A 576,716-nucleotide genomic window follows, 5' to 3' on the forward strand; every position below is an offset into this window, starting at 1 on the left:
AAAAAAAAAAAAAAAAAAAATTGACCCATTCGCACGTGTATCGCACGTTTTACAGTACATATGACCCTTTAAATTTTTGACATATACACGGATAGTGCTTATACCCGCACTAGTGTAGGAAAGTACTGTAAAATAACTTTTTCATACTTACCGAACCACTCGTCAGTCATTTTATTGTATGTATGTGCACCTTGTTTTAAGTATATCTCTTATTGCGGAATGCTAGTAATGCTACTCATACTGACAGTGAATTACATTATTGATGTTATGTACACATGCTATTAATTATTATATTGACTTATGTACTTACGTATTGCATTGCATTAAACCAATAAGGCAGGTAACGGTGGTGCAGACTCTGCATGGAGACAGAGGAGACGCCTTTGCACATCCTCGCAGAGTGCCCTTGCCTAATGCGCACTCGTGACTCAATCCTGGGCAGACACATATTACGTCCGGAGGAGTTAAGGTCTCTCGAGATCAAGAAGATCCTGCACCTGTTTGAAGTTGCAGGTTTGGATCGAGAATTGTAGTAGGTGGCGATCACAATAGATCAGGAATGCTCGCAGTGATATATATAGGCTGTATAGCCCTTGACAAAGAAGAAGAAGAATAAGTAAGTAAAAATCAGCTTCTTTGGAAATCCCACGTGTACCATCCAGGGTGAGACTCGAGGTTAACCGATTAAACCCGTCGTTACCAGTACAATCTGACTCTGTGTTAACGGTTAACTACCAGTTAGTGGCTAATCCTGGATCGTGCAAGTGGCCCTAAGTCTAATAAGTACACCTCGAACTCTTCCTGGCAAAAACGAGTGCTTGACAAAATGAAACATGTCAATGTTTATAACCTGTTATCGATAAGCAAAGCCAGTCAACGATATCTATTTAATTAAATGAAAATTATAATGTGGCCTAACTCACCGAAACATTACAAGAATATAAATCAAATCCAAATCGACAAGTACTTAAAGTACCTGAATATAAAAACAAAAACTATTAAGTATAGGGTAAATTTTCAACCCTTCGCGATAATATTCTGCGAGGTAAATATAAAAATGACCTACCTACTGAACAACCGTTACTATGGAACCTAACTCGAAATCGCGAAATTAAAATTGACTGTTTTATACATTCTGGCTGATCGGATTTAGATGTGTTCTATAGGAGAACCAATTTTAGTACTTTAAGTCGCACAGTATAACATACTATATTAGTCTTTGCAAAATTTGGCTAAGGGTTGAAATATCACCCCGTAAAATCATAAAAAAATTACCAATATAATAAATAAGATAGGCTACGTGTACAGTACTTCGCAATAGCTATCACCTTTAACAGTTATGTCGATAATTTATTTTGTAAATTTTTCTAGCGAATAATAGGGGTACTTGCTAGAAAAAGTGGTAGGTAATAAGAAAAATCTTAAAAAATTCTTTTAACTTGCATTACACGGGGTTGCCGCGTTCTAGCACAGTATCCTATTCCAACTTACCGATTGGTGAAATTATAAATACGCCGCCTGGGAGCAACCCGAAAGACTAAACCACGTATACCAAAGTAACGAAACAAAAGTGACTTTACGTCGATAAAGCCAGAATAAAACTTGAAGTATATGACATTTTAGTATAAATTAGTATTATGAATACTTATATCGTATACTTATATCGTTTAACTTCGGGCTCTTCCCGATTATGGTGCAAGACTACTAGAATCGTGGCGTGGCGTGAGTCTTGCTCGGTTTTATGCAATGAGTACCTTGAACGCATGTGTTTTTTGATTTTCACATATAGTAAAATGAAAGCATAATTATACTAATGTCATGACATATTCATACGTTTTCAAAACTTCGCCTAGTGCCATGGATGATACTGTCCGTTCATATAATGCTGCATGTGCACACATAAGGTTGTATGAACGCTGGATTCCAGAAAAACACATCTTGTAGTTTTAAGATTTGAAACTAAATTATTGGTTTGTTTGGTTGTATCAAGTTTTTTTTTGTTATTTTTCTGCCCCGTGAGCCAGGGGACAATATTAATACAATTTGTTAGAATAACTATCATACCAGGGTTTACTAATATGCAAGGTAAATGACCCATTAAATAAAGGACCTATTACTACCACTACAATATTTTCACAATTCATTTAAGAGCCATACACCCAGGATTTAAAGAGTGACCCAGGAGAACGTAGAGTTACATCAGACCAAGATAAGTTGGCAGCGATATTGATAGCCCAGACGATGTAAGTGTGAAGTAAACGTCATAATTTCATAGAAGTTTGACGTTTAAAATAACCGGTGCACCGTCTGGGCTATCCAAATCGCTGCCAACTAGAGATTGCAAATATTCGAAACTTTCAGGTATTCGAATACCTGAAAGTTTCGAATATTCGATTTTTTTCTGACGAGATATTCGAATAAAATTCGAATATTTTTCAAAAATAAGAATGTGAACGAGAATTTTTTTTTTATCGTTTTATTCAAAAACGATTTGCACATATTGCAAAAATTAATGATATTTTGCAGAAATCCACTTAATTGACTAGATTTTATCTACTGATATGCCCACATTTATAAAAAGCCGCCAAGTGCGAGTCGGACTCGCCCATGAAGGATTCCGTACCATTTATGACGTATTAAAAAAAAACTACTTACTATCTCGTTCAAACCAATATTCGGTGGAAGTTTGCATGGTAATGTACATCATATATTTTTTTTAGATTTTACAAATTCGAATATTCGAATTGCAAGCCCTACTACCAACATTATTTTACAACTTATTTTTCAAAAATAAGAATGTGAACGAGAATTTTTTTATTTTATCGTTTTATTCAAAAACTATTTGCACATATTGCAAAAATTAATTATATTTTGCAGAAATACACTTAATTGACTAGATTTTATCATCCTACCGATATGCCCACATTTATAAAAAGCGGCCAAGTGCGAGTCGGACTCGCCCATGAAGGGTTCCGTACCATTTATGACGTATTAAAAAAAAACTACTTACTATCTCGTTCAAACCAATATTCGGTGGAAGTTTGCATGGTAATGTATATCATATATTTTTTTTAGATTTTACAAATTCGAATTTTCGAATTGCAAGCCCTACTGCCAACATATATTGGTTTGACTCTACCTTACTATGAAAACGAGTGACAAGAAAAAGTTGATTCACCCATTTAGGAATCGCGATTATACGAACGTGTGCCACCTAATGCGCAATTTAATCTCGGAGGAGGTAAACTCATCAAAGGATCGCAATATTGATTCGTAAAAGGAATTCACCATTCATTCAGTAGAAAAAGGTTAAATAATAACAAAATGATAGTTGGTGGTTAAATGTTTAGTTAGTGGCCCCAAGCAGTGATCGGTCGCGTCGGCTAAGCCTTCTGCTGCTGCTGCGCCAGCTCGAGCTGCGCGGTGGCGACGCTCTTCATGGAGTCGTGCGCGGCGTGCACGTTGGCGCGCCAGGCGGCCAGCACGGCGCGCAGCTGCTGCCACTGCGCCGGCCCGAACGTGCGGTGCATGGTGGCCGACACGCGCACCGAGCGCGCCGCCTGGTCCATGCGCGCGCGCACCAGCTTCGTCTTCAGCACTGTGCACAACACCGGCTTTACTCATATGGCTAACTACTCGAGCAGATTTGTCGATTAAAAAAGAGCCACGATTTTCTTTTATTAATGATACAACCCTTTGTCATCTTTACTGCTGAACCGTGGACCAATAAAACAAGCAGATCGACAATGTCTATACAGAATCGTATTCCTTCAATAATTAGGCTATGCCAAATGGCGACAGTAACGCCTCATTTTCATTAATTTTGTTATGCGTTTCAACCTCTGGTTTAGGATTAGGGTTCTGTTCCGCAGCACCATCTATTGAACGAAAGTTAAATTATTTTGAAGCAAATACTTACTTTACTCTTTGAAGTGAACCATTGTGTCGCTTAGACTTCTCTGGGTAAAATAAGTCAACTACCGTCCAATAGATGGCGCTAAATACTCGAGTATTGTTTCATTCATACATAGACAAATAATTTTTTCATCGGATAGTTTCTAATCTCGGATTTTCCATACTGACACATTGTTTGCAATTGTATATGTATGAATACGAAGGATTAGGGGGATCTTAAATTACATATGAATTGATCACAGTTAAGGATGGCAAAACTATAGACTCACCTCTCACGTCGAATGATGGTGCCTAGGACAGTTCATTTTATATGGAGTAACTGTCAAGTAAAAAAATTTAGACTTTTTGATAGTTAAGCACATTAATTCATTTAGAAATGTAATATGTAAGTACTTAATAAAAACATGGTAAAATCATATTTGTTCAATTAATTATATTTAAAGTTAGATCAAAAAAAGACTTGAAAAAATTGACATATGGACCATCAGTTGACGCGAAAGGTATAGATAGAATTTTCAAAATTGAAAAATAATTAAAAAATGCTCAGCTACAGATCTCCAAATAAGACCTACCCTGAATGATGAACGCCTCCACATCTTTCTCTTCAATCTGAAGCTCCGAGACGATCTCATCAAACGTGATCACGGGGTTGGTCTCTGCCATCTGCATGAAGGACAATATCCGCATCTTCCTGATGTTTTGCTCATGGTTGAGACCTGAAAGAAAATGGTTACATTATATTTGTCATACTAGGTAACAATAAAAAGTGGCGGTGACATAATCGGACAGACAGACGGACATGACGAATCTATAAGGGTTCCGTTTTTTGCCATTTGGCTACGGAACCCTGAAACATTGATTAAGATGCGTGAATTCTTAGACCATGTCGTGCTTCGACGAAGACGCGCAAAATTGACGTTTGACAATTCAGTGACCGCAAAACATGGCGCAGTACAGCGCCATCTATTTTAGATGTCACTAAGGGGCACGTTTTTTCTTAAACTTTACCTCTCTATTACAATTACTATTCTCTTTGCTAGGTAATAATTTCTAAATTGATAATATCATTTGTATTTTTATTCACTTATTGAAACTTTATAGCACAAAATAAAAATAAAATAGAAATGGCGGACTCGCTGCCTAAAGGCAATAGGCCTAATACTGTGCAATAATTATCCCACACTCAGCAGATCGTAACAAACTTTTAGAACAATTTGCCATGAACTTGCTTGCTTGCTTTACTCTGCCTTTCGATCCATGTTGCATTTTTAATTAACTTAACTCAAAATTCATCATTGGCCTTTAGCATGAATATGATGGAATTAAACAGCGTCCATAAGGTTGCGACACTTATATATACTGAATAAAAATGTAGGTAGATATGTTTTTATATCAACAAAAATAATGCCTATTATTGTTTAATCCGTGACATGCATATATGTACCTAGGTGAAACGAAGTTCACCGGGTTAACTAGTGTAAAAATATAATTCTAGACTTCTAGATATTTCTAACATACATATTAATATGTATATAACGATGGATACTACTCAAGATCTTGTTTCAACAAATGCTTATGTAGCAATCTCATGTAAGCTGATTAGCTTGGAGCTTGTCTTATGTTGGGAGGGAGCGAATTCCAGAGACGACTCGCCTGGACAGCAAAGGAGTTAGTCATGAATCCAGTATGGTAAGCAGGAACTGCAAGTTTAAAAATACGGGAGGTACGCAGCTCACAGTCTGGGCGAGGGGCGTCAAACAAAGATACCCAGGAGCAAAAAAGCTCAAACAAAATAGAAAATAGGGTACAGAATCTAAGGCATCTACGGCGACGGATACAGCCAATTGAGCTGGCGACGGTAAGAAGAAATACGATCATCGTATTTACGCAGGCCAAAGATAAATAAATTGTATAGTATTTTTGTGTCATTTAACTGCTTTTACGTTTTGAGGTTACTTGAAAATAGGTGTGATATGTTAATAAAAATAATTAATAATGTGCATGTGCATTCACATGAAGGCAAACGTCACAGTACCCACTTATTAGGCAGAATAATATATCTCAATAATCTATATAAATAAAAATGAATCGCTAAAATGTATGTGATCGCATAACTTTCGAAAGACTGGACCGATTTGGCTAATTTTGGTATTGAAATATTCGTGGAAGTCCAGAGGTTTAGACGGTGAAAATAAAATGAAGAGAAAATATTGAAAACTTGCGAGAAAAATGGTAAAAACAACGATATTCTTTTCTCATACAAACGTTCCTGCCTATCAAACATTTGATTCGTTCCGTCGGTGCCGTAGACTCGAGTCCCCGCAAATTGAATAACGTATTAAAATAAGGGTTTCGAATCGACAACATATATCCACAATATTTGGATTATCGCGTATTTCGATTTTAAATACAATAACAATAAAAAGTGCCACTGTCACAAAGGATTATCATTGTTGGTTGTCGAACTTTATGGGTGCTAAATTATGACATTTACTCAACACTTGCACCATCTGGGCTATCAAAATCGCTGCCAACTTATCTTAGTCTGACTCTAGGAATCAGAGGTTAAATTGAAAAGTACAGCCGCCATCTTGAATTTCTTCTTTTTTTGCTTTAAACAAGATGAAAATCGATCTCTGAAGATCCGAGAAGCCCTTTATTATTAATTTGAGGCCAAAATGGATAAAAGACCGCCATCTTGGATATCTGCATTTTTGCTCTGATCAAGATAAAAATCGATATCTGAGGATCCGAAAGACCCTTTCGTATGAATCTGAGGCCAAAATTGCAAAAATCGGCCGGCATTTTTGTTCTGATGAAGATGAAAAAAAAAACTGCCATCTTGAATTTCTGCTTTTCTGCTCTGATCAAATGCCACAACCGCTCCGAAAAAAAAAATGTACATAGGGTACTCATTTGACAAGTCAGTAACATCTGTAAAAGAATGATTGGATAATCCGTGAAATGCTAAAAGGGGCTATACATTTATATAATACGAATACGATAGGTGATACGAAGTTCACCGGGTCAGCTAGTAAGATATAAAACACAATATATCGCCATTAATTACTTTCTTATCTCTTTTGTCAAACTGTACAATTGAATATTAGGAGCAAATCTACAAAACTGTGCATCCAGCAGCATGATATGTATACTCAAGAAAAGATCAGTGTTAAGTGTTAGCTAACCCTGTGAGTGCACAAATTCCTTATGGTTGTTATAAAACTCCTGGTATTTGGCGAGCTTCTCCGAAACGAAGATGGTGAGCAGGTCATGGATGGGGTCGTTCTCGAGGAAGCGCACGGGCTTGAGCGCGAGCAGCGGGTCCAGCAGGAAGGTGTTGGGGTCGGCCAGCGCCGTCACGATGCACTTGATGGCGTCGTCGCGCGCCGACGACGCGTTCTCGTCCGTGTATGTGCCGAGCAACTCGATCATCACTTTTGAAGCCAGTTCACTGAAATTATTATGTTTATGTACTTCTGTGTGTTCACTCTGTTATTATGTTAGTGAACTAGTTATGTTAAATAAATATGTATATTAACTCTAATTTACATCCTTCAGATCAAGTCAGTAGAAGCACAGATTATTTAAATATTTATACTTAATCCAACGAAATAAATATATCAAAATATTTTTAGTCTAAATCTTAATTTCCTTTCACTAAAGGCATGCAAAAATCATCGTTATAAATCTATACACACTTCCATTTGAGTCTTCTAATTTTTGTGGCAATGTCTTGGACTTTTGTCCTATTCCTAATTAAGGTGTTTTGTAGCCAGTCAGTCTTACGTACACCTATCATGCCCCTTTCCATGGCGCGCTGGCCGCATTAATACGGCGGTTAAGCCTTCTAATAATGATTGTACGTACATATAGCAACTAACTACACTAACACACTACACTACACTAGTTATTAAGTCAAAATTGTTACTAACAGCCTATGGATCATTGATCTGCAATAAATGATTTTTATTTTATTTTTATTGCATAAATAAATAAATAAGCTGATGCTAATGGGGTAATTTACAGCATATTGGAATATTTATTAGAGAAAGGGGATAGCACTTACCACATACATATTACATAAGAGCTTTGAAGGCAAGTTATGTGGCTTTGATGGGTAGGTTTGGCAAGTTAAGCCTTATGCATAACCTGTACAGTCCCTTCCCTCTCTTATGAATTAGGTAAAGAGGGGGCTGGAGACCAAAGTTTAAAATAATTTTAGCAGCATATGTGTATTCAACACATGTGTTCTTCCTGTCCTAATGTATGGTAGTCAAACCTGGGCCCTGACAAAGCTACTACATTTCATCTAGCATGCGGCCAGCGCGCCATGGAAAGGGGCATGATAGGTGTACGTAAGACTGACTGGCTACAAAACACCTTAATTAGGAATAGGACAAAAGTCCAAGACATTGCCACAAAAATTAGAAGACTCAAATGGAAGTGGGCTGTCCATATTATCCGAGGCACAGACAAATGGAGCAAGCGAGTCACCCAATGGTACCCAAGAGAGGGAGAGGAAGGAGCAAAGAGACCTCTAATGCGATGGGACGGTGACATAGTGCAGGTAGCTGGCCGTACCTGCAGCAGAGTGGCGATAGATTGGAGAGAGTGGAGAAGGTTGGAGGAGGCCTTTGCCGAAGGGCAAGCAGACAAAGAATACAAAAGATGGGAGATAATGGAGAGATAATGTGCAACTGTTCTATGTTCTGTAAATAAAGGCTATTTTATTTTAGCATAATGCTATTGATACTTGTGTCTCCACATACCTGTTACTGTCCTTAAGCACAGAGTGCAGCAACCGATACAGCTTCTGCATCTGCTCGTTAGAGGGTGGGCAGGTTGCGAACTCTTTGCGAAGCTGCTCCACGCCTGTGAACACTTCCTGCACAGAGCCCACGCGCGCTGCCAGCTCAATCACATGGTAGTAAACATGGTAGCGCAGGGGGGAGTTGGCTTCTAGGTTGTTGTATAACCGCCAGAGGCTGAAAATTGCATTCACATGGTTATACTCATTTCTATACACTAGACTATAAATATTTTTTATTAATTAGGCGGGTCCACACAGAGTGAGCATACGCGCGAGATAATTTCCTCACGCACAAATGGCCAGTGTAGACATGCCTCGGCTGAGGCGGCGCGCGTTTTCGTCGGCCGAGCGCACCTCCTCATTACAAATACTAGAAAAGTATTATTGCAGTTTTGTTTGCTTATCAAATGGTGTACCTTAGAAAAATAGAATAACTTTCTATTCTTACTTAAATTTCAGAAAGTACCCCCAAAATAACCCCACTTATAAATATAGCAACCATGAGCTAAAAACTACATAGTGCAAGTTTTGAGTACAAAGTTAATGCAGTCAGTAAAAGTGTAAAAACAATTTTTGGCTGTCAAAGTTTATGGGAAATTTAAGTGGACTAATGCTTGTTCATAACAAATTAATAAACTTACGATTGTAGAGCAACCATTCCCAGTTTCGGACCAGGTGCCTTTGTAAGTCTTTGACTGAATGCCAGAATGAGGTTTTCACCCCTCTCCAATGGGATCTGTAAATAGGAATTCATATTGTGGTTTGGTTTTGAATAGTGTGGTTGCATTTACAGATATGAAAGTTGCTGGAAATATCCAAAAAGTTTGAAATGTTTTTAGATATATCTGTAAAATTTTAACAATAGTTCTATTTTGGAATGGCAAGTTTAAATCTCCATACAAAACTATGAGAGGTTTCCAAAATGTTCCTCCTTTTTAAACGACACTTTTTCTTAAACCTTCCAGCAGTACAGTAGTTACATCATTTTTGTTTGACATGTTAAGGCAAGAGATCCAACACAAAGGTTTAGGCTAATCCCAATAACAAACCACAAAGTGCCTTGGTACATCTGATGATGTTCAACAATATTTTCACATTATTATATATTCATTTATCCACTTAGGTACACAAATTGAAAGCTATATTAGAACAATAAGCAGTGGCTTGCAATAAAAACATAATATATAGGAATGTTTTTTGATATACATGTTAATAATTCCGGTAATATGTCTGTGACGTACAGACAGGCGGACAAGAAAATATGAAGAATTTTTGTGCCATTTTTCACAAGAAACCCACATACAAAAACAAACCTAAACAATCTTACACCGTTTTTGATTTTAAGCAAGACAAATTATTTCATTTTAGAAGAAAAATCAAATACTAACCGACACCATAATAGAAACAATACTGTTTAGAATAGCTTCAATATCAGCTTCATTGGGTTCCTTGAAACAAACATCACATACTCCTACAATTTTGTGTAAATCATCTTCTATGCCCTTAGGGGACTTCTCTTCGGAGATCTCAGCGCCGAGACTCTTGAAGTATTTACGAAGTTCTTGAGCCTGCAATAAAACAGAATGTAATAACTGCTATATTCACAGTTTTACTAATAAGCTGAGTTGGCTTAGGTTATGTTACAACAAACCTGATCTTCCAATGATATTTCCATAAACACTGCAGGCCCCTGCATCTTGAGTTAATTTAGATTCAGCGTTAATTATAAAACAAAAACCTTGATTATTCACACAATTTATGTGGAGATACATGTGCTTCAAGGAGATACAAACGGTACGTCAAAAATCGAGTACCGTAAAAGAGATGAAAAACGTCATCTCAAAACTTAAGGGGAAGTACTCGTCCTATGCTTTACAGCGGTAATACCACTACCTCAAACAAACATAGGAATGAAATTATATTTTGAGGAAAGTTTAATTAATGATATTCCTGGGAGGAAAATACATCTGTCTACTGTCAATAGTCAAAACTTATGATATAACCTCAACCCTCAATTTTGGGACGAAAAAAATAAACTCAACCTTGTTTGTTTTGGTCGCATTAGATATGAATTAATAATTCATAATCAAAAGCTATTTGCTTGACATAACTTGCAGCGATGTCTAGTTTTTACAAAGCAGTCGAATCCCGCTCCAGTATAAATGGAACAAAGTTAAAAAATAATGTACCATATGTATCATCGGGAATTCCATCTCTGGACCATGTTATAGGTATTTTTTATTACACTAGACTTCATTCTGACCCGAAACTGTCAGAGTTTCTGTTTTCATATTTTTTATTTGTTTATTTGCAGGTGGTGGTTTACCAACCGGAGCAATTTTTGTTGTTGGTATGTATGAGATAGACATCCAAGTTAGGCCGGTTGATTTTATACGAAGGCATGATTATTATTTGAAATTTACTTTCAGAGGAAGATGTGCTAAGTAATTACAGCAGAGTACTGAGCAAGTATTTCCTATCTGAAGGTGTTGTATGCAAACATGATCTGTTTATTGCATCTGCAGATGATGACCCCCGACAATTTGTGAGTACATATTTTATTTCATATATGACAACGGCATCTGCACTGTAAGATTGAAATCAAACTGCAAGAGAAACCATCTTGTGACATAGAATAGATACCTACCTAACATTTTAATTTCCATCCATGTAATGCCTTTTAGAACTGCATATCTAAAAACATTCTCTACCAGTATACCATATATTCCACATTTTTGTTTTATGACCCATTTTTATTAATATAACTTTTGTCTATTGGTATGCTAAAATAAAACTAACATAATATCTATTGTCCATTGACTCAGGTCAAGGAATTGCCACAGCCATGCGCAGCTCCTCCTGAGGATGAAGGAAGTGTAGCAGCATGTGATGTCAATAAAATGAAGATAGCCTGGAGGTACGAGGGTCTCAAAGAGGTTGAATCATCTTTTGGCGACAAAACTAACTTTGGACATCACTTTGATCTGAGTCGACACCTGGATGCTGAAACTATTAAGAATAGTAATATAACTTATTGGAATATCAGGGACAGTAGCGCTGACATAAAAGGCATGTGTATCTCTAAATATTTTAATCATTATTTATTGTAATGTATAAGTAATTCAGTTTTGTGGTATAATAAGATAAGATAATAAAAATATTATGCAATATATTTCAGGTTTCAAGAATGATATCTACTTCAAACTTCTAACCAATATAAAAGACGTTTTATCAAGAGTCACATACAAAGTATCAAACAAAGAGAACAGCAATATTTTAAGAATCAACATCCAGTCTCTGGGCTCGCCTCCATGGATGTGTCGGGATTGTGAAGAGGAGGAAGATGCACATATGTTTGGGCAGGATCTCCTGAAGTTTGTCTACTGCCTCAAAGTGTTGCTTAGAGGTACTACTGCTGTTGCCTTCATCACTATTCCAGCACATTTGTTTGATGTAAGTTTGTTGTCAGTATCTTATTTATAGAACAGGAAGTTCTTATGTATTATACCTATGATTTAATTTAAAGTTGGCAAAATTGTGACTAGATCTATTTAGCTAATAAAATTAAAATAATTGTTTCCAGAGTGAATCTCTAACAAAAAGGCTGCTGTATTCAGTCGATAATGCAGTAAGAATTGAATCATTTGCTGGTTCCTCCAAAGAGACCAATCCTGTTTATAAAGATTACCAAGGCTTGTTCCACTTGACGAAACTGAGTACAGTCCATTCCATTACACCATATGTGCCGCCAAGCCTTGACTTGGCATTCAAATTAAGAAGGAAAAAGTTTAACATTGAGAAACTGCACTTGCCACCAGGTATGTTATAAAAATTGTATAGCATTATAAAGAACACAAATAAGTTGTTGAATAAGTTATATAATATGTAGGAATGAATTAAAATATAAAATATATTTGTTTACAGAATTAGAAGAAACCAGTGAAAGAGAACAGGACGACATTACTGCTAATCCTCAAATAGCGTGTGGAGGATTCAAGAAAAAAGATATAGAGTTTTAAATACATATAAGAATTTATTATGATGCTTTAAATATATTTTTAATAATACATTATACATTTATTTACAAGGGATCATGTAAAACTTAATTAGACAGTATATAGTTTAATGAAATAATGAACCCTAAAAATGTGCTATAAAGTTCACATTGCGATTTAAGTTTTTAAGTGTTAACTAAATAGCTACAACTGCTACAAGTAATTGCAATACCTACGCGTTGCCATTGTAATACGAAATGGAATAGAAATGGAGCCGCCACATTCACACATTGGAGAGGAACTCATGCATTAACTTTAAACAAAACTGCCTTAATTATTAGTCACCCCACCTGCCCAGCAGAGCGTATCTCCCTAAAACCGACGAATCTATTCACTGTATTATTGTTTGCTCGCATGTTCGCCGGCCTATACGCTTTTTCCTCGTCGTTACTAACGTTGTCTTTTGCATGGATTATAAATTTTACATATCAAAACGAAAATGAAGTGCAAAAAAGTGGCGAGTGCTAAAGTTCTCTTCGGGTGCTTCAACACCATATTCTTCGTAAGTATGATTTCCAAATTACGTCACGTGACGTGACTAAAACAAGTATTTAATTAATTAAGCGTAGCGTTACATCATTACATCAACAATTAAGAAGCTATGCCAAGTTTTATTTTTGCGGGGATTCTAAAATATGACCCTTAGTAAGCCGTTCTCATGATATTAATCAAATATTGCGAGAAAAAAGTTATTGAACAAAATGTTTGCATTCCTATAACCGAGATAGGTAATCAGAGTCATGCAGATGATGTAGATATATATACAATGACGCTCACTTGGTCCATGTGCGAGCGAATAAACAATTGTATCTATTTACTGTTGGAATGCAGTGATTGTTTGGCTATTATTACGACACTCATTGTTTACCTGGTGGGCGGCTGGTGATAGCGCCCATCAGTATCAGATAATCATCTTCTATCCTTCCTATTACACCAAAACATGATCAAACGATTAAGTTTTACATAGATACCTAGAGTATCTACGCAACTGAAGAAATTCTAAATTATGTTTTGACGACCGGTTTGGCCTAGTGCGTAGTGACCCTGCCTACGAAGCTGATGGTCCCGGGTTCAAATCCTGGTAAGGGCATTTATTTGTGTGATGAGCATGGATATTTGTTCCTGAGTCATGGGTGTTTTCTATGTATTTAAGTATTTATAAATATTTATATATTATATACATCATTGTCTAAGTACCCTCAACACAAGCCTTATTGAGCTTACTGTGGGACTTAGTCAATTTGTGTAATAATGTCCTATAATATTTATTTATTTAAATCAATAGTTAGCAAACACGATACACCTATCTTATAATTTACAAGGGAAGAATTAAGGGTTTTATATATGAGCTATTTATTCTAAACCATATTTCACACCCGCACAAATTTTTGTATTCGTTGCCTAATTGCTTTAAAAAATATTTTATCGAGTCAGCAATCCGTAGGTATGGTCAAACAACAATTTTTAAGATAGGTTTTAGGTAGTCTTACTCAGTCCGACCTAAATTCCGTTAGTTTTCCAATGGGTTTGCATTGGAAAACTCATTCATGAAATTGCAGGTTGTTCTAAACCAGTCTATATATATGTACTAAAATGCCTATATCTAGTTACCTACGCCCTTTTCTATAACTAGGGGGTTCTCAAAGTGTGGTAGGTACGCGAATACCCAGGGATTCGTTAGCGGTCGTTAAGGGTTTCACCAAATGCGACAAGTACTTATAATCTGGTACCAGAATCTTAAATCTGGGGGCACGGCAGTGCCCCCGCCAAGTCGAGCGCGAAGCAAACACTGCCGTAATACTATCCTTTACTGGAACCATTTCGCCTCATTTTCAGGCCCCTATTTGAGAACCTCTGGATAAGACCAGAACGCAGAAATTTTCGTCATCCAATAAGCTATAATCACATACTTAAAATCCAAAATTTTAAGTCTGTAGGTCATTTAGTTCCGAAGTTAAGAGAAAGCAAAGTTTCGCATTTATGACACTCGCTCACTCATGATCATCAAAATATAACTAGTATCTACTTCCCATAAACTCAGAGAACTGAAATTGGGTACAGAGTTAGGGTTTAATGGCCACATAAAGGGAAAACTATAAAAACTAGGATAATCGAAGATCTGGAATACCTGGTGACCCTGATTAGAAAACAAAATTTGTTCAAAATATAATGCATAGGACTAAGAGTGGCGGTGATACCCGCACTCGTTCTTCATGGGGTGCACCTCATAAATGTTGACTTCAAGAGTATAAAAGCTCAAGCTTCAGCGATCACCGAATACAACCGGCTTAGGCGTAAATACCGCGCCGATCTTTCAGAAATTAAACCGTCTAAAAGAATAAATAATGATCGTGAATGGGCAATACGAAAAACTGTTGCTACTGTACAAGAATCAGAACCGGAAAAAAATAAAAGAAAGGTTTGTAATAATAAAAAAAAACTACTCCTAAAAAGAAAGAAAAACTAAATAAGAAAAATCTAGTAAAATAAATCAATAAGCCCACGTTTCTACAAAAAGAAGTGAAATCCCACCAAACTAGCCAAGTCTCGATGGAGCTGCTTGTTTATCTCTAAAAAGTAATTAAATCTGTACAAAGTCGTGCCAACTCTAAGGTTCCTTACTGCGATTTCTTTATTATTATAGTTAATGTTGTGTGACTTGGCCGTTGAAGGGTACACAAGGGTACAAGACCAGGTGCTCCATGACACCATTGCACCAATCTGTCGCCAGAACCGCTGCCCATTGACGATGGAAAATTGCCACTTGGTAAACGTTGATTCAATAACCAGTCAATTATAGGCTTGATAAAGCTGCGTATTTCAATAATACTTATGTATAGTCGAACCTGAAACAAATAGTATAAAAAATTATTTCCAGTACAGACGGACTTCTAATCATTAATAGAAGTACTGTACTGTATCTGTACTGTACTGGAAGCGGTTCTGGCGACAGATTGATGCAATGGTGTCATGGAGCACCTGGTTTTGTACCCTTGTCTCCCTTCAACGGCCAAGTCACACAACATTAACTATAATAATAAAGAAAGGAACCTTAGACTTGGCACGACTTTGTCTAGATTTCATTACTTTTTAAAGATAAACAAGCAGCTCCATCGAGACTTGGCTAGTTTTTTACAGAATGTTTTTGGTGGGATACAGATTACAGAGTGTTTTTTTTTTGTCACGAGTTTCGCAGTCTTCCGGGAAATTAATTAGGGGTACGCGGGATAAAATGTTTGAGTTATAGTATAACAAAATGTTCAGGCGTGCGGATTCGTGGAAGTAGTATGCGGGTTCCTGCTGCTAGCGGACTCGCGGCGCGTGCTGCTGTCGCGGCTGCTGGCGGCACCGGACGGGCCGCTGGCGGAGGCGCCGCTGCACTACGCCGCGCTGGCGCTGCTCGCCGCCGGGCTGGCCGTGTGCGCCGCCGCCGCGCTTGGCTGCTGGGCCACCTACATGCCGTCATATGTCATACTCACATTTGTAAGTGACTTTATTGCTGTATGTATTAGGACTGTACATTGGTATCTAACTACCTACTTATCGTTGATAAGTTATCAATTATACCATCTTCTCTTGACGACCGGTCTAGCCTAGTGGGTAGTGACCCTGCCTATGAAGCCGATGGTCCCGGGTTCAAATCCTGGTAAGGGCATTTATTCGTGTGATGAGCACTGATATTTGTTCCTGAGTATTATATGTATCGTTGGCTAAGTACCTACCCACAACATAAGCCTTATTGAGGTTACTGTGGGACTTAATCAATTTGTGCAATAATGTCACATAATATTTATTTATTTATTCTCCTTAAACATACATCATTAGAAAAGCTCTTAAGCGTATATAGTGGAAGCCTAAATATTAATTAATTTTAAGCTCAGTAGACGAGCACAATTTCAAAGAAAAACCGCAAATCGATGTACAGTTTAGCCATTTAGAGCTAGATGTCAAAACAAAAATTTTGACCCGCAGTTCCTAAAAAAAAATCCCTTAGGAGGGGAATGTAGAATCATATTTTTTTTTGGATGGTTGTTTTTTTAAGAAACCTATCGTGTGTGGTATCATATGAAAGGGCTTTTTGAGGAAATTCTTAAAATATACCATTACATTTCAGCCATTTTTTTTTAATTAAACAGAAATAATTTTCAAAATATACGAAGTTTGGGCTCCCTCCAGATACGACATGGTAATTTTTTTTGTACAATATACCACAAATGATACGAGATATCCTCATACCTATCTAACCCCAAAAAAGACAGAAAATAATTTCATTTTATTTTTCCATATTACAAAGTGACACAGTTCTACTTCAATAAGTACCTATTTTATGATAGCCCAAGAAAAGAAGCAAAATTAGGGGACATGGAAGGTCCCTTCTTAGGTTTTTTTAAACAACTCGTAAACGGTGACTCCTAGCAAAAAAGTTCCTTGTAGTCGAGTAATCTACATAATATTCTCTACAAAAAAGGTTCTATACTTACACTTTTTCGCTGGAATCAATATTTAAGGAGATGTGAAGGTTACATAAATGATCAATTTTCGCGTAATAGTTGGGAGTGTATTGCTGTCAACCTTACCATTTTTAGAAGACGCCACTTGCCACGATTGTTGTATGGGTCAATCTTAGCCGATTTAGTCCGGTTGCGACGCGGAATCCCCCCACTGGTGGGCAGGGGAGGGAGGGGAATGTTACAGGTGCCGTTTTGTCTTCAATGCTTAATTTCGGCCCACATGTAATGTGGCCCATAATGAATAAGTATCTTAACGATATAGATATTTTTGTTCAAAGTTTGTCCGTGTTCAAGAACAAAGTTCGGCAAATTTTGTTTTCTAGAAATTGATCAATTTGGTTCCAGTCATATTTTTCATAGTTTTGTATGTTTTTGTTACTTTACTTGCATGTAGTACACAACTAAACCGGTAATTTATATTGTAGCTACAAAGGCAAGCTTGGTGTCGTTTTCGTATAATTCGAGGACGGGGAATTCATGTCTGGGACAAAACATCTACCTTTTCATACGAAAAAATGAAAATATTTAAGGGAAACTGGCGACTTTCCTGTGGACGTGAAGTTTTTGATCCTATTACAGTATTTCCTGGTGGTGCTAGCACTGCTGGTGTGCTCGTGTCTGGGCGGTGTGACGGCGGCGGCGTGGCCGCGCTGCGCCGGGCTGCAGAACGCGCGCGGCGGCGCCGTCGGCGCGCTGCAGACGTACTACGCCGTGCCCGACTACGAGGACTTCACTGCGGCGCTTGACCTCGCTCAAACAGAGGTAGTCTTTCTTATCATATTGTTTAGAAAGGTGGTGACTAGGTGAGTATGACAACCAAACAAGTTGTAAACATTTGTATCTCACTATATTTTCCGGGCCCTATTTCTCGGATAGGGTGATGTAATAAGAGCTAGAGTACGTAATACTTATAGAGTACGAGCACGTTATGTTATGGCTCCTCTACACGATGGCTCAGCGCAGGCCAGTCCAAGGGACGCATTTTTGCGTTAGAGGGAGTAAGTTATATTGCTATCTCATTCCACCGCATAGCTGCGTCCCTTAGACTGGCCTACGCTGGGCCAACGTGTAGAGGAGCCCTTATATTATGATATGATATATATTATGTATGAGAAATAGTGTAGGTATGTATAGGTACCTGCTCTAAAAGGCGTTTAAAACTTGCTAGGGGGTCGATCAATCATGTAGCATAATGTAAACCATTAATTTTCGCTTAATGTACATGGGGATCAAATCGATAGCTCTTATGGTACACTATCATTGACCTTCGTTTCTTCCATTCCTAATAAATAAATATTGGAGGACAATGTTACACAAATCAACCTAGTCAAACTGACCAAAGCTTGTAAGAGAAGATGGGAGAAATGCGGACGCAGGGTAAAACCGGACAAGCGAATATTTACTAAATCCTTTCATCCTGCGCGCTCCCACGTGTTACTATCCGCCATACTTAGTACCGAGCAAACATTCACGAGCACGACGGACGGCTGCGCACGGTTTTCATTGCAAAAAAAAAAAAAAACAATTTATTTCATGAATTTTCATCTATTTTCGGGTGTTTACTAATTTGAGTGACATGTCTATATAGTAAGCGATTATATAAGAAAAAACCGACCAAGAGCATGTCGGGCCACGCTCAGTGTAGGGTTCCGTAGTTACTCTTCCGTCACAATAAGCTAAACTGGAGCTTAAAGTATAGTAAATTGTTAACCAAGGGATGAAACGGTACCTTTCACCCAAGTTAAACAAATAGGCAAATTTGCATAATCAGTACCTAATTGAAGTAAGTAAGTCTTTTTACTATGAAGGGGAAACTTTTTGCTATAACTCAAAAACAGCTAAACTAATCATGTCCGCTATAGTTTTCATTTAATGTATTTCTTAAGCTCTACTTCCACGATTTTTTCATATTTTTTGGACCTATGGTTAAAAAGTTAGAGGGGGGGGGGACACATTTTTTTTTTCTTTCGGAGCGATTATCTCTGAATATATTCACTTTATCAAAAAATGTTTGTTGAAGACCTCGTTTTGAGAGACCTTTCCAAAGATACCCCACACTGTAGGGTTGAAGCAAAAAAATTCACCCCCAATTTACGTGTAGGGGAGGTTCCCTAAAAAAAATTAAATTTTTAGATTTTATTGTACGACTTTGTCGGCTTTATTGATTTATATATCCATGTCAAATTTCAGCTTTCTAGCACTAACGACCACGGAGCAAAGCCTCGGACAGACAGACAGACAGACAGACAGACAGACAGACAGACGGACATGGCGAAACTATAAGGGTTCCTAGTTGACTACGGAACCCTAAAAAAGAGCAAGTGTACACCATAGACATCTTACAAAAAGCCGTGCAAGAAATAAATAAATACCCCACGCTGTCCGTAAGTAACCCAGCTTCTGTCCGTGTTTAAGTAACCCAAGAGCTACTATGAGTAATTACGGACAGACAAGATTTTATTTATGACTTAATACTTATAATTGTTGATCTCGTATAGTAATTAATGTTGATTTTGTTGAGCCGAAGTTTAATAGTTAATAAAGTCATATTGATTATTGCTAATAGTATAAAAGTTAAACGTTTCTTTCAGCGTCCGCAATTCGCCCATCCTCCCTTACTATGGGTACTAGACGAAGATAAACATCGCGTATATAGATAAATACATACTTATATACATAGAAAACGCCCATGACTAAGGAACAAATATCTGTGTTTCACACAGATAAATGCTCTTATCGGGATTCGAACCCGGGATCATCGATGACCCACAAGGCCAGACCGGTCGTTATACCAATGTGACAGTATATCGAGTAAGTGCATGTTTAGTATGGACATACCTACATATTGGTATTACAGGCAAGTTTGTGTCTCCAGCTGCAGTGTTGCGGCATGACGGATGCGCGGAACTACGACCTGTCGGCGTGGCAGCTGCGGCGGCTGGGCCCGCGCGGCATGGCCGTGCCGCCGAGCTGCTGCGTGCAGGCGCCGCCCGCGTCCCACCTCAACCCCGCGCCGCGCGACGCCTCGCGCTGCCAGGAGGTCACGCCCAGCGCCGAGTTCAGACACGTGGTGGTACTGTATCCTGTACTGTGACTGTAGTGCGAGCGCTGCACTGGGCCCGCGCGGCATGGCCGTGCCGCCGAGCTGCTGCGTGCAGGCGCCGCCCGCGTCCCACCTCAACCCCGCGCCGCGCGACGCCTCGCGCTGCCAGGAGGTCACGCCCAGCGCCGAGTTCAGACACGTGGTGGTACTGTATCCTGTACTGTGACTGTAGTGCGAGCGCTGCACTGGGCCCGCGCGGCATGGCCGTGCCGCCGAGCTGCTGCGTGCAGGCGCCGCCCGCGTCCCACCTCAACCCCGCGCCGCGCGACGCCTCGCGCTGCCAGGAGGTCACGCCCAGCGCCGAGTTCAGACACGTGGTGGTACTGTATCCTGTACTGTGACTGTAGTGCGAGCGCTGCACTGGGCCCGCGCGGCATGGCCGTGCCGCCGAGCTGCTGCGTGCAGGCGCCGCCCGCGTCCCACCTCAACCCCGCGCCGCGCGACGCCTCGCGCTGCCAGGAGGTCACGCCCAGCGCCGAGTTCAGACACGTGGTGGTACTGTATCCTGTACTGTGACTGTAGTGCGAGCGCTGCACTGGGCCCGCGCGGCATGGCCGTGCCGCCGAGCTGCTGCGTGCAGGCGCCGCCCGCGTCCCACCTCAACCCCGCGCCGCGCGACGCCTCGCGCTGCCAGGAGGTCACGCCCAGCGCCGAGTTCAGACACGTGGTGGTACTGTATCCTGTACTGTGACTGTAGTGCGAGCGCTGCACTGGGCCCGCGCGGCATGGCCGTGCCGCCGAGCTGCTGCGTGCAGGCGCCGCCCGCGTCCCACCTCAACCCCGCGCCGCGCGACGCCTCGCGCTGCCAGGAGGTCACGCCCAGCGCCGAGTTCAGACACGTGGTGGTACTGTATCCTGTACTGTGACTGTAGTGCGAGCGCTGCACTGGGCCCGCGCGGCATGGCCGTGCCGCCGAGCTGCTGCGTGCAGGCGCCGCCCGCGTCCCACCTCAACCCCGCGCCGCGCGACGCCTCGCGCTGCCAGGAGGTCACGCCCAGCGCCGAGTTCAGACACGTGGTGGTACTGTATCCTGTACTGTGACTGTAGTGCGAGCGCTGCACTGGGCCCGCGCGGCATGGCCGTGCCGCCGAGCTGCTGCGTGCAGGCGCCGCCCGCGTCCCACCTCAACCCCGCGCCGCGCGACGCCTCGCGCTGCCAGGAGGTCACGCCCAGCGCCGAGTTCAGACACGTGGTGGTACTGTATCCTGTACTGTGACTGTAGTGCGAGCGCTGCACTGGGCCCGCGCGGCATGGCCGTGCCGCCGAGCTGCTGCGTGCAGGCGCCGCCCGCGTCCCACCTCAACCCCGCGCCGCGCGACGCCTCGCGCTGCCAGGAGGTCACGCCCAGCGCCGAGTTCAGACACGTGGTGGTACTGTATCCTGTACTGTGGCTGTGACTGTTGGTTGATGCGCTTCACTGCGGCCCCGCTCAAACGGTATCACCTCGCTAGGGGTCAAGGGGTTGGATAACGGCCGGTAACGAAAAACTGGCAGACAACAGGACACCAGCACTTCGTCCCAAAAATGATGACTGATATATATGACCGCCCCGCAGAACGAAATAAAAGAGGGTATTTTGCCATCAATTTATGTTTATAACGCTAAGAATTAGACGGCTCTGCAGTAACTTTAGCCTTCAAGCTCGGGATGCGAATTTCAGTATTTTAGCAGTGCGTGGAACGCGCCCTTTGATTTCCTAGGGCTTCAAAGCTCGCTCCTCATCACGCTTGCGCTCCTTTGGCTCATACAAAATCGCGCCTCGCCGAGACGCTCTGCGCCTTCGGCTTTATGAGGAACTCGCCTTTTATTTTTTGCGGAGCCTAAAAAATGCCTTCAAGTCTTTGCGGCGTCGGATAGACACCCTTTGCGGCGTGGACGAGGACAATTTGGTTTGTCAATTGTACACGGTGGCGTTGTGGTGCAACTTTCCAGTTCATCTTTGACATAACTAACCATTAGGCGGGTCCACACAGAGCGTGCACACGCGCGAGGCAATTTCCTAGCGCACAAAACGGCCAATGTAGACATATCTCGGCTGACGCGGCGTGCACGTTTTCTTCGCCTGAACACACCGCCTCGGCCGAGGCACGTCTACACTGGCCGGTTTGTGCGCGAGGAAATTGCCTCGCGCGTGTGCTCGCTCTGTGTGGACCCGCCTATTATAGTAATTGACCGAATTCTTATCTCCTGCAAGTCTGTTGGGATTGTACCGTGGTCTATATGGATTTTCGTTAGCTGAAATTACTCCCGCCCCGCCATTTCGGGCGTTTTTAGGCGCCCGCGCCACTTCGAACTATTTTTTTCTAGTTTTTTTTTCACATTTGCTATTTTATACGGCCCTGGGTGTTACGTTACTAGGTTACTAGGTTCTCGTCCCGTAACTAATGTATCTCATTATGTCATTAGACATTTAATAGTACATTTTGTATTAAAGGCGGTAAACAAGTGTTAATTTTAAGCCCGAAGCTGAAGGCTTATTAACACGAGTTCGTAATTATTGTACCGCCCGTGGCACACACAATGTTTTTCATTACACTTGTGAAGAAAAAAGTAAATAAGTAAAATCATTTTTCACATTCGTCCGCCATATTGTCATGTTTGACAGGTTAGACATTGAAGGCACAGACCTATTCCATATAGCCACGATTGAAAATTGGGTAAAATATTTTAAAATTAAAAAAATTTCGGCTATTAAATTAATCAGTCGAAGTCATCTGGAAAATAAGGCCAAACTGGCCTCCAAGAAGCTTGGGGTGCTTAACAGAGCCAAACAGTACTTCACACCGGTCACCGTCTTTTGTTATATAAAACGCAGGTTCGACCTCATATGGAGTACTGCTCTCACCTCTGGTCTGGCGCTCCACAATACCAGCTCCTTCCTCTAGACTCCAATCCAACGGCGGGCAGTTCGTATTGTCGGCGATCCCGAACTTACTGACGACTTAGAACCTCTTAGCCTTCGGAGAGACGTTGGCTCTCTTTGAACTTTTTGAATTGGTGCCATCGTCACGTTTTTACCACCGCACCTCCCGCCAAAGGAGTAAAGTTCATCCTCACTTCTTAGATACATGGCACACCAAGAATAATGAAATGAAAGCATTTATTTCGGACAAAAACATCCATATTATGTTAGTAATGACTTACGGCTAAGTTAAGCGGGCATCTCGCTCGTTTCTTCCTAGAACGAGCAGAATGTGGAATGAGTTGCCTCCTAAGGCATTTCCTTTGCGTTACGACATGGGATTCTTCAAGAAACGGGTATTTAGGGTTCTCAAGGGTCGGCAACGTTTAAGTGGCTCCTATGATGTTGCTTATGTCCATGGGCGACGAGGACCGCTTCCCATCAGGCGGCACGTCTGCTCGTTTGCTGACTATACTATAACATTAAAATATATAAATATATATTTTTTATAAACATACCCAAAAAAAATTGTAAACCGTCAGTATTTTAAAAGTAAAAATCAGTTATACCTATAGTCTGTATCTTTAGGTATTTAAAAAAAGGTAAACAAACAATTTGTAAATTTTCGGGTAGTTTTAATATTTATTGGTTAACCAACCAAATACATAACCGCCTGGATCTGTCACTGAACGACCTGACTTTAAACCTAGATTATTTGATCATGTAATGTTTTCATCTACCCTCAGCTGCCTTAAGGAGCCATTTGAGGGTAGATTTTGTTTACCTTTTTTCAAATACCTAAAGATACAGACTATACTTGAAAAAGACATTATGCCTAATAAGCCCGTGGACGTAATAAAACGAAAAATAAAATCGATTACGCCCGTGGGCATAATATAGCTCATTCAATCTCAATATGCTGATTGCTGGCATACAATAACACCGTTTACGACTAAGTGTGATGAAAAAAATGTAATGCGATAGGACGATAACGCCAGGATGGGATCACTCAACCTAATACAACCCTATGCAGTCATACGAAATCAGGCGAAATACCTCGCCGCTATTGACTTTACATGGTAACACTTTTAATTACAGGGATGCTTGGGAAAAATAGAAGACTGGTATCAGCAGCAGTTCATCATATTTATGCTGAGTCTGTTCGTCGTCGCTCTCCTCAAGCTCGCTATCCTGCTCATCACCATATTCTCCTGCATCCGGCTCCGCAAGCACAGGCAGGAGATGCACTCGTTTATAATGAAGCCCATCGACAACAAGACTAATGAGAACATTTACGACACGAAGATGGGCTCGATGCGCGACGAACCAATAATGGCGAAGTACATCCAACCCAATAACTTCTACAGCCCCCGCGTGCGAAACCCGAGGATTTTCCACAGCAAGCCCAACGAGATGGTATGAGAATTAGCCGCGGAGATAAATGCTTTAGAGAGGAAACTGGAGAAGTTCTCGGACTACTTGTACAAGCACGAAGCCGATTCAATTATGTGGTGACTTGGGGCCTGCCCTTCAAGTACTATTTTAGTAGTATTTTTTTGTACAAGAAAGGCTTCGAATTTTGTCGATAAATCTTAAAACCTGTGTCTCACGCCTCACTAATACGCTATCTCGGTCAACAGCCACATCACCAATAGGATTTGTAAACTAATTTTTATATTAATGAAGACTGTTTTTTTTTCCTCGTAATTTTGATTTAGTTGTAAGCCATTTTGTATTTATATGGATACCGACAAACACAATGTGCCATAAACTGTATTGGTATTGTCTCCCTTCTTAAAGCATTTTCTCCGTGCTCATAATTATTGTTAATTTAAGAGTTTTACTTTTTATGAGAGATTTAGACGTTTAAGTAAGTGGGTTCATTTGTTCTTGGAGAGAAATAAAAGTCTTGTATCAATATGCAATATTATTTCAAAAGAACATTCAAAAATTGGTCCTAAAGTTAAAACATTGTTAACATTGGCTCTGGAATGTTGTCATTCACAATTGGTTCTATACATTGATGTACGTAATAGGGGTAGATGAGGTACCAGGCGCTCGATCGTGAGCCACAAAATATAGGTTCCGGGACCTATATTGAATTAGTCGTACGGGTGACGCTGAAGTGTCAACATTGTCATCAAATTCGATAAAATATTGCCAAAGAATGCCGTGTTGCGCCTTTTTCCAGTGCTTCAATAGCTCCAAGCACAAAAACAAAGCTCACGGTATCACTTTTCATTCGTAAGTACTGTTATAACATTTGAAAACATAATTTTTTCTAAATAAAATTAAAAATTTCCTTGTTATTGAGTGAGCGCGACAGCTAAATAATGCATTACCCATGTGAGTAACACGTTTATCCGAGTGTCAAGTAGGCCTGCCCACTTCATGCATTGTAGAGTCAGCAATTTTTTTTATAAATAATGCAACTTTTTAAATCATGTGCTCCTATTCCTTGAAACTATAGAATGTAACCGGTTTTTATTTTAATATACGAATAACCGGTTGTTAACCAAAAATTCAGTTTTTCTGAGAGTATTGTTAAAACAATATCTGGCATTAACTTGAAATCCAAATATCGGGAATAGTCCATCAAAAATTACTAAATAGTACTTGTACAACAATAGGAAAACTATGGACAACATTTTTAACGAGAGCTCGATTTACAATTTTAATATGCGAGTTATAGTGTAGTTTTAAGATGTATTTATGTATGTTGAAAACTGTGTAAAAATATTTAGAACAGATATTAGATCAATCAAATTTAACCTTTTATCATAAACAAAAGAAATAAATAATAATCATCTCTATTTGTCAAGTAAAATGTATGATGACTGGTCTGGCCTAGTGGGCAGTGACCCTGCCTATAAAGCCGATGGTCCCGTCCCGGGTTCAAAGTTCTAATGATGGAATCCATGAAGAATTGAGGGAACACTTAAAGTCTTATAGGTACACATATAGTGATTTTTGTGGTTTTTGTTTACAAATTAAGCATTTTCATCCAAAAACTGGCAATTAGTGTAGTGGAACTGCTGATGATGAACAGAACGAAACTCCCTAACTACGTATTTACCGTTTGACTATTTGTTTTAATTTGTCCTCTTTGTAGAGCAACTAAGGTGATGAAAATGAAAATGATGAAAATCAGAACGAATACTTTAAATTGAACATTCTAATGTAAGGGCACGCTGCCGTCTCAAATCGAGAAAAGTGGGACTTTGCTAATTTCGCCTTCGATAGGGAATGATTTAAAAAAATATAACTTTTTGCAATTTTTTTAACTAAAAATGAGTATGAACGTTAAAAAAATTAAAACTATTATGTTTAGAGAAAAAACTTTAACTTGTTTCTATTTTAAAACGAGCTGCAGCAGTGGAAATGCCTAGCGTTGAATTGTGAAAATTAAAAATGATGTTCGGTTTCGTTTTTGATACAATTTTTTTCTCTCCATACATTATAATTTTCCTTTTTATACCGCCCTCTACGCATATTTTTTTTAATTGTATAGATAAACTATCGGTTTTACATATAAAATACATACGATTTTACATATTTTATTTAGTGTGTTAGCGAAAAAATAATTGTTTTCCATAAAATAAATAAAGTGCCTATTTATTTTAATTTCGTATATATTCTATAAATATTTGTTTCCTGACGCTACCTAATAAAGACCGACGTTGAAGGCGCTTATTCCCATGACTTACAACTTGTCCAATATAAGTGAATCCGTATACGTATCGTAGCTATGAATAAACAAGGTTCACACTTTTATATTGGTTCTCTTGAGTCGTGCGCTCGGTGAACGATTGGAATATATAAATACCAGGAGTAACTACGAATTACCAGTGATTACAATATTGGCTCTTGTCAAGCGTACCTGTCTTTTCCGAAAAACCATCAGAAGTGAAACCCTGAAACCTCGAGATCCCTATCAACTGAGATCATATCGTTATACTGGTTTTCTCGAGGCGACACGTTAGTTGAACATAGTGAATAGTCGACCAGGGTTTCAGAAGTAAAAAACGAGGGTCAATTTCATGCTTTAAAAATATGATAGTCAATAATTTGATATTAATCTCAGTGTAACTCGCTCGCTCAGATATTTGCTTGAGAGAGACGGTCTAAGATTAGGTAATATCAAATCATTGATATTTTTTAAAAATCGAAATGACTTAATATCACTTTAAGACGACAATGTAAGAAGTATGTACGTCTCGCCTACACATTTGTATAATGTTATTAGTTTTTCTCTGTTGCACCTCGAGGAATACGCAAAATATAGGGGTCTCGCTTGCGCAGCACTGTTAACTATATTTGGTTATCCTTGTTGCTCGTTGTGCACATGTACATTATAATGGTGTGTAGTATTTGCAAATGTATGGGTGCTGGACCAGATTTTAGTTTTGTCAACTATTAACGTCACATATCTACCCCTTTTACTTATATCAATGGTTCTATAGCTGTATTTCATTTGTCGAGTTGCAGAGAGCAGACGTCCCACTCCCTATGAAAGTGGAATTGTTATTTAACTATTATTTAACTTATACTGATACTTGGTGTCTCATGATATTAACATGTTATGATAGTTTCACGAGTGTCAAAATCGTATAAATAAAAATATATGGAATAATAAGAATGTCATGAGGTCATTAAATTATTATAAAAACCAACATTTTGTAAATTCCAGATTTCCACAAAACCATCCTAAATAATACATGAGATCCTTAACAATAACGATTCTAGACCTGACAATACTTAAGTCAACAGTATCTATCTATCTATAATAATTGATACTATAATGTTTACCTATTGACCATTGAGACCGTCATCACAGTATAATCTACTAAATAATTATCTTAGGTACAGGAATGATCTTACTTTAGCCGTAATTACATACATTTACATTTGCACTATGATATAAAGTAGGTGGGGTTGCTTTCCCCCAGGCGGACTGCGGGTTCGGGACTACACAATCACTACGGAAGGTAAACTCATTCTATTACGGATATAATGTCTTTTGTGCTTCTTTTCATATCTACAACACATTGCAAATAAATATAACATCTATAAAGTTTAATTTACCTACTCTAAGTGTAGGAGGGAACCTGCTATTTTACAAGAGAACTGGAACACCACGCCATCGGCGGTAACGTCATGGTGCCGTCTGACGCGGATCGGAATATTTACTACGCATCCTGGAAGTTTCATAAAATATTTACAAAAGAAGTATTAACAACCGTAAACACTATAAAATACTATGAAATCGATATCTTTGAATATAAATAGTCTAAAACAACGCTGAAAGTTCATATAAAAGTACGGGAGAATCTTCGAACACACCGTTATTCGCGACAAAGAACATTCTAAATATCACTTTAGCCGCTGGAAATTGTTTTAAAATTCCTGTTTAAAACTTTGGTCATCATCGCTCCGCACCACCGGCGGGGTTACGATACAACAAAATGTCTCTACGTCATCTTCCTACTCCACGCCTTTAGAATTTTTCGCTACGCTCCAAATTCCATTATAGCACTCTTTCCTCCGCGTTCGACTTCTTCATTGAATTCCTTGGCACAACACAGTATTTCATCGAACGTGACGTGACCGACCCGCCCGCCGACGAGCCTAGAGGATGTCGTTGAAGAGGGAGTTGTCGAGCGAGTTGAGCAGCTCCTGCGCGGTGAGGGAGCCGGCGTCGCCGGCGGGCAGGTTGTCGAGGAAGTCCAGGCTGAAGTCGGCCGCGGCGCCCGCGAACGAGCCGGCGCCGTGCAGCGCGGGGAACTGCTGCAGCACGCCGTGCCCGCCGTGCCCGCCGTGCGCGCCGTGCCCGCCGTGCGCGCCCATGCCGGCCATGCCGCCGCTCTGCATCGACATACTCTGACTCTGGTTCATGTGAATATTCGACATCTGAAATTAACGTAAAACTTTAGTTCGCATTGTCTAAGATATGACTTCGTGATGACGTCGCTCTAATCGACGTGCGTTTGCTTTAATAGCATTAAGTTTTATTCATATGTATCATAAATAAGTAGGAGAGTTTTTAACTTGGTCGAAATTGAAACTTGCCTGTCCTTGCACGTTCATCATCTGATTCTGCTGCATGATGAGATGTGACATAGGGGACTGCTGATTCGACGTTCTGTAAATAAAAAATTAATCAAAAAACCAGAAATATAAGTAGTGTCCGACCGAAGTTTCGGTTTCGGTTAAGATCTTTCGGCCGCGCCGTAACTTACAACATCATAATTTCGGATCACGTTCGTCTAGTTTTCTATAATATAATGATAAGTGAACTTATTCTAATTAGTCTTTGTTAATTTAAATAGGCGTGGTCCGACCGACGACACTAGACCGGTTTTTTATACCACTTGCACGAATTATAGGTATTAAATGAATAATGAAACAAAATGCCACCGACATTTTTTACAACGAGTTTAACACGTCTACGTATATGCATTTACAGAAAAATATTACCATTTACTTTTATTTAAAAAATTAATAACTCTTAGGTTATTTCTACTCAGAATCACGAGAAATATAGATGTAAAAAGAAAAAACATGTCCGATAATTTTGTATGGAACGTCACAATACTGACAGATAAATTTTGTATGAAAAAACTTGGGATATTTTTTTAATCATATGCTTCGTGATTCTGAGTCGAAATAATCCAGTTAGTTAAAAAAAAATTACACTTATCTATACATATAAGTACTGTCATAAGAGGGTTAAAAGTGTGCATGTAAAGTACCTCTGCTGCTGCTGTTGCTGCAGGAGTTGCTGTTGTATGCGCGAGTGCTGCAGTTGCATCTGCTGCTGCGCGGCGCTACCCGCGCCCGCGGCGCCGCCCATGCCGCCCATGCCGCCCACGCCGCCCATGCCACCCAAGCCGAATGCTCCGCCTGGACATGACAACAATAACATGATACAATAAACTACAAACACTTGTAACCCATTCGATGCAAGGACATTATCACGGGCGTGTCGAACTCCTAATTTTTTGACATATTTGAACATAGTGTCTCTATATTTTGATGATATTTCTGGTGGTTTGGTAGGGTCAGGGTTACCAGACAGCAAAAACTCAAACAAATACCTATGCGTCCAAAGATGCCGCTACTGCCGCTAAGCGGTTTGCTGTGCCCAAGTCTAAACAGCGGCCAAAGAAAGGTGTGCAGAGCCTTCGTGAACCTATTCACAAGGATCAACAACAACCGGCTCTAAAGGAATCGCGATACGACAAGGATGGCTTCAAGGAGATGGAGAAAAGAAAGAAGCCAGCTCGTCGGAACCAGTGCCGTACTACACCGACTGGACCCAACCATTTGCTGCATCCTGCAACACCGACGACGTTGCTGTATGTCTACATTATTACCTTACAATAACATCGAAAAGTATATACGAGTGAAGTTCGGATACGTTCCGAGAGTCGCGAAGTTGGAATCTCGACACAATGTAAAATTTAATTATTTTTGGTGTCCGTTCTGATTGAAGGTCTAGCGACCGAAGTTTTGGCCGAAGTGAGCAGTAGCGGCGGTTCCACGGTTAATGACATGACGCAAACATGTCGTGTTTTTGCAGTTTTTTTTTAAATATATTTTTTTCTCTATTCGTTTTAAGATATATCTATGGGCTATTTATGTTATGGGTATTTATCTAGTTGCCTGAAGTAAAGATATTTTATTTAATTTTATAATACAACTTTACAAGCCTAACTAACACACTAACAAGGAAGGGTACCCAACTGTCCGACTCAGATTTTATTCATTTTGATATATGTTATAGAGTAGTCTAAAATAACGGACACGTATTTTTTTAGCTGCCCAAACTCAACCTATTGGGAGAAATTGTCCTCCAAAGTACTAAAAAGTTACTAAATCTTCTAACTCACGTGTTTTGTTATATCTGCTTAAACTCAAGTTTTCCTAAAAACACAACGTCCAACACAACGTGAACAGGCGCCCTGTATGTGTAAGAGCTCGCAAATCTTACAATGTAAAAAACACCCCTCAGGCGGCCTGTAAGTCAGAATGCGCAAAGCTTACGGTGTAAAGAGTAAAGCTGTATGGCAGAGCTCGCAAAGCTTACAGTGTAAATGTAAAGGGTACGGCAGCCGCCCTGTATGTTAGATTGCGCAAACCTTGCAGTGTAAAGGGCACCGCAGGCGCGCTGTATATAAGATTGCGCAAAGCTCACAGGGTAAAGGACATCGCAGGCACCTTGTATGTAAGATCCAACACCAGATGTGTTGTAAGTGCGTTGCCGGTCTTTAAGGTTGAAGTCCAAAGCGTACTTTAAGGTTCGAAGGCCCAGATATACCGCAGGTTACTGTTCATTCCCCAGTAAAGCCGTGTGAAGCAGGAAGCTTCGGAAGAAACGCACGCAGGACTACTAACCACCTTAGAGGTGGGGAAAGAAGCGGCAGGGATTAATCCTAACAATTCCTTGGAGCACTAATCGGGAAATGCTGAGAAAGCGATATTCGGTCCGGTAATGATTGACGAGTCGGCGGTGGCGGGCGCACGGCACTGACCTTGGTGGTGGAGCTGTTGGCGCGCCTGCTGCTGCAGCATGGCGTGGCGCCAGTCGGGCGAGTACTGGCGCGGCAAGTGCGTCGGGAAGGCGCGCGGCGGCACTGACCTTGGTGGTGGAGCTGCTGGCGCGCCTGCTGCTGCAGCATGGCGTGGCGCCAGTCGGGCGAGTACTGGCGCGGCAAGTGCGTCGGGAAGGCGCGCGGCGGCACTGACCTTGGTGGTGGAGCTGCTGGTGCGCCTGCTGCTGCAGCATGGCGTGGCGCCAGTCGGGCGAGTACTGGCGCGGCAAGTGCGTCGGGAAGGCGCGCGGCGGCACTGACCTTGGTGGTGGAGCTGCTGGCGCGCCTGCTGCTGCAGCATGGCGTGGCGCCAGTCGGGCGAGTACTGGCGCGGCAAGTGCGTCGGGAAGGCGCGCGGCGGCACTGACCTTGGTGGTGGAGCTGCTGGTGCGCCTGCTGCTGCAGCATGGCGTGGCGCCAGTCGGGCGAGTACTGGCGCGGCAAGTGCGGCGGGAAGGCGCGCGGCGGCACTGACCTTGGGGGTGGAGCTGCTGGCGCGCCTGCTGCTGCAGCATGGCGTGGCGCCAGTCGGGCGAGTACTGGCGCGGCAAGTGCGGCGGGAAGGCGCGCGGCGGCACTGACCTTGGTGGTGGAGCTGTTGGCGCGCCTGCTGCTGCAGCATGGCGTGGCGCCAGTCGGGCGAGTACTGGCGCGGCAAGTGCGGCGGGAAGGCGCGCGGCGGCACTGACCTTGGGGGTGGAGCTGCTGGCGCGCCTGCTGCTACAGCATGGCGTGGCGCCAGTCGGGCGAGTACTGGCGCGGCAAGTGCGGCGGGAAGGCGCGCGGCGGCACTGACCTTGGTGGTGGAGCTGTTGGCGCGCCTGCTGCTGCAGCATGGCGTGGCGCCAGTCGGGCGAGTACTGGCGCGGCAAGTGCGGCGGGAAGGCGCGCGGCGGCGCGGGCCGGCGCGCGGCGGCCGCGCCCCCGCCCCCGCCCGGCGCGGCGGGCCCGGGAGCCGCGAAGCGCGCCTTGTACTCGGGCGGCGGCGGCCGCATCTGCTGCGGCTGCTGCTGCTGCTGCTGCTGCTGCTGCTGCTGCTGCTGGTGGTGCTGTGCGCGCAGCATGTGCTGCTGCTGTTGCTGCAACATTTTCGCTTGCTGCTCGCGAGAGATACCCGCCGCGGCTACGCCTGCAATCAAACCGTAGTGACAATGTTACGAAAGTTATTATGTACATTCATTATATAGTCAACGATATTAGTTTCAATAATTTATCCAAATTTTAAACTCGTCTTTTCAACGGCTAAGGCTGTGCGTTATTTTGTTGTAGTAAAAGTAACGAAATGTTATATAAATGTATATACTATACAGAAATAAACGCATAGCATACTAACTGCCGGAAATAAGAACCTTTTTGGGGTTCCGTAGCCAAATGGCAAAAAACGGAACCCTTATAGATTCGTCATGTCCGTCTGTCTGTCCGATTAAGTCACAGCTACTTTTTTCCGAAACTATAAGAACTAAACTGAACTGAAACTGTTCAAACTTGGTAATTAGATGTATTCTATGAACCGCATTAAGATTTTTACACAAAAATAGAAAAAAAAAACAATAAATTTTGGAGGTTCCCCATACTTAGAACTGCAACCCAAAAAAAAAATTCTTCAAACCCATACGTGTGGGGTATCTAAGGATAGGTCTTCAAAAATGATATTGAGGTTTCTAATATCATTTTTTTCTAAACTGAATAGTTTGCGCGAGAGACACCTTCAAAGTGGTAAAATGTGTGTGTATTTTGGTATCGTACGGTAAATTAATATGTATATTATGTATTATCGCTCCGTCTGTTTAGATATAATGTGGCTTAGTTTATCTTATCCAGTGGTTAGAGCAATATATGTAATTATAGTAGTCGCGTACTGACCCATAGGCGCCTGCTGCCCTTGCTGCGGTTGCGCGGCGGACTGCGCGGGGTGCGCGGGGTGCGCGGGCCGCGGCCGCATCGCCTGCGAGAAGTTCATGCTCTGCGACTGCGACATCGAGTATGAGTCGTTTCCACCGCCTGCAATCAACAACGATATCACACTTCAGATCTTAACCACAGAGTAGAAATATTGCTCTAATGCATCGTTTACATGAAGTTAAATAACCAAGACAAACCACTGGACTGACTTGATCAGTAGGATTGTCATCTAGGAATAGATTGATAAAAAAATATATAAGCATTTAGCCAATGGCAGGGACCATATTATGTTAGAACAGGTTACAAGTCTTTTATAACATAAGACCCCGGTGACGTTGTTTAAATTAAGCAGGAGTTATAGTTACTTATTTTACTAAAACTAACAAACGAACCAAACTCTAAAAGCAAAGCAATAAGGAAAACCCGAGATGTATAGGACTTAAGAAAAATTCCACATATTTCCCCAGGGAATTCTATGCACAGTCACTATCAATAAAGCTTGAACACAGTAAAACATGGGCACATAAAGTAACAAAAATAAAAATGTAATGGAACATATTTTAAGGAAATTTTTATTGCATTTATTTACTAGAATAATAACCATTTTTACAAATATACACAATTATTAAATTTGCTTTCTATATGCCATACTGCGTGCTTTGCGTTGAATCCGGCTCATTAAGTCTTGCACAGCACTGTCAGAATATGTTTTGCAAGCCCATTTCCATTTTTTTTGCAATTCAGCTGCCGAATTAACTTCTCCGGTCCTTTTTTTAGAATTCCTTTCATAATTGCCCAATATTCTTCAATTGGCCTCAGTTCAGGACAATTTGGAGGATTGCACTCTTTAGGTACCACTGCGACATCGTTATGTTTATACCACTCAACTACTGCTTTAGAGTAGTGACAGCTCGCAAGGTCTGGCCAAAATAATGGCTGTGAGCTATGACTGCGTAAAAAGGGCAGTAGACGCTTTTGCAAACATTCTTTTTTGTAGATTTCACCGTTTACTGTGCCTGTTGTTACGAATGAACGACTTCTTTTACCACAACTACAAATAGCTTGCCATAAAAGGATTTCTTTTGGAAACTTCGATCTCTTTTTTATCTTGCAATCTTCTGGGGCATCCTTACGATTCTTAGAAATATAAAATACTTGCCCCGGTATCTGCTTGAAGTCTGCTTTGATGTATGTTTCATCATCCAATACAACGCATCCAAATTTTGTCAAGTAATTGTCGTACAACTTCCGTGATCTCTGTTTTGCAAACAGATTTTGCTTAGCGTCGCGATTGGGTGCAGCTTGTGCTTTGAACGACTTTAATCCAGCTCTAGACTTAGTTTTCTGTACATATGACTGCGACATTTTGACCTTTTTTGCGACATCACGGGACGATAACTTCGGATTCGCTATAAAAAGCCGCAAGACATGGGCTTCTTTTTTTTTATCCTTTGCGCCTTGCTTACCTGCACTTCCCGACTTGCGATCTACTGTAAATCGTTCTCGGGGTGTACCGGGATGATGGAGGGGGCAGTTGGTGTTTGTAGTTCAGGGTTGTCAATGTACATGAGTAGTCAAAAGTGCCTTACATTTTGATAAAATGGTAAATATTATTCTAAAAATATTGAAGTGTCGCAGGAGTTGAAGAAATTGCAAATGAAATAAACATTGTGCCTTTTATTTATTTCATACAGTAATACAGGCTATTACTGAGTGTTTAGCCAACTTTTATCCTGTACTTTTATAACAACTCGTGAGTTTACATATAATATTTGAAAAGCCACAACTTCAGAAAACATTAAATCATACATCAAAGTCAATCATTACATAAAAATGTAGGAGCATAAATAAAACATACTTTTTCACGTCAGCAGCTAGAACAAGGGTAATTTGCTGCTTAAAAACAGTGAGCAAAATCGCATTTTGCTCACCGAGTGAGACAAAATAACATTCAAGTTACCTTTAGATTCGAATGTCATTTCAACGTGCGGGGCCTAATACAAGTTCGAAATATTTGGATTCTATTGTCTTTATCCCTTTCACGTCATTAGCAAAAAGAAAGAGACAAAAAAAGTGCATACGTAATTCAACGGTATATTGACGGTTTATAATAGACCCCCGAAATAAGTCAGTCCGCATCGTTCCAAAACACCCTACGAGTCTTCATTCGTAATAATTAATTAATGAAATAAAAGTTTAAAATTTAATAAAAACACCATATTTTACGTATTTTATTATACAATCAAAACAATGAACTTATACAAATTTACGCAATTGTTACGCAGTAAATAATTCTACTTAACTACTTTTAACGATCTCTACTATAGTTGACAAATAGTAGTATCCGCAATTCGGACCGGATCTTAGTTTTTTTTTTTTACAAAAAAAAGTTGTCGATTGAACTGTCAATTGATGTTCGTTAATTCATTATTTTCGTATTATTTTATTGAAATTTCTTTCGTTTTGTTTTATTACGGTAATTAAATTTAATTGTTAGAATACCTTCAGAAAACATGAGTGAAATAGTGATCCGTCCGTCTGGATTACATTTTTTCAGGTTGTATTTTTTGATGGCTGACTGACGTGAAAATTTTTGTGTACTACACGAGATCAAAGTTATTTACATCTCGTGCGCTTTTGAGTCCCGTGCAAGCGAAAGATTCTATAATAGATTCACGAGCGTAGCGAGTACGCGTAACAAGCACTCGAAGAAATATCAAACTTTGCTCTCTTGTTGTACAAATAACTATTGCTACATAAAAATATATATTCTCTTGACAAGTCAAGCTATTGTCATAATCCGACAGTGTCAACCTGAGCAATTTTCCTATCTCACCCCCATTGCCATCCCTTCTAACCCCAACTACGGGGTGAGCTGGGATCGCCTACTATTACGTGTTTATAGTTGAAACTAAGAAATGAAACAACAAATTATCATTGGCAAACTAAAATTCATACATCCTGAACACTTTTTTGTATATAAATCAATGTGCCACATATAAAAATGAACTTTTATCCAGTTTTGAACTTCGATTTTGTCCCTACTTAGCCCATTTTACGGTATATATGTTGGTCTGTAAGGTAGTTGTAATATGGGCCTTGTTTTAAATTTTAAATAATAAATACATACTTTTATTTAATTAAATACTAAATAACATAAGATTATCTGGGTTACTATTGTTGACGTTTAGATACTCTTTTGTTTTGTTTTTTTTTTTTTGTTACTGTTCGAGACTTTTTGTTTACAATGATTATTTGAAATAGGTATTGTACATTCCATCATTCCGTGCGCAGGGTGACGCAAAATGCGCGTGCCTTGACAAGTTACCCCCTTACAGACCAAGTCGAACGTACACTGACATTAGAATGATATCTAAATGGCATCATTTGGAATTGGCCTGTAATTCATAAAACTTTACAAGCCTCAATTAGTTATGTTTTATCCCTTTCTTACAAATACATACATCAAAAGACATATTAAGACAAACATCTTACAAATACATACATCAAAAAGACATTAAGGCAGTGTGTTAGTCGCAGTTAATAGTCACACATTGTTTCGTTCATCTTAACCTAAACGTTCAGTTACAATCATATACTCAAGCTACGGTTTGGTCCTTCTCAATCTGAAGTGGTTTTATCGAATGCAGCAGATGCGTCAATCTACATCACTGCTCGCTTGGTGCTATGCGACGGTTGGCGCATTCTCGCAGATCGTCAACCTCGGGCGCTGCACACTCTGCACTGTACACTTACGTATAAGCTGCGCTAAACGTCTCCTGTAACACCCATTGCTAAGCGTGCCCCAGCCGCATGCGAACCATTATTAAAATAACATTTCTATGCCGTTGTTAAAGATCTCGAGTTTTGAGTCTACAATGAGAAGTTTTTGGTTAACGATGATAATTATGTTACACGTGCTCGCCCTTACATCGTCGTCTCTAAGGCCCGTACTCGAACACTCTAACAACAGACGCATCTAGCAATATCCGCGCTACCGTACTGACAAAGCGTGAGTTATAAAAAACAAACCGACCACACAATGTTTTTGTTTTGAATTTTACAAGAAAGATGAGACGATTACAAAATGGGTGGATGAGTTCTCTCGCGACCTAACTATTGCTAGGTAGGTGTGTAAGCGTACATTCCATTCGTCGGTCCGGAATTGAGTCATCAGTTTAGCATTTCATTTAAATGAATATTACTTTTATTACTAACCTAACAACGCCGCAATGACGGCGAGATGGCCGCGCAAAGTGCAAATACGGTGACTTTAAAAGGCATTTTTCATCACACTTGCTCGATAAAGATCTAATTTCATGCAGGTGTACTGAAGGACAAAGGCCTATATTGTTCTCTCGGGAGTTACGGATTGTGAAAAAGCTATAACTCCCTAGGGAGTTATAGGTTTTTTTAATGATGTCACTTATTCATACAAACCAAGTAGCAAAAATGAATTTTACTTTTAAAATACTTATGTTTAAAATTATTTAACGCTATTCATTTAACAACCGTTTAAAATATTTTTACATAATTTTCAGTCGTGGCTGAATGCCGAATAGGTCTGTGCCTTCGATGCCTAACCTGCCAAGAAATTACAAAATGGCGGACGAAAGTTTGATATGTCACCGTAGTATTTAAGAATTATTTCGCTTAAAATTTAGTTTTTTATTCGCAAGTATGATGAAAAACATTGTGTGTAACTCCGGGGGTAAGAATATTGCAAACTCGGGCCTTTAATTCCCACCATACCACATGAATACCTTCGTATCCGAAATTTCACTTACTCCCCTCGTTGCACAATGTACTATTGTGTGTTTTACATAACGATATTAATTATTTACCTACCTACTCTTTGTACCTAAGATGGAATACTTACCTACCTAACATTTATACCTATGAACTGCTGTAAAAACTAATGAAATAAACGTATTTGTATTCAATATCACGAGCTTAGCCAACGTGCCAATCGTTTACGCTCCGTAGTTAACGAAACGCAACTGTCTCTGTCGCACTAATGTGGAAGAGTGATAGAGAGAGATGACCAACTACGCAACGAAGCGTAAACGATTGGCACGTTAGCTAGGCACCCTGATCTTGGATCTTGTGACGTTTACACAATACTCCGTTGGGAAGCGTCATGGCGAGCAGATTGGCTGACCTGATAATCTGTATTTTATTTACCACCTTGTCATACAACGGAGTCAAGACGTCACAGATCTTCTTATACAGAAGTATGTGCTTACACTGCTTACCTTGGTGGTGCTGCGAGTTCGGCTGCTGGTGTTGGAAGTTGGCGTACATGCCCTGCTGCGCCGCCACGGACACGTGCCCGCTGCCCACGCCGCTCACCTGCATGTGCTGAGCCGCGGACACCTGACACAAAAAAACGTTATTAAATGGGCAATCAGGAACTTATACCCTCAACTGCTCACGGCAAAAGTCGGCCTACCGTGACACTGAAACGCTAACAGCTTTCATTATGATAAATATTTTTTACACAGAATTAGCTTCATAAGTTCCTGGAAATGAAGTGGTACTAAAATTGAATAGAATGAAAAGATGATCCTATCACATAATGTAGAGAAAGACTGATCCATGGGATTAAAGGATGTTGCGCGTATTTAAAAACATTAAATTCAGACAACATTCACAGCACTCACTACACAATACTCTCAAAACAAAATTAACAATGTCAATCAGCAACCACATTTTAATTAAGAGAAAACGCGCAAGCAAATTACCAATTGCGTAAGATACGTAAAGTAAGTATTGGAAAATTGGTGTTTTTAAAATGTGTGTGTGTGTGTAATAATATAATTCAATTGATTATAAAAGGACTTGATGTGGCTCACGACCGATTATTCTGATGAGACGAATAAATCCACAGTTCTTATCAATATATTGGATTGTATAACTAAGGTGAACAGTTTCAAGTTTATATTAAAATGCATATACAATAATTGTACAGTGAGCTGCGATATTGCTTGGAGAAATTATGAATGAATTCATTGATAAAGTTCCCCATGCACTTTCCCGGCTGATGGTACAAGCTGAGGGGTGGGGATATTTGTTTTCATATCATAATTATTAGATTGATTAAGATATATACAGTCGCAATGGAGAGGCATCCGAACTAAAAATGTAACTAAAATGAAACTACTTCGCGCTTCATTTAAATTTTTAACAAAAGCCGGGTTTCGTCAATGACCATTCGTGGTCGTGGATGAGTGTATAGTAAATAATACTAATTGCTGTGAGGGTTTACTCTAGTTTGTAGTTTATATATTTCTTTACTAGCTTTTGCCCGCAGCTTCGCCCGCGTACTAAGCAAAAAAAAAAAGGTTCTCAGTTTGACCCGTATGTTTGTATGAACGCATGTAGGTATGTATGTTTTCCGCAATTATTAGATTTATGTTCTGAAAAATGCATGAAGTGTTCAACAACTTTGGACTTGTTAAAGTGCTTCCTTATGAACAACATTTTTTGCCATGTTTGAAGGTGATAGCAATAGAACCAAACTTTGAGGTGAACTTACACGGGAGCACGCCACATAGAACTGACCGTGGGAGAAACAGTCCTGTCATATCTATTAGGATAACGCGGGTCTCGTTCCATACCTCAAAAGCTAAAATAGAACCCTTATAGGATCACGTGCAAGGCTGTCCGTCAATCTATCTGTTACAACTGATTTGCTCCGAAACTAATGGACCGATTGAATCGCAATTTGGGAAAAATACTTTCAACATTTTTAATGTTTACAATATTCAATTTTAAAATCATTCAATGCCATTTTCGTAAATAACGTCCCAAAAACCATAAAACGACACCCATATTGATATTTAGTCATTTCAACCCCATCGCACCCCAACAGGGGATTTGTATTTCATGTCCACTTCCTTAATTTTACAATCGTTGTTATTCTCGTAATCAGCGACCCGATAAACCATAGAAATTACCCATGTTAATTTTTAGACTTTGTCGCCATATTTCCCCCTTTTAGGGGTTGAATTCCCAAAAACCTGAAACACGTGTTTACTCATTTATCGTTAGGAATACTCTTGTAAAGTTTCGAATAAAATAGTCTAACTAATCTTGTTTCCCCATACAAACCTTGGACCCCCATTCCACCCCCTTAGAGGGTGAATTTTGAAAAATCCTGTCTTAGTCCACCCCTAAACCTTCTAAAGAATCTACGTGCCAAATTTGGAATCTCTAGAACCAGCGGTTTAGGCTGTGCGTTGATGTCATTCAGTCAGTCAGTTTCTTCTTTTTAGGGTTCCGTAGTCAACTAGGAACCCTTATAGTTTCGCCATGTCCGTCTGTCTGTCTGTCTGTCTGTCTGTTTGTCCGAGGCTTTGCTCCGTGGTCGTTAGTGCTAGAAAGCTGAAATTTGGCATGGATATATAAATCAATAAAGCCGACAAAGTCGTACAATAAAATCTAAAAATTTAATTTTTTTTAGGGAACCTCCCCTACACGTAAAGTGGGGGTGAAATTTTTATTTTGCTTCAACCCTAGAGTGTGGGGTATCGTTGGAAAGGTCTTTCAAAACTAATAGGGGTTTTCAAGAAACATTTTTTGATAAAGTGAATATATTCGGAGATAATCGCTCCGAAAGAAAAAAAAATGTGTCCCCCCCCTCTAACTTTTGAACCATAGGTCCAAAAAATATGAAAAAAATCGTGGAAGTAGAGCTTAAGAAAGACATTCAATGAAAATTATAGCGGATATGATCAGTTTAGCTGTTTTTGAGTTATCGCAAAAAGTTTTCCCTTGATAGTAAAAAGACTTACTTTAATTAGGTACTGATTATGCACATTTGCCTATTTGTTTAACTCGGGTGAAAGGTACCGTGTCATCCCTTGGTTAACATTTTACTATACTTTAAGCTCCAGTTTAGCTTATTGTGACGGAAGAGTAACTACGGAACCCTACACTGAGCGTGGCCCGACATGCACTTGGCCGGTTATATATATTTAGAAGTGGTTTCTTTTTACCAGTCAGAAGAAGGGTAATTTTTTTCTATGACGAGCTTGTGTATGTATGCATGTCCACTTAAACAATATAGTACCTGGGCGACCGAGCTTTGCTCGGTTATAACTATTTATTATAATATGGTGGTCTATAGGTGATAATCTTAACTACATTTTTTTACTAAATTAAACTTGTATAAAACAATAAAAATTAAAAAAATATATATAAACTTGAACATATAAAAAAGTTAGTCACCGGGCGAGATTCGAACCCGTACCACTCGTTTAGCAGTCCGCGTCTTAACCCGCTGGACCAGACGGACAGTGGCCGTCAATACGAAATTAGCGACCATATTCTGCGTCGAAAGAAAAACGCATGAAAACTCGAAAACACGCGTTTTCCCAAACATAAGACTAATCTAGATCGATTGTATACCCCCAAAAACCCCCATATACCAAATTTCAGCGAAATCGTTAGAGCAGTTTCCGAGATCACAGAAATATATATACATATATATATATACAAGAATTGCTCGTTTAAAGGTATAAGATAATATAATATATGAGAGGTCGTTGAATTCGTTAGAATTGTGGTGGTGACATAGGCTATATAATTTTAAAAAATGGCGCCCGCAATTGAAAAAAAAGGTGGCGGAGGGCGTGTTTTTTTCTTATCATAGCAATATGGGTATCAAATGAAAGCTTGGGAAATGAACATTTCAAACTAAAAAGTGTTTTTAAGCAGTCGGGTCTTATTTTTTATAATTACAGCTTGTTAACAATCCTCTAGAAAATATGACGCTACATAATGCTTCTACATAGACTTAAAAAAATAACGATATTTGTCAAATTCCCTATCATAATTTTATCATTCATCCTACAAACTTTGAAGACCTAACCGGGTAAAAAATTCCAATGTTTACCATTATCTTTACCACGTATAGCTAGATAGCGTAGTGATAGCAAAGTTTACCACTATCTTTACCTCGTAGATTGCGATGAATAGGCAAATTCCGCCATAGCGTCGTATAATAAATACGTAGTATACCTATTCGGCTTCTTACATTATACAGAAAATGTTTTTGTGAATAAATTGAGTAATTTAATTAGGCGTCAAAATATAGATGAATTGTGGATTGTAGATCACAGGTGTGACAGATTGGCTCGCCGTCGACAGGCGGTGAAGCGCCCAGCGACACGAGAAACCTGTTCCGGCGCTCCGCCCCGCTCCCGCGGCACCCGCGATTTTTGTGACTCGCGCTCTATGTTGAGGCGATTGGTACAAGCTGAGCATTGTGAAGCCAGACAACCTAACGGCACCTTATCTGATCACTCATCGCTTCAAATGACCCGAGGATTGCAATCACTCGGCAGGTAAGGATCGCTCCCGTGTGAAACGAAAGCGACCGGTCCGCTTCCAAAAATACATACGTTTATTCTACGACACAGGGCCATCAAATGTATACTATGTTCATTGCTATTCGGAAGTAAAAGTGAATGTATATTAAGGATATTTGGCATTATATTTGAATGTTTGAATGTAAGTAAACATGTTTTGCAATAAGTCTACTAATACGTATCCAAGCCACATAGTGTCCTTCAAGAACCGGTAGGACAAATACTTCGATATATTATAAGAATTGAAAATGTTGGTACGGATGTCTGGAGACTTAAAATGGCTGACGTAAAAACACACGGCCGTGTGCTCTGACGCCCTATCCGATTTTGGTCATTAAGAGTCCGCAGCAAGCTCAGTTCTCCATACAAAAATAGTTACTATCTCATTTTAAAACGACTAGCTAGATTGCTCCAAAACTTTGTACTTACAATAGAATAAGGTATATCTACGCCTGTAATTAGTTTATATAGCTTTAGGTACCATAGTTAAAAAATACAGCGAATATAAATTTTTCATACAAAACTTGATTTCGCTCTATTTGGTTTGTTCAAAAAGCTGGAGCTATATAAACTAATTACAGGACTATTTATATCTTATGTCATTGTACGTGCAGTTTAATGACAATCCAACTTATCCAACACGTAGTTTTTAAATGAGAACGAAAAACCGTTTGTATGGGAAAGTGAAATTCGGTCGAGTAGTCAGAGAACAGAGTTTTTGAACGCAATCTTGAGGCCTTTGTCTAGAAACTTCATCGAGTCGAACCCTGATTTGATATCGCCCTATAGAAAAAAAACCGGTCAAGTGCGAGGTCGTTTACCTCGCGCACCGAGGGTTCCGTACAAACTTTCAATTTTCTCATGAAAGACTTGAGCAGAAGTATACTATTTGTATAATTATGTACAGCGCCATCTATGGGCGAATTGGTTAACTAATTTGTGCGATCTGTATGTATGTTGGTTTTTTAGGGATAATTCTTTATCATGTGAACCGATTTCAATAATTTTTATTTTATTTGAAAGATGATGCCTTTAGTGTAATCTCATAGGAATTTCAACTATAATAAACACCCGCAAACGGGATTAAATTACAAAATGTTTTTTGTTAATTAAAAAAAAAGTTATCAAGCTAGAGGTCTGATTTTATTTTTCCTGTAATCTTTATGACAATGTTATTATTATGTAAAAAAAATTTAATTTTTCATTCGTAAACTTCGGAGATAAGAGGGGGAGGATGGTATTTTTTTTCACATTTTCCTTCAGTCAATTTTTTTCCACTATGAAAAAAAAATTGTTTTGTAATGTTCAATTTGAGCTCTTTCAAATGATACCCCACTTGACTAGTAACTAGACTTTGAAATTTTGCCCCCTCTTTATATTGGGAATTTTCCATAATTAATACAAATAAAATAGGTAACAAAATTACACATCCAATATGTTTGGGTTAGCGTTATTCATTACTATTCCAAATTTCAAATCGATAGCTTACTTCTCGAGATATTTAGCAATGTGACAGACGGACGGACGGACGGACAGAGTCGCACCATAAGGGTTCCTTTTGTACCTTTTTGGTACGGAACCCTAAAAATGACGACCATATAAATTTAACGCACTTTAAAAATTTGTAACAATTTTGCACAAAAACTTAAAAATACGAAACTAGCTTCTAAAATGAGCAATATTATGTTTGATAGAACTCATCTATTACTATTTTGTTAAAACTTACAAAATATTAAAATTCTAAACATGATATCCGCGATCCCGGTCACGCACAGCCATCTTGCTCAGGGTTACGGGATATTAACAGGATTGTGCAGTAACTTGAGGGATAACTTTAACGTTGTAGTTTTCTCTTTTTATGGTTCCGTACCCAAAGGGGCTCTATTATTAAGATTCCGCTGTCCGTCCCTCCGCCCGTCTGTTCGTCTGTCACCAGGCTGTATCTCACGAACCGTAATAGTTACAGCTAAAATTTTCAGAGATGATGTATTTCTGTTGCCGCTATAACAACAAATACTAAAAAGTACGGAACTCTCGATAGGCGAGTCCGACGTCCGAGTTTAGATAAGTTCTCATTTAGATATCGTTTACATGTCGTATAATTGACAGAAGCAGCTCGATTCGGGCAACCAACGTCACTTTGACGTTAGAAATATCGTAAATAGATCATATTGGGATCACAGCGGAATCTACATAAACGTCAATCTTGACATGTCGTTCAGTTATCGATCTTTTAAAGATCTTTCCAATATCTTAAACGTGTCTTAATCATTCTTCGAATCGGGCTGGACGTGTAACATGTTAATAACCCTGTAAAAATGTTAAGCGACGAGTTAAAGCAGAGCTCCGGCGGTGAGACAGCCCCTGATGACACTCAAATAGGAGAGGCGAGCTGGAACAAAAAGTGAGTACTCCCGGCCCAATTGCTTCCTGCATTGCACACGTGTTCTCTACACACATGCCGAGGCGAGAGGAACAGACAGACCGAAACATTATTCCGATTCGATGCTATAAGTCTAACGTCGAAGCTGCGTTGTGTAGCAACTATGTACCTATTGGGACCGTGCGAAGTGCACGGTGGGGGTAAGTAAAGCGATCCCAGCGCATAAGGTGGTAAAAATTTGAACTAACTGCGGATAGCGTCTTTAACATTTCGTGCAATTATATGGCTCGAATGAAACTTTGATTTACGATTACTCCTGAAATATTCATTTAAATTGAATGGTGTAAGGGACCATTGTAATCTGTACGAAATGCTTAATATAAATAACGTATTTATTTTGATAATTGTTAATAATGTATCCATGTAAATAGCTTTGCAAATGCCACATATTACGTGATCTTTTTCTAGAAGTTAAGAATGGATATAGTAAGTTATCCTTAAAAGATAGACATTTAACATCGCGGACTTTTTTGTAGACCTATGAATGAGAAACAACCCTACCATACCTTGTGTTGTTATAGCTCAAACGGATTCGGCAGCGTTTTCGATTAAAGCTCCTAGCCAGCGTGATTTTTTCCGACAACATCGTTATATTTCAAACAATTTACACAAAACCTTAACAAGTTATATACTTAAGCCTTCCTCAAGAATCACTCTATTGATAGATGAAAGTCGTATGAAAATCCGTTCATTAGTTTTTAGTTTTGGAGTAGTTTTATAAGATGTAGTGAATTGACGTTTTCCCCTAGACTTGCGGACACTAGGTTGCGTGACAGTCGTGCACGCTCCCAATTATCAAAGTTATACTTTAAAAGTTACAATAGACATGACGCTTGACGCATCAAACTTAAAATTAGCTTTACCTACATTTTTACCAGACTTCAAAATTTCAAAGAAAGACTTTCAATTCAACGGGATCTTTGTTTTTATATGCCTATGTTCTCCGATTTTTCGAAGTCGGTTGGACCAATTTGGAAAATTATTTTTTGTTTGAAATGGTATGCCAATACTTTACAGTTGGTCCCGTTATTATCATAATATCAGAATTTGAGGTTGAGATCCTAAAGATTCTTTAAATATTATAAGCACACTCAGCATTTGCTCTCGAGAATCGACTTTTATTTAGGCCGTAAATTAATTAATAGAACTCCGAGTCCGTAATGAAAAACTGTAAGGTAATCTATAACCTTCTTTATTAGGCTCATTGTCTTTAGTTGTACTATAGATAGCAATAAATGTCTTTTATAGGCTTTTAAAGTTAGTTTGTACTTTTCACTTTCTAAGCTGATAAAAAAATATTGTTTTATATAAATATAAATTGTTATATGATGCACTCTGGTAAAATTCTTGTTACTATAAGCCAGGGATCGGAAACCGGTATTTTTTGTATGGGAACGAAAACGGTATTTTTTCGTTCTTTGTTAATTATTTCATTTCTAATTGGGCAATCTAATAATACGAAGTCGTTATCTAAAAACACAACGGAGTCCTATATTTGGAGTATAAAATAAACCGAAATATATGTTTATTTCAAAGTTTTTCCAAAAAAACCGGTTCCGATCCCTGCTATAAGCTGTTTTCTCAAGTCATATTGGTCGTAAATAGGGCAATGGTAATGGAACTTGAACTTAGGTCGGAAGGGGCTCGAAAGACAAACATGTGGGCACCACGCATCTGCGCGCCCACAAACATAACATCGCACGCAACTGTACAATAACAATTACACCTGTTGATGTTTTATTGTGCGCGAATCACTATTCAACGACAATGTTATAAATTAAAAAAAAAAGAGATAATATTTGCCCGAGGAAATACCTACTTCCTCAAGACAAATATTTGTGAGACGTTATTTACCTGTCTTATCCGAAAATAAAGTAAATACTAAAATAAAATACATTAGGACGTATATACCTACTCGAATGATATGTTTATCGTATTACACCCGCTTGTGTTAACGCGAATGTTTACAAAGTGGTTATTAATTTTCTAACGATTGTACGATCAAACGACGCGATTTAGTCTCATGACGACTACGCCGAGATGCAATACATTAGTCTCCGTAGTGCCTTAATTAAAAGCGAAGTATACCACGTACTCGTCCATACAAAAAGAAAAAATGTTTTTCCACTTCTAAATATTTTCCATTCTCCATGACTTTTTTAATATGTTATTGACACAATGAAAAACTAGGTTAAACCTAGTTTTTCATTGTCAAACCGGAAAATTTCCGATTTAAAAAAAATATACAATACAAAAAAAACTGAAGCAATCGACATCAAATTTATTACGTTTTAGTTAGTGGAAACCGTTTTCTTCCGAAATATATAGAAATTTCTTAGAAAAAGCACCGTTCGAAATAACGGTTCGAACTAATAAATTAAGATCTCAAAGCTATTCTTCCCTCTTAATGCACGCGAATCCCCGAGAAAATGCATATGTGTAGTATAACATATGCGTGCATACGCGACTATAATTACATTGTACTTGTACAGTCATCGTCGCGTGATGGAATCGGAAGATCGCGTAGGATTGTTAGTCGTAGTGTTAATTAGACAATGTCTAAAAAGAGCGCGATGCACTGGCAAACAAATTGATTTATAATTAAATTGGTTGTAGCTGAATGCGGCCCGCATAGCTTAGTTTACGTGCTAAGATTAATTTGCTTCTTATTGCGTTACAGTTAGTGTCCAATTTAGATTAAATCCAAATATTATGTGCCAATTGGAATGCTACAGATGTTATTAATGCAAAGGTGCGACTAATTAACTTCTGTATTAGTAAAAAAAAACTACGATTACAAAATGTAGTATATAATAAACAATTAAAGATATATTATCCTTAGGTTCGTCGTATCAGAGAAAAACGGTGGCTAGGGCGGCGGCGGCGGCACGGCGGGAGACTGCCTCGCGCGTTGCGCCGCGTGGCGCGCGCACCGCCTGCCCGGTCGATACCACACCAGACTCCCATGTTTTTTATGTCTTTTAACGTCACAAAATAACTAATAAAGAAGACTTCCAATTACTTTAACTACCTAGGGACCATGGTCCATATAAAAGTAGTACATTATTGCAGAGGCCGGGAAAGGGCAATTCGTGGGTGAGTTTCGATTTTATGGGACGACGCGAAGCGGAGTCCGACAAAGAAGACGAATCCACGAATTGCTGTTCCTGCCAAGGCATATATAGTGCGAGGCATAAATCGAAACTCATCCACGAATTGCCCTTTCCCGGCCTCTGCAATAATGTACTATTATTGGCCGTTTTATAATACATTAACAACGTCCAACCAAATTACTACCGCAAAATGGGATAAAAATTTTGCACGCTTTTGAAACGTTTTCCGGTGTATTTTAAACAATCGTGAATTCTCTTGTCTCGCACACAACATCATGAGCTCATAATACTGGAATGCTATACAGTTCGATAATATTATCGAACCGAGTGATTTGGCTTCAATTGGCCGCTCTCGCCGGTTACTCCTCGGTCATTGTGCATATTGCTAATCTGCATTTCAAATTGAAACGAAAGCCATTGTGTTTGTCTGTAGAAACTATATATTTTTTCTTGGTTAGCCTGCCCAAAAACACCGCCTGAGTAGAAAATAGCAGTATATCCCGTCCCATAATCTTGTAATAATAGGGACCTCGTGAATTGTATTAGTGACACTTTTACGTAGCCGAGGTACTGGGAGCTCACAACCGGAATGTCTGAAGAAATAATAGTTAGTTTTACTTTCCCGATTACAATATAGAAATAAGGAAAGTACCACCTACTGCCATTTTTGATAGCGCTTTGAATATGACGAGGTAATATAGGTACCTGAAGATTATGATGAGGTTGCGAGAGATGCAGCTGCTGATGCTGCGACATGTGTAGGTGGTCGAGCGAAGGCCGCGGGCGGTAGCTGCCAGCGCCGGGGCCGGGGCCGGCGCTCGGGCCGCCGCCTGCGCTGTACCCGCGGTAGCGCCAGTCACCGCCCGCCGCCTGCTGGTGCTGCTCCGCCATGTGCTTTAGCGTCTGCGCAGCGGGCGACATTTCACCGCTCGTGCCACCGTACCGCGGCGCGGGCTCGCCTTCCGGAGGCTCCATGCTGCCTAGACCGTTGTATCTGCTTCCGTCCAGGTCAAAATCTTTCATAAACTCTGGATACTCGGCAATTTCAGTAATTAGATCTTCGAAAGTATCGTCGCCGTCGTCTTCACCGATGAGCTCGGCCAGCCCGGGGAACGCGGAGGCGGCATCGCGCTCTAAGGCTGCAGCGCATTCGTCTAGGCCGACGAATTCGTCCTCGGCGACTTCTGATTTGCACTCGGCCTTGCACTCGCGGTCGCAGTCAAGCGGCGTGGGCACGCGCGGCGGTGCCTGCGGGGGCGGCGAGTTGGACGTCTTGACGGCGTTGGCGAGGGCCTTGACAGTCACGTTGGTGGAGATCTGCTGCGGCTGCGAGTCGGCGGCGGAGGTGGTGAACTCGAGCTGCTGCACGATCTCCACCGAGAACTTGGTGAGCGCCTCACCGGCGCCGCCGATACCACTGCATTGCAGTTTTGCCGGCGGTTCGTAATCGCCGCACCCGAATTTTTGTTGCTGTAACAAAAGACAAGTGTTAATAATAAGCACTTTTTATCAAGACATACCTTCTATCACCACATATATCGCTATTTTTTAATAATAATAAAAAATACACCTACAGAATACATAACATCGATATCACAATATTTAACACTAAATCATCAGACCAGCAGTCGTTGCGAATGGGATGGGTAAAGAACAGATTTTCTCGGAATTGTCCTAATCACTGGACAATAATAAAGTGTGCTATATCGTTGTTTTAAAAATGGTTTGACATAATGGGTTCTGTAGGTAACTAAAGCAAATGCTAGAATTTTATCCAGTGAACATAATTGCATGATTTATTAGATTTGTGTCGTCACTATCAAACTTAACGCTTTCAGACTACGAATGTTGGATTTCACAGTGTCGTTGTAACTAGTAGTACATTGATGCGTGAGAAACGATTTCCACAAGAGAAAACTAGATAATTTATTTAACAGTAGATATGGTGCTACTTTCCCGCACGCGTGCGGGAATGAGCACTTTCCGTGCATATGTCGAAACTTTAAAGAGCCATATGAAATGTAAAACGTTGTACGATACACGTGCGAATAGGTTTCTGCACTTGTATCGTAATAGTAAGTACATTGTGATACAAGTGTGCTAAGTTGGTCATTACACACGAGGCGATATTGTGCGCGCGAGCTAATAATAGCCTATAAATAAGTTATGTTTAGATTTACCCGCTCTCTATATACTTGTAAACCAAGAATACAACACATCTTCGGCAATGTTTGAGTTTACTTAATCTCCATTCGACCCTCCAACTATCAACCTATTCGACCGCTCTTACACTCATCCATTTTATACATATATGAATTCATATAAGTTATATACTCTAGAATATAGAGTATATAACTTATATTAATTCATATCTAGAGTCTAGATAAGTCATCATTAGAAAGATAGGATGGTAAATATACCACGCACAAGGTATGTTGCTGTTTCTTTAGCGGAATTCGGAATACACATTAAAATAAATAATAATAATTTGAATTGTAACTTAGTTTACAACATATGCAACTACTTAACCCCTTAACGCATGTGATAAAAAATATTTTGTTTATATTTGAAGTATAATACCTGTCAATAGAGTTGAATATTATAAGATTATAACTGCCATATATGGTTGCATATGGGGTAAAGGGTTAAGTAGAAGTAGGTACAGACAACCAATTTGAATCCTAGGCCACTATAGAACCTTGTCGCTTTAACTACTCTATACATGATATGCATCACTCAATAAGCACTGTCGTAGAAGTCATTATGACATGGTTCTATGTATAGTGGCCTAGGAATCAAATTGGTTGACCGTACATAACGAAAAAGAGTTACGTAGAGAGTTGTTGTGCTGGAATGTACTCTCAACCTCCGCGCTACATGTGGGCCTATGGAACCGCAAACAATACTGTGCAGCGGGACCTTGGCGGATCACGTGCGCACACATTGTAAGTGAATTCTAAACGCAAAACAACATATAATAAGGAATCTAACTAACTATATTGTTATGACAAGTACTCGTCAGTTGTCAAATACTCCTGCAGAAGTTTCTAATTAACCTAAACGCTATACACATGAGGAAAGCGAAAGATTTTAACAGTGTTTTCCTGATTACATTTAGTGAATAAAATGACATATAAACTTCTGGATTTCGCCTAGTTTCAGAGTTAATACCAATTAAAAAAAATCGTCTTATTGTAACTTACTGCAAAACGCCTTTTTGTTGGCGATGATGCCATAGTCTAAATAACCTTGATCCTTATTGATAAATGTCAAAAACGTAAATATTTATTTTCAGTGTCAGTTTTACCATAACATTTACTTTTAATGTACAAATAGATACATTAATAAAAAAACCGGCCAAGAGCATGTCGGGCCACGCTCAGTGTAGGGTTCCGTAGTTACTCTTCCGTCACAATAAGCTAAACTGGAGCTTTAAGTATAGTAAATTGTTAACCAAGGGATGAAACGCTACCTTTCACCTGAGTTAAACAAATAGGCAAATTTGCATAATCAGTACCTAATTAAAATAAGGCTTTTTACTATGAAGGGAAAACTTTTTGCGATAACTCAAAAACAGCTAAACTGATCATGTCCGCTATAGTTTTCATTTAATGTCTTTCTTAAGTTCTACTTCCACGATTTTTTTCATATTTTTTGGACCTATGGTTCAAAAGTTAGAGGGGGGGGGGGGACACATTTTTTTTTTCTTTCGGAGCGATTATCTCCGAATATATTCACTTTATCAAAAAATGTTTCTTAAAAACCCCTATTAGTTTTGAAAGACCTTTCCAACGATATCCAACACTCTAGGGTTGACGCGAAAAAAAAATTTCACCCCCACTTTAGGTGTAGGGGAGGTACCCTAAAAAAAATTAAATTTTTAGTTTTTATTGTACGACTTTGTCGGCTTTATTGATTTATATATCCATGCCAAATTTCAGCATTCTAGCACTAACGACCACGGAGCAAAGCCTCGGACAGACAGACAGACAGACAGACAGACGGACATGGCGAAACTATAAGGGTTCCGTTTTATGCCATTTGGCTACGGAACCCTAAAAAAGATGAAAAAAAAAGAAAAAAAAATAGTTTTTCGGCGAAATTTTATATATTAAATTTTTTCATTCGAAAAAGGCATGTATTGTTCCCGCAGGAATTATGGATTGTGAAAAAAAAACTATAACTCCCGAGAGAGTTATAGCTTTTTTTTATTGTGTCACTAATTCATACGAACCCAGTAGGTATAAATGAGTTTTACTTTTAAAATACTGACTCTTATAATTTATTTTTATTCTTTATTTTAATATTTAATTTGATTAATTTCATAGCTGTTTAAAATATTTTTACATAATTTTCATTAGTGGCTGAATGCCGGATAGGCCTTCGATGCCTAACCTGTCAAAGAATGACAATATGGCGGTCGAATGTTTGAAATGTCACCGTATTTAAGAATTATTTCGCTTAAAATGTAGTTTTTTCTTCGCAAGTGTGATAAAAATATTGTGTACAACTCCGGGGGTAATTTTGCCTGAGGCTGTCGTGCATCTAAAAACCTCGCTTACAAAATGTTACTAGCCCCCCCCCCCCCCCCCCCTCGTTGCACAATGTACTATTCCTTCTTTTGGCCTCAGAATGCGTGGTTAAAATCTTTCAGGTTCCTCGTGTTAAGTCGTGTTACACCGTGTGTATGATATGATGTGGCTGCATTTTGTCGCCGTCTAGTTCGCCCTATGCACCAACGACTGCGTCATTATAACCGCATGGAGATGATGACGATGAATGATACCAAATGTAGGTACAGCTCAATCAGACACAGACACCCTACAGCACGAGCAACTCGCCCTTAAAGGAGCGCTTGTGCAGTGCACTCCCATTAATAATCATAATGAAATGATAGTACCTAATTAATATAATACTACATATTCATAATTAATATATTTATCATAAACAAGTCAATAATACTTAAAAAAGGAATTATTATTATTGTAGTTCATATAAGTTCAAAGACAGCCTATGACTACTCGCCTACTGCTATAATTTCATACGTAACGCGCGAAGCGGAGCGCTTTGGATTGCACTCTATGAAAAAAGATTTAGTACATTGAATCATTCCATAAGAGCGAAAGAGAAGTTTCGCCACAGTTCCGCACATGAAACATAAGATGTTCTATGAAGAAAGACGTCAAATTGGAGCGGCGCACTGTGGGCTGAAATTCGGCTCTCATTGACATATAAACTGAAGTTGCTATTTTTATGGTTTTTTTTTTTATTCAAATAGGTTTTGCACAGCATTGTTATGGTAACCTATGAATTTTAGACGATTTGGAATGAAAAATGTCGATTACGAATTTTTATAAAAAAAAATGTCTGGTGCAGGAACAAGAAATCATTATTACCCAAAAACCGCTAAACAAACCGTAATATCCTCGCAGGTGGTTATACAACGAATTATTTGTGATTTTTTGGCATAATGTATATATCCGTCGCGGGTGCGGTTTTTTTTTAAATCATTAATTCTTTCTATGGAAAAAGCACAAAAACCAAAGTCAACAATTTACGATTTTTTTATTTGAAATCGGTTTTTCCCGGTGTGTTTATGCAAAGTTATAAGTTTCAGACAATTTGAGTTGAAAATAGTAGTTATGATATTTTTTTTAATGTATGGAGTCGGAACTAAATATCAAAATACCTAAAGAACCGCAACAAATACGGTAATATCCTCGCAGATGGTCATACTACGAATTATTTGTGATTTTTTGGCATAAGGTCAATATGGGTAAGTGTGACATACTTTTGTAAAAGTTAACTTTGAACACATAAATCAAGATCATAAAGTTAGATTTCGAACTGTGCCCTAAGGAACAATATTATAAGGTTCACGTTAGCTGAAAACAATGTGTTTTATGTTAGTTTGATGATTTATAGATGGTATTTAAGATCTTTAATGAAAGTAGAGTCAGAGTCACACTTTGCCAGCAAAATGAGGTAAGTGTGACTACATTGTTAGTGCACGCTAGATAAGATTTTTTTTATATTAAACCGCAATAACCATGATAGGAAACGATGATAATTTATTAATTTTGATCTAAACTACATACTAAGATATCATCATTTATGATAGAATATAATCATCAAACTAACATAAAACACGTTCTTTAGGTATTTTGAAATTTAGTTCCGACTCCATACATTTAATATATATATATATATATATATATATATATATATATATAACTCTACTATTTTCAACTAAAATTGTCTGAAACTTATAACTTAGCATAAACACACTACGCAAAACCCATTTCAATCAAAAAAATCTTAAAATGTAGACTTTTTCCATAGAAACAATTAATGATTAAGGTCCTTTAGACAGTGTCGTTGTCAAGTCTGAGCACGTTATTCCTCATCTCACGATTTACCGCTTCGCTTTCATCCTAAGTGTTCAATGTCATCAGCTCTTGGCAAGAATTGGCGTAGCAGTGGTTTTACGTTAGCGACCCATCTCACCCACCCCTTTCGACAGATTCAAATAAAAGCGGCCAAGTGCGAGTCGGACTCGCTCATGAAGGGTTCCGTACCATTTATGACGTATTAAAAAAAACTACTGACTAGATCTGGTTCAAAACAATTTTCGGTGGAAGTTTGCATGGTAATGTATATCATATATTTTTTTAGATTTTTCATTCTGTTATTTTAGAAGTTACAGGGGGGGGGGGGACACATTTTTTCACTTTGGAAGTGTCTCTCGCGCAAACTATTCAGTTTAGAGAAAAATGATATTAGAAACCTAAATATCATTTTTGAAGACCTATCCCTAGATACCCCACACGTATGGGTTTGATGAAAAAAAAAAAATTTTTTTAAATTTTTATGACGTATTAAAAAAAAACTACTGACTAGATCTGGATCAAACCAATTTTCGGTGGAAGTTTGCATGGGAATGTATATCATATATTTTTTTTTAGATTTTTCATTCTGTTATTTTAGAAATTACGGGGGGGGGACACACTTTTTACCACTTTGGAAGTGTCTCTCACGCAAACTATTCAGTTTAGAAAAAAATGATATTAGAAACATCAATATCATTTTTAAAGACCTATCCATAGATACCCCACACGTATGGGTTTGATGAAAAAAGATTTTTTGAGTTTTAGTTCTAAGTATGGGGAACCCCCAAAATTTATTGTTTTTTTTTCTATTTTTGTGTAAACATCATAATGCGGTTCATAGAATACATCTACTTACCAAGTTTGAACAGTATAGCTTTTATAGTTTCGGAAAAAAGTGGCTGTGACAGAATCGGACAGACAGACGGACATGACGAATCTATAAGGGTTCCGTTTTTTGCCATTTGGCTACGGAACCCTAAAAACAGCAGGCAAAGCGGTGTTTGTTTGAGCTACTAGCGCGTACTCGCGTATGCAATTTTGTAGCCGACCGTACAAACTTACAGTTTATAGTCTGCCTTAGATCACATCACGTAATTGGGCTAGGGACGTTACGGAGGTACCGCTCCGATAACAATTATGTTTACGTTACGTTACCGGACATTGTTATCATGTACCTATACTTATATTAAATTTAGTAATAAAATTAATGCAAGATGTAGTTAGTTTGCTGCCAATGTCATTTGTTATGGGTATTCATAAAGATATGTAGATGTACTAGCGGATAGATGAAATAAGATAAGTTGTTATCGTTATCGAATACGCTATTCATTCACTTCATATATTTATCAAAGCATTAAGTATGTGTGCTAATGACAAAGTTCAACTGACGATAAACAGTTTGGAACAGACTAAGAAAGAGGATTAGAAAAAGCAGGTAATTGTTGATTCTAGACCGGGCGGGCATGCTCAGCTCTTAATACCTATTAGTGTAAGGCCTGAGTGGACGCTCGGAGCGGAGCGTTCGGCGGGGCGTGCAGCAGGGCCGGCGAGCGTGAGATAGAGCGTCCAGCGAGTGGCCTCAGTGCACGCTCACCGCTTGTGTGAATCGGTCACATTCACCATGGCATCGACGTCGGACGACATTCTTGATTTCTTTTTAGAAGAGACTTCATGGCTCAAAATGTGTCGTTTTTCTACAAAGCAAGGTCCTAGTGTCGAAGTGAAGCAAAGAAGACGGTTTGGAGAATTTCCCACTTTATACGAAACCTTAAGAAGCAATGGATTAAAAGTGAAAATAAATACTTTAATTTACCTTCCATTTATTTAAACAGTCTATTTTTGTAATGATAGCCAAAATGCTGGTTTATATTGTATTTCAATAATTATTTGTTTGCACGACATGACTGCACGCTCTTATCGCCGCTGCAAATCACAAACAGGTTTGAACCTCTCCGCGACGCCCCGCTCGACGCCGCATTGCCCGCAAACTTGCCCGCTCGGCATTCGCTTTGAGCAGCGTCGACTCAGGACACCAGTATGAGTTTCATTTGTTTAACATGCACGCCGCACGCCCCGCCCCGCTGCACGCCCGACTCGAGCGTCCACTCAGGCCTTACACTTAGGATTCAGAGAGTATGCCGGCTATTGTCTTTAACCAACCATCAGGCATAATATGTGGCATTATCTAGGAAAAGAGACCTAATTGTCGATGGCGCTTACGCCGCACTGCGTCGCGCAGCGTTGTATTTGTATCGGAGTCGGAGCATCGTTTATTACGGCGGAAGCGCTATCGACAATAAGGTCCCTTTTCATAGATAACGTCACATAAATATGTACCTTTTTCTGTCAATCATCGGGTTTGTAAGACCTGTTTTTAGGATTCCGTACCTCAAAAATAAAACGGAACCATTCGTCCGTCTGTCTGTCAAGACCCTTTATCTCGGGAACGCTGGAGGCACCGTGTTGATTCAAATTAAAACCATATACTCATTACTCATGTCCACAGTCTGTTGAAGCTGTAAAAAAATTAACTTAAAAAAGATACGGCCGTTTAGGCCGCAAAAAATGTAAATTTTGATAATCTCAAGGGAATCAAAACGTATAGGGTACTTCCCTAGAACAATGAAATTTGGCAAATAATATCAACTTACATTACAATAACAGAAAAAAATCTGAAAACTACACTTGCCGGTTTTTTGTTGACGTTAAACTATTAATCTGGACAGTGGCATATGTGTGAAGAGTAATGTAAGCCGAAACAACGGCTATGGGCTACGGCTATTAGTTCGACTAGGCTACGGGTGTGTGTTGTGAATGCTTTAAGGATAAGCATCTTAAAATTAAAAGCTAGACATACTAAGGGAGCTTCGCCGCTGGTAGATCGAGCCATTAAGTATATGGAGCGCACGCTACGTGAAAGCTAGTTTAAATGCTAATAGTTACGAGGACGGTTACGCTAATAATTTTCAAAATCGGTTCAGAGATGACGGCGTTATGGAGTTAAAAAAAATAAAATAAAAAAAAAAACAAGATACAACCGAATTGATAACCTCTTTAGAAATCTTGAAGTCGGTTAAAAACTTAGTGGTACTGGGCCGGTCTCAATTCCTAAAACACTTTCAGCGTGTATTCACTACAAATCACTTGCGTATAATATACCGACATTACCGACACGATAACAGGCTGTATATTTACAACGTGCTTTATATCTTGATTTCTAAACATATGTATAAACCTTATTTAATTATTTAACTAAATTAAAGTGTTTACATATTTATTTATTAAGGAAAAATAGTTATCGTGATACTGATATGATATTGATGGTTACATTTTTTCCGATCCAGATCCTAGAGGAATGTAAATAGAAGCATAACACAAATGCCAGATATGTATGTACAAGGATACAGCCATATAGGTAAAATAGATACCTGGAGCAAACATAGAAATAGGATTTATAAAATTGTGTCAGAGAGCAAATACAGAAAACGGCACGGAGGTCGTCGCGGTGAGCGGCGCGAGACAATGCGAGGCGTTCGGTTGTGAAACTCGCGCAGCTCACGTTTGCATAACCCGCGGACCGGCCCTAAGTACGCAGACAACTACCACTACTGCCAGTCTGTCTATTGGCAAAACTCATCAGTCTCAAATGTGAACTCGTTCGTAGTAAATTTGCAGTGCATCTCACACGTGGATACTAATATATTTTTACAAGTGGGATGCACTTGTGATAGCGAAAACGATCATGGTAAACTGGTGGTAAGGGTACAAGGCAACTTACAGTTAAGCTGATACGTACTTTGCATTTAGGCGGTATTTCCATTCAGCAACACTCTACACGACTAAAATTGTAATCCGATAATAGATAATAATATATAATAATTCAGCCTATATACGTCCCACTGCTGGGCACAGGCCTCCTCTCATGCGCGAGAGGGCTCGGGCTATAGTCCCCACGCTAGCCCAATGCGGATTGGGGACTTGACATACACCTTTGAATATCTTCGCAGATGTATGCAGGTTTCCTCACGATGTTTTCCTTCACCGAAAAGCTAGTGGTAAATATCAAATGATATTTCGTACATAAGTTCCGAAAAACTCATTGGTACGAGCCAGGATTTGAACCCACGACCTCCGGATTGAAAGTCGGACGTCATATCCACTCGGCCACCACCGCTTCCCTGTTGTAGAAATGGGAAGAAGCTACATCATGACTAGGATTTTTGCTCAAGACGAGGAAATCTCGAGAAATTTGTCCTTCGTAGAGAGGCGGGGAAAAAAACTCAATGCCTCGAGAACTCAAATAAATCTCCAGTGATAAGGAAAAATAAAACACGCGTATAACACGTGATGTGTCTGTAGTGTATTTCAATAGGCAGTTAAATCAATGTTTTTTTAACTTTTCAGGTACTTAAAACATTTATTAGTCAACCGGCCAAATAAAAAACTTACTTGATCCTTCCACTCTCGTTCTGGCTTCAACCGATTTTCATGTTTGAAACTTTTGAACTACTGCCTTCAAATGTCTAGAGAATTCGCCCAGATTTAGATTCATTAGTCACGAACGAAAAACGAAGTATAGTAATACTTCGTTTTTAGCATTAGAAAAAAGGTTACTTGATCCTTCCACTCTCGTTCTGGCTTCAACCGATTTTCATGTTTGAAACTTTTGAACTACTGCCTTCAAATGTCTAGAGAATTCGCCCAGATTTAGATTCATTAGTCACTAACGAAAAACGAAGTATAGTAATACTTCGTTTTTAGCATTAGAAAAAAGGTAAACAATATTGACGTGTCTTTTTTTGAAAAACCCTTTTTTAAAATAATTAAGTAACTATTACTATGAAAGCAAACTAATGTAAATGATCTTATATGATTTTGATTTATAATTGTTACATTTTTGCCACGACATGTTTTTCAAAATAAAGACACGTCAAGATGGCATATCTTCTTTCTAATACTAAAAAACGAATTATTTTATAATATGAAAAAAAAAACATGGTGTTTTGTGCAACTTTCAAAATTTCTAGAGATAATCCTGGTCGAGAATTCCCGTGCCTCGTAAAATAAAAAAGGTCGAGAAACCAGAAATCCTAAAAACACGACTGCGTGTCGGTAGTCCAGAGCAAAAATATAAATAAATGAAATAAATATTATAGGGACATTCTTACACAAATTGACTAAGTCCCACGGTAAGCCAAGAAAGAAGGATTGTGTTGTGAAATAACGACTTCAGTGAGGGAGACCGGTGAAAGAAAGATTATTGTTGATTTTGGATTTCATACAATAATACATTGTTTTATAACGGTGTATCTCTGAGCATTGTGTGGTCTAGATGATCAGTTGCATTGCGCCTTTATTAAAAATTGTTTAAGTAGGTGTTGCGCGTAAGTAAGAAAATTAAGGTCATTAAATGGTACTAATTAGAATCCAACTGCCTGGTTTTGAGATAAACACAACTGCCTGATTTTTAGATGAAATATACTCTTAAGGCCCGCCATACAAATGAAAAATCCAAAATTTGCTACTGAAATTTGTAGCTATAGTGCACGGAATACAGTTAATTTTATTTTGTTAAAAGTTTAATGACACAAAACAAATGCAACTCTATTCCAATCGAATATGATTTAAATTTCATCGAACTAAATAAGGACCGTGGGGACCTTGGGCCTTACGAGGATATAATAATAATAATGGCTAAAAATATGCTTAAAAGAGTTGAGAAATACCCTCAATTCCTCATGGAATCCATATCCATCATCAGAACTCAAGCTTGACATAAATGTGTGATATTTTCCATTGGTGTGAAAGAGATAGAATAGGGTTATATATTGGTAGTAACAATAATTCGCAAAGGATAATACCACATCTGTTGATTTGGAGTCATGGAAAAAACAAAACAGTCATTATTTACTAGTCGCTGGTTATACTTATGTATATTATCGTAACACATACACTTTAATTAATTACTACCACTGTGCATATTAACACTTTCACGAAACGCTCTAAGGAATAAGGGCCTTCTAAGATAGAAACAATTGTAAATATGTATTAGTATTGTTATTTTCGATTATTTGCGTATCGTATATTTAAATTGTATAAAAACAATATCCAATGTTGCCTTAGGAAACTTAAAACATGCTTGCAGAGCAAACCACTAAAACTCGCCCGATACTCGCCTGGAAAAGAAAGAAACCATCTAAGAGATCTCTTCTCGATTTCGGAATTAGATGCAAGTATCCAAAAGCTTAAAGCAGATATAAGAGTGGAACAAATAAAATACTTCGGGCCTGCAACTAAAATGTGGCTACTGAAACTGTTCAATGCTTGTGTGGAGACTACATCTTTCCCGAAGATATGGAGGAAATCTCACGTGACTGCAATTCTTAAACCTGGTAAAGACCCCGCCGACGTGAAAAGTTACAGACCGATCTCACTTCTTTGCCATACCTTCAAACTCTTTAAACGCCTCATACATGAACGCATGACAAGAACCCTGGAGAATGCGTTCATAGACCAGCAGGCAGGTTTCAGGGCAGGTAAATCCTGTACTTCGCAAGTTCTCAACCTGTCACAGTACATTGAGGATGGGTTCGAGGGGGGAATGGTGACAGGTGCAGTCTTCGTCGACCTCACGGCTGCATATGATACAATAAACCACAGGAGACTAGTATCTAAACTATATCAAATTACAAAAGATTATAAACTCACGCAGGTTATATCTGAACTACTCTCCAACAGAAGGTTCTATGTGTCGTTCCAAGGGAAAAAAAGTAGGTGGAGGTCCCCAAAAAATGGTCTTCCCCAGGGTAGCGTACTGGCACCAGCACTTTTCAATATCTATACGAACGACCACCGATCTTAGATAACCTACAACATTTCCTTTTTGCCGATGACCTTGCACTCACATCGCAAGAAATCAGAGGCAGTGGAGAATCGTCTTGTGGAGGGTTTGGCGAGCTTGTCACTGTATTATAAAGAAAATCAGCTTAAACCGAACCCATTTAAAACACAGGTTTGTGCCTTCCACCTAAGAAACAGCCAGGCCACCAGACAGCTGAATATCGTTTGGGAAGGCAGCCGGCTAGAACACACTGCCGCCCCTAAATACCTAGGGGTGACGCTGGACCGGTCACTGACCTACAAAGCTCACTGCCTCAACACCAAACAGAAAGTGGCGGCGGGGAACAACATCTTGCTTCGTATCACCGGTACCACATGGGGGGCAACCCCACATATCCTACGCACAACGGCTCTCGCTCTCAGCTTCTCCGCTGCAGAATATGCATGCCCAGTCTGGAAAAATTCTTCACACGCGGCCCAGGTTGACATAGCTCTCAACGAGTCCTGCCGCCTAGTAACCGGTTGTCTAAAACCCACTAAACTTGACCACCTATACCAACTGAGTGGAATTGCACCGCCGGACATACGCAGAGACGTAGCCGGAGCTGTCGAGCGCGAAAAACAACTGCGCGACCCGCGTCACCCCCTGCACAACCACAAACCAGCTACTGCAAGTTATTATATATATAACTGCATTAAAGCATAGTTCATATAGAATTGGTACGCACTAGAAGATCGATATTTCTTTAAGTAAATAAAATAATAAAGTTATGAATGGTGAATTTTAAATAGTAATGTATTTAGCTTTCAAATGTGTTGCAGGTGTCCATGGGCGGCGGTAATCGCTTACCATCAGGTGATCCGTCTGCTCGTTTGCCTCCTCTACCATAAAATAAATAAATTAAATAAATTTAAAAAAAATCTCTGTTATGTAAATAATTACGCACTGTTTTCATAATGGACCCCCCTCATCTTCTGCACTACACTTGTCGACATTTTTGTTGTGTTGATTTCTTGTAGATCCCAATGAATTGATACCCTGGACAATTTGACTAGTCTTGTTTAATTATTTTTTTTCATGATTGGCCAGTAGTTTTTGATAGATTGAAATTGGGGACAATTCGCAGGATTCATCTCGCGGGGTATGTAATTGCTTGATTATTAGCATACCATACCAAAACTTTTTTTGAGTCACTACTCACCACTGCCACTGCAGCTGGCTAAATCTGGCCAACATTTCACAGGACCGTTATGGGGTTCTATTCTAATAAATGGCAATACTAATTTCTCTGAGCACTCTTAAATATAAAGGGCCGACTTCATTGTTGACTATGTTATAAAACTTTTCGTCTTACAGCCGCAATTATAAATTCCTTGCCATATCATATGTTTTTTTGCGAACTTGTCAAGTTTCACGAACTTATATTTTTCGGGTACATTACCTCTATTATTGGCCATATAAAACTTCGAACCGAGTAGTTGATTAAAATCGAGTTTTACATACGTCTTGTCGTCCAACAACAAGCAACCTTCGAGTTTTGTCAATACTGGGTCGTACAGTAGTCGAGCTAGTGTTTTAGCTTGTCGGATCTGTTTAACAGTCCGATTTGGCTGTTTTATTGCTCGATAGCTCTTAAAGCCACCTCTGAGGTGAATCATCTGTATCGTTCTAGAAATTTCTTTGAATTTTTGGGACAAATCGTAAATAGCCCGCCCTGATTTTTGTTTGAGTGACCTTGGGACTTTTTTCCCAAAATCTTGTTATTTGTCCCAGACCTCCAATTAGTGTGTATTTTCCTGTCGGCTGATAGAGTCTCCTTGTAACGTTTTATGACCCTACAAATACTAGCTTTTAGCATCTTAAGCGACTTAGCTGTCTTCGTCCGGGATCGATAAGAATTTTCGAAGTATTTGTGCACGATCAATCTCCTTTTCTCAATTTTCATGGTCGAAAACTTTAAAATGCATAAAGCTAGAAAAATAATATTTTCACCATTAATACTTTGAAGGTTGGTGATTGAACTGTAACTGTAATTTTTTTTCCCGCCATGGAATTATTATTTTTTAAACATTGCTAATTATGTGCCAATTCTATATTAACTAAGCTTTAATTATTTTCAATAAAAAATTAAAAAATCACAGTTTTCTCTTATATTTTTTAAAATGGCACAATACGGAATGAACGAAAGCACGAACTTTTCGCAACGGATGAAACCATCATCGTCACATCACTATTCATTTACGTGAAAGGGATAGCACATTGCATTTTCAAGTTGACGAAAAGGGTCGGGTGTACTCGTTCCCGCTCAGTACAAGTAGTACAGCCATATTGACCAGTTTAAAATAAACCCCGCGGACAAGGAACAATTTTCAACAAAATAATTTATTTGACTTACTTATGGAATGTTATTCCATCTATTTTGTATTTAGAAGACTGAGATGACTTACCAGACCATTTTACGCTGCAATATACCATTATTAGGGAACGAATTCAGATTTACGATTTATTTTCGTACAGACGGGTACACTGCTAACAGGTTGTAAATTTGGGCGCAACTAATCGGAGCGGCGCGCGTGCTATCTTATATGTGCTCTGTACCCCATACGGGCGGTGACCGCGAGTCGTCCTATAAGCTCAGTCTATAGGGGTTGGTCTGTGGGGCCAGATAACCATCAGTTTGACGTAGTTAACACCGCTACGTCAACTGACACAAGACGACTGACAGAAATTCCCCTCGGCAGCTTTGGCAAGCGACCAGAACGACTCCCAGTAGGGTAGCCCGCTAGTTTCTCACCAAATCTGCCGACGAATTCGTATTAAGCCCTGGCAATGGCATTTTACTGCATTTCGAGGCAGCGTTTAACCCAACGCACCCCACTACAAAGTATGAGTACAGTATTTTTATTTTCAAAAACAGGTAGGATTGACTACCTGTGCAATACCTAATGGGATTAGATGTATGTAGGTATTTAATGAGATACCTCTATAATACGTTATGGTATAAATCTTTCACTTTCATGAGTTAAACAAATAACTTCAATCACAATGAACTTGTATCGACTTGACGCAAATGTAATTACATTAGCACTACGTATTGCATGCGAACAGGACGGCTGGCCTCATGGGGTCAAGTCAATTGACGTTGTCGCATCCGGGCGGGACCCCGGTCGCGCCCGCTGCTGCGCGGCACGCGGCACGTGCTGCGCCATTGTTAATTACTAAGGTAGCCCGCGCACGTGACGCGCGTGAACTCAAACAATACAAACAACAAAACACTTAACTCGCCATTGATAGACCTTATCTCGTTGACGCAAGGTTCACGAAGGGTCATTTAAATGTGTCAACAGCGTGGTTTAACTGCTCAACCAAAAGAACGCTCATAAGCCTTTTCAATAACGCTACGCGATGTTGTTTACGAGGAAAGATTCTGAGATAATGACATAGCCAGGTAGAGCAGGGTTAAGCTTACAATTATTTGTACAATGCAAAACAAGAATCACGTCAGACAAAAATACATTCATAGGAAATTATGTCCGGGAACAAAGATCGAGAACTATAACTGCTGCGCCTTCACACTGGCGCTATTTCTGTCAATTTCCTTGATAACATTCATGACGGATTTTTATGTCATAATCGAGGCAGTAATGCGGCGACGAACGTCACCAATTTTACAGCGCCTGCGTCAAGGCTGCAGCAGTAATGGACGCACCAGTAATGCAGGCAATGCAGCTGCAGTTGCCATCCGAACATCACCTTTATACTGGCATTTGAAAACCATTGTGATGCTTTAAGCTGCCGCTCTCCAACGGTTCAATAATGAAATACCTGCCAAAGTGCTTTTGCAAAGCCTTTTTCATCACACATGCTCGAAAAATATCTTATTTAATTAAGGTGTTCTGAAGGACATAGGCCTATATCGTTCCCGTGGGAGTTATGGATTGTGAAAAATAAATACGCAAATGAATATAACATCTCCTGAGGATGTTAAATTTATTTGCGTATTTATTTTTGCGGTGGGAGGATGGGATCATTAATTGCATGTAAAAATACGCAAGTAAGTATAACGGGTTAGCACTGATTAACTAATACAATGTCCCGGGTGTCTATTAAGACTACTGGTTACGATGTGGTTAGTTTTTTCCCGATAGAGAATATCTAATGATATATTTTAAATAATAATAAAGGAATTTCAAAATCTACAATAGTAATGCATATGTATATATTTACGTATATATTCTGTCACGTGGCTAGCTCGGCGTTAAGCGCTCGCTAGATGGTCGCTGACAAGCCTCAGACTGTATTTGGGTCGTCGTGAGTTGTCTGGCTAGATGGCTGCCAGACCGCAGTTTTTTTTTAAATGGAGGATAGGCAGACGTTTGACCACGATCTCACCTGATGGTAAGTGATGATCCGGTCTACGGTGGAGCACGCTTACCTACAAGATACCTATTTACTCTTGCCTTGAAGAGATCCAGATTGTACTCATGCGGAAATACAGACTCGAGCAGGGCATTCCACTCCTTGGCAGTTTGCATAAGGAATGTTGAAGCAAAACGCTTCGTGCGTATTTGTTGAATACCTACCATGAAGCGATGCCGGGGTGCCGATTGTCTGGTAGTCCGATGGTGAAATGGGGACGGAGGAATAAGGTTGTGCAGTGTGTGTTCAGAACTCGCGGACAGACAACACGTATTGCAAGTGCACAAAATGGCCCCTAGTCCATCGAAATTTAAAAATTAGGCTTAAAATTGACGCTTAAGTATAAGTGCAATTGACATATGAAAAAAAAAAACGGTCAAGTGCGAGTTCGTTTTACTCGCGCACCGAGGGTTCGATACAAACTTTGAATTATCTCGTGTAAATATAAAGGCGAAAGACTATTGAACAGAAGCACCTATTGGGAGCGTGCACGACTGTCACGCAACCTAGTGTCCGCAATTCTAGGGGAAAACGTCAATTCACTACATCTTATAAAACTACTCCAAAACTAAAAACTACTGAACGGATTTTCATACGACTTTTATCTATCAATAGAGTGATTCTTGAGGAAGGCTTAAGTATGTAACTTGTTAAGGTTTTGTGTAAATTGTTTGAAATATAACGATGTTGTCGGAAAAAATCATGCTGGCTAGGAGCTTTAATCGAAAACGCTGCCTAATCCGTTTTGAGCTATAACAACACAATGTATGGTGGAGTTGTTTCTCATTCATAGGTCTACAAAAAAGTCCGCGATGTGAAATGTCTATCTTTTAAGGATAACTTACTATATCCATTCTTAACTTCTAGAAAAAGATCACGTAATATGTGGCATTTGCAAAGCTATTTACATGGATAAGTACATTATTAACAATTATCAAAATAAATACGTTAGTTATATTAAGCATTTCATACTGATTACAATGGTCCCTTACACCATACAATTTATATGAATATTTCAGGAGTTATCGTAAATCAAAGTTTCATTTCGAGCCATATAATTGTACGAAATGTTAAAGACGCTATCCGCAGTTAGTTCACATTTTTACCACCTTATGCGCTGGGATCGCTTTATTTACCCCCACCACGCACTTCGCACGGTCTCAATACTAAGTATATTTGTGTACAACGCTATCTAACGGCAAAGTGTCTAACTAATTTGTAATGCACGTATGTTGGTTTTTCGAGGATAATTCTCTATCATGTGAACCGATTTTAAAAATTGATCTTATATTTGAAAAAAGCTGTATTCAATGTAATCTCATAGAAATTTCAGGTGTAATAAACACACGTAAATTTGGTTAAATTGCAAATTGAATTCGGAACAGTTTTTTGTTAATTAAAAAAAGTTACCAAAATAGACGTCTGATATTTTTCCTGTAAAATTTATAGATATTTTAAGATTATGTAAAAATGTCATAATTTTTCTTCGGTAAACTTCGGAGATAATGGGGGGGGGCGGTATTTTTTTTTACATTTTCCTTCATATTTTTTTTTGGAATGCAATTTGAGCTAAGTATTTCAAATGATACCCCACTTGACCTAGTCACTAGACTTTGAAAATTTGCCCATAATTAATAACATAATAATAATACTTTCAGGTTAGCGTTGTTCATAACTATTTCAAATCGATAGCTTAAGTGTTTCTCGAGATATTTAGCGATGTGACAGACAGACAGACGGGCAGAGTCGCACCATTCCTTTTGTACCTCTTTGGTATGGAACCCTAAAAAAGAGTGTGTATGAAACGCTGACTTAAATAAGCTTAAAAAAAACAACTTCAATGAGGGAGACCGGTGAAAGAAAGATTATTATATTATATTAAAAAATGTCTTGAAAATCTAATTTACTTAACAAACAGCGAAGAGGACAAATCGCCAATCGTGAACTATGCGTCGTTGAAGAGTTCTATTCTGATCATCATCAGCAGTTCCACTTCATCAAATGTCACTTTTTAAAATGTAAATGCTTGATTTGTTAAAGTAAATACAAAAATCACTATATTTATGCGTTTCATATTTGAAGAGTTCACTCTATTCCTCATGGACCCCATCGTTAGAACTCGAACCTGACAAAAATTTGTCTTGAAAATCTAATTTACTTAACAAACACAGCGAAGAGGAGAAATCGCCAAACGTGTACTATGCGTCGTTGAAGAGTTCCATTCTGATCATCATCAGCAGTTCCACTTCATCAAATGTCACTTTTTTAAATGTAAATGCTTAATTTGTTACAGAAAATACAAAAATCACTATATGTATGCCTTTTACAATTGAAGAGTTCCCTCGATTCCTCATGGATCCCATCATCAGAACTGAGTTTTGACACAAACGGGAAAACAAACAAAAAAATAATTTTCAAAATCGGTTCAGAAATGACGGAGTTATGGAGTAACAAACATAAAAAAAAAACATACCTCCTTTTTTTTTTAATCTTGAAGTCAGTTAAAAATGGTGCAAGGAAAAAGAAAGAAGAACTATTGAAAACAACTGAAAAACATAATAAAATACACAACTAAAAACACTTTCGTCGCGGACTATAGTTATCTTCCAACAGGCAACTAGTATTCCACGAGACAATTCTAACAAAACCAAACACAAAAAGGTTGCATTATTTTATCACCCAGTACCTATGGCCACCTCCAGTCTCCACGTGGGTCAAATTTAGATTGCAAGATTTGACCCGAACAAATTTACAGTACCTAAACAAACAAACATTGGAAGTTAAATAAAAGATTATGAAAACGGCATTTTTGAGTAATTTAACCCTAATTATTCATGTCATTGTCATTGTCATTACTACGACACGTGTGCATACGGTGCGTGTTTTTTTTTCTATCGAGCCAACTTCAACATTTTTAAGGTTTTGTTTCTAGGATAAACTCTTGCAAATATAGTCTAGTTTAGTTTACGTGTGATTTTATTCATAGCATTTGCCCATGATTAAAGTCATTAAAGCGTGTAAAAACTACATTTTTGCGTTAGCCCCTTTTAAATATAGGGACTTCAATTACACATAGTTAACTGTTACGGGTCTCGAGAATCTTGAGGTATCACGCAACCAACGTCAGGCCAGGACTAATAATTTTATTTTAACTATACATTGCAATCCACTTACCACATGCACGCTACTATGCAGGTTCCCGCTGATAGCGGGCAGATCTGGCTTGCGGTCGCTCTTCTTGGCCTGCCTCTTGGCCTTGCCCTCGAGGAAACGCTTCTGGAGCGCGCTCGTCTCGAGGTTTTGCTGCTCGCAGGCGCCCGTGAATGATTGGTCAAAGCGAGGGACGCACTCGTTCTGTCGCCGACGATATGCGTCGATTCTTCGTCTGTAAAAAAAATAACCACATTAGAACATTTTTGAGAATGTACGATGCACATTAATAATTCGTTATAGGGCTCTGTACCTAAACTGAAAAAAACGCAACTCTATAAGATCACTCGTGTCCGTATGTCAAAATGTATGTATGTTTACGTATGTTTTCTGTGAAAATTTTGGACCGATTAATTTAGCTAAAGGTAAAGACGAACGTGTAATTTAAATAAATGAACTTTATATGGCCACTTTACATAACAAAATTACAAAAAACATATTGCGTGTAACATATATCAATTCAAAGGACTCGTGAATTAATGACTAAATATGACACTCCTATTTTTTTAATAACTTTAAAATAGTTTTGAAGTATTTTAAGAAAATAGGCGATACATATATGACAACTCTTCCTCCGAACAGTCCGAACGTACAGGGACTAAAATAAAATAAAAACATGATACAGAAAATAATACTTAGTACCTATAAATAACTAGAAAACTTAGAAAAGCGTGAGTCGAGAGAGAAAGAAAAATTAAAACTTTGTGAAAAATTGTGTAATGTACGTAACCCTTGCTTTTATTTAAAGATTACTTTAAGATTATGTTTTTAAATTCCGTACATATATAAAGAATTAAGAGGAATTCCTAGTTGCGATTTTTCCATACAAACGCTCTCGACTGATTCCTCCCTGGATTTTCAACCTAGAGCAGTGATTTTTTCAAATAAGATCAATATCATCAATATCTGTGCCGCTATGTTTTGCTTTTTTGGATTATTTTATTTTAAAGAAAGATACAGCGCCTCGAAAATCGCAAAAACGGCTCAATTGAATTGGCTGTAAAAAAAGGCACAGTATACAAATATGACAAAAAATATCCAAAAAATCAAAACATAGCGGCATAGATTATTTATTCCTCTTACAGTTTCCAAAATTTCATAAAGATTGATTGCGTTTTGGAGGAGGAAACAGTCGAGAGCGAAACCTCGATTTTTGAGTTTTTTGCGTGTGAATTTTAGTCCGAGCTGCAGTTGTCCTTATCGCACGAATTAGAGGCGGAAACAGTTTCTAAATATACGTACACAGAAGGAATAGTGATGGGCATAACATGTTAATGGTTAAAATGAGAAAAAAGCGGCCAAGTGCGAGTCGGACTCGCCCATGAAGGGTTCCGTACCATTTATGACGTATTAAAAAAAACTACTGACTAGATCTGGTTCAAACCCATTTTCGGTGGAAGTTTGCATGGTAATGTATATCATATATTTTTTTTAGATTTTTCATTCTGTTATTTTAGAAGTTACGGGGGGGGGACACACTTTTTACCACTTTGGAAGTGTCTCTCGCACAAACTATTCAGTTTAGAAAAAAATGATATTAGAAACCTCAATATCATTTTTACAGACCTATCCATAGATACCCCACACGTATGGGTTTGACGAAAAAAGATTTTTTTGAGTTTCAGTTCTAAGTATGGGGAACCCCCAAAATTTATTGTTTTTTTTCTATTTTTGTGTAAACATCATAATGCGGTTCATAGAATACATCTACTTACCAAGTTTGAACAGTATAGCTTTTATAGTTTCTGAAAAAAGTGGCTGTTACAGAATCGGACAGACAGACGGACATGACGAATCTATAAGGGTTCCGTTTTTTGCCATTTGGCTACGGAACCCTAAAAATACACCAACAACCAACAGTCGATCGCCGTAATATAACCAAAATACCACGTAGTTCTAAGAAAAGGGTGCCATGTGTTTTCACACTCTTTAATGTAACAACTATTATGTACCATAGTTTCGTAATAAATATTTATATTCTATTCTATTCTAAAATGTACCCGTAATGGCCTGTCACGTCAAACCGTATTTTTGTATTTTTTTACATTGCAGGTCATGTAGTGCTTATGTTTAGTTATGTTTACTATTAAAGGCCTGTAAACAAAGCTAAGTAAGATAATAGGTACAACCTGCTTATTTTGATTAAAACATCATAAATACCCATTAACAATTTGATTGTACGCATTGCTCACACTTGTGCGTCACAAGTAAACCACTAGATAGCAAATTTACATTACGGCTAGCCGATATCAAAATAAGGGCCATTTTGAAATGCGGCGGTTCAACGATTAACGTATGTTGGGGTAATACCGGATGTGGGCGAAGAACGTAGCAAATTCATTTCTCCCTAATTTGGCTTTATTTTTTAATGTTGGCAACATTGTGTAAGTCGCCATTTCATTGCCTCGACTGCCAGTGTCCCAGCGCCACTCAGGGATATCGGGCTTGTGCTATGCGCAATCACATAGAGCAAGGTAAATTTCGTGTATCCGATCTTCGCCCTGTAATTTATTTTGTGTATTGTGATGAAAATGTGTTTGTTTTTGTAATTGTTTTAATGTATAATTTCGTTTTAGATGTATATTTATAAAACAATCCAATCAAAAACAGACCTAGGATTGCTGTAGACCAATATCCGATTTTGACCCTTCCAGGTAAAGATCGGAAAGAAACAATACGATCTTTACACATTTAAAAAAACAGCAGTATATGTCAAATTTTAAATTTTCTTCAATTTACTTACTTAATTATCACATTTATTGTTTTCTTGATCACACTTTCGTACCGTTATTATTATCCAGTACCAACGCGACTGTAAATCAAAAGGAAAAGATTTAGGTAGTCTATTTTGTATGTATGTGTATGTACACCTACTTACTGACAATATCATTTTTTTAATTTCCGCTGCCCAAAGGTTGCCTGGAGATTGTGTTTTAGCGATTAGACCGCATGTTGTTAACCTGTGCTTATGTTTCTGTTTTCTTTTGTATTGTTTTCTTTTATTGAGGTGTGTAATAAAGAGTATTTGTATTGTATAGGGATGATTCTACATGTTGAATTTTATAACAAAATCTAGTAAAAGAGGTAGCAAATAAGCAATTTTTCGCAATAAAATGAATATTTAAATACTATATGGAAATGAGAAAAAATACAGGACCTAAAAGTTTCAAAATTTAATTTTTTTTTCAACTTTCAAAAAGGAATTAAGTAATAGTAACATACGATAAGGGGGGCAACACTTAGAAATGTAGTTAACATTAGTAAAGATGGCGGCGATTTCTATGTATTTATTAGGTCTACTTGGGTGGCTTACAATTTAGTATTTTGTTTAATATCTTGTAAACAGAAAAACTATGAAAGTTACAAGAAATCAAACATAAAACTAACATGTATACCGCCGAAGTAGACCTAATATTATGTAGTACGAAAGTACCTACACATACGGATGCATATGTAGATGTTAACGCACACATATATAGTTAGTTTTGGATACAAAATAGAGATAGCACTTCGAAATTAGTTTCCTTAAAATGCTTCAAGAGGGCTCTCTTTTCCTATATATTTTATTCTATTACTTTACTCTTTGCATACGATCCTTACATTTTATCCAAAATAAAGATTGTATATCAACTATATATATAATTGCAATATTTTACCGTCAAAATCTCAATTGTTAACACATTGTTTACTTATTAAATTGCCTTATGATATAAGTATCAAAGTTTGAGAGCCACAATTTTACCAAATTTTTGTATCAGGGTTAAGATCGGATACAAAAATACGAAAAATAGAATATTCGATGACAACTTTTAGATTTGTATTGTTGGCTGCAATTTATATACGTAGGAGAAGGCTAAACACCGGACCTATTCTTTGTGATAACTTATTCTCTTTCCATTTAAACCAACTTTTATTCACCATCCGATGTTATCCCTTGATGGCAAAACACTCGTTACCCTAAAAAAAGTATGTTTCATCGTTACACGTGTACAAAACTAAAACCTTTATATATTGAAGATTACCAAAATTCAGGCTGAATCTACGGTTATTATAAATTTAACGATTTGCTCCGTACTTCAAGAATCTGACACGATCTAGAAAAAAAAATCGCGAGTTCTCTCAATTGGTCCCAAAATTGTCCGGCATTATCCCAACATACCTTACCCAGATTGTCATTGCGATACGTTCTTCAATAAGACGGCACAAGTTTAGCCCCATTGTACTACTACTACTAGATAGTAGGTTAACCATACCTACTTACAAAATTTCACAACACACCATGATCACACCCAACTTATTGTCACGGATAGGTACGACGACCGAAGCAAGGACATCATTCTTTTTTGTAGTCTTTATCTGAATTAATTAATAGACACAGTATAATATAATAAATAAATAATCAATATAAATAAATATTATAGGACATTATTACTCAAATTGACAAGTACCACAGTAAGCTCAATAAGGCTTGTGTTGTAAGGTACTTAGACAACGATATATATAATATATAAATATTTATAAATACTTAAATACACAAAATCAACCATGACTCGGGAACAAATATCCATGCTCATCACACGAATATATACCCTTACCAGGATTTGAACCCGGGACCATCAGCTTCGTAGGCAGGGTCACTACCCACTAGGCCAAACTGGTCGTCAAAATAATAATTAAAAACAATATTATGTGATAACATCAATAACCGGCCAAGAGCATGTCGGGCCACGCTCAGTGTAGGGTTCCGTAGTTACTCTTCCGTCACAATAAGCTAAACTGGAGCTTAAAGTATAGTAAATTGTTAACCAAGGAATGAAACGGTACCTTTCACCTGAGTTAATCAAATAGGCAAATTTGCATAATCAGTACCTAATTAAAATAAGTCTTTTTACTATGAAGGGAAAACTTTTTGCGATAGCTCAAAAACAGCTAAACTGATCATGTCCGCTATAGTTTTCATTTAATGTCTTTCTTAAGCTCTACTTCCACGATTTTTTTCATATTTTTTGGACCTATGGTTCAAAAGTTAGAGGGGGGGGACACATTTTTTTTTTCTTTCGGAGCGATTATCTCCGAATATATTCACTTTATCAAAAAATGTTTCTTGAAAACCCCCATTAGTTTTGAAAGACCTTTCCAACGATACCCCACACTCTAGGCTTGAAGCGAAAAAAAAAATTTCACCCCCACTTTACGTGTAGGGGAGGTACCCTAAAAAAATTAAATTTTTAGATTTTATTGTCCGACTTTGTCGGATTTATTGATTTATATATCCATGCCAAATTTCATCTTTCTAGCTCTAACGACCACGGAGCAAAGCCTCGGACAGACAGACAGACAGACAGACAGACGGACATGGCGAAACTATAAGGGTTCCGTAGCCAAATGGCATAAAACGGAACCCTTATAGTTTCGCCAAAAACAACTTATGTCGGGCAGCGCAGGAGGATTGCAGGCGCGAGCCGGCAATGTCAACGGAACGGCGCGCAATGAGCGGGCGCTCGCGTCTCGCATCTGTGTGCGCGCACTCACACTTAGATAGCTCCTGCTCCCGCCCACCGCAGCGCGACAGAAACATAGCTTCAAAAATTCGAGATTTGAAAAGTTGCTCAGCTAGGAATTGCTCTTAATATTATTGTAAATGCTTGCTAGCGTTATGTAATTACAAGCGACGGCAACGCACAGCGTAGATAAAATGTTTTCCTACTCCTCTACTGTTATCTGTCATTTATGCATTCATTAACACGAATATAAGAACATACATAAAAGATTTCAAGAAAAGTCTATATTGTCTATTCCTCATAACAGCACTTGTGCTTTTAATCGCTATAACGATACTGCGATTAATGACTACCAACCTAACAAAATCAAAACGAATGCAGTTTTAAACTAAGTGCATTGCTGCCAACTTACAAAATATTCATTTGGTTGCATAGTAAAAACAATGTGACACCCGTAATATAGCAACACCCATAGACTACGAAGACCGCTTAGCGTTAGTCTCCGTAGGCTACGGTGGCCAAAATCGAGAAAAAACTGTCCAAAATTTAATTTAGCAAGTACCAGGGCCTCATGAGTTACGAGGTGTCGCTGACCGGCTGGCCGCGGCCCGGGGCGGGCCGGGCGCGGAACAAGGTATGCTCGCGCGTCTTGGCTATATACTTTTGCTTTGTTTACCTAAATTAAGATTTATTTTTGTTGACTCGTAGGAAAACTATTGTAAATTTTAGAATTAAAGTGTTATTTTAAATTTAAAAATAAAAAATATCAAAGATGAGCACTGAAAGCCTCAACCTTAACATGGAGGACTTCGATCAGCTCTACACCTCACCGCTGGGCGCTCATGCTCAGCGAGCACGTTCATCGTCGCCGGAGCGTGACAGTAACATCCATCCGGTACTTGAGCTGATCGATGAGCTCGCTGGTGATTTGGAGCAAGAATCACAAATAATCCTCGAAAACCTAGAAACCACACACAATCATCGCAGTGTTACAGTCGAAAATAAACGACAAATAAAGATCGCGGCGAAAAACGTCACATCAATCTTTGCGAGCTACGCGAGACAAATGCGAGCTCAAATTAGGACCATATTAAATGCGTCACCCACCCCCACAGACCAGTCGTCAAAGGGGATTCAGACAGATCCCGACGACGGACTACAGGACAGAGCTCGGGACGTCGTCGAGTCAGTCCAACAACAACTTGACCAGATTCGTGAGGAGCAAAAGACTCTTAGCGAACTGGTCAAGAATACCATCGTCAGAACAGAGTGGGGCTGTTCTGCCGAACAAAGTCGCCCTTCCTATAGTGAACAGCTAAAAAAGCCTGCTCCCAGTAAACCTAAAAACCACCCTGCTCTGGTAGCAACGGTGGAAAACGCAAACACAACAGCTGAGGCATTGGGCACTCTCAGAGACAAAATCTCATTCAAGAACAAACCATTTGCTCCATCAAAAATAAAACCTGTCACAAAATCAAAAATACGAATCGAATTCGATAACGAACAGCAGCGTGACGAAACACTGCATAGGCTGACCACCTCGAACATCAAGGCCGAGCCAGCTAGGACACTTTCGCCGATGGTAATTCTGAAGGGGATTTACAAGGATACCCTTAAGGATGAACTTGTCACCATTATATCCTCCCAGAACCCATCGGTGAAAGAAACCCTCAGCGATGACGCAAAGCTCGAGCTGTGTTTCGTCACCAGTAACCGCAACGGGAACTTATATAATGCGGTATTTAAGTGCCCGCCAGCGACATGGGGAGCCATTATGGCACTGGGCAGGGTCAATGTCGAACACCAGCGGATCAACGCTACAGAGCACTCCCCATTCAAGCAGTGCCTCGCCTGTCTGCAGTATGGGCACACTCGCGTCCACTGCAGATCAACTATCAAGCCTTGCTCCCATTGTGCTGATATCACTCACTCATACAAAAATTTCCCACACAAAAACCTAATTCCTAAATGCTACAACTGTCACAACAACAACACGAAATACAATTCCAAGCACGAAACCAATCACACAGCCGTAGACCATAAATGCCCATTAATTACAGCAGCAAAATCTAACATTGAAAGCCGGATAAAGTATGAGTAACAAATATAATTTTATGACGATCCTTAAATTAATTTCAATTCATTTTAACTCATTTTGTAAATTCTTCTTTAAATTATATGTCTGAAAATAGCAGAAATACTTCTTTGTCATAACACATTTTATGTAAATTTCCGACTAAAAATTTCCTGATAAAACAAATAACTTACTAAATTCAAATAAATTTTGACATAAAGTCGCCCGTATCTATGCGGGGACTTTATTTCACTAGCCCAGCCATATCTCAAAATCAGATTTTCATAACGTGCATCTACTACCTCAGGTAATAGATGTCAAATCTGATATCAAATATCATAAAAGAAATTCGCATATGTCACCACCGGACACAGGGTCGCCCGTATCATTAGCGAGGGCCCTGTGTCTTCAATTGACACAGCTAACCTTTAAAAAATATATATATATATATATAATACTAGAATACAGTATTCTATTATTTCTAGAATACTATATTCATTTGATGGAACGATATTTTCGTACAATTTTTTTCAGCAGTCAACTGTCAGAATAACAGACATGTGATCTATTGGACATATAGTTGTCGCCAGGGCGGCGCTACAGCCATTCATACACAGAGCGTATACTTTACGTGCAGAATGGAAATGATAACTCCCAACTCGTGACTTGGTTACACTCGGGTTTTACAATCGCGACACCGTGTGGAATTACTTACTTTCTTCACTTGTATCGCAACAAAATATTTTTTCTACTCGTCGCCTGTAATGGTTGAATTAAGATTTCGTATACCAAACTATAATCGCGTACTTTTCATTTACGGGCTCCCAACTCAACAAAAGACCCTGTAGTAGTCAACTATAAAGAATTTGACCAATCACGTGCGCCGCGCTCCCATTGAATAGACTATTTCATGAGCATATTCATTCAATACGCGTTTATGTCTTTTGTACTAAATTTTTGTCTACTGAGATACTTACCAATTTTCATTAATTATTTAGGTTTTTATAGTAAAACAAAAACATATATATTATGGTAGTGATATTATCAAACTCTATCTATATCACAATTGTATAAAATACTATTTAAATACATATTATGTCTTTTTCTTTTCATTACCCTCTGAAATACCACCTATACCAGGACCTAGTTTTAAAATGCGAGAAAAGGTAGGTAATTATCAAATAAATACTTTTTTGATATTATATTTGATAAGTATCTCAATCTATAGAGTTCATATTTTTTTGTTTAAGGGACGTATAATCAAGGCAATTCGCCATTATGAGCCATGTAATTTTTCGTTATATTACTAGTGTCTAATGGTTTAATTTGCGACAAAGTGGCCCGTATTTTTAACTTCCATTACCATGTACAGTAGCATCAATAGTAGCGGATGAAACAGCTTTTCCAAGTAGACATATCTCCACGGTTCGCGTTCAAAAGTACCTGTCGCAAACTAATTGTACTACTTACAGGAACATAACTGTTTTAGAGTTCAACTAAGGAACCCTTATTTATAGTTTCTGTCATGTCTGTCTGTTTCTCTATCCCTGCGAGGCCTTGCTCCATTATCATTATCTTAAAAAAATTGTTTCGGGTTTACACTTAAAGTGGGTATTATTATTATTATCATAGAGAATTTGAAATAGATGTGTATTGTCAAAGAAAACTTTGTAGCGACGTAAATTTACTGCCATATTTCGTCACATAATTAAAACTTTTTGAACGCCATTTGAATTTGATCCTTATTATTTCACTGATATGTGTTAAATTTGTTAAACATCAAAAAGTGGCACCATCTTACCGGGCACTACCTAAAGATTACGTACGGCGCCATCGTTCGAAACGATGATGCTATACCTTTGGCCTTTGATCTATTAGATGGCGCCACTTTTTGATATTTAACAAATTGAACACATATCAGTGAAAGAATAAGGTCAAATGGTGTTCTAAAAGTTTTATCTACACACATATCATAAACCCTCTATGATGCCTTCAAAATCCGTAAATAATGGCCAACATTACGATAAACTGTTTTGTTACAACAAATTTCTTATCTGTGATAATGTTGTAATTGGTTCATAGAGTCATACCAAGGTAAGTTGGCAGTTTGACAGCCCCGACAATGCGAGTGTAATTTTAAACGTCACACTTCTATGAAATGATGACGTTCACTTAACACTTGCACAGGCTGGACTATCAAAATCGCTGCAAACTTATCTTGGTCTGACTCTAACTACATCAAAATCGATTTGGTTATGACATTCAAATTTGGAACATCTCTGAAAAAAAAGCAATACGATTTGGCCTCTATTCTAATATCAGTCGAGATGTCTTTCTGTTCGAAATGAAATGTCATTTGCATACAATGTTGATAAATCTCGCATGTTAGTTTGTATCGAATGATACGGAAATAGGCCCCGACTTTAGTTTGTCTCTGAATTAAAAAAAAACTACGGATGCGTGACATGCTTGAAATAAGTTTTCATTTACCGCCATTTGACGTACAGTTTATCTTTTAATTGAAGGCATGTTTACAAAAACAACATAACTAACATTTTTGGCGGATTTGAGTTATTGGTATCTTAGCGTTTGTCTAAGCCGGATGTACAAGTAGAGCAAAAGATAGTGTCCAAAAATGACCCCATTCTCCAAAATGAGTCCTAAACTATAACCATTTTACAAAAACTACATATCTATATTATTTTTTACAAAAAGAACATAACTGTATGAGTTCACGTAAAAAAACCTAATTTTAAATATAATATACTTGAATTTCAAACGTGCTTATGAGTCTTCACTTCCCCTAAATTCTCACAAAGTACGCGACTTGAGGAAAATGATGCAGTTTTTGGTCAAACCATCGAGCCATCAATTCTACCAATCCATTTTGTATCCAACGTCTCAATAATCGTCGTCTCTGGAGGTAGATAGCGATGACTACAGCAGCGGATGTGAGGATTAAACTAAATCCACATACTTACTTACTTACTTACTTACTCCGTTGGCTCAGCGACCCAAAATGAGACTTGGCCTCCGACACAAGACAGCGCCACTTTTCTCGGTCCTGTGCGACCTCTCGCCAATTGTCGACTCGAAGCTCGCGCAGATCCGCCTCCACCATGTCGCTCCAGCGATACCTAGGGCGTCCGATAGGACGTCCTCCTGCTAGGCGACCCAGGTACGCTCTTTTTATGTTCCGATCTTCGTCCATTCTCTCAAGGTGGCCCAACGAACGGAGTCTGTGGGCTTTACTTTCTCCCATGATGTTAGGTTCAGCCACTAGGTCTTCAATCTCACGGTTCTTAAGGACTGTCCAACTTCCATCCGGTCTTCGTTTGGGGCCCAATATTTTACGGAGGATTTTCCTCTCGGCAACTAGCAGCATGTTTTCTTCCTTGAGTGTTAGTGTCCATACTTCGCATCCGTAGGTTAGGATTGGGCGAATCACGGTCTTATAGATTCGGATCTTGGTGCGTCTGCTTAGAAGCTTGGACACTAACACCTTGTGAAAGGCTGCACTGCATCGCAATGTATTCTGGATCCTAATCTTTATGTCCTCGTCACGATTGTTGGTATCAGTAACGGTGCAGCCTAAGTATTTAAATTTGGACACGCCTTTGTACACTATATCTCCTACATTTAGGTTTTGGGGTGGAACACGGGTATTTTTATAGCGTAGCATGTGGAGATACTCAGTCTTTTCGTGTGATATACTTAGGCCGACCTTTTTAGCTTCCATTGTCAGAACACTGACGCACTGCCGCACCTCGTCTACAGAGGCTCCAAGTAGGGCTATGTCATCCGCGTAGCCTATCACCTTATAGTCCCCCTTCCAGTAACAAAACTTTTTTTAGGACGTACTCCAGAACCAAATTAAAAAGCATGGGTGACAGTGCGTCGCCCTGTTTCAGCCCCGTAATCACTGCGAATTCCTCTGTCAATTCTCCATCAACTTTGACCAACATTTTACTGTCCTTCGTGGCGACTTCAATCATGCTTACCAGTTTTTGGGGAATCCTAAAGTATCTTAAAATGTTAAAAAGACTGTTCCGGTCAATACTGTCGTACGCTATAGAAAAATCCACGAACACTGAGTGAATACTCTGAGCATACTCCCACTTTTTCTCCATCAACTCAGGAGCCTCTCAGGAAGGACTTCGTGCTACTCAGGAGATTGGAACCGTATGCGGAGAAAATCTTAGGAGACTACCAGTGCGGCTTTCGACGAAACCGTAGCACCGTTGACCAAATCTTTCTTCTGAAAATAAATCCACATAGTTAAGTAAAATAAGCATGTACCTCTCTCATAGAATAAGAAGATAAGTTTCTATGGAAAGTTGTTTTATTTTCTTATAAAAAGAACATAACTAACAAAATTTTACGAAAACATAACTAACAAAATTTTACGAAAACTGCGTAAGTGACGAACCTATTTTTCATTTTTTTTCCAAAAATACTGGTCTTTGAAATATGTATTAGTATATTTCTGAACTATTGGCCACTTACTAAAATCACCTATACAATATTTATCTCTACAAAGTAATATATCAGAAGAAATTTAGTTTTTTTCGTTTCCTGTAAAATCATGTCTAGTGTAGTTATGTTGTTTTTGTAAACATGCCTTCAATTAGTTTTAAGTATAAAATTAATTTGTTTTGTTGTTTTTAATGTAACTATAGCAAAAGTTTCGTGTAAAATGAGCGATAAAAATATTTCGGCGACGCCATTACATATCCGCGAGTTCCGCCAAGAGAGCAACGATGCCCCAACGTTGGCTGTAATTTGGGTTAGTGAATATATCATAGAAAGTTTATAATATGTGTGTAGATAAATTAGTGTATGTAACTGTACATAATTAGGCATTAAAACACTCGTGTGATCCTATTAAGAAACTCACTTCGTTCGTTTCTTAAACCCACACTCGTGTATTTTAATGCATTTTATTATGTAGCAGTCACATAAACAACTATTAATTATGTATCGAAACATGGCAGTAAATTTACAAAGTTTTCTTTAACAATACACCTCTATTTCAAATTCTCTTTTCTGGCTTCAACCCTATGATGTCGGGTGTTGTTGGATAGGTCTTTCCAAACGAATAGGGGTCTTTAAGAAAAAAATTATAAAGTGAATATTTTCGTAGATAATCGCTCAGAAATAATAGTACACTGTGCAACGAGGGGGGTCAGTGAAATTTTGGATACGAGGGTGGTAATTCCCGTCAGCCAGAGGCTGGAGGGAATTAAAGACCCGCGTTTAAATATTCTTACCCCCGGAGTTACATTTAGATTTAGATTTATTTATTTTCATAACGATAAATTACAGTATAAATTATTCTTATGTTAATCTATATGAATTTACATTGTGATCGTCAATGATTTCGCATGCAAACATATAATTATAAAACTTCAATAATAATTATCAAAAAAAAAAACAAATTCGAAATTACCGTCAAATTAAAAACTACGAAACAAAGGAAACTGGAAACTAAAAAGAAATAATGGAATACATGTCAAACTAAATATTTAGTAGATATCACATAATGATCGTCATTAAAACTAAGAGCAGTAATAATTAATAAATTTAATAATACTTACTCTTAGTCTAGAACAAATGTCATCTAAAATCAATTTTACATAAACTATAATGTTTTTTTTTTTTTATATTATAGGACATTATTACACAAATTGACTAAGTCCCACAGTAAGCTCAATAAGGCTTGTGTTGAGGGTACTTAGACAACGATATATATAATATATAAATATTTATAAATACTTAAATACATAGAAAACATCCATGACTCAGGAACAAATATCCATGCTCATCACACAAATAATTGCCCTTACCAGGATTTGAACCCGGGACCATCGGCTTCATTGGCAGGGTCACTACCCACTAGGCCAGACAGGTCGTCCAATGTTAAACAGTTACATTGGCGACTGTACATGATACTTACTAATAGCACCGTTCACGGTCCATTGTGACGGACGGGTAACTACGGAACCCTACACTGAGCATGGCCCGACATGCTCTTGGCCGGTTTTGTGAAGTTATTCGAGAATATTTTGACTAAGGTCACTAAGGTTTAGATTTTGTGAAGGTGAAAGGGCTTGTAGGAAGCTTGGCTCTACATGGACTACATGTGATCTGATAATTTTAAACTACGTCGGTGGCAAACAAGCGTACGGCCCGCCTGATGGTAAGTATTTATTTGCAAAAAATAAATACCCTATGTACGCCTATGTATGTATGTACATAGTAGTAAGCCTATGTACGCCTGCAACTCCAGACATTTCTTACAAAGAGATGTTTTGACAGTGCGAGCCATATGGTCTCGTCCTGGCAATATTTAAAATGAAAATGTAATTTATAGTTTTGAAATTTTTCCCTGTACTTGTAGTGTAAGAAAATATTCCTTACAAAATTTCACAGTTCTAGCTTCTAGGTCAACGGGAAATATCTTATACATTTTGATTCCCTTGAGAGTGTCGAAGTAAACGTTTTTTGCGACATAAACCCCCGTTTCTTTTTTTCATTAATTTAGAAGATTGATGTTTTCACAGCTTCAAGGGACTGTCAGTCTGTCGGGCCAGAGGTTATAATTTCAACTCGATACATCCCCGCGCGTTCTTGGTCTTGACGGATGGACGGACGGACAGACGGACAACAAAGTGATCCTAAGGGTTCCATTTTTTCCTTATGAGGTACGAAACCCTAAAAACGACGAAGCACTTGGAGAAAAGGTAGTTAGTGCCCTTGCGCTCCGCTACTTTAGATGCTGGCTGTATAATTCGATGCTCTGTAATAAAAATATAATGTGTACTCGATGAATACCTTATGGTGAAAATATTTCACATTTACAAAGTCAAGTCTACTGTCTCGAAGACAGTAGACTTGTAAAGGTAAACTTAGTTTACTTACAGCAGTTTATAGTAATATACTTACCTATATGCAAATGGTGTTGATGTAAGAGTAGCTAGAGTAAAGTAAAATACACATCCAAAACGCCAGTATGTCGCTAGTTGTTAGTAACATAAATGTCTGTAATTTGTATAACCGATGCTCAGTCAGCCACGACGGCCAAGCGGTCACCTTGAGCAAATGTTAGTGCGAACTACGCCCGCTTCGTAAAACTCATTACCTATGAACTAATCCATTTATTCGCTCATCGTATTTCAAACTAACAATTCAATCGTTTATAAGGAGTGGTTCAGAAAAAAAAGTAGCAGCACATTATGTGGATTTTTCATTTTATTTGGTGATAATTTTTAAGTAGCGCATTTTTGCAGTAATCCGTACATACTATTCTATACAATTAAATACAATCGTATTTAAAATAAAAGAGCGAATTGAAGTGTTCGCCTTTTATATTACATGCCTCCTAAGACTTTTTGAACAGCGTCTTCTGAGATAACTTATGAGGTGTTTCTCATAAACATCGTTTTTTCTTTAAGTTTGATAAGCTAATTAATACATTATTAAATTGTCTTATGTTCGATATTGCACTTTTTTTATTTGACTTCACTTTGAGGTAGTTACATTGAATTTCCATTTTTGTGTATTTGCGATTTTTACAGAAATTTGTCTCCCATGAAAAACCTCTGTCAGAGGTTACATTGGAATTGGAGAGAGTTCCTGACTACCGAAGATGAACTCCAGTTTATTGGTATAATTTACTCGTAAGATGATATTCCTAAAAGCATACAACTACTTAGTTGTGAAAATTGAAATTCAAGCGTGGCATTGTGGAAAACGGCAGGTAAAGATTGTCAAATTGTGTTGTAAATACATAAAGTTACGAAGTACATTGCAATAAAAATGAGAAAACTCAAACAATCTGATATTTCTCAATATGAGTTTATTGTTATTATATAGTATTTTATCTACAAATCACTGAAAAAAATAAACTGCTTCATAATTAGTAATAAATAAAAAAATATACTAGATAATTCACTGCCACTTTTTACTGAACCACTCCTTATATTATAAGTTAAATAGGTATGCTACCTACAGTGGTAAACAATTGTAACTCCATCCAAAATCCTTACAATACCAACATTTTAGCTTATTAGAAGTTTCGCTTTCAGTGGCTTTACAAAAAATGCGTATTGCGTACCGACTGATCCATAACATTTAAAAACAAACAAGCAAGTAAAAGTGATTGTGTAAAGGATACCAGAATAGTCTCGACTTCGCCTCGTTTTGTAACTTCGGCCCTTGTATTTTAAGGACCCTTATTACCTACGTACCTGTTGCACAATAGTAATTTGTTTTACAAGTTGTTGTTTAACTTCCTTTGTGTCCATAATGATCTCGAGCGAGCGAAAGAATACCAATTTAATTACGAGCGTAGCGAGGGTTTCAAAAAGTGAAATCATGAGCGTTGCGAGGGTTATACAAACTTTGCTCCCGAGTGAAACACAGCGAGTAATGCAAGATCTCAATCGAATTTTCGAGATTTAAATTCGTCCGTTGGTAGGAAATCTCGTATTTTGCAAAATACTTATATCATGGTCGAGATCACGATTAATATTTTCGAGATCTAGAACGAGATTGAAAGATTGACGCGTGTGTTGTTTTGAGTAATATTTTTGAGCTTACAAGGAAAGGTACCCAACTGTCCGGTTCCGATTTGATTCATATTTATATATGTTATAGAGTAGTCTAAAATAACGGACACGTATTTTTTTTAGCTGCCCAAACTCAACCTATTGGGAGAAATTGTCCTCCAAAGTACTAAAAAGTTACTAAATCTTCCAACTCCTATAGAAAGTGATGCTCCAGCAACTTACTAATTAATGGCTGGTTTGAGTATATGTTTGAAAGCAGCAAAAAATAATGTGCACGTGTTTTGTTATATCTGCTTAAACTCATTTTTTCCTAAAAAGAGTAGGCTCGAGCCTAGGGCGGCAGATTTTGGGGGCGGCAAATTTGGGGAACGATTTTTTTTTTTTTTACCGCATAGAAATCAAAAAGATTTTTCTATGACGGTTTTCTGATGTCTTACAGATAGAAGTCTGCAACAAATTTTGTCGATGACTTTTCTCTCTCACTTGTCATTGCACATTCCGAGAGTAGCAAACTTCCATATTCTAGAGTAAAACAGCTAGTTCGCCGCCCCTCAAGCAGTAATCGGCCTCTCGCCTCTGCGCCCTTTGCCCACACTTCTTATGAGTGAAAAGAGCGCAATTGTAAAAAATATGCCCCTCTTCCCACTAACAACCCATACATGCCAGTCTTACTACTGAACATTTTCATATTAACTATACATAGTATTTTAAAAGATTGCTCATGGCTATATTGTGATTTTGTCTTTTTCAATTAAGCAAACATTAAAAAATAGGAATAATAATTAAGAATAAACAATTCATCGGAAACTGTGCAAAGGTCTGATTTTTTCGTGATAGCATAGAAAAAAATTACGTTTTTCCGACTTGACGGAGTCGATTATTTTTAACTGTTTATATTTATTAACGTTTACCAAATGTTCATTATTGTGTAAATAGCATACGCTTTTTTTTAATACTTGGCGTGAGCCGCTGCCGCGTCTCTTGATACATTACCCAGCCCATACATTATTGAGCTTCGATTAGCTCAAAAATATACCGAAAAATTATTTTACGTGCAATTTCAACGAAATTGTTGCATTGTAAAAATAATGTATGATATGGCAATTGTTGAGGCAAGGGCGGCAAAAACTATTCAGCCTATACCTTGAAAATTTATAAATCCACCACTGTACCTCTCTGACGCGAGGGCCAGTGAAGGTGACACCAAGATCCTCAGGGAGACCATGGTGGAACGTTTGAATCTGTCCTTGAACGCCGTGGCCGAATGGGGCGAAGCCAACTTGGTCGGATTCAACGCCACCAAAACACAGGCGTGTCTTTTCACCGCAAAACGGAGCCAGTTCACCTTGGCTCCCACTTTCCGAAATGTGTCCCTTCCCGTGACTAACACTTTAGAGCTTCTTGGTCTAAGTTTAAAATCGAACTTAAACTTCGGGTTGACTATTGAGTCCAGGGCTACAACTGCTGCCAAAAAACTTGGTGTCCTATTTAAGGTGAGGCGGTATTTCACGCCGAATCAGCTTCTCTCCCTATACCAAGCACAGGTCCGCTCGAGCATGGAATACTGCTGCCACCTATGGGACGGTTCCGCCAAATATCAGCTGGCGGCCCTGGACTCGATAGAGCGCCGGGCTCATAGACTTTTTGGCGATGACCCATCTATCAAGTCAAAATTACAGAGCCTTGAGCATCGCCGTCGAGGCGCTAGCCTATCGGTGTTCTATCGGATACATTTCGGAGAGTGCGTACAGGAACTGCACGATCTGATCCCACCTTCCCCTTTCCATCATCGGACATCCAGGCGTGGGGAGCGAATGCACCCGTTCGTGGTAAACATTCCATTTGTTCGCACTAAACGGTTTGCCTCCTCTTTTTTGTTGCGGACGGCTAAAGAATGGAATGCGCTCCCGCCATCTGTATTCCCTGATAAATATGACCTCGGTCTCTTTAAAGCAAGAGTGAATAGGCTACTACTGAACCGGTGAGCTCCATCTTAGGCCCTGTCTTCACTTTCCATCAGGTGTGACTAGAGCCAATCGCCAGTCAGTTTTTAATTTAAAAAAAAAAGAATGCAGCCCAACAAGCAATTCATCTCAAAAAAATTCGAAATGCCAAAAACGTGTGCAAGACTTCATGGAGCATAATAAAAAAACATGTAGCTCCACCGCAGAACCATTTGAAATAAAAGAAATTAGTCAGAATAATATTACATACAATAAACTCTTAGAAATTGCAAAACAATTTAACCAATACTTAATAAAATTAACAAACAAAAGTATTAAACACACCCCTAATGTAACATCATTAATTAATCAAAACACGCACACTATATTTTTCTTACTTAATGAACAATATAAGATTGTTAAATTTTTTATGCTATAAGGAACCTTAAAAATACTCCGTCTACGGGCTACGACGGTATTAATGCGAAAATCCTGAAAGTAACTGCGAATATTACCTCATTACCGTTACATCATATTATAAATTTGTCATACACAGAAGGGATATTTCCGGATAGGCTCAAGATTTCGGTAGTGAAACCGCTTTTTAAAAAAGGCGATAAATGTGACATGTCAAACTCTCGTCCTATCAGAGATCAAAGTTGTACTAGTTCACCCGTATCGAATATAAGTAGGTACTAGGTACATAGTTCATTAGCACACATCGCACTCGAGGGGGCATTTTGCGGGCACATCAGTTAGTAAAGTTTGCTTATAAATCAATAAATTTTCGAGTTGTCAGAATAAGGTTTTTGTACTCAGCTTAGTATTTGTAACCTGGTATTTAATTCTATAGTCTATACATACGTAATGAAAGCGATTCATTGTTGACCGGTTTTTTTGGATAAAAAAAGATTCCGTCGTCCGTGAACTGTTCCATCTACGCTCTACGCGCGGGGACCTGCCAGTGGCTCCGTGATTGACGTGACGTGACGTATGATTTTGTTTCATGCAGTTTATGACGAGATAAAACATCCGTCACTCTCACACTCCCGGCGGGCTAGCGTAGGGCCCTCGGCACTCGATACACTAAAAACTTGTCGTCAGTGTTTTTGTTTGGTTCATTGACCAGCCGCCGGCCGCGCTTGTCGCGCTTAGCAAACATGCATTCGATAACACCCGCCCGTTACACTATGTTTCTGACGTTAAAAAAAGGTAAGCCACGCGTTATTTTAAATAGATATATCTTACATACATACATATATGTTTTAACTCTGAAATACTGTGAATCAATATTGCAACTGTTTTTACTCCAATTTTGAATACGAGTGAAAATTATTTGAACAACATGTCCAATTCCATATGTAAACAGCAATAGCATTAGTAGTATTAACAGGGGTCACCAAATGGCGGACCTTTACATTTGCTCATTTGTGACGCAAAAGGACGCTTAAGCAAAAGGTACCACATTGTCGCTTGCCATAAGGACGCACTGACAAGTTATTCGTATAAAGATACGAGTAAATTACGTTTTTAATACAGTTGCTCAAAAAGTGCTACTTTACGTAGCTGTTTAGCGTGCGGAAAGTTGGTTTTCGCGAACTAGTGCTTTTCAGTTTTCCAATTTTTTTAAATTACACTTATTCCAATTCATGACTACTTATTGATGAGTGTTAATGTAAGTTTCCTTTAAAAATCGTAATGAACGTAAAAACCTAATGTTAAAGAATAATAAGAATAATCAAAATATACATATTTTATATTTTATTAATTACCTCGTAATCATAATAACACGTTTATTTTTTAATATTGAATATTGAAAAACCGTTCTTAATAAGTTGTCTGAATGGAACGGAATAGCTGCCGAAACGCCTGTGAAAGAAGAGGCGTTATTTCTTACTGCAAGAATGTTTTAAGCTTCCAAAGGCAACATTCGATATTGTTTTTATACAATTTAAATATACTATATTTGACATTGTTTTTACTACTACGATACACAAATAATCGTAAATAGCGATACTTAGGTAATAATAGTACAATATTTTATATTAACAATTGTTTCTATCTAAAAATTACTTGTTGTTTTTCTTATTTTTTCGCAACTGTATAAAAAAACGGCGTTCGGTACACGTGCGGAAATGTCATACTTTCCGCACTAGCATCGAAATGTACTATTTTAATACAGTTGCTCAAAAAGTGCCACTTTACGTAGCTGTTTAGCGTGCGGAAAGTTGGATTTCGCGAACTAGTGCCTTTTACTTTTCCACTTGTCCTATTCATGACTTCTTATTGATGAGTGTTAATGTTAGTTTCCTTTAAAAGTCGTAATCAACATAAAAACCTACTGTAAAAATAACAAATATAAGCATATTTCATATTTTATTACTTACATCTTAATCATTATAACACGTTTATTTTTTAATATTGAATATTGAAAAACCGTTCTTAATAAGTTGTCTAAATGGAACGGAATAGCTGCCGAAACGCCTGTCAAAGCAGAGGCGTTTTTTCTTACCGCAAGAATGTTTCAAGTTTCCAAAGGCAACATTCGATATTGTTTTCATACAATTTAAATAAACGATACTCAGGTAATAATTGTATAATATTTTATATTTACAATTGTTTCTGTCTTAATAGAACATTCATAAAAAAAGTACTTGTTGTTTTTCTTATTTTTTCGCAACTGTTTTAAAAAACTTCGTTCGCTACACGTGCGGAAATGTCATTCTTCACTCGTCCCGAGTGTTGCCACTTGCCTACGGCTCGTGGCAAGATATCTCGTTACTCGTGAAGTAATGATATATATACTTTCCGCGCTAGCATCGAAATGTACTATTTTATGTTAAGCGACAATGTGGTACCTTACCCCTTAACCCCACACAAGCTTACTACAAGACCGAGATTTATAGGCCCGTGCAATCCATGGAGAAACAAATTAAAAATAATATAAACGTATTCAAAAATATTGTAATTACAAAGTTTTGTTATGAACAAACTGGACAACGGAACTAGACTTTATCAAGATCGTTATCATGTTTCGATGAGGTGACGCGACAAGTGCATCCACAGATATCCAACGTAGCAGTTACGCAATATTATGGTCGTCAACTCCGCCATAAAATGCCTTATCACAAAAACGGTCGAAATAAACATCATCGTGTTACATTAGGCAGGTTGCTGGAGTCAGTATTTTAAATACGTATTACACGTACACATTTTGTAATACCAGCAGGCAGCAATTCGCTTTGCTGTACCATAAATCTGTGCTAAAATCGCTGTATTATTTTAAATAAATACATATTATAGGACATTATTACACAAATTGACTAAGTCCCACAGTAAGCTCAATAAGGCTTGTGTTGAGGGTACTTAGACAACGATATATATAATATATAAATATTGATAAATACTTAAATACATAGAAAACACCCATGACTCAGGAACAAATATCCATGCTCATCACACAAATAAATGCCCTTACCAGGATTTGAACCCGGGACCATCAGACTACTATATATTATTTTGAAATGTATACAGGGCGTCCCAAGACTATGGGACATCAAGGGAAAGGACCTTAAATATGTAGTATATTAAACCCATTTTTGATCCCATAGCAAATCTGTGTCTGTGTCTCTGTATATGGCTACAGTCCTACAGTGTAGATGTATCTTACAAGGAAGGGTACCCAACTGTCCGACTCCGATTTGATTCATTTTGATTTATGTTATAGAGTAGTCTAAAATAACGGACACGCATTTTTTTTTTATACTTGAGAAAACTTGAGTTTAAGCAGATATAACAAAACACGTGCTCATTATTTTTTGCTACTTTCAAACATATACTCAAACCAGCCATTAACTAGCAAGTTGCTTGAGCATCACTTTCTATAGGAGTTAGAAGATTTAGTAACTTTTTAGTACTTTGAAGGCCATTTTCTCCTAACAGGTTGAGTTTGGGCAGCTAAAAAAAAATACGTGTCCGTTATTTTAGACTACTCTATAACATATATCAAAATGAATCAAATCGGAGTCGGACAGTTGGGTACCCGTCCTTGTTAGTTTTTTATTATTAACAGCATCGCACTGATGTATTAATGTCCCTCTTTCTCTTTTACTTAAATATGTATACTTCGTTGAAGTAGTAAGTATGTACTTAGCGATAACAAGATTGTCGATATTTTTATTGTGGTAAGCACTAAGCAAATTCTGTTCCTACTAGAAAAATATCTAGGTATACACAGTGCCGGATTAACCATTAAGCAAAATAAGCACTTGCTTAGGGCACCACTTGTAGGGGGGCACCAAAATCGTAGGAAAAAAAACGCGCAGGCTGCATCAGCATCGCAGTCGTAGTGTAGTACTTATGTACACGAAACTTTTTGATACGTGTGCAAGTACCCATCCAATAACGAAGTCGTAAGAGAGTGAGGACACGTAAGCACATCCCCAACCTTACGCGGAGGCCATCAAAGCTCATGGCCAAAAAATCTTACCGTCGTGCTTGTGGCCAACCGATTTTCTCCGTAGATTACCGATTTTGTAGCGTATTTTGCTCTCTTGCACACCAGATGTGTCGGCCAGGCCGAGTTGCTGCAGATCCGCGATCCTGCGACCTAATTGTCAAAGTTTAATAAAGGGCCCTGCGAAGTCCGAAAAACAAAAGCATCATATCAAGTTGCGCTTTCGAGTTAAGCCAAAGGCCGAGCAGTAGGAGGACAGTGATTACATAGGTTCGATCTCAAGCCACTCTTTTGCAGTTCGGCGTTAGGTCTTATGCGACGCCAGGCCTTTTACTTTATTGCAAACTGCCTCACTTTCGCTTGGCCATGGATCCAAATCCATGCTGTCCTCTTTCGCAGCTGGGCTGCCTTGCTCACACTTCGCCATTGGTTGTATTATATGATAACGCGCCGCGATCGGACCCTGCGGACGTCCAGCTATTCATACCTCCCCATTGGTCAAATTCAAGCCTTGCTTTCTTCCAGCTCGACCTTTGGCCTCATCCGTAAGCGCCGATCGAACGCTCCGCGCATTCAGCCTTAGACTTTGCCTTTAAAAACACTGATTTAAACCTTCACGATTTAGGCCAATCAAATTAGATCCAAAAATAGCGTTTTGGGGAATTAATTCCCAGCAAGCTGGAAATTGTTTTAATACATTTATTTGGTCCTAAATGCATATAATCCGAGTTTGCTCCATCCCAGGAGGTGTGCATACATTTTGGGATCCTTAGGAGTTAATTTTTTCCGTTGGATTGCCAAACCACTCCATGTAGAAGGAACCCCCTATCAATTATAATAGCACTTGGTGGATTCGACACTGGTAAGAAAGCGTTTTCGGATTATTAACATGATTTTACCAAAAATAAAAAGATTGACCTTTTTTTACAATTTACTACGAATACATATTCAGGTACCTTAAATCAATCAATCAATCAATATAATATTTTATTGTAAGAACATAGTTAAATTACATTTCGGATCCTCAGATTATGAATTTTAATAATACTCGTAATTAGAACAAATTTTCCGACAGCCGTAGCGTTGGATTTACAAGCAAAAAAACTGAAAATGAGGAAACATTTATGCACACCTCCTGGAATGGAGCAAACTCGGATTACACGTATTTTTAGGTCGAAAAAATCTAATTGTATTGGCCTAATTGTGACACATTATTATTTAAGAAAACGGTACTTAATCGCATTTTATTAAGTTCTAAAATTACCTCCAACGTCAAAATAATGATGTCGACTTTACAGTCTTCTCCGAGACCATGGGGACAACGCCGTCCTTGAAACGTCGGGTCAAAGGTAAATTTAAAACTTACCCTATTAAGTCCCGTTTTCGTAAACAATAATTTGCTATTTAAGACTTTTGTGGCCATTGGTACTTGGTCTGACAAGAACCAATCGCCAATGGTTAAGCCCCTTCTGAAGCTCGGCCTTTACCCTCACATGAATGAGCTTCGCAGGAAAGCTCTAGAGGTTGCAAAACCCTGTGCGGAGTACGGCCTATGTCTTACGTCTTCGCTTACACTTGGACAATGGTTTGCTTGGCCTCCGGACTTATGCGAAGCACGGTCTTCGAATTTGCTTACACTTCACCTTACCTAATCCTTGAACATTACTGCTGCAGTGCTGTCAATTTCCGTGATAAAATTATGTGACGGATTGAAAATTCTATTCTCAGCAGTAATGCGACAATAAACGTCACTCAATTTACCAAGAAAATTCAATGTAATCTTGATGAGGGGGCACCATGGTCTAGAAATGCTTAGGGCACCAAAATGTCTTAATCCGGCACTGGGTATACAAATAACATATTATTATCATATTTTTTTAACTTTAAATATACACATTGTAATATTTATATTTCATCTAAATATTAGGTAGCGGTAAAAATGTCTACTCAAACGTGTCTCTAAACGTATAGAAAAAAAAAGGTTTGGCGGGAAACTTGATAATTTTTCGCTGTAATTCTGTTTTATCGGATTTAATTTTGTTGTTTGTAATCTTGTTTTGTTATAAATAATTCAATATGAGTTCAGACGTAACTACCGACGAAGAAAAAATTATTGATTGCACCCCACCTGAATTAAGAGCGGAAGCAGAATTGGCTATACAGAACTTACTCAAAATCAAAGGCGAAATATATGGTTACTTATGACAATTTTATAAATTGGTAAACAAAAAAAATGCCCAGTTTCTCAGAACACGTGTTTTTGGCATATTTTAAAGAACTGGCAGAAACTAAAAAGTCATCTACATTGTGGGCATTGTACTCCATGCTTAATGTTTTGTTTACTAAGCATCTTTTAACCCGAAATGCATTGTGTTTTAGTATTTTAAACTGTAACACGACAGTTTAGACTACAACGCTTAATATATTATAAGTTTAGTTTATCTACATATCTAGCGACAAGTACCTATTGCTATTGAGTTCTGATTGATTATTGAGATTGAGAAGAGTTTATAATTTAATTTTGGTTGCATTAAAATTCACAACAATGACCAGTGTCAATTCTAAAGGTTCGATCAGAAACGTGCTTTCGTATTTTTTTGAAGTAACTTGATTAATTGATAATAAATGTATGTAGTATCTGTTTTCTATTAAAACCGAGATAAAATATAGCGAAATAGTAATATACACACGTTAGTTTGATTTTTTGTCTTGTTTACTTATAATTTCTTTGTTTTTTGTTGTTTATTTCATCACCTCGACGGAAAATATGGGATTGCCCGCCTCAGGCCTATCCGGTCTCGCTTCGCTCGGCCGTCTATATTTCTTCGGCCGGCAACCCCTTTCGTCCTCTGTAGTAATGCACTATGATCGATTTAATGAGGTTTCTAAGTCCTTGTTATTCTTGAAGTAATTCTGTTTGCATAAAATACGCTTTCCAATTTTGCAAATGCATGTACACTTAGGAGCAAAAATCTGTGTTGGATTTAAAAACGAAATATCTCCGAAACTAATTCGCGTATTCTTAAAGTAATAGTACCATTAAAAAGCTGCTAAATTTACCTTTTAAAAAAACACAAAATTCCTGAAGCATTATTTCAGATACTGAAATCTGAGCGATTTTAGCAAATGGGGTAAAATCACGTTCAATTAACAACAATTAACGCATGACATGGAACCCCTCCTCATAAAATCCTGCATAGGGGACGACATGATCTTGCAGGATATCTGTGATGTAACGATCTGCGTTCAAACCACCTCCGCGGCCCCCACCAGGAATGAAAACCAGCTCGGTCCTCCCCTCCATGGATATCCCCGCCCACATCATGACGGATCCCCCTCCATAGGCGACCGTCTCGTAGATGCAGCACTGCGCAAATCGTTCTCCAGGTCTTCGGTACACCCGTCTTTTTCTGTCACTGCCATGGAGACACACCCTGCACTCATCGCTGAAGAGTACGCGGCTCCATTGTTCGTACGTCCAATTTTCGTAAGTGGTTACGAAATCCATACGAGCGTCCCGGTGCCTCCCTGTCAGTTTGGGCCCTGTGGCAGGCCTTTTTGGGGTAAGGTTGGCTTCCTTAAGTCTTCGACGAACTGCTGGATGTCAACGCCGGTACGCTGTCGATCACGAAGACTGGCCGTAACGATGAAGTGGTCCTCTCTCCTCGATGCGCACCTGGGCCTGGGACGGCCAGATCCAGGTTTGCGAGCAAGGTTTCCAGTCCGAATGAACTTTTGGTTGACTCTGGAAACAGCAGACTGACTTAAATTCAGCTGTTCAGCAACTGCACGCTGCGTAAGGCCTTGATTGAGCAAGACGATAACTTGGCCGGCTTCAGGTTCTGTCGTGTCCATTTTCTTGCAGGTAATTCCAGGGAATGATTGCGGGAGATGTGCACAGGTCAACTTCTGATAAGAGACTGATAAGAAATACAGCAGCAGTGGACGTCTTCTCAATTCCCCCTCAGGGGATTGGGGATGCTGTTCGGGGCGTTGGCCCCCTGCAGCGGTATCAAACCGCCAGCCATGAATATGGCTGGGTCGTCGGGGTGGGGCCTCGGGTGAGGCCCCAGTGGTCGTGTCCGGGTCTTCTCACACCGGCGAGATCAAGCCAGCCAGGTGGGACCCCGTTGGGGGAGGCCCAGCCAGCGATCGTCAACCGGTGTCAGGGTGGTGTCGGTCTGTGGTGTGGTCAATCCGGTGTGGCAGGGGTTGCAGGCGCGAGCTCGCGCGGCAGACCCCTGTGGTCGGGCGGGCGCGCGTGGTACGGCGCTATGCCACGGAGGTGGCTCCAGCGCGACTGGTCCGCGCGCTCGAACATCCGACCCGCCAGGCGAGCTACGAAATCACGTAGCGGTTCTGCTCTCAGGTCCCGGGCTATAACGTCGTTCCTCACATAGCGAGGGGCTTCGACGATGGTGCGTAGAGAGAGCGACTGCTGAGCGTCCAGTCGCTTCCTGTTGCACTCTCCCACTAGCGCGTACCACGCGGGGGCTGCATATGTTAGGCGTGTTCGGACGTAAGTCTTGTACACGCCTAGCTTCACGCGTAGCGATAGCCGGGACTTCAGAACCGGGGCAAGTAAGATGCGAGCGGCACGCGTCTGGGCGATCACGTTCTTGACGTGAGGGGCCATGGTGAGGTGGCGGTCTATGGTCACCCCCAGGTATTTCACCATCGGGGACCACTCGATGGCCTGCCCCAGGAGTGTGAGACGCGGCGGCATCAGCACCTTACGGGATATAGCAATCGCCTGGGTCTTCGACACGTTGACTGATAGTCTCCACTTCTTCAGCCATGGAGGGAGAGCCTCTAGGGCGCACTGGGCTTTGTGCGCTGCGTGTGATAGGCGGATGGATGACGTGATGTAGGCAGCGTCGTCGGCATATAGCGCGAGCGTAACGCCCTCGCTGACCGGGATGTCATCGGTGTAGCGCCCATAACACACGGGCGAGAGGCAGCTCCCTTGGGGCACTCCGGCAAGGATGGTGCGGTCGGATGATACGGCGTCTTCTACCGCCACGTGGAAGCGGCGGTCTTCCAGGAAGGTGGCCACAGTCTTGACTACTCGACGCGGAGTAGTAGACGTGGACAGCTTGTAGAGGAGGCCGGGGTGCCATACGCGATCGAACGCCTTCTCCATGTCCAGAAGAACAGCGACCGTGTGCTCCCTCTTGTTGTAAGCTGCTGCAGCAAGGTGCAGCACGCGGGCAAGCTGGAGCGTCGTCGAGTGTTCCGGGCGGAAGCCGAACTGTTCGTCGCGTGGCTGAATGTGGGGCGTCAGGTGAGGCAGAAGCAGCTTCTCGAAAACTTTCGAGATAGTAGGCAGCAGCGTGATGGGTCGATACAAATACAAAATACAAATACAAATAATTTATTTATAACGCCAACATTGGATAGCTCTCAGGACGAAGAATATTCTTCCCGGGCTTGGGAATCATGATGACGCGACCCTGCTTCCAGGGGCGCGGGAAGTGGCCGGTCCGCAGGACTCCGGTGAAGAGCCGCGCCAACGTCGCGATGGCTCGCGGGGGCAGGTGGCGCAGCGCCTCGTTCGGTATGCGGTCGGGGCCGGGTGCCTTCTTCAGCGGGGTGCGTCTTATCATCCTCTGGACTTGGCCCGGTGTGAGGATGATGGGATCTTCGTCAGGAGCTATGGACGTGGCGAAGTAGTCCGCCAGGTGCTGCTTTACAGCTGCTTCGTGCTCGGTGTCGTCGGACGGATTCGGTCTGAACTGCGTCTCCAGGTGGTCAGCGAAAATCTCCGCTCGATCTTCTGCGCGGTAACGTGGGGTACCGTCACTGGCGAAAAGAGGGCGGATGGGTGCTGGTCTTCCTGTTACTCTGCGGCACAGACGATGGATGTCGTTCCAGTCCTCACCAGCTGACTCGATGTACTCGAGCCAAGAGTCCTCGGTGTAAGCCGCGAGGCTTTGCGAGATCTTCTCGGCGAGAGAGTTCAGCTGGGACTTCATGGTGGGACATCGTGTGCGCTGGAATTGTCGACGCAGTTTCCTCTTCCTCTCGATGAGGGTCAGGATAAAGGCGGGGATGCTTTGCTTACGGCGCGACTGACTGGCGCCGGTCTCGGCGGAAGAGTCTGTCAGGGCGGCAGTGGCGCATGAGGCGAACTCCTCAGCGAGTCGGTCGACTTCCTCCGCTGTAGTCACGGGGAAGGATGGAGTGTGTTCGCTCATGTAGGTCGCAAAACGATCCCAATCCTGTCGTCGGCGAGGTGAGGGCGGAGCCGTCCGAGTCGGCGTCAAGTCCAGTGTTGCCAAGACGGGCTGGTGGTCAGAAAGGAGATGGTCATCCAGGACGTCCTGCGCGGGCCAGGAAGTCAGGCCGCGTACTACCATAAGGTCGATGACGTCCGGTGTGTGGGCTGCCGTGTACGGGAAGTGCGTGGGGACCTCTGGTCCTAGCACCTCGTATCCTTGGGCTTCTGCATCGGCAAGGAGTCGCTGCCCATCTGGGCAGGTCTTCACGGAGTTCCATGCAGTGTGTTTGCAGTTGAAGTCACCGGCTACAATCGAGGGCAGCGGCGAGTCCAGCAGGTCGTGGACATCAGCCACTGCAAGGCGAGAGCTGGGTGGCTTGTAGAACGCAAACACACGCAGAGGGTGGCGGTCGACGCAGATTTCCACGCCTAGGGCGTATGACGACCGGAGAGTTGTCGGCACTGGCAGCGGCTGGTGGATGACCTGACGCTTCACAAGGACGGCCAGTCCCCGATAGGCGCGTCCGAGTGAAGATGTTTCCTCCTTTCTGTAGGCGACGTAGCCTGGTATTTTAAGGCGGTCGCCCGCCTTAAGATGGGTTTCCGAGATCAGGGCTACGTCGATCTTCTTCTCGGCCAGAAGATGTCGCAGCAGGGTGACTTTGGCTGCAGAGAGCCCGTCGGCATTCCAGTGTAGAATCCTCAGTTGGCTAGCGAACGCTATAGAGGTCTGCCAGCCTTCTGAGGATAATCGGAACAGGACTCTGTCCCGACTGGATGGCAACGAGGAGCTCCTGCAGGATCTCCACGAGCATGGTGATGGCCTCGGCTCGGCCATCGCTGGGTCCCGCTCCTGGCTTCGCCTTCTTCCCCTGGAGAGGGGCGGCCGTCGTGGGGAACGGGGCTGATCGGGGTCGCAGCTGCAACGCTGTAGCCGGGGCGGTCGTGGGTTGCTGCTGCTGCGGGGCAGAGGAGGGTTCCGGGCCCGTCTTGGTCTTCTTCCCTCCACGTTTGCGTCTTCTTGTGGGCGGGCGTCTCCCGTCGTTGGCGTTCGCCATGAGGGAGTTCGCGGCGTTGCCCGTGTCAACGGCTGGCTGCGAGGTGGTTGGCAGTGCTGCACCAGTGCGCGCTGCGACTCCGGCCTTCTTGTTGCGCGCCTCCCGCTTGTAGACCGGGCACTGCGCGCTGTTAGCGGGGTGCGCACCGTTGCAGTTGGTGCACGTCGCTGGCTCCTCGCGTGGGCGTGGGCATTCGTTTGCGGGGTGAGGCTCGCCGCAACGAACGCAGGCGAGAGGGCGGTGGCAGTTCACCGACGAGTGCCGAAAACCCTGGCACCTGTGGCACTGCGCGGGGCCCTTTCGTCCTCGCCAGGCTTCGACCTTTACTCCTGGCATACCCAGGAGCTCGGTGAGGGCGTAGATCCCCGGCGTCGTGTCCGCGGTGCGCTGCAGTTGGGCGTGGAATATGCATCCAGGCCGGCCGCTGCGCGCGCGGATTTGGCGGACGAATTCGGGTAAGAAGCCCTTCTCCCTCAGGTCTTCTTCTATTTCTGCCGGGTCGGTGTTCGCCGGCAGGCCGCGGATGGCGATCTTGAGGCTGCGTTCTGCTGGGAGGCCGTAGCAGAACCAGTGTAGCCCCGTGGTCTGAAGGTACTGCTGGATCGCCCGGTACTCATCCTCGTCCCTCGGGGTGAAGATAGTGCCTTTCCCCAGGGGGCGTGCGTTGACCTGGTGGCCCAGCACCTTCCGCAGCTCGCGGAAATGCATTGGCCAATCAGGCATCACCTCCACGATGAGGGGTGGGTATCGCTTCCCCTTCGCGGTAGGGGCGGCGGGGGGCGCTGGTCCGGCGGTGGATGAGGCGGGCGGAGTTGGTGACTTCGCCGGCGCCGGGTCCGTGTCCATGGGGGACAGGTCGAGCCGGGGAAGTGAGTGCGGCGGTGGCGTTGCGCCACCCTGCCGCTTCTGAGCAGGGCTGGCTACGGTAATAATGGCTACGGCGATAAGAAATAACCGGTTACACCGGTTTTTATGGCCCTCAAAGGTGCGCAACTCGTGCATAATCAAAGCAGGTAAAATGTTGTTTTCTACAAAAATAACAATAACCTGAAATTTACCAAACCGATTTCAACGGTTTTTAATGTTTTTGATAGCTTAATTAATAAACAATAATACTGCAATTTCATTTTCACTGAAATATTCAACGTTTTCAGAAAAATTTAAAAAGATTTTTTTGCTCCCGTTGTATACATAGAAGGTGGCCAAAAAATATGTGCATTCCCGTTGCCAGGGAGAAACATTTACTATGGGACCAACCCCGAAATCGTGAAAAAAATTTAACACCCCCCCCCCCCCTCCATATAAAATGGACTAGCTGAAATGTATGTAACAGCACTAACAGCCAAGAATTTTTTTTTGATTTCGGGACTGGTCCCATAGTACAGTTGTTAAGTATAAGCCCAAAACCTCCCTGGCAACGGCAATGCACATATTTTTTGGCCACCTTGTATATTACAAGAATTGCTCGTTTAAAGGTACATACTTCAAAATACTATCAGACAATCAATATGGCTTCAGAAAAGGACTATCTACAGAAGATGCAGTAACAGCTCTCACGTCTCTGATCGTAGACAAAATAGATAAAAAAAAAAAATGCTTAGCAGTATTTTTAGATTTAAAAAAAGCGTTTGATACTGTTCCCACCTTAGTTTCAGTTTTAGAAATCGTAGGTATTAGAGGCGCCCCACTACAACTTTTTAAAGACTATCTGCAAAACCGTACGCAAAAAGTAAAAATAGGAACCTACGTAAGCGAAGAATCAAATATATCTTTTGGTGTGCCACAGGGGAGCGTCCTTGGGCCTACCTCATTCTTAATATATATAAACCAGCTTTGTAATATGCACGTAAACAGAGGACACATTTTTACCTATGCCGATGATACTGCCATTGTCTTCACTGGAGACACTTGGGAAGACGTGAAACACTTTGCAGAGATAGGTTTATCAGAAGTTGCCTGCTGGCTCCGCTCTCGTCTCCTTACATTAAACACAACAAAAACAAACTACATTTGCTTCACAAACTACAATAGTTCACAACCTGGCCCTAATTATAATATAAAAATCCACACATGTAATAACAATATACAAAACTGTGCCTGCTCTATCATCAATAAAGCGTTAAGTATTTAGGGATATTAGTCGACCAACGATTAACATGGCACTTGCAAATAGAGCTGCTCATGAGCCGTGTCAGGAAGCTTATATGGGTCTTTAAAAATTTAAGACATATCGCTACTTCACAACTTCTTAAACAAATATACTTAACCCTAGTTCAATCAATAATTAGTTACTGCATACCGGTCTGGGGAGGCGCCACTAAAACCAAATTTTTAGAGCTCGAAAGAACCCAGAGATCACTATTAAAAGTTATGCATTTTAAACCATTTAGATTTCCAACCATAGACCTATATAAGCTTTCTGATGTATTAACAGTAAGACAACTCTACATATTATTTGCAACTTTAAAAATACACAAATCTAAACCATATTATACACCTATCACACGAAATACTAGGAGAAACGGTAACATACTTCCAACCACTTCAATAAATACCACATACGCTAGTAGACAGTTTGTCTTTAAATCCGGCAAATTATACAATTTCTTAAATAAGCACTTAAATATACATCATGTACCATTTTCTGAATGTAAAATAATTATAACAGAGTGGCTTAAATGTAAGAGTTATTAATTCAAAATATTTTAGGACTTTATAAACACACACACACACGCACACGCACACGCACACGCACACGCACACGCACACGCACACGCACACGCACGCGCACACGCACATTTTCATTTTTTTTCAAAGGTATAAGATGTTGATTAGCTATGAATCATTTATACTATATGTATATCCGGTAATATCCCAAATCACAACATTAGTACAAATTTCAATAGTAACTAACTAGCACCCGAACAAAGTATGTACATAAGTAAGTGTTATATAAAGAAATTCTAACACTGCATTGCAATGCAAATAGGAAATGTAGAGCCAGGCGAACGCTAATGCAACGCCTATGGCCGTTTAGAGTACCGTTAGCGCTGCAACTGAGACTCGTCCGACGTAATTTCGCTCGGTGCGAAAACCACCATGCCCTCACATTGATCCATTATTTTTTTAAATATTCTATAGGGAATTTCCGGGTTGTTTGCATAGTATAAATTACTCAGTATGACCTTTAATATGTATATTAACCCTGAATAGAAAACAAACAGCCTGTAATTTTGCCTTATAAATTTTCGGTGGAAGTCTGCATGGTAATGTACATCATATATATTTTTTAGTTTTATCATTATCTTATTTTAGAAGTTACAGGGGAGGGGGGGGGGGGGCACATATTACCACTTTGGAAGTGTCTCTCGCGCAAACTGTTCAGTTTAGAAAAAAAAAATGATATTAGAAACCTCAATATCATTTTTGAAGACCTATCCATAGATACCCCACACGTATGGGTTTGACGTAAAAAAAAAAATTTCAGGTCTAACCCCCCATAATTTTTTTATTTTTTTAAACTAATTACTAGATCTCGTTCAAACCAATTTTCGGTAGAAGTTTGCATGGTAATTACATCATATATATTTTTTTAGTTTTATCATTCTCTTATTTTAGAAGATACAGGGGGGGGGGACACACATACGAGTATTAGCACTTTGGAAGTGTCTCTCTGTGTCTCGCGCTAACTATTCAGTTTAGAAAAAAATTATATTAGAAACCTCAATATCATTTTTGAAGACCTATCCAGAAATACTCCACACGTATGGGTTTGATGAAAAAAATTTTTTGAGTTTCAGTTCTAAGTATGGGGAACCCCCAAAATTTATTGTTTTTTTTTCTATTTTTGTGTGAAAATCTTAATGCGGTTCACAGAATACATCTACTTACCAAGTTTCAACAGTATAGTTTTTATAGTTTCGGAAAAAAGTGGCTGTGACATAAACGGACAGACAGACGAACATGACGAATCTATAAGGGGTCCGTTTTTTGCCATTTGGCTACGGAACCCTAAAAAGAAGGTAAAAAACACGATTTCTTTTTTTCAAATAAACTGATGCACAATGGACGTGTTGAGCAAATAAAGTCATAATGTCATATAACGTTTTTGAGAAATTCGTGTTTTGGTAAAAAAAAGGGGAGAGTTGGCTAGTTTCACGGTATCTGAAGCTACATAAACTAATTACAGGCATAGATATACCTAATACTATTGTAAGTACAGAGTTTCAGAGCAATCTATCTAGCTAGCTGTTTTAAAATGAGAGCGTAACTACGTTTGTATGGAGAATTAACCGACCTTACTGCGGACTCTTAACTAAAATAAAAAACAGGGAATAAGTAAGCGCTTAGTGACGGTAATGAACTAACGAGTTATTATATAATATATGTATAACTGAAGAATATAGCGGGATTAGCGGGCCCGCCACTGCGAACTGCGAGCGCGCCACGTGACCCCGCGAGGGCGCGAGCGCAAATGGCGTACGCACCTGTGTGCGCGCACTACACACACAGGGATAGTCTCTCGCCACCCCCGTCAGCGCGATGGCGATACTCACCTAAAAATCTCAAATCTGTGTACGGGCTCAGCTCCTGTTTCGTCTTAACATTGAACTTGGCTCTCATTTCACATTAAGTTTTTGTTGGGATATCATTTCTTTTTGTACTTTATAATTTCATTACTATATTATTCATCCTGAAAGTAGTTTAGCCCAAGATAGAAAGGAGACCCACGCGCAGTCTGTTAAATATTTTCAGTTTTCAGATTTTTTCCTTTGCATACGCCTAATAGTCTACCTTCATGCCAATTATCAAGTTTCTAAGGTCTGTTTTTTTATTCCGTAGACTAAAATGACGTTTCATATGTAAGACATGACATTTCTTACTACCACATGAAAAGTCATTTTAGTCTACGGAATAAAAAAACAGAATATAGGTCATCTAAAAGTGGAGAGTAGGTTTTTGGTCTATAAGTCTTAATTAATCTAATAATTATCAATAGGTATAGGTAGATTTCAGATTCTAGGTTTTTGATCTTTATCAATATACGACTTTTTTTTTCAATAAATTTCTGTTTTCAGATTTTCTCCCCTATGTTCACATAATAGCCTACCTTGGTGCCAAATTTCAAGTTTCTAGGTCATCTGGAAGTGGGTTAGGTTTTTGATCTATATCAATATATCACGTTTTTTTTCAATCGAATTTTCTCTTTTCAGATATTTCCCCTATGTTAACATAATAGCCTACCTTGGTGCCAAAGTTTCTAGGTCATCTGGAAGTGGGTTAGGTTTTTGATCTATAAGTCAGTCAGTCACAAAGTTTTAAACGTTAATTTATCAATAACTGTTTGAGCTACGTTTATGAAATTTTGTATTTTAGACAAGCTAAGGGGCATGAATAAATGTGCCAAATTTCATGTGATGTGTAGGTTAAATAGGTTTCAAGTTGTGAAGGGGTCAAAAGTAGCTCGAAATGGTTCGTGTAATATTATATATACGGTTGCTGCGTCACCAGTTCCTTTTTCTTTGAACTTGGCTTGGCTGAACAAGTTGTACTAAATAGAAAAGATATTGAAACCCATCGCCATTATAGCAGTATCAGTAGGGATTTAAGGAGCGTCCTAATGCCAAAAGGGGCCATAGCCCGGGGCGCCGGGCTGCCAGAATCGGTACAAGTCGAATTTTCAGGTTTGCGTAGACCGTTCTCTGTGATTTTGGGCAACTATGGGGCGCCCAACCTTTAAAGGCCCAGGCCGGCAAATATATACGCCACTGAGTGCTTCGCAAATTTGCTTAAAAGGACTCGCATCCAGGCCATAATTGTTAAAAACAGGTGTGTAAAAATTATAGTCGTAACCCAGCGCTGTTAACGATTTTAATGTAGGTTGTTACTAAAGGTTGCGCAACGACCATACAACAATGGTTCTCATTACAATAGGTAAGTTACATAAACCGCCGTTACAATGGGGTACAGTATGGAACGGGTAAAAGCAATAGCGCCAGACCAACCAACCAACGGTCAATGTCGAAGTGTGCCCACTTACGGTTGGCAGCGGCACGTGCGCCAGGCTGCTTGATACCTATCTATGAGTACCAACATCATTTTTACAAATTGTACCTATATACAATGTCATAGCCTCTAAGCGCCACTTGCTGCACCATCCCACTAATAGTGTAAGTTTAGCCGTTTAGCACACGCATAATAGAGGTAAAAACTATTTTTTTGACCCGCAGTTCCTAAAAAGATTTCCCTTAGGAGGAGACTGCCGAGTCATTTTTTTTGTATGATTTTTTTTCAGAAACCTATCGTGTACTGGTATCATATGAAAGGGCTTTTTGAGGCGATTCTAAAAATATACCACATCATTAAATTTCAGCATTTTTTTTTTAATTAAAACAAAAATAATGTTCCAGGTCTAACCGGTTAACCCCGAGTTAGTGGTATGGTGCATGTCGCGCTAAGAATCCAATCTAGATCCAGAATCTTCAAAAAATTGTTGTACCGTATAAAAACTCGAGTTTAATTTTAATTGCGAGTTTGTTATATATATTTATTTACTTAGGTATTCTGAGATGTTTGGCGCCGATCTATCAACCCTAGTTATTATCCGCTGGTAATTCGTTTTTCAGGGTTCTGTAGGTAACTCAAAATAAAAGATAACATTAATACGATCACTACATGGACCATTCTACTTTTCGTTGTACAGTTTATGACACTTTATAGGGTTCCGTAGCCAAATGGCAAAACACGGAACCCTTATAGATTCGTCATGTCTGTCTGTCTGTCCGTTTTTTGTAAAATGCATATTCGAGAACACTTGGCCATTACTTTCATTTTCTGTTTTGTGATGGAGAAAGAGGCTCAATTAGGCTATCAATCCCAAGAGCTTTGTTCAATAAATAACTACTTACTATAAATATTCTTAATCACAGACCACTGAGGTCATTGATTTTCTCCTGATTTTAATGAAAATAATGCATTTACCACTGCGCTACCATCTTTTTACATTGATTAATTCCTATTATTTGGTTCAGGTCTCAAGATCTCTTCAAGGCAAGAGTAAATAGGCATCTCATAGGTAAGCGATAAGTGTGCTCCACCATAGACCGCATTATCACTTACCATCAGGTGAGATCGTGGACAAACGCCTGCCTATCCAGCATAAAAAAGGTACAATTTGGGAATACAATTTTTATACACGTATACAATACCTATCATACTTTTTTCTGGCAATATATTAATGGTCATGAAAAAGTAGATTGACCCATCTATCTGTCCTTCTGTCACAGTGAATTTGCCTCGAAACTAATCGACCGATTGTTATCATAATCATAATTTATTAATAACATAAAAATACATGTCAAATAGTTACTAGGTTATAGGTTAAAATTTGGTACACATACGTAAGCCGGTTACGGCGGTGACCCAAAGACACTTTTGGTGGTTAAACTAATAAATCAATCGCAAAAACACGGTTGTGCAACGGACTAAGAAAAAAACATTGTTAAAAATGCAAAGTACGCAATCCTTAACGCGTGAGTCCAACTGTTAGTAGCTCATTCTTGGTTTTATGTGAATGAACGGCCTACTTAGTCTCACGAAGCCACATATGAATTTCGACCGGATATGAAAACCCGTTAAGTTAGGTCTCTGCGACTCGTTCCGCTAGAGGAACCCTTTTTTTAAGCACATATTTATTTATTTTAAACTTTATTGCACATCAAAAAAGGTACAAATGGCGGATTTAATACTTCATGGCATGGCATTCTCCACCAGTCAACTACATATAGGGCCAAAATGAAAAATGTCAAGGTGGCTGCAGTGAGAAGTGTTTAGAATCAATCAAGTAATACAGAATACTATATCTTATCTAGATATTTCGTAACATATAAATATGGTGACTATATAGATATATACATATATATAGATATATACATATATACACCGGAACCAAAAGTTGATATTTTCAAAAAAGGCCCATACTACACATCCATACAAATTTACAACAATATCCCTAGTTTAATTAAATTAGAGGAAAATTACCATTTATTTGAAACAAAGTTGAATCATCATTTAATAAAAAAAGCATACTATTCAATAGCAGAATTCATAGAAGAGAAAAAATCGTAACTTTCAGACCCATATGGCACACTGTCACGTAATGCACATACATATATAATACTCATACCTACTATCTCGTTAAGTATAATCTAATGTTATTAGTTTAAGCTGTTTAAAGATTGTACTATTTAATAATAATATTACGTATCTTCAGATATTTAAGAGAGTTAGAATATCTGATATTTGCTATACCTTATTCAGGGTCCCATGTGATACCATATGATATGTATAAGAACTAAATATGTACCATGGTTTGCAAGAAATAAATACTGAATACACCATGGGCCAAGTAAACCTGACAGATTTTAAAGGTGTATTCTTGACCGCATTTCGAGACTAAAATGACATACAAAGTTCTCTGAAATCGGTCTTGTTTTAGAGATAATGATAATTTTTGTGAAAATTTGTTTCTGTTATAACTTATAACATAGTGAAAAACGCATTTTTAGCTGTGACGCTGCCACTATGTGACATGCCTACTAACAGACGGTGAAGTTTTAAAGTAGACTCGCAATTTTTATCTGTCAATAAAAATAAAAACTTTACTTAATCATTATAATGTTTTTTTGTCAATCAAAAGAATAATGTGGTAACTATGTATGGGATGCATACAGTACAGAGTTACTGTGTTTCGAACAGGGCAAGTTAAATAAAAGCTTGTAATAATAAGACGTTAGTACATGAATACACACAATTATGTCCATGATGTAATAAAAGTGGAAAAACATGTATGATATTACTTATCAGTGCATTTTCATAGATAGATACATTTGGCTGTAGGCAAATTCTACCCAGCACCAAATTTATAGGGTGAAACTATATGGAAAATTTTATATAGAGAATGTTGCAAAGACTAGCTAGAACATTGCAACATATGCACATTACAAATCATAAAAGATGTAGCTGGAGTTTGTAATTATTACACATGCTTCAATAAGTAATTCATCACACATACCTCAACCTATCCACTACAGCTTGGCGTTTGGGTGGCAGGATCATGTCCTCCATGGGCTGAAGCATGTTGGGCGGGTGCTGGGGCGAGGCGCCGGGCAGCAGCCCGCCGGCGCCGCCGCCGCCCACCAGGTGCTCCACGGTGATGGCGGCTCGCGCTTCACCTCTGCTCCATTCTCACCGCCCGCAACTTCCTCCTTCTTACGATACTCAACGCTCAAGTACTACAACGCAAATGCGCTAACACTATCAAAAAGTAACTATAGTTCGTCCTTAAATCCCTGAACACGTCTTTCATGATGACACAAACAATCCGAAAACACTTCCACCTTTCTTGATTTTCACAATTCCAACGACATAAAATCGAGAGGCTCACTCGTTGCACTTGTTTTAAACGGTATTGCATATAACACAATAAAGAAACATGTCAAAATGATAAAATGTTTTGAAACAATTTACGAAGTCGACGTAATCACAGTTTTGTTATAATGGAGTTTACAAGCGCCAACAATGATTAAGAATTCATTAGCTAGCTAAAAATTTGTCTATATTTTATATTTAGTAAAAAAATATATATTGAAAACATCAGAATTTCACAATTTATAGAGATTCAATAGTGTTTGCGTCCGCTTCAACGACCCTTTTGCCAAACATCAACTGAACTGAATTGAAATGACTGAACTAAATGAACTAATTGAACTGACGCTTGGAGAAGCCATATTTGAAATTATATTCATTGCATTCATAATTCATTCAATTTGTTTGAGTTACATGTTAAAACTCCGTATAATTCGGAACTAAATAAATTAAATAATACACAGTCCATTTTGGTCCATATACTTACTTTACTCTTTGCGGTCCATGATCAATCTATTGTTTCCGTCAGTAGAAAAAAGCGGCAAATTTAAAAAATGTAGGCGCAAAAGTTATCGTAAGTAAACTCGTGCCTTTTTCTACTGACAAACTTGTTTGACCGGCTATAAATTTCTAATTCAACTCGTACCAAAATAACGGTTTTGTCTCATTTATATTGTCTACATTTTAAACCAAGTAATCTGTGTCGTTATAATATTTGCAAGAATAGAACTGTATTTAAAAATAGTTTTTTTTTTTCATTATTTAGTGATATACATTTTGAAAACATTATATATTTATCGTGGACGATAGTTTAGCCACTTTTTTCGTTCAAAAAAGTTTTTGATCGGTTACTTAAACACTTTTCCCTTGATCTTGATCATATTATAATTTGATTGCTTTAATTTAATTTATTTCATTGTGTCAATTTTGATTTATTTATTCTAATGAACTCACATTTTTTTATTGTGATGTAATTATTTTATTTTAATGAATAATGTGTATTCATTTATTTATCCATTGCTGACATTGTTTATTTCTTTATTTTTGTTTCTTAATATATTATGTCTTAGATATAAATAACGTATAAAAAAAACTCTCATGTAAACGTTTTGGTGTTGCACTGTAAGAGAGCTATGGGCATTGTGAATGTCATCTCGCTTTGTGTGGTAGGGCACAGCACAGCGGATGTCATTCCAGATCTAGAGCAGAGCCCAACTGGGGAACTACCTCCACCTTACAGAAAACCGCAGCCAAATAACACTAGACCCTACTCTTAGTGTTGTGTTCCTGCCGGTGAGTAAGGTTGCCAGAGCTCAACGAGGGGTGGGAGGGGGTTAGGGTTGACAACGCGCATGTAACTCCTCTGGAGTTGCAGGCGTACATAGGCTACGAATACTGCTTACCATCAGGCGGGCCGTATGCTTGTTTGCCACCGACGTAGTATAAAAAAAAAGTTTATGTTGAAATAAATAAATGAAATGAAATACTTGTAGCAGTGTTTTCCTACCAATAAAACTCTTTTAAGTGAAATACTCGTACCGTTATTGCAATTATTCAGCAGCCGTAGCCGTAACACATTTTTATGCACGATTAACAATGAGAAACCAGACGATGTGGCCATGTCGATAAAGTCGTATCGATTAATTATCGGCATTTTTTACAATTTTAATTTTACTCGACCTTTCAAACTATCTAAAATGAACAGTTAAGGGGCTCCCCGCGGTTTTCATCGATTTTTGGCAAGTTTTGAGTCGTTACTCCTACATTTGCACTATAGATAAAATTATAAGACAAACGGCTATCGGTTCTTCAATCTTTTATCTCCATTCTGGTCTACCAGACTTTACAAGTAATGAAAACTTATTTATTTATAATTTATAATTGCTGTGAAGGAATTGACATGTACGAAATCTAAATACGAGTATTTAGGTTCGTATTTAACGTCTCTTAAATCTGGTCTGTTTTAACTTTAAACAAATTAACACAAAAGTTATGCCCTAATTAACAGAAAAGTTTTTTGCCTGAAATTGTTCAATTATTTGATGCCAATTATCTCAAGACAGTGAACTTTGAAGTAAATATGGGACACTATATTGCTTAAAGTCGTTGCTGTTAAAATTATAAGCTACAAAAAACATTAGAAAACTAAGGGATTCAGATCGAAGGTCATTTGCTTTAGGGAGCTCCTTAACCATTATAACACAACTTTGTACATTCTTATCAACCAGTATGATTTTTTGTGAGTTCGATATTACTATAATCAACGGCAAAAAATCAATGGTACACCGGCCAAAACCAACTAAAATATGTTTTCCGCAATAATTGAGTTATTTTATTATCCCATCAAAAACATAAATGTGAAATGAGAGCCAAGTTCAATATAAAAGTAAAATAATGCGTCGTTGTTGTCTTCGCCTACAAAAGAATTGAGATCTATATGCCAAGTTCTGTGTTGAAATCCTGAATTTTTAGTTACAAGAATATGCAACGTTCTAAAATAAATTTATATAACAATTTCTTGTTTCTTGATATGACCACATATGTTTGCTGCTTAATAGGAAATATATATTTAATCTTTAATTTAAACAGACAATTATTTACACAATGCATTTATTTCACTTGGGACGTTATTCAATTTCAAAATTTGGCTAGTTTTTATTTTACGTAGAGGCTATATATTGTATTATATTTGGCTATTTTACTTTTTTTAAATTCATTATCTTAATTTTATATTGAACTTGGCTCTCATTTCACATTTATGTTTTTGATGGGATATCATTACTTTTTGTACAAAAATTATGTTAGTGTTAATAATGTTTTGTTTTTTTTTTCTTTTGTAAAATTACTGTAGGTATTTTCTACGTTTACGCTGTCTAGTTTTCTTTTTTCTGTTATTTTCTATATTTTATTGTACCTTCGAAATACTAGGATGAATTGACCATTCATTATCTGCAATTTTTCTTACACGTTTTCGGTTTATATTTAATTTGGCCGAGTCGGGCCGGTACAATCTACGTAGGCGGTTCTATTCTATTATAGAATTCTTGTGCCTTGATTTGACTTGGATCTAGATTAATAAGATGTACTCCATCTAAGGTTTTACATCTAGAGAGTACAACGTAAGCCTGCCTTTTGCTAAATATTGAGGAGCCTATATTAAGAAGAGCGCTGTCAAGACTAAGGCCTTGTGATTTGTGGATAGTAATAGCATATGTTAAGCAAACAGGGAATTGTTCCCAATGAACATATGTATTACTTTAATATCTGAAACATAGTCTTGACACGTTCTAATTCGTACATTAAATTATGATTAAAGTTGATTTTAATTTTTCCGATGGATTCGTTTACCAGCCTCTTAATAACATCTATGTTTCTTCGCAACATTACTCGTGCACCTATTTTTATTGTGATAACATTTTCTAAGCCAGCGATTAATGATGAATCATCCTCGTTCAGTACTTCCTTTTCTCGTGTTTTTAAATACCGTCGACAGGCTATTTCGTCTGTAGAATTTAATTAAATTTCTAATTGTTCCATACTTGCAAACATTGTATTATTAAACTGATTACACATATTTTTAGTGGGACATAAGCATACTGTATCAACGGGCAACAGTTTAAAATAAGTTATAATTTCCTTAAGCAGGTCGTTGTGGTTTTTAGCGTTGCGGTTTAATTTAAGGAGTCGATTAGACAAAGCAAACCTGTTTTGACTAGTTATCACACCGATTATAATCCGAGCCAACATTTCGCCGAAAAGTTAATCGTTTTTTGCCTCATGTTTATTGTCAATCCGTTATAAGAAAATAGTTCTTTCCATAAATTTGGAACGCTATAAGGAAACCTAAACATTTAAGTACATCAGTCGACTCCATGTTTTCGAATGGCGAGAGTTTTCTCACTGGAGGCAGTTGGAGTAGATCGCCAAATAATACTCAATGAATTCAATTTTTTTTCAATCGAATTTTTAATATTTTTTTATTTTTAATTTTTTTCCCCTATGTACACCTAATAGTAGGCTATTAGGTGCCAAATTTAATATCAAGTTTCTAGGTCATCTTGAAATGGGTTAGGTTTTTATTCCATAACAATGTAAAAAAAAATCAATCGAATTTTCAATAATTTTAGGTTTTCAAATAGTTTCCCCTATGTACACCAAATAGCCTACCTTGTTGCCAAATATCAAGTTTCTAGGTCATCTAGAAGTGGGTTAGGTTTTTGACCTATATCAATATATATATTTTTTTTAAATCTAATTTTCAATGGTCTGTTTTCAGATTTTGTCCCCTATATGTATACCTAATAACCTACCTTGGTCCGCCGTGTGGTGCCGGCGTTTAGAATAGCACCACCCCATCTCGTCCCGTGGGTGTCGTAAAAGGCGACTAAGGGAAAACCGGCGGACGGGCAGCAGCGTCCGTTGAGTGCCTTTATCTTTCTATTTTTACTGCGGTCCCTCCAACCACAACCAATATCAACAATCTAAAAATCAAAAACCAAACCAAACCATAAATTCCAAGCAAACCAAACCAAACTAAAATCAACTACAAACCATACTTCAAACCAATTATAAACAACTATTCTCTAATCTCAAACAATGCTATTCTCTAATCTCAAACATATTGCATCAAATCTCAACCTGGGCCCATGGCCGCCCGTACCCAATGCGGGGACCATGGGTCCATATTAGCTCAACCAAACAACAACGCCAGGTCTTCAATTCGTGCATCAGCATTGCTCTCTGCCTGATGATGATGCCAGACCCGGCATCGCATAAACAAACATAACTTTCGCATATGTCACCTCGGACACAGGGTCGCCCGTATCCCTAGCGAGGGCCCTGTGTCTTCAAATGACGCAACAAACCTCTCAAAAAAAAAAAAAAAAACCTACCTTGGTGCCAAATTTCAACTTTCTTTCTAGGTCACCTGGAAGTGGGTTAGGTTTTTGATCTATATCCATATGATTGTTTTTCAATCGAATTTTCACAAACTTTCTGTTTTTAGATTTTTTCCCTTATGTACACCGAATAGCCTACCTTGTTGCCTAATATCAAGTTTCTAGGTCATCTGGAAGTGGGTTAGGTTTTTGACCTATATCAATATATGTTTTTTTTTCACTCGAATTTTCAATAATTTTCTGTTTTCAGATTTTTTTCCCGTATGTACATTTAATAGCCTATCTTGTTGCCAATTTTCAAGTTTCTAGGTCATCTGGAAGTGGGTTAGGTTTTTGACCTATATCAATATATGTTCTTTTTTTCAATCGAATTTTAAATAATTTTCAATTTTTAGATTTTTCTCTTTATGTATACGTAATAGCCTACTATTTTGCCAATTATCAAGTTTCTAGGTCATCTGGAAGTGGGTTAGGTTGTTGACCTATATCGATATATGATTTTTTTTCAATCGAATTTTCAATAACTTTCAGTTTTCAGATTTTTCCCCCTATTTACACCTAATAGCCTACCTTGCTGCCAAATATCAAGTTTCTAGGTCATCTGGAAGTGGGTTAGGTTCTTGAACTGCATCGATATATGATTTTTTTTCAACCGAATTTTCAATAATTTTCAGTTTTTAGACTTTTTCCCCTATGCACACCTAATAGCCTACCTTGGTGCCAAATTTCAACATTCTAGGTCACCTGGAAGTGGGTTAGATTTTTGATCTATAAGTCAGTCAGTCACAAAAATGCCAGTTTTTAAACATTAATATATCAATAACTGATTGAGCTACGTCTATGAAATTTTGTATTTTAGATCAGCGAAGGGGTTTGAATAACTGTGCCAAATTTCATGTGTGTAGGTTAAATAGGTTTCAAGTTGTGAAGGGGTCAAAAGTAGCTCGAAATGGTTCGTGTAATATTACACACGGTTGCGTTGCCCGTTCTTTTTCTTTGAACTTGGCTGGACACGCTACCGCGTGTCAAGATAACAAAAAGTATTCATTATCCACACAGAGCGAGCTTATGCGCGAGGCCATTTTCTCCCGCACAAAACAGCCAGTGCAGGGGGCCTACCGGGAAAATCGAAATTCGCAAATTGCGGGGATCTTTCTCTTTTACTCTTACTAAGGCGTAATTAGAGTGACAGAGAAAAATGCCCGCAATTCACGAACTTCGATTTTCGCGGTAAGCCTCCAGACGTGCCACGGCCGCGGCAGAGCGTATGTTTTCCTCAAGTCAGACGAGCGCGACTTTGACCGAGCCGCTCAGTGTCGGTTTTTCGGCATGCTCAAAGGCACCCCAGTCGTTTGCCACGCGTTGGTCGATACGTGTTTGTTTAGTACGTGTGGTTATTTTGTTCCGTACATCAAAATGGAAAAAAATAATAAAGACTAATCTTGCAAATTAATATCCTTATACGTAGCAAATTCATGATGTGGGATGCTAGAGTTCCCAACTATACGAATAGGGGAATTAGAGAGGATTGATGTTTAATTTGATTATAAATTTAATAAATAGACGGAGACTGGTGTATTGCTGCGTGTGCGTGGGAAGCATCATCTCCTTGAAAGTGATACTCTTCAATTTGTGTCTTGCCATTTAAGTTTTACGTGTAATTGTGAATATAACAAGTCGAATCACCCCTTTTTTTCAAATGCGTTTAAAATTCGTCTTGATGCCATTTTCTAACCTCAAAAGAGCCGATTTCGATGTGTAGAGATATCGATATATAACATGATTAAAATCGACAAGTCCACATCCCTAAAACGCATACACAGCTTGCCTACCACCTTAATGGCTACGGCTTGAGTATCAAATTTTGTACTGAGAACTGACAAGTCAGGTAGGGCTGCCAGATCGATACGAATTCGATACGAATTTCGTATAATCGGACCGATTATCGTATCTATTATGTATAGGTAGTCGTTCGGTATAATTGGATTCGAAAAAACACAAATAGTTATTTCGCATTTCTATTTCAACACGGAATTAACAGGGACCGATTGCCAACTTGTTAATACGATACGGTGACGGTTGAGTGGTTTTTCTTCTCTTTATACTCACCATTTGATCGGTTTTGTGTTCTATATGATGGGTGTTTGTTAATACACTCGGCGTCACGGAAATCGCACACCCACGGGTTTTTGATTCAAGCCGTTATAGACCTTATGTTGTTGAAGGTAAAGTATGAGTGTGTGGGTTCATTTTAAAGATAATTTAACCCTTCATTTAAAAAAAAATCAAAAGTTACTAAAGAGTTAAAAAAAAAACTTTTTAATCAGAAACAAAAATCGTATATTCATGCAAAAAAATCAACAAATTAAAACACAATAAAATCAACAAATATTGGAACACAAATGGCTAAAACTAAACTTAAAACCTAGTGTTCCCTCCTTTGGCCTTAATTACTGCCACCATGCAAGCCCTCATGGACTTCACGAGCGTTACGATGTGCTCTTGAGGAATAGCTTCCCACTCCTCAATGACGGCATCTCGAAGCTGTTCCAGGGTCGCCGGCGCAGGATCACGTGACCGCACCTTCCGGTTTAGCTGATCCCAAAGGTGTTCGATGGGATTCAGGTCCGGACTCCTTGCTGGCCACTGCATAACGGTGATCCCAACCTGATCAAGGTAGTCCCGAACAATCAACGCTGTGTGGGAGCGGGCGTTATCCTGCATGAATGTGAAGCCGGGACCGACAAATTCGGCGTATGGAACCACATGGTCCTCCAGGATCTCCGTGATGTACCGATGAGCAGTCATGGATCCCTGGCCTCGACCACCACCAGTGCGGGAGACACAGACGAGCTCGGTTTTGCCGGCGAGGGAAATGCCACCCCCGAACATGCAGGATCCTCCTCCGTATCCGACGGTTTCTTCAAGACATGCCCGTGAATAACGTTCCCCTTGCCTCCTGTACGCTCTTCTGCACCTATCGTTGCAGAAAAGACACACCCTGGTCTCATCGGAGAAGAGGACAGCCTTCCACTGGTCGACCGTCCAATCCTTGTGTTCGCGAGCAAACTCACGTCTGATTCGCCGATGCTCTGCTGTCAATTTGGCACCCATAGCCGCTCTATGGGGCATGATCTTCTTCTCCCGCAACCTTCTTCTTACTGTAGAGACGCTCACAACGGTTCTCCGATCTGCTCGTAGCTGCTGCTGCAGCTGAACAGCGTTGGTGAAACGGTTCCGCAAAGAAGACGACACAATAAAGCGGTCGTCTCTCTCGGAAGTGCAGCGCTGTCCTCCGGATCCGGGCTTCCTGGTGAAGTTTCCAGTTCTCTGGAATCGATGAACTGCTCGGAGAACTCGGAAACGGCTTATGTTGAGCTGCCGAGCAACCGCAGACTTCGTCATTCCTGATTCCACCAGGGCTACTGTTTGAGCTGCTACTGCTTCCGTGGTATCCATTTCTTGGGGTGTTTTCTTTCTCCAGTTGTTCCGGTGTGACCTGTGTCAACTTCGGATACCGAATGACCCATATTTCACTTTTACCCCCCTTTTATACCTACCCAAGGTAACCCAACTAGCGACCCTTACAACGCGTATTCTAGGTGTTCTTTCAGAACGCCATAATTTCGTGATTATTATAATTTTTTCAGAAAATGCTTTATTCATGATTTAAAGCTTATTAATTGTGCTTTTAAATGATATTAATATTGATACAGTATAATACATATTATAAGAGCTATATTCGCTTGAAACAAAAATCGGTGGGTGTGCGATTTCCGTGACGCCGAGTGTATGTGAGACGTGTTTTACTTTTTTGTGCTGTGTTTCGGCGCTACTTAGTAAGAGATTTTAGTTACTAGTTACTAAATATGTCTGTTTTTGAAGTAAGTAATAAAAAATTGGGTATAATCGTTTTCGTATAATGTACTCGAATTTCCTATAATTTTTGACGTTGGGCTGTATAATCAAGATTTATGTACTGGCAGCCCTGAGACAAGTGGGGGGGGGGGGGGGGGGGGGGGCTTGACATTACATGACAAACAGTAAGTTCATTCTTTCGTTCAATTCAATTCATTCATTCAATTTTAAAACAATTGCGGAGTTGTATAAATTTAGGTTAATTTGTAGAACATATTATTATACTCATTGAATAAATATGTCAGCTTTGCGAGCCAGACTCGGATCCTCAACATTATGTGCACAAAAATTTCTTCTACAGTCTGCAAACAACACAAAACATTTCGCGGCAAGGGTCATAAGTTCTAAAATACAAAACGGTATGTTTTTTGAAGATAAGGTAATATATAATTTAGTAAAATATCGATAGTCTGGCAAACAAGTTTTGTCAGTAACAGTACAATAAAAAAACTACCTATACATATCTTATTCTCAGATTCTTATATCCTTCGGCCATATTCGCAAAGACCATACAGCACAGCAACAGAAAGTAAAACTGAAAAAGAGGTATTGAAAGGATCTTCAGAAAAAAAAGAATTCCAAGCGGAAACACGAATGCTTTTGGATATTGTCGCCAGATCACTTTATTCTGATAAGGAAGTAAGAACAGTATTACATAGTTTTAATTTCTCTTATTTTTTTATACTAAATCTATCACTGTAAGTGCCACCCCACACTAGCGTCTTTTGAACGTCGGTGTCTAGTCAGCGCTATGGAAAATGGCGTCACTGCACAGTTGCGCCACTGTTGCGTCAAGCAGCTGCCAAAGAGTTGGCTAAATGCAGATGTTCGGGAGATGCTAGTGTTGGGTGGCCCTAAATGCGATTTTCTCCACTAAATAACTATCTATCTAATAAAATGCTATTATATGCAATTAGCAAGAGGCCAGATCGACATGCTGACTGCACTGCTACGTAATTTTTTTTATTTTTGTATCAATAATTTTTAAATGCTTTTTTTACAGGTATTCATTAGAGAACTCATTTCAAATGCAAGTGATGCATTGGAAAAATTTAGATACCTGACTGTGAGTGCTGTGCCAGAGAGCAAGCAATTGGAACATGTTGACAGGCCACTCGAAATCAAACTTACCACAGACAAGCAGAATAGGACCATCACTTTCCAGGTCAGGGCAAATTTCAAACATTTATTTCATTGAAATTGTTGATATACAGTTTGGCTAACACCTCAATACATAATAACACGTCCTTTAAATAAAGTCTTGCAAAACTCATGTGAGATTTACCTAGTATTGCAAAACACCTTATTCTTCAATTATTAGGATTCTGGTATTGGAATGACCAAAGAAGAACTCGCACAGAATTTGGGTACTATAGCCCGCTCTGGCTCCAAATCCTTCATTGAAGAAATCAAGAAGCAAGGGGCTGATCAAGCTAGCTCAATTATTGGCCAGTTTGGAGTTGGCTTCTACTCAGCATTCATGGTTGCTGACAAAATTGAAGTGTTCACTAGAAGCAGCATTACAGGCTCACCGGGATTCAAATGGAGTTCTGATGGGTAAGTTGGTCTGTAATCAGGAAGTTATAATTTATATTTAAATTGTAACACAAATATGCCACAAAGCTACTAGATGCCGCTAGTAGTAGTTAGTTAAATTAAGTTTCATTTGTCCACTACCTATCTTTGTCTGGAAGAGATCGCTCTGTAGCGATAAGGGTGCCTGTTGTTTACCTTTATCTTCATGTATGATATGTTTTCCAAGTACATTTTTTTTCTGAGGTTGTGCAATAAAGAGGATTTGTATTGTATTGTAGTCTCGCCCGCGCCATAGTAAATGCATAACGTTGGCCCAGCTTACGCCAGCCACCCAGATATGGCGCAGTTGGCGAGATAGATCGCTTTAACGTTTGTCTTCCCTCGAATCTAGAATCACGACCCGAGGTGTTGTTAACCGTATTGATTTGAACTGCTAGGGAATGAATATTGCGCCTTCTAAAAGCCTTCTAAAGGGGCGGCCTTAGCCTCTGCGAGGCTCCGGGCGGAAAACCTTTGCGAGGCCCGAATTACGAATACTATATTAAAAAAATGGTAGGTCGTACCAGGGAAACGTCTTGTAGACAGTCCAAAGGATCGTTCAAGAGAATGGGGCTAGGTCGTGAACCAAGTACCTATGTGTTATAAAGCGAGAAGCGAGGTAGAAAGCCGAGCTCCATCTAGGACAGAAGATCCGGGGCATCAAATCACGATAGCTTCACGTGCGAAGCTGAAGACTGAGCTGCAGGAAAGCAGAGCTTTGAATCGAACTCGCAGAGTGAGCGAGGCCGACGGCTAAGTTCCGCAAAGATAAGGCCGGCAGTCTCGAATGTGTAGTTTCCTGCGAGTCTGAAGTCGAGCTGCAGAAGAACATAACTTGGAATTGAACCAGTGGCCAAGTGTAAGGAAGACCGAAAGCCAAGCTTGGGTTAGTGTTCCAGTAAGACCTATAACTTTCCTGCAGGGCATTTAGGCGTAGCCAAATACGAAGTTACACACAAAAACCAATGGCCAAGTATTCTAAAACGCAAGGCCTAAGGCCGACCTCCACGAAGGACCGAAGGACTTCCGCGTGAGGCCAAAGGTCGAGTTACGAGAGATCAGAGCTTGAAATCGGACAAACGGCCGAAGGCCCAATCGTCCGATCGAGGAACGTTTCCATGCAAGGCCAAGCTGCTGGAGAGCATAGCCTGGACATGAATCAATATGATCTCGATTCTATTGCTACTCAACCTTTAGCATCGCTAGGGCCTTGAAGCTTATTCTTGCGATTCGCCAATCCCATCATCTTTTGTTTGTGTCCGAGCTCTGTTGTCCTGCATACCGCCCTTCGGCCTTTCGGTTCATTACTATTAATTATTAATTACAATTAACCATTGTCATTTCCGAATTCAACCCTTCTGTAGCTCTGCCTAGGGCCTCGCACTCTGGTAGTGAGTTCTCAAGGGCTGGAATATCGGACAGCGAGAGGGACTCGCTGTCCGATTTTGGCATGCCGGTTTCATATCAGATATACCAAATTGCATACGGCGGCGCAGCAAAACTAAATTTTAACTTCATTCAAAATGATTGCAAAAATATAATAAAAGCGATCGTGCCATGACACTTTTTTACAACCAACTGTTTTTTTTTGCAATCAAGCCCTCATAGATATTTTTACAAACGTTTAAGAGTCCGTCTTAGATAACTTCTTAAATAAAATTACTCAGCCTGTTGCGCGAGGACCTCCGCAAGCGCGAGGCCCCCTCGAGCGCGAGGCCCCGGGCGGTTGCCCCGTTTGCCATCCCCAAAGGCCGCCCCTGGCTTCTAAGTGCCTCGGTACTGGTAGTAATTAACCATTGCTGTGTTTTGGGTGCTTCAACCTAGTTTGGATATTCTGGCACAGCAACGGTGGTCTATATTTGTAACACTAGACTTAGGCGTAAAGTAATAAAACCAATATTCGCGTAAACCTCCGGCGTAAATCTCGTCCCCCCGCTTCCCGCCTTACAAGTGGCGCCTGCAAGTGAGGCCAGTCTACGTGACGTCATCGCTGTACTACGTGACGTCACTGCCGTGCTATTACGCGTCTCGTGACGTAATCTGCTATGAGCTACGGTACGCTACGAGCAACGCAACTTAGATGAGTCGAGGAGGCTGCAGGACTTAGAAGTCCAAGATTTCATCCTACGTTACGCGCTCCAGACGTGTTACCAGCTTTAAAAGCACACGCGCCAAGATACTGCCGCCGGAATAATTTGCGCATCAGCTGCTAGATAGAATGCCTATGGCAGCGCAACATAGCAGGGGTTCCTTCATCACCTGTAAGTATTCGTTTAACGGTGAAAAGGATGACGAGGTAGTGGAGCATTCCTGTCGGCCATCTGCATTTTTAAACGCTCGGCAGATATCGGCCATGTGACTGCATTAAGCGAACTCCCTATTATACTAAAAGGGGAAGCAGGAGTTAGGTGTGAAGAATGACTTAACTACATGGTCCGATTTAGAAGCTCGACTTCGAGAATACTTTGCGCCTGCCCGCGAACCCTACCAAATATACCTGGATATAACGCAGGAAAAGCAAGCTAAAGGAACCACTACTGATGATTTACCACGGTATGCTGTTCTCCCAGCTCCCTAGCCCAGGGCACAGTGAGATCAAGCAACGAAATCTGATCTACGGCTTGCTGTGCCTAGACATCCGAGATAAGGTTCCACGTGCAGGCATAAAGGATTTCAAGGAACTGGCAAAAGCGGCCAAAGCGGCTGAGCTCGCGCTTCAGGCAATATCCAAAAAGTTTTGTTGACGATGATCCCTCCCTTCCCAACCCTCCCAAGAAGAGGCTTCACCTCGAGTGTCCAGCAAATTATTCTCCTATGTTGGATGCTCTGTACGAAGATGCGAAAGCCAGTCTTCTAAATTATGACAGTGTGAGCTGGATGACCATGACGGCGCGCTCTTTCCGTCAACTTCAATTTCAACGGTCGATCTCACGGTGCTAAGCGATTTCTTAAGGAAGAATCAAGACGAACCAGTAAAGGGCTCCGAGGGGACCCCTCGAAAATTTCACCCCTGTACGAGTAACCAGAACCCATGGAAGGCCAAGCACTTACAAATGTATGTCCCACTTGTCGGGTCGACTGCGTGGACATAGGGGGAGAGTTGTAACACGAATATGCCACAAAGCTACTAGATGCCGCTAGTAGTTCGCCCGCACCATAGTAAATGCATAACGTCGGCCCCGCTTACGCCAGCCACCCAGAGATGGCGTCTTCGGCGAAATAGATCGCGTTAATGTTTGTCTTCCCTAGAATCATGACCCGTGGTATTGTTAACCGTATGGATTTGAACTCAAAGCGTTCACCTTGTTGCGCCTTCTAACTACTTCTAAGCGTCTCGGTACTGGTAATTAACTTAGGTAATTAACATTGCTGTGTTTTGGGTACTTCAATCTAGTTTGGATATTCTGGCACAGCATCGTTCAATCTCCGTCTACGTGACAGGCGCGGATACAAGGGGGGGGGGCCATAGGGGCAATGCCCCCCCCCCCTAAAACCCTGGCTCTCACATTACTAAATTAAGTAACATTTTTTTTACCTCATTTTCTGTGCAAAAATATATGATTTTCTCAAAATGGCCCCCCCCCTAAGCCAAATCTTGTATCCGCGCCTGCTACGTGATCATGTCAATCATCAGGATGTTCTTACATTATTTCAGCTCTGGGATGTATGAGATTCAAGAAGCTGATGGAGTTCCAATTGGAACTAAGATTGTAGTCTATCTAAAGACGGACTGCAGAGAGTTTTCGGATAATGATACAGTTAAAGGTAAGTGTCACACGCCAGAGAGTAAAATAAGTACCTAATGTGTATAATGCAGTAAAGGCTCCACAACAAAAAGTGGTACATAACCTGGTATATCTTTTTAAGTAACGCACATTTTTCAAGCAGTTTTTTATTATTAATAATCAGAATATATAACACTAAAGTGTTTTTATAGTATTTATTTTTATTGTATACACCGTGTTTTTTAGGGTTCCGTAGCCAAATGGCAAAAAAGGGAACCCTTATAATAGATTCGTCATGTCCGAAAATATATGATATACATTCCCATGCAAACTTCCACCGAAAATTGGTTTGAACGAGATCTAGTAAGTAGTTTTTTTTTAATACGTAATAAAAATAACAATATTTTTTTTTTCATCAAACCCATACGTGTGGGGTATCTATGGATAGGTCTTCAAAAATGATATTTAGGTTCCTAATATCATTTTTTTTCTAATCTGAATAGTTTGCGCGAGAGACACTTCCAAAGTGAAAAAATGTGTGTCCCCCCCCTGTAACTTCTAAAAAAACAATGAAAAATCAAAAAAAAATATATGATATACATTACCATGCAAACTTCCACCGAAAATTGGTTTGAACGAGATCTAGTAAGTAGTTTTTTTAATACGTCATAAAATTAAAAAAAAAAATTTCATCAAACCCATACGTGTGGGGTATCGATGGATAGGTCTTCAAAAATGATATTTAGGTTCCTAATATCATTTTTTTTCTAAACTGAATAGTTTGCGCGAGAGATACTTCCAAAGTGAAAAAATGTGTCCCCCCCCCCCCCCCCTGTAACTTCTAAAAAAACAATGAAAAATCTAAAAAAAATATATGATATACATTACCATGCAAACTTCCAATTGGTTTGAACGAGATCTAGTAAGTAGTTTTTTTTAATACGTCATAAATGGTACGGAACCCTTCATGGGCGAGTCCGACTCGCACTTGGCCGCTTTTTTTTAACTTCCGTTAATTTCAATGGTGCATTCCTGAGCATAAATTAAGTAACTTTCTCAGACACCGGTATTCTACGAGGGTTGATTGAAAAATTCGCGGCCTGGCCAATTAAAAAAAAAACTTTTTTTTCTGCCGCCATTTTGAACTGTCATTATTCTATATTTAAAAGCAATTGTACGGCATATTTAAAGTTACGTGTCGGTAGATATCGTGAAAATGGAGATATTAAAGCAGCGTGCTGTGATTAAATACCTCCATAAAAAAGGATTGACACCGAAGCAAATTTATGATGATATGCAAAGTACATTAGGGCAATCCTGTCCATCATATACGATGGTGAAAAAATTGGCAGCTGAATTCAAGCGTGGACGAGATAGTATCGCAGATGACCCTCGTCCCGGGAGGCCAACAACGGTGACTAACACGGACAATGTGGCAATTATATGCAAAATGATAATGAAAGACCGGCGATTAAAGGTGCGGGAAATAGCTGACATCGTAGGCATCTCTTATGAAAGAACTCGAAATATTATAGTCAACGAATTAGGTTTTTTCCAAGGTGTCGGTGAGATAGGTCCCGAGGCTTCTTTCAGTGGAACAAAAAATCGCTCGCCGTACTAATTCACGTGAATGTCTGACCTGTGAGACCTGTATGAAGCCGATACACAAGACTTTTTGGACAGATTTGTAACTATGGACGAGACGTGGGTCCACCACTATACACCAGAGACCAAACAGCAATCGAAGCAGTGGGTTCGTCCTGGATCTCCGCCTCCCAAAAAAGCCAAAGCAATTTTGTCGGCCTTTAAAGAGATGGCATCTGTTTTCTGGGATGCAAAGGGAATAATAATGGTTGACTATCTCCAGAGAGGTAAAACTATAAATTCTGACTATTATTGCGAGTTATTACGCGGATTACGCGAGGCTCTGAAGATAAAAAGACCTGGAATGTTGACAAAGAAAGTTATCTTCCACCAGGACAATGCACGTGTTCACACGTCACTAAAATCGATGGCGGAGATTGCCAAATGTGGGTTTGAATTATTGCCCCACCCACCCTATTCACCCGATTTAGCACCATCGGACTTCCATCTGTTCCCCAATTAAAAAAAAACATATGGGTGGTATGAAATTTTCAAGCAACGCCGAGGTCCAAGCTGAGGTGGATGCCTATTTTGAAGGTCTCGAGGAAAGCTTCTTCAAAAGTGGTGTAATGGCTCTGGAATCCAGATGGAACAAGTGCATTCAACTCGACGGGGACTATGTAGAAAAATAAAAATAAATTAAAAAACCTCTGTTTTGTTTTTAATATTCAGGCCGCGAATTTTTCAATCCACCCTCGTAATTAACTCCATTACGGAGATAATCAACAAATTATTTTTATCTTAAAAGGCCCTTACGAGCGTATACACTTGCCTTAGGGCCTGTTTACATATTGATTAGTGTTTAGTACGAGTGTATACATTTGCTACTAAACGTAAGCAGGCCTATGGAACTCTCCGCCCGAGCTCGAATTTATGCCTACGAAACTCGTCCCGTCTACGGAACAAAAGTGTCAGCCAGTTGGTTGCCACGCTCGCTCACGGACGCACGTCACCACGCCACAGAATAACTAATATTACCACGCGCTCTTATTGTGCGAAGGAAATGTCTTCGTCACGAACAAATAACACGGCTTGTGTGGATGGATGCAGAAACATCAAAATAAATAAAAAATATCGATTTAGATCTTCCGCAAGAGGAGGAAAAAAATTCTAGGTTAACATTAATTGAGAAATACTTTCTTACACCTACTGTTATTATTTATTGAATTTCTTTACTTAGATGTTATGTTTGTACGACACAATCATGTATAGTAAGATTTGAAATATTTGTATAGGTATAACTAACTTTTACAGTACATATGGGGCTACTTTATAGCACTAGTGCGAGAAGTAGCATATTACGTTACTGTGTCGAACATTTAAAGGGCCATATGTACTGTAAAACGTTGTACGATACATGTGCGAATAGGTAATTCGCAACTCGTGTCGATTTAAAACACTCCCTTCGGTCGTGTTTTAATTTATCGCCACTCGTTTCGAATTTCCTATTTTTCGCACTTGTATCGTAATGTACTATTTAGGCTTTTTGGTATATGTATGTTTATTTTAATAAGATCCGAGTAAGCGTTGTGCCGCTGCGTGCGATGCGGGGAGCGGCGCGTTGAAGGTCATTCTATTGTATTTTTGTGTAGGTACCAAAACGGTAGGTATTTGCGTTTTCTTTGAGGGATAAGTATCTGTTCGTAAGAACTAAGTATTATATAATCTGTGACGTAAGTACTATCTCGGACGATCGATGTTCGAAATGACATTGATATGTCACACTTTTCATTTGTTTGGTTGAATTAAATGTAATACCTATGTTCCAACAACGCTATATGCAACATTAGATTACTTTTTATATAAAAAAAGTATTTTTGTGTAGGTATCAAAACGGTAGGTATTTGCGTTTTCTTTGAGGGATAAGTATCTATTCGTAAGAACTATTATATAATCTGTGACGTAAGTATTATCTCGGACGATCTATGTTCGAAATGACATTGATATGTTACAGTTTTCAATTGTTTGGTTGAATTAAATGTAATGTCCATGTTCCAACAACGCTATATGCAACATTAGATTACTTTTTATAAAAATAGAAATAAATTGTTTTTTTTTTATGCCATTTAGTTTCCTTAAACGTACTTAACCATACCCCGGAGTTATCGGAATTCAATAAAAACACGGTGTATAAAAAAATCCAAATACGCAAGCAGTTTACAGTGCAAAGTTGTGTGTGGTGTATCTTTGATTTTAATTTCAATGGTTCAAGACTTTGTGTCACTCATCATATCATGTCATGACCAAATTCTCTTTTTACAGGCATCATCAAAAAATACAGTAATTTTATCAGCAGCCCCATTCTATTGAACAATGAGCAAGTCAATTCTATTAAGGTTTGTATTTTTGTTGAAATATTTACAATTTTTTATAGGAAGTAAGTACGTGCTATTAGTTCAATCTCCTAGAGCTCAGGCAACCTAGTTTACGTACGTAACGTTTAAAGCATAGGAGTATACGTACGTACTTTGGACCCGGGTACGTCCTTAAACTACGTCCAAAAGAGAGGTATGGGCATTGTGAATGTCATCTCGCTTTGTGTGGTAGGGTACAGCTAGCCAGTGGATGTCATTCCAGTTCTAGAGCAGAGCCCAACTGGGGAAGTACCTCCACCTTACAGAAAACAGCAGCCAAATAACACTAGACCCTACTCATAGTGTTGTGTTCCTGCCGGTGAGTAAGGTTGCCAAAGCTCAACTAGGGGGGGCGGGTTTAGGATCGGCAACGCGTATGTAACTCCTCTGGAGTTGCAGGCGTACATAGGCTACGGAGACTGCTTCCCATCAGGCGGGCCGTATGCTTGTTTGCCACTGACGTAGTATAAAAAAAAAACGTTTTTGTTAATATATTTGTCTTTGTAATTTTGCAGCCTCTTTGGTTAATGGAGCCTAAGGAAGTGACACAGGAGCAACATATAGAGTTCTACAGATTTATTGGTAACACATATGACAAACCGCGCTTCACTCTCCACTACAAGACTGATGTACCCGTCAGCATACGGTCCATTCTTTATGTTCCGGAGGGCAAACCGGGTCTCTTTGAACTGTCCCGAGACTCAGATGTTGGTGTGGCTTTGTATTGCAGAAAAATTTTGATTAAGAACAAAGCAGAAAATATATTACCCAAGTGGATGAGATTTGTTAAAGGTAGGTAGTGTAAATCTTGGGACAATCATTCTATGATTATACTTATAAGTGTTTTTTTAAAACAGAATTTTATTAATCATGATTATTTCTTAGGTGTGGTGGATTCAGAAGACATTCCTTTAAATTTAAGTAGGGAATTACTTCAAAACAGCAGTTTGATTGTGTAAGTGCCTTAAAATAGTTCTTAGTTAGACATGGGTAGTGAGTTAATACCTAGTAAAAATACTCAGTATTTACTCAATACCTATACCCGTATTTACTCGTTTATACCCAAATAACATTCCAACCAAAGTAAAAAAAAAATAGAAAAAATATCGGGAGATTAGCAGTAGAATAAAAAAAAATACTTTGAACATGATCGGTTGAGCCATTTTCAGTTTTATTTAAAAAAATCCTTAACAAGAGGTCGTAAGTGCAGTGTAAACACGCACTTTTGCGCGACATGCAGATATCTAAAATATCGATAGAACGAAAGTTCCATATTTTTAAAGTAAATACCTTCTTATTTAAAACATATTTGTTAACTGTGTATACGTCGAAAATTCTTAAATCTTACTTTTTAAATATTTTATTAGTAATCGTTTTTACCCACCTAAATGAGTAAATAAGGGTATTTATCGGGTGCTTTGAGTGAATAATCAGTATTTACTCACCCTTACCTTTATTTATTACCCATCTCTATCTTTAAAAAAAAATCCATACCTGCTTAACATAGTACAAAATGAATTGGTAATTATACATTCTCCACCAGTCAACATTAGAGCAAAACGGAACAGAATGAATGGTTCATTTGGAAACCAGAAGGGAATTATAAATAAAAGAACTCTTCAAATAGAAGAATCAGAGTTTTGAACTTTTGTTATTAATAAATATTCGAATACTTACCTACATATAATCTACATATAAGATTTCATTGTTATATGGAAAAATGTTTCTTTTCCAGCAAACTTCGAACAGTCCTGACAAACAGGTTCATTAAATTCATGTGTGATAGTGCCCAAAAGGATCCGGTTGGGTATGATACGTTTTACAAAGATTATGCTATATTCCTAAAGGAAGGAATTGTTACTAGTCAGAGTTCGATGGAGAAGGTAGGTTCATGATATGGTTAACTTAGACACTACAACCTTGTAAGACTATGTCAAGTTTTAGGCCGAATGGTGTCAATAATAAACCCATATGTATCTAAATTTTTTTTAGACAGGCTGTTTATTTAGTCACCTGCAATAATTTACGAGCTGTATATTCAGCTCAGCATAGGTCATAATGAGCAACTTTTGCTGTGGGACCAACCCCGAAATCGCGAAAAAAAATTTTACTCTCATAGAAAATGTCAAGGTCAGAGAGCCTAAATGTATGAAATAGCCTTTTTTGCGATTTCGTGGTTGCACCCATAGTAAAAGTTGCTCAGTATGACCTATATATTCACCCCGTAAATTATTGCAGGTGACTAAATAAACACGCTGGATAGGTAAGTTGAATTGAAACTTAATTTGTGTCATTCTTTATCAAAAGGAACCACATTGCCGTTTATGGATTCCGAGTTATCAATGATTTTATAAATCAAGTCGAAATTGACGAAATTTTGTTTTGTTCAGAAACAGTCTATAGATAGACACTTAAAATAATCATGTGTATTGTACGAAAGTTGCAATATCCAGCGATAACTTGGAAAAAAACACGCTTAAAGCTTAATGACTAGGGTACCTTATTGTTGGTCGTCCTTACGATCGACAATCAAGTACCTACCCTAGCCGTTAAACTTCTTAGATAAATGTGACGATTAGTGCCAACTGCATTGCTGCCGCAAATGTCAAAAACTCGATTTGTAAGTTATAACATTAATTTCTACTATACTATAGTAATGCAGTCGGCAGTAATGTCACGCTGCAATACTGCGGTAGTCGTTTGCATTACTGCAGTAAATGTATAAAAAAACAATTTATCGAGTAATTTATATTAAATTTGATGTTTCTTGAGGTAATGTCGCGCTACAATACTGCTATTATTAAGATACCTACCTAAAGTGAGTATGGAGTTAGGTAAACGTGATGGTAAGGGCATTATATTTTTTAAGTCCTATCAGCAGGATCCATGATCCATCAAGGGGTTATGAAGCTAGAAGGCCCAAAAGTTATTTGTAAGGGGGTCTTGCTATACTGGTCAATTCGTTTGCAAGAAACTGTGCGTGGACAAAGTGTAGGTACATAAGTAGGGTAAGGGGTAGTAGTTCAGCAAACGAAGCTCAATACTTGCCATTCAGGGAAAATAATTCGCGTATATGCGAAATTTGGCAAATTGTAGGTAATGGTGTTATAATCAACATACTAAAAGTACTGATGGATGAGGGTAGAGGTAAAAGGAAGAGGAGGAATTTAAACTGACCTAAAACTACTATGAGTTAGTAGCGACACATACGATAGCAACACACAGAAAAAGAACAGACAAAAAAGTAAAATAAAAAAAAATAAAGACAACTGAACCAATCACACTTAAATAATAACAAACTTAGAATAAAATGTAACCTAAAATTAAAACCAATATACAGGATGAAACCTAAGCCGTAAACAGAAATTGTTGTTTCTATCACAGTATTTTAAGGCAAATTCATTGCATTATCTCTACAAGCAAACAATTAAACTTTATTGATAATAATTTTAAATAGCAAAAACACCAACCTTATGCCTTATACCAACCTTTGCAAATAAAAGCATCTGAAGTCAGAAGTTTTTGTATTTTTTTTTTCAAATCTTGTTACATTTTAAGGCATAACTAAAAAAAAAGTAATAACATTTCGCGTACAAATTCCAGAATTTATTTCCTCAGTTCATAAGCTGTCTAAAAACGTACAATTTATGACATTTTATGCTTATTTTTTACAATTCATAATAATAATACCAAAGCAGGTACAGGACTTAGCGTACTTGACTTTACTTGTTTGTGTCGTTTTAAACTCGCCGAAGGCATACTTTGTCTACAGTTTCTTATCTTATCTTATTCCTTGAGGTAGTAGGCACTGCAGATTGCCTTTGGTGAAACAAACAAACTGATTAAGGGTCATTAGCTAATGAGCTAATGAAGTTAAATTACTTTAATTAGTTTGTTTGTGTCACTTTAATTCTTACGGTGGGTTTTTCGCCTTCTGTTCCTTATCTTATCTTAATTTTATTGGGTGGCGATGCTTCTCATGGGGTGGGGGTGAGACTAACCAGGTTTAAATAGGTCATGTAGTAATTAATCAGTTACTTTCAACTTTCTTTCCAATTCGGAAGATATTGATAACTAAGTTTTTTCTCAAATGGCTACTTACGAATTTGAAGAATACGCAGATATCATTTATTGTTACGGACTCTGTGATGGTGACGCCGCTGCAGCTAGAAGGGAGTACCAAGCTACTCTAACCGCCGTTTACCTCACGTAAGCGTGTTTGGTTCATCGTACCGTCTTATTCGGGAAACAGGATCAGTTAAACGCCGTCAAGCTGATGCTGGAAGACCTCAACAATACGATCCTGCTGAAGAAGAAGAAATCTTGCACTTTTTCCGGGCAGACGGTACTACTTCGACGAGAATTATGGCTAACCGGCTCGGTATGTCTCAGTGGAAGGTGTGGTTTACCCTGCATTCAGCTCGACAGTATCCGTATCATTACAGTCCAGTACACGCTATTGAAGAGGGAGACCCAGCAAGAAGGATGGATTTCTGCAGATTTTTAATTAATGCTGATATCGAAGATCCCGAATACCTAAAGAGAATTTTGTGGACGGACGAATCTAATTTCGACCGTGACGGGATAACAAATTACCACAATCTGCACTTTTGGGCTCCCAAAGGTCAAAACCCAAAGAAATCAAACGAAGGAGCTCACCAACAAAGATTTTCTTTGAACGTGTGGATGGGAATCGTACACGATAATTTAATCGGACCTTTTTTTCTGCCAGCTCGATTAACCGGCATCGCGTATGAAACTTTTTTGAGGGATGAGCTACCGACGCTACTGGAAGATGTGCCGCTTGCGACAAGAATTAACATGATTTATCAGCACGATGGCTGCCCTGCTCACTTTTACCGGGGTGTGCGGCAGTGGATGGATGAAAACTACCCAAGAAGATGGATTGGTCGAGGTGGCCCAACCCCTTGGCCAGCCAGGAGCCCAGATTTAACTCCGTGTGATTTCTACATCTGGGGTCACATGAAGGCGTTGGTCTACGACAGACCGATACGTGACGTAGAAGACCTACGGCAAAAAATCCTAGCAGCTGCACAGACGATGAAAGAGGGGCTTTCGAGGCGAGTGACAATCACTGAAGTACGAAGAAGGCTTCGTTCTTGCATACGCAGGCAGGGCAAACAGTTCGAGCAAGATTTATAATTTTTCCTTTTTAACATTAAATTTTATTTAATAATGAAACTGTATTTTTCCTATTTTTCTTATTCCTCTACTTAATTACTTACCAAAGTATCACCCCGGGCAACTTAGTCTCAGAAGATAAGAAACTGGAGACAAAGTATGCCTTCGGCGAGTTTAAAACGACACAAACAAGTAAAGTCAAGTACGCTTAGTCCTGTACCTGCTCTGGTATTATTATTATTAATTGTAAAAAATGAGCATAAAATGTCATAACTTGTACCTTTTTAGAAAGCTTATGAACTGAGGAAATAAATTCTGTAATTTGTACGCAAAGTGTTATTACTTTTTTTTTAGTTATGCCTTAAAATGTAACAATATTTAAAAAAAAATACAAAACCTTCTGACTTCAGATGCTTTTATTTGCAAAATTTTGATATGTTTTGTACTTTTTTTATTATTTTACGTAATTAGTAATTCATTGGCTATTCGGAAAATCTTTTTTTTATTTGAAAAATACGTAGTTTAAAAAAAAATACTAGTTTTAGGTCAAAAAGCGGGTATTTATTAAAAAAATCTAAAATCTTGAATAACTTGAAAACCAATGAGTTTTGACCCCTGGTTGACTGGACTTAAATCACTCCAAATAAGCTGTAGAATAACCCCCTTGAAGGAATACGACGAATTACCAGTCACCCTTCTCTTTTACCAAATAACGTCATAATTTTACGAAGTATAAGTTTTTTCTTTCAAATACCGATTTTTTTATCACTTTTAAGGCATTTTACTAAAACAGTAATCGACTTATAATGAAACGAATAACTATACTTCGAAGCCACTTTTTTAATACAAAACAATATTATTTTGTATTCCGTTTACACTTTTTGGTAAATTTTATGCATAAAATAACGTGTACAATGCTTGTTGACAACTTATTACGTTGATTTTATATAAGATTTAAAATAACGAAGTAAGCGTTTGTTTTGTTTAAAAAAAGTTTATTTAACATTGTAGCTATGTTACGTTTTTAGTTTTTAGGGTTCCGTAACAAAAGGTACAAAAGGAACCCTTATGGTGCGACTCTGTCCGTCCGTCGACAGACATGATGATACACATGTCACAACGCTAAATATCTCGAGAACCACTTAAGCTATCGTTTTGAAATTTGGAATAATTATGAAAATCGCTAACAGACACATTGAAAGTATTATAATTTTTATTTATTTATTAGGTAACTAATATGGACAATGCCCAATACGAAGAGGGGACAAAATTTGTGGGGTATCATATGAAAGAGCTCAACTTGTACATTCCAAAACATTTCTTTTTTTTCGTAGTGCAAAAAATTGAATTATTAAGGAAATTTGTTTAAAAAAATACCTTTTTAGGGTTCCGTAGCCAAATGGCATAAAACGGAACCCTTATAGTTTCGCCATGTCCGTCTGTCTGTCTGTCTGTCTGTCCGAGGCTTTGCTCCGTGGTCGTTAGTGCTAGAAAGCTGAAATTTGGCATGGATATATAAATCAATAAAGCCGACAAAGTCGTACAATAAAATCTAAAAATTTAATTTTTTTTAGGGTACCTCCCCTACACGTAAAGTGGGGGTGAATTTTTTTTTTTCGCTTCAACCCTAGAGTGTGGGGTATCGTTGGAAAGGTCTTTCAAGAAACATTTTTTGATAAAGTGAATATATTCGGAGATAATCGGTCCGAAAGAAAAAAAAATGTGTCCCCCCCCCCTCTAACTTTTGAACCATAGGTCCAAAAAATATGAAAAAAATCGTGGAAGTAGAGCTTAAGAAAGACATTAAATGAAAACTATAGCGGACATGATCTTTAGCTGTTTTTGAGTTATCGCAAAAAGTTTTCCCTTCATAGTAAAAAGACTTACTTTAATTAGGTACTGATTATGTAAATTTGCCTATTTGTTTAACTCGGGTGAAAGGTACCGTTACCGTTTCATCCCTTGGTTAACAATTTACTATACTTTAAGCTCCAGTTTAGCTTATTGTGACGGAAGAGTAACTACGGAACCCTACACTGAGCGTGGCCCGACATGCTCTTGGCCGGTTTTTTTAAATTTACAATAAACATATCCGAATTCAGTTTGCAATATAACCAACTTTACGTGTGTTTGTGTTTATTATACTTGAAGCTTCTATGACATTACATTAGAGACCGTTTTTTGAAATAAAAGAACAATTGTTGAAATCGGTTTACATGATAGAGAATTATCCTCGAAAAACCAACTTACGCAATCAGTCAAGCAAATTAGTTAGACAATTTGTCGAGAGATGGCGCTGTACACAATTATACTTATATAGTATAGTTACTTCTGACTAAAAGTCTTTATACTTTACACTACACGAGATAATTCAAAGTTTTTACGGAACCCTCGGTGCGCGAGCAAAACGAACTCGCACTTGACCGTTTTTTTTTATTATTATCCCTACATTATAGACGTCCAAGCAATTATATGTTAAATATTAGTCTTTTGTTTAGGAATATAATGATTAATAGTTATTTACGATACAAGTGCGATAAGTTAAAACACGACCGAAGTGAGTGTTTTAAATCGACACGAGTTTTACAGTACATATGTAAATTTTCGATATAGTTGGGAGAATCAACTTTTTAGCGTCACTCGTTGCCATGGTTACGATTAGTTGTCCAGGGGACAAAAGTTCATTGAAATACTGATTTTATGGTACTTAAATGTATTAAACTTGCGTTTTTGTGGTCGTTATAACCAATGTCCATAATGGGCCCCCTACTAAGCATGTTAATAGAACGGCATACAACGTTTCTTCAAACAAACTGTGCCACTGTTGTCCCTTGGACAACGGGACAGGATAACAAAACAAAAAAAGTTGATTCACCCAGTTACATAATCTGCGGAAAAATAGCACGATATGATGTACCGTAAAGAATATTTTATAACCGCTATCTCCATAACTTCGCATTAGAACTTGGTCTTTTAAACGTTTCAACTTTAAAATAGAATATCTCAAAACTGTACATTTTCTTGGTACATTCTCAAAAAATCATAGAAATATAAGTACGAAACTTAGAGGCCTGATTCTTTTTGCATATAAAAGAGCATGTCTTGAACTACATGCTGGTAGCTATTACTCAATGCCGACAATAAGTTACCTTTTGAATCTTTTGATTGAGAATTGCCACTGTAAGCTACTATGGGGCATAAACTATGACCACCAGTGTGGTATCTATATAATTATAATGCTTAAATTTTCTTTTTATAGGAAGAAGTAGCAAAGCTGCTTCGATTTGAATCGTCCAAGCTAGAGAAAGGAATAAGAACATCAATGACAGAATATAACGCACGTCAGAAGAATGAATCTAGAACTATCTACTATTTAGCCGCTCCTAGGTAAATACACAACATTCTGAAAATACATTATATATAGTCTTGGATATCATAAAACTATTCTAGTCAATTGGCACACAAAAGTCACTTTCAGCGAGCTCTTTGTATAGGTAGACCATCACTCTACTTAGTCTTGGGACCTGACGGACGTCCCTAAATAGTCGACGTCAGACATGTTTTCACTTTTACTCCTCATAATAAGGCAAAAATATTTATGAACATGTCTTTGACGTCAACAGTACCGGACATGTACCTGCATCCCGCATATTTCATTAAAAAAAATTTAAATGCCTAATAATGCATGTATTCCGCAAGCAACATTTTTAATTTTGCCGGGAAATCAATAAGATTTCTGGAAAACTAAATACCTAAGTACAATACTACATTTGTGTTTTGCATTTTCGTTAATGTTTTGTACAGTCAGCGGTGGAAGTGCATGGCCATTTTATGAATGAATTCCATTCCTATTATGTCTATGCAGTTTTGCAGCTTGCTTTACACACTAACCTTGGCTTGTGCTGTAGGTAGGTACTTGTGTGTGAAACCAATGTAACTGAATTGTAACTATATTAATTGATCTTTGTTATATTTAATTTTTACAAGTGAGAACTTATACGTAGCTTATAGAAATGTTAAAAGTAATAAAATAACAACGTTACAGCCGTGAGTTAGCTGAATCATCGCCATACTTCGAATCTCTGAAGAAACGTGACATCGAAGTGCTTTTCTGCTACGACACATACGATGAGTTGGTATTGCTGGAGCTCAAGGAGTTCGGCAGCCGGCAGCTCGTGTCCGTCGAGAGCGACATGCAGAAGGAGCCCGACACTAAGCAAGACTCGGTCATAGGTATTCACACTCACTAATGTATAACATGCTGCTCAAAATATCCATATACGAGGGTGGATTGAAAAATTCGCGGCCTGAATATTAAAAACAAAACAGAGGTTTTTAAATTTATTTTTATTTTTCTACATGGTCCCCGTCGAGTTGAATGCACTTGTTCCATCTGGATTCCAGAGCCATTACACCAGTTTTGAAGAAGCTTTCCTCGAGACCTTCAAAATAGGCATCCACCTTAGCTTGGACCTCGGCGTTGCATGAAAATTTTATACCACCCATATGTTTTTTTAAATTGGGGAACAGATGAAAGTCCGATGGTGCTAAATCGGGTGAATAGGGTGGGTGGGGCAATAATTCAACCCCACATTTAGCAATCTCCGCCATCGATTTTAATGACGTGTGAACACGTGCATTGTCCTGGTGGAAGATAACTTTCTTTGTCAACATTCAACTTCAACATTTCTTCAGCAAATAGGCCACAAGGGCACTTTTACACGTCAACATGGAATTTACATACAAACAAAAACAAGCACATCAACAATTGAGGATAAGATACAATTACAAAAAAATAACTAAAATAATAATAAAAAAACCGGCCAAGAGCATGTCGGGCCACGCTCAGTGTAGGGTTCCGTAGTTACTCTTCCGTCATAATAAGCTAAACTGGAGCTTAAAGTATAGTAAATTGTTAACCAATGTTTGTTGAAGACCCCTATTAGTTTTCAAAGACCTTTCCAACGATACCCCACACTGTAGGGTTGAAGCAAAAAAAAAAAATCACCCCCACTTTACGTGTAGGGGAGATACCCTCAAAAAAAATTTAGGTTTTATTGTACGACTTTGTCGGCTTTATTGTTTTATTTATCCATGCCGATTTCAGCTTTCTAGCACTAACGACCACGGAGCAAAGCCTCTGACAGACAGACGGACATGGCGAAACTATAAGGGTTTCTAGTTGACTACGGAACCCTAAAAAACAAACAGATACAAAAAAAATCTAAAATTATTTAGAGGTGTAAATGTAAATATCTCTAAATGTCAGAACAGGTCTTTTTATCTTCAGAGCCTCGCGTAATCTGCGTAATAACTCGCAATAATAGTCGGAATTTATAGTTTTACCTCTCTGGAGATAGTCAACCATTATTATTCCCTTTGCATCCCAGAAAACGGATGCCATGACTTTATTGGCCGACAAAATTGCTTTGGCTTTTTTGGGAGGCAGAGATCCAGGACGAACCCACTGCTTCGATTGCTGTTTGGTCTCTGGTGTATAGTGGTGGACCCACGTCTCGTCCATAGTTACAAATCTGTCCAAAAAGTCTTGAGTATCGGCTTCATACAGGTCTAGACATTCACGTGAATTAGTACGGTGAGCGATTTTTTATTCCACTGAAAGAAGCCTCGAGATGACCCATCTCGCCGACACCTTGGAAAAACATAATTCGGTAACTATAATATTTTGAGTTCTTTCATAAGAGATGTCTACGATGTCAGCTATTTCCCGCACCTTTAATCGCCGGTCTTTCATTAGCATTTCGCATATAATTGCCACATTGTCCGTGTTAGTCACCGTTGTTGGCCTCCCGGGACGAGGGTCATCTGCGATACTATCTCGTCCACGCTTGAATTCAGCTGCCCATTTTTTCACCATCGTATATGATGGACAGGATTGCCCTAATGTACTTTGCATATCATCATAAATTTGCTTCGGTGTCAATCCTTTTTTATGCAAGTATTTAATCACAGCACGCTGCTTTAATATCTCCATTTTCACGATATCTACCGACACGTAACTTTAAATATGCCGTAAAATTGCTTTTAAATATAGACGCCAATTGAAATTTTGCGGAAAGACAGTTGAATAATGACAGTTCAAAATGGCGGCAGAAAAAAGAAATATTTTTTTTTTTAATTGGCCAGGCCGCGAATTTTTCAATCAACCCTCGTATTATACCTTATTGTACCCTAACGTCTTAACAATAGAGACTGGTTTTACCCTGATATATCTATTCTGGTGGCTATAAAAATGGTCGAATATAAACTGTACGACAACCTGCCCGTGCCCACCCTTCTAATTTTATTTCATAATAGGTAATTGTAGTGGCCGTTAGGTTGGCTGAAGTCAGGACAGTTTACCCTCCGTATGACAAATTGGACATTGTAGGTAATCTACAGGATTACCCTAAGTTTTTTTTTTATTACACTGGCCTAAAATTTTAAATGTTTCTGTACCGACAGACCGGCACGACCCGAAACATGTAAAATTTTGTGTGTCAAGTAAAATTACACCGGGGCGTTCGCCGCATGAAAACACTGTCGGTTGTCTGCTTATCTTATGCTTTAATTGGCGTTGGCGACTGCATTAGCTGAAGGCGGTCATTCGGGCGGAAACGGCATGGTTCTGAATATTTTTCATATGAAACTATCTTGTTTGTAACAATTGAAAGAAAAATACCACTGTGTTTCATATTGATTACTTTCGAAATAGATACCACACCACATTTTCACCACACCAAATGGTAAAGGTCCTCTTGATTAAAAAAAAAAACGAATGAGAAAGTTGCATTTTATCCACATGTGTGGCAAAGTAATCAAATGCAAATGTTGTCTCCTTATTTTAGCTGGGGTAGAATTGACTTTTAAATGATACATTTTATATTCCGTTCATTTGGATTTGATTTCGTTTGAGTTGTTTGGTATTTCATAGTTAGTATTTTCGTCACATTGGTATGGTGAAATTTTATTGTGTTTCACTCGGAGGCAAAGTTTGTTTAACCCTCGTGCCTTGAAACCCCCGCAACGCTCAATATTCCACTTCTCGAACCACTCCCTACGCTCGTGTTTCGATTTTGGAATCTTTCTCTTGTAAACAAAATAACTATTTCATATCATCCCCAGGATCACAAGGGCTCCAGCAAGCACAAGTCGATGAGCTTATTAAATTCCTAAAATCCAAATTAGATGGGAAAGTATTCGACGTGAGAACTACACAAAAACTGGATTCGCATCCCTGCGTGATCATCGTACAAGAAATGGCGGCGGCTCGCCATTTCATCAGGACTCAGGCACAGAGTCTAAGTGAAGAAAACAGATACGCTTTGCTGAGGCCCCAACTTGAAATTAATGCTAAGTAAGTTCTATATGAATGCTGATCTGATCTTTGCACACAATTCTTTCAAAGTAGTACACTACTTCAAATGATGGATTTGTATTTTATCTTTTTTGAAGTCGTTTTTTCTTAACTTTAACTGTGTGGACAAAGTTGGTTTGTTAGACTGTAGTTCGTCAATTTTTAATTAACCTTGGTACACAGTAAAATGATATTTACTACAATATGTTAGTTTATGTTTGAAAGTAAAACATTTTCCAATAATGTATTTATTTGCAGGCATCCTATAATCGAGAAGTTGCACAAGCTTCTTTCAACTGATAAGGAGCTAGCTGAGATGGTAGCAAATCAGCTATTTTCTAATGCCATGGTCACTGCGGGCCTCATTATGGACCCAAGAAATTTGATCACGCACATCAACGAGCTCCTGGTTAAAGCTTTAGAGAAACATTAATTACGTTATTATTCTATACTTGAAACCGAAATTCAATACCAAAAAACTACGACAATGTTGCCACTACAATAAAATGTTTGTATAATAGTATATTCCTTTTTTTTTAAAAAACACGCTAAAATGTTTTATTTATTGGTTCATGATTATATCAATTCTATGATTTAAAGATGTACATACCTAATTTTATTTTTTCCAAGATTCTCGAAAATGTTCACCTTATAGTATAGTATAGGGAAGTTCTACATTATAGTCAAACTCAAATTAAAAAAAATCAAACCATTATTATCGTGTTTTAGCGGACGGGAAGTTATTACTGTATTGTTTTTTTACTTTTTAATGTGTCCATTAAGACAAACGCAAACAGCCAATTAATATAGCCGCGGGCTGCGTCTAGTCTACACGACCCGGTCACGTTGACGTTAAAGTTTATACACTTATCACTAAGTAATTAATACAGAATGGTAGGATTGCCCAAAAACGTTTTGTGATCCTTAGACATCATCATCATATGACCTGTATTTGAGCACCAAATTGACGTGGGTAATCTAGGCGAAAACTCTGGATATCTCTGCCCCCTCTCTAAAACGTCAAAAAGTAAGTAAAAACACGATTTCATTATTTTTTCTTCGAATAAACTGATGGATGCATAATGGACGTGCTGAGCAAAAAAAAATCATAATAAGTCATATAACTTGTTTGAGAAATTCGTGTTTTCTCAAAAAAGCGGGGAAAGCTGGCTAGTTCTACGATATCTGTAGCTACATAATTTTTTTTTAATTTTTTTTCTTGTATATTTTTACTGAGGTGTGCCAATAAAGAGTATTTTATCTATCTATCTGGGGGCACGGCAGTGCCCCCACCAAGTCGAGCAAAAAAGTCACGGCCGTACCATCCTTTTCTCGAAGCAATTCAGACCATTTTCGACTTTCGACCCCAGGGGGTCGAAAATGGTAACAGGTAACTTCGTTGTGGATAAAACTAGAAGACTGAAATTTTCAGTAACCATGCAGGCATTGTAAAGACACGGTATATTTCAAATTTCATTCAATTTGAACCAGTATTTTAAGAATTATAACGGGTCAAATTTCTTAATTTTGTCACTCACTGACTCACCGATCATCAAAATTCTAAGGCACTTCTAGCAGACCTAGAAGCTTCAAATTTGGAATATAAGTAGTGTTTGGTGTATGAATCAAGGAAAAACTAAAAAATCTAGAAAAGACCGCAAAGAAAATTAAGCCCATACAGCCAAGTCTTCAGTTTTATTATGTTTTACGGCAGTTATTATTATTGCGTGCGAAGCCGCGGGTTTAAGCTAGTCCCATATAAATATAGGCGCATGGTAGTGCCCCCTGCCAAATCGAGCAAAAAATGGGTATTCCCGTCATGAAAACACGTGTAAATTTAATTATTTAATGCGAAAAACGTACCTACGTGCGTATTCGTACTTATTACGAGTGCGTAAGGTTGTAAATAGTTCATAAGTCAGAGAGAGGGCTTTAAGAAAATTCGTTGCTGGTAGATATACATATATACAATAAGTAGAAGGTACCGAAAAGTATTGTTTTTGATGGGATCTATCTATCAAATTGCCATAAGCCATAAATGATTTTTAATATTGATATGGTTACTATAAGATGTTGTTAGGTTAGCTAACTACGTTAAGACAGCAGGTCCGTTAAGTAGGGACTGAAAATAAATTAACCGACTTGGTATTACATGGATCTCACAACTTTTCACGGTAGAACTGAGTTGCGAGACATGGTTTTTTTTAAAGTTATGTTTTTGATGGGATACATTATTACTATTGGTATATTAGTACAAAGTTTCAGAGCAATCTATATGGCTAGTCGTTTTAAAATGGGAGCGTAACTACGTTTGTATGGAGAACAGAGCCTACCTACTGTGGACTCTAAAACTAAAATCAAGAACAAGGAATAAGTAACCGCTTATAGTGACCATTGATTGTAAGGTCAACAAAAGTGATGTTAGCGATATTTAATTTACAGAGTTCGTTATAAAAACTCCGCTCACAAAAATGCACCTATTGTAGTTGAGACCAACTCCACCTTCTTGAAAAACGATTTCCTTAAAATGGCAAAGTCATATACCTAATGTAAGGAATAAATCCAAACTCTGTGCTAAGCCTCGAAGGCAGCTCGCCTGCATTTCTTGGCTCGTGACTTGTCCAGGTCAAAGAACTATAAATATTGCTGGACATCGTACGGTAAAGTATATGTCCCGAAAAGTGATCAATCGCCAATCATCCTGATAAAACATGAGGATCAAGTACATCACTTACTACAAGGAGATTGACAATTAGTGTACATAATAATTCATTCATTTTTTGTTTACTTAAATAGCAGCATGTTTCTAAAGCTATTACTCTTAATTCTAGTATTGAACTTGCACATATTGTTAACACAGCACACACAAACAACACACACTTCTACATTTAATTATACACAATATGATTCTGGCGCTATTTCATTACCATATTACGCTATACATATTTCACATCACCAATTTACATATAGAAAAAATATAATTATTGTTAAGCATTGTTTTGGGTTTATATCTCATCTCATTTTTTATTACACATTATGCATAAAAAACGTACATAATACGGAACTAATAATGAAGTGTTTTTACCATACCACATACTCCCACTATGGCTGATACATTACAAACAATTAATGAAATTGATAGACTAGAGATAGCTATAAACCGATTTTCAAAATGTTAATGAAATTTTATAGTTTATTAATGTAGCATTTATATCTTAATACAATGTTTTACTGTAAAGTTACTAGTAAAGGTGATAAAAACAAAAAAACTGATTTTTGTTTGGGAAAGTTTAAATAAAACTTACAATTTCTCGCAAACTATGGTATTTACAAGGTCAAATGTTTGAACAATATTGTAGCGCATTTAATTTTGCGTTTTATGACACCCCACACAAGCTTACATGTGACATACTTTCTGTGGTATACGCAATATTCTGAACGCGGCAGCGGCCATTTTGATGACGTCATAACTGGTGACTTAACCACTTTAGAAACTGTCTCCCGGTGGTTTTTTAGTCAGAATAACATGCTTAATAACATACTAAAATATGGTGCTGGTTTCATCAAAGGCACCTTTTGGGCTCTATATGATGGGAGCGTGCACGACTGTCACGCAACCTAGTGTCCGCAATTCTAGGGGAAAACGTCAATTCACTACATCTTATAAAACTACTCCAAAACTAAAAACTACTGAACGGATTTTCATACGACTTTCATATCATTTATTTCGTTGTAAAATCATGTACATAAAATCTAAAAGGTGTTAAATAAGTAATAATGTCAGTCCATGACGCCCTGCTAGGGCACACAACATACTTATAACTAATTAAATTAGGCCAAAACAAAACAAAAATATTAAAATTAAAATAATTAAAACAAAATAATTTAAATTAAAGTAGAAATAACACAAAAATCAATAAATGTATAAAATAAATCAGATCAATCATTAATTAAAACAAATTCAGTCAAAGTAAATTTAGTAACTATTGCAGTCCAATTACTTAAAATAAGATTCAATTACGTTTATAATAAATTATTATCATTTAGGAAATCTTTTACAGAGTAATAACATTTTTCTATTAATAATGTTTCTAGCTTGTTTTTAAATACGGCGTGTCGAGGTTCTTGATTAATGGAATTTGGGATCTTATTAGTAATTAAGATACAATTGTAGTGTGGGCTATTTTTATACATTTGTAAATTGCATTTTGGGATCAAGAGTTTATTTCTGTACTGCTCTCTAGTTCTCTGCTTATCTTGCTTCACTTCGAATAAGTGGGGGTTTTCACGAACAAAGATGGCACATTGTAGTATATAAATAGAGGGCAATGTCAATAATCCATACTGAATAAAATATTGGCTACAACTGTTTGGAAAACGCACATTTGCAAGGACGCGGACACACTTTTTTTGCATTACAAACAGTTGTTTCGCTTCGGTGCTACCCCCCCATAGCACAACACCATATCTGAGCCATGCGCATGCGTTTGCGTAGTACGCAGATAATGCACATTCAAAATTAGTATTTGATTTTAGTATATAAAGGGCATATATAAATATTGACATTTTACTTTTAACTTGTTGAATATGTGCTTTCCAATTTACTCCGGAGTCTATTGTTATACCTAAAAGATTAATTTCCTGAACTTCCTGACTTTCATCTATCAATAGAGTGATTCTTGAGGAAGGCTTAAGTATATAACTTGTTAAGGTTTTGTGTAAATTGTTTGAAATATAACGATGTTGTCGGAAAAAATCACGCTGGCTAGGAGCTTTAATCGAGAACGCTGCCTAATCCGTTTGAGCTATAACAACACAATGTATGGTGGAGTTGTTTCTCATTCATAGGTCTACAAAAAAGTCCGCGATGTGAAATGTCTATCTTTTAAGGGTAACTTACTATATCCATTCTTAACTTCTAGAAAAAGATCACGTAATATGTGGCATTTGCAAAGCTATTTACATGGATACATTATTAACAATTATCAAAATAAATACGTTAGTTATATTAAGAATTTCATTCAAATTACAATGGTCTCTTACATCATACAATTTAAATGAATATTTCAGGAGTAATCGTAAACCAAAGTTTCATTTCGAGCCATATAATCGTACGAAATGTTAAAGACGCTATCCGCAGTTAGTTCAAATTTTTACCACCTTATGCGCTGGGATCGCTTTATTTACCCCCACCACGCACTTCGCACGGTCCCAATTAGGCGACTTCTTAATAGCAGCAGGATGAAGACAAGTCTGGTGCGGTCCATGGCTCTTGATCAACTGCGGCATAAAATTTCGACGGCAACGTATCGACGGCCTGCGACACGACGTCGTGACGTCGCACGTTGCGGCAACGTGCCACGGCACAATGCCGTGACGTGATTTTTTACGTTACACGCCGTAGATTTGGACGTCACGACGCCGCAACGTGCCACGGCACGTCGTCGTAACGTCTAATTGTGTGTAGGCCCGAACGCCGAAGTTCGCAAATTGAGAGCATCTTTCTCTGTCACTCTTAAGTTTTAACCCATTCAGGGCCAGCGACTCAGCGTATGGGTCATGCTCAAACAGTTCCGCAAGGCCAGTGACTCACATGTGAGTCATGAAGAGATTCTGATTTAAACATAAACGAAACATAATTTGACGTAATAAGTTAATAACGTACGTATCCACCAAGTTAACAACCATTTCTATAAGGTATATTACGATTAAAAATTATATACAAGTTTTTTTTAATGAAAATAGAGCCTAGAATATTCAATTTTGGTTTACTATTAGTGCAATACGCGTTGCAAGCAAACAAAAAAATCCGAATTTCAAAGATACCAAAAATATGTTTATTTTAGAAGTTATTGACATGACTCAGGGTATGGGTCACCGTGGCCTGGCGCTACTTGTAAAAACGACAAATGTTTCCGTAGCAGGCCAAAATAAACTTTTACAGTACATATGGGGCTACTTTATAGCACTAGTGCGAGAAGTAGCATATTACGTTACTGTGTCGAACATTTAAAGGGCCATATGTACTGTAAAACGTTGTACGATACATGTGCGAATAGGTAATTCGCAACTCGTGTCGATTTAAAACACTCCCTTCGGTCGTGTTTTAATTTATCGCCACTCGTTTCGAATTTCCTATTTTTCGCACTTGTATCGTAATGTACTAAATTGGCTGGTTTTAAAGCTTATTACATGTTGAAGCTGTTTGATGTTCTACCATATTACAACCGATTAGTGTTTAGACGATGGCAAGCAACATTTACCAAGCCGTAGTATAATAATATTTTCTTTTGTGTGAAGGGTAAGGCAACGAGGACTGTACTTTTATGTCATAACATTCGGTGATCGTTGTATTGGGTAGGCAATTACCTACTTACAATGATGTTAATATTCATTTAAAAAATTCGTTACAATATAAAACAAGGCAGTTGAAACAGTCACCACCTCACCATTAACTAATAATGTATAATAGCGTGTGACAAATATTTACAAGTTTTTTAAAACGCCTTCATAACGCCTTCGTGGTCGCCGCCTTAGTACGGTCGCCAAGCCGCTCCGAGGCCAGATTTAATTGACTCAGCTCGGCCTTACCCACAACCGGTATCAATGTATTCGGACAGTTCTCCTGATCACCGTACATGCGGTAGTAAAGCGGAAAAATGGTGGAGGGGATAGTAATGACGTCACAAAGATGGCGGCCGGACCTATTCTTTTTGGCGGTGTATCTCGAAAACCACTTAACCGATTTTAATCATCGAGGTGTCAAATAATAGCTTATATTATGGAGATTATTTCCTTTTCTACAAACATTTACGTGAAACCTATAGGAAAAAAAATAATCACAAAAAACAGTTTTTTTATAAAATTATTATTTTTTATTTTGTAAAAATCTCCGTAAATATTAGCATTTCGCAAATTTTGTTTAATATAAAACATATTGCTTCATTATCAAGGAATATAATGAGCCTTAAAACATACAGATCGAGTAATAAACAATGAAGCTACACTCATTTATTTGCGCATGGGTAACGATAACTGGCTTTTACCGGTCGAAACTGTGGTGACTGTTACGATACGTATTGAATGGAATTTATAGAGTATCGGTTTTAATTACTGAAATTATAATTAAAATTATACCAGACACAATAATGTTACCTTACTTCGACGTTTAGTCTCTTTTTCGTCTTAATCATAGGTAGGTACATATTTCTTTTTACTTAAAAATTTTAATCAGGGTGAACTTTTAACCACCAGTCATACTCTGCGCAGCGACTTTATAGGTCATACTTAACAACTTTTACTATGGGACCAATTCCGAAATCGCGAAAAAAAATTTGACTGTCCCATATAAAGGTGCGACCAACTTTACCAGACCAACACTTTTCCAAACTGAGCTACAGCTGTCCGATGAAGTTAAGTACTTAGGACTAACTCTCGACAATATACTCAATTGGAACAACCACATCAACAAACGGATAGACAAGGCGGGAGTTGTCTTCTGGCAGTGCAGAAGGATGATTGGTAAGAGGTGGGGACTCAACCCGAAAATTACCCTCTGGCTCTATAAGACGATAATCCGCCCCTTACTCTGTTACGGTGCTCTGGTTTGGTGGCCAAGAACAAACCTAGGCAACGTACGAGACAAACTACAAAGACTTCAAAGGCTCGCATGCGCGGCCACCACTGGCTGCACGAGGTCTACCCCGACTGCAGCCATGGAGGTCATGCTAAACCTTCCACCGCTGCACCTACACATACAGCAAGAGGCCAGTCTCTCAGCGGTAAGGTTGCGAACCCTCAAGATATGGTTCGAACATCACAGGAGCTCTTCACACAAAATGCCTGGAAAAGGTGTATGACGAATTTCCAGTGCTTAGGTCAGGCACGGACCGGATTCACAAATAAGCTATCTTCGATAAAAGGTACAAAATACAGTTATATGAGGACGAGGACGACAATCATGAAGGACTCAATCCCCGGGAGCTGAGAATCTTCACTGATGGGTCCAAAACAGACAGCGGATCGGGCTCTGGAACCTTCTCAGAAGACCTGAACATGTCGATCACCACTCCGCTAGGAGCCCATAACTCTGTATTCCAAGCTGAGTGCATGGGCATCATAAACGCGGCGGCTGCCATCACTGCAAGGAAGGTAGTAGGATCCTCCATCCGCATACTCTCCGACAGTAGAGCAGTCTTAATGGCTCTAAATAGCCATATAGTTACATCCAAACTTATACACGAATACCACGAACGACTAATGGAGGTATGTCATAATAACAAGATCACCCTACAATGGATCAAGGGACACAGTGGATCCCGAGGTAACGATGCTGCGGACGAGCTTGCCAGGCAAGGATCGAATGCGGGGGCGATTGGTCCGGAACCGATTCTTCCGATACCATTTAGCAAAGTACGCTCAATGCTGCTGGCACGTACAGGGAAACTACACACAGAACACTGGCTGAACCAGACAGGCAAATGAAGCCATGCCTGGCATCAACGGAAAACTCACAAGGGCGCTCCTGCAACTAGGGAAGGTCCGACTGAGTATGGTAACCAGTGTCATAACAGGTCATGGACTGTTTAACAAACATCTTTTCACAACAGGTGTCACAGACAGTCCCCTGTGCCGAGGTTGCATGGAGACAGAAGAAACAGCCTCTCACGTGGTGCTGGAATGCAGCGGAGTGACTCCATACAGGGCTAAACATCTCGGATCTCCGAGAGACCTCCCCGAGGTCCTACTCAACATCAAAGGTTTGATAGGATTCCTCGAGGAGCTGGGCTGGCAGGACTAGCCCACCCCCAACATATCACGCAAAATAGGCGCAAGTCGTCGAGTTGCGGAAAAATCGCCCGAATACAATACAATACAAGGTGCGACCAGACCGCAGCTTAAAAAACGGTCACGATACGGAATCGCAGTGACGCGTCGTATGCGTACCGTTTTTGACGCATGCTCCCCACACCGCTGTTTAAAAAACGGTGACGGTACGGAATCGCAGTGACGTGCTTCACGCGAATCTTTTTTGTTCGCAAAACAGTTGCGTCTTTTACGTCACCGGTACGTTGTCTGCCATAAGATCTCCGTGTAATATTTTTTGCGATTTTTACGCAGTTCAATTTACGGTGCGTCAGCTTATTTTAAGCAGCGGTGTGGCGAGCATGCGTCATGGACCCGGGTACGTCCTTAAACTACGTCCAAAAGAGAGGTATGGGCATTGTGAATGTCATCTCGCTTTGTGTGGTAGGGCACAGCCAGTGGGTGTCATTCCAGATCCAAATTTTCTTGCGTGATTCGGCATTGGTCCCATAATAAAAGTTGTTCAGTATGACCTGTAAAGTCACTGCGCAGAGTATGGCTGGTGGTTAAAATTTCATCTTATACCTATATTCGACACAAGTAGTAAGTACTTACAGATATGATACACATTTTGCCTGTATAGTGATACATAGTGAATAAATTAATACCTGATTTAAAAAATAAAACAAAAATAACAAATAGCATGTTATTTAATTCAGTAATCACTAATCAGTCTTAAACAATGAACATCATACTTTTAGATTAGACAACAAAATGTATATTTATACTGTGTTTCGACTTGAAAGATTTTACTGCTTTAAAACATAAGACAAACCTACCAACCAAATGTATACAAAAAAATGTTTTTTGTGATTATTATTTTCCTATAGGTTTCACGTAAATGTTTGTAAAAAGGAAATAATCTCCATAATATAAGCTATTAGTTGACACCTCGATGAATACAATCGGTTAAGTGGTTTTCGAGATACACCGCCAAAAAGAATAGGTCCGGACGCCATCTTTGTGACGTCATTACTAACCCCTCCCACCATTTTTCCGCTTTACTACCGCATGTACGGTGATCAGGAGAAACGCCCGAACACATTGATACCGGTTGTGGGTAAGGCCGAGCTGAGTCAATTAAATCTGGCCTCGGAGCGGCTTGGGGACTACTAATTAAAAGTTGTTCAGTATGACCTATAAAGTCGCTGCGCAGAGTATGACTGGTGGTTAAAAGTTCACCCTGTATAAAATTTTTAAGTAAAAAGAAATATGTACCTACCTATGATTAAGACGAAAAAAGAGACTAAACGTCGAAGTAAGGTAACATTATTGTGTCTGGTTTTTATAATTGTCATTATAATTTCAGTAATTAAAACCGATACTCTATAAATTCCATTCAATACGTATCGTAACAGTCACCACAGTTTCGACCGGTAAAAGCCAGTTATCGTTACCCATGCGCAAATGAGTGTAGCTTCATTGTTTATTACTCGATCTGTATGTTTTAAGGCTCATTATATTCCTTGATAATGAAGCAATATGTTTTATATTAAACAAAATTTGCGAAATGCTAATATTTACGGAGATTTTTACAAAATAAAAAATAATAATTTTATAAAAAAACTGTTTTTTGTGATTATTTTTTTTCCTATAGGTTTCACGTAAATGTTTGTAGAAAAGGAAATAATCTCCATAATATAAGCTATTATTTGACACCTCGATGATTAAAATCGGTTAAGTGGTTTTCGAGATACACCGCCAAAAAGAATAGGTCCGGCCGCCATCTTTGTGACGTCATTACTATCCCCTCCACCATTTTTCCGCTTTACTACCGCATGTACGGTGATCAGGAGAACTGTCCGAACACATTGATACCGGTTGTGGGTAAGGCCGAGCCGAGTCAATTAAATCGTGTTTCTAGAGGGCTTTTGAGATTTGGCGACCGTACTACCTCGACGGGTCTTGGGTTGGCCATGAATGGGTTAACTCCTTTATATCTCCATGTATAGAATATGGTACCTGTAAAACAATACGACACTATTTTGATTTGGCTACAATAATACGTTTTAAATAATTTATTTCCCGCTTGATTAATATTTTCTAATTTAAAAATAAAGAGTGGGTGTTACGATGCCGGACATGTGTTTGAAAATAAACAAATGGCGGCCACTGTCGAACTCAACAATGGTCACGTTTTTTATTTCTAGTCTGCCTCTTTCGCATTCATGGTATGTTCGTATACGTGATGGCTTCCGTTTTGCACATTTTAATCATCGACTCATCGTAGATCTGTGATTGCAACTAAAGTTTTCAAATTTGCCGAATTTTTAACACGCTTTTATTAATTCGACCTGTATGTAACTAACAACTATGTAATAGAATCCAAGGTTGCATTGTATCGAAAACCGCAAGCCATTTGTTGACAGGTCTGTAGAGCGCATAGGTTATCTGTTGCAGTTCGTTTCGTTCATCCATTCAGTCGCAGGCACATAGATGGTAGTATCCTATAGATGAGCTATACGCGTGCGCCCGTGAGGGACAGAACATACGTAATGCGTAATGCGACAAAATTAAAAACACGTTTTAATATTCCTAACTACAGATCTAAAACAACGTACGTAATTTGGTCGGGTTATTTCAGTTATTTGTCGCCCACCATAAACTTAACTCAATTTTACGGTGGAGATTTAAAAAAATGAGACTGTGACGAGAATAAACAATAATAACGCTTTCTCTGCTACTCCTACTGAAAGTTGTATAAGAGCATCTCGTTCGGTCATCTGCCGGCTCTGCCATTTCATCTCTATGCTATTGCATCTCTATGCGCACGCACCTTGTTTTTTTTTTCGCTCGCCGCGCAAAGTGAAGTGCAAACAGCGCAACGCGAAACGACATCGACATCGACCGGCCTAAGTGACATGGCGTTACATTAGCGCAATTTAATTACGGATTTCTTTTTATAAATCCCAAAGAAATACGCTGTTTTTATATCAAGTATAGCCATTATAGGAACGCAGTGAGTATTCATGAATTCCAGTTTCTTATTGTGAGTCTGTCGTTAAGCGCTGTTTCCTAGTTCAGTGGGTTTAAATAGCAAAGCTTTGTACCGTAACGATGTTTTGTGATAAGTATTTCGTTAGAATTTTCTTGTATTTCGGAGTACGAACGATTTTAATTTATGAAAATGAGATTTTATAGGAGTCTGCGTGTATGGTTTCATTTAGTATTATTTACATTGTTGAGTTATAAAAAAATAATTTCATTTGATTGCAAGCATTGTTGACTTTTAAATCATATACTGAATTCTCGCAAATATTATTTTTATTAGTCCTTAAGTGCGGAAATCGTGTTTAATGGTATTAATTTAACCTACTTTCAGTAATGAGTACATTGGATATAAATAAAATGGAGGGCGAAGAAGAAAATAAGACGCCCGATAAGAAACAAATCGAGGCGGAAGAAAAGGAGGTGATGTTGAAGACTGAGAGCGAAAATAATGAAATTAATGCTGAAATAAAGGCAGACGGCGAGGGACTGGTGAAGGCGGCGCTGTCCCAGGAGGTGATTGAGCAGGGGAGGGAGGTGAAACCCAAGTTTATTCCCATAGGTGCCATTAAAATGCCCGGTTTTTTCACCAGAAACTCTGACAAACCTAAGGTTTGTATGTTTCATACTTTAATTCATAAACTTAAGGTACCTACTAAGGTAATAAGCATAATATCTACTTTTTTCTATGTTTAAAAGTAAAAAAAATTAAGTTATTGTTCATACATTTTGACCATGTTTCATCATAATTTCTTTGTCTAGATTCTTTCTATTTTAAATAAGTTTTAACACTTTTAACTAACAACTAAATTTACAACCCCACTTTTTTCAAATTGCTGAAAGATGAGTGAGATCTTTTTTTTAATTGAGACATTTGGACCTAATCCTAATCTTCAAACTTTTTCGAAAATGCCATTTGTTTGTAACAGGATGATGAAGTCATTGAAAAGGATCCAGAGAACGAAAAGACAGAGGAGAGCAAGCCCAAACGTAACCACTTCCAATTTCTGCACACATGCCCCTTCACCAAGTTTCTGCACCACCCCACGCAGAATGATAAAGGTTAGTAATTATATTTGACATAAAAGAAATAGGCCTTTGTAGAAAAGGACAGCCAAATTAATTCCAGCTTGCCTTCAAATATTTTTAACATGGCCATAGGTGTATCTTCTTGGATTTCACGAGCCTATAAATCCCAGTGTTTTGATAGGCTTGTGTGGGTATATATCGACAATAGACACCAATGAACCAGTTGCAGCAGGCATTGGGATTATTGTAGAAAAAGTGAACTATATAACAATGGTCTATGGATTGAAGTTTGGGTGGACAATGAGACTGGGTAATTGCAAATGTTACAAATGTGTCTCAGCACCTGCCATAACAATGTTGCCACTAGCTATCGAGGCAGGCGGTGACTTGCTGCCCACAAGATGGACCCCTAAAACTGCCATTGTGAAGACAACCAGGAGCAACACTGGTGTGAGCGGCTAAGGGGTGTCCAGAAATGTATGCCGATTTCTACCCCATAGTTGTTATTATTAAGTTAAGATTTGTTAAAACTGCCTTTATGGGTAGTAGATACCTGTCGAAAGATAAGAACAGGTGATGAAAGTACCAAAATAACTTAATAATGTATGTTAAAATAGGGTTATTCCCACTAGTTACCACCAAGTTGTTACCAGTGGTAACTACTAGGATTTTTTTTCCCACCTTTTAACACTGATAACTACTGGGAAAAAAAATCTCACTAGTTACCACATGTTCATATTAAACATGCATTATTGGGGTAGTACCACTATTGGGAATGCTCTTATCATATGTATGTTGTGACTGTAACACAAAATGAAATAGATATCAACCAATTTTTAACTAATTCTAATATGTCGAATATGACATACATATATTACATATAAAAAAAATCGCAGTAGTTACCACCAAATCAAATTGGTGGTAACTAGTGGGATTTTTTTCCCAATAGTTACCAGTGGTAAAAGGTGGAAAAAAAATCCCAGTAGTTACCACTGGTAACAACTTGGTGGTAACTAGTGGGAATAACCTTTCAAATATGTATGTCATATTTGACATATTAGGGTTAGTTAAAAGTTGGTTGATATCTATTTCATTTTGTGTTACAGTCACAACATACATATGATAAGAGCATTCCCAATAGTGGTACTACCCCAATAATGCATGTTTAATATGAAGTACCGTAAAGCAGGGTCAAGAGAAATCGCAGGGTGAATAGAGAAATTTTGAACTTTTTCTTTCCAAGTTGTTATATTTAAATACTCTTCTCTATCCAATATTATTCTCTAAATTTGGAGTTTTTGGTATATATTTTACACATTGATATCAAAAGAAGTTAATAAAGCTGTCCCAAAGTTAGATTATTTACTGTAAAGTAAGCCCTCGCTGCGGTTAGAAATAAAGCCTGCCTGAACTTTGTTCTAGCAGTAAATGTAGTGATTTTAACCAAGTACAAGTTAGATAATATGGTATCTGTACGAGTAGTAGGTACCGAAATAATAAGTAATATTACCAATTTTCTCTATAATTAAGCTTTTTTTTGGGAATAATCAATTAGCAATTTTACGTGATAAAGGGGTCACCAGACTCGCATATGGGGTGAGTAGTTACGCCATAGAAGGTTATTAGATACAGCAAAGGGGTGAAAAAAGACTTCTAGGGGGATAAAACACACGAAGAATCATTTTCCGTCAAATAACTGTTAAACAGATATACATACTATTTGCCAATATAGTATGAACATCATAATAACCAAATTCGATGTCTATGATAATTAAAACTGAATATTTCTATTCATCCCTTTTTTGCGTCTATCGACCACATTTTAAGGATATAGAGAAATCTGTTTTCTCTGATATTCTCTGAATTAGGAGGGTAAAAATTGATTTCTCTAATGCAAAATTGAAGAACTAACCAAGACTCAAATAATTATGTCAAATTTATTACTTTTATCATGTGGATTCTTGGTGAAAATCGTGTCTTTACACCCTGGTTTACATTAACAGATGAGAACAACCGGAATGCTAATATGTAATACATTCTTATTTAAACTAAGGTGCTCAAGTTCAAAATCAATGACACAATCCATCAGGTGTAAAAGAATACATTCACATCACTCTCCTCTGTGAACTGTTCATAATGTGTCTTTCTTAGATTTCCATGTCTGTAGTTCTGAATGTGGCAGTTCTGTACCTGGTTGGTTCTACCATCTTTCTGGCTTATGGCTTGCTGTCGGTGTCGTTTCAGCTTCCCACCATTTGTATTACTTATACATATAAATGACATAAGCATAATAAGTAGTATCTCAAATAAATGATTTATCGATCTATCTATCCATCTTAATTTCAATAAAACAAATTGTTTAGCTTGAGGATGACACATTTTTCTTAACACATTTAGTGCCAGCGCACGGGAAAAACCGTATGTAGCCAAAAGCGCCTACGAACAGATAATCCGCCTAGCGGGTCGCTGGCAGCGAATGTGTTAATTGTTAAACAATAAGTAAAAATTACACATACGGTACTATCAGTTTCTTCAAAACAATAGGCTATCATATCACAAATTCTCTCGGTTTTTTTTTTCATAAAATAAAAACAATTAAGTATTTAGGGTTTTGGCATAACTATAATATAATATAGATTGATTGAGCAGATTGAGATTTTGAGCTGTACTAATAGTAGTACTAGATACAAGTCTACTGAAACCAAAAAAGTTTTGAGAAACTAACAGTATTGTGAAAATGCTTTATTTTATATGCATCTCATTAGATATTATGTATTTATATACTTAAACACTTTCGTGTAAAAGTATTTCGGGTGGCCTTATCCACCAAGGCGCACTACGCTCAGGGGAACACTAAATAAATCCTATATTTAAAATCGCATTTCAGATGGTACCATTGTGGAAGAAAAAAAAGGTATTCACTTACCAAAAATTAACGTGGATTACCAAATATTCTTCCAAAAGAGGTCCAACAAAGACCCTGAAGCAACCCTTGCTTCCATGGAGACATTGGAAGACAAGCTGGACACACCCAATGATGGAATGGAAAATGTTAAATTAGATCCAGAAGTAAGTAAATATTTCTATAAATGCGTTTTCACCAATTTCACCACACCAGCTTGTGAGAAATTTGCACTTTTGGCATTTTTCACTTACTCGTGATAATGATTAGCATGAGAAGAGAAGTGAAACAATAACTTTGCCCCCTTGTAACAAATAACTACTTGTTTTAATTTTGCTATCAATAACTGGTTATTAAAAAACAATTTCCATTTTAGGAAGCTGTTGATGGTAAAGTGGCCACGAAACTGCCTTTCAAAGAAAGAATTCGACAGAAGAAATTTATAATTGGCAAGTATTTGATTCAAAATGTGGATGTTTGATATTGGATACAGCTTTGAGCGCAGTGCGCCCTATAAATAACCATCACATTCATTTACATAGCTATACGTAGTTTAATTCATTATGTTTTATTACTACACTAAGGCTCCTGAAAAACATTAAAATCATTCCTTACGGAAAAATGGGTCAATTGACATTTTTAGTATTTTTACATTGGATGCGCCCTTCGGCCGCGTACGCAACCAGAGCTTCGTAACCAGATGCGACCGAAAACTATTTTTGCCTTGTACGAAACCGGTTGCGATCAAAAACTAATTTCGTCTTACCCGTAACCAGTTACGATCGAACACTTCTCGTTCTTATACGAAACCAATGTCTGGGCCATCTAGCTATAGGTTTTTTTTTTCAAATATTTTGTCATGATACTCATGATAATTTCTTATCCTGAATGTCAGTGCTCCACGTCTCTTAAGCCAGTGCCTTTTAAGGAACAAGGTTACATTGTATTTGCCAACAAAGTATTTGAATATTATCAACTTATTACTAAATTATTTTAAGAGAGGTATGGGCAATGTGAATATCATCTCGCCTTGTGTGGTAGGGCACAGCACAGCAGATTTCATTCCAGATCTAGAGCAGAGCCCAACTGGGGAAGTACCTCCACCTTACAGAAAACCGCAGCCAAATAACACTTGACCCTACTCATAGTGTTGTATTCCTGCCGGTGAGTAAGGTTGCCAGAGCTCAACGAGGGGGGTGGGGATAGGGTCGGCAACGCGCATGTAACTCCTCTGGAGTTGCAGGTGTACATAGGCTACGGAGACTGCTTACCATCAGGCAGGCCGTATGCTTGTTTGCCACCGACGTAGTATAAAAAAAAAAAAACTGGTACAATTTTTGTGTTCTGATTTTTGACTAGATATATAACGTGTACAGTACTTATACTGTATAACAAGGTGTATAAATATAATCTTAGCTGACTTTATCAACGGTCGAAAGGTATCGTACAACAAAGAAAAGTGTTCGATCGTAACTGATAACTAGTAAGACGGAATTAGTTTTTGATCGCAACCGGTTTCGTACAAGGCAGAAATAGTTTTCGATCGCATCTGGTTACGAAGCTCTGGTTGCGTACGCGGCCGAAGGGTGGATGCGGGTTAGCACGCGGGTTTAAACGTTCGGGGAAACCGGCGTCTTTTCTGTGGATATTACTAAAGTTAAAGTTAGATTTCGAGACATTTTTCTAAGGACTTCAATCATACAAATTTTAAGAAGTAGAAGATTTTAAATTGTAATATGCTTCTAAGGATAAGTGCGAAAATTTTACTTTAAAGTCCGAATATTGCGGGGCCTGGGCCTATAATAAGTGTTGGCCGAACGTTAATTAGAATCTGCAATCAACCATTACAGATTGAACCGTAAACCGTAACGGACGGTTACCGTTTACGGTTCAATTTGTAATGGTCATTTCTAAGAAACGTTTGGTTAACACTGCCTATAAATACTAACTAACTAAATGTTGGAGGCCTAGGGTCTTAAGCAGTGCGTCTGTACCGCGTGACACTTGAGTTGGGAGAGCGAGGGGCCGGCTAAAGGTCGATGAAATTATAACTCACATTGATGATCTTGAAGCGTTGAAGCACACTTTTTATTACTCAGAATAAAGAGTATAGCTTACATTTGTCATATAATTAAAATATAAAATATAAAGACATGTTATCGCTGTGGCTGACAGCTAAAGAAGAGAGGGAATCAAACACAACATTCATAGAGTAAAATACAGCATTGTGTTGCTATAGTCAAACGTACTTAAGGGCTCTACACATGATGCAACTATAGCTAAAGAGGACAATACATTCTAACACTAAAACTAACTATTGTGATGCATAAAATCATCCCCATATGAAACCTGTTTTGATCAAGAGAAATCAAAATAATATGATCCTACACTATACGTGAAAGGTAATCCCATATTTTTTCCAGTGTTTGTTGGAACGACTAGTACATCATTTATCCGCACAATAAGGCATATTTCTTTTATTTAAGATATAATTTTAATACTTCTTACTATGACTGTGACAACTGGCCGCCATTTGCTAACTAAATAGCTCCGCTGCACAATGTTGACGCCCCGCCCGCTTCGGCACAATGTGTGTGGGGTTATTTTGCAGAGCTAGTTCGTCATCTATGTTTATTATCAATCGCTGCTTTTCGCACGTGGATTATACAACGTTTTACAGTAAATATGGCCCTTGAAATTTTTGACATAGTTACGTTACGTAATGTGCTAATTATCGCACTAGGTCGGTAAAGTAGCACCATATGTACTGAAATAGTACATTACAGTATTATCAACGAGTGGTGATACATTTTAAATCGACATGAGTTACCTTATCACACGTGTATTGTACAACGTTTTACAGTACATATGGCCCTTGACATTTTTGACATAGTTATTTATTGCACATCGACTTAGTTACATAATTTGCTACTTTACCGCCCTAGTGCGGTAACTAGCACGTGCATTTATCGAAAATGTATAGGGCCATATATACTGTAAAACGTTGTCCAATGCATGTACGAAAAAGTAATTTAAACTTGACAACTTCCTACTTTTGGTATACAAGTACGAATGTACGTAATGTACTATTACAGTACATATGGTTCTACTTTACCGCACTAGTGCGAAAATTAGCATATTACGTTACTATGTCGAACATTTAAAGGGCCATATGTACTGTAAAACGTTGTACGATACATGTGCGAATAGGTAATTCGCAACTCGTGTCGATTTAATTTATCGCCACTCGTTTCGAAATTCCTATTTTTCGCACTTGTATCGTAATGTACTATTGAAATGACCTAACATTCTATAGGTACTAAATTAATATTGTATGAATAAATGAATTTGAATAATATAAAATTATAATACATTTGCACTGGTTTTAGTATATTCGTACAAAATCACATTTGGGACCCGGGTAATTTAAACTACGTCCAAAAGAGAGGCATGGGCATTGTGAATGTCATCTCGCTTTATGTGGTAGGGCACAACCAGTGGATGTCATTCCAGATCTAGAGCAGAACCCAACTGGAGAAGTACTTCCACCTTACAGAAAGCAGCAGCCAAATAACACTAGACCCTACTCATAGAGTGTTGTGTTCCTGCCGGTGAGTAAGGTTGCCAGAGCTCAACGAGCGGGGGCGGGTTTGGGGTCGGCAACGCGCATGTAACTCCTCTGGAGTTATAGGCCTACAGAGACTGCTTACCATCAGGCGGGCCGTATGCTTGTTTGCCACCGACGTAGTATAAAAAAAAAAGAAAACATTTATTAGGACTTTAAAAGATTGCAAATAGTTTTGTCATGGTTGTTTTCAAATTGCGTCACGAAGGATCAAGATTGTTTTATCCGTAATTGTAGTGCGAGCGAGAGGGAAAATGTGGCAGAAGGGATCGGCATACAGCTCGCACAGCCTGCCGCAGCGCGTAATAGTAGTTTATGTGACTGCTACATAATAAAAGGCTTTAAAATACACGAGTGTGGGTTTATTCGTTCGTTTCTTAATAGGATCACACGAGTCGAGTGTTTTAATGCCTAATTATGTACAGTAACATACACTATTTTATCTACACACATATTATAAACTTTCTATGAAATATTCACTAACCCGAATTACAGCCTCCGTGTTGGGTTGGGGCATCGTTGCCAAATCGTTGCTCTCTTGGCGGAACTCGCGGATATGTGGTGGCGTCACCGAAATATTTTTATGAAACTTTTGCTATAGTTACCTTAAAAACAACAAAACATATTCATTTTATACTTATAATATAACTCTCTTCTTCCTCGCGTTGTCCCGGCATTAGCTCATGGGAGCCTGGGGTCCTCTTGACAACTAATCCCAAGATTTGGCGTAGTACTTATAACTAAAAATCAAATCAAAAACAATTTATTTCGAACAGTGTCCATATTGTGTTAGTAAAATACAAATACTTAAAAGATAAACTGTACGTCAAATGGCGGTAAATAAAAACTTTTTTCACGCATGAGTCGGGGGCCTATTTCCGTATCATTCGATACTAACTAACATGCGAGATATGTCAAAATTGTATGTAATTGACATTTCATTTCGAACAAAAAGGCATCTCGACTGATTTTAGAATAGAGGTCAAATCGAGTTTTTTTTTTTCAGAGATGTTCCAAATTTGAATGCATAACCAAATCGATTTTGATGTAGTTATGAAGCAATAACAAAATTATCATAGATAAGAAAGGGTGTAGCAGGATAGCCTAGGAAAAATTGCCCCCAGCGATTTTGGGCCGAAACTGTAATCAAACGATGCCTTTTGGGGAGGTTATACTCTGCACAAAGTTTCATCCCTCTGTTACCCCCTGGGGGTGAAAAAGACCCGATTAACCCCAAAACTGTTTTAATTATTTTTTCCTAAACTATGAAAGTGACGAATTTCAAATTTTGTACAAATATTGATAAGACTAAAATCTATGTGCAAAAAAAATATTAACCCCCTAACCATTGAAATTCTTGTAAAAAAAAACAAAAATAAAAAAAGAATCACCTGTACACACACCATTTTTTTTTCAAAAATGAACCAGTTTATATTCTACATTATACAAAAGTTTCATGGACCTACTCCAGAAGGAACATGATATATTTTTTCAAAAATGAACCAGTTTATATTCTACATTATACAAAAGTTTCATGGACCTACTCCAGAAGGAACATGATATACAGGATGATTCTTTTTTTATTTTTGTTTTTTTTACAAGAATTTCAATGGTTAGGGGGTTAATATTTTTTTTGCACATAGCTTTTAGTCTTATTAATATTTGTACAAAATTTGAAATTCGTCACTTTCATAGTTTAGGAAAAAATAATTAAAACAGTTTTGGGGTTAATCGGGTATTTTTCACCCCCAGAGGGTAACAGAGGGATGAAACTTTGTGCAGAGTATAACCTCCTCAAAAGGCATCGTTTGATTACAGTTTCGGCCCAAAATCGCTGGGGGCAATTTTTCCTAGGCTATCCTGCTACACCCTTTGTTGTAACAAAACAGTTTACCGTAATGTTGGCCATTATTTACGGATTTTGAAGGCATCATAGAGGGTTTATGATATGTGTGTAGATAAAATACCTAAACTCGCTCAACGCCCAAACGTAATAGCGCTCTTAAAAGCTTTGTATTAAATTTTATCAGCCAAAACCTTTGTGACAGAACTTATGACCCAACTAAGTATTACAGTTTAACAAAAAAAGATGTCTCTATATGCCGAACAATTAAACTTGTAACATATTCTTTTAAACGCGAACTATACCTGTTTACCTCGAATTGGACAAGTATCCCAGGGCGGCGGACACTGACGTGTTGTTTCATCTGCTAGTATTGACTCTGACCCTACCGTTGACTCTACCGGGTACTGATTGAGTATTTTTCTGTTTCAAGTACAGTCAGTCAATATCAAGTAGATAATTATTAATTACGGCCAATGTGGCCAAATATTACGGAACAAATCTTTATTTGTATGTGTCGTAGGTGTGTTAGGATATACTTATTCGGTGAGTCTGACTCGACGGTAACAGTGGTATTGGTGTTGCTGTCCAGATGACCTGATCGTGGGCGCAGTAGTGGTGCTGGTGCTGCTGGCCGTGCTGGTGGGCGTGCTGCTGGGCGCGCGCGCCGGGCCGGCTACCGAGCGCCCGCTGCGGCTGGGCCGCTACATGACCACGCTCTCCTCCTGCGGGCCCGTCGAGGGGTTAGTGCCGTCGGTTTACCTTACTGTGCCGCTGGAATATACTTGTAATATTATAATAACCCTTCAGCTGACATACTGACTTACTGGCATTTTAACTTTATGTCAATGTATTCAATTTCTATTTTGGCGACCGGTTTAGCCTAGTGGGTAGTGACCCTGCCTACGAAGCTGATGGTCCCGGATTCAAATCCTGGTAAGGGCATTTATTCGTGTGATGAGCATGGATATTTGTTCCCGAGTCATGGGTGTTTTCTATGTATTTAAGTATTTATGTATTATATATATCGTTGTCTAAGTACCCTCAACACAAGCCTTATTGAGCTTACTGTGGGACTTAGTCAATTTGTGTAATAATGTCCTATAATATTTAATAATGTCCTATAATAATATTTAATTTCGCATCCCCGCTGCGGGAGTTTGCTAGACGAAGGGATAATTCAGCCTACATGCCCTACATATGTCCCACTGCTGGGTAAAGGCCTCGTGTACGATAGGTTTAGCTATAGTCCCCGCGCTGGCCCAAAGCGGGTTGGAAGCTGTACATACACGTTCTTCGACGGATGTATGCAGGTTTCCTAACGACATTTTATCACATTTTTCTACATCGAATGCGATTTCTAAACATCAAATGATAGTTAATTCATAGGTACATAAATTCAGAGAAACCAACTCCGATTGAAGATTGAAAGTCGCACGACTTACCCTTACCGCTACTAGGCCACTATAATAATATATCCATAAATAGGAATATTTATGACTTTTTCTTAGTGTTCATCTGTAAAGATGTCTGCAGAAGTCTTAATTGATATTTTAAGCCAAACGATAGGATTGAAATGCCAACTAAAACTTAAGTACAAAAGTAAAACTTAAGATGTTTTTGTATTTACAGTATCTTGGAAGAAGGCGTATACAAGTTCTATAGCATTCCTTACGCCGTGCCGCCCATCGGAGACTTGAGGTTCACGTATGCTCAGCCACTTAACAACATATCACTGTGCTGGAACGGCACTCTTCAAAACCACAAGCCTGGGCCGCTCTGCATGCAGTTTAAAGAAAACGAACGGACTATTATAGGCGAAGAAGATTGCTTAACGCTGGATGTGGTCACTCCTCACGTCAGGTACGATTCTCGCCTGCCGGTGGTCGTTCTGATAGGGGCCGGCACCCTGGCCGGCGGCATCAGTCCCGCTCAACCGTCCGCTCTTTACGCCCGCACCAAGGAGGTAGTGTTCGTGCGACCCAATTTCAGACTCGGACCCTTCGGGTTTTTGGCTCTCGACATTCTTTCCAAAACCATTTATCCGGAGACCTCGGGCAATTACGGTCTGAGTGATCTGCTAGTCGCTTTACGGTGGGTGAAGTTGAATATTCAACATTTCGGCGGCGACCCCGACTCCGTCACGCTGCTCGGGCACCGCGCCGGTGCCACGCTCGCTGCCTTGCTTACCACCGTCCCCAAGGCTCAGAAGTTATACTCTAGAGCTTTCCTCTCGTCCGGCTCCGTCATATTCCCCGGCAAACACCTGAAAGATTCATACCCACTAAATGAGGAATTCAAACAGAACAGCAAATGTAACGACGCCGCCTGTTTACGCCGCATGAAGCCGGAGGCGGTGATGACGGCCGTGCCGGCCACATGGCTCGGGTCCGACGTCGGCTCCCTTCCGAAGACGAATGAGATGAAACACTCCTGGCTGGTCCTGGACGGCGTATACGTGACGCGCCACGCTTTCGAGGCCTGGGACGTCCAGAAGGAGTCGAAAGAGACCGGAAAGGAGCGAGCTTTCAAGCCGATGGTGTTCGGAACGACCGCGCACTCGGGCCACTCGGACCTCCTCCGTATGAAACACCTGAACTGGACAGCCGAGCACGTGGAGAGCGTCGTCAACGACAGCGTGATCGGCGATAAGAACCTGACCGCCTCGGTGTACGGGCACGTGAACAGGACGTACTCTGGGCTGGTGGAGCTGGTGTCGGCGGTGCGCACGCTGTGCCCGCTGGTGAGCCTGGCGCGACTGCGGCTGGGCGCGCCGCTTTACGTGGTGGCGGGCGCGGGCGCGGGCGCGGCGGGCTCGCGCCTGGCCGGCGTGGACGCCGACCTGGAGGCCATCCTGGGCACCTTCGACTCGGAGGTGGTGGAGCAGCGGCGCTTCATGGCCGCCATGCAGCAGCTGTTCTACTACTTCGTGTGGAACGGCCGTCTGCCCGGACCCGAGACGGGTATCGCGGAGGTCGGCCAGGACGTGCTGCCGCTGCACGGGCTGCCCCTCTGCGACCTGCTCATCCGAGAGGATATAGTGCCGAGGTATGCACACGTTGATTAGTCTCCCGTCTAGCGTTAATCAGGGCTTCACAATCTTTTGAAAAATATTTTGAAGTTTCTCAGTTTCTCATCCTCGTCTTGTCAAAAAGGTAAGAGACCCTGCCGGATAATAATTGTATTATCCTTATGTTTGTTGTGTTGGCTTAGCTAGAAATCAGGGATCGCTTTAGTTTTCATTTTTTTTGTACACACATGAAAATAAGCATCTAAAATGTGGATTTTTGCTACCTAACTTCTCTATAGTCTTTATCAAACGCGAAGGGTAGGTTAGGCTGACACATGTCTATGTAAAGGACCCTAAAATATTCAATTATAGGGCTGTGACAATGCAAATAAGAAACGATTTTTTATTATTCTCGATTAAATCTGCAAAGGCCATATAATCGATTCTATTGGTGATCATTTATATTTTAAGTAAACATCCCTTCACGATTGAATGCGACTGAAACGATTTGATACGAGCCGAATCGATTCGGTCGATAAGTAGAGTTAAACTCTATTGCAATTGAGTTCCGTTTTACATAATGAAAATCAGCGATAATAAAATGTATCTTTTTATTTTTTTAACATTAATTAACATTTGTGTCTATTGATGAGATATTCTAAGCTACGAAGATATGCATTTTTGTCCTATTGGGACTCAAGTTATTTTCGTTAAAAAGGATTGGTTCGAAACATCAATGGCATGGAATGAAAAAGATTCAAATGTCACCCTACCATTCTTGCGTTTGAAAAAGGCTGTAGAAATGTGATAGCAGGCAGGATCTACACTGTATTGTACTGTACTCTATACTAATATGATAACTGATAATGGCCATACGCTATGGACCAGTAGGTAACAGTTAGCAGTATTAGGATAAATAGTTACAAGAAAAATTTAATACAAAATGAAAGTCCAAACCCCAATGAGACTGATACAGGATTTTCATCATAATACTCAAAACAAAATGTTGATCTCCATAATTTACCATTTATTAAGTATGTGATTTGTACTTTTTTACCATTGTTTATGATTAAGTATTAAGTATGACTTTCGCATAATTATTAAAAAATCTTAACGAATCTACATGTAATGTAATTAGATCTAAGATTACTTTGTAAGCTCCGAGGACGCCCTTATATTCCATTTTTTTCCATTATTTTTATAAATGTTCGTATAGCTTCGATAACCAATTGGTATTTTTATCCCACGAATAATAAGCAAAATAAAATCAAAAGAAAAATTATTCAAATTCAATTTCCATATGCAAAGAAAAATTGTTTAAACAATAAATGTTTGCGCCAATAAGGCGGCCGCCACTATCGTGGCGTCATAATAGCAGTAACAAAGAAACAAGGGAAAGAAATGTCAAATGCGCAGTGCAAACTTTTCGCCGTTTTTACAAATTTAAAACTTGTTAAAGTAGAAGCTATAGGCGGTTATAACACTGCCGCCGCATTACTTTGCGAAGTGGAATACCCTGCGGCCCGCACCGCATCTTCATCCGAAAGCGCGAACTGTCATGCGATTCGCACCTTCGCACGGAACGGCAGAGCTAGTGTGTTATACCATGCTGCTTTTGCATACAAATCAAGATTCTACAGTACAAAGTCAAAAACCGCAGCATCCAACGCCGTTCCGAACTTCCGAAAAAAAATTGCGGTCGGCATTCGATAAATAAAAATTCGATTTTAATTTTGATATTAAAATGTTTTCATAACAAGGTATTCGATTAGTATTTTTTATGGTAATGGGTATGGTGGCGGTTTCATAATATAAATTTGATAGATGAAACTACCCTATTCTGTATGAAAAGAAATGAGTATCTAAAATAAGTTGTTACGTAAGATCTATTTATTAAAGTAATTTTAGCTTTTTTGGTTTTTGTGGTTGATTTGTGATCAAAAAGTACAATAGCACCTAGTCACGTGTTGTCATAGTTAGCAACAGTAATAGTTCTGCAGAAGTTAGTTTAATTTAACTACTCTAGTAGTATTTTAGTTGGCAAGTAGCGAATTAGCCAACTAATAATTGAACGAGCAAATAACTAGTCAATTTTGTGGGCAACTTGTCACCATAATAAATTATGCACTTAATTGACTGTTTATGTATACGGTAAATTTTGGTCATTACTTACCAACAAAGATCATACAAATCGAGCATTGGAGCTTGTTTTGAAGGGTGTCCTTGGGTATACATGCATGCTTGTATGTCTGTGTCCATATCTGCAGTATCTACACATAATGAATGTGATTTGATTTTAAGTCTGATAATTCCAAAGAGCGTTTTTTTTGTACACTATAGGTAATTTATGTTTTAGTTCATGCTTAGATAGACTAATTGTAAGAATTTGTACTCGTGTAAAGAGCCATGATGACTTAAATGCGTCGTTGTGCTCGCAAATACTGCAGTGAGCATGTTTCTGGAAGTTTGAAGGAATGCACCGATGACCCAACATTAAGGATTATTTCGTAGGTACATACTTTGCTAGCACAACGACACGATGTCTGTTACTCTCATTCTCTTGCCAAATAATTTGGTTGCACTAGGCAGCTTGTTGACAGCTTTCGTAATTTTGTAAAGTAATAAATGAAATCTTAAGACTGACATGTTTTTTATTTTTAGTCATTAAAATACAGTTCACCATTTCTTTTCCCGGTCAAATTTTTCCAAACAGATTAGAGCGATTCCACTAAACCCGAAGAATTTCGTTCGTTGACAGGCCATTTCCTGTCTCTTTCGTACGCGCCTAAATATATTGCTTGTCCGCCGATGATGCAACTGTGCAAGTTACTTTAAGAGTCCCCGGCAAGCTCGGCCGAATTTCACCTTCCCATACAAACGGAGTTTCGCTCTCATTTTGTGTTGGATTGTAATGAAATTTTGCACATACATGAGTTATATCTAGTTATGTAATTAATTTATATAGCTCCAGTTTATAAAACAAACGAAATACAGCAAAAACAAGCTTTGTAATTGACTGTATTTTTTTAACTATGGCGTCTGTAGCTACATAAACCAATTACAGGACTAGATAAACCTTATCCTATGTAAGTACTAAGTTTTCGAACAATCTAGCTAGTTGTTTTAAAATGAAAGCGTAACAACGTTTGTATGGAGAACCGAGCTAGCTGTGGACTCTTTTGAGTAGGTACCGCACATTCTCTTTCCTTACTGGGAAAATTGCAGGCAAAATGGAAGACTGGCTCTATCCTTACGTCATACTCTCAATTTGGCTCTTCATTCTTTTGCTTTCTGTCATTATTTCTTCTCCGTCATCGGAAATAAACTCAAAATTAATACCATGGTTATTTAGTCTATCAATTAATTTAGTTTGGTAATATGCTGCACCAGTAGTAAGGACACCACCTCTGTAATCAAAGGAAATAACTTATCTTATTCAGGTTAGGTTGTATCGTCACGAATTTAATTAAACAATGTACTGTTTTATCGAAATCGGTCTTTATAATCTTCTGTTGCAGCGAAAAAGTCGATAATTCTAATATTGGCAGAACTGTTGGAAATACTTACTTTGGCATATATGAGTAATCTCTTAATATAGTAATTGCCGAAATCGTAAAGGCTATCGCTGTGGCTTCGTACGGGTGCGTCCCAAAAACCTGTAAAAATATAAAGATGTCATGATTGTCCGTCGTAGTCGATAATTCGGTGCAGTGCACGCAAATACTAAAACCATCGTACCTTTAAATGCTTTGTCTTATTTTTCTTATTTACCCTGGCGTTCCCCGATAGTATAAAGCTATATTTTGTATCGTGCATATTTTCTTCACTTGGCCCTTCATGGCTCATAAATCCCGCCGTAAAGAATCTAGGATACCTCCGTAACATTGTTCTGAAGCACTTGAAATAAGACAGCCAGTAATAACAATAGAAAATCGGTATTATCAAAAATAAATGTATCAGTAGTGGCATTGTTGTGTACATCTTAAAATGAACCGGCTGTATCCCTTCTTTTTCGTATAAGTAGCGTTGTGTCATATCTATAATGTTACTATCAGGGCCTGGATAAGGAAACCAAATGTTTGCGTTCTTTCGGTGAAAAAATGATCTGGAATTTTTAGAAGAGCTTTTATTAGTGCAAGGTATGTCGGTCGGCGCAACCTAGGGTCAGATATTTGATAGGGTGTATCCCCATTTGTCCCCGCCAGGCACAAATGGAATAGGCGTTTTCGTTTAAATCATTTGCATTTGTCCGCATCTCATGTATGGCCGGTAACGTGGTACGGTTACAAATGGGAATACACCTTTGACAGGGTTGATTCGACCCTTATATATATATGACATGACGCTTTGAAGAAAAAGAGAAATAAAAAAAGAAAAGGAAACAAATAAAAGAAAAGAGGGAAAAAGAAAGAAGAAGAGAGGGAAGAATAGCTTTTTGAATCTAACGAAGTAACGGTAATTTTTCTATAAAATTCCATTCCGGAAGAAAACGGTTTCCACTAACTAAATCTTAACAACTCACTTTGATTTTGATGTCGATAATTTCAGCATAATATTAGGGTTCCGTACCCAAAGGGTAAAACGGGACCCTAAGACTCGACTGTCCATCCGTCCGTCTGTCTGTTACCAGGCTGTATCTCATGAACCTTGATAGCTAGACAGTTGAAATTTTCACACATGATGTATTTCTGTTGCCGCTATAACAACAAATACTAAAAAGTACGGAACCCTCGGTGGGCGAGTCCGACTCTCACTTGTCCGGTTTTTCTAGGTTTATAGGTTTCACTCCTTTGCGCGCCCCAGGTACCGCTGGTGTGATGTCGTGAAGGCGGACCTGCGTCGGATGAATGCCAATTCATGGCAGGAAACCGCGCTGGATCGGGACAGGCGGCGTTCTCTCGTTTCGGAGGCCAAGATTGTTTTTGGATCGCTGAGCCGAAGCAGTTAAGTATTTTTGAAAAAAGGAACACCTATAAACCTAGTTTTTTATTGTGTCAATAATATACAGAGATCGGACAAATTTGCGTCATTGCTCGCAATAATGTGGACATGACTCCAAAATTAATCAAATATGTAATCATTTAATTAATTTCTTACTTGACTTAAATTTTAATTCCTAGTCAATAAATACAAAAGTTTGTTAAAGTATAGATTTATTAAAGATAATAATCAGTATTTTTTCCAAATTTTCTGCAGTCTGTCTATTTCTTTTTACATCAAAAATATACTTAAGTGCTGAAAAACTCCGCTCGCACTCCACTGATGTTAATGGGGCAAACTTAAGTAGTTTTATAGGAATATTATTATTCCAGTATAATTCAGAGTTTATTTTCTGTTCTTTGTTTAGTTTATCCCGATTTTGAGGTTATCGCCCACAACTTAGAACAGAAAATAAAATCTGAATTATACTGGAATAATATTTCTATAAAACCACTTAAGTTTGCCCCATTAACATCAGTGGAGTGCGAGCGGAGTTTTTCAGCACTTAAGTATATTTTTGATGTAAAAAGAAATAGACTGACTGCAGAAAATTTGGAAAAAATACTGATTATTTTCTTTAATAAATCTATACTTTAACAAACTTTTGTATTTATTGACTAGGAATTAAAATTTAAGTCAAGTAAGAAATTAATTAAATGATTACATATTTGATTAATTTTGGAGTCATGTCCACATTATTGCGAGCAATGACGCAAATTTGTCCGATCTCTGATAATATAGTAAAAAACCGGGCAAGTGCGAGTCGGACTCGCGCACGAAGGGTTCCGTACCATTATTTATAAAAACGGCAAAAAAAATATGTTTGTTGTATGGGAGCCCCCTTAAATATTTATTTTATTCTGTTTCTAGTATTTGTTGTTATAGCTGCAACAGAAATACATCATCTGTGAAAATTTCAACTGTCTAGCTATCACGGTTCATGAGATACAGCCTGGTGACAGACGGACGGACGGACGGACAGCGAAGTCTCAGTAATAGGGTCCCGTTTGACCCTTTGGGTACGGAACACTAATATAATAAAAGTATTTTTTTTTAACAAAAGCTTTTATTTAAATGGTCTAAAAAGAAGAAAATAAAATTTTCCTTTAAAATTTTAATCATCAACTTATAACCTCATATTATACACAATGTATATGTTCATAAAAGCTTGTTGTTGAAATGGCGATTTCTCCTCTTCGCTGTGTTTGTTAAGCAAATTAGATTTTCAAGACAAATTTTTGTCATGTTCGAGTTCTGACGATGGGGACGATGGGGTCCATGAGGACTCGAGGGAACTCCTCAAATGTTAAATCATAAATCTTTATTTGCAATAGATATAGTACTAACAGATCTTAGGCTAATATATACAGGTCCATATATCTAGACTTAAAATAAGTCATGCAAATTTTACATTTTTAGCTTACTTGCTAATAACCTATTAAATACTTCCATTAGCAAAATATTCAGTGGTACTATAAAAACATTTGTTAACCAGCCAAGTAAAAAGTTTGTGCCTTAATTTTTTGAGGGGTAGTTCCCTTAATTGCTCTGGCAAATGATTGAATATCTTAATACACATGGCATAACAGTTTCTACCCCTCATTGCAGTGTGCATTTTTGGAAGCACAAGTCTATCCGGATATTGCGTATTAATGTTTGTTATATCTTTTTTTTGAACATTTCATTGTGCATCTTAACAAATATACACACTTCATAAATGTACATTGAGTGTACTGTTAGTAATTGTAAGCTAATAAAATATTCCTTGCAGGATGTTGGTATGTGAATGTTAGCTATTGCTCTCACACATTGCTTTTGCGCTACAAAAGTACGATGAATGTGTACAGAATTTCCCCATATTAATATCCCATATCGCAAGTTGGACGCTACAAAACCGTGGTATGCTCTTAAGGCGGTTTTTTTATCCGCTACTCTTGTGAGTCGCCATAGGACATACGCAAACCGATTAATTTTAGAGCAAACCTTATCAACATGCAGTTTCCAACTACAATGGTCATCCAGCACGAAACTAAGAAAAGTAGTGCTATCGCATTCTTTTAAACTGTGATCATTATATGAAACAGTGAGATTCTTTTTTTCCCCCTTTGGTTGATAAATTGAATATACTTGGTTTTTTCCAGGTTGACTTATCCACAATGGTATTATTTATTGAGTCATTGTAGTTGTGACTATTATTAGCAGGGATAACTACTGATATATCGTCTGCAAATAGTGTGCAATCATAGGAAGTAATTAATGGCAAATCATTCACATAAAGTAAAAAAAGAAGAGGCCCTAATATAGTCCCTTGTGGTACTCCTACTCTATTAAATTTTGTTTCCGATTGGAATTTCTCTTCTGTTTTATCGCAATTAACATTTATAATTTCCACCATTTGACGTCGATTGGGGAGATAGCTTTCGATCCATAAAATAAATTAAAGGCATATATATATATATATAGTGATCTTAGTATTTTCATTAACAAATCAAGTATTTACATTTGTAGAAGTGACATTTGATGAAGTGGAACTGCTGATGATGAACAGAACGGAACTCTTCAATGATGATGTTTGTCACGTTTGGCAATTTGGTCTCTGCCAAGCAGTTAGGTTTAACTCATAACATCTTTATTGCTCATATATTACATTGAATACAGACCCTGTAAGGGCACAGCAATTTATTCTTATACTATAAGTACTTATACTTAAAACTAATCTTATTAATTACATTGCACAGCTATGTAGGTAAAAATAAACCTTCGAAAAAAAAAACTAGCATTCTATTTTGTCGGAAAGGTATCTTCAAAAAACTCCTGCAAAGAATAATAACTTTTATCTAATAAATAATTATTTAAGGCGGTTTCAAATGATTTAGGTTTTGCTATTGATTTAATTGCTTGTGGAATTTTGTTATATATTTAATTAGTTTTCAAGGCACATTTTTATATTTCTATTCTATTTAGTTTTTTTAATAATTATCTGGTGCTTTAATTCATGCATGGTTTGAAATAATTTATCTTGAATACAGTCGAATACCCTATTGCGGGTAGGTATCTTACCAGTCAACCATAGAGCTAATCTGAAATGTGTCAAGGTGGGTGCAGTGGCAAAAAAAAAACATGTTACCTCCTTTTCTACATAATTAGGCGTAGGACGCTGTCTTTTAAATTTCATTGTATGAAATTTCAAATCAACAATAATCGTTCTTTCACCGGTCTCCCTCAATGAAGTCGGTTTTTTTTTCTTAAAAATTATATTGGGTAAGTACGCATATAAAATAGAGCGGATTATTTGATCTGATTACATTTTTGAGTATTATTGTTGTTTTTGGCTATCCCGCTTTGAAAAAAAATTACACATGATATCTTGCCTCTCTCATGTTGGAATTATGTTGAGTGAGCCATTGTACCCGGCTATTTTTTCCGAGTCACTTCCAACCCTTGACCCTACATATAAATCACACTGATGTATTTTGACTTGTTATCGGAGACCAGTAAATATAAAAAACTGACAACCACTGGACAACCATCATATAATTACACAATTAGGGCTTGTAATGTTTGCTATTCGAAATATTCGACCTGTTTTGATATTTGCCCGCTCAGTACTGTGTGTTTAGCCGGGTATTTGCCGTAAATGAGGAACGGTAGGTACCTAAATAGGAAGAAAATAATATGTGTCGTTCCATGGACAAAGGTACCTATTATGGCGGCTGGCGCTTAAGCTGTTATTCACTACGTTTCTACACGAATACGTTGCTAAGCGACGTAAGCGCCAATCGCCATAAGGTACCTTTACCCATGGGATGTCACATATATTTACTGCATTAAAGATAATGAAATCAAAAAGTATGGTATTTTTATGATGGGGCTGCTTTTTATATGACTGATTTGTAAGCAAGTTTTAAGTCTAACTAGTCTAAGGATCATTCTGGTTAATCAATTCAGTACAAGCGTACCTTAAGCGAATATTCGAAGGCTTAACCTAGCCCCTAATCGCAATACGCAAATTTTATCATACCCAACCTGTCCAACTAATTTAACCATGCACCTTTAGCTGACGAATAATATACCCAATAGGTAGTTGGCGAACTTTTTCCCTTTAATATTGCAATATTATAATAGCCGACCAACGAGAATCAAAACGTGCCAAGAAGACAAATGCAATTTGGTTTGTCAATAAAGATTTAAAATAAAATGAATGGAAGGCCTTTTTATAGGCCGCTGAGCGACTAGAAATGGATAATAATTACAAAAAAAAAATTGTTTTACGTGTTTGTCTCAATCTCTCATTTTTTAAGCGAAACGTCTTAGTGAGAGTAAAAGAGAAAGATCCCCGCAATTTACGAATTTCAGTTTTCGCGGTAGTCAACATGCAAATCGCTTACGCTCCGAAGCGATCGAAACGCAACGGTCACTGTCACACTTAAGTGCCAATTACATCCACACTTTATCAAGCACACACTACACTTTATCAGACCCGATTTTTGGCCCGAGAAATAATATTTTTCCGTTTCACCAAATATCAGCACATCGTTTACAATATTTGAAATGTAAAAAATGGTTCATATGAAAAAAATATCAAATATTGAACGTTTTTGGTAGTCAGAGGCAAAGTATTTTTTACATTTCAAATATTGTAGGTAACGATGTGCTGATTTTCCGTGAAATGGAAAACGATTATCAGGCCCAAAATCGAAACTGATTTCGGGCCCGAAATCGGGGAGGGTGGATGTAATTATTTATTTATTATTTTGGCGCTTAATGTGGAAGAGTGATAGAGAGACACAAAGGGTTTCGTTGTCGTAGCGATAGCGATTGTCGCCTTCGCTAGGCCGGTAGTTCTATGCAAAAATAACAAGCACCAGATGGTGACACCAATGACAAGTCAGACAGATCTGTATCCGCTTGATTAAATCTAATACTCTTCAATGTTACCTACTTTTTAATATCGTCTGGCTCTGGCCCATATATAGCATCAGGAAATATTTCTTGCTTCATCCGAAAGTACTGTGGAAAGTTTCCCAATTCGTGCACTAGGGAGTCCCATGTCCCGAAGTGTACGAGACAATTGTCCCCGCCACATAGTATATTTCCCAAACTATATACCCTTTTTGGCATTTCTATTTCTGTGTAGCATTCAACTGTTTGCAATGTGCCTGAAAAATAATACCTTTATACAGAGTGTCGCCCGTAATAGGCCTTAAAATGCAGGGCTCGATTCTACCGACTACACTCAGCTAGGTACTTTTATTTTGGGAGCAACCCCGAAATCGCGACAAATTATTTAGCTTTTTCATATATTTTGGATGATCAGATGTCGATGTTTTCTATGGAAAAGCCAATAGTAGATTGCTAACCAAGGGATGAAAGGCACTCATTTCTGTCGAGGTAGATTGGCGCTCGGAACGCAGTGAGCAGTGATTTTCAATAGGCATTACTGCAATGTTCTGCCGCCAGAGTGCAGCACTAGCACGTATCTTAATAGTACATTACGATACAAGTGCGAAAAATAGGAAATTCGAAACGAGTGGCGATAAATTAAAACACGACCGAAGGGAGTGTTTTAAATCGACACGAGTTACGAATTACCTATTCGCACATGTATCGTACAACGTTTTACAGTACATATGGCCTTTTTAAATGTTCGACACAGTAACATAATATCCTAATTTTCGCACTAGTGCGGTAAAGTAGCACCATATGTACTGTAAACTATCTTATACTGTGCCTAACTGTATTCTGACAAGTTGTCATAGATAATAAAATATGACATCGATGCATCAAGGGGGTTTGTTTACAAATAAGTGCCTACCGGGAAACGCGAAAATCGAAATTTTCTTTTCTGATTTTTTTTATCGCTCAAATATGCAAGAGTGAGAGATGTTAGATAACGAAATTTCGATTTTCTTGTTTGGCGGTAGAACCTCAGATTGTGATGGATTGTAATACAGTCGAGTTCATAAATATGTGTACATTTCTTCACCTTAATCCATTGCAATAAGGTGAAAAAATTTATACATATTTATGAACTCGACTGTACTTAGTGGCGCCCCATACGCAGAGTTTCGCGTAATATTTCCTATTCTAATTAACCAACAGTGATTTATCGAATGGAGAGTTAAAATATCAGAATGTAAATTGTACGATTCACTTAAGAGGCCGGTATCGATTTTAGTCGCAAAAATGTCAAATTGATTTAGTACATGAAATCGTACACCTTTTGTTAACTTTTAGAAATAACAAGTACTGGTTCGTTTTAGCACGTCTTTCATTTTAATTAATTATTTTTTTGAATACAGACTTACTTAATTAGTAATGATTTTTTTTCTGATCGTCGTTTAGGTAAACGCGCCTAAAGCACTGATCTTGTCGATCTTATTTGTAAATTTCGACAAGTTTGGACTGTTAAAAATGGTAATTTTGTATTACACATATCCTGTACTTCAACTTTAGTAAACTACATTTTTGTTATTATTAATTTGAAGTAGTGTAAATGAAAGTTAGACGAAATCAATTTTCTCCAGAAATTACTTCAAAACAATTTCTCTGAAAATAGATTTAAATTCAACCTAATTTATATACTAATACAATTTACAACATTTGCTGAAACTGTTCTTATACATCATTTTGTATAAATGACCACTATATTTTTTTGATGAATTTTTAAAAACTGCCTCTTCTCGTCATATAACTTTTTTAATACAGTTGCTCAAACTAGTGCTTTTTACTTTTCCACTTGTTCCTATCGATGAGTGTTAATGTTAGTTTCCTTTAAAAGTCGTAATCAACATAAAAACCTACTGTTAATGTAAAAATAAAAAATATAAGCATATTTCATATTTTATTTTTCATCATTATAACACGTTTATTTTTTAATATTGAAAAATCGTTCTTAATAAGTTGTCTGAATGGAACGGAACAGCTGCCGAAATGCCTGTCAAAGCAAAGGCATTTTTTCTAACTGCAAGAATGATTTAAGTTTCCAAAGGCAACATTCCACAGTCTTTTAAAACACCCCAAAAAGTGAACCAGTCTTTTTATTCCACATTATGATAGATTATGTGGATTAAAACACTAGACTGAAACTCCCGCGTCGCTAGAGCACATAGATTATGAAATAATAATTTTCAAAATTAGCGAAATTCCGATACCGGAAAATAAAAAACCACGAATAATTCGTTATAAAACTGGTTTTTTTTTGTGTTTTAATTATAATTAGACCCTTATACAATACACAATTCTGCCAAGTTTCAGCACTGTACACCCAACAGTAATTGAGATAGAGCAATTGAAAGAATAGTACATTACGATACAAGTGCGAAAAATAGGAAATTCGAAAAGAGTAGCGATATATTAAAATACGACCGAAGGGAGTGTTTTAAATCGACACGACGCACATGTATCGTACAACGTTTTACAGTACATATGGCCCTTTAAATGTTCGACATAGTAACGTAGTATGCTAATTTTCGCACTAGTGCGGTAAAGTAGCACCATGTGTACTGTAAAAACAGTTTTTTTTTTTTTCTCAATCATAACAGCGTATTGGGGTCCAACTCTTACACCAAAATATAGCTAATAATAACGCGTATGTACCATATTTTTTTCATATCCCAATACCTTGTTATTCAAAAGTTACAGAAAAATAAAATTTCAGTCAGGGTTGTCACTGTCGTAATGCATTTCCGTATATGGTCTCTCGTTTTTATTTTATACATAGTGTTAAGAACGCGTTTTTAACACATTTCAATTGTTACACAATGATGACTATACTACTTTTATTAAAATCATCATCGTCATATCAGCCCTTTATCGCCCACGGCTGAGCATAGGCCTCTCTTCCAGTACGCCACTTGTTCCGGTCCTGAGCTAATCTCATCTAGAAGTGACCCGCAATCTTCCGAATGTCGTCCACCCAACGAGCCAAAGGGACGCCAGGGGCTTCTTCCATCCGAAAGCGGCCACCATTCCGTGAACATTTTAGTCCACCTGCTTTCACTCTGCCTAGCAACATGTCCCGCCTAACTCCATTTTAGTTTGGTAATGACGCAACCCACCTTTGTGCGGCGACGGATCTCGACATTCCTTACTCGATCTTGGTACCGAGCATGGCGCGCTCCAATGCTCTCTGTGGTACACGAATTTTATGCACAGCCTCCTTGGTGAGCGTCCATGTCTTGGCACCGTAAATCATGGCGGGCAGGACACATTGGTTGAAAGGCGCGTTTTCTGGCATTGTGGAATGTTAGCAGGTCTCAGGATGTCCGCTAATTTATTAAATAAATGCCGCCCAACCCAGCTGGATTCTCCTGGAGATTTCCTTCTGCTGGTGTGTTTTGTCAAATGATAGAATATGTCCCAGATAGAAGTACTGCTCGACCACCTCTAGTATTTCTTTACCAACCTTAATGATTGGAATCGATTTACCGGGGATGTTCGTTATAATCTTAGTCTTAGACATATTCATCTTGAGACCTACCATCAAAGAAGCGTGTGTGTGTGTGTGTGTAGTGTTTATTAAAATACAATGTGTAAAAGACGTTGAACCGTTTTTTTTCGTAAATTATACACATAACATGCTAAACTTATGGTTAATGAACGGAACACTAAGGACGGGTCAGTCCCTGCAGAGGCAAAGTGACATCATGAGCCTGGAACGGCTCCATGATGCCTCACCCCCGGTCCTCCATGATACATGTATTGACATGGGGTTTTAGTCGAAACTTAACGAGGGTGGTTTCCATGTTATATGTATCATTGCATCGAACTTAGATTAGAGCCCGATATGGAGCAAAATTATGTTAACACAAATAATTTTTGAATAAAATGGTATTTGGAATCGGCAAACATTTCTAAGAGTCCGGAAGTGATAACCCTAGTGCCGGAAATGGAGCAAAGTTATATAAACAGAAATAACTTTTGCATAACAAGGCATTGGGATACGAAAAAAATATGGTACATACGCGTATATTAGCTATATTTTGGTGTAAGAGTTGGACCCCAATACGTTGTTATGGTTGAGAAAAAAAATAAAAACAAATTTTCTTTAAATTGCTCTATCTCAATTACTGTTGGGTTTACAGAGCTGAAACTCGGCAGAATTGTGTATTGTATAAGGGTCTAATCATAATTAAAACCCAAAAAAAATATTGTAGATTTATAACGAATTATTCGTGTTTTTTTATTTTCCGGTATCGGAATTTCGCTAACTTTGAAAATTATTATTTCATAATCTATGTGCACTAGAAACGCGGGAGTTTCAGTCTAGTGTTTAAATCCACATAATCTATCTTTACAGTACATATGGGGCTACTTTATAGCACTAGTGCGAGAAGTAGCATATTATGTTACTGTGTCGAACATTTAAAGGGCCATATGTACTGTAAAACGTTGTACGATACATGTGCGAATAGGTAATTCGCAACTCGTGTCGATTTAAAACACTCCCTTCGGTCGTGTTTTAATTTATCGCCACTCGTTTCGAATTTCCTATTTTTCGCACTTGTATCGTAATGTACTATTATGTGGAATAAAAAGACCGGTTCACTTTTTGGGGTGTTTTAAAAGACTGTGCATTCGATATTGTTTTCATACGATTTAAATATACGATACACAACACAAATAATCGTAAATAACGATACTCAGGTAATAATAGTAATAATATTTTATATTTACAATTTTCCCGTCTAATAGCTCAAGCTTAAGAAGTACTTGTTGTTTTTCTTATTTTTTCGCAACTATTAAAAAACGTCGTTCGATACACGTGCGGCAGTCATTCTTCACTCGTCCCGAGTCTTGCCACTCGCCTATGGCTCGTGGCAAGATATCTCGGTACTCGTGAGGTAATGACATACTTTCCGCACTAGCATTGAAATGTACTATTTCGCTATTTCGGAGTTGGTCCCATAGTAGAAGTAGGTCAAAATTCGAATTCAATATTCAATTAGGGCTCTTCCAGACTAAGTAAACCTTATTTAAATGACAGGGGCCAGGGTCCACCGTTGGTCAGTATTTTAAGAATGTTACTATTAGAATTAGAACCTAACCTACATAATAAACATACATAAAGGGGCCCACTGAATACCAGTTCGCCGGACAATATCGCCCTGTCAGTTATTCGCGAATAACTGAGGCCGGTTATCGTCCGGCGAACTGGTAATCAAAGGATCCCTTAAGATGTTTAAGTCTGTGTATTTTCTATATTTACTACTAGTTTTAAGAATAATGTTGGGCTTATCTTATTGCAATAAAATTAACTGTTTTTTACGATGGTTCAAACACAAAATTATTCAAGACACATATGTAAGTATGTGTATTTTCTATAGTTACTACTAGTTTTAAGAATAATGTTGAGCTTATCTTATTGCAATAAAATCAACTGCTTTTACGATGGTTCAAACACAAAATTATTCATGACACACGAGTTTCTATCTCATTCAAAACCTTGGCCCCTCTGACCATACAGTGATACAATACATTATGTACTTACCTTTAAAATGTTTTTGCAGGTGGACGAAGCCCATTACCCCTGGTATGGAGCCATATCCGCAAGCAGCAATAATTAGCACATTGGCGGCTTCTGCAGCTTTATTGTAACCTCTGTATATACTGAGCATTTGCTGAAACAGTACTTAAGTAGGTATGTCGCGCACAGCAATATCTATAGTTTTTCAAACACGATGGGTACATGTCATCTAAATACAATTTTGCGAGATTTGCGGTTAAGGTTACTTATAAATTGTATTGAGATGAGAGATGACATTTGTCATCTATCGTGTTTGAAAAATACTAAGTAAGTAATTGCTATTAGTGCTTATGGGGAGACGAAGAGTCGGGGACCAATCGGGGACTTCATAGCTAATAGTTATTTTGTGCAACAAAAGAGCAGTTCAAGTTCTGCTTCGTGTTCGAGTGCTTATTTTGAGTCGAGCAAATGACCGTTTTTTAGGGTTCCGTAGCCAAATGGCAAAAAAAGGAACCCTTATAGATTCGTCATGTCCGTCTGTCTGTCCGATTATGTCACAGCACAGCCACTTTTTCCGAAACTATAAGAGCTATACTGTTCAAACTTGGTAAGTATGTATTCTATGAACCGCATTAAGATTTTTATACAAAAATAGAAAAAACTAGACGTAGTACGTAGAACTGAAACTCAAAAAATCTTTTTTCATCAAACCCATACGTGTGGGGTATCTATGGATAGGTCTTTAAAAATGATATTGAGGTTTCTAATATCATTTTTTTCTAAACTGAATAGTTTGCACGAGAGACACTTCCAAAGTGGTAAAATGTGTCCCCCCCGTAACTTCTAAAATAACAGAATGAAAAATCATAAAAAAAATATATGATATACATTGCCATGCAAACTTCCACCGAAAATTGGTTTGAACGAGATCTAGTAAGTAGTTTTTTTTAATACGTTATAAAATTAAAAAAATAATAATAATCAAACCCATACGTGTGGGGTATCTATGGATAGGTCTTCAAAAATGATATTTAGGTTTCTAATATAATTTTTTTTCTAAACTGAATAGTTTGCGCGAGAGACACTTCCAAAGTGAAAAAATGTGTGTCCCCCCCCCGTGTAACTTCTAAAATAACAGAATGAAAAAATCTAAAAATAATATATGATATACATTATCATGCAAACTTCCACCGAAAATTGGTTTGAACGAGATCTAGTAAGTAGTTTTTTTAATACGTCATAAATGGTACGGAACCCTTCATGGGCGAGTCCGACTCGCACTTGGCCGCTTTATTTTATTTTATTTGTGCATAGCAAGGTACAGGGTATTTGACATAGATATCTATTTGACTACTAGTCAAATCAGTTTCTTTTTTCGAACTGTCAAAACAATTTGCCATGAAATTTATATGAAATATGTACTAGCAAATGACGTCACGGTCAAGTTATCTACTCTTTATAGTTCTATTCGATTTCTAAAGCTGTCTACGTTTTTCTAATCTTTTTCTTGTGCTTTATTTCATGCATGGTGTGAAATAATTTATTTTAAAATGAGAGCAAAAGGTGCATAACTTTAGGTACCTACTTAAATAATTATTGTGTTGCACTTACAACTTTAGAACCCCAACAGGGAACACCATGAAAGGTTCATACCTTTACATAGATACATCAACGATAAAATAAATTACGCGATATTTAAAAGTTTAGGGTCGGCAACGCAGGCGTCCATAGGCTACGGTGATTGCTTACTATCAGTCAGACGGCCGTATCCGTATGCTTGTTTGCCACCGATTTGGTATATATATATATATATATATATATATATATATATATATATATAACATATAATAACGTAATATATATATAAAAGTTTCTTATTAATTTTACGATAATTCTTAGGAACAAATGAAACGACTACATCACGTACCTACAGTAGAGTTGGGATCCTCAAGTCGGTATATGCATATTTACATAGCTTTGCTTTGCTATACTTACATTATCGATATACGGGACAGATACAAATACGGTATATATGTACGGGACGTCTGGCAACCCTAAACATACGCAATGCGACAAAATTAAAAACACGTGGAACAGATTTCCATGACAATCGCCTCCCGGGCGAAAACTCGTATAGTGATTAAAGGCTATGTATGATGAACCCTCATGGACGTCAGTAGGGACAAACTATTATCTTATCCACACTTTTTAGGGTTTTTCCGAAACTGTAAGAACTAATACTGTTGAAACTTGGTAAGTAGATTGTTCTGTGAACCGCATTAAGATTTTCACACAAAAATAGAAAAAAAAAACAATAAATTTTGGGGGTTCCCCATACTTAGAACTGAAACTCAAATTTTTTTTTTTCATAAAACCCATAAGTACGTGTGGGGTATCTATGGATACGTCTACAAATACGTCATAAATGGTATGGAACCCTTCATGGGCGAGTCAGACTCGCACTTGGCCGCTTTTATAGATTTGACACACGTTTATGAGTAACGCTATAGAGGACTAGGTATTTTATTAAATAACAGCGCCTATACTTAGGTATTTGTTAGGCGAATGGTACCTAATAGTAATTTAGTCAATAATTATTTAGTAAACGTCGTAATTGTTTGTTGTTTATTTTACTTTGCACGTATCGACTACGTGTAGGTTTAGGTACTTACGTGTAACTCAGCAGAAATATCAACGTAATGCGTTTTAGTTTGTATGCAGGTCTTGATTACCAGCTCGCTTAAGGTAGTGTATGGCCCAGTTGAGTTCACTACTACTTTTGTTCGACGACACACTTCGTACACCATAGCTTCGTTTGCTATATCGCATTCTATTACTGGAATATTCTTTACGTTGACACCTATAATAATACATAACTAATATTAAAATAAACCTTTTGGACCCCCTACGCTGTGTCTATATGCCAACAAAATCCATTTAATACCGAAAATGCCTTTGGTATCTACATCATTTTGGAAAAGAGCTGATACTCTTCTCTTCAAACTCGTGGATCGATTTCTATGAAGTGAAACATAGCTAAGAACCACTGCAAGAAAACTAGCTTTAACATAAAAAAACCGCATCGAAATCGGCCCATCCGTTGAAAAGCTACGATGCCACAGACAGACATTGACGTCAAACATATTAATAACACCTCTCCGTTGGGGGCAAGGACGATATACAGACTATACAGTGTATATATCGTCCTAGGGCGAAGGGTTAAAACATTAGGTAATTATAATTACGGGATTTTTTTCTCAGTAATTTACCACTGGTAAAAGGTGGGAAAAAATCCCAGTAGTTAACAACTGTAACAACTTGGTGGTAATTAGTGGGAATAACCCTAAAAATGTGAATAAAAAAAATAACAACTTTGGTTTCTGTGTCAATGAGAGCCGAATTGCAGCTCACACTGCGTATTAGTTACTCCTGTTTCTACCTGCAAAGCCTTTTTTAATATAGAGTTAGAAAATTTTTGAGATTAACCCAGAACAATAAATTTGAAAAACACAGAGTCTTCGTTGTTTTGTTTTCACATCACGATTCACGATTAAGTGAAAATAAAATAACCATACCTTTATCAACCAGATCCACCAACAAATTATTTAGCTTTTCTTTCGAGCGTCCTGCTATACCCCAAGTCAAATCAGAGTAATCCGTTTCGTTGTTAATTGAAGCTAAATGTTTAACAACGTATCGTCCTGTGAAACCTGTGGCACCCAACACAACTAAATCAACTCGTTCGTTCATTATTTTGATTATTTTTTTCAACTTCGCAAGAAACTAAATTATTAAATAAGTTGGTTGTTAATGTCGATGTCGTCCGACTGGTAGCAAAACAAATATGTTACTATTTCATATCAACATAGACAGTTAGTCGTCATAAGGCTAATCTGCCAAAAGTGAAGCCGAAACTCGATCGATGTGTGCGTGCGACGCTCGTGTCTTACGCTCAGCGACACACGCATATATACAAAAATGGGTTGCCAGAGTTCATTTATTCCCCTTAAAGTAGATGGATTTTAACCACATCCTTATACTTGGCTATCAATCATTTGGGAGTGTGTATGTAGATATTAAATTTGTAGCAAAAGCTTTCAAGGTTTCTTTTAAGGACTTTGCATTTCTGTACTTTGTGAAATAATGTTTAAATAAAAAAAAACGTTTATTTTTTTGTTTTACAAATGTGCACAGATAATAGCTGGTAGAATTGACGTTGGAATAATGATTTTAAATGATAAATATTTAATGACGATCATTTGGATTTGATTTGGTTTGATTTTATTTGACTAATATTTTCTTCGGGTTGGTGTGGTGAAAAGTTTTGTGTTTCACTTGGGGCAAAATTTGTTTAACTCTCGTAACTTGAAACCCTCGCAACGCTCAAGATTCCATTTTTCGACATTTTGGATCTTTATTTAGCTCGAGTAGCAATATTAGCACGAGCGGTTAAACAACAACTTTTCCACTTGTAAAACAAATAACTATTTATCGTCAGTACTAGTAATTGTACCTGCAGGCTTAGGTGGCAAGCGCTATTGCTGCGAACAACGAAACGCTTTGTGTCTCTCTATCAGTCTTCCATATAAGTGCGACAGTGACAGTTGCGTTTCGTTTTTACAGACCTTAACTGTAACACCTGTGTTCCACAAATAAAATTTACTTTACTTGCTCATCAAAATGGCGAGAGCATATTCGACTATGTTTAGTCGGTTTCCATATTGCATCGTTCCTGTTTAATTTAATTTTTTCCGTCCATCTCGCAGACAGAAGCGGATCAGTCGGAAATCTAAAACGAATATCACACAAAATAAAAATATGAATTTAAACTGTAATTTTATAAAAGACAAAACATAATTTGAAATAAAAGAATGAAAAACTAAAAAAGAATATTTTCTATAGTCATACAAGGAACTTAAAGTAAGCATATTAATTTTATCAATGTAATCGTCATGCCTCATTTGGAGGAAAAAAGATTCATATCACCTGGCAACATTTATAAGTAATGGCGGCTGACGAAAATTTGGATTTTTGTATTTACAATTACGTAAAAATATCACATTAAACTGGATACTTACGCGTGAAATGTTATATCAGGCGGTTTGTTTTTATTCACTGATGTGTTGTAACACCAATTCACCGCACAAACAACCATCTTTCTTGTATTTTTTAATTTATAACCGGGAGGTGTACACAAACCAACTCGACCTTGAGTACTGCGAGGGCCGTTTGGATACGATGACACGAGGGCGACATAATTTCGTACTCGAAATGGCTTCACTAGGGATGTACAGACTAGGCATCTAGGCTAGTTATAAATCTATGCCAACAATTATACTTCGTTCGCTTCTCTAGTCTAAGCTGTCAGGTCAGGGTCATCCACATTATACATAGTTGAGATTACCACATACGTGTGAAAGCGATTTATCAGTGTATGTCTATACATACACACGTATATAAGTACATAAGTATAGCGTACGCAATTGGGCCATAAAAACTAGCGTACGTATAAGGCAATAACCGGTCACGCGAAACTTTGTGAGAATGGAATAGTGTAGATTTGTTCATCCTGCAAAAAAGGTGTATTAGAATATTAAGTAACATAAAAAATCAAGAAAACTACAGACCTTACTTTAAAAAATTAAATATTTTAACTATTCCCATCCCTTTACATCTTAGAAACATGCAAATTTTTACGAAAATATCCCGATCCATACATGAAAGCTAATAACAAATACCAAAAATAGGCATATACTATAAACTATTTATATTTTCTGTGTATTCTGTAATTTGTATGATATATTTGCTTTATGTGTTAGTATATATAATAATAATTCAACCCATATACGTTCCACTGCTGGGCTTATACGTACATATACGTTCTCATGCGCGAGAGGGCTTGGGCTAGTCCCCACGCTAGCCCGATGCGGATTGGGAACTTCACATACACCTTTGAATTTCTTCGCAGATGTATGCAGGTTTCCACACGATGATTTCCTTCACCGAAAAGCTAGTGTATATCAAATGATATTTCGTACCTAGATAAGTTCCTAAAACTCATTGGTACGAACCAGGATTTGAACCCACGACCTCCGGATTGAAAGTCGGATGTCATATCCACTCGGCCACCACCGATTTAGATAAAATTGCAATACCCTGGGTGTCATATTGTGAAACATTATTCGTTAAGAACATCTGTATGAACACCAATGGGAAAGCAATAAACGTTATTATTATTATTATATTATAATAAGATTTGTTTTACAAGGGGGCAATGTTGTTATTTAACCGCTCGGGCTAATATTGATGCACGAGCAAGCGAAATATTCCAAAATTGAACCACGAGCGTAGCGAATAGTTTGAGAAGTGGAATCTAGAGCGTTGCGAGGGTTAAACAAACTTTGCCTCCGAGTGAAACAATTCACCACACCAACGCGAGGAAACTACTAACTATGAAATACAAAAAAAAAAACAAATGAACGCAATAAAAAAATATCATTCAAAATCATAATTTAACAGTAAATTCTACTAGCTAACGTAAGGAAACAACTCAAATTTACTATACATATGGAAAAAATGCAACTTTCTCATTCGTTTTTGCTATATAAATTTGTTTTTCACCTCAGCAGCTCGAACAAGTTTACTTTCATCACTCCAGGGAATGAGACAAAGTAGCTTTTTAATTTAGTGAAGGCCCTGAATACAGGAATATTTCCAGAAGCTTTCGTCATAATGATGATGCCTTTCATTCATGAATGTAAATAAATGTGGCTAAATTTACTTGATGTTGAATTTTTTAAACCTTTAATATGTTCTCACTACTGAGGTAAAAAGTTGTATGTGACACGAGAGCAAAGTTATTTTACATCTCGTGTTTTTGAGTCCCTCGCTACGCTCCAGATTCTAATTTATCAACAACAAGAAAAACCAACTTTCCTCTCTTGTTGCACAAATAACTATTGCACGTCTGCTAAAAAATCCACTATGTTAGAAATGAAGGAAAAAATCACTGCCTCAACTGAGAGGGTCATCAAACTCGCGACTCCAGCCTACCTCTCGGCCAGCCAGTCAGTCAGTTTAGCCAGCCTTCTCTGAGACCACGGGGACAACGCCGTCCTCGAAACGTCGGAGGTAAACTTTTTAAGCGATTAAGTCCCGTTTGTATTAGTTAATAATGTGTAAGAATCGCGAAAGTTTAAATCAGTGTAATGTAAACATTTCCTTAGGACTGCTGGCAGTGGACATTATCGTCACATTCACATTCTGACTTTTGGACATCACGTGAAGGATTCAGTGAAATACCTTTCAAATCAAACAACGAGGAGGATTGCGTTAAGGTGATAGAGACTACAGATGGAGCCTTAAAAATCAACAGCCATTACGATTTCTCATAAATTTATTTTGCACACGCAAATTTTATGAGTACGAGACATAAGAATATTTAAATTTTGTTTTGTAATAAATTAACATACATACGAATCCCAACTCAACAATCATAGGAATATGATAATAATGGATTAGATTTTCAGATTTGTTAACAAACATTCTATTTAAATACAGATTTTTGGTATTTATATGACTATTAGGCAAACTTAATGTTTCCAAATATTATAACAACACACTATTTAATTTAACAGTCTTTACAAAATCCAAAACAAACACTAACGGAAATAACACAGGTGGATCTTATACTGAAAGCTGCCACAATCGGTTACAAAGAATCTCAGTGAAGGGACGTCAGTCGGGCAAAAAATACGCGTTTTTGCCATGGTTCCCCAGTCACATCAAAAGGCTTATTAAATAGTACCTTTTTTAGTATGAAGTTTATCATTTTTCTTAGAAGTACCTAGCATAGCATGAAACCTGCATACTATAGTCATCACCTGTATTCATATAGTCATCACGGTACTCCGGCAACTTAGTACAAAATTCAAATTACAATCATGCATGTTTCTCGATTGAGGATAGAATGGTACTTATGGTATCTAATAGTTTATACGGTACGACCGTTTGGCGAAGTTACAGAGATCGTACTGTATACGACATAAGTCAGTGGTTGCGTTCCCTAAGGGGGCTTATAACAGCGGGCAAGTTTTCTTTGCCAATTTTATGTGTTTTGCGCATGACAGAGGGGGATTTGGGTGCGACGTGGGCTTCGGCGTCCTTCTTCAGCTTGTCGATGAGCGAGGACTGTTTCGCCGCGGTCATGGTCAACTCCTCGTTCTCCTGGCGCAGCAGGGAGAGCTCCACTACAAGCGACTGTTGGTCTTGTATCTGTGTACAAAAATACCGTTAGTGGAATTTTTAAAAATGTAGATATTGTAGCTATAAATTTGTCTTGTGTAACTATATCCTAGCGAGCGATAAGCGTCTCAGTTTTAGCTTGGGGAAAAATGCTTCGTATGTTCGGCCGTTCTTGTCTACTGGTCAGATTTTTCAACCAATTCTCGTGACAGTTCGGGAGGTCTACAGCTAAGTGTCATTAGTGCTCGGCGGCCGCGGCGGCCAGCAGCGCGCGCCGCCTGCTCCGTGGCCAGCGTGCACAGCGCGCGCTCCACCTGCGAGTGACATACCTGCGCCTGCAGCCGGCGGTTGTCGGCGTCCAGCCGCGCCAGCTCGGCGGCCGCGGCGGCCAGCAGCGCGCGCCGCCTGCTCCGTGGCCAGCGTGCACAGCGCGCGCTCCACCTGCGAGTGACATACCTGCGCCTGCAGCCGGCGGTTGTCGGCGTCCAGCCGCGCCAGCTCGGCGGCCGCGGCGGCCAGCAGCGCGCGCCGCCTGCTCCGTGGCCAGCGTGCACAGCGCGCGCTCCACCTGCGAGTGACATACCTGCGCCTGCAGCCGGCGGTTGTCGGCGTCCAGCCGCGCCAGCTCGGCGGCCGCGGCGGCCAGCAGCGCGCGCCGCCTGCTCCGTGGCCAGCGTGCACAGCGCGCGCTCCACCTGCGAGTGACATACCTGCGCCTGCAGCCGCCGGTTGTCGGCGTCCAGCCGCGCCAGCTCGGCGGCCGCGGCGGCCAGCAGCGCGCGCCGCCTGCTCCGTGGCCAGCGTGCACAGCGCGCGCTCCACCTGCGAGTGACATACCTGCGCCTGCAGCCGGCGGTTGTCGGCGTCCAGCCGCGCCAGCTCGGCGGCCGCGGCGGCCAGCAGCGCGCGCCGCCTGCTCCGTGGCCAGCGTGCACAGCGCGCGCTCCACCTGCGAGTGACATACCTGCGCCTGCAGCCGGCGGTTGTCGGCGTCCAGCCGCGCCAGCTCGGCGGCCGCGGCGGCCAGCAGCGCGCGCCGCCTGCTCCGTGGCCAGCGTGCACAGCGCGCGCTCCACCTGCGAGTGACATACCTGCGCCTGCAGCCGGCGGTTGTCGGCGTCCAGCCGCGCCAGCTCGGCGGCCGCGGCGGCCAGCAGCGCGCGCCGCCTGCTCCGTGGCCAGCGTGCACAGCGCGCGCTCCACCTGCGAGTGACATACCTGCGCCTGCAGCCGGCGGTTGTCGGCGTCCAGCCGCGCCAGCTCGGCGGCCGCGGCGGCCAGCAGCGCGCGCCGCCTGCTCCGTGGCCAGCGTGCACAGCGCGCGCTCCACCTGCGAGTGACATACCTGCGCCTGCAGCCGGCGGTTGTCGGCGTCCAGCCGCGCCAGCTCGGCGGCCGCGGCGGCCAGCAGCGCGCGCCGCCTGCTCCGTGGCCAGCGTGCACAGCGCGCGCTCCACCTGCGAGTGACATACCTGCGCCTGCAGCCGCCGGTTGTCGGCGTCCAGCCGCGCCAGCTCGGCGGCCGCGGCGGCCAGCAGCGCGCGCCGCCTGCTCCGTGGCCAGCGTGCACAGCGCGCGCTCCACCTGCGAGTGACATACCTGCGCCTGCAGCCGGCGGTTGTCGGCGTCCAGCCGCGCCAGCTCGGCGGCCGCGGCGGCCAGCAGCGCGCGCCGCCTGCTCCGTGGCCAGCGTGCACAGCGCGCGCTCCACCTGCGAGTGACATACCTGCGCCTGCAGCCGGCGGTTGTCGGCGTCCAGCCGCGCCAGCTCGGCGGCCGCGGCGGCCAGCAGCGCGCGCCGCCTGCTCCGTGGCCAGCGTGCACAGCGCGCGCTCCACCTGCGAGTGACATACCTGCGCCTGCAGCCGCCGGTTGTCGGCGTCCAGCCGCGCCAGCTCGGCGGCCGCGGCGGCCAGCAGCGCGCGCCGCCTGCTCCGTGGCCAGCGTGCACAGCGCGCGCTCCACCTGCGAGTGACATACCTGCGCCTGCAGCCGGCGGTTGTCGGCGTCCAGCCGCGCCAGCTCGGCGGCCGCGGCGGCCAGCAGCGCGCGCCGCCTGCTCCGTGGCCAGCGTGCACAGCGCGCGCTCCACCTGCGAGTGACATACCTGCGCCTGCAGCCGGCGGTTGTCGGCGTCCAGCCGCGCCAGCTCGGCGGCCGCGGCGGCCAGCAGCGCGCGCCGCCTGCTCCGTGGCCAGCGTGCACAGCGCGCGCTCCACCTGCGAGTGACATACCTGCGCCTGCAGCCGGCGGTTGTCGGCGTCCAGCCGCGCCAGCTCGGCGGCCGCGGCGGCCAGCAGCGCGCGCCGCCTGCTCCGTGGCCAGCGTGCACAGCGCGCGCTCCACCTGCGAGTGACATACCTGCGCCTGCAGCCGGCGGTTGTCGGCGTCCAGCCGCGCCAGCTCGGCGGCCGCGGCGGCCAGCAGCGCGCGCCGCCTGCTCCGTGGCCAGCGTGCACAGCGCGCGCTCCACCTGCGAGTGACATACCTGCGCCTGCAGCCGGCGGTTGTCGGCGTCCAGCCGCGCCAGCTCGGCGGCCGCGGCGGCCAGCAGCGCGCGCGCCGCCTCGGCGCCGGCCGCCGCGGCCGCTGCCTGCTCCGTGGCCAGCGTGCACAGAGCGTGCTTCTTCTCCACCTGCGAGTACGACCACGATACGTTACTCTCATGAATACTTCGTTATGTAAGTTTGACCTTGATTCTTCAAAAACAATGAGAAAATCGCATTTTATCCACATGGGCAAAGTAATCAGATGCAGATTTTGAGTTGTTTCCTTGTGTTAGCTGGTAGAACTGACTTTTATAATGATGATTACATTTTTATTACGTTCATTTGGATTTGATTTGGATAGTTTCTTTTTGTATTTCATAGTTAGTATTTTCCTTGCGTTGGTGCTGTGAAACATTTTGTGTTTCACTCGGAGGCAAAGTCCGTTTCATCCTCGTGCCTTGAAACCCTCGCAACGCTCAAGATTCCACGTCTCTAACCGTCACGATTATACTATCCTCAAACCAAATAGACGACTGGGATCGTAAAACCATTAGCATCGTATTGTCTCTTTCGCACCCGCACGCCCTTATGCAGCGTGCCTGTTATCAGCCGGGCCGCATAGTGAAGGTAGAAAGCACACGGTACAAGGCATGTCGATAAGATAATATGCAAAAATGAAAACAAAGTAAGTAATGCATACAATATTTTATATTACGAAATAAATACTTTTAAGACTACAATTAGGTACTTTAGAACTAAAACATAGTAAGATTTAATATAAGTAAGATATAAGTGGACGGATATAGTATAATTGATACTATAGTAGATAATATAGTAGATAATAGAACACATTGATAATATAGTAGGTAAAGCTTCCAGGTCACTTGGTTTTATAATGCGTAGTTCAGTTTGTTTTACCCATCCTAAAACTCTTGAAAACCTTGTATTGCGCTTACGTGAGAAGCAAACTAGAATACGCATCTCAAATATGGAATCCTCAGTATCAAATTTATGTTGATAGGGTTGAGAGATTACAGTCAAAATTTATAAAATTTCTTTGTTATAAAATGCGAGTCAACTATAGTTCTATCGACTATCTCAAGCTGTGTAAGAAACATCATTTGATCCTACTTGTTAAGCGCCGTGAAATTGCAGATATAGTGTACTTAGGGTCGGTTGCACCAAACCGTCTGTCACCGTTAAAGCGTTCGCTAAATTTTATTGTATGGGAAGTTTCATAGATCTCTGTTACGTGACGTTGATCAGTCTGTTAACTGTGTTTGGTGCAACTGGCACTTAGTCAATATTATTAAAGGTAATGTAGATTGTCCAAATTTGCTTAATAAGATCTCTTTTAATATTCTAGGAAGCTAAGGCATTTTCGTCCCATTAGTAATTACCAAGCTACTACTAGGTATAGGAAAAACAGTTTCATATGCAGGGCAGGCATGAGTTTAAATAAAGTTTCTATAAATTGTGATATCGACATATATAATGATAGCATAGCAGTAATAAAAAATAAATTAATTAGACACTTCTTGGGTGACAATAATTCTGGCGCAGGTCAAGGCTCGGTGCATTATTGAATATGTACATGTACTCACAGGATTTAACTACTTTTTCTTTTTTTAATTTATTTTTTGTAATAATGAATCATATATATAGACCTGTTCTTATGCTGTAGGAACTTGTATGTGTAAATTAAGATGGGCAAAAACTTTTTATAATTTATTGTATTTCTATAAGTGAGAACCTGTAATTGGCTCTGTAATTCTATTGGAAGTTCTAGATATATATAGCGCTGTTGGTTTTCCATATACTAAAATAAAATAAAATAAAAAATAAAATACTAAAATCGGCGTACCCTAATGACTGTGTCATTGTGTTATTATATGTAAAATAATAAGTGTGATAGTCTAATGACCTACGGTATCAGCACGATACTGAGAATAACTTAAACTAATAAAAACATATAAATAAATTACACTATTATGCAATGAAAATATAATCAATCTTATCGACATTTAATTAAATCCAGTATTGACATGCCGCCATCCCTACGGCCGCCGGCGTTTATTGGCTCAGTCGTCCGTTTGGTTTGAGGATACTATAATTTAACGGCAAGTTCTAATGTTAATTTAAGTAGTATTTGTAAAATCATTTCTAAGCGTAGGCAACCCTAGCGACGGCTAGCGTTGTGACGCTGCGCGCGGCAGCGAACGTAAAAAACATGGAAGACTAACGTCAAACAAAATATCAGCGTAAAAGTGGCCCCACTATTAAAACACGCAGTACTCATAACGGACCAATTGCAACTCGGGTCTTGTTTTCTTCGACGTAACTTCGTTTGACCATTATTAGTCAATTTAAACCACCCAAACTACGATTGGTGCATTATAAAATAAGGCGCTGTGATTGGCTGTAGCGTTGACACTTGAAAATACATGACAATGGAAACCAACTCGAAGTAGACGGTTTCATGCGATATAGAACGTTTTAAATGCAATATTTTTGTATGATAATTTATTATTTTATTTTAAAGTGTATTAATATACAGGCTTGTTATTTGTTCGTTTGTCGCACGTGTTTAAAGGCATTTAGGCCTCCGAACCAATTAATACATTGTATCGTTCATCTTATAGGGCACCTGTGATATTTAGTTTATAAGTGGCACAGAAATATGTCTGATAGAAATTAATGTAAATTTGATAGGTCAAAATCGGAAAAAAACAGCTGGCATTTGGGATTTTTAAATTTTGCTCTGATCAAGATGAAAACCGATATCTGAGGATCCGAGAGGACCTTTATAACGAATTTTAGATCAAACATGAGAAAAAAAACGCCCGCCATCTTGGATTTGAATTTTAATCTTGATCAGAGCAAACATGCAGAAATCGTATTGAAAACGTCGTAGGAACAGTTTGTATGGGAAAATATCATTATTGTTTTTACTATTTTCCTCGCATTCTTTCCATATTTTTTCACCGTTCAAACCGTCCCTGGACCTAGAAATATTCTAATATCAAAATTAGCCAAATCGGTCCAGCCGTTCGCGAATATAACGAAAAGTTATAAATAGCAGCGAGATACCAGGACTTAGTAAAAATGTACACATAAAAAGCGCCACCTACAACGACGTTTCGTATTTACTATCACGAATCTAAATTATCAAAACTACAACCTGCACAAATTTAAAATGAAAGTTTCTTAATATCAACGATTGCTTAAAATGCATTACATCATCCCCATAGAAAATCTGTTTTGATCAAGAGAAATGAAAATAATATTATCCTAGCTAAACTATACGTGAATGGTAATCCCATATTTTTTCCAGTGTTTGTTGGAACGACTAGCACATCATTTATCCGCACAATAAGGCATATGTCTTTTATTAAAGATATAATTTTAATACTTCTTACTACGACTGTGACAATGGGCCGCCATTTGCGAACTAAATAGCTCATCGGCACAAAGTTGACGCCCCGCCCGCTTCGGCACAATATGTGTGGGGTCATTTTGCAGAGCTAGTTCGTCATCTATGTTTATTATCAATCGCTGGCGCGCGGTGCGGCACGTTGAAGGTCATTCCATTGTATTTTTATTAAAACGGTAGGTATTGGCGTTTTCTTTGAGAGATAAGTATCTGTTCGTAAGAACTATTATACGTATAATCTATGCTACAGTTAAAAGGTATTAATAAATGAACCAGATTTCATGTGTTAATGTTAAAAGATTTGAGTTTTGAAAGGGTCTTTCTTATATGACTCCAAACTGGAAATATAGGTTACCTAACAGACAGCTGCTGCGTCGTTAGTTCCCTTTTCTTGAACTTAACTTGTCTAGATTACTCACCTCATCTTGCAAAACTTTAATTTGAGATTTTGACTCCTTCTTTATCATCTCCACATCTTCAATAAGTTCACTCTGAATAGTGCCGAGTTCACGATATGCCTCCTTTTCGACGTTTTGCAAACTCTCGATAAGCGTAACGTTGTGCTCCATTATACGCGTGTGTTCCTTTGCTAACGCCGCTTTCGACTTGAGAATATTTACCAAAGCTTCCTTGTATTCGTTGCATTCTAGGAGAGCGTTATTTAAAGAGTTTTTGTACGTACTAAGTTCATTTTCAAGAGCCTCTTTGTCATTAGTTAAGGATTTTACTTTCTCCTCCAAATGTTCCAGTTCATTATCTGATTCTCGCAGCCGCATTGTGAGAACTTGGACAATATCTCTAGTTACAGATAGAGACATTTCAAACTGACGTTTCTCCTTGCTCGTCTTATCCACCTCTACTGTGAGTTTATTGATTTCATTTTCAAAATCTATGATTTTCTTCTTTGTTTCATCTTTCAATTCATTAGTCTCTTCAAAAATGCTTCCTTTTTCAGATTTTAAAATTTCAATTTCTCTGTGTAGGGCATCAAAGTCTCTTTGTAAACACTGATTTTTCTGTTCTGCTATGGTAATGCTATATTTGAGATCCTTGGTTTCTTTTTCTAGAGAGAATATTTTTTCTTGTTGATGAGTCCAGTGTTCTTGAATTGAGCGACTACGCTCTTCAAACTGAATTTCGCAAAGCCTAAGCTTTTCATGAGTAGCCTCATCAATCTGTTCAAGTTTAGCTTTCATCTCATTGTCCTTATGTGCCAGTTGTTGTTGTAAATCATTTAACAACTCATCCTTTTCTTTAGTCAACTGATTCTTAATGGACTCAATGATAATGTTGTAATGTTCTCTAATGCTATCCTGTTCGGTTTTCGATCTACTTACAATAGCCTGCTTTTCTTCTTCAAATTTAGACTTTAGACTTTCAAGCTCAGCCTTGTACTCTCGCCGAATGCTTTCATTGGCTTCTAGAGCTAAGGCATGATGCCCCTTAACCATTTCCAGTCTACACCTAGTTTCTTCTAATACAGATTCCATATTACTCAGTTTCTCTTGAAGGTCCTGACACAAACTATCTCTGATTGTTATAACTTCTTCAAGAGAAGTCAATTCTACTTGTTTACTGCTCACTTCTAGTTCCAGTTTTTCACACAGAAGTTCAATTTCAGCAATTTTAAGTTCATATTTAGCAATCATTTCTAAGTCATCTTGAGCACTATTTTTACTAGCATTGTCTTTGGTTTCAGATCTTTCTCCAGTATCTTTCAAAGACATCTCTGATAGCTGTTGATTTAAACTGCCAGTAGCGTTAACATTATTGGTAGTTTCCTTCATTTGTTTTTGTAAATTAGCAATTTCATTTTTGAGTTCTTCAATTTGCTTGTTATATTCATTAATAGTATAGTCCTTGTTCCTGAAATTACACTAACAATTAATTAAGTCAAACTACATGGTGGTTTATTAAATCACTAATCATTATCAATAAACCAATACATTACATATACCTAAATCAGTACCTTATTTCAGCATCCTGGGCTTTGATAATATCTTCAGTGGCTACCTTACAGCTTTGAATTTTGTTGCCACTTTGTTTTTGGCCTGTTTGCGCTGGTTTTTTGAGGCTAGACGGGGCCTTGATTATTTTCTTATTTGTAACTGGTTTGGGCTGTAAGAAATTTATTTATTTTATTGTATCATTTAACTGAGGTGTGCCAATAAAGAGTATTCTATCTATCAATTATTAAGAGTATTTAATTACAAATCAACTACTGTACATATATTCTCATCCCACTACTAGCCAGAGCTGGGCACCGATAATCAAAAAGTTAACTTCGTTAATCCGTTAAATAAAAAGTTAACTTCGTTGAACATTACTTATCAAAAGTTTTAACGGAAGTTAATCGTTTACTCGAAATCGTAAATATACGCAATGGGAAATAAAACTAGTAGAAATAATCATAAATTTTGATTTTTATTGAAGTCTAATCTACTAATTAACATGGTAATCAATGACGATTACCGGACTTACGGAAAGTCAACAAGTCCATTACAGGTTTTAAAAGTTAATCTGTTACTCGAAAACTTAACTTCGTAAATTAACGGATTAACGGACTTCTGCCCAGCTATGCTACTAGCACAGGAATCAAAATAATCTCTAGATTCATTTCAATGATAAAAGTATTAATTTGTATTTTTATAACAAAATTTTACAAAAAAAATATATTATGTAATTTAAAGAAATACATACATAAATACTTACATACTTTTTTTTTAATACTATCACACTAAAAAAAATAGTAGCTACAGGGATATTTTTTTTCACCTTTCACCAGTGGTAACCGAGAGGAGAAATCCCAGTTGTTATCACCAAAGTGATTTGATGGCATAGTATGAATTTTCTGAAATCATTTTTACGCTTCACACCCTAATCTGTTAAACAAAAGACTTTATTTCTTTTATGGAGAGGCGTCTTAGGCGCGCACAAAGCAACCATGTATTTAAAAAGCAACTATCATGATAGTATTAAGGTTCAAATTTATGTAGTTCATTCTGAGATAACGAGTTTGGGTAATATAGGAGGATCGATCGCTTGTGTGTGGCCTGTCCAATAACAGAATGAGCTGTTACATGAATATGAATTTGAACTAAGTAAATTAGGATGGTAAAATTTCTTTTTAAACTAATTTGTTCCCTTTCAGTCAGTAGCGGTAGCATTGGTAACTGCTGCACGAAAGAAACAAAGGCTGCCCTAGCCAAAAAAAAACAATTCATATAATTTGTACTATAATTACTGGGTTTTTGTCTAAGTTCCCAGTGGTAAAAGGTTAAAAATAATTCTCAGCTGTTACCAACTAACAATAGCCTGAAATCTATTATTATTAACTTACAGTAAGAAAAGATTTGATGCTGGGAATCGAGCTGCACTGGGACTGCACATCGCTGCTGGTTGTTGCCTTTGCTGGTGTTACAAACTTCAACTTGCTCACAACTGCTGGTGCCTTCACAGTTGGCTTCAGTTTCTCAGACTCTGTCTGTTTTATTGGCTTTACTTTCGCAGGCTCAGGCTGTTTTTTTAGCTTTAATTTCTCAAGGTCTAATTGATTTGTTGGCTTCACTTTCTCAGACTCTGGGTGATTTGTTGGTTTTACTTTCTCTGCCTCTGGCGGATTTGTTGGCTTCACTTTTTCGGACTCTGGCTGTTTCATTGGCTTTAATTTCTCCAGCTCTAGCTGCTTCGTTTCTTTTGTTTGATTTTTGAGAGCTGGATAAGAATGGGAAGTATTAAGCAGTGAATATACCTCTAGTTTATTTATTTATTAGTTTACCTACCATACTTGTACTCTCATTTGTTCCTATCCCATCAGACTGAGCCAAGAACTGATTGGAAAAATTATATAGTGTTCCTGCTAAGCACAGGGGGACACTGGAAGAAGAGCCAGTTAGGAACAAATGGGAATGAACAGATTCCCAGTTGTTCTCACTGAGACAAGTGGGAATGAGTTCAGACTCACTTTATTCGAGCATGGAACAATGAAAATAGACTTGACCATATCATTATCATTTTGATAAAACAATCTTTTTAGCTAATTGAGGTAAATATTATTAATTTGGAGTGCCCAATAAAGATTTATACTTGTATGAAATTAATGATTGTGTGTATCTGGTGCGATTTTCACCCCAGGAGGCTGAAATTTTTTAATGTGTTAGAATAAAAGAATGTCAATATGAAGATTACATCTTTACAGTACATATGGTGCTACTTTAGCGCACTAGTGTGCAAATAAGCATATTACGTTAATGTGTCAAACATTTAAAGGGCCATATGTACAGTAAAACGTTGTACGATACATGTGCGAATAGATAATTTGCAACTCGTGTCGATTTAAAACACTCCCTTCGGTCGTGTTTTAATTTATCGCCACTCGTTTCGAATTTCCTATTTTTCGCACTTTTATCGTAATGTACTATTGTGACATTGAAATAAAATATATGTATCAAAATCATTACAACATAAACATAATGTAGAAAACGAAATACAAGCGAAAATCTCTGTTACCTCTTTGAAAAATAGAGATTGAACTTGAAATTGACAACTATTTATGCTTAATCCTCATGCCAATTCAGTTATAAATGAACTAGATCAATTAAACTCCTTAGCTAAGTGAATAATGTAAGTAATTAATGTGGAAATTCAAATATGTAATGTACCGGTTTGTTCCTAATGTACCTATCCGAAAACTTCACAATTGGAAACAAGAGAAGTATTAATTAACTTATCATCTTAACATGAAATACTATATATAAAATTATAAATAACAAGAAATATTACATTTAACTTATTGAGATAAAGCGATAAGTACATACAAAAAAATTATAGGCTACTATATTTTTTTTGTATGTATCGCTAGAGCGTTAATAGTAATGCAAAATAATACGTATTATTTTTAATAAAGGGATGAGCACAATAATACAATACAATTTAATTTTTACTTCAATTAGATGGATTGATTGAAAAGGTACTTAATTGAATTCATGAAACGCTTTGATGAAAGAAACAATGTAAACATTTTTCTTTAAAAAAAGTAACTATTTTATATATAATATAAAATTATAAATGATACTTACACAATGGTTCAAATCTTTTGGCTTTGGAGAACATTATTGTTAATATAAATCCACTCAAATAAATAAAAAATAGCTCTATGAAATGTAATAACAAGTCTCAAAAGTACACAATTCAATACTCAACGGCTTGCAATGCAACGCTCCGTCCGTCCGTTGAGCGAACGCGCGCCAAATAATTACAGTACAGCAGGACAGTAAGAACACCGATTATTATTATTCTCGCAGAAACCGTTAAATCACGTTCCGTTACATGGTTGCTACGCTCCGTATTGCGTTTCGTTTTTTTTTTTATAATTTCAGTATAACCAAATTCAATAGTAGTATAAGTTATAAACGTGAAAAAGTGTTACATTTATTCCTTAGAGGACTAATTCACTAACATATCATAAATATCTGTGTATGTATATGTAGTTTGATACTATACTCTGGCAAACATAACTCGACGGTCAGTAAGCACCAAGAAAACTATACTCATCTCTTTCTTTTGGGTGCTTTGGTGATTTTCTCTATGTATGAAATGAAACAGTCCAGGGGCCAAACTATATATGTATATATATTATAGTCAGCTGCAGAGAAAAATTATCCCCCCTGCATAGAAGTTTGTATCCAAAGATACTAAGCGAATAGTATTGCTGACTGTACGTGTAACAAGCTCTTTAGCCAGTCTGAGCCCAGGCATTTATATTCAATATCTTATACCAGCGATATAAAAATCAAATGGTACTGACATCATATGATGTCACGGATGAGACATGTTTGGAGATATTTCTTAAAGTCAATCAAGGTAAACAGGGATAAAAATCGGGAATGACAGGAACCTGATAATATCTTAAAAACTACTTACACAAATATTGCATAATAATATTTGATATAGTAATTTTTCAGAAATCATCAAGAAAGAAAATTGTCTTTTCCTGTTTTTTATCCCCATTTACCCTGTTGACGATAGTTCCTACATATGTGACGGATTTGCAATAGTTTGTTGTATTTATAATTTTTTTAATGTTCATGTGAAATAAATAAGTTCTTAATATGATATTCAAAATATTTATTGCAAGCAGAATATACGTATTTTACATGGAAGGTGGTGGTGGTGGTACCGGTAATAGCGGTGGAGGCGGAGGCACTCCCATCATTGGTGCTCCCGGTGGAGGGGGCAGACGCATCCCATGACTCTCCCACATCTTAGGAGGAGGTGGTGGCATGCGTAAAGCTTCCATCTTGAATGCAAATTGCAAAAAGAATTGCTTGGTGTCTTTGTTCCAGTGGGTCCAGAACTTGGAGTCATGCTTTTCCACTTCTCGGCTGGGAACCTTGAAAGCGATGGTCTCATAGGGCTCAGCTGCAAACAGTAAGTATTGCCACCTGCGGTCTGGAGGTTCAATTTTTTGCTCATAGGCTGACATGAAGCGATGTCTAGGTTGAACACCTTCAGCAATCTCTGGAATAGAAATATAAGGTTTAATTAGCAGGGTGTTAGTTATTTAATTTTTGCAAACTCTATTCATATCTTTCTAATCTATATATCTAATTATGTGTTGATTGAACACTTCCTATAAATTCAATGCACTTAAAATACTAAAATAGACCTATTCAAGCAGAAAACATTAATATATGAATAAAATTAGTTCAAAACATTTCACTGATAGTTTTATACATACCAGGGTAATCCACTTGGAACAACAAGCTCTGCTGGCCATTTTCTGGATCTTTCTGCTTGGTCACCCTGTAGCCAGGCCGCCCAATCTTCACAAACTTTTTTGGTTCAATCCTGGGCTTCTCCGGTGCCAGCTGCTGAGGCGCTTCTTTGGCCTCTTTGGCTGCTCTCCGGGCTAAATTTGCCTGATGCTTTTTGCCTTGCGTATGAGCTAAATAACTCCCCTCATTGTTGTGCAGGGTCAGACAAAGTTTGCATTCATATGATCCTGTATACAAAAGTAAAATAAATTTACTTATTCAAGTGGACTACGTTGACTATGACTAACTAGTTAAATTTCAGTGGGCCTAGAATAAAATTAATCTTCTGAAGCATATTTACAACCGGTACTTCATGATGAGACAGTTTTATTGCTCGGTTAAATGTAATAGAAAGATATAACAGTTGATAGCAAAAATAATTGTCATTTGTTACCTAAGTGATTTTTCATAAAATAGGGATCTTTATTTAAATCGATAGTCTCTAAGGCAAGCTGCCTGAGTCTCTCGCGTCGGTCCCTGTTGCTTTCGGACCATGATGCTACGCCTCCACCACCAGTTTTTCCGCCAGGTCTATTTTGGAAATCCATTTTGGCTTCAGACTAAACTCGCTAGTTGTATTGTATACGCACTACGATATTATCTTTAATACTTCGTAGATAAAATTAATAAGCGAACAGAGCTACGCGATACGCAATGCAGATTGACTTGACAATGACACTGACACTTGAGTTGACAGCTCAAACAGTGCCATAGACAACAAGAGGATTGAGGTACATAAAATGTGGCTGGGTGTGTGAGGCTCACGGACTTAGGTGAGCCTACGGCAGGGGGGCGACACTTAGAAATGTAGTTAACATTAGTAAAGATGGCGGCGATTTCTATTAATGGGATCCGACAACCTAATTTTGAGTAAAGTTGCCTTCCGATTGTACAAACTACATCACTAGATGTCACTATAAAATTAAGAAGGTTGCATATACCTCGTATGTCAAGACCTATCTTTATTCATAATGTTGTTTATTTATTTATTTATATCATATCAGAAATACATTTTTATACTGTATCTATAGTTTTCCCTGATATACGATAACCGATTCTGTGTGCCTTTGGGCAAAGGCCTCTCCCAATCTTCTCCACTCTTCCTTATTTTGCACTAATCTGGTCCATGTTTTAGTCCTTCCAGCCATGTCTTCTATTTCATCGGACCATCTTTTAAATTGCCTACCTCTGTTTCTTTTATGTCCTCTAGGATGCCATAGTGTTACAATTTTACTCCATTTATCTCCTCTTCTAATAGTATGTCCAGCCCACTTCCATTTCAGTTGTTTTGTTTTATATGTCACATCAGTAAATCCTGTTTTGTCTCTTAAATCCTTGTTACTTATTTTGTCAATTCTTCTTCTCTTTAAGATGCTTGTTTCCATGGCTCTCTGAGTTATGCTCAACCTTTTACATTGTGCTTTGGTGAGTACCCATGTTTGGCAGCCGTATGTGAAGATTGGTAGAATGCATGTATTGAAGAGTTTTCGTTTGATGTGCATACTTATTTGACTATTTTTCATGACCTCTTTAAGATACCAGTATCTCTTCCACACGTTTCCAATTCTTCTGTCTATTTTCTTTGTTGTTGAGTCATGGTTGGATTTTAGTTGACCTAAATATATATATTCTGTTACATACTCAATTGTGTTGTCATCTATTTTTATCTCTTTGGCCTTCATACTGTTAGTAGTCATTGCTTTGGTCTTCTGGAGATTCATAGAGAATCCGACTGCTTTACTAGCTGTATTTAGTTCTAGGAGCATTTGCTGTAACTCTCCTGCTGAACTCGCGAAGACCACTATATCGTCCGCGAATCTCAAATAGGTTAGTTTCTCGCCGTTTATATTTAAGCCATTATTTGACCAGTCAAATTTCCGAATTACTTCCTCTAAAACTGCTGTGAATAATTTGGGTGATAAAGGGTCGCCCTGTCTTACTCCTCTTTGTATATTTATGTCACATACTTCCTTTTCCAATATGATTCTTGCTATGATGCCAGTGTAGATATTCTTAATTATCCTTATGTACTTGTGCTCGACACCCTGATTTAGCAAAGCTTTCCAGATTTTTGAGTGGTCGAGTGAATCAAACGCCTTGCAATAGTCTACGAAGCAACAGCGATAATGAATGTTATATTCTTTGCATTTTTCTGCTATCTGTCTAGCTACGTGTATGTGATCCACTGTAGAGTAGTTGTTTCTAAAGCCTGCCTATTCTATCGGTTGATTTTCGTCTAAAGTTTTGGTAATACGGTTTAGAATAATTTTCGAAAATACTTTATACATATATGACATTAAGCTTATAGGCCTATAATTTCCTATGTCATTTCTGTTACCCTTTTTGTGTAATAGTTTAATTGAGGATACTGTCCATGATTTTGGTATCTTTTCTGTTTCCAGGATAATGTTGAAGATTTTAGTCAGGAGTGGTGTAATGATCTCTTTCTTCTAATGCTTTGTCTCTCTTTTGAGTGCTGATTGATTTTTCGACTTCGCTTTGCATAATCTACTACATGGATACTATCATGAAACTACTACAAGGAAAGGAGCAATGGATACCCAAACTAAAATTCTTTCGGCAAAGACAAAACTAAAAGACCAGACATTATAAGTACTGCCACAGATTACTATAGCGACTTATACTCAAAAAAAAATCATCAACTGAACAAATTGAATTACCTGACTCGGACAAAGTACCATCGATTATGGAAAGCGAAATCATAATGTTTGTTACCTAGGAACTATGGAAGGTGGAGGTAATTAATTTTAATTTAATTCCACACTCCATACTAGGAACTGTTGCTTACTGTCAAAAGAAAATGTAAACAGAGATATGATTGATATGAAATTAGAGTGCAGAGCAGAGCAGAGTAAAATCGGAGCAAGCATTAAACACGCACGAGTCAAATTCAAATAAGGAAATTAGAATCCCAATGGTTTCAATGTTACAAAACCTAGAGGTTTAAAATTTTAACAGTGTTCAAGGCAATGCCAGGAGGTTTAGATATTTTCGGAGGTGAGAAGAAAAAGGATGTTTCCTAAGCGTTCATGCAGCGAGGGAAATAAACGATTATACGGTATTTAATTTTGTTTACGACAAACATGTCCGATGACACTCTTGCAAGATTTGTGCAATTTGATTTCGCTAAGTAAGACGAGATAGAGTGCATCTATGGAGGTACGTGCGGAGACAAGACATACGCCCCACCGATGCCTGATATTCATTAGTACAAGAAGGACCCAAACCACGACATAATTACTCACGTGTTTATTTTAAAGAATATCTGGAGCGGATTGTTTACGGACCTAAGAGCGAGACGAAATTACCAGGAATTCTCCTAATGTGCACTTTACCTGTCCTTACTTAACCTCAGGAATATCTTGAATTCAAGTCCAGTTCGATGGTAAGGTCAAAGAAGAAACGCTCAGTTGAGAACTAGGCAAGTCAGTTATGCGCACATGAAAGAGTTCTAAGTCAGACTGAGCCACGAGTCACAGAAGACGAAGCTAATGCAACTTAGTACTCACAGATGAACATAGGTAAAAAAAAGAAGAACAATTCCAAACAGACTCAGAAGCTACAAACTTTCAACACCTAGTCTATTACTATCTTGTACACAAAATTGAACGCAATAAACATATACTTGCTTTACTATAAAGTATGTATTTTATTGTTTCCACTGTTAAAACTTTTCTACATAATATTAGGACTACTTGGGCGGCTAAAAGTTAATATTTTGTTTGATATCTTGTAAACAAAAAACTATCATAGTTACAAGATATCAAACAAAACCGAAACCGCCCAAGTAGATCTAATATTATGTAGTACGAAAGTACCTACAAATGCGGATGCATATGACGGTGTGCACACACACACATATACATAACTAGTTTCGGATACAAAATAGAGATAGCGCTTCGAAATTAGTTTCCTTAAAATGCTTCAAGTGGGCTCTCTTTTCCTATATACTTTACTCTTTGCTGCTAGCCTAGACTCCATCTTTAGGAATATTATATCTATGGCACACTTATAATGTTTACGAGTATAGCTAATTAGGATAATGTACATTTATACTTCCAAATTTATAATAATATCTTCTAAATTATTCATCAGTACCAAAGTAATTTACACCAAATATTGTTTTTTATATGCGCTGGATCCTATTGGAACAATATACTGCGTATCTATATTTCTTTTTGTTTTGGTAGAAGCATGCTTTATAAATCAATTTTCTAATGTCATCCAGATTGTATTTTTTCGATTATCTGTGAACTCTTTTCTGTTTGTCAAAGTTGGCGAAAGGTACAATTCCGGAATATAAATCCGATTTTATTTATTTAATCGATTAATAGTAATGAGTTGTATATTGTGAAACGAAATTTGATCCCCCTAATTGTGATGCTGCTCAGTGATTTTGTTATAAAACTGTAATATCCGTGAACCTGTTATCCGTGTTATAACCTCTAAATCCTGTCACCCTTGTTTTACAGGTAGGCCGTCAAGATGTTGATGCCAAAAACAAACCGTGTCGCGATCTATGAATATTTATTCAAAGAGGGTGTTATGGTAGCCAAGAAGGACTACCATGCCCCTAAACACCCTGATCTGGAGAAAATCCCTAATCTGCAAGTAATCAAGGCAATGCAGTCCCTCAAATCCAGAGGTTATGTGAAGGAACAGTTTGCGTGGAGGCACTTCTATTGGTAAGAAAGTAATACTAATCAAAATTATTGTTTTGAGGAAGCCTCCGTTTGTCTTCTTCTTTTTCTTTGTCGTATCCTCATGGCTGAGGGATGTGACGACTGTGGACACTCTTCACCAGTGCTCTTCAAGCCGCTCTATCTAGCTATCTATGGAGCACTCCGTGAAATTACTCTCCGGAAACCATTCCCGTTCAAACACAAGATGAAGATGTTATAAAGCCCATGCTAGGATAAGCTAAGTGAATCTTCCCCCAGTGAGTTTTGGCTTGTAATTTTTTTCGATGATGTGGCTTCAGTGAACGGAAATAAAACATGGAAGCATTCTGACCGCTCAATTATAGCCCGACGTAAACTACTCTAAGGTGGGCAGGGCTTAAAAATGACTCGATTGGCAACTTCAGTTCGACCAATATGACAGTCAGTGATAGATGGCTTAATTGGTTTATAAAAACAATGTTTTTATATAATTAAAAATATCTTCATGTGTTGTGAAGTGGTGCAGAATTTATTCTGATCATTCCAAGGATAGTAGGATCACATTTCACGTGTAAGTAAACTGATAACTTTAGTAAAATTTGGAATAAATATGATGACATTTTTTCAATATCGTTTTTATTCAATACCGTGCTAATTTAAAACCTAACTGCATACGACTTTCATACGTCTTTTTAGATTACGAGGATAGTAGGGATTATGTTATGTCAAATGAAGTAGACTATTTTATTAACTTATGTTTGCTTTAGATATTTTCCATATTGTAATAAATTCCTTCTTACAGATTTGTATTTTCCTTTTATCTTTCATGGGATAGAGCTATAAAAAACTACCTAGTAATTTAAAATTAATAATCAATTGTCATTTTGCATTGTAGTATTTGTTATACTTTTCAATCCGATTTGCACAAGATGGTATTCGCAGTGAACTATGAAAAAAAGCTGTCCAATTAGAGAGACATGAATTGATTGGATGCCTGGCAAGAGATCTAGAATATGTTTTATTGATTTCTAAGATGAATATTTCAACTTGTCAGATAAGGCCGGGTTTACACAACTTAATTAAGCCGCTGTTCGTTCAGTTTGTTATGGCCGCTCTGTGACAACCAATCCGTGAGATAACTATACCCGGTCTCCTATAGGTATGTAGTATATGTAGATATTTTTTCTTTAATTTAATTAATTGAAAGAGTGCAATTAATTTGTTTAACAAATACACACAATATCTAAAAATTTGGATCATTTGAATCCACCCTCTGCTGTCATTTAAATTTGGCTAAGAGTTTTTGTCAAATCTTTCTCCCGTTGTACATTTTCACTTGCAGTTGCCCAGAAATCTTTCCTCCGTCTTGCATTTAGACAATGCATGCAGATGTCACCATTTCTTAATTCGGAATATGTTAACATAACAATGAATTTACTTATGTTGGCTTAGTGTCTCATTTCATAACAACATTTTAACTAGTTATCTTTTAATCTGCGCAAAATTATTATACGTGGATTATTTGACTGGTTCCTCAAACTATTATGGCATAAAGTTATCCCTGTCCACGTCATATTCTAATCAAAATATGAACCGGGAACTCTTAGCTGCCAGTACGTAGAGCAAGAAGGTTATTAGCGGATTAATGTCGCTGATTGGTAGTTATTGACATTATATGCATTTCATTTACACTTAGTTATGTACATAAGTGTAATAGAGATGACTATTACTTCGTTTATCAGTTTTGATTACAGGTTCTGTAAACGTATCGTCTTATTTAAATGTAGGCGTTATTGTGTATGTGTGCTAATTGTCCCGAGAATTTGAACACTACCGTTCTCAAATGCGGGTTCCATGTTTTTCCATTCACTGACACGGGGGCTGATATTTTGCATACTTGCAACTAATATAAAGCCACATTATCAAAAAAAATTACAAGCCAAAACTTGCTGGGGGCTTCATTCAATTCACTTAGCTTATCCTGGCATGGCCTTTAGGAGTTCCTGTTTCTGTTACAAAAAAACATGCAATAAATTGCTTTTATACGGGACAGCAGTCGCGTGATTTACTAAACAAAATGCTCACTAGATGAATTTTGCCATGGTACAAACTTCTCAAAATATTAAAATGTAATTTCTAGGTACCTCACAAATGAGGGTATTGAGTACCTGCGGATATTCCTGCACCTGCCCCCTGAGATCGTGCCCGCCACGCTGAAGCGCTCGGTTCGCACGGAGACGGTGCGGCGCGGCGCCGTCGGGCGGCCAGACGCGCCGGCGCGTGCCGCCGAGGACCGCTCGGCCTACCGCCGCGCGCCGCCCGCAGCCGGCGCCGCCCACGACAAAAAAGCTGACGTGGGCCCTGGCTCCGCTGATGTCGAATTCGTAAGTTCCTTTTTAGGGTTCCGTAGCCAAATGGCAAAAAACAGAGCCCTTATAGATTCGTCATGTCCGTCTGTCTGTCCGTTTTTTACAGTTTTATAACCATTTGTGTGCCAGACACCACATTGCAGATACCTAGATATATGCTGTTCTCCCACTGCTGCTAGGAAGGAATATCGGTGCGTCTGCTAGTGTTCTGGTGCTTTAGGTACTCTCTCTTGATGGAACATTTTGTCTAAATTGGCTCTGCACTGCTCTAACATCTAACAAGGTGAGATCATTAGACAAGGATATGCTACAGTTGATCAGTATCGTCAACAAACATTTAGGCTCATAGAAAACATTCATTATTCCATTTTTAATTGGGCAATGCTGTGTCTTGGACTTTTGGATGCTTGCTGTGGTTCTAGAATCCACGGAGTCGCCATTATGTTATAATATTTTTTTTCAAAGTCAAAGTGTAAAAATAAAATACCATATGTCATGATTTATGCTGTTATATCGTTAATAAACACGTTATTTTGACTGCAATTAATTCCCTTCGGCCGCGTATGTAACCGGAGTTTTGTAACCAGTTACATAAAAAAAAAATGATCCTCATAGGATACTGGTATCCAAGTAATAGGATTTTTACCTTTACTTGATACCTGTATGATTGTTCGTAACTAGTATCCAGTAAGGAATAAATAATACTCTTATGAAACCATGAGTGATCCAGACCCATGCTTTACCTAGGACCTATACCATATTATTTTTTTTATAATTGAAGACATGGTGTGGAATAAGTGACGAATTTCGTGGTGAGAAAAGAGTGAAAAGTACCAGGGCAACGGAAAGTATTAGGAGTTAGTCTACTAATATAATGAACTAATCATTATATTTGAGTTGCAAAGTTATGCCAGTTTCACACGAGGGCAGAGCAGTGGGGCAGAATACACTCGCGTGCAAAAGTATTGCATCACTTTGCATTTTTTCAACTGCACCCAATATCTTTGTAATTCTAGAGCCGATTCTGAAAATTTTGGTATCAACTGAAAGCTTATAATCTAACGCATTAGAAAATTGGGAAATTTAATGAAATTTCAAATCTGAAGACTGAAAAAAATCAGAAACTGAAAGTAGCGACATAATGATCGAGAAATAAATTTAGGAAAGTTAAGAATAAAAGTCATTTATTTAATACAAAATAAATTATTATTATGAAATTAATACCTGGTGTTGCCACCCCTAGCCCTCCTCACACAAATCAAGCGGTTTTTCATAGACCTAATTAATTTTCTAATGAAATCTTGTGGAATAGCGTCCCACTCCTCCAGCAAGGCTCCCTTCAGCTCCTCAACATTGGCCGGGGCAGGATTCCGCTTCCGAATCCTCCTTTTCAGGTAGTCCCACACGTGTTCAATGGGGTTAAGGTCCGGGCTCATCGCTGGCCAGTCCATGGTGTCGATGCCCACTTCGAGAAGGTAGGCTGCGGTGGCCCTAGCGGTATGACACGGGGCATTATCCTGCATTAGGATGAACCCCTCATCAAAAATACAGGAACAACATGTTCCTCCAGGATGTCAGTAATGTATTTTGCAGCGGTCAATCCACCGCCACGGCCCCCGCCAGGCACGAAAACCAGCTCTGTTCGCGCGTCGTAGGAAACGCCGCCCCAGAACATCACGGATCCACCGTTCTTCTGGCCTTCTGTAGACTCTTCCTCTTCGGTCACATCCATTCAAACATATTCTGCACTCGTCCGAGAAGAGAACGGGGGTCCATTGCTCAATGGTCCAGTCCATATGATTTTCTGCAAACTCTCTTCGGGCTGTACGGTGTCGCGCCAGCAATCTGGGCCCCGTTTCAGGCCTCCTGGGTGTCAAGTTCGCTTTCTTGAGTCTTCTTCTTATTGTCCACTCACTGGCAGCCACTCCTCGTATCTCACGCAGACGCTGCTGGATGGCAGCGCTTGTCAGGTGTCGATCTCGGAGAGATGTTGTGACAATGAAGCGGTCGTCCCTCTCTGATGTACACTTTTTGCGGCCGCTTCTTGGTCTTGAAGTAAAGGATCCAGTCCGTTGGAACCTCTGGTAAACTCTGCAAACTGTAGATTGACTTAAATTCAGGTCTTCTTCACGGGAAAATATGCGGAGATGTGTACCGGTCAACTTTTGATAAGTGACTGATAAGAACCGTGTGAGTGATCTGTCGATACCCCCCGTCAGGGGGGTATGAGGGGCCGCTACCGCCTCACGGCTGCGGCGGCTGTCGCGGGTCGCTTCCCCACCGACTGGTGGGGTGGTCGAATGGCCGTCATTTTGGGGACGGTGTGGGTAGCTGGTGTCTGATAAGAACCCCTCCCCTACCCCCCGTTTAATAGGGGTCAAGGGTAGCGCAACTCGTGCGCGTGATAACGCGAAACCGCTCACAAATGGGAAAATGCCGCTAATTTGAAAAATACTGGGCCGTTTTCCATGTTTTTTAACTTTTCGTAAAGCTAAAACTTCAAGGGACATGATCCCATTAAAATAATTAATCGAAAATAACCGGTTTACAAAATTATTGGGTGCAGTTGAAAAAATGCAAAGTGATGCAATACTTTTGCACGCGAGTGTAGTAGGCAGCACAAGCTGCGACAGAACAGTACTATACTATTCTGTCTCAGTTTGTACGTTCAGGTTGTAGCAGTACCGTGCTGCCTACTGTTCTGCCCCACTGCTCTGCCCTCGTGTGAAACTGGCATTACTTGTAATAAAATATTATATTCTTCGATATTGCGTCTTCAAGAACCTCAACTTAATGCCGCAGACACGATATCACGTCCTCAGGAACTCGAACGTAATGCCGCGGACGCGATATCTCTACCTCAAGAGGTTGAACGTAATGCCTCGGTCGCGGATTCGCGTCTTACCTATTACGATTTATGAGCGGTTCTACAACTGTATACTATTCCTAAGTATTTTTTTAAATAAATAGATCTTTTTCACCTAGGTGTTTGAAAACGTCAGTTATATATAGAATGTTGAGTGCCATGATATCAAAAGAGGTTGATCATACCATACCTATCTATCTTTCAAGCAGTTACCTACGAGGAATATAAAGTACTTTCTCGTAATCATTAGTAAGTTTCCCTAGGTTGTAACTCGGTTACGTAAAAGGAAAAAAATATATCACTTGGATACCAGTATCCTATGAGGATAATTTTTTCTTCTTAGGTAACTGGTTACAAAACTCCGGTTACATACGCGGCCGAAGGGTATTAAATTTATCATAAATCTATACTATTATAATGCACACAAGTCACTGTCATACAGTAGCGGAAAAAATCTATTATTTTCTTTGGCGAAATCAAATCGCATGAATCTTTGCGGGTGGTATTTTCTTTTTACCTCCTCCACTCATCTAAACCTTCGGGCATTGGCATTGCCTTGAGCACTATTACAATTTTGAACCTCCAAGTTTTGTAATGTTACTATTTGAAACTACCTGAGTTTAATGCTTGCTCCATTTTTACTCTGCTACTACTTTAAAATTAATATAGGACAAATAAGCTCATATATCTGTTTACGACATTTATTTATTTCTGACTAACTGTAAACAACAGTTTCTTGGTAACAACATTATATATAAAGGTGTTGACAAACGAGGTATATGCAACCTTATTAATGTTGTATTCATGCCTTAAAATTATATCCATTTGTAGTTACATCTAGTGATGTAGTTTACATAATCGGAAGTCAACTTTGCGCTAAAGTAGGTTGTCTGGAATGGAATTATAGAAATCGCCACCATCTTTACTAACACGAGTTGCGAATTACCTATTCGCACGTGTATTATACAGCGTTTTACAGTGCATATGGGCCTTACAATTTTCTACATAGGCATGGAAAGTCCTTGTTCCCGCATAATATATTTACCAGAGAGGTGCTTAGTTACGAACGTATATTGCTACTTTCACGACCAGGGCAACTAAAGAACGTGCCATGTGTTGGAGCTTCCGTAGGCGCGCGGACTGCCGACAATGCCTACAGTAAACATAGATAAAAACCACATCAGCACATACAACCTTAGTAGAGAAAGTGTGTCGTAACATCTTAAGGATTTATAGAAATGACAACCGCTGGACTACACTGTACTTATGCATATAATAGTTAAATGCCTGGTAATGGATCAATCAACCGTCACTTATACAATAACAAAATGTTTGTGTGGCCAATGTTATCGTCGATATATATATAAGCACTAACTAACGTACTGACGTTAGTTAGTGCTTCTGGTCATTTTCCGCAAATCGACAACCATTAACTCTACCCACCCCAGCTCCTCCACGAAGCCTAACAATGTTTTCAGGTTGCTAACTGCCTCCTTTAGTGTGCACGGAGTCCCTAGCTTTCCGGTGCATGCGACACTAAACTCAAAATACACCAATCCTCAATAACTACCAATATTATAAACTATTCTCATAACGAATGAAACTCAAATGAGCTTGTTACCAAAATGAATCTTTCTCGATGTGCACTTTCTTCAATATGGGCCAATTCCAAATAGAGTGAAGCTTAGAAAAACCGGTACACAGAAGGCTCTTTTCCCAAAATACTCTAAATTTCAATCACAGAACACCCGTTTTCCATAATGATTGATACACAAAACGGCCTTTTCCCAAAATACACTAAAGCCGCCTGAGGATGTCTTTGTTTCTCACTTTAGAAGCAATTATTTCCGAAGAAATAATGTAGAAAAAATAATGTAGTTAGTTTTTGTAAAATGGGTATATTTTTACGGAACGAGTTTTGGACATTATCTTTTGCACAACTTGTAGCTCCATCTTATTTTTAGATGAACACTATGAAACCAATAATCCGCCAAAAATGTTGTTTTTGTAAACATCCCTTCAATTAAAAAACAGTTATTCTTAGTAGTAGTAGGGAGAGAACCTAAAAATACAAAGTAATTACCTTACCTTTGTTCTAATCAATTTTACCTTTTGTTACAGCGAGGAGGATTTGGCAGAGGCAGGCCTGCACCTTAAATAAGTTTAAATAAAAAAAATCCAATTTATTAAGTTATTTTTAATGAACTAACCTTTGCCTTAACTTGGTCGCTAACCCTTTAAACGCCTCGCATATTATATTATTTATATTATACAGTGTTTTTTAAACTCGTTAACTTTGGGGTAGAGATGAGTGTTGGAGGGTCTGCCATCTCGTGACCTGAATCGAAAGCGAAAACAATTGACGCTTCTAAGCAGGTGCAGGTGCTGCCGCCTACACTAAACGCTGGCTCTATTTCGCTAGCGGCCATGCGCGGCGGCGATGCAGCTGTCCCAATATACCTCCGTAAGGGCCCCTACTTGCAGGACCTTGGTATAATATTACAGATTGCCACGTATACCTATACGCTATGCGTACATTATTTTAGAGGCCGCGAAAGGGCAATTCTTGGATTAGTTTCAATTGAAGTAAATATGGGATAGTATTATTGGTATATTGCTGAAAACAGTTGCTGTTAAGAGGGAAGTATAGCACGTGACCGTCAAATACAAAAAAAGAAAACGTTTTTCCACTTCTAAATATTTTCCTTTCTCCATGAATTTTAGAAGTGAAACCTAGAATATATTATGCTGAAGCTATCGACATCAAAATCAAAAGTGATTTGTTAGTAGGATTTAGTTAGTGGAAAACATTTTCTCCCGAAATGGAATTTCATAGAAAAATTACCGTTATTTCGTTAGATTCATAAGGCTATTCTTCCCTCTTAATATGATAAGCTACAGAAAACTAAGGGATTCAGATAGAAGGTCATTGGCGCCGCCGGGGAGCCCCCTTAATAATGATTCGAGCTATGTAAGGTCGTTTATGATAAACCTATCTTACTATCTCACTTTATCCTATACCTTGAAATGATGTTGACCTGGTCGTGTAGACGCAGCCGGCGGCTATATTAATTGGCTGTTTGCGTTTTTCTGAGTTAAAGAGGGCTTCTCGAGCGCACATTTTACCCCTTCGGCCGCGTACGCAACCAGAGCTTCGTAACCAGATGCGATCGAAAACTATTTCTGCCTTGTACGAAACTACAGCATCGACGAATTTTTTAAAGCTTAAATTATGAGAATACAATTATAATTAATTATATTAGTGATTATTATATTTATTTGTAAATAATTAGCCGGGTCCACACAGAGCGAGCATACGCGCGAGGCAACTTCCTCACGCACTTTACGGCCAGTGTAGTCATGCCTCGGCGCACTCGGGCAAGGAAAACGCGCGCGCCGCCTCGGCCCAGGCACCACTACACTGGCCGTATTGTGCGTGAGGAAGTTACCTCGCGCGTATGCGCGCTCTGTGTGAACCCGGCTATTGACATGTAATTTTAAAATTATGCAATAAATGATTGTAATTAGGGTCTGCCATCTAGTGGCTAAATCTAAAAATGGAAACTTGACATATGCTTCGCGCCAATGAATAGGCGGCTTCTGTGCTGTCGTCTACAGTTCATGCACGCTCCCTATACGTAAGTAGGAAACTAAAATGAAAATGTGACATAAGTCATTTCGAAATCGATCGTCCGAGATAGTATTTGCGTTTTGTAGCAAATGTTAAACTCATACCAAATCGAATAAATTGTGTAAACATGCTCTAAGCAAGACGGAGTTAAAAAAAAAACAGTGTATGCAACGCGCCATTGTAATCCTCGTCGGAATGCACGTAGGGAAGGTTGATATTACACTAATTGATCGGGCAGCCCGCGTAGCCAACGTGCATATAGTTCACGCTCCGTGGCGAACGAAACGCAACTGTCACAGTCGCACTAATATGGAAGAGTGATAGAGAGAGATGACTACGCTACGGAGCGTTAAGTATTGTAACGTTGGCTATGCGGGCAGGTAACGTCTTTGGCGGTTAAAGGATTAAATTGCCCCCTGTCACCGGTTACCACCGGTAACAAGTCATAACAAAGGAAAAAAAAACTCGTTAGTCACCAAAGGCATTCCCGGCTCCTACCAGTGCGTGGTAACAACAGGTAGTTACAGTCATGAAAATCGTTACTGTTATTTTGACACTTAGAACGACTTATAGGTCTCGTCATTAATTAGACGTAACGACCAATTTGATTATAAATACCTGACATAACATAACTAAAGGTTATCTAGTTTATTTTACTGGCGTAATAAAACCCGAATAAAAACAAACATAATTTATTAAATGTTGAACATATAACTACAAAGAATATGACGTTTTCGACTTGATGTATTTATTTATTCTATTTGGAATTACCTAACATTGTTGTACTTTCGGGTTCTCCGGTTTAGCGAACTCTCCAATCTTGTCGTTATAGTACTGGTAGGCGCGGAAGGGCTTGAGTTCCCAGGGGGCTTGGTTTTCCATCTCGGTCAGGTTCACTCCTAGGTCCAGCAGCGTTGGGAGCCTCGGGTCGACAACGTCGGTGGTGGATTCCTGTTATTTCAGTAAATTAAACAGTCAGATTTGATGGTAAAAAGTTTATTCGTTAGCGCAATTATATTAAACGTATGAAGGTAAATCGCAATTGTTAGGTATGAAATAATTGCAGCTTTTTGCCACATACATTCGATTAAACTGAGGGCCTAGCCATGATGACAATCGTTCGCGCCGTAGCGAATGAGTCTCTATCACTCGTCCATATTAGTGCGATAGGATAGAGAGAGGCGTTGGTTCGCTACAAAAAATTGACATTTTGGCTAGGTGTTCAAATAAATAAATCTTCATCGTGCGTGTGTGCCGACTGCCGGATTTTAATCGCTATTCCTTTGCCTATTCGTGAGCACGTGACCATTTGTGAAAGGAACTCAATGATTTGCTTTGCGCTTCGTAGATCTGGACACATCACATCGTGCACGAATAAAACAAGAAATCGACAATATTAAGGTGGCGTCACTAAGGCAGCGGGTCTCAGTATTCTCAGTTCTATCCTTTTTAGGGTTCCGTAGCCAAATGGCAAAAAACGGAACCCTTATAGATTCGTCATGTCCGTCTGTCTGTCCGATTCTGTCACAGCCACTTTTTTCCGAAACTATAAGAGCTGTACTGTTCAAACTTAGTAAGTGGATGTATTCTATGAACCGCATTAAGATTTTCACACAAAAATAGAAAAAAAACAATAAATTTTGGGGGTTCCCCATACTTAGAACTGAAACTCAAAAAATCTTTTTTCATCAAACCCATACGTGTGGGGTATCTATGGATAGGTCTTCAAAAATGATATTGAGGTTTCAAATATCATTTTTTTCTAAAATGAATAGTTTGCGCGAGAGACACTTCCAAAGTGGTAAAATGTGTGTCCCCCCCCCCCCCCCCCCCGTAACTTCTAAAATAACAGAATGAAAAATCTAGAAAAAATATATGATATACATTGCCATATAAACTTCCACCGAAAATTGGTTTGAACCAGATCTAGTAAGTAGTTTTTTTTTAATACGTCATAAAATTAAAAAAAAAAATTTTTTTCATCTAACCCGTACGTGTGGGGTATCTATGAATAGGTCTTCAAAAATGATATTGAGGTTTCTAATATCATTTTTTTCTAACCTGAATAGTTTGCGCGAGAGAACCTTCCAAAGTGAAAAAAAGTGTGTCCCCCCCCCTGTAACTTCTAAAATAACAGAATTAAAAATCTAAAAAAAAAGTATGATATACATTACGATGCAAACTTCCACCGAAAATTGGTTTGAACGAGATCTAGTGAGTATTTTTTTTTAATATGTCATTAAATTAAAAAAAAAAAATTTCTTTAAACCCATACGTGTGGGGTATCTACGGATAGGTCTTCAAAAATGATATTGAGGTTTCTAATATCATTTTTTTCTAAACTGAATAGTTTGCGCGAGAGACACTTCCAAGGTGCTAAAAAGTGAGTCCAAAGTGGTAAAATGTTTAACAAGATCTAGTAAGTAGATTTTTTTTAATACGTCATAAATGGTACGGAACCCTTCATGCGCGAGTCCGACTCGCACTTGGCCGCTTTTTGTCAAACTAACTCAATTTACGTTCAAAAGATGGCGCTGAATATTGGAGGAATGCGATTTAAACGAGTGTTGTATAGAAATTTAGTGTTGTTGAGTTGTCGTTTTATTCGTCGTCACTCACCTTCTCGATGGCCTCCCAGGTAACGTTGCCGAAGGGGTAGCCGGGCGACAGCAGGTTGATGAGCGCGACCTTGATCCCCAGCACGGGGTCGAACTTCATGTCCAGGCGCCGGTAGCCCCACTTCTCATCCTTGCGCATCAGCGCGTAGAACCAGTCCACGAGGTCCGCTAGTAGGTAGCGTTTTGGTCTGAAACGTTATGTCATAATAATAATAATAATAATAAACCCCCAGGGCAGCTTGTGGCGAGCTGAATGGGAAGTGACGTCCCTTGGGTCCCATGCCCCCGAGAGTCGGTCAGGCCCCTCTCTCCGGCTTGCCTTGATTGGCCGGCTGGAGTGAACACTGAGCAGGGGCCGCAGGACTCTCACCTCTGGCTTGCCTTTACCGGCCGTCCAGAGTGGGGTGTCAGAGCTATATGCTCGCAGGGTGGAAGTGAAATATGCATAAGACGCGAGTTGGCACAGTGGCTGCTGACAGCCACTGGGTAGAAAGCGGCGCACACCTCTCCACACCCTGAGCCGCTCACGCAATGTTGTCCCCTTGTCGCTCTGTGCGAGCGGCCGTTTTCGGGGACCCATATTGTGAGTTGGCGAGTCACCACCTGTCCATTTTTTCGTGTTTTTTAACATATGATCAGGGCAGGTGCCATAGTCACCTCCATAGTCTCGGTTACCAGTCCACTAGCAACTCAACCCAATAGCCCGGTTTCTTTTTGTACCTTTTTCTTACAATAGTCCTACACTAACCGGGGCTTGTCCTTGGGTGCACTGCTATAGTGTGAACAGGGATAATCGTCGGTTGGTGTCACATTACTTTTAGAGTAAATTGTCTTATTACAAGGGGCCTCTACGTGTTGGCTTCGGCCCCACGCACGCCTTCAAAATGCCCGGGACCCCATTGGTCCCGAGAATTTGTAAGAGACATACAAATAATAATAATAATTTAAATAATAATTCAGCCTATATACGTCCCACTGCTGGGCACAGGCCTCCTCTCATGTGCAAGAGGGCTCGGGCTATAGTCCCCACACTAGCCCAATGCGGATTGGGGACTTCACATACACCTTTGAATTTCTTCGCAGATGTGTGCAGGTTTCCTCACGATGTTTTCCTTCACCGAAAAGCTAGTGGTAAATATCAAATGACATTTCGTACATAAGTTCCGAAAAACTCATTGGTACGAGCCAGGATTTGAACCCACGACCTCCGGATTGAAAGTCGGACGTCATATCCACTCGGCTACCACCGCTTCATGTCATAGTGTATTTTTTTATTTTCGCTGATCAAAATTTTTATTGGTCAACAATATGACGACTGCTTAGCCGGGTCAATTATATTCGAACAAACAAACAAATAGTTGTAAACAAAGGTGCAAAGGTTTGCACGCATGAAACGGGTGGGTTATGAGCGCAAATGACTTCGCGAACTTCGCTCATGTGTTTTGACAGTTGTTGTATGGAAGCACGATACAAAGTCCTTATGATGGCGTTAAGACCCGACATTACTAGGAAAATCACTGGACTGTTACTTGTTAATACTTGGTTTTGTTTATTTGCTTGAGGCTTTAAATGATAGGCCGCCCATGACAAACCAAGTAGTCGGTCAAAAATCAACAACAAAGTCCGAATGATGGACCACTTGTACACTCCGCGACGAAGATCGTCTTATAGAAAAGTTTACTTTTTTCTGGATGACATGGGTTTAGACGTAAAGCTTTGTTTGGAAATAATAGGCCAGATACTAAATTAATTTAAAGTATATACAACTGTACTTCTTTAATAGGGTTCTACATTTTTTATAAGTATGAATTTCCGCGTGTTAGTAAAAAAGCTGGTTTTCATGTTTTTTTTTTTTTCATTATATTAATTTTGATGGCCCACTTCATGATCCTCTTCCTGGGGATACGTATGATGCTTTCAAGTATAAAAGTTTTGCCCTTCTTCACAGGTTTTAATCAACTCATTTTATGTTAAAACATGTATTCTTTCGCTTAGCACAACGTTTGTTGTGACAGACGACAGACAACTATTCGTGCCAAAAGTATGTTTTATGGAAGGTAGAGTTATGGAACGCAATCTCCATAGGCAGAACTTATGCAAAAGTGTCCAGTGGTCAGCTATAAATAATAGTTCCAAATCTCTCCAGAGTAGCGCTAGAGTAGCTAAGAACCTAGGCGTTATTGACGGAGTGAAGTGCGCTGTCTATGATTTGTTTTTTTTTCAAGCCATTCCTTATCTCCACCTTCCGTAGTATGTTTCTGACGGGCTTTCAGTAACTGTCATTATAACTAATTTAATATTACAATTACCTAATGTTGGTACACTGCATTAACCATACTATTTTATTAATATCCAAGCAAAACTCTGCGTTGACATAGACTAGATAAAATATTTAGCCGTTACGTAAGTGTTTAGTATTTAGCCTAGAATAATACTATATGATATAAAACCCTAATTTCTAGCTCGATGTTGGAAATATATAAAGTTTACTATTACTGTTTTGTCCAATATTATTGCAGTTTACCATTTGTCAGCTATCGTGACCTATTTTTATCGTAAATATGATTTTTATGCAAAAAACGTGAACAAAATAACGGAATAGTATGGGAATTGACAGAAACACACGTAGCATTTGTGCCATATTTGGCCACATCAAGCACTGTGATCGTTCCGGCTTCCCCCACCACTCGCTTTGCACGCTTCCAATAGAAAGTAAATTACGTTCTCGATAGCGTATATGTCAGTTTTCACACTTTCAGTGAGTTATGGTCAAATACCCTATTTATACCCTACATAATAAGGGTTCTTAAAATTTTAGGGCCGAAGTTACAAAACGCGAAAACCTCGAGTTTTTTAAAAAGTCCTGAGAATTTTAGACTTAATTATATACCGTTGCACACAATATTATTTCTTAGGCAGGAACAAACATGACACACCTAATATGATAAATAAAATCGAAGGAAGTCCCTATACAAGAGTAAATCAATAATTGATTACTCAATAACAAATTATTTGTTTGTAGATCCTTGCATGGAAGCCTAACTTAAAAAAAAATACAATAAATAGGTATGTATTAAAATTTAGATTTAGTGACGGACATCCCCCATTAAAGGTGGTTCGTTTTTCATACTAATGTATTTATCCAATTATGGGCGAATGGAGCATGGTTTTACAATGAAACCACTTCCATTAATATTCAATTTGATATTTGTTTGCGGGAAATTATGTTTTTGTAATAAAAATATTTGAATAATAGCTTAACTGAGAACGATATTTTAGTTAAAATTTGTCAATGTGTGAGTGAACGGTGACAGCGTCGTACACTAAGCGTATGTTCAGTGTGTGCGTTGAAAGGCTACGTTGCGAGCTGGCCGAAAATGCGACGATGCCGCTCTTCCCTCCGCACGGCTCAAGCGCGCAACGAGGCGTTGGTGTCAATTGATAAATTTCTATATTTCTATTAAATTTCATTTTACCAAACGTCACTGTCATTTTGATTGACCGGCACTATTATTGTAAATATAATTAATTGACTGTGAAACTGTATTTGCATGCTATTTATTGCTAGACATGTATATTGTTTAGCATGTCATTTTACATGAATAAATATTTCAGGTGTAAAAAAAAAATGTATTGCTACTTAACAAGAATATACCCACCATCTTATGTATACCATGTTTATTGCAATAAAGTATTTAATTAATTAATTCAACAGTTGTACTATAGTCTGTCAAGCCATTTCCATCAGTAGAAGTTTAAAACTTGTCCGCGCGAAGGGTTATCGTCCCATAGAAAATTTGAAATTCGCACCTTTTTCTACTGACAAAGTTGTTCGACCGGCTATGTATACGATGAATATCCATAAGATGACTGCTAAGCGGTTGTCTTATGATCCAATAGACAATTACGCCGCGCTTTAAATGAAGTTGATTCAGAAATTTGGATATCACTGACAATCATTTAAATGCTGAAGTAGAAAAAAGACATGACAATGCTCACCCGACGGCCTGGTAGACTTGGCACCTGGTGTCGGGGTCGCGCGCCGCGTTGACGATGCCCTGCGCCACGTCCGACACGAACACGGGCGCCTTCACCGTCTCCAGCCCTGCGCGGTACAGCGTCAGGTACGTGCCGTGGATGCGCCAAGGGCCCCCGAAGTACCTGCGACCCACTCAGGTTAGTCCCTCTCCCTCTCCCGAGTGTGACACACTTCTGGAACTCGAATATAGCTCTTTCGTGTTACTGATGTACAATAGTTGTTTGTGCAACAAGAGAGGAAAGTTACTTTTTCTTGCGAGTGTTGAGTTTGAGAGAGAGACTCAAAAACACGAGATGTAAAATAACTTTGCTCTCGTATGACACATACAACTTTTCACCTCGGTAGTGAGAACATATAAAAGGTATTTTTTTTTTAACATCAAGTAAAGTTTTTATTCCTGTATTCATGGCCTTCACTACATTAAAAAGCTACTTTGTCTCACTCCCTGGAGTGAGGAAAGTAGGCTTGTTCGAGCTGCTGAGGTGAAAATTATAAACTGATGTTTGTATATGAAAGAAAAAGTGACCGAGGCCTTCAGTGCGTAGGTAATACTTTTATACCGTTCCCTATCTGAATGACCTCGCGCGTTCCAACTCACTTGACCCCCCTTCCTCGTTCGTCTCCTTTTCAACTTGAATTTGCACAAGCAAAGAAATTATTGCGTCCGGTCGTTCAATCAAAACTTAAATAAACACTGTCCTACCATTCAAAACTCAAAATCGTACGATCAATTCACAGAGAATAATTGCGCGCGCGTCGCGTCGAGCAACACAGGTTCCCCGTCCGACGGCCGAGCGGCGACTGCCCCCTAGTCGCCCACACAGACACCTGCGCGCCGAAGTAACGCACCAAATTGAATAGTATCGATTTCTCAAAAACTATTTATATAATTGAAAAATCGGTAGACGTAATTGAAGTGTTCATCATTATTCACTATTGGTTAAAGATTCATGTCTAAGCGTTACATAATAAGGGACCTTATACGGATTTTAACTCGAGAAAAGGGTTCACGGAAAAAATATTTAATTGTGATACGGTTTTTTTAAATATCAGTAGACCTAATTATATAACAATTATCAACATAAAATATTGTGTAGAGAATTTTATTGTTTATGATGCGAATATTAGTATATACGAATAAATAAATAAATATTATAGGGACATTCTTACACAAATTGTCTAAGTCCCACGGTAAGCCAAGAAGGCTTGTGTTGTGGGTACTCAATAGTACTCAGACAACAATATATATAATATACATATACTTATATACATAGAAAAAAATCCATGACTCAGGAACAAATATCTGTGCTCATCACACAAAGAAATGCCCTTACCGGGATTCAAACCTAGGACCATCGGCTTAATAGGCAGGGTCACTACCCACTAGACCGGTCGTTGAGACAACGTTCAAGCATGCTAAAAAAAGCGAATTTGGCCTGGTAAAAATCCATGACTCAGGAACAAATATCTGTGCTCATCACACAAAGAAATGCCCTTACCGGGATTCAAACCTAGGACCATCGGCTTAATAGGCAGGGTCACTACCCACTAGACCGGTCGTTGAGACAACGTTCAAGCATGCTAAAAAAAGCGAATTTGGCCTGGTAGCCCCTTAATAAAATAAATTTGATTTGTTTCCTACTTCACTGGTGTATTCTGATCAATTATGAATATATTTCGTATTTGTTACCCAAAGAGGCTACACAACGCGTCGAGTGCGTGAGCGTGGCCACCGTAAGCATCGCGCAGCTCGTGTGGCCTAGCTTTTATACGACAGCGGCATTTGGAAATATCGATTTTGCTTAGTCGTCAACGCCATTCGGACTAATTGCGGTGCGCGAGAATTCTTCGAAATTTATTCAAAATAGACATTTATATCTATAAAAACGTTTTTGAAATTGATGTCGATTATTTGCGTATAGCCTCAGTTTTAATTTACTAATTTAATATCTGTCGCAGTCGCCGAAATTAAGACGTAACTATTTGATTGATAAAAATAGGGCACATTGCATTATTTTTAAAGAAAAAACAATCGTACCTAATGAACCTGTCCTCGGAGCCGTAGATGTCAGAGGCGCGGATGATGGTGGCGGTGGGGAACTCCTCGCGCACCGCACACTCGCCCAGGAACTTGCTGACCTTGTACATGGACGGCTTGCGCAGCACCAGCGGCTTCGGGTGCTCCTCAGCGTTCAAGTAGTTCAGGTGGATGAAACGCTCCACTCCCATCTCTCGGGAGATTCTAGAATGTAGGAATGACGAGCTTAAAGTGTATGGCGCTGCAATCGTTTAAAAAAATCATGTATTTAGACTTTAGATAACCAAAGAAACAAACCATACACTACAGACTGGTTCCAAAAAAAAATGTTTCTTTTTAAAAATAAATGTTTCTTTTTAAAAATAAAATAATGTTTCCTTTCATAGGTAGGTAGGTATAAATACCTATTAGGGGTCAGTACGTGCCGCCTTTGCGTTTGGAATTAGCGTCATGCATGTTTGTTTTGAAATCATTATTTATATTGGTTGAATAGCGGAAATAACAAAAATACCTACTAATGGTGCGAGTCGCACGCACGCAAATGAGATTCTCGAGTCTGCGGATCTATGTTAAATAAATAAAACATAGATCCGCAGACTCGAGAATCTCATCGGTCAATTCGATTTCTTATTGATCACGTTACAAAAAAACTAAGCGCCCTTAAATCTTTAGGCCGCCCGACTGATTCATGGGATGCCGTAATCGTCTACTTAGTCGCAAGTAAACTAGATCCTACTACGTCAAGAAAGTGGGAAGAATATAATGCTGACTTAACAGACTTTCCTGCATTATCCGAGTTCTTGAAATTCTTGCGCAGTCGGGCCGGTGTACTTGAAACAATGGTAGCTTGCAGGAGCGATAAACCAGCCGAAAATAAATACCTACAGCCTAAGGCTACTAAGGCGTTTGTCGCTGCTGCAACTGCATCCCGCAAACAACAAACACACTCTAGTCTAGTAAGGCGCCGCCGCCAAAGTCCGAGATCCTATGTGTGCCACGGCGCGCATAGGATCTCGGAGTGTGTCAAGTACGAAGAACTAGGTCACTTGAGTAAAATTGATAAACCTGATTTCGGTTATTACGCCCCCCACCACGCAATTATTCGTGACAGTGAAACTACAAAATTGCGGGTAGTTTTTGACTGTAGTGCTAAATCTAGCTCACAAAAGTCACTTAATGTCATTCAATATATAGGACCCGTTATACAGGATGAATTATTTGACATGTGGCAAAGAAGAAGAAGGAAATGCATTTGTACATGACATAAGGTGAGAGTCAGAATGGCGGGTGTACCTAAATAAAATCAAATGAAAAGCATACCATATTTTTGTACCTAATTTGTACTATTTAGTACCTCGTTTAAAAAAAATTTTTACCTCACGGTACTTAAAGTTATCACCAAAAAACAGGTCACCCGCCATCCTGACAGTCAGAATGGCGGGTGTACTTTATTACGCTATGTTCCCGTGGTTATTGATAAATTCTATAAAAGCCAAATTTTTGTACCCGTTTGGTACCTTCATATTCAATTATAATACGAGTCATTTTATTTTTGGTTTCCAAGTTTTACTCATTTTATATTTTGCTTGCTATTACAATTTTGCAGGCGTTATAATTTTTCAAATTATCGATTTCATTTTTAAGAAAAAACGCTAAGGTACAATTATTTTTATTACGCCAGGTTTTCATTTAATTTTATTTAGGTACACCCGCCATTCTGACTCTCACGACATAAGGATAACAATCATCCGAATAAAAAATATTTGGTTTAAATTCAAACTTCATGCATGAGGCTAATTGCCGGGCGGCGCAGCTCGGTCGATGGAGGCGTGCCTTGTCCGAGGCAATGCGGCCGAGGCACATTTACACAGACCAAGCTGCTTTACGCGGCAATTTCCTTGCGAGGCGGCACGTTCTGTGTGGACCCGCCATTTTAATGTGGAGTCTTAAAACGCTGACACATAATCACACTGTGGAATTTCGCCTCATTTGCGGACACCTGTACTTTATGCCTTCACCTATAGATCCAGCGAATACTTAAAACTTCTAAGAAGAAACCATATTTTTTTATGTCTAGTTTTGGAGTTATTTCAAAACTCGAGAAAACTCCATAGAAACATCGAAATGCATCATTTGTTTCTAATTTATGGGGATCATAAAAGGACTGTGAAATCTACTAATAAGTCGATAAAAAAATAAAAACAATCATAAATAGAAGGAAAAGTTACGTTTTTTTACAAAAAATAATAATATTTTTTTAGTGGTAACTCCCATTGAATCCGCATTTTTTTTTAACAAAAATAGTTTTATGCTATAATCAGCTATATTACCTATAAAAAAAATCAAGTGTGCATGATGCGGGTGCGGGACTTCTGAGATATAGAATTTTTATTTTCGAGGTTAGGGCTGTCACCTACTTTACTATAGAAATTCTTGGATAACTTTGACTGCTAAATTACTAATCCAAGCTGAAATTTATGCCAAAATGTCTTTAGCAGTAGCTGTTGTACATTCAAATTCTGGTACATCCAACGACGGCAACACAGCCCGCACTGCACTATTGGACTTACATCAAAAAACATTTGGGAACATTCTCGGCGTGGAAGAATGACTTGTAGATGATTTATATATTATATTAGTAGCGTTGTCAAGTAGTTTCGAGGTCGATCCTGAAGTTTCACGAATTTTGTGCGAATTTAGCTGAAAAATACGTAGAAAAGTACGCGTGGTGTTACATGTCCGTTACGCTAACTGCAGATTTAGACTTAAAACTTGACGTTTGTATTTAATAATTTAATATTGAACGTTTGCATTTGATAATATTTTAGTAAATGACATCTATGTAACGTATTTTACTTTGACATGCATGAACTGTGTCAATACAAATAATTTTCACATGCTCTAAAGCCGAGCATATCAAGGGTCAATAATGTATACTTAATGATATCTAATGTACTCGTACCATATGTTCTTGTGAATAAACTTTCATTTCATTTCGCTTCACAAAATACTACTCACTACTACAGCCGCTAGCTCATGGTAGTCAAATAACAAAATCTAGTCCGTTGCCTCTTGATATGAAGCAAGCTTCAGAATCCCGTAGCAAATTCTGGCGTAATGATAGGAAACACCATACGCGAAAATATAACCGCAAAACAACTGTGCTTGCCCTACTTCACCGCGCCTTAGAATCGTCAGATCCATTCTTGTCTATGATGACAATCAGCAGTAGCCAAAAACAAAACGAGCAAACACACAGCGACTAAACAGTTATTCCTGAAAAACTTCTCTAGCTTTTGAAACCATCAACTGAAAATATTTTATATCACGGGGGCTTAGCAGAAATCAAAGATGATGAAAATATTATTTTAGCATCTGAAGAAATTTTAATATCTTGATCACCCTGCATGATCCTTATAGTCAGTATCCAGCCGAATTTACCGTCGGAACACAAAAACAATTTTAATTTCTCCATAAAAATTGCCTCTGTCAGCTTATCATTTAGTATGGAGGTTATTTTTTTACTTTCCGGCGGAAAATTCCACTTGATACTTTCATATATATTACATAATATAATACGGCCTACAAGTCTTCGTTACGGTGCTACTTATCAGCCTGTATAAAAAAAGTCATTGAATAAAATTAATAGTTGAAATCTGACAACCCTATATGGAAACTTTAGAAATGCCATAGTTTTTAAGTCCTACTGTTTACTTATTTGCTTTTTATTGTATGTTATTAGTAACTACAATAAGCATGCTCGGAATCAAAATCAAAATGCGGAATCGACAGGAATATGGAGAAAACAGCAATTTTGTGAAAATATTAAAATAAACGATTTCTCGGTGAATATCGTAGGTACAATGTCTAAACTTTGTAGATAGGTATTATTATTTAAAACATATATATATATATATTGATTTGAAATTTACAAATAAAAAACGTTTTTTGTGACGTCAGCTTAACTTCAGAACCAAAAATAATAAAATCATAGTTCCTTTACAGAAGATTTAGTTTTTCACTGGATCTATAGGTTGAAGGCATAACGTACAGGTGTCCGCAAATGAGGCGAAATTCCACAGTGTGATAATGGTGTAAAAAACCATTTCAATAAAAAGTTTTAAACCGACCTTGCCAGACGTCGTGCTCCATCTACGTGCACATCCTTAAATTTGAAGTTTTTAGTTTCATAGTCCCGGCCCACTAAGTTGATGACCACATTCGAATGTCTCACTGCCTTAGCAATGGACTCCTCGTCGCGAAGGTCGTAGGGGGTGAATAGCACTTGTCCCAAGTCACCAGCAACTTTTAGACGTTGAGCATCATAGAAGTCGCTGCGGTAGGGTAGAATCATCTGAAATTTTAAAAATGAAGAATTAGGGAGTGACCTACTGAAGGCATCGTTTGATTACAGTTTTGGCCCAAAATCGCTGGGGGCAATTTTTCCTCGGCTATCCTGCAAGCCATTGTTTATTAATAATGCAAGGCTCTTAGTGGGAGTTCAATGAATAGTACGCACCAAAAAGCCAATACATATTAATTTCGCAATGTTCCTTCTGGAGTAGGTCCATGAAACTTTTGTATAATGTAGAATATAAACTGGTTCATTTTTGAAAAAAAAATGGTGTGTGTACCATGAGTGTAACTTGATATACAGGGTGATTCTTTTTTTATTTTTGTTTTTTTTTACAAGAATTTAAATGGTTAGGGGGGTAATATTTTTTTAGCACATAGCTTTTAGTCTTATTAATATTTGTACAAAATTTGAAATTCGTTACTTTCATAGTTTAGGAAAAAATAATTAAAACTTTTTTGGGGTTAATCGGGTGTTTTTCACCCCCAGGGGGTAACAGAGGGATGAAACTTTGTGCAGAGTATAACCTCCCCAAAAGGCATCGTTTGATTACAGTTTCGGCCCAAAATCGCTGGGGGCAATTTTTCCTAGGCTATCCTGCTACATCCTTTGGTATATGGGGGTTTTTGGGGGTATACAATCTATCTAGATCTATAGTCTTATGTTTGGGAAAACGCGTGTTTTCGAGTTTTCATGCGTTTTTCTTTCGACGCAGAATATGGTCGCTAATTTTGTGTTGCCGGTCACTGTCCGTCTGGTCCAGCGGGTTAAGACGCGGACTGCTAAACGAGTGTTACGGGTTCGAATCTCGCCCGGTGACTAACTTTTGTTTTTTTTTATATGTTCAAGTTTATATATAATTTTTTAATTTTTATTGTTTTAGACAAGTTTAATTTAGTAAAAAAATGTAGTTTATCACCTATAGACCACCATATTACAATAAATAGTTATAACCGAGCAAAGCTCGGTCGCCCAGGTACTGAATATTATCAGCAAAACTAGAACTTAATAGACATCATATTAACTGAGTACTAAGTGAAAGGATGAAGAATCACAAACTAGAGTAAAGTGGCCCAATGCTGCTCTAAATTAAAGTCTATCTTTAGGTATTTAAAAGAATGTAAATTAATTTAACTCGATGTGCTAAAAATAATTAAAATAACAGAAGTTTAATACGATATTCTAACTTACTTAACGTAACAACGAAGCTGCTGTAATTGTGCTATTTTGATAATAGGAATATATAGGGATGATTTGATTAATCAACAGTAATTTAATTTTGTAATATTTGCTATTACTTCGCCCTAGTAAAGAACCGAAAACGAGATCGAATATTTAGCCATTTGAGGGTAGATGAAGACATTACAAGATTAAATGAAATAGGTTAAAGCTAGAACGATGAAGAACAGTTCCAGGCACTTTTCTATTTGGTTTGTTAACTGATAAATGTTTCAAGTACCCGAAATGTAAAAACACATTGTTTACATTTATTTAACTTTAGGTAGTTAAATAAATGTATATACATACTATAAAATATACAATGAGAGTACTTATACAGAGTGGACCAATGCATTAAAAAAATGAAATAATAGACGCGTTTTACCTACCAATAAAACGCATATTAATTTACTTACCTTATTCGAAGCTTATTAATTGAGAGAGGCACGTCGTTACCCGCCATTGTATTTCTATCTCTTTTCTACGTATGGCTATATTTCGCTCTTTTCCCCCACCATTAGTGGACCACCACTAGGGCTTGCAATTAGATTATTCGAATTTGTCAAATATTCGACCTGTTTTGATATTCCAATATTCGGCCGTTTATTTTTCGAATATTTTTTATTACTCGAAAAATCTATTTCATCCGCTATAGTTACAGTTTCTCTGTGTTTTGTCGGGTATTTTTTACAGTGAATGAGGAACGGTAGGTATCCAAATACGAAGGAAATAATATTTTTATTGTTTTCCTCTCGAGAGGAAAACAATAATTTCCTTAAATATTAACTCGATTTCAAAGAAAACAAAATCAAAAATTATCAGGATTTCTCCGGTTTGATCAGACAAAGTCCGCCGAGGTCTACTCCTTCCAGCTCCGCCTTCTACTTCCACCTTATACACTCTCTTTATTAGCCTTCTTTCACTTGCCGAAACCACCTCAAGTACCTCAACATACCTTTTTAAATGATTGTCACTACATGTTCGTTCAGTTCACACGTTTCCTTTATCACCTCTTTATCACACTGTTCCTCATTCTATCTTGTAATTTCACACCACACACACTTCTCTAAACTCTCATTTCCACTGCAACTTGGCTCTGATGCCTCTTCTGCCAACCTACCCAACTTTCGCTACTATTGGCTTGGCTAATACCCCTCTATGCACAGCCAACAGTCCTTTTTGTGACACCTTCTGGCTGCTCATAAAAGCGTTAAGTGCCCCATTCACACGATTTCCAGCATTTACTCTCCTTTCAATGTCTTTATCATGCTAACCGTCCCTTGTGAACAAGGTTCCCAGATACACAAACTCTTTCACTTGTTCCACTCTTTCTTGACCAATCAAAATTTCACAGTTTGTCAAAATTTTCTCCCTTCCCAAATACCATTGCTTTCATCGTGCTTACATTTATTTTCATTCCTTTCCTTTCAAAAGACCCATGCATTCTAGTTACCATCTACTGCAACTCTTCACCCGATGACGCTTGCAATACCAGGACATCTTAAAAAGACATTTATCGAGTACCCCACTCATTTTCAGCCCACATTCATCATTTCTAAAATGATGCAATGCGAAGTACTGTCCATGAGTAGAAGTAGAAGTCCAAGGAACAGCCACGCTGCCTAACACTCTTTTCGATGCTAAGCCACTGAACTGTCCGTTTACTCTCACACAACCACTGGAATAGAGGGGTTCAAAATACAATGGAATCAGAAAATAATCTACAATACAAGACAACAATAAGAATCGAACGGCAAAAACCGTTTAAATAATTATAATTTTTCAACAAATTTGAAGGGTAGATTCGAAACTCTTTGCGCAATGGAGTAGAAACAAAGTAATAGCTACTCGAAGATTATTTACGTGAATAAGTTGTCACAAATAGGTAACATTTTATTAGATACTTGCAGCTAATGAGCACGTAACTATAAACTTAGATATTATGCTTGTACTTGGAGCTATAATTTTAAATAACAAATTTAACCAAAGTCGTACTTTTTGTTAGCACGACCTATCGCGGCGGGAAACGAGACGCCAATGACGAGCCATTCTGGGATTTTATTTAAGTAAAACTCATTCCCACTGCCAGGTGGTGGTCCACTAATGGTGGGGGAAAAGAGCGAAATATAGCCATACGTTGAAAAGAGATAGCAATACAATGGCGGGAAACGACGTGCCTCTCTCAATTAATAAGCTTCGAATAACGGTCAAGTCAAATTAATACAATTTTGTGTTTTTAATCAAAAAGTATATTTGTAAGGCTAGTTTTTGTAAGGCTGTAGCCGATCAAGCCGTAAACTGCGTCGTAAAGTTCTTCTGGACAACCCCAAAGCCGTAACTAGTTTACGCATTGAGTTCCCTGCACCCCCGCTCTTAGCCTCTCACCCGTTCGATGTTTTCATTGTTTCACCATGCACGTCCTTGATGTCGAGATTTTATTTTCCATACAGTAGCCTCAAATCACCATCCATTGTTTGATTAAGGCGCTACACGCCGTTTTTGACGAAAGACTGTTACTTTCTAGAGGCTATTTCTCCTAAATGGGTCAACAAAATATCATGGAAAAAATATATATGAATGTCCATTTTATGTACAACAATCGCAACATTTGACTTTTTTCTTAAAATCTATAGTTTCATCGTAAAAAAAAATAATACGGCAGTCCATTTTGCGGCTAACTTTGCTTATCTTCTAAATATATAAAAGAAGAAACTGACTGACTCACAGACATATCAACGCACAGCCTAAACCGCTGGTTCTAGAGATTCCAAATTTGGCACGCAGGTTCTTTAGAAGGTCTAGGGGTGAAATGGGCATGAAAAATGTTGAAAGTATTTTTGCCTAGTTGCAATTCAATTGGTCCAGTAGTTTTGGAGCAAATCAGTGGTAACAGATGGATTGACAGACAGCCACACGTGATCCTATAAGGGTTCTTTTGTATTCGGTTGTGGCGATTTTTTTTTAATGTATGTATGCTGATTACTCCGACACCTGTGGTCCGATTTGAGTGATTCTTTTTTGTTTGAAAGGAGTTGCCTCTAAGGTTGCAAATAAATAAATTGAAATTGAACTCAAGCATTTCCTCTCGTAAACTACCAATTTGATGTAGTGCAACTGTAGCCTTACCACTAGTTTGACTCTACATATTAACTGACGTGTTCGTAACTTACTTTCTATACATCTCGCTCGCCGGATCCCTTTGTTTGACATAATTATTGAAAGTCATAATGTAATAATAGTCATATTATCATTAGTCATAACTCTGAAACCGTTAACTTTTCAGGAATTTCCTTAGATTATCCTATAGATTGGTTAGGTTAGGTTAGGTTTGTTTTATGGCAATCCTGAAAAGTTACGCGTTTCTGAGAAAAACCAAATTATGACTAACGAAAATGCGGACAAACAATACATTATGACTTAAAACTTTATGGGAAACAATAGAGACCCCTCGCTCGCACTAATAGGATGCCAGTACGAGCGAGATGCATAGAAAATAAGTTACGCTATAGCAAAGATGTCAGTGTCAAACTATTGGTAAATCTACTGACCACGGGCGATATGTGGAACTTAATACTTCTAATAATAGTGATTTATATAAGTTTTTTTTTGGAATAACTTTTGTTATTGTTTAAGTTGTATATGATAGCTCCTCTACACTATGGCCCAGCGTAGGCCAGTCCAAGGGACGCATTTATGCGTAAGAGGGAGCAAATGATATTGCTATCTCATTCCACTGCATAGCTGCGTCCTTTAGACTGGCGTACGATGGGCCATCTTGTAGAGGAGCCCTGATAATATAAATAAATGTAATGGGTGTATTATGACTTTTGATGTAGGCAGTGTTGGAAATAAGAGGGGAGGGGTAGGTGTGAGATGTATGTGAGGTAGACGGTGGTGGTGAAGGTAGACGGGGGTCTGAAGCTGGGGTTTGAGGGGTTTGGGCTTGACGAGTCAGGCTTTGAGAGGTTAAGGGGTCAAGGGGGTGGTGAATTGATGGGTCGGAGACTAAGGGGTTGGGAGTTGAGGAATCGTGAGGTAGGAGTTGAGTGGTCGGGGGTTGGAAGTTGAGGAAGTGGGGGTTAGGATTAGGATTTAAAGGGTCTGGGGTTGAGGGGTCGGGGAATAGCGGTTGAAGGTTTGGTGTTGGTGGTTCAGGGTCAAGGGTTTCAGTGATCAGGGGTTGATGTACTGTGAGGTTGAGTGCTCACAAGGTTGAGGGATTGGGCCAAGTGGCAGGGCGGAGGATAGATTTAGAGTAGTGGCAGGAATGATTTCCCAGACACACTCAAGGAAAATCCTGATTATTTATTAAAGTTAACGAATTTAGTGTTAAACATAATTATGTTTTTCATTGATGCATCACATGTTACTCGTAAGCTCTTAACAATGCCTTATAAAAAAATGGAAAAATAAAATCTTTATACAAAGAAAGTAATCCGACTTCAAATTTTATCCTTTTTGAAGTATATGCATTACCAACTGATACATTTGATGTTGGTGTTTGAATACTGCTCAATGGTTAACAGTGTTCATAAATAACTTTTCAACATTTGAGTACAATTTAAGAGTCATTCCTCTGAATAGGGCAACCCACTGTTGCCACAATAACCCTAATACTATATTATAATTGAAATGGTAGTTAACTAAGCTTTTGATGTTTTAAATGACTTGTGATTCCATAGGTAGTTTTTAGAGTACCTGTGTGCCGATTTTTCCTAATTTATTGACGACATAGCGGCCCACAAATCCCGTGGCACCGAAGACAGTGGCGACGATGCCATTAAAGCTGCTGCGGCCGCCCGTGCCGCGCTTGTAAGCCGCTAGGTTAGGCCTCCCGTCTGTGCTGTATGCTGATGACTTGATGTAAACAACACTTAGGGACCCATTTTTGGCTGAAAATTTTAAATTTTACATTGAAAGTTTGTAAATAAGGCTAGCAGATATTACTTGTTTGTTGTATGTTTCAATTGATTACATCCATAAAAAAGCTGGAATTATGTAAGAGTTAAGCAGCTTGTTTTGATGGTTTTTAATTATATAAAATAAACTTACGTATGAGCTTATTTGCAAAGTGGCCTCTCAAAGCTACAGAAGCCATTATTAGGCCCCAATTTGTTTATTAATTACTAATTTCGTCAATTTTCATTAAAAGCAGCCCCTCTCTTCAAATGACAACCACAATGACAGCAGCTGTTGAGTTGATGTAAAATTGTTCCAGGTTAATTTTTAATCGTCAGTGTGTGTAAAGTTTTAAGTGTCCATGGATAAACGGCTTCTTGGTATTGTGATTCATACGCGATTAAATTATATTATATACTAGACGAAAACCCGGCTTTGCTCGGGTAAAATAATAACTCTGGCACACTCAGTTAGTCAGTAGAAAAATGCGGCTATATAATTTTTAAGAAAAAAAAAAACCGACTTCAATGAGGGAGACCGATAAAAGAACGATTATTGTTGATTTTAGATTTCGTACAATGAAATTAAAAAGACAGCGTCCTACGCCTAATTATGTAGAAAAGGAGGTAACATGTTTTTTTTTGCCACTGCACTTGCACTGCACCCACCCTGACACATTTCAGATTTGCCCTACTTATAGTTAACTGGTAAGATACCCGCAATAGGGTATTCGACTGTATTTATGATAAATTATTTCACACCATGCATGAAATAAAGCACCAGATAATTATTAAAAATATTAAATAGGATAGAAATATAAAAATGTGCCTTGAAAACCTAACTGCTTGGCAAAGAGAACAAATTGCCAAACGTGAACTATGCATCATTGAAGAGTTCCATTCTGATCATAATCAGCAGTTCCACTTCATCAAATGTCACTTTTTTAAATGTAAATGCTTGATTTGTTAAATAAAATACAAAAATCACTATATGTATGCCTTTCATATTTGAAGAGTTCACTCGATTCCTCATGGACCCTATCGTCAGAACTCGAACTTGACAAAAATTTGTTTTGAAAATTTAATTTACTTAACAAACACAGCGAACAGGAGAAATCGCCAAACGTGTACTATGCGTCGATGAAGAGTTCCATTCTGAACATCATCAGCAGTTCCACTTCATCAAATGTCACTTTTTAAAATGTAAATGCGAACTTGACAAAAATTTGTTTTGAAAATTTAATTTACTTAACAAACACAGCGAACAGGAGAAATCGCCAAACGTGTACTATGCGTCGTTGAAGAGTTCCATTCTGATCATTATCAGCAGTTCCACTTCATTAAATGTCGTTTTTTTAAATGTAAATGCTCGATTTGTTACAGAAAATACAAAAATCACTATATGTATGCCTTTCACATTTGAAGAGTGCCCTGGATTCCTCATGGATCCTATCATCAGAACTGAGTTTGGACAAAAACGGGACCAATCTGTATATATATAAATTCAAACAAAAAAATAATTTTCAAAATCGGTTCAGAAATGACGGAGTTATGGAGTAACAAACATTTAAAAAAAATATATACAACCAAGTGAAGAGCATACATGTAGTGGTTTTGTATTTTATTATTATCTTATACCTTTAAACGAGCAATTCTTGTATACATATATATATATATTTCCGGGATCTCGGAAACGGCTCTAACGATTTTGCTGAAATTTGGTATATGGGGGTTTTTGGGGGTAAACAATCGATCTAGATTAGTCTTATGTTTGGGAAAACGCGTGTTTTCGAGTTTTCATGCGTTTTTCTTTCGACGCAAAATATGTTTGCTAATAACTATTAACTTTGCTATAACTAATTTCGTGTTAAGACGCGGACGGCAAGAAACAACCAGTGTTACGGGTTCGAATCCCGCCCGGTGAATAACTTTTGTTTTTTTTTATATCTTCAAGTTTATATACGACCGATTTGGCCTAGTGGGTAGTGACCCTGCTTACGAAGCTGATGGTCCCGGGTTCAAATCCTGGTAAGGGCACTTATTCGTGTGATGAGCATGGATATTTGTTCCTGAGTCATGGGTGTTTTCTATGTATTTAAGTATTTATAAATATTTATATATTATATATATCGTTGTCTAAGTACCCTCAACACAAGCCTTATTGAGCTTACTGTGGGACTTAGTCAATTTGTGTAATAATGTCCTATAATATTTATTTATTTATTTATTTTATTTATTTATATATATTTTTTTAATTTTTATTGTTTTTAGACAAGTTTAAAAAAATGTAGTTAATGTTTGAGATAACAATATATACTCCTCAAAAGAAAATAAGGGCCACTGAGTTTTTTGGTTGTAACTTAAAACATATTTATTTTATGTGATATATTTTTTTACAATAAAAAATGGCATTCTTTTTTTTTACAATTTAAGTGTATTTCTGTAACCATTAACGAATAAAAAAAAAGAAATTAAAGTTATATGAAAATTTACTTCTCTATTAAAAAAACTTAAAACTTAGAAATCACTGAAAATTAAACAAAATGACTTTAAATCACTAAGTTTTTTTTTATATGAGTTCTTTATTTAACATAATTTAGTACAATGTAATTACTTAATCTAGTGTACATTTCCATCCTAGACAGTAATAACAGTAAATTAATACAGATTAGTGAGCTATAGGCGCTCATTATAAACTTTTTAACAACTTAGTGTTTATAACATTGTCATGGGTAAAATCATACTTACACTAAAGCTTAGAACAGCAGCATAACTATTATTACGTTCGCTCAGATATAGCTTACGTTTGTTGCATACATAAGTATCACTAAGTAACACTTTTGTTAGTAAGTAGTATGTTTGAGTTCTGACGATGGGGTCCATGAGGCATCGAGGGAACTCCTCAAATGTTAAAGGCATATATATAGTGATCTTAGTCTTTTCATCATCAAATCAAGCATTTATATTTGTAGAAGTGACATTTGATGAAGCGGTACTGCTGATAATGAACAGTACCCCTAGTGTAACTTTGATCGACATCATAACGTGACGAACGCGTTTGCGTTAAGTCTCAATTTGTATAGGATTTTGAGTTTCCAAAACGTCCCGCTTGGCACGCTCTTTCGAAATCCAATACAAAATGAGACTTAACGCAAACGCGTTCGTCACGTTATGATGTCGATCACAGTTACACTAGGGGTACTGAATGGAACTCTTCAAAGCCGCATAGTTCAAGTTTGGCAATTTGTTCTCTTCGCATGTTTGTGAAGCAGTTAGGTTTTCAAGGTAAGTACATTTTTGTCAAGCTTGAGTTTTGATGATGGATTCCATGAGGAATTAAAGGTACTTAGCAACTCTTTTAAGCAAACCTATAGCCAATATATATAATATTATTTCAAGCATGGTGTGAAATAATTTATTTTAAATATAGTCGAATACTTTATTGCGGGTATTTTACCAGTGTTTTTAATTTCATCGTATGAAATCCAAAATCAACAATAATCTTTCTTTCACCAGTCTTCCTCATTGAAGTCAGTTTTTTTTCTTAAAAATTATTTTATATTTCAAATTTTGTAAACGATGTGCTGATGTTTTGTGAAACGGAAAAATATTCTTTCTCGGGCCGGAAATCGGGTCTGATATGGGGCCTGATCAATTGTAGATGTAATTGGCGCTTGACTCTCTATTAAGCAAAATGTGAAATGAAAATACCATGAAGGTTTACATAAAGTGGAGAGTGCAATGACTTTTTTTGCCATACTAAATTGAATCTTATCACAGAGCCATAAAGCTCTTCGTAGCAGACTAGAGCAAACGGTCCATTTGAGATGGCAAAACCAGAGCCCTGTGCCTCACTCGCACATGTTGCCAATGGTAAAAAGATACCATTGTGGTAGTAATTATATCAATTTACTCAGTAGTAATAGTACAAGAAGGTAATTAATTTCAGTAAATTAATTACCTTCTTGTACTATTTTAGTGCTATATTCAAATTACGGTTCGGATATCTTTTAAGTCATTTGTAAATAATTATGACGTAATATTATTAAATAATTAAAACAAGCATGCGCGCGACAACTCTGTTAAAATTGTAAACCTCAAGGTTTTGTAACACTGGAACTATTGGGATTCTAATTTCCCTATTTGAATTTGACTCTTGTTTAATGCTTGCTCCGATTTTACTCTGACTTGCTTTGAGCTTTAAAATTAATAGAGAAATAATAAGATCATATCAATCCTTTTTTCTGTTTAGATTTTTTTGACAGTTAACAACAGTTGCTAGGTAACAACATTATGAATAAAGATAGGTCTTGACATACGAGGTGTATGCAACCTTCTTAATGTTGTATTCATGCCTTTAAATTGTACCAATTTTATAGTGACATCTGGTGATGTAATTTGCCGCATCTTTACTAATGTTAACTACATTTCTAAGTGTCGCCCCCCTAACGAACACCCTTCGTGCCTATTTTTTTTTATTTGCCTTGTTTTCCTACTGACGGAAGTGGCTTGACAGACTATAAAACCTTTTTCGAACTTTATTACTCTAACTACTTATTTAAGTTCCTACTGTACCTCATGTGTGTGAAGAACAAATACTTTAGCATGTCAGTTAAACGTAAGGTATTTAACATCTACATACTTCCATGTCTAACGTATGGATGTGAGATATGGGCTCTTATAGAAGCATACAGAGCGAAATTTACGTCATGTCAGCATGGAATGGAGATGATCGTTTTAGGACTTAGAAGAAGGGACAGAGTAAGAAATATTGACAAAAGAGAAAATACCTAATTTACAGATATTTTACATAGAATAAACCAATTAAAATGGAAACTAACGGGACATATGATGCCCTCCAACGAAGGAAAGTGGAGCAAAGAAATAACAAACTGGTACCCTAGAGGATATAGTCGAAAGAAATGCCCGCAGTTCTGCAGGTGGGAAGACGACATTACGCTAACAGCGGGACTGTTTTGGAGAAGAGCGGCTATGGACAGGAACCACTGGAGAGATTTAGAGGAGGCCTTTGCCAGAAATAGGCTAAAATGTGCTAATTTTGGGTATTCGGCTCCTTGGTAAAACTCAAAATTGTCTGTTAACCGTTCGGAACTATTACAAGAATACACAAATATAAAACTTATTTTTGCGCAATTGAGACATAAATTGTGTTTTCTTTGACTATATATTGAAAATATAAGCTAAGATCTAGCTATCTGCTATATTGATGACAGGCGGCCTTGTAGGCTTGTATTTAATTTGTGCAGGAAACTGCATAGAGGAAATTACTTATGTGTCATAAAATAACGAAAGAGATTATACACAAGTGTGTTACGGTGACTTTGGTATACAGATACGGTTATTCTGATTGAAGTGAGATTGTTTCAGTACTAGTGACATAAATAAACAATATCATGGAAGATGATGAGATCGAACTAATTAGCAGCGGTGATAAGCTGCAAGAGGTAGCACAAGTCTTACAGGACTTCATCACAAATGTAAATGTTTTGTATTTCTTACCTTTTACATTAATTTAATAATTCTTCAGTTATTAAACTAACATTTATTTTTCAGAACGAGAGTACATTTTTATTTCCAAATTTAGCTGAAAATAACAAACGAGTGATTTTGTGGGCTGCATTGTTCCAGCATCTCCAAAATAAAACGTCGACGCCGATTCATACTCTTTGCTTAGCTGCTATTCGAGTGCTGAGGTTTGAACTATTACCTATTTAGTAAGCTAGTATCTAACGATTTTGAGGTAATTTCATTTAAATTAATATTTAATCAAGATCTTTTAAGTTAAGTATTTTTGCTGATCTGCTTATACAGGGTGGACAAATAAGAATGATACACTTTGTTTTTAAATTTTAATTACATTAAGTGGAAATTTTATTAAATATTTTTTAATAAATATATTATTCAGGGTTGGCAATTGTATACGGAAGATAATTTCTGCCAAATGTATACCACTAGCAGCAAGCAATTTTATCTCAAATGTTTCTGTTGTTTAAAACACGTTGATTGCTCGATTAATTTTGAAAAAAAGTGACAGTGATTGGCACCCAAATTCTCCAAATTTTGTAGCTCTTGACTTATTTCTGTGGGGCTATCTAAAATTACGTGTCTATGCTAACGAGCTGATGAAATTTAAACAGTTAAAACCGACTATTCGACACAAATGTACTAAGATATTGCCAAAAATGTGCGAATAGATGCTGAACATTGGGATGATAAGGGCTTACATTTGCCTGCTGTTAGAGGTGGACATATGTCAGACATTATGTTTCGCATGAATATGCCAATTTTTGAACTTAATACAGTTAATATTTAAAAACAAAATGTATACTTCTTATTTGGCCTCCCTGTACAAATGTCTGTAACAATCTTACTGTATAGTTCTGTTTAATGTACACATAAAAATCAGTTTTTTATATTTTTGTAGCCGAGACAAATCGGAACTCGAAAATTTGATTTGTGAAAAATGGATAACAACCTTAGTAGAGCATGGGGGATTGTACAATATCATTGGTATCAATGAAGAAAACATGGCCCCTTTGGAGTTGCCACAGAAGGACACAGCCATTGAGGCTTTGAAGTGTTTGTGCAACATTGCTTACAATAGTGAAGTGGCACGGGCGCTCTGCGCCCATACCAGCATTGCTCAAGGTCTGGTGGCAAGACTCAGAATTTACAAAGAAATTCCCTTCAAAGATGAAATCATTCTGTTTGACATTAAGTTGCTGTTTATCTTGACTGCGCTAAGGTCAGATATAAAGACTAAGATAAGAGATGAGCTGCATGGGTTGGACTATTTGGTCTGCTGTCTTAACGAGTTGCTCAGGGAAGCCTCACCTAGTACCGAAGGAGTTATGGAGCAGGATCAAAACATTTTCTTTACTGTAAGTCGTTAATGCATTATTAATTTGAATCTTTGTAAAAAAAACTCCTTCAAACTGATGTTTATTATCTGTTTATTTATCTCTCTTCTTAATTTAGGCTTTTTATAATATGTATTTATTTATTTATTTAGCCTAGTAATACAAAGGTATTACAAAGAATCCCATTGTTGGGCAAAGGCCTCCCCCATCTTATTCCAATTCCGTTTGTCAGTAGCCTGTCTGTTCCATGTTAATCCTGCGAAGTCAGCCAGCTCGTCACACGTCACTACGTAAATTTACTGCCATCTTTTGACACATGATTAAGAGTCCTTATTCCTACAGACGAGCGTATTTTGTAAAATGCTTCCTTTTTCATTCAAGATTACGACGTAACTATTAGTATTTATTAAAAAACTGATAACGTACTTAAATAATCGTTTCCTAAACTAGGGGCTCCAACAGTTCTAATTTTCATTTTCTCTTTTAAACCTCTTTTTTAATGAGGTTTTTTGGGAGTCTTTTCCAAATTTTGCAGTGAGATGTGGCGTTTCGGTTCTCAATTTTGCTATAAACAAGAATCATTTGGTACATGAATGACTACAATTTGATTCAACATATCTCGTACGAGGGGCTGGAATGATTAACAATCGAAGATTCATTTGAAAAAACTGATAAAATACCTTCCGAGTTTTCTTCATTTTTTTGGCGAAAACAGGGTTTTATTATATTTTATTTCCGCAATTTGTACGCATATTTTGCTTTAAAAATAATATTATAGCAAACTATAACTTTATGTTAACCTATAAAAAAAAAATCGTAACTATGGGACCTACATTGCTGTAAATTTATATTTTTTTAAAACACGTATAAATCACGCAGCAGCGACGCCCCGCTCTCAGTCCGCGCGGAGCGCGCTTAGAGGACGGACCTGTGCTCGATTGTCAGGCATTCGTTGAGTTCGTAATCAGCTACGGAGTTCCGAGAAGTGCTATATACTGCGATTAGAAAATCTTAATATAAGTTCATTGTATGCCTAACAACAGACTCGCTTATTGATGGATTTTCAGTGTTACTTTTTTTTTATACTACGTCGGTGGCAAACAAGCATACGGCCCGCATATGTACGCCTGCAACTCCAGAGGAGTTACATGCGCGTTGCCGACCCTAACCCCCTCCCGCCTCTCGTTGAGCTCTGGCAACCTTACTCACCGGCAGGAACACAACACTATGAGTAAGGTCTAGTGTTATTTGGCTGCGATTTTCTGAAAAACGCATTTTCACTTGAAATTACGTTAGGGTTTGCGTTATTATTTTTGACCCGGATGAAGTCCAAGTTCTCATGATGGAGTCAGGAGTTGGTCACCAGAACTCCTAATCTACTAATTATAATCCCATCGTGTTTGGGTTCAAAAGATTTGCCCTGACGAACACCATCGATCTAGATGAGGTCCAGGGTCTCATGATGGAGTCAGGAGTTGGTTACCAGAACTCCTACTCTACTCATCATAACTCCATCGTGTTTGGGCTCAATAGAGTTGCCCTGACGAGCACCATCAATCTAGATGAGGTCCAGGGTCTCATGATGGAGTCAGGAGCTGGGCACCAGAACTCCTAATCTACTCATCGTAACTCCATCGTGTTTGGGCTCAATAGAGTTGCCCTGACGAGCACCGTCAATCTAGATGAGGTCCAGGGTCTCATGATGGAGTCAGGAGCTGGTCACCAGAACTCCTAATCTACTCATCATAACTCCATCGTTTTTGGGCTCATTAGATTTGCCCTGACCAGCACCATCGATCTAAATGAGGTTCAGGGTCTCATGATGGAGTCAGGAGTTGGTCACCAGAATTCCTAATCTACTCATCATAACTCCATCGTGTTTGGGCTCAATAGATTTGCCCTGATGAACACCATCGATCTAGATGAGGTCCAGGGTCTCATGATGGAGTCAGGAGTTGGTCATCAGAACTCCTAAACTACTCATCATATCCTCATCGTGTTTGGGCTCAATAGAGTTGCCCTGACGAGCACCATCAATCTAGATGAGGTCCAGGGTCTCATGATGGAGTCAGGAGCTGGTCACCAGAACTCCTAATCTACTCATCATAACTCCATCGTGTTTGGGCTCAATAGAGTTGCCCTGACGAGCCCTGCTTGTCGGGGTAAATCTATTGAGCCCAAACACGATGGAGTTATGATAAATAGATTACGAGTTCTGGTGACCAACTCCTGACTCCATCATGAGACCCTGGACTTCATCTAGATCGATGGTACTCGTCAGGACAAATCTTTTGAGCCCAAACACGATGGAATTATAATGAGTAGATTAGGAGTTCTAGTGACCAACTCCTGACTTCATCATGAGACCCTGAACATCATCTAGATTGATGGTGCTCGTGAGGGCAAATCTATTGAGCCCAAACACGATGGAGTTATGATGAGTAGATTAGGAATTATGGTAACCAACTCCTGACTCCATCATGAGACCCTGGACTTCATCTAGATCGATGGTACTCGTCAGGGCAAATCTTTTGAGCCCAAACACGATGGAATTATAATGAGTAGATTAGGAGTTCTGGTGACCAACTCCTGACTCCATCATGAGACCCTGGATTTCATTTAGATCGATGGGACTCGTCAGGGAAAATCTTTTGAGCCCAAATACGATGGAATTATAATGAGTAGATTAGGAGTTCTGGTGACCAACTCCTGACTCCGTCATGAGACCCTGGACCTCATCTAGATCGATGGTGTTCGTCAGGGCAAGTCTTTTGAGCCCAAGCACGATGGAATTATAATGAGTAGATTAGGAGTTCTGGTGACCAACTCCTGACTCCATCATAAGAACCTGGATGTACTTCATTCGAGTCAAAAATAATAATACAAACCCTTACGTGATTTCAAATAACACTGAAACTCTATAGCACTAATGTGCGCAAACGATTGGCATCTTGACTAGGCAGCATGGGTGCGTAGCCACCATGAAATGAAATGAAATTGAAATGAAATTATTTATTTTGCCAGAGACATGGTTACATAAGGTGTTGTAAGGTTTTACACAAGGTAATAAGGTACACACATCTCGCCAACATTAAGGGCATGCAAAGCAATTTCTTACGCTAATTATTTACACAACATAACAACATAACATAGGATATTATTTAAATCATAAAACATATATTCCTACAGTTAACTATTACAACAATATTTACACAGAATACCTACTTTTTAGTTAGTTTAGTACCGTATGCCAATCGACCATGCCAATCGATACGACAACGAAACACTATCTGTCTCTCTCTCGTACTAATATGCACAAACGATTGGCATCTTGGCTGGGCAGCATGGGTGCGTAGCCAACATGCCAAACATTTACGATATGACAAGGAAACACTATCTGTCTCTCTATCGTACTAATATGCGCAATCGATTGGCTTCTTGGCTAGGTATCATGGGTGCGTAGCCAACATGCCAATCGTTTACGATACGACAACGAAACACTACTCTCTCTCTATCGCACTAATATACGCAAACGATTGGTATTTTGCCTAGGCACCAAGCAAGTGTGTGGCCAACATGCCAATCGTTTACGATACGACAACGAAACGCTATCTGTCTCTCTATCGCACTAATATACTTTATTTATACCTGCAGTCATTTACTAACTTCTTCATTTTCCATTGGTGTGAAAGAGACAGAATAAAGAGCAAGGGTTATAGTACACTCTCTAGTCTGTACACTTAGTAGTAGTGTACATAAAAAAAAACTACTGTGCATATACAATAAAATAAAGAGTGCCCATATGATATCATATGACACTAAAATTAATGTTCCTTGAAATTATATTGAAAACTATCAAGATTATTCTAGTCTGCATTGAAACGCGCGTCGCGTTGCCGGCGCTCGCGTACCGAGCGCCAACGCCATCTATCGAGCGTTATTTCGTGAAATCGGAGAACGCTCCAAGGATTAAACGTTATGGTGCCATCGCTCGAAACGATGCTGTCAAACCTTTGGCCTTTAATCTATTAGATGGCGCCACTTTAGGTCTTTATCAATTATAACATATATTAGTAAACGAATAAGGATCAAAAAGATCATCAAGGAAAGGAAAGTCAAATGGCGTTCTACAAATTTTTATCATGTGTCGAAAGATATAGCAGCAATTTTACAGTAGCAACAAAATTTTGTTTGACAATCCACCTCCATTTCAAATTCTCTTTGCCAACGCCTACAAAATGGGAAGAAAAGACTCCCTTTCCCGTTTCCAAACGCCCACAGTTAGTCGGTCATCCCCTGAATGGTAAAAGTAGAACCATCTCCATCTTCGTCGGCAGAAGAAGGGCCATCAGAGCTTCACTCTGTAGTGTTTTATCTCTATAGGATTTGGCAATTTAATCCACTAAAACATCATTTTGCTACATCGAATACCTTGACTAAAATATCAACAGAAGATATATAATGTGTTCCTGCAAATTTGTGCCCTGAATTTTTGTAGACAAGATTATAGCAAGCATCGCTGGCTCTTAGTAATCTATATGCACCTAAATTTTCTAAAAGAATGCCACGAACCGTACCGAAACTTTCTGCGGCGACTGCACGCAGGAAATATGTTAGAAAACCGTTTCCCTCTTTTAGCTATGATATATTTTTTTATTTATTAAAGCAATATAACATACATTTACGTTTAAACTTCTATTCCTAATATAATATCAATATTCCAATCTACAACTACGTCTCTATAGCAAAGCCAAAGTTGATAAATTAATCCAAATGCAAAAACTGCTCAGATTTTTTTAAAACATGAACCCGTTTTCGCCTGCGCAACTGTCCGTCTCCTTGAACTTTAACGGCTGTAAAAAAAGTTCAGACAATAAAACTGAAACGAAATTGCTCGCTTGATCAACAATACGAAATTTAAATACAAAAAAAATAACAAAATGTTACAATTCAGGGAAAAGATCCAGGGTCCTCTTCTCTCTCCCTGTTACAAAGCTTAGTCAATAAAAAATAGGAAATTAAAGTGCAAAAAAAAAAACAAAAAAGATTTCATTGTTTGGGTTTTGAGCCCGGAACCTCATGATTGTAAAGCTAGTGTATTCCAATTGAGCCACGAATGGATATATGTGACACAGTGAAATTAGGCTACTTATTCTCGAGTAAAATCTAAATATCTAAATACCCCCTAAACCAGCGTTCTAAAATATCTGATTTTTTCGCAAATCACTCTGTAACCATGTCTCACAAGGAGGAAACTCTTATGATATCGATACGGCTATTTGTTTAGGCGCGACGTACCATGACTCCGCCATTTTGAAAAAATTCCAAAAACTGGATCGACAAAAAAATTCTATTTGATCATAGAATATGGTCGCAAAATTTCACGCGAATCGGTTGAGAATTGCGACCTGTAGAGGAGAACATCCGGACATACGAAAGCAGATTGCGCGAGTCAAAACGTAGACCTACGCTACGCTTCGGTCAAAAAACGTAGACCTACGCTACGCTTCGGTCAATAATGTATATTCTCATTTCTTTATTAATTTTATTTTTCTTTACCTTTTGTAAGAATTCGATATGTTTTCTGTATTTGTATGGTTTGATATGACATATATAATTTTTTATCAAATTTCTATAAAGAAAAGTAGCTACTGTATGTAATTGCATGATTTCTATACTAATTTAAATTGTATATTTTTTCTTATTTAATGCATGTTAATTATAAGATGTAATGTTTTGAAAAGATGTGTCCCGCCGGGTTTCTTGCCGGTCCATATTGGGATACCCTCCTCCAATTGAGGGGGGATTTAAATCTTCTCGGGTCAGAGGTGTAGGGTTAGAGCCGGTGTAGCCTTATTTGACGTTCAGGTATAATAACGGTTACCTTATTTGACGTTCAGGTATAATAAGGTAAGGTAGGTATATACCTGAAAAAAAAAACACCGGTACCGTTATTTTAATACGGTAGCATTACCTTTATATCCGAGCCGCGCGCCCTACCGGTATAATGTATCGGTATCGAAATTTTATACTGCTACCATACCGTTAGGTATACCGTAACCGAAATCAGTCCCTGACGTGTAGGCGGCTAGTACGCTGCTAGTAAACTTGAACGCACGCTGTCACACACGTTTCATTAAACTTGCGCAAACGAACATTTACACAACTTGAGAATCGAAAATTGAATTTTTTTCAAAACTTGTACAGGTCCAAAATTTGCGCAAGTATCTTCCAACACACGACAGTATACTTGAGCAAGTAAATTGCTTTTGTGTGTAGCCACATTAGGTTTTATATGTGTTACAAATTACATACATCTTAAGACACATACATAAAGTGTGAACCGAATTTACAACTTGGGATTTTTATCATTGTCAGATTAAAACTAGAGATCTGCTATTGACTACTAAATATGTATTGAATCAGGATATTCAGCAAGCCATAGCCTGTGAGATCCTAAAGTCCATGTTCAATCTCATCGTTCGGCCTGGCGGTGAAGACAGTGACACTGAGGCAGATGAGGCGATGTACCTAAAGTTGATGCCTGTGCTAACCTCCCTGCTGTACACTAAGACGACTGACGAGGAAAAATTGATGGACTTGAGAAGTAATGTCGCTAATTTGTTGACCAGGTAAATTGAAAATATGATATTAAAATTATAAGCTAATCACTTGATCATATTATTTTAATGTATTGTGTGCACAAGCTTTAACTTAAACCTTTTTTAGCTTTTTGTGGGTGTAAAGATCTGTTACACCGATGTATCGTGTCTTATCTAAATAAATGATTAATAATAATAATGTATACCTATAATAGTTATACATCTCTTTCCTTAGTACAATAAGACACGTACTTCATTGTTATTGCTATTAGTATCCAACTGTATGTTACTTTTTCTTTGTCTCTTGTCAATTTTCTTTTTGTCTCTTGTTATTTGTTGTGTCACAAAGCATGTAAGTTGTGATTGAATAAAGATTTTATCTATCTATATATGCTAGATAAGCATAGATAAACAAGAGCCCTTGTAGGTACTGGCACCTGAACCACTGGTCATGGTCATAAAAGCTATGTCATGTCATGAGTAATTCCTTTAATAAGTTTAAAGGACCTAAAAGGTAGCGGGCGAAAGCTTTGTAAATGAATATACTCTTACATAAACTCTTCGAACGTTGCAGCCGCGGCGTCAGTTGACGGCTTTGGCGGCCAAACGACATTTCAATCTCAATGATTCCAACAACAGAATATGTCTTGTAACCGCTTCTGCTCACGTAATGAAGTATAAACTTCTATGAAATTGATGTAATTTTTATATTGGAATATTTAGTCATTTTTTTGTGTCATTGAAATTTGAAGCTTTTTTTGAAGATTTTTGCTCACACTGTTGATTCAAATTTCACTGCCATTTTTTCTGGTTGGCCATGATAAGTTTAGAATAAGTTTCAGAATACAAAAATGTTATATTTGATACATTTCATCCTGAAATCCATATCGCGTCACTAGCCTTAAAATATGTTGATTATTAATCTTTATGGTGAAGATTAATCAAAGCTAAAATGTTTGCAGCGTGCCCCCACCATATTACGCATATCTAACCCCAGAGCTGAACTCTGGGGAGACTGCAGAGTGTACGTTCGAGGGCAAAAACATGGACGCGTTGCAGTCCCTTGTGCAGCTCTTGCAGTACCGCTTGTCAAATACCACGGTAAATTCTAGTTATTTTAATCCATGATTCCTATTCTAACCTTTAGGCTTCCACACCCGAAGGGTGGCGGTCGGAACATTATTACTAAGTTTAAGCTGTCCTTCCGTTCGTCTGGCGGTCAGTAGGCTCAATCTCAGGAACTGTTATGGGTAAATTTTACCTTCGCCAAAGGTAAATTTGGGGATAAATACCTAAAACTATAACAATTAATTGAAAAATAGTTCTCATTTTTAATATTACTGTAGTCCATGAAGGAGATTAATGGTCCACAAATTTTCAGAGCGTTTCAGTTCATAGACGCTTTGGCGTTATACATCTCTATAACGCTTACGAATCTCGATTTTTCGAGCCAGTGGCGAGCCTACATCGCGACTAGATATTTTTAGGAATAAGGACGGCTGTACGAGTTCTTCTTTATTTCAGAACACAAAGAACCAATGCGAAAACCTATCCCCGATACTAACCGTGATGAACAAGGCGGTGAGAACACGCGCGGCGCGCAAGTGGCTACGGACGCGCGTGCTGCCGCCGCTGCGCGACGTGTCGCGCCCGCCCGAGCGGGGCAGCGAGCTGCGCAACCAGCTGTGTCGTCTGCTTACGACACCCGTGGGCGCTATCCGGGACTTGGTGGCCGAGTTTATCTTCATTATGTGCAAGGAGAAAGGTAAGGTTTGCTGAAGTCCCAAGAACCGTGGCTCACAAGCGGCATGTGGCACTTAAGAAGTACAATCTTGGCTCTTCAAGTCACACTACCAAAAGTTCTTACACCGTTGAAAACATAATTTGTGGCTCTTTGGGATTCCTAAATCTGGCGATTTCCACTCGGGCTGGCTCTTCTTCTTAAGAGTTTGCTGCCCCATTGACTTAGGTGGCTGCGCGCAGGTTTTTCAGAGGGGGCACGTGCCCCGGGCGCCGTCCAATGGGGGGCGCCAAATTCGGCAAAAATATTACTCCTGCCGCTTCGAGTGAATTGTGTTGTGCGAAGACGGCTAGAGCCTTAGAGGCAGCATACAGGTCTCTCAAACCAGGTGCAAACCAGTATAAGTGGCCTTTTTGATTACGCCTATAGTACTTGTAACAGGATCCAATTTCACGTTGTTGGTGAGAACTGCAACCACTGCGCGATGTGTTCTGGTCCCGATCTCCCGAGAAAAACGGGACTGCTACTGCTATGCACTAATACGGGGTGCACTACATTTTTTATAATTACTTTTCATATATTATAGTTTGATGTAATAAATAGTTCGTTATTTTGAATAACGTAATAAATGGCATACTACCGTAATTCCTAATAACACCATATTAATGTTATTATTTATGGAGTGTGGAATTAAGAGGAGTGGCATCTCTTATGGTAGAACTGTTGCAAAAGTGTCCAGCTGTCAGCTATAAATAATAGTTCCAAATCTCTCCAGAGTAGCGCTAGAGTAGCTAAGAACCTAGGCGTTATTGACGGAGTGAATTGCGCTGTCTATGATTTGATTTTTTTGTTCAAGTACTCTAGGTATTGTAGCGCCACCTTGCCACCTATTTAAAGTTTTTTGATGACACTTTTTGGTGTATGGAGATTTCGTTCCTTATCTCCACCTTCCGTAGTTATTATTGGTATAATGGTCATAAGTTATATTTACACTTCATCTAATATACATTGCCATAATGATTAGGTACATACTCTAAAGCATACTATTTATTCTAACAAGTGACATCCCATAATTATTTGTGTATTCATAAATGGGTTAGGTTAGGTTGGAACTGCGACTCCACATAAACGAATAACTGGATCAAAATTATTCTCGTTGTCTTATTTGACGGAGTGGAGCTTTTTGTATGAGCTGTCTTTTTATTTTTTTAATTTTTCTCATGTAAAATATAATAGCACTCGACTTTTTTATTTATTTGATAGAAGACATAAATACAACCGTGATAGAGTGGTTAAACACGAATTTTATTGATCCAACTACATAGGAAAATGAGGGTTAGGTTAGAACTTCGACACGCTGTAGAATAGAATACCAAGCAAAAAAGTTATTTAGGTAAGGTTTGAACTGCGCCCCCCGCAGAATCAAAAACTTTGAAAAAAATAGGTTAGGTTGGGTTAGGTGGGTGGGTACTTAATTAAACGGCCTGCGTGCTACTTGTTTTTAAAATTATGTAAAACTTTACGATATCATTAAATTAATATTACAAAAGGTGTTATACAATGTATGTATTTATACTTGATAAAATTGTATAAATTATTACGTTATACAAAACATGTCATTATACTACTTAAAAATGATATTACAATAGACATTATATCAATGACAATTTAGATGAAATCACAATATAACAAAAGAAACGTATAATAAAAATTACATTATATCATATAATAATATATCAGATGGCATTATGACAAATGTATGTTAGTATTTTTTTTTATAATTATATTAAGCATTACACACCCACTAATACGGGAATATTACTATTCCTGTGGGTTCTAAGACCTACCAGACTTGCCCGAGTTTCTCTCTCTCTCTCTCTCTCTCTCTAAAAAGTAATGAAATCTAGACAAAGTCGTACCAAGTCTAAGGTTCCTTACTGCGATTTCTTTATTATTATAGTTAATGTTGTGTGACTTGGCCGTTGAAGGGTACACAAGGGTACAAGACCAGGTGCTCCATGACACCATTGCACCAATCTGTCGCCAGAACCGCTACCCATTGACGATGGAAAATTGCCATTTGGGAAACGTTGATTCAATAAAATTACTGGTTATTGAATCAACGTTTCCCAAGTGGCAATTTTCCATCGTCAATGGGTAGCGGTTCTGGCGACAGATTGGTGCAATGGTGTCATGGAGCACCTGGTTTTATACCCTTGTGTACCCTTCATTTTTAATCCTACTTGTTGGCTTTGTGCATTTAGTTCTTGCAGTAGTGTCCTGAGCTCGGTTGCACTGTGGGCTAATATTACCAGGTCATCAGCAAAACGGAGATTCGCAAAATATTTGTTGTTGATCTTGATGCCTTTTCGTCTTCTTCCCAGTTAAGATTTTTAAAGATTTCTTCTAGGACAGCTATGAACAGCTTTGGCGACATTGGGTTTCCCTGTCTTACCCCTCTGTTGATCTGGATCTGTCTTCCTATTTTATCTGTTTTTACTCTGGCCGTACTTTTTTCATAGATCTTTTTTTATGACTTGTATATAGACTTCTGGAATGTCTTGATTCTCTAGTGCCTGCCATATAGATGTATGAGTAATTGAGTCAAAAGCTTTTTTAAAGTCAACAAATCCTATGTAAAGCGGTATCTGGAACTCTGTGTGTTGCTCAATTATTTGACTTAGGGTCTGGAGGTGGTCTGTTGTGTTTTTCCACAACAGTTTTCCCTTTATGTGGCCATTAAACCCTAACTCTGTACCAAATTTCAGCTCTCTGAGTTTATGGGAAGTACTAGTTCTATTTTGATGATCATGAGTGAGTGAGTGTCATAAATACGAAACTTTGCTTTCGCTTAACTTCGGAACTAAATGACCTACAGACTTGAAATTTTGGATTTTAAGTATGTGATTATAGCTTACTGGATGACGAAAATTTCTGCGTTCTGGTCTTATCCAGAGGTTGTCAAATAGGGGCCTGAAAATGCGGCGAAATGGTTCCAGTAAAGGATGGTACGGCAGTGTTTGCTTCGCGCTCGACTTGGCACTGCCGTGCCCCCAGATCATACAAAAGGCGGACTTACTTAAATGCTATAAGGTATTCTCTACCAGTCAACCTTCGGGCAAAGCAGAGAACTAATAGGCGGTGCAACATTATGATTATCTATACAAGTAATATAAATTTCTGCCAGCAAGGTACTTACATAAGGAGATGTAATATTGTTTTAATTTATGTTAAGAATAATACCTAGCCCATTTATTAGTCAAATAAAGAGTGACATGGAAAGTGGCCAAATATATTGTAACAGACCTTCAGTGCCGTAGGCCTAAGTACATTAAGTGCCTATACTTTGGCTGATTATGACATAAACCAGGCAATTTCGTAGCCTTTATTAAGCTACTCTATTGCTGCATTTCCAAAATAGCGAGAAAAATGTATAATTAGCAATGTTTCGTTTTTCGTGCAGTGGGTCGTATGGTGAAGTACACCGGTTTCGGCAACGCCGCGGGCCACCTCGCGCAGAAGGGCCTGCTGGGCGCGCGCGGCACGTCGGGCCGCTACTCGTCCAGCAGCGACGACTCCGACACGGACGAGTACCGCGCCGCCGCGCCCGCCATCGACCCCGTGGTCGGCTGCACGCGCCCGCCCCGACCCAACCCATTTGAGGGCATGACCGATGAACAGGTATTGTAACCTTACATTTTGTAGTCCTACCGCATGGCATGTAGGTACTTCTCGCTTACAAAATTACTGCTCCGAACCAGTCGCGAACTAATTGAGTGACAAATATAGGGTTGCCATCTCTAAAATTTGGAAACCAGGACAAGACGCGTCAAAACCCCGGATTTTAGAGCCCAGAACCCGGACATGTCAACAGGTTTTTTTAAACAGATTATGCGTGTGTCGCGGGCGGCCTAAGACTTTAAATTTTTAAACCCGGACTACAAATGAAGCCAAAGGACGCTCCCCGGATGCCCTCTAAACTAGGACAAATCCGGGGACGGATGGCAACCCTATACTAACACTATATTATCCCATACATTTTAGTCATGAGAAAATATGTAAGGTCTGGCGGCTCTGGATCTTGCTCTATAGGTTAAGTATAGCTGATGAGTGTAAAGTATAATTGTCATTTTTATATTGGGTTGTGGCAATATTTTTTTTTCTTTCTTCCTCTCAATCGTCCCCTTATTAACACGCTTTTATTAGGTCGACCTGTATGTAACGTAATGGAATCTAAGGTAACTAATTTAACCATCTTCCACGGATCGTAGCGTCATGAAAATTGGCAGTTGTATGTAGTTCTGATGACAATACAATAATATGGTCGAACTGATCTGATGATGGAGCCGGAAGATATGAACTAGAACTTCATGATGGAACATCGTATCATAGCTGTGTTTGGATTTGTTAGAAAAGTCTTGTAATGAACTTTGACCACGATTTGGTATTCTTGTAATGAACTTTGACCACTGGCATTCCATGATGGAATATCGTATCATAGTCGTGTTTGCACTTACGTGCATTTACAAAATCGTGTTTTTCTAGTTTTTTAAACTATAATCGTCATATTTTAATATGCTAATAAAAAAAAAACATTTATTCAAATTGTGATATCTCTTTAACCCGTTTGTCGATTTTGGTTGGTTTGGACTTGACGGCATTCTACGCGGTTTTTAGGTTTAAATAAGTTTACAAATAAAAAAAAAATATATACGAAAGGAATTATTAAAACACATAATTGACATATTAAAAGTATTTCAAGATGGCGGTTTTTTTGCAACTTTGTGTCTTTGCCATTCGGTAACGGATCGCTAAAATCGTCAAAATTAAATTAAATACACACTTTTGTAGGGTCCATTTAACATCCACGTAAATTTCTACCTTTCCATATGACCACCCTGTTCATGTAAACCTGCAGATTAACATGACCCTTGTTATCAGAGACATGTTGCGCGACTGACACTACCAATATCTGACGGGTTCAAGTAACTCCTTGTGGTGGTTTTTTAACATTAAAAAAATATGTTTAAACGCTTTCCGGCTCGGTAAAAAAGAAAACATTATATAACATTTTTTTTCTACCCTTCATCTAATCTTCGAATCCAATAGGTTTCTACGACGACGCTCGAATAACTAACACATTTAGCACCACCGGCTTCCTTCCTATAACGTTGTGTAGGTAAAAAATAACAGATTGCTATTCTAACGTGACGTCATTCTAGGTACATAATATTTGGTCCAATGGAATCGCCTAACTTGAATGTTCTTTTAGATGTAAAGTTAGACTTTAGACCGCGGGACAGGAGCATATTTCGTCAGTCATCGCCTACCGGCTGGTACCTTGTCAGATGATAGTTTAGATGCTGTTTTAAATAATAAAAAAAACCATCAGCCGGTTCTATCGCGGTGGAAAGACCGTCAGCTGTAAAATGAACTTGTAAAATCGTCCGCTGTAAATATGCTCCTTATCACTTCATGTGCGGCAAAGTATGCGTAATGTATAAATTGCGTAATCCGTTGATGGCTTTTCAGGCGTTACGCCTGATGAAATGCTACATGCAAAGTTTCATGATTTGTTATTGCTATCATAAAAAGTATAGCGCTTATTTTTTACATGTTCATTTGACCAGCTGATGTTCTTACCACCGCGACGTAACCGGCTGACGATTTTTAAAACTAATAATATAATACATCTGAACTATCATTTGACAAAGTATCAAACGGGAGGCGATGACATTTTTTTTTGTTTTACTTATTTCGGTGATTGTCATTCCTCAACACACTAATGGAGCGGCAGCTGACGTCCACGAGGGTTCATCATACCTGGCCGTTAATCACTACACGAGTTTTCGGCCGGGAGGCGATTGGTCATGGAAGTCTGTTCCTGGCTCGCGGTCTATTACGGAGAGGACCGAAATTAAATAACACTAGTACGTTACGTATGAAATTGAAGTTTATAGACATTATATCTACCTAGTTAGCTCAACAGCCAGCTGGTGGTTTGTTTTATGCGTTGAATGCTTTATATCATGACGAGTGAGTCCACCAGTGAGGGCTTCTACTCAATTAGCTTCGACATTTTTTTTTGGACTATCTATGTATGAGGGAAGGTGTCATTTCTTTTTAACCTTTTTCAAATCCCTTGCCTGTTGCTACTTTTGCTGCCAGGTCATTTGGGTGCTTGTATCGAAAATGAAATTTTTGACAACAAAATATTTTCTTAAGTTGCCTATTTAAAATTCGAAACCCTCATTGAGGTTGTGCGGTCGGGCTAGCCTCAGGCCGAAACGGCCTCACATGTAACACAAGACGTGTAGAAACAGACAAAAATACTGGAATTGTTGATTATGATACTAAACTTCGGAGCGGTCCATTAGGTCTAATTCACTAAATGTCCAGTCTGTCCGTTAGGTCTAAATTCCTAAATGTCCATTCTTCAAAGGTCAAATTCCCCAAATGTCAAATCTGTAGTAAAACATTTCCGTCACAACTTAGCTAGCCGGGAGCCCCGCTTCGTAGGGCTCCGATTTCTGGGCGGTTTGCCCTTCGGGCTAGTGATGGGTAGGACATCAATTTAAAATGAGTTTGTATGAGTACCTCATTCTCTAAAATGAGGTGTTACAATGTCTTACTTCAAATGAGGAGAGGTACTAGCACTTTTGCAGCATCGACTATTCCATCAACTCCAACGGCAGCAAACAATATTTAATGTAAATACATATTTAGGCATTGCTAAACTTCCTTTTAAATATTTACTTGGAGTGCAATTCTGGAGGTTTAAAACAGAACTTTAACAACAGAAGACATACAGTTAAGAATCAAACTAAGGAGTTAAAGTACATACATCCTATTGCAACTTAATTTGATGCTTTTATGAAACTTGTTCTAATTTAGCAGTTTATTATTTTTATTGTTAGATTGTTCAGTATCAATCCTTGCTACTTGATATCATTTTAAGTTTAACATACATATATTGAAATAAATACTAACCATAAACTACCAAACAAACAATTAACAAACTAAGGAGAACAAATCCAATATTTTTTTACCATTATTATATAGAAATTACTAACTTACCACCTCATAATTTATCAGTAATAATAGCATTGTAATATGATAACAAACGAAAGCCTCAATAACGTTCGCGCGGTAATGCCACCGGCGTGTAATATACACTTGATTTTTGTATGCAAAAGACACAAAGAAAGACCCACAGGTATATTTTATCGCGAAAACAATGATAATATATTGTTATTTTGGTATAATTATAAGAATGGTCACTGATCACTATTTATAAAACACAACTAAAGATTACGAACAACTTTTTCGAGTTTCTCGTACTATAAATATGTCAAAATCATAAATGATCGAAATACTATACGAAGCACGTTAACAAAAAGTATTACAAATTCAAATCGTTAAAATGTACATGTTTATTTCACCTATACAAATTATATTTACTTTTTTATTAATAAACTAATGTAAAATATCATATTTTGTGTACGCCACTATATTATATTTCAATAATTTAAATAATATTTTGGTCTCTTAAACGATAACTGTTTCTAAGCTAGCTTCGTAAATGCCCAGTGAGACTTGGTTGGCATTTCAATCGCTTATCAAGTAACCATTTCACTGTCCAGTCTAATTGATTCAGATTATACATGACACCAGCAATATGAGTCTTGAGGTCAGGTTATACTGGTATGTGCGTTAGTACAATAATAGCTAACAAATATGGAGGCCTACCGCGAACCACGAAGTTTTGCTTTGCTGTCGCACTTACGTATGAAATTACAAGTGCGACAGAGAGAAAAAACTTTCTTCGGTAGGTTCTTTGATGACTTAGATTTTTCGCTTTTGACAAGTAACTTAGCAATGCTAGGATCAAAATGGCGTAATATGTATGTAAGCTTGCGGACGCTTACGCTTGTTTTCTTTCGTGTTTCATTTTTAACGTATTTTCGATGAGGTGTTATTGAAGCACGGCGCGTGTCTGTCTCACTCCCTCTTTCGGTAAATCTAATTCATTGTTTCATTTTGAAAGGATTTTTGAGGGGATGTCACAGTGAGGCGAGTGAATGGTACAAACACAACGCATTTCTCGGTGGACCTTTTGTCCTTGCAATAAGGTTTGTAGTTGGGCAGTTGATAGTGTGAGCGATGAAGTATGATGACGTCAATGACTCATTTCTTCATTTGAATGTCGGCGAGCACCGAGCGCCTCGCGACTCTCTTGCGAGTTGTGAGGAACGCGAGTGAGTTTGAAAGGTTTGAAAGGCTGAGAGTTTTTTTTTAAATTTGAAGTGTTTGAATGGTTTGAGTGGTAAGAGCTGTGTGTGATGCGCGCGAGCATGGCGCGAGTAAATGAGTAAAATTAATTGAGGAGTGATGTATGACATTTATGCGGTGTGAAGTTCTGTGACAATTTAACAAAATGAGTAGTACAAATGAGGTGCCTCACGAGTGAGCAACTCAACACTACTTCGGGCATCTAAAGCTACCTAACGAACCTAACCTACCTACCTAAACTTTTTCCCCAAAGTGTAATGTTTTCACGGACTTCACACTAAATCAATAGGTAGGTAGGTTAGGTTCGTAAGGTAGCTTCAAATGCCCGAAGCGCAAACGGCCCAGAAATAGGAGCCCCGCTGGCGCTAGTAAGTTGTGAAGGAAATGTTTTACTACAGATTTTAAAATAGACTTTCAGGGAACAGACATTCGGGGAATTAGACCTTCGAAGAATGAACAATTGGGGAGTAGGCTGTTAAGGAATGGACATTTAGTGAATTAGACCTAATGGACCGCTCTGCTAAACTTGAGATATTTTATTTTCCTAACGATGCGATCAGACTTGCCGGGATTCGGCGAATATTTGTGTTGGTTTCTCTTTCATTTTCCTTGGGTAGCGAGAGACGTCATCACGAATATTCTCCGAATCCCGATATGTGTGGCCGCAATCCTTATAAAATACCGGACATTTTCAGTTTTCCACGTTTTTAAAAGCTTCGACAATCCTTTTATAATAATTACTATTTTAATTATTAATATCGACAGTCAACAGCAAACGGTTAACAATGGGATTACATTATGCTCACATTTACTCTGCGTTAATATACCTAAAGATGTATTCCCATCTGTTTTGCCTCGATCACGTAAGCTATGGTTGTCCCCTACGATCAACTCTTATTTGTATTTGAGTCAATCACTTCCATGAAAAGAACCGGTCGGATCGGAATGGCCCGTTCACGTGACTTAGGCGTGAGCAGATGGTGTTAACACATTCACCGCCAAGAACACGTATGTGTGTTCATTTTGTAATGGAAACGGGGCGCCCGAAACCCAAAGTATTAAGCACTTAATGCTACGTAACATTTTTGTCTTAAATATTTTTTTAAATGCTCTTTATGTGATCTAGTACTTGTACAGTAGAAGTTGTTATTTAAGAGTGCATTCAATATTTAAATCTGATCTGTGACGGAAAGACTAGGCCACGCACGCCGCGTTCTAACGCAACGAAACGAAACAAAACGTAATCTTAAAGCTTCGAATTCCCTAAAGAGTACCTATAACCTAATCTGTTGTTGCAGAAAGAGTACGAGGCGATGAAATTGGTGAACTTGTTCGACAAGATGGTTTCGGAGGGCGTAGTGGTGCCGGCGCGAGTTGGCGCCGACGGCCGCCCCGAGCCAGTCCAGCACGTGCTGGAACTGCGCGACCCGCCCAACCGTCCGCAGTCCTAAACCGACTGCATTCCAATTTTCCATTCCATTTTGGTGCCGTGACCAGTATCCTTCGATGGCTCTGTTGGATGTACGGGGACCTTGCCGGCGCCTAGTGCTGGAGCCGCCCCTCGGTATTCCGACTAAATGGATATTTGCGTGCAAGTTTGTTATCAATAGTACGATAGCAACATCCATTATATACTGCTTAATTACGCATAATGTTTTACGGCCTACGATTTACAGCTACTCAAAACAGCAAGTTTTTTGATGGCTGTCCCATGGTAAAAATATGATGAAATTTATTTACCTGTCTTTTTTGTTGTGTTGTCTTTCGTTTCCATTGAAACTTGTTGTAGATCGTGTCATTCAAAATGACAATTTGACAAATCTAACCTAATGGCATGACAATACGAACCAAGGCACCAGTTTCGGGCGGCTGATAATACATTTCGACACGCGTGTAACGTGGGAATATATAGGTATATTTATATAATGTGTTTGTGCACGTATAGTGGAGTCGTTAACCACGTATAGTACGATGAATTTTATCAACAAATCACCCCCCATACTGGTGTTTTTTCTCAACCATTTTAAAAATGCACCACTTCAAAGTTTAATGGCGCCTAACACGACTGCACTTGGTTAATGCGCCATTATCTGTCCATTTACCTATCGCACATTTAACCTTTTTCCAGGCCGCACCAATCTACAAGGTTTTCCCAAAAAATCCAAATATATTCCAATTAATCCAGCTTTGATGATTAATTTAGAGACAAGTAACATTTCCTGAAAGTGTAATCTAATTTGAACCTTAAATCCGAATGCTAAAGTTGAAATTCTAATGGCGCGTATGTGGTCGATAAATCGTACTATGCCTGGAAAAGAGTTAAAAAGTAATAATCATTCGATAGCTTATGAATTAGGGCATAAATTTAAAGCATAAAATGTTACAGAGAATTTTCCACAAATACTCGAGAATTAATAACGAAGATAAAAATTGTCTTCAAAAATTTACTTTTTTTTCATATTTTATCTTTTTTTTCGAAAACGAGGTCGTTGACCTGTACTTTTTTTGTTCTTAAAAGACAGTACAGAATATCAGCTAAAAGATGACATCAAAATGATAGCCCTAGTTAAAATGTTTCACAAGTTACACTAGTCCAAACAAGATCTTCCGTAATGTAAGTCGAACTAATTCGGGCGGCGGGCAATTATTCTTTAGAACTAAGCTTATGCTCATTACAGATTCTAAAATGGTTGAGAAAGAGTCATTTTAAAATGGTTGAGAAAAAACATCAGTATGGGGGGTGATTTCTCGATAAATTCATCGTACTATGCGCGGTTAACGGCTCCACTATACGTGCACAAACACATTGTATACATACATATATCTGAAAGTAGGTAATAAGAAAACTTTAAGAATCTTAAAGTTGTCTTTATGACAACTTTAAGATTCTTAAGGTTAATATGGTTATTTGCGTTATATGATCACAAAAAGAACATATCTGATATGTATCCGCTTGATTAGGCTCCGTAAAACTCCAGGGGACTACTTGACCGGTAACATTTTGTCTGGACAGTGATCAGCTTGGTAAAAATAAGGGCATTCATTCCGCTCAATGCCACTTCGCTTGTTTATTTTTGTATGGGACACGAAGATTAAACTGACCATATTATCCTCGGGCTGCTCGGGCAGTACCTATGTTTAGTGAGAAATGGCTTCAGTATCATTAAATAATATAATTAAGTACCTAGAGTAAGATTGATATTATCGAGAAACGTAATAATATAATGTGCATTTATGATTTTAAAAGATAATAACGTATTTAATGTTTTTAACGTTATTACCATTAAAAGTTGTGCCAATATTACAGGTTGGTCCCTATTTTTTTGTTTCGTACCTTTGCAAATTATAATATTGACAAAAACCTTATTCAGTTGATCTTATTATTGGTCTTGTAAATTTAGACTTTAAAGGAACCAAAGTTTGAAATCATTTGCAAGGAGCAAAGTTTCTTGCGCGTAAGTAAATGATAGTTATCATGCACTATTTTTGTACAATCGAAAGTATCAAGTCAAAGAATAATAGTCTGTTATTTTAAGGAATTTAAGAGAATGTATGATTACAAAAAAACATAACCACACAAATATACATATGTAATCTTAATACGATTAAATGACCAAGTGGTTTAGACTGTTTACATTATCTTACGGCGTGCATAAAAGAACAGACTATATATATTAGATCTTAATTGTAAGTTGGTAGGTGTCACGCGCCCACAAAAGCTCATACTTCGGTAATCTTTACATAGGTGCCGGGCACCGAACTTCGCTGTCGTTCCGTGCCGCTCTAGTTGTCAGATCTTTGTGGCAACCACATTAATGGTGCAGATTCAACCAAAGTTCTAAAATATTAGTTAGCATCATAGCAGGTATGAAAACATCTACATACATGCTAGGTTTTCATACTATTGTGTGTACTTGCAACATCTAGTTGCAAGGTGTGGTACGTAGGTGCCTCAATTTACTACAAAAAGAGTTGGTGTAAGTAAAACTCTTAAATCCTAGTCATAAAGAGTTATAAATATTATAATTTTATTAACATTAAGTATAAGTTTTGTAACATTTACAAATTTTATTTAATTAGCCCTAAATCATTGTCTTCGTTAAATATTTTGGATATTTTAAATTTACACTGATAATATTATTTATCTATCTCTAAATAAATGTTATAGTATAGCATAAATACTTGAGTGTCAGATTTTCATTCCATTTTCATATAGCTCTTTCTGTAGTTATAGATGTAATAGAAGTTGATGTGGGTAACTCCTATTTATAGAAATAAATAGAACAATTAAAGGGTAATCTCATTATAAAACGTGCATCTACCTAAATGAAAGATATCAATATAATTAAATGTATACACTACCGATTTATGACAAATTTACTATTTATGTTTCTGTAATGGTCTTAAACAATAAAAAGCTATAAAAATGTTATGCAGTCTTTTCAAATATACGCCTTATACCAAATACCTAGGTAGGTTTCTAATGCTATTTAGAATTATATATAAGGACGAATGTTTGTAACCCAAACGGTCTGTTTTAATTGAAATTACCGCGTTATATATTAAACACTCTTTATCTCATGAATGAAGCTGGCATCACATAACGAAATTAGTGTCATGCATGTTGAAATCAGTTTTACGAAAGTAGTTTCGATACATGGGTCATACACATTTTATAGCAAACTCGTTCGCGTCTTTCCTGTAGACATCGCAAATTTAAGGGAATCTAATTCTAATTTTAACGCGGCACCTTTACAGGCGGGATACATTTTTTCAGTACTTGAGACTCGTACGAAAAACGGGATATCTAAGGCCTGACCCAATAAAAAAATTTCAATCGGCTGTAGGTTTTTTTTTTTCAAACGAAGATGACTACGATTTGCTTACCGCAATGATAAGTTTAATTATTATATTATATATTCCAATCATAAATAATTCTGATTTTACGCTAAGCGACGTTACACCGGTAAATAGAAGAGATCACTGAAAAATGGTCTATTCCAAATAGCAAGAAAATTTGTAACATCCTATATGCTTGATTTCGAAACAGTTAAAATTAGGTACTTAAAAGGTTCGTGCATTTCATAATAAATAACTAATTTAGAGTATGTTGTCTTTTGAACAGAGGCCTTGAAGCGGCAGACCTCTAGGAACTAGTGGCTCTGGGCCCGTCAGAAAGATTACTAATAGAATTTGCGAAAACGAAACAAGCCTGTCATATTTATCGTAAAAACTGGGGTACATATGCGGTCAAAGTGGAACGAACTACAAAGGTTAGGATAGCTAAAGTAGGTAATTCTAGGCCAAGTGGAAAATCATACAATTTCCTTCGTACATGGTAATTGACGTACATCGCATTTGGTAATTGACGAAGAGCAGAGTAAGAGCACCAAACATCCTAGAGTGCGGAGAGTGTCGTTCTCTCAACTATTATTGGCCTCAAAAGTGTATTTAAAGCGAAGAACGAAACAGCCAAAGAACATTAACAATTCCAGCAGGTGATGGCCACGGGAAAAACGGGTCTGTAAAAAGCTGCCACTGAATGTGCTAGGAAAAAGCTGCCTATCACTTACAGAAAAATATAGAATAAGAAAAACTGTCAATTATCTAAACTAGTGGCTCTGTGAGCTGTATATAGACCTCGCCAGAATAGCTTAAACTGAATGTATGGCTGCGTTGCGCCGCTGTTACGAAAAAAAGTAAAAAATCAAATTGACAAAAAATCCGTACCTATTGGCCGGGCGCACGATGGCAGCGCCGCCTTGCGTTGGTAACTCGGTAGGCGCTCAAGAATAATGAGCGCAACAAAGGTAAGGTTATATCCTTAAAAACATTTTTTATAATGCAGTTTAATGCACGAAATCTGTTCGTTTGTAAGGTTCATTTGGTTTTTAGCTTTACTGAAAATAGTAAGAATTATTTATGTCTTTCGTTACAAATTAAAGGAAAAAAATGTATGTTTTGTTGTGTTTTGAATCCTCTTCTAGGGAATACGTATGATGTTTTCAAATATAAAAACGTTGTTCTTTTTATGGATTTTAAACAGCAACTTACACCTATAGTACGATTATGTTACCTCGTTCGTCATCGTTCTAGGCCATACGCTTGACTTGACAGACGACAGACAGAATGAATATGAGGAGATAAATGATAATTTCATAGAACATTGACGTTGAAAATAACACTTGCACAGTCCGTGCTATCAAAATCGCCAACTTAGCTTGGTCTAAGTCTATGCATCTGGTCCTATACGCGCCAAAAGTATGCTTTTGACGGTTTTTCAATAACTGACCTTATAAAAATTATAACACTCACCTAATGTTAGTATACTGTATTAGTGTATTTTCCATATTATTGTATTAACAAGCAAACATTATCTCATCATCATCATTATCAAGTAGCATCTGTGTTGACATAAGCTAGATAAAATGTTTAGCCGTTACGTTTTTTTTTATTCCCGTAAGACTCGAACATATTAATAGTATATTGTGCAACGTACGGGGGGTAAGTGAAATTTTGGATACGAGGGTGGTAATTAGATACCCGAGTTTGCAATATTCTTACCCCCGGGGTTACACACAATGTTTTTCATCACACTTGCAAAGAAAAAACTATATTTTAAGCGAAATACATAATTCTTAAATACGGTGACATATCAAACATTCGTCCGCCATTTTGTAATTTCTTGGCAGGTGAGACATCGAAGGTATAGACCTATTCGGCATTCAGCCACGATTGAAAATTATGTAAAAATATTTTAAACGGCTGTTAAATTAATCAAATGAAATAATTAAACAAACAATAATTAATTGTAACCATAAACAAACATATTAAATTATAAACGTCAGTATTTAAAAAGTAAAACCCATTTATGCTACTTGGTTTGTAGGAATAAGTAAATAAAATAAAAAAGTTAGAACTCCCTAGGGAGTTATAGGTTTTTCACAATCCATAACTCCCGCGGGAACAAAATAGGTCTTTGTTCTTCAGCACACCTGCATGAAATAAGATCTTTTTCGAGCAAGTGTGATGAAAAATTATTTTAAATATATTTCGATCCAATCTATATATACACCGTGTTTTTATTGAATTCCGTTAACTCCAGGGCAGGGGGAAGTACGTTTAAGGAAACTAAATGGCAAAGTTAATTTTCAAAAAATGAAAAAAAAAAAATTATTTTCATTTTTTATTTAAAAAGTAATTAAATGTTGCATATAGCGTTGTTGTAATACGGGCATTACATTTAATTCAACCAAACATTAAAAAAATGTGAAATATCAATGTCATTTCGAACATCGATCGTCCGAGATAGTACTTACATTTAGTAGCAAATGTATACACTCGTACTAAACACTAATCAATATGTAAACAGGTCCTAAGGCAAGTGTATACGCTCGTAAGGGCTTTTAAAGATAAGAATAAAAAAATTAATTATCTCCGAAATGGAGTTCATTAGAATACCGGTGTCTTTGAGAAAGTTATTTCATTTAAGCTCAGGAATGCACCCTTGAAATTAACGGAAATAAAAAAAAACAATGATAAATGTAACTAACGTATTTAATTTGTTAATGATTAATATTATATTCGTGTTGTTGTACAAAACTATTTTGCAAATACCAGATTATAAGTATGTGATCTTTTTTTAGAAGTTAAGAATGGGTATAGTAAGTTATCCATCGCGGACTTTTTAGTAAACCAATCAACGAGAGAGAATCCCACCATACATTATGTTCTTATATCTCAAACGGATTAGGCAGCGTTTTCGAATATCCTAGACAGCTTGATTTTTTTCGACATTGTTAGCAAGCATTGCCATATTTCAACCAATTTATACAAAACCTTAAAAAATTATACACTTAAACCTAGATGAAAACCACATGAAAATTCGTTCAGTAGTTTTTGAGTTTATCGCGAACATAGTAACTGAGAATACCACACACCGCGAGATTTTTCGCCAAATTTGGCCACATCAAGCGCTGCGATCGTTTTTGTTTTCCCGCCAAGCCGTCTGCACCCGGCCAATAATCCAAACTCAAGTTATGAGGGTTCAAAAAAACGACGAATGGAGCTTGGAGAATAGGTAGGCAGTGCCCTTGCGCTTCGCTTTGCCCGTCTTAGTGGGGGCACTGCCGTGCCCCCAGATTTTATCCACGAGGGTGGCAAAGCGATTTGATGTAAGTTTTGCGTTGTTTCTGCGTATAGGCTGATAGAATGAACTTTTAGTTAAATGATGATTTTGAATCATAAATATTGAATAGCAGTGATTTGGATTCGATTTGTAATGTTTTACAGCTATTGCTTCCCTGCGTCGGTGTTTTGATATAACGATCGAAATGTTATGGGGATACTGACAGATAGACAGACGGACATGGTGAAACTACCTCTCTAGTTGACTACGGAATACGTAACCCTAAAAATGTAGAAAACAAAGGGAAATATATAATCTAAATAACTGCGTCAGCCAGAAAATACCACGGTCCGTTCTATTTGTGTTCAAATGTTTTTGGTAGATTATACATACCTATCTTATGCAACTGCACTGCCCTAGACTATGTACGAGGTACGTGTAATGTCCCTGTGTGCGCAAATGTACCACGAAGCTCCGAAAGCTCGTCGTTTTCCGGCGCGTCAGTACCCGCTACGTGGCAGGGCGGGCGGACGCGCCGGGCCCTATCGTCGATTTCTAGACGTTTGTTTATTCAATTAGTCATCATAAACATACTCCTCTATCAACATATACAACTTGACAAAACGATCCCTATCGAAACTGGTTAACTGTCAAGTTTTAATTTATGTAATGTTAATTGTTTTCCTTTGATTATCTCGGGCGACAAGGGGGAGGCGGAGGTGAACGGATGTAAGCTGGGAGGGGGTATTATTCAATTGGTGAATTCAGTGCCGGATTAACCATTAAGCAAAATAAGCACTTGCTTAGGGCACCACGTCTAGGGGGGCACCAAAATCGTGGGAAAATAACGGGTAGTTTGTACATGAAACTTTGTGAGTCGTGTATAGGGCACGTAAGTGCGTCTCCAACGCAGGCCTTTGCCCCTACGAGGGCCCATTCCATCAAGCTTACAATATGCTGATTTTTTCATCATACTTTACCTATTGGTTCGTGGTTGATTTTTGATTTCCAGCATTCTGCAAATCTGTCAGCCTTTAGGCCAAAGGGCCTTACACCCAACGTAGAGCTCAGTTTTAGAAATCTACTTGTCTTCAACCCTACGAGGAGCTTTTTCTTCAGCCTTCTCGGAGTGTCGAATTTAATAGTAGATCTACACTTTTGTCTTAATTTATTATTATGTCGTGTCCGAATTTCGCTCTCTTGCAACTCGGCCTTCGGCTTCGCAGCACCGAAGTCTTAACAGATTTTCGAGGATCGGAATTTGTCACTCATGCATGCTGCCTGAGCTCTTGCACACCAGATTGGTTTGCGACGTATTGCACACAGCCAAGCTCGTGCGAACTAATTGTCAAAGTTTTATTATAAAAAAACTGATGACGGAATCAAAGGCTAAAGTGCAGGTTCGGGGCTTCGTTCCCCACGAAGGTCGAAAACCAAAAGCATACGGTTTTATTTAACCCAAAGGTTTCCTTTAGCAGAATTAATCTTTGGTTTCCTAAGATGTAATTAAAAAGTGATGCCACCCAGATTTTTGATTCAGGTTTATTTTAGCTTCGGCGAAGTCGGTCAGTCGGAGGTCAATAACTGTTTAAGTTTAGGTTCTAAGTTACGTTTGTTCTCATTTTCGACAAAATCTAAAATGTAGATCATACCAAATTTCATTCAAATAGATGCAGCGGTTATTGATTCCCCACATAAACTTCCACCCTTCTTTACACATCCTTAGCGATGATTTTTTTAGATTAAAACTATCCTGTCCTTTCTTGGGACTAAACTGTAAACTCTTGATTATATTTTTTGGTCTAAACTAATTATCTCTATACCAAATTTCAACTAAATTGGTTCAGCGGTTGAAACGTGAAGAGGAATATTAAAAAAAATGAAAATTTTACATGTTTCCACTTCGGAATGGTGTCAATGTGATACCATACTCGTAAATGAGTTCGGCATTACACTACAAAACTTGGTGGCTCCACTTTTTAACTAAATCAACCCTTGGGTCCTAACTCCTAGGGGTCAATCCTGCCAAAGGAAATCTTCGGTTCGAAACGCCTATTTCATCGGCTGCAACTAACTCTAATCAAGTGCCCTTTTGAGCGAGGCCAAATGCCGAGCAGCAGGAGAGCCATGATCACATTGGTTCGATTTCGTTAGGTCTTATTCATACTCGGCTTTTTACTTTATGCAAAAGTTAGCCTTAAGCCTCACATTCGGCCATGTGTCCAAATCCAGGCTTTCGTCTCTCGCGGCTGGGCATTATGCCTTATTTACAATTCGCCATTGGTTTTTTTTATAGCGCGCCGCCCCCCCGCGCAGACTCCCCGGACGTCTAACCTTATGAGGACCTCAGCCTTCGGCCTCATTCACACAATTTGTCAATTCCAAGTTCTGCTTTCTTGCAGCGTGGCCTTTGGCCTCATACGTAAAAGCGCCGATCGGACCGCGCTTTCAGCCTTATGAAGAGCTCAGCTTTCGACTTAGTTTTTTAAGACACTTGGCCATAGATTCTTGCCAGAGTTCGGCCCTGCTGAAGCTCGACCTTTGGCCTCACATGAATGCGCTTCTTAGAAAAGCTCTCTTTTCAACCCTGTGTGGAGCTCGACCTTAGTCCTCGCTTACATTGGGTATTTTTTCAGTCACAAAACCCAGCTCTCTCGCAACTCCGCTTTGAGGTCTTGCTCGGAAGCGCCAAGTGGCCACTCCGGATCTTCAACCTTATGAGTATGGCCGTTGGATTCGTTTTTTGACTATTTCCACCATTGGTTCAATTCCAAGCACTGCTATCCTGCAGTACGGCCTTCGGCCTCGCACGATTGCCCGCCACGGTAGAAACAACTGAGTGTCAACCGTGAACCACGTTCGACGTGTTGTCTCCCTGTCGCACATACGAATTTACAATTGCCTCTGGGCCTCAGTCCTTATGTAACTTTCGGGTTACTTTTGGTCATGCATGTTACTTCTAGGGTTTATTTGTGAAGTGAACCAAAGCAGGTTTTAATCACATAGTTAGCCGGAAAGGCAAGTACACAATCATAGATATAGGTAATTTCAGTCATTTAGTTCACGCATGCTTTGATAAAGGTGACATTAGGATGGCGACTGCACCAGCATTACTGTTGCAACATTACTGCTGCAGCACTGTCAATTTCCTTGATAAAATAAGTAATGGATTGAAAATACTAATTGCAGCAGTAATGCGACCATGAACGTCATTTAGTTTATCAAAAAAAATCAATGTTGTCAATGTAATCTGGATGAGCCCAGGCAGAGGGGGCACCAAGATCTAGAAATGCTTAGGGCATCAAAATTTCTTAATCCGGCACTGGGTGAATTCAACGTATAATAAAAACATATATAAGACAGGAACAGGTATACACTCAATACATTATATTCCTATTTAAAATGTGTAGGATTTATGCGTTCGCTTAGAGCGCATAACCAGACCATTTGATACAGATGAAAACGTAGGTATTTGTTTTTTTTTTATACGATAGTACAATTTTTCAGTGTAATGTAGCTGCTTAATTAACTAGAAACCTATAACTAAAAACGAAGGCGCGAATTCGTCTGACGATAACTTATTCATGAAACTCTATAATGGGCAGATAGATAAGGTATAAATATATATTTCTAACTTAAGCAAAATATCAATTTTGTCGCCGTGTGTGTCCTTGTTTTGTGAAGCAATCATTTCCTAAAATCGTCTATGGTTGCAATTTAAGTGTAAAGATATTACTGACCACATTTTATTCGCACGAGATGTTTAAGTCTGACTGTACCAGAGCTCAGTCATTTCCCGACAGCATACTAAGCTATTTTAAGCTTAAATTGGATTTTCCGCGTTGGGCAGGCAAGGCAAATTTCTTGCACTTTAAAGCAATTACCTCGACGCGGGCGCGGGTAATGGAACAAGTTAGAGACAGACGAGACAGCTAAGTTGGCAGTTATTTTGATAGCCCTGCCTGTGCAAGTGTTAAGTAATAAAGGTTATAATTTCATAGATGTTTGACGTTTAAAATAATAGTTGAACTTCTGAGCTATCAAAATCGCTGCCAACTTATCTTGGTCTGACTCTATCGTAAAAGTCTGCCAAGTATTGCCTTTAAAAAATGAGGAGTTCCCTCAATTCCTCATGGATCCCATCATCAGATTAGAACCAAATTAAAATGGGACCAACTTGGAGGTAACTTCCTTCAATGAAAAAAAGAATTACTCGAATCGGACCACGGGTGTCGGAGTTATCGGTGAACGTACTATAAAAAAGCGGCCAAGTGCGAGTCGGACTCGCCCATGAAGGGTTCCGTACCATTTATGACGTATTAAAAAAAACTACTTACTAGATCTCGTTCAAACCAATTTTCGGTGGAAGTTTGCATGGTAATGTATATCATATTTTTTTTTTAGATTTTTCATTCTGTTATTTTAGAAGTTACAGGGGGGGGGGGGGACACACACATGTTTTCAATTTGGATGTGTCTCTCGCGCAAACTATTCAGTTTAGAAAAAAATGATATTAGGAACCTAAATATCATTTTTGAAGACCTATCCATAGATACCCCACACGTATGGGTTTGATGAAAAAAAATAATAATTTTATAATTTTATGACGTATTAAAAAAAACTACTTACTAGATCTCGTTCAAACCAATTTTCGGTGGAAGTTTGCATGGTAATGTATATCATATATTTTTTTTAGATTTTTCCGTCTGTTATTTTAGAAGTTACAGGGGGGGGGACACAATTTTTTTCACTTTGGAAGTGTCTCTCGCGCAAACTATTCAGTTTAGAAAAAAATGATATTAGGAACCTAAATATCATTTTTGAAGACCTATCCATAGATACCCCACACGTATGGGTTTGATGAAAAAAAATAATAATTTTATAATTTTATGACGTATTAAAAAAAACTACTTACTAGATCTCGTTCAAACCAATTTTCGGTGGAAGTGTGCATGGTAATGTATATCATATATTTTTTTTAGATTTTTCCGTCTGTTATTTTAGAAGTTACAGGGGGGGGGGGACACAATTTTTTTCACTTTGGAAGTGTCTCTCGCGCAAACTATTCAGTTTAGAAAAAAATGATCTTAGAAACCTAAATATCATTTTTGAAGACCTATCCATAGATACCCCACACTAGGGATTGCAAACCGGATCGATTTTCAATCCGGCCGGACCGGATCCGGATTGGTATAGGAATATTTAAGTTAATTAACTAACATATTTTTATAGTTTTTTGCGTAATACGTATTCCTAAATCCATAATTTGAAGTTAATAAATAACTTCTTAACAATAAAATAGAACTTAGTAAAAACCGGCCAAGAGCATGTCGGGCCACGCTCAGTGTAGGGTTCCGTAGTTACTCTTCCGTCACAATAAGCTAAACTGGAGCTTAAAGTATAGTAAATTGTTAACCAAGGGATGAAACGGTACCTTTCACCCGAGTTAAACAAATAGGCAAATTTGCATAATCAGTACCTAATTAAAGTAAGCCTTTTTACTATGAAGGGAAAACTTTTTGCGATAACTCAAAAACAGCTAAACTGATCATGTCCGCTATAGTTTTCATTTAATGTCTTTCTTAAGCTCTACTTCCACGATTTTTTTCATATTTTTTGGACTTATGGTTCAAAAGTTAGAGGGGGGGACACATTTTTTTTTTCTTTCGTAGCGATTATCTCCGAATATATTCACTTTATCAAAAAATGTTTCTTGAAAACCCATATTAGTTTTGAAAGACCTTTCCAACGATACCCCACACTCTAGGGTTGAAACGAAAAAAAAATTTCACCCCCATTTTACGTGTAGGGGAGGTACCCTAAAAAAAATTAAATTTTTAGATTTTAGACTTTGTCGGCTTTATTGATTTATATATCCATGCCAAATTTCAGCTTTCTAGCACTAACCACCACGGAGCAAAGCCTCGGACAGACAGACAGACAGACAGACGGACATGGCGAAACTATAAGGGTTCCTAGTTGACTACGGAACCCTAAAAAGTGTTACAATGTGAATATTACTTTAAAAACAAAATTTGAAATCGGATTTTTATTATATTTAACTATTTATTTGCAAGTTGCAAGTGCTCAAATTTTCGTTTACAATTATAAATTTGATTACCTAGTTTCTAAAGCCTGATGATGTGGGGTGGGAAATGAAACTTCTTGAAAGGACAAGTTTTCGTAACTGTTCTCTGATTGAATTCTTTGTAACGTTGACATCCATTCTAGTAACAAAAGAAGATATTTTAATTTTAATGCGCTCCAATATTGCCTTGTTCTATTTTTTTTGTCCGAGAAAGTAGTAAACTGTATGTTTAAAAAAAATCATAATTTACATAAAAGTATATTGGTTAAATTATAGGGAACGAAACACGGCACGACGATCTCATGCGAAAAATAATAGAGCGTTGGATTAAAAACCATCGCGGAAAGGGACTTCCTAAGAAAAGTTGCATGGATCAAATAAAGAATTGGCTAGACGTAAAGTAGCACGTACCAGGAGATGAAGGAAACTGCATAAGATTGGATGAAATTGTAAAGACAAAAGTTAATCTTTTTAAAATTAACCTTCTCTTTAGCATAAATTAAAAATGCCTTCCATGGCATCTCCATCCTTTAATTTTTCCTTCTATTACAGTATTTATGTAATCGTCATATCGTACCACCAATATGAAAGAAGAAGAAATCCTCTCCTGTTCCCAGTCATCGTCATAATAAATATATTTAAATTAAATTTAAACGTTTTCATTCGTTTTTTGTTCTGTTCAACCTCATACCTCTCCTCCGTCACCTTTTCTTCTTCTAAAACGCACAGCGCGTGCTGTAATTAGGCATTATTTTAATATTACCGGATCCGGTCCGGATCCGGTGATTTTTACCGGATCCGGTAGCCCCTGAAAAGTGCCGGATCCGGCCGGATTACCGGATCCGCCGGACCGGATTGCAATCCCTATACGAAAATAACCCGCGTTTTGGTATGAAAACGGGTGTATGGAGTTAGCCATGAGTTAGCACTATCCTTACGCAAAATTCAAAATATGACTTGAATATTGATCCTTCGCGCTTACATTTTTCATGTCGCCTTTATAACTGATAAAATTTGGTTCCTGACTATATTATTTGTTACTGTAAAACACGAAGACTTTATTTATTTATTTATTGAAACTCTATTGCACGATATAAAATTGTACAAATGGCGGACTTAATGCCTTAAGGCATTCTCTACCAGTCACCTATTGGGTCAAACAAAAACTTGTAGTTAGTGCAGGATTGTAGGTACACGAGAGGGAATATGAGTCGCAAATCAAGTTATTCTAAACAATATTCCTAACAATATTCTATTTATTCTATACATACTTTCTTGGATTTTACCCCCGTTAATCGTCCGAGTAGGTTCATAGCCGTGTTAGCATAATGATCAAGGTGAAGATGAGCCCATCGGCGCAGCTGGTGTTGTGCGGGTTGTTACTGGGCTGGTGGGCGCGCGCCGCGTTGGGCACAATGCCGTACGTGGCGGGCACGGCGGCCCCCGCGCCGTGCCCGCGCGCGCCGTCCGACGCACAGCCGCAGGACGCGCGCTACGCGCTGCGCGTCGCTGGAGAACCGGATTTGTTCTTGCCTGGAGAACTATACACTGGTAACTAGCCTCTTTGTCTTATTCTTGCATAAGAACCGGGTTTATTTTGTTCTTACCCTTAGAATGAATCCCATTGGGCAAATTTCCTAAAAATAGCAATGATCTAAAATCGCATGCAACTTGTTGCAACGTTTGTGGAAGCTCTTAAATAAAACAATATCACTAAAATGTTAATTTTCTTACAAAAAAATCTTCTAAAAACGCAAAGCATGATGTACAGCTGTATTTTTGATATGTTATTTGGCGTCCTTGGAGGAATGTGAAACTATGTTTTGCAAGCAAAAGAAAAAGTTGTGCTCTCTGCGTAGTTTACAAAATTTGCAATATTTTTGGACTTTTTTCAGTTTTTGCAGTTTTATTAAAAAACTGTGTCATTTTTGAAAAAGATGCTTTGTAATGTTGAAAGTACATTAAAACAAGAATTTAAGCCATGGAGTTCATAAATCATAAATCATTTATTTCGTGGTAAAACTTATTTTACATACAGAAGTATATATATTACAAAAAAAAATAAGATTAAAACATATTGAAATAGTTTACCACGAAATGGGCTCGCCTCAGTATAATGCTGACCTGAAGGTCAGCGCTGATCTTCCGGCGAGACCATTTGTGGGCCACGATTGCAACTGTACGGCACCCAAGTTAAACCGTACGGGTTTTAGGTATCATAAAAATAATGTACCCACCTAAATCTTCGTTTTTCTGGCATTAATATAACTGCTTTCAGTATCTCTGCTAGGCGTCGACAGCGGCACGGGACTGGCACCGTTCATTGGCTTCACGATGTGGTTGGAGCTCGATGAAGACAAAGGCTCCGACGTCACGCAGTCGCCGACACAGGCAACCACCAACCACTCCGTCAGTGTTTGTTTACATGCTTAGTTGATACTCCCACTGCTTGTTAAATTTTGCAAGTATTAGGTACACCCAGCAGTAGGTGTGCGTAGACTAATTCATGAATTCATCCCTGTGTGTGCAATTTCTCGGCTCCCTGTAATTATGTCCATCGAACCAAATCAATCAACTCAATTGATTTATTTTTTATAAATTTCGGATTTTCCTATTTATTTTGAAATAAGCGCGGCCACCAGCGCCAAGAGCGTGCGACTTGCAATACGGAGGTCGCGGATTCAAACCCCGGCTCGTACTAATGAGTTTTTCGGAACCTATGTACGAAATATCATTTTATATTTAAATACCAGTCGCTTTTCGGTGAAGGACAACATCGTGAGGAAATCGGACTAATCTCAATAAGGCTTTGTTTACCCTCTGGGTAGAAAGTTCAGATGGCAGTCGCTATCGTAAAAACTAGTGCCTACGCCAATTCTCGAGATTAGTTGCCAATCGGACCCCAGGCTCCCATGAGCCGAGCTCCCACGAGCTCCCAAAATGCCGGGACAATGCGAGGAAAAGAAGAAGAAGGATTTTTCTATTTTTATCTTCATTATAGTTAAGAGGCTGTCAACACCCAATGTCCTTGAAATTGATGTTACTTAAACAGTTTTTTAAGAAAGACTATTTGTTTTAGTCAAGTAAAAAAAATATATGTTCATATTAATTATATTTCAAAGACCGTGGTTGTACTCGATACATGATTGAACGAAATCGGCTCGATAGAAAATAATTGCAAAGATTGGTCTTAAAATCACAATTAAACGGTTCTATGTCTTTATTGTTTTGACTTATGGGTCTGCAATTAAAATCACAATTACAAAACATTTATATCTAAACCGCTGTTGAGTAAAATATTACACTAATAATGCACTTTTTTATTTAAATATTTTTCTTATTATTCCCTTGCCCAGGCCCAGTAACACAAATAGACAGTGTGCGCGCTTTAGGTATTGACAGCCTCTTAAGAGTCTTCTTTTGTATGAGTTCTACATTTCCTGCTACCTAAAGGTTGTCTGGAAGAAATCGCTTTTTTAGCGATAAGACCGCCTGTTGTTACCTGGTTCTATTTCCCTTTAAAATTGATTTTTGGTTTTACATGTATGTAAAATGTATAATTGTTGGTGCAATAAAGAATATTTACTTGTAAGTATTCCCATTCCTATTACATATAATTTCCTCTTCAAAGCTTAATGTTCTTTCTTACAGTTGCTAGGATCCTTCCAGGCGTACGATGCCCAGACAAAACAGCATGCATTATGTTTCCCCGCGGTGGACAATGCTACTGCGCACCCCAAGACAGAGATACAAGTTAGTAACCATAATTCCAGAAACTTGGCTGCATTTGACTTATACACAATGAAATCGGTGATCAGAAGTTAAGAAATATTAATTTATAAGTTATACTGAGCAACTTTTACTATGGGACCGAACCCGAAACCGCGAAAAAAAATTGACCCTTCCATGGAAAATGTCAACGACAGACCAGCCAAAATGTGTATCTAACAGCCAAATGTTTTCTTTTCGTTCTTTCGGGATTGATACCAGAGTAAAAGATGGTCAGTATGACCTCATATTAATACCTCAACTCTTGATTACCAATCAAATTTCATTGTGTATAATATGTACCTAGATATATAAGAAATACAAATATATATTATGCTGTTTAGTCGATTTATACCGTTCATGTGGTAACGGTAGGTATAAATCAATCTGCTTTTACATCAATCGATTCCGTTGTCCCATTCACACGCTCTCATAGGTTATGGGAAGTATATTTTTCCACGCTTCGTTCATGCCAGGTAGTCTGGAGCGCGCCGTTGCGCGCCGTGGACCTGTGCCTGCGGTTGTGCGCGCGCGTCGAGCCGGCGAACGACAAGGGCGGGTGGTCGGTTCTCACGCGCAAGCTCTGTGCGGCTTACGCAGCGCCCGCCAGCTTCACGCGGCAACCACCGATACTAGAACCTTGCTGTGCGTGCGATGAGGCCAAATACGAGGTAGAAATGTTGTGACTTTAACTAGAGATCTGAACTTAATGATAAAAAACTCATAACCACCACCACTTATGCCATGATACCATGCCTTGACTTCAAATCACGTTCGACACTTTCATAAAACGACTTCTTGGGTCAGGATGGCCCACGGTTGATCAGGCGCGGATCCAGCCCTCAAAAAAGGTTGTGGTCACAGCCACCCGAAAATCGGCCAAGTCCGAGTCGGAGTATGGTACGTACTCGCTCATGAACGATCATCAGCATATCTATCTCAATAGACCGTGAAAGTGTAGCGTCACAAGTCTATAAGGGGTGTATCTAAACATTTCCTGACCAATTTTTAGTAGATTATCGATGGGTAGACAAGGTTTCGCCAAACATCTTTCCGCAGAGTGATTTATTCGTCCCTAGACGTAACTTTTAGTCGACTAACGTTTTAACGTAGAGATTTGGTTTCCATACATAAATTAACAGAACAAATTATTGGAAGAATTGCGGGATATTGCTATTTTACCAAAATATTTTTAACCCAATTTAAGGTTAGGTTAGAACTGCGAACCTCGCAAAGACAGTCTGTTGGCGGAAAAGCGGGTTAGGTTAGAGCTGAAATCCCCACAAAAACGAACTGTTGCTTAAAAATACTGTTTGGTTAGGTTTTAGTTACTATTATATTTAATTGGTGTTAAAAATAGAATTTTTTGCTATATTATATCAAACAAAGACAGAAATGTATTAAAAATTACTAAATAAAGTATTTATTTGTCAATTGTTAGGTTTGTAATGTGTTGATTTGCCTATAAAGGCAACTAAATAATTCGAGGAAAAAAATGGTGATATAAAAATTGTTAAAATACGGAAATCTAAACATTGTTTTGCTAAAAGTTCTGATGCAAAACATTTTTATGCTCATTGTTGAGTCGGGAAATGATTATTCAGCATGTTTTTGCGATAAATTATTTGGAAAATGAAAATCTAGCTAAAAACTTTTGGTAATCTTTTGGTTTGTGGTTTCTTTCTTTCTTAGAAAAAAACTTTTGGTAATCCATTAGTAATCCAAGAATTTCATTTGGCAGAGTAATCTGCTCGTTTAAACAACTTTTAAGCCCTGCGCAAACCGGCAGAGTCTGCGCAGATTACTTTAATTTTATCAATGTATATTCTTCCCTCTTCTTCCTCGCGTTGTCCCGGCATTTTGCCACGGCTCATGGGAGCCTGGGGTCCGCTTGACAACTAATCCCAAGATGTGGCGTAGGCACTTGTTTTTACGAAAGCGACTGCCATCTGACCTTCCAACCCAGAGGATAAACTAGGCCTTGTTGGGATTAGTCCGGTTTCCTCACGATGTTTTCCTTCACCGAAAAGCGAATATATAGCGATATTCTTCCCTATTTCAATGAAACTAAGGTATAAATTTGAATTTTCTGAGACCGACCTCGGAGCATCACGGAGGATTATTACTCCGCGGCATCGAGGAGCACGATAGAAGATACCGCGGCGGTAGGCCCCGGCATGCCGGGGCATGCCCCGGTATACGCCGAAGTGCTTCCTGGTGTGCCGGCCGCATACGCCGCGCTGGCGGGCGCTTGCGGTATCGCAGGGGATTGTATATCATCGGCGTGCGCTGCGCCGAGTAAATCCTCCTCTCTCCAGTTTGCGCAGGCCTTTACTCGAGTAACGTTTTTACATTTTAATTTCGAATACCTATATTTGTAAATTGTAATTTTTAACCAATTTTGACAGTGTATAATTAGTACCAATAAATAAATCTATCTATCTATCTAAAATGGCAATAATTTAACTAACAGTTAGTAATTTAGCAATTGCGGTACTTATACTACATACATATAATCGGCGTATGAGGTAATGTATCGAAAATCTTACTATTTATTGCAGTCCATGGAGCCCTGTTTGATAGATTTACTAGATAGAAAACTACGCTGAAAAAACTCCTGCGATTGTAAATTAAAATCTGGCATTATTTTTAGAAATTGTACTAATATTTGTAAATGTTTTAGATTTATATGACCCCTTAAGCTAAAAAATAATTGCCCCTGTAATGTTAGTAAATAATTATTATTCTTGTAAATAAGTATCGATCTCTCTCGATTTACATGCTCGAATTTCTAATTAATACAAAAAATCACTCTACCTATCGTGTTTCGACCAAGGGTTTCTCAGGTAATTATGACGGTTACCAAACAATTATTCTACGAAAAGTATATGAGCTTATCAATGTTATGCCAAGTTGCGAACTGACTACTCTGCGTAATGAAGTTCTGCCAAACAGTCCTCTGCTAAAGCCTCTGCGAAACAAAAATCGGCATAATTTTACTCGGCAAATCAATAGGGCATCCTATTAGGGTTGTGGGCATGCCCATCGTGCCCACAACGGTGGATCCGCCCTTGCGGTTGATAGTCTGAATGTTGTTTGAAGTTTACATCTTTTTGGGTTTTACAAACTACTACGAGTAATACCCTTGTTTTACGTACCTACTTCAATTGTCTATCGGAGACATTCGCTACTTCGCCACTGAAAAAAGGAATACCTAAGTTCTTTAATTTCAAAGTTTTCTAATTTTATAGTTTACTTACTTAATCTAAAGTATTGTGAAGTATGTAATACGTTTGTGTTAAATCGTCGTTTGTGATACCTACAGGTAACCTTTGAAGGACTATGGTCCCGCAATACGCATCCGCGCGAGTTTCCACCGGAGGGCGCGCGTGCGCACTTCAGCGACGTCATCGGCGCCTCTCACACCGCTCAGTACCGCGTGTGGCAGGAGGGACGAGTTGCCAGCGCTGGACTCAGGCGACTGGCCGAAGACGGTGCCACTACGGCTTTGGAAAAAGAGCTGAAGGCTGAGGTAAGAGATACTGTTATTATCGTAGTCTCTCACACCGTGCGTGGGAGGAAGGACGACTCGTCAGCGCCGGGCTTAGGCGACTGGCTGAAGACGGTGCTACTATGGTTTTTGGAAAAAGAGTTGAAGGCTGAGGTAAGGTACAGAGCTCTACCTTGCATTACGCTCTTACACCGTGCATTAACGAGTGCAGAAAAAAGGGCAAATAATTATATGGGTTCAGGTGGCGAGCGGGCTGACAAATAGGTAGGTACTACTTTTACCGCGTTGTCTCACATATGAAAATGATTATGTTTGTTCGCAGAGTGACCATATCCGCACAATAATCAAAGCTCGCGGCATATCGTGGCAGCAGGTGGCCGGCACGGGATCGCCCAGCACCTTCGCTGTATTCCGAGTGGATGCCAAGCACCACCTCGTATCATTGGCTGCTAAACTAGCGCCGTCCCCAGATTGGATAGTTGGTGTGTCTGCTCTGGAGCTCTGTAATGCGAACTGTACCTGGAGCACATCTGCTACGTTGTCACTTTATCCATATGATGCTGGTACTGACAGTGGCATTGCCTATACGGTGAGATTTTATTGAACGTTATTGTAACTGTTAGCAAGCAACAAGCATTGACAAGCCACACCAGTTGCGTAGATAGGTCAAATACAGGCAAAAATGCGTTCACAGAAGCGAATCCACTAGTTTGTAGCAAGATTCTATTGGATATCGGACTATACACTTGTTGTAATGAGTGGACGGATGATACTAATGTAATGAGTGAGTGAACAATGGATGCCGAATGTGATAAATTGGTATCAATTGTCGTGATCGGTTATTGGTTCATAGAAGCAGACGAAACATGAATGGAATGAAAGTTCAATTTAATTTTGATTATCCGTGTTTTTACAAAGATTTTTACCGTTCAACATCAACGACTATCATGCAGATTCTACAAACTAACGCATTTGAAAAGTTGTCCTTCTTAAAACTCTTGAAAGTGGCAGCATTAGGCTAATGCATACGCGTACAATCAGACGGATCATCGCTATTCTATATAAATCCATTGCGTGCTAATCGGAGATTTGGTTGCTCACTTATATTTTACGAGGGGGGTTTGAGAAGTAACTTGTTTCCCCTACGTATATATAGAAGGCGTTGGCGTCAACTCTGTATGTATTGATTTTGTTTAGTACTAAAAATATTTAATCTGTGGCGTCGTCATTTTTGACGGGAATTTGACAGTAGTTCAAACTATGGAAGGTAGAGGCAAGGAATAGAATCTCTATAGGCAGAACTATTGCAAAGTGTCCAGCTGTCAGCTATAAATAATAGTTCCAAATCTCTCCAGAGTATTGATAGAGTATAGCTAAGAACCTAGGCGTTATTGACGGAGGTAAGTGCGCTGTCTATGATTAGATTGTTTACTCAAGTATTCCAGGTATTGTAGCGCCACCTATTTATGATTTTTTGTCGGATACTTTTTGGTATATGGAGATTATGTTCCTTAAATCTACCTTCCATAGTTCAAACAAAAGTGGCCTGAGTTACGCGGTAAAATGAAGAAATTTGGAATTCGTGGAGTTATTCTTGTCTTTTTTTTGGAAGGCAAAATGGCGAGACAAATCCATGAAAAGATTTTACCTACGTTGGGTAGTTTGTGTCCTTCCTACGAAACGGTTCGACGTTGGGTAAATAATTTTAGCGAGACAGGACAAGCCAATGCTTGTTTTCATCCTCAATAGGATGCACTTCGCTCTAGAGCCCCGAAAATGACAGTTTTAGTCAAAGTCATCGATAAAATCCATGATTTTGTTTTAGCCGACCGAAGATTGAAAATACGCGAATTAGCTGAAGCCACAAACACCTCTTCAGATCGGGTGCATTTTATTTTACACAACGAGTTGCACATGAAGAAACTTTGTGCAGGGTGGGTGCCACGATTAATGACTCCAGGGCTATAACCGCGAAAATAGGAGTTCGTCAACTGCGGGCATTTTTCTCTGTCACTCGAATTACGTCTTAGTGATAGTTAAAGAGAAAGATCAGGCAATTTGCGAATTTTGGTTTTCGCGGTAGGCCCCAGAACAAAATAAATGCGTATTCGCATGCGAATATCTGATGAAAATTTGCATCCTACAGATTTTATTCGCAGTTTTGTCACTATGGCTGAATCATTTATCCATCACTACATCCCGCAGACGAAACAACAGTCGAAACAACGTGTTGGTCATGGTGAGCCAGCTCCAAAGAAAGCCAAATGCATATCGTCTACTGGAAAGGCATACTATGTTCGTTCGTTCGTAAGTGTGACAGGGAGGCAACACGTCGAACGTGGTTCGCGGTAGGCCCTCAGATTTGGCTCCGTCGGACTAATACCTCTTCCCGAAACTCAAAACATTTCTTTCAGTGATAAAATTTAAGTCCAATGAGGAAGTTATACGGGAGATCAATGCCACAGAATAACTAATAGTACTACCGTCAATGCGTATTTCGAGGCCCTTGAAGAGACGCACTTCCTTAAAGGCATAGAGAAGTTGAAGATTCGTTGGGACAAATGCGTAGAATTTTTGGGGATTACGTAGAGAAATAAAATAAATACATTTTTACGTCAACAGCTGGAGCAAGGGTAATTTGCTACTTAAAAACAGTGAGCAAAATCGCATTTTGCTCACTGAGTGAGACTAAATAAAATTCAAGTGAACTTATATTCGAATGTTATTTCAACGTGCGGGGCCTAATACAAGTTCGAAATATTGGGATTCTATTGTCGTTGTCCCTTTCACGTCATTAGCAACAAGAAAGAGACAAAAATAAGTGCATACGTAATTCAACGGTATATTGACGGTTTATATTAGACCCCCGAAATAAGTCAGACAGCATCGTTCCAAAACACCCTACGAGTCCTCAATCGTAATAATTAATTAATGAAATAAAAGTTTAAAATTTAATAAAAACACCATATTTTACGTATTTTATTATGCAATCAAAACAGTGAACTTAAAAAAATACGCAATTGTTACGCAAAGTAAATAATTCTACTTTTAACGATCTCTACTATAGTTGACAAATAGTTGTATCCGCAATTCGGACCGTATCTTACAGTTTTTTTTACAAAGAAAAGTAAAGAACTGTCAATTGATGTTCGCTACTTATTTCGAAATTTTTTGTGTACTACTCGAGATCAAAGTTATTTACATCTCGTGCGCTTTTGAGTCCCTTACTGCGCTCAAGATTCTATTATAGAATCTTTCGCTTGAAAGGGACTCAAAATAAGCACTCGAAGAAATATCAAACTTTGCTCTCTTATTGTACAAATAACTATTGCAATATTATTATTTTTTCATGTCAAACCAAGTTACTTCTCAAACAACCCTCGTAGTAAACGTGTGTTTGTGTCAGTCACGGCGGCAACCGTCGGTGCCGGCGGCGCCGGTGCGAGCGCTACGGCCGGACTGGCCGCGCGACGCGCGCTCGCCCTTCTTCAGCACCACAGGCGAGATGCGGCCCTACGCGCGCCTGCGGCTCAACCGACTCCGTCTCTATGAGAAGAGTTGCGACGGCACTGGTTAGTGAAGTTGGTGTTACGAGCAGCCTTTGTCTAGCCGCTGGCGTGCTGAACGACGCGTGGTCGCCGATTTACAACGCTTTGTTGAGTTGCGGCTTTTTTATCCTATTAAGCCAAAAATTGGTTTTTATACCTACTACGTTTGTATTATGTATTTTGTGTATTATTTTTTCACGTAGGCCAGCTTACCGTTGCACTGAGAAAATTTTGATAAACGATTAGGGTGTCAACCTATTGTTTTTTTTTCTTTCAAATAAGTTCAATGATATTACGGCGCCATCGGGTCAAGTTTACTGCTGGACCTTGAAGTCACCTTTTGAGAATTTTGCATCAGGCCTTCGTCCCCTTGCTGGGTACAGTAATGTGACGTGCGCGACGAACAGCACATCAACCGAAGACTAAAAGACTTCCGCGAGGGCCACGGAACGCACACTTCGAGATTTCACGCTCGACGTAGACGCGTACCGCCTAGGTAGAGTAGGTAGTCGGTCGGCGTCAGCGTCGAGCGTGCAAGCTCAGAGTGTATAGGTATATTTCCCTGACCGAAATACTTCATCTTGAACGCATTTCTACGATTTACTGGTGTATCAGGCGGACCGAGTCCGGAGCACAAATCGGAGCTGGGCGCGTCTGGCGCGTGCACGACGCACACGTGGGGCGCGTGGTCGGCGTGCAGCGTTACGTGCGGGGAGGGCCGCGCGTCGCGCCAGCGGTACTACATGTGGCCGGCGCGCGCGCGCAAGGAGGCGTGCCGCGCGCAGCTCACCGACCACCGCAAGTGCCGCGGCCCAAGGATGCACTGCAGGTACGTCATAAGTAGAACATTTAGTAGCCTGCGAAGCTACTGGTCGTGGGTTTGAATCCTGGCAGTGGCAATGCCATGTATTGATGGGCACGAATATGTGTAATATGGGTTTTTTTTTTATGTCATATCTAAATACATACGTGTAAATTTATCTATTCGAGTAGGTACGAGTAGTTTTGCTTACTCTGGGACTACGAAAAAGTCGGTCTGGGTGGGAATTGTGAGATGATCCCTAATTTTTTTTCTAATCGTTGAATCAAATATTAATTTGATTTAAAATGTAGACCAAACTGTAACTGTAATCGCAGAATGGTAATGACAATATAAAAAAACAATGAAATAGAAAGACGAACACACAACAATATAAAAAAACAATGAAATAGTATCTCCCAATAAGGATCATCTGTATGATAAAGAAAACAATGTCAATAAATAAAAACAATAAGAATAAAAACAATTTCTGAATCAAAATGTCAATTCCATGAACTCATTTACTGAGTACAGAGGGTTTTCCAACAAAAGGTTTCTCAATTTATTTACGTCTAAATATTTCGTCGCATTGCTCGTTTCTTATCTCGGCATGTAGGTGCTCGAAATAAGTAGGTCCGATTATTCGTGGGTTCCTTTTTGAAAGCACCAAGCGACGAGGAACTGTTCTGAGACGACCTGTGTTACGCAGTTATTTTCCCGGACAATCTACACGAGAAAATTGAGCAATATTATTTCTGACAAATATTATGAGTTCAAAGAGGTGTTGTGAGTAGTGAGTCATTATGCGTTCCGAAATAAAAAGTTCTTTACATGGGTGTCTGTGTTTTACTCCAGCAAGTGTACGAATTGCTCTCTTCTGAACTATGAGGACTCTTCTGGCATCAGTGGAGTTACCCCAAATGAGCGTGCCGTACGACATAATAGAATGGAAGTGAGCAAAGTACACCTGCTTTAGAGCTTCCTTCGAAATAAGTGGCTTCATCTTTCGCAACGCAAAGACTGCACTACCCAACCTATCACAGACACTGTCAACATGGTGCTTCCAGTTAAGGTTACAGTCAACTATAAACCCAAGGAACCTACTCTCATTTCACACTGGCATCGGACTGCTGGCCATGCATGGTGGCAGTGGAATCTTCCGACCAGAGAATAGCATCACGTTTGACTTGGAACAGTTTAGTATGAGCCCATTTGCTGAAAACCAGGTCTGTAACTGCGCACAAGCATCACTTATCTTTAGGCTTAGCTGGTCGTAAGATTCTGCACTAACCAACACGGTTGTGTCGTCCGCAAACAATACGGGCAAACCAGCTGCAAGATTCGACGGCAGGTCGTTTATAAAGAGCAGAAATAACGTATTTCCAAGAGCAGAACCCTGCGGAATACCGATATTTACAGACCCTGCGTCGGATTGTAGTGGTTTGCCGTCGGCAAGCAGTTTTACGAAATGTTTGCGGTCCGATAAAAAAGACGTAAACAGCTGGTGAGCGTTGTCTTGGACATCATACAAATTTAGTTTTTTGAGCAGTAGCACGTGACTGATGACGTCAAATGCTTTCGATAAGTCACACAATATTCCCGCCATCTTATTTTTGTCATCTAAACCAGTACCCATATTACGTGACCCATTTTTTACAATTGCAACTTTCTCATCAGTTTTCTGAGTACATATCTAAGCTTCCTAGGTCTTCAGGAAGTACCCTCAGGGTTCTGATGATCATCAGTGAGTGAGTGAGTCAGTGACGAATTTGAGGTTTTCTGGATATGAATAAAATCTAAAGCTATGCAATTGAAATTTATTATGCTTAATACGTCCACTTTGACATTATGAATGAATGAAATGAAAATCTTTATTTCAGGCAACTAGTAAATCAACACCATAAAACTAACATACATATTATAACAATATAATTGAAAACTAAATACTACAAATCACATTATGGTTGCGATGCATTACGCAACCCCGCAGTGTCAGGGAGCCGGCCTCGGAACCGCCGAAACATGACGCCCTTCGGCCAAAAATTCTCCTTGTTGAAGGTCCCTAGATGATCAGTCGGAACGCTCACCACAAACGATTATTAAAATTCACATTGTGTCGGGATTCCAATTTCGACACTCTCAGGACGAGTACTTTACTCTCACATACTGTATGATGTCATCGACCTTCGTAAGGTAATGTAGACACATAGGTACAGCAGCGTCGACGGTGTTGCATTATATCACTACGAAGCGCTTCGAGACAAAGCAGGTAGTGCCCTTGCGCTTCGCTTTGCTCATCTTGGCGGAGCCTTACCGTGCCCCACGATACATTCAAAAAGCGTAGAACCCTATTTTAGTAACCCTATTTTAGCAGTTAGGTATCTAAAAGTCGCTTATTCGAACGATATTATATTTATAAATAAAATTTAAATGAATCGGTGTTTCCGTCTTTTGGCCCTTCAGTGATACGTTTTAAATGTGTCTCTCTGAGAAAACAGATGCAACGCCATCAATACACTTCGTATACATTTTACACAGCTCCTTTAATAGGATAAATAATTCATAATTTGTACTAACCTGAATATACTACATGCATCACCTCAGCATGAGAACCACGAAAATAATTGCCGCTCGAGCCATCGCAATTGATTGTCAACACTGGCTTAATTGGATAGATCCAAGTCATATATATATATATATATATATATATATATATATATATATATATATATACCGCAAGTACCGCAATTTTAATTTTAAGTGGCTGATATCGTCTTGGTTTGTTCGGTAAGTTAGATTTATGTAAAGCCCGACCAGAAATATATGATCATTGTCAAGAGGGCGCTGTTATCCTCATGTATGGTGACAGCTCAGTATAGTATGAAAAATTTAGTTCCAATGAAATTCCGCAATATGGTGCGTCATCATATATTGCTGGTCAGGCTTTACATGTATGATTAATATAAGCGGATATTTACCTTCTACGCGATAGGTATCGTTACAGCCACAGATTCATTAATTATAAGGCTGTATCACAGAATAAGTAATAGTACTACCGTACAGAAATGACACTTCCTACAAAATCGAAGTTTGACAGCGATTCAGGGACGAATCATATTGACCCTTTCTAATGTATGGCACTATCAACTCAAAATTCAAGTAATTATCTTATCGGTGGTTGTGCCCGCAAAGGGACGTCTAGTTGTGTCAACCCTAATAATTGCTCGGAGCAATTCTGAGCCGAGAAAGATCGAGTGTCACCTCACTGACTTAGAAAAAAAGCGGCCAAGTGCGAGTCGGACTCGCCCATGAAGGGTTCCTTTATGACGTATTAAAAAAAAACTACTTAAACTACTAGATCTCGTTCAACATTTTACCACTTTGGACACACATTTTACCACTTTGGTAGTGTCTCTCGCGCAAACTATTCACTTTAGAAAAAAATTATATTAGGAACCTAAATATCATTTTTGAAGACCTATCCATAGATACCCCACACGTATGGGTTTGACGAAAAAAATTTTTTTTTTAATTTTTTGACGTATTAAAAAAAACTACTCACTAGATCTCGTTCAAACCAATTTTCGTTAGAAGTTTGCATCGTAATGTATATCATATATTTTTTTTAGATTTTTCATTCTGTTATTTTAGAAGTTACAGGGGGGGGGGACACACTTTTTTTCACTTTGGGAGGTTCTCTCGCGCAAACTATTCAGTTTAGAAAAAAATTATATTAGAAACCTTAATATCATTTTTGAAGACCTATCCATAGATACCCCACATGTATGGGTATGTTGAAAAAAAAAAAATTTTTTTAATTTCATGACGTATTAAAAAAAAACTACTTACTAGATCTCGTTCAAACCAATTTTCGGTGGAAGTTTACATGGCAATGTATATCATATATTTTTTTTAGATTTTTCATTCTGTTATTTTAGAAGTTACGGGGGGGGGACACACACTTTTTTTCACTTTGGGAGGTTCTCTCGCGCAAACTATTCAGTTTAGAAAAAAATTATATTAGAAACCTTAATATCATTTTTGAAGACCTATCCATAGATACCCCACATGTATGGGTATGTTGAAAAAAAAAATTTTTTTAATTTCATGACGTATTAAAAAAAAAATACTTACTAGATCTCGTTCAAACCAATTTTCGGTGGAAGTTTACATGGCAATGTATATCATATATTTTTTTTTAGATTTTTCATTCTGTTATTTTAGAAGTTACGGGGGGGGGGACACACATTTTACCACTTTGGAAGTGTCTCTCGCGCAAACTATTCATTTTAGAAAAAAATGATATTAGAAACCTCAATATCATTTTTGAAGACCTATCCATAGATACCCCACACGTATGGGTTTGATGAAAAAAGATTTTTTGAGTTTCAGTTCTAAGTATGGGGAACCCCCAAAATTTATTGTTTTTTTTTTCTATTTTTGTGTGAAAATCTTAATGCGGTTCATAGAATACATCCACTTACTAAGTTTGAACAGTACAGCTCTTATAGTTTCGGAAAAAAGTGGCTGTGACAGAATCGGACAGACAGACGGACATGACGAATCTATAAGGGTTCCGTTTTTTGCCATTTGGCTACGGAACCCTAATAGTTAATTTCCTCGAGTTTGACAGCTAAAGAAGATGGTGGTGTAGGTACGGCGCTAAGGCGCTATATGTTTTGTCAACTTTTGTTAGCCAGAATTACGAATTATTACATAATGTGTAAAGACAAATTCAATTTTTTCAGCTAATGTAGATGGCACTGTACATTATGCAGTCTAGTTGCCATTCACTGTTAGACATGTTATATGTACAATGTTAAACAATTCACTTACTACAAAACAAATGAAACCCAAGTATGATTGCGGACAGGATCGACTGTCCGTATATTGTGCACTGCTGCGGACTTCACATTCACAAACCCTGTAACGGTGAACCGTTGTAACTGTCTAGCTTTATTGTTACTAACATAGTTTTAAGTTTTTTTGTTATTGTAACATGTAACGAATAGAATCAGGCGTTACTTTGCGGAAATCCATATTAATTAAAACAAAAAATATTACTTTGCTAATCCGCGACAAGATAACGTGCTAATCAATCAGTGCTAACCCGTTATACTTACTTGCGTATTTTTACATGCAATTAATGTTACCACCCTCCGACCGCAAAAATCCATTTACGTTTAATTTGCGTATTTATTTTTGCGGCAACTAAGTATAACGAATTAGCACGTTAGCTTTTCGCGGAGTAGCAAAGTATTATTTTGTGTTTTAATTGTAACATCTGTAAGTAACTAACATTGTATGAGCCTGAGCTTGAAATAAAGGTTGATTTAATTTAATCTAATCTAATATAATCGAATCGAATCTAATTTAATCTAAAACATTAGACGCCGTACAGTGCCATCTTGCCATCTATTTCAGCTGTCAGACTCGGGAGAACGATATTTCTTAAACTTTACACGTCTATACAATGAATACATCTTTGAATAGGTACCTATAGCACCTCTTGTTCAAATATTGGTTATCTGTTTTTGACAAACCACAAACGTTCGGATGATAATTTACGGTATGAGAAATCGATAATTTAATTCGTAAATGTTTGCTATTTTTTGATCCGGAGTAGTCGCGCTCATTTGTTATGTAAATTACATATTGGAACTTATTGCTCATGAATTTAGCCATATTTAATTAAGGTGGTTCGATTAGGTTACCCAAAGCTTAAACCTCACCAGATGGCGCCACAATTGCAAATTTTGAGTTTTAATAATTTTTGTGGAGTAGTCTTGGTATTTCTATACTGTAAATTATGTTTAGCGCACTCATTAAATAAATATTGAACTATTACAACAAACATTGAACACTTCATTGTACAAAAACTACCCCTTAATGTCGACAGAATGTTTCTTGACTCTATTTCTAAGTATCACTCACACATTCAAACAGTCTTATTGGGATCCTTGTAGTAGACAATTTGGCACAGCGTGAGTAGGCTTCAATAGCGTTGCGGTATGTACGTGGAAATACATGCAAGAGGATGTGGGTTCGAGACTCATAATTTTTTTTTTGTTATCAGTATTATCAAGTAGGTACCTATTATTAATAAATTATTTTATGAGAAATATGAGCGTTTTCCATAAAAATATTAAAAATCTGATTCTCACACAACATGATATTTTTGGGTTCTTCCAACTCAGAATCACTAGCATAATCAATCCTCGTGTTAAAAAAACCCGAAAATTTGTATTGAAATTTTAGTTTTACATTGAAATTTCTTTCACACTAAAATGTGACGTAATGGTATGGATATTTTAGGATATCTTTCTTTAATGCTAGGGTGGAGAAGAGTCTAAGTAGAATTAACCTAAGAAAGTCCAAATTTGTAAGTCAGATTTTCCGGTATTTTTTTCAAAAAAAAACGCTGTTTTGTTCTAAAATTAAAGCAATCCCTTACTGCCCAGCCTTTAAAAAAGTAGGTACTATTTTACAGTAGAATTAAAACATTTTTTTTTAACATACATTTAATTAAATTACAGTGAGTTACAAAATTGCATGGCCTTCTATTTATAACCATTATAAAAAGAAATAAGATATTTACCATGTTTGTTTATATTATTGATTTCCCGATATTTTGTCACAACTAGAAGTTTCACACAATGCCTAGAGATAGAAAATTATTTATTTATTTTATTTATTGACAATTTCATTCAACGGATCACATCATATCCAATTTATGTGTTTATGTATTGCATTGTTTTCTACCTAGTTGGTTATTAAATTCTGTTACTTCAATAATCTTTATCTACATAAAATATACCAACGAAAGTTTAATAAAGTATATATTAAAATGAAGTACACAAAATCAGGAATTACATATGACAATATCATTCAAAATCGCCTCCTCTGGCTTTGACACAGGCCCTCAAACGACGAGGCCAGTCATCAATAGCGGCACGCACGATTGTCATGTCTAATTCCGTCACTGTCTTAACTATGGCCCGCTTGAGGGAGTTAAGATTTGTGTGGGGTTTAGCACAGGCTTTCTCCTCAATAACCTGCTATATGGCATAATCCAGGGGTTTAAGGTCCGGGCTGGAGGACGGCCAGTCTTCGTGGGCAATAAAGTCAATTTTGTTCCTTCGAAACCAGGCTTGAGTTGTTTTTGCCTTATGTGCAGGAGCTGAGTCCTGTTCAAAGATCCATGGCTGGTTTTGAAATAGGGTGTGGCTTAAGGGCTTCACTATTGGTTCGAGAACGGTTTCCAGTTTCCGGTTTTCACACCTTTTTCACAGAAATGAATCTGTGTTAGCCCTGAGTATGACACACCCAAAATCATGTTTGGCGGGTGCCCACATTTGTGCAACGCAATAGGGTTGTTTCCATCTACAAATCTTAGGGCATAATTGTATCCCAAAAATTTTTTTGGATTATAAGAACATGTTAAACTACTTTTAGGGGACCTGTAATGACCATATTTTTGTAAATATTGAATTTAAAATATCTTTTGGCACACGTCACGTGACCAAACTCGAAACGTCATTGAAGATTCTGATGACGTCACAACTCTCGGATTGACACTGTTGACAGTTAGGCGATTAACAACAAATGACAAATATCAGTTGACAGTTCGTATCTTCTACGTGTGTATGTAGTTATGTGTCAAACCATAAACTGTGACGTCACACAATTTTCAAAGAGCGTTTTGGGCGCGAAACCATCTTTCAAAATATATTTTGTTAATTTAACATAATTAAAGCCGTTTTTAGTATAAAAGCTGAATTTTGAGGCAACTTTTAGTTAATATAGAAAGTAATACAAGCGTTTCAAAAAATTGGAATACGATTCTCTTTTAGGCCCCAATTCATTATAGATACGACGAGATAAGCGTTATGTGTGGTATATAATTATAGCTCACAAATCCACCACATTATGTCATTTTTTATTTTTTCGGTAGCATTTGTTTTAACGGAAATAAAGAGGTTGCAAATCGAGTAACAGAACTTCAGAACAGATATCATTTGATATTTACCAGTCGCTTTTCGGTGAAGGAAAACATCGTGAGGAAACTGGACTAATCCCAACAAGGCTTAGTTTTACCCTCTGGGTTGGAAGGTCAGATGGCAGTGGCTTTCGTAAAAACTAGTGCCTACGCCAAATCTTGGGATTAGTTGTCAAAGCGGACCCCAAGCTCCATTGAGCCGTGGCAATATGCTGGGACAACGCTAGGAAGAAAGAAAGAAATCGAGTAACAGAACTTAGTAACCAACTAGGTATAATAGTTATGATGTAAATGTCCATATCATGTTGGAGTCATATATGTATTAGCCAACTAATTATTCAAGATCAATACACTTAGCTCCCTTAGGTATTCGCCTAAGTACAATCTCGGACAAAATTGAGTTTTATAAAAGTGAACTAGTTTCTAGGTCATATTTTCTATGAATTGGTCATTTTTGTAGACTCCAATTACAGTTACACTTTTCCTGGTTTTTCGCGGACCAGAATATCGATGATTTTTGTAACTTGATTTAGACGTTGCTATCATTTTCAATCCAAAAACACATAAAATCACAATTCAGAACATGCGGCAGCTTTGTTTTCTATCAAGTACCTCAAGCACCAGGGCGGCTACCGGGAAAATCGAAATTCGTCAATTTCGGGCATTTTTCTCTGTCACTCTAATTACGTCTTAGTGAGAGTAAAAGAGAAAGATCCCCACAATTTGCGAATTTAGGTTTTCGCGGTAGGCCCCCAGGTCCTGTCAAGTTTCAGCAGTGTTGCCAGGTGAGCGGAAGAGAATTATCGTACTTGAGTGTCAATATTATTGTTACCGTTGAAAAAAATATCGTACGCCAATCAAAAAGGCAGCCCCTAAAAATGTCTTGCAAAATAAGCTTAAACTTCCAATTAATAATAATAAAAAAGACAAAAATCTAAATTGCGCCAAAAATCTGTTTATGTTTGTGTATTTTTGGGATAGACTCAAACGGTATACAGGAAATTGTGACATTTTAAAACTTACACCAAGGAGCCGAACACCCAAAAGATACTAATTTTAGCCTATTTCTGAGAGAAAGTGTCATATTTTGCTTCAAATTACTAGACTTTTAAGGTGGCATCATCCAAGGGCTGAAATTATAGTACTTTAGTGTAGGATAATGCTCTTTGGAACATTACGTCATACCGGGGCCCAAATTATCGTACATGTACGACAATTATCGTACGCCTGGTCACACTGAGTGTCAGTGTCGACAGAGTCAGCTAAAAACGCGTCAAACATCGCAACGTCGCGCCGATGCATGGAGTGGCAACGCCGCAATGTATTTGTACACGACATTTGTCACACACACATGAGTAAAATTTATAAAAATATAACGTTGATTATTGCATGATTTCTGTATGAAACAAAGTTTTTCTATTAATTTAGCGCAAATGAATATTCGAAAGTAGATAGATGCGCAACTATTTATGTAATAATATTGTGTAATTAATTAATAAATAGCGATTGTTTTTTGTATGAAAATCGAACCACCTTAATTTAGTATTTTCTAGGGGATATATTGCAGGTAACTCGCACTTCTACACTCCAATACCTACCCTTTTCATCCCCTGAAACAAATAAAAGGAGTTCAGGGTCTGATTGTCTACGCATTCTCAAGAAATAGGATTCTTAATTCCAAGAGGCTCCGTTTCTGCTCCACTATTCTAGCGGCCATCCATCTAAACTTAGCGAACATACTCGTAATCTTAGGAGTAGGTATAATAAAATACCCATGTCATGTAGCTCTGTAATCTTGATAACCTACCTAGTTATCCTTAATCGCTAATGCCCTCCTCAAAACCCATTAAGAAATGGTTTTGTTTTGTTCACCTTATTCATATAGGTGCATAGGATTCACGACTCGATTTTTTAGTAGGAATTTAGATAAGGATGCTAGTTGATGAATGGTTCAAAAAATCAATTTTTAAATCCTTACAACTACTTTTAAACTCCATACACCGCAGCATGCCTAAATTGTTGTGTATGACGCTATTACGGCTATTTCATTAAATGCTAATGTAATAATATTATGTTTGTATTTAAGGGGGATATGCGCGGAGATGGAACAAAGATACGGAACCCGAAAAACTTTACCATTTTGGGGTTGTATGAACGCTTAAAACGTGCTGTAAAATTGCAAACATACCTAATTATTACAGAGCAATAAGCGACTACGAGCCGGACCCGGCGGAGTCATCCGGGCCGTGCGCCGTGACTCCATGGTCGGAGTGGTCCCCGTGCGAGGGCTGCGGTGTCCGCGCGCGCACGCGCCACTACGCCGCGCCGCGCGCGCACAAGCGCTGTCACGTCGGGTTCAAGGCGCGCACCATACTCAGCCAGGCGCTGCCCTGTGATGCTGGCCCTTGTCACAGGTTTGAACAAACGGAATGGAAGCAATATGATTTATATGATTGTGCTATCTAGGTACTTACGTACGGTCAAGGAATTTAATTTCTGTGCCATTTCGTAGGTACAACAGTAACAATAGTATGAAATACCTAACGGCATTCATATTTAAGTCACTGACAATTAGTAGTGAGTAATTACTCACGGGTAAATATTGAGTGAATATTCAGTATTTACTCAGTATACCTGTATTTACTCGTTTATATCGAGTCAATCGAGTGGTGAAAGGGGCATATAAATTTGAAATATGGGTGTATTTTGTAAGCTGCTACTGGATTAAGATAGTACTCAAAATTGTAAGAAATATATATATTTAAGAAGGGCACTCCATACGTACCTACATGTAACTAATAATTATCACACAAAAAGGATCGAAAACCACCAACGTGTTGCACATCATTAAATAGTTATTTAATAATAACTTGAATGTTTAAAGTAAATACCTTCTCATTTAAAAGGTGTATTCCCATCTGTCCCCGCCGGGTACAAATGGGAAGGATCCATTCCCATCTGGGGCCGGCCGGAATAAATGGGAATGAATTCTTCCCATCTGCCTCGCCCTGCCCGCCTCGGTTTTTTCCTGTCTTTTTTATTATATATATATGTCGATTTTGATAGTTCCTATATTGAACAGTTAACATTCCAATTTATTTTCCACTGGTGGCGCCTTCATATGAATTGATGATTGAGGTTTGTGACAAGTTTCTTTTTTTACAGACCTCCTACAAAAGACGGTTCGAACTCATCAACAATTTCGAATTTCGACTGGTTCTTTATGGTGTGTAAGAATTTGTTTTATTTTAATCTACCTATAGAAACTTAGAGACCTTGTTTATCTTTCCTTTAATTTCATTATGCCTATATGTGGGTACTACATGTAATTATATAAATGATTTAATCTGATGTTAACTTAAAATAACAAAAACCTCTTCCAGTCCGTGGTTTAAGGCCGTAGGAAAAATGTGTTACTATTTGATTCCAACTGTCAGTACTTTCAGCCTTTCGCTAACGAGAGTAGGTTTATGATAAGACTTGTGACTTTATTTTCCCACACTAGCCTTCAAAAGGCTCTCTTTATTGTTTAAAAACTGGTGAAAAAGTTGTATTTTATCCACAAGAGTGGCAAAGTAATTTGATACAAGTTTTGAATTGGCTGGTAGAATTGACTGAATGATGATTTTCGATCATAAATATTTAATAACGTTCATTTGGATTCGATGTAGTTTGATTTTGTGTAATGTTTGACAATTTGTATTTTCCTCGCGTTGGTGTGGTCATGTGGTGAAACATTTTGTATTTTACGCGGTGGCAAAATTAGTTTGACGCTCGTGCTTTGAAACTCTCGTAACGCGAAAGATTCCACTTTTTGAACTACTCGCTACGCTCATGGTATAATTTTGAAATCTTTCGCTTGCTTGGGTATCCATATTGGGTAATGTAAAACAAATAAGTATTACTAACTACAGTAACTAGTACTAACTAAGCTACAGCGCAAAATGGTCCTTGTTTTATTAGTGACGATTGTCGACCCCTGACTATTTTTAAATAAAACTTGGGTCGTGTGCAGGACGTCGGCACAGAGGCCTGCAAGGTGACGGCGTGGGGCGACTGGTCGCCGTGCTCGGCGCGCTGCGGGCGCGGGCGGCGGCTGCGCGCGCGACTGTACCTGGCGCGCGACGGTCGCGTGCAGCGCGAGGTCTCGCGCCGGCTGCTCGCCTCCTGGAATCAGCGCTTCGCGGAGTTGCAGCATCTGGTTGGTGGCAGTTACCCGAGGGTTACTTTACTCACGCTCGACGCAGAAGCAGACACCGACCGTCATTCATTTGGTTTGACCGGACTCGGAGCGTGCGATTTGTGACCTAGGCTTACAGTACTCGTTAGCTGATGGTAGTGATTTAGCCGCTAGAATTTGGCTTGATGAGTGTGATTTTACGAGAGCTGGCCTGTGTTTTAGGCTAGCCTCCACACCAAACAAGATGTCGTACGATCGAACTTATATATACAATGCAATAAATATTCCCTGTGATATTTAACCAGTTTCTTCTTTGTTGAAGGAAAACATCGTAAGGAATACGAACTTGTCTCAATAAGGTCTAATTTCCCCTCTGGGTTAGAAGATCAGATAGCCGATGCTTTCACCAAACACATCGTAAAAAACCGGATCTACGCTAATTATTGAGATTATTTGGGTTATTCCCTATTGTAACCAGTGGTAAATCAGTCTAAATATTTATCTCACCTTTTATTCTTTGGTGGAACAGTATCCCCCTTTAAAGGTGATATGTTTTATTTTATCTTCACCCTCATGAACCGACTTAATTTTTTTCTGGTTAACAGGATATTCCAACGGAGAACACTACCTTAGATGATCCTGAACTGGAGAAGGAGGTTCAGGAGCAGATGGACCGCTGTCAATTTACTATGTCGCAGCAGGAGGCGTTGTGCGATGGCGAGGATACTGGTTGTCTCGACTCTATTTCGAAAGGTTTTTATATTTTCTTCAGTTTCAATGATTGATAATTAGGTGCTTAATTATCAGCATTCCAGTAACAGTGGATAAACAAACTTCTATAGATGAATGTATGGATCTGCGGGATTTTATTTCAGTTATCTGGTTTTTAAAGAGCTTCAATGGTTTAGGTTAAAGTTTTTAGGGGGTTTTAAGGGGGGAAAGGCTTTGTGTAAGTAGGTAACCACTGCAGTTGCATATATTCAGACTTGACTAGTTCGATATCTGGTAATACCAGGTAAAATCTACAAAACTAGTTCATGAATAAACGACTTTTCGAAAACTGATTAATTGTCATGTAGAAACGTGCATGCTGCCGGTGTCGGTGGGCCACTGCCGCAGCTACAAGGAGCGCTGGTTTTTCGAAGCGGTCAGCGGGCGCTGCGAACCGTTCGGGTACTCCGGCTGTGGCGGCAACGGCAACAACTTCCCTACGCATAGGGAATGCCTCAAACGCTGCGGACAAGCTAACAATGGTGAGTTGTGACTTGTTTATTGTAAAACAATACCTTTAAATTTAAGCAGTACAGTGAGCAGCAGAAGTAGCTAAGCGGGCAAAGTTTGCAAAGCGGGGAAAGGCAAAGCAAAATGGTTTAAACACAACTTTATATTTAAGAAAAAAAGAGCGCGTGCAAATCATTAGCATCATAGTTGCTACCACTTACCACTAGCTTTTAAATGGGGATCTGCATAAAAATAGAAATTATACTAGACCCGTCTGGCCCAGCGGGTAGTGACCCTGCCTATGAAGCTGTTTGTGTGATAAGCACGGATATTGTTTCCTGAGTCATGGGTGTTTTCTATGTCATCATCATCTTCCTAGCTTTTGTCCCGGCTTATTGATACCGTTCATGGGAGCCTGGGGTCCGCTTAGTAACGAATCCCAAGAATTGGCGTAGGCACTAGTTTTTACGAAAGCAATTGCCACCTGACCTTCCAACCCCAGAGGGTAAAGTAGGTCTTTTTGAGATTAGTCCGGTTTCCCCATGATGTTATCATCCACCAAAAAGCGACTGGTAAACATCAAATGATATTGCGTACATAAGTTCCGAAAAACTCATTGGTACGCGCCGGGGTTTGAACCCGGGACCTCCGGATTGCAAGTCGCACGCTCTTATCGCTAGGCCACCAGCGCTGTATAAGTGTTTTCTATGTATTTATAAATAAATAAAGATCTTCATTTAATCCTGAGATGGAGACTAGTTGACGACTGGTCTGGCCTAGTGGGCAGTTACTGCGTATGAACTTATGAAGTCGATGGTTCCGGGTTCGAATCCCGGTAAGGGCATTTATTTGTGTGATGGACATAGATGTTTGTTCCTGAGTCATGGATGTTTTCTATGTATTTAAGTATTTATATATTACATTTACTTATAGCTGTTGTATTCTTGTTATATTAATAGCTATTGTATTGTATTCTTGAGCTTACCGTGGGACTTAGTCAATTTGTGTAAGAATGTCCCTATAATATTTATTATTTTATAATTATTATAATAGTTAAACTAGGCTCCGCTCGCGTAACTAAGATGAAGAGTTTGTCTTATGTTTAAATACCAACCTTATTATGTTAAGTATAATTGAAGGGATGTTTACAAACATTACTACATTGGGCATAATTTTCCAGGAGATCGGTATAACTAAATATCTCTTTAAATAATATTGATTAAAGCTTGATTTCCAGAGGCGATAAAGATGTATAGCCACAATTGCCACAAAGTTAAGAATATTGTGACTAGCCATATGCCTATTGCGTAATATTAGCCTCGGTTTTATATAAAAAACATGCAAAAATAACGAAGTACCTTGTGAAACTAGAGTCCACTTTGTTCGCATTTTTAACCTACTTCAATTTCATAGAAGGAGGAGGTTCTGTATTCGGTTGTGGCTATTTTTTTTTATGTAAGTACACAGATTACTCCGACACCTGTGGTCCCATTTAGGTGATTCTTTTTTTGTTTGAAAGGAGTTACCTCCACGTTGGTCCCATTTTAATTGGGTTCTGATCTGATGATGGGATCCATGAGGAATTGAGGGAAATCCTCAATTTTTAAAGGCACATGTATGGTGATTTGACTGTATAATATTCTTAAGCAACTCAAGCATTTCCTTTCGTAAACTACCAATTTGATGTAGTGCAATTGTAGCCTTACCACGAGTTTGACTCTTCATATTAACTGACGTGTAGGATGCCAGTACGAGCGAGATGCATAGAAAATAAGTTAGGCTATAGTAAATATGTCAGTGTCAAACTCGTGGTAAGTCTACTTACTGATTATGAAGTCCACGGGCGATATGTGGAACTTACCTGTTATAATTGGGTGTATTTTTTTGTTGTAATAATTGTGAATTATGTAAGTTCTTTTTTTTTGGTTTTGCTTTTATTATTATTTAAGTTGAATATGATAATATAAATAAATGTAATGGGTGTATTATGATTTTTGATGTAGGCAGTGTTAGAAATAAGAGGTGAGGGTTAGGTATGTGAGGTAGACGGTGGTGGTGAAGTTAGACGGGGGTCTGAGGTTGGGGTTTGAGGGGTTTGGGCTTGACGGGTCAGGCTTTGATATGTTAAGGGGTCGAGGGGGTGGTGAATTGTTGGGTCGTAGACTAAGGGGTTGGCAGTTGAGGAATTGGGGGTTAGGATTAGGAGTTAAAGGGTCTGGGGTTGAGGGGTCGGGGAATAGCGGTTGAAGGTTTGGTGTTGGTGGTTCAGGGTCAAGGGTTTCAGTGATCAGGAGTTGATGTGCTATGAGGTTGAGGGATTGGGCTAGTGGCGGGGCGGAGGATAGATTTAGAGTAGTGGCAGGAATGATTTCCCAGACGCACTCGAGGAAAATCCTGATTATTTATTAATGTTAACGAATTTAGTGTACAACATGATTGTGTTTTTCATTTATGCGTCACGCGTTACTCTAAAGCTCTTAACAATGCCTTATAACTAATAAAACGGTCAAGAGCATGTCGGGCCATGCTCAGTGTAGGGTTCCGTAGTTACTCTTGCGTCACAATAAGCTAAACTGGAGCTTAAAGTATAGGAGATTGTTAACCAAGGGATGAAACGGTACCTTTCACCGGAGTTAAACAAATAGGTAAATTTGCATAATCAGTACCTACATATATAATTAAAGTAATAAACTTACTTGCAATCGGAGACTTTGCATGTCTAAAGATAAATATCCCATAGCGAAATCCAGTCCAGTCCTAGACGTAATGCATCGTACCTACATGAGTGCAATAATCGAATATGAATATAAAATTAGCGGGATTGCCTCTCACTTTTTAATTTTTACTCTTTCGTTTTTAAACTGCCAATAGTCAACAGTTTTACTCATACAGCCAATGAAACTGTTTTAGACAAATTACTTAAATATTAAATAAAAATAGAATGAGTAAAATAAGCAAATTTTTACATGAATAATGCCAAATAACTTTAACAACCCATTTAATGTCGTAATAACGTTTAATTGTGGATGTACGTCTTTTTACTATGATGGGGAAGCTTTTTGCGATAACTTAAAAACACCTAAAGTGACCATGTCCGCTATAGTTATCATTTAATGTCTTTCTTAAGCTCCACGATTATTTCCATATTTTTTGGACCTATGGTTCAAAAGTTAGAGGGGAGGGGGGAGCGAAATTTCATTTTTCTAGCACTAACGACCACGGAGCAAAGCCTCGGACAGACAGACAGAAGGATATGGCGAAACTATAAGGGTTCCTAGTTGACTACGGAACCCTAAAAATTGAAAAATAAAAACTCTTTACAAAAAAAAGTAAACCGACTTCAAAAAGGATTCACATTACAACTGTAGTAATAGGTATTATAAACGTGAAATTAATTTTCTCTGTCTCTTTGTTACCTTTTCACGGCTAAATATCTTAATCGATTCAGGTGAAATTTGGCATGAGTCGGTCCTGGAATTGTTTTATATTTAGAAATGAAGTTCTCTGGATAAGGGACTGGAAATAACTCAGTCTCAATTCCACACTTGCGTGCTATGCACAGTGCGAAAACCAGTTAATATAGCTCTTTAAAAATTACGACGGTAAATAAACGCATTGGATTTATACTAATATACCGACAAACATGGTATGAACTGCGCTAAGAAGGTTCCACCGTTTGTTCTGAGGTACTTACCTACAGAAAGTATGTTCGTTGCTGTCGTGTAAAGCAATCGAACGTATTGTATTTACATATTTATATAGCTGCATGCTTATCGAATCGCACCAAAATCATGGTATGCTTCAAAGTTTGGCTTGGCACCGACTTCAAACATATCAGTTGGTAACACATATACTTGAAAAAGATAATATTTTATTTTATCCTTTTTGAAGTCGGTTTAATTTTTTTTGTAAAATGTTTTTATTCATTCATGATTCCATTCAATACAACTTAAGGGATGTACCGAAAAAAACTGTTAACTTCAAATGGAAAAAACTGATGCGATTGAGAACTAAGGTTTTAGGAATAACTACAATAAAAAGCGACTTTTAATTTAGATATTTGTCAGTTTTTTTATTTATTATTTTTCTGTAGGAGTGATTGGCAGCTTCTTCCTAGCGCATTCAGTGGCAACTTTTTACGGACCCGTTTTTCATATTTGCCTGCATCAGCCAAATTCCCCGTCACCTGCTGGAATTGGTAATGTTTTGGGCTGTTTCATTCTTCTCTTTTAATACACTTTTGATTTGAACCCGATAATTTTGTACGAAGGAAATTGTATGATTTTCGACTTGGCCTAGAATTAAGTAACACACATTTTCTGTGACTTTAGTGATCCTAACCTTCGTACGAAGAACTGAACTGACTTTAATCGTAGTTCTTTGCACTTTAGCCTCATATCTACCCCAGTATTTACGATAATTATGACAGGTATGCTTCGTTTTCGCAAATTCTATTAGCAATCTTTGAGATGGGCCCAGGGTCACTTGTTCCTAGAAATCTGCCGCTTCGAGGCCTCTGTTCAAGAGACAACATACTAAATTAGTTATTTATTATGAAATGCACGAAACTTCGAGGTAATTTTAAGTGTTTTGAAATCAGGCATGTAGGATGTTGCAAATTTTCATGCTTATTGGAAAAGAACAATGTATGTATAAAATTGTAATGTTATTTCTTTGGAAGCATTTTTGTCTTCGGTGACGCAAATTGTTTTCAGAGCTTACACATGATTTCGGTGTTTTTGAAATCTAAAATATCTTAAAAACTATATTTATGGTTCTAATAGAGGTCTCAACTGCCAATATTTTAGATTTTAGGAAATAAAATCACGTATCAAAAAAGTTTAATAAATATCCGGCACCGAAGTCACGCACCGAAGGTCATTTCGGAGAATCGCCCTTAATATGTAATTAAGTAGGTAGAGGTACCAATGTTAATATTGGTTCTGTTAAAGTTTTTTCTTCCATTTCCAAAATATTTTGCCTTAGGAAGAAATGAAATAATAGTGATATCGAACCTAAACGAAAATAATCGTGTTAGAGTTGCAATAAGGAGCAATGATCATTGAGGAGCAATGATAATATCGTAATTGAATACTCGTGACTATATGTATAGAAAATAACTAAAAAAAAACTAAAATTGGTCAATTACAGTTACAGCGCCCACAACTACTGAAACGAGTGTGAAGAGACTGAAGTCGACTCAATCGAGTGTGGACAACGAGGTGATTCAAAACGATGCGCCTGTTCAAGGTAGTTTCGTTAGGGTTTTAGAATGAATATATTTCAGTAGCCTTATGGTTCCTGTGTTCTGATGATCCATTATTATAATTACACATTTTAAATCGAGTTACAATATTATATAAAAATAAAGGTTTTTAATTTGATTGTTTATTACGATCAACAGTCAAAGGTATCACACCTTTGACTTAAATAAAAGAGCCGGGTTCCATTTAGAGTCAGGCCAAGATAAGTAGTTGGCGGCGATTTTGACAGCTGTGACAGTGCAAGTGTTATTTTAAACTAAATTTTTACTTAACACTTGCAAAGTCTGGCTATCAAAATCGTTGCCAACTTATGTATGTATGTATGCCACTTTATTGCACATAAACAGGTCAACATAAAACAGACAAAACAAAACATAAAAAATTTATGTACAAAGGCGAACTTATCCCTAAAAGGGATCTCTTCCAGCTAACCTTTGAGAAAATGCGAAAGGATCAAACACTATCTTATCTTGGTCTGACTCTATTCAATAATTGAGATATAAGTACCTACGTATATTGAATCCATAAGTGAATGATGCAACTCGGAAATGTTATACATTTGTACTCGGATATCTTAGGTACTTAAATGGATCAGAAATTCTGTTGTTAAAATGTTTAATTTAGTAAGTCACATCTAAATGGTAAAGTTGACTGATGCTAATACTATAATATTTGTCGCTAGAGGACGTGAATTGTGAAGTGGGCGCCTGGCTCGGCTGGGGTAGTTGCTTCGGAGACTGTGAGCACGCGCTCAAGCTCAACTACAGACTTATGCAGGTCAGTCCACACCGGGCTCATAGCTGCCAGATGTAGGACGGGGTGATGTGGGCGCCTGGCTCGTCTGAGGCAGTTCCGGAGACTGTGGGCACGCGCGTGCAGGTCAGTCCACACCGGGCTTACAGCCGCCAGTTGTGGGCGAAGTGGGTTCCTAGCTTGGCTGCTTCGGTGCCTGGGTACGATCAACAACTTACTCGTTGTTGTCACATTAATCTAGCCATTGATGGCATTTTGTAGGTACTATCTGCATATATCAATCTTCAACAAAATGATTATTTAACCCTTTACCAGGCGAAGGGATATATTCCTCCCACATCTACTATATCGGTTACCGTAGTCTTTAACTCCAAATCTGCTACAAAATGTTATGTCAATCTCTGAAAATATTAATTTATTTTATGATCATTCACAGCACGCTTCTAAATCACTTAATATATCTTAGGCAGTCGTTTAAAAAACTCTAATTTCAGTAAACTACGGAGAAATCCGAACACTTTCCTTAATATGAAGCAGAAATACATAGGTCGAACAATTATTTGATATTTTGTAGATTTTAAGTGTGCTGTGAATGAAGATCATAAAATAATATTTTTAGAGATTGACATAATATTTTGTAGGAGATTTGGAGTTAAAACCTGAGTACGGTAAGAAGAGAACCGATATAAGATGTGGGAAGAATATATCCCTTCGCCTGGTAAAGGGTTAAAGAATCATTTCGTTGCGTGCCGCCTAAAATCTTGATTATATATAATTAAATATAATAAAAATTAAAATCTTACAAGTGCCCAACGTTGACACCAAAATTAACTTTCAAACTGAACAATTGTCACAGACATAGCTTTCTATTTTGTTTCACTAAATGTCCCTGGCCTCTATTCTATATTTCAGACGGCTGTCTCTGGTGCCGGCAAACCGTGCCCCAGCTTGGTGAAGAGTCGCCCTTGTAAGTTGAGCCAGTGTCGCAAAACTACTTCCTTGCCTGCCACCGAGTCCCCTGGGGACGAAGGCTCAAGCAACCATGGCGAAAATAATGGATAAATGGCGTTATTCATAAAAGTCATGCTGCTTATCCCTCATTTTGACGTATTGGTTTGTTAGAGTTAAGTTCCTAACATGTCTGATCTCCTTATTTGATACGGATAATAGCCAAAGATTATGATAGCAAAAAGTAGTTACTATATTCTTGACAAGATTTAGGTAACTACTGCATATGCAAAATTATGTTCTTTACCAAACAATTAAGTCCTAAAAGTAAATTAGTTAAGTACCTATTATATTCAAAACCAGAAGTAAATTGAAAAAAAAAGTATCTACGCATAGGCACCTTGATAAACTTTTGTCATAAATTAATAGGTACCTAAGCATGCTCTTGTAAAACATGTATCAATCCATTAGGTACAATAAATGTCATAAAAAAACTAAGCATTAAACAATGTACTGGATCGTGAGCACTGAGTTTCTTTTAGTCAATGGTTCTCAAAAAATAATTTTATTTATTCGTGTTTAGGCGTCATCTATTATTTACTTCTATAAACACCTTAAATTCGAAATAAGTGCATGTACAGTCAGCTCCAGAGAGGTGACCCCCCTGCATAGACTTATTGTAAGCAGGGGGGGGGGGGGTAACCTCTGCAGCTGACTGTACATAGTTTTCATTTAATGTATAAAATTCCGTAAAATGTGGGTAACATTTTCCCCATTAGGCCTTAGATAAACTTGTAAGTTTTACTTACGTAAGTAGCTATACTACAGAATAACAGATGAATATATAATTATCTCCTTCTAACAAATAGCTTTGTCCCTACTTACGCAAGCTTACAAGGGTATCTTAGGCTATACTGATAAATTTTACCTTACGAGCAGAGTAGGAGGATTAATAATAAACGGCATCATTAAAACTCACTTAAATTTATTTATAACAATTTGTCAACAAGTTTTGTACACAAAATTCTTACAATTTAACTTACCGCTTATAATTACTCTAATTACCCTAGCCTAGTAGCCGGGTAAGTTACCTACTTACCTTCTTTACTAATTAGTTGTCCTAATACTGTCGAGGAACATCACAACTTATTTTCTAAATCGCGTGGCTCATTTGTATTTATTAATGCAGGTAATTTTTCATTTCTCATGCTCTGAAAATGGATCATTGATTATCTATGAAGCGGTTTGAAAGGGATAGGTTTGGTTCGGCCTCAGCAAGTATCACTTTCACACACCTTTCTACGTTTGGTAATGAAAATTCTGTACAAAAAGGTATTCCATTCAGATTTTATATTTCTGATTCCATTCATCAGGATTTTTCTACTTAGGTACATCAAATGTTTAATAAGTTTCCCCATACTTAACCCGGTGAAATATCTCATCAGAAATGGTATAATTGGAAAAGATAAGGAAACGTTGCGCGTAAACCTTAATCATGAGTACCTATTGGTAACAAGTTAGACTATTACATACTCGTAAGTCGTATGTATTACGAGGTACCTGTGATACGTTGTCTGCAATGTAGGTACTTGAGTGTAACAACGTCTCCACAGGTGTCTATCATAATATTCATAACATACAGTTGTGTGAATGAGTAATGAAACGAACAAACAATTTAATTGTTATTATTGAATATTTTTATATAGTAGGTAGATAATGCGTAGCTTGAACATTATTGATTATGAAGGTTACTTCTTTCATTTGAGCATCATATTCATGTTTCATCAGTATTAAGGTCAGTTGGGGCACGTGCGTCTATTGGGATAACTGCAACTACCCAAACAACAGCCGTCCAACGTGACCGAACTTAGCCTTTTCTCACGGGGAAGAGTATGGTTGTAGGGTAGCAGCAACTTGTGCTAGTTTGAACTTGTTAGTTTGGTTTTGCGTTACTTTGAATGGCGGTAGGCTTTAGGAGTCGCCTTCAGTATGGTACCAACCTATCTAAATATTTAGTCATGCAAAGAGTTTTGAATTGACTAGCAACGTGCTAACTTTAAAATGTCTTCATTAACTGTAAATGATGGCGGAACGATCGTGCTGACTCCACAAACCTAATTACCTACCCGGCTGTCATTTGTAACGTGTACGCAGCAAACTATGTACAGCGCGATTTCATTCATCACTCACTTTCACCCGCACTGGTACTAGGTGCTGGCAGAATGCTGGCCTTACCTAAGCCTCGTGTAATAGAAACTTCGTTTTTAACGGCAGTTCAATGGACTTTCTTTGGTTGTGCTTTTGTAGTGTGTTTTAATCTTTTTATAGACTATAAACACTTGACTGAATTTACAGTGATTCACTTACCTATTACTTAATTAGACACATTTAATTCAATTACTATGTACATGTATAACAAAATAACTTAATCGAGTAAAATTACCTACCAAGAATCAAAGCACCAGTGAATTCCGTACTTCAACGGTCAAATTAATTGAATCGTCGTCGCATTCATTTGGGGAAAAGCAGACCCCGGACTCCGAAATAGTACCAACGGGGTTAATGATAACAGACATTTCATTTTTGACAATAGAGGCTTTACCTGCTGTCTCGTCTTTTTAAGTTCTCGGATTTAAAAACAAGAGTTAGACGATAACTATTTCTACGTTTGATACTGGTGCTTCGATCTTTGGTGTGAACCTATGGCAAGAAATATTCAGTTGTAAGGGGCTGCTCACACCCGCACGACTTTAGGTTTGGGAGGCGGCTCGCAGCACCGCGGGCCAATGCATTCCTTAGCACAGGGGTTGGCACACGCTTCATTTGCCAACTGTATTAGTGTTCTCTTCTCCTCCTCTGTGCCTGAAAATCAAATAAAATATTTTATAAAATCTTGGTATAAAATGGAGAGCTTTTCAGTCGAGAACCGTGTTAAGGCCACGAAGCTTGTTGAGTGGCTGTAGTAGGCACGAGATTATAAATCTTGATTATGTCACTTTGTATAGAATATTTTTTCTACGAGTCAACTAAAAAAATATTTAGGGCCAGTTGTACCAAACTGTCTGTCACCGTTAAAGCATTCGCTAAATTTTATTGTATGGGAAGTTTCATAGTAAAACTGCGGCGCGGCGTGACGTTGATCAGTCTGTCAAGTGGGAATGGTGCAACTGCCACTTAAACTAGAAGAATTTTGATTATTTTTGCGCTACGACTACGACGCATGGTTTAGGAGACACAGCCCTTTTAAGATTTCTGCATGACTAAATAACTTTTACAGTACATATGGTTCTACTTTCACGCACACGTGCGGGAATGAGCACTTTCCGTGCATATGTCGAAAGTTTAAAGAGCCATATGTAATGTAAAGCGTTGTACGATACACGTGCGAATAGCTGATTCGCAACTCGTGCTGGTTTAAAACAGTCCCTTCGGTTGTGATTTAATTTATCACAACTCGTTGTGGATTTCCTATTTTCTGCACTTTTATTGTAAATAACTATTCCTGGTCATCTTCCTTGCGTTATCCCGGCTTTTGCCAAGGCTCATGGGAGCCTGGGGTCCGCTTGGCAATTAACCCCGAGAATTGGCGTAGTCACTAGTTTTTACGAAAGCGACTCCTATCTGACCTTCCAACCCAGAGGGTAGACTAGGCCTTATTGGGATTAGTCCGGTTTCCTCACGATGTTTTACTTCACCGAAAAGCGACTGGAAAATATCAAAGAATATTTCGTACATAAGTTCCGAAAACTCATTGCTATGAGTCAGCGTTCGAACCCGCGACCTCCGTAATGAAAGCCACACACTCTTACCACCGGCCACCAGAGTTTTTTCTGAATTATTCATAAACGCTTGTCAAGTCTAATAAGCCTTTGAAAATCGATTGTCCTTATCTGTCATTTTTAATATTTATGTTTTTTAGAAAGGGACAAAATTTAACAAATGATTGCTAAGTTTAATGAATAAAGGGGTTAATCGTTTTCGGCGAAGAGCGAATTTGTCTCTTAATCTTTTCTAAACTAGATGATAGTAGACGACGAGCTTTTATAAAATGGTATAGAATACGTGTTAATCCCTGCGTATTAATTTTGCTCCTAACTTTTATAATAAAGAACGAGAACGAAGGAGGATAACATACAATGAATTGAATCGTGTAAAAATATTTTACATAAAGGGAGGAAAATGGGGACTACGTTTGTATGTAAGTGGTCACGTGACTTCAACAATATAATATCTCTAATGACTCACCGACGAGTTGGGTCAGCATGAACTCTGGCTGTAGCGTGACTAGACCGATGCCGTGGCGCTTGAACACGTCGCACACGAGCGCTGACGTCTTCAAGTAGTCCTAAAAACAATATAAATTAGCAAATTAATTAAAAAAAAAAATTAAAAAGCTACTAGAGTAGGAATTTATTATAAATTATAAGCACACATTTATGAAAAAGTGACTGTGGAAGATGTGGACGGGTGTTTCCGATACAAACATACCTAGTTAGATACATAGACTGATAAAATTACAACCCTCCCCGTAGTCGGCTAAAACTTTGATTTCGTCTAGCCTAGACTGATTACTGTAATCAAGTAAAGCATAACAAGGCTCTATTTGCCTTCGGTATATTGCGGATTTTCAGTGGGACTAATTTATTTTGCTGGCAAGGAGTACTGTAACGAGGGATGCGGTGTAACTATGGTGGAGAATATAAACGCAGACGTAGGTTTCTGATATTATACATCTTTTCTTGAATCAGCAAGATTATAAAATCAAGTACCCTTAATGACTGCCACCCCCCGAATCAAAGAGCATATAATCACTACGTTTTAAGAGACGGGACTTCCATACTAGCGAGTGGAATCCCTTTGTTTCGCAAATCATTACCAAAATGTACGACAAAGAACTGTCAAAGAACCATAGTACCAACATAAGCAATTTAAATAGTGTAGTACGCTACACGCTTGCGTTTCTTATCGATATCGATAAAATGGGGAGGGTTGAAATATAGACTCTTGTCTACAAATTTTGTACTCGAAATCAAGTTAGGATCGAGTCCAAATTTAAGTTGTATGTTATATAGTGGATAGTTCTATGAGTGGACTAATACGTGGTCGAGCTTAATGTGGACTCGATTTTTTTTAGAACACCTTGTTGTTATTCACCACTAGGAAGGATCAAAGTAGCACTTTTTTCCCTATTAGGAGGGATCACTTTTTTCCTCTTTTTGCATACTTCTTAGGTTTAATTATTTAATTTAATTACCATTAATTAAATTTATTTATTTATTTATTTATTTGTACCATAATAATTTCCTCACAGGTGATGTGAAAAGCAGTATGTAAATTTATCACGTGGTAGCAAAAATATTTCCACCTTAGGGTGGTATTCCACCTATCCAATTTCTTGGTCCAATGTCATTGCGTCTCACTCTGTCATTAATCAAAATGTGAGACGCAATACACATTGGACAAAGAAATTGCATAGGTGGAATACCACCCATAGGCGTTAACACTTGAATCCCTCACTACGCTAGGATTCTATTTTAGAATACCTCGTTACACTCAGATTGTAATTATAAAATCCTTCACTATTTCTTTTCTTTATTTTTTATTATTAAAAGCACTATTTTTAAAATGATCTGCAGATACATGTTTCAATAAATGTAACTTTTCTATGGGAAGATGTATCAGGTCTTCGTTCCCAACAAATTTAACCCACTGCCTGCATCTGAAAACATACAGCCTTGGTTATGTACAGTTTATATTCCAAGTGTTTGCTAATGAGATGATCAACTGATTATTTAGCGCTAATATGCATCTATAAATCAAATCATATATGTTAAATAATGACCATTAATGCATAGATGATAGATAATTTTCCACTGAAAATCTTCGACGAATTAATTTTGTGTCATATTGCATGCAAGTTCTCAGGAAATTTCACATATTTTATTTAATTACTTACACTGATATACAAATAAACATACAATTATCGATAGTTTTAGTACATCCCTAGTTCACAACTAAAAATAATATAAAATATCTAATTTTCGATGTGTTTAAAGCCTGCTGCACCAAAATAAGATCAAAAGTATCTAAAGGAATACGTACCGCTCTTTATCCAAGGGAAATTTCGCCATAAAATCCCTTTTTTCGTGATTTTCTCGAGTGGCTCGCTTGCCACATATTTCACACTTAGTAAACCGTTTTCTCGGTGGCATTGTAACAAACTCGTTCTTTACTCTGATCACGGTTCACTATTTTCGATATTTTCACTAAATAATAAAGAAATTGCACGAAATACCCGAACAAAACATTGAAGCCTTCATAACAAACAAAACAATTAGGCTGACAGTTGACTTGATGTAAACTTGACAGAATAAATAGCACTGACGTTTTATTTTTCTTCGTTGGCAAAGATTTGCGAAACAAGTTCCATACAAAACTTATTTTGTTCCTAGTTGCGTCAGCCTGCCCCGAATGCTCGTCTGCAGATCTTTATTATTTTATCCGGGCGATAGTTCTGAATTCAAATCTATAACTGTTGCCAGTTATCTTCAAAAAGATTGTGAAGGTTTCTAACCTTCACAGTACCTATTATTTATTATGAATCGGGACTATCGCATATAATTAAATGTTACAATTTACCGTCGGCGTTACGAGGACGGCGCTATCCCCGTGGTCTCGGAGAAGAAACAGTAGGTACCTATTCATTGACAACAGATGTTGAATGTCATCGAATTCATGCCTTGAAAATTCATGCTTTTGAATTAGCGATTCAAAGAAGAAAAAAGATTTTGCGATTAAAAAAGATGTGTCGAAGAATAAAGTAAGTATATAGATGTGTATTATAGTCGTATGTACTCAAGCCATAAATAGGTCAAATACGGCGTTTGCTGAGTAAACGATTTCCTTTGGCTTATGTTTAACACGTTCACTGCGATAGAAGGTCTAAAGACCCCCTGCTAGTACTCCCGGGCGGTGCGGGCAAAAATATTGTGGTTTCGCTCTGGTGCGGACCTCGTAGCTTATAGAATTGTATAGGTAGAAAAGAGTCCAATATATGGTTTGATTTCTATTATAATGTAGAATTTTTTGACACTTTAAAACACGCAGGAGGTCTTAAGGCCTCTCATCGCACTGAGAGTGAAAAGTGTACGTCCAGTGCGGATAGGGGGTCTAAAGACCTCATATCGGTAGTACGGGCTTATCCGCCCCCTCCCGCACCTGTCTGTATCTATGATAGTTGAACTATGACCCAGTGATGTGCACGCGTCTATGAGCAATGTACGTAATTTATTGCATTTGCTCGTAAGTGAAAATACGTACATTCGAAGTAGTAAGCGTCAATTGTGTTTAGTGTTTAAGTTAAATACTCAAGAAGTGTTGTTGGTTAGTGAGTAATATTATCAATAAGTATCGAATCTATAGGTAATGAATCATGGGTCGTGTAAACAAGAGATGTCGGATGATCATGCGTTTGAAAAAAATGGAGATAAACGAAGAAAATGTGCAGGATGTTACGAAAATTTGCGCACTACGCTGTCCAGTCGGGAAGCCAATAAAAAAGTTAAGAAAATTAAATCTTACTGCCGTGATTGTAACAAGCCACAGTGTCTTAAATGTTTCTATAACAGTCATATGTGATTCACTTGCAATATATAATAAAGAGTTTTGATTTATCGATAAAATGCATTTTTATTAGGAACATCACTAGCAGTAAATACAAATGTACCTCAAATTCAGTGCTGTAAGAGGCCTAAAAGCCTCCTAATATTTTTTTGTCATTATTCCATATTCTGACATGAGAACGTCGGGCGAAGCCAAAACAAGACAAAACAATCCTTTAGGAACAGCCTTATATAAGTATCATTCATAAATTTGTGAATTTCATTACAAAAAAATCATTTTAATATTTTTGTTCCTTGAGTGGTCTTAAGGCCCCTAACCGCACCGGTAAAATGGTACAGTTAAGGCATAAAGACCTCTTACAGCACTAATTGAAAGTTAGCAATATTTTGAGCCGCAGTGAACGTGTTAAAGAAGTAGAGCCAAATCAAAGATGTAGACGTAGATTTAATCTAAATCGGTCCAGCGGTTATTGATTCCTCACACAAACCTACACCTTCCTTTTCACTTTGAAGGGGGCTTTTTTTGGATAAAATTTACCCTATCTTCTTCCTTGAGACCCAAACTATATACCAAATTTTAACTAAATTGTTTTAGCGGTTTAAGCGAGAAAAGGAATGAAAAAAAAAGTTTTTTATATACATATTTTATATGTATTTACTTTAGAATGGTGTCAATACAATACCATTAACGATTTCAGCATTCCCGATTTATACCAAAACGATACTAAACTAGGCCTAGTAGCTGAAATGATATACACAATAATGTTGAGAGCCGCCTCCCCCCTGAAAATTTACATCAAAAATCTTGGTGGCTCCACTTCTTAAATCCATCCTTGGATTCTAAGGGTCAATCCTGACAAAGGAAATCTTTTGTTCACGACACGCCGTATTTCATGAGCCTAAACGACCGCACCTAAGACTAAATAGAATCCTGTCAGGCTTTAGTTATTAAACCGGGTACAATTTAATTTACTTTACATTTAGTGTACCTAATCTAAATATATTCAAACAATAATAGACCTAAAGTCTGTATGGTAACGATTATGATATCTGCCAGGTTGGTTGGTGGTCTTCACAAGGCATGCAAAATGCATTCGTTTTGGTTTCAACCGCGTCAATTTACAGTTCTGTTCAATTATCCGGAATACAAGTGAAATAATGAGATCTTTTACATGCTTAATTTTGAACATAAAGGAGTTTTTGTTTTGCATTACAATTTTTACGCTACTGAAGCGTTGAATGGCAGGAGGAAGGCCGAGAGCTCAAATAATTTCCATATAAATACGATAAATTATAATCTTGCTTTGCTTGCTATATGACGATATATAAATTATGATTTTATGATCTTGCTTTGTATCGTCATATAGCAAGCAAAGCAAGATTATAATTTATCATATAATTATATGGAAATTATTTGAGAAAAAGAGATGAGAAAAACTCAAACGATCTTATAGAGTCCGTCTAAGCTAACTTTGCAACGACTTGAATAGAACAAAGTGACAGAGTTATAACCGCCACATTTTCATACAAATTTGATAGTAATGGTGTCATTTTTACACTTCGTCATTGTAAATAGCATGATGAGTTAGCTTGGTAAGACTACCTTTTAGTTGTCCTGGCTGATTACAGGATTTTGTAATACCTATGTATATTTTGTGGATGCTTCCACACGATGTTTTTTTAAGTCCGTTTATTTCAAGAGTGAATTTTTAAACTTAAGTAACTTTCTGAAAGAAACTGGTATTCTAATTAACTAAGTTGGAGATAATCAATGATAATGGGGTTCACAAAGACCTACCTTATATTATAAGTACCTTAGGGCCTGTTTACATATTGATTAGTGTTTAGTACGGCTTTAAACATTTGCTACTAAACGCAAAAACATTTGCTACCGGGACGATAGATATTCGAAATATCATTGATTGTGTCATAGTTTTCAATTGTTTGGTGCACCAACTATGGAGAGTGGAATTAAAAGGAGGAAAATCTCTTATGGCAGAACTATTGCAACAGTCATCATCATCATCAACATCATCAATATTTATTCAGCCAATAGGCCACAAGGGCACTTTTACACATCAACATGAAATTTACATACAAGCAAAAACAAGCACATCAACAATTATAAAATACAATTCATTTGAAATATTAATGCAAAATAAAGTATTATTGTTTAAAGAAATAGTAAGTAAAATAATATTATTACTTAGAGATGTATAAAGTCTCTAAATGTCGAATTATATATATAAAAAAAAACAGGTACAAAAATAAATTCTAAAATTATTAAGAGGTGTACCTAAATATCTCTAAATGTCAGAACTAAATGATTTTTATTAAATTATCCTTAGAGATGTATAGAGTCTCTAAGATTAAAAATTCAGTATAATTAAAACATTCATTAGGATAAAAGAAACATACGAGAACCGAATGCGGTGTCTCACTGTTATTATACACAAAAATAAAGTTAGCTTAAACAGACCAGTCTCCACAAACAGTACCCGTTCACGAGTATGACGCGTATACTCGTGAACGGGTGACCGTGACCACCTTTCAGCTTTAAATAATAGTTTCTAATCTCTCCGGTGGCGCTAGGTAGGCTCATGGATTCAGGGGCGAGACAGTCGCCTGTAAAGCTCTTTATTCGAAAAAATTGCGCCATCTATTTCACTTAACACAAGTTTTTTTTTTTTATATGGTTTCCCCGCATCCATGTTGGCTACACTTTATCTGTTATCTGAGGGCCTACCGCGAATCCCCGAACGAAATTTTGCCTTTCTGTAATTAACTAGCTACTTTATTATAATTTACTTGTTAAAATCGTACTTTGTATAACACTGTATTGTACTACTTACTCGTACTTACATGTCTTTACGAGTACAATATCTGTTTGCCAATATATTTTACATCAAGTAAATATTATAATAAAGTTGTTTCTTAATGGGTACTGGAAGAGCAAAACTTTTGATACCTATAACAAATTATATATGATCCTGTTTACATATTAATTAATATTTGGTGTGAGTTTATGCATTTGTAGCAAATATATAAACTCGCACTAAACATTAATCAATGTGTAAACAGGCCCTACAGGTAGATATAGGTAGGTAATATTGACGTTAATGCTTTAGATTAAGAATTACAGATGGCGCTTCAAAATGGATACACAAAAGTTCTACGAGAGGGCTCTCTTTGTCCTATACCTATATTATACTACTCTTTGCATGGATTACATGAACTATAGAGGTATAATAATATAGAGATTAAATGGGAGGAGGGGCAACAAATAACCCGACCAAATTACGTAGGTTGTTTGTGGTATGTTGTCAAGAATGTTAAAACGTGTTTTTAATTTTGTTGCATTCCGTATGTTCTGTCCCTCACGGGCGCACGCGAATAGCACATCTATATAAATACTAGGTCTGTGAAATTTTATTTCGGTGTATTGTGGCGCCGCCTATTTAATGTTTTTTAATGGACACTTTTCATACATAGAGATTTTCCTCCTTTTATTCCACACTTCATAGGATCAACGCTACTAAGGCGTCATTCATTAATTACGTTACGTAAGACGATTTTTGCCAGTATTTTACCTCTCCCGACACATCACACATCACCCGAACACCAGAAAAACCCCGGCACATCAGAAAAATAAGAATAGGCCGACCTCTCCTCTGTAGTAAGTAAAAATAATTTAAGTATTTATTTTTAAATAACATGTTTGGGAGCTTTATTTGTACGTACAAAGGTACTACTGGTACTGTATTACTTATTATTATTATTTTGTATAAATCACTCCTTTGCACTCGTGTGGATGCCCATGCTTTTTCAAAGTAAAATCTAAAATTTTCGCATCTTTGTGATCTTACGTAAGAACTAAAAGTGTAGTAACTAAAAAGTAAATTAAAATAAATGAAAATGAAATTAAAATTATACTATGCAATTAAGTTTTCATATATAATACCCCGAAGTTAACGAAGTTTAAAAAAAAAACCGTGTATACTATAGTTGCACAGCGCTGCTCATCGTTATAGAGGTAGTGGGTCTTACTAGGTGCGATAAGGCAGCAATTGATCCGGTCCGGCCAGGTTTGGTTCCTACCTACCCTACTCTAAGTAACGTGTCCAACGCGAATCAGATGAAGCAACGAGAAAGCAGTTTCTTTTCTCATAAATGCTCTTTCGGTACCTACTACTGTGACATGAATACGACGAAGCTTGGATAAATCGGTCAGTTGGTTTAAAAAACCGGCCAAGAGCATGTCGGGCCATGCTCAGTGTAGGGTTCCGTAGTTACAATTCTGTCAGATTAGTCTAAGCGGGGGATATTAGTAAGTATCATGCACATTACAAGCATAAGGGAGTACCTTCGCCGCGCTTTGTACGGAAGGGAAGACTTTTGTACTAAATCAAAAACGGCTGGATCGATTCCTACTGTTCCTAGTTGACAACGGAATCCTAAAACACAGGTTGTTGCTGTTAGCGCGCTTGGTTTATCAAGACAAGGAGCAGGCGTCGTGTGTCAAAGGAGTTCGATTGAGGACCCAAAGACGGGACGGGACTCACCTTTGTCGAGGAGTAGGCGACGTGCGCGGTGGCCACGACGTGGTCGCGGTGCAGCTGCCACACGTGCAGCTCGTGGATGGCCAGTACGCCGGGCACGCGCAGTGCCGCCGCCTTCAGCTCGCATGCGCCCAGCCCCTCTGGCACGGTTTGTAATAGGATCATGCCCGCTGAACGCACTAAAACAACCAGGATTTTTTTAATCTTCATTTACACAACTGACGAAAAATATAAATATAAGATTCCCCGCTGAGTTAACGAAACTTGCAGCTGGCAGTTGTTTCCGAAAAAAACTAATGCCTACAGATTTGGTAATAGTTGACCTGCCGAAGTTGTTTTAAATAACGGGATGAAAGCCTAGGATTGTGCGTAAAACACTAATAACTTGAGTGTTTACTGCAAAATATGAATTACACAGACGAATTTGATAGACTATAAGAGTTGTACAACAAATGAGTCTTACTGAAAGGATAGTTGAAGCAAACAAGCACAATGGCGGCGATAGCAGAGAGTGCGGGGTCAACGATGCCTGCCGCATATCCCTCCCACTCCAACGTGAGCCCGGCGCCCATCACGAACAAACTGCCTGCAAAAAGAGGATTATTAGGATTAAGGGGAACAGCACATCATAACTCATCCGTCCTTTCGTATTAAACGGGTCTGGGTAGTCGAATCCATTCGATAGCGTTCTGTGTAAACTTGACGGTTGGCTCAATTTTGGTTGGCGATTTGTTAATGTTATCTAGTATCAGCACTTACTAGCGATGTCAGTGGGCGCATGTGCGAGGACTGGCTCGCCGACGCCCTGCTTCAGCACCACGCCGCCGCTCTCCGTCATGCTTAGGCGCCGGCTGTAGCTCAACTCGCGACCTGTGCCAATCGCAATTAACAACTTTCAGCGTTGGCCTGCACAAGTATGAAAGTAAACGCACGTACGCGTTGACGGCAGTGAATGTACGTCAAAACCAATAAAAAAGTGTATTTACTTAGATTAAATGGACGCTCATATAGGTAGATGTGAAAAGCAAAAATTTTCATTTTTTCGTAATGATTTCGAAATCCAAATACTGCACACTTTTTAGAGCAACAATGACTCTTTTTCAGAGCATGAGAAATGAAACTTTTTTTCGCGTCAAAAATTGTTTTCTTCTACTTTTTCCTAATCAGAATCAGAACACGATAGGTATTATCGATAGGTTTTGTAGAGTTAGAAGCTTGGCTCTACAAGAGATCTGATAACTTTTTGACAGTGCGAGCCTTATGGTTTCGTCTTGGCCACATTTTACATGAAAATGTTTTTGATGGGATTTCACTTCTTTTTTAACCGACTTCATGATTTCAAAAGGAGGAGGTTCTCAATTCGGTTGTATATTTTGTAATTTGCTTATGACATTTATCCATCCCCTAATTTGAAGAGTTGGGGGTGAATTACTATTAAAAACCTTGAAATACGTATCCTTTTATACAATACCTATGCTTTTTAACTGAGTCCCGATACAAACTTCAACCCCTTTTTTTGGGGGTTCCCCATACTTAGAACTGAAACTCAAAATTGTTTTTTCATCAAACTCACACGTGTGGGGTATCTATGGATAGGTCTTCAAAAATGATATTGAGGTTTCTAATATATTTTTTTCTAAACTGAACAGTTTGCGCGAGAGAAACTTCCAAAGTGGTAAAATGTGTTAAAATGTGTCCCCCCCCTGTAACTTCTAAAATAAGAGAATGATAATATATAAATATGATATACATTACCATGTAAACTTCCACCGAAAATTGGTTTGAACGAGATCTAGTAAATAGTTTTTTTAATACGTCATAAATGGTACGGAAGCCTTCATGGGCGAGTCCGACTCGCTCTTTGCCGCTTTTTTAGATATGAATAAAATTTAAAGTATGAGAGCTATGCAATTGAGTTTTTTATGCTTAATATGTTATGAGGGTTCAAAAAACCGACGAAGCGCTTCGAGAAAATGTAGGTAGCGTATTGCCCTTGCGCTTCGCTTTGCTCGTCTTGGCGGGGGCACTAGCGTGCCCCCAGATATCCGAGCAAGCGAAAGGTTTGAAACCTGAACCATGAGCGTAGTGATTCGAAAAATGGAATCTTGAGCGTTGCGATGGTTTCAATTCTCAAGGTTTAAACAAACTTTGCTACCGAGTGAATCCAACAGTATTTTACCGCACCAACGCGAGGAAAAACACTCCATATCAAATTCAAATTAACGCTATTAAATATATATCATTCAAAATCATGATACCTGGGTTTGCAAGATCCGCCAATTTATCGGATCCGGATATTTCGGATACCTATTAAAATTTGACGGTTCCGGGTGTCCGGATAATTCGGATAATACGGATCTGCATTTAAACAAAAAGTTTACGTTCTATAAGGATTCGGTCAAAAAAGGACTATTTTTAGTTAAAAAAGTAAGTTAAATTCACAAAATTATATGAAAATGGAGTAAAAATGACATTTACTCCTTTGATGACAAATTTTTCAAAGATATGTTTAATTTTTATATAAGTAACTACCAATTTGATAAAATTAAACTAAAGAAGCCTACTTTTTGTACTTTTCTTTGTACTTCCATTAATATATGTATGTATAAAACTGATAGAAATACTGTTAGTTACTACAAAACAGTGACCAAAGTTATAGTGCGGCTCCTTAGCTAGATTTAGTATGGAGGTATGGTCCCATCCAGCAGAAAGCATGGAACCTCCAGTGAATTTATGGAGACTATTACCAAAAACAACAATACGTTTTCACTACTTAATAAACGTTTAATCCAGCACTGGATTGGCTGTCTACACTATTCCAGTAGAACTGGATTGGGCAAGCTGCAATCAAAAAGTAGACCATCAATCTATGAATATGAATATTGTCACTGGACTGGAATACTCACTGGAATGAGTATATTCCAGTGCCAGTTCACATTATTCCAGGGCTTATAATAATTACTTTAAACATAAGAATATTTACGCTTTTTCTAGTCAGGAGGTATCCAGGTAGCTAGTTTTAAACTGTTGCTACTGTTTAGTTTAAGCAACATTCGTAATTATTTTATGAAGTTATTGGGTGACGTGACCTTGGTGTGTTGTGGTATTTGAATAAAATAACATAAATTAAGATATTTAAAAAAATTGATGTTAAAATGTACGAAAGCATTCATAAATTTAATTAGAAAATTATTTCTGCTATAGGTCGATGACCATAATTATTGGATCCGTGAGGTATGAAATATCCGGATCCTATGAGGCGCTGGATCCGGATCTTATATTTGACGGATATCCGGATATTTCGGATATCTGGATATGGCGATCTTAAACCCAACGTAGGTAAAAGTCAATTCTACCAGCCAACATAAGGAAATCATTCAAAATTTGTGTCTTAGGTATTAGATATTTTGCCACTCATGAGGATAAAATCAGGGTTCAAAATTATCCAGATAATTATAGTCTTAATAATTCATCATCATCCTTGCCCTTGCGTCTATTGCAGACGATTTAAGCATTGTTGTTTAGACAACGGGTTTAGTGACTGGAGGCCGATCGGTCAGCTCAGCATCGGTCTTCCAACGTTCGTTTTAGCATACGCAACTGGACCAAGCAAGACACGTCGAGGTATTCTAGAGGGTTCCATCCGGTGCACATGCCCCAGCCACCGCAAGCGTCTCTGTTTTAGAAGAGCGGCAAGACTGGGCAGCTGCGCTTTTTCAAGAACACTTTGATTTGTCTTGATAATTATAGCGATAATTTTCCGATAACTATCCGATAAATATCGGTGGTTCTATTATTTTCTTTGAATTCTTTGATAATTCAAAAATATGATTGGGGCGGTTTTGCTAAGCACAAATAAAAACTGACCTTTTAAATATAAGATAATCATCTTACATACCGCATTTTATAAATTTTAGGTTATTACCAAATCGATAATTATCAGACATAAAAATTACTATAATTATCGCGATAATTATCAAGATAACTATAATTGATAAATATTCTTTCGAACCCTGGATAAAATGCATGTGTGTCATCAGTTTTTGAAGAATAAAGAGAGCCTCTACGAGCTGAAGTGGTAAAAATATTTGTGATGTAGATTTAGCGTGGTTGGAGTCACGTCGGAGTCTACGGACTTACGCCATTTTGGCCACAGAGCCCTAAAAAGCCTACCTATTGCGCTTCCACCGCGAAACGTTAAGATTAGATTAGGTCGGTAGGTAGGTAAAAGAAAACAAGTAGTCCGTTTATACTCTAGAGTTGCTCTATAGCAATAAAAACTGGTCACTTTTCATAAGATTTTTATACAAAGATATCTTTTCAATTGCTCTCGAGTATACTAAACTTGTAAAAATTTTCTTTGTTTTTGCAGGGTCGTTCTACCTACCTACCTGAGTTGCCTAGTAATGATAGTTTTAAGTTTAGACCGGTAACTGCATCTATACACAGTGTAACACGCACGAGGAACCTGAAAGATTTTAACAATGTATTCCTGATCTCTTGTAAAGACTAAAATGTCATATATATTTTTCTGGATTTCGCCTAGTTGCAGAGTTAATACCAATAAAAAAAAAATCTTCGTTCTGTAATATATACCTTGACGGATGAACTTTAGCCTGAGCAATAACTGGCCCTTTGCCTCTCAGCTACAATGAACAAACATTTAAGTTGCCCTCGAGACAACGCTTATCATTGTTATTTTGTTGGCAACTGGAAAGATATCGGCATTAGACTTATCTCAAGCGTAAGTCAATAATCCGCCGGTGTTGGTATAATACCGATAGCCGTCAATATTATTAGTCAATATCACTTATATTTTGCTTGTAGCTCTCCAGGGAGGGATTGGGTTACGACCCCCCCCCCCCCCTCTCGAGAAGCGGGTTGGGACTTCACACCTTTGGATTTCTCCGCGACGAGTATGTTTGCAGATCTCCCCACGGAGATTTTCGTACAAGCTACAAGAAAGTTGGACGTCCTACGTCCTACCGCTGGACACTAACGCTTTAAACTTGCATCTATAACCCCACCTGTACCGGTAAAGGGGCTCAGTGAAAGACGAGCTTAAAAACTCACCGGCAAGAAGCATGTAGTTCAACGCATGCAGCAGTAGTCCAATGACAGCGGTGGCGACAATGACGCGCGGAAACCTAAGTACAAATCCACATTTTATTATTTATTTATTATTATTATTTATTTATTGTATCTTATGGTTATGTTAGTAGCTCATTCACTTGCACACTAGAAAGTGCATATATGACTATCGTTCACTAAAATCACTACGCACTGACGCTCCCAAGTTAATTTGCTATGGCTGCGGTGCGACCCCGCTCCTTTCGGTTTTATGCCTGGTTTATAGCTAATAGCTAGTGATTTTCGTCCGTGTAGAAGTAAAAAATGTTATCCCTCTTTTCACCCCCTATAGTTACGAGTTGAATATTCAAAAATCCTTTCTTAAGTTTAACATTTCAGGGTTCTCTCTCAGTGTACGAGTTAGAAGTTAGCACCATTAACCCTATCTGTCGGGAACAGATGATTTGTCTTTGCGTGAGTGTACGACCCATAATAAAATATGTACAAGAAGGATGGTTCGTACCTCGGCGGCTGCACGTGCGAGGAGTGCACGCCAAGCTGCAGCGCGTTGACGACAAGCGCGAACGCGAAGGAGGCGAAGAGCACGTGCACGGACAGCCGGCCCACCACCTCGATGCGCGCCCAGCCGAACGTGTTGCGCAGCTTGCCCTCACGCCCGGCGTTCTCGTCGGCGCGCGAGAACTGACAATGTAAACTCAAACGTTATTTTCCTACCAACAGTCGATTTTAAACAGGGGGGCTGCGACAATTTTATATCACCCATGGAATATTCCGCACAGAGCTATTTTAACTCATTTCCTAAGTTAGAAAGACGTTCCAGGGGCCAAATGGGACGCCGGTGGAGCTTTATATTTATTATTTTCCGTAATTAACGGCTTTAAAAAAAGGAGGTTCTCAGTTTGACCCGTAAGTTTGTCTGTATGTAGTATATTTGTCCGCGATTATCTCGCTTTTGCCTGAACCAATTTTGATGCGGTATTCAGAAAAAATATCGTTATATTCTGGTGAATGTATACATGGATGGTCTAAAAAAACAATTGGACCCGGTAGGTGGCGCTGTTATCGGCATATCATCTGATTTGGTGAAACCGATTTAGTTGAAATTTTGTGTCTATATTTCAACGGTTTCCTGGAGAACATAAACTATAAATAAACTCAAAACGTAAAATAAATGAAGTACAGTGCCCCTAGTGTAAATTTTGTCGATAGCGAAACTTGACGTACGCGTTTGCGTTAAGTCTCATTTTGTATGGGTTTTTGAACAGCGCGCCAAGCGGGACGTTTTGGAAAGTCAAAAATCTCATACAAAATGACACTTAACGCAAACGCGTACGTAACGTTTCGCTGTCGAAAATATTTACACTAGGGGTACCGATCACTAAAAAGTTAAAAAAAACCAAACCACAATTACTTACTTTCATATCTTTTTTAAAAAAGGGAACTGCGCCAATTGAAAAAAAAGGAAAACCAAAAGAACTGTTTTTTTTTTTTAATGAACCGCCTTTAAAAAACCAACCCACTGAAAAAGTACAAAATATTTTTTATATACCCCACCCGTATCCTTGTCCAGTCCCTATCCCGTCGTAGAGCAATGTTCTGCCAAAAAGTTATCAATAATAATAATTCAGCCTATATACGTCCCACTGCTGGGCACAGGCCTCCTCTCATGTGCGAGAGGGCTCGGGCTATAGTCCCCACGCTAGCCTAATGCGGATTGGGGACTTCACATACACCTTTGAATTTCTTCGCAGATGTATGCAGGTTTCCTCCCGATCTTTTCCTTCACCGAAAAGCTAGTGGTAAATATCAAATGATATTTCGTACATAAGTTCCGAAAAACTCATTGGTGGCCAGGATTTGAACCCGCGACCTCCGGATTGAAAGTCGGACGTCATATCCACTCGGCCACCACCGCTTTACTCAAAAAGTAATCAATACCTAATAATAAGAAAATTAATAACCATCCTGGTAATTACTTAGTTTTTGAAGGCGGTGCCAAACCAACAAAAACATTCGTGCTGCCAAACAGAAAAAAATAATACGAGTAGTTATAGGTAGTAGTAGTGCAAGAACTAAATTAATGAGTAAACTATGTCTTTTTTATGCAAGTAAGCGCAGAGTTCTTCATCGTGTACAATTTTGGTTTGGAACCGACTTCAAAAACTAAGTAATTACCAGGATAGTTATTAATTTTCTTATTATTAGATATTAATTACTTTTTGGCAGAAAATTGCTTTACCACGGGATAGAGACTGGACAAGGATACGGGTGGGGTATATAAAAATTATTTTATACGTTTCAGTGGGTTGGTTTTATGAATATCGACATTCCTTACTCGATCTTGAAGCTTGATACCGAGCATGGCGCGCTCCATGGCTCTCTGTGCTACACGGATTTTATGCACAGGCTCCTTGTTGAGCGTCCACGTCTCGGCACCGTAGGTCATGGTGGGCAGGACACATTGATTGAAGAGGTGAGATTTCAGGCATTGTGGAATGTTAGCCTGTCTCAGGATGTCCGCTAATTTATTAAATGCCGCCCAACCCAGCTGAATTCTCCTGGAGATCTCCTTCTGCTAGACGTGGGTTGCGTCATTATTACCAACCTAAAATAAAGTTGGGCGGGACATGTTGCTAGGCAGAGTGATGGCAGGTGGACTAAATGTTAACGGAATGGTGGCCGCTTTAGGATGAAAGAAGCCCCTGGCGTCCGTTGGCTCGTTGGGTGGACGACATTCGGAAAATTGCGGGTCACTTCTGGATACGATTAGCTCAGGACTGGGGCAAGTGGCGTACTGGAAGAGAGGCCTATGCTCAGCAGTGGGCGATAAAAGATATATGATGATAAGCTTATATGATGATGATGGTTTTATTAAGGCGGTTCCCTTTAAAAAAAAAATGAACTTCAGTTCTTTTGGTTTTGCTTTTTTTTTCAATTGGCGCGGTTTCCTAGAGGGCGGTGATTGACAGTGATCGGAACTATGGGAGTAAAACTTTAACAAAACTTATCAAGCGGACGTAAAAAGAGTGCTTATAGCCTTAAAAATATTCGAATATCTATGAATGTAAATATTTTTATGGCTGTAAGTACTATACTATTCCTATCCCTATGGACATGAATATTTTTAGGGCTGTATGCACTATTTTATGTCCGCTTAACAAGTTTTGTTAAAGTTTTACTCCCATAGTTCCGATCACTGGTGATTGAAGTAACATTATTTTTGCGTTCTTAATATTACGGTCGCTGTAATATATGACGGCACCGCTATCCTAGGAAACCAGAGCTTAAGGAGCACCGCGATTTCGAAAACATTGTCAACAAACATCGTAATTTTTTTTTTATATAGATAAATTGGCCAAGAGCATGTCGGGCCTAGCTCAGTGTAGGGTTTCGTAGTTACCATTCTGTCAGAACAGGTCAAACGGGGACTATTATCAAGTATCATGTATATTACAAGCATAAGAGACTATTTATAGTAAGCAGAGAAGATTTTTCGCAATTACTCAAAAACGGCTGAACCGATCATATTCGCTATAGTTTTCATTGAGAGTATTTATTTAGTTTTTGTGTCACGACTTTTTTCCTATTTTTTGGACCCATGGTTCAAAAGTTAGAGGCGGGGGGCACATATTTTTTTTCTTTCGTAGCGAATATTTCCGAAAATATTTACTTTAACAAAAAATGGTTTTTGGAGACCCTTACTTGTTTTGAAAGACCTATCCAACGATCTATTTTACCGTTCTGTCGCCATGCATGATTAATGTATTCATGCCAAATTGCAGCTTTCTAGCACTAACGATCACGGAGCAAAGCCGCGGACGGATTAACAGACGGATATGGCAAAACATTAGGTCAACATTGTAACATGGAGTGCAAAAAAGGTGGGGAATACATAGTGTTATTTAACTTATAGTTTTAATTTGTTATAAATTTACTAACAATTAGTTTATAGGATTCCGAGTTTAAGTGAGACTAACAAGATATGGATTCTATGAGTCTGAAATAAATATATTTTATTTATTTTATTTTTATAAGGATTTCTAGGTGACTATGAAACCCTACAAATGGTGGAGTCGAATAGGCCCTTATCCTTATTATGTAGGTTTGGTTACCTTCGGGTTCAGTTAGCAGTTAGAGGCATTTTTTCCGGAAAACGTCTTTGTAATAATATAAAATACATAACAAGCATTTCTATCCTTTTGTGCTTGGCAAAATATTTTGTAAATTATGTGCAATGGTAGTGGATGAGGGTACCCTACGTAGGTACCTTCCACTGACCAGAGCCAATCGGTCGCCTCGATTGAAACAATGGCTCATTCAATACTTTATGCTTTGTTACTAAATGCGAGCAATTATGTCATACCCGCTATGCCTTTTTTGATCGTTGCGGCAACACATCATCATATAAATTATATTGGTAATTGTAAAATAATTACGCAGCAGGAGCTAAGTGCTTTGAAGTCGTTGACGATAAACAAGTACTTACCTAAGTACCTAAAATACCTGAGTAGTTATCAACACGAGTATTGTAAATGTACGCGTAAATAGAAGCCTATGTCAAACAGAAAAATATATTAGGTACAATTATTTATGGCGATAGGCATTAAACATCAGACCTTGCTTGCATTCACTTTGTTTTAATCTAATTGCTATCGCAAACATCGGAAATTCAATGTTTGTTATCTGCGTCTCTTTCGCTCGAAAGCCTCGAATATTTTCAAGTAGGTACGATAGAGAGTTTTCTAGATAAGTAAGATTCGGCGTTAGTGAAAGCGTGTACGCACGAACAAATTGTGTCCATATCTAAGCCGTGGCGTTATTATAGGGGACTCAGCTGACTTAGACGTGGGTACGCCATTTCTTAGTATGTTTTGTGCTCCATCTGAGAAATACTTAGTTGATAAAAAATAGTGCACAAGAGCAAAACTGGAGCCAGCGGGTAAATTAAATATATGTCGCAGTCGGATTGTATAATCCGCCGTATTATATTATGGCTAGCTGTTATCAAAAACAGGGCCGTTTGAAAGGCGGCGGTTCAACAATTAGCCAGGTTGTCATTGTGACACGTTCGTCAATAAGAATAAGAAAATGCTAACAGATACTAACGATATTCCTTGCTAATCAAGAATGATCAATTGATCATAGTTACTATATAGGTACCTACTAAATAAAAAAATGTTGTGGTCAGGAAGCGTCACACTGTGGGCTGAAATTCGGTTCTCATTGACATAGAAACCGAAGTTATTTTTATGTTTTTTTTTTTATTGAATTAGGTTTTGCCCAGTAAGGCTAAGATGGTCGGGTCTTTATCATTTGTCACCATGCCTGTCACGTTCTAACAAGTATGTAAGTGCGATAGTGACGCATGACATGACAGGTGATAAAAATGCGACTGTCAGGGCTAACATGGTCGGCTCTTTATCATTTGTCACCATGCCTGTCACGTTCTAACAAGTATGTAAGTGCGTAAGGGACGCGTGACATGACAAGTGATAAAAATGCGACCATGATACCGCCGCATGATACCGCTGCAGCATTGTTATGATAACCTATGAATTTTAGACGATTTGGAATGAAATATTCAAAATAAAAAAAATATTTTTTCAAAATAAATGTATGGAGCAGGAACAAGAAATCATTATTACTCAAGAACCGCTAAACAACCCGTAATATCCTCGCAGGTGGTTTTTTGTGCTTATTGATTATAGATTAGTGTGATTAATGATTAAAAAGAAAACCGCACCCGTGACGGGTATATGTAGGTAGTATGCCAAAAAATCACAAATAATTCGTAGTATAACCACCTGCGAGGATATTACGGTTTGTTTAGCGGTTTTTGAGTGATAATGATTTCTTGTTCCTGCTCCATACATTTATATTTAAAAAAAAATGGTAATTCGATAATTTTCATTCCAAATCATCTAAAACTCATAGGTTACCATAACAATGCTGGGCAAAACCTATTTCAATTAAAAAAAAAAACATAAAAATAACAACTTCCGTTTCTATGTCAATGAGAGGCGAATTTCGAATTTGAAGAACGTTTGGCGCCGAATATATTACGGCGGATTTTCATTCAGCCGCATTCAATCCGGCTAATCGTTAAACCGCCGCATTTCAAAACAGCCCTGTTCTTGACCACATCTAGCCATAATGTAATACGGCGGATTATACGATCCGACTGCGACATATATATACCTAATCGAACGAGCGAGCAAAGCGAAGCGAAGTTCTTACATTTAAGTTGGAACACACGGCTGGCTAGGGGCACGCCCTGGCATTTCGATGTTTTTAAGATGAACTATCAGAGGATAGATTGATGGACAATAACTTACTTAAGTAAATTGGTTCTAATTTAAATGAAATTGGGTAAACCTGTAAGTGAGGGCATTATATTTTAGTCATTAAATTATGAGCAGGATAGATCAAGGATATATGGAGCTAAAAGAGCCTAGAAGGCAAAAAAACTATTTGCGAGGGGTCTTGCTATTCTGGTCCAGTCATTTGTAAGAAAGTAAAATAGTCGAGTTTGGTATCAAATGAAAGTGCTCTGTTTACACATTTATAATATTGTTGTTGTGACTTTGCGATTTTAAAATAATTGGTAGAGATGCAACGAATATTAGGCCACTATTCGGTAGTCGGCCTATTCGGCCACAATTTCACTATTCGGCCGAATACCGAATAGTACGTTAACACGTAGAGAACGGTAAACGAGAGGTGAAAAAGTAACAAACTACAAGTAATCAATTATTAAGATCAGTATAATCCTTCAGACTACCTTTTTATTCATAGATAGAACAAAAACATGAGAAAAACAATACAAAATAATAAATTTTACGCACACGACGAAACTATCACACCACAATGTCAACATTTCAATACGCACTGCGTGCAGAATAGCGCAATTTCTATCAATGACTGCTGCCTACAGCGAAAAACAAGTTGCAACTTGCAAAGCGCACGCACGCGCGCGTTCATATTTACTTGTTTAGGTAAAATTTCTAACCGAATATTCGGCCGATGGCTCTGCCGGATATTCGTTACTCCGTATTCGGCCAAGCCACTATTCGTTGCATCTCTAATAATTAGCATGATAAAAACGAAATAAAATAAACATAATATAGGTATTTGATATTTGACAAGATACACGGCATACCACAGATACAGTTAATTTTAATCTCCATGGTGACATAAATTTATTAGTTAAGGCTCAACAGACCTTGCAATAAATTGCGCGCTGTTTTCGATCCTTTGCCGCCGAAGTAGGTGAATTCAAATGATACGAGTATATCTTTTTGGCGACCCGCGAGTTCTTGGTTCGGGGCGAAATACTATTTATGGAGTCTTTAGACTTCCTATTTTTCATACAAATTAGATATATATTATCTTTAATGTACGCCATTATCATTGTAATTGACGTTGCTTGTCATGCCTTAAACATAACAAAATTCGCAATAGGTACATTGCGTCAGTGTTGCCAGGCGTACTTTGATTATAGTAATAGGGTTGTTTCCATCTACAAATCTTAGGGCAGAATTGTATCCCAATAAATTATTTTGGATTATAAGAACATGTTAAACTACTTTTAGGGGACCTGTAATGACCATATTTTTGTAAATATATAATTTAAAATATCTTTTGGCACACGTCACGTGACCAAATTCGAAACGTCATTGAAGATTCTGATGAAGTCACAACTCTCGGATTGACACTGTTGACAGTTAGGCGATAAACAACAAATGTCAGTTGACAGTTCGTATCTTCTACGTGTGTATGTAGTTATCTGTCAAACCGTAAACTATGACGTCACACAATTTTCAAAGCAAGTGAAAGCATCTGTCAAAATATATTTTGTTAATTTAACATATTTAAAGCCGTTTTTAGTATATAAGTTGAATTTGAGGGCAACTTTTTGTTAATATAGAACGTAATAAAAGCGTTTAAAAATTGGAAACAACCCTATTGGACATGTAGGCTTGTTTTGCAAGAAATTTTGGGGGTACTTAGTGCCTTTTTGATAGACGCATGATAAAAGTAGCTGTACAAATGTTGGTCAGTTTGAGGGGTGCAGCCTACAGTTTACACAGAGCACAGCCGTTATATAATATATAGTTATGCATAAATACTTATTTACATAGAAAACATCCATAACTCAGGAACAAATATTTGGGATAAACACACAAATAAATGCCCTTCAAATGCGAATCCTGGGATTCGAACCCGGGCCCTCCTGCTCCATTATGCAGGGTCACTAACGACTACAAGCTATAATATAATAGGCTAGGAGGTCATAAAGAACCTTGAAGGCGTTGAGCATGGTGACGAGCCCGACCAGGTGGCACAGCGCGTAGCAGGTGTCGATGCCGAGCGTGAGTGAGTTGGTGACAAGGGAGGCAAATAGTCGCCCGTTGAAGCCCAGCAGACAACGTACCTTGTAGGCGACAAGTGTGGTGATGAGCCCTACCAGGCGGTACAGCGCGTGGCAGGTGTCGACGACGAGCGTGGGCGAGTTGGCGACGTAAGAGGTGAACCAGCCACCCGCTGAACCTCAGCAGACAACATACCTTGTAGGCGATAAGCGTGGTAATGAGCCCCACCAGGCGGCACAGCGCATGGCAGGTGTCGACGACGAGTGTGGGCGAGTTGGTAACGTGCGAGGCGAACAGCCGCCCGCTGAAGCCGGCCGTGGCCAGCAGCAGCGCGAGCAGCGAGCGCGGCGGGGGCAGCCGTTGTAGCCATTCTTTCATCGCCATTGTACAGACGCGAAGTTGTAATCTTCTTCTGTAAAGAAGAACAATATATTGTAACTTTCTACTTTGCTTTAAAATGCCGAGATATTCTCTAGTGGCGTCGGTGACAAAGAAACATCTGAGGAAGATCTAAAAACGCTTTGTGACCTGCTTGACCATACAAACATAGCCTCAATTTTCCTCCATGGATATTGATTTACGGAAGAAAAATACAAATGATTGTATACTAGCTTCTGCCCGCAACTTCGTTTATGTGGGATGATGATGATTGATAAAATACCCTATGTCCTTCTCCTGGCCTCAAACTATCTTCATCTAAATCGGTTCAGCGTGCAGCAATTTTAGTATAAATAGACAGACTTGATTAACTTGTACCTTCGCTTTGACATTCTTACACAAATTGACTAAGCCCCACAGAAAGCTCAAGAAAGCTTGTGTTGTGGGTACTCTGACAACGATATATATAATATATAAATAATTTTCAAGGAAATATCCCAGCGCTTTACAGACACCTCTGGTGACCAGAGGGCTGGCCGCTACCTCGGCCAGACAATAAGCCTGGCCATCCAAAAAGGTAACGCTGCCAGCCTTTTGGGTACCATAATGCATGAAGGTGACCTGGCGAGCATTTTTATTTCTAAGTTTATTTTAAAATCTTTTATATTTGGCGTTGAAACTCTAGGTCCATGGGGTCCCAGCGCGCACAAGTTTTTTGGAGAAATCGCGAAACGTTTGGTTGACGTAACTGGTGACCGAAGAGCTGGCGGCTTCCTCGCACAACGTATCAGTATTGCGATACAACGAGGAAATGCCGCCAGCATCCTTGGTACAATGCCTCAAGGGCCTATTTTAGATATAAGCTAGTTATAGTAATCATCTGTATATATCCATTATGTATATTGTTATTGTCAATAAATAGAATACTTGATTTGTTTATATTTTAGTTTTTAGTTTATTTTTTTTTATGGTAATTTAAACTATATACTATGTTATTTGATTATTAATTAGTGTACATAATATATAAATATACTTAAAAACATAGAAAACACCCATGACTCTGAAACAAATATCTGTGCTAATCACACAAATAAATCCCCTTACCGGGATTCGAACCCAGGACCATCGCTTCATTAGGCTGGGTTGTCATACATACTAGTAGTCATAAGAAAGTCAAAATAAATGTCAAAAGTTAAGTGATGATTCTTCTAATGTTAGTCCTTATAAAATGTACCTATTAACTTTTGTAAAACTCCATCACAAATAGTTTCGATATCAATAAGTTGTTTATTGACGTGTCTACAATAACATGTTTTCATTTACATTGGGCCGGAGCTTCCGGCGTTTCGTTTTCTATGGAAAGCACCACGTGATTACCGATCAGCCGTCATAGAAAATGACGTGTCGGAGCGGAGCCAGAGCGTGGGAAAGTGCAAATGAATGTATGCGAATACCTTACGCATAAACATCTAAGTACTTGAATTAAAGTTCAATGTTCGATTGACCCAGTGTGGGTCAAAGCGACATCAAAACCGGTTATAAAAGCACCTGAGTGCTTATAAGTCAAATTTGTCGATAGTTCACGACGTCCCAGTTATGATCGAAAGTTGGTCTGGTTATGGCACGTCTGCTAACGGTTATTTGCTATAAAGAGCGGGAGCGGCGCCGACGCAGCGTGTGGGACCGTGAGTCGCGACTGGCAAAGTACCTAGATATTATATTGATAAGCTGTCACTCAATTCGGAACGAGGTCGAATCCAGTCCTAATCAGGAATTAATCCGGGATACACTGTACTTAGTTAGTTCAACAAGTTCAAAATTGTAAAAAAATAGAGATATTGCTCCTAAAAATAGTGCGATAACTAATAGGATTCGGAATGATGTCTAGAAAAAATGTTTTCGAAGAGTTTATTAGCAAATCGGTCGGGCTTTCAAATACCGGACCTTTCGGAATACCGATAATAACACTTTACATGTTTATCCTATTAGGTGGTAAAAAGCGTGGCAAAGAAATGTATAGAAATAATACAATGCCCTTGCTTGAATACTTTATGAAACACAATACATATTGTAATAAAACAAAGAAAACATTTATAGGTTCTATTTCATGGATTTAGTTACTTTTTAAGTAAAATGTGTCAGGAAATCATCACATGCGTATTAAAACACGGCGGCGGTCATCCAAGTTTTATGACGTAATATGTCATTGTCACGCGATCAAATATTTCTTAAACCTTGAAAATGTTTCATAGCTCCCGATTTTAAGCGAAATGGGTAAAGTTCGCAGTCACGTTTTACGTAAAAAGAAGAATAAGAGATTTCTTCTAACAGCGGATTTTAAACTCTGTTAATAATGTTCCTTGATCTTTTCTCACTGTTTGCCTTATCTGCCGATATTTAAGAATTAATTATATTCATATTACTACCATAATTTCTAGAAATTGGGAGCGTGCACGACTGTCACGCAACCTAGTGTCCGCAATTCTAGGGGAAAACGTCAATTCACTACATCTTATAAAACTACTCCAAAACTAAAAACTACTGAACGGATTTTCATACGACTTTCATCTATCAATAGAGTGATTCTTGAGGAAGGCTTAAGTATATAACTTGTTAAGGTTTTGTGTAAATTGTTTGAAATATAACGATGTTGTCGGAAAAAATCACGCTGGCTAGGAGCTTTAATCGAAAACGCTGCCTAATCCGTTTGAGCTATAACAACACAATGTATGGTGGGGTTGTTTCTCATTCATAGGTCTACAAAAAAGTCCGCGATGTGAAATGTCTATCTTTTAAGGATAACTTACTATATCCATTCTTAACTTCTAGAAAAAGATCACGTAATATGTGGCATTTGCAAAGCTATTTACATGGATACATTATTAACAATTATCAAAATAAATACGTTAGTTATATTAAGCATTTCATACAGATTACAATGGTCCCTTACACCATACAATTTAAATGAATATTTCAGGAGTAATCCTAAATCAAAGTTTCATTTCGAGCCATATAATTGTACGAAATGTTAAAGACGCTATACGCAGTTAGTTCAAATTTTTACCACCTTATGCGCTGGGATCGCTTTACTTACCCCCACCACGCACTTCGCACGGTCCCAATATTCATTGTCAGATATTTATCTTATGAGATACGTATTTCAATAATTATTCAATGAGAGTCCTACTTTGATGCGGCTGACGAGTAGTGATCTTCTTGATGTAGTCAAATATAAACATATTAATGGATACAGAGGGTTTATGTTTATACTGTACATTTCTCATTTAAAAAAAACCGGTTGTAAAAATGGCCTAAAAAAGACGGCTCTCGGTATTAGAAGCCCTAATAACCACATAAAAAATTGCAAAGTTATATATGTACATAATTATATTATGCAAAACAATTTTAAAAAAGGCAATTGTTATCTAAAAAAATCCCTTACGATCGTCTTCATTGTACAAAACCGGCCAAGAGCATGTCGGGCCACGCTCAGTGTAGGGTTCCGTAGTTACTCTTCCGTCACAATAAGCTAAACTGGAGCTTAAAGTATAGTAAATTGTTAACCAAGGGATGAAACGGTACCTTTCACCCGAGTTAAACAAATAGGCAAATTTGCATAATCAGTACCTAATTAAAGTAAGTCTTTTTACTATGAAGGGAAAACTTTTTGCGATAACTCAAAAACAGCTAAACTGATCATGTCCGCTATAGTTTTCATTTAATGTCTTTCTTAAGCTCTACTTCCACGATTTTTTTCATATTTTTTGGACCTATGGTTCAAAAGTTAGGGTGGGGGGACACATTTATTTTTTCTTTCAGAGCGATTATCTCCGAATATATTCACTTTATCAAAAAATGTTTCTTGAAAACCCTTATTAGTTTTGAAAGACCTTTCCAACATTACCCCACACTCTAGGGTTGAAGCGAAAAAAAAATTTCACCCCCACTTTACGTGTAGGGGAGGTACCCTAAAAAAAATTAAATTTTTAGATTTTATTGTACGACTTTGTCGGTTTTATTGATTTATATATCCATGCCAAATTTCAGCTTTCTAGCACTAACGACCACGGAGCAAAGCCTCGGACAGACAGACAGACGGACATGGCGAAACTATAAGGGTTCCTAGTTGACTACGGAACCCTAAAAAAGAATATTTGGCGTAAGATATTTCGCTTCGTGGAGTCCTTCTTATATACTTAACAAGATCAAACAACAAATCAAACATCAAAGAACAAATATATTTTTTTTTTATATTTTATTGTTTTACAACATTACGTTGATTTTAAATTTTAATGTTAACTTAAAAAATAATAAGTACAACACAAAGTAAGTACTATAGTACGTTTTTATATATTTTTTCATCTTTAATTGTTTACTACTTTTTGATTTCTCGTGCTCTGAAAGAGGGTCATTGTTTTTCTAAAAGTGTTCTAGAGCATTTCACTTTCCAAGAACGATTTTTACATATGTTTTACGATAAGTTATTGAAATGTGGTTATTAAATGGATTTGTTATAGAATGTCCATTCTGATATTTAACTCCCCTTTCCATAAAATGTAAATAAAATGTAGAGTGTTTAATTCGGGTGAAAAGCATCATTTCAGCCTCGGACTATTGGCATTCACTCATTGCGTTCGAGCGCCAAACTACCTCGGCGGAGATGAGTGCCTTTCATCACTTGGTTAACAATCTATAAGTACTATTGTAATTTTTGATGTGCTAATAAACGCTTCGAATACATTTTTCTAGATATCATTCCGAATCCAGTAAGGTATCACAGTGTGTATTTTTACAAGCAGTATCTCTATTTTTCACCTTTTGGGTTTCTCGTGGGCGCTTTATGTTAAGGTATAGGTATGAAGCGTAATTTCTAAATGCGTTTCTAATATTATTACTCACATAATGTGGATATTTAAGCCTCTGCTTCCGTTACGATACCCTTAAGATAAACACACTAATAGTTATCAAAAAGTAACGAACCAGTATACGTAAGCATAGGACCGGATTATATTTGGTAAACAAACCGACAACTAACCAAAATAGGAAATGGAGCAATAATTTAAGCGTCATTTTATAGGCCCTATTTAACTAATGACTTTGTTTTTATTAATGGATGCCTATTGCCTATTCCAAAAATAATCCTAAAACTTGTTATTCAAATTTACGTAAATACCTTAAAACAAGTTATGGACTTATTTTTATAATGTGAATTTTTAAATAATACAATTATATTGTGCCTCAACATCAAGGTTTCAATCGACAAACTACATATACCCCCAGTTAAATCAATTTTGGTGTTAGTCTAGGCCCACATTATATCGCTGAAAATAGAATCCCAATCTAATATAATAAATAACGCATTTTATGGAAATAAACTCTTATACACTTTTCATATATTTAATCGGCGATCTCGGGTAAGGCGACTTTCCGTTTGGTCAAATCGGCTAGTAATAGTGAATTATTTACGGTCAGTGCACCAACCACACCACTCAGCAGTGAACTATGAAATCCCATATACAATTTAGCAAACGTATTTAAATGGTGGTTTGGTAAAATCGACCCTCATAAGTATACTGGTTCAAGGATACTAAACGGGACGTTCAGTTTGAGTGGCTCCAAGGTACAGGTACCTACTCGTAGGTCTACTTGATGTAGTCTAACGAACTAATCTCGATATCGGTTGATAAAATTGATGTATGTACCTACATGTCGCATTCCTTGGAGTTTGGGACGGATGTTAGTGTGTAATGCTACCTGCGTAGACACACTGGCACCGTCCCTCCTCCAACGGACTAATGTAATAAGTTTTTGGCAAAAATATCATTTTTGGTACAAGCTTTTATCGCTGACTGTACTTTTCTTTCCACAGGCAACTAATACTCATCGAGACAATTCTAACAACCCCAAACACAATTAGGTTGCGTTGTTGTCTATAGCTACCTCCTGTCTCCGTCATCAGATCAGCTTGATGGTACCATAATATTGCATTATCACCCGAATTACATATGTATGCCAATTTTCAGCTTCATCGGAAACCGGGAAGTGGGTCAAATATAACTTGCAAGATTTGACCCATACATACTAACAGGGCAAGTTAAATAAAAGCTTGTAAAAAGCGGACGGAGCGGCGGAAAGTGCCGAAATTTTGAAACGTAATAAATATAAGAGCTTCGGTAGAGACTAAGAATACCATTTCGTAACATTTGGCGTTAGAACTCTAGGTCTATGGGGTCCCAGCGCGTACAAGTTTTTTTGCAGAAATCACGAAGCGTCTGGTTGACGTAACTGGTGACCAAAGAGCTGGCGGCTTCCTGGCACAACGTATCAGTATTTACAATACAACGAGGAAATGCCGCCAGCATCCTTGGTACAATGCCTCAAAGGCCTATTTTAGATTTAAGCTAGTTATAGTAATCCTCTGTATATAACCATTACGTATATTGTTATTGTAAATAAAATGTTTTACTTATGTCGCATATTTTTATTTAACATCAAAGGAACATGGTACTTGAGATTAAATAATGGTCTGCCTCCGGTAATTGTGCTCGACCTCTGACCGTGTGTTCCTATTGCATGTTCGGCGGAGTCGCGACAAACGCTCAGTGTTATTGTAGAATTGTAGATCCGTCACAATAAGAGCTTGCGGAATATTGGAGAACAAAACAATAACTTACCTACCTATTGGTTCGCTTGAACATTGGACTGCTGAATACGCTCGAGTAGCGATTCGAATAGTTAGTACGAGTACATATAAAACGCACGTCCATTCAACAAGCTTGTTTCGTTTCGATGCTTTACGTTCTGGATGAAAAATTTTTTTTGTTTTATACTTCTAATGGAGGACGAAACTTCATGCTTTATTTGGTGTAATTGACCGAAGCGTTAGCGAAGGTCTCCCTTTTGACTCGGGCAAACTGCTTTCGTATGTCCGGATGTTCTCATCTATAGGTCGCAATTCTTTACCGATTCCCGTGAAATTAAGTGAACAGGTTAAATATAAGTTTTCCGTCGTCACGTTTTTTGAACAATGTTCAAAATGGCGGAAATTGACATAAATGACTTAAGTGCCATGGCGCTTTAAGACCATTGTAATAATACTAATAATTGTAATAATTGTGGTAATGACTTAAGAGGGAAGAAGAATTTAAGAAATTCCATTTCGGAAAAAAACAGTTTCCACTAACTTAATCTTAACAAATCACTTTGATTTTGACGTCGATCGCTTCAGCATGATATATTCTAGGTTTACCTATAGGTTTCGCATTTTTGAACAACATTTTTTTGTTTATCAAATTTTGAAAAAAAAATACTTAAACCTTTTCACTGTGTCAATAACGTAGGTACTAAAAAACATGGAGAATAGAAAATATTTAGAAGTGGAAAAGTATTTTCTCTGTGAGCATGGACGAGTACAGTCAGCATCAATATTATTGCTATACTTAACAAAGTATTTACAATATCGGTCAATAAGTTAGAAGGTATCCAAACAACGAATAGACAGCTTTCTTTTCTTCTTACCGGACAGCATTGAGTTCGACAGTGCGTTGGCGCTTTTAAAATTTGGCTTGCCACCGACATATCAGTTGCTAGACTTGCTAGCGCATATAAAATCAATACTAAGCCTTTTTTCACCGCACCAACTGGCAAAGGCGCTCTTGATTCTTCAAAAACGAATGAAATGAGAATGTTGCATTTTATACACATGTGGGGCAAAGTAATCAGATGCAAATGTTGACTAAACTTGTTTCTTTATATTAGCTAGTAGAATTGGCTTTTAAATGATGATTGAGAATAATATTTATTTATTTATTTCATTTGTATGTCATTTGGTTAGATTTTTTTGGTATTGCATTTTAGTTAGTATTTGCCTCGCGTGAAAAATTTGCCTGTGGTGAAAAATTTTGTGTTTCACTAGGTGGCAAAGTTTGTTTAACCCTTGCGACGCTCAAGATAACACCTTTCGAACCACTCGCTACGCTTGTGGTTCAATTTTGGAATCAATATTAAGCACGAGCAATTAAACAACTTTGAAAACCCCTTCTAAAACAAATAATAATTATCTATAGACGTATATGTGTGTCAGGTACACGTGAACGTCCTGGAAGAAACCTAGAGCTTTCTTCTGTTTTATGAGCACAACTTGTACGTTTGTACCCTTACCCCAGACTTATAGTATACCTACTTAATATCTCATAATGTTTTTAAAGTGTGCATACTTAGTAAACCATTCTTAGAGAGTCACTAGCTCTATCAATATAGCATACATTCGTTCTTATGTTATGTTTAATTCTCAATGTAGGTACCTAAAGCCCGGCCAGAAATATATGATCATTGTCAAGGGGGCGCTGTTATTCTCTTGTAAAGGGTGACATTTCAGTTTAGTATGAAAAATATAGTTCCCGTGAAATTCCGCAATACGGCGCGTGATCATATATTACTGGTCAGGCTTTACTTATGTATGTCTCTACCGCATAAGCGCTTTGACATCCTTAGCTGTAAGTTTATGCATGTGACTGAAATAAGGAAAGATAAATAAACCTGGATAGGATCTTTAAAGCATAAGAAGCACAAGCCAGCCGGTTAGAGACTTTTTCAATTTGTTGGTGCCGTCTTAAAAATGGGCTTAAAAATTTGTCGACAACTAAAATTATGATGCTGATATTATACGAGTATATACCTAATCAGTAATCAGCTTATAGACGTCCCACTGCTGGGCACAGGCCTCCTGTCCTGCGTCAGATGGCTTGAGCTATAGTCCCCACATAGACCCAATACCGATTGGGGACTTCACGTACACCTTTGACTTTGCGATTTGCGATATATTATTTCACCGAAAATAGAAGTAAATATGAAATGATATTCCGTACACAAGTTCGGAAAACCCATTGGTACGAGCTAGAATATGAACCCGCAACCTCCGGATAGAAACCTCGGACGTCATATTCACTCGGCCACCACCGCTTTACGATTCAAGACTATCTAGAAACTTTTATTTTTATTTAAATATGAAACAAACGGTCATACGAAAAATATTTTTACAGTTTCTTCTCTTAATCTAGACCTAAGTATAGTTTACATTTTTGTTAAACATATCTTTATATAAAAGCACGAAAAGTACCTATCTTCGTTTAGGTTCAGCTAAATAGAATTTTTAACATCGTAAGATGGAGTCCCGAGAGAATTCGAGCGCTATTCGCTAGCATCTATTTTTACCCAACAAGCGAAGAAAGGAGGGTAATGTTTTTTTGAGTAGGTATTAGATATGTATGTATGATTGAGCTCAAATAGGTCGCGAGCGCTATATATACCCACCGAACGAGAAGTTAAGGAGGGTACCTAATGTTGTTCGAGTAGTTTTCTACATATGTGACTGATTGTGTACTGTAACCCCGGAGCTATCTTAAATGGAAGGTCCTCCAATGTGACTGTGAGCTAAAATATGTGAGCATATTATTTTGTTTTACACCTCCTTTTGAGATACAGAAGCGGTTGTTTTGATTTTTAATTGGGAACTCTTTTTTAACCCCCAACGCAAAAAGAGGAGTGTTATACTCGTATGTTTGACGCCAATGTTTGTCAGTCTATCTGTCTGTCTGTGGCATCGTAGCTCTTTCACGGATGAATCGATTTCGAGGCGGTTCTTTACGTGAAAGCGAGTTTCCTTGCGGTGGTTCTTAGCTAAGTTTGATAGAAATCGATCCAGCAATTTGAAGAGAATCAGCCCTTTTTCAAAGTGATACATCTACATTACAGGCATTTTTGGCGTAAGGGGTTTTTAATTTAGTCATTACCCTAAAGTAGTTCATAATAAGTACCTAGTTGGATATGTACAAAAGACTGTGTGCGGGGTCTAAGGAGGTTAAAACATTTTTCTTAATTCTATGCGTACCTCTGTTTATATACCAGGCGAGCTGAAGCCCAAAGCCAAGCTTGACGCTATTAACATATGAGGATTTGGAGGATTTAACAACTGGCGACGCCTTGTCTGTAATTTTCTGTACAAAACACTCTGTAGTTTTTTGAGGGAAAAGGGGCACGTCAAATTCATGGCTATTTGTACGCATATGTCCATATAATACATATGACCAAACTCTGACCTGGTTCTATTTTCCTTTAAAATTTATTTGTAGTTTTACATGGATGTAAAATGTATAATTGTTGGTGCAATAAAGAATATTTACTTACTTACTTACAAGGTCACAAGTTTGACCGAAAGGTTCGGCAGCATTGACATATATCTAAGGACGGGCCTTACGGGCAATGAGAATGGGGCGAGTACAGCAGTGTCACGAACACGAATTCCAGCCAATCGTGCAGTCTAACGCCACAACGCGATTAGTTGATGAGTTCGCATCATGCGTGCGATTGGTCACAACTAGTTGCGTTAGACTGCACTATTGGCTCAAATTCGTGAGTGACATCATCATTATCTTTTATTAAATAACAATATTACATTGTGTTTGAAAAATCTTAAATCTAGGCACATGCATACAAAAAATATATCAAAAATAGAAATCATAAAAATAATTATTAAAACTAATTCAAATAAATCGCCCGCTCAAATAGATAGCCCAATATTAATAAAATACTATCATTTAAAAATAAAAATAAGAAACTTTTTTTGGAACATGTCAAAATAAGAAAATAAATTAACAGAAAAATGTCACCTAGTAAAAAGTAAAACTAATATAATAACCGCTGAACTAGCACCATTCTTAGGGCGCGTCGTTAGATATAATTATGTCAATGCTGGGCTATTTTTGCGCCGAACCGAACCTTCGGCCGAAACATGATTTTTATGCCGAAACCTACCGAAACTGGTCGAAACTTCGGTCGGACACTATTCATTTTGTTATAATTCGAGCGTCCATTTCGCTCGTACTTATTCGTACATGTATTAGCAGGAGCCAGACGCACCAGGCCAGCGAATGATGGCAAAATATAAGTTCGAATTGGCCTCTTTCAGTGTTTACTAGCAGCACGTCCGAAAAGGTAGGAGGGTATGTTGATATGCTATCATCGTACTTTGGTAGTACCTACCTATGCATTTTGCTTTATTGTGCAGACATTTTCCAAGTAAAGGATAAAAGGTCAATGTCCGAATAATGATTATCAGATATTGAAAGTATCGTTACACTAAGTACCTGCGTATCAAGTATGTAGTAGTAAAGTAGTATGTTAGTAAACTCTTTATTGGACAAAACACTAGTGAATACAGTAAGATGCGTGCTCAGGTAAGTTCAATTTACAATAGGAAGAGGCAAGTATTGAGGCTTATTTATTCCTTTAAGTAAGGAAAGCAGTACGCAGATATAATATTGCTATTTAATATTTACTCAACACGGAACAATGGTGTTCCGGACATTTGGGAGGCATGCGCGGAGCCGAAGCCAACACGTAGAGCCCTTTTGACACTTTAATGAGATGTAACGGGTACACCGAGCGGATGCTGCCCTTGTCCATGTCATGGGACATACGCAGACAGCACTTGCGAGGGTGCAAGGATTACTGAGAGTTGATGGAATCTAAAATGAGCTAGTAGGCTATTGGGTGAAAGCGATGGACTAAATACTGGGCTATGGGATAAAAACTGGACGCCTCACTGTAATGACATAGAAACCAAGGTTATTATTTTCATTTTTTTTAATTGAAATAGATTTTGCCTTGCATTGTTATGAGAGCCGAATTTCAGCCCACAGTGCGCCTGCCTAACGGTATCCAATTTTATTTCCAGCAGACAGTGGCTCGCCCCACAAAAAGCGACATCTAGGATTGCTCAAGGGCAACACTGGTGTAAGGGCTTAGGGTAGAGAAGTGTCACTGGATTTTAAGCATATAGCCAACTCGCCACTTAGGTTTCCACATCTACCCTTGAGAACGCAGCTCTCGCGACTCCACTCTGAACGGCCGGCTAAGGCCAGCCAGAGGCAGAGGATCCTACTCCCACGGAAATCCCTAGGAGCACTTGCTACTCCCCACCAGCTTACCACAACTTGCGTTGACTGATTGCACTGGTAATATTACTTTTGAGAATTTAATATATCTACCATTTGGTACCATTTGGCGTCGAAACTCTAGGTCCATGCGAAGCGTCTGGTTGACGTAACTGGTGACCGAAGAGCTGGCGGCTTCTTCGCACAACGTATCAGTATTGCGATACAACGAGGAGATGTCGCCAGCATCCTAGGTACAATGCCTCAAGGGCCCATTTTAGATTTAAGCTAATTATAGTAATCCTCTGTATATATCCATTATGTATAATTGTTAATATATCTAGTCTAAACAATACCTAATACTAAACAACCAATTATTGCTTAAATATAAATGCCACATTTGAAATAGGTATCATTTATAAAAACCGATGCGTGACTCTTCCTAGTACGGTCACATCTGAAAATATCGATACGAAAAAAGTGCCAAAAATATGTATACACGACTTTATTGCCCATATATTAAGGTAGTGTATATATATTTTTGGCACATTTTTCGTATCGATATTTTCAGACGTGACTGTACAATACAATACAAATACTCTTTATTGCACACCTCAATACAGAAACAGTACAAATAATACAACACATAAAGAAGAGGTAAACAACAGGCGGTCTTATCGCTAAAAAGCGAACTCTTCCAGACAACCTTTAGGTAGCTTTAGGTTTTGTACCTATGTATAATAAGTGTTAGCAGCTATCTAATTCTTAGAACGAAGGGGTTTATTAAAAGCCTATCAGCTCTATTAATTTAAAAGAAAAAGACAAATAAAGCAAGGGCTCAAATGGGCGTTCTAGTCAAACGTCAGCAATAAGCATGAACTGCGAATCGACACGGCATTTTCTGAAGTCTGAACAGCTGCTAGCTGTTTTGCTAATAAGAATTGATCAACTGCAGTTCGAGCGGGAATATAAACAACGTCACAATGGCATTGTATTACAAGTAAACAATGTTGTGTTTTAGCGTTTTCTTTTCATAGCAGATAATGATATATTGGCTAAGAGAAATTAGAAAGGTCAGGAGAAAATATACGCAGAGATTGCTTCGGTTGGGTGCACGCCGTCGGCGTCAGTGCGCGCCGCATGGAATAGGTCACGCTGCGATTTCATGTTGTCAAACAAAAATAAACATCACATTTAGACTTTAAATGAGCCTCTTTATGACCCTCCTAGATAAAGCTAATTGTTTTTATTTAACACAATAGCGATCGTCTTATGAAAGGTAGTTATTAGATACTTAATATTCTGTTTTTGAAAATTTTTAGAGAGTTTATAAACATGCCTATAGGTTATATATTTAATGTGTGAACAATATTTGACATACCTATTCTAAAAAATATCTAAGACAGAATGTTAAGTACCTAATAAATAATAATTACATTATAGGCATATATATCATGTGTAAATAAATTTAATCCTATCATAATTTACTTACATAAACAGCGCCTAATTTGCTTCTGTTCAACCGCACAAGTCAAAGTAAAAGCAATCCTTGTCACAACAAGTCAGTTTACAAAACAATCGCCGGTAATGGTATCAGTTGTATAATATTTATCGAGGCGAGGTTGACGGGCTGGCGAAGCGCGGCTCTTGCGCCGGAGGGTACCGCGGCACTGGTCGCGTGCGCGCGCTCCGTCGCCTTATCGACGATACACCCGATAACATGCTGTCCAAGTGTTAGCGAATATCCGCCAATGTTCACGAGGCTGCCAAGCCATTGCCATTGCGCATTGGTGCTTGGGTCATTCTTATAAGTAGCTCGTTTTATGACACAAACTTTGATATGACATAAAAAAGAAATCTGAATTAAGATCCGAAGAAAATATTTATCACTTACTTAAAAAAATCGGGCATTCAACTCACCCAAGACAAAAGCGGTTGAAACGCTGTTCCATTTTCCTGAGAATCACCCACAGCCGAATCTGAAAGATAAAGATCTTGTTAACAAAGGATCAATTGTTTGGCATATCTCTATGGCATTATTATTTAGCAGAAGCAGAAATAAGTAAAATAATGTTTAGTATTTAGCGCGTAGATCTGCAGTGAAATGAGCGAGAGGTCACGGTCGGTCGATGTCCGTGGCGTCCCGAAATATCTCTCACTCTCATTTCTCTTGTATTCTAAGCGGTAGACGAAGTAAATAAAGAGAATAACATGTTTTATGTTCGTGATATTCTGAGAGAAACAAGAGCAGTGCCGTTTCTAATAAATTCGTTAGACCTACTTATCTATTGGCTATCTTGTAATATCGAATGTCTAGTCGCCGGCGTATATGACCTGTACCCCTAGTGTAAATATTTTCGACAGCGAAACGTGACGTACGCGTTTGCGTTAAGTGTCATTTTGTATGAGATTTTTGACTTTCCAAAACGTCCCGCTTGGCGCGCTGTTCAAAAACCCATACAAAATGAGACTTAACGCAAACGCGTACGTCACGTTTCGAAATCGAATTTATTTACACTAGGGGTACTGTTCATAAGTTAATGATGGTGTATCTGCCTACTCATACTCAATTTGGGATTTTGTAAATTTTTACTGTACGTTATCGTTTATCGTCAGCTGTCTAGCTTTTTGAGCAATTTTCATATCCCATTTTTCTCGAAACGTATATTATTTAAATTTTTATTATTTTTATATAATGATATGTGTAACATTAAATATTAACATGTTCGCTTCGGCATCGGCATTTACCTTATTAACCACACTTAACTCATAAATTAAGAGGGAAGAATAGCTTTTCGAATCTAACGAAATAACAGTAATTTTTCTATGAAATTCCACTTCAGGAGAAAATGTCGATCGCTTCAGCATAATATATTCTAGGTTGATTACTTAGGTTTCGCTTTTTTGGAAAAAACATTTTTTTTGCTTTGCAAATTTTGAAAACCTATAAACCTAATTTTTTATTGTGTCAATAGCTTACTAAAAAAACGGATGGTCACGTGGTATACTTTCCTCTTAACTATTGGTACATGTAATATGAGGTCAAATCTCTCTGTATTTAATCCCATTTTAATATATTATGAATAGGTATATCGATACACAACTAGATAGGTATTTAAAATTCGTATTGGCTTCCTGGAATAATTTTGATGGCCTGTTGAGCGCGCGCTAATTTAGTTCATCGCTCGTCCCGGCCAAACCAGTACAATGAGATTAATGAGTATCTAACAATGTAAATAAGACACCTGAATATTTACATAACTACTATTATTCTTTCTTGACGTCTTCATCAAACTATTAATTAACTACGATGTTCCACAAGATATTAAATAATTACAATGATTACTCATTTATTCATTTTGTTTAGTATTTAGTCGTATAAACGGTACCTACTGAAAGACTTTTTGAAAATATTAAGAGCTTAGGATACGGGAGCTGAGATTTAAATATTTTAGGCGAATATATCTCGCTGTAATGAAATCATCTGTGTCGGTCCGTTTTAGTTAATTGATGTCAGTTTTGAATACCATACTGTTTCTCTTGTAAATTAGGCCGCTTTTGCGAATATTTGAAGTACACTACCGCCGTAAGAAACAAAAATATAAAAAAAGCAAAACAGTCCGACATAGATATTAATAATAATAATACGTACCTATATAGCTTCAAAAACCACGGAGGAAACAGTCGAGCACGTTTGTATGGAGAAATGGGCACTCCTGTTGCCTCTTAACTACGTGATATGTACCTAATTAATCGGGAAATACAACGCTGTTTAGTCACAAAGAGTAAAAAAATATTAATGGTTTGTCAATCGGTCAAGTATTTACGATTGCATGAAAGTGTAACTGCATTGATTCACCACACCACGATGGAGCAAAGCGAATCTATTTCCAAAGAGCAATCTTACCGTAATCTCACTGTTTGCAAAAACGATAAAAATAAAATACAATAGGTAGTTTCAGCTACTGCGCGCGCGTCCTACTTGTGAGAAACTGCTCAAGTTTTTATAAAAATAATTATAAAGAAAAACATATCAATATACCTATTGTATTTTCATAACGGCACTTTATATTACTTAAAATGTCTGCATAAAACACTAAGTATACGAAATAAAAAGATAGCTTAAAAGAAATGGGCTTTTGACTCTTTTACCTACACATCATAACCTCTCTGTAATGCGTTCAAAAACAGAAAATACGACCAGCACAAAAATAAACCGTTGTGTTAGAACAAATTTCATAGTTGTGAAAATGTTACTTATAATTGATTAATTATTATAACCAAATCGATTTTATAATTACTTAAATACATTCAAATTTCTAGGATCTCTGAAAAACAGCAATTTGATTTGACCCCCGCCAAGTCGAGCAAAGCGAAGCGAAAGGGCACTACCTACATTTATTCGAAGCGTTTCATCGTTTTTTTGAACCCTCATAACTTGGGTTCGGATTATACCAGATAAACAAAATTCTCGGGATATAATGTCACAATAGTGGACTTATTAAGCATTAAAAAAAACAATTGCATACCTCTTATACTTTCGATTTTATTGATATCTAAAAAAAACAATTTCGTCACTGACTCACTCACTGATGATCATCAAAACCCTTAGGATACTTCCTGAAGTCCTAGGAAACTGAAATTTGGTATGTAGGATAGTATTAGTAGGTAGGTACACAAACAACAAAAAAATTCAAAAAATTTAAATTTTTAGCCCCTATGGGTGAAAAGGGGGGTGGAATTTTGTATGGGAAATCAATAGCAACTGAATCGATTTAGTTGAAATTTGGTATGTAGATAATTTTTGTTATGGGGAAGGATGTAGAATAGTCTTCAACCTCAAAATCACCTTGTAAGGATGAAAAGAGGAGGAAAAGGGCGTTAGGAGGAAAAAGGGGTTGAATTAAGTTTGTACTAGGAATCAGTAAAAAATGCAGATTGTATAAAATATGCCTTCAGATAAGTAGCTATTTCAGATTTTTGAATAGTAAATCACCTCAACCCTTTAAATTAGGCGATGGAAGATTCTCATAAACAACTTACAAAAAGAAGTGAAATCCCATTTAAAACATTTTCATGTAAAATGTTGGCTCGAACTGTCAAAAAGTTATCAGCCCGCGTAGCCAACGTGCCTATCGTTCACGCTCCGTGGCGAACGAAACGCAACTGTCACAGTCGCACTAATTTGGAAGAGTGATAGAGAGAGATGACTACGCTACGCTACGGAGCGTTACCGATAGTAACGTTGGCTATGCGGCCAGATCCAAGCTTCTAACTCTACAAGCCCTAACTTCACAAACTCTACACCTTATTGTTAGTCAAAATACAGCTTGGCCGTTTCGTTACTAGGTACAAGAAGTATTGTATAATAAAAATTATGAATAGTGAATACATTTTTCACCTTACGCCCATGTAACGAACGTAGCGAAACCCCCAACCATCCAATAACCATATTGTAGTGCAATAACAAGGATGTGACAGACGATATCTAGCGTCACCCGTTCAGTTCAGCATCAGCGCAAACGAAAACATGCGCATTTATTGTATGTTTGAATCACGTAGGTACTTATGTTTGAATACAGTGGAACCCTGGATAGTTCAAATCTCAAGGGACCCGCAGTTTTGTGTTAATTAACCAGGTCTATTCATAGTCCAAGATCCCAGAGCCGCCAGACCTTACTTATTTTCTCATGACTAAAATGTATGGGATAATATAGTTTTAGTATGTACTTTTAATGTCTGCATACTTGCTATATTGGCCCGACGGCCATTTGTCCGGTACAAGGTGCTAAAGGTTGGTGAAGATAATAATAATGATTATTAATATTCTCATGGCTGATTTTTGTGTATGTTTTAGAAAATAATGTTATGGGTTATTTTCTAAAACATACACAAAAATCAGCCATGTCACAGTACGTCACTCCTAAACAAATAGCCGTATCGATATCACAAGAGTTTCTTCCATGCGAGTACTGATGTGCCGAAGGAAACTTTCTAAAATTGCGAAATTTTCCACAAAGGAAAGTTTCAGAAACTTCTCACATTTTTTATGGGAATGGGAAGTTTCCGAAACATAAAATGGAAATTTCTTATATTTTTGTGAAATTTTCAAGAAATTTCCGAGATCTTTTCCAACTTTTTGGAAACTTTCCGCAACTTCCACATCTGTACTTACGTTTTAGTCGAGATTATGTAGCCTAATTTCACCATGTCTCATTAATTCCTGTCTCAGTTGGAATACACTCGTTTTGCAATCACGAGTTTTCGGGTTCCAACCTCGAAAAAAATTTTTTTTTTTGCACTTTAATTTTCTATTTTTGATTGATTGCGAAGCGCGTGTAAAGCGTATTCGTTTCAGTTTTATTATTGTCTGAACTTTTTTCTACAACCGTTAAAGTTCAAGTACATGGACAGTTGCGCAGGCGAAAACGGGCGATACGTGGGAGTACATGTTAAAAAAAAAATCGGAGCTGTTTTTGCATTTAGATTAATTTATCAACTTTGGCTTTTCTATACGGACGTCTTTGTAGATCAGAAAAATTTATTGATTATCAAATCCACTACATGCTTCGACAAAACACATATGTAATTTGCACAAGCATCGTCACAAACTTATTGTACATTAACACTAAAACAACTTATAAATTCCATAACAAGCTTCGTCAAGAACAAAAGTATTAGATTTTAGTACGTCTTTATGCGACCAATATTTCTTCCACGTTATAGCTATTCTTCTGTCTACTTCGTCTATATTCCTCTCTTTTGTAAAAGGATATTTGTTTGCCTAGGTAGAAATAGCTTTCTACATATTCGACAGAGGTATTGTTTTATAATGGTTAGTCAAGATTTTTGTCTTATCCAGATTGATTTCTAGCCCTATTACTATGTAAGTATGTATATCAATATAGCAGGGTACATAAATATCACCATCACGAGGACAATGTGCAATCACCTAATTCTTCTTTATCAATACTTAAACAATTACAAGAGCCCTTGAACAGTACTTACATATGTTTTGATTAGGTTAGGTGTATTTTAACAACAAGATATAAGTATTATCACTATCAGTTAGTTGTGTACTGTCTTGACCTGAATTTCTTTGGTATATATAATGCTACTCATGGCATTGAAAATTGACTTTTAGACTATGTAGGTATATTCGTAGTAATATTATAAATGCAAAACTATATCTGTTTGTTACTCTGTCTGTATCTTGTAAACTAACCGGAGACTTTTTAACGGGTTATTGTTTCCCATAAAGTTTTAAGTCATAATGTATTGTTTGTCCGCATTTTCGTTAGCCATAATTTGGTTTTTCTCAGAAACGCGTAAATTTTCAGGATTGCCATAAAACAAACCTAACCTAACCTAACCCATCTATAGGATAACCTAAGGAAATTCCTGAAAAATTAACGGTTTCAGAGTTATGACTAATGATAATATGACTATCATTACATTATGACTTTCGATAATTATGCGAAAGTAAGGGAATTGCTTTTTTCACACTACCGATTTAGATGATATTCATTAATTCACCCCTCGCAGATGAAGTCGCGGAAAGAAGCTAGTGTACAGTCAAGTGTAGAAATTTGGGAGCAACTTGTGCTCAAAAATATGTCCCATAACTCTAATGTTGGCCAATAAGGACATATAAGGACATATTTTTGAGTAAGTTGCGTGGACTCATATACATATGTTTATACTTGACTACAATAATATTAATAATTGTGCAAGTCTACGTCGTGTAATTAATTATCAGCCTCAGTCCCGGTGGATGAGACATGAGTGGGCTATAGGAACTCTGTGATAAAACAACCTAATTGTGTTTGGGGTTTTAGAATTGTCTTGATAAGTAGTAGTTGCCCGTGGAAAGAAAAGTACATTAATATTTTGCCAAAAGATTATTAGCTTAGCTTGGCAGAATTTTAACCATGGTGGTCTCTGATGGGAGTGACGTAGAAAAAAAAAGGTTTGCAAACTACAAAGTGTAATAAAATAGTGGGTATCCCTTTAAGGTCATATTCGGTATTGTGTTCCGATTAGGGAAAAGTAGTAGATTTTTTTTACATAAAAAGTCTATGGGACAGGACCTGTGACTAAAGTAAATACGAATATATAAGGTAGAGAGTCCTCTTGAAGCATTTTTTGGAAACTTATTTCCAATAAAGCGCTATCTCTGATTTGCATCCGAATGTATGTGTGCGTACACATCTACATATGCATCCGTATGTGCACTTTCGTTCTACCTACTTGGGAGGTTTACTTACACGTCAATATTTTGTTTGATTTCTTGTAACTTATAACAGTTTTTTGTTTACAAGATACCAAACAAAATATTGACTTGTAAACCACGTGTGTGTTTTTCTGCTTTCTGGTTGCCCTTCCATTCATTAACATCTCCGTAACATTTTAAAAGCAAAAAAAAACTAATCAATTCTTGATATATTAACATTTTCACATAATCATTTTCTCTAGCCTAATCGAATTTTCTAAGGTAGGTGCAAAGTGATTTCACTCCGTCATTGTTTGAAGCCCGTTATAATGAAAACGAATTATGGAACTGACAACTATTGTGGTATCATAATGTTCCTCATGCTATAGCGATTTTTATTTAACCGAACAAAAAATTTAAACCACCCGTGACAAAAATTATAAGCAAAGATTTGTGCTCAAGTTTTGGCGTGTTCAACCTTTAGCACCCTTATATAGCCTGTGGAGTTCTTTCCAAACTTCCTTTGGTGTTGACAGCCTTATTACTTTGCCGAGTGCCTCATCAGTAATGTTAGTTGTTATCAAAAGTAGAGATGTACTTTCCAACTTTAAAAACTCTTTTATATCCGTGTTGTATGTTGCCAAAGCAGCAGGTTGCCCTTCACAATACAATATCCATGAGTCCATGACTGCGGAGCAGCGCTAGCATGCGGTATTTCCATGAAATCCAATTGTGGTCGTCTAGTTTGGTGATCGAAATTTTTGTACGACTCCATTTTATTTTCAAAATATCAAATATCAAATATCAAACATTTATTCAGCAAATAGGCCATAGGGGCACTTTTACATGTCCATTTTTACAAACAATAATAAAAAAAAAAAAAAAAAACAATTACAAATATCGAATCTATGAAATAATAAATACTTTATTAGAGATGTATACTGTCTCTAAATGTCAAATTACACAAAAAAAAACTATGATAAAAAAATAAAACCATAAAATACTAAAATTCTTTAGAGATGTATAAGTCTCTAAGTGTCAGAGAAAAAATATAAAAAATAATTTCCGGGAGCTGGGCCCGTAACCACTTACGCGTTCTTAATGTTGTATTTATGCCTTTAAAATGTACCAATTTTATAGTGACATCTGGTGACGCAGTTTGCATAATCAGAAGTCAGCTTTACGCAAAAGTAGGTGTCTCGATCCAATTAATAGAAATCGCCTCCATCTTTACTAATGTTAACTACATTTCAAAGTGTCTCCCCCCTGATTATAAATTTGAATGTTGCGCCTTTTTTAATGTCAAAGTTGTTTGACAGACTGTAGGATTACTCTCGCCGCCCACAGTATCTCAAAAACTATAAATTACAGAAAAACCTATACGAAAGTCCAAGTCATCGAACAAGGACATTTAAGCTATGGAGTGTGGATTTACCTCCACCTTCCATAATTTAAGCCAAATTATAATGCGTGACTGATGACACGTGTTGTCATTTGTCAAGTCTCAAAGTCACTACAGAAGAAATTGTATCGAAATCATGAAGATTGGTAAATTTAACTAGTACTCATGTTGCATTGTGAAAAACATATTTTGGAAGCGATAAGTGTCTGTGCATGTGCACCACGCAGAACAATGCCTCAACATTGGCGGGCAGACGGACGCAAACCAGCTCGAAGTGCAGGCAATAATTATTATTTAGATATTTAAATAAATACTTCTGAAAGGGAATACTTGGGGCAAGATGGAGGGTGGGATAGATGTGTTTTTTTTTTATATCACAACGGTGGCCAATAAGCATACGGCCGGCCTATTGGTAAGCGGTCACCGTAGCTTATGGACGCCTGCAACCTCAGGCGTGTTACATGCGCGTTGTTAACTCTCTAAAAGCCTGTGTGTACGAGTATATATATATAACCGACAAATTTTGTTATTGACAAGCATATTTTTGTCCTCAAAATACTCTTTCTCTAAGTCCTAGTCAGAGTGGAAAAAAGTAGTAGCGGGGTCGATTTTCTAACTTAGATTTTTTTTCAATAATATTGTATTTATATTGCTTCAAACGAAGCATTTAGTTCTTCTGTATTAAGTTATTTCACCTATGATGAAAGTCATGTTAAAACGCATTTTACATGTATTTCACCTACTTTTAATTTTGCTAGCTACAGCAAACTTAGACAAGAATATAATTATTTAATCGAGAACCATATTAATTACTTAGGTGCCTACTTAACCATACTGTAAAATAATACAGGGTTGCCGGTTGCGATACCGGTTAGGAAGAAAGGTAGTTCCCACAGCGTGCCGTTACCAAGAAGAAGATCTTATACTGATGATCCAACAAGCTCCACTGTACAATCTGTATGTTTATTTATATTTTACTAGACTATCGCAAAAGAGTCGGCGTACAAGTACGTTGGTAGTCGATGGCAGAGTCAAGTCAATTATATAGAGGTAGAATCTTCAGTGTTGTGAAAGCGAGTCACACTCGAACCTTGTCAGATCTGAAGCTGCGATGGACTATGAGTAACTGGGAGCCCAGGGTGCTTAGCCAACATGCCAATCGTTAACGCTCCGTAACGTAGCGTAAGCATCAGGTCGTTGCGTTTCGCGTTCGCGTTTTTCTGTGTTTATGTTCGCTACGGAGCGTAAACGATTGACATGTTGGCTACGCACCCTGAGGCACTTGAGGGGCTACTGACAGAAACACTAACATCGTCCACGGTAGCGTGGAAAAATGTTGGCTTAGTGACGTGGGTTGGACTTGGAGTGACACCCCCAGCCTAATCGGTAGTGACCCTGCCTATGAAGCAGGAGGTCCCGGGTTCTAATCATGGTAAGTAAGGGCATTTATTTGTGTGTTTATCACAATTACCTATTTGTTTCTGAGTTATGAATGTTTTATATGTATACAAGTACTCGTATATTATATAATTTACGACAAAGTATATATATCTGTTTGGGAATATATTATTCATCTAGCTATAGCAAGCATTATACCTACGTCAAATTTACGTTCTGTCATTCACCGGACATTCCACCCTTAAAAAACTGCATTCAATCATTTTCGATATTGAGAATACCACTTGACAATAAACATGTCATGGCCGATGCATCGTGCCTGCATTTGATTTTATTTTAAAGTCACAATATCAATCCCTTTCGACTTCGGTCCTTGTGCATTTTATTTTGTTGTGAGTGGACACTGACTGACGTTGATTAGTGAGATAAGAAGAAAAGAAAAGATGATTATAGAAGATATACGAGTATTATAAGTCTAGGCATCAGAGTTTTTATCGCACGGTAAGACTAATAGCGAGCTATGGAGCCGACATTAACAATAAAATTCAACTGATATTCCTACTCATACTCATTCATCTATTAAATAAGTGATTTTAAATTTTTATAATCAAGTACTAGAACTTAGACGAGTTATATACTATCCTTTAATTTTGTCTTTGAACATATAAATATTACAAATAAGAATAATTACCATTGTTTGTATTTATTATATTACGAAATTTCATAAAAAAATAATATGTATATTAAAAGAGGTAAAAATAATATGAATATAAATTAATCAATACACAAAAGTTGTATGTGTCACACGAGAGCAAAGTTATTTTACATCTCGTGTTTTCTCTTCTCTCTTTTCGCTCATGATTCAATTATAGAATCTTTCGCTTACTCGGGACTCAAAATCAACACTCGCAAGAAAAACTAACTTTCCTCTCTTGTTGCACAAATAACTATACTGACAAGGTACTGCTTCAAACCTATTCTTATTTCCGTCTTTCTTTATTCTGTTCTAAACAATATCTTCGTCTAGTATTCACAACACACGCCTTACGGAGCTTACTGTCTGTGGGACAACGAACTAGGTGCGTCTGTGTAAAACTGCCATATAATATTTATATATTTAGTTTAAGATAATGTTTCCACGTGTTGCCTTGGCTGGCCCTGACGATAAAACTAAACTTATCACTTACTTTATTTATAGGTTGCAAATAAAAACCTTGCGATTATTTCAGGGCCGCGATGGCAAGGGCAAAATGTAGCAGTGATCTGATAAACTTTGATATCAGTATTAAATAATAAATATTTGCGAAATTACTAATATTTTTATTACTGTGTCCTCGCTCCTCGCCAAGGTTGTATGGAACAATCATGAGCTACACGCAATGTTCCATTTTTATTTTTTATTCGAACAGGTACTTTACCTTTAACTTCATTTTTCAGGCTGTTTCAGCAGAAGACATACCTGCAACGAACGAACCTGTATCCTGTGAAGCTGGCAAAACGAAACCATTGAAAAAACATGTTAAGCTGAGTAAGTATAGGTTTGATCTTAATTTGTTAATAACACAGGCAACATTTGTGTTGTGGTACTGTTATTCTATTTTCATTTCTCATGCTCTGAAAGTGGGTAGTTGTTGTTCTAAAAAGTGTGCAGAAAATGATACGTTTCCGCACTAGAGCATTTTAATTACTACCCAGTACGTTTTTTTCGTTTATTTCTATAAGCAATTAAATTTTGATGTTAAATAGATTTGTTGTAATAAAATATACTTTAATATTTGATTCTCCATTCCATAAATCACTATACTTTTACCTAAATTGCAAATTGTAAGTACCATCAAGAAACACTATAAAAATGAAAAGTAGAGTGTTTAACTCGAATAAAAGGCACCATTTCATCCCTTGTTTAACAATCTCCTATTGTTGTAGACCAAGAAACGGCATTACCTCAGGCTGCTAAATCAGAAGGCGGACTTGAAAATAAGCGGCAGGAGTTTTTAAAATTTCGAAAGCAATTTATTCAACAACAGGTCCATTTTTATTTTATATGCAACATAATAACAGAAGTTAACAATAGGTACTCTTATTGCACACCTCAACAAAAGGACACCGTACAAATCACAAACCGTAAGGTCGGGTTACATGGATCCAAGAGAGGGTAACTTTGGTCCACATGAATAGCGTGTATAGGAGGGTCTAATAAAAAATATAACAACGTGAATGGACAGCTAAAACAAACCACATTACAATATGCTATAATTAAACCTGCACCGAATGCTGTTATCCTCCAGGGCCAAAGTAACCCGACATTACTGAACTTAAAAGTAGAGGTAACACAAAGTCGGTCTTATTGCTAAAGAACGATCTCTTCCAGACAACATACATTCCTGTATATCCTATAGGATATCCTATTATAAAGTTGACGTTTATATGAACGGAAATGTGATTTATTAATGCATTGTAGTCTTTTTCAAACTCGAAGAGCAGGCACATTTCAAATAGCCATTATAGGGCTGTGACAATGCAAATTAGAAACGACTTTTTATGATTCTCGATTAAATCTGCGAAGGCCATATAATCGATTCTACTCGTATTGGTGATGATTTATATTTTTAAGTTAACATACCTTCACAATTGGACGCGACTGAAACGATTTGACTTCGGCCGATAAGTAAGGTTCCGTTTTACATAATGAAACTCAGCGATATTAAAATTTATCTTTTTATTTTTATAACATAGTAATATTCATTTTGGTGATTTGTGTCTATTATAATATAATTAATAAAATATCCAAACCTACGAAGATGAGTCCGACCAAGATAAGTTGCCAGCGAATTTGATAGCCCAGACGGTGCAAGTGTCAAATAAACATTTTAATTTCATAGAAGTTTGACCGTCTGTATGACCCGTGCACCGTCTGGGTTATCAAAATCGCAACGTATCTTGGTTTGACTCTATGTATTTTTTGTCATTTGCGAATAGAACCCTTAGCATGCCCACTGTTCTATTCTGTGGAATCACAAAACGGGACGCTCAGCAACTTCGAAAAAACGAAAGCAATCGACTGGTGGTCAAAGGACAAGAACACTCGAAAGCTCTAATCAAAGGGTTCAACGGCAAAACTGCTAAGGAGCTTCTAGGGCTCAAAAGGCACAAAATATGCGCGGTAACTAGAATATTGACTGGACACTGTAAATTGAACAAACACATGTTTCAAACTGGAAAGAAACAAGATGCGACATGCAGGCTCTGCCAGGAGTCAGAGGAGACTGCAATGCACATTCTCTGTTCCTGTGGACCATTAATGTCAAAAAGAAGTACCTACTTAGGTCGGCACGTATTGCAACCCTATGAGGTACAGAACATTACGGCCCAAAGAATCTGGAACTTCCTGGATTCAACAGGCATTAGTAATGAACTTTAAAGGGCCGTCACAATGGATCACTGATTGGTCGGGGGCGCTTAAAGGCCAGAAACACCCCCAAATAATAATAATAATAATAATAATAAACCCGCGGGGGCAGCTTGTGGAGAGCTGACGGTGAGTGGCGACACCGCGGACCCCTATTCCAGAGGGAACTTTTATTAGGCCCTCGCCTCTGCGCTTGCCTTCACCGGCCGGCCAGAGAGGAGTCGCAAGAGCGGGACCTATGCTCTAGGTTGGAAGTGTAAAATGTCATAACGCCGGCGGCCTGCTGAACAGATTACCGGGATCTGGCTTCCGCAGACTCACCTCTCGACAACCTCACAGCCGCTCCAAAGTGTTGCCCTATTGTCGCACTGTGCGTGCGGCCGTTGTGGGGCCCACTCAATGAGTTGGCGAGTCACCTGTCTTACACAATTTCGAGACTGATTGTCACGGCAGGTGTCCGCTAGTCTCCTCCCATAGCCTATTATCCAGTCCATCCAACTTTCAAATCAATAGCCTTATGACCTTAGATCCCATCGCAGCACAAGAGTGCTGCACTGCAATAGTCTTTGCACCTGGCGGGGACCATCTCCGGATGTATCATATTGTGCGCTCGGAGATGGTATCCGCCACGTGTATCCCTTGCTTGTAGATTAATTTGTCTTAAAGGGGCTCTGCGCTGTTGGCTTCGGCCCCACGCATGCCTCCCAAAGGTCCGGGACCCCATGGTCCCGAGATATGGTCAGACAGACAAATAATAATAATAAATCCACTAGTCAAGTGACCTTAGTAACTTTATGGATGGTGTATTGCGTGTGTTTTGTTCTGTCTCTTTCCATCATGTTGACACTTATGTGTGTTAGAAAAATCCTAAGCAGAGTCTTGCTATATTAATTTTGGTTAAATTAGGTATACCAGATTATGCTTTTTCCCTATAGAATGAGTACATCGATCGATACACCCAATTGCGTGATATGGAGGCAAGGTCTGGCATCCTCGATTCGCGGCCCATCGGAGAGGTGCGCGTGGTGTCCATCACGGACTGGCCGGTTCACGACCTGTTGTTCATGACCGAGACCTCGTCCACGCAGTACCATACCGAAATTAAAGGAGTTCTTGGTATACTGTAGTCGTATTGGGTGAATTGCAAAAAAAAAAAACTTATTCAGCGTAGTTAAGAAGCTTTGATTAGTCTTAAGTTAATTGATTAATTTGTGTTATGAAAATTAACCATGTAAATCGTATTGTAGTATTTGTATTGTATTTATTGGACTTAATTCATACACATATAAATCTGTCGCATACGTAAAGACGCTTTCATGCATATAACTTAAATAGAATTATTAAATTACTTTTGTGTAACCCGTGCCAATGCCGGGGCGGATCGCTAGTATAGGTATATGTTGTTTAATTATGTGACAAGGAGGTGGGGTTTGAAGTGCTTGCAAGTGTGGGCAGAGTGATATTTGTCCCATAGCTGCCGTGCTCGTAGTGCCCGTGCTCGCTTGTAGCGAAGAGCATGCCCATTCCATTTCAACCAAATTAAAGAGTTTTTGGTATACTATAGTCGTATAATATAATTAGACCGATATGCTCAATATTTGTAGTAGGTAGCTGATGAGCTTGAATACTCCCATTTCATTCCTATTTGCAACAGGGCCTAAGATACTCCAGCAGCTATCTGTTCAACTTAATGAGATACGCGATGAAGTCCTAGCCATGGGTACCGAGCTAATGAAGCGACGCTTGGATGTATTGAAATTTATACGCGCTATACAACGCAACGAGCACAGGGTGTTTGTATACGAAGGTCAAGTAAGTACAATCAGAAAGTATTAAATAAGATAAGAGTGACAGCCTCGGAACAATATACCATTCACCCTAAAAACTTAAGTTCCACAGTATAAATCTAGATGGCTAATTAGGTAAAGCAGGGAAAAACATCGAAATAACCATATATTTCGGTTTATTTTATACTCTAAATGTAGGACTCAGTTGTGTTTTCACATAACGACTTCGTATTATTAGATTGCCTAATTATAAATGAAGTAATTAACAAAGAACGAAAAAATACCGTTTTCGTTCCTATACAAAAAATACCGGTTTCCGATCCCTGAGGTAAAGTATATAAGTGTGTAAATTCAATACGAACGGACTGGTATTTGGCCCTGAAAGTTGGCCAAAATCACTTTTTTATTTAATTTCAGTTCTTTAAGCAATTGTTTCTTAAAACTAGTATAACTGCTCCAAATAATAACAAAAAATAAATCACGCTAAGGCTATCCAACACGTGTGTAGACTCAGCCGAAAGTTACCGTTCGCTGAGTGTGTCCGTATGACTGTTCGAAGCGCTCGGATTTCATAATTATGAACATTTTTTAACACTTAATTATAACAAATTAAGGGGGAAGAATAGTTTATCGAATTTAACGAAATAACGGTAATTTTTCTATGAAATTCCATTTTAGGAACAAACGGTTTCTACTAACTAAATCTTAACAAATCGCTTTGATTTTGATGTCGATCACTTCAGCATAATATATTCTAGGTTTATCGGTTTTGATTTTTTGGAAAAAACTATAAAAATATATTTTTGTTTGCAAATTTTGAAATAACCTATAAACCTAGTTTTTCATTGTGTCAATAACATACTAAAAAAATCATGGAGAATGGAAAATATTTAGAAGTGGAAAAACGTTTTCTCTTTTTGTATAGACGGTCACGTGGTATACTTTCCTCTTAATCTAGTTTTTCTAGAATTATACCCTTGAAATGTAAGCAAAGCACCAGACACATGCTATTAAAACACAAAGACACCCCCATTTGCAAGATCAAAGGAAGTTGTAATATGTTTCTCACCCTAGTCACCATATCAACCAAAAATTGCAAGTGTTCGTTATAGATTAAACCTTACTTATCTAGTATGTACTTCAGCAAAAAAAAGCCATCCCAGTGCACACGCCTATTTTTGGTGATTTTTACTTTGTAGGCGCATTCGATACTGCCTCCTCCCTCGCCTTCTAATTTTTTAACCATGGTTCCAAAAAATATTCAAGAAATCGTGAAACTAAAGCTTAGTAGAGACTTTCAAGGAAAATTATATCGAATATGATCGGTTGAGTAGTTTTTGCATTATTGAAAAAAAGTATTTTTTGACGGACGGGTAAATACGGAACCCTACACTGAGCATGGCCCGACATGCTGTTGGCCAGTTTTTTACCTTTTCCAAGGTAAAACTAAAATAAAATATTGTAAGGAAGCCACTAGAGCTACAAAATTTTGCCACTTTGTGTGTGTTCTACCGCTAGTACTATAGGCTGTGTTCTGAAGAATTGTTTGACATGATGCCCACGGCTACTTTCTGTCATCGCACCGGCACCGCACGCCGTCAGCAGGGTGTTCAACCTTACACCCTAGAACCATAATGGTGGCGCACTGTGCGGTTTAAGAGGAACTTCCTCACGCGGACGGCCCGGCTGCGTAATGAGCTACCTGCCGAGGTTTTCCCGAGGGTCTATGAGGTTCTTCAAAAAAGGAGTGTACATTGGCTACGGTGACTCTTCTTCTGGTAAAGATCTACGTGGTATGAAAAAAAATCTATGAAATGCGCAGAAACTGATACATTTATGCTCTAGGGCGTTTTACTTTACAAGTACGTTATTTTTTCAAGTAATTAAAATTTGGTTTTAAATGGATTGTGTACATTTTCCATTCTGATAATTAACTCCCCATTCCATAAATAATGATACTTTTACGTAAATACTTAACTGAATGTTACCCTCAAGAAATACTAAAAAATGTTTTTATTATACTCGTCATGCTTTAATTAAATACACATATGTATTTTATTTTCCTTGTATTTGAAATGAAAAGTAGAGTGTTTAACTCGGGTGAAAGGCATCATTTCAATGCCGGACATTGCCTTCGAACGTCAAAATACGTTCGCGTTGACTGCAATGAGTGCATTAGTGTGCGTGTGAGTGCAATATAGTTACATCCATTAATTAACAATCTACTCTACTATTGCTACCGAATGTATTATGTTTCACCACACCAACGCGAGGAAAATACTAAATGTAAAATATGACAAATCAAATCCGAATGAATGATATTAAATATTTATCAACACGAGGAAACAATTCAAAACTACTTTGCCACTCTTGCGGATAAAATGCTATTTTCGCATCAGTTATTGAATAATAAAGAGAGGCGCCATTACGCGCAGGTGTGGTTAAAAAACAATTGTAAATATCAATATATCTTCTTATATTTTAGAATATAGAGTGGCAATCTAAGAACGCTGAATTGGATGAAGAAACTACAAAGTTACGAGAACTCGTTTTCGTAACACTAAAAAAATTAGAAGCTAAACTAACTCAGAGCTTAGACGTTGCCAAGTAGGTATCTTCATCTTAAAGTATTGCGTCATCTTTATTAAATACATATTTTATTTTTATTAACTGACATCAAAATTCCAAAAGGAGGAGGTTCTTAATTCAGTTGCATGTTTTTTTATGTTGGTTACCTCAGAACTCGGTCATTCATTCTCACTCTGTTTTGTGCAGTCGGTTTTTTCTAAGAATTAAGAAATATTACAACTAATTTAATGTTATATTTTAGAACGTCATACTTGGAAAGAGACAATCTGTTAAAAAAAATTGAACGCTTACAAAGAGAACTTACAATACTCAAGAAAAGTAAACAAATGGAGGATACTAACGATAACAAGGTAACAAAAGAAGAAATATTGCTTCATCTTCGTGTTGGTTCCATAAAACGCAAATCTTGATAATTTCAATTGGTTGTGAATGGTCTGCTGCAGAAAATTTTAGAGGATTTGCACCGAGAGCGAGCGTCTTGTGCTAGAATGAAAGAGATACTGGCAGTAGCGGAGGACAGGGCCACGGCGGCGCGCGCGCGCTGTGCCGAGCTCGAGCGCCAGCTCAGCGCCAACACCAGCCGCCCCAAGTGGGCGAGTAGCCCCAAACAATTGGTAACCATCATTCATCATCAAACTTTAAACAGTTTAAACGTCCCCGTGTTGGAGAACCCACGTCAGAAAATCTTGTGCAGGGAACTTCACACCTTTGGTTTCATCGCAGGTACATATGTACAAGTTTCTTTATGATTTAACAAAACACTGAGCTAACACTTCGGGCCAAAGCCACAACCATAATTAAGACGAAAGTGGAGGAACCGCGCGCAATGGCCATTTCATACAAACGCCTCCTCATTTTCCACTCTGGATATTAGCATTATTGAAATTATTTTGAAAAAAGTGGTTGTATATCAACCACAGCTATGCCCCTACGTTTGATTTTTAATTATTATAAGAGTTAGGAGCATTTAAAAATTTGTATGAAATCTGTTCTTCGCTCCGAATTTTTGCAATAATCAAAATATCTGAAAATGTCAAAGGTAAGGTCACATCTACGGTTAATATACATCAAATTATGTAAAAATATTTTATATATTGTCGTTGATCCAGAGAGGAAAATGGGGAGTATTAAGTCTAGTGTGTATGGTCACCTTTATCGCGCACGATATCTATAATATTCATGACGTAACTACCCTGATGAAATAGGAACATAAAATAAATTACGATAGGATTACACTTTCAGCCTACCCGAAAGTACATTTAGGAAAAGTAAGTTTAGGACGTCGGAGGGTTCCCCTTCCTATAATGGGTTGCATGTCTATCTTCTAAAAGGTTGTATCCATATTCCCTAATTATACAAAAGCTGAACAAAAATAATACTTTGTCGGTATATAAGTAGTGTTAACCCATGTCGAAAATTTACTATTTGTAATTCCGTTTTACTTAAAGTTTCATTTATTTATTACTTATATTATCTTCTACAGCACAGTAATTGTCACGGAGTAAGCCATGACTCTCATATAAAGAAATCAGAGCCTCAAAAGAATGAAGTAACTGTTGAAGTGTTATCTAGGCAACGCGATAAACTGCAGTTAAAGTAAGCAATATTTATCATACATACTTAACTAGCGACCCGCCTTGCTTCGCATAGATTTATTGAAAACTATATATTAAAACCGCATGAAAATCCGTTCAGTAGTTATTGAGTTTATCGTGAACATGTAGACAAACAGACCCGGCGAGGGACTTTGTTGTATAAGGTGTAGTGATATGCTTCCTGTCTAATTGTCGTGTCGTATGAATTGTATGAGAAAATCTAGTTAAAAAAATAGAAAATAGCAAATTATCACAATAAATTGGACACAAAACATAGAATAGTACATTACGATACAAGTGCGAAAAATAGGAAATTCGAAACGAGTGGCGATAAATTAAAACACGACCGAAGGGAGTGTTTTAAATCGACACGAGTTGCGAATTACCTATTCGCACATGTATCGTACAACGTTTTACAGTACATATGGCCCTTTAAATGTTCGACACAGTAACGTAATATGCTACTTCTCGCACTAGTGCTATAAAGTAGCCCCATATGTACTGTAAATGATAAAAAAGTACCTACAAAATCCCCAAATTTCAAGACGGCTTCTGCTCACGTGATGTCCAGATTGATTAAATAAAGTACGATTTCACTGACATTTCTGACTTTATTTATTACTATTTATGTGTATTTAGTTTAAAATTACCTAATGATTGACTTGTAATAATTATAAATTCATTAGTGAAGTAGACGTTTCTAGAATTTCCATACTTAGATTTGTTGGTTATGTCCTTACATTATGTTAATGTAGCGAGCGGGCACAAATTGTCTTATTTTTTAATGCTTTTGGCAAATTAAATTAACTAAAAAAATTCAAACAGAGTCAAAGAACTTCAAGAACGTGCCACAGTATTAATGCAAGAGGCTGAGAAGCGGGAGACTCAGCTAACGACTCTACTGTCGAAGCTAGAGGATCAGGTAACAAACACTACGGCTCAACGGCCTTCTTGAGGGTCTACCGCCAACATCAATAATCGTTACCTACCTCTCTAATCTCTCTATCGCTTGAACACGCAAGAACGATGGAGAGGCAGATACTGATTTTAAATTTTTTTTTTCATCACATTTGCTCGGAAAAGATCTTAATTCATGCAAGTGTACTGAAAGACAGGCCTATATTTTTCCCTAGGGAGTTATAGCTTATTTTTGTTCCTAATACATACGAATTAAATTGGTAGAAATGAGTTTTACTTTTTTTAAATATTAGCGTTTATAATTTAGTATTTTTGTTTATGTTAAAACATATTTAATTTGATTAATTTAATAACCGTTTAAAATATTTTTCCATAATTTTCAATTGTGGCTGAAAGTCGGATACGTCTTCTGTGCGTTCGATGCCTAAACTATCAAAACATGACAATATGGCGGACGAATATTTGCAATGTCGCCGTATTTAAGAATTATTTTTCTTAAAATGTAATGTAATGTCCTAGGTATAATATTTATATATATTTATTTAAAATGTAGTTTTTTCTTCGCAAGTGTGATGAAAAACATTGTGTGTAACTCCGGAGGTAAGAATATTGTATTTCACTCGTTGCACAATGTACTATTAAGGTTCTGTTCTGTACCTCAAAATGAAAAAAAAAAACAAAACCCTTATAAGGATTACTTTGTTATCTTTCCGTCCGTCCGTCTGTCTGTCAAGACCCTTTATCTAGAGAAGGCGTGGAGGTATCGAGTTAAAATTAAAACCATATATCAGGCCTATAGTCCCTTGAAGCTGTAAAAAAATTAAACTTCTAAGTTAACGTAGGTAGGTTAGTTAGTTTAGTTTAGTTAATAGTTTATATGGTTATCCTAAGATATTTATACTTAAAAAAACTTACCAAAGGAAGAGCGGTGTCTCCCAACACAAGCATTTATTTTGCTTACAGGGAGACTCCATCCCTTTGATCATAATTTACGTGTTTTTGTTGAATAAAGAATTTTGTATTTTTTTTGTAACGTAAAAAAAGATACGGCCGTTTATGGAGAAAGAAACCTATTATTTCGACACTCTCAAGGGAATCAAAATTCATAGGCTTTTTCCCGTTGACGTAGAACTATGAAATTTGGCAAGTAATATCGTCTTACACTACTAGTACAGTGAAAAATCTCAATACTAAAATAAAAAAAAAAGATAAAATTTAAATATTAAATAAAAAATAGGTTAAATTTCTAGTTGACCCTCGGTGGGCGAGTCCGACTCGCACTTGTCCGATTTTTCTATGCTGGCGGTATGCTCTCAAACGTGTAGACACAGACAGTACGCATTTATTCCTGCCTGCGTAGCCAACATGCCAATCGTTAACGCGCTGTAGCGAACGAAACGCAACTGTCACTGTGGCACTAATATGGAAGAGTGATAGAGAGATGACTACGCTACTCTACGGGGCATGTTGGCTACGCGGGCTGATTGGTGCAGGGGTGCGAGGGCGGGGCGCACCCCCACATCCGCGCTGTATGTAACACAAATGTAACACTGATGTTGGAAAAAAACTTTGTCTCTACTTGTCAAATGCTTGATATTTTTTCGCAATTTTTTACAATTCTAATATTGTAAACGATGTTCTTATATTTCGTGAAACGGAAAACTATCCATGTTCGGGCCCGACGTCGTATCCGACATACATCGGATCCATCCGCAAGATGTACTAAGCACTTTACTGGAAAGCTAGGGAGGGCCAATGTGAGTCGTCAACTTACGAAAATCAGTTAATTAAGAAATTACATAGCACTCGATTTTTCTTTGTTTTTATTACTTTTCGTAAACTTTTTGTTGCAGTCAAATTAATAATATAAAACATACTCGTACACTAACAAACAGCGGATAGTAAACTGATTTCTTAAAATAATGTTTTAGTTTTTTGGATATCATAAATAATCAAAACGACCGAACCTGTTATAACGGTTTTTAAACAGGAACAAAGAAAGGAATCATCGGAATCGCAGGCCCAGGAGACAGAAAAACGTTTAAGAGATCTACAGGAGCAATATAATTTCTTACAAGAACGTTGCCGTGCTTTGGTTGAAGCGCAGCACATGAAATGTCTGGAATACTTACCTCGGAAAGGTACGTATAAATACTATAAACTCATAATCAAAGGAATTGTTGTATGTTCCTAATATTAAAAAAATCTACTACGTAATTCAGCTGATAATATGTGACCGCGGTCGGAAAAACGTCCCACTTTGTCGCTTGCCATAAGCAGGGCGTATGTTAACGGCACCAATCATGGGACATTTAAGAGAATATTTGAAGTATTTTCGATATTTCACCGACATCTGTAAAATGTCTACCGCTTTATGCTTTAAAAGTTGAATGTCCAATTCGTTCTTTATGTATTTGATGAAAGCTACTGGTTTCAATATTATTACCCAATTAAAACTATAGTTTTTTGCTCCAGTCATGGGATGTATGGCGCCATTAATTTTCAATTTCACAAATATCAATGAAAAATTAAACTGAAGCAGGTCTTTGGCTCATATTTATGGTAAAATGTTGCCAGCGATTAAAAACTGATGGTAAATACTTGTTTTACAGGATTTGTCTATACCATTCCCATTATTGGTGCCTGTTCCAGGGGTGTTTATATTATAAAGATTTGGCGCCCCGGGCCAGTTAGATTCGCCGCCCCATTCAGACCAAAGTGGGGGACCCGCGCGAAATCGCCTTGTAAACGTATTTTCCTCTCTGGATATTAACAGTGGATATGGACTCAATTTGTTGTATATTAACCACAGCTATGCCCCTAGGTTTAATTTTTCTTTCGAACTTTTAATTATTATAGGAGTTAGAGGCATTACAATTTTTTTATGAAATCTGTTTTTTAGGGTTCCGTAGTCAACTAGGAACCCTTATAGTTTCGCCATGTCCGTCTGCCTGTCTCTCCGAGGCTTTGCTCCGTGGTCGTTAGTGCTAGAAAGCTGAAATTTGGCATGGATATATAAATCAATAAAACCGACAAAGGCGTACAATAAAATCTAAAAAAATATTTTTTTAGGGTACCTCCCCTACACGTAAAGTGGGGGTGAAATTTTTTTTTCGCTTCAACCCTAGAGTGTGAATCGTTGGAAAGGTCTTTCAAAACTAATACGGGTTTTTAAGAAACATTTTTTGATAAAGTGAATATATTCGGAGATAATCGCTCCGAAAGAAAAAAAAATTGTGTTCCCCCCTCTAACTTTTGAACCATAGGTCCAAAAAATATGAAAAAAATCGTGGAAGTAGAGCTTAAGAAAGACATTAAATGAAAACTATAGCGGACATGATCAGTTTAGCTGTTTAGGAGTTATCGCAAGAAGTTTTCCCTTCATAGTAAAAAGACTTACTTTAATTACTTTAATTAGGTACTGATTATGCAAATTTGCCTATTTGTTTAACTCGGGTGAAAGGTACCGTTTCATCCCTTGGTTAACAATTTACTATACTTTAAGCTCCAGTTTATTTATAATATTAAAAAATCTAAAAAACACAAACGTAGGGCCATAGCTATGGTTAATATACATCAGATTTTGTAAAAATTATTTCCATAATGTACTACGTTTATATGGAGAATCGGCCGCCCTCTTTCCTCTTAAGTGATGATATGTATCTCATAAATGGAAAAGAACCCGGTTTTGCCGCCCCTTGCAGCCTGCCGCCCCGGGCCATGGCCCCCTTGGGCCTAGTAAATACATCCCTGGCCATAAGGATGCCTTGCCAGGTCATTCGTATAAAGATACAAGCGGTCACATATCAACATCAATTGGTTATTGGATACTGATATTGATATAATGTGTTTTAATTATTTTTTTCAATAGTTCCATGTTCATGTGAAGATTTAGACATTCTATATGACTTGCAAGCAACTAAGAACGCCCTAGGGCGCGCGAGTAAAGACCTGGATCACAGTCGTGCGGACAAGAAAGTCTTGGTAATATAATTTCTGCCAAGTAGTACATATACGTAATACAAATGTAGTGACCAATCCTTTCCCATCGCATTTTCTCATGCTACTTCAGTCAGCCTCACTACTTTTTGTACTAAGACTGCCTGAAGTAGTATAACGTTTCCGGCAAAATTGGATATTTTTCACTTCGTCTGTACCTGGCTACGTTTAAGATTAAAGGGTAGGTACCTACCTAATTCTATAGTTTCGTGCAAATTGGTAGAAAACGGTTGCTTCTGTCTATGTTACCGCTATCGTTGCTGTTTACATATAAATGATTCTATGCATAGATAGACAGCGATATGGATCCCTACTATTTATATACAGAGTGATTGTTATTATCCATACGCACGATACGGGTGAATATGTGGGTCATATTGAACAACTTTTTTTACTATGAGAATCTGATTGATCCATATCTAATCCAGATCTAATTCTTAACCTAAATATGAAAATCAGAATACGCCTGTTAGTCACAGTAGATGTTCCAGTTCGGTAACATAAATAATATACGATAAATAAAACAAGAAGCCCGACTGCTTAATAATAATGAACTGAAAAGTGTTTGAAAAATGAAAAAATGAAAATGAAAAATATTTATTTCGTAACTTATAAGTAACTTTTTGTTTTTACATCTGTGCCGATGCCTCTTTTTAAGTAATGAATATACTTGTATTAAGACGCACCGCTCTCCCGTAGGGGTAGCTTACAATTTTGGTGTGTACATTACATATACAGGCCATAAAAATTATATTCTATTAAGTTGTATAAGTTTTAAATTAAATTAGTTAGGTACTCACTAAGTTGTTACAATTTTGATGGTTCTAAAAGGCATAGCTTACAGAGAGTTATTGCTTCTTATAATTAACCTATAAGTAGATACTCGTATAAATATGCATGAACGCGTGTGAGTGAGCGACTGTGTATGTGTGTGTGTGTGTGTCTGTGTGTGTGTGTGTGTGTGTGTGTGTGTGTGTGTGTGTGTGTGTGTGCGTGCGTGCGTGCGTGTGTGTGTTTGTGTGTTTATGTGTGTGTGTGTGTGTGTTTGTGTTTGTGTGTTTATGTGTGTGTGTGTGTGTGTGTGTGTGTGTGTGTTTGTGTTTGTGTGTGCACGTATGTTACACGTGTAAGTGTTTGGTATGATCAGAGATCGGACAAATTTGCGTCATTGCTCGCAATAATGTGGACATGACTCCAAAATTAATCAAATATGTAATCATTTAATTAATTTCTTACTTGACTTAAATTTTAATTCCTAGTCAACAAATACAAAAGTTTGTTAAAGTATAGATTTATTAAAGAAAATAATCAGTATTTTTTCCAAATTTTCTGCAGTCAGACTATTTCTTTTTACATCAAAAATATACTTAAGTGCTGAAAAACTCCGCTCGCACTCCACTGATGTTAATGGGGCAAACTTAAGTAGTTTTATGGGAATATTATTATTCCAGTATAATTCAGAGTTCTTTATTTAGTTTATCCCGATTTTGAGGTTATCGCCCACAACTTAGAACAGAAAATAAACTCTGAATTATACTGGAATAATAATATTCCTATAAAACTACTTAAGTTTGCCCCATTACATTTTCTTTAATAAATCTATACTTTAACAAACTTTTGTATTTATTGACTAACAATAAAATTTTAAGTTAAGTAAGAAATTAATTAAATAATTACATATTTGATTAATTTTGGAGTCATGTCCACATTATTGCGAGCAATGACGCAAATTTGTCCGATCTCTGCTTATCATACAAAATCTACTATTAATTTCAATCGATTTTTTGGGAAAATCTACTATATACTCTGAATTATACTGGAATAATAATATTCCTATAAAACTACTTAAGTTTGCCCCATTACATTTTCTTTAATAAATCTATACTTTAACAAACTTTTGTATTTATTGACTAACAATAAAAATTTAAGTTAAGTAAGAAATTAATTAAATAATTACATATTTGATTAATTTTGGAGTCATGTCCACATTATTGCGAGCAATGACGCAAATTTGTCCGATCTCTGGGTATGATACATATAATTTTGAAATGGTCTTTTTAATACAGTTGCTCAAAAAGTGCTACTTTTCTGGTCTGGTTTTCGCGAACTAGTGTTTTTCACTTTTCCAATTTTTTTTAATTTATAATTATTCCAATTCATGACTACTTATTGAAGAGGGCTAATGTTAGTTTCCTTAAAAAGTCGTAATGAACACGAAACCTACTGTTAATGTAAGAATAATAAAAATATACATATTTCATATCTTATTACTTACCTCTTCATCATTATAACAGGTTTATTTTTTAATATTTAATATTGAAAAACCGTTCTTAATAAGTTGACTGAATGGAACGGAATAGCTGCCGAAACGCTTGTCAAAGAAGAGGGTTTTTTTCTTACTGCAAGCATGTTTTACGTTTCCAACGGCAACATTGGATATTGTTTTTATACAATTTAAATATACCTACGATACACATATAATAATAGTACTTACAACGTTTTATATTTAAAATTGTTTCTGTCTTATAGAACATGTATAAAAATAATTAATTGTTGTTTTTCTTATTTTTTCGCAACTGTATTAAAAAACATCGTTCGATACACGTGCGGTAATCTCATTCTTCACTCATCCCGAGTCTTGTCACTCGCCTACGGCTCCTAGCAAGATATCTCGCTACTCGTGAAGTAATGACATAATTTCCGCACTAGCATCGAAATGTGCTATTTCACTATCTTTCATTTGCTACCCATATTGCTATGGTAAGAAAAAAACCTACCCCTTTTTTTTAACCCTTTACCAGACCGCGAAGAACCAGCGTGTCTTTATGTACTTTATATACTGCAACCGTATTGAACGCCTTGTAAAAAATGTATGTATTTACGAAGTCGGAGATGTTCCTTTAAACCAGAAATAAAAATGTGGGCTACGATGATCCCATCGCTTGTCTAAGTAATGAACTGTCATACTCGATTTTGTGTTATTATATTCTTGATCAGGCGAAGGGATATGTTCCGCCCACATCTTATAATCGGTTATCATAGTCAAGTTTTAACTCCAAATTTAAAAAGAAGGAAGAATAGTTCTTACACAGTCAAACTCTGATAAGGCCATGGGATAGTGTCAACCCACATCCTTATTCTGGCCATACACAATTAATGCATGAATATTTAGCAATGTTTACGATTACATTATATTTCAACACCCAAAATCTACGAAATATCAAAAAAATTATACACAATAATGCATAAATATTTAGCAATGTTTACGATTACATTATCTTTCAACACCCAAAATCTACGAAATATCAAAAAAAAATCAACCTATGTACTTCTGTTTCATAGAAATTAAGGAAAGTGTTCGGATTTCTCCGTAGTTTACTGAAATTAGAGTTCAAGTGAATTTAAACGGCTGCCAAAGATATATTACGCGATTTTGAAGCGTGCTGTGAATGTAGATAATAAAATAATATTTTCAGAGACTGACATAATATTTTGTGGGAGATTCGGAGTTAAAACCTGACTGCGGTAACCGATATAAGATGTGGTAGAAATATATCCCTTTTCTTCGCGATTAAAAACCGTCCATCCGTTTGGGCTACAGCCCTACAGGGTGTGCCAAAGAAATGGACATACATACATACGCTCGAAAAATATCATCCTCCTGATTGGCTTGATAAAGTTCCAAAGTACCCTATTTTTATAGGAAAGTTACAGATGCTGTCCTTCCATAAGGTTAAAGGGGACGCGAACGACATATAGTATAATTTACTTTACGTACACATATGTATATATATACCTACACCAATGTAATTTCAGCAGAATGGACTTGAAAACGAGATGGCCGGGGAATTGCAAACCGAAGAACAAACAGTTGCAAACTTGCAGACCAAAATTGAAGAACTTACAGAAAATAAGAAAATAATGTTGTTATTTTGTTATTATTTATAATTTAATTTGTTTATTTAACAGGTTGATTTCATAAACGCTTATTAATTGTATTTCTAGGGAAGAAAACCTGACATGTTATGAGAATCAGATCTCCGCTCTTCGTACGGAAGTCAGTCTGCTACGAAGTTTTAACGATTACAAATCCTGCGATCACGAAATTCCCCACGAAGAGCTGGAAAGCCAAGTAACTATTTATATGTATAAAAATTATAACCACGTTGGGCTTAGGTAAGTACCTGTTCGAAATGTAAATTCAGATGGTTTTGCCGTTCTGAGTGTTCGTGTCATATTTAAAGTTTAAAAGTGCTAATCTTTATAAATTATACCCGTACCCTTACTTGCTGATAGCGTCGATCAGGTTCATATAGGTAGGTAATTTATGGGCCTTGTTGCCTGAATCAGATTTTAAATAAATAATATTAAGTAATACTTAAAGGTTGTCTGGAAGAGATCGCTTTTTAGCGATAAGACCGCCTGTTGTTACCTGGTTCTATTTTCCTTTAAAATTCATTTGTAGTTTTACATGTATGTAAAATGTATAATTGTTGGTGCAATAAAGAATATTTACTTACTTACTTACTAATACAAGTTCCTCTGGGTTTCATAATATTGCGTGCTATACGCATCCACATTGGTTCTGTGTCTGGATGGTATAATTGTATTTCTCAGGTTTTCGAGCTGTGCTTGCACGTGGAGCGACTAACGCGCGAGCGTGAGTCACTGGCATCGGAAGCAATGGCACGCACACTGCTGCTGGAGCGGCACGAGCGCTGCGCGGAGCTGTTCGCACGCGTCACGCGCGCGAAACATGAGCTCGCCGCTCAACTCGCAGAAACCGTTAATACTACGCCATCTGTGCCACACGAACTGGGTAATCGCGAGGTAATTTAATGGAAGTTATGTAAACCTATTGTAAAGATAATGTAACTAGGTACAAGAGCTTTAGTTGCAATCTGCATGATGATACTTAGTGATGCAGTTGTGCTTAAGAAACGCAAACATTTTTGGCGTTACTTATGAACGTGCTACAAGCCTCAGTTAGCTATTGATCATTTGTCTTAATCTGTAATTTGGACTTCTAATTGAGACTTGTACAATTTTATGAATTAGGGGGTTTATCTGAACGATATAAAGAAATCGCAATTCGTCTACAAACATAAATATTACACCTGGTTTGATATCCCTTCAGATGTCAAACTTAATGTCGAAGACGTACCTGAGCAGCGCGAGCACCTGGTCGGCGCTGCGCGCTGAGCGCGCCCGCGTGCTCCGGCTCGAGGGCGTCGTGTACGCGCAAGCGCAGCAACTAGAGCGCGAGAGCCTTGTGCGCATCAAGCAGGTGGGAGGATGTAGCCGGTTGAAACTCGTGGAGTGCGTACGGTGAGGGTAGACTCACGTGCTCGTAAGCCTCGATGGTGTCGAGGAGGCGGGAACGCGCGAGCAACGTCCTCGTACGTATCAAGCTGGTGGGAGTGGGACCTATCTATATCGCCATTACGCAGCTATTTAGCTACGCTACGTTTGGTTTACACCGTGGGTAAAGTGCACGTGTATTACTTGAGGGCATTGCATAGTTCGCATCAAGCAGGTAAAAAGTAACACTAGGCAATAAGTACTGCAAAACATTCAATTTTTAAAAACAGTAGTTATTGCTGTATTTAATTCCCTCAAAGAATTAGACTCGTCTAAAGCAATCTCAAGGGGTTCTACTAGGTCATACCTAGTAGTTGAGTTCCACTGTTCATCTTCAGGTTCTATCATTTAATCAATAGCAGATTATTGTATTATCATACTCGTACCTATTTTATTGATTACTAGTATTGTGTACTGTAAAGGGAGGCGCCTAATTGGAGTGGAAGATGAACACCCGTCTTAGTTTTCTGAGATGTATATTGTTTTATATCATTCAGTTAGATTATAAATATCGACTAGTTTTAATGACTGCCACCAACGGAATGCCCGCCTGCCACTTCTTTATTCCTTTAGCAGGACGATAGTTCTGAATTCAAATATATGCCAGTTACCTACCAAAAAACTGCCTCCTCGCCTCCTCAGGTGGAAGTGGTAATCATTATCACAAAACTACACCCTATCCTATTCTACCCTAACTACAGACACCCTACCTACTCCAAACCCACACAGAGTATATAATTTTCCTAACACCCATTCGCTAGGAGCACACTACCTATATTTGCAAAGCTTTAAATTGATACGGCTATTAAAAGTAGGCTAAATTAAAATCGACTTGTAACATTTTATTACATGTTATTATATATCTTAGTTATTTAGCTAGTCAGTACAAGCGAGGTTATTATAAGTTTGTTAAAAAGGTTAAAGTATACCGTAGACAACCCTGTGTAATTATTATTCATAGTGCCGTTTTTTTCCATCTGTAGCTTTAATTACGAATTTATTTACTTTTAGCCTTTGAGCGCCAATAACCCCTAAAGGTGTCGTTACTAGTCGCGCCAACAGCACCAAGGACATAGGTGTTATGGCGGACGCTGTCAAAGTAATCTTGACACTTTCGAGTAAGGTTTACATTAGCTCCCTTGCAGCCGGGATCTTGGTATTTGTGTGATGTTTGTGTTTATGGCATAAAGCGTTCAAAGGGTTAATGATGTGTGTCTATCAGGACCGCCGGCGCGCGCAGCTCGAGCGCGAACTCCTACGAACCTGGGCTAGCGGGGCTACCGGCTCACACACCAGAAACACCTTCAAGGAAGCTGATACCCTAACATCCGATTCCTTATACGTATGTAAGAAAGATACCACAACGAATCTAGAATCAGCGCATTGACGCGTCTATCGCAACACGTTTTCGACAACCTTCTCATAATCTTCCCTTAATAGACACGGTGTGGTCGGTCTTTTCCGCGTTTTATGTGTTTGGTAAATTTATGTCGCTTCCTTGTTACTTATGTGTTTTTCAACAAGTAAAATGTCAATTTTTTTTAAATCTATGTTTCAAATATACTCGTTGAACTTGAATGAAATAGTTTCTTTTGTACCTAACTACCAATACCAAAGGAAAAAAGACTCTCGGCCCCTTTTTAGGGTTTCGTAGTTACCTAGAAACCCTTATAGTTTCGCCATGATCTAAGGCACAATCGTTTAAGGATTTTAGGTTAAGGATTTCTCTTTCGTCAGAATAAATTATAGCCTATTTTTTCGGACGAAAATGGACATTTGGTCAGATTCCGACACTTATGAACTTTGAACACCTATTTCTGGGCGGTTTGCCCTTCGGGCACCTGAATCTACCTAACGAGCCTAACCTACGAGGTAGGTAGCTTTTTTCCCCAAAAGTTTAATTTAGTGAGTTTTTTTCCAAAAAGTTTAGATTAGGTTCGTTAGGTAGCTTCAGATGCCCGAAAGGCAAACCGCGCAGAAATAGGAGCCATGCAAAGCGGGGCTCCGTCTAGTTAAGTTGTGAATGAAACGATTCAATTATTCGATCCACTGGTGGAGCATATTAAGAGATGCAATTATCACAGGATAATTCCAAATCTTCCACTCCAAAGTTAAGTTTTTTCTGTCCAAAGGGTAATTCCGTTTTCGTCTGAAACAAAAAACAGGCTATAATTTATCCTGAAAAAGGAATCTGACGAATGTGTCTTAGATCATTTCCCCCACCCCTAATGGGTTGTGTTAGACCCTACTGTGCAGAATCAAGAATGATCTATTATGTTTTCCTACTCCTCTACTGTTATCTGTCATTTATGCATTCATTAACACGAATATAAGAACATACATAAAAGATTTCAAGAAAAGTCTATATTGTCTATTCCTCATAAAAGCTCTTGTGCTTTTATAAGCTATAATATTACTGCGATTAATGGCTACCAACCTAACAAAACCAAAACGAATACAGTTTTAAACTGAGTGCATAGATGCCAACTTACAAAATATTCATTTGGTTGCATAGTAAAAATAATTACTTCATAAGTCAGAAACACGCATGTGACACCCGTAATATAGCAACACCCATAGACTACGAAGACCGCTTAGCGGTGCTTGTTAGTCTCCGTAGGCTACGGTGGCCAAAATTGAGAAAAAACTGTCCAAAAAATTAATTTAGCAAGTAGCAAGTACCAGGGCCTCATGAGTTACGAGGAGGTGTCGGCGACCGGCCGGCCGCGGCCCGGGACGGGCCGCCGGCCGGGCGCGTAACAAGGTATGCTCGCGTGTCTTGGCTATATACTTTTGCTGTAATTTGTTTACCTAAATTAAGATTTATTTTTGTTGACTCGTAGGAAAAATAGTGTATGCAACGTTGTATAAGTAGGTCAAAAAATTCTCGTGGCGTATTCCTTTACAATGTTCGCCTACGCCTTCGGCTCCGGCTCACATTGTAACTCACGCCACTCGCCTTTTTTGACCCTTCTTATACAACTGTTGCATAAAATACTATAACGGTACCAATAATGGGACATATAAGAGAAAATTTGGAGTATTTTTGATATTTCACCGGCATCTGTAAAATTTCTACCACTTTATGGTTTAAAAGTTAAATGTCCAATTCGGCCTTTGTTTTCTATGTATTTAATGAAAGCTTTTGCGATTGGTTTCAATATTATTAACCGATTAAAACTATGTTTTTTTGCTACAATCATAGGATGTATGGCGCCGTTAATTTTCAAACTAACAAATATCAATGAAAAATTAAACTTTATTTAATTTTTTATTTTATTGATTCAAAAAATGTACACAGCATTACAGCGAACTAATACACTGTGAAATTTATAATAGACAGTATTTATACAACCTTGGTACATGATACAGTCTAGAAAGGAAAAATAGAACAAATGTAAGAAAGAAGACTAATACAAGACAGAAGATTCTCGCTTATCCATCGTCTCACAGAACTTCATACATTCTTTACACAGATCCATCCAACTACTTGCAAATACATCACATTCCGGTGCTGATGCGAGGAGCGCGTTAATATATTGTAGAGCGCGGACAAGTGGTGATTTACCATGGGACATAGTGCGTGTTTTAAGCACTGCTAATAAGTGACGACTTCGTGGTCGGAAATTAAATTGGGCCTTAGCCACAGACGGAACGAACAGGCGTACGAGCTTTGCAACCAGTTCAGGGCAGTCCGAGTTCCCCCGTAAGACATTACATACAGTAATCAATAGCCCGTAGTTACGCCTCACCTCTAAGGAATTAAACCCTAAAACGCCAAGCAGGAACTTTGATGGGTACAAATATGGGTAATACCCTTTAATAAACTTATAAACTTAAGCAGCTTTTTTTGCTCTTGTTTATGGTAAAATATTGCCAGTAGGGTTTCTGCTCAAGAATTCTCGAGGCGTGAAATCTCGAGAAATATGTCCTTCGTCGATGCGGGAAAAAAATACTCAATGCCTCGAGAACTCGAGAAATAAATCTCTTGTGATAAGTACGAATAAAATACGCGTATAACACGTGATGTGTCTTTAGTGTACTTCTTTAGGTAGTTAAATTAATGTAAACAATGTTTTATATTTAAAACATTTATTACTTAAAAAACTGCCGTCCTCTATCATGCTGGCTTCAACCGATTTTCATGTTTTGAAACTTTTGAACTACTTACTGCTCTCAAATGTCTAAAGAATTCGTCTCGTTTTAGGTTCTTTGCTATACTTCATTAGAAAAAAAGCATTAGAAAAAAGGTAAACAATCTTTACGTTTCTTTTTATTGAAAAACGCTTTAATAAAATTAGTAACTACATATTACTTATTAAAACAAAATAATGTAAATGATAGTATAAGATTAATCTTAGTAAACCTTCTGTAAGTTTGTCACATCTAGTTAGACTAATTGAATTGAATATTCTTGCCTTTAAAAAGTTAGTATTTCGTTAAATACCTAAATAAATACACTACAGTATATCACATCGCCACCGCGCACGCCTACACTTATAGTTTTTTTTTAATTAAATTTATTTGATTATTAAGTGCATACAAAATTACCATTTGTTTGATTATTGATCTCACCTGCGACTCCCTTACGACGATTTGTAATAAAAAATAATAATATGGTGTTTTTTGAAACTTTCAAAATTTCTCGAGATACTCGAGAAACTCGAGAAGTCCTGGTCGAGAATTCCCGTGCCTCGAGAAATAAAAAAGGTTGAGAAACCAGAAACCCTAGTTGCCAGCTATTAAAAACTGATGATCAATATTTGTTTTACAGGATTAAAAAAAAACTGTTTATTTCAGTGTTGTTGTTGAGATACAGTCTGAACTCAGTTACAATCTCTATATTTGGAGATTATCTTAACTAAGTTTAGCCTTAACTATATGATTAGTTTTGTTGGCAGTTAGTGCTTATATTTTAATACTAGTTGTAACAAAATTACATAACATCCCATTACTGGTGCCTGTTCCATTATAGGGGTGTTTACTATATATTATTATTGACTAGCCGACCCGGCAGACATCGTCTAGCCTGGTATAACAGCGCCAGATTAAAATGAAATTTTGGTTAAATTTTACTTATTTAACTTATATACCATCAGATGTGTCACCTACCGGGGCCAATTGTGTTTTCAAACCATCAAGGAACTCATTGAAAATAACACAAAATCTCATTCAAATCGGTTACAGCTAATCAAATTTGGTTATATATCGACAGCAGCGCCACCTACCGGGTCCAATGGTGTTTTCAACCCATCCAAGAACCCGTAGAAATATATACATATACATTCAAAATTTCATTCCAATCGGTCTACCTATTTAGGAGAAGTTAGGTGATAAACACACGTACACCGCACGCGAGCGTAATTTGAGTGGGCCATGAAACATGAGACAATATGCCAACAACAAAATGCATTAACGGAATTCTAGCTCTCAGTTGCTGGCAACTATCCTCGCCTGTTTGATGATGATGAAGCTATAAAAGTACTACTTTCCTTCAGTAGGTACACTAGATACCTCATATCTCTGTAAGGCTGGATTTTCGGCAATGGTTAGGTGGATCAGCTCAGAACCCATTCAATTTTGGGAACTAGTAGCTCTAATATAGGTATCCTTGAATTGTAGCATGCGAGTTCTGCGGCTTAAATTAGTGCCTACGTTTAATTGTTGGCATTACTAAAAACAGAAACCTTGTACTAGTCTTTCAAAACTTACCAAAACTATATATTAAATTGAACTTTTAATAGTAGGCATAATTGATCTGAATTTTTCGTGATGAACAAACACTTCTCAAAAAGCTCACTATAACAATAGAAGCTACTGCGATAGTTATTTGTACAACAAGAGAGCAAACTTTGATATTTCTTCGAGTGCTTGTTTTGAGTCCCGTGCAAGCGAAAGATTCTATAATATAAAATCTTAATTTAGAATCTTGAGCATAGTAAGGGACTCATAAGCGCACGAGATGTAAATAACTTTGATCTCATGTAGTACACAACATTTTTGACGTCAGTCAGCCGTCAAAAAATATAACATGAAAAAATTTAATCCATCTTCATCACTATTTCACTCATGTTTTCTGAAGGTATTCTAACAATAAACTTTAATTACCGCAATAAAACAAAACGAAAGAAATTTCAATAAAATAATACGAAAATAATGAGTTAACGAACATCAGTAGACAGTTCAATCGAAAACTTTTTTTTTGTAAAAAAAAACTTTGTAAGATACGGTCCGAATTGCGGATACTACTATTTGTCAACTATACCTATAGTAGAGTACGTTAAAAGTAATTAAGTAGAATTATTTACTGCGTAACAATTGCGTAAATTTGTATAAGTAAGTTCATTGTTTTGATTGTATAATAAAATACGTAAAATGTGGTGTTATTATAAAATTTTAAACTTTTCTTTCATTAATTAATTATTACGAATGAAGACTCGTAGCGTGTTTTGGAACGATGCGGTCTGACTTATTTCGGGGATCTATTATAAACCGTCAATATACCGTTGAATTACGTATGCACTTTTTTTGTCTCTTTCTTTTTGCTAATAACGTGAAACGGACAAAGACAATAGAATCCAAGTACTTCGAATTTGTATTAGGCCCCGCACGTTGAAATGACATTCGAATATAAAGGTCACTAGTATGTTATTTTTCACGTCAGCAGCTGGAACAGGGGTAATTTGCTGCTTAAAAACAGTGAGCAAAATCACATTTTGCTCACTGATTGAGACAAAATAACATTCAAGTGACCTTCATATTCGAATGTCATTTCAAAGTGCGGGGCCTAATACATGTTCGAAGTATTTGGATTCTATTGTCTTTGTCCCTTTCACGGCATTAGCAAAAATAAGAGACAAAAAAGTGCATACGTAATTCAACGATATATTGACGGTTTATAATAAACCCCCGAAATAAGTCAGACCGCATCGTTCCAAAACACCCTACGAGTCTTCATTCGTAATAATTAATTAATGAAAGAAAAGTTTAAAATTGTATAATAACACCACATTTTACGTAGTATCCGCAATTCGGACCGTATCTTACAAAGTTTTTTTAACAAAAAAAAGTTGACGATTGAACATCAATTGACATGATGTTCGTTAATTCATTATTTTCGTATCATTTTATTGAAATTTCTTTCGTTTTGTTTTATCACGGTAATTAAAGTTAATTGTTAGAATACCTTCAGAAAACATGAGTGAAATAGTTATGAAGACGGATTACATTTTTTCAGGTTGTATTTTTTGATGACTGACTGACGTGAAAATTTTTGTGTACTACACGAGATCAAAGTTATTTACATCCCGTGCGCTTTTGAGTCGTTACTGCGCTCAAGATTCTAAATTATAAATATTATAGAATCTTTCGCTTGCACGGGACTCAAAACAAGCACTCGAAGAAATATCAAACTTTGCTCTCTTGTTGTACAAATAACTATTGTCTCACTCAGTGAGCAAAATGCGATTTTGCTCGCTGTTTTTAAGCAGCAAATTACCCTTGTTCGAGCTGCTGACGTGAAAAATATATTCCGTCGCTGGTCTTACGCAGTGTCTTACGTGAGCGAATAACTCACGATGCGACGCGACGCGGCGCGGCGTGGTGGCCTAACGGCACAACGAGATCGCCCACGTCGGACACTTCCATAGGTATCAAAGGATTGATTTCACCTGCGCCGCGCCGCGCCGCTTCGCGTTCACGAGTTATTCACTCAGGTAAGCCGACACCTTAAACGATATTTGCAGCGCGCATTCTGCCCATAGATATTAAATACCTAGTAAATGCGTAAAGGTTTCATTAGAATAGAAAAGTTTATATTGTCTCGAGCACTATTAAGAAGGTTACATTAGAAAAGTTAATATGGTGGTTAAGTTTTCTTAAGTTTTCTAATGTTCCACGGAACTTTCTTATTTTTTCTTTTGTAAGAACCTTTTCCTGGCCTGTTGTGTTTGTTATACACAACAGAAAAATGGTGATGCCGTGACTAAGGGAAATTTATATAAATAGATATTGGCCTCTAGGCTCTAAATCAGAAAGAATGGTCTACACTTGACAGATGTATTTATTTGACATTCTTGAAATAGTAAACACAGTTTACTCTTTTAATTAAAATTATTGTATTTTAGAAAAAAACTTGTAAATATAAAAACCACAAAAAAAGAGAAAATGAAGCCGAGCCGCGCACAAGGTATTAAGTATTATCTTTTCTTTCATTCTACTCAAACTTGATTTTAGGTACCTTTTTGGTCACATACTCCCTTTGAAAATAATGCAGTATAAATTATCAGTACTACCAATATGTGCTCTTTACATCAAAATAAAATTTCAAATAATACATTCATATGTCAGTCTCATGACTATCGCTCTAACTATGCACAAGTACTCGTCCCTCAAAAGCGAGGGTTTTTGATGAAAACTCTTGGCCGAAGCTATAAATTGCTGCTGCTCTATTCGTCTAGTTGAGAACCGAAACAGCAGCGGGTTGTTTTTCTTATTTTGGGACACGACATTTACATACCAAAAATGTCTTCAGAGCTCGTAGCAGTCAAATCGTGTAGCTTGCTGATGTAAAAAGTCACTATAAATTTACAGGAGAGATTATACCTGCTGTATCGTTTGAAATAAGTAGACGAAGCTCCGGAGATTTGACTCCACCACCATCGACACCTGCATGCCACGTGGCGTCGTTGTCTTCTCCACAATGCGGCCGGCGAGCACAAGCTCTAGGTCGGTTAATAGTGTTTGGTGAGCAGGCAACAACTTTTGCAGTGCCGACAGCAAGATTCTAAACAATCTAAACTAGCAAAATTCGAGAAGATATGGTAAATTTCTAACATGTTTTAAGGGAAACCAATATTTATTTCCATAATGAAAACCTACCATATTTCTTATGAATCTATGCAGAAATTTTGGAATTGAAAATTTCGATATCAATTGTTATAATAGCGATGTCCGGCCGTACACACACCAGACCGCTTAGTATGACTAGCTTTATCGCGCGCGACTCGAAGCCGTGCTTGACATATAGACTTGCGCTTAACTACGAAAGTCATGCTGAAGCAATCTGATAACTAATGTCAATGGGGGGTTAATTAAACAGACCCTTAGGACAAGATGTAGAGCAAAGACTCGTTGTATTTCTGTAAGTACTTTTTCTTTCAACTCATCTGTAGGTATCTACATCAGTGTCTACGTTATCGACGATACAAATGTTGTGTATTCGCATGTTGTTCTTAGGCACGCTAACGCTATAATTCATTTTATATTTTTTGCTCTTTAATTCAAATAAAAAATAGTCCATTTAGCGGTACTTGTACTGGTATTCTAAACATACTACTTATATGCATAGGCGCTACCGCTACACTTCTTCTTCTTCCTCGCGTTGTCCCGGCATTTGCCACGGCTCATGGGAGCCTGGGGTCCGCTTGACAACTAATCCCAAGATTTGGCGTAGGCACTAGTTTTTACGAAAGCGACTGCCATCAGACCTTCCAACCCAGAGGATAAACTAGGCCTTGTTGGGATTAGTCCGGTTTCCTCACGATGTTTTCCTTCACCGAAAAGCGACTGGTAAATATCAAATGATATTTCGTACATAAGTTCCGAAAAACTCATTGGTACGAGCCGGGGTTTGAACCCGCGACCTCCGGATTGCAAGTCGCACGCTCTTACCGCTAGGCCACCAGCGCTTCGCTACCGCTACACATACGCAATTAATTGTAGGTATTGGATTCAGACATTTTATAATTATTTCTTTTATATATTAAATTTTTTATTTAATCGTATGGCGTATTAACATAAACATTTCAAAAATATATAGCTAAATAAAATAATTATAAATCTACATTCAGGGTCTCAAGCCACGAGATTGCGTCTGGTGTTAATTTAAGCAGATCTTCCGGGGAGCCTGGAAAAGAGTGCAAAGGGCAGCGCTGTATAATATGCTCGATGGTTTGAACTTCTTCACCACAGTCGCAGAGCGCGGAGTCCCGCCAGCCCCATTTATGGCGAAAATAGTTACAGCGCCCGTGACCTGTCCTCAGTCTGTTTACACGACACCAGAGCTTTCGTGACAGGCCAAAACTGTCTGGTTTCGCTGTGGGATCTATGGCTTGTAGGGTAGTTCCAGCAGTAATTTTGCTCCACTCGTACTATATATTAAATTGAAACCCATTGTTACGTGCCTACTTATTTTTTAAGGGTTGAAGACCGGCGCTGACAAATCCGGCACACAGAGTCCAGCCAGCCTCCCCGTATGTATCTGTCTAGTATACCTAGTCTGATCAACCATTTCTGAAGAAACATACAAAACATATTTGAAAAAATAACGTCTCGCTCTTTTTTTGCAACAGTAAATGATTGGCTACGTTACAAGAACTTAATAGAATAGTTATTTGTGCAACATTCGATAGCAAAATTCGATATTTCTTCGAGTGCTTATTTTGATTTCCGATCAAGCAAAATAATCTATTCCACAAACTTTCGCTTGTGCGGACAAGGATGAGCGAAATGAACGCACGAATGACAGCTAATATCGGTTTGATGTCAGTGCATGTTCGAATTGGCATGTTTGCCACACGAGCGCTTGTTGTATTTTCACATGATCGTTCATTATCATCACAAGGCTTATCGCGAAAATCAAAATTTCGTTAAGTAGGTCCTCCCTGTGTATTCTGTCTATCACTCTGACATGTTCGTACAACAAAGACGACGATACAATAATTTCATACGACCGAGTTTATGATGGCGCTAAAAGATGGATAGGAGAACTCTTCTCATCAGTTTTTTAAGAATAAAGGGATACTTTACTACTGGTGCGGTAAACAATATTTTACATAAAAACCCTACAAATAAATCGTGCTTTGTAGGACTCTCCTCCTAAGCATCGAACGAAATCGACGGAAGGCAAAAAATCTGCTAGTCTAACAAATCATTCAAGAGTAAGTCGAGTTAGCTCTCATTGTTATTGTTGTGTTGTACTCGTAGTCTCACTGTACTGTTGTACTTACCACTCGTATCATCCTGTGTCAAATAGTTTCTTTGTCGCCTTGTAATTAAGTAGTTTAAAATCAGTATAATCGATTATCGTAATAATAAGGGCAAAAAAATTAGGGTTGCTTCACATTGTAATAGTTTGCCTCCATAGAATTAGGCTTCCATTGCTTAGGTTTTTTTTTCGGTTAGGCTGTACTCACATTATTCATTCACTCACATATATGAGTTATGTATAATATGCATGCGATCTCACTCGACTTAGGACTTAACGACCTTTTGTGCTAACGCTGCTGAATCTGTAGCTCTATTTATATCAGTAATGTGACAATTTCATATAATTTGCATATAAACTTTTATATAATGGCAGTTCCCAGTTAGCTAACTGATTGTCCAACTAGATCGGAAAGTTAAATAGTACCTTTTGGTACTAAGTTCCCGATTTTTTCAGCTTGTATTCATGTGAGGTTTCAGATCAGTTAAACAGATTGGGGTTAGACTTGTCATTTTACTAACCGGGATTATCAAAACAAGGTTTGGGTACCTAAGGTCAGATAAACGCAACCATGGGATTATTACGTCTTGAGTTCTTTAGTTAAACAACGTGAATTAGAATAGCTCCCGTCATCTAGTGATAAATCCCGAGCTACTTGGGGAATAAAACTTAACATAGAGGGCGTTCTGACTAATGGTATTTGAGAATAATGAAATAGGCGTAATAACTCCATAGTTGCATTTAACCCGGTTGACCATAATCACTCTTGAGTGTATTACGAGTAGTTTTGTGTTGTTACAGAATTCTTCGGCGCATTCATTAATGACTGATTTCGACAATTCAGTGTCTGTTACTGCCCCGGAAAAAGGTGAGGTCCAATTTGAGAACCATTATCTAGACACGCGACGCAGCCGCCTTGAGCGTAACACGAACCAATTGAAACCACTTTTGACCTTTTCATAACTCAAAGTCTATTTAATATAAACACGTGAAGTTTTGCTCATTTATTAAGGTGCAGCCTTTTTAAGGTTTCATAGTCAACTAGGAACCCCTAACTAAAAAACTAGTTTCGGCATGTCTTTCTGCCTGCTTGTCCGTCCGCGGCTTCGCTCCGTGAATCAACTATGCCGACAGCGTGATGTGGAGCAGTGTTGGCCGAACGTTAATTGGAATTGACCATTAATAATTACAAATTGGTATAATTGAACCGTAAATTGTAACCGTCCGTTACGGCTTAGTGGTAAATTATTAATTAACGTTCGGCCAAAACTGTTGTGGAGTGTTGTTGGATAAGTCTTTCAAATGAAATAACATAATTTATAAAAAAACAAAAACAAAAACGATTACACAACGATTTAAAAATTCGTGACGGTTTACATGTGCCTGAATTAGGATTCCCTGTGTTTCGGGCGAGAAGCGGCAAACATGGTTGAAATTCATTTTCAATTACAAAATATACACAAAATAATATAGCAATTTAATACTACAATACATTAAATATTAGGAGTGATAAAAACTATTTTTTGATAAAGTGAAAGTTTTCGCAAATTATCGCACTGAAAAAAAAATGCGGGTGACTGAACTTGCTATTTCAATAATAGTGGTGCTGGATACTATGTGTTCAATTATAGAGGCAAAATGAAGAAAAGTTTATATTATGGATTTCATTCAAAGAGGTTCTATAATTTCAATTATACGGGTATTTTGGTACCAAGGGCCCGGTCCCTTTTAACCTGTTAATTGGCTGCATTTATTAAGGTTTCACATTTATCCATGACCCAATTACCCAGGTGTCACTATATCAAGATATCTTGCAGGAGGACAGAAGAACCTTCCACGAAGTATTAAGATCAAACATTTGAAGCTCATGGCGAAAAAACGGCAGGAGATTTTACAATTACAGAAATTGGTGACTTACCAACAAGTATGTTTTTTAAGTCTCAGGCAATAAAGGTCGAAACTAGGTACGGTCACGTCTGAAAATATCGATACGAATACGATACGAATACGAAATGTGCCAAAAATATGTATACACGACTTTATTGCCCATGTAATATATTACGGTAGTGTATACATGTTTTTGGCACATTTTTCGTATTGATATTTTCAGACGTGACTGTACATACCTTACAGGCCGACATACATTCAATAATCATAACCTTAGAAACTAAAAATCGTTTAGACGATAACAGTTTTTTTGCTGCGTCACCTGTTCTGATCACTAGAACAGGTGAATAGAATCTAGTGTAGGATTCAGAATACCACAACTACCTTCCTACCTACTTCGATTTCGGTAGCTTTGATTATCATTTATGAGATATAACATTTTTTGATGGATTCTACAAGTCATAATTCGATTTATAAGTGTTTCTTACTTAAAGTGAAACGTAGGCTGGGGTACGATTATGAACAAAATCAAGATCATAAGGTAGCTAACCAACGCCAAATAAGATATCTACATTGATTGAGTAAGATGCGTAAAATCTAAGATAATTTCGTTCCGAATTTGACAGGTAAACGAGATGGCGCTGTAAAGCAAATCAAATCAAAGGGCACGTTTTTTTACTGAATTTACCTCTCTATTACAATCAATTATCTTTGCGAACGCACACTAATATTCATAGCTCAGTAATACTCGTATAAAAGGTAGTTGGTGCAACAGGTATAAGGATTCTTTATTCTCGGGTCATTTTAACAAAACTCGTTTTCATCGTTTCATTTTGTTACTCGGCCCATCAATTTTAAGACCTAGAGTTATATTCCGATGCACACAATATTATATATTAAAAAAAGCAGGAAACACCTAAAATGATAAATAAAATCGAAGTATGTGGGTAAGTAGAAGTAAGAATAATCAATCTTGTTTGTAGAGCTAGTTTGTAGGCCAAGCAATAAGAAGTTATAAAGGGAAATGCTTGGAATACAATTGTTGGCTCCGTAACTTTGTTGGACTAGTTAGGAGAAGTTTAATGAGGTCAAGTTTTTCGATATCTTGAATAGTTTTCGAGATATACTCTCTTTAACTTTTATTTTAGGGCTCTCAATTTTATCTTAATATACCTATCTACATTATTGGAGCTATTAGGCCATATTTGCTATCGTTTTCGTATAAGTCGGGAGTGCCAAATTAATTTATGGTATCACATTGACATCATTCCGAAGTAAAAATAAAATAAAAAGTACTTTTTATAAACTCTTCTCACGCTTAAACCACTGAACCTTCACTAATGTAGGTATCAAGATAAAATTGAGAGCCCTACAGAAACTTTCAAGAGCAGATACTTAATAACTATACGATACAAGATATCGAAATACTTGACAAAATAAAACTTGTACCAATTTAGTAAACTTTCGTTCTGTAATGTCGCTAAGACGCATAGTTTCCAAGACACTAAAAAAACGAAAAATGGGACCTTCAAACCCTCATACAAACAAGCAACACCGCGCCCCACGCGCCGCGCTTCAAATGAAGTTGATTTTGATATTACCCTCAGTCATTTAATTGACAGAGTAAAGTGCTGGAGAAGTTAAACTTTAATAATAGCCACCTATGTTTTACAGAACTCTTATATAAAGCTTTATGCTCAAATAAAAGACTTAGAGGCAAGGTCCGGCATCGACTCTGGCGACTGTCTCGGCAAAATGCGCATTTTGACAATGAACGGATGGCCGCCTCACGACCTGTTGATGTTGGTGCAGGATCCGCTTAGTCATAAAAAAGCAGCCAGCGGAGTGCTAGGTATGCTACCGTATCATCATATTAGCTTGTGCTGGGGATCCCACACAGCTGTTATATAACGTTATAAGTATAGCATTGTGTGACAGGGACAACAAAATGAAACACTATCAAAACGATCATGTTTTTCCTGTCACTTGATGTTATATAACGTTGTATAACAGCATTAACAGCCAATGTGGGACCACCATATGCCCAGATGCAGAAAAGTTCGTCTAACGCGAAAAAACTAACATGAAAATGCTGCAGGCATCATGGGCATCTGCGCACCAGGAACTGCAGTGATTTTTTTTTTAAATAGGTAGTTGTATTTTTATGCTATTTTATGACTTGTAATTAACTAACACATTTAGTAAATTTGAATATATTGAACCGATTTGGGAAATTCTTTTTACTTCACAGTTGTCAAAAAGGCCTGTTTTTACATTGATTACCTAGTGTTAAGTGCGAGTACATACATTTGCTTCTAAACGCAAGTAGCAAATGTATGAACTCGCATTTAACACTAATCAATGTAAAAAACAGGCCGTTAGGCCATGATTTGGTGAAGGGATGCTGAAGAAATTGAGGGACTTCTACAAATATTTTAGTGATTTGAATATTTTTCATCGTACATTTTCTTTCTTTTCCTGATGAAGAGCCAAATAATGTTGGTATTTTAAAATGCTTAGCGTAGTCAGTTTTTTCTTTATTGTAATAGTTGGCCAGGCTCATAGGCAGGAAGGGTAGATACTAGTAAACTTACTGATAAAGCTTTACAGGTTAGCGTTGTAATAATATCCCAGCTCCAGGTAAAAATACGGGACAGTGATCTCGCCAACTTCAGGCGGCGAATAAACTATTTTATTTTAAAGAACTGACTGTCTTTATTTTTTACGCGTATTTGATTGTACACAATGACAAAACCGTTTACTGAGATATACCTACTTGTTTTTTCATTTTACTTTACTGAGATTTTGATTTTTGTCAGGTCCGGCAGCAGTCGAAGGTTTAAGGTTCGAATTGTTTTCAATCCCAAAAGAGGTTTCCGATTTGGGTAACGACATCTTGACGCGACGCTTAAAAGTTTTGGAATATTTTCGTAAGCGCGTAAGTGTCGGATTAAATGTACAGTATTCAGTACTTAAAGCATTGATCTCCAGCTGACTCTGTCGGTTGCGGTGACACAGAAGCAAATATTACTCTTTGGTATACAAAGCCAAACGAACAAATTTGATGTGGTCTATGTCAATAAGCGTTTTACAAATATGCATTAGGATACGATTGAGTCCTTTTGAGTTTCTAGTGTCGACGTCCATAAAGTATTGTTAATGTATGTAGGCATCTTCAGTTTGAACGAACCCCCGGTTGCCTCCCACTTCTTTGACACAGCGCGATACTTTCTCATTCCTTAGCCTGAAATGTACTAATCTAACTCAGCACAGAATTATCAGTGACAGAGTGTGGACGTGCAACTAACCAAATTCCTGTGAAAATATGAAGTTTTTTAATTATTACTTTCACAATTTGACACCACAAACTTAGTCCAGACGGACTCTGCTGCCAATATTTCATTGAATAATTGCCTCGTTGAAATCTTTTTTAGACATCAGACGTGAAAGTTAGGAATGAATTTGACACCGAGACTGAAGTCATTCACAAACTGATAAACGAGACTTCAAAGCGTTTGGAGGATAAAGTCAAACGCATCATGAACATCACCAAGTATGACTTTAAAACAGTTTATTTTATTTTATTTGTTCGTTAAGTTATTCTATTAATATTAAATTTAACGGTCTCCTAGCTTAGTCGATAGTGACCCTACCTAAGTTTAAGTGATACATATTTATATATTTTTTAAATTTATATTTCGTTTACTGATACGATTCATTTTCTGAATTAAAGTACAATTCAAAGTAAGGGAGACCATGTCAATCTACCTGTTATTTTACAGAGCATCTTGGAAAGATCGTGATAATTTGATAAAAAAAGTAAACCAATTAAACAAAGAGTTGTCAAGTTTACAAAACAATGGAACCGAAACTATGGAGAAAAATGACATAGGAGATAAAGTCTCCAGTGTAAAATTCGACACGAGTAGCACGGTAAGATAAAACATACTTGGGTCATTCTCAGAAAAAGCGTTCTCTGCCTCAACTGCATCTTGATTTTAGATATTATTCTTATTACTATAATTTGTGTAAAACGGCAATGACTGAGCATTATACATAATTTATCTGCTTTTGTCCCATAAATATGTCTGTTAGTTCACATATTATTAGCCATTGTTTTTCACCGAAATGGAGTTTAGAATTATTGCTATGGAGTTGAGAGATTGAAGATGGAGTTTAGAAATATTGTTCAGGAGTTGGAAGACTGAGTAAATGAAATATTAAATTATATTACATTTTTTTAAATAAAAAGAAATAAAAGCCAGTCACCAGAAAAGGAAAATTATAACATTGACTTACTTCCACGACGTGAAATTGGGATAAAAATTTGCATTATTTCTCAACTCCTACCAAACATTTGACGGAGTTTTTTGAAGGAGAATTTTTCATCAATATCCAATTTTGTAAAACTCTAAAATACTCATTAGAGAGATACAACAGTTTACAACATTATATAAATCAAGCAAAACCCTCAAATACACCAATAAAAAAAACGACTACCTAAATGAAGTCGTGTAAACGCGAGTGACAAAAATTGGAGGCGAGATATACGTGTTCGTAATTTTGTCAATTGACGCGATCCACACAATCGACTCGCATGATGTCACAGACAAGATTGAACTCAAATGCTCGATGGCATAGTTGTTGTACGTTAACTTACAATTTTTGATGTGATATTTCATTTTCCTACCAATGACGGCCTTGAGTTGAGGCTTGAGCCACAGATTTGTACGCGCGGGAAATAACATATTTCCTTTAATTATGACTACTCACATTAGTTGTAACAGTCGTTACCCTAAAACAAATTATTTTGTTCCTAATTTTTAAAATAAATGATTTTGTTCTTCATTTTGGAGTCTGTACGCTTAATGGAGTATGACTGCATGACAAAGAAGGGTTTCATTTTAATTTGAAGAACTACAGTCGTTATTACGTATACTACTAACTAATTTATAGGTTTTATCTACGGGTACTCATAACACAAAGGTATATTGTCTTTTTTAGGGCTCCGTACCCAAAGGGTAAAACGGGACCCTACTATTAAGTCTCCGCTGTCCGTCCGTCTGTCCGTCTGTCACCAGGCTGTATCTCATCATCCGTGATAGTTAAACAGTTGAAATTTTCACAGATGATGTATTTCTGTTGCCGCTATAACAACAAATACTTACTAAAAAGTACAGAACCATCAGAGGTGGGCGAGTCCGACTCCCACTTGTCTGGTTTTTTTTTAATGATTTGTGCATAACCCATAAATAAATTTAATATGGACACAATGCCTTTTGGTAGTTATATCTGCAGCTTGATGCACACGGTTGCAGGATCTAAAAGAGAAGCTGAACAAGGAGCGCGCCGCCCGCGAGTCGCTGAAGCACATGGTGGCGACGGCAGAGGGCTTGCTGCGCTCGGCGCGCGCGCGCATCACAGTGCTGGAGCGCGAGCTCAAGTCCACGCAGAAGCAGATGCAGGCCACCGCACTCAAGCACAAGGAATTCGAGTTACTCGTAAACACTTTTTAGTAACCTTTAACATTAACATAACATAACATTAACACAGCACCATCTAGTAAGTTAAGCGAAATCTAATCGAATAACGATACGAATACTAATACGAAACATCTCCATTTTCACTTTCGATTTAAAAAATGGCACTTAAATTGGTTCATCTATTGGGGACTTGCGATGGCACAGTACACAGATACACAGTTTGTTTATACCGTCTGGGTGAATTTATCAAAAAAATATAGAAATTACGAGTATTACGAACATTTTCTGCGCTATCATTGTGATGTCAGTTTTGTTTCTTTACTAGACTCTGATGTTATATCTAATTACTTTTAGTAGTAGATAGTCCCAAATGATATCTGCTGTAGCACATCAGCATCTCATTTAATGGTGTTAATTAATTCACGATTTCAGAAATACAAATATTACAAATTACTTTTTTCAGCATCGTTGTCGTCAGACAAGCTACGGCGTGCGTTCCAAGAAATTATTAGAAGACTCTAAAACTGGAGAAGTAACTATCGAGATGCTGACCCTTCAGCGGAATGCACTAGAATTAAGGTTTGTACGCCAATAAGGAATAATTAAATACATAAATATTATAGGACATTCTTACCCACAATGACTAACTCCCACGGTAAGCTCAATAAGGCTTGTGTTGTGAGTACCGTAAAATGGGGTGAATAGGGATTGAGGGGGTAGAAGGGACACGGTTATTTTCAGTTACTACTTAGTTTTCCTGATTCAGGTTGCTCTAAGAGTAATTTTAATATACTTTTAGGCATATTTATTTTTCTTGTGGCAACACTAAGAAGCCAAATTATAACATTATAAAAAACTGAAATCATTAGAAGTGTGAGGTGTAAGATATGGGTATGGGGCTAGGACCAGAAGCAGGGTAGCGGGGACCCATCATGCGGAAGAGGAAAGATAAGGATGAGTGATGAATGGGACGGAGAGCGGCAAGCTAATCCGATATTCACAATCCAAAAGTTTTACTCCATACATTTTCCCATCTCACCCCATTGCTATACTATGTATCCCCAACAACGGGGTGAGGTTGGATTTCGCACTATTTTGTGCTTATCTTAAAAATTATACATTTAAACGACAGATAATCATTAAATAACTAAAATTCACACGGCTGGGCAATTTTTTATGTATAAAAATGAAGGTTCCACATGTAAAAATAATTTGTTGTCGAGGTTTGAATATCGGTTTTGTCCCTACTCACTCCATTTTACGGCCAGATTTATATATACTTAAATATATAGAAGACATCCACACAGGTCGCCAAAGGGTTCAGGCTTATTCTGATCAAACTGGTTAATATTTTGATCTGGATTTGTGTATCAAAAACAAATCTAGATTTATAAACAATTAATACAATCATAATAAGCAAACAAATCTGGATTCATAAACAGTTAATAAAATCAGAATAAGCCTCCAGATCGGTCGATTTCTAGTGTACCTATTACCTGACTTTAATAAAATAAGCTCCATAAGATGATACTCATACTATGAAGCTTATTTAGAAAACTTGAAACTGTGTATTTATTAATGTATTCATCAAAATAAAACTATCCATAAGTACTCAGAAAACGCAAGATTTTATTCTTACCAATAAAAATCTAAAGCTTTTTCAAGTGCCTGATGTTTTACGTAATTAACCAAAACTACTAATGGGATCATAAATACCTGCAGGTGTTAGGAAACACAACTTTAAATTTGATGACGTGTTCACATTGTTGTCATTAAGGCCAAATTTTAATTGCATTGCCAATGACAGTATCACTGTACTAACAATGTCTTTGGGTTGACTCGACGATCTGGCTTTTTGTACGGGTTATCATATCCTTTGTTTAATCCCTTGACCACCAAAGACATCAAGTGACGCGTGCGACTACAGCCCAATGACGCGCCGCGCACGATAGTCGTGCGTTCCAAGAGTTAAAATAAGTTTTGATTTAGTTGAAAACTGTATGTTATCAGAGTCACAGAGCTACAAGACCAAATCAAGTCGATAACCGAGGATTACGTGGCTCGCGAGTCGAAGCTCCAAGAGAACTTGGACCAGCTACAGGAGAAGTTGGTTGAGCAGGTGCCTGAATCCTTACTAATATGGTGGAACCTCGAGAACTCGAATCTTGATAATGCCGTACTTCCTGGTTACTCCACGTCCCAAGACGTTGTATCCAACGATTCCCTTCACGACTACCCAGTCTTATTTTTACCCCTATAACTCGAAAAATGAAATGTAACCTCTTTGACTCGAAGAAATAGGCGTATTGTTTAATCACCTTTATATCTCGATTTTATTTACTAACAAACTTTTGCAGCTCGTAAAATACAATAAGATAGTACTTTATGCGTTTGTATAATAATTACATCTCTAATGTGAATTTTTCATGCGTTTTTACCTCTGTAACTCGAAACCTCTTGAAGAGGAACAAACACCTATTGGGGCCGTGCGAAGTGCATGGTGGGGATAAGTAAAGTGATCCCTGCGCATAAGGTGGTAAAAATTAACATCTTTTTTCTTTTAACAAAATTAGCGTCTTGAACATTTCGTACAAGTTATATGGCTCGAAATGAAACTTTAATTTACGATTACTCCTGAAATATTAATTTAAATTGTGTGGTATAAGGAACCATTGTTATCTGTAAGAAATGCTTGATATAATAATAATATTCTTTATTGTGCACAACGAAAACATGATTAAGTACAGTAATTAACATAAAAAAACTAAGCAACAACAGGCGGTCTTATCGCTAAAAAGCGATCTCTTCCAGACAACCTTCAGGTAGTAGAAATTACCGTAAGGAAGAAATATGTATAAGGGTAGCAAATATAAATAGAGAACCAGAACAGAGGAAAAAAAAAAAACAGCACAAATATATGTATAATATATAAATATATACATAAATATGATAATTAAATAAATAAATAAAAATATATATATATATATATATATAACTACCCTGTTTAACTTGATAATTATTACTACTATATCCGTGTTTATATTAGCTTTGCAAATGCCACATATTATGTGAGCTTTTTCTAGAAGTTAAGAATTACTATACGCAGGTTATCCATAAAACTTTTCATAGACCCATGAAAGAGAGACAACCCTACCATACATTGTGTTGTTATAGCTCCAACGGATTAGGCAGCTTTTTCGATTAAAGCTCCTAGCCAGTGTGATTTTTTCCGACTACATCATTACCTATATTTCAACCAATTTACACAAAATCTTAACAAGTTAAGTATACCTAAACTATACCTTCCTCAAGAATCATTTTATTGATAGACGAAAGTGGAATGAAAATCCGTTCAGTAGTTTTTAGTTTTGGAGTAGTTTTATAAGATGTAGTGAATTTACGTTTTCCCCTAGATTTGCAGCTGCTAGGTTGCATGACAGTCGTGCACATAGCGAATAAGAACTTTTCTAAGTCGATTCCCTCTATAAGACGAAGCCTCGTTAACACGAAGTTTTTTCGTTTTTCTTGAGATTCATACTATCGAGGTTCCACTATATTATAAATTACTTTTGACTCTGTCAGTCGGTCTGATGTTACTGTGATGTGAGGACTAATATATCGCCCACAGCTGTAGCATTAAATAAGTTATGCTAGGTATTTTAAATTCTCCAATTCCCACAGTTCATAATTAATTATTTACACAGGAAAAACATAGGATAAGATCAGAGACTCGTGTGATGGACCTAGAAAAACGAATAAAAGATATACACGAGCAATACAGACAACTCTTGGAACAATCGGATAAACTTATGAAAATGAGTAGTGAGAAATGCCTTGATTACCTGCCGCGCAAAGGTAAAACGACGTAAAATATATACCAACTTAATTAAGTATTTACTACCAACTGAGCTCCTTCTCTGATTTGAGAATTTTAGGTACCTAAATATCTCCGTCGCGCTGACGGGGGCGGCTTCTAAAATTATTGCGATAAGGACAACTGCAACTCAGGCGAAAAATCCTGCGTACAAAAGTCAGAAATCGAGGTTTTGTTCTCAACATTATCCTCTCCCAAAACGTAACCAATCGTTTGAAATTTTGGGGAACGGAATGAGAAAGAAATTATCTGTGTCTGACGGTTTCAATTTTTGCGTTTATTGTTGCCGATTTTGTATGCTAGGCGTTTGTTTACGGTGCATTTTGTTAGCCGTTTTTAGCGCTAGTTTGAAGGAAGCTAGTTTTTATAAAAAAAAGAATATCAAAAAAAGCGAAGCATACAGACACAGGTACTGGTAATATAGGAAGACATATAAAAAAAAACATCTAGAGTCAAAATCCAGAGAGGAAAATGTCGAGAACGTTTGTATGGAAAAAATACTACTAATGTTTCCTCTTGAGGGACTGTCAACACCCAATTCGTTGAAATTGGTGTTAATTAAGCATTTTGTTAAGAAAATCTATTTGTTTTAGTAAAGCAGAAAAAATGTTAATATTACCTAATTATATTTTAAAGGCCGAGGCCGTATACTCGACGAAAAAGACGAAATCGGCTCGATAGAAAGTAATTGCAAAGAATGATCTTAACCTTTCGTATGCGCCTGTCAAAAATTTGCCATTTATTTAGCATGATATATTCATGTTTAAGTTGAATTTGGTTGAATATATATGGAGCAGATCTGCTCCTAAGCATACCAAAGGTCACCATTAAGCGATTCTGTCATTATTTTTTAATTTATGGGTCTGCAATTAAAATCTCAATTTCTGAACATTTGTACCTTAACGAGTAATATTACATAAATAATCCACATTTTTTTTTCAATAGTTTCTTTATTCATTCCCTTATCCAGGCCCAGTAACAGTGATAGTGCTATCCCATGTACTCCAATACAAATAGGCAATGTACGCGCTTTAGGTATTGCAAGCCACTTAAGGTTATCATATATGAATTATCATAGATGTCAAAAGTGAAATTGGAAGATTTTTTTCTTCGATTTGTCCGAACGCAGTTTTCTTCAGAAGCCGTGCAATTTTCAGAAGCCTAACATGTTTTGGAAATAGTGCATTCTAGCAAATGACATTTCTGAAAATGACACGATACCGTACAATACAACTTTCCAATAGGCAGCTATTTTAACTAGAAAAGTATATACTTAGGAGTTAAGGACGACTTTGGACTACCTAACTTAAAAGTTGTTGTAGAAAATGAACCTTCACTAACCGAAGCGGAGTTATGGAAGGATCTAGAAGCTACCAAAAAGAGATTAGAACAAGTCACAACTGAGTTAAGACAGAGCCGTGAAGACAAAGAAAGCTTATTAAACTCCTTGGCCAAAATAGCGGTAATTATAACACGTATTATTGTTTACCTAATTATAAAATCTCTATGTGTAGCAGGTTTAGGTGTTAATTATGTTAACAGAGTATAATACTTATTGAAACTTTCACGATTTTCACACATTATTATTACGTCCTCGTAACGCCGGAAATAATTTTATATCTTAAGTATATGCGATGAAGTATCGTTAATGTAATCAATAGTATAATATATGATAATTAAAACAATAATATCTGTTTTGATACACATACGCAAAGCCTTGTTAAAATTATCGGCAATTAGCACATAAAATAAACAACGTATTTTTTGGTCGCAGAATGATTTAAATAGGTACAGTCGACGTCAAAGATACCGAAGCGGTTTACACTTTTGCGCGTTGCTATTTTGTAATAAGACGAAAAATGTACCTAAACATATATTTGACGTCGACTGTACCTAATTTAGTTTAGGGCCACTTAGCGCCACTTGCACCATTCCACTTAAACCTGGAGCTATCATGGTTACCCAGTACAATTTGACACAGGATTACCGGTTTAACCGTTTAACCTCGGGTTTGTGGGATAGTGCAAGTGGTGGACGGCTATTGAATTTATTTCCGCGACGTTCCTCGACTCGCCAATTCAGATATTCGGACATATTTCCCGAATTAAACAATCTATGGAACAATGTAAGTAAAAGAACATGTGTCGAGGGCAAAGAGTTATTAATTGTAGCAGAGCTGTAAAATCTAACAAAAAACCCTGATTTTAACAGATAGGCAAACAGATGGCGCTATACAGTGCCATATGGTTTGTGGTAGGTAATTGAATTGTCAAACATCATTTGATGTCAATTAGAACTAATACGAGTACATACCGTATCATACTACCTCTTCTACGCCAACTCATGGGATTTAAATGCCAAGCGGACCTCCGGTGGCATGAGAGCCGTGGCAATAAGCCGGGACAAACGCTAAGAAGAATAGAGAGTCTGTGAGGCTCTTATTTACATAGATACACTAACTTATAATGCCGTAATGCCAGCCGCCTGTCCGTACGCTAGTCATAATAATACCTTCTTTGACAGGTCAGTTTGTTTTCATTTTGTTTTGTATAATTCCAGCAAGAAGGCTCCGAGAACAACATGGCTAACGAACTGTTACTGAGGGAGCAAACAAATTTCAGACTGCAAAAAGTTATAGAAGAACTAAAGCAAAATCTTAAATCAATGTTAGTACTCCGGCACCGATTTTTAACTCAAGAGGGAAGCACTTATACCACATGATCGGTCATGCAAAAAGAGAAAACGTTTTTCCACTAATAAATATTCTCCATTTTTAGTACGTTATTGACACAATGAAAAACTAGGTTTATAGGTTTTCCTTTTCCAAATAAGCGAAATCTATAATGCTAGAATATAATATGCTGAAGCGATCGACATTAAAATCAAAGTGATTTGTTAAGATTTAGTTAGTGGAAACCGTTTTTCTTCCGAAATGGAATTTCTTAGAAAAAATACCTTTATTTCGTTGGATTCTAAAAGCTCTTCTTCCCTCTTCAATAACTAATTTTGGAGAGTGGCCTACTCGTAATTTTTATTTTGTTTTTACATTATAGGAACGAAAAATTAGCACAAAAAGATCGCCAGATTATTTCACTGAATATGGAAGCCTCGCGAACAGATTACGAGTGTTGTAGTAATACCCGCGATAACCACGAACTTGCTTTTGAGGTATGTGTGTACACAATTACAAAATTTTATTAGCTGGGTAGGTATTTCTTATAGATTCTGCCCCTCTCGCCCTCCATTGGCGACGCGCATAGTTGACTGTTGTTCCGTTTTACTGCCAAGAATAGGTAAGGCTTTGAGTAATACACATCCCCTCGCAAACAGAAAAAAATAGTATTTTGTTAACCAAGGTTTCGAAATGGGTGCTTTCACCCCAGTTTGACACTTTTCATTTCGTAAATGAAGAAATTTAAATGTGTATTTTACAAATCATGATGAAGTATATGTTTTTTATATTTGTATACCTAACTTTCATACAACAATTGAGATAAATTAATCGTTTATACCTTGTTTGATCATAAGTTTTGAGACGAATGTAACCTCAAATAGTTAAATTACTGAAATGTTGTACGATTATATTAATATTTTTATTTAACAATCCCACTTGTATCCCAATTCCAATCCCAATGAAAATGGTCGTCTTTGTTTTTCATTATAATCGTTTAATACGTTGGCATTTAGGGGTGCCGGCACGATTCCGAAAATGTTACGTTTACGTTTACCTACTAGCGGGAAAGTATCGGAAGTAGAAGAAAACTATAATAGATGAAGTATTGAATTATACACCCAAATATTGAGAAATATTTCGAATTCTATTTATGCTGAATAACCAATATTTATCGCATTGCGTTGGGAGGATATGTTCATAAGAAGGTAGTATTTTTCCTCATTTTCGAAGAAAAGGTGCCACATTTCAAAATAAAAAAACTGTCAGACTGACTATTCGTAGTTAGTTTTAAAATCCTTATCTAACATAATTTCAGCCTGAAAATACAACTTGATCAGGTAGCTATCAGCAGTTTTAAAAGTATCACACTATAAGCGTAAAACATTTTTTTCCTTCGATGTTTAGTTCCGACTAGTGTCTTGTTCGCTAGCGTGCGCGTAACTTACTTACCGTGTAACGTGCGTAACGTAATATTTGTGCGAGTGAGATTATAGAAAGTAATTTACGCAGGGTTAGCGAATATGTCTGTCAACTGACATACAGTTTCCCCTACCCTATACCCCTATACCTATACCCTTCCCGATATCTGCCCGCGTAGCCAACGTGCCTGTCGTTCACGCTCCGTGGCGAACGAAACGCAACTGTCACAGTCGCACTAATGAAGAAGAGTGATAGAGAGAGATGATTACGATACGCTACGGAGCGTTAACGATTGTAACGTTGGCTACGTGGCCAGGCCGCTTAGCCAACATGCAAATCGGTTACGCTCCGTAGCGATCGAAACTCAATTGTCACTGTCTCACTAATATGGAAGAGTGATAGAGAGACACAAAGCGTTGCGTTGTCGAAGCGATAGCAATTGTCACCTTGGCTAGGCCGGCAGGCCCGAAAATAGTCCCGATTTCGGGCCGGATAATCATTTTCCGTTTCACGGAATATCAGTACTTACATCGTTAACAAAATTTGAAATGCAATTTGTATGCCGATGGTCCTGGGTTCGAATCCCGGTAAGGGCATTTATTTGTGTTAGAAATCGTGTAGTACAGTATACCCTTTACATGTATTGTCTATCAATATAATCCTATTGTTCTTCTCTATGATACCGCTCTATAAAACCTATCCGGATTGTCTTTGATCTCCTCTCTGTTCGATATATGGCTCTCCATGAAGTCACTCCCAATTTTATATTTTATTATTTAAATATGTGACATATTAATCAATATACATCGTGCTTTGACATATACGAAATGTAGTGTAATTTGTGGTAAATTAAAACTACTATTTTGTTGAGCAAGGATATGATTTTATTTCCGACGACATAAACCACAATCCTTCGTGACACTCTTAAGTCCCGGATAGACGTGCGAGTAAGTTCGCGAACTTACGGCTCGACGACCTTTTTCGCTCGTGTGTCAGCCTAAGTACGTGTACTTTACAAGCAAAAAAAGTCGTCAAGCCATAAGTTTGCAAACTTACTCGCCCGTCTATCACCCACTTTACGCCGAGCCCTGCGCCTGCATCCTGCACATCAATTTGTGTGATGAGCGCAGATATTTGTACCTGAGTCTTGGGTGTTTTCTATGTATTTATGTATCTGTATATTATGTATATCGTTGTGCGAGTACCCATAACACAAGCCTTTTTGAGCTTGCTGTGGGACTTCAATTCAATCTGTGTAAGAATGTCCTATAATATTTATTATTATTTAGGTATTTATTATTATAGTATTTTTTTTAAACTCGACGGGTACGGTGACAGCTGTCACCTCCATACATTTTATAATCTAAAACTCTTAATTTCCTGTTATAAAATACTTTAGATAAAACACAATGAGCACCTTCCAGAGAATGAAAAAAAAACCGGACAAGTGCAAGTCGGACTCGCCCACCAAGGGCTCCGTACTTTCTAGTTGTTGTTATTATAGTGGCAACAGAAATACATCATCTGTGAAAATTTCAACTGTCTAGAGCTATCACTGTATCATGAGATACAGATACAGCCTGGTGACAGACGGACGGACAGCGGAGTCTTAGTAATAGGGTCCCGTTTTACCCTTTGGATTCAGAACCCTTAAAATCTCATGAATACATAATTTGAAGGTTATGGAGTTATCCACGCAAGTGGCGAAGCTGACGCGCGAACGTGAGTCGCTGGTGACGGCGGCAATGTCGCGCGCGCTGATGCTGGAGCGGCACGAGCGCTGCGCCGACCTGTTCGCGCGCGTAACGCGCGCGCGTCGTGACATGGCCGCGCAGCTCGAGGGCCAAGAACGGGAACGGCCACACAGTGAAACCGATGTAAGCCTTGTAGCCCCTGCCCGATACTTACAACAATGTTTAACAATGTCTGAATGTCACTGGAGTGCCTGCCGATATCATTATTGGGATATCTGTGTAACTCTGGCAAACATTTTATTTGGTCTTCGCCATGTTGCTATTTTCAGTGGTACCATTTATTTTACTGGCAATGAGACTGTTCGAGCCCATACGAAGTATGTTTAGTTTAAAAGTAAACTATTCTAACGACATATAAAACCATCAAAAACATCTGCAAAGCTGTTAATACACGTTGCTACGTTATCAATCATTTATTCTGTTATATGTTATATGACATTCTCTTATAGACTCTTTGACAACAGACGTTGAAAGACTTGAAGATCATCGGATGTCACCGATGTAAACAAGAAGAAAATATTTCGCTGGGTTTCACAATCATAAATGATTTTACCACAAAACTGCCAAATAAGATTGTCAAAGATACCCAATTAGCAAATTTTCCAAAACTGAAAATTTAGTACAATCCATATAGATTGGTTACAGGTTACAAGATTAGGTGTGAGAAATCTAGGTGCTAACCTAAGTGCACATGATCCATAGGTCACAACCTAACTTTTATGTGTTATGGAACCGCAGATGCAAAATTTGGAGTTACTCGAGCGTCGTATAAACCTATTTTATTCGTATGATCATATGATTGGAAGTCTAAAAGGTTATAAGGTATAATGTTTTCTATTCCAGTGGACACAAAAGCGTCTACAGATTTTTTAAATTGGTGGGCAGTAATAAAAATCGTTAAATAGATTTTGGATTTGATCATTTTGGTCCAAGTTAATACTACGATTGTGCTATTGTACGCATTTTCTTAATCTGACGAGTACAAATAATAGTCAGATTAAGAAACAGCACAATTATATCATTAACTTGGATCAAAATGACCAAATTGACCATTTACTTAAAGATTTTTTTAACTGAATAACTAACCCACCAACATAAAGGCCTAAAAGTAGTTAAAGAAGAGATCTTCACGGGAAGCAAGATCATAACTTAATCTGACACGCTCGAGTAACTACAAAAAAGTCCCCTCTTGGGCTCCGCTACCATTATTAAGAATGAAGTATTTACAAATACAAAACTCTGTGTAGGCTAAACTGCCGAGTTCCATGTCGCCGGTGTGTCTGAAGGCCGCAGAGACGTGGTCTGAGCTGCGATCGGACCGCGAGCGCGTGCTGCAGCTGCAGGAGCTGGTGGCGTCGCAGAACCTGCAGCTGAAGCGCGAACGTCGCGTGCGCAACCACCTCGAGCAGCGCCGCGCCATCCTCGAGCGGCTCTTCGTGAACCGCTCCACTTCCAAACAGTATATCGCGGCGGAGAACGTGGCTACGTATCTCGGAACTTCTTCTTATTTGGCAAAAGATGCTTTTGTTGATGAATCTTAATGTAACTCGCCTTCCCGTACAATATAAATGTTTTAGAAATAAATGTACATATTTACATGTCCGAGAGTTAAGAAAATATATTAAAAGATGAGCGTGTGGTATTTTTTATTCCACACTTTTATGTAGCTTCACTGCGTATATTTATTTGTATGTTTAATTGAAATCTCGTAACTTATATTTAAATCACCCGTGGCTGCACTTATGAGAGACGCATTTTTTTTTCTTGACAAGATTTCTACAAGTTGGACGGAAAACCTATTGGACAAAATGTGTTTTGGACGAAATACGTGTTGACGTAATAAACGTTGGACGAATTGCTGTTGGATGAAATGCATGTTTTACCAAATACGTGTAGGACGAAATGCGAATTGAAATATAATTTGGACGAACTGCGTATTGGAAGTACAGCTAACAAATCGTTACGCTCTCATTTTAAAACGACTAGACTTCTTACAATAGGATAAAGTATATCTTTGCCTGTAATTAGTTTATATAGCTTCAGATATCATAGTTCTTGGATATCATTAGCTTCAGAAAACATACAGCGAATTTAAATTTTTCATACAACACTTGTATTTGCGCTATTTTGTTTATTTTATAAGCTGGAGGTATATAAACTAATTACAGGCATAGATATACCTCATGTCTAGGGTTAGGATTTTCGTGGTATTTAGCACAAGAAATGCAGTGAAGCTGCTATTGCGTTTTATAACTGAACGTATGACGAATGGTAAAAAATATTATGTAGGTTTTTTTAATAACATTTTATCTACACACATATCATAAACCTACGACTACGTAATTCATAATATCTAAATACGGCCCTGGCAAACATTCCACATGGGAACAAAAGATATTGCATTATTAAGTAAAATATTGTCACTCAACTCAACGAGTATGTGTTTAGAGTTCAAAGTGCAATACGGCTAAAGTATAAGTGATAAAATTACTTAGCAACAGTTTTTAGTTAGTGAAAAATAAGCAGCTTGTATTTAATTTGGACATACCCACATGTTTATTTTATAATCAGTACATATTATACAGCTTTACTTTATTGAGCATGTTCGTGTGCCTATTTTTGGATGTAATGCTCGTAAATGACATGTTCTAGTTTTAGTTATTAGTTATTTTAATTTGTTAATTACCTGCATGCTCACTCATATTTTGTATTATCTTGTATTTTCTCTATTTAAGTGAAATGTTAAATTTCTTTTGAGAAAATAAATTTCTTTAACCATAAACCCTCTATGATGCCTTCAAAATCTGTAAATAATGGCCAACATTACGATAAACTGTTTTGTTACAACAAATTTCTTATCTGTGATACTCGTAATGTAGTTATAGCTTCATAACTACATCAAATCGATTTGCTTATGCATTCAAATTTGGAACATCTCTGAAAAAAAAGCAATTCGATTTGACCTCTATTCTAATATCAGTCGAGATGCCTTTTTGTTCGAAATGAAATGTCAATTGCATACAATTTTGACATATCTCGCATGTTAGTTTGTATCGAATGATACGGAAATAGGCCCCCGAATCTAATTTGTCCAAAGAGCATATAATCACTACGTTTTAAATTTGTCTCTGAATTAAAAAAAACTACATGCGTGAAAAAAGTTTTCAGTTACCGCCATTTGACGTACAGTTTATCTTTTAATTAGTTTTAAGTATAAAATGAATATGTTTTGTTGTTTTTAAGGTAACTATAGCAAAAATTTCGTGTAAAATAAGCGATAAAAATATTTCGGTGTCGCCACCACATATACGCGAGTTCCGATTCGATTTGGCAACGATGCCCTAACGGAGGCTGTAATTCGGGTTAGTGAATATTTCATAGAAAGTTTATAATATGTGTGTAGATAAAACAGTGTATGTAACTGTACATAATTAGGCATTAAAACACTCGTGTGATCTTTTTAAGAAACTCACTTCGTTCGTTTCTTAAACCGACACTCGTGTATTTTAATGCCTTTTATTATGTAGCAGTCACGTAAACTTCTATTATTACATAGTTGACCAAAAAGTCCCTGCAAGTAACTATTATCTTATTGAAGTTTTTATTCTGTTTATTCAGACAGCTCACACAAATCATAATTTCATTAATTTGTGGGAATTACCTAAGTAACACAATTTTCTGTTTGTCTTCGATGGAACTTCCAAGGTTAAATAAAATGATACTCCACTAATTTCAATAATTTTGTGGTGGATTGTGCCGTATCAATCAAGAACTTGCATATCGCGAAGAACATATAGCGATAATATATTATATATGGTCGATTTAATAAATGATGTGGATGTATAAATGATGATAAAATTGATAAAACTAGCATTATAACAAAACAATAAAAACTGGTTTTATTGTTTGGACGTCTTTTCCAGTTTTGACATCGATAGTCCCTTGGACTAAAAATACTACGGACGTAGTTTTGGTAATACACAACTAGGATTCCATCATCCACCAATTTCCTTGTACTTACGCGCGACACACACATTGACAGCTATCATCCACCAATCTGCCGTCAGTCGGATCGAGACGTCATTATAGTGAATTGTAGAAAGAAAAAAATATAATATGCAGGCATGCATGGTTAAATGTTGTAAAAATTATTTCAATCGGAAGAAAAAAAGAGACTGAATAACTGTCCATAGGTAAGTTTATTACGTTATCATACGTAAAATCACGATATTTAATATCAAAACAGGAGTGTGACCAGTAAGTTCAATAGGGTAATTTCCCGTAAATTAGGGTAACTGATGCTCTTCTTATTTTATCATTATGTATGTAGAGACTAATTAGGTAAATGGCCAAATTATTAGTTGGGCATTTCAAAAAAGGTGGGTATGGAAATTTCACGCAAATGAGATTAAAGACGCTTTAATGGCTAATGTTTCCTTTACTTATTAAAGAGGGTAGGCATAGAAACACGAGTACACATCAGCTGATAAAACTTTTATTTAAATTATTAAATAGTAAATATTTTGGCCTTAAATCAAAATTAACTTAATGTTTAGTTGATATTTTCTACCTACCAGCAGTTCTCTTTGCTAAATTCACTTTTAATAAGGTTGACACTGTTTACTGTCCTAAATCACCTTCACTGCACTTTAAACTGACAATGGAGTCCATCAAGCAGTCCGTGGCTGAGATGTCTGCAATCTTCAGCGCAAGGATGGCAGAGTTCCAGGGACAAATAGATAAGGCTACTCCGGGGAGTCCCACCATCTCTTCTGTTGCTGCGCAGTTTGAGGCTTTCCGATCATTTATAATGAAATCCTTGGAGACACTTCAGCAACAAGTGGAGTTCCTCAGCCATCAAGTCGACAGCCTGGAGATGCGGTCGAGGCGTAAGATTCTCCTCTTTCATGGTGTTGCTGAGGAAGATGGTGAGGATACTTCGGCGAGAGTTGTGGGATTGCTGAGGACCCATTTGAAGAGCGAGCTCACAACTGATGACATATCCCGGAGTCACCGTATGGGGCGTCCTCGTAAGAACCTGACCAGATGTGTGTTAGTGAAGTTCCGCGACATTTCTCATCGCAACGACGTATGGTTTAGCAAAACCGCCTTGAAAGGAACGGGCGTGATAGTGTCAGAATTTTTGACCAAACCACGGCACGACGTCTTCATGGCTGCCCGTGAACGTCTCGGCGTTCGTAACTGTTTTACACGGGACGGCAGTGTTTACGTTCAAGTTAAGGAAGGGGAACGCCGCTGCGTGTCATCACTCGCTGATCTCGACTCCATCAAGCCTGCGCCGGCGTCTCAACCCGCTGTAAGTACAGCTGTTGAATCAGGCCCGACTGCTAGCAAGCCAGACAGAAGGGTGAAGCGTCAGGGAGCTATCAAACCCCGTGTTTAAAACTAGTTTTATTATTGTGTTGTTAGTTGTAGTGTAAGTTGCTTGTCTCTCAATTTGACTCCTGTTTTTGACCGTGTAATATCTTGTGCGAATTTCTTTTTTACCCTCTTCTTACTTTAATATTTTTTGCAACTTCACATCTGTCGGTTAATAATGTTAATATTTTATTGTGTCAATTTCTTGTATACTTGTTCGCTTGGCACTGACAGGTAGTGAAAAATTGTCACAAGTGACACTTGACATGTATTAGTGTTGCCACTTTGTAAATTGCGTTTCGTTGCTTACTTTAATTTTTTTATTGTATATTCAGTTACTGCTGGCGGGTAGTTGGAAATTGTTTTAGTGCATTTCTTAGTCTTAGTTGTTTTATATTTATTGTAGTTTGATAATACTTATTCATTTATATATATATATATATATATATATATATATATATTTATCCGTAAATGGCAAACTTTAATGATTCTGACGAAAATAGTGATTTTGTTTCTGCTTCCTCTGATTGTGATGATAGCTTTCATAGTCTCCCTCCCTCTCTTCATGACTTACTTGACCTACAACTTTCTGACGTTCCCAAAAATTTTAATGTCGCGCATATAAATGCCCAAAGTATCCCCGCCCACTTTAATGATTTTTTATTAACTTTTGAACTAAGTCGTATTGACGCCATTTTGATCTCCGAGACTTGGCTCAAGCCTTGCCTCCCTTCTACCTCTTATTCGTTGCCCGGTTTTTGTTTAATACGTAATGATCGCTCTGGCAGGGGAGGTGGGGGTGTTGCTATTTATCTCCGTTCTCATATCCCGTATTCCATTTTAAGTATGTCTACTCAATCCCCTTCTTCTGACACCGCAGAGTATTTATTTCTAGAGTTGAGTCTATCTCACTCTAAAGTCCTTTTAGGGGTATTTTATTCTCCCTCCCTTCAAGTTAATTACTTTGGGTCTTTTGAAAAGCTTCTCGAGGATTTAATGCCATCATATACACATCATATAATTATGGGGGATTTTAATACATGTCTTCTAAAAAATGACTCTCGCTCCAAGTCTCTTAAATCTCTTTCTGAAGCCTGCAATATGTTCATCCTGCCATCCGGTCCCACACACTTTTTTCCTAACTGTTCTCCGTCGCTTCTCGACCTCACTTTTGTCTCATCTCTAGATCATGTTGCAAGGTATGTCCAATACTCTGCGGACGCCTTTTCATATCATCATCTGCTTTTTTTGTCTTATAAAATCCGTCCACCTAAGGCCAAACCTAAAATACTCTTTCAGCGCAATTTTAGTCGGATGAATGTTGAAAAGCTTCGTGAGGATGCCTCGAAGTTCGACTGGAGTGGTGTGTTTGAGGCTGTTTCTGTAGATGAGAAGGTATCGCTCTTTAACTCTGCTCTAACTCATCTCTACGATGTTCACGCTCCTATACGCCCGGTAAAAATTAAGCACCTTCCTGCTCCCTGGCTTACTGCGGACATTAAGTTATTAATAGCAAAAAAGAATTTGGCTAAATCTAAATTTAAGTCATACCCTTCAGATAAAAACAAGGCTAGGTACCATGCTTTGCGGAATCGTTGCAGTACAATATGCCGAGATGCTCAGAGGCGACACATTCACAATTCCGTGGAAAATGGTAACCCCGCCAAAGTTTGGAAGTTTCTAAAGTCACTTGGAGTTGGGAAGCAACCTCAAAACTCAGTCGATCATAGCGTTGACCTTGACCAGCTTAACCTGCACTTCTCTTCTTTTGCCTCCTTTTCTGGGTCAGTTAAGTTGGACACCCTTAACTTTCTTTCAAATATCCCAACTCCTGACTATCCCCCTTTCTCTCTTGCTCAATTTACTGACAGTGACGTTAAGAAGAACGTAATAGCCATCTCGTCTAATGCCGTTGGAGTCGATAACCTGAGCCGAAACATGATCCTTCCTCTCATTGACGTCATAGCTCCTATTATCACCTGTATCCTCAATAGCTCCATTTCTTCTAATGTTTTCCCATCGCTTTGGAAAGATGCCGACGTTATTCCTTTGCCTAAAACGTCCAGTCCCTCCTCCTTCTCAGACTACCGTCCTATTTCCATTCTTCCTTTCCTCTCAAAAGTTCTAGAGCGTCTAGTACATCAGCAGTTTACTTCTTTTTTGAACAGACATGCGCTCATGAACCCATACCAATCCGGTTTCCGTTCAGGCCACAGCACAACTACCGCTCTTGTAAAAATTACTGATGATATCCGGGCTGGTATGGATAATCGTAAGATCACGGTATTATCGCTTTTGGATTTCAGTAATGCTTTCAACACGGTTGACTTCGATATCTTGCTAGGCATATTGCGTTCACTTAATGTATCTCCTGCGGTAGTTGACTGGTTTCGCAGTTATTTAGTAGGGCGTCGGCAGCGTATAAAGGTGGATTCCTCTCGATCTTCGTGGTGCAACACGCTTGCTGGTGTCCCACAGGGCGGCGTGCTGTCTCCTCTTCTTTTCTCTATCTTTATAAACTCTATCACTTCCAATATTTTGTCCTCCTACCACCTTTACGCTGATGACCTTCAAATATACTCTCAGGGCTCTGTTGCCGATCTACCACAGACTATCTGCGCCATGAACACTGACTTGGAGAGCATTTTAGATTGGAGTAAGCGTTACGGTCTCAAGGTAAACCCTACTAAAACTCAGGTTATGGTAGTAGGTAGCTCAAAGCTTACTGCCCGGATTGATTTTGGCTCTTTACCTGCCATTGTGTTTGACGGTATTCAGATTCCCTTCTCTCTCCAGGTAAGGAATCTCGGTGTCATGATGGACCAGAGTCTCTCTTGGGCACCTCAGGTGAGTGAGGTTAGTAGGAGGATGTTTGCTGCAATTGCATCGCTCCGCAGACTTCGAAATTTCTTGCCTTACGCCACTAAAATTGCGCTAGCTGAATCTCTCTTACTGCCCATATTAGATTATTATTATTTATTATTTATTATTTATTGTTCGGAGAACCAACAGCTATAAATTATACAATAGTTATATATATAGATAACAAAGAGCCAATTATAGGTTCCCACCGGTAGCAACAGGGTAACAGATAATTGGTGGTTAGCACTAGATTTTTTTTTTTTTTTTTACAACGTGTTACCACTAATATTTTTAAATATTAATACTTATTATATTATATACTGAACAAAGAAACCAAAACTTATTAGTAATCTTAATACGTTAATCGATACAATAATATGCCAACACATACGACTCGCTCACTCAAGTAATTATGCTGACATTTGCTATCTTGACCTTACGCAGGATCAGCTGAATAAGCTTGAGCGCCTCCAGAATCTCTGTATAAGGTTTATATTTGGCTTGCGCAAATATGACCATGTGTCTCAGTTTCGTTCTCAGCTCAAGTGGCTTCCTATTCGTCTTCGCCGTGACTCTCATGTTCTTGCCCTCCTTTATGGCATTCTCTTTAACCCCGCTACACCACCTTATCTCAAAGAGCGTTTCAAGTATCTCTCTTCTATCAGATGTTCTCAGACTCATATTCTTGCTCCTCCCTTATCTACTTCAAAATTTTATAATAGCTCTTTTACCTTCCGGGCTGTTCGGTTATGGAATGCTCTGCCAGTAGAATTAAGATTAGCTAAATCTCTCCCCATTTTCAAAAATCAGCTGAAACTATACTTTCTATCTCTACCTTAAGTTGCCATTTATATATTGTATATGTGTAAGTATATATATATATATATATATATTGTATTATATTATATTGTATATTTATTAGTATATTAGGTATTGTTTTAATACTTATATAAGTAGTATGTGTGTTTGTATTTAATAGTCTCCATATTTAGCTCCTTGCACTACCTGTTGACTTTTGTATGAGTTCGAAATTTCCTGCTACCTAAAGGTTGTCTGGAAGAGATCGCTTTTTAGCGATAAGACCGCCTGTTGTTACCTGGTTCTATTTTCCTTTAAAAATCATTTGTAGTTTTACATGTATGTAAAATGTATAATTGTTGGTGCAATAAAGAATATTTACTTACTTACTTACTTACTTACTTATTATGTTTGTATTTATAGTTCAGTATAAACTTAATTTTAATTGTGAATTGATGTACAATACCTACTTAATAAGTAAAAGCAAGCCAGCAAAGCAAGTCATGTTGTAATTTATCACCCTCGTTGCGAATTTCCTACTTTCTCCACCTAACTATTAAATAATATTTGCACAAAGTAATTATGCAACGTTACGCATTATCTAGAATTAGGAGCATATTTATTGTCGAACATAAAACAGTAAAATAGTACATTACGATACAAGTGCGAAAAATAGGAAATTCGAAACGAGTGGCGATAAATTAAAACACGACCGAAGGGAGTGTTTTAAATCGACACGAGTTGCGAATTACCTATTCGCACATGTATCGTACAACGTTTTACAGTACATATGGCCCTTTAAATGTTCGACACAGTAACGTAATATGCTACTTCTCGCACTAGTGCTATAAAGTAGCCCCATATGTACTGTAAATAATTATTTCACCATCGGGGAGATTGTGTTGCATGGTATCACTCGCCTACACGCACCCTTACAAACCATCGCCATTGCAGTGTCACAGTTTGTCATAAGTCAAATTCTCTCTGTCAATCTTAACTCTATTACTTATATGGATAGTCCTTTAGATTGATACGGTTCTGTCCACTTTGACAGCGATAGACGGTAAATGGCAACGTTTGTTGGATAATTAGATAGGTATATAGTCGACTTTTGACGGCTAGACTGATTATTTTATCGTAGTCCTTGAGAAAAATACTTTTCTCAAACATGCAATGAAATATTGATGTTATGTTCCTTATAATAGGCTACGAAGTATGACGTTTCAGGTGCGGCTAGGACAAGAGGTCGTTAATAAATAAATAAATATTAAAGGACCTCATCATTATCCTATTCATTAAAATACGCTTTAAGTATACTTGTTTAGAGTTCATTTTTCGAAAGCTCAAACCATGGATAATTTTTAATTGTCAATGTAGATAAATGATAGAATATGATTTAAACATCTATTCTTTAAAATACGCCTTAAGTCGAGTTTAAAATAGATTTTTCTAAACCTCAAAATATGTCACGCTATCATTATTCACCTATACGTTATCCTTGCGACTTTATACGGTATTAAATCACTTATCAGATTATCGTCATTCCACGCATTAAATGATTAATGATATTGTGACTAAAGCATCATAGCCCTGCAGGTACTGGTAACAGTTAACATTTAACACAATAAAAAAATGATATAAATTAAGTAGGTACGCACTTTATTAACAAGACGGATATTTTGCGCAGAAAGTATTACAATCAGCAGCAGGAAAAACTAAGCTTTAGATTTTTTCATTCAATATTGACTGTATTTTCAAACACTATAGTTACTGTATTTTCAACTAAAATTTTGAACACTTAGTTTGCTTTTGCTGCTGACTGTACCATCTGATAAGTAGGTGATTTACAAAATACTAGGTAGGTACTAGCACAATTTTATTGCAATTTATGACCAGCGAGTTTAAACATCTTTAATCTTTTTTCGTCTTTAATATGATTGGACATCAAACAATAATTGACATTTGTAGTGTGATGTGCTACGGGCGGAATTTTGTTTTCCTTAGTTGCATTTGCAGCTACTTTTTGCAAGGCAGCAAATTCTGATGACACCACACCAGAAAACATTTTGTTTCCACAGACACCATCACCTTTGTGTTCATCTTTATTTAGATTTCTTTTATTTTTTGAATAAGTACTTTTTCCTTTGGTTGGCACGTTTTTCCGCAACTGGTACATATCAAAATTATCCTGAATGTGACTTTTAAAATCATTATGGGTTTCTAGTTTATTTCTACGAGTTTCTACTTCTTGTTCTGAATAATTAAATTGATCGTCTGATGGGTTTGTAAGCTCATACTCTAGAATATTTATTAAATCATCTAAATTATCGATCGGTGATTCCGTATTTTTAGTATTGGTTATGTAATATGATTCATATTCACTTAGCTTCTTCTCAAGTGATGATACAGCTTCACGTGCTGTTCTCTTTTGGTCGCTTAACTTGACTAGCTGATGTTCTAAAGTTAGAATAATTTTCTCTAATTGTGATATTTGTTCTTTTCTCTTTTCAACATGACTCATGAGCGATTTAATTTCAGTATTCTTCTCGTCAAGTTGTCGATTTATCTGTTAACATAACGTTTAGATAATTTATGACTAGAATATAAGTTAATAATTATATTTATATAATTATTCATTTACAGGTTATCACATACATCACAAGACTGATAAATATTCAATTGGTAAACAGGGCGCAAGATTAATTCAACTTACCTCTATATCCGCTTGAGTTCTGTCGTCCAAATTATTTCGTAGTAATTTAATAATATTGGTTTGTTCTTCGTTTTTTTTCCGTTAGCATCTTCAGAGCCGCTTCCCGTTCCTCTAACAAATGTTCTTGCTCTGTTATGATCTCAACACGTTTTTGTAGTTCAATGTCCTTTTCCTTAAGGACTTCAGCCAAAGTATTATTTTTTAGATTTGCTTCTACTAGCTGAAGGGTTTGCTGCTTTATCTGGAATTTAAATCATATTCCAGTAACTTTTCGCGATTTTATCTACGTAAAAATTGTTAATGGGAATCTAAAAACACTTTCACAATCGAGATGAATATCAGAATACAAAGTAAAGTGATAAATGTGCCAAATTATATTCAAATCGTTAACCCAGATTTTGTATTAATCAAAGTTTGATATAAAGTTAATATAGTAGGTATCTACAATGAAAAAAATAAAATAAAACAGCGAATGTTTACCATTTCATGCAATTCTTCAATGCTTTCAAATTCTCCGAAAACTTGACGTAATAGAGTTTTGATATTTGTCAATTCTTCTGAATATGTTCGTATTTTTAATTCACTGAAAATCGAGCATATGTGTAAATTTGGGGACCTACGTAAAAACCATTACTTAAATGAAACTAACGTTAAAAAAGTTTAGTACAACAATTAAGTTTTAATTAAAATGGTGTCCAAAATTTGTTCCAACTTTTAGGATTCCGTTATCCGAAATGGCAATAACTGATCCTTGACACTTCCGTCGTGTCAAAATGTATTTTGTTAGCTTTACATAATTACTTTTGATAAACTCTGCGTAATCTTAATTGATTGAATAATCATTTTAATATTGGTATCTTTTCATCTTATTTTCGAACGAGTGAGCGAAGCGAAGTGAAGTTTTTACATTCAACTTCGAACACAATGGCTGGCTAGGGGCACGTCCCGGCAATTCGATATTTTTAGTAGTAGTAGTAGTAGAACTCTTTATTGTACAGAAATGAAAACAAAACAGGAAATAAAACACTCATCATTAGTACAAAGGCGACCTTATCCCTTTAAGGGATCTCTTCCAGTTAACCTTTGAGCAATTGAAGGAGAATTTTTAAGATGAACTATCAGATGATAGTTTGATCGACAATAACTTCAGTAAATTTGTTCTAATTTGAATGAAATTGGGTAAACGCGTAGTTGAGGGATTATATTTCAGTCATTAAATTATGAACAGGTTCGACCAAGGAGTTGTGGAGCTAGAAGAGCCTAGAAGGCCAAAGCGGTCTTTGTGAGGGTCTTGCTATTCTGGTCATCTTATTTGTAAGAAAGTATAGTCGAGTTTGGTATCAAATGAAAGTGCTCGGTTTACACAGTCATTTATAAGATTGTATTTTAATTTACGTTTTACAGATAAAGTTAGTTTAAAATCTCTATGGTGACTTAAATCTATCAGTTAAGGGCTCCACAGACCTTGCAATAAATCGCACGCGGTTTTCGATCCTTTGCCGACTAAGTAGGTGCATTCAATTGATCTATCTTTTTGGCGAACTGCGAGTTTATAAACTTCCAGAGCGAGACTAGTTTATAAACTTCCAATCAACATGTTCCAATATATCTTTACCCACACCATACCTTTCGAGTATGCGTTGTTCGAGCACATCTCGTAGCCCTTCCAGCTCCAAAATATACTTTTCCTTATTATTCACATCATTTTTCAACTTTTCCTCTGAGTTGAGGGCATGGTTCCAATTTTGCTAAAAATAATAATAATTGTAAGATTGGCGTAAATAAGTATCTTTCGACCATGGCTGCCTCCAGGGTAGAGGGAGGTGCATCTCTATTTACAGCTTATAATCTTAACCAATATAAGTTTTTGGCAAAACAATATTTTTGATACCTACAAGCTTTTATCGCTGACTGTACTTTTCTCTCTAAAGGCAACTAACACTCATCAACCAATTCTGAAAACCCTAAACACAATTAGGTTGCGTTGTTTTATAATAGTTATATCCATGATCAGATCAGCTCGATGCTACCATAATATTGCATTGTCACCCGACTTACATATAAATAAATAAATAAAGAAAATAAATAAATAAATAAATATTATAGGACATTATTACACAAATTGACTAAGTCCCACATTAAGCTCAATAAGGCTTGTGTTGAGGCAATGATATATATAATATACAAATATTTATACAAACTTAAATACATAGAAAACACCCATGACTCAGGAACATCCATGCTCCTGAAATATCCATGCTCATCACACGAATAAATGCCATTACCAGGATTTGAACCCGGGACCATCAGCTTCATAGGCAGGGTCACTACCCACTAGGCCAGACCGGCCGTCATATGTATGCAAATTTTCAGCTTCATCGGAAACCGTGTGTCAAATTTGTCTTGCTAGATTTGACCCGTACAAACAAACATACATTAGTTACATTGCAAGTTAAATAAAAAGCTTGTAATAAATGTGTCAATTTACACTATGGAATGTCAAAAATATGAGGGTGCAAGTGCGATATGGTGGCGAAATACCGCTGAAAATAAATTGAGTAAGGTTTTGGTAAGAGACTGCCCTTGCAAACATAATCTAGTTGCAGTGTTAATTTTTCATTGCCTTTGCCTTATTGCTTTGATTAAAATGTGTAACAAGTCAATTTAACAAAATATCTCTTGCAAACTGCTGCAGGCCCTTTTTCCCCTAAAATTCGGTGTCTATGTGTGTGTACCTATGTATAAGTTAAGTATATCGTCTAATACTCTAAGTCTGATAACGTTATTAAGATTATTGTCGGAGTATTAGGTCGATTTGTGTAAGATATGTAGGTAAGTATTTTACCCGTAATTCTTGCATAGCTTCTGTTTGCTTGGTTACTGTAGTTTTATATTCCAGTAGTTCTTCTTTAGTATTTTCAAGATGACGATTCAACATTTCTATTTCCTTGCGGCATTCGGCAACATCTCCTGCAATATATTTTATCTGACGAATAAGTATATGAGAAACTCCTACTTATTATAATCATTTAAAACTGCCATTCTTTTGGGTTTAATGGCCTAGTATCCGAAGAATTAGGTAAGCGATTATGGAACGGTATTTATCAAAATACATCTAATTAGGTAATTAGGTACTTGGCTGGTTAACAAATGTTTTTATAGTACCACTGAATATTTTGCTAATGGAAGTATTTAATAGGTTATTAGCAAGTAAGCTAAAAATGTAAAAATTTGCATGACTTATTTTAAGTCTAGATATATGGACCTGTATATATTAACCTAAGATCTGTTAGTACTATATCTATTGCAAATAAAGATTTATGATTTATGATTATGATTTACGTACCTGAATTTGATTCCAATTCTGTTAATTTCTTCGAGGCGTCTTTAAATCGTAATTCTGACTCAAGAAGTTGTGCACACATAGATTCTATTTTATCAGCCAGTTTATTTTTCTCATCTAAAACTTCTTTGTATTTCTTCTCTGTCTCCATTAACTTTGCAATACATAAATTTGACTCGTGTTTCGAAGTGTGTAAAGTTTCTTCAAAATTCTTACTAAGTTCTATAAGTTGATTTTCTAGGTCGTGTTTTCTGTAATAATTTGACGAGTATTATAAAATAATACCATGAAAAGACTATTACAGTTAGGTAGGTACCTATGTTTACGAATAACTAAAAAGCTTACTCGACTAATAGTTTGCTTCGATCAGCTGTAATTTCATCAAATAGTTTCGTATTTATATCAATAGATTCATTTAGTTTTTTCAGTTGATTATCATAATTAGACTGCATTTCTTGATTCTGAAATAAATTTTATGCTTTAATTGAGGGGGTATAAAATAAGTCGGGTACAATCACCAAATGAATGATTATTGTAAGTAGTTAAGAAAAAAATAAGTCGAGCAAAATCACCAAAAAAAATGTGAAAAGTGCCATGAACACCTATTATTGTAGTAAAGTCACCATTATTATTATTAATCGTATGGCAAGATTCGAGTCGCTTAAGGTATTAGAAAGTATATTAAGAGTTAGAGAACTATATCAGTCACCATTACTGCAATTAAATAAAAACCGGCCAAGAGCATGTCGGACTATGCTCAGCGTAGGGTTCAGTAGTTACCCTTTCGTCACAGCTAAACGGGAACTATTAGTGTAGTAGATTGTTAACCAAGCGACGAAATGGTGCCTTTCACCCAACTTAAATACTCTAGTTTTCATATCGAATGCGAGGTAACCAAATAAGACAAGGCAAATTTGCATAATCAGTAATTAAAGTATCAGTAGTAGTAGTAGTAGTAAGTGACGTATGGTGAATGGTCATGATTTTTTTCTTAGAACTTACAGTCGGAGCCTTTGCATGTCTGGAAATAAATAACCCATACAAAAAAAAGTTGGTTGTCTGTAAAGTTGGTTTACGGACGATAATTTTACGTGATCACGTTATAAGAAAACATTGATGAAAAATTGCATACTTTTATTTATGATTTCAATTGAATTATTATCACTGAGTTATCATTATTTTGTATAATACAAAGGAGTTAATTGAAAAATATTTTTTTCGATATATTAACATTTATTTGCTTTTTTGCTTAAATTATACAAGTAACAATGTGCTATTAACAATTTATTTACAAATGTGTGATATTTAAGATCCTCCAATGTGCGTTATTCTGTTTTAACCTTTTGAACCTTTTTAACGTTACCTTTTGAACCTTTTAAATTTTGTCACTGCTTGATACTTGTTATTGATCTTTGTACTTTTTACATCTATTTTATATATAGATAGGATTTTCTCACGTTACCGTAACGCCGTAACGTTACCATGGAGATCTGTCCACAGCGTGACATTTTTTCGTGCATGCTGCCGGTGTTCATCGATTTATAAGACTCATATGGTGGAGAATTTGCTGCCTATGGATTAGGTCTTGGTGGCTCAGATGGCAGAGCGCTGGAGTATCGATCCAGAGGTCGTAAGTTAAAGTCTTACCCAAGACAGTAATTTTTCCACTTTTAAATTTATTCTCAGATTTATAAGACGTTATTAGGTCAAAAAAAATAGATTGCAATATTTATGAAAATAACACATATTTTAGTAAAATGCAGTAATTTTATTATAAATTGTTCACAAAACTATGAAAATCAGCCTTTTACTTTTTCGTTAAAAAACTCCCAATAGTCAACTAATAGAGCCAAGATAATGAAACTGATTTAGATAATTTAAATTGTTATTTAATCAACTGAATGAGTTTTATTAGAAATTATTATCTCATCTTTTTCTTTATTTGCATAAATAATGCCAAATAACTTTTAAAACCGTTTAATGTCGTAATGACGTTCAATTGTGGCTGTACGTCTTTTTACTATGAAGGAGAGACTTTTTACTACAACTCAAAAACGGCTTAACTGATAGCTAGTATTCGCTATAGTTTTCATTGAAAATATTTGTATTTTTTTTTTCTTTAACTTATTTTTATTTTTGGGCCCATTGTTCAAAAGTTTTATTTCACAACGATTATTTTTGAAAATATTCACCTTATCAAGAAATGTTTGTTGAAGGCCCCTATTCGTTTTGAAAGACCTTTCTTACGATACCCCCATTCTATAAGCGAAAAACATCCCCACTTTATGTGTAGGGGAGGTACCATGGTTTTTTTTTTTGTTTTAGTTTACGACGTTGTCGGCATGATTGATTTATATATCCATGCCAAATTGCAGCTTTCTGGCACTAACGATCACGAAGCCAAGCCGCGGATGGACAGACGGACATGGAGAAATTATAAGGATTCCTACTTGACGACGGAACCCTAAAAATGAAGGTGCCAAGTTGCCAACTATCATACCCTCGAATCTACTTATTTTACTGCTAACCGGAGGTGACAGAAATTTTAAGTGAATGTTATGATGATGAATGATTTGTTTAAGAGCGCTGGTAGCCTAGCGGTAAGAGCGTGCGACTTGCAATCCGGAGGTCGCGGGTTCAAAGTTTGAACCCGGTTTGAACTTCAAACCTCGGCTCGTACCAATGAGTTTTTCGGAACTTATGTACGAAATATCATTTGATATTTACCAGTCGCTTTTCGGTGAAGGAAAACATCGTGAGGAAACCGGACTAATCCCAACAAGGCCTAGTTTACCCTCTGGATTGGAAGGTCAGATGGCAGTCGCTTTCGTAAAAAATAGTGCCTACGCCAAATCTTGGGATTAGTTGTCAAGCGGACCCCAGTCTCAACAAAGGGACAAGGCGAGGAAGAAGAGTTATGATGAATTTTTTAATTTCTTAAAATTGACTGTTTTTAAATACACTGTATTGTCTTGATGCGGCAGTCCTCCTCCTACCAATCGTGATGTTGTGATAAAAAGATTGCGAAGGTTAACGGCGCAATTCGAAGTGTCAAAAGTTACATTTGATCAACCAAAAACGTAACTTATGACGTATCGCTGTGACATCTTAAAAAAAGCATTGTTCGGACTGGGCCGCAAGTATTTACCTCTACGCGCAATTGGCAAACCGTTTTTTCCAATGTCCGGCTTTTCAAATTAGCTTGCTCCAGGGCTGAGTTGAGTTGTGCTATTTCCTCTTCATTGAATTTAAACTGTAAGTCAGCTTTCGGCATGTGATCTCTCTTTTTATGTTTCGCATCCCTTAATAATTGTTTTTCTAGTTCCTGTTAAGTAAAAATATCTGTTACCTAATGATTAATATTTTAGTGAAAATACCCTTCGTTTAAATATCAAATGCTAACAAAATCTGTCACGTTTATATATTTTCCCCTTGTTTCCTACAAACAAAGAGTATTTAGTGCGTAAGCCTCTACAGCCGGACCACCTTGCCTGATTGCGCTCAGATTACCATGGTGAAATGTACGCTTAATGTACTTTATGTACCACGTGAGAAATCGAACGTACCTCCATAGTTTGGCAGATATAAGTGTTTAAAAGGGGTCCGGCTGGGGAGTGAAATCTGCAGCCGGAACACGCCTGGACCCGCTGATATCCGCGACTTCAAGACATAATTTAATTAACAGATGAATGTACCTGTTATGTACCTCTGAATGATTCATTTTTTATCTCAAAAATGGCCTTATAAATTATTTTTTCATACATTTAATTTTTTTGGGTAAAAGCGGAATCGTAAGCGCCTGTCCGCAATTCGTATACTCGTACATTACATACACGCACGTAAACTTGGTATTTGTTTTTGACAGGTACATTAAGGGTACATTTTACCATGGTAATCTGAGCGCAATCAAACGAGGTTGTCCGGCTGCGGAGAATCACGCGAATTTAGTACCTATAGAGGCGTATTGTCAAAGTAAATTTTGTAGTCAACTTTTACTACCATCTTTCGACGCAGGACTAAAACTCTTAGAATTTGACATATGGCTATTTGACCCATGTTCTTTCACTGATATGTGTTAAATATCAAACGGTGTGGCCATCTACTCCAGTATAGGCCAAAAGTACGTATATGGTTATCTAGTCGTGCATAATTTTTTCTTGGTTTTTTGAGGCAGGTTTTTTTCTTATACGACGTTATATAATATATCTTTGCTACAGAGGGGCAAGTTGTGGAAAGTTTCCAAAAACTTGGAATACTTCATGTATTTATATCTTGTGAAATTTCGCAAAATATCTGACAACTTTTCCAAGTTTTTGGAAACTTTCCGCAACTGGCACATTTTTTATACCCTTGATTTGTTTTCAGCAAATGTTGCTTTATCCTCGGCCTCTTGAAGTTTTTTTCGGAGTTCCTCGTTTAATGCATTTATTTCCGATAATTGAAATGATAAACTTTGAAAACACAGTTCATTAGTTAATGTGCTATTCACGCCGTTGCTGAAAAAAAAAGACAAAATACATTTGACTTGTTTTTAATGTTCGGTTTAGGTATGTACAGTCAGCATCAAAAGTAGCGGATCAAACAAGGTGTCAAAAGTGTCTACCATTCTGTAACAGCTCAACAAAATGTTATGGTTCTGTGTGTAGAACAATTAAGACTGTAAAAGATATACTTTTGAACATACATTTTAGAGATTTATCTTTATTTGGAAAAGTTATCCGGGATATCAGATACTTTTGGCGCGTTGTTTTATCCGCTACTATTGATGCTGACTGTACATATACTATACCTTTTCGATAAGGTTCTAATGATAAAACTCATATGTCCGGACCTCTTTGCAATAACCCAGTCTCATTGTCCTCCCAAACTTCAATCCATAGACCGTTATACTGTTCACTTTTACTACAATACCTAGTCCCAAATGTCCCAATGCCTGCTGCGACCGGTTCATGGGTGTCTATTGTTGGGCCTGTGAACGGGTTCCAGCAGGCGTTCTACATGACATTAAAGCTCTTCAAGGGGCCTCTACGTGTTGGATCTATATCCCCACGCAAGCCTATCAAAAGACCGGGATTTATAGGCCCGTGAAATCCAAGGAGAAACACATATACGTACTTAAAAAAAATCTCTGAGTCTTTTAAAAAACGCAAGTAATCCTCTTTATTTTTATCCAGTGACCTTTTAAATTCGTCATTCTCAGTTTTGAAGTCTTTGATCTTTTTAACGAGGACATTTTTCGTAATCATCTGTAATAAAACACAAGGATTAAAGTAGATACCTATATTTATATAATATGAACATGATGATATATCATTTATTATTTATTTTATATAATATTAGGATTTTTTATTATATTAAAAATTAATAAAGTTGAAACATACAAGATTTTTTTAAACTTCTATATTTTTCAATATACTTAATTAGGAATATAAACAGGTTAAGGTTGCACGTCTAAAATGTTTGTTTCTGGCATTGTATTGACTTTGACACTGTCATCACTCATCACTGGCATTGAGCCTGACGTATTTAATTTTTCTGAATAAAACTGGAAAAACACCTAAAATAACGAAATTATGTAAAATTCCCGTAAATTAATTTGATTTTTTCTGGAATTCTCATCCCTACTCGTGAATCAGGACCTAATGCCAAGTGAAGAAGAAGTCAAGAAGTGTAGCATAAATGGGACCTTACTTTTTTAGCAATTATGTCCTCAAACCAATCAATAATATCGTTTCTACTTTTTAGAGTTTCTTCGCACGAAGCTACAATTTTGTTTGGTATTTCACGTAAGATATGCAGGTCAAAAGGAGCATTAGACATCTGTATTTCTGAAATCAAACGCAAAATTAATTAGGGCCTAATATAACCGAATTTTCGAATTCTCAATCTGGTTCTATTAAGAATTGACACAGTCCTTTTTATTAGGGTTCCGTAGTCAACTAGGAACCCTTATAGTTTCGCCATGTCCGTCTGTCTGTCTGTCTGTCTGTCCGAGGCTTTGCTCCGTGGTCGTTAGTGCTAGAAAGCTGAAATTTGGCATGGATATATAAATCAATAAAGCCGACAATAAAATCTAAAAAAATATTTTTTTTTAGGGTACCTCCCCTAAACGTAAAGTGGGGGTGAACATTTTTTTTTGCTTCAACCCTATAGTGTGGGATATCGTTGGAAAGGTCTTTCAAAACTAATAGGGGTCTTCAACAAATATTTCTTGATAAAGTGAATATATTCGGAGATAATTGCTCCGAAAGAAAAAAAAATGTGTCTCCCCCCCTCTAACTTTTGAACCATAGGTCCAAAAAATATGAAAAAAATCTTGGAAGTAGAGCTTAAGAAAGACATTAAATAAAAACTATAGCGGATATGATCAGTTTAGTTGTTTTTGAGTTATCGCAAAAAGTTTCCCCTTCATAGTAAAAAGACGTACACCCACAGTTCATCCCTTGGTTAACAATCTACCATACTTTAAGCTCCAGTTTAGCTTATTGTGACGGAATAGTAACTACGGAACCCTACTCTGAGCATGGCCCGACATGCTCTTGGTTTTTATTATAAATGTTATTATTTTGGATATTAATTACGAACCCATAGTGTCCAATGGATTAGGTTGTAATGGGGTTATTAGGTCTATCCTTTCGCTGAGCAATTTCTGCTATTTTGCTGCTAAGCTCGTAAGGGAACTAACGTATACTCTGTCCCTCTCAGCAGCAAGTGTCTGGCAACCAGATAGACGTAGTAACCACAAATTATACGACCTTCATTACCGTTGGTTTCTGCCCCAGCGCACAGCTGCAGCAACTGTCCTGGGGCCAGTTTGCCAACATTCATGATTGATAAATCCTCCGATGGCGGCAAGCACATTGTCTGGCCCATTCCTAACAACTCCTTGTGACTTGAACGCAACGTAGCGTATAACTTCAATAAATCTCGCTGGAAAAAAAATTAATGATATATGTATACATGTAAAATATTTATTTGTACCGACCTGATTAAAACAAAACGAAGATTTAGTCTCTTGTAGCACTATTCCATTCAACTGCCAAATTCGAACTCTCGAGCTCGAACAATGTTTCTCTCAAAAAATAAGTAGGTAAATACAGCTTAAAAAAACTCTTAATCATCTTGTAGTAATGTAAAACCACATTTTTTTATTCTTGTGCTCGTAATGATTTTAATAATCACCTATAACAATTCCATACAGTGACTGGCGAGGGTCTGCAACACCCGCATCGCGACGCCCCTTAGCCAAAGGCTTAGTACAGTTAGTACAAGTGCAAAATGCATTCACGAAATACATTCTCATATACTGGATAGGGTATAAAGGGGTAGCATAAAAGCTATATATTGTATAAGGGCTAGGGCTAGACCCTATTGAAATTAAATTGTGTAAATATCACAAATTGTAGATTAACCTACATTTATTTTATTTTTTTATTTGTTACATTTTGTTACTAAAAACTATTTTATTACTAAAAACTATTAAGTCTGTGCTGCGAAATAAAGACATTTTATTTATTTATTTATTATAACATTTTTGTTTATGTTCCTCGCAATAGAATTAATTATATCCAATTCCTGTTCTTTTTTGTGCTAATGAATATTTCTTATCTTATAGATAATTATATCCTCAACTTAAATTGATCCTCGCCTGCCGTCTCGGACAATCCTTCTTATAGAGCCCGCATCGTCTTTAGGAATAATATCAAACCAGTTTAAGGAACCCACCTGTTTTTCATGAAGCTGTCGTTTTATATTTTCGAACTTTGTAATGTTTTCTTGCCAACGCATCTTTAACTGTATTCTCTTTTTGTCTTCCGAAGAGAAGTTAGACTCTGTAAAGAAATTGTAGAAACGACTAAACATAATTACGAGTAGTACCTAAACCATCTCTCGCTTACTGTATAATTGCATATCCTGCCAAGTCCCGTGTGCCCTTCAAGAATAATACTGTTCATCATTGAACCCTTGGCATTGTTAGATATAAGTTGTCGATATCGTAACGCTATCTCTTGTTTTAGTCTATTTTAGGGAACTCTTTTACGGCAATATAAACCGAATTAAACTGCGGCTCAGTAATAATTTTGTGGTTCCGTATAGGTACGAAAACATACTGCAATTCTATGTCCAAACGTGATGCGTTACTAATTGCAAAAAAGAAGCACAGCTGGACATGCCTCGATATATAGTTTCAGTTTTTCATGTCAGAGAGATTTCTTATCAAAAGGTTCAGTTAATAAACAACCCTTACCTCCTCGGTTCGTTTCGTTACCGCGATCGGTATTCAAACACCCACTATCATCCGAAACTCTATCTTCTCTTCCCGATATTCTTGGCTGAAAAGATAAAAGAAGGAGAAGAATTATATTTTTATATCTTGTTCTAAAAAAAGTGCAAAAAATGATACGTTTCTGCTCTAGAGCACTGTAGGTAGGGTCTTTCTAAGTAGTCTCTTTTTTACGGTAAGCAAAATGTTTTTTGGTTTTGAATGGATTTGTTATACCATCAGCCGTAAAAGTGCATGGCGACTTTATCAATGAATTCCTTCATAATTTCTCGCAGCTGCAATTTCGCAAATTCCATAAATAATGATATTTTTACCTAAATTGAAAATACCCTCAAGAAATACTACTGAAAGTACTCAGCCATGCTTTTTTAAATACAAATGTATTCTACTTTCTTCGAATTCGAAATGAAAAATAGACTCTGGTGAAAGGCACCATTGCAGTCTCGGACTATCCAAACTACCTCGACAGAAATGGGTGCCTTTCACCCCTTGGTTAACAATCTACTATTCCATCTTGAATGTAACAAAGTTAAATCCATAACTACGCTCAGTCCTATTCGGCCTTTATGTTTTTTTATGTATTTAATCAAAGCTGCTGCAATCGGTTTCAATATTATTAACAAATTAAAACTATGTGATTTGCTCCAGTCGTGGGATGTATGGCGTTGGCGCCATTAATTTTCAAACTAATAAATAACAGTGAAACATTAAATTTAAGCAGCTCTATTGCTCTTGTTTATGGTAAAATGTTGCCAGAGCTTAAAAACTGATGGTAAATACTTATTTTATAGGATTTGTCTATACCATCCCATTACTGGTGCCAATTCCATGATAGGGATGTTTACTATATGAGGAAGTTGTGATAAAAGTAGAACTTTTTTGAGCATTTGATTGCAAACTATTTTACTTATATCCAAGTCGTCGGTGCTCAGCCGAAAGTGTGACCGAATATGCTATTCGTTAAGTATTTAGCCAAAAGCGCTAATCGTGGAATCTTGTTACTTACCGGCACCGGTGAGAAGGGTACCTTTATTACCGGCGTTGGAGGACGGAATGGTGGTGACATTTTCGGAAGATTCGGCGGCCGCTGCAAAATAGGAATCCTATGAAATTACACTAATAATACAATTTACAGTACATATGGGGCTACTTTATAGCACTAGTGCGAGAAGTAGCATATTACGTTACTGTGTCGAACATTTAAAGGGCCATATGTACTGTAAAACGTTGTACGATACATGTGCGAATAGGTAATTCGCAACTCGTGTCGATTTAAAACACTCCCTTCGGTCGTGTTTTAATTTATCGCCACTCGTTTCGAATTTCCTATTTTTCGCACTTGTATCGTAATGTACTATATAAGTACAATATGGAAATTATCGTTAAAATCACTATACCTAAAGGGTGCTATTACATTTTTATCGTGAGTTTTTTAAACTGATTGGTGTTTTAAATTGTATGACGACCGGTCTGGCCTAGTGGGTAGTGACTCTGCCAATGAAGCCGATGATCCCGGGTTCGAATTCCGGTAAGGCATTTATATGTGTGGTGAACGAACACAGATAATTGTTCCTTAGTGATGGGTAGTTTATATGTATAAGTACCTATGTATTTATCTATATACGCATGTATATCGTCGCCTAGTACCCATAGTACGAGCTTTGCTTATTTTGGGGTTAGGTCGATCGGTGTAAGATTGTCCCCAAATATTTATATATTTATTATTTATTTGTATAGCTACTCAGTGGCAATCTGAAATCTTTCGCTTGGAAACAAACTACATGTTAACTACATATCTACCTTAAGAGCAGGTTTTTCTTTGCCGGGGCGGGTCTGGCGCACGTCATACAGCAGTTGCGTCGGGTGCGTGGGCGGGAGTCGGGTCGTGGCGGACTTTGGCCGAGTTGTCTAAAATAATACATAGTTCAGCTATTTTCAAAGTTATGAAAGAACTGCGCAGCAGGAAGTATGAGGTTCTAAATTGAGCATATTATGAATAATCATAATTGAGCTGAAATAAAATCATTAATAGCGTTGGCCTTGACACACCCTGCGGGCGCGAGTTAGGAATCTAACATTAGTCAATTAGGTCAATAGCATGAAAAAAATCACGGGTTCTAATACGTTTTACAACGAAGTGATACTGCACCATCAACACGGCACGTTCACGAGACTGATGCCAGCATCATTTGAATGTAAGTATAACACCTGCGTATCTAGTGATCGATCAGATAAAATGCTTTTTTGGGACTCGCAATACTACTAATCAAGTGGCCTAGCTTAGTATTTGGCTATTAACTAGATACCTATGTACATAATTACCTCAAAGCTAATCTTTAGCCACATAATTACTTAGGTAGAACTAACACATTCTTAGTTAAATATAAAACTTGAACTGAAATAATGTATCACCTCATACTTTTGCCTATCTGCTATTTTTTTTGGAGAACTACGATTCTGGGCCGCTACTGGGAACGTCATTTGCGGGATCCTGCTTTTTGTATTTCCTCTTTCACTTTGTTTATCCTCTCTTATTCCTGCGGCATTCCCTAAGTGCAAATTGTGATATGGATTAGGTATGGGCATTGTACTTAAGTTTATTAGAAAAGTCCTTCAGTATCATTTTAGTATAAAATATATTTTTTTATTACTTACGTTACTTGTAACATTGCACTTTAAACATTATGTCACATCTCTTTTTAGGGTTCCGTAGTCAACTAGGAACCCTTATAGTTTCGCCATGTCCGTCTGTCTGTCTGTCTGTCTGTCCGAGACTTTGCTCCGTGGTCGTTAGTGCTAGAAGGCTGAAATTTGGCATGGATGTATAAATCAATAAAGCCGACAAAGTCGTACAATAAAATCTAAAAATTAAATTTTTTAGGGTACACGTAAATTGGGAGTGATTTTTTTTTTGCTTCAACCCTACAGTGTGGGGTATCGTTGGAAAGGTCTTTCAAAATTAATAGGGGTCTTCAACAAACATTTTTTGATAAAGTGAATATATTCGGAGATAATCGCTCCGAAAGAAAAAAAAATGTGTCCCCCCCCCTCTAACTTTTGAACCATAGGTCCAAAAAATATGAAAAAAATCGTGGAAGTAGAACTTAAGATAGACATTAAATGAAAACTATAGCGGACATGATCAGTTTAGCTGTTTTTGAGTTATCGCAAAAAGTTTCCCCTTCATAGTAAAAAGACTTACTTTAATTAGGTAATGATTATGCAAATTTACCTATTTGTTTAACTCGGGTGAAAGGTACCGTTTCATCCCTTGGTTAAGAATTTACTATACTTTAAGCTCCAGTTTAGCTCATTGTGACGGAAGAGTAACTACGGAACCCTACACTGAGCGTGGCCCGACATGCTCTTGGCCGGTTTTTATTTTAAATACATAAAGGTCTACGCATACTACTTTGTGCTATTTGGACATCCCAGTGGTCAGACAATAAAGTCAGACAGTCTTACAAAGATGAGAATAAAAGCCGTCGGAAAGCCAAAAGTTAAATAGGGATATTTCTGGTCTCACCATCAGCTGAAGACAATGGTAGTGATAGAGGGCTTCGAGGGGGTTCCGGTCGTCGAGATTTCATATTCATTTTATTTCAAGTCAAAGCGGTGCACAAAAAATTTGCCCTAAAGGCAGTCCAAAATCTTTTCTCATCACCACATCTTCAAATCCTTCAAAGGTGAATACTTTGAAAGATAATTTGATTGATAGGACCTGTCAGATATTCCCATAGCGTGCTCACGGCGGCAGGAACTCAGATAATAAACAGCCAGCACCTCGAACAAAATCCAAACTGTTTCAATAAAGAAAATCATTAATCCAAAGAAAGCTCTTTTACCCGTCCGTAAGGTAAAATAAATCTTAGAAAATCTCGAAATCGTTTAAAAAGGCTGTATGAGGAATCAGCCGGCTTGAAATATTAAAAACTTGTTTATGAACACATTTTTTGAAATTCAGAACTTCATTTTGACATGTTACCTAAAAGACTGCATTGTACTGGAAAATAAACTCAAAATTTCCAGTAATTTTCAACAAAGTCCTTAAGGACTTCAAAATTGACCATCACGAGCAATACCAACAGCACAGCTATCTTTAAAATGAATACCAAAGCACAGAAGGATAAGCCTCGTAAGTTTTTATAAGTACAGATACATTTTAAGCTACGATGTTTTGTTTAGAAGACCTTTTCCTAAAATCTTAAGTTACCGAAATATCAAATACTTCGTAGTTCGTTTTGTTATTTATCTTGTGTCAATAAACGCCTAGTCGTTGAGATTTGTGGACTGGTCGCCAAACTCTTTATCCTCGTTTACCCCAAGTCTTTACATTGACAAACATGGTATTTTGCCCTTACAACGCTTTGATTTATGTTAAGTGGTCCGCTTTTGCTTTAGAACAATCCAAGTTCTAATTAAGTGTTTGTTACAACGAGTAGTTGTGCTTTATAGATACGCCTGGGCCCAAATTGGTGCCGAGACCGACAGCCGCGTCAATCGCGCGCGCTGCGCTTAACGCCACCAACCGGATGCCTCCTCAGCCGCAGCGCCCAGCGTCCATTAAAACTCCCAGTTCGCCAAATTCAAAGGTATTCGTAGACATTTTTACCAGGTTTGCTGTATACTTGTTGGTCGCCGTCAAGTCATGAAGTCTTATACGGCGGTGGGTACAATGGTCTCAAACCTAAATATGTATAGCACTTATTTAGGTTTGAGACCATATGGACACTGTTCGAAATAAATTGTTTTTGATTTGATTTGATTTGACTTAAGAGGGAAGTATACGGTAGACCACGTGATCGTCCATACAAAAAGAGAAAACGTTTTTCCACTACTAAACATTTTCCATTCTCCACGATTTTTTTGTATGTTATTGACACAACGAAAATATAGGTTTAAATCTTTTTTTTTAAATTTGCAGAACATTTTTTTTAAAGCGAAACCTATAAGTAAACCTAGAATATATTATGCTGAAGTGATCGACATCAAAATCAAAATGATTAGTTAATTAGTGGAAAACGTTTTCTCCCGAAATGAAATTTCGTAGAAAATATTATTGTTATTTCGATAGATTTGAAAAACTATTCTTCCCTCTTTAAGTATTTCAACACAGCGATAGAGCGGCGTTAATTACCTTGAATGGTTTTTTTTTTTTTTGTTAATTACAGAGAAAGACCAATATTCAACGAAATATACATGAGATCTATACAAAGGCAGATAACCAAGTGGATACAAAAATCCATGATTTAGAACCGATCGTTGATACCAAAACTGATGTAAATAATTTTGAGGTCTGTATAGTTCTTAAATTTAATTGTTTTTATTATTAAATAATTTTGAAGTAAATTGAGGCCATGTTATTTTAGGAGAGCATTGAGGAGACTCTATATCGGAAAGAACCGCTAGTAATATCAGAGAACCTGCAGGAAGAGCCTCATCTTGATATTGTATTGCCCTCGGACTGCGGCGAGTCGCTAGTTGGTATGGGTCCATACAAATTTTCTCTTATTTATTTATTTATTATCTAAAAGCATTTACAAGCTTTTATAATCTGGCTTTCATATACTATTGTTTGTTGGTTTTCTTCATGCAAAGTAAATTGTTATACATGTTTTTTCCTTGCAGATTCTATAGATACAGCAAGCACGCTGTCCATAAGCCAACCACGAACTCCAATTGCGAGCCGTCCGCAAACTCCCAAGAGTCCAGGAATGACGCAAGCCGGAGGCACTAGGCCAAATACCCCTCATAGTGTACAGGACTCTATTCAGTCCACTACTCCCGCCAGTCGGCCGACCACGCCTCGAAAAGCTCAACCTATGTCTCAATCAATACCACTGCCCAATGTGTCACTGACCTCATCCTACCTACGTAATGATACCTCAGAGGTTGATGATCATGATCTCATGTCGGCTTACTCGGCGAAGCAAAAACAATTCCAACAAATGAAAAAGGAGTTGGATGTGAAACAAGTAACAATAGTCATTTTCTTTTGTACCGGTCGTTTTGCATGAGTGTTTTGATCCTTTCCTAAAAAATTGTTGCTTTCTGCTTCTTTATTAATTCAGTAAGAGGAGTAAGGATCTCACAAAATACCATATCACCGTTTGCGGTTCGATCTGAGAGCTCCAAAGTGGTTTAAAAGTACTTGTAGACTCGTGTGGTATTTTAAGTATGCTCATGTTAAAGAGATTCCACTTATGGCCACTATTCCTTCTCAGCAAGCGGTTCTAGAAGCGTTCGACAGCTTGCGCAACCTGCGTGAACGTTTACCGCGCGAGAGCGGAATGGGCAGCGGCGAGGGTGCAGTGCAAGAGTTGCTGGTGTTCAACGTCGCTGACTGGCCGGCGGAGGAGCTGGAGCAGCTGTACCGTGGCGCCGCTGCCGCAGATACCGATGGAGCGATGCAGCTTATTGAATCTGTCCCCATTGGTATGTTGATGACCGCACAGAGTGCGTAGCCAAGGTGTCAATCGTTAACGCTCGCGAACGATACGCAATTGTCACTGTCGTACTCTCGCATTAATATGGAAGAGTAATAGAGAGAGATGATTACGCTACGCGGAGCGTTAACGACTGGCACGTTGATTAAGCACCCTGGTCATAGGTCCTAACGAAGGTGGTTGGTTTTAAGTTCGCTGATTATAGTCTTTTTCAAACTGGAAGGGTAGGCTGACATTAGAATTTTTTTCATTCCATGCCATTGACGTTTTAGACCAATTCTTTTTTAACAAAAAAAACTTTGAATCCTAATAGGCCACATATATAGGTATATATGTAATATTATATAATAAAAATTAAAAACCTAATATCGTTGCGTTTATTTATGTAAAACGGAACTCAATTACAATAGTTTGACTCTACTTATCGACCGAACCGATTCCGTTCGTGTCAAATCATTTCAGTCGCGAACAATTATGAAAATAAGATAAGTTTATTAAGCTCAAAAGTTTACACCTAATACAGTGTAAACTCCATATAACGCCACTCGATATAACGATTCACCTCTATAAAGTCGACATTTGTTGCCTATAGTGGCTTTACTTTAATATTTAATATCTCTATATAACGAAAACTCTTTATATATAGTGTCAAAAAGCATCAGGTCCCTTGAGAGTCGCTATATAGAGTTTATATTGTATGTTTACATAAGGTTCCTCCTCCCGCAAAATACCGTAAAACTAAGTTACTCAGAACCATTTTTTTTATATTAAATGTGACACTCTCTGTGCAGAAAAAAATACAAGATATGAGCAATGATATGGTTTATCTGCCCCCGTATCCAACATACCAATCGGTAACGCTCCGTAGCGAATGGAACGCATCTGTCACTATCGCACTAATATAGAAGAGTGATAGAGAGAGATAACTACGCAACGCTAAGGAACATTAACGATTGGCAAGTTGACTACGCGGGCTGGAGATCTATTTCAATTATTTAAATTTTAAATAAGTGAAGAATCTTGAAGTCACCCCTATTTCACTAACTACTGCAAGTTTTATAGAAAATATATGCAACTTTACAATGTTTCTCACAAAACACTATAAAATGATTTGGTTTTCTTGCTTTTTGCAAATTCATAAAGCTATGTCTCAATTCCTAATATCAAATAAGCCTAAATCCCGCCTAGATACCAATCTCTCTGCTCTCATCCATATAGTCAGTGCGGGGCAAGTCGTGTTGCTAGACGGACCTGTATGGACCTATGCTGCGTTGCGCGCGCGAGTTAGCGAAATTCTATTTCGAACACATAGCTGTGCGCGCTCGATCTTTTGCAGCGACTGACTGGATGACGTTTGATATCCCCCGTAAGGGGGGTACGAGGGGCCGCTTCCGCCTTCCGGCTGCGGCGGCTGTCACGGACTTTTGCAGCGGGTGGTGCGGTGAGGGGTATAAGCTTCGCACGCACGCGCGAGGTCGTTGGCGTTGGGTGCAGCCTTAAAAATAGAAATCATCACCAATAGAATCAATTATATGCACTTTGCAGATTTAATCGATAATCGTAAAAAATCGTTTCTAATTTGCTTTGTCACAACCCTATAATCACTTTATGTTTTATTTTTACTATGAAGTACTGCCTAAGAAAAAGTATGGAACGCTAATTTGTTTCTTGCATAGAAAATGTATAGCTTAGTACTTTATAGTTTAAAAAAAACAGACTACAAGAGTCTTGAATGGTAACCAGGGAAGAGAGCTGTTTTTTTGACTATGAAGTAGCCTAAGAAAAAGTATGGAAAGCTAATTTGTTTCTTGCATAGAAAATAGTTTTAAAAACAGACTACAAGAGTCTTGAATGGTATCCCTGGCTACCGAGCGAGTTAATATATATATCGCAGGGAAATGACTAAAACAGAGATTTGAATAAATCTCTTAAGGGATATGATTAAATCACCCTAAAATACACGGAATTTTTGACATGAAAATAAACATTATTTCATAAAGCATGTACCTACGCTGTGCAAATGCAAAAATGGCCATGATCGGTGCACAATTGACTCGTCAGCCGCTCGCCGAACGCAGAGGTGTGGGGTTATGCGTCATTTTGCCATAAATTTCACCTCTGACCGGCTTTGGGCGACTATCTTGGGTAAGCTATTTTGCCATGTTATTGTTACATAATATAAAGTGTTTTGTTAAATATGCGTAAGGTAACGGCGGCTATTAACGCGGGTATCAAAATCGACGTCTAACACCGCGGTGTTTACAAATACGCATTTTGCAAGCAAACAGATCTATTCCCTAAGAAATAAAGTATACACAAAACAAGCTCATTCATTGGTCTATCGTGCCCATTAGTGGCCATTTGTGTGAGTGTAACAAAAAACTCGCGATTCGTCAGTTTGTGCGACGGCGGCGCAAGAACCGGTTGTTCCATACAGACGCGTGACAGCACAGGTAAGTGCACTCCAATCTTACTTAGTGTTTTACGTAATAGTTATGGCAAATAAACTAGTGCAATGCCTTTTAAGAGGTTGTGTATTGTTTTCTACATGATTTTGAATTACTTTTAACTTAGTTTTTGACCGGGAAATACGTTTAAAATTGAAAAGAAAATACAGCGGTGATAGGCGCCAATTACATCTGTGGTAAGTAATTCCGTGGTATGCCATGGTAATAGGAAAAGTGTCAGTTTTGTTATTTACTCTTTAGTTTTGGTACAAATTATCAATTTTATAATTTCTTTTATTTATTCCAATCTTGATCTATTCATGCTATTAAAGAGCTATTTCCATGGTATGGAAAGTATTCAACTAACCCTTAATTTTTAACAAAAACTTCAGCACCGATTTCCTTGTTTCTATGGGAACCCTTAATCTGTCAATTTTTTTTTATTTTGAGTTAAAACCTAAAATTTACTTGCCAGTTATGTGATTTTGTCTTTACAAGAAGCTTGTAATATACGTGTTTGATTTTATTTGAAAAACCATCTGTGTTTTATTATTTTTATGGGTCGGAATTAGGTTTAATTAAACTCCAAATTAAGCCTATTACCGACGGTATGATCAGATTACCCTCGGTAATAGAATGTATAGAAATTTATTACCGACCCAGAGAAATATCGAATGGGTCGGTAATAGGCTCTTAAAGAGTTATCTATTACCGAGTGACTATTTGGTATTGTATTGAAATATCGCATTTAGGGTACCGCAAGTACAGATTTCGTTGATAAAATTTAGACTTCAGTTATCATTATCAGATTTAAATTCTTCTATTGTCTGATTCAGTTATTATTATTACTCTGACAAGGAAGGGTACCCAGCTGCCGGACAATTCCGATTAGATTTTTTTTATATAATTTTATTTATACAGTAGTCCAAAATCTCAGACATGATTTTTTTTAGCTATAAGAATCAGCAATAAGAAAAGTACTGTGATTTGTTAATTATAAATGGGTAAATTACAACACATAATATGTGAGAGACTTTATTTAACTTAATTACCTTATCAAAAAATATTAGAATTAAAAATTTTCATGTTTTTATATATAGTCGAAATTTTATAAGGTGGACGTTTACCATTTCACTGTGGTAAACTTTCACTCAGGTGGTAAACGTCCAGCTTATAAAATTTCGACTATAATTTACGCTGTGCCTTATGAGAAAATGTTACTTACTTGTTTTTTTGTGCAGCTAATTATGTCAGTAAGACTAATTCTTATCAATCTTTATAGCATTTAAAAATTACTTTATTTAATAACAGGCAGGCTTATTTGTCATATACGTCCTTAGTAAAACTTTACTAACAATAATGTAGATGACAGAATCTGAAACTCTTCTTCCCTGCACCCTTTTCACCATCTATAGTCTACAAATAATTTTTGTTGTTTTATATGTAAAACATTCAACTTATAACTTGTTATACAGGTACTCGTGGGTACTTGGTAAGTTAACTATTTAATAGTATTTGATTGTGCCAAAGTGTAATTATAATCTCTTCGAATATATCTCTTATTTTTAAACATACTCCTATAGTTTTATTTTTTATTTTTGTGTCATTATTAAACTTAATGACACAAAAATAATATACAGAACCCACGTCGTTATTATTGTTTTAACCCTCGGTATTAGGTTTCGAATTTTGAGTTTGGTTTCTATTAACGAGTGCAGAAAAATCATGCCAATTGTACCCTCGGTAATGAAAGCTTAATTCGCGATAATAGAATCACAGCCTGTCCCTTGCCACGGTAACAGAAGATTTGGTCATTTTGGCTTAAAAAAATATTTTAATACATATAATAACCCAAAATGAATCCAAAAACGTGTGAAACGGAAAGTTCATTAAATGCTCTGATGAAAAAAAAAATATTCCTGGCTGTTAGACATCATTGATACCCTTAATTTTTGGATCTCTTTTGAAAAGTTCCTTAACTACCACGGTAATAGGTGCCTTTACCTTAGCTAAGGAACTAAATAATCGCCTGATAAACCGATATAGTTCATATTTTAATGTTTTTACAGGTATTTTGGGAGGCTGGAAATCGAGCCTATGTTTTGATTTGTCTTTTTCTATTTTAGTGATTTGGTCAAATGGCTGATTTTTTTCTAGGGAAATGATGATATGGATTCGCCATTTTAACATCCTGCGTGATTTGATCATATGGTATCGTCTTGGCTCGTCTCAATCCTTTTTTGTCAAGTTCTTAAATTCGTCCCGTTCTGATTTCGTCACCTGTTCTGCTTTCGTCACTTTCGTGAATTGTCCATATCATCTTTGGTAATCTTTGTTGTTTGTCTATTACCGATGATATCCCTTGGAGATTTGTTCCAATCTGTTTGAATCATTTACCTGCGACATATACACTGCGGGCTGGTAAGACCCGACAAATTTAAAGGTGTATTCTTGACCGCATTTAGAGACCAAAATGTCATACAAAGTATTCTGAAAAAAATAATACAAGGTCCTGTTTTAGAGATAATGACAATTCTATAGAAAATTTGTTTCTGTCATAACTTAGTGAAAACGCCTTTTTGGCTGCGACGCTGCCACTTTGTGACTTGGTTTAGACATACCTCTGAGAGACATTAAAGTTTTAAAGGAAACTGGAAAATAAAGAAGTAAATAAAAAACTTATTTGTTGTAATGTTTTTTTTTTCGCCAAGATGTAAAAAGAAATAACGTGACGTGTGCGGAAAACGAAAAAAAAAAAACCAAAACTCATATCACATTTTTGCGCTTTATGACCTCAGGAATGCGTGCCTAAAATCTGTCGGGTTTCACCAGCTCACGGTATATGTATAGGTACAGCGTAGGTATACCGTGTATGTATTTCACGGTTTCGATTTTGTTAATTAATTCACATTGATTCAAGACGCCGTTATTCATAAACTTTTTTAATCTTACAGATGAATCCAACTTTAATGAAGTAGAAGCTAAAGTGATGAAGATGCCAGAACAATTTGCTGAATTATGTCTCCAGGCGTTCGCGGCGCGACAAGAGCTCATAGATTGGGTCAAGGATCTTCTCCTGCATTCTGATAACGTAATTGAATACTTTGAGCCTAAGATACGCTTAAGTATTGTAAGTATGTGAATAAAGTTATTTTGTTTCTTTAAAGCCACAGGACTGCGGCGAAGGGGAGACGATGCAGAGAATTGCTCATTACAACTCGCAGGGGCTCCAGCTTTGCGACGCTTTGCGGCAACTTAAAGAACAAGCAGACTGTGCAGTGGATACAGTAGCATATTTTTCCAAGTTAGCAAACAATCGATTTGAATTAAATTAACGAATTGAAAAAAATATTTAAGCTATGCACGTTTTTAAATATTTGTATCGTGGTTCTGGCTGGATCGGAACCAGACAATCAGTGTTGGTTGAGCGTCAATTAGAATTTAAAATATTAAAAAATCATTACAAATTGAACCATAACGGACAGTTCAATTTGTAATGGTTAATTTTCAATATTTTCAATTCTAATTAACGTTTGGCCAATACTGCAGGCAATGATCTTTTTTTCGTCAAATTAAATTATCTACAGTTGGGTTGGTTTGTTTTTATTCTATCAATTGACTTTATTTTCGCTTTTTAGACGAATGTGGAGAGATCAAAATGCATTAATTAGTGTTGGAAAAGTCCTAGTCCGGGACGTGGCGTGTCTCAAGCAGAACCTCGAAACGCAAGCGAATGTCGTCGACCAAATGCAGTCGCAGTTACATAGTTTACAAAATGGAACTAGTAATGTACAGGTAGGTATATACAGAGGTATATGTGCCAATACACTAGTAATATGAATGTAATCTTGAATGACTTAAATTGAAATATTTTTTTAGGAAATACGCCAAGAATTGGAGGAAGAAAGAGCAGCAAAAAATTCGCTTAAAGAAAAACTTGCTACGTCTGAGAATCAACATCGGCAGTCTCGCAATCGGATTACCAAAATGGACCGTCAACTTCGAGAAGCTGAAGCAAGCATATCCACTTTAACTGGCACTGTAAAAGTGCTTGAAGATCAGGTACTTACCTATGTTTGATCAATGTAAATATTGAATGATATTATTACCACCTTTATAATTTGGTTTTATATTATTCCGTTCAGTCCCGACAAAGAGAGATACAACTGGAAGCACGGGCCAGAAAAATGAGGGAATCACTAAAAACTGGTGAAGTGGCGAGTGGTCATTTAGCACAGAAACGTGATGCACTACAAGCTGAGTAAGTATACCTATAATCCATTAATGTAAATATTAATTTAAATAAAATATTAGTTTCCAAATGTATTCGTTTCAAATCGTATAAGTTTCAAATTGTATTAGTCTCAAATTGTATAATGTTTAACCAAATAAACGTTCTTCATTTTCATAATTTTTATATAGGTAACGTTAAAACTTCTCGTACTAATCAACTGAAATGTTAACAGAGTAACAGAATTGAGAGACCAGATTGAAAAAGTATCGGCTAAATATGACTCTACTATTAAAGATTTAGAAAATCAGTTAAAAGAAACTAAGTCAGCTTTGGAGGAACAGACTTTGTTAAATCATAACAAGGACTTGGAAATAGCAACTGCGAGGAATGCAGCTTTAGCAGAGAGCAAGGCCACAGTTGAGCAACTGCTTACCAAAATAAGGGAACTTGAGAATAAGATCGGTAGGTTTTAATAACCAGTAGCAGGGTATTAGATGTTTGGATTTATCTGATTACTGATATTTTAGTAATATACCTAAATAAATATTCCAGCACACAACGTTGAACAAAAACAACCATCTTCACGAGAAATGGAATTGGTAGCAGAACTGCAAGCAACAAAAGAAACACTGCGAGTGGTAGAAGAAGAAGTAATAGTGTTCAAACAGGAGAAAGTTCGATTCTTGGAAACGCTTGCAAAAATTGCTGTAACTACCCTTTCTCCAGAATTACTTTTATTGTTTTGATCGGTTATGAAAATGTACGTAGTATGACTACAGATTTTTTTTTTCAGTCCCTTTTACCACCTGATACATTTTTTTCTGGTGAATTTCAAGGTGATGATATCTCAAAATATCTTAATATAAACTATTAATGTTCCATGCTGGAAAAATATTGGAATGCACATTGTTTTAGGAGACAGACGACAAAGTAGGGATGCAGCAAAAATTGGCGGCGGAACTTCTCAGCAAAGAGGAAATAATAGGCAAGCTGCAGGTTCAAATGAGAGAATTAACCAAGAATGATAAATTACTGTAAGTTTTAGACGTGACATTGTAGCATAAATCAAAGCACCGTACTTAAATCAATATATAAAAGGTCTAAAGCTAAACTTACGTCTCTCTGGTGGTTTTGTTTTCAGTACTCAGAAAGTTGTTCAATATGAGCAATATGTTAAGGTTTTGCAAGCACATCGAACTGGAGTCACGAATTTGGAAGAAAGTAACGAAGATTTTCAAAAAGAGGTACCTACATACCTTGGTGCTAATATTGCTAAAATGTTCTAATGTCAAATTTATCATATATTGCACTCTAGATATGCATATACGATATGTTTTGTTTTCAATGTAAGCTCCTGAACAAAGTATATTCGTCATCATTATTATCATATCCTACTTGTCCCTACTAAGGTTCTGATATCCTGGTATACGCCGTCCAGTTGGTCAGATAGTTATCTGAGCTTGGGAAAATATACTAGTACCAATGAATATTATTACTATTCCCTATTTCGTAGATCCTAGATTTACGAATGAAGCTTTTAGAAGAAATTCACCGGAATGAGGAGCTGAAGGAAGCGCTAGCAAAGAAGGATCACCAGCTGGAGCAGCAAGACAAGACGTCACGAGCCCAGGCAAGAGTCATCAAGGTGACACAATAGAGAATCCTCTATATAATCTATTGTCATGTTTCTAAGAGTTTCTGTTATGGATACACATGTGTTCAATACTATCATACTAATATAAATGAGGAAGTTTGTACTCTCGGCATCAAACAGTGGTAACAAAAATGGCCAAATATGTAATAACACATCTTTACTACCATAAGATAATTCGGTCTACTCTCCTGTCAGAAGTTAGAAGAGCATTGGGCTCAAAAAGGATTCCGAACCAAGACGACTCAAGCTCTTAATGAGCTCATAAAAGTAAGTCTTTAAGACTCGGGCTTAATAGAAAGCTCAAGTTCTAAGAACTCGGGCCTATTGAAAGCTCAGGCCTCCCGAACCTCTAAGGAGCTCTGACTCAGTCAAGCGTTAAGAGCTCAAACATCAGCGCCCTAGGTATTGATTGCTATTATAGCAGGCCTTCGCTTATTGTAGTTAGTGGAGTAACCTTTTTTTATTTTTATTTTTTTTTTATTGTTGGGGCAGGTGCGCGAGGAACTGATCAACCTGCTAAAGAACAAGGAGACGGAGCAAACCCGCGAGCTATTGGCGCTGCAACAGGACCTCGAGAACAGAATGAAAATTGTAGACGAAGTGAGAAATAGTTTTTTTTTAGAAGTTTCTTAGATAAGAGAACTTGTGTAATGAACTCTCCTTATTTTTTTCTAATTGCAGCTTATTTTCATATTACATTGTGTCGTTATTTACAAATTTTACAATTTAAAAAAATCCGATGCATTCAATTTGCATGCATGCAGGCATGCTAATATTTTTAACAGGCAATATACATATTATCAGAAGACAGCTATAAAATTCACAAAGTAAACGAAAAATAACTTGCTTAGAAATTAATTTATGTTTTGTAACCTGTACTGTTACGTAATCGCTACTAATATTATCAATGCGAAAGCTAATCTGAACTAATAATAATGAAATTAGGAATGCAGAAAGTCTGGAGGATATTACAGGACTACATTATATTTGGAAATCCTCTCCTCCTCACAGACTTAGGGGAGAGTCGACTATATCGTACCGCCGGTTAAATCGTACCAGCTCTAGTTTTCACAGTTATACGTAAGGCACCAAACAGTGCTCCAATGGAATTAAGTTTATTAATCTGATCAAACATAGCATACGACTATAAACGAACGAAAGAGAGAAAAAATAGAATAGAAATCATTTATTCAGACAACACATCAATACAAATATTGTCTCCACTCAGTAATCCTCTGATTTGAAATTCGACATAAAGACGACTGACGAAAAGACTGATATATTAAGTCTAAACTCGAGTTCTTTTCAACTTGTTAGTCTTTTGTAGGGACTTAGGTCCTTTTCAGAAAACTCTAAATTTTTTGTTTGTTTTTTTTTTCTTATTTTTACCTCAGATTCATAATAAAGGTCCTCTCGGATCCTCAGATATCGATTTTTATCTTGAACAGAGCAAAAACGCAGAAATTCAAGACGGCCGGTTTTTTTCTGATTTTGACTTCAGATTTGTAATAAAGATCCTGTTGGATCCACAGATATCGATTTTCATCTTGATCAGAGCAAAAATGTAGGAATTTAATATGGCGGTCGTTTTTTTCTAATTATGACCTCAATCATAATAAAGGTCTTCTCAGATGATCAGATATCGATTTTCATCTTGACCAGAGTAATAATGGAGAAATCCAAGATGGCGGGGCTTCTTTCCAATAAAATTGAGTGACCAGTTTAAATTAGGGTATCCTTGGAGGATTTAACAACTGGAGACGCCTTTAAGATCTTACCCCTTTGTCGAAAAGCTCGGCCAATGGTCATATGTATTGTATCATTGTATGGATGGACTGACTTTTATCTGACATGGCTATTTGTACGTTACGTAGAAATAGCCATACAATTGACGTGCCCCTCCCCCACAAAAATCGACAGTTTTGTACAGAAAATTACAGTCAAGGCGTCTCCAGTTTTTAAATCCTCCAAGGGGGTATCAGATTGCGCGACAAAGTACTTTTAAATGAAGGTACTGTTTTATTGAACGGGAGCTTGTTTGGATACCTAAAGTATAGATATCGGCACCGGAATGCTACTTTATCGGTTGGATACCCGGTCAAAACCGTCTTTAAAGGTACCTTTTCTGTGCTTGCGTACAAGTGCTGCAAAAATACTTCCTTTTGCTTGTTATGAACATAATATCAACCCCTATTTCATCAAGGCTGTAACTACGAAACCCTACACTAAGCGTGGCCCGAGATGCTCATGGCCGGTTTTTTTTATATATAAGAGGGCTTCATACTGCTTGACGTACCTACTACTACCAGCGTGACTCTGAAGGTTCTACAAGAGGAAAATGTACCTTTTGTTTGTTCAGTTTTTACCTAGGGTAAGAACTTGGACCCTGATAGATAATATTTCGTAAATATTACAGGTAAACAAGCAAATCTCAGCCAAGGCGGTGGAGATCCAGGAGCTGTTCGCGACGCTGGAGAGCAAACAGCAGCAGATCCACCGGCTAGAGAAGATCGTGCTGATGCTGGAGGAGCAGCAGCGGCGGTCGCAGGCACAGCGCACGCGCCACGAGGAAAAGATCGCCGCGCTCGAGCACGAGCTCGCGGAAGGGTGTCGCCGGGAACGGTGAGGAAGTTCGATTGTTTTTCAACCCATAGCCATATTTTGTATGGTGAATATAGTATGAATGTACGGCACACTAAGCCACTTTTACTATAGAACAAAGACCGCAAACGCGAAAAAATTTTGGCTGTTTCATACATTTTGATTGATCAGGTGTTTCCTACTATGGGAGATCTTTTATGCTCAAAAACTCCAAATCTATCCAAAGCTAATCGAACATTTGATCAAATTAGGGGAAAAGTGTCAAAAATCTTTTATGTACAGTCAGCTGTAGAGAAAAGGGACCCCTTGCACAACGTAATTTTCGTAATTTTGTTTTTTTTTTTTTCAAATTACGTAGGTAGTTTCCAGATTTTTTCCTGTACTTGTAGTAAGTATACGACGATAGTACTTGACATATTTCATGGTCTTCTAGGTCAACGAAATGTACCCCATACATTTTGATTCCCTTGAGAGTGTCGAAATATACGTGATTAGCGGCATAAACGGCCGTATATTTTTTTACGTTAACTGTAAGATTTTTTCACAGCTTCAAGAGACTGTCGACCTGAGTATTTGGTTTTAATTTCATCTCGATAGGTACGCGTTTCCGAGATAAAGAGCCTCGACAGACCAATGGACGCACATACAGAAAGTGATCCTATAAAGGGTTCCGTTTTTTTCCTTCTGAGGTACGAAACCCTAAAAAAGGTAAAACTAGGGTGTTAATTTGTTTTTTAAACAACGCTCAATGCATGGAACAATCAATTCGCACGCTGTTCTTTAGATGAGAAATTTCCAGTTCAAAGTGTAACATACATATAAGCGCTACCATTACATTCATGCGTAGGTTTACTCTATTCTATCTATTGAACTATCGTTTTTAGGGTTCCGTAGTCAACTAGGAACCTTTATAGTTTCGCCATGTCCGTCTGTCTGTCTGTCTGTCTGTCCGAGGCTTTGCTCCGTGGTCGTTAGTGCTAGAAAGCTGAAATTCGGCATGGATATATAAATCAATAAAGCCGACAAAGTCGTACAATAAAATCTAAAAAAATATTTTTTTTGAGGCTACCTCCTACACGTAAAGTGGGGGTGAATCATTTTTTTTTTGCTTCTACCCTACAGTGTGGGGTATCGTTGGAAAGGTCTTTCAAAACTAATAGGGGTCTTCAACAAACATTTGATAAAGTGTATATATTCGGAAATAATCGCTCCGAAAGAAAGAAAAAATGTGTCCCCCCCCCTCTAACTTTTGAACTATAGGTCCAAAAAATATGAAAAAAATCGTGGAAGTAGAACTTAAGAAAGACATTAAATGAAAACTATAGCGGACATGATCAGTTTAGCTGTTTTTGAGTTATCGCAAAAAGTTTCCCCTTCATAGTAAAAAGACTTACTTTAATTAGGTACTGATTATGCAAATTTGCCTATTTGTTTAACTCGCGTGAAAGGTACCGTTTCATCCCTTGGTTAACAATTTACTATACTTTAAGCTCCAGTTTAGCTTATTGTGACGGAAGAGTAACTACGGAACCCTACATTGAGCGTGGCCCGACATTCTCTTAGCCGGTTTTTTATAGTGCAATTAGTAGGATTTAATTCAATAAGTAACATTTCTCAATTATACGCCATACGCTCCAAACCTAGTTTTACATAAAATATCGAAAAATAAAATATTTACACCCAATTTATCCATCAATCATTTTAGCGACTTTCACATCATAATTTGTAAAAAAAAATACAATACACACAATATTCTAATTGAAGTTTACAATAAATACATATTTACTGTATAAAACACCTAAAGAGGCAGAGGTCCACAACGCTCGATGTCAACGTGTCACTGCCTACATTTCACAGAACTGATTTAGAATAATTAGAATTTCTAAATCTGTGATCTTCTCGGTTCTAAAGTTATCTGGAATCAAGTATACTCGTGAGCGTCAGGATGGCGGGTGGACCTCAGCAAATTGTGAACAGCAACAGTGAACGAAATATTTTATAAACATACACTTAGGAGCAAAACCGTGCCAATAGTAGCATATTAGTAGAATGTGGAGAAGTTGATTTCGATCAAGGGGAGGGGCACATGCGGTTAATACATAACAGTACTCCTTGAAATTTTCTAAAAATCGGCCTAACATAAATATGATGTACGTGGCATTGGCATTTACCCTTAGGTCGCATGGTCCGACTGACTAGTCCGATCAATCGGAATACGAATATATTTTTTTCCCGCTGGCTCGATTGATCGGAATATAAGGACTTCTCTAATTCTCGTAGTCCTACTATCGGAGTAACGGGATTTTAAAAGTTCGTCTAGTTCGATCGATCGAACCACGAGACCTTGAAAAATCCTCTTAATCCGATCACACAACTTTTATTTTTCCTGTTAGTCCGACCGATATTTTTTGGTTAATTTTGTACTCTACCAACATCTGGTTTTTAACACTTTTCTGGTAACAAAAGTGTTTTCTTACTTTCGACGTGATCCTGGGTAGGAATGGAGTCGATTGGCATCAAAAACAACAACAAAATGATCTTTTTCTCGCACCCTGTATGTTTTACCGGAAATCTGTTACCGCCAATTTTCATCAATTTGAAATCGAGGGATGGTCTCTTAAGGCCATTTTTACCTAGCAGCACGGGATCTGGTAGCTACCCTTACTGACCCAAAATCTAATTCCACCCTGTAGGTATATTCTTAACCCAAATTTTATTTTAATTTAAATCTTACATATTTATCAGAGAAAATATAGAAAACTTACCAATTGCCAGTGTCTAGTAGTGAGTTAAGATGAGATAACGTTTACGTGTCATTAGCCGGACTTAGCAATAATATCAAGTCTACAGTTATGTCCGATCAATCGATCCAACAGGAAGAAAACACGACCTCGTGGTTCGGTCGATCGAACTAGACGAACTTTTAAAATCCCGTTACTCCGATAGTAGGACTACGAGAATTAGAGAAGTCCTTATACTCCGATCAATCGAGCCAGCGGGAAAAAAATATATTCGTATTCCGATTGATCGGACTAGCCAGTCGGACCATGCGACCTAAGGGGGCATTTACGGTTGTTTTTTAATTTCTGATTTTCGATCAGAGTAGAAAAAAACATTTTTTTATGAAAACTCCAAATATGGAACCGTACATAATTAAGAAACTTAGCCTCTCTAAAATGAGGTATCAGCTGTTTACATCATGAACATAGTTTTCTAGTTATTGCAGAATAACAGTCTTCTTTAACATTGAACTAACAGACGCTTTCTGTGACTGTTTTAATGGCACACTTTTCCACCTATAAGTCGCCTAAAAGCAACTTCAAAAATATGCCCTGTGAAAACAATTTCATGACGATTTTATCGTGGCAGAATTTCTCAATTATATATGGTTCCCTATTTGGAGTTTCCATAGGAGGAAATAAAAATACTGGAATGTGTTTTTTACAAAATAACCGTAAATGCCAAGTACATCATATGTTGGCGGATTTATAGAAAATTTCAAGGAGTACTGTTATGTACTAATCATGTGCCCCTCCCCTTGATCGACATCAACTTCTACTAAAATGCTACTATTGAGACAGTTTTGCTCCTAAGTGTATTATACCTTCGGTGTACCTCAGTGTACCTTTAGTAGAATCCAGTGTACCTCTCCCTAAAACGAGATATTTAACAAAAAAGGAGAGGTACACTGAATTATATTAAAGGTACACTGAGGTACACCGATGGTACATTATGCTGTAATAGTGACAGTCAATAATATCAGTCGCTATTAGGGATGTCATACTAGTGTCACTGTGACAAGATACGAAATGGTACTGAAATTAAATTCCTAGATCGTAGGTACAGTCAACCAATTTGAATCCTAGGCCACTATAGAACCTTGTCGCTTTAACCACTCTATACATGACATGTATCACTCAATATATAAGCACTGTCGTAGAAGTCATTATGACATGGTTATATAGTGACCTAGGAATCAAATTGGTTGACCGTATAGGGTAATTTAATTAAACTCGTTGAAATTGACTTGTTTTTTTTTTTCAGAAAGTTCCTGTTCTTCTGAATGGGCCAGATTAAAAGTGACATGAAAGTGCTGATTTAAATTTACAGTAGTGAAATTAAAAATATGAAATTCGAAATTAAGCGCAAGTAGCTTCTTGGTTTAAGCCCTTTGCTGAATACTTAACGTACCTCTTATAGGCTATACAAGTGAGAAAACACTTAGTGCGTGCGTTTTTGCGTTGAATTATATAATAATGAAATTAATGGTGTTGTATTCAATCAATGATTTTTTTTTAAACTAGACATAACGCGAAAACAAGCACTCAAGCCTGCGAAATGGAAACATTTTAATAATAAAAGAAGGTTAGCAGAAATTGGTTAGCGTTTTGAACCTAAGGTACGGTTAAAATTTGTCTTCTCTAATGAGTTAGAAAATAAACCTGGTGAATAGAACGTTATTTGTTTTTATTCTATTAACCTCTCGTATCGGGAGCGTGAATCCGTGCAATATTAGATTCTTAAACTGAAATAAATGTCATATACTAAGAAAAAGTGACCAAGGTCTCCAGTGCCCGAGGCTGGAATCGAACCTGCGTCCTCTGCTATCACGGCAGGTGCCTGATCCACTCGGCCACCGGAGTCACGGCAGCATTAGTCGAATTTGCCAAGTATATGTATTTCTTACTGAAGGCTTACGGCGCCTTATATTTACAAATATTTAAATTTCTAGCCGATTATTTTATACATTCTAAAAAGTTCTCGGCCAGTACAGGATCTACAGTAAAGAGTATCGCTATGAAAGCAACAAACTACAGGACAGTTGTACTACCGGTCTGCCGTTATGGTCACTAGTACTACTGGTAGTACTAGTGACCTTAGGGTGTATTATTTGTACTACCAGTTGAACTAGATGGTAGTACTATTGTCCCAGAGGGGAAATATTGCCAACTGTTCGAAGTAAAACTAGGTCCATGGTAACAGTTTCCCCTATATTATTTTTCACTATTTTACCCATAACTTGCACGTTTGATTTTACTCTAATGTTAGATGGTTAATAAATAAATATTATAAAAACAAATATAACAAATGTTAATCGTTTTGGGCGAACTACTGAAATTATAAATTTAATCAAGTTCATCCGATACGAAGTAGCTAAAAATACAATACCTAACTTACTTCTCAATTTAAAAACCCTCCAATCTTGATATATGCTTATGGCAATGTTAAGGAACGGTACGCAGGCAAGAACCTACATACCTATGTACAAAGCACGTGAACATGGGTACCTATATAGTAACTATCGTAGTTGTAGGAACAAAAACAAGAATTAATTAGAAGTTATCTTGTTATGTGACGCTCATCAGTTTCATTACACTTTTGCGACCTCGTATTTTGCAGTATTATCTATGTAAACTGGTTTCAATGCATTAAGACAGATAATGTGAATAATGTATAATTAGTAGGTAGTGCCGTTCCCGTGGTTTTTCTTGCTATTTCTTACCCCAGAAATGTATACAAAGTCCAAAAAATATTGATTGAGTTGAGCCCATTTCTGCTTAGTACACAATTAATGCAAAGTTCTGCTGCTTAGAATAAAAGACGTCAACGAGCCTTTAACCAAGCATCAGTCCACATCGTTTCAACCACCGATAAGTTAAGATTTACCTGTGTTCACAACAGTGGCATAATAAGCTTTTTAGATCTCAACAACTCTTGTGGCATGGCCTAAGCCTAAACGCGGTGTTGGAATGAAAGGCTCTATATTACTTATGTTGCGGTTGTATAAAATACTTTTTAATACAGTTGCTCAAAAAGTGCTACTTTAGGTACGTAGCTGTTTAGCGTGCGGAAAGTTGGTTTTCGCGAACTAGTGCTTTTTACTTTTCCAATTTTTTTTTAAATTTATACTTGTTCCGATTCATGACTACTTATTGATGAGTGTTAATGTTAGTTTCCTTTAAACGTCATTATGAACATAAAAACGTACTGTTAATGTAAGAATAATAAAAAATATACATATTTCATATTTTATTACTTACCTCTTCATCATTATAACACGTTTATTTTTTATATTGAATATTGGAAAACCGTTCTTAATAAGTTCTCTGAATGGAACGGAATAGCTGCCGAAACGCTTGTCAAAGAAGAGGCGTTTTTTCTTACTGCAAGTATGTTTTAAGTTTCCAAACATTTGATATTGTTTTTATACAATTTAAATATATTGTATTCGGGCGATTTAAATATAAGATACATAAATAATAGTAAATAACGATACTGGGGTAATAATCGTACAACGTTTTATATTTACAATTGTTTGTCTTATAGAACATGCATTAAAAAAAATACTTGTTGTTTTTCTTATTTTTTCGCAACTGTATTAAAAAACGTCGTTCGATACATGTGCGGAAATGTCATTATTTCACAAGTACCGACATATCTTGCCACGAGCCGTAGGCGAGTGAGTGAGAGAGAGACATACCTACTTTCCGCACTAGCATCGAAATATACTATTACATACGGTGCTACTTTACCGCCTTAGTGCGGTAACTCGCACTATACGTGGGTATGTCGAAAATGTAAAGGGCTATATGTACTGTAAAACATTGTACAAAACACGTGCGCAAAGGTAATTCGCAACTCGTATTGATTTCAAACACTCCCTTCGGATCGTCACTCGTTGCGAATTTCCTACTCTAATGTACTATTTCACCACAACAACGGGTAAAGGCCCTCTTGAATGTTCAAAAACTAAATTGCATTTTACCCACATGTGGTGGAATTGACGTTTATAAATGATGATTTTGAATGATATATACGTTCATTTGGATTTGATCTGGTTTGATTTTTTTGGTATTTCATAGTTAGTATTTTTCTCGCGTTGGTGTTTTGAAAAAAATTGTGTTTCACTCGGAGGCAAAGTTTGTTTAACCCTCGTTCCTTGAGACCCTCGCAACGCTCAAGATTTCACTTCTCGAACTACCCGCTACGCTCGTGGTAAAATCTTGTTAAATGTTTCGCTTGCTGAGGTATCAATATTAGCATGAGCAGTTTAACAACAACTTTGCCCCATTGTAAAACAAATACATATATAGGTAACTATTGCACTTACTCTGACAAATCATGCAAGTTCTTTTACACACATCTTGAAATGCGCACCTACCTGAACTTAATATTAACTAGAGTAATTTTATAATACCTACCTAGGACAGTACTCAATTAATTCGAATGGTGTCAAATTCGTCAAGCATGACTTGAATTTGTTATTTACGTTCGTTAATTAAGTTCTATATAGGGAGAACACGCGTGGCCTTGCCGAAACGTACAAGTACGAGACGTACAAGTTAAAATAAAACATGAAAAGTTTAGTAATATTTTTAGTGGACATTTTGGTTTTAATGCGGAAAACAGGTGCCTACAACATAGACCGTGGTGATGAAGGTAAAATGTATCTGTGTTTATATTTCATAATAATATACTTACCTATAGCAATTGAAAGATTGTATCGGTACGAGTAACACAAAAAATATTTACCTATAGGGACCGTGCGCGTTGGAGGGTCTGCCATCTTGTGGCCTGAATCGGAACCATAAACATGCACATGTACACGTCACGTGTTTTCTTGTGCATAGTAGGTTCTGCCATCTTGTGGGCTACATCGGAACAAAAAACATCACATTTACGCCTCGCGCCAAAAATCTGACGGCTCCTGTGCTGCCTCCTACAGTTCATGCACGCTCCCTATACAATTAGTTAAAATGAAGTTTTAGGTAGGTATAATGTCACAATTGGAGCTGGAGCCCGCAATTTTGACATTTGCGTCAGTAATGCAGTCAGCAGTATTGTCACGCTGCAGTATTGCAGCTGTGGTCGGAAATCCGAACGTTACGTTTAATTAACCCCTGCCACTTATGAATGATGACCGCCCATACTAACGTAAATAGAAACGGACTCCTCGAACATGAACTCTTTAAGCTGGCCATATATACACACTAAGGGTATGCCTGCGCAGTTTTATCAACTGCACAGGTAAAACGGAGCGTGTGTGGCGTTCGACTGTAGGTACAGTTTCCTATAGAGGTTTACTTTTGCAGTTTAACTGTACAGGCAAAACTGCGCAGACATACCCTAGTGTGTATGGCCAGCTGTAGGATGCCAAGTTCTGGTGACAGTGCAGTTATCAAATCTGACCATTACAACCGAATATCGGGTAGAGATTTTTCTACATCGAATACCTTTCCTAAAATATCAACAGGAAATTGTATTGGAGGAGACAGGGACACTGCATTCCAGTAAAGTGCCCTGCGTTTTTGTAGACAAGACCTGTTAGCAGGCATCACCGGAAGTTAGTAATCTGTCTACGCCAAAATTTACAAAAATATTGCCACGAGCGTGACATTACGTTCGTGGTCACAGGCAGACTGGCGAGGAATTGTATCAACATCTTGCTGCGCGGGTTTTGCTGCGGGGTAAACGTAAGTTTACGCGATTAAGTCCCGTATTCGTTTTAAAACTATGAACGAAAATCGTGTTGGTTGAAATCAATATATCTGGGGAAAAATGTTAGAAAACTGTTTCCACTTTTTAGCTGTGATACCTATTTATTTTGGTAATTAAAGCAATAAAACATACATTCACGTTTAAACTTCTAAAAAATAATATCAATATTCTGATCTTCAACAACGTCCGTATAGAAAAGCCAAAGTTGATATAATTAATCTGAGTGCAACAACTGTCCCCGAAAATTCAGAACATGGACCCCCACACATCGCACCCGTTTTTGCCTGCGCAGCTGTCCGTCTCCTTGGACTTAAACGGCTGGAAAAAAGTTCAGACAAAAAGAACTGAATGTGCAAAAAAAAAGAATTCATTGGTCGGGGTCGGAACCCGGAACCTCGTCATCTGAACCAAAGAGCATATAATCACTACGTGATCTGAACCACGAGTGGATGTCGGTGAGACGAGTACGATGAAATAAGCTGTTTATTCTCGAGTAAAACCTAAATATCTAATTACGCTCTAAACCAGCGTTCTAAGATATATATCTGAATTTTTCGCAAAGCACTCTATAAACATTTCTCACAAGAAAGAAACTCTGTTAATATCAATACAACTGTTTGTTTAGGCGCGACGTACCATGACTCCGCCATTTTGAAAAATTTCCAAAAACTGGATCGACAAAAAAAACTATTCAATCATAGAATATAGTCACAAGTTTCACGCGAATCGGTTGTTAATTGCGACGAAAGCAGATTGCCTGAGTCAAAACGTAGACCTTCGCTTACGCTTCGGTCAATAATAGTACTTAACATATTCTTATTCTAAATAATTATATGTTATTTAACTTTCAAAAAACTCTTGCATGTTATGGATCCATTAAATTACGTCATCTGTATTGTAGCTTGGTTTAAAAGTTAGTAAGTTGATATGCATAAAAATATAATAGTAAAATAGTATGTTGTGAAGACCACTACATACTAAAGAACAAACAAGGAACAACAGTCATTTCAAGATAACAAATACTTTCCTTTATTATGACAATTATTATATTATATATAAATTATAGTCAAATCCATTGTTGTTTATTTACTTATTTATTTTTGTAGGAGAACTTAGGATAAACGGAGTTGACTTTTACAAAGAACTGGAACATGGCTTTAAAGATTATACTGGTTACGGAACGGAGTGGATTTTCTTTCCGGACGGTGCTGGTAAACCTCACTTCGTTAATTTGACTATGCCTACATCGATACAGCTGCGTAGTAGACAAAAAAAGGAGATAGAATACAGATTATACACCAGGTTAGTGTCTTCTGGCTTAACAGTCGTAATAATTTTATATACACTTAGCTCATGAAATTCGTTCCCTTTTATCACCTGACCCTCTGAACTTGCAAAATTGAGAACTTGTATCGTATTGCTGTTTTCAGGGAACTATCCGACTACATAATTTTAGATCAGTCAGCGGAACCACCCAAGGGCACTGACATACGAAAACTATTGTCCAACAAACCAGTTAAATTGGTAACACATGGCTGGAAGTCTTCGGCAGAGAACAGCGTGGTCATGGGCATCAAAGAATCCTACTTGAAAAATAAAGACGTTGCTGTTATAGGCATTGACTGGAGTGACACAGCGAACGACTATCTTTATCCGTTGGTTGCGGAATACACAAGGGACGTGGGAGCGTATGTCGGGCAGTTTCTGGATGCTTTTTGCTATCTCTACAATGTGTCTGGCGAAAGGTTGCATTTGATCGGGCATAGCCTCGGAGCACACGTTATGGGGATTGCTGCATCAAAAACGAAAGTAACGATAGGAAGGATCACCGGTAAATACACAATTATACACTTACACCTATCACTACAAACAAAATCCTTTAATTTATCCAAGTGGAGAAAGGGTCTCCATCAGAATATTTCCATCTTACATCATCATCTCTTTAACCGACTTCAAAATTTCGAAGAAGGATATTCTTAGTTTGTTGGGATCTTGTTTTTTGTATGCTCATCGATTTTCGAAAACAGCTGACTTAATCTGGGTAAGTAATTATTTTTATTTTGTTTGTAATACTTGCCTTGCCAGTATGTAAGCAAGAAAGGGCTATGCACGTACGTATTTAGCAATGTCGTGAATTGCGGAGACGCTACACCTACCTATTTTGGTATTTCAGGCCTTGACCCGGCACGACCTTTGTTTGAGTTCCCGAAGAAGCCAAACGCGTTGTCCCTGGACACATCAGACGCAGAATTTGTGGATGTGATCCATTCATGCAGCGGTGTTCTTGGCGTCCAAAATCCTATCGGCAATGTAGATTATTACCCTAATAGAGGCACACCACCTCAGCCTGGTTGTGAGAGCATTTTTTTTCTCCTAGGTATAATTTCTTTCAATAATACTAAGTAGGTATAGATTAAACGTCACGTTTAAACTATAATATTTTATCATTTTCAGAGGCATGCAGCCATGCGAGATCACACATCTACTTTGCCGAATCTATTGGTAATCCTACTGGTTTTCCTGCTTGCTGGAGCGAAAATTGGACGGATTATCTTAGTGACACTGAATGTATACAGCAAACGTACATGGGAGAGAATGTCGATCGAAATGCAACGGGGCAGTATTACTTGAAAACAAATGCTAAGGAACCCTACGCTAGAAATATTATCTAAAACAATTAGACATCATATCGTGTTAGTGATGTGATATAAGTAACCACTCTTTCATATTATAAAGGGGCAGTTTCGATGTTCGCGTTTAGTGGTAGGCCTCTGTAAGCAAACCGCCTTGATGCATCAATGTCGTCGTGAAAACTTCTAAAATAGGTAACTGATTAGGTACTTTACTACCTTACTAACTTAGCAACTTTGATTTTCCCAAAATTCGGTAGGGATTAAAGTACTTACTTGGCCCCTACTTTTAAACACAATGCTGTATAATTTGTTGAACGAATTTGAATATATATATATTATATATGTATTATAGAAATACGAAAAGCACAAAATAGTTAGAACTTAATACTTAGAAGTAGTCACTAACTAAAAATCGCCATGTCAATAAAACTAGGCCAACTTCTGGAACTTGAATCTTATAAAGTTCTTAACCGATTTTGATACAGTTTCTGATAAGAAATATGTTTGACTTTATCGTAAAGTACTTATTTGCAGATATTTTCCAACGTGGAAGACACTACTTTAAAAATAAAGCGTCAAAGGTTTTTGTTTTTATTTTATAATTAAACACTGTACCTATTTCTTTTAAGAAAAATGTGTTTTTTTTTACCCTCATCAAAGTTATTCTCTTTTTTGACATAAACTTTATCTTAATCGGATAATACGTGAAACTTGTAAAAAAAACAACGGGTTGCACTCCGCGAGTGCCGGCAGAAGTGAAAACTTGAATATTAACGTTGTGCATTTTTGATATTTTGGAATGGTTAATAGGGAATAATTTTGCACGAATTGCTTTAATCATCAGTATAAAAGTACTATCATTTATGGGGTAAAATACAATATTGATTTATTGCGCTATCGTACATAAACATGACAATTTATATTACATATAAAATTTAACACTTCAGAGAACTATTACAATTATTTAACATTAAAAAGTTTATCTCTCAGAAATATCAACTTCCATCCATAATTTAACGACTCTTACACCATCATCATTACTAGAGCCATCATGGAGTTTTACAAATCAGGTCATGTGTCCGTCCAAAGAGCATAATAATCACTACGGTTAGTCCGTCTTGTGAATTTTCAATCTGACGAATCTGTCGGTCACGTGACCTGTCGCGAGTTTAACATTTTTCCCCATCACAAAAAGTGCACAGCGCCGCTAAAGAAGTTTACACTTCAAAAATCTATAGGTACTGGGCTAAAACCACGAAAATCGAAGTTCGTCAATTGCGGGCATTTCTGTCACTGTAATTACGTATTTGTGGGAGTAAAAGAGAAAGATCCCCGCAATTTGCGAATATCGGTTTTCGCGGTAGGCCCCCTGATCTCTGGGCTATAACCGCGAAAATCGTAATTCGTCAATTGCGGGCATTTTTCTCTGTCACTCTAATTAGGGCTTAGTGAGAGTAAAAGAGAAAGATCCCCGCTATTTGCGAATTTCGGTTTTCGCGGTAGGCCCTCTGGATCCATTTCCTTCTGGGTTTTGGAGGGTAGAGGCAAAGAGCATATAATCACTACGTTTTAACTCAAGCCAAAAAACCAAAGCCAAATTTCAATACTTTTTGTTCATTTTAGGTATAGTTAATCCTTTCAACTAAAACAGTAATATTATTTTATCATAAAATATTTATTATCCATTACTATAATATCTATGGTGTTTATTTTAGTGCATATATTGAAGCTTCAACTAATCACAATTTCGTTCCGCTGTGACATGATTAAAATCGACCAGTCCACATTCCCAAATTGCACACATTTTGGAAGCTGTGTAGCTTGTCCACCACCTAAGTGGCTACGGCTTGGTTTGAGCTAATGGCCGAGTTGCCAATGCAGTAAATAAATTAAAAAAAAAGTGAAAATGTCAAACCCATGGCAATACCCTATACAGTGCTGCCAACCTGGCATAAAATATGCAAGATCTAGCATATTTTCACTTGCATCAAATTTTTCCATTAGCATCTGGCATATTTTTAGCACATTTTGTATGAGCCAAGTTTGCACCAACTTGGCAGCAACAATATGCGCCATCGCCTTATGAGATTCATATTTTCATGTGAATTTTGACTTTTGTGGTGGTGGATAGGTGAATGGACTATAATAATTTTAAAATGGCAACAATCCAGAGTAATAGAATCTGCTAATGTTTTTGTGGATTGACATTATTAAGTTCCGTTTTGCATTCTTCATATGTAGCCAACCTGTTGTGTAAATGTGTAGTTTGTGCCGGATTATCTTACTTACGTACTTGAGATTTGCGTAGTGTGCAATAGAACATTTCATACCTTACTTATATAAAATAATGAATTTATTTTATTTGGCTTTTGTTTTTGATATTTCGACATAACTTAGGGCCCGTCCAGATGGGATGATCAAAGCGAGGGCAATCAGGAAAAAAAAAGGTGTCAATCCCATCTAGCGTCCAGAGTTCCACACGTATACAATTAAATAAATGCTTTCAAACGCGAATACTGCACAGCGTCGAAAAATGGGATTATTGCGTCCGCATCTCCATTTGATTGGTCAAAATCTTAAAATCAAATCAAGCGTGATCGGCGAGCCAGTTTTATTTTTGCGTCCACACCACCTGATTTCATCCGACAGTTTAATCAGATTGGGCGAAAATTGTCCCATGTAGACTGGCCTTCACTGATCTTGTACAGAAATTTAGCCAAATCTTTGTTTTGCTATTACCCTAATATTGCTGGGATGGGATAGCAGTCGGCATTTTAGTTAGCAGAGGACCTACCACGAACATCCATAATCGCAAATTTCGAGCAACTAGAGTCTGTGCGGAAAAAGAAAAGTCGTGGAATGTATGGGGCCCAGTACATTCCACGACTCTTCTCTTTCCGAACAGACTCTACCTCTTTTACTCCACTTAAGGTTTAATTAGATTGACTGAGGTAGTTGCTGTAAATTTCCGATGTTCGCGGTTATACGCCTGAAACAGAGGCACTTTGCTCGCGTTTTGCGCTCACTTGGTCAATAATCCGTTTAAAGATTTTTATTTCTTAAAAGAATAACAATTATTCACTTATATTTAAAAAAACACAACAATCAATTACAAATTAAATTAGTGAGCGATAAAAGTAAATACATAAATAATGGTGCCGCTCTAGTAAGTAGTAGAAATACAATCTATAATAAAAGTGGTGTGTGTCAGGCAGAACAAAATAAAATAAAAATAAATAAATAAATATTATAGGACATTATTACACAAAAATGAATTTTTTTTATTTAATTTTTGCAGCTTATGTTAATTATATTATGTAAATTTTATATTATTATTTTTTACCGAATTATTAGTCTTCTAATTAATTACTACTTTATACGTACTGCACAATAAATACTGGAATGAAATGGACACATGCAGGCAGACTAAGGATTTTCTACCGGAACTGAACCACAAACTCACCAAAATACTACTGAAAACACCTCGACACCAACTACGTAAAATAGTAGGATTAATTTCAGGACATAACACACTTAACAAACACCTACACAATATGGGTAAAACAGACAGCCCCATGTGCAGAGCGTGCATGGAAGAAGAAGAAACAACAAAACATATTCTCCTAGACTGCAAACAGGTAGAAGTATACAGGAACAAATACCTAGGGACTCCGTGCACACTAGGAGAGGCAATTAGCAACCTGAAAACTTTGCTAGGCTTCGTGGAGGAGCTGGGGTGGTTAGAGTAGCGCTACCTCGTTTCACGCAAAATAGGCACAATGGTTGTCAATTTGCGGAAAATGCCCAGAAGCACTAACTAACTAACTAACTACTACTTTATAATAAACCATTAAATGAAATTCCATCAAATATTTTTCCAAGCAACAGCAGACTTGTAACAGTCTTAACTAAATAACAAGCAACGTTGTATTTTACTGCATATTTTTAGACACCATATTATTTTTAAGTGCCTTTTTTCAAGTGACATTTTAGCATTTTTTTATAGCATACTTATTTCAAAAAACTTTAGCCTATTTTTGGCATATTTTAGACGTTCGCCTAGTATATTTTCAAAATCCGAGTTGGCAACTCTGAATCACGTCAATGTCAGCTTGGCAGCTCGTGTACAGTGCTATATGTCAAGTCGTTAGTCGAACAAAACGATCAAATAAATAATAGCGGCGTGTACGGATAATTCCGCCCTAAATTTATCTTATTTCTCTTAAAACAGTAGCAAGATGTCTGAGAGAAAAGTATTAAACGTAAGTATAAAATTTTAACAATTGCACTTCAATATAAACATGTTATAAATTCTGTTTTACTTATATAGCTCGTTCTTACACCTTATGATGTGATTTCAGAAATACTATCCCCCGGATTTTGATCCGTCGAAGATTCCTCGCATGAAACTAGCAAAAAACCGCCAGTACACTGTGCGGTTGATGGCTCCCTTCAATATGCGATGTGCTACTTGCGGCGAGTATATCTACAAGGGCAAAAAATTCAACGCTCGGAAAGAAGACGTTGAAAATGAAGACTATTTGGGAATTAGAATTTACAGGTTTTATATCAAAGTGAGTAAATTATTCATATCTACACTACTTCAATCTAGTAGTATTTTAGTTGTTAGCAGTATTTAGTATTGATCATGATATAAAACATAGTTTTCTATATTTGAGGAACTTAATAGTATGGCAAATAATGGCAAAAATCAACAGTCATAATTGGATTTGCATATTTTGAAGCCAAGGAACTAGAAAAACCTGGATTTCTAGAAAAACTTACAGCACAATGAGTTAAAAGTAACACAATCAGAGCCTTTTTTTACCCCGTTTTGGGCTATATTCATCTAGAAGGCTTCAAAAAAAGCCTAAAGTATATTTCCGTACACGGCGGGAAGAAGTTGGTAAAAATTTGGAGCTTATGTCATTCTAATTTAAGTTAAAATTTCTTCAATTTTATATCTTGAGTTATTAACTTCTTCCTGCCGTGTATCAATTTATAGTTTAAGATACATTATATCCTTTGGTGTGATGAGATCCTGCAAAAAAAAATCACTTTATCAAAAAATGTTTTTCTGAAACTGCTATTTATTTTAAAAGACCTATCTAACGATATCCTACATCATAGAGTTAAAACATGTATAAATGTATAAATCCTTTATTTCAGACAGTAAAGTAAATTTCAATTTTTCTACATTTCTTGCATTTTTTTTTTTTTTTTTATTCCTGTCTGTGTGCCATTTATTGGCAAAAGGCCTCCTCCAACCTTCTCCATTCCTCTCTATCCTTGGCAACTCTCGTCCATGTGCTTCCTGCTATGGCTTTGATGTTGTCCACCCATCTTCTAAATGGTCTACCTCTTTTCCTTTTCTTATGGCCTGTGAACCAGTTCATTATCGTTTTCGACCATTTTTCTTTGCCTCTTATTGTATGGCCTGACCATTTCCATTTTAACTTTTTTATTTTTTTTGTGACATCTTTTGTTTTGGTGAGCTTCTTTATGGATTGTATTCTTATTTTATCCGATAGTCTTTTTCCCAGCATACTTCTCTCCATGGAGTTTTGGCAGGTTTCTAGCTTTCTAATGTGTGTTTTAGTGAGAGCCCAGGTTTGGCAACCGTAAGTGAGTATAGGAAGTATGCTGGTATTAAAGAGTTTCCGCTTGATAGTTTTTTTTATACTACGTCGGTGGCAAACAAGCATACGGCCTGCCTGATGGTAAGCAGTCTCCGTAGCCTATGTACACCTGCAACTCCAGAGGAGTTACATTGATATCTTTATTTTTCATTATTTCCCTTAGGCTCCAATATGTCTTCCAAGCATTTCCAATACGTCTATCTATTTCTTTTGAGGTTAGATCTGCTGGGGAGATTATCTGGCCTAAATAGATATACTCATTGACATATTCAATTGGGTTATTATTGATGAGAATAGGTTCTTGCTTGTCGTTAGTCATAGCCTTGGTCTTTAGTGTGTTCATAGCCAATCCCACCTTCCCACTTTCTCTAACCAGGTCATTCAGCATTTTTTGTAATTCCTCACTTGATGATGAGAGTATTATCAGGTCATCTGCAAATCTCAAATGTGAAAGGTTTTCACCGTTAATAGATAGTCCACATTTCTCCCAGTTTAAGTGGCGAAAGACTTCTTCTAGAACAGCTGTGAAGAGTTTCGGCGATAGTGGGTCGCCTTGACGCACACCTCTTTCTATTCTGATCTCTTTGCCTTCCTGCTCTAGTTTTATTGTTAAAACATACTCAAATCTAATTAGAATCTGGAATTTGGTAATGTTGACTTGTATGTGGTTAAAATATGTAGTATGTTTTACTATTAAGCCCCATGTACATGGCGTGAGAACTTACTTAATATTAGTGTCGAACCTAAGTTTTGGTTTCGGCATAAAAATCGTGTTTCGGCCGAAGGCTCGGTTTCGGCACAAAAACTGCTGAACCTTTTGGTCGCACCGAAACTTATGATCTTGTACTTTCGTATCTATTTTTAGTGTAAAGACTGTTCAATTTACTAAGCAGACACCCAAAATAATAATATAAATCAATTAGCTGGTAGAAACATTTTATTTTTATAAACATAATAAAACGGAACCCAACAATATAGAAGAGAGAATAGAATGTATATCAATCAATTGATCATATTCTTTATTTCAAACCAGGTCCATAATTATACATTGAAATCATGACATTCATATACATTAAAAATTTAACATTAATACATTATATTAAATAAATAAATTAAATTAATAAAAATAATAATAAATAAATTGGTAAAATTTTCGAAATATACTTGGATGCGCCGCATAAATGCCTGCATATTAATTTTTGACGCATTTCGAGAATCTGCAAATCATATTCTTTTAAATTATTCGTATGTTTTAACTTCTCACATATTATTTCTTAAATTCACCTTTACAATTCCCCAGTACCTACTTTACCACTCCTTTTTGAATTCATTAGGTCCAATGTCTGACCAGCATAGTGCGGCACTTGCCAAATCAGGCTAAAACAAAGCAGGGATAGTATCCTTCTGATGGATGGTTTTTTTTTATACTACGTCGGTGGCAAACAAGCATACGGCCTGCCGGATGGTAAGCAGTCTCCGTAGCCTATGTACACCTGCAACTCCAGAGGCGTTACATGCGCGTTGCCGACCCTAACCCCACCCCCCTCGTTGAGCTCTGGCAACCTTACTCACCGGCAGGAACACAACACTATGAGTAGGGTCAAGTGTTATTTGGCTGCGGTTTTCTGTAAGGTGGAGGTACTTCCCCAGTTGGGCTCTGCTCTAGATCTGGAATGACATCTGCTGTGCTGTGCCCTACCACACAAGGCGAGATGACATTCACATTGCCCATACCTCTCTTTTGGACGTAGTTTAAGGACATACCCGGGTCCAAAACGAAATGACGAAATGGTGACTATTAATCGTTTTTCATTTCATTATTTTCTGTAAATTCACTACTAATAAGTTTCTTTTGCAAAATAGAACGCACTTTTTAGGCCACTGGAATAAACTGGCTGTCAGGCAAGAACTTACCGAATTTATCTGTTTTTATGGATTTTTCCTCATCAGGTACATGTTGTCCTATGACAGCAGTGTAATGTTGGGGTCTTGTTAAATTACTTTATTCATATATTTTGTCATCCATTAGGCGGGTCCACACAGAGCGAGCATACGCGCGAGGCAATTTCCTCACGCACAAATCGGCCAATGTAGACGTGCCTCGGCGCTCAGGCGAGAAAAACGCGCGCGCCGCCTCGTCTATTAAAATGCAGTGAGATTATTCTTTTCATTTCTCATGCTCTGAAAGAAAGCCATTGCTGTTCTATGAAGTGTGGAGAAATGTATCACTTTCTTTATCACTAAAGCATTTTAGTTTCAAAGCATGTTTTTTTTGCGATAAGCAATTGAAGTTTTGGTTTAAATGGATTTGTTATACAATTTCCATTCTAATATTTAACTCCTCATACCATAAACGATAATTTTGCCTAAATTGTTAATTGAAAGTACCCTCTAGAAATACTATAAAAGTTTATAGGTACTCATGATTTTTTAACATGAGCACTTTATTTCGGGTGAAAGGCATCATTTCAGCCTCGGACTATTTGAGCGCCAAACTACCTCGACTGAAATGACTACCTTTCATCCCTTGGTAAACAATCTACTATTAGTAAATCCTGTACAGGTAGCCACGATTGCTGCTCTGTAATTCTTTTGGCCAATTTTTCCTTTTTATAGGTCCCTGTATTGTATATTTTTCTGATATTTTAAACTGTCCCTACGCTAACGTCTGCTTTCTGGAATTTCGCGAACTGATAAGATATTTTTAGATTTTAACTAACTTCTGGGCTGTGATTTTGTAAACTCTTCAATTCTATGATGTTCTCCAAATGTTTTAAATATTTGATTTGCGTTTGACTTAACTTGCAATGTTCTACATTAATTCGATGCATTGGGGAAAATATTTACTGTTGGAGAACAAATATGTAGAAATTGATGAATAAGAGCTTGTTGCGAGCTTGACGTCAATTGTTATTAAATTAGCAGATTAATAGAGGTGTATGAGTATCCACTCAGTAAATTGAACAGGCCTTATTGGAGCTTGGTTGATTGTTACCTTTAAAAATACTAAACTTGCTTTATTTTGTACCACCTATGCGAATTATAGGTGTTTACTTTTTCATGGGTAACGGTCCAACAAAAGTTTCGGTTTCGGCTAAAACTAGAACCAAAACCGAACCAAAAAAAACATGTTTCGGTTGGACACTACTTAATATTCAATACATTACTAACTACCGAGTACAATGAATTCAGTTGATCGACCAAATACTGCAATGTAATGAAAATCATATGCAAATTCTTCATCTGTTAAAAATCCTAGTTGCATAGAGTCAGATCGGGCTAAGTTGGCAGCGATTTTGATAGCTCAGCCTGCAAGTGTTAAATAAATGTCATAATTTCATAGATGTTCGACGTTTGAAATAACACTTGCGCTGTTTGGGCTATCATAATCGCTACCAACTTATCTTGGTCTGATTCTACGATGCGATATCGGTGACATTTGCACATCTCTTTTTTAGTGATGAAAATATAGTATATTTCGTACTATATTGTTTTTGTATAATATATAGTATAATTGACTGTAATATGGGTGGCAACCCTACTGTAGTTGGGAAACTTTGACATCTTTTACAGGTCTAAAGGATAACAAATAGTGATTTTAATGTTCTCAGTAGGCCGTCTGTTTTGGTCAGATATAAATGCCATTGTCTCTTTTTGTTAACCATTATTCTTTGTAATGTGTTAGGTTAGGTTGTGTAATGTCATGGATGCAGACATTGCAACTAATGTCCACCATACTGAAAATAAACACAGAAAAATCCATATTACAAGTTTTTAATACTTATTTATATATTTTAAAGTAAGAAGAGATACAGATCTGCTAAGAGATACAGATCTGCTAAGGACTTTTTTATTTATTAAGATTTAAATTATTCAATTATCAACTGACAATGTGATATTAATAAATTCCAGTGCACCAGATGCTTACAAGAGATATCATTCAAGACGGACCCAAAGAACACTGACTATGAGATTGAGGCGGGAGCAACAAGAAATTTCATGGCACTGAAACTAGCTGAAGAGCAGGCCAAGCGGGAAGAGGAAGAGCAAAAAGAAGAAGAGGCCAATAACCCTATGAAATTGTTAGGTACTAGCTTCTGCCAGCAACATTATTTGTGTAGAATAATTATTTATGTGATACACTATTGTTTACTATTGTTTATATCACATAAATGATTATCCTATGTCCTTCTCCAGGACAACATAGAATATAAAAAGCACCTCAACCTAAGTTGAATAACTAATGAGTTAATGACTGACATGTTACTTATGTGGTGTTTTATGCCAGGTACAACCGCCTTACTGTCACACAGCACCACATAATATTATGCAGTGCAAAGTGCAGTAGTTAAAAGCTTGTGTCGAAACAGGAGGAAGATTGTGTATTGATGGATTGATTACAGAATACAGAACGGAGCAGTCGCGGCAGGAGATCGAGCGGCTGGAGGGGCTGGAAGAGCTGAAGGAGCTGAACCGGCGCCAGCAGGCCGTGGACTACGAGGCCATGCTGCGCCGCTACGCGCCCGAGAGCGCGGACCAGCGCCGCGCTCGGGAGGAGAAGGAGGACGACGATTTCATCAAGTGAGTCATATTAACTGTTCTTTATAACAGTCTAATGCTTATCTCGTAGCGATAAAGTGTTCGTCTTCCATACTGAAGAGCAATTTGATATATCGGGCGGAGGCCCAAATCTCCGTAAGTACGAGCCTTGCCAGCGGATCCTCTAACACCAGAATCAGTATAAGAAATATGAATAACTGTTACTCAAATTGAAACCTTGTTGTTTCTTAAATAAGATACAGTACCCTTCTAATTCATTGTTAAATGTTTTCAGATCCATCAAGTTTGGTGGAACATCGAAAGTAGTGTCTGAAGAAATTATTGAAGAAGTAGAGGACTCTGACGCACCACCAGCTAAAACATCTCGAATAGAGACCATTCCAGCCAAACCAGTTGCCAAGAAGAATGAGATTTGGAACCGCAGTATCGGAGTGCTGAATAAAAAACCGGCTTTGGCGAATCTTGTAAAGAGTAAAAAAGATGTGGTGGCGCCAAAGACTCAAGTTCAAAGTTCGGAAGGAACTAAAGACAAGAATCATAGTGCAAATCATACGACTGTGGCTCCTAAAGCAAGTGACGCTGCTGAAGCTTCTAAGGCTAGTGAGAATACAACGCCACCTGCATTGGGGCTTACTCTTCTGGCAAACTACTCCGGCAGTGACAGTGATTCGCAGTGAGTTCCGTTTTATTATAACACACTGTACAAAACTGGCATATGTAAATTGTAATTACGGTAAATAGATAAGTTAAGTAAACTTGCTGTAGTTTGGTTCCGTATCCGTTAGATTTGATATCCTATCCCATTATTCTGTATAGCATAACCCATCACGTGACACGGTTAAAATTATAAAAAATCGGCCAATCGGACCATAAGGAAGGGTTTTGTAGCTGTAGCTTAGTATACATGAACTAGTATGCTAGTGGTTCGAATTCTGGTTGGAGAATTTGTGTGTGATGTGATGAGTACGAATTTTTTTTTTCCGAATAAATAATCTCCTCGGTCATACGGATTATTGAAGAAGTAGAGGACTCTGACGCACCACCAGCTAAAACATCATAATGCTTGTACTTAGGTCATAAGTTCTGTCACAAAGGTTTTGACTGATAAAATGTAATACAAGCTTGTAATAAAAAAACTTTTACCATGATTTGAAAGTTTGTTTTATACTGATCAAAATGTAATATAATTCGTTTGAAATTTAGATCGAGTCTTTATTTACTACGTGTTTACTGTGGGATTGACGTTAGACGCGAACACGCGGCTGGATTGTGAAAAATTATACTTTACAAAAGGAAGTAAAAATCAATGAAACATTAATAAAATGGGTACAATTCTTTATTTGTTTAAATCTACTTGATTAGATCGGTATTTTATCACCAGCAATTAGTTCACCGACAAGTATGTACTTCAGCTAATACACTTCAAACTTAGGGTAGTTTTCAGTGACACGCTAATTTTTGACTGTCATGTCATCCAACGAGTAGGTTTGGTAAAACACGTACAGTTGCAATTATGGCAATACCAATACACATAAATTATTATAACTTTTCTAACTTTTGTTTTGTGGTAGATTCAACCCTGTAAAGAAGAAAAATAAATAAATAGGGATCCAAATCACCTTGAATAGGTCGCGTATTTTTTGCATGTTTTTTATAACCTTTTCCAAATATAACATAGAATTATGCAAAACTGAGAAAGCAAATTACGTTAAATTATATTGTAAGTAATTCAGCATTCAATAAGCTTTCACACATATATGAATAATAAGGGATTTGTACTGTTCCTATAGCTTTTTAGGGTTCCGTAGCCAAATGGCAAAAACGGAACCCTTATTTCGTCATGTCCGTCTGCCTGTTCGTTTGTTTTTATCAGTCAAAACTTTTTTGACAGAACTTAGGACCTGCAAAATGTATAATAGTAACCTATATAATAACTTAGATAACCTGTAGAAATCTAATTATGAAAAGCAATATGATAAGTACATTAAGCTACAGAGATATCTGCCCTAATTACTTTAAATAATGTTTTCAAACATAACAATGACCTCATAGGTGATGTGAAAAGTAGTATGGTGTCTTATGTTAGCAAATTATTTCCATTTTGAGCGTTAACATTTGAATCCCTCATTTTGCTTAGTCTCTCGCTAGGTTTGGCGCTTTATTGTAAGATCCCTCGTTTCGTTTAGGATTCAATTTACGCCCACGCCGTAAATATGTCATTTTACTCCCTCGTGACACAATCTACTAAAAACTGTAAACTGTATGATATGGTAAATCTTTTAAATAAATGTTTATTTTCAAGCAGCACTTTTCCGTTAAATTATTTGTTGATATCAAAATAAAAATTAAATTTAGTTGCTTAGTATGACCTCAATATTGACGGGTTTGAGTAAATTGACACAGACTGAACTAGTCCTACTTAAGGTTTTAGTTAATTTACATACTGTATAATAAAAATACAAACATAGTTAGGTTGTCTATGATTTAGTAATATATGATGGTGACAACTAAAACTTAGTAACTGTAGGACCAGACTCCACCATTGCGCATTATGTTAAAAGCGAAAGGACAACCTTATATTTATCACTACACATATACATATAGTTACTTTATATGATAATAAAATGTAAGAATTTTCTTAAATTCAAAATTAGTTATATTAAAAGTTATAAGTACATTTCTTATTGGCAGATTATTATATAAATTATTATGTATTCATTTTTACATGGTTTACTATAATAAGACTAAGATGTCAGGCTCACGTCATTAAAAAAAAAATTAGATAAAAAAATACACATTTCATATTGACGATATATATTCAAGAAAACTCACACATATTTACATTGTAATGTAATTGACGGATTCTACAGATTATTAAAAATAATAGAACTGTTTATAATATGCAATTGGTAAAAATATATACCAGATAATTGAACGAGTACAGTCTTTTTTGCTTTTATTTTCGATTACTAGCACTTTATATTTATTGCTATAAGATTTTCCATTCGTTCTCGTTCCCTTCATTCGTCAGAATTTTAATGACGCTTGCCGGTGATCTTGAATCTTTCGTCATCGATGCACTGGTACACCTGCAGGCCGCGCTCGCATCCTGTCTTTATATTCTCGTTCACAGAGTTGCATGTTTTTGCGATTTTGTTAAGTTGTTCTTGATTTAGTATGCCGTCATGGACCATGATTGACATCGCCTTAACTGCTTCGCTCTCCACGTAGCGACCATCTTTGTCCAAAAGCCCGTAGTTCTTGAACCGACAGAAGATTTGGCACTTGCTACTTTCATTAATGCACGCGTCTCTGGCGACAATGAACATTGCTGACAGTTGTTCTTGTGTAGGTAGATCAGCCAAGACGCTCGCCAGCACAGATGCGATAACCATGAAACGCACGGACGCCATTTTGAAATATCACCAATTGTCTTCACTTCGACTTTAAAATAACTTGTGCGGGTCGCGTGGACCGCGGACCCCCTTTTATCTTTTTGCGCCTTATCTTCGTTATATTTTTTTAAGGATCATGACCTTTCATACCTTCTTATCTTATTAATAACAAGTGCGTGTGACATTGTAATAATCAGAAGAAGGAGTTATACTCGTATAATAAACAAAAAAGTGTCAGTATTTGAAGTCTTATATAAAATACCTACTAGTTTGACAGATGATTTCTAATTTTCTACTCGTACTTATTGCAACATTGCAAGCAAAAACTACCAGAGGGCCTACCGCGAACCTCGTTCGACGTGTTGCCTGTCTGTCACACTTGTAAGTTTGTACGTAAATGTACTACGGTGGCGTAACTACCATAGCAATTATTTTAGGGTGGCTCCCTACACCGAAAGTGGGGATGAATTTTTTTGGGTTTAATTATAGTGTGGGGTGTCATTGAAAAGGTCTTTCAAAATGAATACGGGTCTACACAAACCATTTTTTGATAAACGTAAAAACGTTTTCGGAAATAATCGCTCTGAAAGAAAAAAGAATAGGTTTCTCCCTCTATTACCCCTAACTTCTGAACCATGGGTCCAAAAAATATGAAAATAATCGAGGAAGTACAGCTTAGTAAAGACTTTCAAGGAGAACTATAGCAAATCTGATCGGTCTAGCCGTTATTGAATTTTTGCAAAAAGTATTTTGACTTACTGGTAACTACGTAACCCTACACTGAGCATGGCCCGACATTCTATTTTATTCCACAAGGTATAAGTAGGTATACCAAGTTTCAAAACTACACGAATTATTTCATGTAGTTTTGAAACTTGAAAGTTGGTTTTGAATTGGCCTATACGTAAAAACTGGCCAAGACAAATATTTTATAATTTCAGGATTTTCTACACAGCATAGAACTTAGCACCCATATAGATCTCAATTCTTTTGTAGCGAGTCAACAACGACACATATTCTTAATATTGAACCTCATTTCACATTTATGTTTTTGTTGGGATATCATTACTTTTTGTATCATGAAATCATATATCTGCCCGGGGCGGAAACCAGATTGGAGAGGATTGAACATAATATGTGTTAACATGTGATGAAAGGCGACTATTTACAAAGTGTTCAATAATTTTTCATAAAACTGGAAAGATGGAAATGGGACGATATTGGGAATAAGAGATGGGCAGTAAGTTTTGGGAAGTGGTATTACATGGGCGTGTTTTAAAATAGACGGGAAGGTACCGGAGGAAAAGGAGTCATTTATAATTTGAGAAAGGGCAGAAGCAATGTAATCCGCCGCAAGCATGAACATATCCAGACTTAGGCTATCCTCACCAATGGCTTTCGTCTTAATATTCTTGAGGATAAAAAGTATTTCCTGCGGTGAAATGTTACCCAGGTCGAAGACAGAAGAGATGGGGTTTGACCTGTCAGAAAGAGATGAAATTCTGCTCTGCTTAACTAATAGAGAGAATAACTAAAATGAGAATTCATACCGTCTAAGTCAAGAATACCAGATGGACGCTGTTGAACTCAAGTGACTTCAAAAAATTCCAAAGTTTTGTCGGAGGACACTCGTCGATGGACTTGTGAATAGACCGACATCTTGCCTCACAACAAACTCTGTTACAGCGATTACGCAGCGAACTATAACGAAGACGATTCCTCTCGGAAGGATCAGATCTAAGTTTAATGCGAGCTCTATTTCTCATCCCCATGAGACCTTTAACACCGGGAGTAAGCCATGGTGTAGGAAACTGACGGACGCGCATCGGCTTCAAAGGCGCATGCTGATCAAAAATCGCAAGCATTGTTGCATTGAAAGCCTCTATTCTTCCGTCTATACCCCCAACACTTCCAACGCTGAGCCAGGCAGTATTGTGCAGATCACCCTGCAGTACCCGCATATCTATGCCTCGTTTGGTTGTTTGCACCTCCATGTATATGTATGCTCTGCATAATTATATAAAGCGATATCCGTTCTATCTATTTTAAAGAGGTGTTTTCCTTTCTTTCTGTAAGATGCCCTTCGGGTTCTTTTTTCGAGCTGGATAATCTGCGCTTCGGCTATTTCTTTTGATAAAGCCCATTCTCGTTTCAGTCTTTCTTTTCATTGCCTGTTTTTAGGGTTCCGTAGTCAACTAGGAACCCTTATAGTTTCGCCATGTCCGTCTGTCTGTCTGTCTGTCTGTCCGAGGCTTTGCTCCGTGGTCGTTAGTGCTAGAAAGCTGAAATTTGGCATGGATATATAAATCAATAAAGCCGACAAAGTCGTACAATAAAATCTAAAAAAATAATTTTTTTTAGGGTACCTCCCCTACACGTAAAGTGGGGGTGAATTTTTTTTTCTCGCTTCAACCCTAGAGTGTGGGATATCGTTGGAAAGGTCTTTCAAAACTAATAGGGGTTTTCAAGAAACATTTTTTGATAAAGTGAATATATTCGGAGATAATCGCTCCGAAAGAAAAAAAAATGTGTCCCCCCCTCTAACTTTTGAACCATAGGTCCAAAAAATATGAAAAAAATCGTGGAAGTAGAGCTTAAGAAAGACATTAAATGAAAACTATAGCGGACATGATCAGTTTAGCTGTTTTTGAGTTATCGCAAAAAGTTTTCCCTTCATAGTAAAAAGACTTACTTTAAGGTGGTTCGATTTTCATACAAAAAACAATCGCTATTTATTAATTAATTACACAATATTATTACATAAATAGTTGCGCATCTATCTACTTTCGAATATTCATTTGCGCTAAATTAATAGAAAAACTTTGTTTCATACAGAAATCATGCAATAATCAACGTTATATTTTTATAAATTTTACTCATGTGTGTGTGACAAATGTCGTGTACAAATACATTGCGACGTTGCCACTCCATGCCTCGGGCGGCCATTGGCGCGACGTTGCGATGTTTGACGCGTTTTTAGCTGACTCTGTCGACACTGACACTCAGTGTGACCAGGCGTACGATAATTGTCGTACATGTACGACATACGACATTCCAAAGAGCATTATCGTACACTAAAGTACTATAATTTCAGCCCTTGGATGATGCCACCTTAAAAGTCTAGTAATTTGAAGCAAAATATGACACTTTCTGTCAGAAATAGGCTAAAATTAGTATCTTTTGGGTGTTCGGCTCCTTGGTGTAAGTTTAAAGTTTAAAATGTCACAATTTCCTGTATACCGTTTGAGTCTATCCCAAAAATACACAAACATAAACAGATTTTTTGCGCAATTTAGACGAAAATTGTATTTTTTTTATTATTATTTCGAAATTTAAGCTTATTTTGCTAGACATTTTTGGAGCTGCCTTTTTGATTGGCGTACGATATTTTTTTCAACGGTACAATAATATTGACACTCAAATACGATAATTCTCTTCCGCTCACCTGGCAACACTGCTGAAACTTGACAGGACCTGGGGGCCTACCGCGAAAACCGAAATTCGCAAATTGCGGGGATCTTTCTCTTTTACTCTCACTAAGACGTAATTAGAGTGACAGAGAAAAATGCCCGACATTGACGAATTTCGATTTTCCCGGTAGCCGCCCTGGTGCTTGAGGTACTTGATAGAAATCAACGCTGCCGCATGTTCTGAATTGTGATTTTATGTGTTTTTGGTTTGAAAATGATAGCAACGTCTAAATCAAGTTACAAAAATCATCGATATTCTGGTCCGCGAAAAACCAAGAAAAGTGTAACTGTAATTGGAGTCTACAAAAATGACCAATTCATAGAAAATATGACCTAGAAACTAGTTCACTTTTATAAAACTCAATTTTGCCCGAGATTGTACTTAGGCGAATACCTAAGGGAGCTAAGTGTATTGATCTTGAATAATTAGTTGGCTAATACATATATGACTCCAACATGATATGGACATTTACATCATAACTATTATACCTAGTTGGTTACTAAGTTCTGTTACTCGATTTCTTTCTTTCTTCCTAGCGTTGTCCCAGCATATTGCCACGGCTCAATGGAGCTTGGGGTCCGCTTTGACAACTAATCCCAAGATTTGGCGTAGGCACTAGTTTTTACGAAAGCCACTGCCATCTGATCTTCGAACCCAGAGGGTAAAACTAAGCCTTGTTGGGATTAGTCCAGTTTCCTCACGATGTTTTCCTTCACCGAAAAGCGACTGGTAAATATCAAATGATATCTGTTCTGAAGTTCTGTTACTCGATTTGCAACCTCTTTATTTCCGTTAAAACAAATGCTACCGAAAAAATACAAAAATGACATAATGTGGTGGATTTGTGAGCTATAATTATATACCACACATAACGCTTATCTCGTCGTATCTATAATGAATTGGGGCCTAAAAGAGAATCGTATTCCAATTTTTTGAAACGCTTGTATTACTTTCTATATTAACTAAAAGTTGCTTTAAAATTCAGCTTTTATACTAAAAACGGCTTTAAATATGTCAAATTAACAAAATATATTTTGACAGATGCTTTCGCGCCCAAAACGCTCTTTGAAAATTGTGTGACGTCACAGTTTATGGTTTGACACATAACTACATACACACGTAGAAGATACGAACTGACAACTGATATTTGTCATTTGTTGTTAATCGCCTAACTGTCAACAGTGTCAATCCGAGAGTTGTGATGTCATCAGAATCTTCAATGACGTTTCGAGTTTGGTCACGTGACGTGTGCCAAAAGATATTTTAATTTCAATATTTACAAAAATATGACATTACAGGTCCCCTAAAAGTAGTTTAACATGTTCTTATAATCCAAAGAATTTATTGGGATACAATTATGCCCTAAGATTTGTAGATGGAAACAACCCTATTGCGATGCACAAATGTGGGCACCCGCCAAACATGATTTTGGGTGTGTCATACTCAGGGCTAACACAGATTCATTTCTGTGAAAAAAGGTGTGAAAACCGGAAACTGGAAACCGTTCTCGAACTAATAGTGAAGCCCTTAAGCCACACCCTATTTCAAAACCAGCCATGGATCTTTGAACAGGACTCAGCTCCTGCACATAAGGCAAGAACAACTCAAGCCTGGTTTCGAAGGAACAAAATTGACTTTATTGCCCACGAAGACTGTCCGTCCTCCAGCCCGGACCTTAACCCCCTGGATTATGCCATATAGCAGGTTATTGAGGAGAAAGCCTGTGCTAAACCCCACACAAATCTTAACTCCCTCAAGCGGGCCATAGTTAAGACAGTGACGGAATTAGACATGACAATCGTGCGTTCCGCTATTGATGACTGGCCTCGTCGTTTGAGGGCCTGTGTCAAAGCCAGAGGAGGCGATTTGAATGATATTGTCATATGTAATTCCTGATGTTGTGTACTTCATTTTAATATATACTTTATTAAACTTTCGTTGGTATATTTTATGTAGATAAAGATTATTGCAGTAACAGAATTTAATAACTAACTAGGTAGAAAACAATGCAATACATAAACACATAAATTGGATATGATGTGATCCGTTGAATGAAATTGACAATAAATAAAATAAATAAATAATTTTCTATCTCTAGGCATTGTGTGAAACTTCTAGTTGTGTCAAAATATCGGGAAATCAATAATATAAACAAACATGGTAAATATCTCATTTCTTTTTATAATGGTTATAAATAGAAGGCCATGCAATTTTGTAACTCACTGTAATTTAATTAAATATATCGTAAAAAAATGTTTTAATTCTACTGTAAAATAGTACCTACTTTTTTAAAGGCTGGGCAGTAAGTGATTGCTTTAATTTTAGAACAAAACAGCGTTTTTTTTTGAAAAAAATACCGGAAAATCTGACTTACAAATTTGGACTTTCTTAGGTTCATTCTACTTAGAATCTTCTCCACCCTAGCATTAAAAAAAGATATCCTAAAATATCCATAGCATTACGTCACATTTTAGTGTGAAAGAAATTTCAGTGTAAAACTAAAATTTCAATACAAATTTTCGGGTTTTTTTAGCGCGAGGATTGATTATGCTAGTGATTCTGAGTTGGAAGAACCCAAAAATATCATGATGTGTGAGAATCAGATTTTTTATATTTTTATGGAAAACGCTCATATTTCTCATAAAATAATTTATTAATAATAGGTACTTGATAATACTGATAACAAAAATATATTAATGAGTCTCGAACCCACATCCTCTTGCATGTATTTCCACGTACATACCGCAACGCTATTGAAGCCTACTCACGCTGTGCCAAATTGTCTGCTACAAGGATCCCAGTAAGACTGTTTGAATGTGTGTGTGATACTTAGAAATAGAGTCAAGAAACATTCTGTCGACATTAAGGGGTAGTTTTTGTACAATGAAGTGTTCAATGTTTGTTGTAATAGTTCAATATTTATTTAAAGAGTGCGCTAAACATAATTTACAGTATAGAAATACCAAGACTACTCCACAAAAAAATTAAAACTCAATATTTGCAATTGTGGCGCCATCTAGTGAGGTTTAAGCTTTGGGTAACCTAGTCGAACCACCTTAATTAGGTACTGATTATGCAAATTTGCCTATTTGTTTAACTCGGGTGATCCCTTGGTTAACAATTTACTATACTTTAAGCTCCAATTTAGCTTATTGTGACGGAAGAGTAACTACGGAACCCTACACTGAGCGTGGCCCGACATGCTCTTGGCCGGTTTTTATTTATTATTTTCAATAAGGGATAAATCAGGGTGACATTTTGATCTAAGTCAATTAAATTCAACTACAGTGGACTGTTGTGCTTTGATACAGCCAAAATCAATATTAATTAGGTAGACTCCATTCAAATCAGTGACCCTTGAAAGCGCTACGTAAGTCCCAATGTTCCACAACATGGACAACAAACATACCTTACTTTAAATGCCACCTCGAAATCAATTTACCATACATTATAAGTATGTCAAGTTGTCAAAGAATATAAATCACACGATGGGATTCGTATGATTTCTTGCAATGAAACTATCTTCTTATTAGTTCTTAAACAAACTTCTAAATTAGCTAATGTAGTATTTATTACCGAGACTAAAAAAAATTGTCCACACAGAAATTATCAAACACTAACTAAATATTTTGAGACGTAAGTATACGTTCAAAGTTCACAAAATTAATAAAATACTTAACACCACGTTCTATACTTAGATAAAACATGTCTTGCATGTGTGAGTGAAGTTTTCGAATAGGAAATATTACGCAAAACTGCGCAAGAGGAGCCACTAGCACATTCAGAGGGTCTACTGCTTCTTCTTCTTCTTCTTCCCAGACCTTATCCCTTATCAGAGGGTCTACTGCGAAATACATATAACATTTCATAATCTGCCTGCATATTCGAACGATAGAGAAGCACATAACGTTTTTTTTTTGCGTCCCTGTAAACAAACTTTAATTAATGCATCAATATCATATTTTATTTGCAAGTTCGCAGCGTTTTATTTCTGAAAACTGTTCAAAAACTGTTTAAGGCGTAGCCCCTTCATCCTCGCGTTGTCCCGGCATTTTGCCACGGCTCATGGGAGCCTGGGGTCCGTTTGACAACTAATCCCAAGATTTGACGTAGACACTAGTTTTTACGAAAGCGACTGCCATCTGACCTTCCAACCCAGAGGGTAAACTAGGCCTTGTTGGAATTAATCCGGTTTCCTCACGATGTTTTCCTTCACCGAAAAGCGACTGGTAAATATCAAATGATATTTCGTACGTACATAAGTTCCGAAAAACTCATACGTACATAAGTTCCGAAAAACTCATACGTACATAAGTTTCGAAAAACTCATACGAGCCGGGGTTTGAACCCGCGACCTCCGGATTGCAAGTCGCACGCTCTTACCGCTAGGCCACCAGCGCTTTTGTTTAAGGCGTAGCATGTACAAGTTACTCCATGGCTTAGGATGGGATGTGGGCTAGAGCTCCACTCTGGTGGCAGAACATTGCAGTAATAGTATTAGAATAGACATTCCATCTTTGAAATTTAAAATGTAACGGTTTGGAAATTCATTAGTTGTTTGTGTTAAGAAGCCAAATTTCACCCACTAATTTATGTTATTGTGGCGCTTACTAAGCGTGGCGTCCCCATTTCGAACCCCAGACTTCTATTTGATAATATTTTTTAACTTAAATTTCATTTTTTTGACTGACCAAGCGTCTCCGTTTCAGGTCTACAGCTCACGGAACCATTCTTTTTTTATTTTCTAAAAGTCTTAATCGTGATCTGTTCACTTGTGTTTGTTGTAAGTAAAGATACATTGAGTTGTAAGGTTTAGGGCCTGTTTCACAATGCTCAAGTAAAGTATTAGATAGCTAATTAACAAATGAATTACCGTCAGATAAGACTTCCTGCTAAACTTAGTACTTTATATACCAGTTATGCTTATTTGAAGATTGTGAAACGCGAACGATGACTTAATTCGTCAGATAAGTGGCAAGTAGCTTATTCAGGACTTCACTTGGACATTGTGAAACAGGCCCTTAGAAAGTTTACGACAAGAAACAGTGGCAATACTATAGAGGGCGCTACTTGGCTGCTTTACGTGACCCCGGTTCAAATCAGTACATGGAAATTTTTAGGATTTCTTTATTGTTGTTTTTTTATTAGCATTCCAATCACTGCTACCACACAATATTTCACTTTTTTTATACTACGACGGTGGCAAACCAGCATACGGCCTGCCTGATGGTAAGCAGTCTATGGACGCCTGCGACTCCAGAGGAGTTACATGCGCGTTTCCGACTCTAACACTCCGCACCCTCGTTGAGTTCTGGCAACTTTACTCACCGGCAGGAACACAACACTATGGGTAGGGTCTAGTATTGTTTGGCTGCAGTTTTCTGTAAGGTGGAGGTACTTGCCCAGTTGGGATCTGCTCTAGATCTGGAATGACATCCGCTGTGCTGTGCCCTACCACAAAGCGAAATGACATTCACAATGCCCATACCTCACTTAAAAACTATTCTAGGAATTCAGGAACCCATGTTTTCAAGTTTGTAGATATTTTTAGGTACCCCCATTTTACTTCTTAAAATGGTTGCAAGGTGAAAGTTACAGATTTCTGGTGACCGCATGTGTTTGCATAAAGACCCGTCTCTACATCCCATATTTCAGCCTTCTAAGACAGGAGACAGGAGGTATGACATCTTTTCTTTGACATGGTTTTCATGTGGCTCGGTCAGGGCAAATTAAGGTATCTATATAATCTAAGGTATAATTTGATAAGTCTACTGACTACATAGTACCTTAAAAATTCCAGCTCCACACTGAAAAAAATAAATAGCCGAACTGGTTTTGTAATTTTACTAAATAACTAAACTACGGTTATAAGAAAATAAACTTTGCATAAATTTACAAAACTTATTTTGTAGTGTATAATAAATACCTGAACACTGATAGCCAAACACGGTTTTGTAACATATAATATAACACATAGTTCGCAAGTCCCAATTTTTGTGTAAACAGTAACCAAAATGTTTGTTACAGTTATGTAAACATTTCTTTCAGTGTAGCGTTATTCAAATCGAAACTACAAGGGTTGGAAAATACGACGAAACATGCCGAGAAAAGATAGACACTGACTTTTGCCCTTTGTCTCGTCTTGGCGGGGGCACGGCCGTGCCCCCAGATGTGTAGCACTATATATCCAGCCTCATGGCGTACAAAAAGAGTGTGTTCCTTAGCATGTTTATTAACTATTCCGCTATTAATGGTTTGTTTTATGTCTGTCTAATAATGATTGTTGAATACTCTTGAAAGTAGTCAAGGGCTCCCTCTACGTAATGGCTCCTCTACACGATGGACCATCATAGTGGCCCACTAAGCTGGGCCAGCGTGTAGAGAGGGTAGTGGTGTCGGATGGCTTATGGCGCGGGATGGCGATGGGATGGCCGCGGTGTCGGTTTTTCGTCCGCACATCATAGGCAGTGGACCAGCGATGGCTGTCCGCATCTACACGTGGCCCATCCCTCAGTGCGTGCTCGAACGCGGTCGAGTGAGGACGGTCGTGCTGTGTATTATTTTGATTAAAAATGACGAGTATATGGCCGCATCACGAAAGAATAAAGTTTTTAGAGTTATATCGGGGAGAAAGCGTAACATGGAACCCCAAACATAAAGACTAAAACTATAGAAATAAGGTAGCAGGATATTAAAAAAACAAGTTTTTATAAAAAACAGTGCACGAATTAATTAGAGGATTAGGAAAATTACTTATACATTACGCAGACATCTGTATATACAGTACATTCACAATTTAAATAAATAAATATACCAATAATAAAAGAAATTAATATTAGATACCTACATATCTAAATATACATACATAAATTATATATATGCACAATATATACCTACACAGCGGCACATTAAGGAAGAGACAAGTAATGATTTTTAGTAGGGTTTCAAAGCTTTGAAGAGTTTATTGCACAAATTTAAATTGACTTAGGTGACAACCTGTGTGGCCTAGTGGGTAGTGACCCTGCCTATGAAGCCGATGGTCCCGGGTTCAAATCCTGGTAAGGACATTTATTCGTGTGATGAGCATGGATATTCGTTCCGGAGTCATGGATGTCTTCTATGTATTTAAGTATTTATATATATGTATATAATATGTATATCGTTGTCTAAGTACCCACAACACAAGCCTTATTGTGCTTTCCGTGGGACTTAGTCAATTTGTGTAATACTGTCCCATAATAAGTAGTTTATTTATTTATTGCGATGGATAGATAACATCCACCATAATCTTCTACGTCATTTCTTTTTAATTACTTTATTATTGTGCAAATTAAGAAAAGGTTGGTACGTGGCGTATAAATAAATTGCTGCAGCGGCTAATGCTCCCACGTCCATCTTGGAAAACGAATAGATCGCAACTGAATGTCGCCATCGTGTAGTGGCGTGTCAGCCATCGCATGGCCATCTCGCTGGGCCAGCGCTGGGCCATCGTGAAGAGGAGCCATAAATGAAGTGCTTAGATAGGCATTCTTCCTTGCTAACGCGTTCTCGCGTACGCTATGTTCACAGTATATAAACTAAAGGCTGTCAATTCATTTTATGAATGAGGTTGCTGTTAAACTCACTGCCTCATCTATTATTTATTTTGAAATAAGTAGCTACACTGGTGTGAATGAGTTTCAAAAAAGAGTTTCATGCGGAACAAACAGATCACAGCGAGATTCGGGTGACAATCGGTTCGGCTTAGGGCCATTCGTAAGAGCCAATACGACGATACCTGCATCATGGGCAGTATAATGACTTGGTCCAGATGGCAGGCTTGTTTAAAACTTCATACAGCTTGTATATCAAGGCAAGCAGTTCATTGGATAAAGGAATTGAACACAATACATGTACTTACGTACGTCGACATATTCTTTCACTGGTATGTGTGTGTGTTATTTTTTAAGTCAGACGCAGCAGTCGTAGCTGAACTTGAAATTCAGGGTTATTCCCACTAGTTACCACCAAAATGTAGTTAGCGTTCAATACTTATAAAACAGTATAAATATAGAGTGCTTTATCAATAATTAATTATAAGTGAATTAGTTATTCGTTTAATTATAAGTCGATTACTGTTTCAGTAAACTGCCTTAAAAGTATATTGATTTAAACCAACACGATTTTCATCCATAATTTTAAAGTCAGCCTGTGTGAACGTAACGTCACGTTCGAAACGTCAGGCCATATAATAAACGTAAGTTTACGCGATTAAGTCCCGTATTAGTTTTAAAATTATGCCTTAAAAGTGATTAAAAAAATCGGTCTTTGACTAATTTGTTTGTTCGTTCGTATAATTGTGACGTTATTTATTGAAAGGGGCTTTATTGTCGATGGCGCTTATGCCATTATCAATGATGCTCCTATATAAATACAACGCTGCGCGACGCAGTGTGGCGTAAACGCCCTTGACAAAAGATCCAGGTTCTATAGATAACGTCAATTAATTCGATTTACTATTAATAAGATAAATGCTCTCTTTTCTCGAGGTTGACGGCAAAAAGGAAAAGTAACATATAATCTAGTAATTAATGAATGTAATAATTCCAAATAAAATATTTATTATACGTTTATTTATATATATATATATATACGATTTTTTTCCAGTAGTTACTAGAGGTAAGGTGGGAAATAAATTCCCAGTTGTTACCACTGGTAACAACTTGATGGTAACTAATGGGAATAACCCGAAATTTATTAAAATAATACAATCAGCAGAGTATCTGAGCGGTAGCTTGCTCGAGCAGAGTTTTTGCAGTTGCTTACTTATGCTGCTGACTTTTTAGTATTCATATTGCGAATATATGTTGGTTGCTATCATAATGTTGACGAGTATACCATTGGTATTATCCAACGCTAGCGTAAACCAGAAGTGCGGATTAATCTGTTCCCTCAGAGATCAAAATACTGATACGTGCTTGTGCTGTGGAAATACCTCAGTTGGTCTGGCTTTGTGCCCGTCCCATTTTCTATGGTGTCAAGTGCATTCTCGTCGCCATGGCGCTTTCTATTTACTCGTAGCGTTTTTGTATAGGTGAATGCAACCTGCGAGGTCGAAGCACGAGTACTTTGTTACAATTGAACCACTTCCGCAATTACTTGGTCGTAAAATAATTATCTACTGGGAGTAGATAAATAAACCTGGCGAGCGAGACGTTTGAGAGCAAAATGGGGGTACTACTGAATCAACTTAAGATGCACTTGGTGTTATTTATACATATTATGTTAATTTATTTACTGCAGATAATCTAAATCAAAGAAGTAGATATAAGACACTCAAAAACACTTTTAATAAGTGGTTGTATTAATGTTATGGCCTATGGCCGTAACTTCAAAATGATATTTTTCTGCATCTTTTACTGCAACGAGCAGTAGGTAGGCCCGCTAAAGCCAATCTAACGGTGTAAACGCTTCTTCAAAATGCCTAAAGTCCTTTGGGCTGCATTATCTAAAGTACCTGCTTCCGGATACACATCAATGTACTACATGTATGCATTAGCATGCAATAAACGACAACAAATGACATATGGTATTTACATATATTATGTATATTGCCTTAAGATAACCATGATCGTATGCGTATTTTTTTTTTCAAATGCTAATAAAATCTGGCATATTTGTTTACATTACTGGCAATTTCTATGGAACTCTACTTAAGGGAGGTGTATTTATTCAAAATGGGCATATTTAAATATATTTTTTAGCTCTGGGAACTGGTGTTGCTCTCACAGTGGTACTTTAAGTACTTAAATTTCTACACGAGTCAAGTCTAACGCCTAATAGAACACTTAACAATAATTGTAATGTAATTGAACGAGCGAGCGAAGCGAAGTGAAGTTCTTACATTCAACTTGGAACCCACGGCTGGCTAGGGGCACGCCCCGGCATTTAGATGTTTTTAAGATGAACTATCAGAGGATAGTTTGATGGACAATAACTTAAGTAAATTGGTTATAATTTAAATGAAATTGGACAAAGGCGTAGTTGAGGGCATTATGTTTTAGTCCTTGAATTTTGAGCAGGCTCGATCAAGGAGTTATGGAGCTAGAAGAGCCTAGAAGGCCAAAAAGCTATTTGTGAGGGGTCTTGCTATTCTGGTCATCTTATTTGCACGAAAGTATGGTCGAGTTTGGTATCAAATGAAACCGAGCGGTTTACACATTTATAATATTGTTTTTTAATTTACGAATTAAAAATAATAAGCAAGATAATCACTAAATAAAATAAAGATAATGTAGGTATTTGTCATTGACGGCTAACCACAGATTCAGTTTATTTAAGGGCTCCACAGACCTTACAATAAATCGCACGCGGTTTTCGATCCTTGCTGACTAAGTAGGTGCATTCAATTGATTTTCTTTTTGCCGAACCGCGAGTTCTCAATTCAGAGCGAACTACTAGTTTTATTCGGGTTCTTTTTTCAATAACGATCTATAATTCGTTGCAAAGAAAATTAAAATATGGATTTTAGAAGTTAAATTTATTGTCACCCCTGGGTGCGTAGCCAACGTGCTAATCGTTAACGCTAACGTAGCGAACGAAATGCAAGTGTCACTGTCGCACAAATATGGAAGAGTGATAGAGAGAGTTGACTACGCTACGCTACGGAGCGTTAACCATTAGCACGTTGTCTAGACAACCTGTAGTATCAAAATGAACAGCTATTGGCAACCCATTCCTACTTTTACCGTCGACTTGTGTAATTAAAAAACAAAATAAAGTTTGTTAAGAACACACTGGTCTATTGTAAAAACTGGCCAAAGTTTCTGTTGCTACGAAGTTGGATGCTGTAACACTTACTGCGTCCTGACCCAAAGTGTATTGTCCTTTTCAGCAATAGAAAAGCGTTACATTATCTTCTAACAAACCTTCCCGGCGAATCATTATCAAAGTGATACCTGCTTTGACCTTTACAGAATAAATTGATTGGAACGAGACGTTAAACCTTTTGTAGGTGGTAGATAGGGGGTGCATAGAATAAAATGATTTGTCATGTTTCGTAAAAAATACAAACGCATTCCTTGTTATCACAACTTTGTTTACTACCTGCCCGCGGCGCGGTGATCTGGGTAAATGGATTTTTTCCCACATTATGTGAAAAAATCGAATGATACGAAGTCAGGCTTAATAGGATCGCTTTAAATCAAAAAGTCATCTTTGTGTTAAGACGAATAGTAAAACTTCTTTATATAGATACTAGCTTCTGCCTGCGATTTCGTGTGCATGGCATGATTTAGATGATTTTTATTAAAAACTATCCTATGTCCTTCCCCTTAAATTTTAATCTCGTTTATATCGGTTCAGCGGTTTAAGCGTGAGGTCTAAGACAGACAGACAAACAAACTGAATTACCTTCGCATTTATAATATTAGTAGAGATTATAGTAGGAATTACAATAATTATTTGAGTGGAAAGTTTACATGGATTTGAGATGGAAAACATGGATTAAAACCTATATTAAGATAATTTATTTGTTGGAAGTAGGTAATCACTATTCATTAATTAGGCACATGAAACAGAATACAACAGGTACCTACATTACCCAGATTCATAGAAAAGTAAAGATTCAATTAACATGATTGCCAATAAAACGGACTTCACGAGTATCTACAGTGACAATCAATGTGAAAGCCGTTGAAACAACAAAGGTCTAAGTGGCACAGAAAACTTATTCCTTGACCGTAGGTACTTACACTACTCAGCGCAAGAACTAGTTAAAAATTATTTAATTAGGCCTTTTCTCTAATTCCAACCAAATGCATGAAACGCGACACTATCATAATCAATTTAAATAGCAATTAGATTACGACACGGAATCCGGGCCGCGATGAGTGCCTGATTACAAGCCTCACTCCGCTAACAGGTTCCGGCCACGCCCACCTGACCGTCAAATTAATATTTTTCCACACTAGGCGGTACCTGCGGATTCCTGCAAATCGGGTCTAAACAAAAACGCATAGCTCACGGTCTTCAGACAAATACTCGTATCCCGACTTTTTCATCGACATAAATAGTGTTTTTTCATGAACGTAACGGCTTTGAGCCGACACGTCGGTTCGGTTCTGGGAAGTAGAGTTGTCGCGGCGCCGGCAGTGCCCGGCTAATAAATAAAAGGCTGCTTGGGAAATATTATGTTACGTCTCGGGGTGTTTTTTGGACAGTGCGTGCGGCGACCACCGCGCCGGCGCGGGGGCACTCGATCCTGTGTAATGGGGCGGATTGCACCGAGACAGGATAATCTTCTTTAACTTAATCGAACGTGTACTGTCGCATACGTGAGCCTGCTTCTCAATCGGTGTCATGTCTCGGGCTTTTTTGTAAAGTATGTTTCCTTACGCCGCTTGTCTTAGGTCCATTGCAATAGTGATCTCGCCAAGAACCTTAACCTCTCGAATAATATTGACCTGTGTAAGCGAACAATTCCAAAATTGAACCACGAACGTAGCGAGTGTTTCTAAAAGTGGAATCTTGAGCGTTGCGATGGTTTCACGGCACGAGGGTTAAACCAACACCATACCAACGCGAGAAAAATATCTATAAAATATTATAAATGAAATCCAAATGAACTATTTAAATATTTGTCGTTCAATATCATCACTTAAAAGTCAATTCTAACAGCTAACATGAGGAAATCGTTAAAAATTCGCATCAATTTACTTATATTGTGACTAGGACGTTGCGAAAATGCAAGAAGAATGCAATCATTAGCTGACGCGCTTGGTATTGGCTCTTTTCTGACGTCTTTAGTGTTTAAAATCTAATCGATCCGACTTTTCTTAAATATATCACATTATAAATAAAACGGCGACATCTTCTCCCTGTAAAAACCGCATTCTTATCCGTGCCGTATTAAATCAATTAAAAAATCCAATTAGAATGTTGGAACGTAAGAAAATATTCTACTTGAGTCTCCTTCAGTTTTATATTAGTTCAAGAAATAAACGGTAATTGAAATATCTTTGAAATAAACGTCTTTATTTCCCAATTTAATGGAAACCCGACGGCCGCGCAACTCGTAAGAGACGGGAGCGTTAATTCCAAGACGCATCTCATATTAGCTGACCATCAAACGTGTCTTTGGTGTCGATACTGCCGACCACTTTAAATATATAATTACGGCACAATTACGGAATATTTTTATTTGGCTCCGGGTCTCCGGAGACGGAACCACATTCCAATTTCTTCGATCAAGTCGAGAGTTAAGTAAGCGAGAGCTGGCACAATGATCAGCACTTATTGGACAATTGTCGTGCGCGCCGGATGCCAGCCGCTTGGGGATGATTGATTAAAAAGCCGCAACTTATTCATCCTACTATAAATAAAGTTGTTAATGGGGGGCGGTGGTTTGTAATTGGATTTTAATATTCCATCTATAAACTCACACAAGGGAATTGTACGTTTTTACCCCTGTAGAGGTCATGATATGCCTTTGACATTCATAACGTACTAATGCCACTTGTTGCATTTGTGTAAAACGAGAATTTCTAGTAATAACACAGTAAAAGTATAAGTTTATTTTTAAAATAACAGAAACTAAACGTCACTAACAGCTCCTCAGTCCTGTAAACATTCTCACAGACACACACAGGCGCGAGCGCGGGCGGTCGCGGCCGGTTGCGTGTACGCACGACAAAGGATACGCGTACGCGGCACGCACACAGCTGATCGCGCGGTAGATGTTCCATTCATAATTTTAACAACCACTCATTATGCTTCGGCGGCGAACGAAATGGGAAACGCGGCCCTGAGGGAATTTAGGAAAAAAACAACTTGCGAGTCTTGCGACCTCACAATTTGTGGCCCCTTAATGCGTTCATATTTGAACAGTAACGTTTTTTTGCTATGTTGCAAATTGAAATGATATAGGTACACGCAAGTTTTGTATGACTTGTAATTTGTAATTGTCACAGTATGGTAAGATTAGACTTTAACTAAATAAAAGTTCAACTTAATTAATTTTCAAAGAACAAGCTTTGAAACAAGCTACGTATCTTGATATTTTTCTAAGAAAAAATTGAGAGCCTCGTACGTTGCGTAGTACACGGGAAAATGTAGACATACTAGAGCTTTTTAAGCAATAAATGTTTTTCATTCTATTTATTTTCGTTGATTTTCGTCATCACAGAACAGCACAGTCCGCGCTTATCCCAGGAACCTCCGCACTTTCCCTGGCGAAAATATGTCAAACACTGACTTTGAATGCTTGTAAAGTAAAAAAGGCATCTTGTATAATGCAATAGAAAATGTGTATACAAAGAACGAGAACCTTCATTCATACTTATTAATGACAAGCATTAACTTTTCGAAAAATCCTTTCATAAGTGAAGCACAAATAAACCGTGAAGGCTTACCAACTTGTCGACAAATAGTCCGCATTTATTCCAACATCTTAAATCTGGATGATTTGTTGAACTAAGTGTTCTTAAATTGCTTCATCACTTTTAACATAATCACAACAAACATATTACAAATTTGTGTTGTATTGTACATAGTGCTCGTTTGCCTATGTTCCTCCTTGTTCATGTTTTTACTCACTCAATAGCTTACAGGTTTAGTTTAGATCCCTATTAGAAATAAGTTTGCTTTAGTTTCGTGTCCGTTGGTACAATGAAGTATTTACATGTTTACATACATACCTACTCTTACTTTAATACATATATGTTTCACACATTGACTAGCAGGCCAATTCGAACGTACACTGACATCTGTGAAAGGTATCTAAATGATGTCATTTAGTTATCGTGTGTCTCGCTCGCACTTGACATGTACCCACGTAGGAGCGAAATGCACGATAACTAAATGGCATTATTTACATAATTTCATTCTAATGTCAGTGTACGTTCGAATAAGCCTATATAGGTATCTAACGGTTATTCACAAAGGTATACCACCAGCACCAGTAATAGGTACACCAAGTGAATGCAACGTTTTTCTTGTTTTCTTTGCCCGCACTTCGTGTGTGGCTCTTACAATGTGCTCTTACTTTAATACCTATACCCAGATGTGAGATCAACTCGTCTCAAGGTAAACGTTCAATATGCCCCTATTAAATGGTAGTTTTCATTGTTTTTTTTGAAATTATATAAATAGGTCTTCGTGCAATAAATAACAATGCTGCCTGATCTAATTATGACGACGGACAATCTGAAAAGCAATATCATGATGTCATTGATGTCGAAGGTGTGATAGGAAAATATTTTATTTTATGCGCTTAGTAGATATACAAAATAGTTTATTTTATGTGCTTAGTAGATATACAAATATTTTATTTTATGTGCTTAGTAGATATACAAATATTTTATTTTATGTGCTTAGTAGATATACAAAATATTTTATTTTATGTGCTTAGTAGATATACAAATATTTTATTTTATGTGCTTAGTAGATATACAAATATTTTATTTTATGTGCTTAGTAGATATACAAAATATTTTATTTTATGTGCTTAGTAGTTATACATAGCATTTGTATGCATAAATTATTGTACGTATAACGTTTAAAACTGTGACTGTATTTTTGTCTTGTATCGTGTACGTTTGCTTATGTTTCTGAATATTTAATATATATACTGACAATCTAACATTTATTTTATAGTACACAAATTTGCTATCTGAAACAGTATCCATTTTTTTTTATCTTACAAACAATAACGATTTATACAATGTTCTGTACTAGCACAGGGACAGTGACATGGCACAAATATTAAACGAATTTAAAACACACTTTGTCATCAGGAATTTGACGATGCTTTACAACATTATATCTTGCTATGCGAGCAGATAAGAAGGTTGATAAATATTCAGGACGTGTGCATCTCATGGTTCATATAGCGACTGAGAAACTGCCCATTAAATATGACAGGCCATCTACATTCCTGAATAACAAAGCCGACCTACGATTAAAATAACACCTACTTCGTCGAACGTATATCCATTTTACTTCACAAGAGTCCGTAACGTTTCCGCTGGGGTCCGATGATACCTTTTTTCCGAACGCCGTTGAAAAAAGCTGGCGTCCCATTAACAATAAGATCAAAACTAGCCGCGCTCGACAATGGCCGGCGAGCGCCAGCCTCCAACCGTTCCAAACTCACTTCCAAGAATCGCGCCCGGACAAAAAGTTTCAACTCATCATGAGAGTGGGAGAGTTGGTGAACTCGCATACCTTCCCTGCCTAGACCTGCCCGACCTGGCCTGGCTGACTTCTGGCAACGCCACTGCCACTGGTCGTGGTATCCAAGGCACTCTGGGGAACCAAGGTATACATACTACACAAGCCTCAATTGTGGGTTGGGGCATTTCCCAATCCCAACCCATAGGCTCATTAATGACTTTCAATTAACAGTAAGGTAAGTTTAAAATTCCAGCTATTTAGCATTTCATACTGACCTAGAGAACTACTGAAAGTGTACCTTTCTCTGCAATCATTTAGTAAACCGATATCTATCACGAATAATATTACGTGAGTTAATTAATAAAATTATGACAGGTTAGCACTGACAAATACTTTATAATTCTATCGCTGCAAAAAAAGTGCAACAATAGAGGATACGGTAACGTCATACGGGTATTATGCAATGCGGTCAGTCTCATTGTCGGTGATGGAGTGCAAAAAATTATAACAATAATACAAGAGCAATAATGTAATTTGGAACATCCATTAGGGCATGCCACCGGCGCAGCTCCCACGGTCGATTGTCCTCACGGGGCTCTATTTCCTCGGATCAGCTGATGTAGAGCTTGGCCCGATGATTGGTTTTTGTACATCTGATCGTGGGGCCGTGTTTACAGTTGCACAAAAGACACTAAAGAGATCTATTCACCCGCGTAATTTATGCCAAATGCGAAGCGTGAAGAAAGTTTAATTAAGGAAGATACGGAGAAGTGGAGGACACACAAAATTCCTCGACTATGCAAACACTTGTCGCGACTGGGTAAAAATGTATAACACAAATATACATATACGCCACGACAGGCGTCGGGAATGCCGCCAGTTTGCCTCGTTTTGTCTCGGGCCTTGCTTGCCATGCGTATAGGTAGGTATCTTCCAATTGTTTTCATACTCCCATGTCATCCCAGTAAACAATTTATAAAACTACAAAATGAAAATCTTACAAATACCTACAACTCACGTTCATCCCACGTCCACGATAATATAAAGTCTATTTTGTTTAGTTAACTTCTAATTGAGACCCTGCATGGTTGATTTAAAAAGGATGACATCAACACAATAAAATCGCACTTATCAGCATGGTCGCCGAGTCCTTTCAGATGCACAAAATGACGCATTGCGTCATACGTGTCCGGGGCGTATCGTGTCGTGTGATGCAGAGCTCATTCATATGCCTCCGGCCGGTTATCGCACCATGTACCTAGCTACTGACCTATAAATAACTCATTATTTCTAATAACGACAACCGGTCGAGCACGGATTGAGTAAATATATCGAAGTCGATTAAACGAGAGATACCCTTATTGGAACTCTTGCCGAGCTATTTATTTACATGTCACTTTCGATTCGCGTATAGCCGTTTTCGGTGTTGAGTTGTGACATGGCAAAGTAGAATAAGTAAGCACAAATAAACTAGGCGTATGCGAACATATGTTACGTAGTTTCAAACGCAGAGGATTTAACAGATCTGAAGTATATATAACTCGAGTAACGACTAGATTTATACATTACTACACACTTACACACACTACGTATATTCGACATACGACAATAATAGCAATGTCATTTGTAAAGAGCTTTGTATAGCATTATTTTAACCCGGATCAAATAAAAGATATAAGTAATAACCCAACAGTTTAGATGTATGCCGTTATTATGTAACCTTTACTTATTTATTAACAAGTCAATATGTACTTAAACATTTGATAGTGACATCCTCGTGATATCAATTTTGCATTTTTCTCAGTTTTCATTTATCATTACACAAGTTCTCCGATAAGCACTTAGTGCGGTGCTTGGAGTGCTGTATATTTTATTAGATCGGTATAGGGCTACCGCAGACATATAAAAGACAAAGAAGACGAATCCACGAATTGCTGTTCCTGCCAACGAAGTGCTTTTCTCCAAACATGCGAGGAAATAAGGTAAATTAAACATAATTTAAGCATCAGCCAGCACTCAAACCGAACCTTTACATCAAAAACGTCAAAACAATTTCCCTCTTTAATTTATTTGAATGAATGAATGTTTGCCTTTTTAAAAACACGTATACAATAAGAAAAATTATTGTAGACGTGTTTTTTAAAAGGAAAAAATAATACTTACAGTAATTACTTTCCGTCCGCTATAACACGACAGTAATGGTTTGATTTTTTTAAATTTGAGCTTGACCATAATGAAGAACTTCCCGTGCTATTTTTGCTACAATAAGGTGAGAATTTCCAAGCATATAGGAGAAAAATACTTTTTATATTGTTTATGAAAGATAAAATTCTGAATGAAAAGCCATTTTGCTAAAAAGGTTTCTCAAATAGGGTGATAGAGCGCCGCTGTGTCGAAATATTGTCATGGTCAGTAAGTGACAAAGTGATTCTTAGGAGTGACAATTGAGCATCACGGGATGCTTGAAAGAATAGCGCGAGCGCAGACAATAGAGGGTATATGGCGCCACACAGTGATTCGTGTAGAACATCGCAACTGGACAACATTATTTTTTTCCATTATTCATGTTATTTGTGCTGGAATTACGCGTATTACTACTAATTACAGCTTTCAGGTACATATTTTTTGAAATAGGGGGATGTTTAAGAAAAAAAAAAACATCGGTGTCAAAAATGTATTATGTAACAATATATTATAAGATCATCAAAATATATAAAATATATATTAACACGCTTAATTCAGTCTAATTATATAATAACGAAACATTAATCATCATTATCGTCATAAATTTCATCATTACTGCACTTAGAAACTAAACTTACAAAAGATAAATATTAACAATAGGTACTTAACTTAATATATAACTTAATCACATTACTAATTACTCATCGTCAGTGGGCTCATTATCATATTATTTATTTTACTTAATGAGAAGACAACTATTACGGAGTAAGTAGCCCCTTATTACAGTAGGTATTTTTCAAACTCGATTCGTCAAATTACACTATAAATACATATAAAGGAGCAAGAATCTTTGTAAAAATAATTGTAAAATATGGAACATACCTTTGCCCTTATAATCCATGTCAACCACCACACCTCACAATTACCAACAACACAATAAAAAAATTACCGTCAAGAGCGATAAAGCGAATAATTGCATCAGAAATTGCACATTGTCTTAAGTATTTACCCTAATCACTCAATAATGAAAGAGTGGGGGGAGAATGGCACGTGGTAATCTTAATGTATAGGTATTAGCTACTACTTGTAATAATAATTTTTGGGACATTAAGGAGGGGTTTTTGTCCCGTCACATTGTTCTACACGCATCACTGTGAAACGTTCAACCGAATAGGGAACCTCCTTCTTTTGTAAATTTGAACTCATCAAACATCAGTTACAATGCCGGGCCAAATAGTTACAATACCGGTTAGTAATATCCCCAAACAACTATTGGGGAGCTTTATTTCTTATCGAACCGCACCAGGCTAGGTATTCGGTACCGACTTCCAGCATATACTTTCGTTGCTACCGCTTATAAAAGAGAATAATTTTTTTAATTCATCCTTTTTGAGGTTGGTTTTCTTTCTTTTAAAGAATTTATTAAGTAAGTACCATTAGATAAAGTTCGCATATCGAAATTCTAATAAAAGCGACCACAAATTGGCCTGAACATACAGTATACATGTCTTACGACGCTTTATTAATTATTTAGTTAATTAAGTTTAAGACGTTTTACTGGCAGGATTGTACTGGATCACTTAATAAAACATCTGGTAATTACTAGGTATAGCATAATATCAATTTCTCATATTCAGGGTAATAGTAATTTTCAAACTCGATGGTTACGCTGACAGGTGTCATTTCAATACAATTTTACAAGATTTGACGAATCGAGTTTGAAAAATACCTACTGTAATAAGGGGCTACTCCGTAATAGCTGTCTTCTCATTAAGTAAAATAAATAATAAATCAATCAATTTTATTTAAGGCGAGCACCCATATAAAATACAACTAGTAAGAAACTCTAAAAAATATATATAGTAAAGTGACACAAAACTGTAAAAAACTATTATTGGTAGGGCGCGTGGACACCTTATTGCGTTTTAACTTTTTGTTTATTTATTTAAGCCTTTGGGAAACAAACAGGCAATAAAAACACAAAGCCAATTTGATGATATATATGTATTATCATATTGCCATCTCATATTGGTCATTATTCATAATGTCTGGGCATTTCAAAAAATTCCCCATTTATAACTTAGTCTATGTCTATAACATATACACTCCTACATCCACTAACATATACAGAAGCCTCACAATTTCCACTAATGAATAAATAATAGTGTTTGGTCCGCCAATCAACGTAAGCGGTTTTCAACATCCTATCATAACAGAATTAAACCAATATATTCTTAATTTAGAACCGGCCTCTAGATCTCCGAAGAATCTAAGAACCTCCGTGCTAAGCTGTGTTTCCTGCATCGAGTTATATTGTACTGCGCAGTACAATATAACTCGATGGTTTCCTGCGACAAAAGTACAACCATAAAACGAACCATAGCATTTCTAGCGCTGCCCTCATAATCGATCTGGTTTCGTGTTACAGATTAAATGTAACGCAATAATCACATCATATTGTGCTTTCGCCCCTGTTTGGCATGACATACCAACTGAAACTTTATTTCGATAACAACCTATGTCAGTATTAGCCCATAAGCAAATCCCATCGTTTTTGAAATGTTCGTCTCAATTGTGGCGAATTCACGCCACGTGACCAGTATTTGCAGTAAAGTATCACAATGATATAACATTCTCCTCGTTTATGTTGCAATTAACTCATTTCACACCCCATGCGGGTTGCTTGATTATCCTTTAGCGACCAGCGACAGCCATTTAGGTCGATGCAATGGCCTAATTAAAGTCAATAAATTTGACTGCAGGCGCGAGTCTCTGTTTTAAGTACTTACATACATAACCAACGTAACATATTATTAATTTAATTAAAACTAACATCGTAACTATAACTTACTTCACTTCAGTGACATTTGCAGGCACAGGCATACAATTGTCACCCAAGTGTTTTCAGTAGGTGCACTTTAGAGCTTTTTTAAATTTAATTTTATTGCGCTCATGTCTGATATTTTCCGGCTGACTGTTTGAAAAATACGGCAATCTTTTTCTTCTTGCTTGATTGCTTGCTTTAAGTTAATAACTACGGAATCGGAACCCTAAAAATGAGAAAATTCATGACTTGAAAGCTATGTCTACATGTGTTACTGTGCATTTGGTATCGCTGAAATTAGCGACGGTTGTTTTATTTTATTGCGATATAATATATGTATATCATACATACATTACACACAAACACATTATATTGACGTGATTGTATACGTCTACACAAATGCATGTTAACAGGAAGGTACTTATTTGAAACACAACGCGTCCACATTGAGCCATCTAGTGACATGATCACTTTATGTTCGTTCGTTGGATAGCAAATGCAATTGCCTTTTCTTGATAAACAGTTATGAACAGAGACTACAAACATATCCTCCCTTGAATCTCGTCGTCTCTTAGATGACTTATTATTCCTTCACAAACTTCTACATCAAAAAATTGACTCACCTAGCTTACTACCCCTAGTCACATTCAATACTCCTCGATTTAGATCCCGTGCTCCTAAGACTTTCGCCCTTCAGGTCTACAGAAATAATAACTTCTTTTTACAATCCAATCGTCAGAATGTGCCGTGAGTACAATAATTTGGTATACAAAAATAGAGAAATTGACATTTTCGATTCACGGCTGGCAGTATTCAAGAGGCAGGTTGTTAGGGTTCTTGGCCATCATACTTCACAATAATATTAAGCAAATTGACATGTTAAAATTATTTATGTTATTCTGTAATTTATTGTAGTTTTAGGATATAAATTATTTTTTATAATTTTAGGATAGTTATTGGTTGTTTTAATTTTATCTCGCTGTGCATGCTTCTTTTGGATGGCATTCTTATATAATACCTACCTTTCTATATCTTGTAAAACAAATTTGAATGTTGTCTGTTTAGTGTGCCTTTAAATAAAAAAATAATAAATAAAAAAAATAGAAAAAAAGTCCCGTCCTGTTTTATCACAGATGAGAGTTATATTGTCACATCTACGTTACTCGTAGAATCACACGCACTTTTTCTTTATATTTAGTCGGAATCTCGGAATAGACGCTACAGAAGTTACTCGGCTCGATAAGAGTCGGGAAGGCGGCGAGACGGTTGGTTTCCGGCTGACACAATGATAAACTCTACCGAATACATTTACCAGTATTTTTTGTGCAAACACACTTTAATGACCTTGTTATACTATCAGTAAATCAACTTCGACGAATATAAGCTTACAGAATACTTATAGCGTAGAATGATGGCATCTCTAAATTACCTTTACTTATAATACATAAGTATATACCTCTAAATGAATAGGCTTTTGCATCGCTATTAAGTAAATTTTACTGTTTTACGTACCAAAATATTGCTCGAACATATATTTCATTAAGCATAACACCACCCCTTGTTTCGATTTATCTGCATCTTGTAGGTATTCTTTTATTTTTTAAGTTCAGTAAAATACTTTTTATATTGTTTATGAAACAGATACAATTCTGAATGAAAAGCCATTTTGCTAAAAAGGTTTCTCAAATAGGGTGATAGAGCGCCGCTGTGTCGAAATATTGTCATGGTCAGTAAGTGACAAAGTGTTTCTTAGGAGTGACAATTGAGCATCACGGGATGCTTGAAAGAATAGCGCGAGCGCAGACAATAGAGGGTATATGGCGCCAGTGCGTCGGCGCGGGACATAACGGCGAGTGGCATTACAATCGGTCGTCGACTCATCGACAATGCCAAAGTCGAACCAGCATAAGTCCGCTCTCTTTTTATCCAATTCAATTTATTTATTTCAAAAGACAACAAAGGTCCATGATGGTTAGTAACATTTAAGGTTTAAAACTAAGTGTTAGTAGAACAAATACAAAAAGACAAAAAGAAAAGCGAAAAGTACAGCAACAATAACAAACAACAAATATTTTTTTATGCATAGTTATCTTTAATTTAGGTTTCAGTAGTTCGAACGAGAATTCGACTCGCGCAAACATCAGGAATACATCTAAATAGCAAAACATTTTCTCTTAACTTAATTTCTTACATAACGTGGTCTTGAGGGTCGCAACGTCTACATGAGTGTGCAGAGATCACGTTTATACTGGTTTTCTTTGAGGTGATAAATAAACTAAGCAGCTGTAGCATTATGAATCACAGTCCAACCCGGCGATGTACCCACAATGCATTGTTCTGCAGGTAGACCGCCACTTACCGTCATTACGGGCTAAATAACAAGTGAAACGCACAGGAAGCGATATTATCTGTTGATTTTGACAGTAATCCAGGAATAACACTTTGCTTCACGTTTAGGAATTATGGAGGCAATGAATGGTACAGGTAGTTGACTCATTGCTGTTAAAATAGCACCGGCATCTATTCTTGGAGGTTTATTCTTTATAGAATATCGTTTTGGGTTTTCCTGTATCATGTGATATAAGATTTAAACAAGTGTCTGTGAAAAGTTGCGTTTAGTTGCGTCAATATACATATAAAAGTTAGGTAAGTGCTAACGGGTAGTATATCTTTTTTTTTTGTATGACTTAATGTTTACACATTAGGACAAATAAACCAAAGTAGAGCCAGACTTGTAACCCCAAATTCTGCACAAGGATTGCATCCACAAAAATATGTTTCCGAAAAAAAGACTTCCGGTTGGCGACGTGGAAACGAAAGATTGCTTTTCGCCGAATTGGTTCGGTTCATAAAAGGGTCATTCTCCGAAAATCTGTAATGAATGACCCGAGACGGTCTTTGCGAAGTAAGACAATGAATTGTATCAGTGTTCCATGTGGCAGACTCTGCACTCGGTGCAGCCCACTACTAGCGGCCGCATAAACGATTAATGGTAATAAGTATCCTTGCACGTTGTTTGCAACCGATTATACCGGTTAAATTTAGATACAATTTGAGACTAGGATAGCAATAGCTTAATTGATACATGTTTTTAATTTTATTCAGAAGGAAACAACTCGTACCTAACACCTGCGCTCGAATACGAAAAGAAAACGTTTCGGCTAATGCACTCCAAGATACGTTTTGGGGTTTTTTCACCTTTTTATCAATAAAACAATATTCTTAACTATTTTACTTTTTTAATGTTAAATTATACTTCTAGCGTCTCGTTAAATGAAATGTATTTATTTTGTATTCAGGTCTGCTAAATATTAATTCGAATGTACTCTAAAAATAACAACAATTTAATAAATAAGACTAAAGCCAATTTTTATGACAATTTAGGTAGCCTAAACTTAAGGATTTAAAGCGTGATATGATATGATATGATTTATTTATCTCACAATATTCAATTTCACTTAACACTACGCGTGGTAAATTCTTAGGAATTTATATTGTGATTGTCGGTTTGTCTTACTTTATATACATAGGAAAAACATGTGACAATTAATAATTCATTTAAAATGACTAAAGTTTTTAAATTTCAATTGTATAAATAAATTCACCAAGAACGATATGAAAGCGGACAGAAACTCGCTATCGCCATCCGCTTACAGTGCCGCCACGTTCTCAACATATGTGTTTACGCACTCATTCATTTGTGCTATTAATGGGTCCATTCAGCATTGTCTCGCACATGCGGCGGAAGTGCATCGCCACGGTCCCACCCGCGCCCCCAGCAGTGCATGCTGGTGACAACTTACAGAAATGCTGGATGATGTTTTAAAATTAAGTACTTGTAATCGGTCACTAAAAAGACAGGAAATAAAAAAGACTTGTAAATTGTGAGGGCCCTTTCTTTTTTCAAGTAAATTCGAAAGCAAATGATGTGGCTAGAATTTGCAAGAAATAACATTAGAAAGTTTAAGATAATGTATACAGTTAGTATGTATTTTTGATAAAATCACTATTTATTTTTTATTTGATTAAGTATAGTATAAGCTTTACTTAGTTTGGGGTTCGGGCTAGGTCGATCTGTGTAAGATTGTCCCCAAATATTTATTTATTGATTTAATGATTTTGACAGAATAGTTTCCGTGCAGCAATGAATTGCGTACTCTTACGTATACATAGTCATACAACTATTTACCCATACAATTTTTTACTGTTGTTAGACATTTTTATCTACATCTTTGAATAAAAAGTGCCAAATGTGCAGACCTCACCTTGATGGTTATGTTATAATTCTTCAGGGTTCATTCTCGGGTCGGTGTAGGGTTAGAGCCGGTGTAGCTTTATTTGAAGTTCATAAGCGCATTGTAATATGTCTACATGAATAATAAAATATGTCTTTAAAATATCTCTTTATCTCTTAAATAAAGCATTATTCCAAATGATCATAATATACACGCAAACCTAATCGCAGATTGCGCTGCAATAATAATGCCGGTACGGGTGCTTGTCCGGTTATTCTCCATAAGTGAGCGTTTGTGATCCAGTTAGGCCAAAATATGTGCAGGATTTGCCTTAAGCATTTGTTCACAAACACTTGGAGTTTTGTCATTAGGTCTTTGCGGACAAACCAGGTTTCGCACCCGTACAGTAACACGGCCTTTACATTGGAATTGAAAATCCTCACTTTAGTTCTTCTCGTCAGGGTAGAGGAGTTCCACACAGGTTTAAGCTGGCTGAATGCGGCTCGGGCTTTGGTTATTCGTGTTTCAATGTCAGCTTCCGTTCCTCCACTCTGGTCGACAATACCAAGTATGTAAAATAAATAAAATGTTGCCAAGACGAAACCATAAGGCTCGCACTGTCAAAGAGTTATCTCATGTAGAGCCAAGCTTCTAACTCTACAAGCCCTAACTTCACAAACCCTCCACTTTAGTCATAATATATGGCGTGGCCGTTTAAAAATACATGTATACACGTTTCACCTTAAAAAAATATTTACCATTTCTTTAACGGTAGCGGAGATACTTGAGCTTGATTTGATTATCTATTTATTTGATTAATCACAGATGAATTCGTGGTATAGCGGTGGTTACGGATGTAACTATTTAGCACTTCTGTAATATATTCCCCTGAGGCGAGTGCTCAAACGAAGTAAGAAAGACAAAACAACATACATTAAACCTGGCAGTAATTTTGTATAACAATAAATCTTGTATACGGAATACGTAATAAAATGTACCTACTTATTCCTTTTATTGGTGAAAAACAGACTTGCCATGGAAGCTTATTCCGATTGTAATAACAGGTTATGAATATGTTATGGATAACATCATCAGTCAGCTGTCAACAGTGACATTTCTTCAAAAATATCCAGATCATATTCATAAGCTGTTATTACAGTCAAAATAAGCCTTATGAAGGTCAAATTAACTTAACGATAAACTTACAAGAGTCATTGAAAGTCCTGTCTTGTGCTACGACACCCGTAGCCGACGTAGCGTTCTACGACAAGAAGGCTGCACTCAAAAAACTCTCAACAACGTTTACCACCCGTAGTTACACCAACGTTGATAAATTAATACCATAATATAGGTAATTATCTGACTACACCATCATTTATTAAATTACGTTTTGTACTAAATATTTAACAAGTTTTGAATAACAGCGAGACTGTCCCCGTGGTCCTCGCAACGTCGGAGATAAATTTATAACATAACTTTACACGTTAAGTCCCGTTCTAGTTAATAGTAATTAGTAAAAATCGTGAAAGTTTTAATCAATGTTTTCTTATCTAAAGTATCGCTGTGAATTTTACGGTATTACTTAAGTCCCGTCCCGTGGTAGTGAATATAATAATGATACTTTAAGAAACGTTCCGACCTTCCGTAGACAATAAATGACTTACTTTCACAGATGAACATTTAAATGCCATGGACGAACGGTAACTAAGTAAATATTCTTTATTGCGCATCATACAGTTAAACATACAAAAATGAAATGAAATACAGTTAAAAGTTAGGTTAGGTTAGCGGCCTTATCGCTAAGAGGCGATCTCTTCCAGACAACCTCTGGGTAGCAGGAAACTAATAACTTATAACATTGAACGGGTAGTGCCGGTATACATAATTTAACAAACTGAAGACGCGAACATTTACGAGTATTTACTTTAATATAATACATAACTACATATTAACACAACCGAATAGCATGAAAAATAAGAGTTATAAAATGTTGATGAACAAGTTGGTACTGTATGGACGCCGTCTATACCGATTTTGCCAGGGTTTTTGACAAGATTTTTCATCGTACGCTCTTACTCAAGCTTTGGCGTCTCGGTATACACGGTAGTATTTTTAGATGGATTTAATCTTATGTTGGAATTAGGTGCCAGGCTGTCATTCTATCTGGGTTTACTTCACAAATAAGTTATACTTATAACTTGTGGAATATCTCAAGGGTCTCATCTGGGCCCATTGTAATTTACCACATATATCAACGATATATCGGAATGCGTAAAGCATTCAAACATATTTACTCTATGCAGACGATACCAAGGTATTCAGAATTATTGAAAAAGAAAATAAACTTTTTCTTAATTATGATCAATGTTTTGTAATTTTGTTCAAAAAAAAGTATATTTAGATTTTAATTACACATTATCTAATGGAAGTCTTCGAGATTTAGGTGTCGCCATTAGACCCCGGGCCAGGAGCATATTTCGTCAGTCATCACCTCCCGGCTGATACTTTGTCAGATGACAGTGTAGATGCTGTTTTAGATAAAAAAAAAAACCGTCTGACGGTTGTATCGTGGTGGAAAGACCGTCAGCTGTAAAACAAACATGTAAAAAATACGCGCCTTACCACTTTATGTCCGCAAAGTATGGGTAATGTGTAAATTGCGTAATCCGTTTATGGCGTTTCAGGCGTTTCACCTGATGAAATGCTAAATGCAAATTTTCATGATTTGTTATTGCTATCATAAAAAGGTAAAGTGCTTATTTTTTACATGTTCATGCGACCAGCTGACGTTCTTACCGCCGCGATATAACCGGCTGATGATTTTTTAAATCAACAAAAGCATCTGAACTTACATCTGACAAAGTATCAAAGTATCATCGCCTCCCGATGGCAATTTTTTTACGTGTTTCGGTGGCTGCCATTCCTCAACCCACCAAAGGAACGGCAGCTGTCGTCCACAAGAGTTCATGTGGGTGGCGATTGGTCATGGAAATCTGTTCCAGACTCCGGTCTACATGGATTCCGGAATGACTTTTACGCCACACGTAGATATAATTTTATAAAAAAGCTATAAGCAACTAGGTACTAAAAAGAGAAGACCAATTAAAATTAATATGTTCCCCCTTGAATTTACCCTTATTTATTATTCATTTGAGTATGATTTATACCTCGCGCTTCGAATGATATGATATGACAGTGCATTTTTATATGGAGTAGTAACGTTAAATGTTCCTAGACATGTTTTGGACGTTGAGCACATGAATTTATTTAGAAATGTAACATTAAAGTATTAAAAACACATTGAAAACATATTAAATTAAGCGCAACCACTTTTGGACTTCAACTTGAGGAACTTTCATAGGCACCGTCGTCCGACACGACACGTAACAAGTAGTCTTCTCCAAAGTAAGCGCACTGATTTTCATAATGTCATTGTGACAGTCCAATGTCACAAAACTCAATTTGCATGTCTTTTTGCGATTGCATGTCGCGCAGGCGACGCCGACGAGCGGTCTGGCCTAGTGGGTAGTGACCCTGCCTATGAAGCTGATGGTCCCGGATTCAAATCCTAGTAAGGGCATTTATTTGTGTGATGAGCATGAATATTTGTTCCTGAGTCATGAGTGTTTTTTATGTATTTAAGTATTTATATATATATATATATCGTTGTCTAAGTACCCACAATACAAGCCTTATTGAGCTTACTGTGAGACTTAGTCAATTTGTGTAATAATGTCCTATAATATTTATTTTTTATTGAACAATTAAGGTAAAACATCATCATTTATGGAATCAGGCCTTATTATTATCAGAAATGCTTGACAAAGCTTTTTAAAAAGCAGTCACAATAAAAAATAAAAAAGTTTGGAATGAAACTCTGGGAGCGGAAAAGAACAACTAAGTAAAGCACGACCAGAAATATATGATCATTGTCAAGAGGGCGCTGTTATTCTCATGTATAGGGTGACAGTTCATTTTAGTGTGAAAAATTTAGTTCCGATGAAATTCCGCAATATGGCGCGTGATGTTATATTACTAGTCAGGCTTTTATACAGGTGTTATTTAAGATAGTAGTATCTCGAATAAAGTAGTTTTTCTAAATTTCCACATAACTTTATTTAAATTAAATATACTTAGATTGATATTTTAAACTGGAATAGATAGATAGATAAACCATTTATTCGCATTCAATAGATGTCATATACTTACTAAGAATAGTTGTATAGAATGATATTTAGCTGTTCCCAATATTTATATACATATGATCCTAAACTGATTACGATAATAATTGAATAAGAATAATCTAACTATTGTATATTAATAGGTCAAAGGTTAGGTTAGGTTTGGGTATTAGGCAGAGATGCCGGCTATCTTAAGAGGCTTTTAGGGTCGCTCGCACCCAAATCGACTAGAAAGCCGATGATATGATAATTGACTTGTCTGGGATCAGCTCGCGTCCGGCTCGCACCCCTTCAATAAATATTTTCCGATAAAATTATTATGCGTTCTAAAAAATGCCATGAGCCCAGTTCTCGGAATCTACTACCCGGGGCGGTTAATACAAAGCTCCCGAGAGAAACAACGTTACGAGTCACGTCTCGTGTACGACAGAGACAACCTGAATGGAATGAGGTTCAACGCAGACGACGGGCGAACTGTGAGAATTACAAGGAATGGATTTATTTATTGGGCCGTGTTGTTCCGTTATGAACGAAGTCGGTAAATAAATAAATATGGCCTTTATCGGCGCTGGCGGGATGTTTAATCTTGTCACAGGGAATACATAGAAGCGCTAAATAGCTACATCCGTACCACCGCTATGACACTATTACACTCGTGATATTTAAACCAAAAAAAATCATAAGAAATATGCTCGAGATTTTCCACAATTAACCTTCCAAGTTTTCAACCTCCTCCCATACAAAAATAAAAAGCGGCCAAGTGCGAGTCGGACTCGCCCATGAAGGGTTCCGTACCATTTATGACGTATTAAAAAAACTACTTACTAGATCTGGTTCAAACCAATTTTCGGTGGAAGTTTGCATGGTAATGTATATCATATATTTTTTTTAGATTTTTCATTCTGTTATTTTAGAAGTTACAGGGGGGGGGACACACTTTTTTTCACTTTGGAAGTGTCTCTCGTGCAAACTATTCAGTTTAGAAAAAAATGATATTAGAAACCTAAATATCATTTTTGAAGACCTATCCGTAGATACCCCACACGTATGGGTTTGATGAAAAAAATTTTTTTTTTCATTTTTATGACTTATTAAAAAAAAACTTCTTACTAGATCTCGTTCAAACCAATTTTCGGTGGAAGTTTGCATGGTAATGTATATCATATATTTTTTTTAGATTTTTCATTCTGTTATTTTAGAAGTTACGGGGGGGGGGGGGGGGACACATTTTTCCACTTTGGAAGTGTCTCTCACGCAAACTATTCAGTTTAGAAAAAAATGATATTGGAAACCTCAATATCATTTTTAAATACCTATCCATAGATACCCCACACGTATGGGTTTGATGAAAAAATATTTTTTGAGTTTCAGTTCTAAGTATGGGAAACCCCCAAAATTTATTGTTTTTTTTTCTATTTTTGTGTAAACATCTTAATGCGGTTCATAGAATACATCTACTTACCAAGTTTGAACAGTATAGCTTTTATAGTTTCGGAAAAAAGTGGCTGTGACATAATCGGACAGACAGTCATGACGAATCTATAAGGGTTCCGTTTTTTGCCATTTGGCTACGGAACCCTAAAAACTGACAAGTGCGAGTCGGATTCGCCCACAACGGTTCCGTACAAATGTAATGTTATTGTTACAAATTTATATATAGTTTTCAGCATTTTTTCTATACTTGTAGTATAAGACAATATTACTAAGGGGGCGTCCATAAATTACGTGAGGTGTTTTTTTTTTCAATTTTCTGACCCTCCCTCCCCCCTTGGTGAGATGTCGTGAGATTTTATTCAACCCCCTCCCCCGACCCCAATCTCACGTGAGATTTTTCAGAATGTGGGTTTATTACGTAAACGCGTTGGATTGTTTATTGTAAAAAGAAAAAACAATTTGGTTCGTGCTTTTATTTACGACTAGTTTAAGCATGTACATACAATTTGGATTAAATGGACCAAAATAGTATTTTTTTTTTGTTTCAATCAGAGAATAAATTGCGTGATATTTGTCGAGACCCCCCCTCTCCCCAACGTGAGATGAGATGAGATTTGACTCGACCCCCTCCCCCCTTTAATCATCTCACGTAATTTATGGACGCCCCCTAAATACCCTACAATTTTGATACCCTTGAGAGAGTCGACATATACGTTTATTGCGCCATAAACGGTCGTATTTTTTTTACTTTAACTTGTTTTTTTTTTTTCACATCTTCAAGGGACTGTAGACCTGAGTATATGGTTTTAATACTTCCTCGCGTTTCGATAACTTCACGCGTTCCCGGGATAAAGGGTCTTGAGTGTCTTGACTTTGATTTAGACGGACGGACAGGTTCCTTCTTTTTTCTTTTGAGGTACGTAACCCTAAAATTTTTTGAAATAAATAATGAGGGACTTTTTGTTTTGAAATCGAAAGAAGCAAAAGAAAAGGAACTCTGAAATAATTAGTACTACAGGAAGGACAGTGGGCCTTACGAGGTTAAATTTAAACCACCAATATTTTCCAAATGAGACACCTAGTTAACAGTAGGTAGACGTAATTACGCACAATAGATTTGCGCAGACCTTAATCTCTTCTAATCCCACTTTCTCGAGTAGAATATAGAAGTAAAGTCCATTTTTCGCAATTGGTTTGACTGAATCTATCTAACAATCGAAACATATAGTTGCTTTTGACCACTCCCGAAAATGGTTCAAGTAGGTATTTTCAAGTGGAAATGTTGGTCGTAAAGAAATAATCACATAGATGGTGACTTATAGAAACAAGGATGTATTCCGATGTCTGGCCACTTTGGCTGTTACTAATCTCACTATTTTATTGATGCAGACTGTACAAATGGGATAGTGATTGCAATGACCCTAAATAATTCGGATTTGTAAACACAAGCAGCACAACACTATTTCTCATGAAACACAAAACAAGTGAGTTTTGTCAACGTCCGTTGACCTCAGTGTGAAACACGCGACAGAAAATGAAGACTTCATCTATTAGTCGGAACGGAGGCGGCCTAGTGCTAATTAAGACATGACAAACAGACGTGACATTTTTGCCGCATTACGCACTTTCTGGAACTGTTTTCATTGCTGTGAATGCCACATATATTACGATATTGGACAAAAAAATCAAATGGCATATAAAGTTATAAGATTCCCACGTTTAGGCTGAGCCTAGTGTGCGGATCAATGTACTGCTTCTCTTGTAATGGCAAATTCTTGAAATAAATATTTTCTTATTCTTAATAGCTTTTTATCATAATTTTGTAGGTTTATTTAGGTTAGGTTTAATAACTTTCTTCAGTAACATAGTAAGTAATTTGAGTTTTATTTAATGGTCATATTCAAGTGACGCGTAGTAATTTCCTACAAGGATTATTACAATTGCACTCTGGGCAAAAGTTCGTTTGATTAAGTGAAACTTTGTATGCCTAAAGATGTTTAAATTGAGTATTCTTTGATATACACTTTAATTTTTTACATACAATATCAATCCACAGCGCAGGCTTCGTCATGGTTGTTACATACTAAAACACTAGGTATCCACAACATTCGAACAATTAAGCTTATTTACCGTGTTTACGTGCGTATTAACTGTTCCCTGGCTGGCCCAAAAGTCCCTAATATGCTAGCTGCATTGCCACGCTGAATGGCCAAACATATTTGTTGGACCATATAAGCCCGGGGGCCGCAGCCACTGTCCCTTAGCCGACGCCTAATCTCCCTAATCAGCTTCTTGACTTCGGTACACCATGGCCCAGCCGTTTCGACAGCAATCGGAACAAATGAACAAAGTCATTTAAGTCATACACTGGTCCAAGGTTGGCGTATTTACCGTGCTTAGACTTAGCAGCAGCCTCAGCTGCAGCACCTGGCTTCTTGCTTGTGTGACTAACATGAGTGGGTTGTGTGACTAACATGAGTGGGAGCGAATGTACACACGTATGTGGCATCCCACAGCAGGCTCCGGCCCTTTGCCCAAGGGACCAGTGTAAGACCGTCCGGCCTCTTGGCACCTGTATGACTCTAAAATGCAGAATATGTTTGCCCAAACATTGCCCCACAAGGACATCTGTGGGGCTCACATACCTTACTCCTAAGTCGTAAGGCAACACTTACCCACTCAGTGTTATTGTCCAGCAACGTTGCTAAATGGAGAGGGCAACGCGTGCAGCCGAGCCCTTGACTCGGGCTCCGCTACAGCCTTTAGCCGGGCCCAATCTGCAACAGGCATGTACTCGTTTGCAGAGAATGTCGTCACGCAGGATTCTCGGGTTGCAAACCTTCTGGCGAGCGAACAGACCACTCAGCCAGCGCTTCACAAACAAACGGGACGCAGATATTGCCATCATCCAAACACAAGATCTTAGCAACAAGTACAGACGACGCGTGAGCCGACCCTCACACCTCCATAACGAATAGGAAGCGTTGCCTGCTGCCACTAAGCCTCATTGAAGTATACATTTAAGATGGATTCGAGGCCCTGCTTCAGCACACTATCGAAGTAACTGACCTTCGGCCTAAAGATACGCTCGTTTTTAGGGTTCCGTAGCCAAATGACAAAAAACGGAACCCTTATGGATTCGTCATGTCCGTCTGTCTGTCCGTTTATGTCACAGCCACTTTTTACCGAAACTATAAGAACTACACTGTTCAAACTTGGTAAATAGATGTATTCTATGAACTGCATTAAGATTTTCACACAAAAATAGAAAAAAAAACAATAAATTTTGGGGGTTCCCCATACTTAGAACGTTTTTCATCTATATATGTTTAAGTTCTGTAAAAAATATGCATAATTAACCCCATTCTATTATCCTCCAATTCTGAATTTATTTGGTTTCACTCGCATGGTTAGTTTAGGTATAATGAAAGTTTAAAAATTAGCTTTTTTACATTTTTTTATAGCCTACATTGTGTCCCACTGCTGGGCAAAGGCCTCCCTTGTTTTTCACCACTCGTCACGGCTTTGTGCATGCTCCTGCCAGTCTCATTTTTTTTCTCAACATTTCTGTGAATAATCTGAAACCAAAAATTAACCATAGTGTTCTTAGGTCCAGCCACTACTCCACCTAAAAGCATAACCAATTCCCTCTTCGGGGCCACTCTTATTAGCTTAGCCTGCTAGAACCTTTCTCTTTATAATTTATGAATTTCCCCTGCACCAAAATATGTCTCTGTTTAAGCCAATGCTGGAATGTGGCGCTTAATGGGTCAGAAAAAAAATTGAGCTCTTCAAGGCGCATTATCTTAAAGGATTTGGAAATTTTCCACATATTTATAACCCATATCAACTCATACTTATTCCTAATGCAAATGTGACTCTTGCAAAATACTAGAAGAATGCTGGTCACACGCCCCTCATGTCACGATTCAGAGGACTACTAGACGAATAAACTAAAGCGACATACATATTATGTACTTAACAAGTTGCTCGTAATTAAAGCTATTGAATTGTGTCATCTGTGACTCACCTAATTTGTTGCTAAAACATCACACAATAGTGGAACAAAACAGTTGCCCGATCAGTTAATATTGTAACTCAATATCACTTTAATCGGACGACTGATTTAGGGTCATAAGTGAACCGTTTTATTGAGATGGTTAGTCTTATTGGGTACTCTTGCGAAATAATCGTCAATTATCGTTCTAATCCAGTAACTTGAAACAATAGCGTTTACGTGAAATCCGGTAGTTCTGATTTTTTTGCAGGCTTGTTTTAATGTTAGCCCACTTAGCCCAATGAATAATCAAAGTTTGAGACCTCGAGCGCCGAACGCAACTCTGTAAAAAATCAGAAAATCGCGAAATTTTTATTTTATTTTTTATTGGGGCGATTATAGCGCTAAAGGACTAGTTTTTGATAGTACCTTTTTTGAGAATGTTTTTAAAGTAAATTAATTTTGCTACAACACGAGACTAAAATTGTCTCTGTAGACTTAATAATTCCCGAGATAAAGCCTTCCAAAGTTTATATTTTTTTCGAACTTGAATTACTAGGGTAAGCAAGTGCATTGAGTATGCGCTTTTGTCTCAGGCGATGTCGCTTGGCACAAGTGTTCCTTAGGTCAAACAAAGTTGATTTGGCCTGGTAGCCACGTACCGTGCCTACCCCCCAAAAAAAGGGGGGGGGGAAGTCGGCTCACCAGGTCCAATTTATGCTATATTTCTTCCTGAGCAACTTGACTGGCGGGGGCTTGACGGGCGAAAACATTATATTCATACTTTTAAAACGCCAAGTTAAGTGTTTTTTGTAACATTTTTAGGGTTCCGTAGGTTTAAACTTTCACCGATGATGTATTTCTGTTGCCGCTATAACAACAAATACTAAAAACAGAACAAAATAAATATTTAAGGGGGGCTCCCATACAATAAAACATATTTTTTTTGCCGTTTTTATAAATAAGGGTACGGAACCCTTCGTGCGCGAGTCCGACTCACACTTGCCGGTTTTTTTTCTTTGACTTTGGCCATAGTTAGATTTATATGGAAATCGTCACTGCCATCCGCTACATATTTTTACAAAAAATGTATGACGGCCTACTTTGAAGTGACACTTTATAGAATACAAAATTTATGGGAAACATTTTTATCTAGTGCAAATCGCCACACTGTGATTGTAAAGGCCAAAAGTGCCACAAATAAATACATATACATAATTTTCAGTTATTGTGCAAAAATCAGTTTTTTTTGTATAAAAAGGTATAACGAATATTTCAAAAATGAATTCCTATAGTTATACGAAAATGATATATAACTGGCCCTAGTAGCTATTAAGAGCGGGAAGAAATATAGCATAGATTGGACCTGGTGAGCCGACTCTTTCCCCCTTATAAACTTTGAAAGTAGCACAAACGAAATAGAACAAACCTCGAAATCTCTGGGACACTCCTGAAATTTGGTATGTATGTAAATTAAATGCCCCTTTTTCATATCCACACCGTTTGACATTTGGGCACCTCGAGGAATCAGCCATCTTGGAAAATGTGTACCATCCCAGTAAATTCGCATTTTACTTCAAAATCTACGTTCTCTATGAAAATATGGTGCAAAACAACATTAAAGCTTATTAAATTTTACACAAAAAAGTCCTAGATATCTTTGCGAAAAACTACATCTTGTTATGGAAAATACTCGCTGAATCTAGGTTTAGCGCTTATACACTTCCAGGGGCATTCTCTGAATAGGAAACTCGGAGGAATATGAATTCCACTTTTGTACTGATTTTGAAATACTGATGATTCAGAACACCCCTGTGGCTTAGATACTGGCTAGATTTTTTAAAATGAGATCGGTAGATTCCTCTTGCCCTTCACAACCTGTTTACACTTGTTTTATTTAAGAAAAAGCGGCCAAGTGCGAGTCGGACTCGCGCATGAAGGGTTCCGTACCATTTAAGACGTATTAAAAAAAAATCTACTTACTAGATTTTGTTCAACATTTTACCACCTTGGAAGTGTCTCTCGCGCAAACTATTCAGTTTAGAAAAAAATTATATTAGGAACCTAAATAATCATTTTTGAAGACCTATCCATAGATACCCCACACGTATGGGTTTGATGAAAAAAATATATATTTTTTTTAATTTTATGACGTATTAAAAAAAAACTACTTACTAGATCTCGTTCAAACCAATTTTCGGTGGAAGTTTGCATGGTAATGTATATCATATATTTTTTTTTAGATTTTTAATTCTGTTTTTTTAGAAGTTACAGGGGGGGGGGGACAATTTTTTTCATTTTGGATGTGTCTCTCGCGCAAACTATTCAGTTTAGAAAAAAATGATATTAGAAACCTAAATATCATTTTTGAAGACCTATCCATAGATACCCCACACGTATGGGTTTGATGAAAAAAGATTTTATTGTTTTTTTTTTCTATTTTTGTGTAAAAATCCTAATGCGGTTCATAGAATACATCTACTTACCAAGTTTGAACAGTATAGCTCTTATAGTTTCGGAAAAAAGTGGCGATGACATAATCGGACATAATTTTTTTTTAATTTTATGACGTATTAAAAAAAAAAACTACTCACTAGATCTCGTTCAAACCAATTTTCGTTGGAAGTTTGCATGGTAATGTATATCATATATTTTTTTCAGATTTTTCATTCTGTTATTTTAGAAGTTACGGGGGGGGGACACACATTTTTTCACTTTGGAAGTGTCTCTCGCGCAAACTATTCAGTTTAGAAAAAAATGATATTAGAAACCTATATATCATTTTTGAAGACCTATCCATAGATACCCCACACGTATAGGTTTGATGATTTTTTTTTTTTAATTTTATGACGTATTAAAAAAAACTACTTACTAGATCTCGTTCAAACCAATTTTCGGTGGAAGTTTGCATGACAATGTATATCATATATTTTTTTTAGTTTTTTCATTCTGTTATTTTAGAAGTTACGGGGGGGGGACACACATTTTACCACTTTGGAAGTGTCTCTCGCGCAAACTATTCACTTTAGAAAAAAATGATATTAGAAACCTTAATATCATTTTTGAAGACCTATCCATAGATACCCCACACGTATGGGTTTGATGAAAAAAGATTTTTTGAGTTTCAGTTCTAAGTATGGGGAACCCCCAAAATTTATTGTTATTTTCTATTTTTGTGTGAACATCTTAATGCGGTTCATAGAATACATCCACTTACTAAGTTTGAACAGTACAGCTCTTATAGTTTCGGAAAAAAGTGGCTGTGACAGAATCGGACAGACAGACGGACATGACGAATCTTTAAGGGTTCCGTTTTTTGCCATTTGGCTACGGAACCCTAAAAATCAGTACAGTCGCCTCGAGAGGACGCCGAATCTTAAATCATATTTTTTCTTGTAGCGCCTAAATAGAGCGGATTTCAATAAAATAGACATCAGTAGATCCATAATTGGTATACGAGTGCTATGCAATAGAAAAATACTAAAATTAACGGAGGATTTTTTTTTATAAATATTGTGATTGCAAAAACAGATTTGGGTCTAAAATGGTGTTCAACCAATAGTGACAGTAATGAAATTTGACATATACAATCTCTGGGATACATGTAAACGCTATATTATTAGAGTTAGGAGTATTTAAAAATTTGTATGAAACCTGTTTTTCGCTCCTAACTTTTACAATAATGGAAAAAACGAAAAAATCAAACATAGCTATAACTAAAATACATAAAATTTTATAAATATATTTTCCATAATGTCAATATCCAGGGAGGAAAATCAGGACTACGTTTGTATGGATATTCGATCGTCCTCTTTTCTCTTAATTTTTTTGGTGAAATTTAACCGTTATATATTTTTCAGGATATCTTTTTCCCAAGTTAGGTTTGTCGGTCCGTGAGAATAGATCGCGTGCAGCGAACGCAGCTCATTAGACGAGCATTAGGTAAACAGGATATTAGCGAGTTTGTGCCGCCCGCGCTTCCACATCGTAACAGCAACGTAGGCCTACGGAGACTACTGCTGAATACGTGTAATTAGTTAATGTCTGATGTGTGATGTCCGTGCGTTTTGTTATTGTTGTAGTAGTTACAATATTTTTATCACGTCAGCAGCTGGAACAAGGGTAATTTTCTGCTTAAAAACAGTGAGCAAAATCGCTCGCTGTTTATTATAGAATCTTTCGCTTGCACGGGACTCAAAACAAGCACTCGAAGAAATATCAAACTTTGCTCTCTTGTTGTACAAATAACTATTTCACGTCAGCAGCTGGAACAAGGGTAATTTGCTGCTTTAAAACAGTGAGCAAAATCGCATTTTGCTTGTATGGGATTTAGAAACAGCGTGCCAAGCGGGACGTTTTGGAAACTTAAAATCCCATACAAAATGAGACTTAACGCAAACGCGTACGTCACGTTTCGCTATCGAATAAATTTACACTCGGGGTACAGTTTGCATTATCGTGCCCCTGCGATAATGCGAAGTAGGCTAATAGTTTTTAATTGTATAATAACATTGTATTATGCAAGTGTTGTTTAATTTTAAATTGATTGTATTAGAATATGTCTTGACTTCATAACGCGAAAATAAGGTACCCTAAGACTTAGTTAAACTTTAACCTAAAATGATTAGTTAGCAAGGCCTGTACTGAAAAAAAACCTGTAAATTTCAAATGGCTGTAATTTTGTTTCTAAGAAAGATGACTACGACTTTCTTACCGCGATCAAAAGACTTATTCTTATATTATATTATTTACTCTGATATAAATAATTCTGGTTTTACTCTATGCGACGTTACATCGTTGAATAGAAAATATTACTTAAAATTGGTCTTTTTCCAAATAGCGTAACATCCTATGTGCTAGATTTCGAAACACTTAAAATTACCTCGAAGTTTCGTGCATCTCATAATAAATAACTAATTTAGTATGTTGTCTCTTAAACAGAGGCCTTGAAGCGGCAGATCTCTAGGAGCAAGTGAACCCAGGCGCCGTCAGAAAGATTGAATTTGCGAAAACGAAGCATGCCTGTCATATTTATCGTAAAAACTGGGGTACATATGCGGCTAAAGTGGAACGAACTACGACGAAAGTCAGTTCAGTTCTTCGTACGAAGGTTAGGATAGCTAAAGTAATCGAAAATTTGCGTTATTTGATTTGATTCTAGGCCAACTCGAAAGTCACAGAATTTCCTTCGTAAAAAAATCGCATTTGGTAATTGTCGAAGAGCAGAGTAAGATCACCAAACGTCCTGCAGTGCCATTCTCTCAACTATTATTGGGCTCAAATCAGAAGTGTATTAAAAGAGAAGAATGGCACAGCCAAAAACCATTAAAAATTCCAGCAGGTGATGGGCTGATGCAGGCAAATATGAGAAACGGCTCCGTAAAAAGCTACCACTGAATGCGCTAGGAAGAAGCTGCCTATCACTCGTACAGAAAAAAATATAATAAAAAAAAACTGTCAATTATCTAAATTAAATGTCGCTTTTTATTGTAGCTATTGTAAAAACCTTAGTTTGTTCTCAATCGCATCAGTTTTTTCATTTGAATTTTACAGTTTTATTTCGGTACACCCCTTAACTGACGAAGAGAATCGTTTCTTCTATCCAATTTTAGTTTGTTTTAGTTACATTATAATATTTATATCAGAAATAACCAATTATAGTTTTCATTTTGAGAAAAATATTCATATGGAATTGTTATTTCTGAAAGTTATCCCTTAATCACTTTTCATACAAAAACTGTTTACAAAGTACTAAACTTCGAAGCCACTTTTTTAATACAAACAACATTATTTTGTATTTTAAGCCATAATTTTTTAACGTGCTTTATTTTATAATATCTCAATTATATGTTATATATTAAAGATTAAATGTCATTTGTTTAGGAATATAATGATTAAAGAACATTTTAAAACCGCTATCTCCATAACTTCGCATTAGAACTTGGTCTTTTAAACTTTTCATCAACTTTAAAATCGAATATCTCAAAACTTTACATTTGCATGGTACCTACATTTTCAAAATATCATAGAAAAATAAGTAAGTACAAAACTTAAGAGGCCTGATCCTTTTTGCACATAAAAGAGCATGTTTAACTATATGCTGGTAGCTATAACTCGATACCGACAATAAATTACCTTTGGATTGAGAATTACACATATATTCCGAGGCCGGTCAATATTATATAACAGAATGAATATTAGGTAAGTATATAATGTTAAGCGTCCTTGGACTCTGAAGGCCTTGTTCTTTCTCTATTCTATTATTGGCTTATATTGTCCGGTACTAAGTAAATGCTTATTATGTATGCTAATAAGCTCTGTCCTATATCAAATACTAAAATGACAATGTACTACCTAACATCCTGCTTTTGTACCACATTAGTTCTAAAATAACAAAGCGGCCGGATAGATCGGGGCGATCCAACTGACGTTTTAGTATCTGAGATATAAAAACAAGATTCCCTCCAAAAATATTGCTGCGCATGTAAATATCAACACAATTAGAACACCGGAAAATGCAGGCCACTATTTAATGCGTAGTCGGTGTCGGTTCCCAGGGCAGTTATCTAATCAGTTTACACGTCGTAACGATTTCTGGAGGCGCATTCTGATTGTAATAACTGGTTATGAGTTGGGTTTTCTATGGATATTTTATATATACGTTCTGGTTTAAGAATGTCACTGTTGATATAACCAGTTATTAAAATCAGAATAAGCCTCCTGGTGACTATGACGTCTCACACTCTTCAGCTTTCTGAGGCTAAATTAAATATTTATTAAATAAAAGCGTCTGCCTTTAGATAAGACGCTTCTCACGAGCTGGGTGTTCCCGCGGCAGGCTGAGGTAGCTAAATGAGGAAATGTGACAAGCCAACCATTATTTTGATGGGTTGATTTTATTACTTAACATTGTCCATATCAATCTCGTAAGTGGTGGAACAATACATACTTTTGCTGAATTTATTTGTGGTGCGGCAAATATTCAATTGAGATCTTAATTTTTTATTAATCACTGGTTGACCGTTTCATATAATAAACTGAACTATTGTGTAAGTCATTAAGTAGAGTATGTAAGTGTGGATAACTATGTAACCGTGGGGTGGTCGCGGCGCTTTGTCGTAGGTATAGCTATGCTATGCCCACTGTCAACACGCACACTACTCGTAGCACACGGTTTTTTGTGCGCACATGTGGCACAGAGACCGCCCAGACCACGACCACAACAAATATTTGCCTTCAATTCCGAAACGCTTAGACCCTCACAGTCCAAATCAATGAAACGCTTGAACAGAACAGGTCAATCTGGTTAGGGTAGGTTGCATTTGTTGTCGTTCATAAGACGATACAAGGTGGTAAGTAAAACAAGAGATTATAAGTATGTACATCGTGTAAACTTGCCAATGAATTCTACAATCATGATATGATTAATCATACAAAATAGCAATCGCTACACAGTTCGACAGTAAATAATTGTCATGCACCAACTGCTTTTTAGCTTCCAATAGGTTGGGTTTACCACAATTTAACATTAACGTCATTTTCTATCAATGAAACACCTATACTATACTAATACCTACTATCTGTAAGTATTTCTGGTGTTGCTCGTAATTTAACTACCTATTCATTTAACTTAAAGATGTGACATGACTGCCATTAGAACAATTATTATGTTTACCCTTCTCTATAAAACTTACGTCCATAATTAATGACGAGATATAGGAAACATTCCGTAATGCGGGCGATCTGCATCATCCTAATGCCTTAGCTGTCAAACCTTTCCAAATAAATTAGTCTCACCGAATGCTAAGCAGCATCCTTCCATACAAATAAAACAAGTAACGGCGCAATCCATTAATTGACCGGACCCGCTGCTGAGCGAAAAAAACTCTATCAGATAAACCGGGTAAGTGTTTACGGTTTCTCACGAGTCCAGCCAACCCTCAATGGCGCCTTGCTGATTGATAGCAACTTGCCGACCTTCTCACCTTACCTCTTCAAGCGACTCTGCTCCTTATATCCATAAATACAAAAGTGCAAGTAACTTAACTAAGGCCGTAAAAGATCATTCTTCTTTGATATGGATGGCTCAAACTAATTTGAAACTTGTTGCGCTGACGTCACGGTGCATTTTTTCGTGATGTCCGCATCCATTCAAGGAATTCTGCACCCTCAGCATATACCTGTCCGCGGCCCACCTCTAAACCGACAAAAAACATTATGTATGTTAATTTATAACATCAAACATTCTTCGTAGTTGTTATACCAAATAGCTTTGTTGTCATAATTTGGTAAAACCGTACCTAATTGCTGGGATAATCAACTTCACTATTTTTAAATGACAGCATAGAGATCATGTTGTAACTGTTATGACTCCTCTATACGATGGTCCAACGCTGAACCAGCGAAATGACCATGCGATGGTTATGGCTCCTCTACACGTAAGCCCAACGCTGGACCAGCGAGATGGCCATGCGATGGTTGAGAGCACGCACTATGGAATGGACCAAGTGTAGGTGCGTACGCACCATCGCTGGCCCACTATCCCTTGATTTGCAGACGAAAAACCGACACCGTGGCCATCCCATCGTCATCCCGTCGCGCCATAAGCCATCCGACACCATTACCCATCTTAGTGAGCCAGTATGATGGTATTGATGGTTGATAGCCTTTGATGGCCCATCGTGTAGAGGAGCCATTATGTAGGTTAAAGTCGATAATTAGCGAGGCCTTTACCCAGCAGTGGGACAATATAGGCTCGTAATAATAATGCCTAACTTAAGAAGAGAAATAAATACAATATGAAATAATAATAATAATTAGTGTAACACTACCTGCTTTTCGACAAATAAATGCATTGAATTGAATTGTCAGCCCGCATACATTATTTTCCAGACAATTAAATTATAACTAATACCTACATAAATCGGATTGGTTGCGTTTTGCGTTGCGGCCGGTGTTATTTAGGTAGGTAGGTATGTGATCTTAGATGTGGCGGGGTAACGAGGCGTGAGGAGTTCGGGCGGCGCGGACGGCCGGCGGCGGCCGCTCTGTAATCCCATAGTCGGTGTCGGCTTACGGCGCCTCTCGCCGCAATTATCATATTCCACCTAAACACATAATATTGTGCACGCAATTTTAAAAATAACTGGCGTCCGGGCCGACCTCAATTGGCCCTGATTTATAGCGAGCAGGGCGCCGCCGCGCCCGCCCGCGCCGATCGCCCGCGAAAGATTGCATTCCCCACATACAAAATAACCATAAACGCCGTGCGGGGTTGATTCCCGTAGCATATCGACTGCAGGCGATCTTTCATCTGCAGCGAGAGCGAGTGTGACCTCCTATTACGATTACGACTAGTTGTGGATCCCTAGAGCACAAGTTACACTGGTGCTTTTGAGTCCAACGCTTGGTAAGCAATGACAAGGCACGCTCCGACTCCACTAGGTCGAGCCTTTTTTCTTAAGCCTACTTTAAAGCGGCAATAAGCTCTATAAAGGTGCGTGTTCCTCCAATCTTAATCATGAATTGATAAGGGTAACTTGAAGCTCCATAAATATTCACGTTGGCCTTTGTTACCCGCTGTGAACTGTGTCGCTAAAATGTCTACGCCGAGAAACCTTCATTAGATTTATTGTATTCAATATACTCAGTGTGTATAGCAGCACATCCCTCAGACTGCTTTTATTAACATATACCTAAACATATAAAGGGCCAAATAAAACGGGGAAAAAATTGCAAAGGTTAGACGCAGTTGGGTCATTCTTCAGAGTTGTGCCTGCGTCTAAACGCCGTCAAACCATACTAAATGTATGAAAAGTTGGACGGAGTTGAGTCTGAGCGCAATCTTATAATTTGAGAATGACCACCTACGTCCACCATACTTTTGTGATCGGTCGCCATGTTACGTTAAGGCCAAACTGTCAAATTTCGATAGACGGCTTAGTCACGGTCACTTTTTGTCACAATTTCAAGTTTATTGGGTTCACGATCACTACAGCTACTTAAGGCATGGTTAGCTGTCCTTTATATGAAAATGAGTGCCGCGAATGCTTGCCGTGCTACAAAACAATGAACCTTACTATTTGTAAAATTCTAATTTTTTTACTACAGATATAATGATACAATGACTACAAATCAATCGGTTAAGTACTTCAGTGGGGCTAAGATGGTTGGCTCTTTATCATTTGTCACCATGCCTGTCACGATCTAACAAGTATGTAAGTGCTAAAGTGTAGCATGACATAACAGGTGATGAAAATGCGTCCATAATACCGCTGCTGCGGTGGCAGCATGGTTCCATTTTTATCACTTATCACTATGCCTGTCACTTTCGCACAAGTGTGTAAGCGCGAAAGTGACGGGCATAGTGATAAGTGGAACCATGCTGCCACCGCTGTTCACATTTATCTTATAGCTGGGCATGTCAAGGTTATAGTTGAAGACATACAAGAATACTAAAAAACACGTTAAACAACGTGCCTAAAACAAAGGTAGTATTTACATTCATTAATTACCTACAGAATACATATGTGAGCAGTGTTACCTGTTGCATTCCAAGGGCTCATGTTGCAAGCACACACATACGAGGGCGCTCGTATGGCGATGCACACATGCACATAGAGAGCGTGCATACAATTATTTATGAATCAAATATATGAATGAGCTCGCGTCACGTGTCGCGGTTCTCACGCCGCTCTTTTTATCGCGGCGACGTTTTTTTGACGCGCCTTGTCGCGTGAGCTACATGTGCGGAACCGCGACCCCCACCGAGCACATATGGCGCCTACTTCACTAATTACTTCATCGTGAACTCGACTCATCTTATTGGCCGCTTGTAGTACCTACTCACCAATTTGATCGCGAGAATCCATTACGCTACAATTTGATTTGATAATTTTCTCTAAAAGCTAAATCGCTTTTAACGTGGCACGAAACATAATTGAGTAGCTACCTACTCCCTTACGTACCTACTTAATACATTCACAGTTTTCTCATAGTTGAATTTTTGAAATCCTTGTATTGACAATTGGACTTAAAGGGCTTCTTTTCGACATTTTAACTACGGAACCATAAAAATTTTCCATCGCAGGAACATGTATTTCGGGCATTCGCCCCGAACTTAATAGGCACGACAACCGTAACGATGATGATTAAAAACCTGTAAGAGTTGACAGATTGCCATCGATGCCTCTACGCATTATCAAGCCGGAAATAAAAAATCACACAATAAATTAGCGCGTGCAAATTACTCGGAGCAACAGCACTTGGACAAAACTAATGGAAGGCGGCCTTTTTGTGTGCCATTAGTATAACAAACGGCTGTCACGACTCGGGGCAGACGAGCCCGAAGCGGCCCCGCGCACTTTACAACTTACGTTGGACTTAAATCCAAAAATATTTAAAGGATTTTGAACCTTAACTCTTAAACACATGTTTCAAATCGTATGCATAGTCTTAGACCTGATTTCTTCACGATCATACCTTAAACAACCCGCCAAAAACTTTAATATACACAATCATTCCCAGAGGCCCAAAGGTGTTCACTTTGTCTGACACTAGCAAAAATAAACTGAAGTTCTCTATAGCAATAATATTTCCAGCAAAAATATAATTTATATTGCAAGTTGGAATGTTGTGCTAGAATAATTGTCATCATCCAGCTTACTTTCTCCTGTTTTAATTAATCCGAAATAATATCAGATAAAATATAAAATTTAACTTATTTGAGTTCTTATTATATTAGACGGCGACGAACGATGTATATCTGGGGGCACAGTAGTGCCCCGCCAAGACGAGCCAAGCGAAGCGCATGGACACTACGTACCTTTTCTCGAAGCGCTTCGTCGTTTTTTTAAGCCTCATACTTGGGTTTGGATACTTTGGATTATCCCAGATAAACACAATTCTCGGGATATGATGTCAATTGTGGACCTACTAAACATAAAAGACTCAATTACATAGTTGTTATACTTTAGATTTTATATGTAGATATCAAAAAAAAACGATTTTATCACTGATTCACTCACTCACTCATTCACTGATGATCATCAAAACACTGAAGGTTATTCCTGAAGTGCTAGAAAGGTTAAATTTGGTTTAAACTAGGGGATGAAAGTTTGTATGTCTGGAAATAGTTGGTATGTGGACTATGTGGACTTCTTGTTATAAATAATAAAATACATATTTCAGGAATTTTAGTATATCACCCCCCACCCCCACCCTTCAAACTAGGGGATGGAAGATTGTCATAAGCAACTTACAAAAAGAAGTGAGAATAGTGAAATCCCACCAAAAACATTTTCATGTATAAAATGTTGCCAAGACGTAACTAAACACACACTCAAACTCGCACTGTCAAAAAGCTATTAGATCTCATGTAGAGCCAAGCTTCTAACTTTTAAAAGCCCTAACTTCACAAGCTCTACACTACAATCATTTCGCAATAAAATAGGCTCCCAGTTTCATTCCCGTGCGATACTAAACTTAATAACTAGACACTTATTTATGGCATACTTATATAGATGCGTTGAGGCAGGTGAGTGAGTATAGTTTAAAAACCTACTATTAAAGTGACATTGCGTGTAGAAGAACATTAAACTTAACACGCTATTTGGGTCGTGACTTGACATTGAAATCAGCGTCGAAAAAACTTAAGAGCATCATTCAACTCATATGGGAATCGCCTAACATGTTTGCTGACATTTATAGAGGAATGTAAAATTAAAAATTCGGTCGACTTATCCCTGTCACTCGATTCTACGGCTACGCAAGACTAAAAGAGACGGAAAGCACTGCGCTGTGAATATCGTTTTTCTGCTTAGAAGCCATGCGCCCACATCGCGTCGCCCGCGGGCAGAACGTGCCGAAAACTAAATTAGGCTTCACAGTAACAAGGCGCCTTGTAATTAAACCATGATTAGTCCTTCGCCACAAAATACAAAGGCTACATTTCTAAATGGAATAAATTGCGTTCGTTAAATATTTTTTTCGTAGGTATAAGGTCAGTGTGGGCAAATCCGTCTGTGGGATAAATCTGTACAACAGCATCTGTGGCTATTCTAACAACAGTATGCACTTGCTGACTGGATGGGTAAAGCAGAGAGTACATTTAAAACCAGCAGTCAAAAATGGACGGCGTTATGTAGCCAATAAATGAAAAAAAAAACGCTATTAAAGTTCAGTTGCGTTCCGAACTCGACGAGTTCAGTGTGCAACTCTTTTGTGAAGTTGGGATGAGACTACGTAAGTTATGACTTATTGTTAGTAACTATGTTTATTATCTTGTTCGATATGCATGGTTAATAATCGTTTTATCCATTTTATTATAATCAGTAAGGTGAGAAACGAAGAGTGGTTAAAATTTGTATTTACGAAATTAGCGAGTTAACAAATCCGTCTATAATGAAACGGGAATAAACTTTTTTTATTAAAATTATATTAGCTCCGCTCCCGCTTTCGGTCGCGCTCCCACGTTCAGCCAAACGCGAGATAATCGCGAACACACATACATACATACGAGTCTAACTCAGTACCTCCTTTTTACCGTGATATACCAACAGCAGCGCCACCTACCGGGTCAAATGGTGTTTTTTAACCATCCAGAAACCCATTGAAATATACACACCACAACAATATTACATCCAAATTGGTTTCAGCATAAAATCAAAATAGGCGATGTATCGATAGCAGTGCTACCTACTGGATCTGATTGTTTTTCAAACAATCCATGTATTCAAAAACGTTCTCCAGAATATAACAAACATATTTCTGAAAACTGCATCAAAATTGGTACAGCCAAACGCGAGATAATCGCGGACAAACATACATACAAACAATCGTGTCAATCTGAGAACCTCCTTTTTTAACGCGGTAAAAAACCATACAATTCGCAATAAAATCTAAGATATACCTTAAAATGAGTTCGCTAAGGTTTAGTTTCGATTAAAAGTATAGTGGTATTTGTTCACTTGACGTATATGTTTGTAATAATACGTAACGATACAAGAAAAATAGTTAATAGACGGAAAAGCCCCACTACTTAGACAAAATCCGTTTACGTTAATTTAAACGTCAACCCCTGTCAATTTCGTTTGTAAATCGCTTATTAGACCGTTTAAAAATACTTAATTTGCCATAATGTGGACTGATAAAATTCCAAAAGCAAGTCATTTTACAGTGACCTTGCTCGTGCAATCGTACCATCGTGGCCCCCAAGTAGTGATGGGCTGCGGAAACATTCCCACTACCAGTTAGTTACCATTTGGGAATGCTACTAGTAAGTTACCAATGTTAGCGGTAACATTCCCAAAAGATGGTAACATACGAAACTAATGATTTATATGAGATAAAATAAGGTTCAGAAGTTATTTTCTTAGTAGAACTAGTTATATACCGTAACGGACTTTAATAGTTGAGCCATTTAGTGTTTACGTTACATTGAAGATGTCATAGAGTAAAGTGTGCCTACGTTAACGTCTGCTTTCTTATGAATTTCGCGAACCGATAAGTATTTTTTCGGAAATGACAATATTTCGGTTTGTGCATTGGTTGGGCCGCTTCTGTTCAGCCACATATTTTGACTAAGGTGTAGCGTTTATGAAGTTAGGGCTTGTACTTTGTAGAGTTAAAAGCTTGGCTCTACAAGAGATCTCATAACTTTTTGACAGTGCCAGCCTCATGGTTTCGTTGAATGTAAATGTTTTTGATTGGATTGTGATCTCTTAAAATTAAACTCAGGATACATTTTATTTAACGTTTTTTTACTAAACTTGTTTTATTGTGTACCATCTACGCAAATTATATATATTTCATTGTACATACGTCTAAAAAGAACGGTCCAACAGTCCATTGATATATTATTCCGCAATTTTAAATCGTGTATAAAAGTTTTGATTTCGGCCGAAACTAGAACCAAAACAGAACCTTGGGTTTAGGCAAAAAAACATGTTTCAATCGGACACTACTAAATATGTACCTTTATTTTTATATAAAAATATGTACAAAGTTTATTTTATTTTTAACGATTAATAGATATTTTTTTTATAAAACAGTGATCATTATTATACAAAATTTTAATTGTTATATTTTCATACGTAATCAAACTGATGTATACACATATTTTAGTTTAATTTATACAGTTATTATTTTAATCATTATTTCCAGAGAGTTATGTTCCCAGTAACTTTGAAAAAATACCTGGTAGTATTGGTAATATTACCGGTAACATTGGGAACTTACTAGTTAATCCTTCGCTGTTTTACGACTGTAAATAATAGCATTATTATTTATTTAAGTATTTAAAACAAAAAAAAACGTATACAATTCTAATTTTTTTTTTTCAAAGTTTCTTAATGGGAATATTCCCACTTTGAGTAAGTTACTGGTAACGACCCATCACTACCCCCAAGCAAGGGCTCAGACCAGACCAACCACTTACAACGCATATCTACAAGCATTCAGGCACAAACTTTTTCCTGCTTTTTTGCCTGTTTGCTTTGTTATTTCGCGTTACGTAGCTTTAGCTTCACTAAGTAAGTAGGTACATTATCATATAAGCTTAATTTCAGCTACTTTCCACTGTCTGATTGAGCTGAGATGTTGAGCCACGCCGTTTTGTCTAATTAGTTAAGTTTCAATTTTATAAAATGTATATGTATGTTAGGTTCAGTTGTACCAAATCGTCTGTCACCGTTAAAACGTTCGCTGAATGTTGTTGTACGGGAATTTCCATAGTTCCCTGCTGAGTGATGTTGGTCAATCTGACAAGTGTGGCTGGTACATGGAATTGGTACATTTTACCTAACATCAAATGAGGTAGTTCTGTTTTTTTAATATGTTGGTAGTGATGAAATGGTAATAATAAATGCAAGTTTTCGACCTCGAAAGCCCTTGAGATCATTGTAAAGTACATGAAAATCCATTCAATTTTAGGACTTTTACAGTTTTTGTAAAAAAAAACCACCGAGAACCGGAGTTACGGCAAAAGTCACTATGCACACTTTTAAGAAGATGAAATTTGCAATTAATTGACAATAGAATCTTAATAGTTTTAGTAAGCCAAATAGTTTCTATGGCTTCTCAAAGGTTTGCAAAATTTTAAACTAACTGTAACTGCAAAAAAGGTTGTACCAGCAGATGTGATTGCAGGGAAGCAGGACTCAAATGCTCAGCTGTTTGCAACTACAGCATTGGTCAATCCTGCGCGTGGTCCATCAAAGATATACAAGAGTTGCGAGTTATAACAAGTTCCCTCACTGTACTGTATATTATACACACAATGATCCGAAGGACTTTCGAGGTCGAAAACTTGGATTTGTCATCACTAATAACATATATAAAAAACAGAACTACCTCATTTGATGTAACACCTCTTTTTTGGTATGATTTCCATGTATTATGGTGCAACTGGCCCTTAGTCTATTACAAAATTGAACGAGCGTAGCGAGTAAAACATTACAAATCAAATCAAATTGAACGCTATATTTATCTGCCTAACCATTATTCAATCAAAAGTAAATTCTAACAAGTAACATGAGAAAACCACTCAAAATTTGCATCAACTTTATACGGGTAGTGCTAGAATATTACGTAAACTTAGGTTTACCCGGGGTTACTTAGTAGGACCAAAGCTTTTTGGGTAATGTCCGAATATGAAATAAAAATTCCACCATCACCCATAACAGGTACACTTAATTTAAGTCAACTGAATTTTACCTAGGTTACCTAGTATTACCCAAGCATTTTGGGTAAAGCACTAAAATTAAACCAACTTTAATTTGTGACTATTTGGCGTTTACTATACATTTAGGCCTACCCAACACTGGGAAGGTAATGTCAGAAGTGATGATGCAACACCTAACATTACACAGACAGTGTTGGGTAGACCTAGATGTGTACGGGTAAACACTGAATACAGATTGATGTTTTTTTTAAATTCTCGGACTTAACCCAAAAGATTTGGGTAGTACTAGTTATTCAATTTCAATTTCACTATCACTACCTATACACCTTTAAAACAAAGTCCCCCGGCCGCCGCGTCTGTCTGTTTGTATGTATATTCACGATAAACGCAAAAGCTGCTGAACGCATTTTCATACGGTTTTCAGCTATCAAGTGATTCTTGAGGAAGGTTTAGGTGTATAATTTATCAAGGTTTAAGGTAAGGTAAGGGTAAGGTGCGAAGCCGGAGCGGGTCGCTAGTTTTTTTTTATAAACAATAGTCTCTGACCTATGCCCTTCGATCTAGAACTTGACGATATCCGATAGTACCTAATGACGATTAGTACTAATACTTACGCCATTCTTTCGATCCTAATGTAGCTAATTCCAAGGTTATTGACCGAAAATGGTTGAGTTAGAGTATCCTGTGGGGTGTCCGGGAGGGGCCGCGGGCGCCGCCGCCGGTCACTTCGCACGACCCGACGCATGAGTTTTAATTGGGTCGAACCGGAGGAAGCCTACACGGTCAAATGATAGGGTGGCCAGATATTTGGTATATCTGAACATTGTCGACGAATTCAGAGGCACATGCGACGTGACTCTTTTCTCACAGCTTGTGACACCGCTAATCTTGTGAAATTGCCTTAAGAGGCTGTCAACACCCAATGTCCTTGAAATTGATGTTACTTAAACAGTTTTTTAAGAAAGACTATTTGTTTTAGTCAAGTAAGAAAAATATATGTTCATATTAATTATATTTCAAAGACCGTGGTTGTACTCGATACATGATTGAACGAAATCGGCTCGATAGAAAATAATTGCAAAGATTGGTCTTAAAATCACAATTAAACGGTTTTATGTCTTTATTGTTTTGACTTATGGGTCTGCAATTAAAATCACAATTTCAAAACATTTATATCTAAACCGCTGTTGAGTAAAATATTACACTAATAATCCACTTTTTTTTATTTAAATATTTTTCTTATTATTCCCTTGCCCAGGCCCAGTAACATGCGTTAGTGCTATCTCATTTACTCCGATACAAATAGACAGTGTGCGCGCTTTAGGTATTGACAGCCTCTTAATGTGCCCAAGTTTGCCATATATGTCGATGGACAACCAATGGTAGTGGATACTTGATCTGCTGTCAAATAAAATCTACTTTCAATCACTTGTGCATTTCGAATAGCGTATTTTGATAGATTACGAATCACTACTGTGCTAATGACATTTATTTATTTAAACTTGATTGCACAGTAATTTTTTTACAAAAGGTGGACTTAATGCAAGAAAGCATTCTCTACCAGTTAACCTTAGGGCCAAACAGAGAACAAGCAGTAATAGGTGCAAGAAAAATACTACATTCATTTTTTATTGATTGTTTTTTTAATTATATTACATTGTTACTGTTTACAACAGGGGATGTAATTATAATTGTCAGTTCACTGTATATGTATACTAGTTACATATATGTATACAGACCGTCGACAATTCAAAGATGGTCAAACACAACTACTTATGAGAACATCATGAACTGACTGAAGTCTTTGTTTTTATGAAGTTACAACCGGCCAGTATCTAAATAGGTACTTAATATAATGTGTTTGATTGTCTATTGTTACTTGATTGATGCCCTCGGCACCCTACCTAGTGGCCCACCTTCCACATTATTTTAAGGAAGCAGTCAATGATTTCAAAGTAAAGATAAGCAAATGCAAATAATTCCGACCGAACATTTTCGTTAAACAAAACACAGCGCCATCTATCTGGTATATACTGCGTAAACTACGTGGCCGATGGTCAGAACAAAGATACAATCAATTCTCTTTGACTTGAGACTGCACTCTCGCCTCCAAAAAACGTGTCGTGTGGACCTTAGTCCCTTTCTTTATTTAGGGGACGATGAAGTGAATTGAATAAATGTTATCATTGTTGCCACAGCTAAACAAGTCATGCTAATAGTTTTATTAATATAAATGTAATTATTATAGATTTTGTCGTGCTAGTTTATCAACTTCACTTAAGAATATTAGTTGTTGGAATAAGTGAGAGTTAAAACATATAAAGAGGTGTTAGATAAATACATTATTTTTTAATTACATACAAAATACTTCATGACGAAAGAAGCCTGATTTTTACTGAATGTCAACATTTAGAAAGGGATTATTCTTAAGTGAGTTAATAAACTAGCCTACCTAATACCTAACCTAACATAACCTAACCAATAAAAAATTGATTTAATTTAATAAATATGGCAATAGCAGAAGTCTCCCTCGAACTATCTCGCTCGGCACGTTTTTTAGAGGCAAGAGTGCAGTCTACTTTAATATGTGTCGCTGTTTTCGTCACATCGCATCTAGCGCCGAGGAAGGTCAACCGACCGTCATAATGAAAAAAAAGGATCGCTTAGAAATTAATGTAATCTGAAATGATATATGAAATCTCACTAGTGTATTTGATTTTTCTGTAATAGTTTTTACACCATTGCGATTTTGACACCCATGTATTGGTCCCATTCGTAGTGCTCGTAAGGCCAAGTAATATAAGTATATGTAATTGGAAGCAGTGGTGACATTCCTACAAAACTAAGACAGGACAGGAACTTTTCAGTGCCAATGTGTTGCCAGTAATTGTTGAGTAGTAGTAGTAGGTAGACTTATAATATTCTACCTACCGTATAATCAAATATTTATTTACACCTAACCTAAGATCAATGAAAACGGCACCTTTGTATCGAGAGCTTGATGTACTGATTTGATTAATGAAGCGAAGCAGTTACACGTATAAGGAAAATACTCAGTAGGTATCGGATAGATTAAAAACTAATAGAGTTTTTAGCGAAATCCGTAGACGAAGCGCAAAAAATCAATTTCGTTTAGAATAGAATACGATGTAATTGTCGAACAAAATTCTGAAAAGTCACTGTCCCAGGACAGACGCGTGGTCACTGTTCTCGTGCCACCGAATGCTTCTGGGCAACTGAAAACTAAATATAATGAACTTTATGTCTAGTGCATAAAGACTGTAAGTTTTGTCTGAAAGAGTAGAATTGTCGGAGTGCGCGCTGAGACAGCCGTTCGCTGTCAGCGTGCGACAAATTGCTTTGTTTATGGGTGCTTATCGAATTGTGTCCTACGGCCAAACTGGAAGGTCGGCTATCCAGCGCTAACGTAATTAGGAGGAAAATGTACTACTTATAGTCTAGCAGCAGGCAAATAGACACACTGACTATATGATTATTAATAATAATCAAAACTCGCTGGGAAAGAGGAAGTCGCTTTATTAGTTTATTGCGTTAACCGTCGTTTAATAAAGTGTCCCTGTAAAAAATAAATATATAGGAAATAGTTAAAACCGCACTTGTATAAAAATAAATCTTTGGTATTTGATACTTCCTCAGCATTATAGCCTACTATTGTCCATCCAAAACAAAGCAAGAAAAGTGTTACGAACCCATTAGTGCTCACCGACTCCATATTTGTCACCGAGAAATGCGCCCGTATTAACTGCCTGGTGAGTCTATTATTAGTCGCCATCAGAGTAATGTGAAATACGGTATCCATAACATAAATCGAAGCAGCAGCCTTGGGAAAAACTTCTCTCGGGGCTAGTTGTGCTGGAAACAAATGAAACCTACAGAATGGTTAAGGAGAATCAACAATTAATAGCTCTTAATTAATTACCTTGCACGCATTCCCTCGATCGTTACGATTCGTTTTTGCGAGCATTCGAGGGCCCGTCGGCTCCGGCGCTGCCGTGCAACGGATTCGCACCGAACTCACTTACCTTTACTTGCATTCCTCTGATAATAATACTCCGGGTCGATAATATTTTACCCACGTCAGTTATGTTCGGTTGGCTGTTCACGACACCCTTATTAGCGTAACGATTATTGCATTTATTTAATAAATGCATTGTATGTAGCTATAAGGTGTTATATCTACATATGTATTTGTATTCACGATAACGCCCCCATGGGCGTTTGTAAAGCATTCGACCGATATAGATAAGCGCCCGTCAGTAATTCAAACTAAACCGATATACTTAGGTACTTGAATTTTACGAAAAATTAAAGATCTAAACTTGTCAGCAGTGATTGATGATTCCATCCCACACGCCCACGATTACGATTATTATGATAATAGTACCTGTTATTTGGATGCTGACAATATACACTAATGGGCATCTACCCTACCCCAGCATTAATTTCACGCATACTGCGCATATTTAACTTACAAGGAATGCACCATGATCGAGCGATAAAATCAATTTGACCGCTACAATGGCCTGTTTGGAATGTGCTTATTTTAGAAAAGTCAAGGCTGGGATATTATATTGTTCATATGCATGTCGTGCTATCCCATAAGGATCTGTAACAATTGACAAATATGAAAATAGAGTAGGAATGATGACCGTTGCTCATTTTGCTCATTAAGCAATGACGGAGAGGCCGCGAATTTGGTCTACGAGTAGTCAAGGCGAAGCAGCGAGTCATCGCCACGGCGCGGCGGGGCCTTGCCGCGCCATCCTCCAAATTAATGATGCTTCATTTAGAAAACCATAAACTAATACGTAACATCAAACGTAAGTACATAATTCAGTACCCCTAGTGTAAATAAATTCGATTTCTAAACGTGACGTACGCGTTTGCGTTTAATCTCATTTTGTATTGGATTTAGAAAGAGCGCGCCAAGCGGGACGTTTTGGAAACTCAAAATCCTATACAAAATGAGACTTAACGCAAACGCGTTCGTCACGTTATGATGTCCATTAAAGTTACACTAGGGGTACAGGCCTTGGCCGTGAACTCACTGATTCTATTTTCTGCGTAATTAAAGATGTATGATCGCGCTAACCTAAAGGTAAACCAATGGCCAAAATCTAGTTCAGTCAGAGTAACGGCGAAAGTGGCCAAAAACGACATAATAACACGCCATTTACCATAGAAATTATAATATTTATAATGTACCTAACTATTCCACGAGTAATATATTTGGCGACTTTGGCCGTTACTAGATTTAGACCAAGCTAAGTTGACAGCGATTTTGATAGCCCAGACGGTGCAAGTGTTATTAAAACGTCATAATCTCATAGAAGTTTGACGTTACAAATCGTTGTCAACTTAGCTTGGTGTAACTCTATCTATTTAATGCTGACTGTACATAATAGGAACATACATATATTGCCAAGGCCATACGGAAAAATCATCAATAATTTTTGCAGCGAGTCGAAATAATCTTATCGTTGCAAACACGGGTGCAATTAAGGTAATTAGTAAAAATCGGACCGATAAGGACATCGTGGGCCACCATGTAAAAAGCGGCCAAGTGCGAGTCGGACTCGCCCATGAAGGGTTCCGTACCATTTATGACATATTAAAAAAACAACTTACTAGATTTCGTTCAAACCAATTTTCGGTGGAAGTTTGCATGGTAATGTATATCATATATTTTTTTTAGATTTTTCATTCTGTTATTTTAGAAGTTACAGGGGGGGGACACATTTTACCACTTTGGAAGTGTCTCTCGCGCAAACTATTCAGTTTAGAAAAAAATGATATTAGAATCCTCGATATCATTTTTAAGACCTATCCATAGATACCCCACACGTATGGGTTTGATGAAAAAATATTTTTTGAGTTTCAGTTCTATGGGGAACCCCAAAAAAATTTTTTTTTCTATTTTTGTGTGAAAATTTTAATGCGGTTCATAGAATACATCTACTTATCAAGTATGAACAGTATAGCTCTTATAGTTTCGGAAAAAAGTGGCTGTGACTTATCGGACAGACAGACGGACATGACGAATCTATAAGGGTTCCGTTTTTTGCCATTTGGCTACGGAACCCTAATAAAACACAAATAAGTATCAGCAAGGCATGCAGAATAATATAGGCCATTATGAGGCCGTTTCGTGGCACTTTATTCCTTCTATGTTTTTGTTACCGTTACGTGAACACAAAAAAGACAAATATGTAATTTGTCTTGTGTGTGTTTACCAATAAAAGCATTCTATTATATTCTATTCTAAAGACATTTTTATCACAGTACACCACTCATCACTAAAAATTAACTTTTTCAGCAAAGTTAAATAGCAAAGTCATACATAAGGTTGAACTTTACAGCCTATCTATATATAGTAAAACAAAATGTAGTAAATATGGCAATCAGACCGTTCTTTCTATATTTACAATCCCGAGATTCACAGTTAGCTAAATTTTACTTACAATTTCGGATCTCTTGAATCTGATTACAGGATGTCTGGGACTCAAGATATTCGTAGAATCGATTTCCATACGCAAAAAGGCAGGTGCCGTCGTGACAAATGTAATTCCGAATGGAATATGGGAAATCAATGGAAAATGAGTTGAGGCTGTTACCTAGTGTTGGGGTTCTCTGGGGTGGCGCGGCGGCGCGGCGAGTGCTTGCGAGAGGCCCCGTAAGGACGCGCCGACTTCGTTCCCAAAATAGAGCCCACTTTTATTGTTCGCCGAACCGATTCGAACTGGTTTTGTGAATGTTGAAGTGCCTCATTTGATAGGAGGCGCTAACTCACCCCAGCAAGTTCAGGGGAGAAGTGGTTCGTTGGAATTCATGAAAGGTTACTGGCAATAGAGAAATAACTGATTGTAAATGTATAATTGCTAATCGTTCATCTGAATTATCCCATGAGCATTTAGGTTCAACCTAATGTAGGTATAACAGCCTTGTATGTGTGTATCTGGACTTAGTACGAACTTAAGTAACTAGAATTTCAATCAGAATAGCAGTTACGAAGATTCGAAGAGATAATATTTTCTCTATATAAGGAATTTACACTCAAGTATAGGGAACAATTAATATACTGACGTCTCTAACATTTATCTAACACTAACATAAATATTAGTCGATGCAGGCATGTATAGGTATAATAAACTTTATGAAGGGCTAAATACAGCGGCATTACGTTATCAGTGTCGTTTTTGGCGAGCATCTGCTGGAGTCTCAATCTGCGGGTAGCTATGCCAAATAAACCAAGCGCGGGTTCACGGCCATGCGATCATTTGCGAACATGTACTTAGTCCCCATGTGGACTTTTGATTCGTAAAAATACTTTATTATACATACAAAATGTACATTGAACTTTATCACGTGTTTAACATTGAGCAGGCCTGTTATACTATTCATTATTTTAAGTAGATAATCCGCCAATGTGTAAACGGATGCGTTAAAATTTGTTCAAATTCATCTTTACTGACGATTGATTTATTATGTACCTACCTACGCTACGTGATGGTGGTGGTGCTTCTGAAACGCACTTGCTTAGGACAGTGGTTCGAATAAATAATAAAATATAACCCAAGTATACCTGCGTTAGTTATTTCCAATGATACGGCACCTATCTATTTCCAATATGTACTCATTTTAAAGGCACTCTATGCTTTCGGCATACTGATTCAAGTGGGGGTGGTGTGGCAAGACGGAAAGTTTTTTTATAATAGACCTTGTAGTCGTTTAATAAGTAATTTTATTTACACACATATCATAAACCTTCTATGATGCCTTAAAAATCCGTAAATAATAGCCAACATTAAGATAGACTGTTTTGTTACAACAAATTTCTTATCTGTGAAAATGTTGTAAATGCTTCATTACTACATCAGAATCGAATCGTAATGACATTCAAATTTCCAACATCTCTGAAAAAAAGCAATTTAATTCGACCTCTATTCTATTATCAGTCGAGATGCCTTTTTGTTCGACATGAAATGTAAATTGCATACAATTTTGACAAATCTCGCATGTTAGTTTGTATCGAACGATACGGAAATATGCCCCGATTCTAGTTTTTCTCTGAATTAAAAAAACAGCGAATGCGTAACATGCGTGAAAAAAGTTTTGATTTACCGCCACTTGACGTACACCTTACCTTTTAATTAGTTTTAACTATAAAATGAAATTGTATTGTAGTTTTCAAAGTAACTATATTTCAGCGATGCCGCCACATATCCGCGAGTTCCGCCAAAAGAGCAACGATGCTCTATATGTGTTGGCTGCAATTTGGGTTAGTGAATATATCATAGAAAGTTTATAATATGTGTGTAGATAAAAGAGTGTATGTAACCCTAAATAATTAGGCATTAAAACACTCGTGTGGTCCTTTTAAGAAACTCACTTCGTTAGTTTCTTAAACTCCCACTTGTGTTTTAATGCCTTTCATTATGTAGCAGTTACATAAACTACTATAGTCTGAAATAAGAAATGCTAAACCGTTACACAACGGTATTTTTTTAATATTAGAAAGAAGTAATCATCACGTAATTTGCTCGACGTATACTCGAACAACGTGTCTCTACTCTCTGGACATTGACCGAGATCCCGAGTAGAATTCTTCTCAAGAATGTTCTAATATGGTAACTTTTTTGATAAGATAAACATTAAACAAAATATTTTTAAGAAAAGAGTCGTGAAATGTATGGGGCCCAAATTCCAAGACTCTTCTCTTTCCGAAAAGACTCCAGTAATTAAAAAATATCCAGTTACATGATTATTATTCACTGTTTACTTCATAACTTTACCATATAAAGTACTTGATTTAGTAATTTTTGACAATATGCTTCCGGTGGACCGGCGCTTACCCTTCTTTTGCCTCTCTGTGTCCCTTGACACTATGCTGACACTAATTTAAAACTTCGCTACGCTGGTCTGCCACGTTCCCATAAATATAATAATCTATAAGAAGCAGCTACGCACAACTACGAGTAATACTTGTATTCGGTTGTTCGTGAGAAGCTTGCCAGTCCGCAGCTTTTACAATACACAGTGCATCATTTATTTCAGTACTGCTTTAGGTGGTTGGTTGTAAATTTTGTAACGAATTACAGTCGATGCAACTTTACCGGGCAATAAATCGTCTTATTTAAACCACTTAGGTGCCTACCTCTTAAAGTCGTATAGCGAACCGCGCTCTATGTGTGTTTCATACTGTATATTGAAATCTTATGAGTCAGGTTACTTCCTCCGGCACTAGATAGGTACTTTTAGGTATTGGAACCGATGAAGGGTCAATGATTAGTTTATCGGCCCGATTCTAAGAATGAGATGTAATAAAGATAACGATAAGTTCTGGTTTAGATCATTTCTCATTTAGATGTCGTATAATTGACAGAAGCAGCTCGATTCGGGAAACCACTATCACTTTGACGTTAGAAATATCGTAGATAGATATTATTGGGATGACAGAGGAATCGAAATAAACGTCAATTTTGATATGTAGTTTAGTTATCGATCTTTTAAAGATCTTTCCAAGATCTTAAACGTATCTTAATCATTCTTCGAATCGGGCCATATATTAACTAGTTTGTGTGACGGTGACTACCATGTGACTATTATTACCTATTGCAGTAGGGGAAATACAAAAAAAATACATCTATGGACAAAATGACAGTGGGTATATTTCGAAATTGGTGGGCTGTAGTGAGTTGGAGTTTTAACGACACAGCAACACGTCACAGCTGCCATTATTACAACACTGCGAGATGCCCAGCATCTTCGACTCGGTCGCATCGATGTAATAAGTGTGAACGATTTTGGCGCCCACATAAATTTATTTTATACAGGAGTTTCTTCAGTTTTTTTGAGTATTATGTTTAGTAATTTGTACTTATTTTGACTAAAACTGAATAGCAATTTCCAATACCTACTGAGCCGTTATTTTAATTAAATAAAAATAAAAATTGCGTCTTGTTTACAATCGGGCAAAATGACATAGTCTATACCATACAGAGGATGACGACAAGTGTCCCTATAATACCTAATTGCAATGAACTTTAACCCCGTTCTAAGCTTGATGAAAGCTGGTTCCGATGTAAAAATTGGCCTCGTTGAGCTCATGTTTCATGAAAGGAGACGAAACATTATTTTGTATACTATGTCCTTAGAATTTTAGTAAGCCATTATGTCCATGCTTACTGTGTTATTTTACCCATACTATGTGAACAAAATGGTTTCTTTCATACCTGTATATTTTTTGAATATATCCCTATGCAATTCAAAGGCTGTTTTAATGTTAGTCAATGAACCTGTGATAAGTATTAATAACTGAAACTAATTATAATTACTTTAAATAACGAAATATGGTCCAAAAACAAAACACCCAGTCTTTTTGTCCGTACTTCCCCTAACTAAACAGCATTGCTCTGTAATAAGCAACTACTACTTAGTCCCTATTTAATTTGAGAAAATTAACTGTCAACTACCACGTGGCTTGCTTTGTGGACACAGTCGAAGGTGCTGGGTCGCGTTATACAAAAGTACTTTAATTTTTTTTCTAATGTATCTGTTACTGTTACAGTTCGTTCGAGACATTTTCACGAATCACAAATTACTGTCCGTTACACATAATAACAACCGTACCAGCCAATGGAAAACTAATTCAGTTGTTAACCATATCTTCGTGCGTGTCTCTCAATTATTTGGATTTCCAATGGCTTTTATAGCTGTTATATTGGTGGTGGGACAGAGGCGACACGAGACAGTCATATCTCCTGGCCCATGTTTCACGACGGTTACAGTTTACCGTATATTGATGGTCCAACAAGCAGGTAAATATTAACGCTAACTATAATTATACCATCGTTACTTATCGACCCTGAAATTAACAGGACACATATTCCTGTTGTCAGTGGACAATTTTAAAAAATAATGTCTGATTTTAGTGTATAATGAACTATTTTGCTTTACTCCAATTATTTAGGTATTTATTTTCTGTAATCCATTAAGAGTACGGTATTGCCAACGTTGAACTCAACGTCCAAACCGGGCTTAATTTCAAATCTGTTATGATCTACGAGTAAGCACCTAGTAACCTAGTGATTAACAACTTATTATGCTATACCCGACTTATACGTGAACCTGAGCAGGTTTGGAGGCAACTTCATAATTATCAGCGGCGTTTAACCCAGACAAACGAATGTATTATACCGATTACATCGTCTCCAAGACGAAAGATTGCGTGCTGAAGCAGGCTCCGCCCGAAATGGTGTCGTGTCGTGCTCAGAAAAGCTCGCCAAATTGGCCACGTATCACACTACAAAGCGCAAAATAAACTCGAACACGAGGCGCAACATCAATTATATCGATCAGACAATCATCAGAGACAAAACGTTTCGGCCGACGTTTCCCACGGGGCGGGTGCCCCCCGGCATTCCGGTTTTTGCCAACTTTTAAATGTTTGTTGTCAAATTAATCTGAAGTCACTTAGTATGCGCGGTCGTGGACTAGTCAAGCGACTATTCATTCATAGCGGTTGGAATTCTAGATAGCTCGTGGCTTGCCTCGACCGACCTTCGCTGCCGACGCGCAGCAAAAAGTGTGTGAGCCATTGACATATATCTAAGGACGGGCCTTACGGGCACTAAGAATGGTGCTAGTTCAGGTGTCACTCACGTGTTCGAGCCAATCGTGCAGTCTAACGCAACTGCTTGCGACCAATCGCGTGCATGATCGCGTTGTGGCGTTAGATTGGCTGGAATTCGTTAGCAGGGCACCGCTGTACTAGCCCCATTTTCCGTAAGGCCCGTCCTTAGATATATGTCAATGGTGTGAGCGCCAAATAGCCCGCACAGCCGCACCCAAGTATGCGCCCGAGTCGGCGCTGCTGCACTCGCTGCCCTGCGTCCTGCGCCGCGCTGTTACATTACAGGACATTACTCTCGTCGTCTACCATTAACGACTTATTTCTCTTCGAAAAGCTTGTTGTAGCTGTGGTGGCATACAAACATAGCGGATTAACGGATTCAAAATCTAGTTGTGTCAGCTCAAAACCTGCATTTAGGAACAAGCAATTGAATTTAAATTTAGTTCCCATTTTTTTATACAGCCTGCGTAGCCAACATGCTAATCGTTAACGCTTCGTAGCGTAGCGTATAGTCATCTCTCTCTATCACCCTTCCATATTAGTGCGACAGTGACAGTTGCGTTTCATTCACTTCGGAGCGTTAACGATTGGCATGTTAGCTACGCGGGATAGTATTGTGTAGTGTCCTTACTCATTTTGTATATAACTAAACTTTTATTACTTACTATTATTATATATTTTTACTTACTTTTTTATACCTAAAGATGACTCCGTATTAGCGCAACGAAACGTAAGCCAGCTTAGGTAGGCGTTTTCAACCTATGCATTTAAACCTGATAAGACTATATTTCCTGCACTAAAACTGCAGGAAATATTTGAATAAATATTGTTACATACATCAATAAATTTTCTTGATCCTATTGCCGATAAGCTCTATGTCAATTTCACAATCCAAGTTTTTGTCCAAATGGAGTATAGGCGAAATGAATTTGATGCGAATGGCTCGTTATTGTTCCGCGAACCTAATGGAATCACTGAGGAATGACGTATATACAGTCTATAGCACAGGTACAGCGCCGCATATGGTTCAACTTTGCTGTGCGGAGTTTAAAGCATGTTCAAATCCCGCGAAACATTTCTTGCCAGGTGTATGAATCCGGCATGGCGCTCACGTAACCATTATTATTGTGATTGGACATTATGGCGCGGCGGCTTTCTTTTAAGCGTTAAGCGTTTTCGTTAGGATTCGTGGCGGTTAGAGTGGTGTCACTAACCTGATTATTGCCGCATGTGAGAGAATATTAATTACTCATTATCAATCCATTTTTCATGATTACCTGTTTTCTTAACATCTGTAAATTTGTAAGTTAACATAGTATTTGAATATTTTGTGAGAACTCATATGTAATTTAGGAACTTCCTTGTTAATTTTTAGTACCTAAATGACACATAACAGCGGTACAGTGCCATGCACTTACTCCGACTTCTAAGGTACGGTAAAATTGCAATTATATTTCTTCGGAACGGACAAAAGCAGGTCTTAGGTTGACTGTTAGTTCCCGCAGCTGTTTTCCTGTCACGTTGTCTTCCACTTTCGTACACAACAATATAGTACCTATACCTATATTTTACATATGTGAACACGCGATTTTATTTATATGTAAACACGTTTTCCCTTACTTACAACTACTTTGCAAAACGCCTTGGTGTAATAAACTAGTTTAAGTCAAAACTGATCGCTGTTCGCAATGTGTCTTGGTGAAAATTACTTGACTAATTGTTAAAAAAGTGTATCAGTTAAATGTAGTTTCGACTAGAGAAAACTCGCTTTCACTAGGTAAAACTAATTTTCGCGGTATTCTGTCGTTGATAAAAGATAGGGTGCGACGAAGATCAACGCGAGGAGACGTGTTAGAGGTTAACCGTGACCAAACAGCGCCCGGAAGCGACTTTTTGTATTTGATTACGTTTACTTAAAAAAAGCTTTTTATAGTATGTGTATATTTGTATAGCCTATGTATACTAGTTTTCGCTAATGCACTTTACGAAAAAAGTTTTGACTCAGAGAATGCCGCTAAAACTAATTTTCATCGAGGCATTTCTAAAAACTAGTTTTAATTTGTGAAAAACATTTTCACCAATTCGTTACCAAAAATCAGTTTTAAAATTAACTATGAAAAATACGTTTTTACTGAAAAGGGGTTTTTACGTTGGCAGATAATTGTAGATATTTCCTATGCACATTAAACCATGTATTGTAAAAAAGCGGCCAAGTGCGAGTCGGACTCGCCCATGAAGGGTTCCGTACCATTTATGACGTATTAAAAAAAACTACTTACTAGATCTGGTTCAAACCAATTTTCATTGGAAGTTTGCATGGTAATGTATATCATATATTTTTTTTAGATTTTTCATTCTGTTATTTTAGAAGTTACAGGGGGGGGACACACATTTTTTCACTTTGAAAGTGTCTCTCGCGCAAACTATTCAGTTTAGAAAAAAATGATATTAGAAACCTAAATATCATTTTTGAAGACCTATCCCTAGATACCCCACACGTATGGGTTTGATGAAAAAAATTTTTTTTTAAATTATTATGACGTATTAAAAAAAGACTACTTACTAGATCTCGTTCGAACCAATTTTCGGTGGAAGTTTGCATGGCAATGTATATCATATATTTTTTTTAAATTTTTCATTCTGTTATTTTAGAAGTTACGGGGGGGGGGGGACACACTTTTTACCACTTTGGAAGTGTCTCTCGCGCAAACTATTCAGTTTAGAAAAAAATGATATTAGAAACCTCAATATCATTTTTAAAGACCTATCCATAGATACCCCACACGTATGGGTTTGATGAAAAAAGATTTTTTGAGTTTCAGTTCTAAGTATGGGGAACCCCAAAATTTATTGTTTTTTTTTTCTATTTTTGTGTAAACATCATAATGCGGTTCATAGAATACATCTACTTACCAAGTTTGAACAGTATAGCTTTTATAGTTTCGGAAAAAAGTGGCTGTGACAGAATCGGACAGACAGACGGACATGACGAATCTATAAGGGTTCCATTTTTTGCCATTTGGCTACGGAACCCTAAAAATCGGTTTAGCGCTCGGCCTCCGCGCTGAAACCCATCGGTACCTCCGTGACGTCACTCAGGCTCCGGATGCCACCGAGCCCGCCGACAAGGACAGTAAACATTCGCCAGGTCAACGCACGCTGCTATCGCTAGCCCAACAGCTTAATTTGTCCATAAAGTACCCGCTAGTGGCGGCGATCCGCAGGATGTGTGCGTAACGAATTCACATGTTGAATCGTTGAGTTTGAAATGAGCTATCAGTAACCGATCGCACGGGAAAATGCAGTGTTTGCTTTTATTACCAGCCTCTTTGATATCTTTTATGAATGTAAACATTTTATTTTACACAGCAGGTATCGTACTTATATGTAGGTATACAACAAAATCTTCAATAGTCTGTAATAGGTAAACCTATATACTCGTACAGTGAGACACGCCTAAGAAGATTCTAAGATATACTTGTAAATTCTACTTACTTAAGTAGGGACAAAGCTATTTGTTAGAATCAGATAATGATATTCATCTCTCGTTCTGTAGTATCGCTGTTTCCCTACTTACGTAAGTAAAACTTACAAGTGTAGGCCTTATACGGGACAACGTATTCACCCTGAATAAATATATAAAAACAATTTGCAGGGTCTAAGCGTAAAATTGCATACTACCTACGCGGGAAAACGTATTAAATGGGTTATGTGTATTTTTCATTTCTCATGCTCTGAAAGAGGGTTATTGTTGTTCTAAATATTGTACAGAAATTGATACGTTTCTGCACTAGTGAATTTACTTACGAAGTATGTTTTTTTCAACAATTGAAATTTGGTTTTAAATGGATTTGATATACAATTTCCATTCTGATATTTAACTCCCCATTCTATAAGTTACGATACTTTTACCTAAATTTTTAATATTGAAAGTACCTTCAAGTAATGCTATAAAAAAATATACTTAGTCATGTTTTTAAGAAGAACACATGTATTGTACTTTCCTCGTATTCGAAATGAAAAGTAAAGTGTTTAATTCGGGTGAAAGGCATCATTTCATCCCTTGGTTAACAATATAAATACTATAGACACCTACATATGCAGTGTTAAGTGCTTCCCTTCAATAAGTATTGCATTGACTATTATTATTTTCAGATATTTCGGGGCTTCCCCAGGTTTTTTACCCGACCCACAAACATACACACACACTACCAAAGTAATTTCAAATCGACCAATAGCAAACCGCGACGGTTGTATAAGCACCGCATTGTTTGATAAGTAGTGGTTAACGTTGCGTATATGTTCCAGGAATCGAAAGCAATATGAATGACGAGCTAAACTCTTATTGTGGAGATAATATATTTATGCTACTAATCACTCCCTTATCCATCCCTTAGGTATTTGTAGTTCTTAGATTATTTATTTCAGATGCGAGGAGAGTCAGTAGCCCCACCAAGACAAGACAAAAAGGCACTGCCTTTTCTCGAAGCGTTTTGTAATGTGTATTTTAATGAGACACACTGGAGACAGCACTTTCGTGAACGAGTGGGTAGTTAGTAGACTTATAAAAATGTTGTGTAAGTTTGGTTAATATGTATCAGATATTATGAGATGTACAATAGGGCTAAGATGGCCGGCTCTTTATCATTATGTCACCATGCCTGTCACTTTCTAATAAGTATGTAAGCGCGAAAGTGTCAGGCATATTGACAAGTGATAAAAATGGAACCATGCTGCCAACGCAGGGGAACCAAGATGACCGACATTGTCATGAACTCCCATAAAAAGTAACTAGAGAATTCATTGCTCAATATGCTTTAAAGATGTTTTCCTACTCCTCTACTGTTATCTGTCATTTATGCATTCATTAACACGAATATAAGAACATACATAAAAGATTTCAAGAAAAGTCTATATTGTCTATTCCTCATAAAAGCTCTTGTGCTTTTATAAGCTATAATGTTACTGCGATTAATGGCTACCAACCTAACAAAACCACAACGAATACAGTTTTAAACTAAGTGCATTGATGCCAACTTACAAAATATTCATTTGGTTGCATAGTAAAAATAATTACTTCATAAGTCAGAAACACGCATGTGACACCCGTAATATAGCAACACCCATAGACTACGAAGACCGCTTAGCGTTGCTTGTTAGTCTCCGTAGGCTACGGTGGCCAAAATTTAGAAAAAACTGTCCAAAAATATAATTTAGCAAGTAGCAAGTACCAGGGCCTCATGAGTTACGAGGAGGTGTCGCCGACCGGCCGGCCGCGGCCCGGGGCGGGCCGGGCGCGTAAAAGGTATGCTCGCGCGTCTTGGCTTGGCTATATACTTTTGCTGTAATTTGTTTACCTAAATTAAGATTTATTTTTGTTGACTCGTAGGAAAAATATTGTATGCAACGTTGTATAAGTAGGTCAAAAAATTCTCGTGGCGTATTCCTTTACAATGTTCGCCTACGCCTTCGGCTCCGGCTCACATTGTAACTCACGCCACTCGCCTTTTTTGACCCTTCTTATACAACTGTTGCATAAAATACTATTGTATTTCTTGAGCCAGCGTAGCTATATTTTACGTTCATAAGCGCATTGTAATATGCCTACTTGGAATATAAACTATATTTTCATCACACTTGCTCGAAAAAGATCTTAATTCATACAGGTGTACTAAAAGACAAAGGCCTATATTGCTCCCGCGGGAGTTATAAATTGTGAAAAAAAGCTGGGGAAGCTCCCGAGGGAGTTATAGCTTTTTTTATTTTATTATGTCACTAATTCATACAAACTAGGTAGCGTAAGTAAGTTTTACTTCTAAAATACTGACCGTTATAATTTAATATTTTTGTGTATATTTTATTTTATTTATTTAATAGCCGTTTAAAATATTTTTACATAATTTTCAATGGTGGCTGAATGCCGAATAGGTCTGTTCCTACGAGTTGTCAAGAAATGACAATATGGCGGACGAATGTTTGATGTCTCACCGTATTTAAGAATTATTTCGCTTAAAATTTAGTGATGCAAAACATTGTGTGTAACTCCTGGAGTAAGAATATTGTCTGCAATCACCATCCTGGGTTCCAAAATTTCACTTACCCCCCCTCGTGGCACAATGTACTGACTTTATATTTTGCCAAGTCCCATTAGGTTGAAGAGTACTAATATGCTAAAGGTGAACAACTCCAATAATAGGAAATTTTTACTATAACAATTGTGTAATACAGTGTGCTTTTGTTATGACTGACCAAACTCTGAGGGGTGAATATGTAGGTCATACTGAACAACTTCTACTATAGTAGGTATGGGGCCGTCCCCGAAATCGCGAAAAAAAAGCATCTGTTCTATAGAAAAAAATGGTAGATTTTTTTTATACCACGACTATGGCAAACAAGCATACAGCCCGCCTGATGGTAAGCAATCACAGCAGCCTACGGACGCCTGCAACTCCAGAGGTGTTACAGACCCTTTAAAAACCTGTACACTCCTTTTTTTGAAGAACCCCATACTGTAGACCCTCGGGAAAACCACGGAAGGGAGCTCATTCCACAGCCGGAGCGTACATACTTTGTATAGCTAAATAAAGAGTTTTTGCCAAAAAAACAGTTACTGTTAAAAAAACATCGTCAAAAATATGTTGTCAGTCTTAATGTCCTTTATTCTTTTAAATTTAGGACCCCAGTTTGGACCTCCGGTTTAAAAGTTAGTAGGTAAGTTGCGTTTTTTACTTGTAGAAACGTGTAGTTTATTTAAAGAGTTTTCGAATATTGCCATACGTTGATATTTGTTAAATAAAATATTTATTTACTTACGTAGGTACCTATACTGAGCAGGACAGGTCCAGATAGTCTGGAAAAGCTCATAATCACTGGCCACATGCCAAGGAAGCGTAGGGATGGACGTATGGGCATGCGTTGGGCGGACAGAATAATGTCAGAGACAAAAGGCACATTTCAGGCTAGCATGCACCGGGCCCTAGATAGAGCGGCTTGGAGAGCACCGGTGAGGAGTGTCCACAGTCGTCACGTCCCTCAGCCATGAGGATACTACAAGGAACAAGAAGAAGACAAAACTAAATACCGGCTAACAAAATACAACATACACAATTTCATTGAATAGATACCGTATACGAGTATAGTACGATACCGAGTCTGAGGACTGCGACAAACGGCTATGGCGCATGGCACACTGCATCCGATTGGTTTGTTTGAGCGAGACAACGCCATGCGCGTATTATAGCGACATCCCGCTGGCGTCGGAGCGACGTGCGAATCGGATGCAGTGTCTGCCTATGGCATTATGAAACTGGTAAGGGTTCCGTTTATGACTGCGGAACCCTAAAAAAATGGAAGGGACTAAATAAATATGCACTCATTTGAAATAAAATGAAGAAATAAATATTATAGGACATTATTAGGTACACAAAATGACTAAGCCTCACAGTAACCTCATGAAGGCTTGTGTTGTAGGTAGGTACTCAGACAACCTGGACCCGGGTATGTCTTTAAACTACGTCCACAAGAGAGGTATGAGCATTGTGAATGTCATCTCAGTCTGTGTGGTAGGGCACAGCATAGCGGATGTCTTTCCAGATCTAGAGCAGAGCCCAACTGGGGAAGTACCTCCACCTTACAAAAAATCGCAGCCAAATAACACTAGACCCTACTCATAGTGTTTGGTCCTGCCGGTGAGTAAGGTTGCCAGAGCTCAACGAGGGGCGGGAGGGGATTAGGGTCGGCAACGCGCATGTAACTCCTCTGGAGTTGCAGGCGTACATAGGCTACGGATACTGCTTACCATCAGGCGGGCCGTATGCTTGCTTGCCACCGACGTAGTATAAAATAACCGGCCAAGAGCATGTCGGGCCACGCTCAGTGTAGGGTTCCGTAGTTACTCTTCCGTCACAATAAGCTAAACTGGAGCTTAAAGTATAGTAAATTGTTAACCAAGGGATGAAACGGTACCTTTCACCCGAGTTAAACAAATAGGCAAATTTGCATAATCAGTACCTAATTAAAGTCTTTTTACTATGAAGGGAAAACTTTTTGCGATAACTCAATAACAGCTAAACTGATCATGTCCGATATAGTTTTCATTTAATGTCTTTCTTAAGCTCTACTTCCACGATTTTTTTTTTTGGAGCGATTATCTACGAATATATTCACTTTATCAAAAAATGTTTCTTGAAAACCCCTATTAGTTTTGAAAGACCTTTCCAACGATACCCCACATTCTAGGGTTGAAGCGAAAAAAAAATTTCACCCCCACTTTACGTGTAGGGGAGGTACCCTAAAAAAAAATTAATTTTTAGTTTTTATTATACGACTTTGTCGGCTTTATTGATTTATATATGCATGCCAAATTTCAGCTTTCTAGCACTAACGACCACGGAGCAAAGCCTCGGACAGACAGACAGACAGACGGACATGGCGAAACTATAAGGGTTCCTAGTTGACTACGGAATCCTAAAAAACAACATATATAATATATAAATACTTAAATACATAGAAAACACCCAAGACTCGGGAACAAATATCCTTGCTCCTCACACAAATATGCCCTTACCAGGATTTGAACCCGGGACCATCAGCTTCATAAGCAAGGTCACTACCCACTAGGCCAGGACGGTCCTCTTAAAATGTATTCTAACTTCAAAAATCCTTACTATTTCTAACTTAAATATTTTTAAACAAGACTTCGCTTTGCGCGCGTGTGGCAATGGTATCACGCACTACAGGTGAACGGCCGTTACGTGCAGCTAGTGTTGCCAACCGTTTTTGGCATGCGGGCCTCCCGCCGCTACGACTGGCAGTGCTACGTCGTAGCATTCAAGGTGAGCTATTTGCTACAAAAAACTCTCTTCTATCTCTACAAAGAATACAAGTTGTAAACTCACAGTAGGTATAAGCGTATTCTATGACGACCATTTTATATTAAATGTAATTTTTCGTTTATAAGTGAAGCAATAAGTAGGTTGATATTTAAACTGGGTGGCAAACGACTTTCATACTTTTCCTTTGTCTGGGATCCTGTGCGGTTTTTAAGGAAAAAATATTTCAGGATATAATATAACAACCTGTTTATGTGCAATAAAGTGACATACATACAAACATACGTACATAACACTATAATAAATAAAAACACAGACATATAATACACACACCATATATAAATATATAATATAATATGACACAGCAAGAAGCTATTTAAATTAGTTTATGTGACTGCTCTATCTGTGTTTGTATAATATATATATATATATATATATATATATATATATACCGTCTTTTTGACGTTGATTTCAAGGGTGCATCCCTGAGCTTAAATTAAGTAACTTCGGAGATAATCAATAATTATGTTTTATCTGATAAGGCCCTTACAAGCATGTACATTTGCCTAAGGGGCTGTTTACATATTGATTAGTGCTTAGTACGAATTCATGCATTTGCTAATAAACGTAAGTACTATCTCGGACGATCGGTGTTCGAAACGACATCGATATGTCACAGTTTTCAATTGTTTGGTTGAGTGAAATGTAATGCCCGCGTTATAACAACGCTATATGCACCATTTAATTAATTTTATAAAAATAAAAATAATTAATAAAACAATAAAATTAACTATGCCATGCGGAGCGTTAACGATAGTCACGTTGGCTACGCACCCTGCGTGCGTAGACAAGATGCCAATCGTCAACGCTCCGTAGCGAACGAAACGCAACTGTCTCTGTCGCACTAATATGGAAGAGTGATAGAGAGAGATAACTACGCTACGCTGCGCAGCGTGAACGATTGTCCTCTTATCCATAATAATAATTAGTTTACGGGTATAAACAAATCAAACTAATTAAAAGATTAACTGAATGTCAAATGGTGGTAAATGAAAACTTATTCACGGTATGTCACGCAAACATGAAAGTAAAATAAAGTCATGTTAATAAACTTAGCTGTTCCTTATAAACTTGTGCCCATATACACTGCAGGAGTTCTTAGAAACTGAACCCTAAATACATGTAATAATAATAATGCCTGTGATAGCTAAGTACAATGTCTATTTAATTTGATTAGAAATGTCTCAAAAATTGCATGCTATGATTTAAGTTGTATATAATATTTGTATATTCGTAGATGTAAGTGTAACATTGCTACACCCTAGTAGGGTCCATGTATGTACTGGTAAATTAAATGAACATCCTGTAAATACCATGGTTGCAAGAAATAAATAAAAAATAAATAAATAAATAAACCTCAGTTTTTTTTATTCAGAGGCAGACTAGAGCCGGCCCCAACTAGCATCGATATCAAATAGGTAACATACGAGATTCCTAAAAATATGTTTGCAATTTACATTGCATTTCGAATAAAACGTCATTTCGACTGAATCAAATTGCCTTTTTTCACAGATGTTCGAAATCTGAATGTAGGTAAGTATAAAATAGTACATTACGATACAAGTGCGAAAAATAGGAAATTCGAAACGAGTGGCGATAAATTAAAACACGACCGAAGGGAGTGTTTTAAATCGACACGAGTTGCGAATTACCTATTCGCACATGTATCGTACAACGTTTTACAGTACATATGGCCCTTTAAATGTTCGACACAGTAACGTAATATGCTACTTCTCGCACTAGTGCTATAAAGTAGCCCCATATGTACTGTAATAGAATTTTTATGTTATACCTATGTAAAATTTTAACAGATAAGACATTTGTTCTAACAAAACAGTTTATTACTACCTATATCATAATTTGCGGTTTCTGAACGCGTCATAGAGGCTTTATTATGATATGTCTTTAAATAAAATATGTGTGGAGATTTTTGTATCAACCTTGGAGGATTTAATAACTGGAGACGCCTTGGCTGTAATTTTCAGTACAAAACAGTCTGCCGATTTCTGCGGGGGAGGGGCACGTCAAATGTATGGCTATTTGTACGTTACGTAAAAATCAGATCATGTCAGATAAAAGTCAGGTCATACAATGCATATGACCATTGGCCGAGCTTTTCGACAGAGGGGTAAGCTCTTAATGGCGTCTCCAGTTGTTAAATCCTTCAAGGTACCAACTGACGAAGGATGACTAATATTTTGTGCGAATAAGAGTATACTAATGGGTATTCTACTCAATGTTTACGGTTACGATATTTAAATCAAAAATAAAGAGACGAATTCGTGCTTGTGTCATGTGCATCAATAACAAAGCATCAATTTCCAAACTAATAGTGCGCTGCGGAAACAGTCTAGCAATTCACCAGTTTCACCACACTTACCTACTGCCACTTGGCCAGACTGCTAAACCAACTAGCACGTGTCTGACCTCAGTTCACGCATATTTTGTACAAATGTTGGGGTCAAATTATACTAGCCAATCGCTCAAAAGAATCAAAATATTTTGTTACTAAATAGGCAGCGCAGAGGGCATTCAACTCCCTCGCAACACTAGATGCAGTCTGGTGCAACGACTGCACCAGGCGCGGCCAGGCGTGACGCTGGCTTTGCCCGCTAACTGTTCATAACACCGATCAGCTGATCTGATCGGAATTATGGTTTTTATGGCTACTGTAGAATGGGGCTTCGACGAAGTCAGGTAATAGAGGTCATTGACGTATGTATATCTTTTGACTTACGGAAAAGACATAGTTTAGATCTGGAAACCTGCACCAATCTTTATTATATTACCTATTTGCTTAGGTATTTATTCAAAATTACGTTTTGTGTTAGTGTTAGGTAATAGGTACCTAACCAAAGTTTTTGTGTTATTCAAAGTTAACGTTGTGTTGTTTTGTCGTCGTCAATTCGAGAAGCTTTGGATAGGTAATGTCTCAAGTATCTTTTAGCACTAATCAAATTCCAATAATCTAGTTTTTATAGTGCCCCACCGAGTTTCCGTAATTTTCATAATCGCTCCGAAAGAATAAAAAAACCGGCCAAGTGCGAGTCGGACTCGCGCACGGAGGGTTCCGTACCATTATCTATAAAAACGACAAAAAAATCACGTTTGTTGTAAGTGCACGAGCCCCCTTCAATATTGATTTTATTCTGTTGCCGCTATAACAACAAATACAAAAGTATTTGTTGTTATAGCGGCAACAGAAATACATTACCTGTGAAAATTTGAACTCTCTAACTATCACGGTTCATGAGATACAGCCTGGTGACAGACGGACAGACTGACAGACAGACTGACGAACGGACAGCGGAGTCTTAGTAAAAGGGTCCCGTTTAACCTTTTGGATACGGAACCCTCAAAATAGGATACATTTGGAATTCTTGTACCTAGCCTATATTTTCTCCTGTATGTCTAAATCGTATTCATTCATCGTTCGTTCTCTAAATTTCATTGTAAGACCTACAACGAAGACGCTTAGGTCTATGTAAGTAGTAGATGAAATACAAGGAACGTCAATATAATGTATATTCCCTGCCTTCCCAGCGATAAAGCGGCTTTTAAAAATTTATCAAATATTGTTTAAATCCCCTAATCTAGGAATTATAAAAAATAAAATATAAAGTGGCCGTCACTTTTCATACCGTCTTGTGAGTAGAGTTTTCATTAAACTACGTCATATGTCAATTAGCCGCATGGATTTTTGTTTTATAAAATCATTATTTATATCGGTTGAACACTGGAAAAAAATAAAAATTCTTTTATATATCGTTTATTTTATAAAAAAATATTAAAAATGTTGAAAAATATTGTGCAGTTGAAACGCTCATAATTTTTGGCGCGAATTCTACAGAGCCGATGACGTCACTTGTAGGACACAACTGACATTTATTACTAATGTTGTTCGTGTATTTATGGATCAAAACGCACTGAGAAAAAACCATTTAAAACAATTCAAATTGCATTAACGTTTAATGCTAACAGTTCCATATGAGCCTATCGAACAAAACAGTAATTTTTACTGTTCCGAAAAGACAGCAAATTTCACTGTTTTTAGTAGCTAAAATGTAGCGACTGTTTATCGTTTTTTAATACATACTTAGAAATGTTCCAACAGTTAACGTTACTGTTTTATATTACTGTTTTTCAAACATTTGTTGATATTGTATAAAGCAGTTAATCTTAATGAAAATCACTTTAATGTGTGCTCAATAGACCATTTTTTTTTCAGTGCGTGCGTATAATTAGAACCTAATGTGATTTATGGGATGGGGCAGGACTCTTTTGAGTGAGTGACACCGTAGGGTTAAATGTGTCAAACGATTCTAAGTATTCTAACCAGCGTACTAATTGTTTAGATACTTTGTGGAATTTTTAATTCCAACTGTTACTTAGAAAACAGATATCCTGCGTGCAGAGTATATATTGCTGGCAACACCTACTTAGGATACGTAATCCATGGTTGGTTGTATTTGCTTTTAACGGACTTCATACCTAGGTTCATAGCTAATAGCTGATTCAGTACTGAATCTCTATTTACTATATTTGTAATATAGTAGGTAACATTGACATGACTGAAGTGGACTTTTAATTACCTAAATACTAAGGTATCTAAATTAAATCTTACATAATATTTTTAATGTTTACTTTCTTCCATTTGCAACATTCAAAAGCTAGTTAAACCTGAATAGCGCTAAATTAATATGAGAGAAGCCGTGGACCACGTGGGTCAGCTAGATAAAACGCAAATAGATAACCATTTATGCATTTAAAAAAAGTTGGTATATACTCAGCATTTTGTTTGTGAACTGAAGTCCGCGTTCAAACAAAGACCAGATTCCTTGTCAGAGAATGGTTAGCAGGCCAACTAGGTAGCCCGAGCCGAGCAGAAATGGGTTGCTCAGCGGGGTTTGGGAAACGGCGTGTTGATTCTGTGCATTCAAGCGCAAGTTTTAACCCAGGAATTATCTCGTTCGCCGCATTCCCCTTTCACCGCGCCTTAATTTTGAGCTGAAAACACCGCAGAACTGAGTAACGAAAGTTTGGTTCGAACCGTAGGGTCGGAATAGGGAGGCAGGCCGGTTGCATTCCATTTCGCCGCGTTGCATTACGTGCCTCGTGATTCCGAGAAAGAGTGACGTCCCGCTCGCACATCGTATCCGCTGATATTGCCTATGTTTTGGAATGCTGTTCATTGTTTGTACCCAGTTTGTTTTAATATGTATAGGAAAGTTAGGTTAGACTTTTAACCCGAGCTCGGACTTCGAAGTACTGAGATTTCATATTTAAATGATTTTTTATTTTCTGCCTTTTCGTATTATCTTAATGCCTTTACGTATTTAAGTAGAGTGTAATCAATATCAATCAATATCATCATCGCGATGACTTTGTATTCCTGCCTACATATCTATGTATATTATGTAGGTATGTACATACATATATGTATCAGTAGGCTTAGCACAGGAACTCTGCGACAGTATGTCGCCCGCGACAGTAGTCCCTCTCTAATTAATACAATTAGAAAAAGACAGGCACGAGATACTGTCGCGGCTTGCGGCGCTCCTGTGCCAAGCCGGTAGGAGAAAGAAAGTAGGAACCTGGTACCGAATTTAAATTCAATAAATAAATACTGGTCACAATCTTACACAAATCGACCTAGTCCCCAAGGTAAGCTGAATAAGGCTTGTGGGTAGACTAGACGACGATTTAGATAGATATTTACAAATAAGTACTTATTTAAATAGTATAATAAATAGAAGACATCAGTGACTCAGAAACAAATATCTGTGATATGCACAAAAAAATGCCCTTACCAGAATTCGAACCCGGACCGCCTGCTCGCAGGCAGGGTCATTACCAGCTAGAAATCATTAATACAAAATACAAACGCATAATTAGATTAATTAGGTAGTTATCTACTTATACATAAAAAATAACAAATTACGATGAATGACATATAAGAAGGAAGAACGAAGTTTAGGTATGGCAGGCTAGGCACAGGTTTTCCCAAATTATTTCACCCACAACACATTATATTTTTCGGCATAAAATTTTACCATTTTAAACCGTATGAGCTTAAGTTACACCAGTGTAAACTTTCTTCTGCGGGGCTTTGTCATTAGCCTTCTTCTGCCTCCTTAAAGCATTACCTCCGCGCAGTGTTAGGTACTTCAGGTACTTGTGCCAGTGACAAGAACTTGTTATCGGTATCTCGGTGGTCAATAAGGTCGCTATTGCCATAAAGTTTAAATTAATAATCGACAACCGACAACGCAGAAAACGACCAGAAAAAGTCGTATTTTATAAATTAATTTAAGATAATTTTGAAATATCGATCAACTGTGGCGATATTCGTAGTCCCCGCTAATACATGATTAATTAATTAGAAATTAGGTTTCTTTTTTTACAATCTTGGGCCTCTGCCACATGTTTGGCGTGAGAAATAAATAAGCAGGTTTATGAAAATATATAGATGCCGCTATTGCTAAATTTCTTACGCCGTATATATATCCGTCATAGTAATAATAAAACTCAAATGTCATCACAACCGCAGAATGCGCGTCGCCAGAGAAAGAGGAAAAAGAAAGAAAAATGAATGAAACAATAAAAGTGTCGCCCCTATGCGCACGCCGATCTAGCATGCCCGCCGCGGGCTCCCGCGGAGCAGTGCAGTACTGGCCTAAGATGTATTATTTATCATATTAATATTCATTTATTTCCTATATGCATGATACATTGCGCCTTTAAACCTCATGAAAATCCTGACAAATTAACGAATACTTATTAAATAAATGGTATAGTCGCGAGCTCATATCATCACTCCGCAAACCCAAATAGAAAATATCACCTGATATTAATCTCTTCTATAAGTAGGATAATATCAGGTGATCTTTTCTGGAGGTCTCCTAGCTTTAAAAACTATACACACACTAGCGTCTCCTGAGCGTACCTTCAACCACGACCCGAAGAAGGCAGCTACTTTTGGCGAGTAGTTTTGCATTTACTACCTATTGCTACCGACTTTAAAACTGTAAAAGCGTAATACGTACAATATTCTAAAGCTCAGTGCTGGGCAGTTGAATTCTATGAATTATTTGTGTTATTTGTTTGCTAAGCGGACTAAGGGTTTTATTATACAACCGAGATCAGATCACATTTTATCGTTAAGTCAGTTTCTTTAGTTAGCAGTGAAGTCGAATGTGTATTGTGTCGTGTCTATTGTCTCCGAGTTTGACCTTTCCCTGGCATGTGACTGACAGCTATAGGTATCTGTTTCTTCAAACAAACGATACACAAAGAGCCTTTTGAAACATTGTTAAAATAATGCAATACGAAAAGTCATTTAAGACTGCAACTGGCTATACAATATATAATACAGGTTGGCCGATTATTCTTACAAACATTTAAATTATACATTATGTCTAGATGGTTATGGATATGTATGTATGGAGGGTAAGATGTCCTACGGAAAAATCCGAAAGATTCAAAATTGATGTAGACGTTCATCAGAGTAATACTGCACTTAGCCTTAATCCTTTATTGTTCAATATCGTTATGAACTATCTGACCGCTAAGATCCAAGAGCCTATCTCCTGGAACATCTTATCCTACACCCAGACGTCGTGGTTCTGATTGAAGTTTCGGTAGTCTGGTGCAAATGGAGATCACTTAGGAACTCCAATCTTATGTGATGCTAGAATGCCAGTTAGAACTAACTAAAGGCAAAGTATACAATCCAGCAGTAAGACCAGCGGTGTTGTATGGTTGCGAAGACTGGCCAGCCAAACAATGCCATGAACAGAACAGAAGCTACACACTACAGAAATGCGGATGCTGGAAGGCCGGAAAATCACATCGTCAAGAAATGCCTGTCCGTGAATACTATAAAAAGAGGACGAGGAAGACCACTTAGGTACCTCATGGATGAAAACTATTGAGAACGATACGAAAAGCCTTAAGTTACGTAAAGAAGACGCTCAGAATAGAACTGCCTGGAGACTCAAAATAAGGAAAGCCGACCCCGTATAACGGAAAAGAGGAGGAGGAGGAAGAAGAAGGATTATATCTAGATGCCCGCAAAAATTCAGGGAAACTTTAAACGATTAATCAAATTATAATATGAATATTATTTACAAATTGTTATCCCTAGATTCGTTCGACAATACAGGATATTATACAGCCAAGGTTTACTCAAGTTTTCCTCATTATATATAATAGGGTTGTTTCCATCTACAAATCTTAGGGCACAATTGTATCCCAATAAATTCTTTTGGATTATAAGAACATGTTAAACTACTTTTAGGGGACCTGTAATGACCATATTTTTGTAAATATTGAATTTAAAATATCTTTTGGCACACGTCACGTGACCAAACTCGAAACGTCATTGAAGATTCTGATGACGTCACAACTCTCTGATTGACACTGTTGACAGGTAGGCGATAAACAACAAATGACAAATGTCAGTTAACAGTTCGTATCTTCTACATGTGTATGTAGTTATGTGTCAAACCGTAAACTGTGGCGTCACACAATTTTCAAAGAGCGTTTTGGGCGCGAAAGCATCTCTCATAATATATTTTGATAATTTAACATATTTAAAGCCGTTTTTAGTATAAAAGTTGAATTTTAGGGCCACTTTTAGTTAATATAGAACGTAATACAAGCGTTTAAAAAAATTGGAAACAACCCTATTGAATTACCTAACTATAGTCATAATGTGACAACATGACATATTTTTGTAATGTTTCTTTTCTCGGTGTTTTGTCCTCTCTGTAATGCTGATGCTTTTATTGTTTCTGAAAGAAAAAAAAATGTGTGTGTGTTACTTCTAACACCCCTTCCGCCCCCCTTCTAACACACACACACATTTAAACCATGGGTCCAAAAAGTATGAAAAAACAATCGTAGAAAGCTTAGTAAAGACTTTCAAGAAAAACTATAACGAAACTGATAGGTTCAGCCGTTTTTGAGTTTTTGCATAAAGTCTATTTTGACATACGGGTAACTAATACGGAACCCTACACTGAGCATGGCCCAACATGCTCTTGGCCTGTAACAAATGTCTGTCCGCCTGATGGTAAGCGGTCACTGTAGCATATGGACGCCTGCAACTCCAGAGGTCGTCCTTACATGCGCGTTGCCGACCCTATAACAGCCCGCACCCTCGTTGACGTCTGGCAAACCTTATTCACCGGCAGGAACACAACACTATGAGAAGGGTCTAGTGTTGTTTGTGTTTCTTTCTTGTAGTGTTGTTGGGTTTGTTTGTTTATACATATGTTATCTAATTTTGGGGTTTCCTTTATATTATGCTCATGAGTGTATGCTAGGGTGGCCGCCGCGAAACAAGCCGCCGAGCGGTGATTAATGTCGTGCGGTTATAGTGCACTTCCTGCGCGCGTAGGCTCCCATGTTTAGGCCAGGCCAGGCTGAGCCAAGCCGACTCAAGCCACTCAGGCGTTGTCCCAGTGATTAGTTGAATCCATATACGTGTATACTCTCCACTCTCTCCAGGCCGATTTAATTCGGCCACAGCGACTGCGGCGGTGCTGTCTTGAGTGACTTACTAGATAACGCAATATTTCACTAAAAAAGTTTTTGATTATTTGGCTGAATTCTAATATCATTGCCACGTTGGCTGTTTTAAATCGAAAAAATTATAAAGTAAAATTTGTGCAAAACAGTCAACATTTAATTGTATCAAAATATTTCATCTTAAACTGCAAGTTTGTGAGTGTTCTTGTACAAAATGAGTTATTATGATAAAAATTTTGCTATGTATATAATATATCATCGGCAAACGTTATACCTATATACCTACATATAGTGCTGAATTGAGAATATCATTTAAGGCATTATCAGGGATGATGGCAAGAGGCCTGATGGGGTGTCCTTAGTTCCTTGGAGCTTGGGACGAATGTTAGTGTGGGATGCTGCGTAGACACACTGGCACCGTCCCACCTCCAACGGACTAATGTAAAAGCGGGCGCAGCGGCGGAAAGCGCCGAAATTTTGAAACGTAATAAATATAAGAGCCTCGGTAGAGAGTATCATTTTGTACCATTTGGCGTTGAAACTCTAGGTCCATGACCCGGGTCCCAGCGCGCACAAGTTTTTTGGAGAAATCGCGAAACATCTGGTTGACGTAACTGGTGACCGAAGAGCTGGCGGCTTCCTCGTTCCAACGTATCAGTATTGCGATACAACGAGGAAATGCCGCCAGCATCCTTGGTACAATGCCTCAAGGGCCTATTTTAGATATAACCTAGTTATAGTAATCATCTGTATATATCCATTATATTGTTATTGTAAATAAAGAGTTTAAGTTAAAAATATATATTATATTGGGCAGCCTTACAAACGAACCAATACCTATAAATTATTATTTTACTCCCTAGTTAGAAGTGTCTTTGAATTTGGCAGTATAGTTAGGTGAACTCGGTACGAAGTTCACATTGGCCGTTTGGAGAGTATACAAAACTATTTCTTAAAATCTTTAGCTTACAGGACAGGTACATACGTACATTGACATATATCTTAGAACGGGCCTTACGGGCCTTCATAATGGTGCTATTTCAGCGGTGTCACTCACAAATTCGAACCAATCGTGCAGTGTAACGCAACTATGTAGTTGCAACTAATCGCCCGCGTGATGCAAACGCATCAGCCAATCGCGTTGTGGCGTTAGACTGCACGATTGGCTCGAATTCGTGTGCGTGATACCGCTGTACTGGCCCCATTTTTAATCCACGGCCCGTCCTTAGATACATATAGATAGATAGATATGGTACATACTTTGAAATTTCCGCATTAGCGATTAAGGAGAGAAGGGACACAGAAGCGTTATATTATGTTTTTGTTTATTTGAAATCCTTAAAAGTACCATCAACTGTCCAGATTTCCTTAATTTATAGTACCTACGTCATTTTACTATGAAGGGGAGATTTTTTGCGATTACTCAAAAATAGCTTAACGGACCATGTTCGCTATAGTTTTCGTTTAATGTCTTAAGCACTAATTCCACGATTTTTCATATTTTTTGGACCCATGATTTAAAAGTTAGAGGAGGGGAGGGGGGGACATATTTATTTCTTTCGGAGCGATTATTTCCGAAAATATTAACTTTATCAAAAAATGTTTGATCTAGACCCCTATTCGTTTTAAAAGGGTTTTAAAAATATAGGGTTAAAGCGAAAAACAATTTACATCCCCAATTTACGTGTAGGTTTATACGGTATAGGTATATCACGGTTTATATCCCGGTCGATTTAAGTCTAGTGAAAGGTGAAGTATCCCAAAAAGAGTTTTTTATTTTTATATTATTTTACGACTGTGTTGGATTGATAGATTTATATATTCATGCCAAATTAGCAAAGCAAAGCCTCGGACAGACAGACACACAGATGGACATGGCGAAATATAAGGGTTCCTAGTTGACTACGAAACGCTAAAAATGATCTGACTGTGACTTTGCCGAATACAGAATAGGTAATTTGGCCAGGCTTACGGACGATGCATCCAATACCTACTATAAGAACGTACGGAACCGCTTCCTATTGTCTAGTATCTATGCCTATCACCGAACTATAACCGAATATTTATGGTACAGTCACGCCTGAAAATATCGGTACAAAAAATGTGCCCAAAATATGTATACACGGCTTTATTGCCCATATATTAAGGTAGTGTATACATATTTTTGGCACATTTTTTGTACCGATATTTTCAGACGTGACTGTACATATATCTGTACCCCTAGTGTAACTAAATTCGATTTCCAAACGTGACGTACGCGTTTGCGTTTAGTCTCATTTTGTATAGGATTTTGAGGTTCCAAAACGTCCCGCTTGGCGCGCTCTTTCGAAATTCAATAATAATAATATAATTTTTATAATATTTAATAAAAAAAATATATAGTTTTTGTCTCTTTGTTAACTTAAACATCATGTAGCTCCTAAAGTATTGATCGTAGAGTAAAAATAAAAATAAACAAATTTATTTATTTATTATTTATTTAATTATAATGCTTATGAAAAAAGATACCTTCAACCCCTCCCACACCCGCAGCACAACCCCCACCCTCGAGGACTTTTAGTATGTTCATCTAGAAACCACAAGGTATAATAAAATTGTACCAATTTACTCTCCTGATTGCCCATATTCGGGTTAATTTTCTTGAGCTATAGTTTTAGGAGCCGCTTCCCTTAGCGAGATGGATATATTCACCTAAAATATTTAAATCTCAGCTCCCGTATCCTCTGAATCCGGATATGGCATCTGCAGAAAGTGATAATTGACCGAAGCGTTAGCGAAGGTCTCTATTTAACTAGGGTATTTTGCTTTCGTAAGTCCGGATTTTCTCCTCTACAGGTCGTAATTCTTAACAGACTCTCGTGAAATTTTGTAACCGGATTTTATGATTAAATTTGTTTTGATTCGCTCCAGTTTTTGGAAAATTTACAAAATGCTCAAATCGGCATAAAAGACTGGCATTTAAAACCATTGTCAGTTCAGTGTGATAACGACTCAACGAACTAAGTGTTTTTCACTTTTACATTTTCTAAGCTTAACGCGAGGTCTACAGCTCACAGAGCCACTTGCAGTAGGTTGTTTTATCCACTACAGGCGTAATACCCAAACAGCTACATCAATATCTTTAAGGACCTTAAAACTACCGCCCAAAACGCAAAACATCGCATCTCCTTCAACAAGCTGACCTAGAAAATTCTTACAAACTGACCAAGAAACTGCCGCTGCTACAATCAGACCCACCCACTATCAACTACCCATTTAACCTTAAATATTTCCATAGCGCCGACTACTAAACCACTTACCACAAACTTGGAGACCCACACGACGGACAGGATCCCTCATCCTGATGTACCTTATGAAGAGGTAATAGATATTATACTTACCTGAGATGCTCTTAGCCTAGGCCCATGCACAGCAGTACTCCGTGAAAGCCGAGATAAGATATTAAAATCGGGACACATAATAAAACGCTGGAAAGCTACTGGGGAGCTGTTGGGGAGTAGCGACCAGACGTATCCGAGTCCTGCCCGCGTAGCCAACATGCCAATCGTTAACACTCCGTAGCGTAGCGTAGTCATCTCTCTCTATCACCCTTCCATATTAGTGCGACAGTGATAGTTGCGTTTCGTTCGCTACGGAGCGTTAACGATTGGCATTTTGACTACGCGGGCTGAGGAGTTCTGGCACCCGAAGGAGGTAGGGTGGTACGGGATTCTCTGCCTGTCTTGTCTTAGCCGGCCGGCCAGAGTGAATTTGCAAGAGCTGCGTTCTCGAGGGTAGATGTGGGATGTGGAAACGTAAGTGGTGCGTTGATCAGTTGACTATATGTTTAAAGTTCGGTGACACCTACCCTCCGCCCAGTGTTGCCCTAGAGCCATCCTAGATGTCGCTTTTTGTAGAGGGCCCATCATGTTGGGGCGAGTCACCGTCTGCCGGAAATAAAATTGTATAAGCATTTCATAAGGCAGACGGCCGGTTTTTTATCCCATAACCCAGTATTTAGTTCATCGCTTTCACCCAACAGCCCAGTTCATTTTAGATTCCATCAACTCTCAAATAGTCCTTACACCCTGGCGGGTGCTGCCTCTGCGTGCGTCCCATGACGCGGGCAAGGGCAACATCCGCTCGGTGTACCCCTTACATTTCATTAAAGTGTCAAAAGGGCTCTACGTGTTGGCTTCGGCTCCGCGCACGCCTATCAAAGGTCCGGAACAGTTGGGCATTTTTATTTAAAGTTGTACCATGACTCACTTGACGAGTTGAAAATATAATTAGGATTATTTTGGTACTTTTTCATGTAATTCTATGAGTAAATATTTTCTAGTTTACCAAACACTAAAGATAATCGTCATAGGGAGGTTTTTGTTATCCGTTTGGTTACAAATGGTTTTTGATGTAGTAAATAAAAGCGATACTTTAAGCAAATGTTTTTATGTTTAAAGGTTATAACTGTTAATAAACAAACTAAAAACAATCATCATTGACCAATTTGGAACAAACATTTTACATAAAAGGGAATTTTAGGTGGTTTGGTTACGACGTGACCCCAAACTGTACCTATTTTTCGGTTCATTAAGAGGAAAGGAGACGACCGCTTCTCCATACAAACGTAGTCCCCATTTTCCTCTCTGGATATTGACATTATGGAAAGTATTTTTACATAATTTGATGTATATTAACCACAGCTATGCCTGCCTATGTTATACTTTAGACTTTTTCTGATTTTTTGATTATTGTAAAAATTAGAAGCAAAATACAGACTCCATACAATTTTTTAAATGCTCCTATTATAATAATTAAAAATTCGAAAAAAAAATCAAACAGGAGCATAGATAGCTGTGGTTGATATACAAAATATTTTTCACGTCAGCAGCTCGAACAAGGGTAATTTGCTGCTTAAAAACAGTGAGCATAACCGCATTTTGTTCACCGAGTGAGACAAAATAACATTCAAGTGACCTTTCAACTAATGTCATTTCATTTGAATGTCATTTTAACGTGCGGGGACTAATACAAGTTCAAAGTACTTATACAACTAATTAATGAACTTATACAAATTTACGCAATTGTTACGTATATAGTAAATAATTCTACTTAAGTACTGTCTTTTAACGATCTCTACTATAGATGACAAATAGTAGTATCCGCAATTCGGACCGTATCTTACCTACAAAGTTTTTTTTTACAAAAAAAAAGTTGCCGATTGAACTGTCAATTGATGTTCGTTAATTCATTATTTTCGTATTATTATATTGAAATTTCTTTCGTTTTGTTTTATTGCGGTAATTAAAGTTCATTGTTAGAATACCTTCAGAAAACATGAGTGAAATAGTGATGAAGACGGATTATACATTTTTCCAGTTTGTTTTTTTGATGGCTGACTGACGTGAAAAATTGTGTGTACTACACGAGATCAAAATTATTTACACCTTGTGCGCTTTTGAGTCCCGTGCAAGCGAAAGATTCTATAATAGATTCACGAGCGTAGCGAGTAAAACATGCACTCGAAGAAATATCAAACTTTGCTCTCTTGTTGTACAAATAACTATTTAATAATGTTAATATCCAGAGGGAAAAATGAGGACTACGTTTGTATGAAACGGCGATTTCACACGTTCACTTTCGTCTTAAATAATTATTGTCCATCACAGGACGAATAACAATAGAATTAACAAAACATGTAATTATTGACAAAAAACTTAAATATTTTAGCTTCAAAACTTTAAATAAACAATAAAAATTACTTTTGAAATCAAGGGGACATTTCCAAACGAAATGGACACCCATGTAACTTAAAAGCCCATCAACGTGCTCACTAGCGCCACTGCTACATAATTGTGATTATTTAAATTTAACGATAGATTATAAATAAATAAATAAAAATGTTTATTTATCAGCTCACAAAGGATTTGTAACAATTTCACAGTATGATAACAACATTTAAATTCGAGATGAGGTTGTGATCCTTTGTGAGAGACTGGAGTCTGAACTAGGTATAAACCTGTATTACAGTTCACCAGGCTCTCACCCCCGAGAAAACATTAAGTATACCTATATTAATATATAGGTTTTGGTACTAAATCTACAAGTGTACAACAGAACTGATAATAAAATAAAACTAAAAATATCGGAATAATACAAAATATGTATAAACAAAGAGTTAACACTATTTACGTATCACAATGTCTATTAGTGTTACACAGGAGTTGAAAGTGTGATTAATTTGTAAATGTGCTCGTGTGTGTGTGTGTGTGTGTGTGTGTGTGTGTGAGTTGCTCGAATTATACTTTAATAATGACAGGCTAGGCAATCCTCAATCTCGTTATAAGTTAGCGTTTGTAGCCAATCAGTGACTGTATGTTCGTATTTAAGTACCTTTTTAATACATACTAATAGTTTTTACGTTGCTGGATTCGTCAATCTAGGCGTCCAAAGTAAAAACGGCCGTATTCGTTTTGAGTTCATAGATCGACGAATCCAGCAACATAAAAACTAGTTTGATGTATTCAAAAGGTACTTAAATACAAAATAGAGTACGTAGCGTCCCCTTTTTTAAAATATCTAGCATTCAATTTAAACAATTATTCTCCAATGACGCTAGTGGGCACTTTGATGGGCTCTAAACGGACAAAGTAAAGACGAGATAACAATTATTAAAAAAAATACACAAATACTCTATGAATTAAAAAAAAAACCGGTCAAGTGCGAGTTGGACTCGCCCACCGAGGGTTCCGTACTTTTTAGTATTTGTTGTTATAGCTACAACAGAAATACATCATCTGTGAAAATTTCAACTGTCTAACTATCACGGTTCATGAGATACAGCCTGGTGACAGACAGACAGACGGACGACAGCGGAGTCTTACGCATACGTAATTCAACGGTATATTGACGGTTTATATATTAGACCCCCGAAATAAGTCAGACCGTGAGAGTCAGAATGGCGGGTGTACCTAAATAAAATTAAATGAAAACCATACCATATTTTTGTACCTAATTTGTACTATATAGTCCTCCTTTAAAAAAAATTGTATCTCATGGTACTTAAAGTTATCACCAAAAAACAGCACACCCGCCATCCTGACAGTCAGAATGGCGGGTGTACTTTATTACGCTATATTCCCGTGGTTATTGGTAAATTCTATAAAAGCCAAATTTTTGTACCTTTTTTGTACCTTCATATTCAATTATAATATGAGCCATTTTATTTGTGGTTTCCAAGTTTTACTCATTTTATATTTTGCTTGCTATTACGATTTCGCAGGCGTTATCATTTTTCAAGTTATCGATCTTATTTATAAGAAAAAACGCTAAGGTACAATTATTTTTATTGACCTTTACCTTTAATGTTTAATCTGTTAAGTTCAAATAACTCAGAAAATCATGTCTTAAAAAAGGCTAGGCGCCAGTTCAATGAATCTTCCTAAGTAAAATAATTTTCAAGACATGATTTTCTGAGTTATTTGAATTTAACAGATTAAACATTAAAGGTACTAATTCTTGGCGTTATATAAAAATAATTGTACCTTAGCGTTTTGTCTTAAAAATGAGATCTTTAACTTGAAAAATGATAACGCCTGCGAAATTGTAATAGCAAGCAAAATATAAAATTAGTAAAACTTGGCAACCTCAAATAAAATGGCTCATATTATAATTGAATATGAAGGTAAAAAAAAGATTTTGATGATAACTTTGTGTACCGTGAAGTACAATTTTTTTTAACGGAGGTACTAAATAGTACACATTAGGTGCAAAAATATGGTATGCTTTTCATTTATTTTTATTTAGATACACCCGCCATTCTGACTCTCACGTCAGACCGCATCGTTCCAAAACACCCTACGAGTCCTCAATCGTTAATAGTTATTTGTACAACAAGAGAGCAAAGTTTGATATTTCTTCGAGTGCTTGTTTTGAGTCCCGAGCAAGCGAAAGATTCTATAATAATTTAGAATCCTGAGCGTAGTAAGGGACTCAAAAGCGCACGAGATGTAAATAACTTTGATCTCGTGTAGTACACAAAATTTTTTACGTCAATCAGCCATCAAAAAATACAACCTGAAAGAATGTAATCCAGACGGACGGATCACTATTTCACTCATGTTTTCTAAAGGTATTCTAACAATTAACTTTAATTACCGCAATAAAACAAAACGAAAGAATTTCAATAAAATAATACGAAAATAATGAATTAATGAACATCAATTGACAGTTCAATCCACAACTTTAAAAAAAAACGTAAAAAAGAAACTTTGTAAGATCCGGTCCGAATTGCGGATACTACTATTTGTCAACTATAGTAAAGATCGTTAAAAGTAGTTAAGTAGAATTATTTACTGCGTAACAATTGCGTAAATTTGTATAAGTTCATTATTTTGATTGTATAATAAAATACGTAAAATATGGTGTATTTATTAAATTTTAAACTTTTATTTCATTAATTAATTATTACGAATGAGAACTCGTAGGGTGTTTTGGAACGATGCGGTCTGACATATTTCGGGGGTCTATTATAAACCGTCAATATACCGATGAATTACTTATGCACTTTTTTTCTCTTTCTTTTTGCTAATGACATGAAAGGGATTAAGACAATAGAATCCAAATATTTCAAACTTTATTAGGCCCCGCACGTTCAAAACAAAAAAGTTGTCGATTGAACTGTCAATTGATGTGCGTTACTTCATTATTTCCGTATTATTTTATTCAAATTTCTTTCGTTTTGTTTTATTGCGGTAATTAAACTTAATTGTTAGAATACCTTAAGAAAACATGAATGAAATAGTGATGAAGACCGATTAAATTTTTTCAGGTAGTATTTTCACCTTTCAAATATGTTCACACTGCTGTCGTGAAAATTTTGGTGCACTACACGAGATCAAAATTATTTACATCTCGTGCCTGCGCTCAAGATTCTAAATAAGATTCACTCGCTACACTCGTGAATCTATTATAGAATCTTTCGCTTGCACGGGACTCAAAATAAGCACTCGAAGAAATATAAAACTTTGCTCTCTTGTTGTACAAATAACTATTTTCTTTCGGAGCGATTATTTCGAAAACTATCCACTTTATCAAAAAATGTTTGTTGGCGATCCATATTCGTTTGAAAACAGATTTTTTTTAAACAGTACATTTTGTATGGGAGATACCCAAAAAATGTTTATTTCGTAGTTTTTAGGGTGCCGTACCCAAAGGGTCAAATGGAACCCTATTACTGAGACTCCGCTGTCCGTCCGTCTGTCCGTCTGTCACCAGGCTGTATCTCATGAACTGTGATAGTTAGGCAGTTGAAATTTCTACAGATTATGTATTTCTGTTGCCGCTATAACAACAAATACTAACAGAATAAAATAAATATTTAAGGGGGCTCCCATACAAAAAAGTGATTTTTAGATAATGGTACGGAACCCTTCGTGTGAGAGTCCGACTCGCACTTGGCCGGTTTTTATTTTACCGTTCTATTGCCATGCATGATTTTGATTAATGCATCCATGCCAATTGCCAAATTGCAACTTTCACCAGTACATAAGGAACCAGCCCTTTGGTCACCCGTAACATCAGTGCGAGGCTTCGCTTCGCTAGCTCCCTGAATATTGAATGAGCTGCGGGTCCCCGGGTTCAAACATGCAACCAGAAACAATGGCTGCATATTTGTGTCGTTTGAGGTGCTCGGCCACTTCGGCGGACGTCCCAGCCTTGGTCGAGGTCCCTGGACAGTGCAAGGATATCCACAATTCCACACATGTGGCTCCAGTCTAAAAAGGACCTACTTACCTACATACCTGTTACTCAGATATCATTATTAGGTACCTACCTATTGAGCTTCTGTTGTCTCATCATAATATTACCTTATCGTTCAAGTTTTTTTCTAATTCTCGATGTTAAGTCAATAACACATTAACGAAGGTTCACAATGAATGATTGTACGTTACCAGACAAGTAAATAAAGAGGTAGGTATCGTACTCATAGGTACCTAAATTACCTAGATAGTGGGTATACGTCGATTGTAGATTAGGTATTATGTAAGTATAGGTATGTATTTATATACTGACGGCTAAGCAACTTCTCCGTCCGTTACTCCGTCTTCAAAAAATAATAAAAATTACTAATTCTACTATATACTAAAGTATGACAAGCTCTTGTAAATACTTGAATGCTAAGCGTGAATGAGAAATAAGATTTAAAGCAATACTACGAGTGAGCGGGTGGGAAAACAATGTACATATTCGATTGAAACAGCAGTGAAGTCGAGTCGAGCCGGGCGGGAGAAACCTGCGTGCGGGCCTCACGGGTCCCGCCCCGTGCCCCGCTCCCCGCCGATCATATGTTCGGCGCGCCGGCGCGCAGCGACCGCTCACTGCGACTCGGGCACTCGCCGTCGTCGCAACGTCACGAGCTTCACGTACACGCCCGCGCAGAATCAGCTGTCGCGACTGATACGCACCGCACGGCGAAGCCCTGTAATAAGCCGCAGTGCGGTGTGCCATGGAGCTGCTTTGTGCGGAACGCGTGAGCCCGAGCACCGAGGGCGCAGCGGCGCCGGCGCCGGGCCCGCGGGCCGCCGTGCCGGACCCGGTGCTGCTGCGGCGCCGCGTGCTCGACAACCTGCTGCGCACGGAGGAGCGCTACGCTGTCACCGCCAACTACTTCGGCACCGTGCAGACGGAGATCACGCCTCACATGCGTCGCCTCGTCGCCGAGTGGATGTTAGAGGTGAGCGCGACGACCATGCCGCACCCACACCCCGTTCGCCATCTTGTCGCGCTCGCCGGCCACGTGTGTTCCCGGCGGTGCCGGCGGCACCAGTGGCCCTCGTATGCCCTCGCCACTGTTTGCCCCCGGCCGCCGTCTCCGATCTTCGAACCTTGGGGGCGGCCCTCATCGACGATCATGTGTTCTATTTCCAGCTCGTTGACATTATGGTAAAGGTAGCACGTATACCTACTCGCCACCTGCCCCGTCCATATATTGAGGAGTAAATTTAGTGACTTTGTTTACACGATCAGCTGATTATTGTTTTCGTAGCTGTGATAGAATCTTATTAGAATATCTTTAAATATATTTCGTCGTTTCTACTTCGAATTTGTAGCGTTTTGGTAGTGTTGCTTTAACGTTATGTGCATAGGTAATCATTGCAGTCGGTAAATTTGTGCGCGAGGTGCCCCACGCGGCACCGACATTATATTTGAATAATCAGCTGATTTTGACACGCACACACACAGCTGACGCCGGACGCGCTTTTATCATTTACGCGCTATCTATGTAATATAGACACAATTGCTATCTCGCGTACAATACAATCGCGGTACGGGTCAGTGGCCTCGAATGACGTATATTTAAATAATTTTAGCCCTTTTTGCATGCTTCAGCGTGCTAGCTAATTACGAATAAAATGTTGTTTTTAGCCCGTCACAGATTAGTTAAAAGAGCAGGTGGTAATTAAATTGGAAGTGCGGTGTATGAGGCTCGGAGTCTGACGAGCATAAGCAACGAACGTATAGTTTGATGGGGAAGGCAGTCAGCTGTGAAGCGGCCACGTGGTCGAGCGGCGCGACGTTGGCGATGACGTCACGGAGTGCGATGCGCTGCGCCGCGCCGGCACCGCCCGCGTCCCGTCCGCACAGGGTTGCTACATTACATGCCATGTTACGAGTACATCCCACGTTAAAAATACCCCAACTTCGTTGCATCTAAGTATTGGGCTGCCAGCGAAAACGAATATAATAATCATAATCATGTATTCGTTGCAAACCATGGTATTTACACATGGTAGGTACAATCAAATAATTTAATTTCCGTACCATTTCGATCCTTTTGTTACAGTCACAATCAATCTGAAAGTCGCTATGGACCTCATGCTATGGTCACTGTGACAAGGTACGGAATGGTGCTGAAATTGAAACTTATTGACAGTACTTTGACTTTATTAGTTATGTTAATATGCGTATCGATGCAATCAGACGTAAAATCTGGTCAATTTGTATTACTTTCGAACACGAAAACATACTAACTACTTACTTACAGAGGTCACTGGCCTTATTATGCCGTACCTACTTAGTCATTTTACTCAAAAGCTCGGCACTCGTGGGTAATTCATATCAGCATGTGTAGGCACACAATAGGTGTCAAATCCGTACCTAGGTACCTACCTAGTTATCAAAAAAGTAACACGTTACAATTTCTAAAAACTAGGCATGCTTTATTTCATCACATGGACTCTATAAGTACATATAAGTAAGTGGTGCATTCCAATTCGATTCCAACATAATTAACATTTTAAGTATAAGGAAAACATTCTCTTATTTCCTTGGTTGGAAGACTGCAAATGTATTTCCAAGAACGATGCATCAAGAAGAATCAGCTGACAATCTCGAGCGTGGGACAGTCGGTCAGCTGTGACACGTATGTCTAACAACGTCTTGGTTGGTGTCATAGCACGTTACCGCCCGGCGTTCGTTCATATTGGTCCCGTGAACACAGGGGAGTCGAGCTCTCCGGTGAACCACTGTATGTTGACTCCGTCCCCGTAACATCAAGTTTACTAATCTTATATTTGTTCGCCTGAGTCTTCGACTTCGAGCGTACTTGGTTAGCGGTTGAAATTTGAAATGTCGCCTCCGGACGGGCGCCTCGCGTTACACCGTGCGAAACTATGCGAGTACGATCCCGGCTCTCATGACACTCGCTTCATTAGTTTGTCATCCGCTTTCGCTTTCCCTGCTTTTCATTTCACAATCCTCAGCCAATGTCTCCATAAAACCGATTCCCACCGCCCGGGTACACGCTACTTTCCTGTGGGAACTGACTCTAATTGAAATTGTAAATACTTCTATAAGTACAGTTATTAGATAATAATTTCTTGTAAGATTCCGTTTTACAATAAAACTTAATGTAATTTCTCATAGGAATCTTTAGAACTACAAGGGGTTCTACATTGAATAGTTGGATTCATTCATCGTAACACCGATAAAGAATAGGTATAATATATGTACATTGTAGGTGAACTGTTCAACTCGGTTTTATCGCTACGCGTATTTTGTATTTTAAATATAGGTTATCAGGAATTCCGTATGATAAACAAGGAGCTCGGGTGTGTTGTTACTTCCTTCCAGTGAAGTATGTTCGGTAGCCTAGAAATTGCTTTATATTATGGGTGGAATAACAAGTATTATCTTCAAAATATTCTAACGTATTTTTGGGCCACCTTGTAAGTAGAATAAATTAAGTTATTGTTAGCGAGTTGTGAATTTTGGAATGGGACACGTTCTAACAAATCCTTTGTTTTCAGGTATGTGAAGACCAAGGATGTCAAGAGGAGGTGTTCCCCCTAGCGGTGTCGTACCTGGATCGCTTTCTGAGTATTTGCCCAGTGGGGAAGAGCCAAGTCCAACTCCTGGGCACGGCGTGTCTCTTGCTGGCGTCCAAGCTGCGCGAGCCCGGCTCACGCTGCCTGCCCGCCGACCTGCTGGTCTTCTACACCGCCAACAGCATCACCCTCGCCGACCTATGCGTGAGTCTTACTTTTTTTATGGGGTGATGGGTTTCGGCCTTTAAGGATCTCTAAATATGTCATGATTATGTCCACTTCAACGAGCTCAACGAGGGGTGGGAAGGGGTTAGGGTCGGCAACGCGCATTTAACTCCTCTGGAGTTGCAGGCGTACATAGGCTACGGATACTGCTTACCATCAGGCGGGCCGTATGCTTGTTTGCCACCGACGTAATATATAAAAAAAAACTTCAAAATCTATGCATTTTTTAACAGTTCGCTGGTTATAAAGTCAAAGAGTTTCATAAATACCAGTTGGACGCCAGGACGCAGCGTTTTGGACTTGCACACACAACTTAATCTATTGATGCGCTTTCCGATGATTCATTACAATGCTCATTCCATTTGCAGTTATTGAATACATAATGAAATAATGAGAAGACAATTAACTTTCTTCTTCTGTGGAAACAGCTGATCTCGTTAGTCATACGGTGCCGCTTTTTACCGTGCTCACGCGCGCTGATTTGCTCGGGCGAGGCAACTAGCACGAGACTTCCGTGTCGCTCGCGCTGTTTTCTGAGCCATATATCGTTCAAACATCCGCGAGAAATTGGAATTTATGATTTCTGAACGTTCTTGTACCTTTACTAAATGAATTGTATCAATTTCGATACAACTCATATACTTATTATTCATATACAATGTGTTTGTGCACGTATAGTGGAGTCGTTAACCACGTATAGTACGATGAATTTTATCGACAAATCATACCTATCTTTTTTCTCAACCATTTTAAAAATGCACCCCTTCAAAGTTTTATGGCGCCAAACACGAATGCACTTGGATTGCATATTGCATATTTCAAAAATATTAATCATTCGATAGCTTATGAATTAGGGCATAAATTTCAAGCAGAGAATTTTCCACAATTACTCGAGAATTAATAACAAAGATAAAAATTGTCTTCAAAGATTTTCTTTTTTTTTAAAACAAGGTCGTTGACCAGTACTTTTTTTATTGTTAAGTGATAGTACAGAATATCAGCTAAAAGTTGACATCAAAATAATAACCCTGTACTAACATTTAACAATAAAAAAAGTACAGGTCAACGACCTGGTTTTCCGAAAAAAATTATAAAATGTGAAAAAATATTAAATTTTTGAAGACAATTTTTATCTTTGTTATTAATTCTCGAATAATTGTGGAAAATTCTCTGTGACATTTTATGCTTTGAATTTATGCCCTAATTCATGAGCTATTGAACGATGTTTTTTTAATGTACGATAGGTAAATGGACAGAATGGTACATTAACCAAGTGCAGTAGTGTTTGGCATCATAAAACTTTGAAAGGGTGCATTTTTAAAATGGTTGAGAAAAAACATATGTATGGGGGTGATTTGTCGATAAAATTCATCGTACTATACGTGGTTAACGGCTCCACTATACGTCGACAAACATATTGTATATAAAGTTCTCACTTTACATGGACCATCGTCAGTCTATTCCCAATTATATTTGTTTGATAAAATACACGCCAGCCATTACTTTCATTGTTTTTAGTTTCACAGGTTGTGACCTCCAAGATAGGATGAGACATGACGTTGTTACATTTGGCTACATTTTACACAATTATGTACTTATAAACAATAACTGTTCAGTTGTGATTAGGCATCTCGTTTCATTAAGTTTATACATATATACTGAAGTAAATAGGTTGTTCCTACATGTGTGTATTATGATGTTTAAAATGTTTGTATTTAGAGTTAGCTCCAAAACGGCCTATACCTAGCTTTATAAAATGACTTCGTATTCCGTGAATAGAATCCTGAATCATCGGTACCTACACGGTTCACGGTTCTACGCGCCTAATAATCGCCTATACTATTCTTAAATTCAAAAGGGATACGTGGGAATTCCTCACAATCTTCAAATCTGACTAGTGTGCCCTTTATATCAGGATATCTACCTATATGTACCTAGGGTCCTAGGCACTAGGCATATCATATCTAAGACTAAGAAAATTAGAATGGAACTGATGAACACACCTATAAACTAGGTAGGTATAAGTGATTTGCTTTATTTTATTTTACACGAATGTGTCTACTATAATGTCGACTATCGCTCTAGACACCTATTTGTTTTTTTTTTTTACTTTTAAATATGTATCGCTATTTTTAAGTATATAGGTACATATATGATAATATGTGTGGTAATGTCAATAAGGTGACCTGCACTTAACAGGCAAGTAAAGTGCAGATTATTTAATAAACTGTTAAAATAAGAACCGCACCATTTCGATACTTTTCTGAGATTCCCACGTTACAGGCTGAGCCTAGTAGTGTGGGGATCAATGTACTGCTGCTCTTGTAATACCAAATTCTTAAAATAAATATATTATTCTATTATATTCTACTTACCCCCTTATTCATAAATGTGTACTAAAGTTACGAAGCCGCTAGTAATCGTTTGTCCCTTTCCGACGTATTGGTAGGATGGAAAAGGAGAAACGATTATTAGCGGCTTCGTAACTTTAGTAGACGTTTATGGATAAGGGGGTTAGATTATTAATATTTTAGGTAGGTCAGGGGTTCATTCTTTATAGGTACGAGTAAGTACGTACGACTTTATAAGCGTCCGAATGCGCTTGATGACACGCAGCTCTTTCTATTTCCGTTGCGGACATTTCCCCACTACTTACTCCCACGGTCGACGACGAATCATTTTAGTCAAGAATCAGGAATAAACTTATAAAAATCTTAGTATTACAGCTACGCATGCTAATAGGCAGGTAGTTTACTATATACTGTAGGTTCATCTAGGTAGGGTTTATCTGCACCTTAATTTAGATCAAACCGTTAACTGGATGTTATACCCGATGCCCTCGATTTGCAGTAGCTAAGGTGGTTTAAAATCGTTGTTAATTGTTATGTTAGTAGCAGTATCATTGTAATTGTTAATAATTTTCGCGAAGTAAACAGATGAGCATCGGTATTACATACTACATGAAACCGGTAAGGGGCATTAGAAGGTCAGACAGTGCTCAAAGCGTCTTCACTTCACAGACACTGACGTACATACCTGTAGGCAATTAGATATCGGGAGTAAAGCTACCTACCAGGTACCCAGTTTTACAGTAGGTATATCGAATTCTGATGGGAGCTCAGAAGTCAAGCCAAAGCAAAATTAATAAAATTATGATTGAGTTTCGACGTCAATCACAACACACGCTACAATATTATTATATGGCGTCAATATGAGGCTGATTAAGAAATATCTGCCATTTAAACAACTTACAGTTTTAACAGACAAACATTGTCTCTTAAACACAATGTTATTACCTAGGTGCAATCTAAAGATGTTGCAATAAAAATCGGTAGCAAGTAGGCACATGTGACATATTTTTGTGATTTTATAAGTATATAATTAGGTAGTTCAGTTTTATACATTCATTACGTGAGTAGGTATTCGACGCCGGTGCATTCTGCGCGCCACCCGTGGGGCCCCGCCGTCCCGTAGATAATGAGCGAGGCCTCTCCGTCATGCATGGCGACCCGTTTTACCTACAAGTGCATTCCACATGCACCGCTCGAGACAATGACGGAAGCGTTACCGGGTTTATGGCATTCCTTGACGTGTGAATACTGAGATTAGACACAAATTTAACAGTTAAATGTGGGACTATTTTATGTTTCTAAGAACATAAAATTAGTGAACATTTTCACGCGCATTTTTTTTCATGCTAGGTCATCGTTTGGAGTAAAGGCCATACGAGTCATTATGGGTTGTTTTTTGCGCTATTAATTTAAGAATAATCGATGAAGTGAATAGAGGAGGAATGGAGGCTGTATGTGAAAGCACACGGGCCTCGAAATGCGGCATAAGGGCTGGCTTGTTATTGCCATCGAAGAGCTCATCGCTTTATCAAATTGTATTTTGCGACCAGGGGCCCATTTCTCGAGCGGTATTAGACTAATATTATTAGTACACGAAGGGGCCCATTTCTCGAACGGTATTAGACTAATATTATTAGTGTGTTGCGATGGTAACCCATACGACTTGACGGTTCGTGGACTAATAATATTAGTCTGATACCGTTCGAGAAATGGGTCCCTGTCAAATCGTATGGGTTACCATGGTAACACACTAATAATATTAGTCTAATACCATTCGAGAAATGGGCCCCTGGAGATTTTAGCGAGATCATGCGTGTAGTGGCTGGGCCGAGGCGGACGGCGGGGAGCGACGGGATGGCAGGGCGCGGCGGACAGTGTCCCCTGTTCTCGGAAGCCGAACGAGCCCCGCGTTTCAATCAGACCAATTACAGACGAAACACGCCGCATATTTTTTCTCACGCCGCGACCGCCTTGACCTTGCCGAACGCCATATCGCGAAGCGCGAATTCTTGTATGGAAAATGTGATCGTTTAATTTAGATAGTTTTTTTTTCCAATTCCAATGGATTATGCCGATATCGAATCTACTTATTTAAGATACTTTTAACTGTGTTATTACACCTTATTAATATTAGTCCAAATATGCTACGGAATCCTGTCACAACATTATGAATGCATTACGATTTTGCGATAATTTCATAACATTTTCCGTGTGCAATCCCTATCAACAAAGTTTAAAACCGGCGATAAAAATATTTTTGCTAACATTGTGATAAATATAAGATAATATCGAAAATATCGAAATGCAATGGAACTTTTACAACTTTTGTAGTAAAGTATTTATTGCCTTATTAGTAAGAATACGTTCAAGTTTAAATAAGGAACCAACTCGTAGCAGTCGCGTAGCAGAGCTACGAAACTCGTAGACGTTCAGTCAGATCCGATTAATAACTATGTACTTATGTACGATTTTTTCTTAACACAGATATGTCGGTCTGGGGAGAGACTATACTAAACAATTATTAAAAATTGATCCCAATCGAGCCAGTAAGTTAGTGCCAGCGTGACGCACTAGTATAAAAATTAAATTAATATCATATTTTACATGTCTTAATGATCCTAATACACCTGCCGTTTAAATAGATTGTAAACCGTCCCACTGCTTTATTTCTACTAGTCCCTGGCCTGGTCTGTCCTGCCCTGTCTTCAGGAGGCGTAACGGTACCGGTCTCGCTAGTTGCTTCATAAACTAATGTTTACAACGACTCATCCGAGTGCAACGAATATTAAACACCTGCTTTAGTGGCGTAGAAATATCAACTTTGTAACACACTCAGCTATGGAAATCAAAACCTTCCCCCATGCGTCTGTGTTAAATTATGAATCTCTAATACTTTTGTAATGAAATAATTGGAAGTGATTTTTAAGTACACAACGAATGCGATTGTGGAAAAGGCATCGAATCCGGTTGTTCGCAGACCGAACGAAAGGTGAGCAAAAAAGGTGCATGCTTCGGCACTCGACGCTATCGACACTGTGCTGCCCACTGGCCAGCCTGTGCAGGGCCCCCTGGCCACCGATGTGCTACAGTAAAACATCGTGCCTTGCCACGTCAGCACCGTAAACCATTGTAATAATTAAAACGCATCTTAACGACCCATAGGTACCCGAATCAGTCAAAACGATGAAATAATACACCTCTCGCTTGGAATGTTTTACGTAAAATTACAGTGTGTCACTCATACTCTTTATAAATTCCGTGCTACTAGGTCTATCATCAAGTTACATCAAACACTAGAAGCATGTCCGTAAACGTTATCGGCATCGGGTTCCAGTTCTGAAGAAATTCATGCCACGGCGTCCCTTTTATCTTTCTCGGTCGATTCTGATAAACTAAGGTGTTTGTATGGGACCTACTCCTTGCAATATCGAATTTACAACAACGACACGATTGGAAACACGCACCTACAATGAATGCTTACAGTGCAATCGGTAACAGCAACGATTGATAAAGAAAAGCAATCGGTAACAGAAACGATTGATAAAGAAAAGCAATCGGTAACAGGTATGTATTTGTTCTTGCCTTTGCAAACGATGCGTGAACCCTGCTAATGCGGGGAGAAATTAAGCTCGCGGCTTGAGTTCAAGTAAACTGGCTCAACTGTTTGCAGATCTCACGCAAGAGCGCCTTTTCCGTTTAAACAAAATTCAAAGCTTAAACTTAACTGCAACAACTTGCAACATATGTATTATTGAATCTTCTCTGTGTTTATGTAAACGTATAGTTTTCGCATGTTCCATTGGATTATTGTTTCCCACGAGTGTACCGAATTGACTCGCTCGCAGGGCGAGAGAGGCAGGATTGGAACCAGTTGCATTCCATTCGGCGGCCTTCTTGTCTGAGCCTGCGCCCGCGCTCCGTCGCGCCGCTATCTCATCTCGGGCCCTCATGCCTGATGATAAACATGCCCACGTACTAATGCGTTGGTATTCTTTAAATCTAATTTCATAACAAGTAAATTCATTTCAAACACGCTTAACTATTCTGAAAATTTGATAAGTACATTACATAGGGTCCTAAACCTCTTCATTCATAATGTCTGCATAAAAACCGTTTGGTGAAATATGTTCACATGAATTACATATTCATTCGAAAGTGCATATAAAAATGTTGATTTGCAGCTATAAACAAGTTACAAACGGCAACTACATTCGTATTTATCTACCTGTTAAATTGTCCTTTTATTGCTCTTTTGTATAATTGAACAATTCGGTGCTAAATATGTTCAACGGTAATAAAAGTGCTTCGATACCAGTCTGACAAGTCTGACATGCGGGCAGCGACCCTGAGGGAAGGAAAAATGAAAATTTTGTGGTGGCGGTAGTGCATTCGGAGATAGGGACACAGATAATATTAACATCAGGCTATTGCCGCTCGATGTCTTTACGACGAATTAACGATGTTTGCAAGTCATCCACTTTGCAGGAATTCGCTGATGTTGTATATCTTATCTTATACCTTTAAACGAGCAATTCTTGTATACGAGTATATATTCGGGGATCTCGGGAACGGCTCTAACGATGTCGATGACATTTGCTATATGGGGGTTTTCTGGCGCGTAAAATCGATCTAGCTAGATCTTATCTTTGCTGGAAAACGTGCATTTTTGAGTTTTTGTATTTTTTCCGAGCAAAGCTCGGTCTCCCAGATATTAGGAATTAATTTGGAATGCGAATCACGCTTTACCCGCTATATTTTACATTAATACCCATACCTTGCCATGGTGCCTGGTAGTGGCCTATTCGGAAAATTCCGTAGTTTAGTCTCAAGAGTCATGCGACACCGAGCTCATTGTTCAAATCAAGCTCGCTGCCACACCGTTGGATGAAATTGGATAAAGCATGGGAACCGAGCGAGGAATTTCACAGTGCTCATCGAAAAGAGCGTATGTGCTATGAAAATTGGAATAAATGTGGGTCTTTTCGATTTGCCACTGAGGAATTAAGTGGACCGTCGATAAGGGCTGTTTGCATAGCTGGCTTTATTGGCTGTAACGTTCTCACAAGTACTCGCGCCTTCACGCTTCTCCCGCCTGCACTACATCCTCTAATGAACACCCGTCAGGGCTCGCGTGTTTATGACCCGGCATTCCATCAACTCGGGTTTAGACGTATAGCAGTAGGTATCAGAATTGGACGTATAATTATTTGCGAAGATTTATTTATGATCCGAAAAGCCGCTGTTGCGAACGGCTTTGCATTCTGCCATAACAATATATGTATAAAATAAACTAGCGGAGAAGACTTGCTAGTGAGCAGACATATAAAGCGCTCCGGTCTGCGGTGAATGCTTTATAGGCACATTGTTCCGGAAACCTTATCTGGCCCCGCGACAAGAGGCTCATTTTTTCCATTTCGTGGTCGACCCGCATATCGGCCATGCGCTCAACCGCCATTCCAAAAAATACACTTACTACAGCAACAAAGAAACAATACTTAAAAACAACCATTTTATGCGAAATCTTTAGCGATCTTCATTTTCAAGACGAATACTTAGGTAATACAATATAATGTAACAAACATTCTCATTTCGAATTCCTGTGATGAAACTCATTCATTCACAAATCTCTCTATTAAGATCTAATAAGGCCTATGCCGTAGCCGATGACAAACGATTCGCGACTCTAAAGCGAGAGGCAGACGTTGCGCAATGCTCTGTGAGTGGAACGCTGTCGAGTGCCGCAGCGCCGACCCCGTCGATTGAGTTAAGTAAACATCGAGTATTATCTGTCAACGGGCATGCATCGCTTACATGTATGCGTGTATGTGTAAACGAAATAATCAAGTTATTCATAACTTGAACCATTCAGATAACGCAACTAGGGGTATCACTAGAATTGTGAAGTTTATTATTCATTAAATTAATCTAGGTCAGGTTAAACACTACCTTTAATTATTTGTTACATTTTTTAAGATAGGGAAAAAATTAAAGTTTGTGCTTCTTACAATTATTGGCTTCGTCATTGGATGCACATAAGTCGAATGATAAGTACTTACCTACAAATACTATTCGGTTTGGAAGGAAGTGAGATTAAGTGTGCGTACTTATTAGATGGGACATAACATAACAAAGCTATTCTACCTACAGCTCGTTCCGGGAAGCCGAGCGAACTCGCCGTGTTTACGATTATACGACGGATGTGGCAGGAATGCCATTTTATTGTTTGAACAGCCACCGCTTTCGGCTTTTTAAGGGTTTTATTACTCTTATTTTAAAATAACAATGATTCGGATTGAAAACTTTGAAACGTTCAATCGATTCATGTTGCAGTTTGTAATTTACCATGAGAGCAGTTTTTTTTTTCGAGAATACCATGATCATTTTAGTGATTTCCTCACCTTATATATCAGAATGGTATCTTTGTCAACAGAGTTGGGAGTTGCTGGTGTTGTCGAAGCTCAAATGGGACGTAGCCGGAGTGACGGCCCACGACTTCCTGCCGCTGCTACTGTCGCGACTGCCGCTGCGGGGGCTCGTCAACACCAACATGGTGCACCGGCACGCCCAAACCTTCATTGCGCTTGCGGCCAGAGGTGAGTTTCACCCTCAATACGAATGCTTAAGGGATACTATCCCATTCACCATTCCATATGTCTAGTAACGTGACTCATCGCAATCAAATGAGACCACTTGGAAGCACTCGTCGTGGCTGCGCCGCACGGAATAGAAATTCGACCCGGACGTCCACGCCTAATATTGGTATCGGAAGGTTTTGTTTGGAGGCAGACGGTAATTAGCATCGCGCGAGATACCCCGTCACGACGTCGCGCTTATTAGCCTTTGTCGACACTGAGCCGTCACATGTCACTGAACTTATGAGAACTTTTCACTTGTAGGTATCAAATTAAACGCATTATACTTACAGGTTGTTTATTTAGTCACCTGCAATAATTTAGGGGCTGAATATTTAGGTCATACTGGGATACTTTTATTATGGGACCAAGCCCGAAATCGCAAAAAAAAGTGTATTTCATAAATTTTGGCTGTCTGACCTTGACATTTTCTATAGGAGAGTAATTTTTTATTTCGCTATATCGGGGTTGATCCCATAGTCCCAATAGTAAAAGTTGCTCAGTAAGTGCCTATACAATGTGTTTGTCCACGTATAGTCGAGCCATTAACCACGTTATAGTGCGATATACCGTAAACACAGAATGCTGGAGAGAAAATGTATCACGATAACGTACCTAGGTATTCGGAGTCTCTAAGATAGAACTACGAGTAAATGATTGAGGAGCTCTGAAGACCAATCCATGATTCTAGTGGAAGTAATTATGGTTTAGAGAGAGAAGAGAGAGGAGTTATAGGGGTTGTTTGGTAGGGCGCTGAGACGGGAGACAGGCGGTGTGTGTGGCTCGCGAGTATGGTGCGCCGGCGCCTCCCACGCCGCTCGCCAGAGCGCATTCCAGCACGCCTCGGGCTCCCCTCCCGCCCCCACCTTGCCCCCTCAGCCCTCATGGGATCATATGTTTTTGTGCAACGGTTTTTGTTGTTCGCCGCCGACGTCGTGTTGTTTTTGTTCAAAAAGTTCACGCTCCAGCTCTTTTATTTTACTACCTCGTCTCGGGTATCATCTCTCGGACGTTCTTTCTACTTATAAAACAAAACTCTTTGCGCAAAACGATTAAACATTACTGTGTGGTAAGGGCAGTATTCCGTTTACAGAATGATTGCCATAATAAAGTTTTCTGTGGGCGACTTCGGGCATTTATGAACGAGGGCCGAGGTGAGGAATTTATTGTATAAATTATAATGTCACACCAGTTTTATTATTATGAGAGTGCATCCCGAGCAATACAGCTACCCTCCAGCGGCCTGCCCTAATCACGCGCATAGTTCGCGGCGTTGCACACAGGCGCGGGCGACCGAGAGAGCCCGCATTATGTATCATTATTTGAATGGCACAATTTACTCTGGAATCATAACTCGTCTGGATATTAAATTTGTAATGGGTTATTTTAAAGACCATATACATCACTATGCGCTCCGATGTGGCGGCAACGAAAGCTTGTCTCATTTTAAGTTAGGTACCTAATTATAGTTTATGGTTCGTCGTTGAATTGCTGTAGGAAAATAGTATTTAAGGCGGATCAATTAGATTTGTAAGGTGTGCTGGTCGGTGGACGTTATCTACGGGCGGGTAGCACGGCGCGCCGGGCCAGGGGCCCGCGCGGGTGCTGTTCCGGTGCGAGCACTAGGCAGCGACGCCGGCGTCGCCCGCGCCGCGCCGTGGCCTCGCCAGAGCGTTCACCTCGCGAATACTCGAGCGCGAGCCCGCACCTCTTCTATCGCCACATCCATTCCATGTTCAAGGGCAAAACGACGATTATGTCACCGCTGATGGCTCGGCTCAAGCCACTTGCGGTTTCTTGCCGTATTCATACAATTTTCTGGGAATATTAAAGTTCGAAATAAATGTTTGAAGTGAATGCTGGAAGTTAAATTAACATTAGGTATGCTTCGGCGGACAGTTAATCCGAACATAAGCATACGTGTGCTACCACGTGTGTCGAAAAATAATTATAAGACGTTAGCATTCATTAGCAATTGTATTAAAAGCTCGTATGAAACTTCCTCGGGACTTCCTCTACGATGCAAGGCTAATGCGCACGGCACTAATAAGGAAGATACGACGTACGATCGGGGCATCCGCCACGTGTGGGTTCCGGTCGTCCGGTCTAACGCGATATAATAACCATACTAGGGCACGTATAAGCGGGATAATAATTTAAGTTAGTGCGCTTAGTTTACAACTGCGAGTATTAACTATGGGGGATAAGAGGCAGAGATGTGAACGATTTGGCCTCGTTGTAGGGAACCGGTCGCCGTGCCGGCCGCCGGCGCGGGCGCAGGCCAGGCGGTAGGGCTGTCGCTGTTTGATTAACATCAGATTATGCAAATGCCTCGAGTGAGCGGTCGCTCTCGTTGTTTCATCTTTTTTCGGTCGGTTTCTGCCTCCCTTTATCTCGGGAATGCCGACATGCAAATAAAAAAAATTAAAATAAATCTTTTAAATGAGCTGAAAGAGTGTTCGATATCCCTACGGTCGGAATAATGGAGTCTACTTAATGATGAATGGGGTCCTTGAAGATTCGCTTATTGTGAGCGTCCTCGAGCTTTGGCCATTTGTAGTTCCAAGCGGCTTTCAATACTGATCTTGTGAGGCGTGGGAACAGATTCATTTAAATTAGATTCTCATTCTCACCCACATAGCATGGATGCAGACTGCAGAGAGGGTAGATGTTTTTAAGCCTCATTTAATATCTTGATGATACGAGCCACAACCTCCTGTCCTCGCAGGGCTCATTTTTAATGTTATCTAAGGTACAATACCTAGGGTACCTACAACATGAATGCAAAAATAGTACATTACGATACAAGTGCGAAAAATAGGAAATTCGCACATGTATCGTACAACATTTTACAGTACATATGGCCCTTTAAATTTTCGACATAGTTACGTAATGTGTGAATTATCGCACTAGTGCGGTAAAGTAGCACCATGTGTACTGTAAAAAATATTTCTCATCGTTACTCCCTTGCAGCCACTAAGTAGGTACTAAAAGTGTTATGATACTTATGATCAGATAGGTTTCAACAGTCCATAATGCTTGGAACTAGGGAAACACCCACCCAGTTCGTCGGTTCATTTTTTTTCCTGCAGATCGCATGTAAGCTTGTGTCGGATATTGAGAGCACTCTATCCAGAGTGTCGGTGTGGGGCCGAGACAATCGCGTTCGCAACGAGATCGCCCACGTAGGACACTTCCATAGGTATCAAAGGATTGAATCACCCGCGCCGCATAGCTTCGCGTTCGCGTGTTATTCGCTTACGTATGACGCTACGTTAGCTATGGTTCAATAGGTTCGCCTATTCACAGGCTAATCTGTATAATATTTACTTTATTCAGCCGCTGGGTGTCTGATAAAACTATTCGCAAACCGTACCTAACACTCGCCATAGATATCAAGTATTCAAGTCTGTATTGTTCTACATACATGCGAATCATGCAATCACTGGAGCACAACGGCATAAAGAAACAAGGTATAAATAATAAAAGCTTGGCCCGTAAATACCAACATGTAGACCAAACTTTAATTAGATCACATTACCTAAGGCACATTAAAGCGGTGGCCAGTTTTATTTGCATTTCACGTCAATTATCACACTGCCGCTCCATAATACTCGAGACGTCCAGACCTAAAATGGCTGAGGAGTATATACGTATAATGGTTTCGCCAAAGTATGTCCGTGAGAAATATTCGAGTGAATCGGTCTCGGGCGAGGCTGTGGAATGTGGCCGAAGGCGGTGCCGGCTCCTTTGAGTCCTCCGAGAGGGACCGACGACCGCGCGAGGGAGAAAGCACCATTTCTTTACCGGATGTACCTACCCACGCGCTTGAGCCTGCCTTCATCGGGGCTTCAACTTTCAGGGAGCTAATTGAAGAGAAGATATGAAACACTCATTACAGTATGCTTACAGGAATATGAACAGGCATAACTTTAATCTCATACAGGAAAATGTACGCATCCGGAACAAACATACGGACATATCGAACCCAGTTCAGTATATAGCGTCCAATAGGTACCGTCAAAGCTATGCAATTGTTTCAGCTGAAAATTATAAAATTATAAGTACTTCGTTTTTAGGGTTCCGTACCCAAAGGGTCAAACGGGACCCTATTACTGAGACTCCGCTGTCCGTCCGTCCGTCTGTCATCTCATGAACCGTGATGTGGTGATAGTTAGCCAAGTTGACATTTTGCCGCTATA

General features: G+C 37.9%; 23 protein-coding genes and 2 long non-coding RNA genes across 38 annotated transcripts in view; 14 read left to right on the forward strand and 11 right to left on the reverse strand.

The window, feature by feature from the left end:
- Positions 1-3,328: 3,328 nt before the first annotated feature.
- LOC133517021 (eukaryotic translation initiation factor 3 subunit M) lies at positions 3,329-10,536 on the reverse strand. Its single transcript, XM_061850128.1, has 7 exons — positions 10,380-10,536; positions 10,117-10,296; positions 9,370-9,464; positions 8,688-8,903; positions 7,104-7,369; positions 4,488-4,631; positions 3,329-3,598 (listed from the first exon to the last, which is right to left on the reverse strand). Exons 1-7 carry the CDS (start codon positions 10,422-10,424, stop codon positions 3,384-3,386), a joined length of 1,161 nt encoding a protein of 386 aa, XP_061706112.1. The 5' UTR covers positions 10,425-10,536; the 3' UTR covers positions 3,329-3,383.
- A 140-nt stretch (positions 10,537-10,676) lies between these two features.
- LOC133517022 (elongator complex protein 4) lies at positions 10,677-12,795 on the forward strand. Its single transcript, XM_061850129.1, has 7 exons — positions 10,677-10,959; positions 11,043-11,078; positions 11,158-11,273; positions 11,554-11,797; positions 11,907-12,181; positions 12,312-12,546; positions 12,653-12,795. The coding sequence occupies exons 1-7, from the start codon at positions 10,848-10,850 to the stop codon at positions 12,745-12,747; spliced, it is 1,113 nt and encodes a 370-aa protein (XP_061706113.1). The 5' UTR covers positions 10,677-10,847; the 3' UTR covers positions 12,748-12,795.
- A 25-nt stretch (positions 12,796-12,820) lies between these two features.
- Positions 12,821-25,217, forward strand: LOC133517024 (tetraspanin-1). Its single transcript, XM_061850131.1, has 5 exons — positions 12,821-13,285; positions 16,048-16,266; positions 17,874-18,056; positions 20,170-20,367; positions 24,398-25,217. Exons 1-5 carry the CDS (start codon positions 13,223-13,225, stop codon positions 24,719-24,721), a joined length of 987 nt encoding a protein of 328 aa, XP_061706115.1. The 5' UTR covers positions 12,821-13,222; the 3' UTR covers positions 24,722-25,217.
- Positions 25,209-109,458, reverse strand: LOC133517020 (neurogenic protein mastermind-like). 3 transcript variants are annotated; one of them, XM_061850127.1, is made up of 9 exons: positions 108,480-109,261; positions 69,549-69,759; positions 49,431-50,195; positions 39,051-39,171; positions 33,757-33,894; positions 32,690-33,022; positions 30,052-30,196; positions 29,369-29,441; positions 25,209-29,209 (listed from the first exon to the last, which is right to left on the reverse strand). In XM_061850127.1, exons 1-9 carry the CDS (start codon positions 108,542-108,544, stop codon positions 28,928-28,930), a joined length of 2,133 nt encoding a protein of 710 aa, XP_061706111.1. In that variant the 5' UTR covers positions 108,545-109,261; the 3' UTR covers positions 25,209-28,927. The 3 variants fall into 3 exon arrangements, with proteins under 3 accessions (XP_061706111.1, XP_061706108.1, XP_061706110.1); XM_061850124.1 differs by having other exon boundaries at positions 29,079-29,209; positions 30,052-30,202; positions 31,941-33,022; positions 108,480-109,403; XM_061850126.1 differs by lacking the exon at positions 49,431-50,195 and having other exon boundaries at positions 29,079-29,209; positions 30,052-30,202; positions 31,941-33,022; positions 108,480-109,458.
- Positions 109,459-117,762: 8,304 nt separating this feature from the next.
- LOC133517009 (heat shock protein 75 kDa, mitochondrial) lies at positions 117,763-139,978 on the forward strand. Its single transcript, XM_061850114.1, has 13 exons — positions 117,763-118,007; positions 118,124-118,287; positions 118,652-118,813; positions 118,970-119,205; positions 122,879-122,988; positions 126,855-126,928; positions 127,462-127,738; positions 127,832-127,901; positions 128,682-128,829; positions 135,348-135,475; positions 136,134-136,321; positions 139,214-139,445; positions 139,704-139,978. The coding sequence occupies exons 1-13, from the start codon at positions 117,887-117,889 to the stop codon at positions 139,876-139,878; spliced, it is 2,085 nt and encodes a 694-aa protein (XP_061706098.1). The 5' UTR covers positions 117,763-117,886; the 3' UTR covers positions 139,879-139,978.
- Positions 139,979-143,141: 3,163 nt separating this feature from the next.
- LOC133517014 (uncharacterized) lies at positions 143,142-150,457 on the reverse strand. Its single transcript, XR_009799314.1, has 2 exons — positions 150,205-150,457; positions 143,142-145,977 (listed from the first exon to the last, which is right to left on the reverse strand). It is a non-coding gene; the product is annotated as an uncharacterized LOC133517014 (long non-coding RNA).
- A 620-nt stretch (positions 150,458-151,077) lies between these two features.
- On the forward strand, positions 151,078-166,350 carry LOC133517008 (neurotactin). Of its 2 annotated transcripts, XM_061850112.1 has the most exons (7): positions 151,078-151,269; positions 151,633-151,910; positions 152,228-152,360; positions 155,215-155,396; positions 155,606-155,678; positions 161,290-161,440; positions 162,330-166,350. In XM_061850112.1, exons 2-7 carry the CDS (start codon positions 151,635-151,637, stop codon positions 163,762-163,764), a joined length of 2,250 nt encoding a protein of 749 aa, XP_061706096.1. In that variant the 5' UTR covers positions 151,078-151,269; positions 151,633-151,634; the 3' UTR covers positions 163,765-166,350. The 2 variants fall into 2 exon arrangements, with proteins under 2 accessions (XP_061706096.1, XP_061706097.1); XM_061850113.1 differs by lacking the exons at positions 155,215-155,396; positions 155,606-155,678.
- Positions 166,341-184,568, reverse strand: LOC133517010 (saccharopine dehydrogenase-like oxidoreductase). The gene is made up of 8 exons (XM_061850116.1): positions 184,234-184,568; positions 182,731-183,944; positions 181,828-182,015; positions 179,180-179,309; positions 173,630-173,846; positions 167,446-167,812; positions 167,275-167,363; positions 166,341-167,114 (listed from the first exon to the last, which is right to left on the reverse strand). Exons 2-8 carry the CDS (start codon positions 182,903-182,905, stop codon positions 166,958-166,960), a joined length of 1,323 nt encoding a protein of 440 aa, XP_061706100.1. The 5' UTR covers positions 182,906-183,944; positions 184,234-184,568; the 3' UTR covers positions 166,341-166,957.
- Positions 184,569-186,533: 1,965 nt separating this feature from the next.
- On the reverse strand, positions 186,534-198,780 carry LOC133517013 (golgin subfamily A member 4-like). The gene is made up of 6 exons (XM_061850119.1): positions 198,400-198,780; positions 196,662-197,035; positions 195,291-195,439; positions 193,741-195,187; positions 189,888-190,034; positions 186,534-187,429 (listed from the first exon to the last, which is right to left on the reverse strand). Exons 1-6 carry the CDS (start codon positions 198,431-198,433, stop codon positions 187,205-187,207), a joined length of 2,376 nt encoding a protein of 791 aa, XP_061706103.1. The 5' UTR covers positions 198,434-198,780; the 3' UTR covers positions 186,534-187,204.
- A 652-nt stretch (positions 198,781-199,432) lies between these two features.
- On the reverse strand, positions 199,433-200,819 carry LOC133517011 (splicing factor 3A subunit 2). Its single transcript, XM_061850117.1, has 3 exons — positions 200,531-200,819; positions 200,061-200,324; positions 199,433-199,840 (listed from the first exon to the last, which is right to left on the reverse strand). The coding sequence occupies exons 1-3, from the start codon at positions 200,682-200,684 to the stop codon at positions 199,473-199,475; spliced, it is 786 nt and encodes a 261-aa protein (XP_061706101.1). The 5' UTR covers positions 200,685-200,819; the 3' UTR covers positions 199,433-199,472.
- A 3,516-nt stretch (positions 200,820-204,335) lies between these two features.
- LOC133517012 (small ribosomal subunit protein eS10) lies at positions 204,336-212,239 on the forward strand. The gene is made up of 4 exons (XM_061850118.1): positions 204,336-204,441; positions 204,630-204,842; positions 206,959-207,202; positions 212,175-212,239. The coding sequence occupies exons 2-4, from the start codon at positions 204,643-204,645 to the stop codon at positions 212,208-212,210; spliced, it is 480 nt and encodes a 159-aa protein (XP_061706102.1). The 5' UTR covers positions 204,336-204,441; positions 204,630-204,642; the 3' UTR covers positions 212,211-212,239.
- A 2,121-nt stretch (positions 212,240-214,360) lies between these two features.
- LOC133517015 (NADH dehydrogenase [ubiquinone] 1 alpha subcomplex subunit 9, mitochondrial) lies at positions 214,361-233,162 on the reverse strand. The gene is made up of 7 exons (XM_061850120.1): positions 233,004-233,162; positions 232,650-232,843; positions 226,510-226,733; positions 222,380-222,583; positions 220,302-220,463; positions 216,304-216,490; positions 214,361-214,635 (listed from the first exon to the last, which is right to left on the reverse strand). The coding sequence occupies exons 1-7, from the start codon at positions 233,047-233,049 to the stop codon at positions 214,456-214,458; spliced, it is 1,197 nt and encodes a 398-aa protein (XP_061706104.1). The 5' UTR covers positions 233,050-233,162; the 3' UTR covers positions 214,361-214,455.
- A 4,900-nt stretch (positions 233,163-238,062) lies between these two features.
- On the forward strand, positions 238,063-260,795 carry LOC133517016 (synembryn-A). The gene is made up of 8 exons (XM_061850121.1): positions 238,063-238,347; positions 238,424-238,563; positions 239,295-239,751; positions 246,157-246,362; positions 247,295-247,433; positions 247,857-248,097; positions 251,537-251,754; positions 257,664-260,795. The coding sequence occupies exons 1-8, from the start codon at positions 238,264-238,266 to the stop codon at positions 257,814-257,816; spliced, it is 1,638 nt and encodes a 545-aa protein (XP_061706105.1). The 5' UTR covers positions 238,063-238,263; the 3' UTR covers positions 257,817-260,795.
- LOC133517018 (uncharacterized) lies at positions 245,383-247,217 on the reverse strand. Its single transcript, XR_009799315.1, has 2 exons — positions 246,885-247,217; positions 245,383-245,657 (listed from the first exon to the last, which is right to left on the reverse strand). It is a non-coding gene; the product is annotated as an uncharacterized LOC133517018 (long non-coding RNA).
- Positions 260,796-264,336: 3,541 nt separating the features above from the next.
- LOC133517019 (spondin-1-like) lies at positions 264,337-303,096 on the forward strand. Of its 2 annotated transcripts, XM_061850122.1 has the most exons (18): positions 264,338-265,250; positions 267,819-267,862; positions 271,889-272,132; positions 272,860-272,990; positions 274,233-274,334; positions 274,826-275,020; positions 277,675-277,881; positions 278,183-278,449; positions 281,267-281,432; positions 282,024-282,237; positions 292,408-292,620; positions 293,372-293,432; positions 294,222-294,407; positions 294,992-295,139; positions 295,466-295,639; positions 300,759-300,857; positions 301,554-301,648; positions 302,537-303,096. In XM_061850122.1, the coding sequence occupies exons 3-18, from the start codon at positions 271,910-271,912 to the stop codon at positions 302,684-302,686; spliced, it is 2,631 nt and encodes an 876-aa protein (XP_061706106.1). In that variant the 5' UTR covers positions 264,338-265,250; positions 267,819-267,862; positions 271,889-271,909; the 3' UTR covers positions 302,687-303,096. The 2 variants fall into 2 exon arrangements, with proteins under 2 accessions (XP_061706107.1, XP_061706106.1); XM_061850123.1 differs by lacking the exon at positions 267,819-267,862 and having other exon boundaries at positions 264,337-265,222.
- Positions 303,097-303,540: 444 nt separating this feature from the next.
- LOC133517023 (proton-coupled zinc antiporter SLC30A1) lies at positions 303,541-342,501 on the reverse strand. Its single transcript, XM_061850130.1, has 9 exons — positions 342,020-342,501; positions 328,412-328,628; positions 320,347-320,525; positions 319,827-319,900; positions 315,513-315,623; positions 315,217-315,339; positions 314,757-314,932; positions 306,818-306,917; positions 303,541-305,434 (listed from the first exon to the last, which is right to left on the reverse strand). Exons 2-9 carry the CDS (start codon positions 328,598-328,600, stop codon positions 305,307-305,309), a joined length of 1,080 nt encoding a protein of 359 aa, XP_061706114.1. The 5' UTR covers positions 328,601-328,628; positions 342,020-342,501; the 3' UTR covers positions 303,541-305,306.
- Positions 339,817-358,742, forward strand: LOC133517476 (uncharacterized). Its single transcript, XM_061850808.1, has 8 exons — positions 339,817-339,828; positions 342,149-342,260; positions 350,992-351,098; positions 352,977-353,067; positions 353,466-353,566; positions 355,884-356,064; positions 356,603-356,870; positions 357,064-358,742. Exons 1-7 carry the CDS (start codon positions 339,817-339,819, stop codon positions 356,782-356,784), a joined length of 786 nt encoding a protein of 261 aa, XP_061706792.1. The 3' UTR covers positions 356,785-356,870; positions 357,064-358,742.
- A 125-nt stretch (positions 358,743-358,867) lies between these two features.
- Positions 358,868-372,732, forward strand: LOC133517025 (myosin-3-like). Of its 3 annotated transcripts, XM_061850134.1 has the most exons (12): positions 358,868-359,342; positions 359,566-359,674; positions 359,768-359,938; positions 360,808-360,920; positions 361,745-361,841; positions 363,828-363,978; positions 365,709-365,821; positions 369,656-369,759; positions 369,842-369,968; positions 370,454-370,666; positions 370,974-371,123; positions 372,420-372,732. In XM_061850134.1, exons 2-12 carry the CDS (start codon positions 359,651-359,653, stop codon positions 372,582-372,584), a joined length of 1,428 nt encoding a protein of 475 aa, XP_061706118.1. In that variant the 5' UTR covers positions 358,868-359,342; positions 359,566-359,650; the 3' UTR covers positions 372,585-372,732. The 3 variants fall into 3 exon arrangements, with proteins under 3 accessions (XP_061706118.1, XP_061706116.1, XP_061706119.1); XM_061850132.1 differs by lacking the exon at positions 358,868-359,342 and having other exon boundaries at positions 359,438-359,674; XM_061850135.1 differs by lacking the exons at positions 358,868-359,342; positions 360,808-360,920; positions 361,745-361,841 and having other exon boundaries at positions 359,438-359,674.
- Positions 372,733-378,910: 6,178 nt separating this feature from the next.
- LOC133517029 (uncharacterized) lies at positions 378,911-400,947 on the forward strand. Of its 3 annotated transcripts, none has more exons than XM_061850143.1 (19): positions 378,911-379,385; positions 379,790-379,924; positions 381,398-381,450; positions 382,066-382,137; positions 382,986-383,052; positions 383,975-384,108; positions 385,746-385,923; positions 386,891-387,009; positions 387,506-387,624; positions 387,854-388,004; positions 389,390-389,572; positions 390,018-390,133; positions 391,565-391,673; positions 393,259-393,409; positions 394,751-394,890; positions 395,988-396,094; positions 396,482-396,596; positions 399,201-399,398; positions 400,523-400,947. In XM_061850143.1, the coding sequence occupies exons 1-19, from the start codon at positions 379,364-379,366 to the stop codon at positions 400,814-400,816; spliced, it is 2,463 nt and encodes an 820-aa protein (XP_061706127.1). In that variant the 5' UTR covers positions 378,911-379,363; the 3' UTR covers positions 400,817-400,947. The 3 variants fall into 3 exon arrangements, with proteins under 3 accessions (XP_061706127.1, XP_061706128.1, XP_061706129.1); XM_061850144.1 differs by having other exon boundaries at positions 378,912-379,385; positions 384,002-384,108; XM_061850145.1 differs by lacking the exons at positions 378,911-379,385; positions 379,790-379,924; positions 381,398-381,450 and having other exon boundaries at positions 381,597-382,137.
- Positions 400,948-409,952: 9,005 nt separating this feature from the next.
- On the reverse strand, positions 409,953-426,492 carry LOC133517026 (coiled-coil domain-containing protein 18-like). The gene is given in 19 exon segments (XM_061850136.1): positions 409,953-410,880; positions 411,028-411,096; positions 411,098-411,268; positions 411,508-411,610; positions 412,654-412,775; positions 413,873-413,997; positions 414,374-414,621; positions 414,716-414,831; positions 417,519-417,695; positions 418,719-418,866; positions 419,486-419,616; positions 420,062-420,198; positions 421,135-421,300; positions 422,096-422,202; positions 422,619-422,703; positions 423,661-423,741; positions 424,455-424,562; positions 425,067-425,203; positions 426,181-426,492. Coding segments are annotated over 19 exon segments (2,991 nt in total). The 5' UTR covers positions 426,251-426,492; the 3' UTR covers positions 409,953-410,190.
- On the forward strand, positions 424,738-444,491 carry LOC133517027 (RB1-inducible coiled-coil protein 1-like). Of its 6 annotated transcripts, none has more exons than XM_061850137.1 (19): positions 424,738-424,849; positions 427,110-427,246; positions 427,826-427,948; positions 428,024-428,138; positions 428,283-428,629; positions 428,879-429,089; positions 434,502-434,638; positions 434,715-434,851; positions 435,186-435,342; positions 435,427-435,609; positions 435,693-435,808; positions 436,014-436,243; positions 436,334-436,488; positions 436,697-436,815; positions 436,923-437,025; positions 437,295-437,426; positions 437,928-438,035; positions 439,852-440,057; positions 444,081-444,491. In XM_061850137.1, exons 1-19 carry the CDS (start codon positions 424,753-424,755, stop codon positions 444,097-444,099), a joined length of 2,832 nt encoding a protein of 943 aa, XP_061706121.1. In that variant the 5' UTR covers positions 424,738-424,752; the 3' UTR covers positions 444,100-444,491. The 6 variants fall into 6 exon arrangements, with proteins under 6 accessions (XP_061706121.1, XP_061706123.1, XP_061706122.1 ...); XM_061850139.1 differs by having other exon boundaries at positions 434,721-434,851; XM_061850138.1 differs by lacking the exon at positions 444,081-444,491 and adding an exon at positions 440,634-440,667.
- A 2,404-nt stretch (positions 444,492-446,895) lies between these two features.
- LOC133517030 (lipoprotein lipase-like) lies at positions 446,896-452,675 on the forward strand. Its single transcript, XM_061850146.1, has 4 exons — positions 446,896-449,837; positions 449,966-450,366; positions 450,709-450,912; positions 450,990-452,675. Exons 1-4 carry the CDS (start codon positions 449,773-449,775, stop codon positions 451,205-451,207), a joined length of 888 nt encoding a protein of 295 aa, XP_061706130.1. The 5' UTR covers positions 446,896-449,772; the 3' UTR covers positions 451,208-452,675.
- A 2,613-nt stretch (positions 452,676-455,288) lies between these two features.
- On the forward strand, positions 455,289-462,122 carry LOC133517031 (splicing factor YJU2). Its single transcript, XM_061850148.1, has 5 exons — positions 455,289-455,430; positions 455,530-455,742; positions 460,720-460,894; positions 461,211-461,388; positions 461,642-462,122. Exons 1-5 carry the CDS (start codon positions 455,407-455,409, stop codon positions 462,042-462,044), a joined length of 993 nt encoding a protein of 330 aa, XP_061706132.1. The 5' UTR covers positions 455,289-455,406; the 3' UTR covers positions 462,045-462,122.
- A 2,042-nt stretch (positions 462,123-464,164) lies between these two features.
- On the reverse strand, positions 464,165-464,887 carry LOC133517032 (uncharacterized). The gene has a single exon (XM_061850149.1). It carries the CDS (start codon positions 464,778-464,780, stop codon positions 464,403-464,405), a length of 378 nt encoding a protein of 125 aa, XP_061706133.1. The 5' UTR covers positions 464,781-464,887; the 3' UTR covers positions 464,165-464,402.
- A 95,272-nt stretch (positions 464,888-560,159) lies between these two features.
- LOC133517033 (G1/S-specific cyclin-D3) overlaps positions 560,160-576,716 on the forward strand; it is a 20,207-nt gene continuing 3,650 nt past the window's right edge. The window contains exons 1-3 of the mRNA XM_061850150.1: positions 560,160-560,713; positions 563,289-563,510; positions 572,313-572,475. Of these exons, the coding sequence (XP_061706134.1) occupies positions 560,486-560,713; positions 563,289-563,510; positions 572,313-572,475 (613 nt within the window). The 5' untranslated portion in view covers positions 560,160-560,485. The remainder of the gene's footprint in view (positions 560,714-563,288; positions 563,511-572,312; positions 572,476-576,716) is intronic.

This window comes from Cydia pomonella, chromosome 4 (assembly GCF_033807575.1).
Source record: "Cydia pomonella isolate Wapato2018A chromosome 4, ilCydPomo1, whole genome shotgun sequence".
NCBI classification, from domain to species: Eukaryota; Metazoa; Arthropoda; class Insecta; order Lepidoptera; family Tortricidae; genus Cydia; species Cydia pomonella.

What these genes read in the sequence shown, in the direction of transcription:
- LOC133517032 (XM_061850149.1), bottom strand. Translation starts at nt 464,780, where the DNA reads ATGGCGTCCGTGCGTTTCATGGTTATCGCATCTGTGCTGGCGAGCGTC.
- LOC133517030 (XM_061850146.1), top strand. Translation starts at nt 449,773, where the DNA reads ATGCCTACATCGATACAGCTGCGTAGTAGACAAAAAAAGGAGATAGAA. An exon ending in GAATACAGATTATACACCAG is followed by an intron (nt 449,838 to 449,965) that starts GTTAGTGTCTTC and finishes TGCTGTTTTCAG; the next exon opens with GGAACTATCCGACTACATAA. An exon ending in GAGCATTTTTTTTCTCCTAG is followed by an intron (nt 450,913 to 450,989) that starts GTATAATTTCTT and finishes TATCATTTTCAG; the next exon opens with AGGCATGCAGCCATGCGAGA.
- LOC133517015 (XM_061850120.1), bottom strand. Translation starts at nt 233,049, where the DNA reads ATGGCTTCTGTAGCTTTGAGAGGCCACTTTGCAAATAAGCTCATAC. An exon ending in CTTTGCAAATAAGCTCATAC is followed by an intron (nt 232,844 to 233,003) that starts GTAAGTTTATTT and finishes TAAAATTTTCAG; the next exon opens with CCAAAAATGGGTCCCTAAGT. An exon ending in CAAGTCTACCAGGCCGTCGG is followed by an intron (nt 216,491 to 220,301) that starts GTGAGCATTGTC and finishes ATAACGTTTCAG; the next exon opens with ACCAAAACGCTACCTACTAG.
- LOC133517022 (XM_061850129.1), top strand. Translation starts at nt 10,848, where the DNA reads ATGTCTAGTTTTTACAAAGCAGTCGAATCCCGCTCCAGTATAAATGGA. An exon ending in ATCTCTGGACCATGTTATAG is followed by an intron (nt 10,960 to 11,042) that starts GTATTTTTTATT and finishes GTTTATTTGCAG; the next exon opens with GTGGTGGTTTACCAACCGGA. An exon ending in GAAACTGCACTTGCCACCAG is followed by an intron (nt 12,547 to 12,652) that starts GTATGTTATAAA and finishes ATTTGTTTACAG; the next exon opens with AATTAGAAGAAACCAGTGAA.
- LOC133517016 (XM_061850121.1), top strand. Translation starts at nt 238,264, where the DNA reads ATGGAAGATGATGAGATCGAACTAATTAGCAGCGGTGATAAGCTGCAA. An exon ending in GCTGCTATTCGAGTGCTGAG is followed by an intron (nt 238,564 to 239,294) that starts GTTTGAACTATT and finishes ATATTTTTGTAG; the next exon opens with CCGAGACAAATCGGAACTCG. An exon ending in ACCGCTTGTCAAATACCACG is followed by an intron (nt 247,434 to 247,856) that starts GTAAATTCTAGT and finishes TCTTTATTTCAG; the next exon opens with AACACAAAGAACCAATGCGA.
- LOC133517020 (XM_061850124.1), bottom strand. Translation starts at nt 108,544, where the DNA reads ATGCTTCAGCCCATGGAGGACATGATCCTGCCACCCAAACGCCAAGCT. An exon ending in GCTGTAGTGGATAGGTTGAG is followed by an intron (nt 69,760 to 108,479) that starts GTATGTGTGATG and finishes TTTTTTTTACAG; the next exon opens with ACGAAGAATCGACGCATATC. An exon ending in AACCTCATCATAATCTTCAG is followed by an intron (nt 39,172 to 49,430) that starts GTACCTATATTA and finishes TTTTTGTGTCAG; the next exon opens with GTGTCCGCGGCTCAGCACAT.
- LOC133517027 (XM_061850137.1), top strand. Translation starts at nt 424,753, where the DNA reads ATGAAAAAAATCACGGGTTCTAATACGTTTTACAACGAAGTGATACTG. An exon ending in TATTGAATCTGTCCCCATTG is followed by an intron (nt 429,090 to 434,501) that starts GTATGTTGATGA and finishes TTAATCTTACAG; the next exon opens with ATGAATCCAACTTTAATGAA. An exon ending in TAAAAGTGCTTGAAGATCAG is followed by an intron (nt 435,610 to 435,692) that starts GTACTTACCTAT and finishes TATTCCGTTCAG; the next exon opens with TCCCGACAAAGAGAGATACA.
- LOC133517024 (XM_061850131.1), top strand. Translation starts at nt 13,223, where the DNA reads ATGAAGTGCAAAAAAGTGGCGAGTGCTAAAGTTCTCTTCGGGTGCTTC. An exon ending in GCTTCAACACCATATTCTTC is followed by an intron (nt 13,286 to 16,047) that starts GTAAGTATGATT and finishes CAAAATGTTCAG; the next exon opens with GCGTGCGGATTCGTGGAAGT. An exon ending in CATATGTCATACTCACATTT is followed by an intron (nt 16,267 to 17,873) that starts GTAAGTGACTTT and finishes ATCCTATTACAG; the next exon opens with TATTTCCTGGTGGTGCTAGC.
- LOC133517031 (XM_061850148.1), top strand. Translation starts at nt 455,407, where the DNA reads ATGTCTGAGAGAAAAGTATTAAAC. An exon ending in TTTACAGGTTTTATATCAAA is followed by an intron (nt 455,743 to 460,719) that starts GTGAGTAAATTA and finishes AATAAATTCCAG; the next exon opens with TGCACCAGATGCTTACAAGA. An exon ending in TAACCCTATGAAATTGTTAG is followed by an intron (nt 460,895 to 461,210) that starts GTACTAGCTTCT and finishes GATTGATTACAG; the next exon opens with AATACAGAACGGAGCAGTCG.
- LOC133517023 (XM_061850130.1), bottom strand. Translation starts at nt 328,600, where the DNA reads ATGGCGATGAAAGAATGGCTACAACGGCTGCCCCCGCCGCGCTCGCTG. An exon ending in TCGCACGTGCAGCCGCCGAG is followed by an intron (nt 319,901 to 320,346) that starts GTACGAACCATC and finishes ATTTGTACTTAG; the next exon opens with GTTTCCGCGCGTCATTGTCG. An exon ending in GAACTACATGCTTCTTGCCG is followed by an intron (nt 315,624 to 319,826) that starts GTGAGTTTTTAA and finishes CGATTGGCACAG; the next exon opens with GTCGCGAGTTGAGCTACAGC.
- LOC133517476 (XM_061850808.1), top strand. An exon ending in CAAGCTCCACTGTACAATCT is followed by an intron (nt 351,099 to 352,976) that starts GTATGTTTATTT and finishes TTCATTTTTCAG; the next exon opens with GCTGTTTCAGCAGAAGACAT. An exon ending in CGAAATTAAAGGAGTTCTTG is followed by an intron (nt 356,065 to 356,602) that starts GTATACTGTAGT and finishes TATTTGCAACAG; the next exon opens with GGCCTAAGATACTCCAGCAG.
- LOC133517029 (XM_061850143.1), top strand. Translation starts at nt 379,364, where the DNA reads ATGAAGCCGAGCCGCGCACAAG. An exon ending in CGGAATGCACTAGAATTAAG is followed by an intron (nt 390,134 to 391,564) that starts GTTTGTACGCCA and finishes GTATGTTATCAG; the next exon opens with AGTCACAGAGCTACAAGACC. An exon ending in ACTCCTTGGCCAAAATAGCG is followed by an intron (nt 394,891 to 395,987) that starts GTAATTATAACA and finishes GTATAATTCCAG; the next exon opens with CAAGAAGGCTCCGAGAACAA.
- LOC133517021 (XM_061850128.1), bottom strand. Translation starts at nt 10,424, where the DNA reads ATGCAGGGGCCTGCAGTGTTTATGGAAATATCATTGGAAGATCAG. An exon ending in TTGTTTCTATTATGGTGTCG is followed by an intron (nt 9,465 to 10,116) that starts GTTAGTATTTGA and finishes TCCTATTTACAG; the next exon opens with ATCCCATTGGAGAGGGGTGA. An exon ending in GGAGGCGTTCATCATTCAGG is followed by an intron (nt 3,599 to 4,487) that starts GTAGGTCTTATT and finishes TGTTGTGCACAG; the next exon opens with TGCTGAAGACGAAGCTGGTG.
- LOC133517025 (XM_061850132.1), top strand. Translation starts at nt 359,552, where the DNA reads ATGTTATATTTTAGAACGTCATACTTGGAAAGAGACAATCTGTTAAAA. An exon ending in AGGATACTAACGATAACAAG is followed by an intron (nt 359,675 to 359,767) that starts GTAACAAAAGAA and finishes GGTCTGCTGCAG; the next exon opens with AAAATTTTAGAGGATTTGCA. An exon ending in ACAGAAAATAAGAAAATAAT is followed by an intron (nt 369,760 to 369,841) that starts GTTGTTATTTTG and finishes TTGTATTTCTAG; the next exon opens with GGAAGAAAACCTGACATGTT.
- LOC133517009 (XM_061850114.1), top strand. Translation starts at nt 117,887, where the DNA reads ATGTCAGCTTTGCGAGCCAGACTCGGATCCTCAACATTATGTGCACAA. An exon ending in AGCAAGTCAATTCTATTAAG is followed by an intron (nt 126,929 to 127,461) that starts GTTTGTATTTTT and finishes GTAATTTTGCAG; the next exon opens with CCTCTTTGGTTAATGGAGCC. An exon ending in CAACTTGAAATTAATGCTAA is followed by an intron (nt 139,446 to 139,703) that starts GTAAGTTCTATA and finishes ATTTATTTGCAG; the next exon opens with GCATCCTATAATCGAGAAGT.
- LOC133517013 (XM_061850119.1), bottom strand. Translation starts at nt 198,433, where the DNA reads ATGTTCTCCAAAGCCAAAAGATTTGAACCATTGT. An exon ending in GCCCAGGATGCTGAAATAAG is followed by an intron (nt 195,188 to 195,290) that starts GTACTGATTTAG and finishes GTGTAATTTCAG; the next exon opens with GAACAAGGACTATACTATTA. An exon ending in ACCGCCGGCTGCAGGCGCAG is followed by an intron (nt 187,430 to 189,887) that starts GTATGTCACTCG and finishes TTTTGTACACAG; the next exon opens with ATACAAGACCAACAGTCGCT.
- LOC133517010 (XM_061850116.1), bottom strand. Translation starts at nt 182,905, where the DNA reads ATGAACGAACGAGTTGATTTAGTTGTGTTGGGTGCCACAGGTTTCACA. An exon ending in CCTGCAAAAACATTTTAAAG is followed by an intron (nt 173,847 to 179,179) that starts GTAAGTACATAA and finishes ATTATTTTTCAG; the next exon opens with GCACATTGCAAACAGTTGAA. An exon ending in GAGCCAGACGATATTAAAAA is followed by an intron (nt 167,813 to 173,629) that starts GTAGGTAACATT and finishes TAAAAATTCCAG; the next exon opens with ATCATTTTTTCACCGAAAGA.
- LOC133517008 (XM_061850112.1), top strand. Translation starts at nt 151,635, where the DNA reads ATGAGTACATTGGATATAAATAAAATGGAGGGCGAAGAAGAAAATAAG. An exon ending in ACAGAAGAAATTTATAATTG is followed by an intron (nt 155,679 to 161,289) that starts GCAAGTATTTGA and finishes GTTGCTGTCCAG; the next exon opens with ATGACCTGATCGTGGGCGCA. An exon ending in TCCTGCGGGCCCGTCGAGGG is followed by an intron (nt 161,441 to 162,329) that starts GTTAGTGCCGTC and finishes TTGTATTTACAG; the next exon opens with TATCTTGGAAGAAGGCGTAT.
- LOC133517019 (XM_061850123.1), top strand. Translation starts at nt 271,910, where the DNA reads ATGATCAAGGTGAAGATGAGCCCATCGGCGCAGCTGGTGTTGTGCGGG. An exon ending in GGCCCAAGGATGCACTGCAG is followed by an intron (nt 282,238 to 292,407) that starts GTACGTCATAAG and finishes TAATTATTACAG; the next exon opens with AGCAATAAGCGACTACGAGC. An exon ending in GATGCTGGCCCTTGTCACAG is followed by an intron (nt 292,621 to 293,371) that starts GTTTGAACAAAC and finishes CTTTTTTTACAG; the next exon opens with ACCTCCTACAAAAGACGGTT.
- LOC133517011 (XM_061850117.1), bottom strand. Translation starts at nt 200,684, where the DNA reads ATGGATTTCCAAAATAGACCTGGCGGAAAAACTGGTGGTGGAGGCGTA. An exon ending in TTTTATGAAAAATCACTTAG is followed by an intron (nt 200,325 to 200,530) that starts GTAACAAATGAC and finishes TTTTGTATACAG; the next exon opens with GATCATATGAATGCAAACTT. An exon ending in GTTCCAAGTGGATTACCCTG is followed by an intron (nt 199,841 to 200,060) that starts GTATGTATAAAA and finishes TTTCTATTCCAG; the next exon opens with AGATTGCTGAAGGTGTTCAA.
- LOC133517012 (XM_061850118.1), top strand. Translation starts at nt 204,643, where the DNA reads ATGTTGATGCCAAAAACAAACCGTGTCGCGATCTATGAATATTTATTC. An exon ending in GCGTGGAGGCACTTCTATTG is followed by an intron (nt 204,843 to 206,958) that starts GTAAGAAAGTAA and finishes TGTAATTTCTAG; the next exon opens with GTACCTCACAAATGAGGGTA. An exon ending in GCTCCGCTGATGTCGAATTC is followed by an intron (nt 207,203 to 212,174) that starts GTAAGTTCCTTT and finishes CTTTTGTTACAG; the next exon opens with CGAGGAGGATTTGGCAGAGG.